At 44.6% G+C, this 576716-nt stretch overlaps 2 protein-coding genes across 2 annotated transcripts in view; one reads left to right on the top strand and one right to left on the bottom strand.

Annotated features, from left to right (window-relative positions):
• Nucleotides 1–10012, bottom strand: part of LOC134611544 (serine protease 57-like) — a 14571-nt gene extending 4559 nt beyond the window's left edge. Inside the window, exons 1-4 of the mRNA XM_063455505.1 lie at nucleotides 9906–10012; nucleotides 4553–4700; nucleotides 1187–1331; nucleotides 811–1071 (exon numbers count right to left, since the gene is read on the bottom strand). Of these exons, the coding sequence (XP_063311575.1) occupies nucleotides 811–1071; nucleotides 1187–1331; nucleotides 4553–4700; nucleotides 9906–9957 (606 nt within the window). The 5' untranslated portion in view covers nucleotides 9958–10012. The remainder of the gene's footprint in view (nucleotides 1–810; nucleotides 1072–1186; nucleotides 1332–4552; nucleotides 4701–9905) is intronic.
• Nucleotides 10013–186763: 176751 nt separating this feature from the next.
• On the top strand, nucleotides 186764–449376 carry LOC134612215 (uncharacterized). The gene is made up of 4 exons (XM_063456565.1): nucleotides 186764–186839; nucleotides 375359–375405; nucleotides 447558–447991; nucleotides 449322–449376. Exons 1-4 carry the CDS (start codon nucleotides 186764–186766, stop codon nucleotides 449374–449376), a joined length of 612 nt encoding a protein of 203 aa, XP_063312635.1.
• The last annotated feature ends 127340 nt before the right edge of the window (nucleotides 449377–576716 follow it).

Raw genomic sequence — 576716 nt, 5'->3', positions numbered from 1 at the left:
GAGACTGTTTTTTCGGTAAACTATTGCTATTAAGGATCTAATAAAGACAGCAGTCAGCTTTTTTGTGCATTTAGTACCGATTTTTAGACAGAAAGGAGCTATTGATCTCCAATCTCCCAGTTTTATCCCTCACAATATATTACTGCAAGGCCTAGTAGGCACAGACCTCCAAGTTGTTTAGCATAACCATCTTGCCAGTTAATTGATATTTCTCAATCTTTACATTTAATCGGGTACATGCCCTTTGGTGGCACTGGCAACACCTACTGACCATTACCTTTTGCCTGTCAACACCCCAAATCCTCTTCCGTATGGCTTACTGCAGAGGACTGGGGATTACCAGGCAAACTATTTATGTTTAAATTTTCTGTTTTGGTCACAGTTTCATCACAGCACACCTACAGAAAGCATAAAACAGGGTGCAAGAGAACACTGAGAACTGCCAACAGCTCAAAAAGCCTGCCATTCGGTGGGTCCCCGGTCAGCTCTCAAGCTGGCTTTAGCTCATCTTGTGCCATTATAAAAAGAAACAGGCTATTTGCCTGCTCTCAGCTTGCCTAGACCATACTATACAGGGGTTTCATTATGACAAAAGGCATGAGTAGCAGAGTGGATGCATGATCAAAACAGAATATAAAGAACTGATAAAGAAGAAGGAAAACTGGATGTGACTGCAGTTTCACTGAATTCACTTACCTCCTGTGTTGACTATGACCTTGAAGAAACGAAATGTGCCTAGTATGGCTCATAGAAAATCCAGAATAATAAAAATAGGTTATATTTGAAAATGTGTCTCTTTTTAATACTTACAGAACAGAAACCTTTAGCTTTCTGCCCAGGGCTGGCAGCACACAGCATACTTTCATAGATGCCTCCTTCCCAGGAAGAATTGCATGCCGAACGGGTAATTACATCCACATCCACCTCCATTAAAGCCTTTGGTTCAACACCAAAATCAGAGATAAAGCCCCACCCAGCCACTGAGCAGGGAGTGCCAGGGGATACATCTGAGTTGGCACAGGGTACTTTCAATGTATTCACATAGGGACACACAGAAACAGAATCATTTAGCTAGGGGAAAATAAGAGACAATGCAATATTATTTCTGACACAAGAACAAAATCAAAATGTATTAATGCATCTTCCTGTACGCTAGGACTACACAATGACAAGACACTTTTCTTACCTTTAGCAGTTGAATGTCATTCTGAAATGTGTTACGATTGTACTCTGGGTGTTGAACGGATTCCTGTACACTAAACACCTGCACAAATTTGTCTGGAGCACGCAAATTGTGAGCGCCGAGTACCACACGCAATAAATTCACAGGCCTGCCCCGCAAGATAATTACATGATAATATTATTCAATCTGCATGAGTGCTGCCTAATACTAAATAATGTAATGCTACGTAATGTGCAATAAACAATGCAGTATGTAGTGTTGTGTAATGTGCAGTGGATAATGTAATTAGGGGTAGTAGGCAATGACTAATGCATCACTATGTAATATGAAGTTAAATGGACACTATAGACACCAAAACAATTTTAGTTTGATTAAGCAGTTCTGGTGTATAGATCATGCCTCTGCAGTGTCACTGCTCAATTTTATGACATTTAAGAGTTAAATCACTTTGCTTATACAGCTCTAATCACGCCTCCCTGCACGAGACTTGCAGTGTCTTCCTGTAATGGAACCTAGGTATTTTAGGTTTATTATACAGTCTGTTTAATCTAAAATGTATTATCTCCTGCTCCTGATAATAGCATACTAGAGCCTCCTATGTGTGATTATACTTCAATTTACAGAGCAGGAGATAAAAACTTCTAAAGCAAGTTAACCCTGATTGAAAATTAAACAATTCATTTATGCAGGCTGTGTCAGTCATTGTGTCAGTCACAGTCAGGGGAGTTGTGGGAGTTAAAAAAATTATGTTTTAACTCCTAAATTTAGCAGTGGGACTGTAGGGTAATCATCTATACACCAAACTTCTTGTTTTAGGCCTTTAGTGTCCCTTTAATGCAGTGCTGTATAATGTACAATGAATAATGCAGTGCTGGGTAATACACAATTACGTGTGATATGCAATGAATAATGCAGTGCTGTCTAAAATTCAATGCATATATCATTGCTGTGTAATATGCAATACATAATGGCAGTGCTATGTAATGTGCAATGAATAATGCAATGCCATGTGATGTGCAGTCAATAGTGCAGTGCTATGTAATATGCAATGAAAAATGCAGTGATGTGTAGTGAGCAATGAATAATGCAGTATAATGTAATATGAAGTTAATAATATAGTGCAATGTGATATACATTAAATAATGCAGTGCTATGCAATATCAGGTGATAATACAGTACTATTTAACGTGCAGTGAATAATTCAGTAATATGTAAAGTGCAATGTATAATGCATTGTTGTATGATGTGCAATGAATAATGTAGTATTGTGTAATATGTAATGAGGAATACAGTGCAATGTGATAAACGTGAATAATGCAGTATTAGTATGCAGCAAATAATGCAGTGATATTTAAGCTATACTGAATAATGCATTGCTATACAATATGCAGTGAATAATACTGTGTTAAGGGCCCTGTTCTCCAATTTCTTTCAAAAAGGTGTTTTGTGCAAATTGAAAGTGCAGCAAAACGTATCAAGTATTGTGCAATCAAGTGCAAGATTAAAATCAAACTGTGGCAACATTTTACAACATGACAGGAGGCTTCGTATTTTGCATAATCTCTCTTTACTAGCTCCACACAGCAGCAAAGAAACACATAGAAAAAGAACCACAAGAGAGTAGGATGTACATAAGGCATAGTGACCTCATCATTTCCTCTTTCAGAAAGCGACATCAAGCAGTGTTGCTCATTTCCCCATAGGAAAGCATTGTAATGCATTTTCAATGCTTTCCTATGGTGAGTGCTACCGCGCATGCGCATTAGGTCTCCCCGGACGGTGGGCGGGATCAGTCTCGCCCACCGGCCGACGCAATCAGAGGGAGGAGCGGCGCGGAGGAAGAAGCATCGACGTGGGACATCGTTGCTGCCTCTGGTAAGTAACTGAAGGGGTTTTCACCCCTTCAGCAACCGGGGATTGGGGGGTGGGAGGGAGAGGAACCTGCAGTGCCAGGAAAACGTATTCTTTTCCTGGCACTGGAGTTTCCCTTTAAGAAAAGTAAAACACATATAAAAGGGGTGTGTTGGAAATTATTTGTTAAAGGACCACTCTAGGCACCCAGACCACTTCAGCTTAATGAGGTGGTCTGGGTGCCAGGTCCTTCTAGGGTTAACCCATTTTTTCATAAACATAGCAGTTTCAGAGAAACTGCTATGTTTATGAATGGGTTAAGCCTTCCCCCTATGTCCTCTAGTGGCTGTCTCATTGACAGCCGCTAGAGGCGCTTGCGTGATTCTCACTGTGAAAATCACAGTGAGAGCACGCAAGCGTCCATAGGAAAGCATTATAAATGCTTTCCTATGCGACCGGCTGAATGCGCGCGCAGCTCTTGCCGCGCGTGCGCATTCAGCCGACGGGGAGGAGAAGAGGAGGATCGGAGGAGGAGAGCAGGAGGAGATCTCTCAGCCCAGCGCTGGAAAAAGGTAAGATTTAACCCCTTTCCCCTTTCCAGAGCCGGGCGGGACGAGTATGCTTTCCTGGCACTAGAGTGGTCCTTTAAACACAGTGTTGCACTATATGTGTTTAGTTTTTTACAGATTACCAGAATACACTGTTGAATGTTTAAGTATGCAATTGAATTTATTTGCAATATATATGGGTGGTTATTATTTCTGCTAGTTTAATCGGCAGATTATATTAAATCATTTTATGGTCAGTATGCAGTGTAATTTAAAGGGATACTATGGTGCCAGGAATGGCCTCTGCCTTCCCCTCCCTTGCTCCCCCCTGCCCTGGTAAATAAAGGGTTAAAACCTTTATTCACTTACCTTTTTCCAGCTCCAATGTCCCTTGGCGCTGCAATGATGCTTCGCCCCCTCCTACAGTCCATGATGAGCAGGCGCTAATGCGCATGCGCTACAAATGGCATGCACGCTTTAGACCTACCCATAGGAAAGCATTGAATCAATGCTTTCCTATGGGAAAAAAACTGATACTGGAAGTCCTCATGCACTAAAGGCCCGTTTCAATTCAGGGAGCCCTCCAGTTTCTCTGGAACTGCAACGTTTAACATTGCAGCACTAAGTGCCAGGGTCATTGCACCCAGACCACTTCAATTAGCTGAAGTGGTCTGGGTGCCTACAGTATTCCTTTAAAATATCCTCCAAAATAGCTCCCAAGAATCAAATAAATACAAAAAAATCAACATAAAGTTTGGTAAATGAAGACTAACTACTTGCTGAGTCAATAGAGGCAAACAGATTGGCTTTAAGTAGAAATAAACTGATGTGCCGTTAAGCTAAACTGTTTGTTATATCTCATCATTTTGATCTGTGCTTATCGTTACATGCAGAGAAACTGCATGATTTAGGATGGTATAGGTTGCTGGAGCATATGGTGCAATGTATTATGTAATTCATAATGTCTTACATGTCCTCCATGCAGTGTGCTGCAGTTAGCACCCATTTTTTATTGATGAGAGTACCACCACAGAAATGTTTGCTCGCAATCTGCAGAGATGCCATGTAAGGTCTGGAATGTGCTCTGGCTTCACGCCCTCCAACAATCCGAAATCCAACTGTTGATGTAACAATTTCAGTAAGGCACAGTGAAAAGTAGTTATAAGTGTACATGCATTCTATTAGCAGCATCAATATTTACATTTATATCGTGGGTACCTGTAGACAGATAATTGTGTGAATTTTTATGTGTAAGTACATAGGTCTGTGTGTATGTATGTGTCTGTTAGGGATGTGCATGGGCAAAATATTCAGTTTGGTTAGGAAATTCTGGTAAGTAAAAAAATGTGGCACTTCCGCAATTCGGCAATTCGGTTTGGTTCGGCACTTCTGAAATTCGGTAATTCGGAACTTTGGGAATTCGGAACTTTGGTATTCGGTAGGCCTCCCTAACCCTACCCCTAACCGTACCCCTAACCACCACAACAACTTACACATCTGTAGGGCTCCAAGGGCCAGGATTGCCACCACAACCACTTACACATCTAAAGGGCTTCCAGTGCCAGGAACTAGCTTATTGGTCAAGAAAACCGAAGCACCTGGGCACTTCCGAAATTTGTCAATTTGGTTCATTTTGCATTTCTGAAATTTGGACTTTCGCACTTCGGCAATTCGAAGCATCCGAATGTCCTAAATTGCCCGAAATTCGTTTGAATTTACGTTGAATGAAACAAATTGCACATGTCTAATGTCTCTGTCATAATGTGTGTTTGTAACTGTGGGTGTAGGTATTAGTCTGTCTGTGTAATAGTGTGTGTAATAGTGTTGATTTGGGTAACAGCATGTGGTGTAACTTTATTTCTGGTCATCATTGAATGCTTTCTCTTTTCAATGTTATCTACTGATTAGGATATGGGATTATCTATAAAAGTATGTCGTTCACTTTCTAGACAGGTTTTCTATATCTTTTAGCGTTGCTGTTTAATGGGATCTGCCTCACCAATTGTGAAAGATGACAATTTGTGTTTTCCAATATGTAAAAAAATTTGCAATTGCTTTTGTTAATTCTTCACAATTACAAAGTAAGTGAATAAAGGCTAAATGTTACTAAGTGTTAATGATTGCCTGTAAGTATCATTAAAGAATATCTACTTCCCATCTCCCAAAGCAGGTTACTGTCGTATTCATAAAGCTTTACAACTTATGATTTTGTGCTTGAGAATGCAGAAGCATTTGTCTGCTTCCAACACATGTTACGATCTTATGTTACCTTATTTATGGTGAGCATGGATACTATGATATTGCTAGACCAAAATGGACAATATTGCCTTCCAAATTCATTATTTCACAGCTTTCCTAACTTTTTCAGCAATAAAGTGATATATATTTTGTATATGCGTATGTATTTTTAAAATATGATATTTTCTCATTTAATGTGGAACTGTCACTTCTCAGGAATTTACACAATTAAATAAAACATTGAAAATAACTTGTGTTAAACTATTTTTTATGTGATGCTCCATTTTCTTTTAAACATAACAATAAAAATCCTTGGCAGTGTCAATTCCCTTTTAAAGACACTGTTGGTGTCGATAATCTCAATCCTATAGCAGCTGAATAACTCAACCTTTAACGTTGATAAATTAACTGTCCACCAATTAAAAAAAGCATATTGTAAAAGACCACTAAAGGAGTAGAATTCAATGTTCCCTATAAGAAGTATTTAACTGGACGAATATCTCACTCAGGGATGGACTGACAGCCTTCTGGACCCCCGGACAAAATTAGATCCAGGGCCCTTCGAAGACAAAATATTAAAGGAGCACTATAGTGCCAGGAAAACAAACTAGTTTTTCTGGCACTATAGGGTCATTATGCCCCCCCCCCCCCACCCTCAGGGCCCCCCTGCCGCTGGGCTGAAGGGGTTAAAACCCCTTCAGCCACTTACCTTTCTCCTGCGCCGGGCTCTCTCGGCTCTGGGGAATTCTCCTTCCTCTGCCGACGTCAGATTCGAATGCGCATTCGCGGCAAGAGCCGCGCAGCATTCAAACCGCCCATAGGAAAGCATTACTAAATGCTTTCCTATGTGTGTCCAGCTTGTCTTCTCGCTGTGAGAATCGCGGAAGCTCCTCTAGCGGCTGTCAGTGAGACCGCCACTAGAAGCTGGATTAACCCTTAGTGAAACATAGCAGTTTCTCTGAAACTGCTATGTTTTCAGCTGCAGGGTTAAAACTAGAGGGCAAATAGACAAAAGTGGAAACCACCCAGAATACGTATAATAGATAGAATACAAAAGGACAACCTGATATAGGTCAAATTTCCTTAATTGGAATCTGTGTGAAAATTGAAAAAACTTTCATAGCGTAAAAAAGCAAATATAAGTAGTGTTTAAAGTGAGATTAGAAGTGCACTCACAAACAAACGATCATTCAGGCCTTTCACCCTCTCAGGGGTAGTGTGATGAGTAAAGATATCCTCCGACACGATATATGTGAATGTAAAAAAATGCAATATAGTGAAGTATGTCTAGAAATATATAAATTCACATTTATTCATTGCACTTACAAAATAGCAGCATAAAAAGGCATCTCTCCATAAACATATGGAACTCCTGGTGATGACAGTCGAGTATCCACAATCCAGAGTCAGGAAGAAGATACAGCATTCAAATAAATAAAAGTAAATAAAAACAATATAAGTACATATGTACTTATATTGTTTTTATTTACTTTTATTTATTTGAATGCTGTATCTTCTTCCTGACTCTGGGTTGTGGATACTCGACTGTCATCACCAGGAGTTCCATATGTTTATGGAGAGATGCCTTTTTATGCTGCTATTTTGTAAGTGCAATGAATAAATGTGAATTTATATATTTCTAGACATACTTCACTATATTGCATTTTTTTACATTCACATATATCGTGTCGGAGGATATCTTTACTCATCACACTACCCCTGAGAGGGTGAAAGGCCTGAATGATCGTTTGTTTGTGAGTGCACTTCTAATCTCACTTTAAACACTACTTATATTTACTTTTTTACGCTATGAAAGTTTTTTCAATTTTCACACAGATTCCAATTAAGGAAATTTGACCTATATCAGGTTGTCCTTTTGTATTCTATCTATTATACATATTCTGGGTGGTTTCCACTTTTGTCTATTTGCTATATATTTTCACAGGTGGTTGTCAAGTTCACCTGGAGCTATCACAGTATACGTGTATTTTTTAGTGTATATACTTTGTTTCTTTGCTTCATTAAAACTAGAGGGACCTGGCACCCAGACCACTTCATTGAGCTGAAGTGGTCTGGGTGCCTATAGTGGTCCTTTAAGGACTAAGTAAATGTTAAAAAGAATTTTAAAGTAAGTAGTCAAACCGTTTGAGAACAGTTTGACAACTTACCTGGGGTCTGCTGGGACATGAGGCTGTAGTAGGGCATAGGAGCAGTGGTGTGTGTGTGTGTGTGTGAAAGGTTCAGTGTGTGTGTGGGGGGGGGGGGGGGGTGTAGTGAGTGAATGTGTAGGGTGTGTGGGGCAATGTGTGTGTGTGTGTGTTGGCAGTGTATGTGTGTGTGTGGGGCAATGTGTGTATGGGGGCAGTGTGTATGTGTGTGTGGGGCAATGTGTGTATGGGGAGGGCAGTGTATGGGGGCAATGTATGTATGTGTATGGTGTGTGTGTGTATGGGGGGGCAGTGTGTGTGTAAATATGGGTGGGCAGTGTATGCAGTGTGTGTATATATGGGTGGGCAGTGTGTGTGTATCTATGGGTGGGCAGTGTCTGCGTGTGTGTATATTTATGGGTTGAGCAGTGTATGCTGTGTGTGTACATGGGTGGGCAGTGTGTGTGTGTTAGTGTGTATATATATATATGGGTGGGCAGTGTATGCAGTGTGTGTGTGTATATATATATATATATATATATATATATATATATGGTTAGGCAGTATATATATATATATATATATATATATGGTTAGGCAGTGTATGCATTGTGTGTATATATGGTTGGGCAGTGTGTGTGTGTATATATGGGTGGGCAGTGTATGTGTATATATGGGTGGGCAGTGTATGTGTATATATGGGTGGGCAGTGTATGTGTATATATGGGTGGGCAGTGTATGTGTATGTGTGTGTATATATATATATATATATATATATATATATATATATATAGGTGGCCAGTGTATGTATATGGTTGGGCAGTGTGTGTATATGGGTGGGCAGTGTGTGTGTATATGAGTGGGCAGTGTGTGTATATGGGGGGGCAGTGTGTGTATGGGGGGGCAGTGTGTGTATGGGGGGCAGTGTGTGTATGGGGGGCAGTGTATGTATTGAGGAGGGGTTGGGGGGGCAGCGTGTGTATGGGCCTGCTTACCTGTACAATGTGATGGTTTTCTCCCTCCATCTCCTGAAGCAGCACTTGTCAGGCCAGGCTCCTCTTCTCACCCTCCATCCATGCTGTGAGTGCTCCTTGTGAGAGGGAAGCAGGGGGTGATGTCACTTCCTGCCCCCCTCCCATCCTCACACGGAGCTCTGAGTGCTGCAGGGAGAGAGGAGACCTGGCAGTGAGAGGTATGCTGCCAGGTCTCTCACTGAATGATGGGGGGGGGGGAGGTATTTGCAGATTGATGGGTTGCAGGGGCCCTTTGACTCATTATGGGCCCCTGCAACCTTCTTACAGCACTTTCTTTAACTTTCTTCTGCTGTGGAGATCTTTGATCTCCACAGCAGAAGCATGGCTGTGCTGCCGGGCCCCTGACAGACTCGGCCCCTCGGTCAGTAACCAATCTGCCCTACCTGTCAGTCCGCCCCTGATCTCACTTGCTCACATGCCCTTCCTGTCCTCAATGCTGCTCTTTAGGAGCGTTGGGTGTTAAGACCAAGATGCAACTCCTGCCAGATCACATTATGGTAAGTGAAGTCGGTGTCTGCATTGAATAAGTCTCAGTGCTCAATAAAAAGTAAGTTAAAACCTTTTTTTAAACTTAATTTGGGGTCTGAATCGAAACAGTGATGTGACATTATAGCATTAGGAATTCATGTTTGTATTTCTAATGCTATCATGTTCCTTTAACCCCTTAAGGACACATGACATGTGTGACATGTCATGATTCCCTTTTATTCCAGAAGTTTGGTCCTTAAGGGGTTAAAGAGGAACTGTCACTTTCCCAAATATTGTGTGCTTACATGTGCACCAGACATCATTTTTTCTCTTGGAAGTGACAGTTGTTCTCTACATTTACAAGTGCTTCACCAAGAATGCCAGTATTTCACCTGCAAAAGATAATTCTATTATTTCCTATAAAAAATAATGTTACCTGTCATGGGTAGTGCGCAAAGAGCTGCTATCAGCATCACCAGGCATTCCATGGCGAATGGTTTCTTTTCCAATTGTAAAGAAAAGAAGAAGCACAGACACTGCTCATTTTATAGTTATAAGGAGATTTCTGTTAGGGAATTTCATCAGTGTCTGATGTTGTAAGGATAGTTTGCAGAGAGGAAGTGGGATTTAAAAGTTTCTTAACAATTTGTGTAAAGCATGAAAATTACAATATTCTTACTTTGCTAGTAAAGAATATCGTTAGTATGAGACAAAATGGCCAGATTGTAGTAGCCCTTTTGGCATCTAAATTTTTTTAATTATATTAAAAACAGTAGGCGAATATTATGCATAACTACTATATTATTATATGTTATTAATAATATGCTTTACTGCTCAAACAGCAGCAAAAGGTTAATAGACAATATAGGTTTAGGAGAAACATGATGCAACCAAGCATGCTAACAATAGAACATTAGTAGCCAAACAGCGTGGACCATACATAATAAATTGCATGACCCCACAGATACCCTCTCTTTTGAGCTTTAAGTACCTGGAACTGAGAAGAACAACTAGAACACTGTAGAATATGAGTAACAATTACATCTTCCATGATGCTTTGTCATTCTAAAGGCATTCCAAATGCATGAAAAGTATCATGGGGATCTACCCTTTTGGTCACCCCTGTTTATGTTTGAACACAACACTATAAGGAAAGAACTGTCTTGTGTAAGATCAAGTGCTCTAACGCCAGAAACTCTTTTGAAAGACATAAACAGTAAGCTTAAATGCTAAAAAAAAAATGTAGTTCTTTATTTATATGACAGGAAATATCGTATTACAAAATGGCAAAATGCAAAAGTCATGTACAGAAATTCCTGCCATTTTAGATAAGAAAACATTAAAATTAGAAAAAATTAGAAAAAAATCTGAGAAATGAAAACAAAACAAACAAAAAAACATCCAAAAGATCAGTAAATTACATCTTGTAGACAGGCTTTGGCACTATTACAATATGCGTATAAGTAGCTGATAACCTTGACAAAGTATATGCAACAATTATGATTGCTGAACATCGGTAGAGGTGGAGCCAGTCTCATGAGATTTTAAACAAAATATCTATATTGGGAGGTGGATGAGAGAACAGGGGCACTGCTTCTGCCCAACTGTAACCTTTCTCTTGCAACTTGTCCTATAAAAAGGTTCACCAACTCCTCCCACCTAGCCCAGACATTCCGGAGAGTAACTTCAACACCCCTTACCACAGTTGTTAGCTAATCGATTAATTTATTGTGTTCTATCATGGACTTGACTTCTCTAAGCAGTGGCACATCCTACTTAAGCCAGTGCCCGCCTTGCAGCCAAAAATATTTTATCACAAAGCTTTTGCTCATGCCTGGTCAGACCCTCCCATGATCTAAAAAGGAGAGAGGACTAAGGATCAATTTCCAACAGTCTCTGGAACACTTTATCTAATAATTCTTTAATTTGTCACACAGACCTACTACTTTAGGACACTCACGCCAGATATGAACATAGGATCCCCTGTGTTCACATCCCATCCAACACAGATCAATGGGGGTTTTGTCCATTTAAATAGTACACCATCTGTGTAAGATTTCCTGCAAAGATTCCTGTAGAGACACAGCAATAGACAAAGAGACTGTGGATCCTAAGTGGTTTTCCAATCATTCCCCCCTCCAGTGGAAAAGGATGAATGCTAGACAACAAATTATTTTCAATCTTGTTAATAAGTATGTTAATTTCCCACGTAGATTAATACTTAGGAATAGGTGGTCACTTACATCATATGCCTTTCGTTGGAGCAATATGATTTAGGAGAGTGGTGACTGCAGTGTCAAAAATCCCCCAAATATTTCTACCTAGTGCTGCATATATGCAGGGGTCAAGTCCTGGGGAATAAAGTGTGGGAACTCACAATGTTCTCACCCCCCACCCGCCACAAAAAAATAATAATATACACTTGTGTATATATATATATATATATTAACACACACACACACACACACACATATATACACTCACAGACACACAAACATACACTCAGACACACACGCATACACTCACAAACACACACATACACTCACAGACACACACACACATACATACACACATACACTCACAATTTTACATAAGGAAGAAAACTAAGGAAGGAAGAAACATAAGGAAGAAAACTAAGGAAGGATAATTTATATTGATTAATATTACTTAATGGTATACATTAAGAATGCCTTGGATATAAGAGTTCAGAGATCCAAGAGGAATTGAATTTAAGTTTAGTTAAGAGTATAGTACACGATTATATTTGACCTAAGTCTATAAAGGTATGGACTAGGGAGAATAGGTTTCTGGATATGGTGATATCCAATGAATGAATAAGTTATTTGATGATTATCCTGAGTTTGTAAGACACAGACTAGGAATAAGAGTTTATGGGCAGTATGACCCCAAGTTTATTTTATTTTATTTTAATTTAGTCAGTTGAAGTGTACTAAGGAATACGGATTGGTCAGAACAAATGTTTGGGTAACATTAGGAAAATCCTACTTTTATTTTAAGATGTATTACATTAATAAGTCATCACAATGCTAATGAAGAGAGTGATGCTAATGCATTTAAATTATTCTTTCCAAGTTCTTTTAAAGTAAAATATGTTTCTATTGAATGAAAAGTTTGTTACTACAAGGTGGAATTTTAGTGACAATTATAATTATGTAAACAAAAACAAATCTATGATAGAAAGATTTCTGGGTGGAGAATTTCTAGAACAATAAGTATTGTCAACACCATGAATATTATTTGAAGAATTAGTAGAAAACTTCATGGTTGATAACAACACAACCTTTGAAGGTTTGCAAACTATTATGAGTTTTATAAGTAGTGTTGATATATTTCAGGTAGTTAGAGCCTACTGAATATACAAATTAAATACTATGATTGTAAAGTACTGATACAATTATCACTAGGTGGTATTAATGATATAGGATGTAATTCATGAATACAAATGACCTAAAGAGTTTAAGGTTGCTAAAAACCATATGATTCATGGAAATATAATTGGACGGGATATACAAGCAATACATGTATTAGTACTTAAGTAATATCAGGTATTGAGAATGAAAATACTTTGTTATATGTGTCTGTAGGAATATGATAGTGATACACAGTGATTATCTAGAAAGTTATCATCTTCATTTTGTTGTCTACAAAGACATGACTGTAGCTGAGCAGGTTGATCTTTCTGATTGCTTTACATTGTTTATCGGATCAACATTTGTAAATATTTTATTTTATTCATTTATTATTGTTATATATATATGTATATATTATGTTCAAGTAGTTATGATGTAACATGGATACAGATATCAATACATAGCTGAAACAGAGAGAGTTTGAAGTGAAGTAAGCAGTATGAGGGATAGAAACTCGACCTTCTAAGAACTCTCATATAATAGAAAGTTGTGACTACATCTTGTTCTATGGTCAAAGACTGTGATACGAGTGATGTATGAATGGACAGGTTAGTGACATTGTGTTATGGTTTTAAGACAAACCATAAACAGAGGGAATGTAGAATATTGCATATTCTATGTTTCTATTGATTATATATATGGATGTGTGGATTGACATAAGTAACAGATGGTATCAATAAGTCACAAGGTTTCTTTGTCTGAGAGCTCTGGAATGTGGATTTGAGGGTCTTGTCCTTATATGGCAAGAGTTATGCTCTGATGTCAGTATGGGCACTTCTATATAGTAACAAAGAGACACGAGGTCTCTCTCTCTTCTCTCTTGGCTCTGGTTTCTCTCTTGGCTCTTGTCTCTCTCTCTCTGGTTCTCTCACAAAGTCAGATAAACAAGCCAGAGAGTACGTAACCAGAAACACAAGTTCAGTAGCAATACTAGTAAGCAAAGACCACAACAGGGCAGAGAGGAACAGAAAAGGTAAGAATTTAAATCCATAGGTTAATTCTGATTGGATAATTTCCAATCAGAATTAACAATCACACGTGGGAGATATCTATACCTCCCACTGTAATTGAGGCACTGTGCCTTTAACGCCGGGTCAGGTGGCTTAAAATGGGCGGTCTCCCAGCGTGCAGCGTCATGCATGCTGCCTTTGGGGGACGCAGGGGAAGATGCGGGCGGCTTCCGTGGCTGGGAGGATGCCGCCCGCCGAGCGCACGCCAGGAAGTGGACCGCGGACGGCTGGAGAGTGCCGCGAGCGGACTGCAGCCTCCCCTCGCAGCCGCCCGCGGGATCCTGACACTTGCTTCCTGAGAATTTATTATACAACCTACATTTTTTTTATTTTTAACCCAACTTCCTGAGTTGGGTAAAAAATTGATTGTTCTCATTGATGAGGTTAATAAGGACATTGTCCAATGCATATGAGTCTGTATGTATAGATTGAGATCAGTAAAATATCATCTAGATAGACGATTAGTCTCACTCATCTGTTTCTTTATAGATGGAGTTTAGTAAATCACCAAGGGGTGGAGGATAGTCCAAATGGTAGGCAAGTAAATTGTCATTTTTGATTCTTCCAAAAGAATTAAAGGTAAGGTTGACAATGTTCTTGAGTAGGGACCATAAGGTATGCATCTTTGAGATAGTTTGTGATCATTCAGTCGTTTAAATTTAGGAGTTCCTGAAGGAAATGAATTCCTACCATTGTGAAATTTTATTAACTTGTTGAGTTCTCATAAATGTCTTACAGGCCAGTGGTCATCGTCTAAAAATATATTGCTTATAAAATCTGGAAGTGGATCGGAGACTGGAATCGTAGCCTGTTCATGATTAGTTCTGAAATGTTTAAATGGATTAGGTATTGGTCTTTTTTGGAAAAAATATAGGACTGGGAGCTGACATTTGTTATGGAGGTGATGAAAAGATACCAATATATATTCCAATCTCTTTGATGAATGGATCCCCAAAAAGAAAACATTCAGCAGCAGATCCAGGCTTTTTATTTTCAAATTAATACGTTTGGATATAAGCACTGCTCTGCATTGTTTACTTGCTAAAGCTAAATTAGCAGTGCCGAATCAACAAAAGGCTATTTGTACCCACCCCCTCATTAAGTTTGTATCAACTGGAATACCAGTATCATGGGCTTCTTCTAGCATTTTTTAAAAAAAATTCTAGAGGCCCCTAAATGTCAAGAAATTTATACAGGCTTTGAGTGACCTATCGAGGCCTTTTCTAGGGTTCTTCCATGACATAGTTATAGTCACCAAGACAACTTTAGCTTAAAGGAACACTATAGGGTCAGGAACACAAACATGTATTCCTGGCCCTATAGTGTTAAAACCCCTATCTATCCCCCAGCCCCCCTCCCCTTGCCTTCCTTAGTATAGTACAATCTTACTTGTATTCAAGTCTGAAGCTGCTGCCTCTGCCTGTGAACTGCCTCTGACATCATCAGCAGTGGTGGTCTGAGCCAATTATTGTGCTTTCCCATAGGATTAGCTGAGCTTGTCAAGAAGGCATATCAGGGGCAGAGCCAGCACACGTCAAAGACAGCCCTGGCCAATCAGCATCTCCTCATAGAGATTAAGTAAATCAATGCATCTCTATGAGGAAAATGAGGTGTCTGCATGCAGAGGATGGAGACACTGAATGTTGTGATACATCTAGTAGCCATCTGAGGAGTTTCCAGTGAAGTTATCATTAGGATGTAATGTAAACACTGCATTTTCTTTGAAAATACACTGTTTGCTGCAAAAAGTCTGAAGGGAATGATTTTACTCACCAGAACAAATGCAATACGTTGTAGATGTTCTGGTGACTATAGTGTCCCTTCAATGAAGCAGTTTTTGTGCATAGATCATGCCTCTGAAGATTCATTGATCAGTTCACTGCCGTTTAGGAGTTAAATCACTTTTGTTTCTGTTTATGCAGCTCTTGCCACACCTGTTACTGACACAGCCTGCATGAATACAAAATGGTTTCAATTTCAATCAGATGTACAGTTGCAATACAAATGGTTTAACCTACTTTGAAATTCAGGTTTATTGTCAAAGGAACACTGCCAGAAGCTGGCGTCTGGCAATGCATCTCGTTTGCAGCAGGTCATAACAGCAAAAGAGTGCTCTACTAAGTACTAAAGATGCTTGTCATGAACGGTTGAATAAGTTTGAGACTGGAGAAGTAATTGTACGTTGCATTTTCAGTTGAATTTGTGGAAAACACTTGAAGCATTGCGTTGAGCTATTTCAATTGAAGTTGTTTGATTTGTTCATTGCAAACAACTGAAAGTCTGCAAAGTTCAATAAGACTTGAACACTTTTGATTGCAACTGCAACTTATTTTTTTTTTTACATAATTTGAATTTGTATTTGTTTTTTCAGGATCATAAATGAAATTGGGGTACAGAAGGAAGGAAGAGGGGACAATGGGGAACACATGGCGTGAAGGAAACATTCTCATATCATCATGTTACAATATTTTTCAGTGTGTAGCGGTGTTGCAACAGTTCAAAGAGGTTTCGTTATGGTGAGCTAGACCTTCCCTTAGCTGGGTACCATGTGATGAGGTATCTATACATTATTCCTCAATTTTTTTCATGTGTTTTTTGTTGTTGGGGTCTGTCAGCACTCTTAAGTTGTCTGTCACATAAGATTTTAGCTGGCAGTAGAAAAATATGGCTCAATGGGGGACGTCATACTCGCTTTGAATGGTAGTGAAAGGTTTCAGTTGAACCCTATCAATGACCTGGTAGATGTGATGCACTCCCCTCCCTGTCCATGTCTCCCAGGGAAAAGTTGGGATCATCTGCCCTATTGTTTGCATTGGGGTGGCTAAAAGCAGTTGTGGTTTCACCACCACCTTATCCCTCATTTTATCCCACATTCGTAGTAGGGTCTGGGTGTTGGGTAGGAGGCTATCAAGGACATGGCTTGACATCCATATGAGTGATCGGAGATCCCTTCGGGGAGACCAATGTGATTCTATTTCCACCCATTGGGGGGGCCATGGTGGGTTGGCTAATTTGGGCTATGTTGTGTCTGTAGTAGACCGTTCGGTTAGCCCAATCCCCATTTACCCACTGCCTGGTGGAGGGTTCCTTTTGCTATCCTTACCCTTTTCCCCTCCCAGATGAAGGAAGTAAGGGTGTGTTTCATGTTTTTCAGGTATTGTTTTGGTATGGATATTTGCAGTGCTCGGAAGAGATATTGGATTTTAGGTATAAGTGACATTTGCAATGCCGCTATGCTGCCCAGCCAGAAGAGGAAATGTCCCTTCCATGACTGTAGGGTGTCTGTGAATTCTTTGAGTAAGCGTACATAGTTGTCCCTGAATAGGTGGGCCAGGTTTTTGGTGAGTTTAAGGCCCAGAAAGGTTAGGTGGTCGTGTCGCCAGTCCAGTAGGAAAGCCGCCCGCAGCCTGCTTGTTACACCCTCATCTAGGTGCAACCCCAGAGCCTGGGTTTTGGTGACATTTAGTTTATAATAGGAGATGGTTCCGTATGTTTGGATTTGTGCCATCAGGTTCGGTAGGGATAGGTGGGGTTGTATGACCAGTATGTCATCAGCGAAGAGGTTAAGCTTGTATTCCCTGTCGCCTAATGAGATGCCATGTATGGACGGGTCCGCTCCAGCGCCAGTATGTAGAGCAGAGGTGACAGAGGACAACCCTACCTAGACCCGTTAGTAATGGTTATTTGCTTAAATATGAACCCTGAGTTGAGGACCCTAGCCGTGAAGTGTGAGTAGAGTGCTCGGACTGCATTTATGAAGGCTGGTGGGAATTTGTATTTACAGAGCACTGCATCGAGGAAAGACCAGTTAAGGCGGTCAAAAGCCTTTTCAGCATCCAGGGAGAGCAGCATGCCCCCATGTTGATTCCTGATCAAACTATGCATTAAGATAACGACTTTCCTCATGTTGTCTAACCCCTGTTTACCCATGGTGAAGCCCACCTGATCATCATGTGTGACCGAATGCCTTTCGTCACTGAGTTTAATGGTGACCAGCTGCCCTTTACCCCTGGCTGTTGGAGGAGCCTGATTGCCAGCCTCTTACCTGTTGACTATGGTCCCTAGGTTATTTGGCCCTTCAAGTACAATATTTGTGCATGTTGTATTTTATATTGCTGCTGCTGGCCCTTTAAGAATCATCCGTGGACATATTGGGACTTTTGGGAATAATGTCCCTTTAAGACTTTGTAGCATATTGCAGTAATACTGTCTTAAATATTATGTATGTATTTATGTGTTCGGTTAAACTGGGTTATATGTATGCAGCATTCACCCTGATTGTTCGGTAGAATCACTTCATTCATTATATTGAGTGAAACTACTGAACAACCAGACCACCCAGGAATAAGTGTGCCTCCAATTACCGTTTGCAACAATGTTGCAAACGGGTAATTGGCAATTTGTGTAATGTGTGGTTTTGTCCTCTGGGTGGCCGCCATTTGGGAAATGAACACGTGGCGGCGGCCATCTTAAACTCCTGAACATCGGTGTTTTGCCGTTGAGTGTCTGGAACTAAAATCGGACACTCGACTAGGCAAACACTGCTGAGACCTCCAGACTTCCATGAATTTGTGTAGAAACTACCGAATGGCCCAACATTCAGTAGAAAGAACCCCACAAACAAGGGAATTCATTCAAACCAGGATCTATGACCCAGGCAATTCATGTGTTTTCATTCCCTTTTCTGTGACCGAATGCAGGGCCAAAATACATGGAACTATTTTCGGATACTTTTGCCATGCGGTCGGTCAAAACTTTAACCCTCCATAATTCCCGAACCCCTGGTCCGATCTGGGTGATTTTTGGATATGTGTCTCACCCAGATCAGGGCTACCAGGGGATATAAAGGGGTAACCCTATGTTTAGGGGTACATCCAGAAACCCAGGGAATTTGTGTCTGGAATAATGGGATTATGTGTCACACTAAGAGGAGGAGATGTGTGGGAGGTAACTGGTACATTATTGGCTGTGATACTAATTGTTGTGGATCCCTCCCTTGCATGGGAGAATGTCTTAAAAGGAGGCTGTGTGAATAAATCTAGAGTTCCTGTTTTTACCCTCAAAGTGAAGTGTCGTCTCATTATTGGGGGAGGATTTATTGTATGCTGTTCCAGTTTGACTGCTAGGAGTGTAAACCTATTCACATGGTTTTTCCTATTCGGCTGTATACAGCATTCATATGCTAGAGAGGATTCCTATGCTTCTCAGATTCGGTGGTTGTGGTGTCTGCTGCAGTGCTTGGAGTCCTCAGGAAGCGCTAGGAGCATCCGTCAGCGGAAGGTACCCGGTCGGGGTGCCAGCGGTTCCGTTACAGTGGTGGCAGCGGTGGGATGGCATCCTAGTGCGAGATAAAGCAGCTCAGAGACACAGTTCGTTTGGAGTTATAACTGAGGGCAACGTTTGTATTCGTACAGTGGCCCTGTTTACAACAGAATGGAGAGAGTTAGCACCCGGGCAGCGCTCACCTACGAGGAGGCGTTCCTTCGGGAAATGCGATGGCGACTGGCGTGTTTTAGCACGGATGTCCCGGACAGCGTTGTCCGGATACTTGAGGTTCACGTGGCCGAGGATCTGCAATACCAAGCAGAACGAGCCGGGTGGGGGACACCCAAGCCACAGCGGCAGTATGAGTCCCAGAGAGCAGAAGGTGTCGTCCTTCCTCTCCAGCAGCAGTGTGAGTCCCAGGAAGCAGAAGGTGCCGTCCTTCCTCCCCAGCGGCAGTGTGTACCCCAGGGAGCAGAAGGTGTCGTCCTTCCTCCCCAGCGGCAGTGTGTGTCCCAGGGAGCTGAAGGTGCCCTCCTTTCTCCCCAGCGGCAGTGTGTACCCCAGGGAGCAGAAGGAGCCGTCCTTCCTCCCCAGCGGCAGTGTGTAACCCAGGGAGCAGAAGGTGCCGTCCTTTCTCCCCAGCGGCAGTGTGTATCCCAGGGAGCAGAAGGTGTCGTCCTTCCTCCCCAGCGGCAGTGTGTCCCCCAGGGAGCTGAAGGTGCCCTCCTTCCTCACCATCGGCAGTGTGTACCCCAGGGAGCAGAAGGTGCCATCCTTCCTCCCCAGCGGCAGTGTGTACCCCAGGGAGCAGAAGGTGCCGTCCTTCCTCCCAAGCGGCAGTGTGTAACCCAGGGAGCAGAAGGTGCCGTCCTTCCTCCCCAGCGGCAGTGTGTAACCCAGGGAGCAGAAGGTGCCGTCCTTCCTCCCCAGCGGCAGTGTGTATCTCAGGGAGCAGAAGGCGCCGTCCTTCCTCCCCAGCAGCAGTGTGTATCCCAGGGAGCTGAAGGTACCATCCTTCCTCCCCAGCGGCAGTGTGTGTCCCAGAGAGCAGAAGGTGCCGTCCTTCCTCCCCAGCGGCAGTGTGTACCCCAGGGAGCAGAAGGTGCCGTCCTTCCTCCCCAGCAGCAGTGTGTAAACCAGGGAGCAGAAGGTGCCGTCCTTCCTCCCCAGCGGCAGTGTGTAACCCAGGGAGCAGAAGGTGCCGTCCTTCCTCCCCAGCGGCAGTGTGTATCCCAGGGAGCAGAAGGCGCCGTCCTTCCTCCCCAGCAGCAGTGTGTATCCCAGGGAGCTGAAGGTACCGTCCTTCCTCCCAGCGGCAGTGTGTGTCCCAGAGAGCAGAGGGTGCCGTCCCTCCTCCCCAGCGGCAGTGTGAGTTCCAGGGGGAGGAGGCAACCGGTCGTCCTTCCCAGTGGCAACTTACCCCACAAAGGGGAGACCCTAATCCCCCAGAAGGTGCAGATGAGACCGTAGTCTATGCACCCGACATACAGGGATGCTGGACAGTCTATCCAGATCCCCAACTACCCTCAGAAGAACACCGGGCGGAAGAGGTAAGCGATGTCTCTCCTCCCCAACCAAGTTGTGTCCAGGCTACCCCAGCAGAAGCGCTGGCATCGGGGCAGAGCGCAGTTGGCCTCTGCCCCCCAAGTTCCCACAGCGTGTTGCCCAGCAGCACCAGAGGAACCACCAGGTGCAGTAAATGTGTGTTGTGGGTGGGCTACTCATGTACTCGTTCACTGTGGGTGGGTTTATCGACTAACTCAGGCACTGACCGAGAGGTCAGGTACCTGGTTAGTCTCCCCCCCAAAGGGGAGATGTGTGACGAAATGCCTTTCGTCACTGAGTTTATTGGTGACCAGCTGCCCTTTACCCCTGTCTGTTGGAGGAGCCTGATTGCCAGCCTCTTACCTGTTGACTATGGTCCCTAGGTTATTTGGCCCTTCAAGTACAATATTTGTGCATGTTGTATTTTATATTGCTGCTGCTGGCCCTTTAAGAATCATCCGTGGACATATTGGGACTTTTGGGAATAATGTCCTTTTAAGACTTTGTAGCATATTGCAGTAATACTGTCTTAAGTATTATGTATGTATTTATGTGTTCGGTTAAACTGGGTTATATGTATGCAGCATTCACCTGATTGTTCGGTAGAATCACTCCATTCATTATATTGAGTGAAACTACTGAACAACCAGACCACCCAGGAATAAGTGTGCCTCCAATTACCGTTTGCAACAATGTTGCAAACGGGTAATTGGCAATGTGTGTAATGTGTGGTTTTGTCCTCTGGGTGGCCGCCATTTGGGAAACGAACACGTGGCGGCGGCCATCTTAAACTCCCGAACAGCGGTGTTTTGCCGTCGAGTGTCTGGAACTAAAATCAGACACTCGACTAGGCAAACACTGCTGAGACCTCCAGACTTCCATGAATTTGTGTAGAAACTACCGAATGGCCCAACATTCAGTAGAAAGAACCCCACAAACAAGGGAATTCATTCAAACCAGGATCTATGACCCAGGCAATTCATGTGTTTTCATTCCCTTTTCTGTGACCGAATGCAGGGCCAAAATACATGGAACTATTTTCGGATACTTTTGCCATGCGGTCGGTCAAAACTTTAACCCTCCATAATTCCCGAACCCCTGGTCCGATCTGGGTGATTTTTGGATATGTGTCTCACCCAGATCAGGGCTATCAGGGGATATAAAGGGGTAACCCTATGTTTAGGGGTACATCCAGAAACGCAGGGAATTTGTGTCTGGAATAATGGGATTATGTGTCACACTAAGAGGAGGAGATGTGTGGGAGGTAACTGGTACATTATTGGCTGTGATACTAATTGTTGTGGATCCCTCCCTTGCATGGGAGAATGTCTTAAAAGGAGGCTGTGTGAATAAATCTAGAGTTCCTGTTTTTACCCTCAAAGTGAAGTGTCGTCTCATTATTGGGGGAGGATTTATTGTATGCTGTTCCAGTTTGACTGCTAGGAGTGTAAACCTATTCGCATGGTTTTTCCTATTCGGCTGTATACAGCATTCATATGCTAGAGAGGGTTCCTATGCTTCTCAGATTCGGTAGTTGTGGTGTCTGCTGCAGTGCTTGGAGTCCTCTGGAAGCGCTAGGAGCATCCGTCAGCGGAAGGTACCTGGTCGGGGTGCCAGCGGTTCCGTTACATCATGTATCAGTGATGGGGCGTTTTTGTTCATTCTGGTGGCTTGTACTTTCGTGTATAGTTTGGTATCGGTATTTAGAAGTGATATTGGCCGAAGGTTTTGGCTGCATGTGGGTGGTTTCCCTAGTTTGGGTAGTGTAATGATGTGGGCTTCTAGCATTTCTGTGGGTGCTTCTGCCATAAGGATGGCAGCGTTGAATAATGTAGTTAGCTAGGCAGCTTATGTTTCCACAAGGTGTTCCAGGGGATTTCCCATTTGGAAGGTATGAGACGGCCTGGAGCACCTCCTCGTCTGAGATTGGTGCTTGTAGGACTTCTAGTTGTTCCCCAGAGAGGGATGGCAAGGGTGTCCCTTCCAGATATCTCTCTATGTGTGCAGGGGTCGGCTGGGTAGTGATAGTGTAATTCTCTAGGTTGTACAAGGCGTAGTAATCCGCAAAGACATCACTGATGTCCCTGGGGGTCACCCTCTTCTCACCTTCTTGGTTCAGAATGTACAGGATCTTGGTGTTAGTGCACCTGTGCGATAGTCTCCTGGCGAGTAATTAGCTTGCCCTATTCCCTTGGGTGTAATCGGTTGTTCTAAGTTTCCATAAGCTAAACCCCATTTTGGTCAGGTAGTGTTCCTTGATCTTGCTGAGCAGTACCCTAATTTGCGTTTTTAAGGCCGGATTCGGGGTTTTGTTTAATTAAGAGGTATAAGGCCTTCAGCCAACCTTTAATTTTGGCTTATGATTTTTTGTTTCAATGCACTGGCCTTCCCTTTGAAGAGCCCTCTCAGTACTGGTTTATGTGCAGCCAAAGGGTTTTTGGTGTGACTCCTGGGGTCTGATTTGTGGCAAAGTAGTTTTTAATGTCAGTGGCTAGGTCCTGGCAAAATTGTGTGTCATTTAGGAGGGTTTCATTCAGCCTCCTTGGGCTGTGGTGCCTATAGTCATAGGCATCTTGCAGTTGTAAGGTTATTGGGGCATGGTCAGACCACGCTTTGGTGCTTATGGAGCAGGATGACAATTGGTTGAGATATGTGCCCTGAAGAACCCATCAATGCGTGAGTAGGTGTTATGTACCTGGGAGAAGAAGGTGAAGTGCCTCTCCTTAGGGTGGACAACTCTCCACACATCGTATAAATCGTGCTCGCTTAGCAGGCGTATTAGTGGTTTATATTCTCGTGTAAGGGTGGCAAATCTTGACATGTTGGGGCGTGCTGTGGAGTCACCATTTTGGATCCAGTATATGATTGAGGTCTCTGCAGATGACCACGACGCCCCTCTGGACTGGCAAGAGTTGGGTTATAATTTTGTGTAGGAAGTTTCTCTGGTTAGCGGTATTGTGTTCCAGATTGTTGATTTTGCAGACTAAAATAATGTATCGCCCTTGTTTGTCTATGGACTCTTAAAGTAGCTTAACCCCTTAAGGACCAAACGTCTGGAATAAAAGGGAATCATGACATGTCACACATGTCATGTGTCCTTAAGGGGTTGAAGGATACATTCTTGCTTATCAGGATGGAGACTACTTTAGTTTTGGAGTGAGAAGTGCTGTGGTATTGTACGGGATATTGTGTTTATTCTATTGTGGAAACCTTTTTGAAATGTGTTTCTTTCAAACACACGACATCGGGTTGGGTCTTGCAAAGGTCTCTAACTAGGCAGTATGGTTTAACCCCTTAAGACCGCAGGGCGTTCTATGCTGTCCTTATTTAAATGGCTCTAAACGCCACAGGGCGGCATAGAACACCCTGCGATCTATTGTACTTACCCGGTCGATATCGATATTGTCAGTGACAGTGACATTTTTTGCATTTTTCACACACAAATGGCACTTACACTGACGATATAATTATTGTGATACGTTTTACTGATTTAAAACACTAATATTTGTGTTCAGCGAAGTCTCCCGAGTATAACAGTACCCCTAATGTACAGGTTTTATGGTGTTTTCAAAAGTTACAGAGTCAAATATAAGGCTTGCGTTTCAGTTTTTTCACATTAAAATTCGCCAGGTTGCCTTTGAGACCATATGGTAGCCCAGGAATGAAAATTACCCCCATGATAGCATACCATTTGCAATAGTAGACAACCCAGGGTATTGCAAATGGGGTATGTTCAGTCTTTTTTAGTAGCCACTTAGTCACAAACACTGGCCAAAATTGGCGTTCAAATTAGTTTTTTGCATTTTCAAATATTAACACTAACTTTGGCCAGTATCTGTGACCAAGTGGCTACTAAAAAAGACTCCATTTGCAATACCTTGGGTTGTCTACTTTTGCAAATGGTATGCCATCATGGGGGTAATTCTCATTCCTGGGCTACCATATGGTCTCAAAGGCAACGTAACCAATCTGGCGAATTTCAATGTGAAAAAACTGAAATATGTAACACGCTATATTTGACCCTGTAACTTCCCAAAACACCATAAAACCTGTGCATAGGGGGTACTGTTTTACACGTGAGGCATCACTGAATACAAATATGTGTATGTTACTGCAGGAAAAGCAAACAGTATTTTGACATTTACAGTTAAAATGTCACGTAGAACTAAAAAAAATTAAAGCATTCCTATTTTCTCCCATTTTGTAAATATTTTTTTCATATTAAATTATGTTCCATACCTAAATATTTGATGTTACACGAAAGCCCTGTTTCCCCTGAATAACATGATATATAATAAGTGTGGGTGCATTTAATATGAAAGAGGTGAATTACGGTTGGACAGACATACAGCGCAAATGCCAGGTTTTGTTTCTGTTTTGTTTGGATCACAACTTGTACATTTGGCTGCGGTCTTAAGGGGTTAAGGACTGAGCCAAATGTACACGTTGTGATCAAAACAAAATGTAAACAAAACCTTGAATTTGACTATATGTCTGTTCAGGCATAACTCACCTCATATTATGTGCACCCACACTTATTATATATATCATTTTATTCAGGGGAAAAGGGCTTTCATTTAACATCAAATATTTAAGTATGAAACATAATTTAATATGAATAAAATATTTGAAAAATGGGAGAAAAAATGAATTCTACATTTTTTTTTAGTTCTACGTGACATTTTAACCCCTTAAGACCGGCGGACGTATATTTACGTCCTTTTAAAAGCGGCTCTAAATGCCGCAGGACGCAAATATACGCCCGCCGTTTTTTTTTAACTTACCCGGTCGCCGGTGGTCCCACGCCGGCGATCGCGGTTGGGGGGACTCCCAGTGAGCCCCCCGTGGCAGATCTTCCTCCTCCGGTCCCTCCCGGTCATGTGAGAGTGAGGTGCCGGTATAGCTGGCTCAGGCATTGCCAGCAGGGGGACCAACTGTAATGACAGTTGGTCCCCCTGCTGGCTGAAAATCAAATTAAAATTAATTAAATAAGTGTAAAAAAAATATATATATATATACTTAGATCATATATATATATATTATATATATATGATCTAAGTATATATATACACATATACACACACACACATACACCGTCTAGGTGTATTTTAATATTAATATATATATAATTATATATATATATTAATATCAAATTACACGTAGACTGATACTGATTAAATATATATATAATTATTGTTATATATATATTTATAAATAATATAAAAAAAAATATGTAAATACGTAAAAAAAATTAAATAAAAAAAATAATTAAAAATAAAATATTAAAAAATATATAGATGTGTTTTATTTCGTTCTAACTGTATTGTGATATTAATATATATATATTTATATCAAAATACACGTAGAACGAAATAATATATATATATCTATATACATAAATATATACGTATATATCACTATATATATACCTATATATAAATAAAAATATTAAAAACATATATATATATATATATATATATATACGTATATATACACATATGTATATATACATATATTAATTCTACACATATATTTATGTAATAATTTTACATAATTAGGTATCCTAATTAATTACACTTAGCGGGACCTGCCTGACAACCCATGGCGAAAGTATAAGGAATTTAATTTGCTAGCACTATATTTAACCCTATAACTTTCCAAGACACCATAAAACCTGTACATGGGGGGTACTGTTTTACTCGGGAGACTTCGCTGAACACAAATATTAGTGTTTCAAAACAGTAAAATGTATTACAACGATGATATCGCCAGTAAAAGTGATGTTTTTTGCATTTTTCAAGCACAAACAGCACTTACACGGACGATATTACTGCTGCAATACTTTTTACTGTTTTGAAACACAAATATTTGTGTTCAGCGAAGTCTCCCGAGTACAACAGTACCCCTCATGTACAGGTTTTATGGTGTTTTAAAAAATTACAGAGTCAAATATAAGGCTTGTGTTTCATTTTTTTCACATTAAAATTCGCCAGATTGCTTACGTTGCCTTTATGACCCTATGGTAGCCCAAGAATGAAAATTACCCCTATGATGGCATACTATTTGCAATAGTAGACAACCCAAGGTATTGCAAATGGGGTATGTCCAGTCTTTTTTAGTAGCCACTTAGTCACAAACACTGGCCAAAATTGGCGTTTTTTGCATTTTTCACACACAAACAAATACTAACGCTAACTTTGGCCAGTGTTTGTGACCAAATGGCTACTAAAAAAGACTGGACATACCCCATTTGCAATACCTTGGGTCGTTTACTATTGCAAATGGTAGGCCATTATGTGGGTGCTTAAATTGGGTGCTGCTGGGGGCCATATTATACAATAAACAATACACAAGATCCAGCGCACTCTCCTATCTACTAAACAGCAACGTCAATGTTGACAGATTTTATTAGTTTGTAAAAGGTTTTTTTTAAAAACACCTAATCTAGGCAAAAACATAATGGGGATTTAGTTACATTATATGATCATACATTGCATAAGCCTGCCACAACGTCAATGTACCCCATCTTTGGCAGGTCCTACTCTCACAGTCTAATGTCTGCTCTTATGAGATTAACCACTTACTTGGGAAAAAATTCCATCTGAGGCTCTCTGCAGTACAAGGCTAAATAGGGACCTGAGATGAGGCACCTGTAACAGGGCGGGGTGCAAAACCAAGGAGTTGGCTAGACTCCCAAATATATATAGGAAACATGGGGGGATGGTTGCACTCACCTAAACATGCTTAAATTGGGTGCTGCTGGGGGCCATATTATACAATAAACAATACACAAGATCCAGCGCACTCTCCTATCTACTAAACAGCAACGTCAATGTTGACAGATTTTATTCGTTTGTAAAAGGTTTTTTTAAAAACACCTAATCTTGGCAAAAAAATAATGGGGATTTAGTTACATTATATGATCATACATTGCATAAGCCTGCCACAACGTCAATGTACCCCATCTTTGGCAGGTCCTACTCTCACAGTCTAATGTCTGCTCTTATGAGATTAACCACTTACTTGGGAAAAAATTCCATCTGAGGCTCTCTGCAGTACAAGGCTAAATAGGGACCTGAGATTGACGTTGTGGCAGGCTTATGCAATGTATGATCATATAATGTAACTAAATCCCCATTATTTTTTTGCCTAGATTAGGTGTTTTTAAAAAAACCTTTTACAAACTAATAAAATCTGTCAACATTGACGTTGCTGTTTAGTAGATAGGAGAGTGCGCTGGATCTTGTGTATTGTTTATTGTATAATATGGCCCCCAGCAGCACCCAATTTAAGCATGTTTAGGTGAGTGCAACCATCCCCCCATGTTTCCTATATATATTTGGGAGTCTAGCCAACTCCTTGGTTTTGCACCCCGCCCTGTTACAGGTGCCTCATCTCAGGTCCCTATTTAGCCTTGTACAGCAGAGATCCTCAGATGGAATTTTTTCCCAAGTAAGTGGTTAATCTCATAAGAGCAGACATTAGACTGTGAGAGTAGGACCTGCCAAAGATGGGGTACATTGACGTTGTGGCAGGCTTATGCAATGTATGATCATATAATGTAACTAAATCCCCATTATTTTTTTGCCTAGATTAGGTGTTTTTAAAAAAACCTTTTACAAACTAATAAAATCTGTCAACATTGACGTTGCTGTTTAGTAGATAGGAGAGTGCGCTGGATCTTGTGTATTGTTTATTATATATATATATATATATATATATTTAAATTCTTTAGTTTTGTTGTGCATTGATACATTTTGGATATTGCACATGTACAAGATGTGTAATTGATGTAGATTAATTTAGAAATAAACAAATGTTTAAATATCTATCTGTTCCTGTCCAAATCTGAGATGATTAAATTGCGTATACGCAGAAGTAAATTCACACTGACACACGGAGTTCAGGTTAAAATAACTTCGGGAAAATTTATTAGCATCTGAAGAAAAGCGGGCTCGCAGACCCTTATAAGAGCGAAATTACATCATCATTGATTATTGAGATATCAGTAAATAAACATCATTAATTGGATTAAATGTTAAGTGGCTATGTCAATGTCCACCCATCAATATTATTAATTGGCTCTAGAACTAAGTGGTTAACTAGGTGTCCTCCCACCGGGAGGTGGTATTGTTCTGGACACGGGTGTGGACAGATGGCTCAAGCGCCATCTTACCCAGCACGAGGCTTACTCGGTGGGAAGGGGGGCTTGAGCGTCATTTTGGGTAGTTAGTGATGTCAGACTCGTGGTCAGGTGCAGGGTTCTTTTATGAATAGAACATTTCATTAGGCCAGCTTCTCATGGCCTTGGCTATGGCCTTGGTTATACTTTGTTGCATGTTACAGGAGATTCAATAATTCCGGAGTTAGTCATGTCTTTATAGAAAATACAGTCTCTATTCATTACACTAAATGCTGTTAGGAAATTCTGTCATGTAATGTAGTTTAAAATGGAGGATCTGTCAGGTAATGTGGGTTAAAATGGAGGATCTGTCAGGTAATGTGGGTTAAAATGGAGTTAGTGCAAAAATTCAACACAGGTTCAATACAGGTTTTTAATAATTCTACATCAGTATGAGAGAGATAATAATATCCAAGAAAATAATCTATAAACTGCACACATTTTTAAATAAAAAAAAAACAGGAGTAACCTAATGCAATCTGATTATAACCGCAGGTCATTTTTCTGTTAAAGGAAAGAATACTAACAGGTTAACCACTATGTAAGATGAGTAGCAAGGTATGAGTATGTCACTGTAATTTTATTACATGACAGGAGGCTTCCTATTTTGCATAACTTTCTTTACTTATGCCTCCAGCAGCACAAGTCAATCAATCAAAAACGTTTAACCAATCCTAGGCCAACGTAGCCTGTATATAAGTCTTTGGTGGGTGTGTCTATTCCTCTTTCCCCTACTGCACATCTTAAAGGCACAGTTCATGCAGGCTCATCCCCTGCTGTACAGCTTAAAGGCACAGTACAGACAGGCTCATCCCCTACTGTACTTCTCAGTCACAGTACAAGCAGGCTCATCCCCTGCTTTACATCTAGAGTCACTAGTGCAAGCAGGCTCATCCCCTGCTATACACAGACGAGTCACAATACTAGCAGACTCATCCTCTGCTATAATATAAGTGCCAGTGCCAGCAGGCTCATCCCCTGCTATAAATCAAAGTGACACAGTGCCAGCAGGCTCATCCCCTGCTATATATATATGTGACTAAGTGCAAGCAGGCTCACTCCCTGCTATATGTATGCAAGTGACACAGTGCAAGCAGGCTTATCCCCTGCTATAAATTAAAGTGACACAGTGCAAACAGGCTTACCCCTGCTATTAAATCTAAGTGACTTAGTACTAGCAGGCTCATCCCCTGCTATATCATTAAGAGTGGCAGTTCAGCAGGCTCATCCCCTGCTATACCATCATATGTATATGTGACTCTGTACATGATACCCACAATAGTAGGTGGAAGCCGTATCATACGGCAATTTACGTATTTCAGTAGAAAAGTATGTGCGCTCAAAAGTAGATACTTTAGAAAATATATGATATATTTATTGAAATAAAACTCATATACAATAAATATAAATAAGATAAATCAAAACAAACACTAAATAAATAAAAATAAAAACATGAACCCGCTGTTGTCAATGACGCACAAATGAACTCTATATTATAGATACATAGTGTAAAATAGAATATCAAAACAGCTGCCTAAAAAGTAACACAATATATGTGAAAAAGAAACAACATAAAATATATACAAATAAAAGAGAAATAATAGTACCTGCCTTGGTGTGGGCCCCCCACCGAGGTATATATGAATGGAAGTCGGTACTTGAAGAAAAAAATCAAGTAGGAAATAAAAAAAGGAGAGTGGGAGTTCTGAGCAGCAAGCTTCCGACCCACTCCAAAGGGAATCCGTCAGATGCCGATGATATGTACCACGGTCGGGATCTTCAAAAAAGACCGCGGTGTAGTTGTAGCAGACCACCCACAGATACAGCTGATGGATAACAAACGAGCTGGAAACATATACCGTGGTCGGTATCTTCACAAAAGACCGCGGTATAGTTGGATGAAGCAGCCGTTGGTATAACAGAAAGTCCTCAGTGCCAGGGGTCAGGAGTGTGTAGACACTAAGAACCTCACTCAAAAAAAGGAAATCAATAACATAAATAAAAATAAAATCATAATCGGCAGCCGAAAAAAACAGTGGGTCCAGCAATGAAGTGCAGCCATGTCTACGCGTTTCGTCCCGCCCACGGGACTTTATCAAGACTTGATAGCTGCACCAAAGACCTGATTTAAATACCTCCAAGGTAATGAAGTAATTAAACATATAAAGGGGAAACACCCTAAACTGTGGAAGCTAATCAAATATACTTAACAGAATAGCAAGAAATTATATACATGTGTAAATGAAAAGTAAAAAATACACTTTCAAAAAAACAAAATACCTCAAGGAGGTAGAATGGCTAGAACACTACTGTTGGCTAACGATTGATGTGGCAGCGCTCTATTCCAATATTGACCACACTTTGGGTCTAAAAGCCATTTCATCGTACTTAAGATCAGACCCTTTACTCCCAGTCAAACAGTCTGAATACATCATCAGATTTACCGAGTTTATGTTAACACATAATTATTTCGAGTTTAACGACAAGTTCTTTGTGCAAACAAGAGGTACCGCGATGGGGGCGAGTTTTGCTCCATCCTATGCCAACTTGTTCATGGGTCACTGGGAACAGTTGATGATACTCAATGAACCATATTTGATGGAGCGACTCACCCTTTATCGTAGGTTTATGATGATATCCTCATTGTTTGGAAGGGTGATTGGAATGAGGTGGAAGATTTTATGTCCTATATCAATAGTAACCGTTGGGGTCTTTCTTTTACATATAAGAAACATAAGTCTACTATTGACTTTTTGGATTTATCCCTTACAAGTTCTGAAGGGCGCATTACCACCAAAACATACCTAAAGAGTGTAGATGTGAATGGTTACCTACATGCCAACAGTGGCCATCACCCTACATGGATTCAGAATATTCCCTTAGGGCAGTTTACCAGAATCAAACAAAATTGTACGTTTATGTCAGATTATGAGAGAGAGTCCCTTATGCTTTGTCAGCGTTTTATAGAAAAATCTTATCCACCCAAAAAGATCTTAAAGGCCTATATGAAAGGGCACAGTTCAAATCATACACTTTGGCCTAAGACTCAAGTCCTGAGCCCTTCTAATTTGACCCTGACAACGTCATTGACTCCTGAACATGTATCCCATACAAATGAGCATTATACAATCCTTGAATTATTGGGAAAACCTCATGTTTCCACTTTGAAAAGAGCCAAGTACAATATTAGCACCAAAGAGGTGGGAAAAGGTTCTACACCTATATTTTCTACCACGTTCAATAAGGGTTTTGACGATATCATCAATATCTTCTATATATACTGGCCTATTTTAACCAAGGACCCATTGCTATCGTTTTGTATCTCAGAAGTTCCGAATGTCACATTTAGAAAGGCCCCAAGTTTAAAGAATATCTTAGCCCCCTCCAAGTTACATCATTCCAGTGAGAAAAACAAAGTGGTTCATAAAGATGGGCAACCCAATAAATGTTGTGGTCATACTAAATGTCTTACATGCAACTTTATTTGTCATCAGAGTTCTACGTTTAGCCCCTATAATAATTCTGACATAATTTTTTCAATTCAATCTGAAATCACTTGTAACACGTCTTTTGTGGTATATCTGCTAACTTGCCCATGTGGGCGTCTATATGTAGGCCAAACTACAAGACCTCTAAAATGTAGATTTCGTGAGCATAGAACAGCCATCCTTCGTAATGACATCAGGTCGTCAGTAGCCCGTCATTTTGCCATTTTCCATGAGAAAAATCCATCTGGTATTCTACTTATGGGGATAGCCTATATTCCCCCCCCTCCCCCTCCCCCACCAAGATGGGGCTATAAGGAAAAGAGAATTTATTAAGTCTGAGTCAGTTTGGATTTTCAGGCTCAATACCATGACACCCAATGGTTTGAATGAGGAGTTGGAGCTGTTCTGAGTACTCACGTTCACTCTACTTCTTTGTTTCATGGGTAATACGTACCTAAGTCCACTCTGGGTTCCCTCCACACTTATGTCTAGTGGGGATATTTGTTCCTGTATTTATATTATTTTATTAGATGCATATGTATTTATTGTCATTGGTATCTATCAAGGGTTTCTAATTATATTTTGTAAAAATGAAGTCTGTCCCTTTAATTTGTGATTTGATTGATTTGTTATGCATATGCATATAATTTTTTAATTTTTGATCATTATTTTGTTCAGTTATTTAGATTGTGTTGCCTAACTATTATATAACATATATTTTGTTTTTTTGAAAGTGTATTTTTTACTTTTCATTTACACTTGTATATCATTTCTTGCTATTCTGTCAAGTATATTTGATTAGCTTCCACAGTTTAGGGTGTTTCCCCTTTATATGTTTAATTACTTCATTACCTTGGAGGTATTTAAATCAGGTCTCTGGTGCAAGTCTTGATAAAGTCCCGTGGGCGGGACGAAACGCGTAGACGTGGCTGCACTTCATTGCTGGACCCACTGTTTTTTTCGGCTGCCGATTATGATTTTATTTTTATTTTTATTTATGTTATTGATTTCCTTTTTTTGAGTGAGGTTCTTAGTGTCTACACACTCCTGACCCCTGGCACTGAGGACTTTCTGTTATACCAACGGCTGCTTCATCCAACTATACCGCTGTCTTTTGTGAAGATACCGACCGCGGTATATGTTTCCAGCTCGTTTGTTATCCATCAGCTGTATCTGTGGGTGGTCTGCTACAACTACACCGCGGTCTTTTTTGAAGATCCCGACCGCGGTACATATCATCGGCATCTGACGGATTCCCTTTGGAGTGGGTCGGAAGCTTACTGCTCAGAACTATTATTATTATTTCTCTTTTATTTGTATATATTTTATGTTGTTTCTTTTTCACATATATTGTGTTACTTTTTTAGGCAGCTGTTTTGATATTCTATTTTACACTATGTATCTATAATATAGAGTTCATTTGTGCATCATTGACAACAGTGGGTTCATGTTTTTATTTTTATTTATTTAGTGTTTGTTTTGATTTATATTATTTATATTTATTGTATATGAGTTTTATTTCAATAAATATATTATATATTTTCTAAAGTATCTACTTTTGAGCGCACATACTTTTCTACGTTTGAGCTATCACTCATTTCCAGACGCTTGTGAACGTATGTAGCTGCCAGTTCTAGTATTCGCTATTTATTACACCTTGTATTTATCTTTTTATTACGTATTTCAGTACCTAACACTCTCCTGTCTTCCACAGACAGACCCAACACACAACACAAGATGAGTGACTCACCACAGTTACCACCGTGAGATTGGCAGACACTTATTAACTCGGCGGTAGCCGCCTCCGTGGAGAAAGCTATCGGCAGACTGCTTATGCAGAACCCAAAGCCGGATACGGTTACAGAACAGTCAACGGAACTAACGGATGATGCCCTCCCCGGAGACTTCCACGCCATAAAACGGCAACGGAATGGCACCGGGTCGGACACCCAGAGACTAAGAGGCAAAGCACCGTTGAAGAGGAGCCGCCAGGCAGTGAGAAGAAAAGCTTCCCCTCCATACTCTCCGTCCTCGGAGGACGATGATCGCGACCCCCCACCCTTGCTTGACATCATAGACGAGTGGAAGGCAGGGGGCTTCACACTCGGAAGATGAGGAATGGCTAGACATCCAGGGGGACGACAGGGAGTACGATCAAGACACATACCTTGAACAGGAGTTCCCTCACCACTCACGGGATAAACATGAAGAGGGCACCTTCATAGACCCCCAAGGGACGGCCATGTTCGACCCCCGCACGATCCGACATCCAAGATCGACAGAATGGGGATTACTGGAACACCTGGCTCAGTTCATCCACTTCTGGCTGAGAAAGACAATGGACAAAGAAGTGAGGGCGAGGCTACGGGCAGAATGCCCAAGACCCATGCTACCAGATAAAATCGCACTGACCCCGGAATTTGATACTACCGTTTCCCTGTTCATGTCCCGAGCGGGCCGGGACCCGCGAAAAGGGATAGAGAAGGGCCTAAGGGAATCCCAAGACAAGCTCCTAGACATCCTGGGCCCTCTAGCAAAAATGCTATACCTGGCCGACCTAGCCTTCTCCCAGGGCACCGCACTGGATGCCCACACTATACGTGAATGGGCACAACAGGCCATCTGTATGCTGGGCAACACCAACGCGGCAATGTGTGCAAAACGCCGCAGAACTGCATTACTGAAGATGGACCCAAAATTGATGGAGCTGGGTAAGAAAGAAATGGGACGAACGGTCAACTATTCGGTGACTCATTCATAACTGAACTCAAAAAACATGTGAGCATCTTTACCACTCTGAATAAGGCTCAGACCTCCATCAAGCAAGTATTTCGTAACACCACACCACGCCGGGGAGTTTTTGGCAGGGCTGGTCACCAAAGGGACCGAGTCACCAGCCGATTCTGGCCTACAGGTCCCAGACACCAGTCATCTCAAGCCTTCTTCCCAACCTCCAGAACCAACTTCCAGTGAGGATCTTGCCGTTCCAGAGGCACCCGCGGACGGTTCAATGCAGGTGAGCATCCCCAACACGCCCTATCTATATTCGCACATGACTGCAGGCAGACTGTCTTTTTTTTCACAGGAATGGGAAAATATATCTTCGGACAACTGGATCCTCAATACGGTAGCCGGCTACGAGATCGAGTTCTCAGACACCCCGGTGCAGGACCGACGCCCACCACCAATAAGAGCGTCGGCAATACACACCGGAATCATAGACAAGGAGATCCAAACCCTGTTCGACAAGGGGGCGGTGGAGGCCGCCCCGGATGATACGGGTTTCTTCAGCAACATCTTCGTAGTCCAAAAGAAAACAGGAGACTACAGACCGGTCATCAACCTACGACAACTGAACGGGTTCGTCACCTACAGGCATTTAAAAATGGAAGGGATCCACCTCCTAAGAGACCTACAGTTGCAACACGACTGGTTCACTCGACTAGACTTAAAGGACGCCTACCTATCAGTACCGATAGCCCGCGTCAGCCGTCCTTTCCTCCGCTTCACATGGAAACATCTCACCTGCCAATTCACCTGTCTCCCATTCGGCCTCAGCTCAGCACCATGGTGCTTTACGAAACTCATGAAGCCGGTAATGGCTTACCTAAGGGAGAGGCATCCGCTGCCTAATATACCTGGACGATATTCTGATATTGTCAGGATCGGGACAGGGATCCAACACGCAGAGTACAAACAGGTGGTAGGTACGTATACCGGACCTTAGAATGGCCGGACTTAACGTAAGGAGTAAGTAGAGAATGGTCTAAGAACAAGCCGAGGTCGAGGGAACGAGAGGACAGGTAAGCGAGAGACAAGCCGAGTCAAAGGGTAACAGAGGTAAGCAGGGTAGTACAAACAAGCCGGGTCAGAACCAAAGAGACAACTAGAATACAAGAGCACTGAGTGACTAGACAGGCTAGAACCACGACAGGGCAATGAGCAGATGCCGAAAGCCTTACTTTATACCTTGATTCTAAAGGGTAATCACGCCCCCGACGAGTCCTGATTAGTGCTCGGGACTTGACTGACAGGTCGACCCGGGTTGGCGTCATGACGTCGACTACTGGGCGTCGCGTCATATAAGGAAGTGGATCCCTCGCGGTTGGCTTGTAAATGGCCGAGAGAACCGCGAGGAACGGAAGAAACAACCCCTCTGGGAGGATAAACGTCTAAGTCTCTCACCTCCTCTGAGGTAGAGACTACAGGTACCCTGACAGATATTCTGCGAGTCATTGCCCAGACTTCGATCTCAAACGAGATTCATAGTGCGCTTGCTAGAATCATTGGGCTTTATTATAAACAGAGAAAAATCTTCACTCCAACCGGCCAGGGTGGTTCAATTTCTGGGATTCGAAATAGATTCGAGATCGTGTACCCTCCGGTTACCCACTGCAAAGATTGCAACAATACGGAAAGAAATATGCCGGGTACTTTGAAAAGACTCAATACGGCTCCGCCTCCTGGCCAGAATGGTAGGCCTTTTATAATCCTCCATACAAGCGATCTTCCCGGGGCCGCTACACTACCGGGCCATGCAACGGGCGAAGGCCCACTTCGTCCTGGAGTCAGACGCCAGCCTATGGGGCTGGGGAGCCCACTGCGCACAGGCGTCCACCGGAGGACCATGGTCGGAGGAAGAGAAACTCCTACAAATCAACTGCCTGGAGTTGATAGCGGGCTCCATCGCGATCCGGAGTTTGGCCAAGCACAACATTTTGGCAGTCCAGTACATAAACCACCTGGGCAGAGCCAGATCACGGGCCTTAACAGAAGCAACGAGGGGCATCTATCGATTCTGCCTACCCCGCAACATCACGATCAAGGCAGAATACCTACCGGGAGTCAACAACCTCACAGTGGACTCGTTCTCTCGACATTGGAGAGACAGCAGCGATTGGCGCCTGGACACCACCATCTTTCACAGGATAAGGCAGGTAAGAGGTCCACTACACATAGACCTTTTCTCATCACGGACGAACACTCAGCTACCGAGATATTACAGTTGGCTCTCGGATCCTCAAAGCAAAGCAGTGGATGCGTTCCTGCAACAATGGCCACAAACAGGAGCTTACGCGTTCCCACCATTCTCGATGCTGGCGAGAGTCCTCCACCACCTACGCAGAGCGGGGGCATCTCTGATTCTGATCACACCATTGTGGAAGAGCCAAGCATGGTTCCCGGACCTACTAGCTCTGTCACAAGACCATCCGCTAATCCTACCAGTGTTCCCATTCAACCTAGTGAACCCGGACGGGGAACCTCACCCGTTGATTACACAAGATCGGCTGGAACTGGTGGCCTGGAGTCTCAGGCCTATCGCAGACGACTAGAGACCTACTATGGGACTCCTGAGCACCTGGCACTAGGCGCTGCTACCTATCAGCATGGAATAGCTGGTGCATGGAAAGGGACCTCGATCCCTTTACGGCACCTATTCCCTGCATTCTAAATTTCCTGTCAAACCTGTTTTCGGAAGGAAGAGCATACCGCTCAATTAATATCACCAGATCCGCCATCTCGGCGGCCCACACCCCGATAGACTGTACACCAGTGGGTCAGAACACCCTAATATGCCGTCTACTTCGGGGCATCAAACTAGCCAGACCTCCGGCCCCGAAGTATAACACTCTTTGGGATGTAGATTTGGTTATCCGATTCCTGAGGAACTGGCCAGACAACGAGACCTTGTCTCTGAGACAACTATCAGCCAAACTGAATCTCCTTCTATGTTTAGTTTCGTTTCGTAGGGTCGCGGACATTAGGGCTTTTGACATAAACGGTTTCACTGTAACACCAGAAGGGGTTACCTTCACGGTGTCTCGCAGGACTAAGACGGACTCTACATCCGTATATTACTCCGGCTATGCGTCGTGAACACCTTGCTTCGATACGTAGAGGTAACCGAACCACTCCGTTTTTACCGATCAGGTCAACTGCTGGAATCTTACACTAAACCATACAAACCCGTAACTACCACTACGATGGCCAGATGGGTACGATGGCTTTTATCCCTGGCAGGGGTAGAACCAAATTTTGGGGCCCACTCGGTACGCGGGGCGGCGGCTTCGCGTGCATATTCGGCGGAAGCATCAATAACGGGCATCATGCGCTCGGCAGACTGGACTAGAGAAAACACCTTCAGAGTTTTCTACTTTCGACAGACATCTCACGCATCTTTTTCGTTGTTACCGCAGCGTTAACAATGCAAAATAGGAAGCCTCCTGTCATGTAATAAAATTTTACATTATGTTAACGTAGTGTACGTATAATTTTAATAATGACAGGAGGCGAGTATTTCCGCCCCCCCCCCCCATAGATCTTGGGATTGTTCCCCCACTAGATGCTCGCCGATTCAAGCATTTCATTGACAGTTATGACAACCTTACAGTTACCTTTGTACTGTATAAATCTCACGTAAACAGTATAGATATAGCTATAGCTAACAACTTAATAGAACTGTCAATGTGATAACCTATACTTTAGATATATTAAGTAACTGAACCAGGGCTATAGGTTGCATGCGGACAATAGTTAATTTCCACATCTTTCACCTATTTCCGTTTTTTTCCAGCATAAGATGATTCGGGAGCCGGGCAACAAAGACCCCTCAAGCTTCAACCCAAGCTACGTTCGTTCAAAATTACAGAGTTCCATTTAAAAGATTCACCACAATCTGACGTTACAGGATTTCACACATCAAAGAAAGAGGAATAGACACGCCCACCAAAGACTTATATACAGGCTACGTTGGCCTAGGATTGGTTAAAAGTTTTTGATTGATTGATTTGTGCTGCTGGAGGCATAAGTAAAGAAAGTTATGCAAAATACTCGCCTCCTGTCATTATTAAAATTAAGATTATACGTACACTACGTTAACATAATCTACAATTGTACTGCCAAGCTTGGAATATAATATTGGAGAAAAACAAGCTTAAATTAGGCATTATAACTTTAGGTGATTAATATAAAATGAGGCATAGTTGTTAAAAGACTAGTTATGGCGTATATTTAAATGTTTGGTAGATGGAAAATATCATTTGAATAATAAATATGTTTCTGGGTGGCTTTCCCAGATTTTTTAAAAGTTATTTTTTCCAATTGTTTGGTTAAATCTTTGACTGACAAAAGAAAGTTCCGAGAGGATGGAAGGACCTTGATTTAAATTTCTTGAGCAGAGTGAGAAATAGTGACGGCAACAGACTTTTACAAAGTCTTTTGCATTAAGGACATGGCCGACATGATGGCTTTGGATGCCGTTTATTAGCAGATTCAACCAAAATATTTTGAAATGTTTTTCTTAACCTAAAATAAAATAATGAATTCACAGACATACATAAATGTATAAGACACATTAAATACAACAATCACATGCATAAATATTTACTCACATAACTGATAAAGACATGTATAGATTAATTTACCACATAACTTTGTTGGTCAGAATAAACCATCTGTTTCCTTTGTACAACTATTGCATTCTCTTTTGTAGTTCCTATTTACTTAAATTTCATTACCTTGGTCACCACAAGTATTTCATCAGAAATGTGACTTTCTTTCCAGTTTTACTTAAATAAATCAACAGGTTCACATGCACTTTTCCAATGGATTAACTCTACTTGTTGAAAAACAAGGGAAATACAAGGGAAGCAAGATCACAAGAAGGGAAAATGGATATGGGCAGAGGGGTACAAGTGGGAGAAAAAGGTTATGGACAAAGGGATGCAAGTGATGAAATGGTGTCACAGGCAGAGAGACACCAGTGGGAAAAGCAGGAGTATAGGCAGAGACTCTAACAGTAAGGTTCGCATCTGGTTCCCCAGTAGTAACTTACGGGTTAACTTATTTACGTGATTGCTTGCTATCTATACTTTGGTTGCTTATCTTGCTGCTACAACCATATCTAACTCTTCCTTGGTATTTCTCTTAATATAGCTAATATTCCTTCAGATGTGTCTTACCTTTACTTAATAGGGCTTCTAATTTTATCTCTGATATCATACTTATGCCATTAATATAGCGCAGTTCTTAGGAGAACAGCCCACAGATGTGTTAGCTACCTATAGTTTACTCCATACACGCTATCACTTAGCAAGTTATAGTGGACAGAATACTCTCGGATTTATACGTGTTGTGTACATTGTACATTTATATGTGTTGTGTACATTGATGACTAGTTATAATTAGACTTTTTCCTCTATTCTGTCAATCCACTATATACTTGCAATTACTGCGCCTTTTGGTTGTGTACATGAGCACTTGGAGCACCTCTTATGCACCAGCATTTTTTTTTTTTTTATTATTTTGGTACTGAGTCTAGGAATGGTACAAATGGCATTTGTGACTCATTATAGATATTGTACATAGTTTCCCAGTTCCCCCTGAGGTACACTGCTCTTTGTTTCATATAGGCAGAGACACATTGGAAATATTTGGGGTATGAAGAGATAGATACAAGTAGAAGAGTTAAAAAAAATTTGCGTGGAATGGAGAAATATACAAATGGGTAGATGTAGAGATGTGTACTTGTAAGGTGAGGGTAATACACAGCGGTTCCAAAACTGTGTGCCCACCTAGGGGCACCAGCGAGATATTTTCCCGGTGCTATGATCATAGCAACGAGAACTGTGCCTCCCTCTCCTCTGCCGTCTCTGCAGGACCGGAGGGGCGATCAGAGATCTAGCAGTGTAATGCTGCAGCTGGCAGGAGAGGGAGGGAGAGAGGACCCGGGGAGCTCTAACCTGCAGCTCCACCAGGTTCTCCTCTCCAAATCTTGCGAGAGTGAACTCTACCAGCTCTACCAGCTCCTGAGGCTGTTAGAGTTCACCCTCACGACCTGACCACTAGGGCTTCTCCACCGGACCACAACAGATTAGTAATGTCCCCCCTCCCAGGCAAAGGTAAGAAGGGAGGGGGGATAATAAAAAATAAAATTTTATAAAAAATAATATATATTTATTAATCTACCCTCCAACGCCACAGACCCACAAAAATTATCCCCTATACACACACACTGCACCCCATACACACACACACTGCCCCTATACACACACACTAACTCACATACACACACACACACTGACCCCAATGCACACACACTGCCCCCCATACACACACTGCCTCCCACACACACACACTGACCCCTCATACACACACTGCCCCCTCATACACACACACTGTACCCATACACACATACTGTACCTCTCACACACACTGCCCCCTCACACACTGCCCCCTCAAACACTCTCTGCATCCCCACACACACTGTATCCCTCAATACACACACACTGCCCAATCACACACACACTATACCCCACACTGTATCACGCACACGCTGAATCCTTCAAACACACAGACACAATGCACCTATCACACACACACACTACATCCTGCACAATGCACCCCTGTACACACACTGCACCCCTCACACACATACAGACATTGCGCCATACACACATACACACACACCAATGCCTATCCCCCTACCCTGGCAGACCACTGGTATGTGAATAGATTTCCACGCAATGGTTTGTATTGGCCCCGAATATATTTGTATAATGTTATCATATCCCCTCTCAGGCGACGTTTTTCTAAACTAAATAGGTTTAAATTTGTTAACCTTTCTTCATAGCTGATATGTTCCATTCCTTTTATTAATTTTGTAGCCCGCCTCTGCACTTTTTCTAGTGCCATAATATCCTTCTTTAGAACAGGTGCCCAAAATTGCACAGCATATTCAATATGTGGTCTTGATACCGGAGAAACTGACGGAAGCCAAGCACAGAGAGATGGACACAGGTTTCTTCAGGAAGGAAGAGATTCTTTATTGGATCACCGATCGGGACTCAGAGGGACTAGCGTCACCAAAATACAACAAAGTCTGAGTACTGAATACATAGAGTACATTCCTTATATAGCACTGTAGCTCCTCCCACAATTAACTACACCCACACATACCCTTAACCTATTTAATGAATAGAGTCTAAACTCATCCATCCGGTCTAACCACGTGGCTCATCTGATACAAAGGAGAGGGACGCGTAATTCCAGTTCTTACATTCCTGCACCTGGTCAGTACAGTGATGACAGTATCTTAGCTACGTGTAATTAACTAACTGATACTACAAACACATATACATACATATGCCTTGTGGCAATCTTAGCCTGCTAAACTTGTATTTTACTGGAATTACATCACATTCCCCCCTTTGATGCCTCTGATATTTCACAATTACTTGAGGCATCACTTAACCTTGGTTTGCATATACCTCAGGTTACCATGAACCAGACCAGACTTATCTTATGATGTGAATCTTCAACATTCATCTTCTTGCATTGGTTCTCCCTGATCTAGAGCCTTATACTTATATATCGCCATTATCTGTGCAGCAGCCTTCCTCTCTGCTATACTTCCTATCAGGCTTTGCACAGACCTAACTACTAAGGGTATAAGACACGGTAGGAGTAGACACAACAGTAAAATCAGTAGGACTCCACCTACCACTGCCTTAAGCCCTCCAAACCACTCATACCAGCTACCAAACCAACTACTTGGATTGTACCCTTTCCATACCTGAGTAGGCACATGCGCTAGTTTAACCATATGGCTAGTAAGCTCAGCTATTGCTTGCCCTTCGTCATCTATTTGAAGACAGCAATTACTTAGGTTAAACTTCCCACATACACCTCCCTCTACTGCCAAAAGGTAATCCAAGGCTAATCTATTTTGGTAGACTGCTGTCCTCATCCTGGTGTTATGCTTCGCTAGAAGATTGAGCGCTTGTGATGTCTCATTTGTGATAATCTCAACCACCGCCTGTAATCTTATAATACGGTTGAGCATATAAATAGGGGTTCTATAACCAAAGGTACCATCCTCAGCCCACGTGGCTGGCCCATAGTAATCTATAATACGCTGGGGAGGCCATTCATCATCTTCCCAGGCGCCTATCTCTATGGGTCCCCTTTTCTTCCTATGATTCACATCATACACTTTAACACCTAAAGTCTCACCTGTTTCAATCGGTAACAAGAAGAAGGATGGTTTGAGCATACCCAACACACATGCCCCTTCCCAGTCCTGTGGCAGCTCCGAATAGGCTTTCTTACCACAGATCCAGTACAAATTTGCTGGGGCTCTCCAAGTAGATGTGATGGATAGATCAAACCACACATCCTTTAAATTGGCATATCTAGCAAACGGGTTAGATGGTTCTGAGACATTTGAAGCCGACCACCAAGTTGTATTCTTTGTATCATCATCATAAGCTTTTTGCCCTAGACAAGTTAATTCTCCTACAGAAGTATTATACATTATTCCTTTCCTTGCTATGCAAACATAACCTATGATGGAGGTCTTTAATCTCCACTCAGATTTACCTCTAACACTCATATGATAATCGGCTTGTGTAGATATTAATTGGTCAACTGCCTCAGAACCGGACATTACCTCCTTTGCTTCCCAAGGCCATTGGTCTCCCATGTTAGTACCTCCACACACATAGCAGTTGGTAACATTAAGACTACCAGCAATACTCTCAGCTAAATCTATGAACAGGTTTTTAGCGTTATGGGGGATCTTATTATCTATACTCATCTCTTCGTAAAAGGAATGGTATACTTGATGAGTCTGGGAGGATACCGTATCAGTCTCTATTCCTATAAACAATAATGTCCCAGGATCTAAACCCGTCCCGTATATTTGAAACCCAAATAAATTTCCATACTTATCTAAGAACTTGTCGGGGTTATTAATGAGTATATGGACTGGGTTGCATTCCATAGACTTACAATAAGGGCTAGTCGGCAACTTAGTCACTATCATGTCTTTATCTACTGTCTGTCCCCAAGTCGCCCACCCCACACAAGACCAATATGGGCAAAAGTTATAGTCTTTATTTGGGCATCTAGGACTTACATATTTATTTTTACTACTGGGACAAATATATTTATCATTAGACCCATACGTCCTCTCCCATCTAAGATCCCCACATACATTCCACGGCTTTCTACCACTCGATATCGCTTTACACGCATCAAATAGCAGAACACCCGAAGAATGTACGGATTCTAACACCGTTTTATTAATTAGGGTCCCCTGAGGATCTCCATTCCTGAGAGTCAACCAAATTGTACGAGGCTGATACTCCGGACTGAAGCACTTAGGTTCTCCTACTCCTAAATGGCACACACTATAATCTATATTTAAGTATCTACATCTCGATACATCTCCTTTACATTCGTATTGTGAATGCCAAATTAGGGTTTGGGAAATATGGTTACCTGTTCTCGTAGTCTTAATGCATACCTCACAGCTAGGAGTGTCGGTACCTCTACCTTCCTGAATATAAAAACACATATAAATAAACACTATCAAAAGCACATCTTTCGCCGTCATCCTCAGTCTTCGTCCGTGCGATGGCGCCTCAGCTTCCAGGATGTGAGGGGCTGCAGGGAATGGAGTTCTGCTCATCTTCACAGGTGTCCCTTCGAGACTTTCCTGGCTTATACACTATGTGATGGTAAGCGGACAGGCTTTATTATGGCCTTCTCACTCACACCTGTAACAATAAAATTTGTAATCCACAATAATTCCTCGTTACTCCGACTGAGTAGTGCGTTTTAACCGGATCTTGCAGGGATTCTCTGGATCTGCTGTAACTTGCCAAGAATCGACTGCTGCTGGTTTAACCCTGGAGTGATGTATCCACGGAGTCACTTCGGCTACTTTTATCGCTGTAGGGGTAGACAAAAGAACAACATAAGGACCTCTCCACTTGGGCCCTAACGGTACATTATTCCACTCTTTAATCCACACTTGATCTCCTGGATGATAACTATGAACAGGGGGATAAATATTCACAGGTAATCTATCTTGTACCCATTTCTGTACCTCCTCCATAGTCTTACCCAACTCTACAACCTGCTGCCGGGTAATTCCTTCTCCCAACTGACTCAAGTCCCCCCTTAAGTTACCAAGTACGGGAGGTGGTCGCCCATACATGATTTCAAAAGGAGAGAGGCCCATCCTTCTGGTAGGGGTACTGCGGATTCGCAATAAAGCTATGGGTAAGAGAACGTTCCACTTAAGTTGGGTTTCCTGACACATTTTAGCCAACTGGTTCTTTATAGTTCTATTCATTCTCTCTACCTTACCAGAACTCTGGGGTCTATATGCAGTATGAAGCCTCCACTTTATACCAAGCATATGAGTCAGTTGTTGTAGGCACTGGTGAACAAAAGCTGGACCATTGTCCGATCCTATAGAACAGGGTAGTCCATATCGGGGTATTATTTCTCGTAGCAGGAATCTCACAACTTCTCCTGCTTTCTCTGTACGAGTAGGACATGCTTCTACCCAGCCTGAATAGGTGCACACAATTACCAGCAGGTAACGATGTCCACCCGATTTAGGCATCACTGTAAAGTCTATTTGTAGATCGGACATGGGGAGTCCCCCCATAAACTGAACTCCTGGTGGCTTTACTGGTCCTTGTCTTGCATTATTCTTAGCACACGTTACACATCTGCGTACAATGGCCTGAGTCAAGTTGGACAATCTTGGTATGTAGAAATGTTTTCTAAGAGATTCTTCAGTACTGTCTCTCCCAGAATGTGTCCCGTTATGATAGTTTTGGACAATTTCTACTGCTAGTGATGCTGGTATAACTATTCTTCCATCTTCTAGCTGATACCACTTGTTCTCCAAATACTTTCCCGGTTCAGTCTTTAACCACTCCTCTTCTTGAGCTGTATAAACTGGAGTCCATTGGGACAGTGGAGTTGGTATAAGAGCAGCTATATGCCCTACATACTCCTGTCTTCCTGATTCAGCAGCACGCTTAGCTGCACTATCTGCCATCCGATTTCCCTTGGTTACATCACCATCTCCTCTCAGATGCGCTCGACAATGTATGATACCGACTTCTTTCGGCTCCCACACTGCTTCCAATAGTTGTAGGATTTCAGCTGCATACTTGATTTCTTTGCCTTCTGAATTCAGTAGTCCTCTTTCTTTATACAAAGCTCCGTGGGCATGAGTGGTTAAAAACGCATACTTAGAGTCCGTATAGATATTCACTCTTAAACCTTCAGCCAATTGTAACGCTCGTGTTAGTGCTATTAATTCTGCCTTTTGTGCTGATGTTCCTTTCGCCAGTGGCCGAGCTTCTATCACCTTGTCTATTGTTGTTACTGCATATCCTGCATAGCGGATCCCTTCTTTCACATAACTACTGCCGTCGGTGTAGTATTGAACATCGGGGTTCTGGATGGGAAAATCACGAAGATCTGGTCTACTTGAGAATACTTCATCCATTACTTCCAAACAATCATGTTGACTTTCAGTAGGTTGTGGCAAAAGGGTAGCTGGATTTAAGGTGTTTACAGTCTCTAAATGCACTCTTGGGTTTTCACACAACATTGCTTGATACTTGGTCATACGGCTATTACTAAACCAATGATTTCCTTTGTAATCCAACAACGTCTGTACTGCATGTGGGACTCGTACATAAAGTTCTTGACCCAGAGTGAGTTTATCGGCTTCAGCTACTAGCAGGGCGGCTGCAGCTACGGCTCTTAGACAAGGTGGAAGTCCGCTGGCCACTGCATCCAGTTGCTTAGACATGTAGGCAACAGGTCTTTGCCATGATCCCAAGTACTGTGTCAATACTCCCACAGCCATTCTTCTTTGCTCGTGTACATATAAGTAGAATGGTCGTGTGTGATCAGGTAGACCTAATGCTGGGGCACTCATCAAAGCCTTCTTCACATCTTCAAATGCCGTTTGCTGTTCTTGGGTCCATAAGAAGGGGTCGTGCTCTGTACCTTTGATAGCTGCGTACAGAGGTTTTGCTAGTATCGCATAACTGGGAATCCATATCCTACAGAAGCCTGCTGCCCCCAAGAATTCTCGCACTTGTCTTCTATTCTTGGGTATTGGTATTTGGCAGACAGCTTCTTTTCTCTCTGGCCCCATAATTCTTTGACCTTCAGAGATATGGAATCCTAGATACTTGACAGTTGGCAAACACAACTGAGCCTTCTTTCTAGACACCTTGTATCCTGCCTTCCAGAGAATGTGTAGTAGATCGTGCGTTGCTTGCTGACAGATTTCTTTTGTAACTGCTGCTATCAACAAGTCATCTACATATTGTAACAATACACACTCTCCTGGGATGGACTCGAAATCCAATAGATCTTGACTTAGGGCTGAACCAAATAGGGTAGGTGAATTTTTAAACCCTTGGGGCAGTCTTGTCCAAGTCATTTGGCGTTTTGAGCCCGTTACAGCGTTCTCCCACTGGAAAGCGAAAATACATTGACTTTCTGCGGCAATTCGGAGGCAAAAGAAGGCATCTTTGAGGTCTAAAACTGTGAAGTAAGTAGCCCCGCCCGGAATTAAAGCAAGCAGGTTATATGGATTGGGCACAACTGGATGTATACTAACAACCGCATCATTGACTGCTCTTAAGTCCTGCACAGGTCGATACTCATCTGTGCCGGGCTTTTGAACAGGCAGCAATGGGGTGTTCCAGGGGGAAGTACAGAATTTTAGGATACCATACCGTATGAACTTATCCAGATAGGATTGGATGTTCTTCTTAGCCTTCTGCGGGATGTGGTATTGTCTCAGGCTCACTGGATAAACCCCATGTTTAAGTTCAATTTTTATTGGTGGAATATTGCGGGCCAGTCCTGGTGGGTTGTTCTCTGCCCAAACTCCTGGTATGTTAAACAATGTCTCATCACTCCTAGGGTTTTGGCTAGTCAACACTGTATAAAGTCGCCACTCTTCTTCCTTTGGTACGGATAAAGTCATAATACCTGAAGGTCCATTAAACTTTAAAGATGTTGTTCCATCTGGTAGGAACGTAATCTGCGCTTGTAATTTGGATAGCATATCACGTCCCAGCAATTGGACTGGACATTCAGGCATATAAAGGAATTGGTGTTTTACTACGTGGCCTCCCAATGTACAGAGTCGACTTTTAAGAACCGGTCTTTCAGCACTTCTTCCAGTTGCTCCTATCACAGTAATAGTCCTTCCAGATGGAGGAGCAACTAGATTAGTCACCACTGAATGTTCAGCACCAGTGTCGATCATGAACGCACTCCTTTTCCCCCCTATTGATACATCGACCATAGGCTCCGCTCGACCAAGGGGGATGGAGCCCGGTCGGTATCAATAGTCCTCCATGACCGTGTCAGCCAATCCTACGAAGTCCCTACCTTCTCTATCGCGGGACCTTTGCGCTGCTGGAATATACCTATCTTCCCTAACACTTCCTCTGTTCCCATTACTCCCTCTATAACCATTACTCCCTCCGGGGCCTCCTCTACCTCTCGCTCTGCCTCTAAAGTTTCCGTAGCCTGCCCTGGGTTGGTCTCTCTCGTACTGCTCTCTTTGCGGACATTCGTTCCTCCAATGCCCTTCTTCCTTGCAATACGCGCACTGATCCCTACTCAAAGGCTCCCTACTCCATCTATTATTGCCTCTATCTGGGCCCCGTCTATCTACGCCTGCGATAGCTACCGCTAGCATATCAGCCTTTTTACGCATCTTGCGCTCTTCCTCTTTCTTACTTTCTGTATCCCTGTTCATATAAACCTTATTAGCTACCTCCATTAGTTGGGTGATGGACATACCTGCAAACCCTTCTAACTTTTGTAGCTTGCGCTTAATATCTCCGTATGCTTGGCTGACAAAGGCGGAGTTAACCATTCGGGAATTGTCTGCGTCTTCCGGATTAAAGGGGGTGTACAAGCGGTACGCCTCCAATAATCGGTCATAAAAGACACTGGGCGCTTCATCGCTTTTCTGAATCACCTCAACTGTCTTCGACATGTTAATAGCTTTCTTTCCTCCTGCTTTCATGCCAGCAATTATAGCGTCTCTATAGGCTCTGAGTTGAACCATATCAGCACCATTTACGTTCCAATCGGGATCAGTGTTGGGATAGTGTGTTGCGGCCCATGCTGCTGGATTAGCTTGGTTCAAAGCACGGGCTCTATCTTCTAATGCTTTAATGGCTGCTTGATTTATTCTTGTCCTTTCCTCATTGTTAAATAAAGTCATTAGTAACTGCTGGCAATCAGCCCATGTCGGATTATGCGTCTGTACTATTGAGGTGAACAGATCAGTCATGGCTTGTGGTTTCTCAGTATACGAGGAATTATGGGTCTTCCAGTTTAAAAGGTCGGTAGTGGTAAATGGGACATATACGAAGACTGGGTCAGCGTGTGCCATTTGACCTGCGGCATCGATATAAGCTGACCCGGGATTTAAGCGAAGAGGCATCTGATAGTGCTTTAAGTGTTGGGCACCAGTCAACTGTCGGGTTTGGATGGGGCTACGTAGGGAAGCGTCAGTCATGGGTTCCGGTCGGGGAGATATAGGGTATGGGGATGTGGGAGGTTGGTTTTGGGAAAAGGTAGTGAATAGAACACTTCGGGCCGAGCTAGATGAAGCTTGACCGGAAGTCTGAAGTGGCGCCAAATCAGGATATTCGTTTCTAATGGGGGTGGGTTCTGGTTCCGGAAGGGGAGATTTAGTACGAGGGGGGGTGGATCCTGTACTGGAGGAGGAAGCGGAAGTGGATGAGGGTAATGAGGGGAGGGGTGCAGGACTTCCTGCGTTTGCGTCACTTCTTCTTAACGGAAAGTAAGGGGGCGGCAAAGGGATCTCGGACTCAGGGGGCGTGTCCAAAATGGGCCTAACACCAGCCCTAGTGGACGAACAAGTCCTAGCTACCATGAGGCGACACTGTTCCTCGTGGCATGTCCGGAGCCATTTTGGCGAGTCATTTACGGCCTGTCTCCAACAATCAATATAAGGAAACTGGCCGTAAAGTTCAGGCCTACCTGATACAGCCACGTGTAAGCGCTGTACCAGAGTTGGATCCAAACTGCCACGTGGCGGCCATGCCGCAACCAAAGTAGGCCACTCCCTAGTACACAAAGTGACCAAACGTACAGGAGACATCTTTACCCCAAAATCACAAACTTTGAATCCCTTTTTAAAATTCTTAACCATACATCCTAAGGGATCCGGAATCGTTGACTGCGACGCACCCATATTTAACAATGGAACGTCGTCGACAACGAATACTATGCACGCGTACTATTCAATAGTCACACCCGTTTCCTCTGGCAACAGCACCACGTGGTACGGTTACCAAGTGAAACGTACACAATAACAATAAACACTCAGGGAATTCCCGTACACACACAGCTGCTACACCAGTCACTATATAATCAATATTATGCCCTTTGGCGTAACTATACAGTCACCCACGCTATAATTCTCTATATACGAATTACCCGTCTATAACACACCCCAGTAACATCGTCTTTTACAAATAGCGGTTACAGTACGGTTAGCATAAGTCAAAGCACAAGTTAAGGTCACAATACAATTATTAGTGGTTATGGTGTTAAACATGCAATGGACGACAATGATTAGTACTTATTACACAATGTCAGTAAATATACAGGGTTATGGTACCGTGCACTATAATACAGCAACACACTATTAACACTCTCGCTAGACGGCTGAGCTCGCGCTATCTAACAAGATATACACTTTACTAAAACAATCGTTAACACATTTACAATTCCCAACTAAACTATTGGCCAGTACCTTGAATGGACTACCTAAAACTATATACACCCGTTTTGGTTAGCCACACTGCCCAATCACCACATATATAGCGAGCTAGAGAACCGAATTTACACAGGCGCCTCTTAGTCGCACTATCAAAAGTCTAGTGGGTTCCAGATTTACACGCCTTCCCACTTAGCCCAGATAGGATGAGAACTAGCGAACCGAATTTACACAGGCGCCGCTTAGTCTCCCGGTCCCTCCGACCTAGCGAACGTAATATACACCCTAGAACGCTAGTCTAGACAAGACACCGGTGTCCGGCTAGGGCTATCTTACACCAGGACCCCGCCTGACTAACCAAATCAAACGGTCTGACTAAAGAGCGTTCGATCGAGCGGTGCGCCTTCGCTCCTTCCCTCCGACAGAGGGGGCAGATACAGATTCAAAAACCCCTTTGGGCCTACCGCACAATCGGTATACCCCTAGCGGGTCCTGCCGTCTAAAACAGCAGTTATCTTACCTCCTCGTTCCTGAACCTGAGTTCACACTCATCGACGGGGACACCCCAGCACTTCTTACGTAGAGGCCGATGATCTCCTGGACAACAGACCAGTGGCGCCGAGACGAAGGGAGGTCCACGCAGAAGTTCAGGGGTGCAGCCGTAGAGAACGTGGGCAAAGATAGACCGTCTCACGCCTCTGCCTCTCAGCTACCGTTGAACGATGAGCTTCCCGGCCAATGCACCAAATGATACCGGAGAAACTGACGGAAGCCAAGCACAGAGAGATGGACACAGGTTTCTTCAGGAAGGAAGAGATTCTTTATTGGATCACCGATCGGGACTCAGAGGGACTAGCGTCACCAAAATACAACAAAGTCTGAGTACTGAATACATAGAGTACATTCCTTATATAGCACTGTAGCTCCTCCCACAATTAACTACACCCACACATACCCTTAACCTATTTAATGAATAGAGTCTAAACTCATCCATCCGGTCTAACCACGTGGCTCATCTGATACAAAGGAGAGGGACGCGTAATTCCAGTTCTTACATTCCTGCACCTGGTCAGTACAGTGATGACAGTATCTTAGCTACGTGTAATTAACTAACTGATACTACAAACACATATACATACATATGCCTTGTGGCAATCTTAGCCTGCTAAACTTGTATTTTACTGGAATTACATCACAGTCTTACCAGTGATTTATAAAGAGGCACAATTATATTCTCGTCTCGAGAATGAATGCCCTTTTTTATGCATGACAATACCTTACTGGCCTTGGCCACTGCTGATTGACATTGCACATTATTGCATAGTTTGTTGTCTATAACAACCCCCAAGTCTTTTTTGTGTGTTGTTATCCCTAATTCGCTTCCATTGTGTATTCTGTATATAGGCACTCCTAAGATGATATATAGACATATAAAGAGAGTAAATATGTAGGGCTAATGAAATAAATAATATTTTTTTAATACGTATGCTACTGGATACACCATATATCTACACCCTGTTCCAAATGATTATGCAAATTCTATTTAAGTGAAAACAATCTCGGACACCTGTGATAATTAGATTGCCAGGTGAGCCCAATTTAAGGAAAAACTACTAAAGGAGGGTGTTCCACATTATTAAGCAGAGCACCATTTTCATGTAATATGGGGAAGAAAAAGGATCTCTCTGAGTGAAATAGTTCAATGCCTTGGACGAGGTATGAAAATATTAGGTATTTCACAAAAACTTAAAGGGAAACTCCAGTGTCAGGAAAACTATCCATTTTCCTGGCACTGGAGGGTCCCTCTCCCTCCCACCCCCCAATCCCCAGTTACTGAAGGGGTGAAAACCCCTTCAGTCACTTACCTGAGGCAGCGGCGATGTCCCTCGCCGCTGTCTCCTCCTCCGTGCCGCTCCTCCTCTGTATTGCGTCGGCCGGTGGGCGAGACTGATACCGCCCACCGGCCGAGGAGACCTAATGAGCATGCGCGGCAATGCCGCGCATGCGCATTACGTCTCCCCATAGGAAAGCATTGAAAAATAATTTCAATGCTTTCCTATGGGGAAATGAGCGACGCTGGAGGTCCTCACACAGGTTTCCTGTGCTATGAAGGAGGAAGTTCCCTCTAGTGGCTGTGGAGTTAACCCTGCAAGGTAATTTTTGCAGTTTATAGAAAACTGCAATAATTACACTTGCAGGGTTAGGAGTAGTGGGAGTTGGCACCCAGACCACTCCAATGGGCAGAAGTGGTCTGGGTGCCTGGAGTGTCCCTTTAAGCGTGATCATCGCACTATTAAGAGATTTGTGGCTGATTCAGAGCACAGACGGGTTCGTGCAGATAAAGGCACATTGAGAAAGATTTCTGCCAGATCCATGCATCGGATCAAGAGAGCAGCTGCTAAAATACCATTACATAGCAGCAAACAGATATTTGTAGCTGATGGGGCCTCTGGAGTCCCACGGACATCAAGGTGTAGAGTCCTCCAGAGTCTTGCAAGTGTGCATAAACCTTTTATTCGGCCACCACTAACCAATGCCCAATGCAGAAACGGCTGCATTGGGCAGAAAAATACATGAAGACTAATCTTCAAACAGTCCTGTTCACTGATGAGTGCCGTGCAACCCTGGATGGTCCAGATGGATGGAGTAGTGGATGGTTGGTGGACGGCCACCCTGTTCCAACAAGGCTGCGACATCAGCAAGGCGGTAGTGGAGTCATGTTTTTGGCCAGAATCATGGGAAGAGAGCTGGCCGGCCCCTTTAGGGTCCCCTAAGGTGCAAAGTATGTGGAGTTTCTGACTGACCACTTTCTTCCCTGGTACAGAAGGAAGAACTATGTTTTTCATAATATCCTCAAGCAAAAGATCTATGATGGTGGGAGGCAGTTTACATCCAAACAGCAGCCCTGGGAGGCTATTCTGATATCTTGCAAACAAATTCAAGCAGAAACTGTCCAAAAACTCAAAAGGTCAATGGATGCAAGACTTGTGAAGCTGCTATCAAATAAGGGATCCTATGTTAAAATGTAACGTGACCTGTTACAACCTATAAAGTGTTTTGAAACTTACTGTGGATAATAATTTGGAACAGTGCATTGCAAGTTTAAAAAAAATACTGTTATCATTAGGAGGTTTGTTCAATAAAATTGTAATTGTACTCTTAATAGTTGATAACATGAGAATTATGCTGACTGTTATTTATTTACATCAATTATTTAAGTAAATGAGAAAAATATAATTTGCATAATAATTTGGAACAGGGTGTATAGTGCCACCAGTGATCATACACTTACCACCAACACCCACTAATAAAGCAAAACACACCAAAGAAAAAGTGATGTGAGTGATGCGAGAAAATAAATCAATTTATTAAAAAACACCCAGTGCTATTAATTGATCGCACATATATAACGCCTGAGCTTAGTTCTGTACCCTAATACAGAGTGCATGCCATGGTGCATTCCACTATGAGTATCTGGTGATGCCATTCGGGTTGTGCAACGTTCCAGCAGTTTTCCAAGATTTTATTAATGACGTACTCAGGGATTACATTTACTCGTTTGTCTTAGTCTATCTGGATGACATCCTTATTTATTTCCCTGACCTCCAAACTCACCACGGTCATGTTAGGCAAGTTTTGCAAATCTTATTGAAAAATCACCTTTATTGTAAATTGGAGAAATGCATCTTTGATCAGTCAGAAGTACTGTTTTGGGGATATAATATTTCTGCCTTGGGGTTTCAGATGGATTCTAAAAAACTGGAATCGGTTCTACAGTGGCCTTTACCCACTGGGTTAAAAGCCATTCAAAGGCTCATTGGTTTTGCCAATTATTACAGAAGGTTTATAAAGGGTTTTTCTTCCGTAATAGCCCCCATATGACGCCTCTAAGGAGGCTATAGAAGCTTTTGAAATTCTCAAACAAAGGTTTGCCTCTGCAGACATATTAATACATCCAGACACCAGTAAACCTTTCATACTGGAGGTTGATGCATAAGAGACGGGGGTAGGGGCTGTTCTCTCCCAAAGGGAGAGCCAGGATACTCCTTTGCATCCTTGTGGTTACTTCTCTAGAAAGTTTTCCCCTGCTGAGAGCAATTATGATATTAGAAATAGAAAATTGTTGGCCATTATTCTAGCTCTCAAGCAGTGGCAACATCTGTTGGAGGGTTCCAATGACCCCCTTTTGATCATTACTGACCACAAAAACCTGGCTTACATCAGTGATGCTAAGCGGTTGTTTTCTAGACAGGCTAGGTGGCCACTATTCCTTTCTCACTTTAATTTTCTTATAACTTATAGACCTGGTTCTAAAAATGTCAAGGCCGACTCCTTCTCCAGACAGTTTAATACTGAGTCTATACAAGAACAAGAAACATCCCATATCATCCACCCGGAATGTATCATTGCTTCCACTATCCTTTCATTGTCCTCTCTGCTGCTTGGCTCCATCATGGAGGCTCAGTCTCAGGCGCCCTGCGGTAAACCTGAAGACAAATTGTTCGTTCCATTGGGTGAAAGGGTTAATATCATGAAGGTGTTTCATGACAACGTGACTGCTGGTCACCCAGGTATTAATAAATCAACTTTTGCGATCATGAGATCATTTTGGTGGGATTCCCTCAGGAGGGATGTTAAGGAGTGTGTGCAGGCTTGTTCTGTTTGTGCGGTTTCTAAAGTTCCCCATAAACTCCCTTGTGGCTTGTTGCAACCTCTTCCCGTTCCTGAGGTCTGATGGTCTCACTTGTCCATGGTTTCATTGACGAACTTCCTAGTTCTAATGGTTATACCACTATACTGATGGTTGTGGACCGTTTTTCTAAAATGGATCATTTTATCCCACTCAAGAAATTGTTATCATCACAAGACCTGGTGCTGATCTTTATATGTGAGATTGTCCGTCTTCGTGGCATTCCTCACAATATTGTATCTGATAGAGGTTATCAGTTTGTATCCCGGTTCTGGAGGGCTTTTAATAAGCAATTGTAGATTATGCTAGCTTTAGTGTACCGATAATCTTAATTTTATTAATGACAGGAGGCGAGTATTTGCTTAAGTCTCTCTTTACTAGAACTCCACAGCAGCACAGAAAACAACCAATCAGAAAAAAGTTAGGTACTAACTTTTCTCATCATTTCCTCTTTCAAGCTGCAACAAAACAGATCACAAGCAGAAAACATAACGGGGAAGAAATGAAGTCCTAGAAAAAAGTTAGGTACTAACTTTTCTCATCATTTCCTCTTTCAAGCTGTGACAAAACAGATCACAAGCAGAAAACATAATGGGGAAGAAATGAAGTCCTAGAAAAAGTTAGGTACTAACTTTTCTCATCATTTCCTCTTTCAAGCTGCGACAAAACAGATCACAAGCAGAAAACATAATGGGGAAGAAATGAAGTCCTAGATACGATGAATACAACAATGTCCACCATCCGAAAAGAGCTGCCGAACCAGATAGTGTTGATGGACTGTAAACTGAAACGAGAGAAAAACAGAATCGAACAGGTTGATTATCCAATGAAATGTACTCTGAATAAACATGTAGATACCCAATGTAGCAACCAAAAATACCAAAGCCTGCATAGATCCCAACCCTACTTATGAAAAAATAGACAAGTGACAGGTAGCAGAAACAACAAGCAGAGTTGCATACGTACCTGATGAACCCAAACTATAAAATTAAATAAGGGAGGGATAAGAAAGGGTGGGAAATACTCGCCTCCTGTCATTAATAAAATTAAGATTATAGGTACACTAAAGCTAGCATAATCTACAATTTTATAACATGACAGGAGGCTTCGTATTTGCTGTTTTAACGCTCAGCCAACGAATCCAACGCTGATTGTTTCGCTGGTACCTAATCCGGAGGTTACTAGAGCCATCGTAAACGGACCTTCCAACTGTGAGGAGTGACAGAAGACGGATTGATGAAGATGCCAGCTGTCGAGGCACCTCAAATGCGAGAAAACACTATCCGCTGTTAGACCCATTGTGTCAGGGTACCTGTTGTCTCTACCTCAGAGGAGGTGAGACACTTAGAATTCCGCCCTCTCAGAAGGCCTGACTCACTCGTTCCTCGCAGTCCTCTCGGCCGTTTACACGCCGGACGCCTCTGATCCGCCTCCTTTTATGACGCGGCTCTAGTAGCCGACGTCATGACGACTATCCGTTCCGACCTGTCAATCAGTCCTGAGCACGAATCAGGACTCGTCGGGGGCGTGATCATCTATTTAGAACCAGGGTATAAAATAAGGTTTTGTGTATTGGTTCATTGCCCTGTCGTGGTTCTAGCTAGTCTAGTCACTCAGCGCTCTTATTTCTATTTGTCTCTTTGATTCTGACCCGGCTTGTATTATTTCTACCCTGCTTACCTCTATTACCTTTTTGACCCGGCTTGTCTCTCGTTTACCTGCTCTCTCGTTCCCTCGACCTCGGCTTGTCTCTAGACCATTCTTTGCTTACTCCTTACGTTAGTCCGGCCATTCTAAGGTCCGGTATACGTAACTTCTCCTGTTTGTACTCTGCATGTTGGATCCCTGTCCCGATCCTGACATTAATACAGGGCCAATGGATCCTGCAGGTACAAACACTCAGGTCGGTTCTCCTGACTCTAGATTTGAGGCCATGGATCATAGAATGGACCAGATGGCTCTAGCGTTGCAAGCCTTACTATCTCGTTCTAGTAACCAATCAGAAGAGATGCGTACTGCATCCATCTCTCCTGTAAGTTCAGGCCTAGAGGTAGCCACAGTAGGTGCTTCATCCCGTATAACTCCCCCTGTACGTTATGGTGGCTCTCCGGATACGTGTCGAGGTTTTTTAAACCAGATAGGTATTCATTTCGAATTACAACCCCGCTCCTACCCTACAGATAGGGCGAAGGTTGGATTCATAATCACACTACTCATTGATAAAGCTTTGAGATGGGCTAATCCTTTGTGGGAGAATTATAATCCATTAGTCTATAATTATAATGCCTTTGTCACTGCTTTTAGAAGGACTTTTGATCCTCCAGGTAGAAAGGTTAATGCTGCTAGACTACTGTTACGTCTTAGACAACATAACCGAACCCTTGTTGATTATGCCTTAGAGTTCAGATCCTTGGCAGCAGAAGTCAAGTGGAATGAACAGGCTTATATGGACGTATTTCTAAACGGACTATCAGACGAAATTCTAGATGAGGTTGCCACAAGAGAGCTTCCTGAAAGTTTGGAGGATTTAATTTCTTTTATTTCTCGAATTGATGAACGTTTAAGACAGAACACTCGAGATAGAACCCGTAGACCTTCCTTTAGACTAGCTCCCTCATTCCAAAGTCCTGAATCTACAACTTTAGCGCTTCCAGAACCTATGCAGATAGGCAATACTCGTCTCTCAGAAGAGGAGAGACAGTACAGGAGAAGGGAGGGGTTGTGCATGTATTGTGGAGCAAGAGGTCACCTACGCCTAAACTGTCCTAACCGCCCGGGAAACGCTCGCACCTAAGTTCCTCTAGAGGACAGGTCTTGGGTGTTTCTATCTTGTCCTCTATACATGACTATAAAGATCATAGGCTTCTACTACCTTTTTCTTTAGCTTGGGAGAAGGGAGTATTAAATACTATGGCGTTGATAGATTCCGGAGCTGCTGAAAGCTTTATTGACCAAGTCTTCATCACTAAACACTCTATCCCATCCCAGCTAAGGGATACACCCTTGGCCGTTGAGGCCATAGATGGTAGACCATTATCTGACAAATAAAGAAGTAGGGATGCAAAACCAGAGATACACTTCTAAGGTGCAGATATAAAAATATATATACATACAACCTTTCAATAACGAAGTAGGCGATATCTATAAAAACAAATCGCACATAGTGTATTACAGAATAAACATAGAGGACACGCAGGATGATAATGTGGAACTCACAAGATTGCAGTGATAATCAAGCCCATCATCCTCAGTCAGAAAGTATCTTCAGAATATATGAGACAAAATCTTCTATTTTTCCTTGTAGGGTAAAAGAGACCAAATAATAGTGCAGGTGTAAATAAAATTTGACAGAATTTATTATACAATGCACTTACAACAGGGTCCAAATAAAAACGCATAAAATCCACTCCGCAAGGTGGTAGTGACAGCATACAAAGTGAGTCCCCCAAACAGTATAATCCGACGCGTTTCGTCTAGATGACTTCCTCAGGGATTCTGTTTCTCTGTTCTTAGATCGCCGTTTAAATATGCCGCCAGAATACCGGAATGTGTTTCATCTGTGTAGATTCTCCGTCGCGTGCGTTTCAGTTTGGAACGCACTACATCCGTCCGGCGTCACTTCCGGTTCCGGTTTGGCGATGTAACACTTCCGTGCGTTCCATGTTGGAACGCACAGGCGAAAAAACGGAACATAAAAGAAAAACCTATTTACATAGTTACAATAAGAATGTCCCATCATGAAAAGATATCCGGCTATTATTAGTATGGAAAATATCTAACTAAAAAATGGATAGCTCAAAAAATGAATGGATAAAAATGAATGAATAACATAAAATAAAATAAAATAAAAATGTAATGTATCTAATAATCATGGGACACCTTTTGACATCCATATCGAATAAATGTGTATCACAATACTGTTTTTCCAAAAAAACATATGTATCTATTATAAATATAAACCCAATATGTATATATATATGGGCACTCCAATACAAATATTTATTAGTTGCTATTGATGCTCCAGTAAAGAGAATGAAAAAATAAATATAAATATAAAATTGTTGCTCCAAAAGACATCTCTGAAACTTAAAAGACAAGAATTAGAACCAAAACCAAAAATACATAATTATAAATAGAATAGTATCTTGTATCTAAAAAGAGAAAAAGACAGAAAGAAAGTAGGAAAAAATTTAAATTCTGTAAGATCTATATCCATATTTAGGCCTTGTTTAAGGGTGCCCAAATTATAGATCCACTGTGCTTCCTTTTTATTTAGTAGTATCGATCTGTTACCTCCTCTCCAATTTTTTTCCGCTCTATCAATCCCAAAGGCCAAAAAATTCTCCCATGCAAAAGACGGACAAGTGTTGCAGTGTTTGGGAACACTATGTTCCGTTTTATTGGTACGGATATTATAAAAATGTTCCGCCAGTCTAGTATGTAGTTTGCGTGTTGTTCGTCCTATATATTGTGCACCACAACCGCATTGTAAAAGGTAAATAACAAACGTGGTGGAACATTGAATAAATTTTTTTATATCATACTTTTTGTTAGTATACGTACCAGTAAAATCATGTGTGGATCTTTTTTGAAATTTACAAGTGGAGCATTTCCCACAACTAAAAAAACCTTTTAAATCAAATAAACGGGTGTTGACTTTTTTTGTGCGCAATAAACTAGGTGCCAAATGGTTTTTTAGATTTTCTGCCTTTTTGTATATCACCATTGGTTTTTCTGGAATCACTTTTCCTAATATGTCGTCCTTCTTTAGTATGTGCCAATGTCTTTTTAGAATTGTTTCCATTTTTTTGGCCTGAGGATTAAATCTGGTGATGAAAGCCTATTCAAATCTGTTGTTAGTTTTCTTTTCTTGAAAACCATCTCGGTTTCTCAATAAAGATTGTCTTTCCAAACTTTTTATTTGTTCCTCATCCTGATTCATTTTATTTAGGTCATAACCCTTTTCATAGTATCTTTTTTTAATTATCTGATTTTGTTCCTCAAATGTTGATATATCTGTACAATTGCGTCTTAGACGCATCATTTGGCCCCTAGGGACATTCGTAAGCCACGGACCGTAATGTGAGCTGGACTTGTTAATTGCTGTATTGCAGTCTGTGCTTTTGAAGAAGGTTTTGCTCTTTAATTGTTCTTCTTCAACATAAAGGGTGACGTCTAAAAAATCAATGGAAGTAGGGTGTATTGCTGATGTAAAGTGTAAATTGTAATCGTTATTATTGATATTATTAATGAAAGATATCAGTTCCTCTGTCTGACCTTCCCATATGATTAGAACATCATCTATGTAGCGTCGCCATAGGACAAGACCGCCCCCGGCCGCTTCATCCATCGTGATAGCCCTGGACTCCCAATGGGACACGTAAAGATTAGCAAAGCTCGGGGCGAATCTTGTCCCCATGGCGACGCCACATAGCTGCAGAAAGAAAGTGGAATCGAACCAGAAATAGTTCTTGGTTAGTACAAAATTAATACAGTCAATCAGAAAATCAATTTGGTGTATATTTAGTAACTGTTTGGAAACCAAGATCTCTTTTATGGCTCTTAACCCCTTACAATGAGGGATGCTTGTGTATAAGGAGGATACATCTACTGTAGCCATAATATAAGTGGATTTCCACTTATCCAAAAAAAAAAATTGGAGAGGAGGTAACAGATCGATACTACTAAATAAAAAGGAAGCACAGTGGATCTATAATTTGGGCACCCTTAAACAAGGCCTAAATATGGATATAGATCTTACAGGATTAATTTACATTTTTTCCTACTTTCTTTCTGTCTTTTTCTCTTTTTTCTCTTTTTAGATACAAGATACTATTCTATTTATAATTATGTATTTTTGGTTTTGGTTCTAATTCTTGTCTTTTAAGTTTCAGAGATGTCTTTTGGAGCAACAATTTTATATTTATATTTATTTTTTCATTCTCTTTACTGGAGCATCAATAGCAACTAATAAATATTTGTATTGGAGTGCCCATATATATATACATATTGGGTTTATATTTATAATAGATACATATGTTTTTTTGGAAAAACAGTATTGTGATACACATTTATTCGATATGGATGTCAAAAGGTGTCCCATGATTATTAGATACATTACATTTTTATTTTATTTTATTTTATGTTATTCATTCATTTTTATCCATTCATTTTTTGAGCTATCCATTTTTTAGTTAGATATTTTCCATACTAATAATAGCCGGATATCTTTTCATGATGGGACATTCTTATTGTAACTATGTAAATAGGTTTTTCTTTTATGTTCCGTTTTTTCGCCTGTGCGTTCCAACATGGAACGCACGGAAGTGTTACATCGCCAAACCGGAACCGGAAGTGACGCCGGACGGATGTAGTGCGTTCCAAACTGAAACGCACGCGACGAAGAATCTATACAGATGAAACACATTCCGGTATTCTGGCGGCATATTTAAACGGCGATCTAAGAACAGAGAAACAGAATCCCTGAGGAAGTCATCTAGACGAAACGCGTCGGATTATACTGTTTGGGGGACCCACTTTGTATGCTGTCACTACCACCTTGCGGAGTGGATTTTATGCGTTTTTATTTGGACCCTGTTGTAAGTGCATTGTATAATAAATTCTGTCAAATTTTATTTACACCTGCACTATTATTTGGTCTCTTTTACCCTACAAGGAAAAATAGAAGATTTTGTCTCATATATTCTGAAGATACTTTCTGACTGAGGATGATGGGCTTGATTATCACTGCAATCTTGTGAGTTCCACATTATCATCCTGCGTGTCCTCTATGTTTATTCTGTAATACACTATGTGCGATTTGTTTTTATAGATATCGCCTACTTCGTTATTGAAAGGTTGTATGTATATATATTTTTATATCTGCACCTTAGAAGTGTATCTCTGGTTTTGCATCCCTACTTCTTTATTTGTTACATTATTGTTTTTTGGTGTTGTAAGAGGGCACACTTTTTGGTAGGTTTGCTGTCTTTGTTTTTTAGTGGTTGGGGTATCTCTATTGCCTAGACCATTATCTGAACCTGTTATTTTTCATGAGACCATACCTGTTAACTTAACTGTTGGTATCTTACACGAGGAAGGTATATCTTTTATGCTTATTTCATCTCCTTCTGTTCCAATAGTCTTGGGGTATCCTTGGCTTAAGAAACATAACCCCATTATCGATTGGGAATTGGGTGAAATAGTCTCTTGGGGCCAAGGTTGCCATAGCAGGTGCTTACAGAAAGTCTCACCGGTTTGCGTAGCTGACACACTGGTTAATTCTACCCAATCTACAGACTTACAAATACCACCCCTATACCTGGATTTAAAGGCAGTCTTTGACAAGAAGAATGCTGACACTTTACCTTCACACAGGCCCTTTGACTGCAAGATCAGACTCTTGCCCGGTACCATGCCTCCGAGGGGCACGGTATATCCTTTATCTACTAAGGAGAACCTAGTCTTAGAGGAGTATATTCGTGAGAACCTGGACAAGGGATTCATTAGGAGATCCTCCTCCCCTGCCGGGCCGGGTTCTTTTTTGTGAATAAGAAAGATGGTACATTAAGGCCTTGTATTGATTATCGGGGATTGAATAAAATAACTATTAGAAATGCCTACCCGATTCCTTTGATTACTGAACTCTTTGATCGTTTAAAAGGCTCCAAAATTTTCACCAAGTTAGATCTCAGAGGGGCGTATAACTTGGTGAGAATTCAACAGGGAGACGAATGGAAAACAGCTTTCAATACCCGTTACGGGCACTATGAGTACACGGTAATGCCTTTTGGTCTCTGTAATGCACCAGCAGTATTTCAGGACCTGATTAATGAAGTTCTTAGGGAATTTCAACATGATTGCATTATTGTATATCTGGATGATATACGTATACACTCTAGTGAGATTGAGACTCACCACAGACAAGTCAGAAGGTTATTGCGCAAACTTCTACAACATGGATTGTACTGCAAATTGGAGAAATGTAGTTTTGACCAGTCTCAGATAAACTTTCTTGGGTACGTTATTTCTGGGGACGGGTTTAAGATGGATCCGGTTAAACTCCAATCTATTTTAGATTGGCCATTGCCCAGGGGACTCAAGGCCATTCAGAGGTTTATTGGATTCTCCAATTATTATAGGCGCTTCATTAAAGGATACTCGTCTATTATTGCGCCTATTACCAATATGACTAGACAGGGGGTTGACACTAAGACTTGGTCTACTGAAGCTCTCGTTGCTTTCAAAACACTCAAGGATCTTTTTGCTTCAGCACCGATTTTAGTTCATCCTGATACGTCTTTGCCTTTTCTACTCGAGGTAGACGCCTCGGAGACAGGTATAGGTGCTATCTTGTCTCAAAGATTAGGTGTGGATAAACCGTTACATCCATGTGGTTTTTTTTCCAAGAAATTGTCTGGGCCTGAAAGCAGATATGACATTGGTGACAGGGAACTATTAGCGGTTATTATGGCTTTAAAGGAGTGGAGACATTTATTGGAAGGGACCTTGCACCCTGTTACTATTTTGACAGATCACAAGAACTTGTCCTATATTGGGGAAGCCAAGCGCTTGTCCGCCAGGCAAGCTCGTTGGTCCTTATTCCTCACTCATTTCAATTATGTGCTCACTTATAGACCTGGTTCTAAGAACTCTAAGGCCGATGCTTTGTCTCGCCAACATGAACCCTCTACTATATCTGATGCGGTTTTGTCCTCTGTAGTTCCCAAGTGCAATATTATCGCCAACACGAATCTCAGGATACACTCCCCGTTGCTTGCCGAGATCATGAAGGTACAGCATCTGGCTCCCAGACAGGCTCCCGGGGCACGGCACTTCGTTCCTCCTGAACTCCAACTGGAACTGTTGCAGTGCTTTCACAACAGCAAGGTGGCTGGGCATCCTGGCATACGCAAGACGTGTTCCTTGATTTCTAAAGATTTCTGGTGGCCTTCATTACGTAAGGATATTAAGGATTTCGTCGGGGCATGTGAGGTCTGTATGAAGACTAAGCAACCTCATACGCTTCCTTGTGGGCTCTTGCACCCCTTGGAAATTCCCGAGAGACCATGGTCCTGTTTGGCTATGGATTTCATTATCGATTTGCCTATTTCTAAAAGACAGACTGTTATTCTCACGGTGGTTGACAGGTTTACTAAGATGGCTCATTTCGTGCCCTTACATAAACTTCCGTCTTCTCCCGAATTGGCTGAGATATTCGCGAGAGAGATTTTTCGTTTACATGGTATACCCTCCAAAATTGTCTCTGATAGAGGTTCCCAATTTGTTTCCCGTTTTTGGAAATCCTTTTGTTCTCAATTGGGCATCAAATTGAATTTCTCTTCTGCATATCATCCCCAGTCTAACGGAGCTGCTGAACGCACCAACCAAAAGATTGAACAATATTTGCGTTGTTTTGTTTCCGAACACCAGGACGATTGGGTCGGTCTGATTCCTTGGGCGGAGTTTGCACACAACAATCTCGTTTGCGATTCGACTCGTTCTAGCCCCTTTTTCATGAATTATGGCTTTCATCCTCCTATTCTTCCCTCGGTTTCCCCTTCCCAAGGTGTACCGTCGGTTGATGTCCATGTTGCCAATTTGAGGAAGTTGTGGGATCAGACTCGACAAATTCTCCTTCATAATTCCACGTTGTTCAAACAACACGCAGACAAGCGTAGAAGGGCGGCTCCAGTTTTTGTTCCAGGGGATAGGGTATGGTTGAGTACCAGAAACATTCGCTTGAAGGTTCCCTCTATGAAATTTGCGCCTCGTTACATTGGTCCTTACAAGGTTCTGACTCGAATTAATCCTGTTGCGTATCGACTTGCCCTTCCACCTGGCTTGCGCATTCCTAACTCCTTTCATGTTTCCTTGTTGAAGCCTCTAGTTTGTAACAGGTTTTCCTCCGCTGCACTCCCCCCTCGCTCTGTTCAGGTTGAGGGCCAGGAGGAGTATGAGATCAACTCCATCCTCGATTCTCGAATTTCTCGGGGGAGGCTACAATATCTTGTGGACTGGAAAGGATATGGTCCTGAGGAGAGGTCTTGGGTGGTCCAGGAGGAGGTGCATGCTCCTCGCCTCCGCAGGGCTTTTCATTCCCGGTTTCCGACTCGTCCCGGTTCCTTCCGCCCGGTGGGCGTTTCTGAGAGGGGGGGTACTGTCAGGGTACCTGTTGTCTCTACCTCAGAGGAGGTGAGACACTTAGAATTCCGCCCTCTCAGAAGGGCTGACTCACTCGTTCCTCGCAGTCCTCTCGGCCGTTTACACGCCGGACGCCTCTGATCCGCCTCCTTTTATGACGCGGCTCTAGTAGCCGACGTCATGACGACTATCCGTTCCGAACTGTCAATCAGTCCTGAGCACGAATCAGGACTCGTCGGGGGCGTGATCATCTATTTAGAACCAGGGTATAAAATAAGGTTTTGTGTATTGGTTCATTGCCCTGTCGTGGTTCTAGCTAGTCTAGTCACTCAGCGCTCTTATTTCTATTTGTCTCTTTGGTTCTGACCCGGCTTGTATTATTTCTACCCTGCTTACCTCTATTACCTTTTTGACCCGGCTTGTCTCTCGTTTACCTGCTCTCTCGTTCCCTCGACCTCGGCTTGTCTCTAGACCATTCTTTGCTTACTCCTTACGTTAGTCCGGCCATTCTAAGGTCCGGTATACGTAACTTCTCCTGTTTGTACCCTGCGTGTTGGATCCCTGTCCCGATCCTGACACATTGTACGTGGGGTTGCGACCTGTTTCCTAGCAGCCGGTCTGCTATTTTCCTGTAGGTGTAAACTGTCGAAGGTCATTTGCAGACTTAGGGCCGTGAGAAGAAACTGCCACCCGGTCTCGACTTTTGATGTGGACGGTGGCTCCTCAGATCGTGCCAGGGTTACCAGGCAATGTGGCTTTGCAGGTAAACTCCAACTTCAAGTAATGCGTCTAAGCCTACCACCAATAAGCCTACCCGGTGGGTATTCTCATCCGAGAATACATTTATAAAGCAGGCAAGAGAGCGTCAAACTAGCCATATCCTAAGTGAATCCAGTATTCCAAATGGACTGTGCAACCCGCAACTGCAGTAGAGAAGGAACTCCACAAGGGACGTCCAATCAGGGTCCCAACTGAACTTGCTTGGTGGAACGGTGGTCGACTTTTCTGGGGATAGTGAATCCCGGAAATATTCAGAGGATGGGAAACGTAAACCTGAGTTGAGATTTCCATCCAGATATGTCGTCGTCTAAGAGTGATATGATGTACGGAACCCAATGTTGATTGGGATCTGCATAACAGCGAAGAGTCGTCACGTGCTGTAGTGAGAGATTGAAATAATCCGCTTACCCATAGTACGATCCTGTTCCATGCCCGACCTGTCACAATTCATGTAGGGGTTCCTGGTCTACATGCCACCTACAAGATAGGGTATAACATAGTGATACCCCTAGGTCCCTGCACTCCTGACTGTCCGGGCGCGTATCTCCCAGAGTAGGCCCCATGTCAAGGGACCCAGGAATGTGAGTTCGATAACCAAAGTCAAGGTCTCCCTATAGAGAGATACCTCCCTTCTGAGCTTAGAGTCCCGCAAACACATAGTGTCCTCCAATACGCAGGCAAGGCGTAAAGTTCCTTAGCTCACAACAGTTGACTCCAGAGAGCAGATATAACGAAAAAAACAAGGGTCTAGCTTCAACCGTCCGAATCATGTGATGTCTCGATTGAGAATGTCGGCAGCCCTATTTGAGTCTGCTACACATCCTGAGTATGTGCTGGGCACCATGTTCGGCCTGCAGGATTTTGTAGAAGGTCGATAACTGTTTAGTTTTGACGTTACGGGTCAGGCAATGTGTCTCAAAATCGGATAGGGTGCGGGGGCCTTTGAGTAAGGTTGCATTGGCCATTAGAAAATGGGTCAGCTGGGCATAACAAAACACTTGTAGTGTGTGCGGAGCCTCAGGGCCCACCAGACTAGCCAGTGTCCATATGGAGTCACTCTCGACCACCGAGCCTAGCGTCAGGTAGGGAGCGTCAAGTGTTTTATTGTATCGTTGGTACGTCCCTGGATGCATTCCTGGAGGGAAGAGTGGGTTGTACGTGATGGGGAAAAGGGGGGATGGGTGGGGAGAAATATTCCTAGTCTCTCGCATGTTTGTCCATGTCTTGAGTGTAGGGAAGATGGTGGGGTGGGCGGAGCAGCATGAGAGCAATTTTGAGGGGATGCTTCTCTGCCATGGGAGTGTATAGAGAGGTACTAGGCTTACCGCGCTTTTGAGGGCTACCCATTGACGCTTGGGTGGGTGTACGGACTAGTCGTAGATTCTGGAAAGAATGACTGCCTTGTAGTATCGTTCCATGTGTGGGAGGCACAATCCTCCGCAGGATCTGTCTCTGGTGAGAAGGGCCGCCACCAGAAATTTTGGGGCCCCTAACTCAGCTCAGGGTCTGGGCCCCCTGGGGCCCGCCTCCAAATACCGCCCACTGGGTCCGCCTCCAAATACCACCCACAGGAATACACACACAGACACAAACACACACACTGATACAAAAGACACAGATACATACTAACAGACAACATACTGAAACAGACAAACACGCATACAGGCATACATACTGACACACACATACTGAGACATACACACCGGCATACATAGTGACAGACAGACACATGCTAACATACATACAGACATACATGCATGAGGACATAAAGACACATACATACATACAGACACAGACATACATACATACACACATACATTCATACATACAGACATACTGGCAGACATACAGACACTGACATCCATACACACATTCATTCATAATGGCATACAGACATACACAGACATACATTCATAATGGCATACAGACATACATACATACATACAGACTGACATCCATGCATATATACAGACATACTGACAGACATACATGCATACAGACATCCATACACACAGACATACGTTCATAATGATATGCAGACATACATTCATACTGATATACATATATACATATATAATGACATACAGACATAGATATATACATACATAGACATACATACAGACAGACATACATGCATACAGACATACATACAGACATACATACATACATACAGACATACAGACAGCCATACATACATAGACATACATGCATGCAGTTAGACAGACAGACAGACATAGACATACACACAGACATGCATGCATCCAGACATACATACATACAGAGACATACAGATAGACATTCATACATAGACATACATGCATGCAGTCAGACAGACAGACATACACAGACATACATAGACATACACACAGGCATGCATGCATCCAGACAGACATACATAGACATACATGCATACAGACATACATGCATACAGACATACATATACATACATAGACATACATGCATGCATGCATACAGACAGACACACATAGACAGACAGACAGACTGTTACAAACTGCTATTTGTAACTGGCCCTTTAAACGATAAATTGCCCTGCTTCCCTGGATTGGGGAGAAGCCTATTTGCCAGCCTCCTTCTGCATGACTATGGCCCTGGGAGATTGGGCCCTTTAAAAACAGTATGGACTTTTACTGGGTGTGTATGGCCCTTTAAGAACCGTCTGGGGACATATTGTGACTTTGTTGAACAATGCCCCTTTAAGACGGTGTCCCCAAACCTTTAATACATTGTGTTCCTGGCTTTCTCCCACTTGGTTCAGTAAATGGGGCTTACTGAACCAAGTACCACACAGGCGGACCACCCAGAAATGGAAGTGTGCAGGCAATTCACCTCCCAAGCTGTGAGGTTACTGCAGGTTAATTGCTGAGCGCTGGGTGGCTGCACGTGGTGGGGGCCATCTTTGTTCATTCGAACGAGGTCAGCGGTGTGTGTAGCCAAATTCATGGAACTAAAATCCACTACACATTTTTCGCGAACACCGCTGACCCTTACCTTCTCCCATACTGAACTTTCAGCTGCAGAGACTAAGTCCCGTTCGAAGATTCGAATGGGACTTAGTTGTTTTTCTGCATGAAATTGACCGACCGCACAGCCCAAATCTATGGAACTGTTTTGGGCAGGAAAATGTGCTTGCGGTCGGTCATAAAGGACTTCCACCTAACTTTTTATCCACTGGAGGGATTTGTATGATTTTTGAGAGTGTTTATGTTTAAAGTATGCCGAGTTCAAATTTGTATTTTTTGTGGAGATTGGATGTATGGTTTTAACCCCTTCAGGACGGGTGACGGACGAGGTCCGTCATCCTGGGGATACCCTTAACGACGGGTGACGGACCTTGTCCGTCACGCGGTAAAATTAACCCCAGATCGCCGCAATCGCGGCGATCTGGGCGATCTGTATTAGAGGCAGACCGGGAGCACCCGATAGTGCTGCCCCAGCACATGTGCCCGCTCTGACAGCATGTCAGAGCGAGCACATGTGCTCTGTATACTTACCTTCCGCCTCCCTGCACTTCCGGGTTCACTGTGAAGTGCAGGGAGACGGATCAGTGCTGATCCTGCCCCCTAGTGTAAAAAAAATAAATTAAAATTAAAATCCCACCCCCCTTTACCCATTTTAATAAAAAAATTAACCCCTTCTCTGCCAATTGATCACTGACTACAGTGATCAATTGGCAGGGATTACATTTTAATATGATCTGATTTTTTTTTTAACCCCTGAGGGTTAATTCTTTTTTTTTTTTAACCCTCAGGGGTTACATTTATTTTATTAATTAATTTAAATATTTTAAAATTATAAATTTAGCTAGCTGGGGAGGGTGGAAGTTAGTGGGGAATTGGGGGATTTAGTGTTAGGCTAACTAGGGGTTAACGTTAAAAAAAGTTTTAAAATAAGCTTTAAAAAGTTACAAAATTAAGTTAAAAAAGTTTTAATAACGTTTAAGTAAAAAATAAAAAAATAAAAAAACCTTTACCCAGTCCAAATAAAAATGAACCCCTTCCCTGCCAGTCGATCACTGCCTACAGTAATCAAAATACAGATCACAGTATTATACTGTGATCTAATTTTTTTTAACCCCTGACGATGAACTTTTATTTATTTTTTAACCCTCAGGGGTTAAATTTATTTAATTAACTAATTTAAATATTGTATAATTAAATATTTTGCTAGCTGGGGTGGGTGGGAGTTATGAGAAAATGGGGAATTTACTGTTAGTGCTGCTTACTGCTAGTTAGGGGTTAACGGTAAAAAAAAAGCTTAGAAAAATGTTAAATCTGTAAAAAAAAGTTTTACGAAAGTTTAGGAAACTTTAAAAAAATTAATAAGCAAAACAAAAGTTTAAAAAATAGTTTTAAAAAGTAAAAAAAGTTTTAAAAAGTTAAAAAATACATTTAATAACGCTCATTACCACTACACCTGGTACAAGCTAGCGGAAAAATGATCCTACGCTAAGGTTCAAAATATGCCTTTTGAAATACCCTGGGATGTCTTCTTTAAGAAATGGTATGGCTTTATGGGGTATTTGGATTATATAGCCTGGTAAAATACTCTAAAATGGGACATGGGCACAGCATAAAAATTAAAAGTTTGAAAAAAAATGGAATGACTATGTCCCAAATGTGCCCCTCCGATGTCCACATATACCTGGCAAAGGTACATACGTGGGTATTTTTGTACTCAGCTGACATAGCTGAGCAACATATGAAGTATTATACAGTCGTAGCACACATAAGGTTTGCAAAATATACTGTGCAAACTCACTTTGTGAGTCAAAAAGGCAGAAAAAACGCTTATTACCACTACACCTGGTACAAGCTAGCGGAAACATTATCCCACGCTAAGGTTCAAAATATGTCTTTTGAAATACCCTGGGGTGTCTACTTTAAGAAATGGTAGGCCTTTGTGGGGTAGTTTGAATTTAAAACCTGCGAAGATGCTTGGAAATTGCACATAGGCCCAGCGTCAAAATTCAAAGTTCTGTAAAAACTGATATGGCTTGGTCTCCAATATGGCACTGTAGCTTCAGAAAATAGCACCAAAGACATTCATTTGGGATGTCTTTTTACTCAGAAGACTTAGCTGAGCATAATTTGGAGGTTTTGAACTTAGTGGCACATATGAAATATACAAAATGCCCAGCAAAAATGCAATCCGTAAATGCCCCAAATTATTCTTTACCACATACTTTGGCATATATTGGTGAAAAAATGGGGGCATGCTAAGGCACAATATGCACCTTATGATATACCCTGGAGTGTCTACTTTTACAAATGGTAGGCCTTTGTGGGGTTTTTTGAACAGTCAAACTGTTATAATACCCCAAATGGAAGCATAGGCTCATTAAATCCGTCTCTCAAAATTCTACTGTGAATACTGAAAAGGACAGGTCTCCTGTATGGCACTGTAGCTTCACGAAATAGTGCCATAGACATACAATGGGGGTGTCCTTTTACTCAGAAGACTTAGCTGAGCATAATTTGGGGGGTTTGAACTTAGTGGCACATATGAAATATACAAAATGCCCAGCAAAAATGCAATCCGTATGTAAAAAATGCACACAATTATTTTTTACCACATACTTTGGCATGTAATGGTAAAAAAAATGGGGGCATGTTAAGGCACAATATGCACCTTATGAGATACCCTGGAGTGTCTACTTTTACAAATGGTAGGCCTTTGTGGGTTTTTTTTGAACAGTCAAACTGTTATAATACCCCAAATGGAAGCATAGGCTCATTAAATCCGTCTCTCAAAATTATACTGTGAATACTGAAAAGGACAGGTCTCCTGTATGGCACTGTAGCTTCACGAAATAGTGCCATAGACATACAATGGGTGTGTCCTTTTACTCAGAAGATTTAGCTGAGCCTAATTTGGGGGGTTTGAACTTAGTGGCACATATGAAATATACAAAATGCCCAGCAAAAATGCAATCCGTATGTAAAAAATGCACACAATTATTTTTTACCACATACTTTGGCATGTAATGGTAAAAAAATGGGGGCATGTTAAGGCACAATATGCACCTTATGAGATACCCTGGAGTGTCTACTTTTACAAATGGTAGGCCTTTGTTGTTTTTTTTTTGAACAGTCAAACTGTTATAATACCCCAAATGGAAGCATAGGCTCATTAAATCCGTCTCTCAAAATTCTACTGTGAATACTGAAAAGGACAGGTCTCCTATATGGCACTGTAGCTTCACAAAATAGTGCCTAAGACATACAATGGGGGTACCGTTGTACTCAGCAGAAGTAACTGAACACATAATAAAACTTTGTACAGGAATAGCACACACCAACTTTACAAAATACACATGAGAAGTTCTTTGTTATAAGTTTGCGTGCGAAAACCAAAAAACTAAATTTTACTCCAATATTTAGCAGAGGTTGGCGGTAAAATGGCTACGTAGAAAGTGTCAAAACAACCTTAGGTAAATAGCCTGTGGTGTCTACTTTATATACATATATACTTTTGTGAGGAAATTTTGTTTTCTTTTATGGCTATTAAGCTTAAAAGACAAACATACCAAATTCTAAAATCGCTCCACATTAAAAGTTTATTTTACTCCTTGTGCTTTGTGACCTGTAACTACCAAAAAAAAACTTAAAATCCCAGACACAGTATATATTCTGTAAATCAGAACAACTAAATGAATTTATTTTTAATTACTTTCCTTAACCTGCACTAATTGTGCACACATTATTATTGCAAAAACTGTAAAAAAAAAATTCATTTTTTTTGCATTTTTCTGTATTTTTTAATAATAAATAAGCATTTATGTAAATATATTTTACATCAAATTAAAGCCCTTTCTGTCCTTTAAAAAAACGGTATATAATATGCGTCGGTGCAATAAATTAGTAAAATGCAAATTGCAGTTGAACGCAAACAGCAAAAAATGCAAAAAATGCTTCTGTCCTTAAGTGAAAGACAAGCTTCTGAAGCTGTGTCCTTAAGGGGTTAAAGTTACAGGGTATGTGTAAAAACTGTATTTTTACTGTCTGTGATAATTATGTTAATCCCTTGTGTAACATAATTATATCACAGGAGGATTTTGTGTGTAATTGCTGGGAGTGTTTTCGGTAATGTATGTGCATGATTGGTTGTTTTGTAACACCCTGTGGGTGGTCCTATCTAAGGGGATCCTGCATAAAAGAAGGTTATTTTGGTGCCAATAAACAGAATGACTTGTCCCTCTAACTTGCAGCCTCGACTCATGTTTGTAGGGAACAGCTATAATCACTTCAGGGAGTGCTATGCTCTTTATGCTCCCTTTGCTACTGAGCTCTTGTTCCTGATCCTGCTTCGCTCTGCAGAAGGAAGAGAGATCACCCACTGGACCCTGGAGCCTGGTCATAGGTCCAGGGTGGATAGCAGACAGCGAGATACCAGCCCAGCAGTGGTGGTTCGTGGATTCTGCAGTACTTATGGTGGCTACGCAGTAGTTATGGTGTCTACGGTGCTGATGGTCCTTTGGTGAGCGCTAGGAGCATCCTTTTCTATGGTCCAACTTCCAGCCAGCCTGGAGGCAATCATAACACAGACATACGTACATACACAGACAGACATACATACAGACATACATACACATACATGCATACATACAGACAGACACACAGACATACATACATACACAGACATACATACACATACATGCATATAGACAGACATACATACATACATACAGACATACATACAGACATGCATGCATCCAGACAGACATAGACATACATACATACATACAGGCATACATCCATACAGACATACATACAGACAGACATACATACATACACATACATACAGACAGACATACAGACAGACATACATAGACAGACATGCATACATACATACATACATACAAACAGACATACATACACAGACAGACATACATACACATACATGCATACAGACACACACACACAGCTCATTTTCCAGCCACCCTCCTGTCTCTTACCTTTTCTTTGCAGGAGGGTGGCTGGGGATGATGGGAGTTGGCGCTTCACTGGCGCGCGCGCTCCTCCCGCGCGGAGTGAGCTGGGAGGAAGTGACCACAGCCATAGCGCTGACCAGGCCCCTGAAGGAGGGGGCCCATTGGGTGGCCCTAAGTGTGTGGGCCACCCGATGGGCCCCACACGTAGGGCCCGGGAGGCCGGGTCCCCCAGGGCTGCCAGGCCGTGAAAACCGTTATGGTTGTCACCCCCTGTTGGCGGCCCTGCTGGTGAGAACCTCATATGGAATTCTAGGTTGTTTCTGTGCCCAGATAAAGGTGGTGAAAAGTTGCCTGAGCTTAGTGAAGAAGGACTTGGGTATAGCTATGGGCAAGGTTTGGAAGAGGTAGAGTATCTTAGTAAGAGGGTTCATTTTAAGTATGTTGATTCTACAGAGCCAAGAGAACTGCGGTTTATGCCAGGCTTGTAGGTCTGTTTCCATTGGAATGATTTTTGTGGGATTGTGGGTACGTGCATAGCTAGAGATAGGGGTGCCTGGTCCGACCATGTGATCGAGCCATAGTTGGTGGATTGTACTAAGTGGAGGAATCTATGTGTAAGGAAGAGCATGTCCAGTCTAGAGTATGTGTGTGTGGTGGATGAGTAGAACGAGAAGTCATTGGTCTTTGGGTGTGTGGTGCGCCAACAGTTGTAGAGTTGTGCACTCTCTAGGAGTTTTGCCATCCGTGTGCGCGCAGAGTTTTGGTATTCTGTGGTGTGGGACGTTGTGTCCATTTTTGAGACCAGTGAAAGGTTAAGGTCTCCACCAAGGATTAGAATACCCTCGGTGAATCTATGGCTTTGTGCTGGGTTTTGAACACTTTGCATTGGCGTCTATTTGGGAGATATGTGTTTACCAGTGTGACTGTAGTCTGGCCGATTTGGCCTTTGACCATGAGCAGTCTCCGGGCATCATCTGATTTATTGGAGGAGTACGTAAAGAGCACATGTGCCGAGAGCAGGATCGCTAGCCTTCTCGCCTTAGTGTCAGTGAGGTTGCTAAAGTAGCCGGTTGGGAACCTTCTGTTTCTGAGGGTGGGAGCTGCCCCCTTTTGAAGTGTGTTTCTTGCAGGAAGGCTATGTCCGCCTTAAGTGTGTGTAGTTCATTTAGAGCCATGGGGCGCTTTTCGGGGGCGTTTAGGCCTCTGACGTTGAGTGTAACAATGCGTATGTTGGCCATTGGGGTGTGCGACTGTGGCATTTTTCCCGCTTCGGTCTGTCTGTCAAGGGTTGATGTAGCAGTTGGAATTTATGGGGAATAAAGAAAAGATGATGTAATGGACTGATCCCGGAGGGGAGAAAGGTGGGGGTGGTATTTATAAACCTAAACTATGTACAAAGAGGAGTGCTGTCCTCCGTTGCCGTGCACGTGTAGTAGAATGCGGCAAGATGTGTAGACAGCAGGGGGTATCCTATGGTGGCGTACCTAAAGTGGTTAATTCTGACCACTGGGGTACCTGGTGCTCACCGTGGATAGGTCACTCAGACCTATGTTAGGAGCCGATTGGTCTGCTTACCCGTCGTGCTGTTGACGAGCAGGGGTAGGAACCGTCAAGTTCCCCGTATAGGTGTGGAACGTGTGCGAGTCTGTATGCGTTCTTCACCTGGAGCTAATCCAATAAAACTAAATTCGGATGTAATGGTGTGGGGCGTCGCCTTTGAGTGGGATTTTGTGGGTAGGGTCTATGTCCCGCCACGGACAGATGTGGGGCGCTAGGGTACATGATCATGTCGGTTTTTGGGAGGTGTGCCCCCAGGTGGGGTGTGCAGTAGGTCGTTGGGTGACTCCCCAGTTAGGGTTGCAGGAGGAGTGGATGTCGAGCTCGTGTAGCTGTGCGTATGTCTGAGATTTCCGAGATGGGGATGTTCAGTTTAGTGGTGCTACATCAGTCATTGCCTCCATTCTGTACCCGGTAGCAAGGTGCGGTATCTAGTAAGATCCCCAGTGTGTAGTGGCACAGTGGCGGTGATATCTTTTAGATCGTTTGCTCAGTGTTGTGTGTCAGGTGTGGGTGGGGGGGGGGGGGGGATTGCAGGTGTTTGGCTGTAGGAGATGGATAAGGTGAGTGGGGGAGTATGTCAGTCAGTGGTGCATCCGCTTTTCATCAGTGGATGAGCATGAGTGGGTGTAAACAGTAAAGTGGAATGTATGTCCATCCGGTGCTGATATGGGCTCCAGCCTCATATACTTTGCCATAGGCGGCGTAGTACAGTTACCATCTAAAGGCGCTGCTGTGACTTGGGGTTATCTGGGCCATTTAATGAAGGTCAGGCAGGTCAGTGTGGTTGCCCCATCAGCCACAACCTAGGGGTTTCTGAGTGGGCTATTATGGGCTACTTGGGGCTAGGCGAGGAAACGGGAAAGAGTGGTATGGGCTTTGGTGCAGTCTATTGTAGAGTACTGAAAGTGGATGTCTCATTGAAAACAGATTTGGTCCAGTGCGCACTATAGGGTGAGACATCTGGGAGTATCGTTTTTTTTTTGGGGGGGGGGGGGAGATTTGCTCCGCGTTGCAGGGTCTAGCGTGCACAATTATATAGAGATATTTATACCTATGCTGTTTTTTTTTGTTTGTTTGTTTGTTTGTTAAGGAATGCCTTGTGTCCCAGGCAGAACATTTGGGGTGGGGTGGGGAGGGGGGGGGGGGAGGAGGGTGAGTGACGGAAAGGAGTGGGAAGGACACCCTACAAGAGGCCCATGCAGCACTGCTAACCTTCTGTTACAAACTGCCATTTGTAACTGGCCCTTTAAATGATAAATTACCCTGCTTCCCTGGGTTGTGGAGAAGCCTATTTGCCAGCCTCCTTCCTCATGACTATGGCCCCTGGGAGATTGTGCCCCTGAAAACTTATGGACTTTTATTGGGTGTGTATGGCCCTTTAAGAACCATCTGGGGACATATTGTGACTTTGGTGAACAATGCTCCTTTAAGACTATGTCCCCAGACCTGTAAAATAACTTGTTCCTGGTGTTGTCCCACTTGGTTCAGTAAATGGGGCTTACTGAACCAAGTACCACACAGGCGGACCACCCAGAAGTGGAAGTGTGCAGGCAATTGCCAAGCGATGGGTGGCCGCTGTTCGTGCAAATGAAACACGTGGCGGCGGCCATCTTTGTTCATTCGATTGAGGTCAGCGGTATGTGTAGCCAAATCCATGGAACTAAAATCAGCTACACATTTCCGCGAACACCGCTGACCCTTACATTCTCCTACACTGAAGTTTCAGCTGCAGAGACTAAGTCCCGTTCGTAGATCCGAAAGCATGGTCGAATGGGACTTAGTCGTTTTTCTGCATGAAATTGACCGACCGCACAGCCCAAATCTATGGAACCGTTTTGGGCAGGAAAATGTGCTTGCGGTCGGTCATAAAGGACTTCCATCTAACTTTTGATTTACTGGAAGGATTTATATGATATTTGGTTATGTTTATATTTAAAGGTTGCTGATTCTAAATATGTCGTTTTTAGGGATATTGAATGTATGGTTTTAAAGTTACAGTGTATGTGTAAAAACTGTATTTTTCCTGCCTGTGATAATTGTGTTAACCCATTGTGTACCATAATTATATCACAGGCAGAGGGGGAGGATTTTGTGTGTAATTGCTGGGAGTGTTTTGGGTAATGTACGTGTATGATTGGTTGTTTTGTAAAACCCTGTGGGTCGTCCTATCTAAGGGAAACCTGCATAAAAGAAGGTTCTTTTGGTGCCAGTAAACAGAATGACTTGACCCTCTAACTTGCAGCCTTGACTCATGTTTGTAGGGGACAGCTATAATCACTACAGGGATTGCTATGCTCTTCATACTCCCTTAGCTACAGAGCTCTTGTAAGAGCTCTTGTTCCTGCTCCTGCTTCGCTCTACAGTAGGAAGAGGTTCACCTACTGGAACCTGGAGCCCGGTCGTAGGTCCAGGGTGGATAGCAGACGGCGAGATCCTAGCTCAGCAGCGGCGGTTCGTGGAGTCTGCAGTACTTATGGTGTCTATGCAGTAGTTATGGTGTCTACGGTGCTGATGGTCCTTTGGTGAGCGCTAGGAGCATCCTTTTCTACGGTCCAACTTTCAGCCAGCCTGGAGGCAACCGTAACACCTTCCGTATGGAGGTATTAGGGACCCCTCGTTTAGGGTTAGATTTACAGCGCTGCTTGGGGTCTAGAGTATAGTATTTTTTCATAGTCATTACCCGTGTCACTGATCATGGGAAAAAAAAAAACAAAGAAGGAGGGCGGAGGGGGGTGGAAGAACCGGGAGTATGTCTCTGAAAATGTTGAAACATCATACTTCACAGTGCAGTTTGACATAACTGGTTGACATAAGCATATTTTATCTCAGGGAACAGTGCCTGCAGGATCGGTACCTGTATCACATACTGGTCAGTATCTTGTCGGGTCAAGGTATATCATCCCATAACCAATATGTAGTCAGTCGCAGAGTCGTACATGTGTAAATACACTTGGTTGCGAGTTCACACGTCTATTAAGTGGTACTAGGCCCAGGGAGGTGATCGTCTTTATTCGCGTGTTATTCGGTCCTGGTGCGGCAGTGAATTTGACGTGTGTCGGGCCCAAGGACTCAAGTGATTGTAGCAGTGACGTTGTTTGGGCCAGGTACCTGAGCACCCGCACACCACCGTGATGTGCGGGCCTGCCAGGTATGTGGGAGGGAAGGGGACGGGGGGGGGCAGGATTGGGAATATGGCCCCACATAAAGCACATATAACATAACCTACATTGCATTTTGATAACATTGGGAGCAGCGCCCCCGGGACAAAATTGCATTCCATTCCGGGGGGCGACGCCCACATGGCAGGCACATATATCAGATGCTGAGTAGGCTCATATCGAGCTATGGTAAGCCAGGCAAGGAGAGAGGTAGGAAAGGCGGGGAAGAAGGGGGTAAGGTAAGTATAGGGGGGGGACAAATAGACAGTCATAGAGGCATACATTGGTATAAACACTGTGGCAACAGCAGCCACTTTTAAACTGTGTTTATTTGAATATGTATGTACCACTTTAAGAACCAAGTGTATGCATGCATAATGTGTGGTTCAGGTCTATGGCGTTCGTATGCTTGCGGCATAAAAACCCGTCAGCATTCATGCAATCGTTTCACGAACAGTGAATTTCATCTCTGTTCGTGAAACGGACAAACTACCGAAGGGAGACCACACACAGGAGGTCGTGTGGCTCCCATTAAGGATTGCAACATTGTTGCAATCGGTAAATTAAGAGGATTCAGGGTGGCCGTCGTTCGACTACCGACCACGTGGCGGTCGGCCATCTTGTATCCTTTGCTAGCCCAGCGGTATTTGGTCGTCGAGTGCCTGGAACTAAAATCGGCTACTCGGCGGCACGAATACCGCTGGACTTCCAAGCCGTTCGGGAGCCCCGGTCCTTCGGTAAAGTGGTCCCCTACAGTTGATCGGTGGTTTGAATGTAACTTGAATGTAATGTTGGTTTCATGCGGCGTTCGGTTATTTATGCTGGGATCTGAGCGGTACTTTCACGAAATGTACACTCAGACTCCAGCTATCTACCGAACGTCCATTCGTTTGAATCAGACGAATATTATAAGAGTTATGCATTTTAATGTAAATTGTATGTTCTGCTGCACCGAGGGATAATCCACTTAACTGTGTATTCTAGTGGGAGTATCCCTCGCGTGCAGCAGGGGCTGCTGGGAGAGATATCCACATTGTTCAGTTTCCCATGTAGTCCTCCACTGTATAACCCCTGAAATGTCTGTAGGGAAACCCCTTGCATGGGAAATCCCATAAATACTGGAAGTGTGTGATTAAAGCCTCAGTTGACCTCCAAGCTATGTGTCGACTAGTTCTTGGAGGGAAGGGATTGTAACTACGCTACCTGTCTTATACCTGTCTTGGATTACCTTTCCTGTCTACCGGCGGAGATACCTTGGATAATGCCTCTACTCCGCTACAAACACATTGAGTTTGGAGCACCATGTCCATTGAGTGGGACTTAGTGGGTAGTGGGCTTAGGAGCCAATGTGGCCGTAGCCACTACGCCCCTCGGATCGGGTCTTGGATCACCTGCACATTTCCGTGCTAAGAGGGTAGTTTAGCTAGGGTGGGGGGGGGGGGGGGGTCATGTGCAGGGGTAGGCCCTGGGGCAAGTTCAATGTCCCTAGTAATAGCACTACTTGCGTGACCAGCTGGTGTGGGGTCTCCTCGCCAAGGGCTGTCGCGCTGCCTTAGTGGTCTCTTCTGGAGCTTCTATCCGAGCTGAGGCAGCATATTCGGTAGACTTTTGTACTCAGCACAGGTAAGTATTTTACACTGAAGGCGTCATCTGCAAGCAAGTTAGGGTTAGGGGGGTGGTGGGAGTGGGTGGCAGTCCAGAAGTTTCTTTATGTCTTAGTTGTAATTTACGAGCAATTAGTAATGGGTTGAGGTAGGTGCTGGTCCATCTGATGGTGCCGCTGACCTGTCTGTTCTCTGTTTCTTGGGCGTTTGTTGCCAGTGGTTCCTTTGCGGTAGCCGTGTTGTGTTAGGCGACTAAACAATGCCGTACCAATCTGAGAGCTGGAGGTCAGGTAAGTCCATCTCCCTTAGGAACACCGGGACGTCGTGGATCGATGAGATGGTATGTGAGGCCCCGTTATAGGTGGCTGTGAGCAAGAGTGGGAAGCCCCAGCGATACCACAGATTCCTAGCCCGGAGCTGGTCTGTTATGGGCTTCAGTACTCTGCGGGCCTGTAAGGTCATTCGTGACAGATTGGGATACAGGGCTGTCATCAGAAATTTTGGGGCCCCTGACAAAGCACAAGGTCTGGGCCACTCCCCCCCTCCCTCCCGGGCCCGCCCACGCCCTACCTAATCCGCTGACAATGATGCAGGACTGAATGTGGTGTGTATAGTGGAAGTGAATTAGAATGTGTGTAATGGATGTAGTGTTTGTGTGTATTAGATACGGTTTGTGCAGTGAATGCAGAGTGTGTGTTTGTGTAGCAGATGCAGTGTTTGTATGCACTAGATGCAATGTGTTTAGTGGTGTTGTGGTCGTGACTTAAATATGAGTATTCATCTCTTAATGCATAATAATTGTAGATTATGTTAACGTAGTGTACGTATAATCTTAATTTTAATAATGACAAGTCAAGGCTAAATAGGGTCCTGGATTGAAGCACCTGTGACAGGGAGGGGTGCAAAACCAAAACCAAATACCCATTCGCGTATAGTGTGGGCGTCCAGTGTGGTGCCCTGGGAAAGGGCTAGGTCGGCCAGGTATAGCATTTTTGCTAGAGGACCCAGGATGTCTAGGAGCTTGTCTTGGGATTCCCTAAGGCCTTTCTCTATCCCTTTCCGCGGGTCTCGGCCCGCACGGGACATGAACAGGGATACGGTATTATCAAATTCTGGGGTCACTGCAATTTTGTCTGGTAGAGTGGGTCTTGGGCATTCTGCCCTAAGCCTTTCCCTGACTTCTTTGTCCATTGGCTTTCTCAGCCAGAAATGGATAAACTGAGCCAGGTGATCCGGTAACCCCCATTCTGTCGATCTTGGGTGTCGGATCGTGCGGGGGTCGAACATGGCCGTCCCCTGGGGGTCTATAAAGGTGCCCTCTTCATGTTTATCCCGTGAGTGGTGAGGGGGTTCTTGATCAAGGTATGTGTCTTGATCGTATTCCTTGTCGTCTCCTTGGACAGTTAGTTTTCTGCAAGGGTCTGTGTGTCAGGCCCACAGCATGTACTCTGCCAACCTTTGCCAGTTCAAAGTGCCACTCATATCTGGTGTCACAATAGCTTGCATTTAAAAAAAATAAAAAAATGTTTTCACTGTAATAGATTGAATAGCAGTTAGTTTTTTGCAAGCGTCTGTGTGTCAGGCCTACAGCGTGTACTCTGCCAACCTTTGCCAGTTCAAAGTGCCACTCTTATCTGGTGTCACAATAGCGTGCATTTAAAAACCCAAAAACTTTTTTATACTGTTATAGATTGAATAGCAGTTAGTTGTCTGCAAGCGTCTGTGTGTCAGGCCTGCTCATCTGCCCACAGTCAGGTGTCTGTCAAGGACATGTTTGAGAGTAAGAAGCCAATGTCAGAAAGTCACCCCCTTGCCCGGCGTCTGACAGCTGGCTTGTGTGTACTATTAGCCCGCCAGCTTTTACCATACAAGCTGCTGAAGTCTGAGGCGTTCAAAAAATTTGTAGCTATTGGGACACCGCAGTGGAAGGTACCCGGACAAAATTTATTTTCACAAAAGGCAATCCCCAACCTGTACTCGATTGTGCAAAAGGAAGTAATGGCATGTCTGGCACACAGTGTTGGGGCAAGGGTCCATCTGACCACTGATACCTGGTCTGCAAAGCATGGTCAGTGCAGGTATATCACCTACACTGCGCATTGGGTAAACCTGCTGACGGCTGCCAAGCATGGAATGCATGGCTCTGCAGAGGAGTTGGTGACACCGCCACGACTTGCAGGCAGGCCTGCTGCCACCTCCTCTACTCCTTCTACTCCATCCTCTTCCATAACCTCCTCGGCTGAGTCCTCTTTTGCTGCGTCTTGCTCCACATCAACGGCACCCCATCAGCTCCCCAGGTACTATTCCACATCCCAGATATGGCAGTGTCACGCCGTCTTGGGTTTGACTTGCTTGAAAGCAGAGAGTCACTCCGGACAAGCACTCCTGTCCGCCCTGAACGCACAGGTGGAAAAGTGGCTCACTCCGCAGCAACTGGAGATCGGCAAAGTGGTTTGTGACAACGGAACAAATTTGTTGGTGGCATTGAAGTTGGGCAAGTTGACACATGTGCCGTGCATGGTACATGTGTGTAATCTGATCGTACAACGCTTTGTGCAAAAGTACACAGGCTTACAGGACGTCCTACTTGTCTCTGTACTTAACTGCCAACAGCTCCTCTTGGCGCAGATCTGAGGTCTCCCCCCTTCGTAGCCAGGTGCATGCATGTTGTCCTGGGAAACCTGTGCTGTTCTTTTTAATTGTGCCACAAGCTTCTGTATCAAAACAGTACAGTAGCTTGAACAAAGGGACACTTGTATAAAAATTGTCAGTATACAAGTGGTACCCTTTGTTCATCAGGGGGAATATCAGGTCCCAGACAATCTTGCCACTGGTTCCAATATGTTCTGGGCAACCTGAAGGGTCAAGGTGGCTATCCTTTCCCTCGTACACCCGGAAGGCCTGAGTATACCCAGTCTCGCTATCACAGAGCTTATACATCTTTACACCATACCTAGAGCGCTTGGAAGGGACATACTGCTTGAATCCCAGCCTTCCCTTATACTTCATCAGGGATCCATCCACGCATATATTCCTTCCAGGTGTATAAGCCTCTGCAAACCTGGCAGCAAAGTGGGTAATCAGGGGGCGGATTTTATACAGCCTGTCAAACTGGGGATGCTCCCTAGGGGAACACAGGCTGTTGTCGCTGAAGTGCATGAAATGCAGAATCATTTCATACCTCTTCCTTGACATACATTGGGAGTAAATGGGGGTAGAGCAGATGGGGCTACTGCTCCAGTAGGAGCGGATGGAGGGCTTCTTTATGATGCCCATCAGCATAGTCAATGCCCAGAATCTTTTAAATTCTGGCACATCGATGGGGGCCCATTGCTGCTTTGCCAAAAAAGAGGATTTGTAGCTCGGAATTTTATAGCATGACAGGAGGCTTCATATTTGCTTAAGTCTCTCTTTACTAGAACTCCACAGCAGCACATTAACATAGAGAGATAAACACCAAAGACAAAAACATAAGGTTATAAGGCTCCTCCTAAGCCACCATTTCCTCTGCTCTGCATCAGTACAAGTCAGAGTACCACTGCCTCCTGCTTCTAGTGGGTGGCTTTGGGATTTAGTGTGATTTATTTATGATTGTTATGAACTATGCTTGGTTGTGAGATTTATGTGCCTTTCTGTCTCTTTTATTTTCTTTGGGGAATGTTTCCTTTACAATACTGATTACTGATAGTTTGCCATGTGTTTATTTATACAGATTACTGGTAGTTTACCATGTGTTTATTTATACAGATTACTGATAGTTTGCCAGGTGTTTATTTATACAGATTACTGATAGATTACCATGTGTTTATTTATACAGATTACTGGTAGTTTACCATGTGTTTATTTATACAGATTACTGATAGTTTACCATGTGTTTATTTATACAGATTACTGGTAGTTTACCATGTGTTTATTTCTTTTGTGCCTGTTTTTTCCTTGGGAGTTTTGTTTTACCCTGTTGGCTTTATTGTTTATTCTGTTTCCTCTGGCTTATTGGCCGTGGTGGTCCCCGAGAAGCGGTCTTCCGACCGCTCCCCGTGCCGACCGCCGGGACCGCAGAGAAAGACTCCTGCCGTCCCTCGTTTGTTGCCTTTGATTCCCGCCCGCCGGCTTCGTCCGCCGAGCGGGAATCCCCGTTTTGTTCTTTACCCTGCCCGCGTCCCCGCTCACTCGCTAACACTGTTATCAGAGTGGGGACGGAGCAGGGATCTACTCATTTGCCGCGGGAGCCTCCGCTCCCGGTCACCCTCCCTGCGACCGCGTGGTCGGGCAGCGGGTGCGCGGCTCTCCACTGTTTGCCGAGCGCGTCACTGCCTTATTAAAGGTACAGTGACTAGTTGGTCCAGTGTGTTTCCCCATCTCCTGGGCGGTTTGGGGGTGCGTCTTTTTTGGTGACAGCTTTCTTTTCTGTCCATGTGAGGCAGCTCTGTGAGCCCTTGCATCATAAATTATGCCCCATATATGAGGGTCGCAGATTCAATCCCCCTCACCTCCCCAAGTAACTAAGCAATAGACTTTAGTTTTCGATTCTTTGCATGTGTGCTTGCCCTGCATGTTTTTCTATGGACATGGTTTTACGGTTTACTGGTTTTCCTGACTTCCACATGGCACTGCGTGCCTCCTGCAGGTGTCCCTGCCTGGTGTCCTTACCCACTTATTGAACTAGGACTGCTCTAATCAAGCCTCAGTTGCCTGATGGAGGTCGCACTGGCATCCAAAGCCAGGGATTGTGGGTTCAGGCCCCATCTGGGTGCTTGAGCATGGCACTCGTATTTTGTGGCCTAATGGATTAGGCACAACCATATAAAAACTAAAGTGTTTCGCTATCTTGAAGAACCTTGTCTATAAGGACCCAGCTTCGTCTCTACCCTGCACCCTAATAGTCAAGATTCTACTACATGTCTAAAAGGATCTAGGTTTCCGCCTGCATTTTATGAATTTTATAACATGACAGGAGGCTTCGTATTTGCTTAAGTCTCTCTTTACTAGAACTCTACAGCAGCACAGAAAACAACCAATCAGAAAAAAGTTAGGTACTATAAAACTCCCCTCCCCATGCATCATTTCCTCTTTCTTTGCTGCTCCGCACCAGTACAGGTCAGAGTACCTCTGCCTCCTGCTATATTAGCGGTGGCTGTATGATTTTTATTATATTTTCAGTGTTTCACTTGTTTATGTGTTTTCACTGTATTCTCCTCTGCATATTGCTCTGGGGCTTGTGGGGAGTTTGTTTATTTTGGCTTCATTTTCATCTCCCTGGGGATTCTTTCCCTCTCTGTCCCCTTTAATTTTCCCTTCTCTGTTCCCCTGGACCTCACTCCTCCGGTCAGCGGGGTTCTGTGTTATTGCTCACACCCGCCGGCCGGAGGCTTTCACGTGGCCGCCTGCTGCCTGCGTTGTCTGCGGACCGCATGGCCGCAGGGGGAAGAGGGGACATTGTCCTGCCCCACCTGTAGTTTTCTTCTTCTCCGGTCGCGGTGTTGTGGTACCGCCGACCGGAGGCTTTGCATGTGGCCGCCTGCTTGCAGGTCCGCAGGGGGAAGAGGGGGCATTCGCTGCCCCACCTGTGGTTTTTTTCTCCTCCTCCGGTCGCGGTGTTATGTACCGCCGACCGGAGGCTTTACACGTGGCCGCCGGTTTGCAGGTCCGGTCGCGGTGTTATGATACCGCCGACCGGAGTCTCGGCATGTGGTTGCCTGCCCTGGCCGGCTCAATACGCGGCCGCATGTGTCCGCCGGGGGAGGAGAGAGCAATTACAACCCGCTCGCCCCCCCCCGACCCCTCTCCTCACGATCATACCAGTTTCTCGTCTAACCTGATTGTTAGCTCTCCTTTCTATGTATATCTCACAGATTACTGTGTTTATGTTTCATGGGCCTTAGTGGCATTTTCTATCTGAGATTGATGTGTGTTTTGTTTGGCACACATACTCAGACGCTGTGAATTTTGCTGCCAGGTGTATGGCACAGATTACTGTGGGTTTTTTGCCCACAGTGTAATTCACAGATCGCTGTATGTTTTACTGACAGTGTATTTCAAGATTTAGTTTTTCTACCGTGTGTATGCAGTTTGCTGTGTGTCTGATTGACGCTGTATATCTCAGATTTCGTTTTACTGACAGTGTATACGACAGATGCTTTGAGTTTTTGCTGACAGTGCATTTCTCAGACCGCTGTGTTTACTGACAGTGTATTTCAGGATTTGTTTTTTTTCTGACTGTGTATGTCGCCGTTGCTGCGCGTTTGACTGACAGTGTATTTCTAGATTTCGTTTCTGACAGTGTATGTCTCAGTTGCTGTGTGTTTGCTGTCAGTGTGAATCGCAGATCGCTGTGAGTTTGCTGGCAGTGTATTTCTCAGATCGCTGAGAATTTTGGAAAATGCATGTCGCCTATTCTGCGCGTATCACAGATTTCTGCGAGTTACAGGTGTGTATGTACTCAGCTTGTACAGGCTCTGTACATGCGTAGACAGTGCCAGTTAGCTCTCGGATTCATTTGCTTCTCAGTATATATTTTTTCTGGTCCAGCTGTGAGGTCTCAGATGGGACTGCTCGGGTATGTATTATCTGTCCGTGGCATGTATAGTATGGCTATCAGTCCTGGCTCTGTCTCATACTGGTATGGGAGACCAGTCTACGCTGATGCGATACAATTTTATCAGGCTCTCGAGGGAATTCATTAATCCGGCTATGGTTTAGCCCTTCTCCTCGCAGTGTCTGTGATTTCACAACCCCTGCAGGTGGTATGATGATGGTAATCTATAATACGCTAGAATTCCTACAGATCTGTGAGAGCATATGCTTACCTATTCACAGTTCAAGGACAGTTTCGCTCAGTGTACCTTCCATTCACGGGCATGATGGTCGCTGGACTACCTCCGTTTTACCCAATACAGCTGGAATACCACTTTTCCCTGCTGGGCACTTGGGGGACCGCCAGTCCCGGTTCAAGTTATTCACAAGGCATTACGCTGTCTAAAAGGGTTGGTGTCTAGGGGTCCTACGTCACAGGATGCTTTGAGGATCTACTAATTTTAGGGGCCTCTATCCAAACTCAGAGGTTCCCACTCTCACTCAGTACCCCTCGTAGGCGCTACGGAATTGGAGGGCGCTATATAAATAACGTGTTATAATGATATAACTATAATACACGACCCAGGATTGGCCTGCTATGTCCGTGCCCCATTGATTGGCCTGCTATGTCTGTGCCCCATTGATTGGCCTGCTCTGTCTGTGCCCCATAAGAATGGCCTGCTCTGTCTGTGCCCCATAAGAATGGCCTGCCATGTCTGTGCCCATAAGAATGGCCTGCTATGTCTGTGCCCATAAGAATGGCCTGCTATGTCTGTGCCCATAAGAATGGCCTGCTATGTCTGTGCCCGTAAGAATGGCCTGCTATGTCTGTGCCCGTAAGAATGGCCTGCTATGTCTGTGCCCATAAGAATGGCCTGCTATGTCTGTGCCCATAAGAATGGCCTGCTATGTCTGTGCCCATGAGAATGGCCTGCTATGTCTGTGCCCATAAGAACGGCCTGCTATGTCTGTGCCCATAAGAACGACATGCTATGTCTGTGCCCATAAGAACGGCCTGCTATGTCTGTGCCCATAAGAACGACCTGCTATGTCGGTGCCCCTTTTATTGGCCTCCTATGTCGGTGCCTATTTGAATGGCCTACTATGTCGGTGCCTATTTGCTTGGCCAACTATTCTGTGTCCATTAGTTTGGCCTGCTGGGCCTGCTCTATTGGTGCCGAACCCCTTTTGGCCGCAGGCCTGGGGGAATATTACTGAGGAGAAGCCAGTGCCCACCAGTGACATGGAAATAGGCAGGTGTCCGGACAAGCACCATTGCCATACTATCCAAGAGGACACCAATATACGGTCATCTGGATATGGTAGGTAGGGTGAAGGCCCTAAACCTCAGACCTGAAGGGCAAGTTTTCCTATGAAGACCCCGGAAACACATCCGCGGTTTGCGCCAGACCGGCGGCGGCACATCTCCAAGGAGAACTTTGCACAGGCAAGGACCGGTACTCAGACACCTACAGGAGAACGCAGTGTTCTCCTTGTCTTTATCAACTAACTCTGTATCTGCCTCCCGGTATCCATATAGCTATCGGTAGTTATTCCTGCGTAAGGTTAGCTCCTGGCCCTGTTCAGTGGGGCTTACTTGTCTTGCCTTCCGGCCTGCTTTTTGCCTTCTAGCTGAGATAGAATTTGCGTTTTTACTCGTATCTACGTTATTGTTGTCTTTTTCGTTTTCGTGACTTCCTTTTCCTTTCGCTCGGGTCGTCGAGAGGCCTGACTTGACCTCCTCTGACCTCCCGGGTGCTCGTGGATTGCGGAGAACGTCTCCAGCTTTCCTCAGACTACCAACGGTCCGCCTGGACCCCGCGCGCGCGCACGGGATCCGGACGGTCAGTTGATAGTTTTCCATCGTTTTCCCGTAGATTACCCTCAGCCTTATGCTGATACTCGTATTTGGTGTACCCTATAGTTGGTCACCCTGAGTCTCTAGGGACTCTAGCTTGGATCACAGGAGGGTGCGGCCCTCCATCACTTCGATCCGAGAATATTTTATCTTCTGGAACAGAGAGCGAACCCCTCTCAGATACGGAACCGGACACTGATTTGTTATTAGAGGGCGCAGCCCTCCCTCAACCTCACCCAGAGACTGAGCTGGATACAGGGGTCAGGTTTGGAGGAAGCATTCTCATAGGGAGGAACGGTCACGGATGCAGACTCTACTGTTTTGTTTATTTACGGGTGCGGCCCGCTCAGGCTATCAGCCGGACGTTAGCACGATATTTGATCACATTAGTAGAGAGCGCGGCTCTCTCATACACTCGACGCTCTTCGGTGCCATCCATTTGTTCATCACTGTCAGGGTACCTGTGGTCTCTACCTCCGAAAGAGGTAGAGACTTAGCTGTTCCTCCATCCAGACGGCCTGATGGCTCCCTTCCCCACGGTCTATCCGGTCATGCAAGGCCGGCCGCGAGGGAGTGACTGCCTTTTACAGCATCTAGGCAGGAAGTTGTCATCAGGACACTCCTCCGGAACGACCTGTCACTCAATTGCTGCAGGACCAATCAGGACGCCTCGGAGGCGTGGTTACTGCTCTGAACAGGGTATTTAACAGAGCTTCTTTCATTAGCTCATTGCCCTGTCGTGGTTCTAGCTTGTTCTAGTCACTCAGTGCTTGTGTATTCTATTATCCCTTTTGGTTTTGACCCGGCTTGTTTACCTTACTCTGCTTATCTCTGTTACCCTTGATTCGGCTTGTCTCTCGCTTACCTGTCTTCTGTTACCCTCGACCTCGGCTTGTCTTTGACCATTCTATACTGTACTACTTACGTTAGTCCGGCCATTCTAAGGTCCGGTATACGTATCTGGCTACTGTTTGTACTCTACGTGTTGGATCCCTGTCCCGATCCTGACATTACGACAGGGCCAATGGATCCTGCAAGTACAAACAGTCAGCTGGCTTCTCCTGATCCTAGGTTTGAAGCCATGGATCACAGAATGGATCAGATGGCGCTTGCGCTACAGGCTCTATTATCTCGTGCCAATAACCCACCAGAGGAGATACGTAATACCCCTGTTTCTCCTGTCGGTTCAGGTCTAGAGGTAGCCACAGTGGGTGCTTCTTCTCGCATTACCCCCCCAGTACGCTATGGTGGGGCTCCTGAGAGGTGTCGTGGTTTCTTAAACCAAATTAGTATCCACTTTGAATTGCAACCTCGCTCTTATCCTACAGATAGGGCAAAGGTAGGATTTATTATCACCCTACTTATTGAGAAAGCTCTGAGATGGGCCAACCCATTATGGGAGAACGATAACCCATTAGTTTATAACTATAACGCCTTTGTAGCTGCTTTTAGAAGAACATTTGACCCTCCAGGTAGAAAGGTTAATGCAGCCAGATTACTGTTGCGTCTGAAACAGGAGAACCGAACACTGGTGGATTATGCACTAGAGTTCAGGTCTCTGGCGTCAGAAGTCAAGTGGAATGAGCAGGCGTATATGGATGTATTTTTGAATGGCTTATCTGAAGTAATCCTTGATGAGGTTGCTATCAGAGAACTCCCTGAGAATTTAGAGGATTTAATTTCGTTCATCTCTCGTATAGATGAACGTTTAAGAGAGAGACAGAACACTCGAGAGAGGAACCGGAGACCTTCTTTTAGGTTAGCCCCCGCTTTTCCAAGTCCTGACTCCACGGTATCTTTGCTTCCTGAACCTATGCAGATAGGGTATACCCGCCTCTCTGAGGAGGAAAGACAGTACAGGAGAAGAGAGGGTTTGTGTATGTATTGTGGAGCTAAGGGTCATTTACTCTCGAACTGTTCTAACCGCCCGGGAAACGCTCGCACCTAAGTCTCTCTAGAGGACAGGCCTTGGGTGTTTCTATTTTGTCCTCTACTCCTAATTATAAAGATCACAGGCTTCTGCTACCAGTTTCCTTAACTTGCGGGAGGGAAGTAGTAAGGGCTATGGCTTTGATAGATTCCGGTGCTGCTGAGAATTTTATCGACCAAGCCTTTGCTAGTAAAAACAATTTCCCATCCCAGCTAAGGGAGACACCCTTAGCCGTTGAGGCCATAGATGGTAGACCACTACTAGACCCTGTTATCTTTCGTGAGACCATACCCATTGATTTAAATGTTGGTATCCTACACGTGGAGAATTTATCTCTTCTGCTCATTTCGTCTCCTTCCGTTCCCATAGTTCTGGGGTACCCATGGTTGAAAGAACATAACCCTATTATCGATTGGGAGTTAGGGGAGATACTCTCGTGGGGCCAGGGCTGCCAGGATCGGTGTTTGTGCAAGGTTTCTCCATTAGCTAATATTAACATACAGGAGAATCCTACTCAGTCCACAGAAAGACAAATACCAGACCTTTACCTAGACTTAAGGGCAGTGTTTGACAAGAGGAATGCATATTCTTTGCCGCCACACAGGTCATTTGACTGTAAAATTAAGCTTCTACCCGGGACTATGCCTCCGAGGGGCCATGTATATCCTTTGTCTGTTCAGGAAAACTCGGTTCTAGAGGAGTATATTCAGGAGAATTTAGAAAAGGGATTCATCAGGAGGTCTTCTTCTCCGGCCGGGGCGGGGTTCTTTTTCATTAAGAAGAAGGATGGCACGCTGAGACCGTGTATCGATTACCGAGGCTTGAATAAAATAACTGTCAGAAATGCCTATCCTATCCCACTGATTACCGAGTTATTTGATCGTCTTAAGGGCTCCAAAATCTTCACCAAGTTAGATCTCAGAGGGGCTTACAATTTGGTGAGAATCCAGCAAGGTCAAGATTTGATTAATGAGGTACTTAGGGAGTTTCAGCATGATTGTGTTATTGTTTACCTGGACGACATACTAATACACTCTAAGGAGATTGAGACTCACCATAGACAGGTCAGAAAGGTGTTACACAAACTTCTGCAACATGGTCTATACTGCAAATTGGAGAAGTGCAGTTTTGATCAGTCTCAGGTAGACTTTCTTGGGTACGTGATTTCTGGGGAAGGTTTTAAAATGGATCCTGGTAAACTCCAATCTATTTTAGACTGGCCTTTGCCCAAAGGACTCAAGGCTATCCAAAGGTTTATTGGTTTTTCCAACTACTATAGGCGCTTCATTAAGGGTTACTCCTCTATCATTGCGCCTATTACCAATATGACCAAACAAGGGGCTGATACTAAGTTCTGGTCTGAGGAAGCTCTTGGTGCTTTTAAGACTCTCAAGGAACTTTTTGCCTCAGCTCCCATTCTAGTTCATCCTGATACGACTCTGCCTTTCTTGCTCGAGGTCGATGCTTCTGAGATAGGAGTTGGGGCTGTTCTGTGTCAAAGGTTAGGGGTGGATAAACCCTTGTGGTTTCTTCTCTAAAAAAATTTCTGGGCCTGAGAGCAGATATGACATCGGGGAGAGGGAACTGTTAGCGGTCATTAAGGCTTTAAAGGAGTGGAGACATTTACTGGAAGGGACACTACACCCTGTTACTATTCTAACGGATCATAAGAACTTGTCTTATATTGGGGAGGCTAAGCGCTTGTCCGCCTGGCAGGCTCGCTGGGCCTTGTTCCTCACTCACTTTAATTATGTACTTACGTATAGACCTGGTTCTAAGAACTCTAAAGCCGATGCTTTGTCTCGTCAATATGAACCATCCACTATAACTGAACCACTTCTGTCCTCCATAGTTCCTAAGGGGAATATCATCGCGAACACGAATCTCAGGATTCACTCTCCATTGCTTTCTGAGATCATGAAGTTTCAGCATTTGGCACCCAAACAGACTCCTGGGGATCGACACTTCGTTCCTGCCGCTCTCCAACTGGAGGTGCTACGCTGTCTCCATAACAGCAAGGTGGCTGGGCATCCTGGCATCCGCAAGACTTATGCGCTGGTCTCTAAAGATTTTTGGTGGCCTGACTTACGCAAGGATATTAAAGAATTCATCGGGGCATGTGAAGTTTGTACCAAGACCAAGCTACCCCATTCGCTTCCATGCGGATTTCTGCACCCTTTAGAGGTTCCTGAAAAGCCTTGGTCCTGCCTGGCAATGGACTTCATTGTTGATTTGCCTATCTCTAAAAAGCAGACTGTCATCCTCACTGTGGTAGACAGATTTACTAAAATGGCTCACTTCATTCCCTTACCTAAACTCCCATCTTCGCCCGAATTAGCGGAGATATTCGCCAGGGAGATTTTCCGTTTGCATGGGATACCTTCCCAAATTGTCTATGACAGAGGCTCCCCATTTGTTTCCCGTTTTTGGAGATCATTCTGCTCCCAACTAGGCATCAAATTGAATTTCTCCTCTGCCTATCATCCTCAGTCCAATGGAGCTGCTGAACGCACTAACCAAAAAGTTGAACAATATTTACGTTGTTTCGTTTCAGAACACCTGGACGATTGGGTCGGTTTGATTCCTTGGGCGGAGTTTGCACATAACAATCTCATTTGTGATTCTACGCATTCTAGCCCTTTTTTCTTGAATTATGGCTTTCATCCTTCCATCCTTCCTTCGGAGTCTTCTTCTCAAGGGATACCGTCGGTGGATGTTCATGTTGCCAATTTAAGAAAGTTGTGGGATCAAACTCGACAAATCCTTCTGCACAATTCTACGCTGGTTAAAAAACACGCTGACAAACGTAGAAGGGCAGCACCGGTGTTTGTTCCAGGCGATAGAGTATGGTTAAGTACTAGAAACATTCGGTTAAAAGTGCCGTCCATGAAGTTTGCTCCTCGATATATTGGACCTTACAGGGTACTGTCTCAAATTAACCCAGTTGCGTATCGTTTAGCGTTGCCTAATGCCTTACGCATTCCTAATTCATTTCATGTTTCCTTGCTAAAACCATTAATATGTAACAGGTTCTCCTCCACGATCGCCCCTCCCCGCTCAGTTCAGGTGGAGGGTCAGGAGGAGTATGAGGTCAATTCCATAGTTGATTCTCGAATCTCCCGGGGGAAACTGCAATATCTGGTCGATTGGAAGGGTTATGGTCCTGAGGAGAGAAGTTGGGTACCTCAGGAGGAGGTGCATGCTCCCCGTCTCCGCAGGGCGTTTCACTCTCGATTCCCTTCTCGCCCTGGTGTATTCCGCCCGGTGGGCGTATCTGAGAGGGGGGGTACTGTCAGGGTACCTGTGGTCTCTACCTCCAAAAGAGGTAGAGACTTAGCTGTTCCTCCATCCAGACGGCCTGATGGCTCCCTTCCCCACGGTCTATCCGGTCATGCAAGGCCGGCCGCGAGGGAGTGACTGCCTTTTACAGCATCTAGGCAGGAAGTTGTCATCAGGACACTCCTCCGGAACGACCTGTCACTCAATTGCTGCAGGACCAATCAGGACGCCTCGGAGGCGTGGTTACTGCTCTGAACAGGGTATTTAACAGAGCTTCTTTCATTAGCTCATTGCCCTGTCGTGGTTCTAGCTTGTTCTAGTCACTCAGTGCTTGTGTATTCTATTATCCCTTTTGGTTTTGACCCGGCTTGTTTACCTTACTCTGCTTATCTCTGTTACCCTTGATTCGGCTTGTCTCTCGCTTACCTGTCTTCTGTTACCCTCGACCTCGGCTTGTCTTTGACCATTCTATACTGTACTACTTACGTTAGTCCGGCCATTCTAAGGTCCGGTATACGTATCTGGCTACTGTTTGTACTCTGCGTGTTGGATCCCTGTCCCGATCCTGACAATCAGACAGACTTGTACCTGTGCAAGACATCGATGACTACATGGAGGGGCGTCCCTCCTGCATTCAAGTAGATCTGACGTCCGTGCTACTGATTTCGATATAGAGGACTGCCTGGTCATGCAAGATATCCATATTTAGACTGGATCCCTCTAGTCTATCTCCTGTAATGGAGGGATATTCTCACAGAGGTATAACGAGGGGTGACTCCCACTTATTTATACACATTCCTGGAGATGGTACGGCTATCGGATGGAACTCAGGTATTATGTGAGTGCAGGTTTGGGTATATTCTGCACCATAAAAAGCAGAGGATTGCTTTCTGTTTTTGGATATCCAGACCATTGTGAACAACTGCTCAGACAGTTTCTCCCATATTTAGGTGGCAGGAGATACGGGGACCTTCATGGAGCAAACGGGCTCTGCCTTGCTCGGGTAACAGGATTAAGGAGGGCCTATTACCCGCTCTGAAGGTAAAAACCGTACGTATGGTTCACATGGTAAGACCGGAAACCCCGGTTTGTCTTGACCTCCCCGGTCATCAGATCTTGGGATAAGATGGCAGGACTGCCCCGTCTCCTCGAAACGCATACCTGGTGATCAGGGTTCGGAGATGGAGGACCCTCCATCTATACTCTAGTTATTCCTCACGGGAGCCGTTTCGTTGGATTCGCGCTACCCTACTTTTCAACTATCGTCGAGGAGACCTACGAGGCCTTATGGTGGTACCTGGTATACCCCGACTCCTACACAGACATCTTTCACTCTTGGACGAGGGCATTTCTGGATGGAAATCTGCGTTCCTGTTTGCACTTCCCATTCCTTTGAAGATTTCTGGGATTCCCTATTCCCAGAATAGTCGACCACCGTTCCTCCACTCAAGTTCAGTTCGGAACCCTGAATGGAGGTCTTTTGGAGCCCTTTCTCTACGGCGTCCGAAGTTTACACAGTCCGTTTGGAATATTGGAATCACTTAGTATACGGCTGGTTTGGACACACTCTCATTGTGTGCATTATGAATTTGTGCTCGGATGAGACATCCCACCGGGTAGGACAGGAAGGTACGAAAGATCCTCCTCGGTTTCTATTGCGATTTTGGTGGTGGTCTTCGGTGCATTCCTTGAGATTGGAGATCCCCCTGCAAGGCCGCATCGCCGAATGGCCCTGGCACGATCGGAGGAGCCGCCTTACGGGTCATGAGTTGAGACTTGGTGTCAGTTTTCTTCTCGCGACCCTAAGTCCTAGATCGGATTTCGAAGTTATACAACTACAGGAATGTGGCTAATAGGTCAGCTTGCCAGCTCATGGACCAACTTCTAGGAAACAGGTTGTTACACCACGTACAATGGATTTACCGACGGAGGGTGCTTTTTTCCGTATTTGAGATACTTCGTCGGTTGGCATCTTCTTTGACCCGTCGGCTGTCATTTATCGTATTTGGAATGTCCAATTAGGATTACTCTTATATTTCCTGGAATAAATACCAGCAACACAAACAGCGTTGGATTGGTGAACTGAGCGTTGAAACAGCAAATACGAAACCTCCTGTCATGTTATAAAATTGTAGATTATGCTAGCTTTAGTGTACCTATAATCTTAATTTTATTAATGACAGGAGGCGAGTATTTCCCACCCATTCTTGTCCCTCCCTTGTTTAATGTTATAGTTTAGATTATCAGGTAAGTATGCAACTCTGTTTGTTGTCTCTGCTACCTGTCGCTTGTTCCTTATGTCTGTGTTTTTTTCCATAAATAGGGTTGGGATATTTACATATTAGGTTAATTTGGTTGCTACATTGGGTACCTACATGTTTATTCAGAGTACATTTCATTGGATAATCAACCTGTTCGATTCTGTTTTTCTCTCGTTTCAGTTTACAGTCCATCTACACTATCTAGTTTGACGGTTACACTTGGATGGTGGACATCGTTATATTCATCGTATCTAGGACTTTATTTCTTCCCCATGATGTTCTCTGCCTTTTATTCTGTTTTGTCGCAGCTTGAAAGAGGAAATGATGCATGGGGAGGGGAGTTTTATAGTACCTAACTTTTTTCTGATTGGTTGTTTTCTGTGCTGCTGTGGAGTTCTAGTAAATAGAGACTTAAGCAAATACTCGCCTCCTGTCATTAATAAAATTAAGATTATAGGTACACTAAAGCTAGCATAATCTACAATTTGTGACAATGGTTTATCCATAGTCGATTATATGGATTTGAAACCACCATCTCTAAAATAGTGGGTGCATTCTTCTGCCAAATTATACCAGGTCTCTAAACAACATTCCCAATTCGACTAGTATCACTGCTTTCTTACTAATTGAGAATGGCTTTATGGTCATAAAATGTTGGGGCTATATTTAATCCTGTTCTTTTTGAGGACCTCATTTAAGCAATTGTTATGCTCTATGAATGGACACAATGGTGTTCAATCGTAATCTAGACAGCCTGACTTGATAATCAGGTCAGACTGTCTTGGTTAAGTTACAGTAAGCCATGATCTAATCATAGTCATGTAAGCTTTTTGTTTCACCACACGAGTTGAAAACAGTGTTAGCCATTCCCCCAGAAGGGTTGAAACAGTGTTAGTCACTCCCCCTGAATCGAGGTGATCCTTCCTTGCTACCCACGTGGGCTCTGGCCGGCCGCTTTTGATTTAACCACGCCCCTCGACCAATCGGAAGAAGGGGGCGCTCGGACCAATCCGACAACGCGGCAGAACCACGTGGTGCATCTGCACCGGCTAACGATTAACAGGGTGATTGCTACACAGTATATAAACGGATACTGGGTCGCCTGGTAAGTTCATTACTCCTGACGACGGCGTGATAGAACGCTGAAACGCGCGTCGAGTTAGAATCCTTTTCTTTATTTTCTTCTATTATTTTTTGTCACTTTAGGTAGCACTATGGATTGATTTTTTAATATAAGTTAATAGTTTTTGCTACTTAGGCAGGAAGGGTATAAGGTTATAGGTAGGCACTTACTTTACAGTGCTGAGGTATACAGGGAAGTCTTGGCGCTTTCTTTAGGTGGGGAGTTCGTGGCAATTGGGGGAAGCTACTGGGCATCTTGATTACTTTATTTAGGAGCTTTTGCTTTGTTTTATTTAGCTGTCCCCCTTCCCTTACCCCTCCCCCCCCCTTCCTCCCATTACCTATTTACCTTTTTACATATTGAATCAAGGTTATAATGCTTTAGCTTGATTCTATCCCTGTTTAACCCTCTCCTGCTTTTTTAACTTTTCTCCTTAGGATTATTAAAGGTAGGGACTCCCCCCCCTTTTCCTGTATAACTCTCCCACCAGGGACTCTGGTCCCCTTTTCTTTGCTATTTTATGTTAATGTTTCTGTTATTTATGCTATGTTACACTGTTATATGGATGTATTATGTAAATATGTTTGAGGTCATTGTCTGGGTATTTAGTTATGTTAATTGGGGGATGTCTTTTCAAGCATTGTGGACAATGACCTTTTAAATTTATATTTTATTTTATATATAATTAATAAAGCCGTGGAATATTTTGCCAACTAATTCATGTGTCTGTGATTATTGAAGGTTATAATTGGTTTATAACAGGAATAGGCAAAAAGACGACAATGCGCATGTCATGCTCTGCCACCTCCACTATCAGCTGGTAGCATGGACTGACGTCAGAATGGCATCTTTGATTTACTTCAAGTGGTCATCTGACACTGTCATAAAATCAGTGGCCTCAAAACGGCTTGAGCAATGGACGTATTTTTCTCAAGCTGTTTTTACAAATGGGGAATCACTGACTGTCTGAGAATGGTAACTGACCATTCAAAGTCACTCAGCAGCATTGTCTTTGCCGAGGCTGTCCTAGGCTTTAGTTTTGAAGCTTTTCAGCTAGATATTGGATGTGGCAGAGTGATCCGGGACTGGACAGGAGATTTTGGGATTAAGCCATTTGTTGTGGTGCCTGTACTGTCAGTTGTAGGGTTAATCTTAGGGTAAGGGTTAATTCTATGTGGTAGGGTTTAGGTCAGGGGTAAGGTTAGAATAGATTTGAGGTTAGAGTTAGTATAAGCATTGGAGTAGGATTAGAATAGGGTGCGGGGAGGGTTGGTATTGGATTAGTGTCAACTACCAAAAATGTATTCAGATCCTAGACCTATGAGGCATTTAACAATCAGGACTTTTTCTTAGTTGCACTTGATGTGTAAACAATATAATAATAAAAAATATGAATACATTTTTTTCTCCATTTTTAAAATTTTGCTTATTCTTAATAGTGTGTTAGGAATGCCATAACATATTAAAAGAAAGTCCTTTTTGTCCTCTAAAAAAACAATATATTTTATTATTATTATTACTATTGTTGTTGTTAAAGAAAAATTCTTAAATTATGGAGGAAGAAATACATAGCATAAATTTTGGATTAGAACTTGGACAGTTGCCTCTGTCCGTTAGAGAATAATGACCCAGTGCCTAACTGAAGTGATCTAGATGAGCACTCTCTTTAACCCCTTAAGACCGCAGGACGTTCTATGCCGTCCTTATTTTGGTGGCTCTAAACGCCGCAGGAACGCATAGAACACCCTGCGATCTTTTCTACTTACCCGGTCGCCGGCGATCCCACGCCGGCGATCGCGGTATGGGGGACTTACCTGGGAGCCCAGGGAGTCCCACTCCGTCCTCTTCCGCCCCCAAGGGCCATGTGATCGCGAGGTCCTTGCGAGGACCCCGCGATCACATGGACGGCATAGCCGTCCAAGGCATTGCCAGCAGGGGGAGTGCCTGTAATGACAGGTACTCCCCCTGCTGTCTGAAATTTTTTTTTTTTTTAAACAGTGTAAAAATAAGATTATATATACTTAGATCATATATATATTTATTATATATATGATCTAAGTACATAGATACACATATACACATACACATCAATATACATATACTGTCTACGTGTATTTGAATATTAATATATACATAATTATATATATATATTATCAAAATACACGTACAATGATATTGATTAAATATATATATAATTTTCATTATATATATATTTATATATAATAAAAAATAAATAAATATATAAATACGTTAAAAAATAAAATAAAAAAATAATAAAAAAATCAATAGATAAAAAATATATAAACATGCGTAATTTCGTTCTTACTGTATTTTAAAATTAATATATATATTGATATCAAAATACATGTAGAACGAAATAATATATCTATCTATATACATAAGTATATACATATATATCACTATATATATACCTATATATAAATAAAAATAATAAAAAAAAAATATACATATATATATATAATAATTCTACGTATATATTTATGTAATAATTTTACATAATTAGGTCATTTTATGAATTACAATTTGCAGGACCTGCCTGACAACCCAGGCCGAAAGTTCAGGGAATTAAATTTTCTAGCACTATATGTAACCCTGTAACTTTCCAAGACACGATAAAACCTGTACATGGGGGGTACTGTTTTACTCGGAAGACTTCGCTGAACACAAATATTAGTGTTTCAAAACAGTAAAATGTATTACAACGATGATATCGCCAGTAAAAGTGACATTTTTTGAATTTTTCACACACAAATGGCACTTACACTGACGATATAATTGTTGTGATACGTTTTACTGTTTTGAAACACTAATATTTGTGTTAAGCGAAGTCTCCTGAGTATAACAGTACCCCTCATGTACAGGTTTTATGGTGTTTTCAAATGTTACAGAGTCAAATATAAGGTTTGCGTTTCATTTTTTTCACATTAAAATTCGCCAAGTTGCCTTTGAGACCGTATGGTAGCCCAGGAATGAAAAGTATCCCCATGATGGCATACCATTTGCAATAGTAGACAACCCAGGGTATTGCAAATAGGGTATGTTCAGTTTTTTTAGTAGCCACTTAGTCACAAACACTGGCCAAAATTTGCGTTCAAATTAGTTTTTTGCATTTTCAAATATTAACACTAACTTTGGCCAGTGTTTGTGACCAAGTGACTACTAAAAAAGACTGGACATACTCCATTTGCAATATCTTGGGTGTCTACCTTTGCAAATGGTATGCCATCATGGGGGTAATTCTTATTTCTGGGCTACCATATGGTCTCAAAGGCAACGTAACCAATCTGGCGAATTTCAATGTGAAAAAACTGAAATATGTAACATGCTATATTTGACCCTGTAACTTCCCAAAACACCATAAAACCTGTACATAGGGGCTACTGTTTTACACGTGAGACATTGCTGAATACAAATATGTGTATTTTATTGCAGTAAGAGCAAACAGTATTTTGACATTCACAGTTAAAATGTCACGTAGAACTAATTTTTTTTTTTAAATTATTTTCTCCCATTTTTTAATATATTTTTCATATTAAATTATGTTCCATACCTAAATATTTGATGTTAAACGAAAGCCCTGTTTCCCCTGAATAAAATGATATATAATAAGTGTAGGTGCATTTAATATGAAAGAGGTGAATTACGGTTGGACAGACATATAGCGCGAATGCCAGGTTTTGTTATACTGGCCTGCCTTGTCTGTGCCCCTTGATTGGCCTGCTTTGTCTGTGCCCCTTGATTGGCCTGCTTTGTCTGTGCCCCTTGATTGGCCTGCTTTGTCTGTGCCCCATGATTGGCCTGCTTTGTCTGTGCCCCTTGATTGGCCTGCTTTGTCTGTGCCCCATGATTGGCCTGCTTTGTCTGTGCCATACTATGCATGCTATTGGACTGGTGGCTCCATACCCTGGATAACGGTTTGTTGAGCCTGCATGCATTATTACTTGCCTCTGCCAACACTAGGGGTGCTGCCCCTTTTGCCTGCTAATGATACCTGTTTTCTAGCTTCATAGGTATCAAGTATCATAGACTCAGACTTTATGGATGCCTCTGCACAGGAGCAGAATTTGCAGGCTTTACTTAATGCGGCTGTGACCGCATCTGTTGAAAAAGCCCTGGCTAGGGCCCTCCCTCAACCACATACGGACAGGGGTGTGTGTGGAACCCCTCATTTGGCAGAAGACTCGGATGAGTCAGACTCTCAGGTGCGAGAGCAGGCAAGTGCGCGAACGCGCTATTGAAAGGGTGAAGACCCTGAACCACGCTCCCGGACGTGGTTTGAGGTTGACAACCTCGCCGGCCAGGCGCCACCGCCTATCGGGCGCAGGGGAGGAGGCCTCCTTACCCCCCCCACCTTGGCCGCGCTGGATGTGTGGCGGGCAGACCAGCCTCCCTCAGATGGAGAAGATGTTTGGGTTGAGGACCTTGGTGAGGGTCCCGGTGGACGCTGGGAAGAGGAAGACGCGCCACCGACTAGGGCCCCCACGACAATGTTGGGGGACGATACCCTTTTGGGCACTACTGGAGAACCTCTGTTAGAGCCTCAATCTATCCGACGCCCCAGGTCTTCAGACTAGTCACTGCCCGACCACTTGGCACAATTCGTGCGCTACTGGGTCCGTAGACCCCTTGGAAGTGAGGCCTGCAAGAAGCTGCGGGCGGAATGCCCCAGACCGGTACTGCCGGACAGGGTGGCGGTTACCCCTGATGTTGGCCCTAACAGACGAGGACTTCACAGAAGGTAGGGCTCTGGACCCAGCCACTATGAGGGACTGGGCACTTCGTTCCATTTGCCTGCTGGGCAATGCCACTGTGGCCCTTTGCACGGAACCCAGGAAGACGGCACTCTTCCATATGGATAACAAGCTGTCGGATTTGGGAGCCGAAGATGTGGGTCCCCTGGCTAAAGGTCTGCTGTTCAGGGAGCCTTTCATTGAGGAACTGCAGAAACAAGTTATTCTGTTTACCTCCCGGGATAAAGCGAAGTCTTCGATCGGGAAGGTCTTCCGCCCACGGTTACCTTCAGACGTATGGGTCCTTGGGACAGTGCGGAGTTATGTCACAGACTTCCACTCTTCCCCTACACAGGTTGGACGCCCGAGGATCCCCGTCATCACAAGAGGCCAACAGCCCTTGTTGGAGGTGGAAGTTCGAGCTCCGCTAGCCAAAGGCGCGGTCCTACAGGCCCCGGACTTGGGGGGTTTCGTCAGCTCGATTTTCTCCTGGTAAGGGAGAAGTCTGTAGAATTCCGTCCAGTGATCAATTTAGGAGAAATGAACGCCTTCGTGGTATACAACCACTTCGAGATGGAGGGCATTCACCTTCTTCGATGCCTTCTCTGGCCAGTAGACTGGGTCACGAGACTGGACCTAGAAGACGCTTACCTCTCCGTCCCGGTGGACGGGGCCTGTCGCAGTCCCCTCTGATTCGTATGGAGAGACTCTCCGTACCAATTCCCATGCCTCCCCTTCGGCCTCAGCTCGGCCCCTTGGTGCTTCACCAAGCTCCTGAAACCGGTGGTCACCCAATTCAGATCAGAGGCCGTACGGTGCATCATCTATCTGGATGACTTGCTTATCTTTGCAAGGACCCCGCTGGGCTCAGATTTCGGACGCGCTCTGCGTTTTCCTCGTTGGAATGCCTGGGGTTCGTGGTCATTCTGAAGAAATCGGCCTTGGAGCCTGCGCAGACGGTGGAATTCTTGGGTTTCGTAGTCGTTGCGCAAGACGGTATTCTCCGCCTGCCTGTGGCGAAGATAACGGCCATTCGGAAGGAGATCAGACGTGTTTTTTGACAAGACTGGACTCCCCTCCGGAGGTTGGCTCGCGTGGTGGGTCTCCTCTTGGCCTCGATACAGGCGTTCTACCCGGGCCCACTACATTACAGGGCCATGCAGCGGCTGAAGGCGCACTCTCTACGCAAGAGACCCTCTTAGGACCAGATGATCTCCCTGGCCTCGGACGTGCAGGCCGGATTGAGCTGGTGCCTCCTGCATATATCCGCCTGGAACAGCAAGGCGATATTCGGGATGACCCTGGACTCTTTCAGGGGTGCCTGGAATGTCGAGGCGTTATCGCAGTCGGCTAGTGGCCTTCTCTGGGATTCCTGGGCCTCTGGGATGAGGAGGTGTTATCTCTCAACATGGAGCTCCTGGTGTCGCTGGTGCTTGGAACGGGATACCGATCCCTTTACGGGTCCTGTATCTAGCGTGCTGAATTTCTTGTCTCATCTCTTTGACCTGGGTCGGTCATATCGCTCGGTTATCGTGGTTAGATCAGCTATCTCGACGGCACATGTCCCGCTTCGAGTTTTTCCCCATCGGCCAGGATCCGCTAGTCTGCAGGCTCCTGCGTGGAATGAGACAGGTGCACCCTCCGGCGCCCAAGTATTCTTCCCTCTGGGACGTGCGGTTGGTTTTGGCGTTCTTTCGGAATTGGCCTGATAACCAGGACCTTTTTCTTCGCCAGCTTTCAGCGAAATTTGCCCTCTTGTTGTGTCTGGTCTCGTTCAGACGTGTTTCGGATGTCCGGGCCTTCAATGTCGGCGCTTTCTCGTTTTTCTCCAGAGGGGATCTCCGTCAAGGTGCTTAGACGTACCAAGTCGGAATCGACGGTTGTATCATGCCCTTACTTCTAGGACTCGCCTAAGCTTCGTGTAGCGAAGGCACTGGCGCGATGGATAAAATGTCTTTTGGCTCTGGCGGGCGTGGATGCGACCTTCGGAGCGCTTTTGGTTAGGGGCGGCGCAGCTTCCGGAGCTTTTTTGGCGAGCGCTTCCCTTCAGGACATTTTGCGTTCGGCGGACGGGTCCCGTGTAGAGTTTTTTCGCCTATTTTACTTTAGACCGTCAGAACATGATTCTTTTGCTTTGCTGTCGGAGCGTTAAAACAGCAAATATGAAGCCCCCTGTCATGCTATAAAATTGTAGATTATACTAGCTTTAGTGTAACTATAATCTTAATTTTATTAATGACAGGAGGCGAATATTTCCCACCCAATTTGATTTCTTCCCCCCTTGTTTTGGATGGATTGCATTGATTGTATTTCTGTTGATTTGTCTGATTATCTGGGCTAGGTTGGTTAGTCTGGGGTGATGTTGTGGGAAGTGCATGTTATACTGTATTGACGGTCATTAGTATGGATTTCGTGTCTTTATTCTATCAGTACTGGATCGTGGGATTTATGTTTTATCAGTACATTTCGTTCACTAATCAGTGTTTTCGATTCTGTTTATTTCGTTTCAGTTTAATGGTTCGACTTCAGTTCATAGGATCGGCCGTTTGGCGGGTTAAAGATCAAGTTCATCCACTATCCGAAGTTTTTCCAGATGACATTCATCGTTATGTTGTGAATTTTTCTTTATTTAGTTATTGTCATTGTTGTGTACGTTACGTTGTCGCAGCGTGAAAGAGGAAATGGTGGCTTAGGAGGAGCCTTATATAGATACCTTATGTTTTTGTCTTTGGTGTTTATATCTCTATGTTAATGTGCTGCTGTGGAGTTCTAGTAAAGAGAGACTTAAGCAAATATTCGCCTCCTGTCATTAATAAAATTAAGATTATAGTTACACTAAAGCTAGTATAATCTACAATTGATGGGCATATAAATTAGTTTAGGCGACAATGTTCCCCAATACATCATCGCCCAGAAACACCTCCATAAACTGCTCAGGGCTAAATCCTGTGACATCCAAATTAATGCCAGGATTTGCAGTCAAGGATGGGATGTCTGGCCTCTGGCGATGAGGCACTACCCACTTCTCAGCAGTTCTGCCAGCTGGAGCAGCACGTCTCCTTCTGGCAGGGGGACTAGCAGGCACAGATACAACATCACCAGATACATCACTAGCAGTAGACACTGTATCTAGTGATGATGTATCTGAGCACCTGGCAGGGTCAAAATCAGGGTCAGAGTCTGACATAGACGCGTCAGACTCTAGCGCAAGGGTGGCATATGACTGCTCAGTGCTGGTTGACTTCCGTGACCCATGTGACATGATCACAATCACTTTACTTAGTGACCTGTCAAAAAAAAAAAAAATCAACCCCTGAAAAAATGAAGCAAAATAAGCAAAATAAGTGCTGCTGTGCAAGAGCCTGTGATCTGTATAGTGATCACTGGCAGGACAGGGGTTAATCATTCTTAAAACAGCTTTTGGGTCTCAAAAAAGAAAAAAAGATCACAAAAAATTAACCCCTAAAAAAAGGCACAAACAGCAGAAGTGTGCTGCTGTGCAAGAGCCAGTGATTATAGTGATCACTGGCAAGACAGGGGTTAATGGCTCTGAAAAGAGCCTTTAGGTCTCAAGATTTTACAAATCCCTACCTATAAATACCTAAATCTCTCTAGCTAAACCACAGATCTCTCTCCCTCTCTCACTAAAACACAAGTGAAGAGAGGGAGGCAGATCCACACTAATCGGAGAAATGGGGAACACACTTGGGATGAAATTGCTAATGGGGCAAGCTGTGATTGGATGACCCCAGCCTGCCCCTTATGATGCGGCATGCTACGGACGCCCACAGAAGCCCCATGATTCAGTGCCTTTAGAAAAAGGGGGGGGGGGAGTTAATATTGATAATTTTATTTATTTTATATTTATTTTTTTATATATATTATTATATATGCACTGAGTGCCAGGACCCCTCAAGGCACTCAGCACATGCAGAGTATCACTGCTATACTATCAGAGCTTCCAGAGCTCAAAATAGGTGCAGACGTACCAGGTACGTCCAAGGTCATTATGGACCATTTTCAGCCAGACGTACCTGATACGTCCGCGGTCGGGAAGGGGTTAAGGAGATTAGGGCTAGTTTAGAGGATTCTTCTTAGACCTCTCTGAGTCTTTATAGCCCTTCTACCTATCCAGCATTTCTGGAAACTAGCTAAGAGAAAGGGGGGCTGTGTGTCTGTGATACATTTAACTTTATATCACCTTATTGACACTTTTTATGACAGCATCACTCCGGTCTCCATACTCTCTGCCTATACCCATCTATTTAGAGGGACTTTCCTTGCCCCTGGCAATATTATATAATAGGTAATAGTATTACCATTATTACACAATTAGCCACTATAGGGGAATGAGTATAGTATCCCTTTGTTATTTATAAATGATACAATAAAGACTTTTGTCCATTACTCAATTTACTTTAACAAAGGGTACTAACCACGGTATTAGGAAGCATTACTCTGCTTTCCCTTTCTCCCTCTATTATACACCTATGCTCACTAGGATTTGTAGGTATCACTTTATTATAGTTGTCTAACCTTTTCCTATGCCAGTTTTAGATCTCCTTCTTGGGAGATTTTTTCTTTTTTCAGTTTATTAGCATACCTGGGTACAAGCCCTCGGTGGGACTGGCACCACCACCTGACCACATTTCCTTGTTTCTTCCACTCATACCGCTTTTCCCATCTTTCAAGGGGTTTGGCAAAACAAGGAGTTGGAGTTGTACGTGGCTGGGTGAAGGAAGAGACCTTCAATGACATCAGTGAGGACAAGGAACGGGACATGGCTAGCTTGGTATCCAACCTTGTGCAAATGGGGAGTTTGCGGTTGTGCAAATGGACTGTTTGCGGTTGTTTGCGGTGCGTTAAACGGGGAGTTTGGTCTGTCACTGTGAAGCGGGCGTAACCCTTACATTACCTGATCGATACAACATCATACAGTAGGTCCCCCCCTCATTATTTTTATGGCACCCACCGCTCATGGGTGGGGGCGGGCGGGAGGACAGTAGGTCCCCCCATTGTGATTTATGGCCCCCACCCACCGCGCAGGGGTGGGGGCCGGGGGGGGAGGACAGTAGGTCCCCACCCCCTTATCCTTATTTACTGAATATTCTCCTGTATAACAATGTTTGGCATTTAGTGAATATTCCCTATTCTGCTCTGTGTCAGTGTGTATCAGGGTCTCTGAGGAAAGGTGTCAATACATATCTGCCAAGTGACCCTATGTAGGGGGAACAGTCAATATTCTGCTCTGTGTCAGTGTACATCAGAGTCTCTGAGGACAGGTGTCAATCCATATTTGCCAAGTACCCTATGTAGGGGGAACAGTCCCTATTCTGCTCTGTGTCAATGTGTATCCGGGATCCTTAGGATAGGTGTCAATCCATATCTGCCAAGTGACCCTATGTAGGGGGAACAGTTCCTATTCTGCTCTGTGTCAGTGTGTATCAGGGTCTCTGAGGACGGGTGTCAATCCATATCTGCCAAGTGACCCTATGTAGGGGGAACAGTCCCTATTCTGCTCTGTGTCAATGTGTATCAGGGATCCTTAGGATAGGTGTCAATCCATATCAGCCAAGTGACCCTATGTAGGGGGAACAGTCCCTATTCTGCTCTGTGTCAGTGTGTATACGGGATCCTTAGGATAGGTGTCAATCCATATCTTCCAAGTGACCTTATTTAGGGGGAACAGTCCCTATTCTGATCTGTGTCAGTGTGTATCAGGGTCTCTGAGGACAGGTGTCAATCCATATGTCAAGGTGTCAATATGTCATATGTCAGGTGTCAATCCATATCTGCCAAGTGACCCTATGTAGGGAGAACAGTCCCTATTCTGCTCTGTGTCAATATGTATCAGGGATCCTTAGGATAGGTGTCAATCCATATCTGCCAAGTGACCCTATGTAGGGGGAACAGTCCCTTTTCTGCTCTGTCAGTGTGTATCAGGGTCTCTGAGGACATGTGTCAATCCATATCTGCCAAGTGACCATATGTAGGGGGAACAGTCCCTATTCTGCTCTGTGTCAGTGTGTACCAGGGTCTCTGAGGACAGTTGTCAATCCATATCTGCCAAGTGACCCTATGTAGGGGGAACAGTCCCTATTCGGCTCTGTGTCAGTGTGTATCAGGGTCTCTGAGGACAGGTGTCAATATGTCATATGTCAGGTGTCAATCCATATCCATTGTGATTTAGGAATGTGATTTATGCCCTTTATGGATTAAAACCAGACTCTGCATCAACTGTGTAATTTTCCATGGGAGTTTTGCCTCTGGTATGCCACAGTCCAGTTGTTAGTCCCCTTGAAAAAACTTTTCCATCACTATTGTGGCCAGAAAGAGTCCCTGTGTGTTTTAAAATTCGCCTGCCCATTGAAGTCTATGGCGCTTCGCCCGGTAGCCGGTTCGCGAACATTTGCGGAAGTTCGTGTTCGCCGTTCGCGAACCGAAAATTTTGTGTTCACGACATCACTACAGAAGACCATGGGGCGAACATTGAAACACACAAATGCGAATTAGAAACAGTAAATGTACCGAAATTACAAAAGAATGAATGTAAACAAATTAGCCAGCAAGTGGAAATTGGTGAAGTAATGTAAAGTGCCAAATGGGCACAAACGAATGCATACTGTCTGAGATATTGTGGAAATAAAATTAAAAATGTATAGTGTAAATATGTGACTCCATCTTGTAACATAAGGTAAAAGATGCACAGACATATTTTTTTTTTTCTTACTCCATTCACTGCATGACCAAACTGATTGGAATGTGGCTAATACAAACAGTGATTATAGATAAGGCATATCTGACACTTAGAACTAAGTTTTGGAAACCAAAGTATTTGGAACAAGGGGGGTTGAGAGCCCAGCCAAGAGATACATATCTATATATACTAACCATATAATTATGTTTAATTATATACAAATAGTAGCTGCAATAATAATTTTAATACATTCGTAGAGAGAACCTAATGAATACATTTAATTATTAGTAAAACTAATATTAGCTGAATGTGTGCAAAAGACATGTATATATTATGCGTTGTCACATATTAATAGTACAGACATACTTAGCTCATACAATAAGACAGTGTGAGAAAACCAGACCAATTAGACCAATTAGACCAATTAGAGTCAAGAAGAGATACTCCCTACCAGTAATTCATTTTACATTTCAAATTCAATGGGACTTCTATAAGACCCCATTGCAAGAGTGAGTTGAACCAAAGTCAAGATGCTTTAAAAATAAACTTTATGGCACAAAAAAGAGACTGGTGGTCTACCAAAAAGGACCACTATTCCCTTGAAGTATGACATTCATTAATGATGGATTGCCCATAAAGATAAGACATTTTTGACATAATTTGCATCATGAAATACAATTAACCCTTTAGATAAAGTGGTAGTTGGAATATGTAATGACAATGTGTTGTGATGCAACAACGCCATCTACTGATGAATGTCTATAGGACTATCATTAGAAGAAGGTACACCCACCTATTCCCATTGGTCACTTTAAATTGCTGACGTTAAGAAATTCAAGATAAGGAATTCTTTAAAGAAATTGGGGTTTCAGGAGATCATCAAAGCATCATTAGATCAGACCAGCCCAAGGGATACCACTCTAACACTCTGTCTTTTCAACTAATTTCTGGGACTTAGTTAAACTTTTTGCGAACCAGAACTATTCTATATTTCTACTCAATTTCTCTACTCAAAACACTTTTACTTGCATGCACCATTCATGGGATTATATTTTCAAAATATATCCAAATACATCCATTGATAAGGGCACCTTTTTACACATATGGTGGTACTGCCAAACAATACTTATTGGAAAGATATAATTACATTAATTGATTATATGACAGGAAATAAATTAACAATGGTGTAACGGTATCTTCCGCTGACGGATGCTCCTAGTGCTTTCGAGGACTCCAAGCACTCTGCCTGACACCATAACCACTGCAGACCCCACGAACCGCCGCAGCTTGGTTGGGGTCTCGCCGTCTCCACCCACTCTGGACCCAAGACCAGGGTCCAGCTTCCAGTAGGTGGACCTCTCCGAATTCCAGAGAGCAGGAACATGAACAAGCTCTTAGCAGAGCTTAGTGATTATACCATGGGGAGTATAGTGATTATAGCAATCCCCAGAGTGTAGTGCTTCAATCCCCCAAACATGAGCCGAAACTTCATGAAGGTACAAGATGATCTGCACTTTTAATGACCACACACTGGCTTTTATGCAAGTCCCCATGCAAGGGGACATCCCACAGGGTGGGACACAGTACAACCAATCCTTTACAGGCAAACCGTAAAACACACCCAGCACCAACATACAATCCCTCCCCTTTGCCTATTATATAATTACTGAACACAATGGGTTAATGTAATTTATCACAGGCAGGAAAAATACACTTTTTATACATACACTGTAACTTTAGAAATATGCATCATATTCACATAAAACATACATATTCAGAATCAGCATACTTTAAATTTAAACATAACCAAAAATCATACAAATCCCCCCAGTACATAAAAAGTTAGACGGAAGTCCTTTATGACCGACCGCAAGCACATCTTCCTGCCCAAAACAGTTCCATAGATTTTGGCTGTGCGGTCGGTCAATTTTATGCAGAAAAACTACTAAGTCCCATTCGAACGTGCGTTCGAATCTTCGAACGGGACTTAGTCTCTGCAGCTGAAAGTTCAGTGTAGGAGAAGGTAAGGCTCAGCGGTGTTCGCGGAAATGTGTAACCGATTTTAGTTCCATGGATTTGGCTACACATACCGCAGACCTCGTTCAAATGAACAAAGATGGCCGCCGCCACGTGTTCGTTTGCACGAACTGTGGCAACCCAGCGGTCGGCAATTAACCTGCAGTAACCTCACAGCCTGGGAGGTAAATTGCCTGCACACTTCCACTTCTGGGTGGTCCACCTGTGTGGTACTTGGTTCAGTAAGACCCATTTTCTCAACCGAGTGGGAGAAAGCTAGAAACAAAATATTTTAACTAAGTCTGGGGGCACTGGGGACACCGTCTTAAAGGGGCATTGTCACACAAAGTCTCAATATGTCCCCAGATGATTCGTAAAGGGCCAGCATGGTCCAATACAAGTCCATAAGCCACAATGCAGTTCTTAAAGGACCAGCAGCAGCACAATATAAATCCATTAGCCCAAATAATGTTTTTAAAGGGCCAAATCTCCCAGGGGCCAGTCATGCAGAAGGAGGCTGGCAATCAGACTCCTCCAACAGCCAGGGGGAAAGGGCATCTTGTTACCTAAAAATCCAGTGACAAAAGGTGTTTCGTCACAAATGGATCCTGGACTAATTTTATTAAATTTAATTGAGTCAAAAATGAAGATAAAGGATTCAATGTTAATTTTACACATCATTACAGCAGCCAAATGAGTGATAGCACAGAATTGGAAAAATATACAAATCCCATCCACCCGAGAAGTGATAGCACAAGTAATATGGCAAGCAAAAATGGAAAGAGGCATCTTAGTGAGCTTAGAAAATCAGGTAAGGTATCTATCTGAAAGACAGTTAAAAAAAAAGTGATGCCGGAATCCGGTCTGACGTCATATTCCAGCTCCTGGCATCACTAAGCGGCAGTAAGAGCTCAGGCTACAGCACTCCCTCAACCCGCAATAGAAGCTGCCGCCCGCCTCATGGGGGGCCCAAAGATGGCCAGCCGGTGCCCACAGAGAGGGCTCGGCGTGCCATAGGTTCTAGCCAATAAAAGTACTTGCTGCTGTTTAACTCAATCAAACAAACCTGGACATCCTCACCCTTAACGCTATATGCCTAACACTGTTAGAGGCAGAGGAACACTATAGCATTCCTAATACTATTATGTACCTTTAACTATTGCTAGGATAATTGGAGTAGACAGGGTTAGGTAGATAGTTCTTTGTTCTTAAAATTAATGCTTCAATATAATCTACATATTGTTTTTTTTTTGTTTTGTTTTTTATACAATCTAACTGTATTAACTTTAGTACATAACTCTGTTACCTTAAAGGGACTCTTCACTACCCAAATTCAAAAAGAATGAAACATAATTAAATAAAATCCCCATTTAGTAGATATACTACCAATGAAAACATCCATGGATTTATGCATTTTTTTTTTCATTTGGGGTATATATATAAAATATCATACAAATGCTGCAGATCTCTGTGACCAGACCAGACTTTCTGTGGCTGTCCAAACACAACCTTCCCAATGCAGCTCAATGAGAAGGCAGGTACAATAAGCAAGGCAGGTACTTTGGGCAGTTTTCTAGATGTTTGGAGTCAGGGCCGGTGCAAGGATTTTTGGGTACATAGGCGAAGATGTATTTTTCCGCACACCCCCCCCCCCGCCAAAATAACATCTTCACCTATGTGCCTCTTAACCAGCCCCTCTCCTCGTCCATTATTGGTCCCCTCCCTTCCCTGTCCCTTAGTGTTCTTCAAACCTCTCCCCTCTTTTCCCTGTCCCTTGGTGTTTCTCTCCCCTCCCCTCCCTGTCCCTTGGTGCACCCCACACCCCCTTCGTGGTCTCACTCCCCTTCCTGGTGTGCCTCCTACCTCTCTTGTAGCATTGCCGAGTGGAGGATATCCCCTACAGAAGCTTCAATTTTCTTTACCTGGCCGGACTGACAGGGACTGCTCTCTCAGTGAGCACCTCCGGTCAGAGTGGACGGGTACAGGAAACAGAAGCTCCTGTACTGCGCTCCTCCACGCTACACTCAGGGGTGTATACACACTGACAGTCCCACACCCTAATTGAGAAACACACAGACTCACTGATCTGACACACTCATTCATTGACACACACACACTGACACTCATTGACAGACACACTGATAGTCACACACAGACTCAATGACAAAGATACTCTCACTGATTTGACAGACACTCACAAACACACACTCATACACCCACATGCAACACTCATACAATCACTCACAGACATACACACATACACTCACTCACAGACAGTCACTCAAAGACACACATACACTCACTCACGCACACACACACACTCACTCACAGACACACAGACAGTCACTCAGACACACTGACAGTCCCACACCCTAATTGAGAAACACACAGACTCACTGATCTGACACACTCATTCATTGACACACACACACTGACACTCATTGACAGACACACTGATAGTCACACACAGACTCAATGACAAAGATACTCTCACTGATTTGACAGACACTCACAAACACACACTCATACACCCACATGCAACACTCATACAATCACTCACAGACATACACACATACACTCACTCACAGACAGTCACTCAAAGACACACATACACTCACTCACGCACACACACACACTCACTCACAGACACACAGACAGTCACTCAGACACACAGACAGTCACTCACAGACTCACAGACTCACAGACACACAGACACACAGTCACTCACAGACACACAGACACACATACACTCACACACAGTCACTCACAGACACACAGACAGTAACTCACACACTGACACACAGACACACAGACACTCACACACACACTGACACACATACACTCACACATAGTCACTCACAGACACACAGACAGTCACTCACAGACACAGACACACTCACACACACAGACACATACACTCACACAGTCACTCACAGACACACAGACAGTCACTCACACACACACACAGACACTCACACACATATGATGTCATATTCCAGCTTCCGCGGTATCAGCAGAAAGCGCGCGAGGGAGCAGAGCGGTGAGATTAGAGCTCCCTCACCACGTCTGATCTCAGCACTGCCGCACGCCGCGCCGGGGGTCCAGAAGGTGGCCTGGCAGGAGGGAGAGCTTCCCTCCTGCCGGTCACTGAAATCTTGCTCCCCCAGAGCCGGTGCACCCTAAGGCGGCCGGCCCTGTTTGGGGTGTTATTTAAATTATTGTTTTGGTTTACCTATACATTGTGTAACACCAATGTTACATTTCTGCATGGATTTTTTTTTACATCCACTCATTTTTTACTTACCTGATTCCAGCTCCGATGTCCCTTGGCCCTGAGTTGAGGCTCTGCTTTCTCCAACATCACTTGGCAGGTGTATAGTCGCCATTTGGGCAGTCGGAATCCAGGACAACCAAACCCATATCCTAACCCAATAACACGCAGACACTAAGGAATATGGGAAAATTTGTCCACAGCTTTATTAACCAATAATAATAATAATAATAATAATAATAATAATAATAATGATAATAACGATAATAATAAATTAACAGGTAAACATGGGTCATTGCCCCCCATACTCTGCCCTCGCATCCTGTTCCTTCTGATAACATATAAAAGGCAATGACCCCCATATAAATAACATATATATATATATATATATATATAACATACACCAACATTATTCCAATACACCAATTTTAAAAGTGCCAACCATCCATTAACCACGGCAGGGGTATATCCGGATACCCCTTCCCCACCAGGTTCTGAGCCACCGACAGGACTCGAAACCTATCAACCACCGATGACCACAACTTGTTTGTTTCCCATCACGTTCATCCTGGGGAGCCTATTTCCTCTCCTTCAGCTCCCCGTCCCGCCACAAGCTCAGACCTTGACCCCTTAAGCTGTCTGAGCTCCGCCACCTCGAAGAAATAGCGCCATCTGAATACCATCCTGCCAACCCAAGTTGAGCAGATCCAGACCCACATCCGAGAGATGAACACCATCCGAGCGGTAGTACCCCGGCAACCCCTCCTCCAACTCGCGGTGCCTCACTACCACTCCCCCCACCTTCCTGACAAAGCTTGCCATCAAGCTGTTCACCTTTTTCCTGCACTTATCGACAGCCACCGGATCCCGTGCATGCCGCCACCGGCGCCGCGGGACGATTTCCGACCAAACTAACATAACTCCAGGAAGCAGATCCCTCAACTTGTTGATGTCCTGCTTCATCCACTTCACCAGCCCGCGTTGCGGCATAAGACCCAAGTCATTACCCCCCGCATGGATGACCAGCAGGTCTGGCGTTTGCCCACCTGCAACCATCCTAAACAGCGCCCCGCAAACATCCCCCCAGCAAAACCCCCGATACCCAAACCATCGGACCGCCAACTGGTCCCTCGGAAAGCCCAGCTGCTGGCCCTGTGCTCGAGCTGCGGCTCTCCTCACGGCCCAGAAGACGAAGGAATGGCCCACAATCCATGCAACTCGCCCTGGGAGGAGAAAAACAAATGGTGAGGGAAGTACGAGAGAGACCCCCCACCCCGGCCTCAAAACATTACTGTGGGGGCGTGGCCTGACACCGCATGGAAGCAGTCGCATAGACCGCGAGCTCCGTGCTACCGTGCGGAACGCAGGGGAAGAGATGGCCACAAAATCAGGCAAGAAACTAAAACAAAAAACATTACATCCCCATCTGAAAATGGTGCACAGTAGCGACCAAGATGGCGACGGAGGCCCACACTCCCCCTTATCAGACCTCAATGCCAGAGACACCCCTGATAACCCAGACACCCCCAACTCACAACCAGCCACGGACGCTTCGGTGAGCCACATGCTGCGCACACTACAAACCAGCCTGCGAAGTGACTTCTCCAAAATGGCGTCCGACATCAGGGCAGATATACAAGCCCTAGGAGACAGAACCGCTCACCTAGAAGAGAAGACTGACGGGCTATTGGGGGCACACAACGAACTGGCTGACACACATACAGCGCTCAAACAAAAGGTAATTTACCTAGAGGGGAATATTGCTGACAACGAGGACAGAGAAAGGAGGAATAACATAAGGCTAAGGGGAGTGCCAGAAGACATAGGCCCCCAAGACCTAACTAAATTTGTGCAAGAAGTATTCAAAGCCCTGATCCCGAGCCTTGAAACCTCAGAACTCCGCCTAGATCGTACACACCGCCTGCCGAAACCTAAGCATTTACCGCCTTCTACCCCAAGAGATCTGATCACGAGGGTTCATTATTTTACCGTTAAAGACCAGCTGATGCAGGCCTCCCGAACCGCCACAACACTGCCTGCCCCATTTACGGATATAAAGCTGTTCATCGACCTGTCCGCCAACACGATGTCCAGGAGAAGGGCCTTTGCGCCCATTACCGCAGCGCTCTGTGCCGCCGCCATCCCATACAAGTGGGGATTTCCTGCAAAGATCTTGTTGAGGAGAAATGGCACAGACCGCATCATCTTAACGCCACAAGACGGCTTTCGCTTGCTTAAAGACTGGGACATACAGTTACAGAAGACATCTGACCCAAGATCGCCCACGACATCGCCACCCAGGAAACTCACAAAGAACTTACACATGATCCCTTGGCATGACTCTCATGCAAAAGCGCAAGACGTGCCGATTGCCTACTCGCCTAATCGCACCCTGGCAGACCGCCACTGAGGACTCACAAATATCCATTCATATGTAATGTATAAATCTTGTTTGCCTAATACCCCCCTGCGCAACCCGAGCGGCTGCATTAATCTAATCATTGTTTCTAAACCACTTGTCCACGTTAGCCGGACATTGCTTAGATAGTGTTTAATTTACTGTGTTACTACCCTGAACAGGGCATTGTTATAACGATCCATTAGATAAGAGTGACTAAGCTGCTGGTCGCGCTTAAATACTGGATAATCTCAGCTAACGGACAGATACTGATCCGAACACTACTTAGTAGTAATTAACGACCTATTCGCCAAGACCCCCCATACGGCTTACTCTCCAAGCCATACCATACCCGTTTGCAGACCCCTGCGCAGTGCCACTAGGCTGACGGGTTTTGTATATAGTTCTTGTTACCCTGCCCCATTGCCCCCTACCTCCCAACACCCCGGAGCGACCCCACGCAATCTGACCAATAGACAAAATGCAGATCAAAATCATCTCGTTAAACACGAAAGGATTAAATTCACCTAATAAGAGGCGTCTGGCGCTTCTAGAGGCCAAAAACCAGAAAGCGCAAGTGGCCTTCTTCCAGGAGACGCATTTCAAATGGGGCTCCAGACCCAAGTTCTACTCACCCGGGTTCCCAATAGACTACCACTCATGCGTCTCTAAAAAAAAAAGAGGAGTTTCTATCCTAGTGAATAAATCAGTTTCATTCGAACTAGTTAGGAAAATCAGTGATAGCAAGGGCAGATATCTCATTCTCCAATGTTATCTCAATAACAGCCCCTATACGTTAATGAATGTTTATGGACCCAATGACAACCAAGAATCATTTATGTCTCGAATGCTAGCATTGTTGAAATTGTATAGCTTTGGGGAGGCAATATTTGGAGGTGACACTAATTTTCTCCTAGACAGTTCCAAAGACTCCTCTGCTTCAAACACGGTCATACCTGCCACGTCCAAGAGACGACTCAAACAGTCCCAACACATCTGCACTACCCTGATGGCCCACGACTACGTTGACCCTTGGAGAATACTACACCCTACTGACACCGACTACACATGTCATACCCCCGCACACAACAGCTACTCAAGAATTGATAGGTTCTTGATCAAGACGACGTCCTTGCCAAAAGTACTCCACACAGACATTGGCGTGATATCGTGGTCAGACCGCGCTCCCATATCACTGACCCTAGAAGATAAGTTCCCTGCCAGTGACAAACCCACCTGGAGACTTAACAAAGCCTTACTTAACAACCCGCACGTAGTCGAACAGATCACGTTGGATCTCGAGAACTACTTTAAGGACAATGCTGGACAGGACATAGACCCTGAAACCACCTGGCTGGCACACAAAGCAGTCATAAGAGGCAGCTTTATCAAACATGCTTGTCAAATCCACTGGTCACGCAAAACACAATATATAACCCTCATTGACGAAATAAAACTTCTGACGCACACGAACAAGCACTCCCCTACTGACACAACACACCGCAAACTGCTACACCTTCAGACTAAACAAAGAGATATGGAACTGGCAAAAATTACTTATTACCTACAAAAATCAAAACATAAATTTTTCATGGCAGGAAACAAAGCTGGAGCCACATTGGCAGCACAGCTTAAACAAAAAATGCACGCCTCCAGAATTGCCTACCTCAAAGGGAGCGAAGGTCAGAAAATCATTGACCCTCGGAAAATTGTTAACATGTTTGCAAAATATTACCACCTATCGTACAACCTTAAAGAGGACCAAACTACCTACGTTCCTGACACTGGTGACATAGATGGATTCCTCTCCGACATTCATCTGCCCTCCTTGTCGCAGACCGCAATACACTCCCTAGAACAACCCATTACGCTGGACGAAATCACACAAGCGATAACAAATCTTCCCCCCAATAAAGCCCCAGGACCGGACGTTTTTTCCAACAGGTATTACAAGACGTTCACGCAAATCCTTTCTCCCCACTTACTCGCCCTATACCGCCAATGTGCAACTAAGGGGGCCCTACCAAACGAAGTACTTCTAGCACACATCTCCACACTACCCAAACCCGGGAAACCGCCCACAGTATGTAAAAATTTCAGGCCAATATCGTTACTAAATGGAGATGCCAAGCTATACGCTAAGATACTGAGCAATAGGCTGGCTCCGCTTCTTAGCCAACTAGTACATAATGATCAGTCAGGATTTGTCCGGGGACGCCAGGGCTCGGATAACATCCGCAAGATCCTCACAATTCTGTCTGCCATGGAGGGACAGGCGACCGAGGGTCTTTTCCTAGCACTGGATGCGGAGAAGGCCTTCGACCGCCTCAACTGGTCGTACATGTCACAGGTGTTGGCGAAATACGGCTTCCCGGCTGAAACAATCAAGGGAATAAGTGCCCTTTACAGTAGCCCAGCGGCCAAAGTATCGAATGGAGGGTTCACCTCAGAAAAATTCATGATCAAAAACGGGACCCGCCAGGGGTGCCCCTTATCCCCCCTGCTGTATATTCTATCACTGGAACCGTTAGCATTGAAAATACGCACAAATCCGCAGATTAAGGCCATCACAATCCATGACAAGGAATACAAGTTGTCACTATTTGCGGACGACGTTCTTGTTTCATTAAGTAGTCCAGAACACTCCCTCCCACATCTTATGCAAACTTTTGATGACTTTGGCCGGGTTTCTCACTATAGACTCAACAAAGACAAAACCCAAGCCCTGCCAATACGCACACCATGGGAGGCGCTACAACGCATGAAAACCCAGTACCAATTCGACTGGAGATCCAACTCCCTCACGTATCTGGGGGTGAAAATCGGGGCGTCTATTGACGCTATAATAAAATACAATTACCTAACATTACCGCAACAATGTAAATCAGAACTATCAAAATGGTCACATACCCACCTGTCCTGGCTAGGGAAAATTAATGCGTATAAAATGTCAATCCTGCCCAAATTACTGTACATCTTCCGAATGTTACCACTTAAAATCTCAATCTCCATACTAAAAACGCTTCAAAAACATGCAATGCGTTCATCTGGGGCAACAAGAAACCCAGGGTCCCCAGCTCGACACTATACGCACACATCACTAAAGGTGGTACAGGCCTCCCGAATCTTACCCAATATTACAAAGCTACAGCATTAGCGACGGGCATACACTTGCACTCCCCGACGGGGGAATTACAATGGGTAGACATGGAAAGGACACAAATATCGGAGCATAACTTAATTGATATAATGTGGACGCCCAAACACCTTAGACCCTCTAATCTTCGTCTGCTCCCAACCACGACATATACGATAACTGCGTGGGATAAATTCATGGACACCCTAAATTGCAAAACCTTTTTCCATGCCCACGCCCTCCTGGCGGCCCTGAAGGCCACGACCTCAGATCTACCACTGGGAAATTGGATCTCGGCAGGGGTCACACATGTCCACCAACTCATAGACGATAAAAAAGTCATACCATACTCAGACTTGCAAACCAAGTGGCAATTACCACACAGGGAAATCTACACCTACCTCAGACTGAAAGGAATAACAATGTCACACGTACAATTACAACATACTGGGCCCTCAGACACACTTATCCCAGGGTCCGCCATTATACACAGATGTTTAACTACACCGAGTAAACCGAAATCTATCTCCCTATGCTACAGTATGTGGGCCAATACACAAAAACACCAAACCCAACTATGCAAAACGAGATGGGAAGAAGACTGCTCCGTCAGACTTTCGGATGATGACTGGCTACAGGCCCTTAATGTCCAAACTAACAAAATGTTACACACATATAGAGGCACATAGAAAACTAGCCTATAGATGGTACATGCTATAAAAACTATAAAAACTAGCCTATAGATGGTGCTCAAAAGAAATGGGGACATTGGTACACATCTGGTGGTCCTGCCCAAAGATCCAACCTTTATGGACAGAGGTCCGAAACACACTCCGTAAATTAACCGTAGCGAGCTTACCAAATAACCCACAAACATATCTATTACTCTTGCTCCCTACAAAACTCACCAGAGCGCACAAACAAGTGAGCGCCCTGGTCATTATGGCCGCCAGGAACTTGTTGGCACTAACTGGAAATCACAAAATTTCCCCTCCAAAACCCAACTCTGGGACAAAATACAACAATACTATATTTATGAAAGCATGACTATGACAGATAGCGCAGACGCACAACGTTTCCGAGAAACATGGAAACCATGGGTAGACCTACAAAGTAAACAGAGATTGTTTGAAACAACCACGTCATTGTAGCGTTACTCACCTTTCCCAGGGGCCGGCCGCGGTCCTCTCTTCAAGCCGCGCGCGGTCCTGCGGCTGCACGAGCCGCGCGCGGCTCATCCGACGCTTCTGGCAGGAAGGCGGGCAGTGACCGCGAGATGCGGTCACGTGTCCCGCCTGAATCTAAGAGTGCGCCGCGAGTCTCGGGCGCGCTCTTAAAGAGACAGTGGGAGCCTAAATTGGCAAAAGGCTCCCATTGGCCCCTGTCATGCCACACACCCCATACACTTACCTTTTGGGGGTGTGGAAGTGACAGGAGCCAATCACATTAGTTTTGAAGCTACTTATACTTACCCTTTTCCCTTAGTTCCTTGCCCTATCGTGGTTTCTGTTTCAGTTCCCTTTAGCGCTTGTTGTGTTCAGTTGTGTTCCTCCGTATTTGACCTTGGCTTTGTATTCTGACTTCGTTTTCGCTTTATCCTTGTCTGTTCTGTTTGCCGGCTTGCTGTTTCCTGTGTACCAGACCCCGGCTAGTCCTCGTTTACGCTGTCTCTTTGTGCCCTTGACCTCGGATCGTTCCTGACTCTGTACTTCTCCTATATACGTCGAGTCCGGCCATTCTAAGGTCCGGTAGACGTATCTCTCCTCTGTGCTGTCTTCTGTTTAGCTGGATCCTGCGTGTAGGGGTATATTCACGTTACATTACGATAGGGACATGGACCCCGCAGATTTAGCTCAACAGATGGCGTCCCATGAGGCTAGATTTATAGAGCAGGATCACCGTATGGATCAGATAGCTCAGGCTCTCCAGACGCTCTTAGCTAGAACCATTCCAACAACCACACCTAACCCTCCTACACGCCTTGTTCCTGGAGTATCTACTTTGCCTAATACTTCGGCCCATTTGACAGCTCCTCCTAGGTATGGAGGGGATTCTAAGACATGCAGAGGGTTCATTAACCAAATAGAATTTCACTTTGAGCTGTATCTACGTTCATTTCCCACAGAGAGGTTTAAAGTTGGGTTCTTTATGCACCAACTTACCGATAAAGCACTTGAGTAGGCAAATCCTATTTGGGAAGCTAATGGACCTATGGTGCATGATTTTCACAGTTTTCTTACAGCTTTTCGCAGAACTTTTGACACTATGAAAAGGTCTAAGAATGCCGCAAGAGCATTAATGAGAGTTAAACAGGGTTCTAGGTCTGTGACTGATTTCGCTATTCAGTTTCGTACCCTTGCCTCACAGGTAGATTGGACCAACAATGGGTTAACTACTGCCTTCATGGAAGGTTTATCAGACTCTATATTGGATGAGGTAGCAGCTAAGGAGCTTCCTATTGCCTTAGAGGACCTTATTGACTACCTCATTGATATAGATAATAGAATTCGTTACAGGCTCTATACCAAGAACAGTAATAGACGTTTTGTTACACCTATTCACCCCAGAGTTAATATACCGGAGAGTGTTAAAGTATCTGAAGAGGAACCTATGCAATTAGGGGTTGCCAAACTCTCCGATAATGAAAAATTACATAGGAGAAGGGAGGGACTCTGCCTATATTGTGGTAGGAGAGACCATATGGTAAAGGAATGTCCTTTGCTCCTGGAAAACTCTCGCACCTAAGACCTTATAGGGGACTGGCCTTGGGTGTGATTTCTAAGTCTCCTACATTGACTCCTAACCGACTGCTTCTCCCTGTTTCTTTACATATGGGAGAGAGTTGTAAAGTTGAAAATATTTACGCTCTGGTTGACTCTGGGGCAGCTGAGAATTTTATAGACTCTGGTTTTGTAAAGAAAAACAACATTCCCATCAGAGAGAAGGAGATACCCTTGGCCGTTGAGGCCATAGATGGTAGACCATTGATATCTCCAGTTGTTACTCATGAGACTGCACCGTTACACATGTACACAGGGGTTTACACTATGAAACCATTCGGTTCCAGGTCATCACCTCTCCCTCTTCACAATTAGTGTTAGGGTATCCATGGTTACGTGCCCACAATCCCATTTTTGACTGGGAGACAGGGCAGATAAAATCATGGAGTGAAGCCTGCCACGAGTCATGTACTATTGAAGTAACGCCTGTGAATTCTATTAATGTTCCTACCATTCCTCCTTTGTCTACGGCTATACCCTCTCAGTACTTATCTCTTAAGACTGTCTTTGATAAAAGGGAAGCTGACAAATTACCGCCTCACAGACCCTACGATTGTGCTATTGACTTGTTGCCTGGCACTATACCTCCAAAGGGCAGGGTGTACCCTTTATCGGTTCAAGAAAACCGTGTCATGGAGGAATACATTAAGGAATCATTAGACAAGGGATTTATTAGGAGATCCTCTTCTCCGACAGGAGAGGGGTTCTTCTTTGTATCGAAGAAAGAAGGTGATTTAAGACCTTGTATTGATTATAGAGGTCTAAATAAAATCACCATCAAAAATGCTTACCCTATACCATTAATAACAGAATTATTTGACAGGCTCAAACATGCTACGGTATTCACCAAACTAGATCTTAGAGGAGCATACAATTTGATACGTATAAAAAAGGACCACGAATGGAAGACAGCATTCAACACTAGGTCAGGTCATTATGAGTATACCGTCATGCCATTTGGGCTTTGCAATGCCCCAGCAGTATTCCAAGAATTTATTAATGATGTCTTAAGAGACTTTATTCACTCATTTGTTATTGTGTACTTGGACGACATTTTAATATATTCTACAGATCTACACACTCATCACAGACATGTTACGACAGTTCTGAAGACCCTTCTTGCTAATGGTCTTTATTGTAAACTAGAAAAATGTCTATTCGACCAATCCGAAGTCCAGTTTTTGGGGTATTTGATTTCCGCTAAGGGTTTTTGTATGGATCCCCGGAAGCTCGCTGCTGTCATAGAATGGCCTCTGCCGCAAGGTCTGAAAGCCATCCAGCGTTTTCTGGGTTTCTCTAATTATTATAGATGTTTTATCAAAGGTTTTTCATCTATTGTAGCACCTATTACCCGTATGACAAAAAAGGATGGCAATACTCGTGTCTGGTCCGCTGAGGCACTTCAGGCTTTTGACTTTCTTAAGACTACGTTCGCCTCTGCACCTATTTTACAGCATCCTGTCCCCTCATTGCCCTATATACTTGAAGTTGATGCTTCCGATATCGGGGTAGGTGCTGTCTTATCTCAAAGAGAGTCTCCTGAAAAGCCATTGCATCCTTGTGGCTTCTTTTCTAAACAAATGTCCAAAGCAGAAAAGAATTATGATGTGGGTAATCGTGAACTCCTTGCTATCATTTTAGCACTCAAAGAATGGAGACATTTGTAAGAAGGAACTAAGGATCCCGTCCTCATATTTACGGATCATAAGAACCTATCCTACCTTAACGAAGCTAAAAGATTGTCTTCCAGGCAGGCTAGGTGGTCACTGTTCTTGTCTCATTTCAATTATATAATCACCTATAGGCCAGGTGATCGGAACACTAAAGCGGACGCTCTGTCCAGACAGTTTGAAACTATTGACAAACAGGAGATTGATGTTACTCCTGTCATCCCCCCAGACAGGATAATAGCAACTACTATATTGTCTATTTCCTCGTCCCTCTTGCAGGCCATACAAGCGAAACAAAGCATGGCACCTAGCGAGAGGCCTAATGATAAATTGTTCATTGACGTTCCCGAGAGACGTGATATTCTGTCACTATATCATGATACGAAGACTGCTGGACATCCTGGTATTTCCAAAACGGTGTCAGCTGTTTCTCTGTATTTTTGGTGGGATTCCTTACGAAAGGATGTCACTGACTATATAAGTGCTTGTACTACTTATGCCTGTATGAAATCCTCTCGTAGAGTTCCTTGTGGGCTGTTGCATCCGTTACCCGTTCTCGAGAGGCCTTGGTCCAACCTATCAATGGATTTTATTGTTGAATTACCCCCTTTCGAATGGCAACACAGTCATCCTGATGATAGTTGATCGGTTTTCCAAAATGGCTCACTTTGTGTCTCTTCGCAAGTTGCCCACATCCAAGGAACTGGCTCTTATCTTCGCTAAAGAAGTATTTCGGTTACATGGCATTCCCTTATCTATTGTGTCCGATAGGGGTAGCCAATTTATTTCCAGGTTCTGGAAAGCCTTTTGTTCAGAAATGGGTATTTCTCTCTCGTTTTCTTCCGCTTACCATCCCCAGTCTAATGGAGCTGCTGAACGTGCCAACCAGTCTCTGGAGCAGTACCTCCGTTGTTTTGTGTCTCACCATCAGGACAATTGGTCTGACCTGCTTCCTTGGGCTGAATTTGCTCGGAATAACGCCACTCATGATTCTTCCGGCAAAAGCCCTTTTTACGTCGTCTATGGCCAGCATCCCGTTGTTCTTCCGGCTGCATTCTCCTCACAGGGCATGCCAGTTCTGGATGAGCATTTGGCTGGATTGCGTAATACTTGGGAGCAGGTTCAGCGTTCTTTGGTTGACTCTGCTGCTCGCCAGAAGGCTCAGGCTGACAAGCATCGCAGAGCGGCTCCTTCCTATGCTGTGGAGGGTCATGAGGAATTCGAAGTGTCTGCTGTTCTTGACTCTCGTTTCCTTAGGGGTCGATTTCAGTACTTGGTACATTGGAAGGGTTATGGGCCTGAGGAGCGCAGTTGGATTTCTGCTGATGCTGTTCATGCTCCCCGCCTTGTGCGTTCTTTCCATTTGCGTTTTCCTGCCAGGCCTGGTCCTGCCCGCCCGGAGGGCGTGTCCTCAGGGGGGGTACTGTAGCATTACTCACCTTTCCCAGGGGCCGGCCGCGGTCCTCTCTTCAAGCCGCGCGTGGTCCTGCGGCTGCACGAGCCGCGCGCGGCTCATCCGACGCTTCTGGCAGGAAGGCGGGCAGTGACCGCGAGATGCGTTCACGTGTCCCGCCTGAATCTAAGAGCGCGCCACGAGTCTCGGGCGCGCTCTTAAAGAGACAGTGGGAGCCTAAATTGGCAAAAAGCTCCCATTGGCCCCTGTCATGCCACACACCCCATACACTTACCTTTTGGGGGTGTGGAAGGGACAGGAGCCAATCACATTAGTTTTGAAGCTACTTATACCTACCCTTTTCCCTTAGTTCCTTGCCCTATCGTGGTTTCTGTTTCAGTTCCCTTTAGTGCTTGTTGTGTTCAGTTGTGTTCTTCCGTATTTGACCTTGGCTTTGTATTCTGACTTCGTTTTCACTTTATCCTTGTCTGTTCTGTTTGCCTGCTTGCTGTTTCCTGTGTACCAGACCCCGGCTAGTCCTCGTTTACGCTGTCTCTTTGTGCCCTTGACCTCGGATCGTTCCTGACTCTGTACTTCTCCTATATACATCGAGTCCGGCCATTCTAAGGATTGGATGGGTCCTAATACTTAAATCACAACACCTACGATGTGGCTGCCATGCTTATTGTATCACTCAATGCCGGGGGCTTAAATACCCATGAAAAATGCTCTATTTCACAGACTAAAGGGAGAGCTAATCTTTATTCAGGAAACACAAAATTTAACAAGGATAATGCACCAGCTTTAAAAAATATATAAAATACCCATTCGTCTACCTTAGTAACTACTCAGAGTCTAAATCTCGTGGTATAGTTATCCTTTTTGAAGCCACCCTCCCTTTCACTTACATAGCCCACTTTACATATGACTATAGTTGAGCGGACACCTGGATGTTCAGGTTCGCCGAGTTGGGCCGAACTTCGTCAAAAAGTTTGAGTTCGGGCTCGAACTTGACCCGAACTTGACCCCGAACCTGAACCCCAACCCCATTGAAGTCAATAACCCGAACTTTTGGGCACTAAAATGCCTCTAAAAAAGTTCTGGAAAGGGCTAGAGGGCTGCAAAAGGAAGTAACATGGGGACACGAGTAGGAGAAGTGCCCTGCAAACAAATGTGGATAGTGAAATCACTTAAAATAACATAAACTAAGCAGCCTTAGTAGATAACTCCCTAATTCCCACGGTATTAGGGAGCTATCTACCAAAAGGCTAAAATACCTAAATTGGTCTTTCAGCCACATTTACTAATACTAAGTGTAAAGAATTTCCATATACTTACCTGTGTGCCTTCGGTTATATCCTCTCCCTGCTGTTTAAATGCTTTTAATCAGTTCGTTTTTACTATGTGTTTGAGAAATGTATTCGTTCTACCGAACGGAGACCACCCTGGGTAGCAATCAGAATTTGGAACGTTGAGAAAACCGCAACTTTATTGAGTGTTCCTAGTTGGCCGCCATTCGGCATACGAACATGTGGCGAGAACAAAGGATGGCGGCCATCTTAAATCTCCCGAATACGGTCAGCGGGACTTACGCATTAATTGCCTGGAACTGTTTTCGGCATGGCAACCACGTGAACGTCCGGTCATTATGGAAGTCCCGGCTGACTACTTTACATTCAACAAATCAAACCGGCATTCAGGAGTTTGAATCTACCGAACAAGAGGAGCGTTTTCATATAACAAGCTGCATCATTCGTATGGTAGTTTTCGTGTAATTAGGCGCGAATGGAGACCGACTCTTGCTACTGATTTGATGGAACTCTAATTCGGATACCACCACATGGCGAGCCGGTCAAACTTCCACACAATGCGACACGGAAACTACCGAACGGATTTTTGTGAGATTTGAATATGTGACTCCCAGTATCCTCAGCTACCCAGGGATGTAATTATTATATTTGTATGTTATGCAGAAAGTACTTTTCTAAAAATGTTAAAACTTGTAATATTTCTGGCCAGCAGATAATTGAGTTTAGTATGTTGCTGAAACTCAATTATCTAGCCTGGCCCAGAGGAGGAGTCTGCTATTGTATAAATTGAATGCCTGTTACTTCCAGTAAATCGGTCTTGTTCCAGCATTAAGCTTTGGCTCATGTGTGGATTATTTGGTGATACCAGCGATATTTATTCCTGTGGATTATTGGGAATGTTCTACTATTGGGAAAAAGGGAATATTGGACGGTGAAACAGATTACTACCATCACAACTGGTTGGCAGCGGCGGGATTTTCCTTTTTTTTTTCCTGTACCAAGATTCCAAGCAGACACTGAGGACAGTGGATGGAAGACTGGTACACCCTATTTAAACGAAACACGTTAAAAGAACTGTTGGAAGTTCGTGGAAGGATTGTTAGCAACAAAACCAAGCGGGTCATTATTGCTGAGTTAATGGAGCTAGACCAAGAGAACTTGGTTGCAGCAACACCAACCATTCAAGAGATGGAGACACCGGCGATTCGGGAGAATGAATCGCCAGCCAACAGGGAGATTCGGGAGAGATTAGCATGGTTCGGTCCGAACCCAATGGCTGGCATTGTTCTACAGGTAATAAACATTGTAGCGGAAGAGGTGAAACAAAAGAGGTAAATAGACCTGCAAATGAAGCTGGCTGAAACCCAGCGGGCAGCAGCAAACTCCCCAAGCAGCGAGCACAGCACAGCAGACACAAGGAAAATTCATTTCAGTGCCTTTAAAGCCTTTAATGAGAAGGACTGCGAGATTCATAGTTATCTAGCGATTTAGAGCGACAGTGTAACCTGCACAGAGTAGCTACGGACGAATGGGTTTTGATATTGGCTGGTAAGTTGTCAGGCAAAGCCGCCGATGCTTTCCGGGACGTACCAGAACAGGAGATCCACAGCTACGTAAGGGTTAAAGAGGCGATCCTGGCTCGTTATGCGGTGAGCCTGGAGTCATACCATCAAAATTTCAGAGACTCACACAAAACGGACAAGGATTCCTATGCAGAATGGGCCTGCCAGTTACACCTGTCTGCATCTAATTGGGCCAAGCTACCACCACGGATGACATCATACAATTAATACTCCTGGAACAGTTCTACAACCACATCCAGGCAGATATTAAAGACTGGGTGAGAGAACGCAGACCCCTTTCCTTACCGGAGGCTGCCAAGTTAGCGGATGTGTATGCGAATACTCGCAAGACCACACGGGTCACACCACGGGTCCAACCTCTTCGACCAGCGGTACCGTCAAACCCACCAGTGACCAGGTACCAACCACGCAGCCGACTGGTAGCTTACAACCCTCGCTACCCACAACAGACTGACAACGAACTAAACGAACTACGTCGTTTTCGATGTAAACAAGTGGGTCACATCCGGAACAATTGTCCAATGGACGCCCCCAGCCTGGCTTTCATCAACCCCCGGCAGCAGCCCATTGTGTGGATTATCTGGTACCATCTGCCTGGGATGCCAAGGAGTTGAGTCGGGAAGAACCCTTGGGCACCCTATATGAAGCACTCCTAGTCCAATCCACCATAACTGACAACCGAAAACACCATTGTCAGCTGGTAATGGTCAACAGAAAGACAGCACGGGGCCTAAGAGACAGTGGCGCTACCATCACCCTAGTGCAACGACATCTCATCGATAATTCCTACCGCGCAATTGCATCTGGACTGGGGTGCTGGAGCTGGCAATATTCCAGTGGGTGCGATGAAAGAGTTACCCTCCGAAGTCCTGTTGGGCAATGATATTGGTCCTCTAACTTCTGCTTTTGCATCAACACCCCCTCACGAGGCTCAAGCACCAGAGCACCTGGGTCTACAGAGACCCAGGTAAGCCAACCTGACCTACTCCTTCCCTGGGATACCCTAGAGGCGGAGAACCCTCGAGCAGAAATTACAGCGAAAAAGCTAGGAGGGGAAGGGGGGGATGGGGGGCATGGGGGGCAGTTCATCTGGAAAAAGGGCCGTTTATACAGGCTCCCCGAGACACGGGTCAACGCACCCAGGCCCCGGCAAAAACGCCAGCTAGTAGTTCCACAGAAATACCGTCAGGAGTTATTGAGGATTGGGCAAAATGTCCCTTTAGCAGGACACATGGGAATACGCAGGACATTATATCGGGCAACCCAGAACTTCTTCTGGCCTGGGGTATAGTGATGTCGCGAACACGAAATTTTCGGTTCGCGAACGGCGAACGGGAACTTCCGCAAACGTTTGCGAACCGGCGAACCGCCATTGACTTCAATGGGCAGGCGGATTTTAAAATCCACAGGGACTCTTTCTGGCCACAAAAGTGATGGAAAAGTTGTTTCAAGGGGACGAACACCTGGACTGTGGCATGCCGGAGGGGGATCTATGGCAAAACTCCCATGGAAAATTACATAGTTGATGCAGAGTCTGGTTTTAATCCATAAAAGGCAGAAATCACCTAACATTCCTAAATTGTTTGGAATAACGTGCTTTAAAACATCAGGTATGATGTTGTATTGATCAGGTAGTGTAAGGGTTACGCCCGCTTCACAGTGACAGACCAAACTCCCCGTTTAACGCACCGCAAGCAACCGCAAACAGTCCATTTGCACAACCGCAAACTCCCCATTTGCACATGTTTTAGTGCAAACTAGTCTAACTACTAATATAGTTGAAACATGCTACTTTTATTCATGCGAGACAACCATGCAGGCCAGACTAACAAACATGCCAGGACCAATCATAGTTAACCATGGCTCCCCTCTATATACAGAGTGACATGGCTCCCTCTATATACAGAGTAACATGGCTTCCCTCTATATACCGTGTAAACATGGCTCCCTCTATATACAGAATAACATGGCTCCCTCTATATACAGAGTAACATGGCTTCCCTCTATATACCATGTAAACATGGCTCCCTCTATATACAGTGTAAACATGGCTCCCTCTATATACAGAATAACATGGCTCCCTCTATATACAGAGTAACATGGCTTCCCTCTATATACCGTGTAAACATAGCTCCCTCTATATACAGAGTAACATGGCTTCCCTCTATATACCGTGTAAACATGGCTCCCTCTATATACAGAATAAAATGGCTCCCTCTATATACAGAGTAACATGGCTTCCCTCTATATACCGTGTAAACATGGCTCCCTCTATCTACAGAGTAACATGGCTCCCTCTATATACAGAATAACATGGCTCCCTCTATATACAGAGTAACATGGCTTCCCTCTATATACCATGTAAACATGGATCCCTCTATATACAGTGTAAACATGGCTCCTCTCTATTTACAGAGTAACATGGCTCCCTCTATATACCGTGTAAACATGGCTGCCTCTATATACAGAATAACATGGCTCCCTCTATATACAGAGTAACATGGCTCCCTCTATATACAGAGTAACATGGCTCCCTCTATATACAGAGTAACATGGCTTCCCTCTATATACCATGTAAACATGGCTCCCTCTATATACAGTGTAAACATGGCTCCTCTCTATATACAGAGTAACATGGCTTCCCTCTATATACCGTGTAAACATGGCTCCCTCTATATACAGAATAACATGGCTCCCTCTATATACAGAGTAACATTGCTCCTCTCTATATACAGAGTAACATGGCTCCTCTCTATATACAGAGTAACATGGCTCCTCTCTATATACAGAGTAACATGGCTCCCCTCTATACAGGGGCGTACCTGGAGCATTTGGCACCCGGGGCGGATTATTTATTTGGCACCCCCCTCCCCAACTTTGAAATGTAAAAACAACTGCAATTTTTTGTAAATGTATGTGTATGCAGTATGTGTATAGTGTGTACAGTGTGTGTGTATAGTGTGTACAGTGTGTGTATAGTGTGTATGCAGTATGTGTATAGTGTGTGCAGTGTGCATAGTGTGTATATAGTGTGTGTATAGGGTGTATGCAGTGTGTGTATAGTGTGTGCAGTGTGTGTATAGTTAGTGTAGAGTGTGTATAGTGTGTGCAGTGTGTGTAGAGTGTGTATAGTTAGTGCAGTGTGTGTAGAGTGTGTATAGTGTGTGCATAGTGTATGCAGTGTGTGTATAGTGTGTATTGCATGTAGTGTGTGCAGTGTGTATGCAGTGTGTGTATAGGGTGTATGCAGTGTGTGTATAGTTAGTGCAGTGTGTATAGTGAGTGCAGTGTGTATAGTGTATGCAGTGTGTATAGTGTGTGTAGTGTGTGCAGTGTGTGTATAGAGTGTGCAGTGTGTGTGTGTGTGTGTGGTGTGTATATTGTGTGCAGTGTGTGTAGTGTGTGTGTATAGTGTGTGCATATTGTATGCAGTGTGCATATTGTATGCAGTGTGTGCATAGTGTGTACAGTGTGTATAGCGTGTATGCAGTGTGTGTATAGTGCATGCAGTGTGTATAGTGTGTATGCAGTGTGTGTATAGGGAGTATGCAGTGTGTGCAGTGTGTGTGTGTGTGTGTATAGTGTGTATGCAGTGTATGTAGTGTGTGTATAATGTATGCAGTGTGTGTAGTGCATGTAGTGTGTATGCAGTGTGTGTAGTGTGTGTACATTGTGTGCATAGTGTGTATGCAGTGTGTATAGTGTGTATGCAGTATGTGTATAGTGTGTATGCAGTGTGTGTATAGGGAGTATGCAGTGTGTGTATAGGGAGTATGCAGTGTGTGTATAGTGTGTGCAGTGTGTGTATAGTGTATATAGTGTGCATGTAGTGTGTGTAGTGCATGTAGTGTGTGCAGTGTGTGCATAGTGTATGCAGTGTGTATGTAGTGTGTGTAGGGCGTGTGCAGTGTGTATAGTGTGTGTATGTAGTGTGTGTATAGTGTGTGCAGTGTGTAGTGTGTGTATATTGTGTGCAGTGTGTACAGTGTGTGTAGAGTGTGTGCAGTGTGTGTGCAGTGTTTGCAGTGTGTGTAGAGTGTATACAGTGTCTGTAGAGTGTGTATAGTGTGTGTTGAGTGTGTATAGTGTGTGTAGAGCGGCGGGTGGGGGCCCTAAATGAAAATCCCCCCTCCCCCATCAAAGGTGACTAGGGGTCCCCAAGCCCCTAGTCACACACCCAAATAAAAAAGCCCCTACCTACCCCCCTCACCCTAAAAAATAGTGAGGGGGGAATAAAATTACTACCCTGTAAAGTAAAATTCAACTTACTATTCAACGTCTTCTTTTTTCTAAAATCTAAAAAATTTTCAGCCCCCAAAAAGGGCAAATAAAAAACCATCATACCCGTCGAACTTAAAAATAAAATAAAAAACCCGAGCGCAAAAAAAAATTAATCCATCTTCACCCATGGAGGGCTCCGCGCAGACTAGGGTATTAACATATACCCTATTGTTACAATTGTTACTTGAAAAGCATGAGGAATGCCGTTGGGGTACCACATGCTCATTTGTTATACCTCCATGCACTACAAAAATAAAGAATTTTAAAAAATAATAAAAATAAATAAATAAATAAAAAAAAAATATTAATAAAAAAAAATGTATGCAGCTTCCAAATGAATCTAAAATGGATGCTGTCCAGGAGGTGGGAGGGTCTGCTAGGGAGGGTATGCTGCTGATTGTCTGGAATGTGTCTGCTGACCGTGAGGCACAGGGTCAAAGTTTACTCAATGATGACGAATAGGGGGCGGATCGAACCGCGCATGTGTTCGCCCACCGTGGCGAACGCGAACATGCTATGTTCGCCAGAAACTCTTCGCCAGCGAACCGTTCGGTACATAACTACTGGGGTATTGCCAGACGTGCGAGCTATGTCAAATGATAGGTAAAAAGGGAGACCACCCGAAAGCCAAACTGGTTTCTATGCCAATAATAGAAGAACCTTTCACGAGAGAAGCCGTAGCTCAGATCACATTATTACTGAATGGCACTCAGATCACACGCATACAGTTCAATTGCCATGGAGCCAAAGTCTTTCCTATAGTCTTTCATTATAAGAATGGTCTCCATGGCATAGCTATCTGGGGTATTACCGCTCAAACTGGGCAAGCACCGAATGACCCGGCTTTCGTGTCTGTGCAGGGGAAAATCAAGCGTTTCAACATAGGGCCATAGTCTAAAGGCAGCAGGCGGGCAACCAGGCTCCTCCAATGCACAGTGGCGAGATTGGTCTCATCACATCACATTTGTGTGGGAGTGTCTGAGTGTATTGTACTTGTTTATTGGTTGTTTTCCAAAACCCTGTGGGTGGTACTAATGTGTATATAAGAACAATAAACCCACAGCTCTGGCTGTTCACTGCTTGACCATCAAAATGGAGCCTTGTCTCATTCTTGGGGGGATTTATTGTATGCTGTTCCAGTTCGACTGCTAGGAGTGTAAACCTATTCGTATGTTTTTTCCTATTCGGCTGTTTACAGCATTCTTATGGTTCCGGTTCGGCTTTTTACAGCATTCATATGATTGTCCGGTTCGGTGGCTTGGTGTCTACAGTAGCTGTGACTGTGTCTCTGGAAGGGAAGATCTATTAAACGGCCTTTAACCCATTTTTATGCCTGGGGGTGCCGTTACAATTGGTGGCAGCGGTGGGATGGCCCTAGTGCGAGGAGAAGCAGCTCGGAGACACTGGTATCATATGAGAGGTTATTGAGGGCAACGCTAGCCACTGCGCAGCGTCCCTACCTACAGCAGCATGGAGCGAGCATGGATAGAACCCTGCAAAGAGCACCTCAACATGATACGTCGCTACGAGGACGACACTTACATTGAGGAGGTAAAGAGGCTGTTGGTCTGCTATGGCCCAGACCCTTCAAACGAGGTGGTCTCCCAAGTAATGCGCCAGTTGAGTGCTGAGAACAGTGCAGCAATGGTCTTTGAACAAAAACTGTGGGGCTTGAGGATATGGACACCCAATCTCCAGTGGCAGTTGGCGCCCCAGGGAGCGGAAGGTGGCGTGTTTCCTCCCCAGCGGCAGTGAGAATTACAGGGAGCCGAAGGTGCCGTCCTTCCTCCCCAGCGGCAGTGTGTAGTACAGGGAGCCAAAGGTGTTGTCTTTCACCCCCAGCAGCAGTGTGTCCTACAGGGAGCAGAGACAGTTGGTCTCTCTCTCCAGCAGCAGGACAACGTTATGGGAGTGGAGACAGGTGGTCTCCCTCTCCAGCGGCAGCCTGTGTTTCAGGGAGAGGAGCACAGCACCCTCTCTCCCCAGCGGCAGCTTACCCTAACAAGGGGAGACACCAATCTCCCAGACGGCGCAGATGGGACCGTGGTCTCTGTGCCTGACCTACAGGGATGCTGGACAGCCTGTCCAGATCCCCAACTACCCTCACAGGGACAACAGGAGGAGGGGGTAAGTACGAATTCCCCTCCCCAGCTAACTCCTAACTTGGTCCCAGGGTTAACAGAGGAGATGTTAACCCTCACTGACTCCCATGTCCCCCTGGCTACTGAGCCGGACTATGTTCCCAGGCCTCTGCCCTACCTTTGTCCCTTGTCCAGAGCCTGACGTCCTGCAGGCTATCCCAGCAGAAGAGCTGGCATCAGGGCACAGCGCCACTGGCCTCTGCCCTACCGACCCCCTTGTTACAGGACTGGCCTGCACTGCCTTCACCCCAGCAGAAGCGCTGGCATCAGGGCACAGTGCCGCTGGCCTCTGCCCCTCAAGTCCCCACAGCGTGTTGCCCCGTCACCACAGCGAAATACCCAGGAGCAGTAACTGTTTGTTGTGGGTGGGCTGCTCTTGCACTTTGTTGTTGTGGGGGGGCTGCTCTGGCACTGGTTTATTGTGGGTTGGTGGACTAACATAGGCACTGACCGACAGAATGTCAGGTGCCTGGTTAGTCTTCCCCCCAAAGGGGAGATATGTGACAAACTGCCATTTGCCACTGGGCATTGGAGAGGACTGATCGCTAACTCTTTAACCCCTGGATGGAATTGGCTGAATTTTGGACATGTTTGTAAGTAAAGTATGCTGATTATTAATATGTGGTTTTCAAAGATTGAATGCATAGTTTTAAAGTTATAAAAATTTATAAAAAGTATGATTTTTCAGTTTGGAGATAATTGAGTAGATACAGTAAGAAACTCATTTATCTCCCAAGCAGAGGGGAGGGAATCTGTGGGATGTAACAGTTATCTGATTGGTTAATGTATAATTGCCTGTGGGCATCTCCCTTGCATGGGAGCACTGCATAAAAGCAGAGTACCTACCATTAAACATCAGTTCTTCTTCACCCTCAATCTAGAGTCCTGTCTCTTATTGGGGGAATTGCTATATCACTTCAAGGGATTGCTCCCTTGGATAATCACTTCTAAGCTCTTGTAAGGGCTTGTTCCTGCTTCACTCTCTTGGAGGAGAGGATCACCCACTGGAACCTGGAACCTTGTCGTAGGTCCAGGGTGGGTAGGAGACGGCGAGACCCCAACCAAGCTGCAGCGGTTCGTGGGGTCTACGGTGGTTGTGGTGTCTGGCGGAGCGCTTGGAGCCCTCTGTAAGTGCTAGGAGCATCCTTCAATGGAGGTACCCAGTCGGGGTGCCAGGTGATCCGTTACAGGTGGATTATGCTACTCGTTACCTCCAAGCTGTAGCCCTTTCTAATATCCAGGCTGAGACGGTGGCTGATGCCCTGGTCAAGATATTCTCTCGAGTGGGATTTCCCAAAGAGGTCTTATCCGACCAGGGTATGCAGTTCACAGCCAAGGTGACTCAGCAGATATGGAAAGTCTGCGGAGTTAAATCCCTGACTAGTTCCCCATACCACCCCCAGACCAATGGCCTGTGTGAACGCTTTATTGGGACACTGAAGCAAATGCTGAAGTCGTTCACGGGAGCCTATAAAGATTGGGAGCGATTCCTGCCACACCTCCTCTTTGCATACCGGGAGGTGCCTCAGGAATCAACCGGGTTCTCACCCTTCGAACTGCTGTATGGGAGGCGGGTGAGAGGGCCACTAGATCTCATAAAAAAACACTGGGAAGGGCAGACCGAGATAGAGGGGACCCCAATTGTGCCATATGTGCTGGAGCTGTGGGACCGCATGGAAGAATTGGCACAGACTGTGCAGGAAAATCTCCAGGCGGCCCAGCAGCACCAGAAAGTGTGGTACGACCGACGGGCTAGGTACCGGAGCTTTCAGATCAGACAAAAAGTCATGGTGCTAAGACCAGTCCGAACTGACAAGCTCCAGGCTGCCTGGCAGGGCCCCTATAAGGTTATAGGACAGGTGTGCGATACCACCTACACCATAGCCAGCTGCGAGGATGAAGATGTGAAACAAACATTTCACATCAACATGCTTAAAGCATATAACGAGAGGGCTGAGGAGGTGACCGTCAGGTGACCGTCATCTGTGCTCCACCCGCTCTGCCCTTACCCGACTTATTGGGAAATAACGAAGAGACAAGGCAGATAGAAAAAGTTCAGTTAGGAGAACAGCTTGAGCCCCAAGAGAGGGCACAGGCTATACGCTTGCTAGAAGCCAAACAGGCCACGTTCTCTCAGGAGCCCGGGTATAACCCACTAGCCATCCACAAAGTAGAGGCCCCAGGGAAGGCGCCCCTAAGGCAACCCCCCTACCATATTCCCGAAGCTGTCCGAGACGGGATGCGGAAAGAAATTGACGAAATGCTTCAGCTAGGGGTAATAGAACATTCAGACAGCCCTTGGGCCTCACCGGTAGTCTTAGTGCCAAAAAAGGACGGGATGACCCGCTTTTGTGTAAATTACCGGCGGCTCAATGACAAGACAGTCACAGACGCCTATCCGATGCCACGGATGGACGAACTGCTTGACCGCATCTCTGCAGGGAAGTATCTGACCACAATAGACCTATGTAAGGGATATCGGCAGATCCCCCTAGCAGAAGATGCAGTACCCAAGTCAGCTTTCATCACCCCGTTCGGCCTATACCAATTTCGGGTTATGCCGTTCGGGATGAAGAACGCCCCGGCCACCTTCCAATGGATGGTAGACCACTTGTTTGAAGGTCTCCAGGATTACATGTGTGCCTACCTAGACGGTATCGCTGTGGCGAAAGTGACCTCGCCACTGGTTTTTGGAGGGGCCTGTTTGCCAGCCTCCTGCCCTGCGACTATGGCCCTGGGATGTATTGCCCTTCTAGGAACTAATTTGGGCATATTGTATTTTATTATGCTGCTGCTGGCCCTTTAAGAACCATCTGGGGACATACTGTGGAGTTACTGGGTGGCCACCATGTCATGTATCAGAGGCACATGGTGAGAACAATGGATGAAGCACATGGTGAGAACAATGGATGGCGGCCATTTTAACTCACAGACACTGTTTGGACTTTTCTACACGGTGCCTTCTCGACGGTATTTGGTGCACAAAGACATCGTGCAGTAGTTTTAAACAATACAACCCATTATACAGTAATTATTTTTAATATATCTGCGGAATCTGCATTAAACTGTATCTTCCAAACTACTTGACTTTCATCCTTCTGCAATTTTCTGGGGAGGATGGACGACACCATCAGCTCCCTGGGGTACACACTGCCGCTGGGGGGGAAGGACTGCACCTTCTGCTCCCTGGGACACACACTGCCGTTGGGGAGGACGGACGACACCATCAGCTCCCTGGGTTACACACTGCCGCTGGGGAGGAAGGACGGTACCTTCTGCTCCCTGGGACACACACTGCCGCTGGGGAGGACGGATGACACCATCAGCTCCCTGGGGTACACACTGCCGCTGGGGAGGAAGGACTGCACCTTCTGCTCCCTGGGACACACCTTTGAGTCCCCGAAACGCACTCTGCCGCCGGATAGGGCGACCGATACCCTTGGCTGGATCTGCCATGAATCGCAGGTACTCGTCTGCCTGGCTCCTTACGAACTGTACGTATTTCTCCTCTGGGTTGGGTCCAAAGTACGCCAGCCGCATGGCAACCTCTCTGTCAAACTCCTCCTGAGTGTAGCTGGGTGCCATGCTTGCTCTGCTGCAGTTGATTCCTTGTAGATAGGGGCGCTGTACAGGTACTGGCGTTGCCCTCACTTTGTAATCCAGGAATGGTGTTGTCTGTAGCTGTCCCTCTGGTTGTAGGAACGATCCCGCCGCTTGCCACCAATTGTAACGGACCGTTTCGCTCAGAAGGGGATAAAACCCAGTTTAGGCGATAATCCCCTTTAGATAGACCAGCAGCTACTATAAGCACCAATTCCCCGAACTCCAAACTGCACGTATTCACCAACTCTCGAACAGCAGACACACGAACCCTGGAAGCAGCCGAACAGGAAAAGCAATACGAACCGCTTACACTCCTGGCAGTCGGCATACAGTCAAATTCCCCCCAAGAATGAGACAACACTTCAGCTTCAGGGTTAAGCAGGAACTCATTTACTCAGGGCTACCTGCCCAGTATTTATGCAGGTCTCCCACCTGGTGGACACTCCCCTAGGGGACCAAATGGAAGACTGTAACAAAGGACAGACACAAACCAATTACAGACACACAGCAGTAAACATTCCCACAATGCATCCTGGTTTCCTCCCTTCTGCCCTGGAGATAATTGGAGAAGTAATCCAATTATCTCCCAAGCCAGAGACCAAACTCCATTACACATGTGGGAACCTAAATACAGTATTATGTTTTAAAATATATAAAGTCACTTGTATTACACCCAACACAGACATGTTACATATCCCCAGATAGCTCAGGTCTGGGTGCACATTATTAGGTGAATGGCACCCAGACTACATGAATACAGTTTAATCGCCATGGAGCCAAAGTCCTTAATCACACAAATAGGCTCCATGGCATAGCTATCTGGGTTTCTACAATTCACATGAAACATAAAATACAGAGTGAACGGCTGTTCGGCTACATCCCCACGAATAGGAACCAGGAGACGGACGGCTCAGCGGTGTTCGTGCAAATAAGTGTCCATTTATAGTTCCATAGAATCCTCGCCGAACACCGCTGGTCTTTCGCACGATTAAAATGGCCGCTGCCTCGTGGTCGGCAAACGAACAAAGGCCACCCAGCGTTCATCAATTAAGCTGCGGTTAACCACAGCTTCTGGGCGGTTAATTGACGGCACACTCCATCTCCTAGGTGGTCCCTCGTACGGTAGTTTGTTCGGTAGATGAAATCTACCGAACACCCCGGCAGAAAAGGCACGAATAAGCCTTTCTGCAGGGAAAATAAGCTTTTTAAATTCTGGTCCATAGTCCAAAGGAAGCAGGCGAGCAACCAGGCTTCTCCAGTTCACAGTGGCGAAGTTGGTTTCGCCACAATCATATTCCAGATAGACCCAATGTTATATTTAAAGGGGCCCCCAACTTTAGAACAATCCTGACTAAAAATTACACTAAAAACAGTGTACAACAAATAAAAAATTTCTTATCTAGGCCTAAAGGCTTCTTTAAGTGCAATAAATGTATTGTGTGTAGAACCACAAAAGGCACCACAAATTCCAAAACTACTCATTTCTTCTCTAACATTACCAAAATTCTTACCCCATTAAATACTTCATTGGGTGTAACACTAAATGTGTTATATACCTATTGGAATGCCCATGTGGACTTCAGTACGTGGGCATGACTAAAAGATGTCTTAAAGTAAGATTGGCAGAACACTGCCGCAACATCAAAAGAGGCTATGATAATCACTCAGTCTCTAAACACTTTTTAACACACAATAAAGACCCGACACTCTTGAAAGCCACTGGGATAGAACAGGTTACCCTTCCATGGAGAGGTGGAGACATTACAAATATCTTAGGCAAAAGGGAGATGTATTGGGTCTTTCAACTTAAAACTCTCTCCCCAGAAGGACTCAATGCTGAATTTGATCTTTTTAATTTTTTATAATAATAATTTTTTATAATAATAGTTTTTATAACTATTTTTGTTAAGTTTTTTTAATTCTCATATTTTTAATTCCCTTTTTTTATACTTTATTTATTTTTTATTTATATTTCTTCTTATTACTTTTACCATTATTATCATTATTATTTATCCTTACTTTGTTTTTTATTTTTTGTATTTATTTATATTTTTTTGTATTTAATTTTTTTTATTTCATATTATTACCCTCATTCATTTTTTCCCTTTCTTCTTCTCCTTAATTTACTTATTTTATTTTGTTCTATATCTTTATCTATTTCCATTCTCCCCCTTTTTTTATCTACATACTCATTTTGAAAAACTTACATATTCATATATAATTTTTTTATCATGTCATTCATATACTATATTTCACTCATATCTGTTTTAATTATCACACTCTTTCATCCATTTTTTCACTTTGAGAGGAGACTCTCTCTACATAGTTCCTGAGTTACTTTTACATTATTCTAACCAGAGACATGCCACTGTCAGGGTACCTGCTGTCTCTACCTCTGTGGAGGTGAGATACTTGGACGTTCTTCCTCGCAAAAGGGTTGAATCACTCGTTCCTCGCGGTTCCCTCGGTCGTTTACACGCCGGCCGCGAGGGATCCACTTCCTTTTATGACGCGGCGTTCAGTAGCCGACGTCATGATGACAACCCAACCCGATCTGTCAATCAAGCCCCAAGCACGAATGAGGATTCGTCGGGGGCGTGATTACCTGTTTAGAATCAGGGTATAAAATAGGGCTTTCTACGTTTGTTCATTGCCCTGTCGTGGTTCTAGCTTGTCTAGTCCCTCAGTGCTCTTGTATTCTGTTAGTTTGGACCCGGCTTGTCTGTTCTACCTCGTTTACCTCTATTACCCTTTGACTCGGCTTGTCTCTCGCTTACCTGCTCTCTCGTTCCCTCGACCTCGGCTTGTCTCTAGACCATTCTTTACTTACTACTTACGTTAGCCCGGCCATTCTAAGGTCCGGTATACGTACCCTGTACCTGTTTGTACTCTGCGTGTTGGATCCCTGTCCCGATCCTGACATTACGACAGGGCCATGGATCCTGCAGGTACAAACACTCAGGTTGGTCCTTCCGATTCTAGATTTGATGCCATGGATCACAGAATGGACCAGATGGCTCTAGCGCTGCAAGCTTTATTATCTCGATCTAGTAATCCACCGGAAGAGATGCGAGCTACGTCCATCTCCCCTGTAAGTTCAGGTCTAGAAGTAGCCACTGTAGGTGCTTCTTCCCGTATTACACCTCCTGTACGTTATGGTGGTTCTCCGGGGGAAGTGCCGTGGGTTCTTAAACCAAATTGGTATTCATTTTGAATTACAACCTCGCTCTTACCCTACAGATAGGGCAAAGGTTGGATTCATTATCACACTCCTCATTGATAAGGCTCTGAGATGGGCCAATCCTCTGTGGGAGAATGAGAACCCGTTAGTCTATAATTATAATGCCTTTGTCGCTGCTTTTAGAAGAACTTTTGACCCTCCAGGTAGAAAGGTCAATGCAGCTAGATTACTATTGCGCCTTAGACAAGATAACCAAACCCTTGTGGATTATGCACTAGAGTTCAGGTCTTTGGCGGCAGAAGTTAAGTGGAATGAACAGGCCTATATAGACGTATTTGTAAACGGATTATCTGATGTAATCCTAGACGAGGTGGCTACTAGAGAGCTCCCTGAAAATTTGGAGGATTTAATTTCTTTTATTTCTCGTATTGACGAACGTTTAACCCCTTAAGGACCAAACTTCTGGAATAAAAGGGAATCATGACATGTCACACATGTCATGTGTCCTTAAGGGGTTAAGAGAGAGACAGAACACTCGTGATAATATTCGTAGACCTTCCTTTAGACTAGCTCCTTTATGTCAAAGTCCTCAAACCACTATCCCAGTTTTTTCTGAACCTATGCAAATAGGCAATACTCGCCTCTCAGAAGAGGAGAGACAGTACAGAAGAAAGGAGGGATTGTGTATGTATTGTGGAGTAAGAGGGCACCTTCGCCTAAATTGTCCTAATCGTCCGGGAAACGCTCGCACCTAAGTTTCTCTAGAGGACAGGCCTTGGGTGTTTCTATTTTGTCCTCTACACACAATTATAAAGATCACAGGCTTCTACTACCGGTTTCTTTAGCATGGGAGAAGGGAGTAATAAAGACTATGGCATTGATAGACTCCGGAGCTGCTGAGAGCTTTATCGACCAAGTTTTTGTTTCTAAACACTCTATCCCATCTCAGCTAAGAGATACCCCCTTGGCCGTTGAGGCCATAGATGGCAGACCATTATCTGAACCTGTGATTTCTCATGAGACTATACCTGTTATTTTGACTGTTGGTATCTTACACGAGGAGGGTATATCCCTTATGCTTATCTCTTCCCCTTCTGTTCCTATAGTTCTGGGGTATCCATGGTTAAAGAAACATAACCCTATTATTGATTGGGAGCTAGGGGAGATAACTTCATGGGGTCAGGGTTGCCAGGACAGGTGTTTACAGAAAGTCTCACCACTTTGCGTAGGTAATACACCGGTTAACTCCACCCAGTCTACAGACTTACAAATACCGTCTCGGTACATAGATTTAAAGGCAGTCTTTGACAAGAAGAATGCTGATACTTTACCTCCACACAGGTCCTTTGATTGCAAGATTAATCTCCTACCTGGTACTATGCCTCCGAGGGGCAATGTATATCCTTTATCCACTAAGGAGAACTTAGTCTTAGAGGAGTATATCCGTGAGAATCTAGACAAGGGATTCATTAGGAGATCATCCTCGCCTGCCGGGGCCGTTTTTTTTTTTGTGAATAAAAAGGATGGCACGTTAAGGCCTTGCATTGATTACCGAGGTTTGAATAAAATAACTATCAGAAATGCATACCCAATCCCCTTGATTACTGAGCTCTTTGATCGTTTAAAGGGTTCCAAGATTTTCACCAAGTTAGATCTCAGAGGGGCGTATAACTTGGTGAGAATTCAGCAGGGAGACGAGTGGAAAACAGCATTCAATACTCGATATGGGCACTATGAGTACACGGTAATGCCTTTTGGGCTCTGTAATGCACCGGCAGTATTTCAGGATCTGATCAATGAAGTTCTTAGGGAATTTCAACAGGATTGTGTTATTGTATATTTGGATGATATACTAATACACTCTAGAGAAATTGAGACCCACCACAGACAAGTCAGAAGGGTATTGCGCAAACTCCTACAACATGGGTTGTACTGCAAATTGGAGAAATGTAATTTTGATCAATCTCAGATAAACTTTCTTGGTTACGTGATTTCTGGGGAAGGCTTTAAAATGGATCCGGATGAACTCCGGTCTATTTTAGATTGGCCATTACCCAGGGGTCTCAAGGCCATTCAGAGGTTTATTGGATTCTCCAATTATTATAGGCGCTTCATTAAAGGATACTCTTCCATTATTGCTCCTATTACCAATTGTGGCGAAACCAACCTCGCCACTGGGCCCTGGAGAAGCCTGTTTGCTAGCCTCCTACCTGCTGACTATGGCCCCTGGGTTATTTGGGGCATATTGTACTGTATATTGCTGCTACTGGCCCTTTTAACAGCATCTATGGACATATTGGGACTTTTGGGACTACTGTCCCTTTAAGACTGTGATACATACTCTAGTGTACTGCCTGTAATATTATATGTGTATTAAGTTTAACCTGGGATATGTATGCAGCATTCATCTGATTGTTCGGTAGAATCACTCCATTTATTATATTGAGTGAAACTACCGAACAACCAGACCACCCAGGAATAAGTGTGCCTCCAATTACAGTTTGCAACAATGTTGCAAACGGGTAATTGGCAATCAGTGTAATGTATTCTTTGTCCTCTGGGTGGCCGCCATTCGGGAAACAAACACGTGGCGGCGGCCATCTTAAACTACCGAACAGCGGTGTTTTGCCGTCGAGTGTCTGGAACTAAAATCGGACACTTGACTAGGCAAACACCGCTGAGACCTCCATACTTCCAGAAATTCGTATAGAAACTACCGAATGACCCGCCGTTCGGTAGAAAGAACCCCATAAACAAGGGAATTCATTCAAACCCTCTCCAGGCTCTATAACACAGGCAATTCGCCTGTTTTCATTCCCTTGTTTGTGACCGACCGCAGGGCCAAAATGCATGGAACTGTTTTCGGATACTTTACCCATGCGGTCGGTCAAATCTTTAGAACCCCATATCTCACGAACCATTCATCCGAATTACTTGAATTTTGGATATGTTGTCCCCCTGAATAAGGGCTATCCAGCGATGCTGGATTTAAAGGTGTACCCCCGGGTTTTGGGGTACATCCAGAACTTGGCTGAAAAAGTGTACTGGATAATTGAGTTTAATGTTATCTGAGGGGAGGGGATGTGTGGGCTGAACCATGTATGTGATTGGTTATTTTATGCCTCCCCCTGGGTGTGGCCTGTATGTGGATTAGTGTAATAAAAGCCAGGCTGGATGAGCCAGTCCAGAGTTCCTGTTTTAACCTCAAAGTGATGTGTCGTCTCATTATTGGGGGAAGGATTTATTGTATGCTGTTCCAGTTGACTGCTAGGGGTACAAGCCTATTCGTATGGTTCCTATTCAATGGTCTACAGCATTCATACGCTTGGGAGAATTTAAAGGTTTCTCGGATTCGGTGGTTATGGTGTCTGCCAGAGTGCTTGGAGTCCTCAGGAAGCACTAGGAGCATCCATTGACGGAGGTACCAAGTCGGGGTGCCAGGTGATCCGTTACACCAATATGACCAGACAGGGGGCTGACACTAAGACTTGGTCTACTGAAGCTCTCGTTGCCTTCAAGACACTTAAGGAACTTTTTGCTTCTGCACCAATTTTAGTTCACCCCGATACAACTTTACCTTTCCTACTCGAGGTAGACGCCTCAGAGACAGGTATAGGTGCCATCTTGTCTCAAAGGTTAGGCGTGGATAAACCATTACATCCATGTGTTTTTTTTTCCAAGAAACTATCTGGGACTGAAAGCAGATATGATATTGGTGACAGGGAACTACTAGCTGTTATCATGGCCTTAAAGGAGTGGAGACATTTATTGGAGGGGACCTTGCATCCTGTTACTATTCTGACGGATCACAAGAACTTGTCTTATATTGGGGAGGCCAAGCGCTTATCCGCCAGACAAGCTCGTTGGTCCTTGTTCCTCACCCATTTCAATTACGTGCTCACTTATAGACCTGGTTCTAAGAACTCTAAGGCCGATGCTTTGTCTCGCCAACATGAACCTTCTACTATATCTGAGACGGTTTTCTCTTCTATAGTTCCCAAGTGCAATATTATCGCCAACACTAGCCTCAGGATTCATTCTCCGTTGCTTGCCGAGATTATGAAGCTACAACATCTGGCTCCTAGACAGAGTCCTGAGTCACGGCATTTTGTTCCTGCTGAACTCCAACTAGAACTGCTACAATGCTTTCACAATAGTAAGGTGGCTGGGCATCCTGGCATTCGTAAGACATGTTCCTTAATAGCCAAAGATTTCTGGTGGCCCACCTTACGTAAAGATATTAGGGATTTCGTCGAAGCATGTGAGGTCTGTATGAAGACTAAACGACCTCAGACGCTTCCATGTGGGCTTTTGCATCCCTTGGAAATTCCCGAGAAACTATGGACCTGTTTGGCTATGGACTTCATTGTCGATTTACCTGTTTCTAAAAAACAGACTGTGATTCTCACGGTGGTTGACAGGTTTACTAAGATGGCTCATTTCGTGCCCTTACCTAAACTTCCATCTTCTCCTGAATTGGCTGAGATATTCGCTAAAGAGATATTTCGTTTACATGGGATACCTTCCGAAATTGTTTCTGATAGAGGTTCCCAATTTGTTTCCCGTTTTTGGAAGTCATTCTGCTCTCAAATGGGTATCAAATTGAATTTCTCTTCTGCCTATCATCCCTAGTCTAACGGAGCTGCTGAACGCACTAATCAAAAGATCGAACAATATTTGCGTTGTTTCGTTTCCGAACACCAGGACGATTGGGTTGGTCTGATTCCTTGGGCAGAGTTCGCACACAACAATCTCGTTTGTGATTCTACTCGTTCTAGCCCCTTTTTCATGAATTATGGCTTTCATCCCTCCATTCTTCCCTCGGTTTCTCCTTCCCAAGGAGTACCGTCGGTTGATGTTCATGTTGCCAATCTGAGGAAGTTGTGGGATCAGACTCGACAAATTCTTCTGCATAATTCCATGTTGTTCAAGAAACACGCTGATAAACATAGAAGGGCGCTCCAGTCTTTGTTCCAGGGGACAGGGTATGGTTGAGTACCAAAAACATTCGCTTGAAGGTTCCTTCTATGAAATTCGCTCCTCGTTACATTGGACCTTACAGGGTCCTGACTCGAATTAACCCAGTTGCGTATCGTCTGGCTCTTCCATCTGCCTTACGCATTCCTAACTCCTTTCATGTTTCCTTGTTAAAACCCCTAATATGTAACAAGTTTTCCTCCACTGCATCCTCTCCTCGCTCTGTTCAGGTTGAGGGACAAGAGGAGTATGAAATCAATTCCATCATCGATTCTCGTATCTCCCGGGGGAGGTTACAATATTTGGTTGATTGGAAGGGATATGGTCCTGAGGAGAGGTCTTGGATACCTCAGGAGGATGTGCATGCGCCTCGCCTCCGCAGGGCTTTTCACTCCCGTTTTCCATCTCGTCCCGGTTCCTTCCGCCCGGTGGGCGTTTCTGAGGGGGGGGTACTGTCAGGGTACCTGCTGTCTCTACCTCTGTGGAGGTGAGATACTTGGACGTTCTTCCTCGCAAAAGGGTTGAATCACTCGTTCCTTGCGGTTCCCTCGGTCGTTTACACGCCGGCCGCGAGGGATCCACTTCCTTTTATGACGCGGCGTTCAGTAGCCGACGTCATGACGACAACCCAACCCGATCTGTCAATCAAGCCCCAAGCACGAATGAGGATTCGTCGGGGGCGTGATTACCTGTTTAGAATCAGGGTATAAAATAGGGCTTTCTACGTTTGTTCATTGCCCTGTCGTGGTTCTAGCTTGTCTAGTCCCTCAGTGCTCTTGTATTCTGTTAGTTTCTTTGGTTTGGACCCGGCTTGTCTGTTCTACCTCGTTTACCTCTATTACCCTTTGACTCGGCTTGTCTCTCACCTGCTCTCTCGTTCCCTCGACCTCGGCTTGTTTCTAGACCATTCTTTACTTACTACTTACGTTAGCCCGGCCATTCTAAGGTCCGGTATACGTACCCTGTACCTGTTTGTACTCTGCGTGTTGGATCCCTGTCCCGATCCTGACAGCCACTTATATTCTATCTAGATATGGCACTATGCCTTATTAGAAATTAATTTGTGTGGCGTAGAGACCGTATCTACTACGTCCATCTGCTCACATCAGACGGAGGCGTGCCTTCTGAGGCCGGCCTCCGCCCAGGCACTACATTGCCCAACGAGCATTGCGCCGTTGCGTCACTTGATCGCGGACAATCGCGATCACTTGCTCACCATTCCCCTCTTTCTTTCTGGTCTCCCCATAGTAGTCACGTCACACTACATTTCCCAATAGATATTGGTACACACCATGTGATCGCGGCAGCTCCCGATCACATGACTATCTATCCCTTTTCCATTTTTAATATTGGCATTCGTTTTTAAGTTACAAATAAAGGTTTTAATTATATTTTCAGTTACTAGTATTATGCCCTTCTTATATTTAAGATTTGTTATATCTCTGTATTTCACACACTGTATTGATGACATCATTTTGGCGCCAAAATTTGAATAATCATGTATTTTCTAAGTTTATATAAGTATCTATGTACCAGGCTGATTTTTACAATTGCCAGTTGACAAAGCCCTGTGTGGCGAAACTCGTTTTGGCTATTTTCATATTTTAATTATATTAATAAAGGAATGTTGTCTCTTTTACTATATTTTTGCCATATACCTTTATTTTATATTTTTATTTTCTTTCTACCTTGGTCATACATCACTTTGAAGTCGACATCCGTCCAAGAATCCCAGGTGGGGATAATACCACCCACGCGATTATACTGAGCAGTACACCCTGCTCATTCAAATGTGAGTACTTTTATTCCTACTTTTTAAACTTATTTTTATCATACAAACAGTGAGCACTATATTTGGCTCTTATTTCTCTTTCATACCGAGGAATTATCAACACCTATATCCCACCAGTGGGGGGAAAACGCCACTGAACACTTATCATACTTGAGCGAGTTCATGCTCTCAAATAGGTGAGTGAATTACCTCCCTAGTATTTATCCAATTTTCACCTATTTACACACGGTTTGCACTATTGGAGTCTCTCTGTTTTCTCATTTGTATGTTCATCACTGAGTCAAGATCCCACCAAATAATAGAGGATCCAGCTTCTCATTGAAATCACTATATACCCAAGTTCTACAAGCCTACTGGAACCCATAAGAAGCCTACAAAGTATTGGGACTATTATACGTATATATTTTTATTCTATTTTAACGTTTTTACCATATGTGAGCACATTATATTTATTTACTTTCTTCTGTATAGCGCGACCTATTATTGTTTCTGCCAAGTCTCTACATTTACCTGTCACAGCACTCTGATTGGTTGGCTTGAAATCCACCAATCAGAGTGCTCTGTGTCATTTTACCACTCCTCATTATTTTTAGGGTGAGGGGGATAGGTAGGGGTTAGTTTTTTTGGGAGGGGGTGACTAGGGATTTGGGGACCCCTAGTCATCTGGGGGGGTAAAATTTTTATTTAGGGCCCCCACCCACCGCTCAGGGGTGGGGGCCAGGGGGGAGGACATTAGGTGTCCCCCACTTATTCTAATTTAGGGCCCCAACCCACCGTTCAGGGGGGAGGACATTAGGTCCCCCTTATTCTAATTTAGGGCCCCCACGCACCGCTCAGGGGTGGGGACCATGTGGGAGGACATTAGGTCCTCCCCCTTTATTAGTATTTAGGGCCCCCACCCACCGCTCAGGGGTGGGGGCCAGAGGGGAGGACATTAGGTCCCCCCCTTATTCTAATTTAGGGCCCCCACCCACCGCTCAGGGGTGGGGGCCAGGGGGAGGACATTAGGTCCCCCTAATTCTAATTTAGGCTCCCTCCTTATTTTACTGTAGTGCCCCCACCCACCGTTCAGGGGTAGGGGCCAGGGGGGACAATTGGTCCCCCCTTCAGGTCAGAAGCTCCCACTCACGCGGCACAGGCTGCTCACTGTTTAATAGACATGCCCCTACTCGCGGTATAGCGAGTAGGGGCATAATTTACTAATACTAAGTAATCTTTACTCAGTATTAGTAAATTTGTCTGAAAGACCAATTTAGGTCTTTCAGTCTTTTAGTAGATAGCTCCCTGATACCATGGGAATTAGGGAGTTATCTACTTATTCGTTCCTGTCATTACATTGACTGGCTAAGTAACTTACATTTGATATGAATGTATATTACTTGATTGTTGTAAGTGTTGCAAATGCTTACAGCTGAATCCTGGCTATGTTTGTATACTTTTTATTTAAAATCATATACAGTGTAACATTCTTCATTCTTTCACTGGGTAAGTATATGAGTTCTTAGGCAATACTGTGCTTCGGAACTTCGGCAGTTCGACACTTTGGAACTTCGGAACTTCGGTAATTTTGGAACTTCGGAACTTCGGTAATTTTGGAACTTCGGGACTTCGCCAATTCGCCAATTCATATATTCGGACATTCGAAAGTACCCGAATGTCCGAAATTCGTCAGAATTCACATTCGGACCGAAACAAATTGCACATGTCTAGCGTTTAGCAGTTGTAATGGCCATGAGAAATACCATTTTATAGGTAAGATGTTGTGTAAAAATCTGCGAGAGATGTGCATATGGTGGTTCAATCATAAATTGTAGAACTAAAGGAAGATCTCAAGGTGGAGAGGAATTTCTTGAAGGAGGAATAATTCTCATTGCCGCTTTGAAAAATCTTGCAATAAGTGGTGTGTGGTCCAGGATGTATTGTGAAGTGCAGATAAGGCTGACTTGAAAAAATCCAGAATTTGAATATGGGATGAATTAAGAAGTCTTTATAACATGCCAATTCTTTGAATGTTTCCAATACTCTGTAATAGTAGGATGATGTAGATTGTTTCCTTGATTTAAGAAGAGTTTCAACCACTTTATTCAAAAGGCTTTTCAAAAACTTAAAAAAATTTCAAAAGCCAAGCTCCCAGATTCCATTGAGATGGGTTCGGATGAAGAACCGGGTCTTGGCCTAGTAGGTCTGTCCTGATAGGTAGTTTCCAAGGTGGCTTATGGCCATCTTGAGTAAGAGAGGATACCAAGGGGGTCTTGGCCATATTGGGATTATGGCAATGATCTGTTTTCCTTCTTTGCCAATTTTCTTCAGTAGGCGAGATTTGATAGGTAAGCGAGGGAACACATTCCCTAGATTGAAATTCCATGGTTGGGGCAGAGCATCTTGACCTGCTGAAAGAGGGTCTGGTATTAGAGAGTAAAATTCCCTCACTTGAGTATTTTTCTTGTTTGCCATGAAGTTGATTTGGTGTATGCCCAACCTTCTTGTAATCATCTTGAATATCTCTGGGTGTAGACTCCATTCCCCTGGATGAATGGTTTTCCTGCTCAAAAAGTCAGCTATGGTGTTGTCTACCCCTGGAAGGTACAGAGCTTTTAGACCCATCAGGTGTTTCTGAGCTAGATTCATGTTGCATTTGCAACACTTACAACAATCAAGTAACATACATTTATATCAAATGTAAGTTACTTAGCCAGTCAATGTAATGACAGGAATGAATAAGTAGATAACTCCCTAATAGTGATGTCCCGAACAGTTCGCCGGGAACCGTTCGCCGGCGAACATAGCGTGTTTGTGGTCGTGAACACGCGCAATGTTCGGTCCGCCCTCTATTCGTCATCATTGAGTAAACTTTGACCCTGTACCTCACAGTCAGCAGACACATTCCAGTCAATCAGCAGCAGACCCTCCCTCCCAGACCCTCCCACCTCCATGACGAATATGGGGCGGACCGAACATTGCGCGTGTTCGCGACCGCGAACACGCTATGTTCGCCGGCGAACGGTTCCCGGCGAACTGTTCGGGGCATCACTCCTCCCTAATTCCCATGGTATCAGGGAGCTATCTAGGCATGGCAAAAAGCTCTTCCACATAGCATGAATCTTATATAAGTGCTCCACTATGTAAAGGAAAGCTAAATAAATAGATCCTACCAGTCATCCAAAGCCCTCCTCTCTATTGAAATAAATGCAATGAGAACTCCTTCAAGCCCTTCCATCTGCTAGTACACAGGGAATAGAAAAGCTCCATATACAATGCTTTCCCAATAATGCCAAGGAAAATTTGTGTTATCAACCTCAATTCAGAAGCCTCAATGCATAGTGTGGAGACGCTCACCCAGGAAACACCTCTAATGACTGTCTGAGTGACTGAGATGTCCCTAGGCAGTAATGTAAACACTGCCTTTTCTCTGACATTGTCTGCAGGGACATACTATACTTACCAGAGTGTAACGGCACCCCCAGGTATACAAAGGGTTAAAGCCATTTAGGATGTTCCCTTTTCGAATGCCAAGGCAGCTAACGAACACTCCAATCAGCCGAACAGGAATCACACAAATAATCCACACTCCAAACAGCCGAACAGGAAAACCATACAAATAAATCCCCTCCAAGTACGAGACAAAGTTCTGTATTGAGGGTCAAGTAGTGAACTGATTTAATGGGGCTACCTGCCCGGTATTTATGCAGGTCTTCCACCAGGTAGACACTCCCCTAGGGAACCTGGTGGAAAACTGTGACAAAAACAGTACAGTAGCGAATCCCAGTGTTACAGACATAATCACTCCTCTCTATCCTGGAGATAATTGGGAAGTAACTCAATTATCTCAGAGGATAGAGGCAAAACTCAATTTTATACATGGCAATAAAAACACATAAAATATATAATATGAAAACTACCGAATGCACTAGGTACAATAAACGTATCCCCAGATAGCTTAGATCTGAGCGCACATTATTACTGAGTGGCGCTCAGATCACATACATACAGTTCAATCGCCATGGAGCCAAAGTCTTTCACATAGTCTTTCATTATACGAATGGGCTCCATGGGATGGCTATCTGGGGTAAGTACATTCGTGAAGAAAAGTACCGAATAGGCCGGCGTTCGTATGATGGAGAAATAGAAGAAGAGAGGTCATCGGCTTCAGCGGTGTTCGTGCAAAATAGTGTCCATTTTAATTTTCATGAAATCGTCAACGAACACCACTGGGTATTCGTATGTCCAAGATGGCCGCCGTCTCGTGTTCGTTATACGAACTACACCACAAGGCCTACATTCGACAATTAAGAGGTGTCTGTGGTTAACCTCAAAGTTCTAATGATGCCAAGAGGTTAACCAGCAGCACACTTCCCTGGTGGGTGGCCGGCCGTTCGGCAGTTCATTCGGTAAAACGAGGAATAAACGTAAGGGCTGTACAGACAAGGAAAAAGCCAAACAAACAGACGAACCAAGGAGAAATAAAGTAGTATAAAGACAGAGAGGTCTGTCACGGAGTGTCCCTCCTTGTGGGACACTCCGGCAGACCTGGCTTGATCCTTTTCGGGTCAACTTGGGGATGTCCGGAACTAGAAAGCCAGAGTGACGTCTATTTGTCGGGACAAACCATCAGCATTGCCATTGTGCTTACAGGGTCTGTAGCTGATGGTGAAGTTGTAAGGTTTCAGGGCTAAGCTCCACCACAGCAACCTGCCATTGTCTCCGGATACCCGGTTAAGCCAGACCAATGGGTTGTGGTCGGTGACTAATGAAAACTCCTGTCCGTACAGAGGTTCAGTTTTTTCAGTGCCCAAACCAGGGCCAAACATTCTTTTTCCACTGCCGCATAGCTCACTTCTCGGGGTAACAGTTTCCAGCTTAGATATGTGACAGGGTGCTCTCCTCTATCCTCCCCGACTTGGCTTAGCACAGCCCTCAGTCCAAATATGGAAGCATCTGTGTGGACAAGGAAACGTTTGTTAGGTACCGGGGCAGCCAAGACAGGGGCATTTACAAGTGCTTGTTTAATATCTATAAACGCGGCTTCACAAGCTGGAGACCACAGGACCTGCCTAGGTAAGTTCTTTTTCGTCAGGTCAGTCAGGGGCTTGGTGATAGCGCTATAGTCAGGGACAAAATGTCTATAGTACCATGCAGTCCCCAAGAAGGCTAATACCTGGGTCTTAGTGCAGGGTGTGGGCCAGTTAGTTACTGCCTCTACCTTGGCTGGCTCTGGTCTCTGGCTCCCACACCCTACTGAGATACTGCACCTCAGCCATACCTAGATGGCACTTGTCTGGTTTCAAGGTCAGGCCTGCGGCCCGAATCTTGTCCAGAACTACCCCTATGTGAACCAAGTGCTCTTCCCATGACTCACTGTAGATCGCAATGTCATCCAGGTATGCGCATGCAAAATCCTGGAAGCCATCAAGGAGCCTATCCACCATACGCTGGAAGGTAGCCAAAGCATTTTTCATCCCGAATGGCATGACCTTAAACTGGTACAGGCCAAACGGGGTAACAAATGCCGACTTGGGTATGGCATCCTCGGCCAGAGGAATCTGCCAATAGCCCTTACACAGGTCTATTGTAATTAGATAGCGTCCCCTGGCTATACGATCTAGCAGTTCGTCTACCCGGGGCATCGGGTAGGCATCAGTGATAGTCTTCTCATTGAGCCACCTGTAGTCCACGCAGAACCGGGTGGTTCCATCTTTCTTAGGCACCAGGACTACAGGTGAGGCCCAAGGGCTTTCTGAGTGCTCAATGACCCCCAGCTGGGTCATCTCCTGTATCTCCTTCCGCATTCCTTCTCGGACTGCTTCAGGGATACGGTAGTGTGGCTGTCGGAGGGGTGCTTGACCAGGGCTTTCTACTTTATGTACAGCCAGGGTTGTATAGACCGGTTCTTGGGAGAAAGTCACCTGTTTCTCCCACAGAAGTTGTTTGGTCTGTTCCTTCTCAGTGGGGCTTAACTAGTCCCCTAGCTGTACAAGACTAGTAAGGTCAGTCAGGGAGGGGTAAACTCTCAGAGTCATCTGCAGCAGGAGCGCACACTGCAGCGACATCTTCCTGCCTCTCCTGATACTCCTTCAGCATGCTCACATGAAAGGATCGCTGGATCCTTTCATCTGCACAGCTGCAATAACATAGGTAGTATCACATACCTGAGCTACTACTTTGTATGGGCCCTGCCAAGATGCTTGCATCTTGTCTGTCTTTACAGGCTTGAGGACTAGGACCTTTTGCCCCACCTGGAAGACGCGGTGTTGGGCACCCTGATCGTACCATCTCTTTTGTCTCCCATGGGCCACCTGGAGATTCTCTGTTACCATCAGAGACAGTTGCTCCATGCGGACCCTCAGTTCCAGAACATATGGCATTTTGGGGGTCCCCTCTTGCTCTGTCTCTCCCTCCCAGTGTCCTCTAATGAGATCTAGGGGTCCGCGGACCATTCTCCCATAGAGTAACTCAAAGGGAGAGAATCCAGTAGATTCCTGGGGTACCTCCCTGTAAGCAAACAACAGGTGAGGCAGGAATCTCTCCCAGTCTCTGCAGGCATCAGTAAAGGTCCTCAGCATTTGTTTGAGGGTCCTGTTAAAGTGCTCACAGAGACCGTTAGTCTGGGGGTGGTAAGGTGAGCTTAACAGGGGCTTAATATTGCACACCTTCCACAACTGCTGGGTGAGCACAGTGGTAAACTGGGTCCCCTGGTCAGAGAGATTCTCCTTAGGGAACTCCACTCTAGTGAAGATCTTAACCAGGGCATCAGCTACTGTCTCCGCTTCAATATTGGACAGAGCTACTGCCTCTGGGTAAATGGTGGCATAGTCCACCACGGTGAGAATATACTTCTTCCCGGATACACTAGGCCTGGCCAATGGTCCCACAATGTCAACAGCTATGCGGGAAAAGGGCTCCCCAATAATAGGCATGGACATAAGTCTGGCCTTAGGGTGGTCCCCCCGCTTACCTACCCGTTGACATGTGTCACATGTATGCAGTGTTATCGCACATCCTGATTAAGATTGGGCCAGAAGAAATTCTGTGTGATCCTATGGGCTGTGCGATGGAACCCTAGATGTCCGGCTAATGGTACATCATGCCCAATTCGTAGAATCTCCTGCAGGTATTTTGTGGGCACTACCAGCTGTTGTTTCTGCAAAGGGGCATTACTTCTCTGGGATGGCTTAGGAATCCTATTGTCAGGATCGGGACAGGGATCCAACACGCAGAGTACAAACAGTAGCCAGATACGTATACCGGACCTTAGAATGGCCGGACTAACGTAAGTAGTACAGTATAGAATGGTCAAAGACAAGCCGAGGTCGAGGGTAACAGAAGACAGGTAAGCGAGAGACAAGCCGAATCAAGGGTAACAGAGATAAGCAGAGTAAGGTAAACAAGCCGGGTCAAAACCAAAAGGGATAATAGAATACACAAGCACTGAGTGACTAGAACAAGCTAGAACCACGACAGGGCAATGAGCTAATGAAAGAAGCTCTGTTAAATACCCTGTTCAGAGCAGTAACCACGCCTCCGAGGCGTCCTGATTGGTCCTGCAGCAATTGAGTGACAGGTCGTTCCGGAGGAGTGTCCTGATGACAACTTCCTGCCTAGATGCTGTAAAAGGCAGTCACTCCCTCGCGGCCGGCCTTGCATGACCGGATAGACCGTGGGGAAGGGAGCCATCAGGCCGTCTGGATGGAGGAACAGCTAAGTCTCTACCTCTTTCGGAGGTAGAGACCACAGGTACCCTGACAGTACCCCCCCTCTCAGATACGCCCACCGGGCGGAATACACCAGGGCGAGAAGGGAATCGAGAGTGAAACGCCCTGCGGAGACGGGGAGCATGCACCTCCTCCTGAGGTACCCAACTTCTCTCCTCAGGACCATAACCCTTCCAATCGACCAGATATTGCAGTTTCCCCCGGGAGATTCGAGAATCAACGATGGAATTGACCTCATACTCCTCCTGACCCTCCACCTGAACTGAGCGGGGAGGGGCGATTGTGGAGGAGAACCTGTTACATATTAATGGTTTTAGCAAGGAAACATGAAATGAATTAGGAATGTGTAAGGCATTAGGCAACGCTAAACGATACGCAACTGGGTTAATTTGAGACAGTACCCTGTAAGGTCCAATATATCGAGGAGCAAACTTCATGGACGGCACTTTTAACCGAATGTTTCTAGTACTTAACCATACTCTATCGCCTGGAACAAACACCGGTGCTGCCCTTCTACGTTTGTCAGCGTGTTTTTTAACCAGCGTAGAATTGTGCAGAAGGATTTGTCGAGTTTGATCCCACAACTTTCTTAAATTGGCAACATGAACATCCACCGACGGTATCCCTTGAGAAGAAGACTCCGAAGGAAGGATGGAAGGATGAAAGCCATAATTCAAGAAAAAAGGGCTAGAATGCGTAGAATCACAAATGAGATTGTTATGTGCAAACTCCGCCCAAGGAATCAAACCGACCCAATCGTCCTGGTGTTCTGAAACGAAACAACGTAAATATTGTTCAACTTTTTGGTTAGTGCGTTCAGCAGCTCCATTGGACTGAGGATGATAGGCAGAGGAGAAATTCAATTTGATGCCTAGTTGGGAGCAGAATGATCTCCAAAAACGGGAAACAAATTGGGAGCCTCTGTCAGAGACAATCTGGGAAGGTATCCCATGCAAACGGAAAATCTCCCTGGCGAATATCTCCGCTAATTCGGGCGAAGATGGGAGTTTAGGTAAGGGAATGAAGTGAGCCATTTTAGTAAATCTGTCTACCACAGTGAGGATGACAGTCTGCTTTTTAGAGATAGGCAAATCAACAATGAAGTCCATTGCCAGGCAGGACCAAGGCTTTTCAGGAACCTCTAAAGGGTGCAGAAATCCGCATGGAAGCGAATGGGGTAGCTTGGTCTTGGTACAAACTTCACATGCCCCAATGAATTCTTTAATATCCTTGCGTAAGTCAGGCCACCAAAAATCTTTAGAGACCAGCGCATAAGTCTTGCGGATGCCAGGATGCCCAGCCACCTTGCTGTTATGGAGACAGCGTAGCACCTCCAGTTGGAGAGCGGCAGGAACGAAGTGTCGATCCCCAGGGGTCTGTTTGGGTGCCAAATGCTGAAACTTCATGATCTCAGAAAGCAATGGAGAGTGAATCCTGAGATTCGTGTTCGCGATGATACTCCCCTTAGGAACTATGGAGGACAGAAGTGGTTCAGTTATAGTGGATGGTTCATATTGACGAGACAATGCATCGGCTTTAGAGTTCTTAGAACCAGGTCTATACGTAAGTACATAATTAAAGTGAGTGAGGAACAAGGCCCAGCGAGCCTGCCTGGCGGACAAGCGCTTCGCCTCCCCAATATAAGACAAGTTCTTATGATCCGTTAGAATAGTAACAGGGTGTAGTGTCCCTTCCAGTAAATGTCTCCACTCCTTTAAAGCCTTAATGACCGCTAACAGTTCCCTCTCCCCGATGTCATATCTGCTCTCAGGCCCAGAAATTTTTTTAGAGAAGAAACCACAAGGGTGTAACGGTTTATCCACCCCTAACCTTTGAGACAGAACAGCCCCAACTCCTGTCTCAGAAGCATCGACCTCGAGCAAGAAAGGCAGAGTCGTATCAGGATGAACTAGAATGGGAGCTGAGGCAAAAAGTTCCTTGAGAGTCTTAAAAGCACCAAGAGCTTCCTCAGACCAGAACTTAGTATCAGCCCCTTGTTTGGTCATATTGGTAATAGGCGCAATGATAGAGGAGTAACCCTTAATGAAGCGCCTATAGTAGTTGGAAAAACCAATAAACCTTTGGATAGCCTTGAGTCCTTTGGGCAAAGGCCAGTCTAAAATAGATTGGAGTTTACCAGGATCCATTTTAAAACCTTCCCCAGAAATCACGTACCCAAGAAAGTCTACCTGAGACTGATCGAAACTGCACTTCTCCAATTTGCAGTATAGGCCATGTTGCAGAAGTTTGTGTAACACCTTTCTGACCTGTCTATGGTGAGCCTCAATCTCCTTAGAGTGTATTAGTATGTCGTCCAGGTAAACAATGACACAATCATGCTGAAACTCCCTAAGTACCTCATTAATCAAATCTTGAAATACTGCAGGAGCATTGCATAGTCCAAATGGCATAACAGTGTATTCGTAATGGCCATACCGGGTATTGAATGCCGTCATCCACTCGTGACCTTGCTGGATTCTCACCAAATTGTAAGCCCCTCTGAGATCTAACTTGGTGAAGATTTTGGAGCCCTTAAGACGATCAAATAACTCGGTAATCAGTGGGATAGGATAGGCATTTCTGACAGTTATTTTATTCAAGCCTCGGTAATCGATACAAGGTCTCAGCGTGCCATCCTTCTTCTTAATGAAAAAGAACCCCGCCCCGGCCGGAGAAGAAGACCTCCTGATAAATCCCTTTTCTAAATTCTCCTGAATATACTCCTCTAGAACCGAGTTTTCCTGAACAGACAAAGGATATACATGGCTTAATTTTACAGTCAAATGACCTGTGTGGCGGCAATGAATCGGCATTCTTCTTGTCAAACACTGCCCTTAAGTCTAGGTAAAGGTCTGGTATTTGTCTCTCTGTGGACTGAGTAGGATTCTCCTGTATGTTAATATTAGCTAATGGAGAAACCTTGCACAAACACCGATCCTGGCAGCCCTGGCCCCACGAGAGTATCTCCCTTAACTCCCAATCGATAATAGGGTTATGTTCTTTCAACCATGGGTACCCCAGAACTATGGGAACGGAAGGAGACGAAATGAGCAGAAGAGATAAATTCTCCACGTGTAGGATACCAACATTTAACTCAATGGGTATGGTCTCACGAAAGATAACAGGGTCTAGTAGTGGTCTACCATCTATGGCCTCAACGGCCAAGGGTGTCTCCCTTAGCTGAGATGGGAAATTGTTTTTACTAGCAAAGGCTTGGTCGATAAAATTCTCAGCAGCACCGGAATCTATCAAAGCCATAGCCCTTACTACTTCCCTCCCGCAAGTTAAGGAAACTGGTAGCAGAAGCCTGTGATCTTTATAATTAGGAGTAGAGGACAAAATAGAAACACCCAAGGCCTGTCCTCTAGAGAGACTTAGGTGCGAGCGTTTCCCGGGCGGTTAGAACAGTTCGAGAGTAAATGACCCTTAGCTCCACAATACATACACAAACCCTCTCTTCTCCTGTACTGTCTTTCCTCCTCAGAGAGGCGGGTATACCCTATCTGCATAGGTTCAGGAAGCAAAGATACTGTGGAGTCAGGACTTGGAAAAGCGGGGGCTAACCTAAAAGAAGGTCTCCGGTTCCTCTCTCGAGTGTTCTGTCTCTCTCTTAAACGTTCATCTATACGAGAGATGAACGAATTAAATCCTCTAAATTCTCAGGGAGTTCTCTGGTAGCAACCTCATCAAGGATTACTTCAGATAAGCCATTCAAAAATACATCCATATACGCCTGCTCATTCCACTTGACTTCTGACGCCAGAGACCTGAACTCTAGTGCATAATCCACCAGTGTTTGGTTCTCCTGTTTCAGACGCAACAGTAATCTGGCTGCATTAACCTCTCTACCTGGAGGGTCAAATGTTCTTCTAAAAGCAGTTACAAAGGCGTTATAGTTATAAACTAATGGGTTATCGTTCTCCCATAATGGGTTGGCCCATCTCAGAGCTTTCTCAATAAGTAGGGTGATAATAAATCCTACCTTTGCCCTATCTGTAGGATAAGAGCGAGGTTGCAATTCAAAGTGGATACTAATTTGGTTTAAGAAACCACGACACTTCTCAGGAGCCCCACCATAGCGTACTGGGGGGGTAATGCGAGAAGAAGCACCCACTGTGGCTACCTCTAGACCTGAACCGACAGGAGAAACAGGGGTATTACGTATCTCCTCTGGTGGGTTATTGGCACGAGACAATAGAGCCTGTAGCGCAAGCGCCATCTGATCCATTCTGTGATCCATGGCTTCAAACCTAGGATCAGGAGAAGCCAGCTGACTGTTTGTACTTGCAGGATCCATTGGCCCTGTCGTAATGTCAGGATCGGGACAGGGATCCAACACGCAGAGTACAAACAGTAGCCAGATACGTATACCGGACCTTAGAATGGCCGGACTAACGTAAGTAGTACAGTATAGAATGGTCAAAGACAAGCCGAGGTCGAGGGTAACAGAAGACAGGTAAGCGAGAGACAAGCCGAATCAAGGGTAACAGAGATAAGCAGAGTAAGGTAAACAAGCCGGGTCAAAACCAAAAGGGATAATAGAATACACAAGCACTGAGTGACTAGAACCACGACAGGGCAATGAGCTAATGAAAGAAGCTCTGTTAAATACCCTGTTCAGAGCAGTAACCACGCCTCCAAGGCGTCCTGATTGGTCCTGCAGCAATTGAGTGACAGGTCGTTCCGGAGGAGTGTCCTGATGACAACTTCCTGCTTAGATGCGTTAAAAGGCAGTCACTCCCTCGCGGCCGGCCTTGCATGACCGGATAGACCGTGGGGAAGGGAGCCATCAGGCCGTCTGGATGGAGGAACAGCTAAGTCTCTACCTCTTTCGGAGGTAGAGACCACAGGTACCCTGACACCTATATAGTCTATCCCCCACCCACTTATAGCGCCAATTTTGCCAATTTTCTACTCCTTCTTCCTGGGTATCTGCCCTAGCCCTATACTTGCGTAAGGTCGGTGTGACAAAATGGCTTTTGTCACTGGGTTTGCATGTGACAAACTGCCCTGCCCCCCTGTCTCTTGGAGGAGCCGGATTGCTAGCCTCTTACCCTGGGATGCTGGCCCATTAAGTCATGGGGTCTTAAGGCACTTGGGACAGAGCCCTCTGTCTCTGGATCACATTGTTCGCCTTACTTGCTTGGATTGTACATTTCCCCTGTTACACTCGTATGTGGGTTCGTGCAGTTTAACTTCCATTACAGCTGGACTAAGGCTGTTCGTACCGACGAACAAACTGCTGAAGGGCCGACCACCCGGTCTGCGGAGTGTGCTGCTTGTTAGCCACCCAGAAGCTGCGGTTAACCGCAGCTTAATTGTCAAATGCCTGGGTGGCCGGCATTCGTTTGCCGAACACGTGGCGGCGGCCATTTTAAATCGCCGAATACTCAGCGGTAGTTTATCGTCGACACTCTGGAACTATTTTCGGGTACATTTGCACGGACAGCTGGTGAACTTAAACTTTACTCAACGTTATTGAGAACTGTGTTTGTGGGATCTGAATGCTATTCGCCTATGATATGCGCTCAGATCCAAGCTATCTGGGGGTGTGTGGAACATGGGGACTTCGTTCAGCGAAACATGAGTTATTGATTTTAATACAGTTTTGATAAAAGGTAAAAAGCACATGTTTCTCTCTGCCCGGAGATAATTAGGTTCTCTGCAACCACTTAAGTTAATTATCTCCAGGATAGAGAGGAGGGGTTACACTCTTCCTGTGGGTGTGTGTAATATTTGTAAAGTACAGTGATTGGTTCTGTATATACTGTTTCAGTCTTCCACAAGGTCCCATGTGGGAGTGTCCTTGCTGGAAGACCATCATAAAAGGGCTGAGTTTGGCCATCAATAAACACATTGGTTTTACCCCTTCATGAAGTCTCGACTCATGTTTGGGGGATTAGGAGCTAGAATCACTACTTCACTCTTTTCAGCTTGGATTTTGGGAGACGCTACAAGGATCAGCGCTGCACGGATAGCAGGATCCTTTACACTGGTGGTAGCAGTGGGATTTTCTCCCGAATGGATATACAGAACCGAATCAAGTAGTGAATAGCATCCTAGCGACACCGGTACCATGGATTTATAATTAGGGCAACGCTAGTATCCGTACAGTGCCCCTGGCTACAGCAGCATGGAATCAGCTAGTTCCTGGACAGCGTTCCATGAGGAGGAGCACCTGGATTACAGGGATGCAGCCCGGAAAGGGGCCATGGAGGACGTGCAGCGACAACGGAGCGAGAGTCTCCCCAGCGAGGAGCAGAGGTTGCGAATGCGATTGTTGCTGCGAAAGCCTCTGCTGGGGGAGCAGCCCCTGAAGGAGTGGGTGTCGGAGCTCGAGACCCTGGTATGGCAGGAGACTTGGTTAGAGGACGCATACCAGGCACTATGGTGGGACACAGTGCGGCAGGCTCCCTGGACGAAGGAGTACCACAGACCCGAGGGTGAGGATTACAATGGCCCTGGTCTATTATGGGAGTCATTTGACGAAATTGATTTTGGGAGCACGGGAGAGTCCAAATTCTGGGACCTTATGGACTACAGGAGAGACCTACACGATTGGCCTCACGAAAAGGGGGGTGAGAGCAGATCTGCCATTCCTGGTCAGAAGGGAATGGGAGCTGGAGCAGGACTACCAACATCTGTTCAGCTTGGTCCACTCACAGCCTAACCTGCAGCACTACCACTGGCAAGACCCGGCTGAGGTATACCCTGCTCCTCTACCAGCTGCAGAGGTAGGGGACTTCATAGACTGGTCCGGGGAGGACCCACAGTCGGCAGGTGGAGATGGGACCGAGGTCTCTCTACCGGCCCTACAGGGATGCTGTGCAACCGGCCCAGATCCCCAGTGGCAGTGTGTGGTTCAGGGAGAGGAGACGGTAGGTCTCCCTCCCCAGCGGCAGCCCATGTCACAGAGAGAGGAGACTGTCGGCCCCTCATCTCAGCAACAACAAGCATCACTGGGAGTGGAGAGGGTCGCTACCACTACCCAACACCAAGCAGCGTTACAGGGAGAGGGGACAGCCAGTCTCCCCCTCCAACAGCCGGGCAGCTTACAGAGAGAGGAGACAGTTGTCCCTCTCCCCACAGGCCGGTTGTGTCACTAAGAGAGGAGACTGTCGGTCCCTCATCGCAACAACAACCATCATCACTGGGAGTCAGGACAGTTGGTCGGACTCACCAGCGGCAGTGTATTGTAAAGGGAGAAGAAGCAACCGGTATCTCTCCCCAGCGGCAGCTTACCCTACAAAGGGGAGACAATAATCTCCTGGACAATTCAGGAGGGCCCATGGTCTCTACACCCAACCTACAGGGATGCTGGACGTCCTATCCAGATCCCCAACTACCCCCCAAGAATACCAGGAGGAGGAAGTAAGCGATATCTCTCCTCCCCAGCCAAGTTACGTCCAGGCTACTCCAGCCGAAGCACTGACATCGGGGCAGAGCGCAGCTGGCCTCTGCCCCCCAAGTCCCCACAGCGTCTTGCCAAGTAGCAATGGAGGGATCACCTGGCGCAGTAAAGGTGTGTTGTGGGTGGGCTACTCCTTTACTGATTTAATGTGGGTGGGCGTATCGACCAATTAAGGCACTGTCCGACAGGTCAGATACCTGGTTAGTCTCCCCCCCAAAGGGGAGATGTGTGACAAAATAGCTTTTGTCACTGGGTTTGCATGTGACAAACTGCCCTGCCCCCCTGTCTGTTGGAGGAGCCGGATTGCTAGCCTCTTACCCTGGGATGCTGGCCCGTTAAGTCATGGGGTCTTAAGGCACTTGGGACAGAGCCCTCTGTCTCTGGATCACATTGTTCGCCTTACTTGCTTGGATTGTACATTTCCCCTGTTACACTCGTATGTGGGTTCGTGCAGTTTAGAACTTCCATTACAGCTGGACTAAGGCTGTTCGTACCGACGAACAAACTGCCGAAGGGCCGACCACCCGGTCTGTGGAGTGTGCTGCTTGTTAGCCACCCAGAAGCTGCGGTTAACCGCAGCTTAATTGTCAAATGCCTGGGTGGCCGGCGTTCGTTTGCCGAACAAGTGGCGGCGGCCATTTTAAATCGCCGAATACTCAGCGGTAGTTTGTCGTCGACACTCTGGAACTCTTTTCGGGTACATTTGCACGGACAGCTGGTGAACTTAAACTTTACTCGACGTTATTGAGAACTGTGTTCGTGGGATCTGAGTGCTATTCGCCTATAATATGTGCTCATATCCAAGCTATCTGGGGGTGTGTGGAACATGGGGACTTCGTTCAGCGAAACATGAGTTATTGATTTTAATACAGTTTTGATAAAAGGTAAAAAGCACATGTTTCTCTCTGCCCGGAGTGCAACCACTTAAGTGCAACCACTTAAGTTAATTATCTCCAGGATAATTGCAACCACTTAAGTTAATTATCTCCAGGATAGAGAGGAGGGGTTACACTCTTCCTGTGGGTGTGTAATATTTGTAAAGTACAGTGATTGGTTCTGTATATTCTGTTTCAGTCTTCCACAAGGTCCCATGTGGGAGTGTCCTTGCTGGAAGACCATCATAAAAGGGCTGAGTTTGGCCATCAATAAACACATTAGTTTTACCCCTTCATGAAGTCTCGACTCATGTCTGGGGGATTGGGAGCTATAATCACTACTTCACTCTTTTCAGCTTGGATTTCGGGAGACGCTACAAGGATCAGCGCTGCACGGATAGCAGGATCCTTTACAGTCGGGTCCTCCCAGATTTCCCTCCCAAATGCCTCAGGGTATCCCCGTCTAAGGGGGCCTGATCTAAGGTACATGTTGGGGAAGATAGTCTTACCTGGGTCTCAACAGCAGGTGGGCCGGTTCCAGCAGCATGGGCCTGGGCACTGGGTATGCTTCAGCGGGTCCCATCGGGATGTAAGCAGAAACGAGAGGGGTCAAATCATTCCCCAGTAGGACATCTGCTGGCAAATCCTTCATCACCCCCACATTCACATGTCCCGAACCAACCCCCCAATCAAGGTGCACATGGGCAACAGGTAGCCGGAAAACAGTGCCTCCCGCCACCCTTACGGCTACGGTATCTCCGGTATGTTGGCTTTCAGAGACAAGATTCTTTTGCAGCAGGGTCATGGTGGTGCCAGTATCACGCAGGTCATTGGCTACCTTCCCATTGACCCGGACAGTTTGCCTGTTCTGCTGCCTGTTGTCTTGATTAGCTGCTTGCACTGGATCCGCCTCGTGTAGGATGCCCCAACATTCTTCCTCTTCAATGCAGTGGGCAGCAGGAAGGGGTGTGTGAAGATTCCCTCCGGCTGGCTTTTTCCAAGACTGAGACTGCCGGGCTGGGTTTAACGGGCAATCTGGTTTCTTGTGCCCTAGCTGTTTAAACCTATAACACCTGATGGATTGTGAGAGTTAAATCGGGGCTGTTGGGAATAAGCGTCCGCTGGAGGTGGTGCTGTAGAGCAGTATGACTGCGGTGGCTAGGCAGCAGCTGGAGGAGGTGCCACTGTTCAATAATCCACCCGAGCGGTTGTCTTGGCCACAGGGTTATCTAGTTTGCAGGCATCTGTATACTCATCTGCCAGGTGAGCAGCTTCAGATAAAGTAAAGGGTTTCCGGTCCCAGACCCACTCTCTGACTCCTGAGGACAGCTTGTCAAAGAAGTGCTCCAGTAGGAACAGCTGCAGCACCTCTTCCCTGGATACGGCTTGGCATCCAGCGACCCAGTGGGATGCCGTGCGGTGTAGGCAGCATGCCCACTCTGTATACGAATCTCCCGACTGTTTGTTAGTGTCCCTGAACCGCCTCCACTATGCCTCTGGTGTGACGGCATACCTGGTCAAAAGGGCTTGCTTCAACAGCCCATAGTTAGTAACATCCTCGTCAGGGATGGCCCTGAATGCTTCGCTGACCCGGCCGGACAATTTCCCTGATAAAATGGTGACCCATTCCTCGGTGTAGGGCACATTGCCGTTCAAAATCGGCAAGGTATCCATCAATTTCTCCTTCTGCTTCCACAAAATTCTTGAAAGCAGCAAAGTGTACTTTCCTCCTTCCCGCTGGGGCTGCTGTGACTTTGGCTGCTGCAGCACCTCTTTGCTGTAGTCGACTTGCCTCCACAGCTGCTATAACCCAGTCAATAATTTCCACTGCCGGGTTAGGACCATAATACGCCAGTCTTAGGTTAACAGCCCGATCAAAACTTGCCACCTTGGGTGTTCTATCCGTTATGCTGGGCCTTTCGGTTATGTAAGCTCGTTCGACTCCATTGGGTGTTTCGGCTCTATCCATTTCGACTAATTCTGCGATAATGTCCCTCTTCTTACGGCTGGCCGGTCGACCCCAGTTCGCCAGTAGATCCTTGAGGGTGGAGCGCTTTAGCTGTTCATACTGTGCTTCCATAAGCTTGTGTTCTTTTGTAGCTGTCTTTCTGGGCTGTGAGGACCATCCCGCCGCTTGGCACCAGTTGTAACGGCACCCCCAGGTATACGAAGGGTTAAAACCATTTAGGATGTTCCCTTTTCGAATGCCAAGGCAGCTAACGAACACTCCAATCAGCCGAACAGGAATCACACGAATAATCCACACTCCAAACAGCCGAACAGGAAAACCATACAAATAAATCCCCTCCAAGTACGAGACAAAGCTCCGTATTGAGGGTCAAGCAGTGAACTGATTTAATGGGGCTACCTGCCCGGTATTTATGTAGGCCTTTAACCAGGTGGACACTCGCCTAGGGGACCTGGTGGAAAACTGTGACAAAAACAGTATAGTAGTCAATCACATAATCACTCCCCTTTAGCTATAAAGGACCCTTCTCTCTATCCTGGAGATAATTGGGAAGTAACTTAATTATCTCCAAAGATAGAGGCAAAACTCAATTTTATACATGGCAATAAAAACACATAAAAATATATAATATGAAAACTACCAAATGCACTAGGTAACATATCCCCAGGTAGCTTAGAACAGAGCGCACATTATTACCGCATGGCGCTCAGATCACATACATACAGTTCAATCGCCATGGAGCCAAAGTCTTTCACATAGTCTTTCGTTATACGAATGGACTCCATGGGATGACTATCTGGGGTAAGTCCATTCGTGAAGAAAAGTACCGAACAGGCCGGCATTCGTATGATGGAGAAATAGAAGAAGGTAGGTTGTCGGCTTCAGCGGTGTTCGTGCAAAATAGTGTCAGTTTTAAGTTCCATGAAAGAGTCGCCGAACACCGCTGGGCATTTGTATGTCCAAGATGGCCACCGCCTCGTGTTCCTTATACGAACGATGACCACCCAGCCTACATTCGACAATTAAGAGGTGTCTTCGGTTAACCTCAACGTTCTAATGAGGCCAAGAGGTTAACCAGCAGCACACTTCTCTGCTGGGTGGCCGGCCGTTTGGCAGTTCATTCGGTAAAACGAGGAATAAACATAAGGGCTGTACGGACAAGGAAATAGCCGAACAAACAGATGAACCAAGAAGAAATAAAGTAGTTTAAAGACAGAGAGGTCTGTCACACAGAGCAACTCCATTAAATTGTAGTTGTTCTTATGACTATAGTGTCCTTTTAAAGGCATTGTTTATTTTTAATGCATTAAAAGGGTCACTTACTGCATGGAAGAATACTTAATGTTTTGTAAAGTGCATTTTCAAATGGCATTTTACTTTTTTGTTATCAATACAGTTAGTATATTTAAAAAATATAAACAGAAGGATGAAAAATAATCACGACCCATGAAAAAGTACTCAATATTCATTCTGACTTGCAAGTTATCCCCTGCTGCTGCCGACAGGTTAAATGTGAGGCAATTTTGCACGAACACCACTGAACCTTTTGTTTGGCTGACAAAGCTATGTCTTGTACAGTCCATAAAGCAGGTACAGAAGGGACCAGTGTAGAGGGCACAAGTCCCCAGAACTCCCCCCTGCTGGCCCTGCTCATGAGTCTCATCTTCCCTGCAAAAGTGCTGCCTGGGGCAGGGCCATCTTTAGGACCTGGGTAAGCATTTGCATTTGCCTGGTTCCCGCCCTCCCACCACGATGTCCCACCACGATGGACTCGAGGCAGCTACCTTGTGGCGAAACCAACCTCGTCACTGTGAACTGGAGAAGCCTGGTTGCTCGCCTGCTCCCTTTGGACTATGGCCCTGCAGGTTAAACTGTTTATTTTCCCTGCAGAAAGGCTTATTCGTGTGATCTGAGTGCCATTCATCTAATAATGTGCGCTCAGATTAAAGCTATCTGGGGATATGTAGAAATGTGTGTTTTATGTACTAAATGTATCAGTATGTAATTTTATGTCTTTTACTGTCTTTTTGTCTGCCCTGTGGGTAATGGAGTTTTGCCTCTGTCCTGGGAGATAATTAGATTCCTTCCCTAATTATCTCCAGGCCATAGGGGAGGGATTGTGAGGCATTGTGGGAGGTAACTCATGTGTGATTGGTGTATTGTGTAATTGTTGTAAATCCCTCCCTTGCATGGGAGAAGCCTTTATGGCCTGTTGTGTGAATAAATCAGTGTTGTTGCTGTTTAACCCTGAAGCTGAAGTGTTGTCTCTTTCTTGGGGGGAATTTGACTGTATGCCGATTGCCAGGAGTGTAAGCTGTTCGTATTGCTTTTCCTGTTCGGCTGCTTCCAGGGTTCGTGTGTCTGCTGTTCGAGAGTTGGTGAATACGTGCAGTTTGGAGTTAGGTAGGTTGGTGATTGCAGTAGCTGCTGGTCTATGGGAAAGGGGATTATCGCCTAAATGGTTTTTATCCTCTTGTGAGAGAAACGGTCCGCAACAATTGGTGGCAAGCGGCGGGATCGTTCCTACAACCAGAAGGACAGCTACAGGTAACACCATCCCCTGGATTTACAAACTGAGGGCAACGTTAGTACCCGTACAGCGATCCTATCTACAAAGGAACCAACGTTGTCAGAGCAAGCATGGCGCCCGGCTACACTCAGGAGGAGTTTGACAGAGAGGCTGCCATGCGGCTGGCTTACTTTGGACCCAACCCAGAGGAGAAATACGTACAGTTCGTAAGGAGCCAGGTAGACGAGTACCTGCAGTTCATGGCAGATCCAGCCAAAGGTATCGGTCGCTGTTACGACACTCACCGCCAGGGGAATGAAGCCGCCGTTTAGTCGATAATCCCCTTTCTCCAGAAATGCAATTTTAGTCCAACCGATTGTAAAACTCCCGAACGGAGCGTACGAATGCGGCAACTCCCGATCAGCAATCCATCCGAAATCCTTCCACAGCTAGAAATAAACGAAAACGCTGTCCCAATAGTAAATCCCTCCACAAACGAGACAAAGCTCCGTCTTGAAGGTCAAACAGGAATGTGTTTAATGGGGGCTACCTGCCCGGTATTTATGCAGGTCTCCACAAGGTAGACACTCCCCTAGGGGACCTTGTGGAAGACTGTAAAATATATTATACAGTAGGCAATCGCAGTGGCTTTAATACAAGCCCTTCCCATTTTACCCATAAGTGATTCTTTCCTATCCCGGAAATAATTAGGGAGAAACCCAATTAACTCCGAGGATAGGGACCATCGCCATTTTAAAACATAATACGAAAAATACAATAAAATACATCAAATCAGAAATACCGAATGTACAGTGTTCGTGCAACGTATCCCCAGATAGCCTGGATCTGAGGGCATATTCCTACCGAATAGCGCTCAGGTCCGATGTACACAGTCCAATCGCCATGGAGTCAAAGTCTCTCATAAGTCCTTCGGTATACGAATGACTCCATGGGACGGCTACCTGGGTAAGTCCATACGAATTAGAGAAACTCCCGAACTGACCGGTGTTCGTACGCCTCAAAGAAATAGAAGGGGGCGGCCGTCTCCAGCGGTATTCGGTAGATAAAGAGTCAGTTTTTAGATCCATAGGTTTTGCACCGAACACCGCTGATTCGCCTCGTGTCCAAAATGGCCGCCGCCTCGTGTTCGGCATACGAACGACGACCACCCGTACGAATGGAATGGAGAGGTGTTTGCGGTTAACCACAACGTTCTAATTGTGGTCAAGGTGTTAACAAGCCGCACACTCCTCTCCTGGGTGGCCGTTGGTTCGGTAGTTTCAATCGGTACTTAGGGAAAACATACGAACAAGGGCATACGGACAGGAAATCCACAAACTCAAGGCAAACAGACGAACCAGCAATACAGGTCTATGCAGAAGGGTTCGTCACAGTCGCCCTATCCGGGGGCAGAGTGCGTTACGGGGACTCAAAAGGGTACCCCAGGGAGCAGAAGGTGCCGTCCTTCCTCCCCAGCGGCAGTGTGTATCCCAGGGAGCAGAAGGTGCAGTCCTTCCTCCCCAGCGGCAGTGTGTATCCCAGGGAGCTGAAGGTGCAGTCCTTCCTCCTCAGCGGCAGTGTGTATCCCAGGGAGCTGTAGGTGCCATCCTTCCTCCCCAGCGGCAGTGTGCACCCCAGGGAGCTGAAGGTGTCGTCCTTCCTCCCAGCGGCAGTGTATATCCCAGGGAGCAGAAGGTGCAGTCCTTCATCCCCAGCGGCAGTGTGTACCTCAGGGAGCTGAAGGTGTTGTCCTTCCTCCCCAGCGGCTGTGTGTACCCCAGGGAGCTGAAGGTGCCGTCCTTCCTCCCCAGCGGCAGAATGTCCTGCAGGGAGCAGGGACCGTCAGTCTCGCCCCCCAGCTGCAGGACAAGATAATGAAAGGGGAGACAGCTGGTCCCCCTCTCCACCAGCAGAGAGAGTGTCAGGGAGAGGAGCCTGATACCCCCTCTCCCCAGCGGCAGTTTACAGTCCAGAGAGAGGAGCTTGTTACACCCTCTCTCCAGCGGCAGCCTAACCCACCAAGGGGAGATGTTACACCCCCCAACGGTGCAGATGGGACCGTAGTCTCTGTACTTGCAGCACAAGGGGTAAGGACGGTCGGTCCTGTCCCCCAGCCACAGAGCGGTATATCCAGAGGGGAGACGGCCGGTCTCTCCCTCCCACAACCAGGCTCCAACCAGGCTACTTCCGCGGTAGTACTGGCACCAGGTACCGCTGGTCTCTGCCCACTCAGCAACCCACCAAGGCAGCCTAACAGTTCCCCACACAGTCATGGTGAGGCACCTGGACATGGACAAAGCTCTCCTCTACCCAGGTGTAGTAACCAGTTATTGTGGGTGGGCTGTACTGCTGTTTCTGTTTTGTGGGTGGGTTGCTGGACTAACCAGGGCACTGACCGGCAGGAGGTCAGATACCCTGTTAGTCTAGTTGGTAAAGGGGAGAAGTGTGGCAAAACCAACCTCGCCACTGTGAACTGGAGAAGCCTGGTTGCTCGCCTGCTCCCTTTGGACTATGGCCCTGCAGGATAAACTGTTTATTTTCCCTGCAGAAAGGCTTATTCGTGTGATCTGAGTGCCATTCATCTAATAATGTGCGCTCAGATCAAAGCTATCTGGGGGTATGTAGAAATGTGTGTTTTATGTACTAAATGTATCAGTATGTAATTTTATGTCTTTTACTGTCTTTTTGTCTGCCATGTGGGTAATGGAGTTTTGCCTCTGTCCTGGGAGATAATTCGATTCCTTCCCCAATTATCTCCAGGCCAGAGGGGAGGGATTGTGAGGCATTGTGGGAGGTAACTCATGTGTGATTGGTGTATTGTGTAATTGATGTAAATCCCTCCCTTGCATGGGAGAAGCCTTTATGGCCTGTTGTGTGAATAAATCAGTGTTGTTGCTGTTTGTAGCGGCACCCCGGAGCAGTAGGGGTTTACGCCGCCAAGAAGGTGTCCTTTCCCCCAAGACAAAGTCAGCTGCAACAAAACACGTTCCCAGAGAATACAAATCAGCGTAATAAATATCCCCTCCAAGCACGAGACGAGACTCTGTGTTGAGGGTCAAAATAGGAATAATCTTTATTCTGCAGCTCGGGCTTTTATGCCGTACAACAACTCCTCCCCGTATCCAGAGGAGATAATACATTTACAGTGGGAATCCCTCCCACTGTACCGGGCAGAATATTTCACAATTATTATAAGTTTAATAACACACACAATATGCAACGAAAATACAATGTGCTACGTGTATTAGAGAACGGAGATCTAGGGGAACAATATACAGGGAGTGCAGAATTATTAGGCAAGTTGTATTTTTGAGGATTAATTTTATTATTGAACAACAACCATGTTCTCAATGAACCCAAAAAACTCATTAATATCAAAGCTGAATATTTTTGGAAGTAGTTTTTAGTTTGTTTTTAGTTACAGCTATTTTAGGGGGATATCTGTGTGTGCAGGTGACTATTACTGTGCATAATTATTAGGCAACTTAACAAAAAACAAATATATACCAATTTCAATTATTTATTTTTACCAGTGAAACCAATATAACATCTCAACATTCACAAATATATATTTCTGACAATCAAAAACAAAACAAAAACAAATCAGTGACCAATATAGCCACCTCTCTTTGCAAGGACACTCAAAAGCCTGCCATCCATGGATTCTGTCAGTGTTTTGATCTGTTCGCCATCAACATTGCGTGCAGAAGCAACCACAGCCTCCCAGACACTGTTCAGAGAGGTGTACTGTTTCCCCTCCTTGTAAATCTCACATTTGATGATGGACCACAGGTTCTCAATGGGGTTCAGATCAGGTGAACAAGGAGGTCATGTCATTATATTTTCTTCTTTTATACCCTTTCTTGCCAGCCACGCTGTGGAGTACTTGGACGCATGTGATGGAGCATTGTCCTGCATGAAAATCATGTTTTTCTTGAAGGATGCAGACTTCTTCCTGTACCACTGCTTGAAGAAGGTGTCTTCCAGAAACTGGCAGTAGGACTGGGAGTTGAGCTTGACTCCATCCTCAACCCGAAAAGGCCCCACAAGCTCATCTTTGATGATACCAGCCCAAACCAGTACTCCACCTCCACCTTGCTGGCGTCTGAGTCGGACTGGAGCTCTCTGCCCTTTACCAATCCAGCCACGGGCCCATCCATCTGGCCCATCAAGACTCACTCTCATTTCATCAGTCCATAAAACCTTAGAAAAATCAGTCTTGAGATATTTCTTGGCCCAGTCTTGACGTTTCAGCTTGTGTGTCTTGTTCAGTGGTGGTCGTCTTTCAGCCTTTCTTACCTTGGCCATGTCTCTGAGTATTGCACACCTTGAGCTTTTGGGCACTCCAGTGATGTTGCAGCTCTGAAATATGGCCAAACTGGTGGCAAGTGGCATCTTGGCAGCTGCACGCTTGACTTTTCTCAGTTCATGGGCAGTTATTTTGCGCCTTGGTTTTTCCACACGCTTCTTGCGACCCTGTTGACTATTTTGAATGAAACGTTTGATTGTTCGATGATCACGCTTCAGAAGCTTTGCAATTTTAAGAGTGCTGTATCCCTCTGCAAGATATATCACTATTTTTGACTTTTCTGAGCCTGTCAAGTCCTTCTTTTGACCCATTTTGCCAAAGGAAAGGAAGTTGCCTAATAATTATGCACACCTGATATAGGGTGTTGATGTCATTAGACCACACCCCTTCTTATTACAGAGATGCACATCACCTAATATGCTTACCGTATATACTCGAGTATAAGCCGACCCGAATATAAGCCGAGGCCCCTAATTTTACCCCAAAAAACTGGGAAAACTTATTGACTCGAGTATAAGACTAGGGTGAGAAATGCAGCAGCTACTGGTAAATTTCCAAATAAAATTAGATCCTAAAAAAAATATATTAATTGAATATTTATTTACAGTGTGTGTATAATGAATGCAGTGTGTGTGTATGAATGCAGTGTGAGTGTATGAATGCAGTGTGAGTGTATGAATGCAGTGTGAGTGTATGAATGCAGTGTGAGTGTATGAATGCAGCGTGTGTATGAGTGCAGCGTGTGTATGAGTGCAGCGTGTGTATGACTGCAGCGTGTGTATATGAATGCAGCGTGTGTATATGAATGCAGCGTGTGTATATGAATGCAGCGTGTGTATATGAATGCAGCGTGTGTATATGAATGCAGCGTGTGTATATGATGCAGCGTGTGTATATGAATGCAGCGTGAGTGTATGAGTGCAGTGTGAGTGTATGAGTGCAGTGTGAGTGTATGAGTGCAGTGTGAGTGTATGAGTGCAGTGTGAGTGTATGAGTGCAGTGTGTGAGCGTATGAGTGCAGTGTGTGTGTGTGTGTGTGTGTGTTGCAGAGCCTTGGTGGGGGATGGGCAATTTTTTTTTATTATTATTATTTTAATATTTTTTTATTATTATTTAATATTTTTATTTATTTAATTTAATTTTTTATTATTTTTGTATTATTATTTAATTTCTTTTTTTTTATTACTGCTAATTATTTTTTTTTTCGTCCCCCCTCCCTGCTTGATACATGGCAGGGAGGGGGGCTCTCCTTCCCTGGTGGTCCAGCATTGGCAGTTCAGTGGGGGGCTGTGGGGGCTGTGAGAGATGTTACTTACCTCTCCTGCAGCTCCTGTCAGCTCTCTCCTCCTCTGCACAGTCCGTGCAGCTCCCTCTGTCAGCTCCCAGTGTAAGTCTTGCGAGAGCCGCGGCTCTCGCGAGACTTACACTGGGAGCTGACAGAGGTGCTGAACGGACGGCGCGGAGGAGGAGAGAGCTGACAGGAGCTGCAGGAGAGGTAAGTAAACTCTCTTACAGCCCCCACAGCCCCAGTCTGTATTATGGCAATGCAAATTGCCATAATACAGACTATTGACTCGAGTATAAGCCGAGTTGGGGTTTTTTAGCACAAAAAATGTGCTAAAAAACTCGGCTTATACTCGAGTATATACGGTAATTGGTAGTAGGCTTTCGAGCCTATACAGCTTGGAGTACGACAACATGCATAAAGAGGATGATGTGGTCAAAATACTCATTTGCCTAATAATTCTGCACTCCCTGTACGTGAAAATCCCCTAGATCGGTTGGGCCGTTCGCTAGATACACGTTTGCACCATTTACTCTGGAACCACATAATATAAACGAAAACTCTCTCGCGGATCTGGTGTCTCTAGTTCGGTACTCTGGACCTGTCGAACAGCATGGGCGTAAGTTACCGGTAAGGTGGAAATTCGTCGTGTGGAAAGTTCTTGAGTGTTCGGTCATTAGTTCGTGCGGTCAAAATGGGCGCGACCCATTGTTCTCCTCACGTGGCTGCGTATACCGTACAGATCCAGAAGTACCCGAAGTCCACAATAATCCAGGTAAAAAGGCAATTCTCCGAGATGGTATCTGTTAATCCAAAAGGGGTCTGTCACACGGCTCCCTCATAGTGGTACACTCCGGCAGACCTGGCTTGATCCTTTCGGATTAACTTAGGGGTGAGGGGAATTCACTTGTCCGGAGAATTGTCAAGCTGCCGAGATAGCCCATCGGCGTTGCCATTTAGTTTACCGGGTCAGTAACTGATGGTGAAATTGTACGTTTGCAGGGCCAAGCTCCATCTTAACAACCGCCCATTGTCTCCTGCGACCCGGTTAAGCCATACCAATGGATTGTGATCGGTTACCAGAGAGAATTCTTGTCCATAGAGATAAGGGGTTAGTTTTTTCAATGCCCATACCAGGGCCAGGCACTCCTTCTCTACGGCCGCATAACTCACTTCCCGTGGTAACAACTTTCTGCTGAGGTATGCGACCGGATGCTCTCTTCCATCTTCCCCGACTTGGCTCAGCACAGCCCCCAGTCCATACTTGGAAGCGTCTGTATGGACAAGGAAACGTTTGTTAGGTACTGGGGCAGCCAAGACAGGGGAATTAACAAGTGCATGTTTGAGGGATTGAAATGCGGCTTCGCAAGCGGGAGACCACAGGACCTGCCTAGGTAAATTCTTCTTGGTCAGGTCAGTCAGTGGCTTGGCTATCGTACTATAATCAGGGACAAAACGTCTATAATATCCTGCCGTCCCTAGGAAGGCCAATACCTGGGTCTTAGTATTGGGTGTGGGCCAGTTAGCCACTGCTTCGACCTTGGCGGGCTCCAGCCTCTGGATCCCACACCCTACTCGGTGACCCAAGTATTGTACCTCGGCCATTCCTAAATGGCACTTTTCCGGTTTTAGTGTCAGGCCGGCGGCCCGAATCTTATCTAGGACTACCCCTACGTGCACTAGATGTTCTTCCAAAGACTCACTGTAGATCGCAATGTCATCCAGGTATGCACACGCAAATTCCTGGAATCCATCGAGGAGCCTATCCACCATACGCTGGAATGTAGCCGGGGCATTTTTCATCCCGAATGGCATGACCTTGAATTGGTATAAGCCAAACGGGGTGACAAAGGCCGACTTGGGGATGGCATCCTCGACCTGGGGGATCTGCCAATAACCTTTGCAGAGGTCTATGGTAGAGAGATAGTTTCCCCTGGCTATGCGATCTAATAGTTCGTCTACCCGGGGCATCGGGTAAGCGTCAGTGGTAGTCTTTTCATTAAGTCGCCTGTAGTCCACACAGAATCTGGTGGTTCCATCCTTTTTGGGTACCAGGACTACAGGAGAGGCCCAGGGACTGTCCGATGGCTCAATGACCCCCAGATGGGTCATTTCTCGTATTTCCTTCAGCATCCCTTCCCGGACTGCTTCAGGAATACGGTAAGGGGGCTGTCGGAGGGGGGCCTGCCCTGGGGTTTCTACTTTATGCACGGCCAGGGTAGTGTATCCTGGTTCCTGGGAGAAGGTATTCTGTTTCTCCCATAGGAGCTGCCTAGCTTGTTCTAGTTCAGTGGGGTTCAATCGGTCCCCCAACTTCACTAGACTAATAGGGTCGGTGTGGGTTTCTCTCTCAGTAGCTGGGGCACAAACAGCGTGAATATCTTCCTGCCTTTCCTGGTATCCCTTTAGCATGTTCACATGAAAGGATCGTCGGATCCTTTCATCCGCACAGCTGGCAATAAGGTAGGTGGTGTCGCAGAGTTGGGCTAGAACCTTGTAAGGACCCTGCCACGCAGCCTGCAGTTTGTTGTCCTTTACAGGTTTTATCACCAATACTTTCTGCCCTATTTGGAAAAGTCGTTGCCGGGCACCCCTATCGTACCATCTCTTTCCTGGAGTTCCAGGACGTATGGCACAATAGGTGTCCCCTCCTGTTCGGTTTCCCCCTCCCAGTGGTCCCGAATGAGATCAAGGGGGCCTCGCACCCTTCTCCCATACAACAACTCAAAGGGGGGAAAACCCGTAGATTCTTGGGGCACCTCCCGATAAGCAAATAATAGGTGGGGTAAGAATCTCTCCCAGTCTCTGCAACCGTCCATAAAGGTCCTCAACATTTGTTTGAGGGTCCCATTAAAGCGCTCACAGAGACTGTTAGTCTGGGGGTGGTACGGGGAGCTGAGCAGGGGTTTAATGTGGCATACTTTCCATAACTGTTGCGTAAGTAAGGCAGTAAACTGGGTTCCCTGATCGGATAGGATCTCCTTAGGGAACCCCACTCTGGTGAATATTTTAACTAACGCATCGGCTACCGACTCAGCTTCAATATTCGACAGAGCTACTGCCTCCGGATACCTGGTCCCATAGTCCACCACAGTAAGAATGTATTTCATACCGGACGGACTAGGTCGAGCTAGGGGGCCTACAATGTCGACGGCGACCCTATAGAAAGGTTCCCCAATGATCGGCATCGACATTAATTTAGCCTTAGGGTGATCCCCCCTCTTACCCACCCGTTGGCAGGTGTCGCAGGTTCTGCAGTACTGTCGCACGTCCCGGTTAAACCCTGGCCAGAAGAAGTTCTGGGTAATCCGATGGGCCGTGCGACGTACTCCTAAGTGGCCAGCTAGGGGTACATCATGGGCAATCCTCATGATTTCTTGCCTATACTTTTTGGGTAGCACTAGTTGCTTCTGAGGGACGGGGTTTTTACTCGCTGCGGGTTCCTGAGGGATCCTGTACAGTCTATCCCCCACCCACTCGTAGCTTTCCCCATCTACCCCCGGTTCCTTTTTATCAGCCTTATCCCTGTACTTTCGTAGGGTGACATCTTCCCGGGTTTCCCTCCCAAAGGTCTCAGGGGTATCCCAGTCTAAGGAGGTCTGTCCTAACGTCACAGTCACAGGGTTAGTTCTTACCTGGGTCTCCGCGACCGGCTGACCGATTCCAATGGCACGGGTGGTGACGGGACAAGCTCCAGCAGGGCCTTGAGGGGCAAAAGCAGATAACAGAGGGGCCAAATCATTTCCCAAGAGGACTTCAGCTGGTAACCCCTTCATCAGGCCCACATTTACTTGGCCGGCCCCCACCCCCCAATCCAAATGCACTCGGGCCGTGGGGAGACGATGTACAGCACCCCCGGCCACTCTAACGGCCACAGTTTGTCCAGTGTGTTCTTTTTCTGGGACCAGGTCGTGTTGGATCAATGTTAGTGTGGCACCAGTGTCTCTTAACCCACTGACAACTTGTCCATTTACTCGGACTGTTTGTCGATGATGTTGGCGGTTGTCTACGGCCGCTGCATATAGGGGGTTGGCTTCGTGCAAGATTTCCCATTGCTCTTCCCCCATGGGCCGGGCTTCAATGCAATGGGCCCCTGAGGTAAAGGGCCGGGTGTTCCCCTCGGCGGGCTTCCTCCAGGAAGTTTGTCGAGCTGGATCTAGTGGGCATTTGTCTCTCAAATGGCCCACCTGCTGGCATCTATGGCACCGCCGGCGGTCCGGGGTACTTGACTGGGTGAAGCGGGAGGAACTGTTGTAGGTAGGTTGGTTAGCGGGGGTGGTTGGAGTAGTGCTGACGGGGCGGCTTTCTACTCGGGGAGCTGTCTTTTGGACCGAGGGATCGGGTTTGCGGGCGTCCGCATACTCGTCGGCCAAACGGGCGGCTTCGGGTAGGGTAAGCGGTCTCCTATCCCGAATCCACTCTCAGATCTCTTTGTCCACCCTTTCAAAAAAAGCTCCAACAAAAACAGTTGTAATACCTCCTCTGCGGTGGTAGCTTGGCACCCATCCATCCAGTGGGCAGCCGTGCGTTGTAATCGGCAGGCCCACTCAGTGTAGGAGTCACCGGTTTGCTTTCGAGATTCCCGGAAGCGTCTCCGATATGCTTCGGGAGTTACAGCATACCGGGACAATAGTGCTTCTTTGACCAAGCGATAATTTCCCACTTCATGGTCAGGAATCGCCCGGAAAGCATCACTGGCTCGCCCGGATAATTTTCCAGACAAAATTTTAACCCATTCCTCGGGAGGTACTTTATGTAGGGCACATTGACGCTCAAAATCAGCTAAGTACTGGTCAATCTCCCCCTCAGTTTCCACAAAACTTTTAAAAGCGGCAAAGTGTACTTTTCTCCTTTCCTCTGGAGTTTGGAAAGTCCCAGCAATTGGACTGGCGCTGGCTGGAGTCTGGCGCCGGTTGGCATCGACCGCTGCGATCACTTGTGTAACGATCCTAGGTGAGGGATTTGGTCGGTAGTGAGCCAGTCTTACCCTCACCTCATGGTCGAATCGTTCGTCTTCCGGGGTTCGGACCAATGCGATCTCCGGTTCTGGGTTTAGTTCGACACCAAGTTCGCCATTTTGTTCGGCTAAATCCAATGCGACCAACTCTGCCAAAATGTCTCTTTTCTTTTTGTTGCTAGCCGAACGACCACGGCTCTCCAACAAGTCTTTCAGTGTAGATCGTTTCAGCCTTCCGTAGTAGGCTTCCATCCTGATCGCTCTCGGTAGCTGTCCTTCTGGGGTGAAAGAACGATCCCACCGCTGCCACCAATTGTAGCGGCACCCCGGAGCAGTAGGGGTTTACGCCGCCAAGAAGGTGTCCTTTCCCCCAAGACGAAGTCAGCTGCAACAAAACACGTTCCCAGAGAATACAAATCAGCTTAATAAATATCCCCTCCAAGCACGAGACGAGACTCTGTGTTGAGGGTCAAAATAGGAATAATCTTTATTCTGCAGCTCGGGCTTTTATGCCGTACAACAACTCCTCCCCGTATCCGGAGGAGATAATACATTTACAGTGGGAATCCCTCCCACTGTAGCGGGCAGAATATTTCACAATTATTCTAAGTTTAATAACACACACAATATGCAACGAAAATACAATGTGCTACGTGTATTAGAGAACGGAGATCTAGGGCAACAATATACCGTATATACTCGAGTATAAGCCGACCCGAATATAAGCCGAGGCCCCTAATTTTTCCCCAAAAAACTGGGAAAACTTATTGACTCGAGTATAAGACTAGGGTGGGAAATGCAGCAGCTACTGGTAAATTTCTAAATAAAATTAGATCCTAAAAAAAATATATTAATTGAATATTTATTTACAGTGTGTGTATAAAGAATGCAGTGTGTGCGTATGAGTGCAGCGTGTGTGCGTATGAGTGCAGCGTGTGTGCGTATGAGTGCAGCATGTGTGTATGAGTGCAGTGTGTGTGTGTATGAATGCAGTGTGTGTGTGTGTGCAGTGTGTGTGTATGAGTGCAGTGTGTGTGTGTATGAATGCAGTGTGTGTGTGTATGAATGCAGTGTGTGTGTGTATGAATGCAGTGTGTGTGTGTATGAATGCAGTGTATGAATGCAGTGTGTGCAGGGCCGGTGCAAGGATATTTGCCCCCCCCCCCCATATGTCCTGACCTCCCCTCCTCCTCCCTCAGTGGTCCTTACCTCCCCACCCCCGTGTTCCTTCACCCCCCTCCCCCAGTGGTCCTGACTCACCCCTCCCCTAGTGGTCCTTACCCTCCCCTCCCCTAGTGGTCCTTACTTCCCCCTCCCCTCCCATAGTGGTCCTTATCCCCCCCCTCCCTCCCATAGTGGTCCTTATCCCCCCCTCCCTCCCATAGTGGTCCTTATCCCCCTCCCTCCCATAGTGGTCCTTATCCCCTCCCTCCCATAGTGGTCCTTATCCCCCCCTCCCTCCCATAGTGTTCCTTTTCTCCCCCCCCTCCCTCCCATAGTGGTCCTTATCCCCCCCTCCCTCCCATAGTGGTCCTTATCCCCCCCCTCCCTCCCATAGTGGTCCTTATCCCCCCCCCTCCCATAGTGGTCCTTATCCCCCCCTCCCTCCCATAGTGGTCCTTATCCCCCCCCCTCCCTCCCATAGTGGTCCTTATCCCCCCCCCTCCCTCCCATAGTGGTCCTTATCCCCCCCCCTCCCTCCCATAGTGGTCCTTATACCCCCCCTCCCTCCCATAGTGGTCCTTATACCCCCCCTCCCTCCCATAGCGGTCCTTATACCCCCCCTCCCTCCCATAGCGGTCCTTATACCCCCCCTCCCTCCCATAGTGGTCCTTATCCCCCCCTCCCTCCCATAGTGGTCCTTATCCCCACCCCCTCCCTCCCATAGTGGTCCTTATCCCCCCCCTCCCTCCCATAGCGGTCCTTATCCCCCCCTCCCTCCCATAGTGGTCCTTATCCCCCCCCTCCCTCCCATAGTGGTCCTTATCCCCCCCCCTCCCTCCCATAGTGGTCCTTATCCCCCCCCCTCCCTCCCATAGTGGTCCTTATCCCCCCCTCCCTCCCATAGTGGTCCTTATCCCCCCCCCCTCCCTCCCATAGTGGTCCTTATCCCCCCCCCTCCCTCCCATAGTGGTCCTTATCCCCCCCCCTCCCTCCCATAGCGGTCCTTATACCCCCCCTCCCTCCCATAGCGGTCCTTATCCCCCCCCTCCCTCCCATAGTGGTCATTATCCCCCCCCTCCCTCCCATAGCGGTCCTTATACCCCCCCTCCCTCCCATAGCGGTCCTTATACCCCCCCTCCCTCCCATAGTGGTCCTTATACCCCCCCTCCCTCCCATAGTGGTCCTTATCCCACCCCCTCCCTCCCATAGTGGTCCTTATACCCCCCCCCCCCCCAGTGGTCCTTATACCCCCTTTTTTTATTATTATTTTTTTTAATTATTATTTATTTTATTTATATTTTTATTTATTTTTCGTCCCCCCTCCCTGCTTGATACATGGCAGGGAGGGGGGCTCTCCTTCCCTGGTGGTCCAGTGGCAGTTCAGTGGGGGGGAGAGGGGGGCTGGCAGAGCTGTAACTTACCTGTTCTGCAGCTCCTGTCAGCTCTCTCCTCCTCTGCGCCGTCCGTGCAGCTCCTTCTATCAGCTCACACTGTAAGTCTCGCGAGAGCCGCGGCTCTCGCGAGATTTACACTGGGAGCTGACCGAGGTGCTGAACGGACGGCGCGGAGGAGGAGAGAGCTGACAGGAGCTGCAGGATAGGTAAGTTACAGCTCTGCCAGCCCCCCTCTCCCCCCAGTCTGTATTATGGCAATGTAAATTGCCATAATACAGACCTTGACTCGAGTATAAGCCGAGTTGGGGTTTTTCAGCCCAAAAAATGGGCTGAAAAACTCGGCTTATACTCGAGTATATACGGTACGTGAAAATCCCCTAGATCGGTTGGGCCGTTCGCTAGATACACATTTGCACCATTTACTCTGGAACCACATAATATAAACGAAAACTCTCTCGCGGATCTGGTGTCTCTAGTTCGGTACTCTGGACCTGTCGAACAGCATGGGCGTAAGTTACCGGTAAGGTGGAAATTTGTCGTGTGGAAAGTTCTTGAGTGTTCGGTCATTAGTTCGTGCGGTCAAAATGGCCGCGACCCATTGTTCTCCCCACGTGGCTGCGTATACCGTACAGATCCAGAAGTACCCGAAGTCCACAATAATCCAGGTAAAAAGGCAATTCTCCGAGATGGTATCTGTTACTCCAAAAGGGGTCTGTCACACTGTTTAACCCTGAAGCTGAAGTTATGTCTCTTTCTTGGGGGGAATTTGACTGTATGCCGATTGCCAGGAGTGTAAGCTGTTCGTATTGCTTTTCCTGTGTCTGCTGTTCGAGAGTTGGTGAATACGTGCAGTTTGGAGTTCGGTAGGTTGGTGATTGCAGTAGCTGCTGGTCTATGGGAAAGGAGATTATCGCCTAAATGGTTTTAATCCTCTTGTGAGAGAAACGGTCCGCAACATACCTCTTTTGACCCGTGTCAAAAACGGCCCTGGCCCTATCAGACAGTACCTATGCTGACAACTGATTGTTGTGCCCTCCTCAGCAGCAGCCAGTTTTGCCATTCCCTAGGCAAAACACCATGGGAGGGGGTGGGGGGATGGAGGAGAGAACCTGAGAGAGGCTGAGGAAGGAGGGAAAGAGAAGCACAAAGGGGCTGGTAGGACTCAGCCCCTATCCTACCCCACAAACTCTCTCTTTCACACTACAGACACAATGCTTCTCTATACATACACAGAAACACACAATGCATCCCTACACACACAGAAACACAATGCTTCCCGTACACACAGATAAACATACAATACATCCATTACACACAAACACACACAAACGCACAATGTAACCCTTACACACAAAGACAATGCATCCCTTACACACATATACAGAAACACACAATGCATCATTTACACACACAGAGAAACACAATGCATCTCTTACACCCACACTCAATGCACCCCTTACAGACACACACACTGCTTTCATTACATACACAGAAACACACCTTGCATCCCTTACACATAAAACACAGATTCACACAATGCATCCCTTAAGCACAACCAGATAATACATCACTTACACACAAACACACTCTGCTTTCTATCCCTCACACAAAAACACACTGCATCCACGACACACACACACACACACACACACACTGCATTACTTACACAAACTGGTATTCCTATACACACACTTTTGATCCTCTACACCAACACGTAACACATCCCCTGCACACTCCACTCCGTGTGAGCAAACTCATGGGTGGAACATGTAGGTGGACCATTGGGTGGGCCTTATGGGCATACTCACCGTCAGGCCCTGGAGGCCCAAACCTTGAGCTGTGCAACCAAAAAATGGAGCTGCTTCATGTTCCCCCAGAACATTGACTTTTGTGACCACAGTTACAAACAGCTGTCATACAGCCTGTTCTACACCAGACCAGTGGAGCCAGACCCCACGGTACGCCTCTGCCTCCAACCATGTCACACTCACCCTGTCACATTAACCTTCCTAATCCTGTCACAATCACCCCAACCCTGTCTCATTCACCCCTATTGTGCTGCCACACTTACCCTGCAACAGTTATCCTTTTACTTACCCTGTTACAGTCACCCCCTAAAGAGATTCATCATACACACAGTCATGTAATATAACTTCACCATAAATAATGCACAAAGGCCACAGGCAGACCCTCCAACACACAACGCACTGCAAGCAGCTCCCCGACACACATATGGTCCCAGATACAAACATACACATGCTCACTAAGACATACATTAATACACAAAGATATACACTGTCAGACATACACTTCCAGGCACACAGATAGACAATGTCAGGCACATTCAGAAATACACACAGCCAGGTACACACTTGACATTGTGTCTGTATTTGTCAATGAGTGTATCAGTGTCTATGTGTGTGTATGCATGTGCATGTATCAGAGTGTGTATATGATTTTCTCTATTAGTGTGTAAATTTGTGTATGCAACAGTGTTTATATGTGGGCATGTATAGTGTGTGTGTTAGTGTGGAATGGTATGGGTAAAGCAATGGTAAAGTGGCAACATATATAATATACATACCTTTATAATACATGGGGCAACACATATAAAGAACATAGAGGATTATCATAATAATAATGATAATAATAATAATAATAATAATAATATGATGATGATACCATTATAGAATATGTAAGTAAAATGTCTGACACTATTTTTAATTTTGTATTATTTAGTAAATTATTTTTTTTAAAAGCTTTTTTGCCAGACCAAAAGTTTTATTTTTGTTTCCAACACTTTTACAGCAGCACTTATGTATACACAACTGTCCAGCTATAAAACCAAACCCTGCAATCGTGTAGGAAAATGCAAATTAAATTTGCTTATAGCAAATTAATTTGTTTGCAAAATGATGCCATTTGCACAACTACAGAGAAGCTCAGGGAGCTGCGAAACTGTAATCCTTTGAACGATGATTATAGAGACTAGCTATAACTCCTTATACACACACACACTATTTTTTTTCACTATGGGTTAGTTAGTGGTGGCCTTATGTTTGTGTTTTGCCTAAGGCCTCGGAAAAGTCTTGAGCTGCCACTGTCTATACCTGCACCCTCTCTCTCTTCAAATACATACCTCCCTCACCTCCACCTTCTTGCATACCGCCTCTTTCAAAGTTTTAATTTACTAATGCCATCGAAATTGCCTCCTCCATCTACTAATTTCATGGCTGTTGATTTTTCATCCTACTACACGGATAAGTTTAACTTCCAAAAAGAAATTGAGGTTACTTGGTTTACATTTGGGGTTAATCCAACCTCTAGTGGCTGTCTTCCGGACAGCCACTAGAGGCGCATCTGCGATGCTGGATGCGAATTTCGCATCCATCGTGCAGAGCGTCCATAGGAAAGCATTGAGAAATGCTTTCCTATGGACACTTTGAATGCACGCGCAGCACTTGCCGCGCATGCGCATTCTGCTCCACTGACGTTGAACGGTTGGAGCTGACGTCGGACGGGGAGGAGAGGTCACCAGCGCCGAGGGAGCCTGGCGCTGCATTAAGGTAAGCTGCTGAAGGGGTTTTAAGCCCTTTAGCGCCACGGGAGGGGCCCCTGAGGGTGGGTGCATCCTCAGGGCACTATAGTGTCAGGGAAACCGCTTTGTTTTCCTGACACTATAGTGATCCTTTAACATCTGTAAAAGGCCAGGAAGAGTCTTTAGTGGCTGTATGGGAAATAGGCCACTAGAAGCAGTCTTAAACATACAATGAAAACATTACAGTTTCTCTGAAGCTCCAATGTTTTACATTGCAGGAATATGAGAACAGGGAACTGCTCCCAGACCACTTCAATGAGATGAAGTGGTCTTGGTGCTATAGTGTCCCCTTAAGCTGTGATTATATCTTACTTGTAGATTTTTACAAATCAGCTATTTTAGTCTAAATTCAGAATTCAGTTATTAATGAATACACCAAGAGATAAGTGCATTCATTATTTTAATTTTAGTAACTTTGTATATCTCTTTTTAGAGCTTATAGCATCATTTCATTTTTTTTTATCGTTCTAGAAATAGAATATACAGTATTTCAGGGGTTAAATATCTTTTTGGCTGAGAATTACACAGCAGCTAGAACAAGATCTTTGAGGTTGTACCTCCCCCCTTGCAGTCAGACCCTAATTTGGAGCTCTGGTGGGAATCCTGGTCTGTTGTGGTCCTGATGGCTCAGACATAGCCTGACGTCTGCAGGCATACAGCTTGTTTAAATGTCCTTGTGAGAGTTCTGCAAGTTTCAAGATGTCTGATTCTGTATTAAATAATTCCTGGCCGTCTTTCTCCAAACTGTGGATGAAGAGGTGGTCGTTCAAAAGAGGTAAATGTTTTTGTTTTTATTTTTAGGAGAAAAAGTTAAATTACATAAATGTTCTGAAACAATAGTACATTTTAAACTGCAGAGTGTCTAGGGCAGGTGCCAGTAAGAAGATGAAATTCTGGCAAGGAATAAAAAAAATCAACACTGCTTGGACAGTGACTAATGAGTCAAAGAACAAGACAGGCAAATCAGAGAACCATCCAAATGACAACAGGCATTGACCTCATTAATATGAAAGGAGAGTTAAATACAAATTTATATAATTACTGTTTTAATGTTTTCTAGAATATATTTAATCACTAATTATCACAAGGGTTGATTTGTAAATGAAGAATTGAGACAAATGATTATTAATTTTGTATGATTTATTAATAATTTTTTACTCTTTTTTTTTACACTTTTTAGTATTTCTTTCATAATACAAATATGCATTTCTGTTTTTACAATATTTGAGGACTGGTTTAAAAACATATGTTTACAGAAAATGTTGCAGATCTTTTGTTGACAATAGATGCAGAGCAGTGTGAAAGACTCCTGCTCTTAAACTGTTTTAGTTTTATATTAAAGTGTAACTATGAATAAAGTGCAGGTCTATAAACCTTGAACGAGAATGCATGATGGCACTGCAAAATAGTGATCATGATGAAAAAAAAGGGTAATTTGACATATAGGGTAGGCAACCTGAGACTTTGTAAGCATTATACATGTTATTGCATTATGGGAGAGATAGTCCACAACAGCTGGAGTGAATGCTGCCTATCACTGTTATAAGGTAAAGTCCTCCTAATGTGAAAACATAACTATATATGACCTGTATATTCCTTTAAGATGCAATGATATCAATTCCATAGAAAAATAATTGTCTTAGCAAAGCCATCAACATTAGGTTCTGTTATTTCAGTCACACATATCAGCTGTAGTTTGATTGTTAGGGGCCCATATTTGCTTAAAATAGCCCCAGTGACCTTGAAGTCACAGCTGCTTCCAGAAATGAGTCTTAAAGGACCACTAAAGTCACCCATGCCACTGCATTTCAATGTAGTGACCTGGATGCAGTGTTCCTTTAGTTTTAACCCTGCAATATAATACATTAGTTTTATTTTAAGCTTTTTTATTTTTTGTATAGGGGAGGGGAAATGCCTAACAGAGACATTAAACAATTAGGAATACAAGTTTGTATTCCTAGCACTTAAGTGTTCCTTTAAGTGTATAGTCTGTATTCCGTTATTCTACAAACTGGTTTTGAAAGTGAAAGTTGCAATGTATAGTAGTAATAGTTATTATATTCCACCAGAACAACTACAGCTTAATGTCATCATTCTGGTGTCTATTGCATGTCCCTGCAGTGTTAGCACGTTTCAGACTGCCTTTTCAAGGAAAAGACAATGTTTACATCAATGCCTTGGAATACCTTGGCAGTCGCTTGGCAGTGCTTTCTAGTTTACAGTACTGGCGTTCAGCATCTATACGGGAAACGCTAAACATTTCCCATATAGATGCATTCATTCAGTGCATCTCTATGAGGAGATGCTGATTGGTGCAGCATTTTGCCGCACATACGCAATAGCCTGGGAGGTTCTTGCGTATGTGCAGCAAAATGCTGCGCCAATCAGCATCTCCTCATAGAGATGCACTGAATGAATGCATCTTTATGGGAGTGTATTGGACTGGCCGTGATCATCAAGACTAATGATTTCTGACACAGAGGCAGAGCCAGCCTCTGTGAGACCAGCATGGCGAGGGAAAAATGCTGAGTAAAATCACTGTGACAAACGCTCCTTCCAACAAATGTTTGCCACGGACTCCTGGAGGAGTGTTATGGAACTGTTTTTGGCATGAGGTGACGTGCGGTTCCCGGACAATTTGGTCTTTGGTTTTAAACCACTTTTTGGAGGGAAGGTGCTTGAGACTAAGCAGAACAAACGTTGCCTGAAAGCCAGGCAGAGCACCCCAGATTGTGGCCAAAGGAGCTCCCGAAAGTTGACCGTCAATAGCACCAAACGCCCGGAACTATTTTGGGCATAGGACCACGTGTGCAGCCGGTCATAACTTTAACACAATGGCATTTCCCCTACACTGCATGGTTCTGAGCGCTATTTGTAGGACCTAGATCAATGCTATTTGGGGATGCATTTTATGTTTTGGGGCATTTTTATGTTTTATGTTTCTGTGTTTGCCTCTCTGTTCCTGGGAGATAATTAGCTTACCAGCCTTTAACGCAAATATCTTACAGGCCCAGAGATTTCTGAGAGGGGCTTGTGTTGAATACAATGGGGTCTGGGGTCTGTGCATAAAAGGCTGAGTATGGCTCAATAAAATTACTCCCAGAACTATGTGCCGTGTAGTTACTGGGAGGGGAATGGGCTAATCACTGCTCAGCACCTTGTTCTCGCTTGTGGAGGATTCAGCCGGGAAAGTCCTTGTAAGGACTAGAGCTCCCAGGACTGTGTGTTGAGGTGGGTAGGTCAACTAACCAGCCACTTCAGGACTAATGTGTCATAAATAAATGTTTTTGTATTCTTGAATCTCGTGAATTTGTGTATACTTCCAAATTGTAACTCCCACTACTCTAGGGCAGGCCAGGACACGTATGTCCTGCTGATAGCTTGAGAATAGGGACCCCATACTGAAGAGTGTCCTTTTTCATTTGTTACATGTGAGTAAAGACATGCTACAGTTTACTTTAGATTTCACCATTATAATGCACTGGCCATATAGAATTATCATGGTGACACGGTGACAAGAAATAGATGTAATCAATACATCACAGCAGTTAAATTCCTTGCAAATATTTGCATTGCATTTGAATGTTACTTGAGGTTTCCAGCTTGCATGCACATGCTGTTGGGATATAAGTAAAAAAAACAAAAAAACAACAAAGTGAGTGCACACCCTGAACATGCATTTCTCAGCAAAATACAGATTAATGAACCGTGCACATATAAATATAAAGTTTTAAAACTTACAAGGCTACTTAAAATAATCTGTTTTAGCAAACGAATATAGGGATTCAGTTCCACCATATGGCTATATCATGTTAAACCCACCACTACGCCACAGTACCCAAAAACCGTGCGTCCTAAACAAATTTTATTGTGTGAGACACATTTTATAGTGCTAGTGCTAAATAAACTAACGTGTACTTAATTAGGCTGTTGTAAGATCATTGTGCATATTTATAATGCAAAATAAATGTAATAAAACACACAATAAAAAATACAGTGTCAGAACTAACCACAAAGTATACATTTGAGGAGGTTTTGGATAGAAATGTTACTCAATGATTTTTGTTAAATAAACACAAGAAACACACTATGACTTTAATTGATTTGTTTTCCACTATGGGGGTGCCATGACCAGGGTGGCCTTAGGATGTGTGAGCTGTACGCAGGGACAGGTTGCCATGGCAGCCGCACAGCTCACACACGCAGTCTGCCTGTAAGTGTGTATGTGTGTGTGTGTGACTGTCTGCCTGTGACTGTATGTGTGTGTGACTGCCTGCATGTAACTGTGTGTGTGACTGGCTGCAAGTGACTGTGTGTGTGAGTGCCTGCCTGTGAGGGGCAATAAACTAACCCTGTAAAATGAGATTTAATGCATACCATTTGATGTCTGCTTTTTAAAAAAAAAAAATATTTTTTCAGCCCCAAAAAAGGCCAAATAAAAAGCCACAATACCAGTCGAATTGTGAAAATAAAAGAAAAAACTTGAGCGCCCCCCCAAAAAAAAATCTGAAGAAAAAAAAAATCCAGACGGTAAAAAAAGAATCCATCTTCACCCATGGAGGGCACGGTGCAGAATGAGCTCCGCATGGCGGGAAAAGGCTTATATAGCCTTCCAAGGCCCTGCAATTAGGCTCAGAGCGCTCTGATTGGTTGGTTTAAGGAAACCAATCAGAGTGCTCTGATAGGTAAATGAAGAGACTGACAGGTAAGTCTCTACATTTACCTGTCACAACACTCTGATTGGTTTGCTTGAGTGCTCTGTGTCATTTTACACAGCGTGAGAAAGTTCTTTAGAATTTTACCATGCTGTGTAATTTGACTCCTAACACTGTGATTGGTTGCTTTTCAAATTTACCCAGGTCCCCCCTGTGTAGTAGGGGTATGTCACCAGTCATTTAAAACTGGATATAAAAATCAGTATCTTATATAGGAAGTGATAGAAAGCTACGGTAAGAGTTCATGTAACCAAATGTTATAGAAAAAACTTATAACAATGTTGCAATATAAAAAGTAGCTATTTAGATCTAAATAGCTACTGTTTACACATACTGTTACCGTACTCTTTACACTTCTATATAAGATACATTTATATCCACTTTTAAATGACTGGTTTTGCCCAGTCACTAGTAGTTTTAAATTTGTTTAGGCAACATAGGGCCATGTGAGTAGGGGCATGTGGGAGGATTTAACCTCCCTTTCATTAATATGTAACAAGTACATGAGTGTGGTCAAAGTTCTGTTCCCCAGCATCCTCTCTTGACAGTCAACTGCTATAATAGTGGTTTTCCTTTTAATAATTTTTATTAATACGCAGCAACACCTATGCCTCTAATGCTCCCATAGTATTGTACTTATATATCAACAGTGGTGACAGTGCACAGGTGGTGGCACAAGAGATACCACAGCCAACACTGAGGGGGCATTAATCATTTCCACCATTAAATCATTGTAGCAGACACAGGGAGGATAGGGGCTTTAGTGGGTTCAGAGGAGAGTTGTGGGCATTGGGGCTGTAGTGGTTCAGTGGGGATCAGGGCTTTGGTGGGTGCAGAACAAAGTTGTGGGCTGCAGCGGTGAGGGGACATAGTGGTGCAGTACAGATAGTGGCTGTAGTGGGTACAGGGCTTTAGTGGATAGGTAGATAATAAGGGGGAGGGTCATGGAGCTCCTGTACATCCTCCTGGTCAGCTTAGTGTCTGTGACTAGCTTAATGTCGCAGAAGCTTGACCAGTGTCTCTGAGGACCTTATTTAACTGTGAATACACCCACATATACATAAATATATATAGTTAATTACTTCTCGACAAGTCTGATGCTGCAGAGTTGGTAAAGGTTTAAGTGAATATGTTTGTATTGAACTGATGTGGAAAACTGCACTATTTTAAATGTTAACATTTAAGCTATATTTTATGCGACGTGAAAGAAAAGTGTGAAAAAAATACAAATATAAACTAAAGTGCAAACTCTTTCACTATATCACTTTACAATGTGACAATTTCCACCAATATTGCTATACAGTGTCCAGGTGAATATCAAGTGTTTAGTAGACCAAAATGGTATATATGAAGGCTTCCCTTTTACTTGTGGATTTAAACCCGAAGATCTCCTCAAATCTTCCACAAATACACAGACATAAACAATAGGGTCAATCCAACTCTAAGGAAATAAAAAATATCATAGAGCAACTCTGTGTGATACTCATATAATAATAATGTGGGCCAATTGGTCACTCACACTTTAACTGTGTGCACTTTCATTCTGGATGCACTTTATTTTCCATGTCACTGAGATCTGAAAGGCCAGACATTGGAAGCAAAGAATTGCCTGAGATCTACGTACATTGATTTCTGATACGCCCTGTTTTAACAGTTAAAGTGTGAGTGACCCATTGGCACACATCATTATTATATCAGTATCACACGGAGTTGCACTATGATATTTTTTATTTCCCTAGAGTTGGATTGACCCTATTGTTTATGTCTGTATATTTTATGCATCAGCTATTTAAAGAACTATGTAAGCAACATAGCTACTACAGTTCAGTGAACTGGATATATTGCTAAATGGCTCTGTACTTGTCCTCCAATTCTTTGTCCAACTGTTTGGAAGCAATTTGACAAATACCAGGGATTTACTTGGTACCCAGAGACTACCACTTCTTGGTCACAGTGATAATGCAGCCTTTACACTCACTGATTGTCAATTACAACTAACCTGGGTGAAGTAATTGATTAAATAGACATTGTTTTCTCCTAGCAGGACAATCAACTCTTAATAGTACAATTGGTTATTGAAGGAATTCTGTTTTAATTGTGCCGCTGCCATATTGCGGTCATTAATATACAACAATTATTCTATTGCACCTTCTATACAAAGGACAGGGTGACAGCAAAATGTTTAAGATATCTCTGAATGAACTGTTTGCTCCTCTTGGTATAAACATTCACAAATCTGGGCTGAGATACAGCTCCATGAATCAAGAAAAACTCTTGGCAGTCCATGAAAGCTATTTCTAAGAGGAAAGCTAGTTCTACTTATGTGCTGTGTATATATAACTCTATAAACAGAAAGAGAAAGGCAGAGATGCAGGTGGATGAAACGACGGAGGGATGCCTTCAGCAAGAGAAGCAGGGTTAAAGAGGAACTTATCTGGCAATTACATTGTTGAATAAAACATTGAACATCTCATACAACTTGTGTTAACCTTTTTTTCCACATGGCATTCTATTTTGACATGCATATTAAAGATTTAGCAATTGACATAACAATCATGTTGAGTCTGTAGCATTTTCTGTGTGCAAATTTAAGGTCAAGAGCAGGGAAGGGAAGGCAGCAAGGCTCATCTTCCTGTCTGCTCACACCTCACATGCCTCACCCCTCTGTCAGTGGCGGATCCAGGGGGGGGGCAACGGGGCAATTGCCCCCCCCCCGAGATTCTCCCCCGCCGGCTAGTACAGGGCTGGCATTGAGAGGAGAGAGAGAGGACCCGGAAGCTCAGCCAGCAGCTCCTCCGGGTCCTCCTCTCGCGAGATTTGGAGCGTTGCCGCGGTAACCACGGCAACGCTCCAAATCTCCCGAGAGTGAACTCTAGCCCTGGAGCGCGGGCTAGAGTTCACTCCACACTGGAACCACCAGGGAATCCCCACTGGGACCACCAGGGTAAGAAAGATGTCCCCCCCTCCTCACAGTAAAGGTAAGAAGGGAGGGGGGACATAAATATATTTATTTTAATTAAATTAAAAAAAAAACACATATTATAAGCCCCCCCATCCTTATCATACACACACATTGCCCCTCCCCCCCATACACACACATTGCCCCTCCCCCAATACACACACACATTGCCCCTGCCCCCACATACACACACACACACACATTGCCCCTGCCCCCCATACACACACACACACATTGCCCCTGCCCCCCCATACACACACACACACACACATTGCCCCTGCCCCCTATACACACACACATTGCCCCTGCCCCCCCATACACACACACATTGCCCCTGCCCCCCCGTACACACACACATTGGCCCTGCCCCCCATACACACACACACATTGCCCCTGCCCCCATACACACACACACATTGCCCCTGCCCCCATACACACACTGCCCCAGATACATACTGCCCACAGATACATACTGCCCCCACACACATACACTGCCCCCACATACACAAACATTGCCCCCACATACATACATTGCCCCCACACATACACTGCCCCCCATACACACATACAATGCAATACACACACACACTGTAACTGTCACACACACATACTGACCCCCACACACACTGCACCCCTGACATATACTGCCGCCCTCACTTACACACTGCAACCTTCACACACACACTGCTAACACACTGTCCCCCTCATACACACACACACTGCACCCCTCACACATTGCACCACTCACACATACCACTGCTCCTCTGCCCTACTACAGCCCCATTTCCCAGAGGACCTCAGGTAAGTTGTCAAACTGTTCTTAAACAGTTTGACTACTTACTCTGGGAGGGGGTCTCGGCACTATTGGCACAATAACCACTACACTGAGCTGTAGTGGTTATTGTGTCTGGATTATTATTAAAACACATATTATAAGCCCCCCCATCCTTATCATACACACACATTGCCCCTCCCCCCATACACACACACATTGCCCCTGCCCCCCCATACACACACACACTGCCCCTGCCCCCCCATAAACATGCACACATTGCCCCTGCCCCCATACACACACACACATTGCCCCTGCCCCCCATACACACACACACATTGCCCCTGCCCCCCCATACACACACACACATTGCCCCTGCCCCCTATACACACACACATTGCCCCTGCCCCCCATAAACACACACACATTGCCCCTGCCCCCCATACACACACACACACACTGCCCCTGCCCACCCATACACACACACACATTGCCCCTGCCCCCATACACACACACACACACACATTGCCCCTGCCCCCCATACACACACACACATTGTTCCTGCCCCCATACACACACACACATTGCCCCTGCCCCCCGTACACACACACATTGCCCCTGCTCCCCATAAACACACACACATTGCACCTGCCCCCATACACACACACACATTGCCCCTGCCCCCCATACACACACACACTGCCCCTGCCCCCATACACACACACACACACACACATTGCCCCTGCCCCCCCATACACACACACACACACACACACACACACATTGCCCCTGCCCCCCATACACACACACACACACACACACATTGCCCCTGCCCCCATACACACACACATTGTCCCTGCCCCCCATACACACACGCACATTGCCCCTGCCCCCCCATACACACACACACATTGCCCCTGCCCCCCCATTCACACACACACACACATTGCCCCTGCCCCCCATACACACACATTGCCCCTGCCACCCATACACACACACACACATTGGCCCTATCCCCCATACACACACACACACATTGCCCCTGCCCCCCCATACACACACACACACACATTGCCCCTGCCCCCCATACACACACACACACACACACACACACATTGCCCCTGCCCCCCATACACACACATTGCCCCTGCCCCCCATAAACACACATTGCCCCTGCCCCCATACACACACACATTGCCCCTGCCCCCCATACACACACACACACACATTGCCCCTGCCCCCCATACACACACACATTGCCCCTGCCCCCCATACACACACACACATTGCCCCTGCCCCCCATACACACACACACATTGCCCCAGCCCCCATACACACACATTGCCCCTGCCCCCCATACACACACGCACATTGCCCCTGCCCCCCATACACACACACATTGCCCCTGCCCCCCCATACACACACACACATTGCCCCTGCCCCCCCATACACACACATTGCCCCTGCCACCCATACACACACACACACACATTGGCCCTGCCCCCCATACACACACATTGCCCCTGTCCCCCCATACACACACACACACACACACATTGCCCCTGCCCACCCATACACACACACACACACACACATTGCCCCTGCCCCCCCATACACACACATTGCCCCTGCCCCCATACACACACACATTGCCCCTGCCCCCCATACACACACACACATTGCCCCTGCCCCCCCATACACACACACATTGCCCCTGCCCCCCATACACACACACACATTGCCCCTGCCCCCCATACACACACATTGCCCCTGCCCCCATACACACACACACATTGCCCCTGCCCCCCATACACACACACACACATTGCCCCTGCCCCCCTATAGACACACACATTGCCCCTGCCCCATACACACACACATTGCCCCTGCCCCCCATACACACACACATTGCCCCTGCCCCCCATACACACACACATTGCCCCTGCCCCACATACACACACTGCCCCCAGATACATACTGCCCCCACACACACACACGTTGCCCCTGCCCCCCATACACACACACATTGCCCCTGCCCCCCATACACACACACACATTGCCCCTGCCCCCCATACACACACACACACATTGCCCCAGCCCCCATACACACACATTGCCCCTGCCCCCCATACACACACGCACATTGCCCCTGCCCCCCATACACACACACACATTGCCCCTGCCCCCCCATACACACACACACATTGCCCCTGCCCCCCCCATACACACACATTGCCCCTGCCACCCATACACACACACACACACACATTGGCCCTGCCCCCCATACACACACATTGCCCCTGTCCCCCCATACACACACACACACACACATTGCCCCTGCCCACCCATACACACACACACACACACACACATTGCCCCTGCCCCCCCATACACACATTGCCCCTGCCCCCATACACACACACATTGCCCCTGCCCCCCCATACACACACACACACACATTGCCCCTGCCCCCCCATACACACACATTGCCCCTGCACCCCATACACACACACACATTGCCCCTGCCCCCCATACACACACATTGCCCCTGCCCCCATACACACACACACATTGCCCCTGCCCCCCATACACACACACACATTGCCCCTGCCCCCCTATAGACACACACATTGCCCCTGCCCCATACACACACACATTGCCCCTGCCCCCCATACACACACACATTGCCCCTGCCCCCCATACACACACACATTGCCCCTGCCCCACATACACACACTGCCCCCAGATACATACTGCCCCCACACACATACACTGCCCCCACACACATACACTGCCCCCACATACACAAACATTGCCCCCACATACACAGCCCCCACATACACAAACATTGCCCCCACATACACACATTGCCCCCACACACATACATTGCCCCAGCCCCCATACACACACATTGCCCCTGCCCCCCATACACACACGCACATTGCCCCTGCCCCCCATACACACACACATTGCCCCTGCCCCCCCATACACACACACACATTGCCCCTGCCCCCCCATACACACACATTGCCCCTGCCACCCATACACACACACACACACATTGGCCCTGCCCCCCATACACACACATTGCCCCTGTCCCCCCATACACACACACACACACACATTGCCCCTGCCCACCCATACACACACACACACACACACATTGCCCCTGCCCCCCCATACACACACATTGCCCCTGCCCCCCATACACAAACACACATTGCCCCTGCCCCCCCCATACACACACACACACATTGCCCCTGCCCCCCATACACACACACACATTGCCCCTGCCCCCCATACACACACATTGCCCCTGCCCCCATACACACACACACATTGCCCCTGCCCCCCATACACACACACACATTGCCCCTGCCCCCCTATAGACACACACATTGCCCCTGCCCCATACACACACACATTGCCCCTGCCCCCCATACACACACACATTGCCCCTGCCCCCCATACACACACACATTGCCCCTGCCCCACATACACACACTGCCCCCAGATACATACTGCCCCCACACACACACACGTTGCCCCTGCCCCCCATACACACACACATTGCCCCTGCCCCCCATACACACACACACATTGCCCCTGCCCCCCATACACACACACACACATTGCCCCAGCCCCCATACACACACATTGCCCCTGCCCCCCATACACACACGCACATTGCCCCTGCCCCCCATACACACACACACATTGCCCCTGCCCCCCCATACACACACACACATTGCCCCTGCCCCCCCCATACACACACATTGCCCCTGCCACCCATACACACACACACACACACACACATTGGCCCTGCCCCCCATACACACACATTGCCCCTGTCCCCCCATACACACACACACACACACATTGCCCCTGCCCACCCATACACACACACACACACACACACACATTGCCCCTGCCCCCCCATACACACACATTGCCCCTGCCCCCATACACACACACATTGCCCCTGCCCCCCCATACACACACACACATTGCCCCTGCCCCCCCATACACACACACACATTGCCCCTGCACCCCATACACACACACACATTGCCCCTGCCCCCCATACACACACATTGCCCCTGCCCCCATACACACACACACATTGCCCCTGCCCCCCCATACACACACACACATTGCCCCTGCCCCCCTATAGACACACACATTGCCCCTGCCCCATACACACACACATTGCCCCTGCCCCCCATACACACACACATTGCCCCTGCCCCCCATACACACACACATTGCCCCTGCCCCACATACACACACTGCCCCCAGATACATACTGCCCCCACACACATATACTGCCCCCACACACATACACTGCCCCCACATACACAAACATTGCCCCCACATACACAGCCCCCACATACACAAACATTGCCCCCACATACACACATTGCCCCCACACACATACATTGCCCCCACACATACACTGCCCCCCATACACACATACACTGCAATACACACACACACTGTAACTGTCACACACACATACTGACCCCCACACACACTGCACCCCTGACCTATACTGCCGCCCTCACTTACACACTGCAACCTTCACACACACACTGCTAACACACTGTCCCCCTCACACACACACACACTGCACCCTCACACATTGCACCACTCACACATACCACTGCTCCTCTGCCCTACTACAGCCCCATTTCCCAGAGGACCTCAGGTAAGTTGTCAAACTGTTCTTAAACAGTTTGACTACTTACTCTGGGAGGGGGTCTCGGCACTATTGGCACAATAACCACTACACTGAGCTGTAGTGGTTATTGTGTCTGGATTATTTATTTAAATAATCTACAAGTGCCCCTCCCGAGATCAGGCTCTGGATCCGCCACTGCCCTCCTTAAGTCCCTACACTGTCTTCCCAGAAAATATAGTGCTCAATTTAAAATTATGGTTATGCTTTCGAATCTCTATATAAGTCTGCTTACACCTATCTATCCTCCCTAATACATAAGTATGTCCCATCTAGACCCCTACGTTCTACCGAAGACTTACATCTATCTTCTGTTTGTACTCCCACCTCTGATGCTCGCCTTCATGATATCTCTAGGGCTGCACCGTTCCTGTGGAACTCCCTTCCCTTCTCCGTTAGATGCTCACCCAGTGTCCACTCCTTCAAAAAATCATTAAAAATTCACTTCTTCACAAAGCGTATCAATGAAACTGTTAATATCTCCCAACTGATACTTCTCTAATACTATCCTTACCTTTTCACTCCCTCTAGCATGTAAGGTCATTAAACAGTGCCCTCAACCCCTCTGTTTCTGTGCATTCTACTTGTCTGGGTACAATTACATGTTTGTTACTCCACCCACTGTAAAGTGCTGCAATATTTCTTGGCACTATATAAATAATAATTATAATAATAATAATAATAATAAATAACTAGACTGTAGGTACTCAGAGCAGTTCTTTATTCAGCTCCAATGCAGTCAAGAAACAAACAACTGAACAATAGTGATGTCCCGAACGTTTCGCTGGTGAATAGTTTCCCGGCGAACATAGCATGTTCGCGTTCACCACCGCGGGCGAACACATGCGATGTTCGGTCCGCCCCCTATTCTTTATCATTGAGTAAACTTTGACCCTGTACCTCACAGTCAGCAGACACATTCCAGCCAATCAGCAGCACACCCTTCCTAGCAGACCCTCCCACCCACTGGACAGCATCCATTTTAGATTCATTCGGAAGCTGCAACCATTTTATAATTTTTTTTCAATTTATTAATATTATTATTATTTTTTTGTGTGCATATAAATGTTACAAGCAGATACTCCCCCCCAGACACTCTGTATTACTGCAGATACTCTCCCCAGACACTCTGTGTTACTGCAGATACTCCCTCCAGACACTCTGTTACTGCAGATACTCCCTCCAGACACTCAGTGTTACTGCAGCTACTCCCCCCAGATACCCTGTGTTACTGCAGATACTCCCTCCAGACACTCTGTGTTACTGCAGATACTCCCTCCAGACACCCTGTGTTCCTGCAGATACTCCCTCCAGACACTCTGTATTACTGCAGATACTCCCTCCAGACACTCTGTGTTACTGCAGATACTCCCTCCAGACACCCTGTGTTACTGCAGATACTCCCCCAGACACCCTGTGTTACTGCAGATACTCCCTCCAGACACTCTGTGTTACTGCAAATACTACCTCCAGACACCCTGTGTTACTGCAGATACTCCCTCCAGACACCCTGTGTTACTGCAGATACTCCCTCCAGACACTCTGTATTACTGCAGATACTCCCCCCAGACACTGACACAGAGCAGAATAGGGACTGTTCCCCCTACATAGGGTCACTTGACAGGTATGGATTGACACCTATCCTAAGGATCCCGGATACACACTGACACAGAGCAGAATAGGGACTGTTCCTCCTACATAGGGTCACTTGGCAGATATGGATTGACACCTATCCTAAGGATCCCTGATACACACTGACGCAGAGCAGAATAGGGACTGTGTGTATGTGTGTGTGTGTATGGGGGGCAGGGGCAATGTTCCCCCTACATAGGGTGACCCTATGTAGGGGGAACAGTCCCTATTCTGCTCTGTGTCAGTGTGTATCAGGGATCCTTAGGATATGTGTCCATCCATATTTGCCAAGTGACCCTATGTAGGAGGAACAGTCCCTATTCTGCTCTGTGTCAGTGTGTATCAGGGATCCTTAGGATAGGTGTCAATCCATATCTGCCAAGTGACCCTATTTAGGGGGAACAGTCCCTATTCTGCTCTGTGTCAGTGTCTGGGGGGAGTATATGCAGTAATACAGAGTGTCTGGAGGGAGTATCTGCAGTAACACAGGGTTTCTGGAGGGAGTATCTGCAGTAACACAGGGTGTCTGTAGGGAGTATCTGCAGTAACACAGGGTGTCTGGAGGGAGTATCTGCAGTAACACAGAGGGTCTGGAGGGAGTATCTGCAGTAACACAGGGTGTCTGGAGGGAGTATATGCAGTAACACAGAGGGTCTGGGGGGAGTATCTGCAGTAACACAGGGTGTCTGGAGGGAGTATCTGCAGTAACACATAGTGTCTGGAGGGAGTATCTGCAGTAACACAGGGTGTCTGGGGGGAGTATCTGCAGTAACACATAGTGTCTGGAGGGAGTATCTGCAGTAACACAGAGTGTCTGGAGGGAGTATCTGCAGTAATACAGAGTGTCTGGAGGGAGTAACTGCAGTAACACAGGGTGTCTGGAGGGAGTATCTGCAGTAACACAAAGTGTCTGGAGGGAGTATCTGCAGTAACACAGGGTGTCTGGAGGGAGTATCTGCAGTAACACCGAGTGTCTGGAGGGAGTATCTGCAGTAACACAGGGTGTCTGGGGGAAGTATCTGCAGTAACACAGAGTGTCTGGAGGGAGTATATTTAGTAACACAGAGTGTCTGGAGGGAGTATCTGCAGTAACACAGAGTGTCTGGGGGGAGTATCTGCAGTAATACAGGGTACCTGGGGGGAGTATCTGCTTGTAACATTTATATGCACTAAAAAAAAGAAAATAATAAATTGAAAGAAAAAAAAAATGGTTGCAGCTTCCGAATGAATCTAAAATGGATGCTGTCCAGTAGGTGGGAGGGTCTGCTAGGGAGGGTGTGCTGCTGATTGGCTGGAATGTGTCTGCTTACTGTGAGGTACAGGGTCAAAGTTTACTCAATGATAAAGAATAGGGGGCGGACCGAACATCGCATGTGTTCGTCCGCGTCGGCGAACCTGAACATGCTATGTTCGCCATGAACTATTCACCAGCGAACCGTTCGGGACATCACTATTAGTAATGTTACCTTTGAGACGGTGTGGTAGCCCAGGAATGAGAATTACCCCCATAATGGCATACCATTTGAAAAAGTAGACAACCAAAGGTATTGAAAGTGGGGTATGTTTAGTCCTTTTTAGTAGCCACTTAGTCACAAACACTGGCCTAAGTTAGCGTTCATATTTGTTTTTGTGTGAAAAAAGCAAAAAACGAATATTTGGCCAGTGTTTGTGACTAAGTGGCTACTAAGAAAGACTGGACATACCCCACTTGCATTACCTTGGGTTGTCTACTTTTGCAAATGGTATGCCATCATGGGGGTAATTCTCATTCCTGGTCTACCATACGCTCTCAAAGGCAACATAACCAATCTGGCAAATTTCAATGTCAAAAAAATGAAATGCAAGCCTTATATGTGACTCTCTAACTTTCCAAAACACCATGAAACCTGTACATGGGGGGTACTATTATTCTCGGGAGACTTCACTTAACACAGAGTTACAGGGTCAAATATAGTGCTTGCGAATTAAATTCTCTGCACTTTCTCTGTGTTGTCAGGCAAAATTTGAATTAATCAAATCACCTAATTATGTTAAAAGATTACTTAAATATACACATAGAATTTTAATAAATATGCATTTATAGGTATTTAAATTCTACGTGTATACTAATGCGATCTTTTATGTAATTATATGTATTTATCTATATATATATATATATATATATAGATATTTGCGGTTATTAGCATTTTATATATAGATAGATATATATAGAATGTCATTCTAAGTGTATTTTGTTACCAATATATATATATATTAATAAAAAAATACAGTTAGAATGAAATTACATATGAATGTATTTATATTACATTTTGTTTCAATATTTTATTTATTAATTTTATTATTTTATTTATTTATTATTGTAATTATGCGTATTTATATACATATATATATATATATATAATATATGTGTATATATCTATTATATACAGTCCCCCTGCTGGCAGATCCACATCCAGCTATAGGGGGCCATGTGATCGCTCTTTGAGAGCGATCACATGGCCCCCGGGGGCCTGATTTGCCATGGGAGGGCTGCCTGGGCTGTGAGGCAGTCCTCCCGAAGTGGAGCGCCGGGAAGGTAAGTAACCAGGGCGCTCCAGGGCTCGAAGCCGTCACGGCGTTCTATGCCGCCGCAACGGCTTTAAAGCCCACTTAAAGCGGGACGGCATAGAACGCCGTAACGGCGTTAAGGGGTTAAACAACACAATGTAACTCCAAGTCAATCACACTTCTGTGAAATCAAACTGTCCACTTAGGAAGCAACACTGAGTGACAATCAATTTCACATGCTGTTGTGCAAATGGGATAGACAACAGGTGGAAATTATAGGCAATTAGCAAGACACTGCCAATAATGGAGTGGTTCTGCAGGTGGTGACCACAGACCACTTCTCAGTTCCTTTGCTTCCTGGCTGATGTTTTCGTCACTTTTGAATGCTGGCGCTGCTTTCATTCTAGTGGTAGCATGAGATGGAGTCTACAACCCACACAAGTGGCTCAGGTAGTGCAGCTCATCCAGGATGGCACATCAATGCGAGCTGTGGCAAGAAGGTTTGCTGTGTCTGTCAGTGTAGTGTCCAGAGCATGGAGACGCTACCAGGAGACAAACCATTACATCAGGAGACGTTGAGGAGGCCGTAAGAGGGCAACAACCCAGCAGCAGGACCGCTACCTCTGCCTTTGTGCAAGGAGGAACAGGAGGAGCACTGCCAGAGCCCTGCAAAATGACCTCCAGCAGGTCACAAATGTGCATGTGTCTGCTCAAACGGTCAGAAACAGACTTTCCTATATATGTTTCACCAGTCCTGAGCTAATTGATGTCTACTTTCTAAGCATTAGCTCACTCTGCTGTAAAGTACTGTCTAGATGCCTTATTTTCTGCATACTTAAGAGCAATTAATATATACCATTGCTATGTGATCAGAAGGATTTGTAAGCTACCTAGATTTTGGACTTGAGCCAGCCATTATAAATCATTTAGCTCCATTTGTAAAAGATTTTTTTGCTATCAACTCTGTTCAGTAGCTTTTGAATATTTTCTCATCAGCATTGGCCGTTGTGGCGGAATCAACCTCGCCACCGTGCACTGGAGAAGACTGCTTGCCAGCCTCTTGCCCTGTGACTATGGTCCCTGGGAGGCTTGGCCCTTGAAATAGCAGGTTTGGGCATAATACATTTTTGTTGTACTGCTGCTGCCCCTTTAACTCCCAAAGAAAGGGTTTGTACTTTTAAATTGGCACTTCGAATGCCGTTGAAGTGCCGAAGTAGTCAAAGTGGCCGCCATTTGAAAAACAAACACGTGGCGGCGGCCATCTTGGTTCATTCCATGTGGTCAGCGGTATGTGTAGCCAAATTCATGGAACTGAAATCAGCTACACAGTTCCGCGAACACCGCTGAGCCTTACCTTCTCCCACGGTGATTTTGCAGCCGCAGAGACTAAGTCCCGTTCGAAGATTCGAATGCTCGTTCGAATGGGACTTAGTCATTTTTTCAGCCTGAAATAGACCGACCGCACAGCCCAAATCTATGGAACTGTTTTGGGCATGAAAATGTGCTTGCGGTCAGTCCTAAAGGACTTCCATATAACTTTTTAAACCCTGAACTGATTGCGCTGATTTTTGAGTATGTGTTTATTTCCTGCATGCTGATTATGAAAATGTATGTTTTATGTTTGTGGCAAGTATATTTTAGAAGTTATAAATATTGTGTAAAAACTGTATTCCTCTGCCGGTGATAATGAGATTACCCATTGTGTTCAGTAATCATATCACAGGCAGAGGGGATGATTTTGTGTGGGAGTGTCTGTGTGTATTGTATTGATTGATTGGTTGTTCTGTAATACCCTGTGGGCTGTACTGTGGTTGTGGATTGGGAATAAAAGAGACTTGCCAGGACAGTGAGATCCTGCTTAACCCTCAAAACGAAGTGTCGTCTCGTTATTGGGGGAATTGGATTGTGTGCTGACTGCCAGGAGTGTAACCCTTTTGTATGGTTTTCCTGTTCAGCTGTTTCCAGGATTCATAGAGTTTGCAGTTCGGGGGATTTGTGCTTACAGTAGCTGCCTGCCTGTGCATCTGGAAAGGGGCATATCGCCTAAACGGTTTTTAACCTCTTACAGCCGTTATTTAACTTGATCTTATTGTTAACATACTTGCCAATATACCTGGGAATTTCTTATCAGTCCTGCTCAAACGGACACTAAGTTTGAGCAGCTTTAGCACTGATAAGATCCCTGTGTTCTAATCCAGATATATGTAATATTAGGCAGGCTAGACAGCTTTCTAATGTAAGTAGAGGCCTGGCACAATTACAGACAACACCCTTCTTACATCTGATAAAAGAATGCTTACAATCTGCATTTGCAGATTAGTGATCGGAGCAATTGTTTGTCATCAGTTTGAGCACCACAGAGTGCCTCTTAATAGGGTATTTATTGTCAGTACCCACTATATGTTCACTGTTTATACACTAGCGCACTCACTATATATAGTTGCTTAGGCCAGTAAGGTTTTGTCATGTATAAATAGGGGCATAAATTCTCGGGATGAAAATATAATTTTGCCTCTTTATAAATCGCTGGTATGACCACACCTTGAATATGCTGTGCAACTTTGGCCACCTGTTCTAAAAAAAGATATCATGGCACTAGAAAAAGACGAGCTAAAAAATTGATAAAAGAAATGGAGCATTTTAGTTACGAAGAAAGGTTAAAAAATGTAAATCTGTTTAGTTTGGAAAAACGGCGCCTGAGAGGGGATATGATAACATTATACAAATATATTCGAGGCCAGTGCAAACCTTTATCTGGAAATCTATTCATAAATAGCGCTATACATAGGACACAAATTCACACATTTAGGCTGGAAGAAAGGAGATTTCATCTAAGGCAAAGAAAAGGTTTTTTTTACAGTAAGAGCAATAAGGATATGGAATTCTCTGCCTGAAGAGGTGGTTTTGTCAGAGTCTATACAGATGTTTAAACTGCAATTGGATAAATACTTGCAAAAACATAACATACAGGGATATAATTTCTAATTAGTGGGGTAATAGCTGCTTGATCCAAGGAGACATCTGACTGCTATTTTGGGGTCAAGAAGGAATTTTTACCTAGTTTGTTGCAAAATTGGAAGCGCTTCAGACTACGTTTTTTGCCTTCTTTTGCATCAACAGCAATAACATATGTGAGGAAGGCTGAACTTGATGGATGCAAGCCTCTTTTCAGCTATGTAACTATGTAATATATATATATATATATATATATATATATTTTTTTTTTTATTTTTTTTTCAATCTAGCATTTTGTCTGGCAACTACCAGTCTGATACTGCTGACATTCAGTCATATAGTCAGCTATGAATTTTCTAATTCTTTTTTAGGCTGTCGAGGTACACCATCTTTTTGCCTTTCTATTTCTATTTGGGGTTACCCCCCCCCCCCTTCTTTAATGTACCTAGGAGTTGGCTCTACCTCTGTTCTCTTTCCTGTGACCTTATAATGGCACACAGAATTCCAGAGTGTCTTTTCTTGAAGTAACAGTATACCACATCTATTTCCAAACCCGCTCCCCTTGAGCATACAATGTTACCTAATGTGGCAAAATGAACCTTGCCACTTGTACCTGGAGAAGACTGCTTGCCAGCCTCTTGCCCTGTGACTATGGTCCCTGGGAGGTTTGGCCCTTTAAATACAAGATTTGGGCACAATGGATTTTCGTTGTGTTGCTGTTGGCCCTTTAACTTCCAGAGAAAGGATTTGTACTTTTAAATTGGCACTTAGGATGCAGTCGAAGTGCTGAAGTCGTCGAAGTGGCCACCATTCGAAAACCGAACACGTGGTGGCGGCCATTTTAATTTAGTCGAACGCGGTCATCTCCCGAACGGCTGAACGGATTCAAATTATTTTTGGGTATGTTTGTATTTGGAATGTGCTGATTAAGAATATGTGACTTTTATTAATATTGGATGTATAGTTTGAGAGTTGTGAAAGTTGGGTAAAAATTATGTTCTAAACTGTACGGATAATTGGGTTAACTCTCAGGCTAAGGGGAGGAGATGTGTGGGATGTAACCAGTGTGTGATTGGCTAATGTATAATTGTCTTTGGACGTCTCCCTTTCATGAGAGAATTGCATAAAAGCAGAGTGTGTGTCATTAAAAATCAGTCTTGTTCCAGCATTAAGCTTTGGCTCATGTGTCGATTATTTGGCGATACCAGCAATATTTATTCCTGTGGATTGTTGTTATTCTTCTGCTATTGGGAAAAAGGGAATACTGGACGGTAATACAGTTTACTACCGCCACACCTAACAACGCAAAATCTATAAAATTGTGTGATAATGGCTTAATATACTTTATTCTATGACTTAATCTTCCAGTCTCTCAGGAGAGCATACCCTTCTAATTTGTGATGTTTTATGCCCAGCTTCCGCAGAATTTATAAGGACAAGATCTCATTGGCCTTTATCTGAACATGGCACTTTAGTCTCTGAGTCTAAGTTGTATGTGATTGTTGACTCTGCTTCGCTTTCAATTACAAGTAACTGTGGCTCTGAATAGTCATGTTCATTTGTACTTTCCATCCCGAGATGATGCCTCTTTCTTTTGTACTTTCTACCATCCAATGTTTCAATTACATATTATCTTGGCTCAGGACCAACAGATCATATTTTTGCAGGCTGCTAATCTACTGATGACTCCATATGCACTGCATCGCCTTTTTGGAAGCCTGGTAATGACTTAACACCATGATCATAATACACTTTCTGTCTCTGCTGTCCATTCTCTGTGGTCTTGGGCTTTAATGCAGCAACCACAACAGCTTACTTGGTTCTTAGTGCCGAAAAAAAGAAGAAAGTGGATTAGCTCTGGTAACTGAATGAAGATTAAAAAAAAAAAATAGCAGCTCACCTGGAAATAGCCCCCCCTCCCCACCCAAAGCCTTAAAAAACATACCAATGTACAATGCAAGAACAGAAAACAGGTAATGCTGAAGATAGTGATTATGGTAAAAACATACTATTGGAATCCCTTTTTTTCTCTGCTTCATTTTTATATATTTAGATTTCAACAAAAAAATTCAGCAAGAAGCGTTGCCTGATTTCCCTGTAAAGAAAGTACTAATTTTTGGTACTTAGTGTCATCACTGGTACTTGTTATTGCTCTGATTTTTTGTTCATTTTACACTGTTATTTCTTTATAAATATTTTGCTTTTCATTATACTGTGTTTTAACCATAACTTGATTTTAGGTGTGTGATCCATTAGAAGTTGCCCTGGGGAAAAGGTAATTCCAGTGATCAGAGTGTTGCGCCGTTTCAGAAGCCCCAATTCACATATCTTTTGGAGCATGAGTTAAATTGTTTTTACGGTTCTTCCTGACAGTCCATTTGATTGGGGATAGCCAGGACTAGAATTAGTAAACCCCTTAAGGACACATGACATGTGTGGCATGTCATGATTCCCTTTTATTTCAGAAGTTTGGTCCTTAAGGGGTTAAACCCCATTAGAAACATAGAAACATTTTGCAGCAAATGTCTTCACCTCAGCACTGGCAAATATTACATGGTCACTGATGGCTTCTGTTGAGATGCCATGTATACCAAAGGTTGTTTTTAGTTTTCCAATCACTGTCATTGATGATGATTTATCAGATAGCTTTACTACTTCAGGATACTTAGAAAAGTATTGTTACGGTTGCCTCCAGGCTGGCTGGAAGTTGGACCGTAGAAAAGGATGCTCCTAGCGCTCACCAAAGGACCATCAGCACCGTAGCCACCATAAGCACTGCAGACTCCACGAACCACCGCTGCTGGGCTGGTATCTCGCCGTCTGCTCTGCGCCCTGGACCTACGACCAGGCTCCAGGTTCCAGTAGATGAACCTCTTCCTTCTGTAGAGCGAAGCAGGATCAGGAACAAGAGCTCTTACAAGAGCTCAGTAGCTAAGGGAGTATGAAGAGCATAGCAATCCCTGTAGTGATTATAGCTGTCCCCTACAAACATGAGTCAAGGCTGCAAGTTAGAGGGTCAGAAGAGGTCTGAGGTGCTGGAACACCCAGCCTGGCTTTTATTGAGGTTACATGCAAACAGGACACTCCCAGGGGGAGGCATAAAATCACCAATCACACATCTGGTGCAACCCACACATCCCCTCCCCTCAGATAAACAGTTAAACCAATTATTACATACAATAAAAATACAGTTTTCACACACACACTGTAACTTTAAAACCATACATTCAATCTCCATAAATCTCCAGTTACATATTCAGACTCAGCATACATCAAACATAAACACTTCCAAAACTCAGGCAAATCCCTAGATTGGATCAAAAGTTAGCTGGAGGTCCCTTTATGACCGACCGCAAGCACAATTTCCTGCCCAAAACAGTTCCATAGATTTGGGCTGTGCGGTCGGTCAATTTCATGCCGAAAAACGACTAAGTCCCATTTCGAACGGAGCTGAAAAACGAAGTGTAGGAGAAGGTAAGGGTCAGCGGTGTTCGGTAAAATGTGTAGCCGATTTCAGTTCCACAGAATCTTTAGCATACACCGCTGACCGCATTCGAATGAACCAAGATGGCCGCCGCCACGTGCAATTAACCTGCAGTAACCTCACAGCCTGGGAGGTAAATTGCCTGCATACTTTAACTTCTGGTTGGTCCGCCTGTGTGGTACTTGGTTCAGTAAGCCCTATTTACTGAACCAAGTGGGAGAGAGCCAGGGGCAAGTTATTTTACAGGTCTAGGGACATAGTCTTAAAGGGGCATTGTTCAGCAAAGTCACAATATGTCCCCCAGACGGTTCTTAAAGGGCCCTACACACCCAATAAAAGTTAATACGTTTTCAGGGGCACAATCTTCCAGGGGCCATAGACATGAGGAAGGAGGCTGGCAAATAGGCTTCTCCACAATCCAGGGAAGCAGGGCAATTTTCCATTTAAAGGGCCAGTTACAAATAGCAGTTTGTAACAAGTATTATCACAAGGAATGAGCACCAGTGTCTTTCCTCTCAATATCTACTGCCAGTTTTTGCCAAGGAAGGTGAGGAATTGTGGGAGAGTAACAGTTTGATTTGCTGGTAGATGACTAGCACACATCTTGCAGGTCTCTACCTTCTGTTGTATTGATACCGGAGAAACTGACGGAAGCCAAGCACAGAGAGATGGACACAGGTTTCTTCAGGAAGGAAGAGATTCTTTATTCGGTTCACCGATCGGGACTCAGAGGGACTAATGTCACCAAAATACAACAAGTTCTGAGCACCGGACAATAGTGTAGGCTCCTTATATAAGCATGTAACTCCTCCCATAAGTAGCTCCACCCACATATTCTCTTACCCAATCAATCAAATAAGAACTAACTTCCTGTTTGACCGCATGGCTTGCTCAGCACAATGGAGGAGGGGAATACTACATCCGGTATTCTCGCACATGCTCCGTACACTACTGATTGTATCTTTGCCACGTGCAACCAACCGACCGATACACCAGTATATGCACGTACACATGCCACGTGGTAATCTCGGCCTACTAAATTTATTTTTACCGAGATTCCACCACATTCCCCCCTTTGATGCCTCTGATATTTTCACAATTACGGAGGCATCACTTAACCTTAGTTTGCATATACCTCAGGTTGCCATGAACCAGACCAGACTTTGCGACCAATGACGTGAATCCCTCAACATTCTTCTTCCTGCACTAGTTCTCCCTGATTTAGAGCCTCATATCTATATATGTGCAGCAGCCTTTCTCTCTGCTATATTTTCTATAATGCCCTGCACAGACCTAACTACCAAAGGAACAAGACATGGTAGGAGAAGACACAGCATTAAGATTAGCATGACTCCACCTACCAATGCCTTAAGTCCTCCAAACTGCTCATACCAATTACCAAACCAACTACTTGGATTATACCCATTCCATACCTGAGTAGGCACATGCGCTAGTTTAACCATATGGCTAGTAAGCTCAGCTATTGCTTGCCCTTCATCATCTATTTGAAGACAGCAATTGCTTAGGTTAAACTTCCCACATACACCTCCCTCTACTGCCAATAGATAATCCAAAGCTAATCTATTTTGGTAAACGGCTGTCCTCATCCTAGTATTATGCTTCGCTAGGAGATTGAGCGCTTGTGATGTCTCATTGGTAATTATCTCAACCACTGCCTGTAACCTTATAATGCGGTTGAGCATATATATTGGGGTTCTATATCCGAAAGTACCATCTTCTGCCCAAGTGGCTGGCCCATAATAATCTATGATACGCTGGGGAGGCCATTCATTATCTTCCCAGGTACCTATCTCTAGGGGTCCCCTTTTCTTTCTATGATTCACATCATATACTTTAACTCCCAAAGTCTCTCCTGTTTTAATAGGCAACAAGAAGAAGGATGGTTTGAGCATACCTAACACACATGCCCATTCCCAGTCCTGTGGTAACTCTGAATAGGCCTTCTTACCACAGATCCAGTACAAATTTGCTGGGGCTTTCCAACTAGATATGATAGATAGATCAAACCACACGTCCTTTAAATTGGCATAACTTGCAAACGGGTTAGGTGGTTCTGAGACATTTGAAGCCGACCACCAGGTTGTATTCTTTGTAGTATCATCATAAGCTTTTTGCCCTAAACAAGTTAGTTCTCCTACAGATGTGTTAAACATTATTCCTTTTCTTGCTATGCAAACATAACCTATGATGGAGGTCTTTACTCGCCACTCAGATTTACCTCTAACACTCATTTGATAATCGGCTTGAGAAGATATTATTTGTTCAACTGTCTCAGAACCGGACATTACCTCCTTTGCTTCCCAGGGCCATTGGTCTCCCATGTTAGTACCTCCACATACATAGCAGTTGGTCACATTAAGACTACCAGCAATACTTTCAGCTAAATCTATAAACAGGTTTTTAGCATTATGGGGGATCTTATTTTCTACACGCATCTCTTCATAAAAAGAATGGAAAACCTGATGAGTTTGGGATGCTACGGTATCGGTCTCTATCCCTATAAATAATATTGTCCCAGGATCTAAACCCGTCCCATATATCTGGAACCCAAATAAGTTACCAAACCTATCTAAAAATTGTTCAGGATTATTAATAAGTATATGAACTGGGTTACACTCCATAGACTTACAATACGGTTTGGTAGGCAACTTAGTAACAATCATATCCTTATCTACTGTCTGTCCCCAAGTTGCCCACCCCACACAAGACCAATATGGGCAATAATTATAATTCCTATCTGGGCATTTTGGACTTACGTACTTATTTTTACTACTGGGACAAATATACTTATCGTTAGACCCATACGTTCTCTCCCATTTAAGATCCCCACATACATTCCACGGCTTTCTACCACTTGATATCTGTCATGACATGAAGGGGTGCTGCCCTGCAACAGCACTGTCCCTTTAAGTGTGGGAACCAACTTAGCAGAGAAATAATTCTAGGACACGATAAATGGAGTAATAAAGAAAATGTATTAAGGCAAACCAAAAGGATATAGATATATATAATATATACAAAACAAAATATGACAATGCCACAAATATATAAATATATACAATAACCCAATATATACAATAGAGCAGGCAGAGTCCACAATAGTCCTAGGCAAAGGTAAAGGCTTAGTCAGGTTAGTGCAGCCACCAAGTACAAAATGAACATCAAGGGGCAAAGTCCTAAGCAGGTCACACAGAAATAATGCAGCAAGGTCAGAATCACTGGAGAAGGAGTCTAGACAGGAACACTGCAGGCGAACACTGGAACAGGAGGCACAGGACACAGGACCATAAGGACATCGGAACACCGGATCAGGAAACACAAGATACTCAGGATACTCAGGAAACAAGACACAGGAGACAGGAGACAGGAGCCAGAATCACGGGAGCCAGGAAACAGCAGGTACAGGGTCAAGGATAGAGGATAATGATCTGACCGGGAGTGAGGGGAGAAACCAGAATATATAGGTGCTAAACAAGGGCCAGGTGTAGTGCCTAACGAAAGGAAATGAGAACAGTGCCAAACAAAGAGTGGTGAGTGCGAGTACTGCACGAGGGCATGTCGACTAAGGAGTGTCGTGACAGTACCCCCCCCTTAAGGAGCGACTCCCGGCGCTCCAAAACCCAAAGATCCCCCACGGGTGACAGAAGGAAATCAGGGCCACCCAACCAGTAGAGGAAAACAAGGAGGAGGCTTAGGAGGAATGAGAGGTGGACAATCCCATGGGAGAAACCAACGAGGCAGAATAGAAACATACAAAAGCAAGGACTGTAGAGTAACATTTAGCAATTGAAGGGCAGACACAGAAACAGAAGGTAAAGGCACATAAGATAAGAAACACTCCATACCAGTGACAGACAAATGTGTTAACCCACTAGATCTGGGACTATTGCTAGTAACAGGTTCATCACTCAGAAGTCCTGGGTCTGACTTGGTTTCTGGCTTGTGGGATCCTCGGAACAAAGACTGCGATGCAACTTCAGTCGAAGGGAGAACAGTCTCTGCGTAATCTTGGGTAGGCACTACTGGAACCAAACAAGGAGAATCCCCTAAATTAATAGGTACAGGATCAAGAACATTCTGCGAGCCTTCCTCCACAGACCGCAGATATGCATCAAGGAACGGTTCCCCAAATTTCTCCGAGCACGGGGCTAACCGAAGCAGAGACGACTCTCTCAAATTGACATTTTTCTGTAGCGGCTAGAGATACCTGATTAATGGAATCATTCTCTTCTTCCCTTGTGAACTCAGCTTGAGGTAGTTCTTTATTTGTCGTAGATAGACTTTCAACTGAAGGCAAGTCTTCATTTAATACTTGCTGGAGTTTAGGTGGAGTGATAGACATCATGGTAACTGAAATGTCATAGAAGGAGCTTCCTTCATCATGGGAACAGGTACCTCCTTGTTCGGTTACACTCCTTTCCTTTGGCGTTTGGTTAAGCGGCTGATTAGAATAATCTTCGGCGCTTGGTTCAGGTACAAGCTTGGTAGTTGGGGTTTCCTCTTGCAGCAGAGAAATTGTTCTACCAGAGCATGTAACTTGAAGAACTGTAGAGTCTTCTTCAGGCTGTGGGTTTAGAACAAGCCTGGTCTCATTTAGATTCTTCTCTTGGGCTTGATCCATCACGGGTTTGTCACGTTGCACCCAGTCTGAGTCTTTGTCTTCTATTTGAAGATAACTGTCTTTTTTACTTGGCGACAACTCATTTTCCACAGTTGCGGTTGTGAGAGGGGTGCCAATCTTCAAACCCCCAGAGGTAGAAGGGTTAAAATTGGAATCATCAAGCCTCCCCACATCAAAGTCATGAGCTGCCTTTGGCACAATAGCCTCTTCTTCCACTGGTTGTTCTGAAGTTTTCACCTTTTTTGGTTCTTCAGCCTTCTCAGCCAGTGTCTTGAAAGAAGTAGGTAGTTTACCACGTCTCCTACGTGGTGACTTTTTGACAGGAGATTCACCTTCAACGAGAATGACCCCAATTTCAATGGTCCAACCTTGTCGTCACTTGCATCACCCGGAGCACATTTTATAGGTGACTCTTCTAGTTCGGATGCATTGTCCTTTGTGGGACAGGCCTTCAGATCAGATCCCGTTACCTGGTTAAGGTCACTGGTGGTCTCCTCAATTGGCACGGTGAGGTAGGAATTTGTATCTCTAGTTGCAGACTCAGGGGAGTTTGTTTCTGCTTCGTGGTTGGGCAGAGTTTGCTTGAGACTTTCTCTGACCAGACATGTACCCTCTTGAACGGTGTTGAGATCGTTCATCTTGGTAGCCGGTAGCTTCACCTTGGGAATAGGCGAGTGGATTTTGCAGAAAAGAGACGGTAATATATGGGTACTATGGGTCTCTGGTACTGAGACAACATTAGGAAACTGCGTACTGGTACTACCTTCCCATTCAGACTGCTCGTCCTCTAAAGCTGCTATGCAACGAGCACCCAGTTCATCAAAGACTTGGTCCATGAGGGGATCGCCAGTGCTGTATAACCCCTCAACATCTTCGTCTTTTGTTTGGGCAGGAAGGCATTCAGCTTTAATTTCCAGAGGGACTTCGGTTTTGCAGTCGGGAGGACCAACAAGCCATTTTCCCAAGTCAGAGTCAGGAGGATTTGTTATGCTATGTACATCAGAAAAAGGAATACCATCATTATTATCAGGCATAAAGACAGTCATTCTTTCTTGTACAAGATCAATAATAAATTGCACTTCAGGTAACAAGGCAACAAGATTATTGTGCATTACTCTCACTTGTCTCTGCAAATATGATAAAGATTTTTTATGTGATATCTCTTTAAGAGAAATACGGATAAGTGTATACACCCTACTTATCACAGGAGGCTCTCTCAACTATATATCGCAATTAGGTAACTGAAAAAGCAATGAATCACATATGTTTTTGTGAAAAGTTTGAAGTTCATAGATAAATCCACATAATACAGATTTCAGGATTTGACAGGAGACATCTATAATAGATAAGCATAAATTAGAGGCCTTTCCAATCTGCCGCTGAATTTTTCCTAACTGATTACAACAAGTCTCAATGAGAGCACACTCTTGCTGTGAATCAGCGTGAATACCAACAAGGTTCTTCATTGTGATCCTAGACATTATACTCTGCCGGTTCCAAATGGTCAGATCATTCTGTCATGACATGAAGGGGTGCTGCCCTGCAACAGCACTGTCCCTTTAAGTGTGGGAACCAACTTAGCAGAGAAATAATTCTAGGACACGATAAATGGAGTAATAAAGAAAATGTATTAAGGCAAACCAAAAGGATATAGATATATATAATATATACAAAACAAAATATGACAATGCCACAAATATATAAATATATACAATAACCCAATATATACAATAGAGCAGGCAGAGTCCACAATAGTCCTAGGCAAAGGTAAAGGCTTAGTCAGGTTAGTGCAGCCACCAAGTACAAAATGAACATCAAGGGGCAAAGTCCTAAGCAGGTCACACAGAAATAATGCAGCAAGGTCAAAATCACTGGAGAAGGAGTCTAGACAGGAACACTGCAGGCGAACACTGGAACAGGAGGCACAGGACACAGGACCATAAGGACATCGGAACACCGGATCAGGAAACAAGATACTCAGGATACTCAGGAAACAAGACACAGGAGACAGGAGCCAGAATCACGGTAGCCAGGAAACAGCAGGTACAGGGTCAAGGATAGAGGATAATGATCTGACCGGGAGTGAGGGGAGAAACCAGAATATATAGGTGCTAAACAAGGGCCAGGTGTAGTGCCTAACGAAAGGAAATGAGAACAGTGCCAAACAGAAAGAGTGGTGAGTGCGAGTACTGCACGAGGGCATGTCGACTAAGGAGTGTCGTGACAATATCGCCTTACATGCATCAAATAGCAGAACACCCGAAGAATGTACGGTTTCTAATACTGTTTTATTTATTAGGGTCCCCTGTGGATCTCCATTCTGGAGGGTCAACCAAATTGTACGGGGTTGATACTCTGGATTGAAGCACTTAGGGTCTCCTACTCCTAAATGGCATACACTATATTCTATACCTAAGTATCTACACCTAGACACATATCCTTTACACTCATATTGTGAATGCCAAATTAGGGTCTGGGAAATATGATTACCTGTTATAGTAGTCTTAATGCAAACCTCACAGCTAGGTGTGTCGGTACCTCTACCTTCCTGAATATTTAAAAACACAAAAATACACATTATCAAAAACACTTCTTTTGACCTCTTCATCCTCAGTCTTCGTCCGTGCGATGGCACCTCAGCTACCAGGATGTAAGGGCTGCAAGGAATGGAGTTCTGCTCTACCCTTCACAGAGGTCCCTTCGAGACACCCTGGCTATGACACATGGGTAAGTGGTCAGGCTTTATTATGGCAGTCAAAACACTCACTTATCTCTTTAAATACAATTGTAATCCCAATATCTCCTCGTCACTCCGACTGAGTCGTGCGCTTTAACCGGATCTTGCAGGGATTCTCTGGATCTGGTGTAGCTTGCCAAGAATCTACTGCTGCTGGTTTAACCCTGGAGTGCTGAATCCACGGAGTCACTTCAGCCACCTTTATTGCTGTAGGGGTAGACAAAAGAACAACATAAGGACCCCTCCACTTAGGCCCTAGCGGTATACTGTTCCACTCTTTAATCCACACTTGATCTCCTGGATGATAGCTATGAACAGGGGGATAAATATTCACAGGTAATCTATCTTGTACCCATTTCTGTACCTCCTCCATAGTTGTACCCAACTCTACAACCTGCTGCCGGGTAATTCCTTCTCCCAACTGACTCAAATCCCCCCTTAAGTTACCAAGTACGGGAGGTGGACGCCCATACATGATTTCAAAAGGTGAGAGACCCATCCTTCTGGTAGGTGTACTATGAATACGTAACAGAGCTATAGGCAAAAGAACATTCCACTTAAGCTGAGTCTTTTGACACATCTTTGCCAACTGGTTCTTAATAATTCTTTCTACTTTACCAGAGCTCTGAGGTCTATATGCCGTATGAAGCTTCCACTTAATACCAAGCATATGAGTCAGTTGTTGTAGGCACTGATGAACAAAGGCTGGACCATTATCCGATCCTATAGAGCATGGTAGTCCATATCGGGGTATTATTTCTCGTAACAGGAATCGTACAACTTTCTCTGTACGAGTAGGACATGCTTCTACCCAGCCTGAATAGGTACACACAACTACTAGTAGGTAGCGATGTCCACCGGATTTAGGCATTACTGTATAGTCTATTTGAAGATCGGACATAGGGAGTCCCCCCATATACTGGACTCCCGGTGGTTTCACTGGTCCTTGCCTTGCGTTGTTCTTAGCACATATTACACATCTTCGTACAATGGCTTGAGTCAAGTTGGACAATGTTGGTATGTAGAAATGTTTTCTGAGAGATTTTTCCATACTATCTCTTACAGAATGTGTCCCGTTGTGATAGTTCTGGACAATTTCTGCAGCTAGTGATGCTGGATTGACTATTCTTCCATCTTCTAACTGATACCATTTGTTCTCCAGGTTCTTCCCAGCTTCAGTGTTTAACCACTCTTCTTCTTGAGCTGTATAAACGGGAGTCCTATGAGACAGTGGAGTCGGTATAAGTGCAGCTATATGTTCCACATATTCCTGTCTTCCTGATTCAGCGGCACGCTTAGCTGCATTATCTGCCATCCGATTTCCTTTGGTTACATCACCATCTCCTTTCAGATGCGCCCGACAATGTATAATACCAACTTCTTTTGGTTCCCACACGGCTTCCAGTAGTTGTAATATTTCAGCTGCGTACTTAATTTCTTTACCCTCTGAATTCAATAGTCCTCTTTCTTTATACAAAGCTCCGTGGGCATGAGTGGTTAAAAACGCATACTTGGAGTCCGTGTAGATGTTCACTCTTAAACCTTCAGCCAATCGTAACGCTCGTGTTAGTGCAATTAGTTCTGCCTTCTGTGCCGATGTTCCTTTTGACAATGGCCGTGCTTCTATCACCTTGTCTATGGTTGTTACTGCATATCCTGCATAGCGAATCCCTTCTTTCACATAACTACTGCCGTCCGTATAGTACTGGACATCAGGGTTCTGGATGGGAAAGTCACGAAGATCTGGTCTACTTGAAAATACTTCATCCATCACCTCCAGGCAATCATGTTGACTTTCAGTAGGTTGTGGCAAAAGGGTAGCTGGATTTAAAGTGTTAACAGTCTCTAAATGCACTCTTGGGTTTTCACACAACATAGCTTGATACTTAGTCATGCGGCTGTTACTAAACCAATGATTGCCTTTATAGTCTAGCAACGTCTGTACTGCGTGCGGGACTCGCACATAGAGTTCTTGACCCAGAGTGAGGTTATCGGCTTCAGCTACCAGCAGGGCGGCGGCAGCTACGGCTCTTAGACAAGGTGGAAGACCACTGGCCATTGCATCCAGTTGTTTTGACATATATGCAACAGGTCTTTGCCATGATCCCAAGTACTGTGTCAATACTCCCACAGCCATTCTTCTTTGCTCGTGTACATATAAGTAGAATGGACATGTATGATCAGGTAGACCTAATGCTGGGGCACTCATCAAAGCCTTCTTCACATCTTCAAATGCCTTTTGCTGTTCAGGTGTACACAGGAAGGGATCGTGTTCTGTACCTTTTATAGCTGCATAGAGAGGTTTCACCAATATTGCATAACTGGGAATCCATATCCTACAGAAGCCTGCTGCCCCCAAGAATTCCCACACTTGTCTTCTATTCTTGGGTATTGGTATTTGGCATACAGCTTCTTTTCTCTCTGGCCCCATTATTCTTTGACCTTCAGAGATATGAAATCCCAGATACTTGACAGTTGGCTGACACAACTGAGCTTTCTTCCTGGACACCTTGTATCCTGCCTTCCAGAGAATGTGTAGTAGATCATGTGTTGCTTGCTGACATATTTCTCTAGTAACTGCCGCTATCAACAAATCATCTACATATTGCAATAGTACACACTCTCCTGGGATGGACTTGAAATCCAGTAAGTCTTGACTTAAAGCTGATCCAAATAGGGTGGTGTCAGGGTACCTGTAGTCTCTACCTCAGAGGAGGTGAGAGACTTAGACGTTTATCCTCCCAGAGGGCTTGTTTCTTCCGTTCCTCTCGGTCCTCTCGGCCATTTACAAGCCGACCGCGAGGGATCCACTTCCTTATATGACGCGACGCTCAGTAGTCGACGTCATGACGCCAACCCGGGTCGACCTGTCAGTCAAGTCCCGAGCACTAATCAGGACTCGTCGGGGGCGTGATTACCCTCTAGAATCAAGGTATAAAGTAAGGCTTTCGGCATCTGCTCATTGCCCTGTCGTGGTTCTAGCCTGTCTAGTCACTCAGTGCTCTTGTATTCTAGTTGTCTCTTTGGTTCTGACCCGGCTTGTTTGTACTACCCTGTTTATCTCTGTTACCCTTTGACTCGGCTTGTCTCTCGCTTACCTGTCCTCTCGTTCCCTCGACCTCGGCGTGTCCCTAGACCATTCTCTACTTACTCATCTTGTTAAGTCCGGCCATTCTTTTTTTTTTTTAAATTCTTTATTTTTGTTGACAGGAAATAACGTACACACATCGAGAACATCACATAATGCATATCCATCGTCATACATACAGCATATGTGGTTCAGTAATTCAATACATGTTGACAGGAAATAATGCACTCACATCGGGAATATCGCATTATGCACAGCCATTGACATATATACAGCATTTTGGGTGCAGTACAGTAAAAACGTATGCCTGTCAGTATTCCTCGGTACGTTCAACTACTAACTGCCAACTTTAGTTGTAAAAGGTTATGAACGAGAAAAAGTGTGTAGTGATTGCCTAGGAACCACCACTTACGACTTTTACTAATGCCGCATGTCCGTCTGAAGTCCTCGGTATGTCCTCGGCTACTGGCCGTCAACTTTTAGATTTTATGTGGGTATGAACGAGAAACCCTAAGGAATGAATTAACACCTGTACCTGTACCTGTGCCAATGGACAGTGACAACCATGCCGCAGGATTGTATCTGTTCCCAGGGGGCGTGCTGCTATCACGTTAAGAAGGTGCGTATTAGCAACGGTGAGGTACCTACGGCAGGATGCTATATGTTTACCACACCCTGTCCACCGGAGGGGCCATAGGGTCCCCTGCCGCAGACAGCAGTGTGTGTTCTCATCTAATACCGGTGACCGGTGGGATCCCCAAGGGTTGTGGCGTATATGCCTCTAAGCCCCCCTACGTCAGGAGTGCTGTCCTATTTGTATCTCTACTTGCTCACAGTACGAGAGTAGAGGTGTTACAGAGAGAAATAGAGATAGGGAAGGGAGAGAGAGGTGAGAGAGTAGACAGGGGAGGGGGCTGGGGGGGGGGAAGGCGAGGAGCGATGTCTCACTGCTTCCCTATCACACAGACTCTATGTCCGCTAAGCAAGTCAGCCCAGGGGGCAGGCCTCCCAAGGAGCCCATACTTTCTGGAAGCGTGTTTGCGTTCCTCGAACTCTTGCTGTCAGATCATCCATCAAGTAAACTTCCCTAATTCTGTTAATTACTCCGTTAATTGGCGGTGTGGATTGTTTCAGCCAGTCCGCCGCAACTGCCCTCCTGGCTGCCAACGTTATCTTATGAATAAGGGCTTGTTCATGCCTAGTCCACCCATCTATTGATCTGCTAAGTAGGTATACCCAAGGGTCTAGGGGGGAGCTCTGTTAAATACCTGGGCTAGGTGGTTTTTGATTTGTTGCCAGAAACTTGCGATCAAGGGGCATTCCCACCACATGTGTATGTATGTCCATTTTACCCCGCACCCTCTCCAACATGCATCTGTAGGGGTCCTGTTCATGCGGTATAGTTGGACAGGAGTTGTGTACCAGCGGAGCATCGTCTTAATTGCTTGCTCCTGCAGGGTTACACAAACAGAGGATTTATGGTTTGCCTCCCATATTTCCTGCCATTCTATCCCTTCCAGCTGCTCCCCTAGGTCCCTTTCCCATTGTTCCGTGTAGGCTAGCACGCTCCCCTCCCTAGTTGTCGAGCAGATGTGAGCGTAGAGCCGGGTAATCAGGCCCGTAGGCATTTGGTCTTGGGTGCATATTTGTTCGTAGAATGTCATGGGTTTTCGAGCCGCCTCCCTGACCCAGGGCTTTTGTACAAAATCTTTTATTTGGATGTATCTAAAAAAATCGGCGGGAGTGAGATGGCCTCTTTGTTGTAAGGCGTCAAACAACACTATCTCCGAGCCCTGCACCAGCTGTTGTATGCGTTGCAAGCCTATACTTTCAAGATTCCTGAAACTACGCGCTGCCATGCCCGGTGGGAATGCTCTATTTCGTAGGTACGGCATTAGTGGGGATGGGGAAGATGCCAATCCGTATCTCTGTTGAGCTCTGTCCCACAGATGAATAGAGTTCAATATCACTGGACATGTTGATCTAATGATGGGTCTATGTGTTCTGGGAACCCATATGAGTAGCTGTGCGATGTCCGCCCCCACCATCAAGGATTCCAGCTCCACCCACTTCCTCTCGCCAGGTGGCGAGTGCCATAGAGCTATTTGCGACAATTGTGTCGCCAAGTAGTACCCATATAGGTCGGGCAGTCCAAGACCCCCCCTGTCCTTTGGCCTATGTAATGTGTGTCTCGCTACCCTATGGCGTCTGTGTTGCCAAACGAAGTTCCCTATCGCCTGCTGCAGCGGCGCGAGTTGTGTCTTAGATACATGGATGGGCAGTGACTGGAAATAAAATAGAATCCTGGGCAGGACATTCATTTTGACTGCGTGGATCCTCCCTATCTGGGTCTATCGTGCCAAGTTTCTAAATCCCTAATGAGTTGTTTCACCAGGGGGTATAGTTTTGTGAATAGAGTTGATCGGGAGCGGCAGTCAGTTTGATGCCTAGATATTTGATCGATTGGTGATCTATTCTTATGTGGTGGGCCTTCCGCAGAGCTGCCAATTCGTCGGTGGGGATCTCGATGGGGAGGGCGCTGGATTTAGTCATGTTAACTTTGTAGCCAGAAACGGCACCATAGGAGTCTAGTACCACCTGCAAGGCCCGCATTGAGGTGGCGGGGCTAGTGAGCGTCAAGAGCACATCATCCGCGTACGCCGACACCAAGAACTCCCTGCCTCCCACCCGGGTCCCCTGCACGTCTGGGTGACTTCTAAGGGCTTGAAGAAGTGGTTCCAAGGAAAGAACAAACAGGAGAGGGGACAGCGGGCACCCCTGTCTGGTGCCGTTGAACAGCCTGAAGGGCCGCATAGGGGCACCCGAGATCTTCACCTGTGCCCGTACATTTGTATACATTGCTTTAATCAGAGTTATAGCCTGGTCGGGGAACCCCAGGTGGGACAAGAGTGTGAACAGGTACGTCCACGTGACTCTGTCGAACGCTTTTTCAGCGTCTAGGGAGACTAACAAGGTTTTTGTGTGCGTAACTGTCTGTTTCCAAATAATATCAATATTCCTGCGGGTATTCTCAAACAGCTGTCGACCCTGCACAAAACCCACTTGGTCCGGGTCAACCAATGTGGCCAGAAAGGGGTTCAGCCTCGTTGCCTGGATTTTTGCCAGGATTTTCATATCATGATTAATCAGCGAGATTGGTCGATAGCTACTCGGGAGTGTCAGGTCTCTGTCGGGTTTGGGCAATAAAACAATGGTCGCTAACGACATGTCTGAGTCTGGAGCGCTCCCCTCTCGAAAGTCGTTAAAAAGGGCGGCCAAATGAGGGGCTAGCACGTCTCGGAATTCCTTGTAGTAACTCCCGTCGAACCCATCCGGTCCCGGGGCTTTATTCCCATGCAGGGCCGCGATGGCCTGAGCCACTTCTTCCGTCGTGATTTCCGCCGCTAACGCGTCCACCCCGTCCTGTGCCAGTCTGGGCAACCTCAAGTTTGCTAGAAATCATCTTGTCATGGCCTCTTCCTCCCCCGTCCTCCCCTCAGTACCTGGAGAGTGGTTATAAAGGGACGCATAGTAATCAGTAAAGACCTCAGCGATGTCTCGAGGGCTAGTTTTAATTGAGCCGTCAGTGTGTCTAATGGATGTGATATGTCCCCCTCTTTGTCTGGGTTTCAGGACTCTAGCTAGGAGAGTGTCCATCTTATTTGCGTGTTCATAGAAGGTCCTTTTGGACCACGTAATGGATTTGGCCGTGTCGTCTAAGAGCAGCTGGCGGATTTCCAGCCTCAGCTCTGTCAGCCGACTCGCAGTCCGGTCGTCCGGACTACTCTGATGTAGTGTTTCTAATCTTTTCAGGTCAGACAGGAGTCCCTCTAGCTTTTGGAATTTCAGTTTCTTTTTGGTAGTAGCTAGTTTAATGAGCGTGCCCCTAATGACTGTCTTATGGGCCGCCCATACCGTCGCCAGGGAGACGTCCGGGGTTACATTAGTTTTAAAATAATTGTCGAGTTCCGTCCCAATCTGGGATGCTATAGTCTGGTCCTTCAGTAAGGAGGCGTTAAGCCTCCATGTCTACGGGGTTGCCTCGCACAGCCTCCCTAGCGTCATTGAAATGTCGGCATGATCCGACCACGTGATGGGACCTATGTTGGTGCTAGTAATTCGTGGTAGGCACCTGCTATTTACTAAGAACATGTCTATCCTAGAGTAGGATCCGTGAGGGGCCGAAAAGAACGTATAGTCCCGCGTACCCGGATGATGTGCCCTCCAAGCGTCCACCAAGCCCGACTCCGCCATAAATTTGTGTAGTAGTTTGTCCTGCCTCCCGCCCCCTTGGGATGCCTGTACTCCACTGCCCGCCCTCCTGTCAACCGCTGGGCTTGTCGTAGCGTTCATGTCACCCCCCACAATGACCAGTCCGTGGCACAAGGTGTTATGGTACTTTTTAAAAGTAAACCAAAATGTTTAAATGTCTATCTGTTCCTGTCCAAATTAATAAAATTGAATTGCGTATATACGCTGAAGTAATTAAGTCTGACACGCAAGGTTCAGGTTAAAATAACTTCGAGAAAGTTTATTGGCAAGTGAAGCAAAAGCGGGCGCGCAGGCCCTTTTAAGAGGCATTTTGCGTCATCATTGATTATTAGAATATCAGCAAATAAACATCATCAATTGGATTAATTGTTAAGTGTCGGAGTTAGTGTCTTACTTATTGGTTAAAAAAATTAAGAGGTTAGTCCCGTGCCCACCCACCAGAGGTGGGATTATTCTGGACACGGGTGGGGATAAGGGGGTCTTGAGCGTCATTTTACACGGTCAGTGATATCAGGCCTCATGTCCAGGTGCAAGGTCTCTTATGAATAGAACATTTCATTACTACTGTGTTCTCGTGGCCTTCAAACTATACTATCTTACAAGTTTAGGGAGTAGTCAGCAACTCCTGTGTCTTTGCAGGAATTACAGTCTTTGTCTACTATATTAATTGGGTTGAGAAGTTCAGTCACGTAAGGTAGTTTTAAAATGAACAAGTTAAGTCATGAGGACAAAATGGAGGATTGAAGAAGTCAGGTTAGGGGGACAAAATGGAGGATTGTCACAATATAAGGTTAAAATGGAGTTAGTACAATAATTCAATACAAGTACAATAAAGATTTTTAATAATCCCACATCAGTCCCCCCTATGAAATGTTAGATTCTAAGAGATAAAACTTTATTTGTTAGTATCAGAAGACGTGTTAACCCAAAGGCACAGAAACCCCGTGGCCGCTAGCTAGGTGTTAATGCAAAGTGCAAGTCTGTCCCTAGAGCTGACCCTAATAGGCTAACTCATCCGTCAGTATGGCTCTCCAGTGGCGTACTAAGGGGGGGGCGGGGGGGGCGGTCCGCCCCGGGTGCCATCAGGCAGGGGGGTGCCACCAGGGCTGGCCAGGCTTCCTATTCTGTGAGCTGTGTGGCTGCACCGGGTGCCGTAGCAGCAGGGCGCCGGGCAGCCGACACAGCTCACAAGCAGGGGCTGGAAGCAGGAAACCTGCACGGAGATTTGGGGGCGGAGCTAAAACGGCCGTGGGGGCGGAGCCAAGCCGGATGCGGGGGCGGAGCTAAATGCAGCCTCATACTGCTGCACACAGAGAGAGGGGAAGCAGGAAGGAGTCCCTGCTTCCCCAACTACAGCACAGGAGGGACTGAATCCACTCCTACTCCAGCCCAAGCTTACTGTAAGTGAGAGAGTGTGTGCTGTGTGTAACTGTGATTGTGACTGTCTGTGTGTGAGTGTGTAACTGTGATTGTGACTGTCTTTGACTGTGTGTGAGTGTGTAACTGTGATTGTGACTGTCTGACTGTGTGTGAGTGTGTAACTGTGATTGTGACTGTCTTTGACTGTGTGTGCTGTGTGTAACTGTGATTGTGACTGTCTTTGACTGTGTGTGCTGTGTGTAACTGTGATTGTGACTGTCTTTGACTGTGTGTGAGTGTGTAATTGTGATTGTGACTGTCTTTGACTGTGTGTGCTGTGTGTAACTGTGATTGTGACTGTCTTTGACTGTGTGTGCTGTGTGTAACTGTGATTGTGACTGTCTTTTACTGTGTGTGAGTGTGTAATTGTGATTGTGACTGTCTTTGACTGTGTGTGCTGTGTGTAACTGTGATTGTGACTGTCTTTGACTGTGTGTGAGTGTGTAATTGTGATTGTGACTGTCTTTGACTGTGTGTGAGTGTGTAACTGTGATTGTGACTAGGGATCGACCGATTATCGGTTTTACCGATATAATCGGCCGATATTCGTTATTTTCGGAAATATCGGTATCGGCCAATATAGCTACCGATATTGCCGATAATACCTCCTAGGACCGCCAGGCTCATTACAAGCCCGGCGATCCTGGGGGGGCCGGCAGCAAGCGCTGACTTACCCTCCCAGCAGCTCCTGCAGCTCCATGTCTAAATCTCGCGAGACCCGCGGCTGCAGAGCGTTGCCACGGGTTACCATGGCAACGCTCCGCGCGGCACTAAGGGACGCGAGATTTACACTGGGGAGCTGGAGGAGCTGCTGGGAGGGTAAGTTAGCGCTTGCTGCCAGCCGCCCCACAGTACTTAACAAGCCACCGGACCACCAGGGAATACTATATCCCCCCTCCCTGGTAAGAAGCAGGTGGGGGGGGGGGGACTAAAAGAAACAAAAACAATACAATTTAAATATAAAAAAAATTATAATAAACATAAAAAATCCCCCCTCCATTTTACACAAATTACATCACTACACAAACACACACACACACACACACTCACTGCATGACATACATACACACTACACAAACACACACACACACTGCATTACATACATACACACTACACAAACACACACACACTGCATAACATACATACACACTACACAAACACACACACACTGCATTACATACATACACACTACACAAACACACACACTGCATTACATACATACACACTACACAAACACACACAAACTGCATTGCATACATACACACTACACAAACACACACAAACTGCATTACATACATACACACTACACAAACACACACACTGCATTACATACACAAACTACACACACACACTGCATTACATACACAAACTACACACACACAAACTGCATTACATACATACACACACACTGCATTACATACATACACACTACACAAACACACACTCTGCATTCACTATACACACACTACACAAACACACACTCTGCATTCACTATACACACACTACACAAACACACACTCTGCATTCACTATACACACACTACACAAACACACACTCTGCATTCACTATACACACACTACACAAACACACACTCTGCATTCACTATACACACTCTGCATTCACTATATATATATATATATATATATATATATATATATACACACACACTACACAAACACTCACTGCATTCACTATACACTCTGCATACACTATATATACACACTACACAAATACACACTGCATCCACTACACACACAGCTCCCCTGTCTAAATACACTTCATCCACTACATGTGGCATGTATATTTTGTGCATTTACCGTTAGAAAGAGTTTATTTTTTCAAAATGGTAAATGTACAGAATATCGGCAAATTATCGGCTATCGGCATGAAAGTTCACAGCTTATCGGTATCGGTATCGGCTCTAAAAAATCAATATCGGTCGATCCCTAATTGTGACCGTCTTTGATTGTGTGTGTGTGACTGTCTGTGATTATGTTGTGTGTATGTGTGACTGTCTGCCTCTGATTGTGTGTGCCACTGTGTGTGTGACTGTCTGACTGTGATTGTCTGTGTGACTGTCTGCCTGTGATTGTGTGTGTGTGTGCGTGCGTGTGTGTGTGAGTGACTGTCTGTGACTGTGTGTGTGTGTGCGTGTGTGTGTGAGTGACTGTCTGTGACTGTGTGTGTGTGTGTGTGAGTGACTGCCTGTGACTGTGTTGTGTGTATGTGTGACTGTCTGCCTGTGATTGTGGGTGTGACTGTCTGTGAATCTGTGTGTGTATGTGTGACTGTCTGCCTGTGTGATTGCCTGCGTGTTTGACTGTGCCTGTAACTGTATGTGAGTGACTGTGTCTGACGGTCTTCGCCCTGCAGTGAGCCGGCAGCCAGGATATGATGTCATCGCGGCCTCGGCATCATTACAGGGCGTGCGATGGACCTGTGCAGAAAGAGCACAGAGATCCCAGCAGCAACCACTGACCACCAGGGACTGAGGATCCACTCCAGCCCTTCTAGAGCAAGGTAGGGAGGCAGGGTGGACCTCTTAATGATTAAATGTGTGTATGTATGTAATATTTGTGTGTGTGTATGTGATTGTGGGTCAGTGATTGTGTTTGTGTAAATCTGTGATTATGTGTGATTGTGTGTATCTCTGCGTATGTGTTTAGTAGATAGCTCCCTTATTTCCTGTCCTTAAATATTGCAATCCCACATAAGGATAACAAATAAGGGATTTATCTGCTAAACAACTGAAAATAAGAAATGGGCATTTTTTTATCCTTTATCTGTTTAGTAGATCATTCCCTGAATTGGTGCCCGTATGTGAGATTTCCATATTTAAAGATACCAAATGAGGGTGCTGTTTAGCAGATAGCACCTTATTTGGTGTCCTTAAATATGGCAATCCCACAAAGGATAGCAAATAGAGGAGTTATCTGCTAAACAAAGATTGCAATTAAGAGGTGTCAGCCAGCCCACAACAAGAAATCTGGGTGGCTAATGTGAATAATATGCAAATGTGTAGTCAGATGCCAGCATGCAGAACACAGCATGCTGGCATCAGACAGCCAATGGCAGCATATTACCCCATCCCCTAGTGAGAAGTTTTACTGCTCCCCCTCCCCCTCCTGTTTTGACTGTGGTATCTTATGTGCCCCCCCCCCATATATATTGTTCCTAGAGTCGCCACGATGTCTGCATGTGTGTCAATGTGTATCTGTGTGTGACTGTGTTTTGTGTATATGTATCTGCATGTGTGTATGTGTATATGTGCAGACATCTAACAATCTCGCCAACACTACACACAAATACACTCATGAATTTCAACGTCAACACTACATACACACCCCACCATTATATATAACCATACCACTGCATTCAAATACCACACAACACACAAATGCATGCTTGCATTCAAACGCCAACACTACATACAAACACACCGCTACATTCACTCACATATACTCCATACAAAAACATGCATACATTCAAACACACAAACACTGCTTAGTGCTAAATACATACAAAAAAATTGGTTGTTTTTATATTTAAATTTGGGGGGGGGGGGGGCAGGGGGGTGCCAAAAATAGGACCCGCCCCGGGTGCCAAATGCTCTAGGTACGCCCCTGTGGCTCTCGAACACTTCACACCCATGGGTGTCCCATGGCAGCTAACCCACCACTTCTCCACACGGGGCCTTTACCATTCACTGACAGATGCTGTCCCTAAGTTAGTCCCTTCCTAGAATTCCTGCACTTTATCAACAAAAGGGATAGTTTGCAGCGGCAGACAGGGTGAATTGATGTCTTGGAATTCTTGGTCATCAACTTCGAGATGGGTGAAAGTGGGTGCCGCTTGGTCAACAGTCTTCATGAGGGTTTTTCTCAGACATGGGAGGATACAACAAAAGAGAAGAGCAAAGATAAAAAGGAAAATTAGTATAGCCATACCAATATGCATTAAAGCTTTTTGCCATCCTGTCATCCAACCAAACCATCTTTCCCAGGGATCTTTTATCCCAGAATTCCTTTTTAACTCTTCAGACAGGTCATTTAATTTCTCTATGGCTAATGTAACTTTACCATTAGGGCCTGTGTTTTCTGGGATATAGGTACAACATGTCATGGTGTCGGGCAAAATTTTACAAACCCCTCCTTTTTCGGCTAAGATCATATCTAGGGCCATTCTATTCTGGAAAGCCATTTGGGATGTGGCCTGCAGCTGTTCGGCCAACCCCTGGAGGGCGTCTCTGGTATAATTAACGAAACGTTGTTGATTATAATAAATGTAATTTATCCAATTTAAATTCTTGTTTGCGGTAACTATGGTAAAAATTGATTCAAATCCTGCAGCAACTTCGTCCCTTGCTTTAAACTCATTGGGCACCCCCCTAGGCACTCCAATGGCATCAATATACACATGAGGATCAAAACTTCCTTTCACTGGGGCGTCACGCTTAACCTTAGTGTGCTTGGACCCATGGGTGACGAGGTGTGTGTCAGAGATGATATGTATAGGCATAATGGCTTTAGCCAGAGTACACTCCCCCCACCACTGCTTGTCCATTCTGGATCTTAGCTGTAAATCCCCACACAACCAGTAAATATCCCCTAATGACCTGGTGTGAAACTGCAACAAGTCCATAGAGACATTTCTGTAGGTAGCACAATACCCCTTAGAGAAGTTACCCAAGAATTTACCTATTCCATCGTAATTAGCATAACAAGTGTAATTACCTTTATACACGGTAATACCATCTGGGGGTTTGACATCCTGGGTTAGGAGAGGATACTCAATTGGATTAATTGTTAAGTGTCGGAGTTAGTGTCTTACTTATTGGTTAAAAAAATTAAGAGGTTAGTCCCGTGCCCACCCACCAGAGGTGGGATTATTCTGGACACGGGTGGGGATAAGGGGGTCTTGAGCGTCATTTTACACGGTCAGTGATATCAGGCCTCATGTCCAGGTGCAAGGTCTCTTATGAATAGAACATTTCATTACTACTGTGTTCTCGTGGCCTTCAAACTATACTATCTTACAAGTTTAGGGAGTAGTCAGCAACTCCTGTGTCTTTGCAGGAAATACAGTCTTTGTCTACTATATTAATTGGGTTGAGAAGTTCAGTCACGTAAGGTAGTTTTAAAATGAACAAGTTAAGTCATGAGGACAAAATGGAGGATTGAAGAAGTCAGGTTAGGGGGACAAAATGGAGGATTGTCACAATATAAGGTTAAAATGGAGTTAGTACAATAATTCAATACAAGTACAATAAAGATTTTTAATAATCCCACATCAGTCCCCCCTATGAAATGTTAGATTCTAAGAGATAAAACTTTATTTGTTAGTATCAGAAGACGTGTTAACCCAAAGGCACAGAAACCCCGTGGCCGCTAGCTAGGTGTTAATGCAAAGTGCAAGTCTGTCCCTAGAGCTGACCCTAATAGGCTAACTCATCCGTCAGTATGGCTCTCGAACACTTCACACCCATGGGTGTCCCATGGGAGCTAACCCACCACTTCTCCACACGGCCAACCCCTGGAGGGCGTCTCTGGTATAATTAACAAAACGTTGTTGATTATAATAAATGTAATTTATCCAATTTAAATTCTTGTTTGCGGTAACTATGGTAAAAATTGATTCAAATCCTGCAGCAACTTCGTCCCTTGCTTTAAACTCATTGGGCACCCCCCTAGGCACTCCAATGGCATCAATATACACATGAGGATCAAAACTTCCTTTCACTGGGGCGTCACGCTTAACCTTAGTGTGCTTGGACCCATGGGTGACGAGGTGTGTGTCAGAGATGATATGTATAGGCATAATGGCTTTAGCCAGAGTACACTCCCCCCACCACTGCTTGTCCATTCTGGATCTTAGCTGTAAATCCCCACACAACCAGTAAATATCCCCTAATGACCTGGTGTGAAACTGCAACAAGTCCATAGAGACATTTCTGTAGGTAGCACAATACCCCTTAGAGAAGTTACCCAAGAATTTACCTATTCCATCGTAATTAGCATAACAAGTGTAATTACCTTTATACACAGTAATACCATCTGGGGGTTTGACATCCTGGGTTAGGAGAGGATACTCTTTTGTCCATGCAATACATATGGACCTGTTAAAATTATAGTGATAGGCAAAAAGGCTTAAAACACATTCTTCTATATCTACTGGTAGGATTAAAGGCACAGTACCCAGGTGAGGCCGGGCACCGCCACACACATAGCATGCAGTCCTATTATGCTTATTAGCATTATATTTCATCCATTCTAACTATAGATTTACATCATTAAAACCTGTTTCAGCGGCCATGGTATCTTCAAAGGTGGGGTTAGCAATGGCCATCATGTCTTGAAAGGTCTGGATATGAGGTTTTAATGGGTTAGGGACCATATGGGTGGCCCCTTGCCACTCAGAAGAGTTGCACATATCTTTGAGGTAGAAATGCCCTAATTTACGGTAGGAACCCTTTTTCCAATACATTCCCATCACATACTGGTCTGCATCTGTTGGGCTTGGATGTTCAATGTTAAGGATTAGTTTCATTGGTGTACTCCCCCCAGGCTTTCTCAAAGTCATTCTCTGGAGAAGGGATCTACCATGATCATCTACTTTGGATACGGCACTTTTTGGTTTGTAACCCCAGGCAGGCCCGGCATTCCATCCCGCCGCCCCCCAATGGTCACAATTGTGCCCCCATTGCTTGTCAACTACACAAACATATGGGTCTTTCGAATGAGGGATATCTCTATAGATGCTCTGGATTTGTGGTGTAGGAAATGGGCATTCTACAATATCACAGTAATCAAAGGTATAAGCAGCCACCTGGGTGCATGATGAATTATACCAGAAGGTGTACCCACCAATATCTTTGGTAATGGCTACTTGCTGGGCCTTTATAAGGCTAATTAGGGAGAAGGTGTACCAGAGATACATGTCTGTGCGGTATTCGCTTCCTCTGGGGCAGGAGATTTCTTGCAGTGGGAAGCGTGGATCCAATTTGGCCTACCGGCCAGTTTGACGGAGGTTGCAGTAATCAGGAGAACTTGGAATGGACCGTCAAATCTTGGTTCCAGGGTATTTTTCCGCACAAACTTCTTGACCAGGACCCAATCTCCGGGAAGCAGGTTATGGGTACCTGTATCCAATTCGGGATCTGGAATTGAAGAGAAAACTTGGGCATGTATTTTGTTTAAAACACTTGCAAGTTCAGTTACATAGTCTATTAAAACATCTGATTGGAGCTGCAACTGCTGCGGATAATAACAACCTAGTCTGGGTGCTGTCCCAAATAGAACCTCATATGGGGACAGTGAATGCTTCCCTATAGGTGTGTGCCTAACACTAAATAACGCTATTGGCAGGCTTTCTGGCCAGGGCATCTTTGTTTCTTGTGACATTTTTAACATTCTGGTTTTTAGAGTGCCATTCATGCGCTCCACTTTACCACTACTTTGTGGGTGGTAAGGGGTGTGGAAGGCTAGAGTCACCCCTAGAGCAGTCCAAATTTCTTTAGTCACTGTTGCTGTAAAGGCTGGGCCTTGGTCACTTTCAATGACTTCTGGAAGTCCGAACCTACATACTATCTCGGTAAGTAGGCGTCTTGCGGTTGTTTTTGCAGTGATATTGGCCACTGGGTAGGCCTCTGGCCATCCTGAGAACATGTCCACTATGACTAGTGCATATTCATGGGGCCCACTCTTGGGCATTTGGATGTGGTCAATTTGAATTCGCTGGAAGGGGTACATGGGCTTTGCCAGGTGTTTTGCAGGCACCTTGACTGGTCTTCCTGGATTGCATTTTGCACAAATGACACAGGCCTTACAGAAGCTGCTGATCAATGTTGTGATTCCGGGTGCTTCATAATACTTCTGTATGAGGGCGGCCATCAATTCCTTTGACAGGTGTGCAGGCCCATGTGCCCATTGGACAACTGCTGGATATAAATTTTTGGGAAGACAAAATTTGAAGTTGTTGTAATATACTCCGTCCTTTTGGACAGCTCCTTTCTTTTTCCATTTCTGGATTTCTTCAGGAGTGACTGCAGCTTGCTGTTCTCGCAAAATTCGCAAATCAGTAGGAAGAGTTTGCAGAGTAAAAATAGGGACTTCTTCTTCTTCTTGTCTGGACACTTCTTCATCCACTTCCTGCAGATCCCTGGCTGCTAGCTTAGCAGCCTGATCAGCCAAATGGTTGCCCTTTGCTTCATCTGTATCCAATTTCCCATGGGCCTTTACCTTCAAAACGGCCACTTCTTTAGGGAGTAGGAGGGCATCCATTAGCTCCTTGATTGCAGTACTATGCTTGACTGGTGTACCGGCGGTGGTAAGAAATCCTCTTGTCTTCCAAATTAGGCCGAAGTCATGTGCCACGCCCAGAGCATATCTTGAATCTGTATAGATGTTGGCACGTTTTCCTTCGGAAATTTTGCATGCTGAAGTCAGAGCCTGTAATTCAGCTTCTTGCGCAGACATTGCTGGCGGTAAGGATGATGATTTGATAACTTCATCTGTTGTGGTTACGGCATATCCTGTATGATATCTTCCTTCTTCATCAGCATATCTTGAGCCGTCCACAAACAGGGTAAAATCTGGATCTGGTAACGGATTCTCATGCACAGTTGGTAGGTGCACTGTCTCCATTTTCATCTGTTCAAAACAGTCATGAGGTGTTTCAGGGTCATAATCATTCACTATGACCAGATCTTGAAATTCTTTTTCTAGGAAGTGGCGTGGCCATGCTTCCAGAAGGTCAGTTGTTGGGTATTTGACGATACCATTTTCCTGTAACTGTTCTTCATCCATGGTGGCCCATAGCTTCGCCATGGGCCCAAGATCATTCCATGACCTTGTCTTCAATTTGGTAACAGGAATATGTGGGATAGCGGTATCCCAATGGCGGTAAAGGTAGTTAAGTTGTTGAGGTAGCTGGACCAAGACCATGCTATTGCCTTCAGAATCACAATAGAAGTCTTGAGCAGTGAGCTTCACATCAGTCCAGTGGTAAAGCTCATCTTCATAGCAAGGTTCGGGAGAAATGTTTGGTTTGTACCACATGGTACAGAAGGCGTAATCTGGGCCTTCACAGAGAGGATTCCCATTTTCTTGAAATGTCAAATGTGGGTGCATGATCTTCTTGATACACCCGCAGAGCAGGTAAATGTAGGTCTCATCCGTGATGAATCCATAGTAGATACCCCCCTCAGGGAGTGGAAGAAGAGTGGATGGATTAAGCACTTGACATCTCTGGATGGAAATGTTGTCAGGCAAAAGAAGATGACACTGTAGGCGCAGGTGTCTTGCTGGAGACACGTGCTTGAGCTGGACTTGGTTGATGATGGCAGAAATGTCATGAGGGGCCAAAACAACCAGAGGGTGGCCAAGGACCAGGTCTGAGGTTCTTTCTATGAGCTCTCTTGTGGCAAAAACGGCCCTGAGGCAGGAAGGGGTCCCTCTGGCCACGATGTCCAGTTGACATGAGAAATATCCAATAGGCCTCTGGCGGCCTCTTAAGTCATTAGTTTGGGTGAGAACTCCTGTTGCGTGGCCTTGTCTTTCAGAGACAAATAATTTGAAGGGTTTGGTGTAGTCAGGTAGGCCCAAGGCAGGAGCAGAAGCAATGGCACGTTTGAGAGCATTGAAATTGTCCAGAGCTTCATTGGTCAGACAGAATGGGTCAGACTTAAGTGCATCATAGAGAGGTTGCATAAGCAGGGAGGCTTCTGGGATCCATGCTCTGCAGTAGGAAATGAGGCCTAGGAAGGCATGAAGAGACTTTGAAGTCCTTGGAGGTGGAATGTCTTGTACAGCTCTTACCCGGTCCCGAGTAAGGTGTCTGGTGCCTTGGGATAGGCAATGTCCAAGGAAAATCACTGAAGATTGGCAGAATTGCAGCTTGATGAGTGAAGCTTTGCATCCCTGTTCTGCCAAATAGGAAAGAAGACTAATTGAACACCTTTCAGTAGTGGGTATATCATCTCCACAGAGCAGTAGATCATCCACATACTGAAGCAAGACAACTTCTGGGTGCTCAGCTTGCCATGGGTCAAGGATGGTACCCATGGCCTTTGCAAATTGACTTGGAGAATTTTGTGCCCCTTGGGGCATGACAGTCCAGGTATACTGTTGCATCTCATGGGTGAAAGCAAACAGGTATTGACAGGATGGGTCCAGTGGGACACTGAAAAAGGCATTGGCCAGGTCAATGACTGTGAAGAATTTTGCAGATGGTGGGACTCCAGAGAGTATGGGGATTTGGTACAAGAGGGGTATCCAGGACGGTAGCTTCATTGACAGCACGGAGATCCTGGACCATCCTGTACTTCTCTGGCTCACCTTTTGGAGTTTTCTTTTTCACAGGAAATAATGGGGTGTTGCATTCAGATTTACATTTTACCAGGGCACCCTTCTCTAAGAGTGCCTTGATGTGGATAGAAATGGCAGCAGACTGTGCTGGTTTTAATGGATATTGTGGTTTTCTTGGTAACTTAGCTCCTGGAATAAGCTTTACCACCACAGGGGGAACATTTAGGTGACCTATGTCCTCTGGGCCTGAGGACCATAACTTGGCGGGCACCTGTGTTTTTAAGTCCTCTGGGAAATTAGACCTTAACTCTGCTGCTTCCTCACGGGGCTTTTCTAAATGCAGCATCAGAGGCAAGGAGCACAGGGCTGAGGTGTCCGATACAGATAGAGGTGTAAACATTTCTACCTGCCCGTCTGGGGTGAAGGTGATGGATGCTTGCAGGCGTGAGAGAACATCAGCACCTAGCAGGTTAATTGGGCATGTGGAGGATACCACAAAGCGAGCAAGCAGGCTAGAGCCAACTCGTAGTGGAGTTGTTAAAGGGCTATGTCTTGGCTGGCCATCCACTCCAACACAAGAGACATCAATATTGGACAGGAAGGATGGGTCTGGCAGGTCTTGTTCTCGCAGAACACTACGGGCTGCACCTGTGTCAACTAGAAATGTGGTAGGGTGGGCTTCAATGGGTAAAGTCACTGTGGCAAGTGGCCCCCCCTTATCCCCTGTAGACACTGCCATGACAGGGGTTACGGACACAGGCTTGCCAATCTCCTAGTCATCGGGTTCCTCAACTATTGGAACCTGTTTGGCGGCTTTGGGAGCCGGGGCAGGCTTGGGTGGCTTTCTGGGTTCCCTTTGCTCCTTTCTTGGTTCTGGACAGTCACTTCTAAAGTGCCCCTTTGCTCCACAATTAAAGCAATGTCCCCCCTCCTCCGGTCTGGTACCTCTTGGGACTGTAGTGGAGCGGGATACCATGAGAGGAGCTGAAGTGGGTCTTCTCGGGGTCTGAACAGATTCCAAACCTCTAGCAACTAAAAGCAGGGTATCCAGGGGAACAACCTTATATTCAGGGCGTGCAGCAATGATTCCCTTGCGTATAGAGTCTTTAACACCTTGGACAAACGCACCTGACAGCATTTGTGAGTGAATTTTGTCAGTAAGATCAAATCCCAAATCTGTAAACATTTGATACAGTCTTGCATGAAACCTTTCCACTGATTCTCCTTTATCTTGAATAACATCAGTAAGGCCAGCAGCCTGATCTGCAAGTTTGTCCTTAGCCCATTCTCTTAATTGGGTGCAAAAGGTTACCCCGGAGGGGTAATCAACATCACTGGAAAGCAGATCTGTACTGAGGTGACGGGCCATGCTCGGCCAATATGCATCCCCTGCTTTAATAGCACAAATGCTCAGTAAATCACGCCATGCGGCGGAATAAGTCTTTTGAATTTGAACTATCCCTCGGTAAAAAGGCATAGGCTGTTTTTCTGGGTCAGGGAGCGATTTCATTAATGCACTAGCTTGAGTGGGGTTAAAAGCAACATATTTAGGAGGGGTCCGTTCTCCCCGACCCTTGTGTCCAAAGGGATCATCGATAGAACGATGAGCTGAGGCTCCTGCAGCGGCTCCTGCAGCCTCCAATGAGTCCTGGGATAGCTTATCCTCCTCTTCCTCATCTAATTCTATGATCTGGGCTCTCTTGCGTGCAGGGCCCGGGTGAGGTGACAGGACCGGAGGATGAGCGGGGGTCCCAGATGCAGGGGTGGCTAGCGAGTCATAACCTGGGGATAGGTAGTCACCGGGAATTACCGGCATCAGGGCTGTACTGGGGGCCGCCATATTGGTGGCCGGAAAAGGTACTGCATTAGGATTAAGGGAAGAAGTGGCGGCCATGTTGGATGTGGGCACATCCGGGGCAGACTGTGCCGGACTGGGCATGACCGGAGCCTGGGGAGTGGCTTGGGGAAGGGGTAGTGGATACCCGGGATAGGGCAGGGCCATGGGATATGGGCCAGGCTGGGGAGGGGAAGGAGGTGGGGTATTGGACTGGGGTGGAGATGGGAGGGGACGGAGAGGGATTGGTAGAGGTGGGTGTAGAGGGAGGAGCCGGAGCAAGGGTGGGGAAGGTGGTTAGCTGGGCGGATGAAGAGGGGAGGGGATCAGTAACGGAGAGAGAATGTAGGGAAGGAATGGCAGATGAGATGTTAGGAGGAGGTACAGCAGGTAGCGTAGGGATGGATGAGGATGATGGGAATGTTAGAGACGGGGAAGGGGAAAAGAAAGATCCATCAGAATTCAGGACCGGGCAGACAGGGGAGGTAATGGGATGGGTGTTAGGAGGATTGGGAGTGGGGAACATAGTCAGCTGGCTATCACCTATTGCTGACTGAACCTTGGGGATAGACATTCCCTGGGCGCCATTTTTGGGCGCTGGCTGAGGGTAAACCCCAGTAACACAATTACTATGATACACAAACAATTTCACACCTTTGTGATTTATTTCTTCCTCAACCCAACCTTCTAGCTGAATAGCCTTCGCTACTCTGTACCATGCTTCAGCAGTCTTTAATAAATCATTATCTGTAAGCTTGCCTTTCTTTTCTGTCAGTAACCTACGCCAACTTTCTGGTTGCAATCTTCCACCTGTTGGTACAGCGATTTTACATACTTTTGCAATCTTTTCAACACCTTTAACCATCTCCTCGCCCTCTCTGTCCTCAACTAAATCACATGCTAACCAGCCCTTACTGGGCTTGCTCAAATCCTGCCCCATAATCCCTTTCCCCCTATACCAGCGTCCTAGATATAGGGAGAGAGAAGGAAAACTGAACAAGAACGTCTACAATGCTCGACTGCCACCTGAGAACCGTGGGACTTTCTCTGGTGCGTCTTCCCAAAACGTAGACTAGTCACTGAATCCGCCTACCCGGGGTGGTAGACACGGATTGGAGCGAGGTGAGAAGTGTGTGATCAATCACTTCTCTTTTAAGAGAAATAGGAGTGGATAGTATAATAATATAGGAAGTGTAGAAAAGATGAAAGGCAAGGAAAATCCTTAGAGACAGACACAGGAGTGCATGAGACTCCTAATTAAACAAACAAGACAACAATACAATTGAAATACAGTGCATGCATCACAGTTCAAATGAAATCAACAGTAATCCCTTTCCTTTACTCGTGTGCTTACTCCAAAGTCACCTCCCTCAACCCCGTAGTGTCTCCGCTCGGAGAACGACTTTCATAAGTCTCACTACCAGCGGCCACGGAAAACAACTGACACCGGTCCGAGTTCCGTCAGCCTCCCTCTGCACAGTAGCCCACAAGAATGTGGCCACCTCTATCCTCACTCCCGTAGTGCCCCTATAAAACCCACTTATAAGTCTCACTACCACGTGATGCGGAAAACAAGCAATGCCTACTTGAATCCCCCCAGGAAACAGAGTCCCCTGCCACAAGACTAAGTCCCCTACAACAAATAAACAGAAAACTGGAATTCCACCAGCCCCAGCGCTCAGGGTTGTGGTTACCAAAAGAAAACTGGAATCCCCCCAGCCGAAGCTGAGGTTTACCAAAACTGGAATCCCCCCAGCCGAAGCTGAGGTTTACCAAAACTGGAATCCCCCCAGCCTCAGCACTCGGGGCAGTGGTTACCAAACTTGGAATTCCACTAGCCCCAGTACTCGAAACTGTGGGTTACCACGTGCACAATGAGGCTAGCTGGGCTCTCAAAGTGTCACAAGAAGGATCACAGGAAATTATGAGTCTACACAAAATCCACAGTTCCAACAATCCTCTTTTTCCTTACAGCCACAGCCACGAGGCTCCTAAAAGAGGTAAACAGGCAAAGAAGACCCCCAGGAACGCATCCACAGGTCAACCCCCCTTTTTCCCTACAACCACAGCACCGTGGTTCCTAAAAGGAGTAGAACAGGTAACAGAAGACCCCCAGGAACGCATCCACAGGTCCACCCCCCTTTATCCCAAAAGGGGTAAAATACAAACAGATAAACAGACAAACTGAAGACCCAGGCAAGTCCCCTCAGGTCCACCCCCCTTTATCCCAAAAAGGGGAAAACAAGCAAGACAGAACCCCAGGCAAATCCCCTGCAGGTCCACCCCCCCTTTATCTCAAAATGGGGAAACAGGCAAACAATTCAAACACACCCAGGCAACAGATAGACTAAAATGCAGGTAAACAAGTGAGTAACGAGACACCGGGCAAGATATTACCTGTCTTTGATGTCCTCCCGGGAAGCAGTCACAGACACGTGGACGGGTCAATCAAAGGGGCCGGAACATACCGGTGGCTCTGCAGAAGTCTCTACCGTGTACCTGGAGGTGATCAATCTCCTTTCCTTCCCCCTGGATTCCTCCGTCCACCCTTGTCTTCCTTAGGACGGCTCACCGGCCGGACATAGCCCGGTGCCCCACGTTGGGCGCCAAGTTGTTATGGTACTTTTTAAAAGTAAACCAAAATGTTTAAATGTCTATCTGTTCCTGTCCAAATTAATAAAATTGAATTGCGTATATACGCTGAAGTAATTAAGTCTGACACGCAAGGTTCAGGTTAAAATAACTTCGAGAAAGTTTATTGGCAAGTGAAGCAAAAGCGGGCGCGCAGGCCCTTTTAAGAGGCATTTTGCGTCATCATTGATTATTAGAATATCAGCAAATAAACATCATCAATTGGATTAATTGTTAAGTGTCGGAGTTAGTGTCTTACTTATTGGTTAAAAAAATTAAGAGGTTAGTCCCGTGCCCACCCACCAGAGGTGGGATTATTCTGGACACGGGTGGGGATAAGGGGGTCTTGAGCGTCATTTTACACGGTCAGTGATATCAGGCCTCATGTCCAGGTGCAAGGTCTCTTATGAATAGAACATTTCATTACTACTGTGTTCTCGTGGCCTTCAAACTATACTATCTGACAAGTTTAGGGAGTAGTCAGCAACTCCTGTGTCTTTGCAGGAAATACAGTCTTTGTCTACTATATTAATTGGGTTGAGAAGTTCAGTCACAGACAGGTAGTTTTAAAATGAACAAGTTAAGTCATGAGGACAAAATGGAGGATTGAAGAAGTCAGGTTAGGGGGACAAAATGGAGGATTGTCACAATATAAGGTTAAAATGGAGTTAGTACAATAATTCAATACAAGTACAATAAAGATTTTTAATAATCCCACATCAAAGGTACGGAGCTTGGTCTGCAGTGTCTCCCAGAAAGCTGCTTCTGGTTGGTTAGGTGCATATACGTTGATTAAATGGATATGGTGGGACAGCAATGTGCCTGAAACTATGACGTAACGCCCTTCTGGGTCAGACTCAGTGGACAAAATTCTGATGGGGCAGCTGTTCCGTATGAGGATCGCCGTTCCATTGCGTTTGCGCAGCGCCCTGGCCTCATACGTTGTGCTGTATGTGTGATCTTTTAGTTTGAATTTAGTCTGCCTCGGTAAATGCGTCTCTTGTATGAATGCTATATCAGTTCTTAACCTTTTGAGCTCCCTGAACAATAGACGCCGTTTGTTAGGGGAGTTCAACCCCTTTACATTCAATGAAGTAAGTTTAACAGCCATGGGTTACCACTACTGTGTGTGCTACAGTTTGCGCCCGTCTCTGCTCGGGCTGCGCCCCTCCTCGCCGCCCCCTCAGGATAACATAGGTTCGGGGAAGAAAAGGAAAGGGAAATGAAGGTAGGGAAGGAGAAAGAAAGAAGAGAGAAACAGAAAGAGAGTGTGGAGCACTTCCAGTGCGCCACCAACAGGTGTCTGGTCTTACCTGTCGCCAGACTATCTCGGGGGTCAGGATCCAGAATCCCATCTGCGTCCAGCGATCGGAAGAGATTCAGGTTCGCGAGCCCTCCCCTTGACGCGCTGTTGCGCGAAAGGTAATGGTATCTGGACTGTGTAGGCTTCGGATACTGCACTAAAACAGAAAAAGGAACAGTTTTTACGGGTACATTAGGTACCCCGCCCGTGCTCTCTGGGGGCGATCATCAGGGAAAAAACAGTGGTGAAACATGTAACAACAAAGTATGCAAACATTGCGGTAGAACAATGGTAAGGGTCGTGGCATGCAAGTACGAGGGCAAAGTAGGGGTGCTAGCTCGACGCTCCCTGCGTCTGTCCCATCTAAAATGTGCCCCTCAATCCCACTCCCGGCCTCAGGGGGGGCTCTGAATCTCGGGTTGCTTCGGGGAACATGGTGGTGCCCCCCAGATTCTGTACACAGGGCTTAGCGGTGGTACATCCCAGTGCGAAGGCAGTTAACCGGCAAACCGGTCCCAGGTCTGAGTTGTTTTAGGGGCCCGCTTCCCAATAAAGGTGTATGTGAGAGTACTGGTGTCCTTCGGGTTATGAGCGCTGTCGGATTAACACGGGTGGCTGTGCGTGTGTGCCTATCTGGTTGCAGTGCAGAGCGCTAATATCCTGCAGTAATATTGCCCCCGTTGGCGATCCAGTGCCTATGTGGCCTGTGTGAGGTGGGCGAGCGGGAAACTTTCGGGGTAGTAGTGGTAATTTCAGTGTTATATTTATCTGCCCCCGTCCCCCTTTATGGATCATCTATTTTCCGGTTACTAAAGCTGTTTCATGTTTTGGGTTTTTATCTTTTCCTTTTTTATTTTTTTTTTTTATAAGGGAAATGTTGTCCCCCTTTTACTCCCTACCTCCCCCTCCCCTCCCCACTGTTCGCCCTCCCCTTGCCCATGGTGACCTTGCGTGTATGGTTAAGCGTTCCACAGGTCCTGTGGGTGTCCCTTCCCCGTGCTTACGGTGTGTGTGCCAGTGTGGGATGATGGGGCCGTGTCAGGTTGGGGTCCCCCAGATCCCTTCAGCAATAAAGGCAATAAAGCAAGCCGTTGCCGGCGCCCAGTCCCCCACATATGCAACATATATGACATAGATATCCAAACATGCATCCCGCCTCCCATAGAATACAGTAGGATGGAGGACGGGTGCGCTGCACGGGCAATGTCCGGTGCTTGCCATATTAGGAAAGTACTTAGTAGATCAGGGCCCGATGGCCATAGTACCTTGCATCTTCCCGCCCATGGCAATGTGGCTATGCGGCAAGATGGCCTCTCTCTCCAATATGGCCACAGTCCAGACCCCGGCTGCACCCCACTGTGTACCCCTGTCTAGGCCCCCACAACCCCCCCCCAACAAGCAAATATGTAAGGCCCCCCCCGCTCTTCTCCGGGCCCAGCTGCTGACACGGAGCATGCCCTGCCTCCCAAGAGTGTCCCGGTGCCCCACCAGAAAAAGACATATAGTACCCCGGACAGGACCCCCATGACCCCCTCCCAAGCCAGCAATCGATGCCCCCTAACCCTCCGCCAGGGCAGTGGCCGGGACGTTGCATGCCATGCCCTCCAACACTGTCCCGGAACCCCTCCAGGAAAGACCACAAAGTCACTTATGGTACGATGCCCGGAGATCAGCGCCGTCGAGCTCCCACCTCCTGCCACTCGGTCGGAAGAGGCTCCAGCACGTGTGTGGTAGGCCGCATCTACGGCAAACCGCTACTGGTGGGAATGCCTAAGACCTCCAGGAACCGTTTCGGTTCGCCGCTAGGGGTCAGGGTGTGGGTCTTCCCCCCTCGGAACGCCATCAGCCGAAAAGGGAAGCCCCAGGCGTATGGTATGTTCTCCTTCCGCAGAGCCTCCGTGATCGGCCTCCACTCCCGACGTCTCTGAAGGGTGCTGGGGGCCAGGTCCTGATAAACCTGGAGTTCCGTTCCCCCATGCACCAGCCTGGCTTCCCTGCTCCTCTTCATCAAGGCTTCTTTAGTTTGGAAGAATAAGAAACGGACAATAACGTCCCTGGGCGAGGCTGCGTCCGTTCTCCTGGCGCGCAGGGCCCTGTGTGCTCTCTCCATATGCCATCTTTCTTCCGGAAGGTCTGGCAGTAAGGGCTTGAAGACAGCCTTAAGTAAGGCGGGTAGTGTGCCTTCACTCTCTCCTTCCGGCAGGCCGCGTATGCGGAGATTATTTCTCCGAGACCGGTTGGCTAAATCTTCGATGGCAAGTTCTGCCTCAGACATGCGGGCTGTCAACCCGTTGATATGGGCGGCTGCAGAATTGTGGGCTTCAGTCGTGGCCTCCAATCTCTCCTCAAGGCGGGCTGTTCGAGTGCCCAGTGCGGCAATTTCGTTACGGAGGACCGAGGTAGAGTTTTCAATTTCGCCTGCTAAATAGGTTTGAACCTCGGCCAGTCGCTCCAGTATGCGTGCCGTCTCGCCCTTGTGGCGGTCTCCCCTCTGGGCCTCTTGAGGCGAGGACGGGCGCGAGGAAGGGCAACGTCCGGCGCCATCTTGGGAATCCGCAGGCCCGGTCTTATGGGCCGTCAGCAGATCCAGGACTGACGAACCCCCCTCTGTTCCTTTCTTGGGTTGTTTTTTCGACACCCTTTTCTCCATTTGCAATGGTGAGACGAAATCAATATCGATCGATGTCCAGAATTTCGCTTAAGTAGGCTAAATACAGCGCGTTGGGGCAAGAGCTCTACTCCGGCACGTCCAGCTCGTTCCCTGGTCAGGCCACGCCCTCCAAGTCCGGCCATTCTAAGGTCCGGTATACGTACCTACCACCTGTTTGTACTCTGCGTGTTGGATCCCTGTCCCGATCCTGACAGGTGGGTGCATTTTTAAATCCTTGGGGCAGTCTTGTCCAAGTCATCTGGCGTTTCGAGCCAGTTACAGCATTTTCCCATTGGAATGCGAAGATACACTGGCTTTCCGCAGCAATTCGAAGGCAAAAGAAGGCATCTTTGAGATCTAAGACAGTGAAATAGGTAGCCCCGCCCAGAATTAAAGCAAGCAGGTTATATGGATTGGGCACAACTGGGTGTAAACTTACGACCGCATCATTGACTGCTCTCAAGTCCTGCACAGGGCGATACTCATCTGTACCGGGCTTTTGAACAGGCAGCAATGGGGTGTTCCAGGGGGAAGTACAGAATTTTAGGATACCATACCTTATGAACTTATCCAAATATGATTGTATATTCTTCTTGGCCTTTTGTGGGATATGATATTGCCTTAAGCTCACTGGATAGACCCCAAGTTTCAGTTCGATCCGAATTGGTGGGATATTGCGAGCAAGTCCTGGTGGGTTGTTCTCTGCCCACACTCCTGGTATATTAAACAAGGATTCATCACTCTTAGGGTTTTGGCTAGTCAACGCTGTATAAAGTCGCCACTTTTCTTCCTTTGGTACAGATATTGTCATTATACCTGAAGGTCCATTGAACTTTAAAGATGTTGTTCCATTTGGTAGAAACGTTATCTGTGCTTGTAGTTTTGACAACAAATCACGTCCTAGCAGTTGGACTGGACATTCAGGCATATAAAGGAATTGATGTTTTACTACGTGGCCTCCCAATGTAGAGAGTCGAATTTTAAGAACCGGTTTAGCAGCACTCCTTCCAGTTGCTCCTATTACGGTGATGGTTCTTCCAGATGGAGGAGCAACTAGGTCAGTCACCACCGAATGTTCAGCACCAGTATCGATCATGAACGCACTCCTTTTTCCCCCTATTGATACATCGACCATAGGCTCCGCTCGGCCAAGGGGGATAGAGCCCGGTCGGTATCAATAGTCCTCCATGACCGTGTCAGCCAATCCTACAAAGTCCCTATCTTCTCTATCGCGGGATCTCTGCGCTGCTGGATAATACCTGTCTTCTCTAACACTTCCTCTATTGCTACCATTATTCCCTCCAGGACCTCCTCTACCTCTCGCTCTGCCTCTATAATTACCATATCCTGCCCTAGGTCTGTCTCTCTCATACTGTTCCCTTTGTGGACACTCACTTCTCCAATGCCCTTCTTCCCTACAGTACGTGCACTGATTCCTACTCAGGGGTTCCCTATTCCACTTACTATCGCCTTTATCCGCTCCCCTATACACCTCTTTTTCCCTTCTATCTACGCCTGCGATCGCTACCGCTAGCATATCTGCCTTTCTACGCATCTTGCGCTCTTCCTCTTTCTTCGTTTCTGTTTCCCTGTTCATATACACTTTATTCGCTACCTCCATTAGTTGGGTTATGGACATCCCTACGAACCCTTCTAACTTTTGTAGCTTGCGCTTTATATCCCCGTAGGCTTGGCTGACAAAGGCAGAGATAACCATCCGGGAATTCTCAGGGGCCTCCGGATTAAAGGAGGTATACAAGCCATAAGCCTCCAATAATCGGTCATAAAAGACACTGGGCGATTCGTCACATTTCTGCAATACCTCAGCCGTCTTAGACATGTTAATCGCCTTCTTTCCTCCAGTTTTCATGCCAGCAATAATAGCGTCCCTATAAGCTTTTAAATGAACCAAGTCTGCGCCATTGACATTCCAATTTGGATCGGCATTTGGATAATGTGCTGTGGCCCATGCTGCTGGGTTGGCCTGATTTTGTGTACGGGCCTCTTCTTCCAGCGCTTTAATTGCCACTTGATTTATCCTAGTCCTTTCCTCGTTATTAAACAATGTCATTAATAATTGCTGGCAATCAGCCCAAGTGGGATTATGTGTCTTGACTATTGAAGTAAACAGATCCGTCATGGCTTGAGGCTTTTCGGTGTAAGAGGAGTTATGGGTCTTCCAATTAAAGAGATCGGTGGTCGTGAAAGGGACATAGACGTAGACTGGATCAGCATATTGTATCTGGCCATTATCGTTAATGTGTGTCGGGCCAGGAGTCAATCGAAGTGGCATTTGATAATGTCGGGGTTGGAGAGTACCGGTCAGTTGTCGGGTTAATATGGGGCTTCGTAGAGATGCGTCAGTTAGGGGTTCCGGTCGAGGGGTAGTAAGGCAAGGGGATGGGGAAGCTTTACTATGGGGAAGGTTGGTGAGTAAAATATTCCGGGCCGTGTTAGGGGGAGCCTGACCGGAAGCTAGATATGGCGCCAAATCTGGGTATGTGGAGTTAACGGATGCAGGTATCGGAAGGGGAGGGTTTGAAACAAAGGGGCTGGGCTCTGAGCTAGAGGAGGAAGTAGGTGGGGACAACGGGGCAAGGGGAGGAGCGTTTCCAGCAGCACCTCCTCTTCCTCTTCCTGTGGAGGAGGAGTAAGGGGCGGCATAGGGATCTCAGACTCAGGGGGCGTGTCCAAAATGGGCGTAATTACGGCCTTAGTGGACAAGCGAGTCCTGGCCACCATGAGGCGACATTGTTCCTCGTGGCATACTCGGATCCATTTTGGCGAGTCATTTACGGCCTGCCTCCATCAATCAATATAGGGAAACTGGCCGTAAAGTTCAGGCCTATCTGATACAGCCACGTGTACACGCTGTACCAGATTAGGATCCAAACTGCCACGTGGTGGCCATGCGGCAACCAAAGTAGGCCATTCCCTACTACACAATGTAATCAGGCGTGCTGGAGACATCTTTACCCCAAAATCACATGCTTTATATCCCTTTTTAAAATTCTTTATCATACATCCTAAGGGATCCAAAATCGTCGAATCCGACGCGCCCATACTTAACAATGGAGCGTCGTTTCCAACAGAAACTATACAAACACTCTACCAACGGTCACACCCGTTCCCTCGGCAACAGCACCACGTGGTACAGTTACTAAGTGAAACGCACACAACAAAACACTCAGGGAATTCCCGTACACACACAGCTGTTGCACCAGTCACTAAGTAACTAATACTGTGCCCTTTGGCGAAACTATACGGTCACCCACGCTATAATTCCCTATATTTGAATTACCCGTCTATAACATACCCCAGTAACATCGTGTTTACAAACAGTAGTTACAGTACGGTTAACATAGGTTAAAGTACAATTTAAAGTCACAGTACAATTAGTAGTGGTTATGGTGTTAAACATGCAACATAGACGACAATTATTAGTACTTATTTACAGTGTCAGTAATTATACATGGTTATGGTACCGTGCGCTATAATACAATTACACACTATTCACACTCTCGCTAGACGGCAGAGCTCACGCTGTCTAGCAAGATATACACGCTACTACAACAATCTTCAACACATATACAATTCCCAACTAATCTATTGGCCAGTACCTTGATGGACTACCTAAAACTATCTACATACGTTTTGGTTAGCCACACTGCCCAAGCACCACATATAGCGAACTAGAGGGCGGAATTTACAACAGTACCCTCTTAGTCTATCTACTCTATCAATAGTCTAGTGGGTTCCAAATTTACACGCCTTCCCACTTAGCCAAGATAGGTTGAGATCTAGCGGACCGAATTTACACAGGCACCGCTTAGTCTCCCGGTCCCTCCGACCTAGCGAACAAAATATACACCCTAGAACGCTAGTCTAGACAAGACACAGGTGTCCGGCTAGGGCTATTTACACCAGAACCCCACCTGACTCCAAACCAAAATTAAACGGGCTTACTAAAGGGCGCTTAATTGAGCGGTGCGCCTTCGCTCCTTCCCTCCACTGGAGGGGGCAGATTCCAAATAACCCCTTATGGGCCTACCGCACAATCAGTACCCAATACCCCTAGTGGGTCCGCTGTCTAAAACAGCGGTCGTCTTACCTCCTCGTTCCTGAACCGGAGTTCACACTCATCGATGGGGACACCCCAGCACTTACTACGTAGAGGCCGATGATCTCCTGGACAACAAGCCAGTGGCGCCGAGACGAAGGGAGGTCCACGCAGAAGTTCAGGGGTGCAGCCGTAGCGAACGTGGGCAAAGATAGACCGTCTCACGCCTCTGCTTCTCAGCTACCGTTGAACGATGAGCTTCCCGGCCAATGCACCAAATGATACCGGAGAAACTGACGGAAGCCAAGCACAGAGAGATGGACACAGGTTTCTTCAGGAAGGAAGAGATTCTTTATTCGGTTCACCGATCGGGACTCAGAGGGACTAATGTCACCAAAATACAACAAGTTCTGAGCCCCGAACAATAGTGTAGGCTCCTTATATAAGCATGTAACTCCTCCCATAAGTAGCTCCACCCACATATTCTCTTACCCAATCAATCAAATAAGAACTAACTTCCTGTTTGACCGCATGGCTTGCCCAGCACAATGGAGGAGGGGAATACTACATCCGGTATTCTCGCACATGCTCCGTACACTACTGATCGTATCTTTGCCACGTGCATGGAATAGCCTTCCAGCTGAAGTGGTAGAGGTTAACACAGTAAAGGAGTTTAAGCATGCGTGGGATAGACATAAGGCTATCCTAACTATAAGATAAGGCCAGGGACTAATAAAAGTATTTAGAAAATTGGGCAGACTAGATGTGCCAAATGGTTCTTAGCTGTCGTCACATTCTATGTTTCTATGTATCTGTGTTTGTAAAACAGAAAAACAAACTGACAGGTCTCAACTGCATAGGTAGTGAAACTAACTTGAAATGATGAGGACCTGAGTTCAAATCCAGTCAGATCTCCCAAAGGGATGGCCATGCATGGCAGCTTGCAGAAATGGGGGCAAACACAAAGTTATATTGTTGCCTCATAAGGGAGAATTATATATATAGAAAACAAATTCCACCCTGTGTACAACCAGTCTTGGTATCACCCAACCATCAGGCCCCAAATCCAGGCCATTGAACTCATAGATGTAAACAGAGTGAGTATAGTTGCTTGAGTGTTTAAGCAAATAAAGAAAATGGAGTTGCAATGTTGGCAGTGTTATACAGAAAAGAAGAGATAAAGAGAGGAAGCTGAGGAGCAGGGAATCAGAGAGGCTTGGAGCGGAAGGAAAACAGGGAAAAAAATAGATGAAGAGAAGTGAGAATGGAATGAAGATGAGTGTAATAAAAAGAGAAGTAAGAGTGATTAAAATAATAATAAAAAAAGAATAATAAAAAAAATTTGGGTGGTGTGAGAAAGTAAAGAATGATGCGATTAGGAAACTGTCAGAATAAACTAATGCTCAACACTCAAATAGAAAAATAAAGAATGGCCGGACTTAACGTATAAAAGGAAAAAACACAAGACAGGCTGTGGACAAGAACACATAAATCACAGAAACTATTAACAAGCCAAAGGTTGAAGAATATAGAAGTCAGAATAGTCAAAGTTCAAGTAACACAGAGATCGGATAGTCAGTAGGAAAGCCAAGGTCAAAATACACAAGAATCAATACCAGAAAAGCGCTCTCGAATAACCTGAATGAAAACCACGACAGGGCACAGAGAAATGGACAAAAAAGGTTTAAATAGCCTAAGGTGCTCCATGATTGGCTGCAGGGAAACATGTGATAGTGAAAGTGTGTGTGTGACATCACCCACATGTTCCAAATTGTATGGCACTATAAGGGTTAATAACAAAACCCTTAAAAGGTTCTAACTTGCAGTGGCCGGCGTCTCTAATGATTACAGACCCAGCCGCTGTGTGAGGGGGAGGAGTTCCTGTCAGAGGCCGGAGGCATCTCAGGAGGAGGTAAGTGATAGGCGGCATTCCCGCCATGTCCCAGTCTGCTCCCGTGCATGAGCGGACCCGGCAGGTGCCTGCAGACCGGGTAAGTATTCAAAGGAATTCCCCTTAATGTGTGGGAATGCCGCCGCAATGATGTGCGCCCGCTGGGACCCACACCGCTCTCTGGCAGGAGCAGACACAGTAGGCGACGTGACAGAAACACAGCAGTTAAATCATGCCAGAACCTTGTCCTCCACATCACAAGGATCCAGCCTCTGAAAAGGAGAGAAACACCAACCAGTAAAGCCATTTGTGTGCATGACATTCCCTAGCTCTCTCTATGATAGTAGTTAGATCCTTGCACTGCCTGATGTGATCAACCTCCCGACCCAAGTGTGTCAAGGATGGATGGCACGATGTACGTCAATAGAGTAAATAAACAGTCTTTGTTACATTAACTAACTGGAGTAACTAATTGGAGTTCCAATTTCTAGGAACTGAGTGATAAGGGTGTGCAATGCAAGAGCATTGCCAAAGGCTCAAATGCTGGCCAGATCATCCACCACTCTTTCAAGCATGTGAAAAGTTGCTTTCCAAACTCCCACATCTCTGGAACAACCCCACCATATGTGTAACAGGTTCCCAACCTCCTCCCCACAGCACATGGGGAAACAGCTTGGATTCCAAGCATGGAGAGCCCTGTAAACAAGCTGGAGAATCCTCAAGGCGTAAGCCGCTACAAAATGTTTTCAAAATTAGGCAAGGCTAAGTCTCTGCATGTCTTTGGGAGTACCAGTTAAGAGTAAAGAACTTGGGGAGGTTTATGATACTAAATTAGCCTGTGATTTTCCAGGGACACCAGGGTACAAGTTAATGTCACTTCGGTTCACATTGGATGTCAATGATGTCATGGCCACCCCCCTCCATGCCAAGGCCTCCACTAGGCTCGCCCTCCCTGAAATCCTTCCACTATGCAGCAAAGAGTGAAGGAGAATCAGGCTGGCAGGAAAACCGATATGCAGCAAAGGATTACAGGTAAGTTATAGTTTTTTTGTCATTCTTTTTATAGTTAACGGCAGAGGACCAGGATAGATAAGGTTACTCTCACGAAAAACAGTAGTTTATTAAAACACTGTGTTTTGTTTTGAGTAAATCTTTCATCACAACACTGCTTGTGCTGCAATACAACATTATTCTAGATTTTACAACCTTAGTATTATATCAATTCATGGCACAGATTGAGTCTAAAACCAGATGTAGACTCTGCAATTGCGTTTTTTTCAGTCCAAGTTCTTGCGTGTTTGGAATTTGCATGCCCCTCTGCGTAAAGTGCAAATAAAAGGGACACACCTGCCCTTGGTTACAGCTGACCTCATTCAAAAGTAACAGTTTAGAGATTCACTGTGGTCAAAGTTCAAGCATACTGGCTCCATGAATGAACACTGTACCTACAGACAATGGCGAAATGCATGCACAAAACAAAGAAAAATGGCCCAATATTTGAGTGAAAATTTGTACAACTTATCAAACCCAAGAAACTTTTGGAAAATCATAAATAGCATACTAACCCCGCAATCCGCTCCCAACCCTCCACTGTCAAAATGGACAACCAAACACTGCAACACCCCCTAGATGTTGCAAATGCCTTTAATAATTATTTTGTTGGATGTGCTAGAACCCTGGTTACTAAGGTAACAAACAACACTCATTTTCAGACCACAAAGAAAGATCAGGCCCTGACAAATCTTCAAAATCCTCATATAGAGAAATTACATTTTAGATCTGGGCCTGTTAGTGTCACAGCTCCCGGCTTGCGGCTGCACGAGGTCGCACCTAATCGTCTCAACAGCAAGTTGCGAGCCGTCCTGCTGAGGCATCCATCCCCTTGGCGGCAAAACAAAATGGTGCCAACCACGTGGTCGTGGCCATTTATGGCCCTGCCCACCAGGGTCACGTGAACATGCGTGTGACGTCATGACGTTGACGTACACGCATGACGTACACTAGTTCCCTAGTTTGCCCTTTCGTGGTTTCTGTTCCTGGTTTCCGAGAGCGCATTTTCTTCTCCTGTTTTTGATATTCCCGGTATTCTGACCTTGGCTATTCCTGACTAGTCTGATTTCTGGTTTCCCTGACTTGGCTTGTTAAACAATATTGTGTATTTCTGGCTTCCTTGACCTCGGCTTTCCCTTCACCATTCTCTGTATTTAACGTATTAGGTCAGCCATTCTAAGGACCTGTTTATGCTCTATCCTTTCCTGTTCTGTCTATGTAGACGTTACATAGTCCTGCGTGTTGGACCACACTAGCTGCCGTGACAGTTAGTGTGGTTAATAAACATCTTAATAATTTAAAAATAAAAAAAAACAGTGTGGACCAGATCAAATACTAGCAATGTTGCTGAAGCTCAGTGTGCCGGCAATTGCTAAACCTGTCACTACCCTTATCAATGAATCTCTGATGTCAGGATACATACCCAAACTTTGGAAGACTGCAAAAGTTGTACCTATCCATAAAAGTGGTGATAATACTTTGGTAAAATGCGTCCACACGCGACTATGTGAATATTACCAACAATCAAATTATCTGACCCCTGATCAATCAGGCTTTCGTCCAAATCACTCAACTTCGACTTCCCTCTTAAAAGTTTGCAATGACATCCAAATTGGCATGGAACAAGGAGACTTAACTGGAGCTATTTTCCTTGATTTTTCCAAGGCCTTTGACACAGTGGACCTTGACACCATTTCTGGACTACAATTCCCATGATGCTCAGCTACCTTTAGAGTCCTAAAGATGAGCATCATGGGAAATGTAGTCCAGAAACAATTTATGGTGTCACGGTTAGCCATCACTGCAGTAGACGATGGCATTCTTTTGCAAAAACTTAAAAACTCAGGCATTGGTGATCGTCTGCTAACCTTGTTACTATAGTATGTTTCAGACCGATTGCAATATGTGGCCCTTTCTGATAGCGCTTCCCTCCCTCTTCCAGTCACGTGTGGTGTTCCCCAAGGCTCCATACTCTGCCCCCTGCTATTCACATTATTTAGAAATGATCCTCAACTGTACACATGTATGCAGATGACACTGTAATCTACGCTAGTAAACCCAATCTACCACAGCTTGAGGCTGTGCTCCAAAACCAATTCACAGAGGTAGAAAAGTGGATAGCGGATTACAAACTCTTCCAAAACACTGACAAAACTGTTCCAATGATCTTTGGAACTGTACCTAAATTACATAAACTACAACATCAACAACTGTGTATCAGAACAAATTGGAATCCCAACACACTCTTCATCTTTGTGCATAAGAGCATTTCTGGGAAGCTCCCACCCTACCTGAGTAGAATACTCTCCCCAGCTGTTCCCACCTCCTATAATCTCTGATCCAGTACTAGCATGATATTTAGCATACTGCAATACAAAAATAAAGTGGCTCGATCCTCATTTTCCTACAGAGCACCACAATTATGGAATAACTTCAGGGACACAGTCAAATCTTCATTCAATCTAAAATCTTTTAAGATATTTATGGCAATATATTTATTACCTGTTATGTAATAAATTTATATATGTGTGTATGTATGTGTATATATATATATATATATATATATATATATATTGTTTGTATATTGAATTTTTGTATCTCAATGTATCCATCCTGGTAAAATATTTTATAAATAAATAAATATTTAGAATGCAGTAGTAATATTTACATATAATAGAAGTACCTGGCAGCTGATGAGTTAAGGAGAGATGTTTTTCTGCTTTATTGGTATAGGGGATTCCACTGTACCGAGGAACACATTCCCCCCCTCACTGTATCCTTTTATGGATGTCAGTGAACAACCCATGCAGCAGAGGCTGTGTGTGTGTGTGTGTACAGCAGTTTCACACGGTGCCTTTTGACCTCTGTAGTTGTATCCTTTCTGTGACGCATATCTTCAGCCATGTTCTCACATGTCATCTCAAATATTTACATCCTACAACAAGCAATACTTTAAATGTATTTTTATGTATTATACATTTTGCCCAAATTTTAGCAAAACTGACAAACTAAATGCAGAAATGGAACTTCCATATTAGCAAGACAGCGAGTGAGGTGCCATAAGTGCCTGGGGAACCCTTAGTTTTTGTCAAAACACTCAAAAATTTTAACACAGAGCCAAGGTACATGCCAGAGCCTTGCTAGAATCATAACAACTACAATGGCCAGTAGGGATTATGTTTCTCAGAGTTCCCTCCTAGAGGCAGAGACAACTAAGGTCAGGAGGGAACAAAAAGTGGAGGACAAACAGAAACCTTGCCTTTAATCAGTCTCGTACTAAGGGGGTGGTCTGCCCTGTGTGACAGGCAGGAGGGCAGTGCACAAGGCACCACCATACTGCCTTAGCAGGACCTTGCCCACTGGCACCTTATTCCTGGCATATGATATGGCAGGTGCCTGCTCTGCAGCTGTTTGAGATAACTGCAGTGTGTGGCTCCAATGGAGCACTTAGCCCCAGCTTCCTCGTAGGCCCTGTATACACTGATCACCCTGCAAGATTAAAACATCTGAAAAGTAAAGTGAATAACATTGACTATAGCGTTACAATGATACCTGTCAAAGGCTTGGAAATATTAGGCAGCAAGTGAACAGTCAGTTCTTGAATTTCATGCGTTGGAAGAAAATTGAGCAGCAAGACTTCAGAGACATGATCTATACACAAATACTGCTTCAATAAACTAAAGTTGTTTTGGTGACTATAGTGTCCCTTTAACCCCAAAGTGACCGCGGACATACAGGGTACGTCAGACAAAAAAAAGTCGTTAACGACCGCTGACGTACCCTATACTTCCGTGGCCAATATGAGCACTGCTCTAAGGGTATTGCAGCAATGCCTCAATGTTGAGGCATCCTGCAATTCCCCCCCGGACTGCTGGGTCCAAGAGTGATCGCTGCCCTAGAGCGATCACTTCCGAGTTTCCCCGCGTGGAGCCCGGCAGTGTAGTACAGAGCATCGGAAGCCATCAGGCAGGCTTCCGATGCTATGTCTGTATGCTGAGTGCCTCGGTACTCAGTGAAGAATAAAAAGAAAAAATAAATACATTTTTTTTAAAGTATTAACCCCCCACCCCCCAATACTAACCCCCTCCTCAATATTAACCCCCTCCCTTTCACTTACCCGATCGCCGGGGCTGCTCCGCTGGCAATCGGTCTTCTCCGTCTGGGGGGGGGGGGGGGGTCATGTGATTGCTCTGATAGAGCGGTCACATGGCCGCAATAGGTGTCCATAGTGCTGCCAGGCAGTCCCCCTACTGGTGAATATAGTAAAAAAAAAAAAAGTAATGTTAAAAAATAATGTTAATAAATAAAAAAAAAAATATATATATATATATATATATACAAAAATTTACAGATTCTGGCACTCTTCCCACAAATAAGCTCTCAGCAAAATTCAGACCAAGGTGCTTTTCTCAGTGCAAAATATACAAAATCCAAATAAATGAGAGCACTCACTGGTTTTGAAAAACTGTGTATTCAGATGCTAGGCAAACAAATCAACGTTTCGACCGTCAAGCGGTCTTTATCAAGATGCCAAATCATTGCAAAAACAGACAATATATAGCATGTGTAAAGATAAACTTACCCTATCACCGTGTGAAACCCATTACTCCGACCTGCCCCTGTGACCGGCGCCAAAAATCGCGTCCTGACGTGCGTGACGACGTCATGTCATGTGATCGCAACTCTGACAGTTGCTTAGTTACGGACACACCATGTGACCTAAAGTCATGTGATCGCAACCAGTGTCAGTTGCTTGGAAACGGCTGAATATCGTGAACTATAGTGCAATGTGAATCGGAGAGAAATATAACAACATGCATGGAGGATACAAGTATTGTTTAAATGGCTGAATTAGATGCTCTAATGTATATTGAAACCTATAATGGAGGCATATGAATGGCAATGTTGGAGAAGCAAGGAAATAACTCAAAGATTTACTACAATGTGAAAAAATATAAATGCAGAAGGATGGCATACTGTGTACAGTATGAAGTGTAAAGAATAAAAAATAATACAATGGAATAACCTAACAATAGAAAAAATAAATAAAAATAAAAATAAAAATAAAAATGAAAATGCATAAACAAATAAATGACATAAAAATAAAAATGCAAATAAATATAAAAATAAAAATAAAAATAAACATAAAAATAAAGAATAACAATAAGAAATAAGGATTAAAAATATATAAAACAAATAAAAAATGGAAAATGGAAAGATAACAAAGTAAAATAAAATAAAAATAAAATAAAATAAAATAAAATAACATAAATGAAATCCAGGGATGAAAATAAAGCAACATAATAATAATAATGGTGTCTAAATATGTTTTTATTTATTATTATTTTGTTATTATTATGTTATTTTTATTTTTATTTTTATATTTATTTGCATTTTTATTTTTATAAGTCATTTATTTGTTTATGCATTTTCATTTTTATTTTTATTTTTATTTTTATTTATTTTTTCTATTGTTAGGTTATTCCATTGTATTATTTTTTATTCTTTACACTTCATACTGAACACAGTATGCCATCCTTCTGCATTTATATTTTTTTCACATTGTAGTAAATCTTTGAGTTATTTCCTTGCTTCTCCAACATTGCCATTCATATGCCTCCATTATAGGTTTCAATATACATTAGAGCATCTAATTCAGCCATTTGAACAATACTTGTATCCTCCATGCATGTTTTTATATTTCTCTCCGATTCACATTGCACTATAGTTCACGATATTCAGCCGTTTCCAAGCAACTGACACTGGTTGCGATCACATGACTTTAGGTCACATGGTGTGTCCGTAACTAAGCAACTGTCAGAGTTGCGATCACATGACATGACGTCATCACGCACATCAGGACGCGATTTTTGGCGCTGGTCACAGGGGCAGGTCGGAGTAATGGGTTTCACACGGTGATAGGGTAAGTTTATCTTTACACATGCTATATATTGTCTGTTTTTGCAATGATTTGGCATCTTGATAAAGACCGCTTGACGGTCGAAACGTTGATTTGTTTGCCTAGCATCTGAATACACAGTTTTTCAAAACCAGTGAGTGCTCTCATTTCTTTGGATTTTGTATATATATATATATATATATATATATATATATATATAATGTGTGACGGATCACCTGGCACCCCGACTGGGAACCTCCGCCAACAGATGCTTCCTAGCTGACGCTGAGGACTATAAGCACTGCACCGGACACCACAAGCACCACGCACTCCACAACCACCGTAGCTTAACTGGAATCTCGCCGTCTTCCTTCCACCCTGGACCAGCCTCTGACATCCAGGACCGTGTGGAAGACCTCTCCTCCAGGAGAGTGTAGCAGGAACAGCTCTTATCAGAGCTAGTGATTAGAAACCAGGGGAGTATAAAGAGTATATCAATCCCCAGTGTGAATATAGCAGTTCCCCTCCAATCACGAGACAAGTCTACGTAGGAACTCAATTTTAATGGAGGCACATTGGCCTTTTATCCAAGTTTCCCAACAAGGGTGATGTCCAGGTGGACCTTGCTGGGCACAGGGACACAAAGTGTACAAGCCAATAAAAACAATGTGACAATGAATGACACTCCCACATACAGTACACAATCCCTCCCCTCTGCCTGTGATATAATTAAGGCAGATAATGCATTAACATAATTATCTCCAGGCAGAAAAAACACTCATTTTTACAAAGTTCAATAAGTAACCCAAAACACAACATATCCCCTGATAGCCCTGATCTGGATGAACAACATATCAAAAAATCACCCAGGTCAGATCAGGGGTTCAGAAGTTTTATGGAAGTCATAGTTTTGCCCAGGCGCAGGCATGGTCCCATGCCCAAAACAGTTCCATAGAATCTAAGTGCCGCTGAAGGACCGACTGGGAACCATGAGATTTTCATGTCGAAAATAGTTCCAGGGCATTCACGGCTAAGGCCCCCTGAAGTCTATTCGCGGTTTTGGTCCATGCGAACAAGATAGCCGCCACCATGTGTTCGAATGTCAAATGGCGTCCACTTCGACTCTTCGGGAGTTCGAAGAACCATTGTTTAAAGTACCAATAGCCACAAATAGGGTCTCTCAACCACAATAAATTATAGGGGCCATAGTCACAGGGTAAAAGACTGGCAAGTAGTCCCCTCTAAACCCCAGTGGCGAAGTGGCCTAATGTCATACTAAGTGTATGTTTTTATTAATATATGCATATAGTAATATAAAAAACACAGAGTAATATAACACACGTATATTTATAATATATATATACAATTATATATATATTGCATATATGTATATATATATTATTGAAAAAAAATTAATTAAAAATAAATACTAAAAAAGTAATAAAAACAATATATATATTTTGTAACTGTATTTTGATATAAATATACATATATTTATATCAAAACACACTTAGAATGATATTATATATATATATATATATATATATATATATATATATATATACATATATATATATATAAATAATTACAAATAATACAAAATATACATATGTCGATATACACAATTACATAAATAATTTCATAAATATTCACATAGACTTCAAATATATAAATATATCCTCTTCTACATACAAAAGAAGGAAGGTATGTAGAAGATCTAGCTGATTGCCTCAATTAATATATTTTTTCAGTATTTACAGATGAAAATGAAGGAAAGGGGCCTCAGTTAGGAAAAAGGACAAATTAGTCATTTGTTACATGTGAGTTTACAGAGAAAGCGGTTCTATTTCAACTGTCAAAAGTAAAGACAAATAAGTTGATGGGGCCTGATGCGATACACCCAAAGTTATTAAAAGAACTTAGTGGTGTACTAGCAAAACCATTAACGGATTGATTTAACCAATCATTGTTAACAGGTGTAGTCCCAGAAGATTGGAAATTAGCAAAAGTTGTACCCATTCACAAGAAAGGTAGTAGGGAGGAGTCGGGCAACTATAGACCAGTAAGCCTTACTTCAGTAGTGGGGAAAGTGATGGAAACCATGTTAAAGGATGTAATTGCTCAACATCTAAAATCACATGGATTTCAAGATCAGAGACAACATGGGTTTACTTCAGGGAGATCATGCCAAACTAATCTTATTGATTTTTTTGATTGGGTATCTAAAATAATAGATCAGGGTGGTGCAGTAGACATTGCTTACCTAGATTTCATTAATACTTTTGACACTGTTCCACACAGGGCTGTTGCAAGGATTTCTGCCGCCCTAGATCCATTTTGCCACCCCCTCATGTCACTCACTCACTGACAGACACACACTGACAGACACACACGCTCACTGACAGGCACACAGACACACTCACTGACTCACGCACACTCACTCACTGACAGACACACACTCACTGACAGACTCACACAATCACTGACAGACAGACACTCACTCACTGACAGACAGACACTCACTCACTGACAGACACACAGACAGACAGACGCTCACTGACATACATACACTCACTGACAGACACACACACAGACATACACAGACAGACACTCACTGACACACATACACTCACTGACAGACACAAACACACAGACACTCACTGACAGACATACACTCACTCACTGACAGACATGCACTCACTCACTGACAGACACACAGACACTCACTGACATACATACACTCTCTGACAGACACACACACAGACACTCACTGACATACATACACTCACTCCCTGACAAACACACACACAGACAGGCACTCACTGACACACACACACACAGAGATACTCACTGACATTCAAACACTCACTGACAGACAGACTCAGACATCCAGCCTCCCTACCTCCCTGGGGTCCAGTGTGGGGTAGCTCCTCACTCCTCCAGCTGTTTAGTATGCCAGGGCCGGAATGATGTTATATTCTGGCTCCCAGCATCACAGAGGGCGTGCAAGACAGGAGTGAACAGGCTCCCTCGCTGCCCACAATAGAGCAGCCTGCCTCCTGTTCCCCCCTCCTCCGCTCATTTCTCCAGTACTTCTTGGCAGAGCAGGCACCTGCCATCAAGGTAAGCAGGTGCCTGCTCTGCCTTACCTAGCAGAGCTTCGGGGGCGACCTGAGGTTGCCAGATGGCCACCTCCTGGTCCCCCTGTGACAGTTATCTTCTGGGCGCCCCCACTTTCGGGCACCTGGAGAATCGGCCCGGCACTGGGGAGGGGGCAGCTCAAGAGCACCAGCACTGCGGACCCAGACAGGGGGAGCCCACCAGGAAATATCGTGTTGGGCGCCCCCAGGAAGCCGGAACTTTAGGGAATGCCTAGGTCCCCTAACGGTGGCGCCAGCCCTGGTTCCACATAGAAGGCTCATCAATAAACAGCAATCTTTAAGTTTAGACTCCAATATTGTTGAATGGGTTAGGCAGTGGCTAAATGACAGGTAACAGAGGGTTGTTGTTAACGAAGTATATTCAAAGCAAGGTCTAGTTACCAGTGGGGAACCTCAGGGATCTGTACTTGGACCCATTTTCTTTAATATTTTTATTAGTGATATTGCAGAAGGTCTTGGTGGTAAGGTATGTCTTTTTGCTGATAATACCAAGATATGTATCAGGTTTGATGTACCAGGAGGGATAAGCTAAATGGCAAAAGATTTAGGTAAACTAGAAACATGGTCAGAGCTGTGGCAACGGACATTTAATGTGGATAAGTGCAAGATAATGCACCTAGGGCGTACAAAAACCAAGGGCAGAGTATCGGATATTTGATACCCTACTAAGGGATTTAGGAGTAATTATTTCAGATGACTTGAAGGTAGTAAGACAATGTAATAGAGCAGCAGGAAATGCTAGCAGAATGCTTGGTTGTATAGGTAGAGGTATTAGCAGTAAAAAGAGAGAAGTGCTCATGCCATTGTACAGAACACTGGTGAGACCTCACTTGGAGTATTGTACGCAGTACTGGAGGCCGTATTTTCAGAAGGATATTGATACTCTAGAGAAGGGCTACTAAACTGGTTCATGGATTGCAGGATAAAACTCACCAGGAAAGGTTAAAGGACCTTAACATGTATAGCTTGGAGGAAAGACGAGACAGGGGGATATGATAGAAACATTTAAATACATAAAGGGAATCAACACAGTAAAGGAGGAGACTATATTTTAAAGAAGAAAAACTACCACAACAAGAGGACATAGTCTTAAATTAGAGGGGCAAAGGTTTAAAAATAATATCTGGAAGTATTACTTTACTGAGAGGGTAGTGTATGCATGGAATAGGCTTCCAGCTGAAGTGGTAGAGGTTAACACAGTAAAGGAGTTTAAGCATGTGTGGGATATGCATAAGGCTATCCTAACTATAAGATAAGACTAGGGACTAATGAAAGTATTTTAAAAATTGGGCAGACTAGATGGGCCAAATGGTTCTTATCTGCCGTCACATGCTATGTTTCTTAATATGTATTAATATTTAAATTCTACGTGCACATTTATGTAATATTTTTACATAATTAAGTAATTTTATTGATTGCAATGTGGGGGACCTGCCTGACAACCCAGGCCAAAAGTTCAGAGAAATTAATTTGCTAGCACTATACTTAACCTTGTAACTTTCCAGGACACCTTGTACATGGGGGGTACTGTTTTACTCTGTAGACTTCGGTCAACACAAATATTAGTGTTTCAAAACAGTAAAACATATCACAGCGTTGATATTGTCAGTGAAAGTAAAGGTTTTTTTTTGCATTTTTCACACACAAACAGCACTTTCACTGATGATATCATTGTTGTGATAGGTTTTACAGTTTTGAAATACTAATATTTCTGTTCAGCGAAGTCTCCTGAGTATAACAGTATTCCCTATGTAGAGGTGGACACTATGTAGTGTTTTTAGAAGTTACAGGGTTAAATATTAAAATTTGTCAGATTGCTTATGTTGCCTTTGAGAGGGTATGGTAGCCCAGGAATGACAATTAACCCCCATGATGGCATAACATTTGCAAAAGAAGACAACCCAAGGTATTGCAAATGGGGTATGTTCAGTCTTTTGTTAGTAGCCACTTAGTCACAAACACTGGTCACAATTAGCGTTCATAATTGTTTTTTTGCATTTTTAAAACATAAACTATATATAAATGCTAACTTTGGCCAGTGTTTGTGACTAAGTGGCTTCTAAATAGGACTAGTCGTAACCCATATTGAATACCCTGGGTTGTCTACTTTTTAAAAAATATATGGTTTGATTGGGGTAAAGTACAATGGCCGGCTTTAAAAATGTCCCAAATAGGACATGGGTGCATGATGACCAGCTGTGAAAATTCCAAGTTTGAAAACTAGAATGCGCACCCTCTAAATAAGGTATTTTAACTCCCAGAGAACCAGACACACCTATACATGGGTTGTATCACTGTACTCAGGAGATGTTGCTGAACACATATTGGTAGTAACTCTTAAAGTTCTCAGTACATATATTCTTAAATTGCTATGTGTGTCAAAAACATCACCAATTATTTTTATTTTGTTTAAATTTGGCATAGATTGATGGTAAAATGGTATAATAGGATGTGTTTTCCCTACAAATGAGAATTACAAAAAAAACTATTTGCACACTTTCCAATGTATAGTTATATAGTTACATAGCTGAAAAGAGACTTGCATCCATCAAGTTCAGCCTTCCTCACATATGTGTTTGCTGTTGATGCAAAAGAAGGCAAAATATCCAGTCTGAAGTGCTTCCAATTTTGCAACAAACCAGGAAAAAATTCCTTCTTGACCCCAAAATAGCAGTCAGATATCTCCTTGGATTAAGCAGGTATTTCCCCACTAATTAGAAATTATATCCCTGTATGCTATGTTTTTGCAAGTATTCATCCAATTGCTTTTTAACCCCTTAAGGACCAAACTTCTGGAATAAAAGGGAAACATGACATGTCACACATGTCATGTGTCCTTAAGGGGTTAAACACATATATTGACTCTGATAAAACCACCTCTTCAGGCAGAGAATTCCATATCCTTATTGCTCTTACTGTAAAAAAACTTTTCTTTGCCTTAGATTATTATGTTATTATTATGTTATTATTTATATAGCGCCAGCAAATTCCGAAGCGCTTTACAGTGGGTGGACTGTGGGGATATTTATGGGATAATAATAGTAAACAGATGAGAATTGCCCACGATTTTCAATTCTCAGATCCTTAATCGTTATCGTGTTAAATGAAATGTATAACCATATACCAGTAATTAAAAATCACAAATTGTTATAAAAATAGATATTTATTTCTTAACAATTTAAATAATAATGATGAGTAACATGCATGATAATAATCAATGGAATTCGAGTATAACATGAATATGCAATACAATATGGTAATTTAAAACAAACATTTCCTAATGACTAAGACGTAGTTTAAGTCTAAAGCATTAGGTGTCAAGATTGATTTACGACCCTTTCTTTACAGAGAATGTGAAAGTTTCACAGGGAGACAGAGCATTCCTTAGAGTTGCAGTGTGAAGTTATAAAAAAAAAAACTTTAGCTGGCAGGGTAACCCTTTCAATGCTGGCAGTTTAGAAATAACCCTTGCAATGCTGGCTAGACCTCCTAAGTAGTTAAGATCTACTCCTATGTAATATTAAATAAATAACATTTAACCAGTCATCAACCATTTCAACATTTCCTTGCATCCAATGAGAAAATCTACTATGTTCTATAAGCTGATATTTTAATTAATTTGTCTAAACAGATATTTTATCTTATTTATAGCAAATCAACACAGCTGGATAATATCACGATATTCTAATATGTGATTAATCACATAAATACATTATTATTGTTTTTATCTGCAGAATAAAAAGCTTAATTATGTATTTCTTATTTAGCTAAGATTTCTAAATCGAAATCTGATCGTGAATTATTCAGTCATATATCATGCTATTAATTTTAATTAATTTTAATTAATTAATTAAATGTCTGTATATTTACCAGTTAAGTAGATATTTTCTCATCAGATATCCTCAGGTAGCTAAATGTCATAGATCTCTTTCTCTGCATGGAGTGTGAGAGTTTCTTGGTTACTCTGGTCGCCCGATTCTGCCTGGATCTCTCTGAATCCCCAGAGTGTCGTAATGTCTCTCTCTTCAATCTTTTAATCTCCTTCCAATCTCTCTCTTCCCTTGTCTTAACTTTTTAAAGGGAAAAATTCCTTAGGTGATAGCCAATCACAAACGTGGGGTGTGGTTGCCTTCTAGGTAACCAATTTAATATTCAGACTCTAGATGGCAGTATTGTTCCACTACACATACCTATCCAGGAAAGAGTTAACTTTTCCTGGTGGCTATTTTTGACGTCATTTACGTTATCTTTATGGTGGCTATAACTTAAATCTTCTGTCAGATCAAAAGAATTTCTTCAGACTATGCGTCTGCAAATTCTGCTATAATTCCTAAAATTGATAGTTTGTGAACTAAGTTTCACCTTAAACTATAATGGGACGTTGTACAATATCGAAAGTCAAATTTAATTGTTTAATCTCCTCTGTCACCTAAGTCTGGGAATAGAATTTATTATATTCCATTAGTAATTAGACAGTCTGTCCACCCCCATTCTCAATGTCTTATCTATTTGGTTTGGTTATATACACATTCCATTCAGCTTGGGCAAAGCAGTCAGTTTCAGAGAAAGGATAGAAATTTTGTGTCTCAAGTTAACTTGAAGATACAAAATGGAGTCTGGTCTATTTAGCAATGACTTCAGAATATGCACTTTGTATTTCTATCATAGCACAAAATGTCTGCCGATATAAATACCCTGACATAACCCCCCTTTAGTGCCTGTCATAGCCAAATAATTTAGCTTATGAGTAGGCACTATGGAAGTCACAAGACATATTGTGCAATCACATCATTTCTAACATAGGCTCATGCGTGGAATGAACATCTTTGTATATTTTTGTACCTGTAAGTGTTTTGAACTTTATGCTTAGTACAATCAACCATAGTAACATCATTATCATAACACACCCAATAACAATCTTAACATGGATGAACCAGTCAACACGATCAATAAGGTCAGTATCTAACTCAGAGTATTTAAATGTGTCCACAGAAATGTTGTCTTTCTTGATTGACATTTGGATAGTGTGGTTGGGCTTATGGTCCAGCAAGAACTTTAGATTAGGATCTAGAGGGATATATAGATTCTGGAAGGGATCCACCATCTCAATAGCACTTTCGAGGACGTCAGTGTATACTGGGTATAGCGTAACGTCACCGATGGTGATACGAGAGTCGTGGGGTACCTTGATCAATGATACAGGTGCTGGTAAGGCAATTACTTTATTCGTCACCTGGTCCCTGCGAAAAACACTCATGTTTTTAAGACACGTGCTTACCAACCATTTATCTTTTACTAAGATAGCATGTACTAACGCATTACTGTCGGTTTTTGACATAGTCACTTGACATGTTTCAGAGCCATGTTTAAGGTACTCGATCCCACACAAAGCATTGGTAGAATCGTACACAAAAGGTTTTCCATCACATTGGAAATTATTGTCTTTGAATTTCTCACAGTCATTCAAAATGGGTATTGAATACCAATCTGGTATCCACGGTTGAAAAGCCAAAACATCTGGGGTTTGGACTTTTACATCCTTCCATGTACCAACGTTGTAAATTGTTTTCATTTGAAAAATGTTTTTGGGAGTTACATATGGTATGGCCAATAAAAAGCAAATCTCCATACGTTCCGGGTCAATTAAGAGAGGTATAGCGCTCCCCATCTCAAAGGCCAGATTTAATTGCATAGGCTCAATTGTTTCTCCATCCACATTGGCAAGCATCGCATGAACAATATCCTTGGATACAAAATACAGAGGTATGTGTCCCCCTGCCAATTCGATCATTCCAGTTTGCACTTCGTCGAGAAAAGCAAGTGTGTGGAACAATATTGTGTCATGCAGAAATAGAAGTTCACGCTTAAATAAGTCATGACTTTGGTGCAACTCAGTGGATTTGGCAATTAACTCCGAATGCAAATTTGTTGTAACAATTGTGTCTTCCACAATAGTTAACACGTCTTCGAGAAGTGTTCTTTGCTCTTTTATCACCTGATGAATATCGTTAATGTGTTGCTTTAGCGCATAGATTTCCATATCCAGCTTTTGGACAGTAATAGAGTTGGCTGCAGACATTCCAGTTGCGACAACTGCACCAACAGTGGCACAAACTAATGCAACAATTATAGCGGTGAGGAACCTTTTGGGTCGGTTACTCATCGAAATAGAACTGGATACAAATGGTTTCCGGGCTTGCTCCAAGATGTTTCGCACGCGGTCTTGTGCTCTTTGGAGGTGCATCTGGTACCAAGTCTGTAACTCAGGAAGCTGCATCGATGAAATGTTGTACGCCTTCTCGATGGAAATCTTGGGGTCCAAGCTGATGAACACACGTCGGGTAAGGATCCTCTTTTCTGTTAAGATGAACCCTGGTGTCTCTTGAATCAGGATGCCGGAGGATGGTCCCATCTCTGCGATCGGGTCGGTCCGTAGCTCTTGGCACAGGAGCAGTACGATCCAGAAACACGCCACATCCTTCTTGGACATCTTTCAACAGTCACGGATCAGGAACTCGTTTCAGACTTATCTACTAATGATTCAAGGTTTGTTAAGTGTACAAACTTATAACAGTGTGACATCACTTGGCCTAGGACAACACATTATTACGATTCATCAACATATGTATTCTCTCTAATTCTATTTTTATAACTTCATCCCTCACTACATTTATTACTGACTCCTCAGCAATATGCCTATAGCAGTAAAACTAGCTAGTAACCTGCTTAGAAAATGTAGTTATTGGATGGCAAGGAAATGGTTAATGACATGAACGTACATGAGATCATGACACATCACAACATTTCACATCATACGATACCACGTGAATCAAGCATTCATCCAGGTTAGTCGTTCACCCTTCTGTATCCGAATCCACACCTATAATCCTTAATTGAGATTTAGGATGACAAGCACGCAACTGGTTAATGTGAACCCACTTTTCAATAAAATCACCATCCTTAGGAATTTTTATTTTGTACGCTACTAGGGAAATTTTGTCAATGATGACATATGGCCCTTTCCAAGAAGGTTAAAAATTTCTTTTCCTTGACTTGATTTCGCGCAAAATTATACAGATAGACTTGATCTGTTATCTCATATTCCTTTTTCGTGGTTTTTAAATCATAATAGGTCTTAACCCCTGTTGCTGCTTTCTCTAGATTCTTTTGGGCAAAAGCAAACGCATGTTGTAAATGCTTGCGCAAATCTTCAATATACTGATGCGTAGTGGCAGCATTGATCAAATTATGATCTGAAGTACGATATAGCAAATGCTGTGGTAAAACCATATTTCTTCCTGTCATCAATTCAAAAGGTGACAATTTGGTTGCAGTGCTAGGTGTAGCTCTAATCGCCATTAAAACTAGGGGCAATTTTATGTCCCAGTCTTTACCAGACTCCTTAACATACTTCTTCAGAATATTAACGATAGACTGGTTATATCGCTCTACCCCCCCCGCTAGACGCAGCACGGTATGCAATATGTAGCTTTCGTTTAACACCTAGAATGTTCCACATCTTAGCCATTACTTCGCTGGTAAAATGACTACCTCTGTCTGACTCAATTCTTTGAGGCAGACCGAACCTGGAAAAGACATGGTTAATCAACAAAGTGGCGCACACGGTACTCGTGTTCTCTTTACAAGGCAAACATTCTATCCACTTTGTGTACATACATGTAACTGTTAACATGTATTTGTTACCTCTTGAAGATCTTGTTACAGGACCTATAAAGTCAATTTGGATATCAGACCAGGGTAATGACACCCCCCTCTTCTGAAGTGGTGCACGATGGGTTGGACCATGGGGTCGATATTGCGGACAAATCAAGCATCCCTGACAGTATGTCTTAACATCTCTTAACATGTGTGGCCAATATGCATAATCACGCAATATCTCATATGTGATCTTATCACCACAATGCCCAGATGCAGGTGCATCATGTGCTTGTTGGAGCATTAACCCTCGGTATACAGTTGGGACTACCCATTGTTGAATACCATGTTTAGAAATTCTGACCAGCAACCCATCCATGATACTAAATTGGACTGTATATCTCGTCAGGATTCGTAAATCTTCATTATTTTTGCAATCCTCATCTGTGATGGGATTGGCAGTAGGGTCTTCTATATGTTTATAGAATATACTTATGACAGGATCGTTCTTCTGACTGGTAATCAGGTCCTCACTAGGAGCTTCTTGACTCCATTGCACGACATTTAAGTCGGCATTATCTCTGGCCTGTCGTCTAGTTATGGCTTCAACGTGAATTGAACCCATAAGATCATCAATGTTTAGGGTTTCACCATTGATGGCTGCTTGTTTTGCCAGTGAATCGGCTAAGTCATTACCATCCTTGTCAATACCTTCTATCTTAGAATGGCCTTTGGTTTTCTTCCAATATATGGTTAAACCATGTTCCTTAACCAACTCATCGATTTTACAAAACAATTTCCCATGTTTAACAGGTTTGTTATTGCTTTTAAGCATTTGGTTACGTTTCCAGCTAGGCAGATATTCAACGAAACTGTTGCGAACATAGTTGGAATCAGTTATGATAACAAATTCTTTGATACTATATTCTATTGCCATTTGAATGGTCTTATATACTGCAAAGAGTTCGGCTATCTGACTGCTTTTGGGACCAATATTGTATCCTATAGATACATTGGGATAATCACCTATCCAGGCAATTCCGATACCTGCAACTAACTTCCGTTCAGTACCAGCGACGTGGTGATATGAACAACCATCAATGTATACCCACGGTAGTGGTCGACAGTATTCCTCGTCATAAACTTTATAAGGGGAAAGCAATTGCTCTTCTAGGAAGTCATCTCCGGTGTCATTATCATCCAGAGATGGAGCAGTACAGTCATGTAATTCTGCTAAACCTTGGGCAACTGGGCTTCTCTTATTATGTTTATAACGGACTTCTAACGGCCATCCCTGTAAGGATAGAGTCCATGCAGTAATCCGACTGTTAGAGAGATTACCGTCTCTAATTCTTTCACTCTGCAGATACTGTAGAGGTTGGTGAGCTGTTTCTACAATTATTCTCTCACCTTGGATATAGCTACGAAAATTTTGAAGTGCCCAGACAGTCGACAATAACGCCTTCTCACACGTGTTGAATTTAACTTCAACAGGTGACAAAGTCTTGCTAGCATATGCAATAACTTTGTTTAAACTGTCCTGCTTCTGATACAGAACAGCACTTATGCTTAAATCGGTATAACCTGTCTCCAGATAGAAGGGTTTACCCCCCTCTGGGTATGCTAAACAGGGTGCCTGAGTGAGCTTCCTCCTCAGTTCACTTACTGCTAGGTCCTGAGGCTCCCCCCAGTTCCAGGTAGTTTCCTTTTTAAGCAGGTTAGCAAGTAGTTATCTATAAACTTACGAGAGTAGTTAGTCATACCAAGGAACGATCTTAATTCCCTGATGTTTGAAGGTGTTTTAGCCTTTAGTACGGCTTCAACCTTCTTCCTCTGGGGATTTAATCCTTCAGAGGTTACCTCATGTCCGAGGAAATTGACATGGGTGCGACACCATTGCGCCTTATGTAAAGACAGTTTAATCCCTGCCTCTCTTAACTGAGTGAGAACATGTCTAATCTCTATGATATGCTTATCAAACGAAGTGCTTTTCAGCAAGACATCATCGACATATGATAACGTTCCTCTCTCGAGTGCATCAGGCATAGCTTTATGCATGAACACAGCGAATTCATGACCAGAGTTTATGTAAACGAAAGGCATGCGGGTCCAGGTATACTGCTGCTTTCCAAATGTGAAGGCCAATTTGTATTGGTCTTCATTATGGACTGGTACAGTCCAATATCCCTGCGCACAGTCAATGGCAGTGAATATTTTGGATCCCTGCATTTGTACCAAACATTGGTCTATGTATGGCACTGGCCAACCAGACATATAGACGCATTTATTTAGCTGTCGTAAGTCAGCGCATAAACGCCATTGTCCATTAGGTTTCAGAATCCCCAAGATCGGATTATTATACGAACTGTGCACTGGACGTATAATACCCCTTTCCTTTAAGTTCTGAATGATGTCTTGTAGACCATCGTATGACGCTAATGGGAGTCTATATTGTTTGATAAATACAGGTGGTAAATTTGGGTCAGTTTGTATTCTGGCTACGTGGAGGTTAGTTAACCCACAGTCGTAGGAATCTTTGGCAAAAATATCTTGGAATTCCAAAAGGATTTCCTTTAGCTGTTGCCGCTCAACATCGTTGGAGCAACCGTCAGCTAAAGATATTTGCTCTTCTAGCCTTTCCTGAAATCCTGGAAAGATTTCAGGCTGGCCTATCTCATAAGCTTCTTCAAGCCTAGAAGTTAGGTCAGTTCGGTGTTGACTTACCTTTTCTCTTTGGTCGTGATACTCTTGTGATTCCTGCTCATTGAGCGGATGATCGAAGGTGATTGATGCTTCTTCGATTTTACATAAGCCGTCTTCGACGTTGAAGGGATATACAGATAGGATAGTAAATAATCCTTCTGGGGAGGAATGGAATATTTGATCGACAATTTCGTCCTCAGTTAAGTATTCTTCAGGGATGAGGCCTATAATTTGGTTTTGGAAACCAAATGTATAGTACTCAGCATCCAATGCTAGACCTAATAATGTTCCTTTTGGTAAAGTAACACTATTGGGTGTAACATTGTTAACCATTATACAGGTGGGATTCTTACCAATACTTACCATTGGTGTATGTGTTACCACCATCCCTAATTGTTGTATCCTGTTGGATAAACAGATTAGGGCATCAGAGTTTTCTAATCTCTGACCCTCCTTGACCTGTAGGGGTAAAAGAAAGTTACTTGTCCCTTGTGGAATGGTTATGTCATCAGGTACTTGGATACTTACCGCATATGGGAGTATTTGTCCTGATTTCAGGGCGTTTTCCTCGTGAAGGTATCCACAAGGATTGCCTTTTAACCTTGTCCACAAGTTGGAATTAATCAGGTCAAGGTGTATGGCAAAACGATGTATGACATCATTGCCAATGTAAACCTGATAGCGAGGTTCGTCTATCACTAGGAATAAATGTTTAACTGTCTTATTTCCGATGGAAATAGATAGCAAACATTTTGCTATCACATTATGATTCTCTGATTCGCCATCCAGGTTCTGGATCCACCTGTCATGTGGGGAAGCGTACCTGATCATTTTAGGATTAGCGATCTGCTTTAACAGACTTCTGCTAATATAGCTGTTCTCACTCTGTAAGACCAGCTTTGCATTCCTATTTCTTCCTAAGTCATTTATCTGAATAGGAAAGAATAAGTTGTTATTAACCCTTTCAATTCTGGCAAGGAATTGAGCATGACCTGCCAGATCTACAGATTCAACATAGTCCCTGTGGAGAGAAATGGTTAAAACATCACCTTCCAGAGAGACATTCTGGATCCTCTCTGGAGCAATTCTTGCGGAATGCTCATCTACAGGTGCGATTGCATCATTCACCTGTAGGATAGTCACGTCAGGTGACTGACTATTCCTAAAATGTACCTCTATCGAGTCAGGTCTTTCCTCTATCACATGGCAGTTACGATCAGATTGTACATGTGATTTCTCATAGGTTATAGGAAACTTAGCTTGTGACCATACAATTCCATTTACACAGTCAATAATTGTGTTAAGTCTTCTGAGTATGTCTATACCCAGAATCAGTCGGTTATAGGGGAGATCTACCACTATCACCGGGTGTCTAAAGGTTTTGTTACCTATTTTAAACTTTAACCAGGTATTGCCAATAACATGAAGTGCATTTCCTCCAACACTCAATAGAGCATTGGGGAAATCTCTTAGCTTCGGTTTATCCGCTGCTAAGTCCATTACCTGCTGGAAGTAGGTATTGGATAAGATCGTGGTTTGTGAACCAGTATCTATTAACCCTTTGAAAGGCTGGGGTAGCGAATCCTGTATTTCTACAGACATGTAGTACCTTCCTTCATGTTCTTCAAATTCACATAGGAATTTAGAATGTGTCAACATATTACTTGTTTTCCATACATTACCGGTCACAGCAGTAGTTTCTACCTGTACTGAGGAATGCTCAGTCTTACCCACAGGCCCATCCTTTTTAGGATTATCTTGAACTGTCAAGCGGGAACTAGTGGTCGGCATCTCATCAGTTAACCCTTTCATGTCTGGATCCTGGAAACTAGTGGTTGCTGGGGCTATTTTAGCCTTTGGCTGAAATGAAAAAACAGAGGAACACGTTGCGCCTCCTTCACCCGGAAGTGAAGTGACGGGATTGGCAATAGGTTTCCTAACACAACTATTGTTTATTTGACTGTTAGTACCTGGAAAGGAAACAGGGTTAGGCATTACATCTACTGACAACCTATCCTGTTTAGTCACTGTAGCTATATTTGCTGCGGCACTTGTTGTTGTTGCAATTGCACAGGTGTCTCTGCAATTTGAGCTGTCCCTAAAAAAGGATTGATAGCAAAGACTTGGTTAATCTTTGTTATTTGCTCCATTAATTTGCCCATCTGGTCTGTCAATTGACCAACCTGACGACGCAAATTATTTCCCCCATTGCCGTTTTGTCTTTGCCCATTAGAATTTGGCTGGGATGGCTGAGACTTTTGGGAGTTATTGGAATCAGATTGGTTGTTTCTGTTTCCATATCTCCTATTTCCCTGAGGATTCCTTCTCCAATGGGAATTGCCTTGGTTTTTATTAACCCAGGGGCGTTTATTCCCATTGGTATTGGATCTTTCAGAGTTATTGTCAGTGGAGTTTGCAGAATTGCTTCTGGCGTTTTCCTGTTTCTGAGGCTTTGGTGTTTTCAAAACCTCAGAATAGGTCCTCTTTTTCTGTTGGGTTTCTAAACCTAACTGAATTTTTGTCTCCGACACCATTTTATCACCAGGTTTCTTAACCTTTGGCTGATTTTCGTCATGTGCATGGTGTATAGTATACAATTTCATGCACTGACTGACTAGCCATTCTAATGGTAGCTTACAATCATAATCTCTTGCTAGATTCATTTGTATACTTACCGGCATGGCATGAAAATACAGATCTTTGAAATCTGTGCTTTCATACCTGGGTTTTCTTTGGGCCACGGAGTATGCATTTTTAAGAATTACTAAAAATTCTCTGGGGCTTTGATCTGGGCGGCACTTTAAGTTATAAAGCGCCTTCTTTGCAGAAGCAACGGTTTTATACTTACCATATTCCATGATTATTTCAAATTTCATCTTGGACCAGGACATTAACTGCATAGCTTGAAGACTTTCAAGATGAACACGGCACATTGAATCAAAGGTCCATGTAATGAACCATTTCTTTTGAATGTCATCATACATGCCCAATGAATTCATTGCTCTATCATAATTTTCCAGATGTTCAGATATGTTTCCTGAACCTCTAGAAAATTGTGGGACAGTCTCTCTAAGGAACTTAACAACCTTTGGCGATTCATAAACAGGCGTCGTTGATTTGCGACTTCTGTTTCTTTTTAAACATCTATGCGATCTGTCTGCTGAAGAGGTTGTTTGGCAATGCCAGGAGATGGAGAATTCTGTTTCACAGGTGATATTCCTGAATTACTCACCTCATTCCTTACAGACTGTTTTATGAAAACCTGGTCTGGTGTGGGAAAATCATGACAAGGAGGGGATTTATAGATAGTCTTTTCTTTCATTTTTGTGCAACTTTTTGGCACATAATGATGGCTATCAACCTCACTGCCTGATTTCAGACTCTCCTCTTCATATTCATGCAATTGCATTTTAAGTTGATTTATTTCCTGTGCATATTTATCCATCAAAGCTGTCATTTATTTTTCATGATCAGCCTGACGAGTTTTATGCTCAGCAAGTAAATCTTGGTATTTCCCATCTTGAATGCCAAATTGTTCACTGTACGTGTCCAGTTTGGTATTCAATACCTTGTTTTCATCTAACGCCTTAAGAAGTGCTGTCATAAAGAAAGGCCAGGAGTGTATTATGTACCCCATCTTTTTCTCTATGTTCTTTTGTTCAGCAATTACTTTAAGTTGTTTCAGTATGTGTTCATCAGTTATAAGCGTCCGTTTAGCATCCCATTCTACGCTCTTTAACCAAACGTCATAGCTTAAATCATTTTTCATATGTGTATGAATATTGATTAAAGCATGTTTTCTTAAGTCTTCAATTATTTCAGTATTATCTGTTACAGATGTATCGCTGCCGCTGGCCATATTTTATACAGTGATTTAATCTCAATACAAAACTATTTTCTATATTAAGATTAATTGCATGAATTACACAAATATTATTGTATATGGAATATAATTTCAACTTAAACGATCTCAGCAGTGTGCCTCCAATTTGTGGGGATATTTATGGGATAATAATAGTAAACAGATGAGAATTGCCCACGATTTTCAAATAACATGAATATGCAATACAATATGGTAATTTAAAACAAACATTTCCTAATGACTAAGACGTAGTTTAAGTCTAAAGCATTAGGTGTCAAGATTGATTTACGACCCTTTCTTTACAGAGAATGTGAAAGTTTCACAGGGAGACAGAGCATTCCTTAGAGTTGCAGTGTGAAGTTATAAAAAAAAAAAACTTTAGCTGGCAGGGTAACCCTTTCAATGCTGGCAGTTTAGAAATAACCCTTGCAATGCTGGCTAGACCTCCTAAGTAGTTAAGATCTACTCCTATGTAATATTAAATAAATAACATTTAACCAGTCATCAACCATTTCAACATTTCCTTGCATCCAATGAGAAAATCTACTATGTTCTATAAGCTGATATTTTAATTAATTTGTCTAAACAGATATTTTATCTTATTTATAGCAAATCAACACAGCTGGATAATATCACGATATTCTAATATGTGATTAATCACATAAATACATTATTATTGTTTTTATCTGCAGAATAAAAAGCTTAATTATGTATTTCTTATTTAGCTAAGATTTCTAAATCGAAATCTGATCGTGAATTATTCAGTCATATATCATGCTATTAATTTTAATTAATTTTAATTAATTAATTAAATGTCTGTATATTTACCAGTTAAGTAGATATTTTCTCATCAGATATCCTCAGGTAGCTAAATGTCATAGATCTCTTTCTCTGCATGGAGTGTGAGAGTTTCTTGGTTACTCTGGTCGCCCGATTCTGCCTGGATCTCTCTGAATCCCCAGAGTGTCGTAATGTCTCTCTCTTCAATCTTTTAATCTCCTTCCAATCTCTCTCTTCCCTTGTCTTAACTTTTTAAAGGGAAAAATTCCTTAGGTGATAGCCAATCACAAATGTGGGGTGTGGTTGCCTTCTAGGTAACCAATTTAATATTCAGACTCTAGATGGCAGTATTGTTCCACTACACATACCTATCCAGGAAAGAGTTAACTTTTCCTGGTGGCTATTTTTGACGTCATTTATGTTATCTTTATGGTGGCTATAACTTAAATCTTCTGTCAGATCAAAAGAATTTCTTCAGACTATGCGTCTGCAAATTCTGCTATAATTCCTAAAATTGATAGTTTGTGAACTAAGTTTCACCTTAAACTATAATGGGACGTTGTACAATATCGAAAGTCAAATTTAATTGTTTAATCTCCTCTGTCACCTAAGTCTGGGAATAGAATTTATTATATTCCATTAGTAATTAGACAGTCTGTCCACCCCCATTCTCAATGTCTTATCTATTTGGTTTGGTTATATACACATTCCATTCAGCTTGGGCAAAGCAGTCAGTTTCAGAGAAAGGATAGAAATTTTGTGTCTCAAGTTAACTTGAAGATACAAAATGGATACAAAATGGAGTCTGGTCTATTTAGCAATGACTTCAGAATATACACTTTGTATTTCTATCATAGCACTGACAGGACGAACAGACACGTAGTTGTAACCAGACAAGTTGGACACACAGGAACAGAGGGGTTGAGGGCCCTGCTCAATGAGCTTGCATGCTAGAGGGAGTGGGGTAAAGTGACACAAAGGTAAGGATAGTATTAGACTAATGACAGTTGCAAGAGAGGAATCAGTCGGGAGCTATTAACAGTTTAATTGATACGCTTTTATGAAGAAGTGGGTTTTTAATGATTTTTTAAAGGAGTGGAGACTGGGTGAGCATCTAATGGAGGAGTGAGTTCCACAGGAACAGTGCAGCGCTCGAAAAGTCTTGAAGGCGAGCATCAGAGGTGGGAGTACGGACAGAAGATAGACGTAATCTTCAGCAGAGAGTAAGGGCCTAGACGGGACATACTTGTGTATAAGTGTCACAACTACTAGTGTGGTCCAGCACGCAGAAACTATGTAAACATATACATATACAAGGATAGGGAAATAAAAGGACAGAGCGTAAACCGAACCTTAGAATGGCCGGACTAATACGCTAGAGACAGAGAATGGTCAAAGTGAAAGCCGAGGTCAGGGAAGCCAGAAAATACACAATACCGTAAACACAAGCCAAGTCAGGGAAACCAGAATTCAGAATAACCAGGGAAAAGCCAAGATCAGGATACCAGGAAATCAGATACACGAATATAGAGCACTCTCAGGAAACGGAAACCACGACAGGGCAAGGTACTGGGGTGAGTTAGGGATTTAAATATCCCTCTCTATGCTCTGACCTCTGGCGACCTCTGACCCCAAAACATGCGTGTGCGTTGACGTTGTGACGTCACGCACACGTTAGTATAATTTTCGGGGGCGGAGCTAGAGATGGACGCGACCACACAGTCGGCGCCATCTTGGATTTGGGAGCGATGCCCGGAAGACCTTGGGTAGTGGTTTGCCGGCTCGTCAACGAGCAGGTAAGCTCGTGTTGTCGGCGAGGCTGTGCCGGTCGGCCACGGCCGTGTGACTCGGCGGGCCGGCGACCGCAACAGTACCCCCCACTCGAAGACCGCACACCGGGCAGGAAGGACCCGGCTTAAGAGGAAAGCGGTTGTGAAACGACTGGACAACACTGGGCGCATGAACCCGGTCAGCAGGAACCCAACAACGTTCCTCGGGACCATAACCCTTCCAGTCAACAAGATAGGACAAGATCCCTCTGGACATTTTGGAATCCATTATAGAACGAACTTTGTACTCCTCCTGGTCACCCACTACCAAGGGCGGAGGAGGTGTGGATATCCTAGTGTATCAATTGCGAGTAAGGGGCTTGCGTAAAGATACATGAAATGTATTGGCAATCCTCATATGAGCAGGAAGTGCCAAGGAATAGGTCACTGGATTGATACGTCGGATGACTCGAAAAGGACCTATGTACCGAGGGGCAAATTACATGGAAGGAACCTTAAGTTTGATATGTTGTGTGGATAGCCACACCTTGTCACCTGGATGATAGACAGGATTGGCACCCTGTTTCTTGTCAGCTTGGACTTTCGCACGTATCGAAGCCTTTTGCAGAGCTGAATGAACGGAATCCCAAGTATCATGAATAGATTCTAAACGGGTGTTTAAAGCAGGAATAACCCTGATTTAGAAAGAATGGACTATGATTAGAAGATTCATGAGTTGCGTTGTTCCTGGCGAACTCAGCCATGGGTAAGAGTTCATACCAGTTAGACTGATTGGCATTGATAAAACAACGTAAATAGGATTCTAAAGACTGATTAGCCCTCTCTGCTGCTCCATTTGTTTGAGGATGATATGCTGACGAAAAGGAGAGTTCGATACCCAATTGTTTACAAAAGGAACGCCAAAACCTAGAAATAAATTGGGTACCGAAATATCTCTCTCAAGAATATCTGAACTAGATCTTGAGCAGATGGTAATTTTTTAAGCGGAATAAAATGTGCCATCTTCGAGAATCTATCAACGACCATAAGGACTGAATTTAACCCGTTTGAACTGGGTAGATCCACAATGAAATCCATGGCTAAATGGGTCCATGGAGCATTAGGTATTGGCAGTGGTTGTAACAGTCCAGGAGGAACTTTAGAAATGGCACATGTTAATGACCGTTTCAGCAGAAAAGGGTAAAAATCCGTTTAGGCGATAATCCCCTTTTCACAAAAAGGCACAGCTACTGTAAAAGCACCAAAACTCACGAATTGGATATAGGTGAATGCACCAAACTCCCGAACTGCATACAAGGGAATACGGTAGCACTCCAAACTCCCGAACTGGAACCTCACGAATTGTTGCTAGCAGACGAACAGGAAAAGCAGACATCAGCTTACACCCCTAGCAATCAATCTTCCAGCAGCATACAGTGAATCCCCCCAAGAACGAGACAAGGCTCCGTGTTGAAGGTCAAGCAGTGGTCTGTTTATTCAGGGCTACCTGCCCCTGTATTTATGCAGGTCTCCCACCTGGTGGACACTCCCCTAGGGGACCAGATGGAAGACTGAAACAGCAGACAGACATGTATCACTTTCGTACACACAGCCACAATACTTTCCCACAATGCATCTTGGTTTCCTCCTCCCTGCCCTGGAGATAATTAATGAAGTAATTCAATTATCTCCTAGGACAAAGGCCAGACTCCATTATGCACATGGTGACACAGAAACAGTATATCACTTTAAAATACATACAGACACATTTTATACATAAAACACAGACATGTAACATATCCCCAGATAGCTCAGGTCTGGGTGCACATTATTAGGTGAATGGCACCCAGATCACCCGAATACAGTTTAAGTGCCATGGAGCTAAAGTCTTTAATTTTATAACATGACAGGAGGCTTCGTATTTGCTTAAGTCTCTCTTTACTAGAACTCCACAGCAGCACAGAAAAAACAACCAATCAGAAAAAAGTTAGGTACTATAAAACTCCCATCCCCATGCATCATTTCCTCTTTCTTTGCTGCTCTGCAGACAGTACAGGTCAGAGTACCTCTGCCTCCTGCTTCTAGGGTGGCTTTGGGATTTATTATGATTTATTTAGGATATATATTTTTATATTTGTATATTTAGTCATGATGTTTTAACTTATTTATATATTATCTATTTTTGTATTTAGTTATCTTTATTAGGTTTGGGATTATATATATTTATTAGGTATATATTTTATGTTTATTGTATTTAGTCATAATCCTGATTTTGATATCATATTATATTGATTATTTATATTTTATGCTATGATCTTAGTTATAACCTTTATACTTTTCATATCTTTATTTACATATTATTTATATTCTTTTTCCGTTATATATTTATTATTTTGCTTCAGGATTATTACCCATTTTTGTTTTTTTTGCTCGTTCCCCCTGTGTCTTTGGGGATGTTTTTTCTTGACATGTGGTGGTTTTCGGGGGGGTCCCTTGGGATTCCTTTCTGTTTGCTTCCTCCCCTTCCCCCTATACCACTACCTAGCGCTCTTCTATTAGCCCCCCACGGGCTACAGGCGCACGTTCGGGTGTCAGGAGACTAGCCGTTTGGCTGCCTCCTCGGACAACCCGAGCTCCTGTGTGAGCCTGCCGGCGACCGGGGTTTCTCGCGTTCAGACGCGAGTACCCTGCGGCCGGGTCCTCTCACACACGTGGCCGCATCTCTGCGGCCGACTTCCTCATAGAGCGGCATGCATCGGACCGGCTAGAGGAGGGTAGCGCCTGCTCGCGGCCCCTCCTCCACACGCGGTGATCGGACCGCAGTCTCCTTTCCATGCACAGTGGCTTAATATATTAAGCCAGTTCTCTATAGGTAATTTTGGTTGGTGTATGAGTTAGTTTCAAGTTATTTTTATAATACATTTTATGCCTCTGCACTATCCTGTGTAATCCGTTTTTCATCCATTACACAGCTCATGCAGAGTCAGCTTGACAGGGGGATCAGGGGTCAACATGCTTTGGGTTCCCCTATCCTTGGATTTGTAATAAAACCATACACATGTGATGACCTCTATAGTGCACAATTGATCATGTGGGCTTAGATGCATATCCTGGTGCATCGGTATACACGCCCCTGATACATCTCTGGAGTCAGAGATGAGGCTATTTGGGAGGATACCCACTGTCCATGGCAATTATAAAAAGCTAATGAGACCTGGCTTTGGCTCAAAATGGTATTCAAGACCAGTCCATGCTGACACTATTTCTATCCTATCAGGTTCTGTGGCTAGTAGAGTTGGAAGGTGGTGCCTTCCAAGCTCAATAAGAGGGTACACTGAGTTGGCAATTGTTTTACCTCACTCCTGAATATATACCACAGGTACGATAACCTTCAGGTGGCAGGCTGAAGATACAGGATTTTGATGAAGAAACCTCAGCATATTAATGTGCATGACTTATTCACAGTTCAAATGAATTGCTCTATATATCATTATTTACTGGCCACTATATCTCTGGCTCATTTTCAGCCTATAACCATTTCCGCTGGAATACCACATATGCCTGCTGGACATTTCGGGACTACTAGTCCCAATTATACGTTATTGACACGGTATTACGCTTTCTAATAGGGTTGGCACCTGGGAATCCTGTGTCACAGGACACCCTGAAGATTGACATGTATTTAAGGGACTGTGCCAAATGCAGGGGTCCCTTATTACTCATTTAGGCGCAACCGGGATTGGCCTGCTCTGTATGTACCCTTTGATGGGCCTGCTATGTCTGTGCCCCATTGATTGGCCTGCTATGTCTGTGCCCCATTGATTGGCCTGCTATGTCTGTGCCCCATTGATTGGCCTGCTATGTCTGTGCCCATAAGAACGGCCTGCTATGTCTGTGCCCATAAGAACGGCCTGCTATGTCTGTGCCCATAAGAACGGCCTGCTATGTCTGTGCCCATAAGAACGGCCTGCTATGTCTGTGCCCATAAGAACGGCCTGCTGTGTCTGTGCCCATAAGAACGGCCTGCTGTGTCTGTGCCCATAAGATTGGCCTGCTGTGTCTGTGCCCATAAGATTGGCCTGCTGTGTCTGTGCCCAGAAGACTGGCCTGCTGTGTCTGTGCCCATAAGACTGGCCTGCTGTGTCTGTGCCCATAAGATTGGCCTGCTGTGTCTGTGCCCATAAGATTGGCCGGCTGTGCCTGTGCCCATAAGAATGGCCTGCCATGCCTGTGCCCATAAGAACGGCCTGCTATGCCTGTGCCCATAAGAACGGCCTGCTATGCCTGTGCCCATAAGAACGGCCTGCTATGCCTGTGCCCATAAGAACGGCCTGCTATGCCTGTGCCCATGAGAACGGCCTGCTATGCCTGTGCCCATTAAAACGGCCTGCTATGTCTGTGCCCCATTGAATAGCCTGCCATGTCGGTGCCTATTTAAATGGCCGGCTATGTCTGTGACTATTTGCTTGGCTAACCTTTCTGTGTCCTTCGTTTGACCTGCGGAGCCTATGCCCTAATGACAGGCCTACGCTATTGGTACCGAACCCCTTTTGGCCGGATGCCTGGGGTAATATCACTGAGGAAAACCCAGTGCACACCAGTGTCATGGAGATAGGCAGGTGTCCAGGCAAACACCATTGCCATAGTGTTCAAGAGGGCACCAGTATACGGCCATCTGAATATGGTGGCAAGGGTGAAGGCCCTAAACCTCATGCCTGAAGGGCAAAGTTTCTTATGAAGACCCCGGACACATCCACGGTTTACTCAAAACCGACGACGGCACATCTCCAAGGAGAACTTCGCACCGGCAGGGACCGGTATTCAGACTCCTTCAGGAGAAAGCGGTGTTTTTTCCTTGTCTTTACCATCTACTCTGTATATGCCTCCCGGAGTCCTTATAGGTTCGGTAGTTTTTTCCTGCGTTAGGTTAGCTCCTGGCCCTGTCCAGTGGGATTTACTTTTCTTACCTTCCGGCCTGCTGTTTACATTCTACCCGAGATGGAATGGGTGTATTTTCTCTTGTCTAGGTTTATTGTTGCTTTTTTTGTTTTTTCGTGACTTCCTTTTCCTATTCGCTCGGGTCGTCGTGAGGCCTGACTGGGCCTCCTCCGACCTCCCGGGCACTCGTGGATTGCGGAGAACGTCTCCAGCTTTCCTCGGACTACCAGCAGCCTACCAGGACCCCGCGCGCGCGCACGGGATCCTGATAGTCGGTTGATAGTTTTCCATTCCTTGTTTCCCAGATTGCCCTCAGCCTTATGCTGACATTTATAATTTGGTGCGCCCTACAGTTTTGGTCACCCTGAATCTCTAGGGACTCTAGTTTGCACCACGGGAGGGTGCGGCCCTCCATCACCTCGATCCGAGTATATTTATTTTCAGGAACAGAGGACGAATCCTCTCGTACGGAACCGGATACTGTTTTGTTATTAGAGGGCGCAGCCCCTCACTCGTCCTCATCCAGATACTGGGCTGGATACAGAGGACAAGTCGGGTGGACCCATTCTCATAGAGAGAACCGGTCTCGGATGTAGACTCTGCTGTTGGTTACTAACGGGTGCGGCCCGCTCAGGCTAGCAGCCGGACGCTCGCGCGATATGCGATCAAAGTAGTAGAGAACGCGGCTCTTTCATACACTCGAAGCTCTACAGTACCTCCAATTTGTTCATCACACAGGCTTTTGCCTGTGCAAGACATTGATGACTACATAGAGGGGCGTCCCTCCGGAATTCAATTAGAGCTGACATCCACGCTACTGACTTCGTTCTAGAGGACTGCCTGGTCATGCAAGTATTAGATGTTTAGACTAGATCCCTCTATGTGGATCTCCTGTGATGGATCTACTGGATCCGGGCCGCTGTAAAACACACAAGGAATACTCAGAGGTATGACGGGGGGAGTCTCCCATTTATTTACACACACTCCTGGAGATGGTACGCTAACGGATGGTCCTCCGTTTTTTTGAGAGTGCAGGTTTTTTGGCATATTCTGCACCGTATAATACAGAGTTTGCTTTCTGTTTTGGATATCCAGACCTTTACGAGCAAACTGAGCAGACAGTTTCTCCCATGTCAAGATGTCAGGAGATACGGAGACCTTCATGGAGCAAACAGGCACTGCCTTGCTTGGGTAACAACATTAAGGAAGGCCTATTGCCCAGTCTGAAGGTAAAACCGTACGTATGGGTCACATGGTAAATCAGGAATCCCCGGTTGTCTTGACTTCTCCGTTCTTTACGATCTTGGGATAAGATGGCATGACTGCCCCGTCTCTTCGGAGCGCATACCTGGTGAACATGGTTCGGAGATGGAGGACCCTTCGTCTATACTCTATTCATCCCTCACGGGAGCCGTCTGTTTTTGGATTCGCGCTAACCTCCTTTTTCAACTACCGTCGAGGAGATCTACGAGACTTTACAGAGGTACCTGGTGTGCCCCGACTCCTACAGACATCTTTCACTCTTTGATGAGGGCATTGCTGGATGGAAATCTGCGTTCCGGTTGGCTTTTCCCCTTCCTTTGAAGGTTTCCAGGATTCACTATTCCCAGTATAGTCGACCACCGTCCTTCCGCACAAGTTCAGTTCGGAACCCTGAATGGACGTCCTTTGGAGTCTTTCTCTACTGCGTCCGAGGTTTACACAGCCCATTTGGAATCTTAAAATCACTTAGAATACGGCTAGTTTGGCCACACTCTTGCCTGCATTATGAATTTATCCTCGGATGAGACATCTCACCGGGTAGGACAGGAAGGAACGAAAGATCCTCCTCGGTTTCTAGTGCGATTTTGGTAGTGGACTTGGGCGCATTCCTTGAGATTGGAGATCTACCTGCAAGGCCACATCGCCAAATGTCCCTGACACAATCGGAGGAGCCGCCTTACGGATCATGAGTTGAGACATGGTGACAGTTTCTTCTCGCGTCCCCAAGTCCGAACTTGACCTTCGATATTACAGCTACAGGAATGTGGCTGATAGGTCAGCTTGCCAGCTCATGGACCGGCTGCTAGGAAACAAATCGCAACCACATACAATGGATTTACCAGTGGATGGTACTTTTTTCCGTAATTGAGATCCTTCGTCGGCTGGCATTTTGTTTGATCCGTCTACTGTCAGTTATCGTACTTGGAATGTCCAATTAGGATTACGCTGGTATTTCCTGGAATAGATACCAGCGACACAAACAGTGTTGGATTGGTGAATTGAGCTTTGAAACAGCAAATACGAAGCCTCCTGTCATGTTATAAAATTGTAGATTATGCTAGCTTTAGTGTACCTATAATCTTAATTTTATTAATGACAGGAGGCGAGTATTTCCCACCCATTCTTGTCCCTCCCTTGTTTAATGTTATAGTTTAGATTATCAGGTACGTATGCAACTCTGTTTGTTGTCTCTGATACCTGTCGCTTGTTCCTTATGTCTGTGTTTCTTTTCATAAGTAGGGTTGGGATATCTACATATTAAGGTTAATTTTGGTTGCTACATTGGGTACCTACATGTTTATTCTGAGTACATTTCATTGGATAATCAACCTGTTCGATTCTGTTTTTTTCTCGTTTCAGTTTACAGTCCATCAACACTATCTAGTTTGACAGTTACTCTTGGATGGTGGACATCGTTATATTCATCGTATCTAGGACTTAGTTTCTTCCCCATGATGTTCTCTGCCTTTTATTCTGTTTTGTCGCAGCTTGAAAGAGGAAATGATGCATGGGGATGGGAGTTTTATAGTACCTAACTTTTTTCTGATTGGTTGTTTTTTCTGTGCTGCTGTGGAGTTCTAGTAAAGAGAGACTTAAGCAAATACTCGCCTCCTGTCATTAATAAAATTAAGATTATAGGTACACTAAAGCTAGCATAATCTACAATTATACGAACAGGCTCCATGGCATGGCTATCTGGTTTACTACAGTTCACATAAAACATAAAATACCGAATTTCCCTGCATTCACCAAATTCATACGAATGAGAACCAGGGGCTGGAGGTTCAGCGGTGCCTGCACGGAAAAGTGTCCGATTTTGATGCATGAAAGCCGGGTAGAAAAGTGCTGGCTGCCTGGGGAGCTCCAGAACAGCGCCACCTAGCGGCCGCTAAGTGTAACAGCGGCCACACAGTTAACAGGCAATTAAGCTGCGGTTAACCGCAGCTTCAGGGAGGTAAATTGGCAGCACACTCCAGCTTCTGGGTGGCCAATTAACAACGCCGGCCGGCTTCCCACGGCTCTGGGGAGGTTGGTGAACGGCTGTTTGTTCGGTAGATGAAATCTACCGAACTGCTGTGCAGAAAGGGAGAAATAAATCCTTCTGCACAGTAAAATTAACCCTTTAGCTGCCGGTCCATAGTCCAGAGGCAGCAGGCGGGCAACCAGGCTCCTCCAATACAATGTGGCGAGATTGGTTTCATCACATCTCTCCCCCTTTCCAAAAAGACTAACAGGGTACCTGACCTCCTGCCGGTCAGTGCCCTTGTTAGTCCAGCAACCCACCCACAAAGCAGAAAAAACAATACAGCCCACCCACAATAAATGGTTACTACACCTGGGTAGAGGAGAAGTTTGTCCATGTCCAGGTGCCTCACCACGGCTGTGTAGGGGACTGGTAGTCTGCCTTGGTGGGTTGCTGAGTGGGCAGAGACCAGCGGTACTCTGTCCTGGTGCCAGCACTACCACCGGAGTAGTCTGGTTGGAGCCTGGTTGCTGGAGACGGACTGTCTCCCCCTTAGTTGCATAGCTCTGCTGCGGAATGGGGAGACCGGCTGTCTCCCCCTTGGATACACAGCTCTGTCGTGGGGGGTAGGACCGACCATCCCTACCCCCTGTGTGGTAAGTGCAGAGACCACGGTCCCATCTGCACCGGTGGGGGGCTTACAGTCTCCCCCTGGTACATTAAACTGCCGCTCTGGAGAGGGGGTAACAAGCTCCTCTCCCGATAGAACACTCTGCCCATTGATGATCCGCCGCTGGGGAGAGGTGGTAACAATCTCCTCTCCCATACATACTTCTAGTTTTTGCGGAGGGAGACCGACTGTCTCTCCTCCCAATACAGAGTCCTGCTGCTGGGGAAAGGAGACTGGGCTCTCTATTCCCTGCTGGATACTCTGCCGCTGGGGACTGGAGACTGGGCTCCCGATTCCCAACAAATAACACTGCCGCTGGAGAATGGAGACTGGGCTCCCAATTCCCGAAAAATCACGCTGCCGCTGGGGAGGGAGGACACTGCTCTCCTCTCCCTGCTCTTCACACTGCCTTCCTGGCAAATCACTCTGCTGCTGGGGGGCAGGAACAACTACCTCTGCCCCCTGTAACCCCAGTGGTTGTAACAGTCCAGGAGGAACTTTAGAAATGGCACATGTTAATGACCGTTTCAGCAGAAAAGGGTAAAAATCCGTTTAGGCGATAATCCCCTTTTCACAAAAAGGCACAGCTACTGTAAAAGCACCAAAACTCATGAATTGGATATAGGTGAATGCACCAAACTCCCGAACTGCATACAAGGGAATACGGTAGCACTCCAAACTCCCGAACTGGAACCTCACGAATTGCTGCTAGCAGACGAACAGGAAAAGCAGACATCAGCTTACACCCCTAGCAATCAATCTTCCAGCAGCATACAGTGAATCCCCCCAAGAACGAGACAAGGCTCCGTGTTGAAGGTCAAGCAGTGGTCTGTTTATTCAGGGCTACCTGCCCCTGTATTTATGCAGGTCTCCCACCTGGTGGACACTCCCCTAGGGGACCAGATGGAAGACTGAAACAGCAGACAGACATGTATCACTTTCGTACACACAGCCACAATACTTTCCCACAATGCATCTTGGTTTCCTCCTCCCTGCCCTGGAGATAATTAATGAAGTAATTCAATTATCTCCTAGGACAAAGGCCAGACTCCATTATGCACATGGTGACACAGAAACAGTATATCACTTTAAAATACATACAGACACATTTTATACATAAAACACAGACATGTAACATATCCCCAGATAGCTCAGGTCTGGGTGCACATTATTAGGTGAATGGCACCCAGATCACCCGAATACAGTTTAAGTGCCATGGAGCTAAAGTCTTTAATTATACGAACAGGCTCCATGGCATGGCTATCTGGTTTACTACAGTTCACATAAAACATAAAATACCGAATTTCCCTGCATTCACCAAATTCATACGAATGAGAACCAGGGGCTGGAGGTTCAGCGGTGCCTGCACGGAAAAGTGTCCGATTTTGATGCATGAAAGCCGGGTAGAAAAGTGCTGGCTGCCTGGGGAGCTCCAGAACAGCGCCACCTAGCGGCCGCTAAGTGTAACAGCGGCCACACAGTTAACAGGCAATTAAGCTGCGGTTAACCGCAGCTTCAGGGAGGTAAATTGGCAGCACACTCCAGCTTCTGGGTGGCCAATTAACAACGCCGGCCGGCTTCCCACGGCTCTGGGGAGGTTGGTGAACGGCTGTTTGTTCGGTAGATGAAATCTACCGAACTGCTGTGCAGAAAGGGAGAAATAAATCCTTCTGCACAGTAAAATTAACCCTTTAGCTGCCGGTCCATAGTCCAGAGGCAGCAGGCGGGCAACCAGACTCCTCCAATACAATGTGGCGAGATTGGTTTCATCACATCTCTCCCCCTTTCCAAAAAGACTAACAGGGTACCTGACCTCCTGCCGGTCAGTGCCCTTGTTAGTCCAGCAACCCACCCACAAAGCAGAAAAAACAATACAGCCCACCCACAATAAATGGTTACTACACCTGGGTAGAGGAGAAGTTTGTCCATGTCCAGGTGCCTCACCACGGCTGTGTAGGGGACTGGTAGTCTGCCTTGGTGGGTTGCTGAGTGGGCAGAGACCAGCGGTACTCTGTCCTGGTGCCAGCACTACCACCGGAGTAGTCTGGTTGGAGCCTGGTTGCTGGAGACGGACTGTCTCCCCCTTAGTTGCATAGCTCTGCTGCGGAATGGGGAGACCGGCTGTCTCCCCCTTGGATACACAGCTCTGTCGTGGGGGGTAGGACCGACCATCCCTACCCCCTGTGTGGTAAGTGCAGAGACCACGGTCCCATCTGCACCGGTGGGGGGCTTACAGTCTCCCCCTGGTACATTAAACTGCCGCTCTGGAGAGGGGGTAACAAGCTCCTCTCCCGATAGAACACTCTGCCCATTGATGATCCGCCGCTGGGGAGAGGTGGTAACAATCTCCTCTCCCATACATACTTCTAGTTTTTGCGGAGGGAGACCGACTGTCTCTCCTCCCAATACAGAGTCCTGCTGCTGGGGAAAGGAGACTGGGCTCTCTATTCCCTGCTGGATACTCTGCCGCTGGGGACTGGAGACTGGGCTCCCGATTCCCAACAAATAACACTGCCGCTGGAGAATGGAGACTGGGCTCCCAATTCCCGAAAAATCACGCTGCCGCTGGGGAGGGAGGACACTGCTCTCCTCTCCCTGCTCTTCACACTGCCTTCCTGGCAAATCACTCTGCTGCTGGGGGGCAGGAACAACTACCTCTGCCCCCTGTAACTCAGCCTGCCGCTGGGGAGGGAGGACACTGCTCTCCTCTCCCTGTACTTCACATTGCCCTCCTGGCATATCACTCTGCTGCTGGGGGGCAGGAACAACTACCTCTGCCCCCTGTAACTCAGCCTGCTGCTGGGGAGGGAGGAGGCTGCTCTCCTCTCCCTGCACTTCACATTGCCCTCCTGGCATATCACTCTGCTGCTGGGGGGCAGGAACAACTACCTCTGCCCCCTCTAACTCAGCCTGCCGCTGGGGAGGGAGGACACTGCTCTCCTCTCCCTGAACTTTACACTGCCGCTGGGGAATGGAGACTGGGCTCCCAATTCCCTGCAGGACCGGTGGAGAGACCTCGGTCCCATCTCCACTGGCCACCTGGGGTTCTTCCCATTAAAACTGTACCATCTCGTCCCCTCTGAATGGGTCTGGCTCTGGGTCTGTCCTGCTGCTCTCCTGCTGAGCCTTCTCATAATATTGGAACAGCTGCTGGTAGCCCTGTTCTAGCTCCATCTCCCGGGTCACCAGGTGGACCAGGTCTTGCTCAATTTCATGAGTGTCATCCCAGTCATACCTGCTCTCCCTCCACCCCAAGAGATCACTGAACCAGTCTTGTGTAGGGCTCCCAAATTCAAGCTCTGAAAAGGACCCCCATAACAAGCCAGGACCATCAAACTCCTCTCCCTCTGGCTGGTCATGCTCGGCTGTCCAGGGCAGGTACTGTGCAACATACCACCAAAGCGCCTGGTAGGCATCCTCCAGCCACATCTCCTGCCATACCCGGAGCTCCAATTGTTTTACCCATTCCTCCCTGGGCTGCTCTCCCAGGAAGGGCATCCGCAGGGCTAGTCGCTTCTGCAAACGCTGATCTTCCTTGTAAGTCTCTTACCCTGTTGGTATTCCACAATGCCCAGTGCCTGGTACCAGATGCCTTTACGGACTGCATCTCGGTCCTCCATGGCACCCTCATCGAACTCCACTGCTGGTTCCATGCTGGTGCTGTCAGGGTCGCTGTACTCAGACATGCGTTGCCCTCAAATTGTAAAATCCAGAGCAATGGTGTCTCCTGTAGCTGTCCTTCTGGCTGTAGGAACGTTCCCGCCGCTTGCCACCAATTGTTATGGACCGTTTTAGCATAAAAGGGGAAAAATCCGTTTAGGCGATAATCCCCTTTTCACAAAAAGGCACAGCTACTGTAAAAGCACCAAAACTCACGAATTGGATATAGGTGAATGCACCAAACTCCCGAACTGCATACAAGGGAATAAGGTAGCACTCCAAACTCCCGAACTGGAACCTCACGAATTGCTGCTAGCAGACGAACAGGAAAAGCTCCCAAGCGGCTTACACTCCTGGCAGTCAGTCCCTATCAGCATACAGTGAATCCCCCCAAGAACGAGACAAGGCTCCGTGTTGAAGGTCAAGCAGTGGTCTGTTTATTCAGGGCTACCTGCCCCTGTATTTATGCAGGTCTCCCACCTGGTGGACACTCCCCTAGGGGACCAGACGGAAGACTGAAACAGCAGACAGACATGTATCACTTTCGTACACACAGCCACAATACTTTCCCACAATGCATCTTGGTTTCCTCCTCCCTGCCCTGGAGATAATTAATGAAGTAATTCAATTATCTCCTAGGACAAAGGCCAGACTCCGTTATGCACATGGTGACACAGAAACAGTATATCACTTTAAAATACATACAGACACATTTTATACATAAAACACAGACATGTAACATATCCCCAGATAGCTCAGGTCTGGGTGCACATTATTAGGTGAATGGCACCCAGATCACCCGAATACAGTTTAAGTGCCATGGAGCTAAAGTCTTTAATTATACGAACAGGCTCCATGGCATGGCTATCTGGGTTACTACAGTTCACATAAAACATAAAATACCGAATTTCCCTGCATTCACCAAATTCATACGAATGAGAACCAGGGGCTGGAGGTTCAGCGGTGCCTGCACGGAAAAGTGTCCGATTTTGATGCATGAAAGCCGGGCAGAAAAGTGCTGGCTGCCCGGGGAGCTCCAGAACAGCGCCACCTAGCGGCCGCTAAGTGTGACAGCGGCCACACAGTTAACAGGCAATTAAGCTGCGGTTAACTGCAGCTTCAGGGAGGTAAATTGGCAGCACACTCCAGCTTCTGGGTGGCCAATTAACAACGCCGGCCGGCTTCCCACGGCTCTGGGGAGGTTGGTGAACGGCTGTTTGTTCGGTAGATGAAATCTACCGAACTGCTGTGCAGAAAGGGAGAAATAAATCCTTCTGCACAGTAAAATTAACCCTTAAGCTGCCGGTCCATAGTCCAGAGGCAGCAGGCGGGCAACCAGGCTCCTCCAATACAATGTGGCGAGATTGGTTTCGTCACATACTCCTCTAAACAAAGGTTTTCTTGGGGGGATAAAGCATAAACTCCTCCCTTAGTACCTGGTAATAAATTTATGGCACAATCATAGGGTCTATGTGGAGGCAACCCCTCCGACTGGGCCTTGTTGAACACCTCCTTCAAATCCAAATACTGCGGCGGTATCTGTGTGGTCAGGGGAGGTGCATTGGGAACATTGATGGTACCAATTGGTTGTGGGATCTGCTTTAAGCAAACACCTTTGCATCTGTCACCCCAACTCACAATCTCTCCTTCAACCCAATCTAAACGTGGATTGTGTTTCAGAAGCCAAGGGAAACCGAGTATTATCGGACATGTAGGGGAAGTTATGATTTGAAAAACCATCTCTTCAGACTGAAGAATGCCCATTGAGACAGTGATTAGCAGAGCTTCGTGTGTGATGAAAGGCTGGGTAAGAGGCCTTCCATCAATGGCCTCGACTGCTTCAGGTCTCTCTTTCTGTCTTAAGGGCAGAATATACTTTGCAGAGAATTCTTTGTCTAGGAAATTCTCTGCTGCCCCAGAGTCAATCATAGCCTCACACTGTACAACGGTTTTATTAAAAGACAAGGTAACTCTGACAAGGAAACGGTTCTTAGTCAATTTAGGGGACATATACATCACACCTAAGGTCGGTCCCCATACGTGCCTTAGGTGTGCAAGTTTTCCGGCCGAACCGGACATGAAAATCTTTGATGCCCCTTCTTGCCGCAATACATACATAACCCTTCATTACGTCTGTGTTGTCTCTCTGCCTCAGTGAGTTTAGCAATACCTAATTGCATGGGTTCAGGTTCTGGAGGAGGTGCTTGGCTAATCACCACTGGGTTAGAGAAACTAGGGGCTATGGACAAGTTAGGACGTCTATTACGTTTGTTTTTCTCTCTTTCTCTGAGCCTGTTATCGATATCTATCATGTATGCAATAAACTCATTGAGATTAACCGGAAGGTCTCTAGCTGCGGTCTCATCCTGTATACTCTCAGCTAGACCTTCAGAGAAGGCAGCCACCAAACCACTATGGGTCCAGTCAACCTCGGATGCCAGTGTTCTGAACTCTATGGCGTAATCGGCTACAGAGCGACTGCCTTGTTTTATCCTCATAAGGGCTTTGGCAGCGTTCTTTTCTCTGCCTTTAGGTTCAAAAGTAGCCTTAAATGCTGTGAGGAAGATACTGTAATCACGGGCTACTGCATTTCCACTCTCCCATAAGGGGTTAGCCCAGGTTAAGGCCTTTCCTGTTAATTGGTCCATCAGATAGCCAATTTTTTTCAGATAGCCAATTTTTGATCTATCTGTAGGGAATGAACCTGGGGAAGCTTCGAAGTGGTACTCAATTTGGTTTAAAAAAACTCTAAATTCTTTTGAATCACCTCCATAACGAGAGGGAGGTGAAAGGGTTATGGACGGTGGTTTATGTGGCACGGGAACTGTGGTGGAATCTCGGTAAAAATAAATTTAGTAGGCCGAGATTACCACGTGGCATGTGTACGTGCAGATACTGGTGTATCGGTCGGTTGGTTGCACGTGGCAAAGATACAATCAGTAGTGTACGGAGCATGTGCGAGAATACCGGATGTAGTATTCCCCTCCTCCATTGTGCTGGGCAAGCCATGCAGTCAAACAGGAAGTTAGTTCTTATTCGATTGATTGGGTAAGAGAATGTGTGGGTGGAGCTTATTATGGGAGGAGTTACATGCTTATATAAGGAGCCTACACTATTGTCCGGGGCTCAGAACTTGTTGTATTTTGGTGACATTAGTCCCTCTGAGTCCCGATCGGTGAACCGAATAAAGAATCTCTTCCTTCCTGAAGAAACCTGTGTCCATCTCTCTGTGCTTGGCTTCCGTCAGTTTCTCCGGTATCATTTGGTGCATTGGCCGGGAAGCTCATCGTTCAACGGTAGCTGAGAAGCAGAGGCGTGAGACGGTCTATCTTTGCCCACGTTCTCTACGGCTGCACCCCTGAACTTCTGCGTGGACCTCCCTTCGTCTCGGCGCCACTGGTTTGTTGTCCAGGAGATCATCGGCCTCCACGTAGTAAGCGCTGGGGTGTCCCCGTCGATGAGTGTGAACTCAGGTTCAGGAACGAGGAGGTAAGACGACCGCTGTTTTAGACGGCGGACCCACTAGGGGTATTGGATACCGATTGTGCGGTAGGCCCATAAGGGGTTATTTGGAATCTGCCCCCTCCAGTGGAGGGAAGGAGCGAAGGCGCACCGCTCAATTAAACGCCCTTTAGTAAGCCCGTTTAATTTTGGTTTGGAGTCAGGTGGGGTTCTGGTGTAAATACCCCTAGCCGGACACCGGTGTCTTGTCTAGACTAGCGTTCTAGGGTGTATATTTCGTTCGCTAGGGCGGAGGGACCGGGAGACTAAGCGGCGCCTGTGTAAATTCGGTCCGCTAGATCTCAACCTATCTTGGCTAAGTGGGAAGGCGTGTAAATTTGGAACCCACTAGACTATTGATAGAGTAGATAGACTAAGAGAGTACTGTTGTAAATTCCGCCCTCTAGTTCGCTATATGTGGTGCTTGGGCAGTGTGGCTAACCAAAACGTATGTAGATAGTTTTAGGTAGTCCATCAAGGTACTGGCCAATAGATTAGTTGGGAATTGTATATTTGTTAAAGATTGTTGTAGTAGCGTGTATATCTTGCTAGATAGCGTGAGCTCTGCCGTCTAGCGAGAGTGTGAATAGTGTGTAATTGTATTATAGCGCACGGTACCATAACCATGTATAATTTTACTGACACTGTAAATAAGTACTAATAATTGTCGTCTATGTTGCATGTTTAACACCATAACCACTACTAATTGTACTGTGACTTTAAATTGTACTTTAACCTATGCTAACCGTACTGTAACTACTGTTTGTAAAGACGATGTAACTGGGGTATGTTATAGACGGGTAATTCAAATATAGGAAATTATAGCGTGGGTGACCGTATAGTTTCGCCAAAGGGCACAGTATTAGTTACTTAGCGACTGGTGTAACAGCTGTGTGTGTACGGGAATTCCCTGAGTTTTTTTTTTTTGTGTGCGTTTCACTTAGTAACTGTACCACGTGGTGCTGTTGCCGAGTGTCAGGGTACCTGTTGTCTCTACCTCTGTGGAGGTGAGACACTTGGACGTTCTTCCTCGCAAAAGGGTTGAATCACTCGTTCCTCGCGGTTCCCTCGGTCGTTTACACGCCGGCCGCGAGGGATCCACTTCCTTTTATGACGCGGCGTTCAGTAGCCGACGTCATGACGACAACCCAACCCGATCTGTCAATCAAGCCCGAATGAGGATTCGTCGGGGGCGTGATTACCTGTTTGGAACCAGGGTATAAAATAGGGCTTTCTACATTTGTTCATTGCCCTGTCGTGGTTCTAGCTTGTCTAGTCACTCAGTGCTCTTGTATTCTGTTAGTTTCTTTGGTTTTGACCCGGCTTGTCTGTTCTACCTCGTTTACCTCTATTACCCTTTGACTCGGCTTGTCTCTCGCTTACCTGCTCTCTCGTTCCCTCGACCTCGGCTTGTCTCTAGACCATTCTTTACTTACTACTTACGTTAGTCCGGCCATTCTAAGGTCTGGTATACGTACCCTGTACCTGTTTGTACTCTGCGTGTTGGATCCCTGTCCCGATCCTGACATTACGACAGGGCCAATGGATCCTGCAGGTACAAACACTCAGGTTGGTCCTTCCGATTCTAGATTTGATGCCATGGATCACAGAATGGACCAGATGGCTCTAGCGCTGCAAGCTTTATTATCTCGATCTAGTAATCCACCGGAAGAGATGCGAGCCACGTCCATCTCCCCTGCAAGTTCAGGTCTAGAAGTAGCCACTGTAGGTGCTTCTTCCCGTATTACACCTCCTGTACGTTATGGTGGTTCTCCGGAGAAGTGCCGTGGTTTCTTAAACCAAATTGGTATTCATTTTGAATTACAACCTCGCTCTTACCCTACAGATAGGGCAAAGGTTGGATTCATTATCACACTCCTCATTGATAAGGCTCTGAGATGGGCCAATCCTCTGTGGGAGAATGATAACCCGTTAGTCTATAATTATAATGCCTTTGTCGCTGCTTTTAGAAGAACTTTTGACCCTCCAGGTAGAAAGGTCAATGCAGCTAGATTACTATTGCGCCTTAGACAAGATAACCGAACCCTTGTGGATTATGCACTAGAGTTCAGGTCTTTGGCGGCAGAAGTTAAGTGGAATGAACAGGCCTATATAGACGTATTTTTAAACGGATTATCTGATGTAATTCTAGACGAGGTGGCTACTAGAGAGCTTCCTGAAAATTTGGAGGATTTAATTTAGTTTATTTCTCGTATTGACGAACGTTTAAGAGAGAGACAGAACACTCGAGATAATATTCGTAGACCTTCCTTTAAACTAGCTCCTTTATTTCAAAGTCCTCAAACCACTATCCCAGTTTTTTCTGAACCTATGCAGATAGGCAATACTCGCCTCTCAGAAGAAAAGAGACAGTACAGGAGAAAGGAGGGGTTGTGTATGTATTGTGGAGTAAGAGGGCACCTTCGCCTAAATTGTCCTAATCGTCCGGGAAACGCTTGCACCTAAGTTTCTCTAGAGGACAGGCCTTGGGTGTTTCTATTTTGTCCTCTATACACAATTATAAAGATCACAGGCTTCTGCTACCTGTTTCTTTAGCATGGGAGAAGGGAGTAATAAAGACTATGGCATTGATAGACTCCGGAGCTGCTGAGAGCTTTATTGACCAAGTTTTTGTTTCTAAACACTCTATCCCATCTCAGCTAAGAGACACCCCCTTGGCCGTTGAGGCCATAGATGGTAGACCATTATCTGAACCTGTGATTTCTCATGAGACTATACCTGTTATTTTGACTGTTGGTATCTTACACGAGGAGGGTATATCCCTTATGCTTATCTCTTCCCCTTCTGTTCCTATAGTTCTGGGGTATCCATGGTTAAAGAAACATAACCCTATTATTGATTGGGAGCTAGGGGAGATAACTTCATGGGGTCAGGGTTGCCAGGACAGGTGTTTACAGAAAGTCTCACCCCTTTGCGTAGGTAATACACCGGTTAACTCCACCCAGTCTACAGACTTACAAATACCGTCTCGGTATATAGATTTAAAGGCAGTCTTTGACAAGAAGAATGCTGATACTTTACCTCCACACAGGTCTTTTGATTGCAAGATTAATCTCCTACCTGGTACTATGCCTCCGAGGGGCAATGTATATCCTTTATCCACTAAGGAGAACTTAGTCTTAGAGGAGTATATCCGTGAGAATCTAGACAAGGGATTCATTAGGAGATCATCCTCGCCTGCCGGGGCTGTTTTTTTTTTTGTGAATAAGAAGGATGGCACGTTAAGGCCTTGCATTGATTACCGAGGTTTGAATAAAATAACTATCAGAAATGCATACCCAATCCCTTTGATTACTGAGCTCTTTGATCGTTTAAAGGGTTCCAAGATTTTCACCAAGTTAGATCTCAGAGGGGCGTATAACTTGGTGAGAATTCAGCAGGGAGACGAGTGGAAAACAGCGTTCAATACTCGATATGGGCACTATGAGTACACGGTAATGCCTTTTGGGCTCTGTAATGCACCGGCAGTATTTCAGGATCTGATCAATGAAGTTCTTAGGGAATTTCAACAGGATTGTGTTATTGTATATTTGGATGATATACTAATACACTGTAGAGAAATTGAGACCCACCACAGACAAGTCAGAAGGGTATTGCGCAAACTTCTACAACATGGGTTGTACTGCAAATTGGAGAAATGTAGTTTTGACCAATCTCAGATAAACTTTCTTGGTTACGTGATTTCTGGGGAAGGCTTTAAAATGGATCCGGATAAACTCCAGTCTATTTTAGATTGGCCATTACCCAGGGGTCTCAAGGCCATTCAGAGGTTTATTGGATTCTCCAATTATTATAGGCGCTTCATTAAAGGATACTCTTCCATTATTGCTCCTATTACCAATATGACCAGACAGGGGGCTGACACTAAGACTTGGTCTACTGAAGCTCTCGTTGCCTTCAAGACACTTAAGGAACTTTTTGCTTCTGCACCAATTTTAGTTCACCCCGATACAACTTTACCTTTCCTACTCGAGGTAGACGCCTCAGAGACAGGTATAGGTGCCATCTTGTCTCAAAGGTTAGGCGTGGTTAAACCATTACATCCATGTGTTTTTTTTTTCCAAGAAACTATCTGGGACTGAAAGCAGATATGATATTGGTGACAGGGAACTACTAGCTGTTATCATGGCTTTAAAGGAGTGGAGACATTTATTGGAGGGGACCTTGCATCCTGTTACTATTCTGACGGATCACAAGAACTTGTCTTATATTGGGGAGGCCAAGCGCTTATCCGCCAGACAAGCTCGTTGGTCCATGTTCCTCACCCATTTCAATTACGTACTCACTTATAGACCTGGTTCTAAGAACTCTAAGGCCGATGCTTTGTCTCGCCAACATGAACCTTCTACTATATCTGAGACGGTTTTGTCTTCTATAGTTCCCAAGTGCAATATTATCGCCAACACTAGCCTCAGGATTCATTCTCCGTTGCTTGCCGAGATTATGAAGCTACAACATCTGGCTCCTAGACAGAGTCCTGAGTCACGGTATTTTGTTCCTGCTGAACTCCAACTAGAACTGCTACAATGCTTTCACAATAGTAAGGTGGCTGGGCATCCTGGCATTCGTAAGACATGCTCCTTAATAGCCAAAGATTTCTGGTGGCCCTCCTTACGTAAAGATATTAGGGATTTCGTCGAAGCATGTGAGGTCTGTATGAAGACTAAACGACCTCAGACGCTTCCATGTGGGCTTTTGCATCCCTTGGAAATTCCCGAGAAACCATGGACCTGTTTGGCTATGGACTTCATTGTCGATTTACCTGTTTCTAAAAAACAGACTGTGATTCTCACGGTGGTTGACAGGTTTACTAAGATGGCTCATTTCGTGCCCTTATCTAAACTTCCATCTTCTCCTGAATTGGCTGAGATATTCGCTAAAGAGATATTTCGTTTACATGGATACCTTCCCGAAATTGTTTCTGATAGAGGTTCCCAATTTGTTTCCCGTTTTTGGAAGTCATTCTGCTCTCAAATGGGTATCAAATTGAATTTCTCTTCTGCCTATCATCCCCAGTCTAACAGAGCTGCTGAACGCACTAATCAAAAGATCGAACAATATTTGCGTTGTTTCGTTTCTGAACACCAGGACGATTGGGTTGGTCTGATTCCTTGGGCAGAGTTCGCACACAACAATCTCGTTTGTGATTCTACTCGTTCTAGCCCCCTTTTTCATGAATTATGGCTTTCATCCCTCCATTCTTCCCTCGGTTTCTCCTTCCCAAGGAGTACCGTCGGTTGATGTTCATGTTGCCAATCTGAGGAAGTTGTGGGATCAGACTCGACAAATTCTTCTGCATAATTCCATGTTGTTCAAGAAACACGCTGATAAACATAGAAGGGCGGCTCCAGTCTTTGTTCCAGGGGACAGGGTATGGTTGAGTACCAAAAACATTCACTTGAAGGTTCCTTCTATGAAATTCGCTCCTCGTTACATTGGACCTTACAAGGTCCTGACTCGAATTAACCCAGTTGCGTATCGTCTGGCTCTTCCATCTGCCTTACGCATTCCTAACTCCTTTCATGTTTCCTTGTTAAAACCCCTAATATGTAACAAGTTTTCCTCCACTGCATCCTCTCCTCGCTCTGTTCAGGTTGAGAGACAAGAGGAGTATGAAATCAATTCCATCATCGATTCTCGTATCTCCCGTGGGAAGTTACAATATCTGGTTGATTGGAAGGGATATGGTCCTGAGGAGAGGTCTTGGATACCTCAGGAGGATGTGCATGCGCCTCGCCTCCGCAGGGCTTTTCACTCCCGTTTTCCATCTCGTCCCGGTTCCTTTCGCCCGGTGGGCGTTTCTGAGGGGGGTACTGTCAGGGTACCTGTTGTCTCTACCTCTGTGGAGGTGAGACACTTGGACGTTCTTCCTCGCAAAAGGGTTGAATCACTCGTTCCTCGCGGTTCCCTCGGTCGTTTACACGCCGGCCGCGAGGGATCCACTTCCTTTTATGACGCGGCGTTCAGTAGCCGACGTCATGACGACAACCCAACCCGATCTGTCAATCAAGCCCCAAGCACGAATGAGGATTCGTCGGGGGCGTGATTACCTGTTTGGAACCAGGGTATAAAATAGGGCTTTCTACATTTGTTCATTGCCCTGTCGTGGTTCTAGCTTGTCTAGTCACTCAGTGCTCTTGTATTCTGTTAGTTTCTTTGGTTTTGACCCGGCTTGTCTGTTCTACCTCGTTTACCTCTATTACCCTTTGACTCGGCTTGTCTCTCGCTTACCTGCTCTCTCGTTCCCTCGACCTCGGCTTGTCTCTAGACCATTCTTTACTTACTACTTACGTTAGTCCGGCCATTCTAAGGTCCGGTATACGTACCCTGTACCTGTTTGTACTCTGCGTGTTGGATCACTGTCCCGATCCTGACACCGAGGGAACGGGTGTGACCATTGATAGAGTGTTTGCATAGTATCTGTTGGAAACGACGCTCCATTGTTAAGTATGGGCGCGTCAGATTCGACGATTTTGGATCCCTTAGGATGCATGGTAAAGAATTTTAAAAAAAGATACACTAAATGTGATTTTGGGGTAAAAATGTCTCCAGCACGTTTGATTACATTATGTAGTAGGGAATGGCCTACTTTGGTTGCCGTATGGCCGCCACGTGGCAGTTTGGATCCTAATCTGGTACAGCGTGTACACGTGGCTGTATCAGGTAGGCCTGAACTTTACGGCCAGTTTCCATATATTGATTGTTGGAGGCAGGCCGTAAATGACTCGCCAAAATGGATCCGAGTATGCCACGAGGAACAATGTCGCCTCATGGTGGCCAGGACTCGCTTGTCCACTAGGGCCATGATTACGCCCATTTTGGACAGGCCCCCTGAGTCTGAGATCCCTATGCCGCCCCCTTACTCCTCCTCCACCGGAAGAGGAAGAGGAGGTGCTGCTGGAAATGCTCCACCCCTTGCCCCGTTGTCCCCACCTACTTCCTCCTCCAGCTCAGAATCCAGCCCCCTTGTTTCAAAACCTCCCCTTCCGGAACCTACTTCCGTTAACCCCACATATCTAGCTTCCGGTCAGGCTCCCCCTAGCCCGGCCCGGAATATTCCACTCACCAACCTTCCCCATAGTAAAGATTCCCCATCCCCTTGCCTAACTACCCCTCGACCGGAACCCCTAACTGACGCATCTCTACGAAGCCCCATATTAACCCGACAACTGACCTGTACCCTCCAACCCCGACATTATCAAATGCCACTTCGATTGACTCCTGGCCCGACACACATTAACGATGAAGGCCAGATACAATACGCTGATCCAGTCTACGTTTATGTCCCTTTCACGACTACCGATCTCTTTAATTGGAAAACCCATAACTCCTCTTACACCGAAAAGCCTCAAGCCATGACAGATTTGTTTACCTCGATAGTCCAGACACACAATCCCACTTGGGCTGATTGCCAGCAATTATTAATGACATTGTTTAATAACGAGGAAAGGACTAGGATAAATCAAGCGGCAATTAAAGCGCTGGAAGAAGAGGCCCGTACACAAAATCAGGCCAACCCAGCAGCATGGGCCACAGCACATTATCCAAATGCCGATCCAAATTGGAATGTCAATGGCGCAGACTTGGTTCATCTAAAAGCTTATAGGGACGCTATTATTGCTGGCATGAAAGTCGGAGGAAAGAAGGCGATTAACATGTCTAAGACGGCTGAGGTATTGCAGAAATGTGATGAATCGCCCAGTGTCTTTTATGACCGATTATTGGAGGCATACCGCTTGTATACCCCCTTTAATCCGGAGGCCCCTGAGAATTCCCGGATGGTTATCTCTGCCTTTGTCAGCCAAGCCTACGGAGATATAAAGCGCAAGCTACAAAAGTTAGAAGGGTTCGTAGGGATGTCCATAACCCAACTAATGGAGGTAGCGAATAAGGTGTATATGAATAGGGAAACAGAGACGAAGAAAGAGGAAGAGCGCAAGATGCGTAGAAAGGCAGATATGCTAGCGGTAGCGATCACAGGCGTAGATAGAAGGGAAAAAGAGGTGTATAGGGGAGCGGATAAAGGCGATAGTAAGTGGAATAGGGAACCCCTGAGTAGGAATCAGTGCACGTACTGTAGGGAAGAAGGGCATTGGAGAAGTGAGTGTCCACAAAGGGAACAGTATGAGAGAGACAGACCTAGGGCAGGATATGGTAATTATAGAGGCAGAGCGAGAGGTAGAGGAGGTCCTGGAGGGAATAATGGTAGCAATAGAGGAAGTGTTAGAGAAGACAGGTATTATCCAGCAGCGCAGAGATCCCGCGATAGAGAAGATAGGGACTTTGTAGGATTGGCTGACGCGGTCATGGAGGACTATTGATACCGACCGGGCTCTATCCCCCTTGGCCGAGCGGAGCCTATGGTCGATGTATCAATAGGGGGAAAAAGGAGTGTATTCATGATCGATACTGGTGCTGAACATTCGGTGGTGACTGACCTAGTTGCTCCTCCATCTGGAAGAACCATCACCGTAATAGGAGCAACTGGAAGGAGTGCTGCTAAACCGGTTCTTAAAAGTCGACTCTGTACATTGGGAGGCCACGTAGTAAAACATCAATTCCTTTATATGCCTGAATGTCCAGTCCAATTGCTGGGACGTGATTTGTTGTCAAAACTACAAGCGCAGATAACGTTTCTACCAAATGGAACAACATCTTTAAAGTTTAATGGACCTTCAGGTATAATGACACTATCTATACCAAAGGAAGAAGAGTGGCGACTTTATACAGCGTTGACTAACCAAAACCCTAAGAGTGATGAATCCTTGTTCAATATACCAGGTGTTTGGGCAGAGAACAACCCACCAGGACTTGCTCGCAATATTCCACTAATTCGAATCGAACTGAAACTTGGGGTCTATCCAGTGAGCTTACGGCAATATCATATCCCACAAAAGGCCAAGAAGAATATACAATCGTATCTGGATAAGTTCATACGGTATGGTATCCTAAAATTCTGTACTTCCCCCTGGAACACCCCATTGCTGCCTGTTCAAAAGCCCGGTACAGATGAGTATCGCCCTGTGCAGGACTTGAGAGCAGTCAATGATGCGGTCGTAAGTATACATCCAGTTGTGCCCAATCCATATAACCTGCTTGCTTTAATTCTGGGCGGGGCTACCTATTTCACTGTCTTAGATCTCAAAGATGCCTTCTTTTGCCTTCGAATTGCTGCAGAAAGCCAGTGTATCTTTGCATTCCAATGGGAAAATGCTGTAACGGGCTCGAAACGCCAGATGACTTGGACAAAACTGCCCCAAGGGTTTAAAAATTCACCTACCCTATTTGGATCAGCTTTAAGTCAAGACTTACTGGATTTCAAGTCCATCCCAGGAGAGTGTGTACTATTACAATATGTAGGTGATTTGTTGAAAGCCGCAGTTACAAGAGAAATATGTCAGCAAGCAACACATGATCTACTACACATTCTCTGGAAGGCAGGATACAAGGTGTCCAGGAAGAAAGCTCAGTTGTGTCAGCCAACTGTCAAGTATCTGGGATTCCATATCTCTGAAAGTCAAAGAATAATGGGGCCAGAGAGAAAAGAAGCTGTATGCCAAATACCAATACCCAAGAATAGAAGACAAGTGCGGGAATTCTTGGGGGCAGCAGGCTTCTGTAGGATATGGATTCCCAGTTATGCGATACTGGCGAAACCTCTTTATGCAGCTATAAAAGGTACAGAACACGATCCCTTCCTGTGGACACCTGAACAGCAAAAGGCATTTGAAGATGTGAAGAAGGCTTTGATGAGTGCCCCAGCATTAGGTCTACCTGATCATACACGTCCATTCTACTTATATGTACACGAGCAAAGAAGAATGGCTGTGGGAGTATTGACACAGTACTTGGGATCATGGCAAAGACCAGTTGCATATATGTCAAAACAACTGGATGCAGTGGCCAGTGGTCTTCCACCTTGTCTAAGAGCCGTAGCTGCCGCCGCCCTGCTGGTAGCTGAAGCCGATAAACTCACTCTGGGTCAAGAACTCTATGTGCGAGTCCCGCACGCAGTACAAACGTTGCTAGATTACAAAGGCAATCATTGGTTTAGTAACAGCCGCATGACTAAGTATCAAGCTATGTTATGTGAAAACCCAAGAGTGCATTTAGAGACTGTCAATACCTTAAATCCAGCTACCCTTTTGCCACAGCCTACTGAAAGTCAACACAATTGCCTGGAGGTGATGGATGAAGTATTTTCAAGTAGACCAGATCTTCGTGACTTTCCTATCCAGAACCCTGATGTCCAGTATTATACGGACGGCAGTAGTTATGTGTAAGAAGGGATTCGCTATGCAGGATATGCAGTAACAACCATAGACAAGGTGATAGAAGCACGGCCATTGTCAAAAGGAACATCGGCACAGAAGGCAGAACTAATTGCACTAACTCGAGCGTTACAATTGGCTGAAGGTTTAAGAGTGAACATCTACACGGACTCCAAGTATGCGTTTTTAACCACTCATGCCCACGGAGCTTTGTATAAAGAAAGAGGACTATTGAATTCAGAGGGTAAAGAAATCAAGTACGCAGCTGAAATATTGCAACTACTGGAAGCCGTATGGGAACCGAAAGAAGTTGGTATTATACATTGTCGGGCGCATCTGAAAGGAGATGGTGATGTAACCAAAGGAAATCGGATGGCAGATAATGCAGCTAAGCGTGCCGCTGAATCATAGGAAGAAAAGGGGACCCCTAGAGATAGGTACCTGGGAAGATAATGAATGGCCTCCCCAGCGTATCATAGATTATTATGGGCCAGCCACTTGGGCAGAAGATGGTACTTTCGGATTTAGAACCCCAATATATATGCTCAACCGCATTATAAGGTTACAGGCAGTGGTTGAGATAATTACCAATGAGACATCACAAGCGCTCAATCTCCTAGCGAAGCATAATACTAGGATGAGGACAGCCGTTTACCAAAATAGATTAGCTTTGGATTATCTATTGGCAGTAGAGGGAGGTGTATGTGGGAAGTTTAACCTAAGCAATTACTGTCTTCAAATAGATGATGAAGGGCAAGCAATAGCTGAGCTTACTAGCCATATGGTTAAACTAGCGCATGTGCCTACTCAGGTATGGAATGGGTATAATCCAAGTAGTTGGTTTGGTAATTGGTATGAGCAGTTTGGAGGACTTAAGGCATTGGTAGGTGGAGTCATGCTAATCTTAATGCTGTGACTTCTCCTACCATGTCTTGTTCCTTTGGTAGTTAGGTCTGTGCAGGGCATTATAGAAAATATAGCAGAAAGAAAGGCTGCTGCACAGATAATGGCCATATATAGATATGAGGCTCTAAATCAGGGAGAACTAGTGCAGGAAGAAGAATGTTGAGGGATTCACGCCATTAGGCGCAAAGTCTGGTCTGGTTCATGGTAACCTGAGGGATATGCAAACTAAGGTTAAGTGATGCCTCCGTAATTGTGAAAATATCAGAGGCATCAAAGGGGAGAATGTGGTGGAATCTCGGTAAAAATAAATTTAGTAGGCCGAGATTACCACGTGGCATGTGTAGGTGCATATACTGGTGTATCGGTCGGTTGGTTGCACATGGCAAAGATACAATCAGTAGTGTACGGAGCATGTGCGAGAATACCGGATGTAGTATTCCCCTCCTCCATTGTGCTGGGCAAGCCATGCGGTCAAACAGGAAGTTAGTTCTTATTCGATTGATTGGGTAAGAGAATGTTTGGGTGGAGCTTATTATGGGAGGAGTTACATGCTTATATAAGGAGCCTACACTATTGTCCGGGGCTCAGAACTTGTTGTATTTTGGTGACATTAGTCCCTCTGAGTCCCGATCGGTGAACCGAATAAAGAATCTCTTCCTTCCTGAAGAAACCTGTGTCCATCTCTCTGTGCTTGGCTTCCGTCAGTTTCTCCGGTATCAGAACCACTACAGGTGGTGGAACCACAGGTGGTACAGGAGGGGCCTCTAAATAGGCAGTCCTCTGGAGCAAGGTCTGAAATGCCTGAGCAAATTGGTCTAACCTGTGGTCCATATCCTCCACCCTACTCTCACAAGCAATCATATGTTTGCTTAGTTCTGCAGGATCCATGGCCCTGTCGTAATGTCACGACTACTAGTGTGGTACAGCACGCAGAAACTATGTAAACATATACAAGGAAAGGGAAATAAAAGGACAGAGCGTAAACCGGACCTTAGAATGGCCGAACTAATACGCTAGAGACAGAGAATGGTCAAAGGGAAAGCCGAGGTCAGGGAAGCCAGAAAATACACAATACCGTAAACACAAGCCAGGTCAGGGAAACCAGAATTCAAAATCACCAGGGAAAAGCCAAGATCAGGATACCAGGAAATCAGATACACGAATATAGAGCACTCTCAGGAAACCAGGAAACGGAAACCACGACAGGGTAAGGTACTGGGGTGAGTTAGGGATTTAAATATCCCTCTCTATGCTCTGATTGGTCAGAGGGCGACCTCTGACCCCAAAACGTGCTTGTGCGTTGACGTTGTGACGTCACGCACACGTTAGTATAATTTTCGGGGGCGAAGCTAGAGATGGACGCGACCACGCGGTCGGCGCCATCTTGGATTTGGGCGCGATGCCCGGAAGACCTGGGGGAGCGGTTGCCGGCTCGCCGACGAGCAGGTAAGCTCGTGTTGTCGGCGAGGCTGTGCCGGACGGGCACGGCCGTGTGACTCGGCAGGCCAGCGACCGCAACAATAAGGAAGGATAGATTGGTGGGAGCAGCATTATGTAGAGATTTCAAAGCAAGATCCAGAGTTTTAAATTGAGCCCTATATCTTACAGGTAGCCAATGTAGGGACTGACAGAAGGGTGAGGTGTGGGAGGTGCGGGCGGACAGGAAGATGAGCCTCGCCACAGCATTCATTATGGACTGTAAAGGCGCAAGTTGGGAGCACATAAGACCACTGAGAAGTGGATTACAGTAGTCAAGGTGAAGAAAGGACAGTAGAATGGACCAGTACCTTTGTCACATCTAGCGTTAAGTAGGGTCGGATGCGCGCAATGTTTTTGAGATGGAAACAACAGGATTTGGCGATAGACTGAACATGAGACATGAAGGAGAGGTCGGAGTCAAAGAGAACACCTAGGAGGCAAGCTGATGGTAGCACCGTTGACATGGAGGGAGGCAGACACAGGAGTAGCAACACTTGAGGGAGGAGAGACCAGAATTTCAGTTTTGGTCAAGTTGAGTTTAAGGAAGTGGGCAGCCATCCAGTTAGAAATAACAGAGGGGCAGTTAGAGACACAACTCAAGAGGGATGAGGAGAGATCAGGAGAGGACAGGTAGATTTGAGTGTTATCTGCATAGAAATGATATTGGAAGCCAATGGAGCTAATGAGTTTACCAAGGGAGGCAGTATAGATAGAGAACAGTAGGGGACCAAGGACTGAACCTTGGGGGACACCAACAGACATGAGTTGGGGAGAAGAAGCAGAGCCAGAGAAAGAAACACTGAAAGAGCGCTGGGAGAGGTAGGAGGAGCACCAGGAGAGAGCAATATCTTGTAGACCGATATTGCGGAGGATGAGAAGAAGCTGTTGATGATCAACAGTGTCAAAAGCCGCAGACAGCCAAGAAGAATTAGGATAGAGTAGTGACCACGAGATTTTGCTGCAAGTAGATCATTGAATACTTTGGTCAGTGCCGTTTCCACAGAGTGTTTAGCGCGAAAACCAGACTGAAGCGGGTCTAGCAGAGAGTTGGACTCAAGGAAATCTGTCAATTTCGCATACACAACTCTTTCAAGGATCTGGATTTGGATGAGGAGTTAGGGTCAAGGATTAGGGTCAGGCACATTTGTACTAACTTTTGACCCCCTGGTCCAATTCGTATGATTTTTGAGTATGTTGTTCCCCTGAATGGATTGATTGTGAATATGTATTTTTATGTGAATGTGATGTATATTTTGGGAGTTATGAATGTTGTGTAAAAAGTGTATTTTCCCTACCTATGATAATTGTATTTTCATGTGTGTACAGATAATTAGTTTACAGGTAGAGGGGAGGGCTATGTGTGGGATGTAACTATTGTGTGATTGGTTAATGTACGTTACTGTGTGTGTCCCTCCCCTTCATGGGAGCACCTAATAAAAAGGGCTGCAAGCTAGCAGCCAGAGAGTTCTATTTTTACCCTCAACTTGAGTCCTGTCTCTTATTGGGGGAATCTGCTACAAGGGATTGCTATGCTAGGCATATTCCCTTGCTATAATCACTGAGCTCTTGTAAGAGCTTGTTCCTGCTTCGTTCTGAAGGGAGATAGCTGCAGCCTGTGGTGCTTATGGTGTCTGGTGGAGTGCTTGGAGTCCTCTGGAAGCGCTAGGAGCATCTTTCAACAGAGGTACCCAGTCGGGGTGCCGGGCGATCCGTTACAGAGGTTGCAGAGCTAGGACAGGTGAGGTTTTAGATAAGTAAAATAAGAGTTTGGAGATTAGTGGAGAAATGCTCTAGGTCAAGACATTGAAGGTTTCTGTGAGATTGATGTTCAGATAGTGGTGTCAATTGAGTCTTAGGAATGCCGATGTCAAAAGTCAGCAGATGGTGGTCAGATAGAGGGAAAGGAATATTAGAAAGATTAGAGGCGGCACAAAGATTGGTAAAGGTGAGATCAAGAGTGTTTCAAGCTGTATGGGTTGCTAAATTGGACCATTGCGTAAGGCCAAATGAGGAGGTTACAGAGAGCAGACGAGAGGCATCAGTGCAATTGGGGTTGTTGATTGGGATATTGAAATCCCCAAGTATAAGGGAAGGAGTGCTAGATGAGAGGAAGTGGGGAAGCTAGGGAGAAAATAATAGATAATAGCAATTCTTAAAGGAGTGGGTTTAAATAGGCGGACAGTGTGAACTTCAAAAGAAGAAAAGGATAGGGCAGGGGGAGTTATGATTGGTTGAAAGGTACATTGAGGGATGAAATTTCCTTTCTTCCAGCCTAAATGCGTGACCTTGTGTCCTATGTATAGCCCTGTTTATTAGTGATTAAAAACAGTAAAACATATCACAGCGATTATATTGTCAGTGAAAGTGACTTGTTTTGCATTTTTCACACAAAACAGCACTTTTACTGATGATATAATTGTTGTGATACGTTTCCTGTTTTGAAACACTAATATTTGTGTTCAGCAAAGTCTCCCGAGTATAACAGTACAAACCATGTACAGGTTTTATAGCGTTTTTGAAAGTTACAGGGTCAAATATATGGGTCAAATATTTTTACATTGAAAATGGTGAGGTTGGTTACGTTGCCTTTGAGAGCCTATGGTAGCCCAGGAAGGAGAATTACCCCCATGATGCCATACCATTTGCAAAAGAAGACAACCCAAGGTATTGCAAATGGGGTATGTCCAGTCTTTTTTAGGAGGACTCCAAGCACTCTGGCAGACACCATAATCACCGAATCCGAGAAACCTTTAAATTCTCCCAAGCGTATGAATGCTGTAGACCATTGAATAGGAACCATACGAATAGGCTTGTACCCCTAGCAGTCAACTGGAACAGCATGCCATAAATCCTTCCCCCCAATAATGAGACGACACATCACTTTGAGGTTAAAACAGGAACTCTGGACTGGCTCATCCAGCCTGGCTTTTATTACAATAATCCACATACAGGCCACACCCAGGGGGAGGCATAAAATAACCAATCACATACATGGTTCAGCCCACACATCCCCTCCCCTCAGATAACATTAAACCCAATTATCCGGTACACTTTTCCAGCCAAGTTCTGGATGTACCCCAAAAACAGGGGGTACACCTTTAAATCCAGCATCGCTGGATAGCCCTTATTCAGGGGGACAACATATCCAAAATTCAAGTCATTCGGATGAACAGTTCGGGAGATATGAGGTTCCAAAGATTTGACCGACCGCATGGGTAAAGTATCCGAAAACAGTTCCATGCATTTTGGCCCTGCGGTCGGTCACAAACAAGGGAATGAAAACAGGCGAATTGCCTGTGTTATAGAGCCTGGAGAGGGTTTGAATGAATTCCCTTGTTTGTGGGGTTCTTTCTACCGAACGGTGGGTCATTCGGTAGTTTCTATACGAATTTCTGGAAGTATGGAGGTCTCAGCGGTGTTTGCCTAGTCAAGTGTCCGATTTTAGTTCCAGACACTCGACGGCAAAACACCGCTGTTCGGTAGTTTAAGATGGCCGCCGCCACGTGTTTGTTTCCCGAATGGCGGCCACCCAGAGGACAAAGAATACATTACACTGATTGCCAATTACCCGTTTGCAACATTGTTGCAAACTGTAATTGGAGGCACACTTAGTCCTGGGTGGTCTGGTTGTTCGGTAGTTTCACTCAATATAATGAATGGAGTGATTCTACCGAACAATCAGGTGAATGCTGCATACATATCCCAGGTTAAACTCAACACATAAATACATATGTAATATTAAAGGCAGTATACTGGAATATGCTCCACAGTCTTAAAGGGACAGTAGTCCCAAAAGTCCCAATATATCTATTGCTGATTTTAAAGGGCCAGTAGCAGCAATATAAAGTACAATATGCCCCAAATAACCCAGGGGCCATAGTCAGCAGGTAGGAGGCTAGCAAACAGGCTTCTCCAGGGCCCAGTGGCGAGGTTGGTTTCGCCACAATCACAAAAACAGTCGAGTTCTTAAGAGGTTAAATAACCCCAAAGTTGTTTGCCTGGCACTATAGCTCTCTATAGTGCCCCCCCCCCCCACCCTACTCCTACCCCCAGGGTGCAGAAGGGGTTAAAAACTATTTCTGTCACTTACCTCAGTCAAGTGCCACTGTCTCCATTATTCCCACGCCGACATCAGCCAGTGGGAGTGACTTAAAGGACCACTATAGGCACCCAGACCACTTCAGCTTAATGAAGTGGTCTGGGTGCCTGGTCCAGCTAGGGGTAACCCTTTTTTTTTATAAACATAGCAGTTTCAGAGAAACTGCTATGTTTATACTGAGGGTTAATCCAGCCTCCAGAGCCTCTAGTGGCTGTCTCATTGACAGCCGCTAGAGGCGCTTGCGTGCTTCTTAATGTGAAAATCACAGTGAGAAGACGCCAGCGTCCATAGGAAAGCATTGTAAATGCTTTCCTATGAGACCGACTGAATGCGCGCACGGCTCCTGCCGCGCATGCGCATTCAGCCGATGACGTCGCTAGGAAGGAGGAGAGGAGGAGGAAAGCTCCCCGCCCGGCGCTGGAGAAAGGTAAGATTTTAACCCCTTCCTCTCTCCAGAGCCTGGCGGGAGGGGGTCCCTGAGGGTGGGGGCACCCCCAGGGCACTATAGTGCCAGGAAAACAAGTAACAAGTATGTTTTCCTGGCACTATAGTGGTCCTTTAATGCGCATGCTTGACAATGGCCATGCTCGCATTAGAATTTCCCCATAGAATAGAATTTTACAATGCTTTCCTATGGGGATTCCGGTGAAGCTGGATGTCCCCATGCATCAGTTAGCATCCAAAAGTGCCTAGCCGACCGGAAATTCCTCTAGTGGCTGTCTACCAGGTGGAGTTACCCCACAAAGCTAATTATTGCAGTTTATAAAAACTGCAATAATTAGCTTTACATGGTTAACGGACCTGGGAATATGCACTTAGACCACTTCAATGAGCTGAAGTGGTCTGGGTGCCTATAATGTCCCTTTAAGTTTAAAATTCACTGTGAGTTCACTTCAAATTCCTGACAATTCTCACTTTAGTAAATAACTGTGAGAATTATTCACTAAAAATGAAAATTGCAAGGAATTCAAAGTGAACTTAAAAAAAACAGCAAACAACAAAATTCTGCAAGTCAATTCTGTTTTTAGTGTTTCTGTTATGGGCTTACACTATGACCATGTCAGTGATTATAAGTGATCATGGTGCCTGGAGTCTGTATATGCAGTATTTCATTATAAAACATAGCATACACAGAGTTTAACCACTATGCTGCTGGAGGTATAACTCCAAAATTACTGAGGCATCATTAGCCATATCAGTTCTGTGCATATTGCATGTCTGTCAGCAGCATGTACAGCATGCTGGGGACAGGAATCCAATAATGGCTCGACTCCCCCTCCTTGCTGCCCATGTTCTTCATCCAGGGGAAGTGGCATCAGCAGAGGAGGATTGGGTTTGGAGGAGAGAACTTGGCCTTGGAGCTTGGATATATGTACATTTTTTTATATTTTTTAAGTTAAAGTGGACCAGTATAGGAAGGGTCACTCTAACCAAAACCAGTGTTTTCTATTTATAAACAGGACTATACATAGGATGTGCATTTAGAATAGAAGAAAGGAGATTTTGTCAAAAGCAAAGGAAAGGATTTTACAGTAAAAACAATAAGGAAGTGAAATTATCTGCCTGTAAAGGTTGTTTATTAGAGTCTGTACAAATGTTGTAACAGCTACAGAATAAATACTTGCAAAAACATAATATTAAGGGACATAATTTTCAATATGTGGGGTAATAGCTTCTTGATCCAAGGAGGTCTGACTGCCATTCTTGGGTCAAGAAGGATTTTTTTCCTCTAATTTGTTGCAAAATTGGAAAGCGCTTCAAAACTGTCTTCTTTTGGATCAACAGCAAAAACAGATGTGAAAGGTTGAACTTGATGGATGCATATCCAATTAGTACACATTACTTGTCATTGAGTGTTCAATATTATGAGTGCTGTGGGCTAAAGTGTATATATAGTACTTCAGAAGTTGTCTGGCTTGAGTAAATAAGGCTTGTGTAAGTTAGGCTTGTGTAAGTGATTTGGCCAATTGTATAACTTCAGCATGTGCACTTTGGCAGACAAGTGAATGAATATTTTTAAAGTATTTTTAAAGTTAAAAAAAAAGATCCTTTTATAAAAGCATTAAAACTTTGTGCCAACCGTCTACATTAAAGTGGCTTATATGATAGAAGTTGGTTTCTAAGTGCATATAGGCTTTCAGTAAGGCTGAAGAAGAGCCATGAGCTCTGGTGAACAAGGAGTTTGTTGAAAAGTGTATGGTAACATTAGCGTCTTAAGCCATTTATTATAGAGGGGTCGCATCTTTAGCATTCTAACTGACTGGAATTTAATTCCCTGCACTACATGCTACATGGAAATTGTAATTTATCTAGGTAAAGGTATCCCCTTCAACTAAAAGGATGACTTAGGATTCTGAATATTATTATCATAACTAAATATATAAATATAGTGCCAACATATTCCACAGCACCTTACAATTATAAAAGCAAAAAAGATTGATCGTTTCATTGCTGGCTGTAGATGCTAGCCAGGAAAACCTACAGATGACTCACAAAATCTTCTTTCTAATTTTGGAAAGGGTTTAGAAGACCATCTGCCATTTGGCCAATCAAAGGCAAAGATATGTTATTTGAAAGGTAACCCAATGTGGAACCTGGAAGACAACATTCAGTAGGGAGAATACACATGGGCGTCCGCAGGAATTTTTCCAGGGGGGGGCATAATTGTAATGACATCTATGCTTGGCCCCTTTTTGACAGTGTCATGAAGGGGAGGAGCATAGTCGTTATCACATAAAGCCAGGGTGAATAGCGTTTTCACAACTATGGTGTCAGGAATACATGTTTGTATTCCTGACACTATAGTGTTCCTTTAAGCAAATTAAAGGAACATTCTGGTCACCATAACAACTTCATCTAAATGAAAATGCTATGATGCCAGGAAGCCCCTGGGTGCTCTTTCCTTTAAGGGGCTAAACCGCTCTCAAATGGTTTAACCCCAAAGGCTTCCTCCAGCACCATGTCCCTCAGTGGTATTCGGCATCTGAAACGGAGTGTCAGGAAGTGCAGATTGACGTCAGGCATGGGTGCCGCTGATTGGCTAGAGTTGACAGTTGACGCTCTAAGCCAATCGCTAGTTCCCGGTTCATAATTTTTTTTAACTTTTTTAACCGCAGCTTAATTGATTGTTACTGGGTGGCCGCTGTTACACTTAGCGGCCGCTAGGTGGCGGTGTTCTGGAGCTCCCCGGGCAGCCAGCGCTTTTCTGCCCGGCTTTCATGCACCAAACCCGGACACTTTTACGTGCAGGCACCGCTGAACCTCCAGCCCCTGGTTCTAATTCGTATGGATTAAATGAATGCATGTAAATTCGGTAGTTTGTTTTATGTGAATGCTTTAACCCAGATAGCTATGCCATGGAGCCTGTTCGTATAATTAAAGACTTTAGCTCCATGGCAATTAAACTGTATTCAGGTGGTCTGAGTGCCATTCACCTAATAATGTGCACTCAGACCTGAGCTATCTGGGGATATGTTACAGGTCTGTGTTTTATGTATAAAATGTGTCTTTATGTATTTTAAAGTGATATACTGTTTCTGTGTCACCACGTGCATAATGGAGTCTTGCCTTTGTCCTGGGAGATAATTGAATTACTTCTCTAATTATCTCCAGGACAGAGAGGAGGAAGCCAGGATGCATTGTGGGAAAGTATTGTGGCTGTATGTACTAATCTGATACATGTCTGTCTGCTGTTTCAGTCTCCCATTTGGTCCCTTAGGCGAGTGTCCACCAGGTGGGAGACCTGCATAAATACTGGGCAGGTAGCCCTCAGTAAATCAGTTCCTGCTTAACCCTCAAAGCGATGTGTCATCTCGTTCTTTGGGGGAATTGGATTGTATGCTGAATGCCAGGAGTGTAAGCGGATTGTATGCTTTTCCTGTTCGGCTGATTCCAGGGTTCGTGTGTTTCTAGTTCGGGAGTTGGTGAATTCGTACAGTTTGCAGTTCAGGAGATTGGTGATTGCAGTAGCTGCTGGTCTATGGGAAAGGGGATTATCGCCTAAACGGTTTTTATCCCCTTCTGAGCGAAACGGTCCGTTACAGGAGGGTTCACTTCATTTGTCCTTCCTGCTCCAATCTCCTTTTCTTCTCCTTCATTTGACAGTCTTCTTTTGCTTCTGACACTGTCTTCTATATTTGTCTCTTTCTGCTCCTTTCTGCTTATTTTGCGCCCTTCTGCTCCTTTCTCATTCTGATTCCTTTCTGCTCCTTGCAGACCCTTTCTGCTCCTTCTCTTACTTTAGCTTTGTGTTTCTTGCTGTCCCTTTCTGCTCCTTCTCCTACTTTAGCTTTGTGCTTCTTGCTGTCCCTTTCTGCTCCTTCTTCAACTTTACCTTTGTGCTCCTTCTGATTCTTTCTGCTCCTTTACCCTTGTGCTCCTTCTGTCCCTTTCTACTCCTTGCAGACCCTTCCTGCTCCTTGCTGCCCCTGCTCCTTGCAGACCCTTCCTGCCCCTTGCTGCCCCTGCTTCTTGCAGACCCTTCCTGCTCCTTGCTGCCCCTGCTCCTTGCAGACCCTTCCTGCTCCTTGCTGACTCTTCATTTAGCCCCCCCTCCAACACCTCACTTGCCTAATCTATAGGCGGCCCCCCATGCCTCATTTGCCTAATCTATAGGCTGCCCCCCCATGCCTCACTGGCCTAATCTATAGGCTGCACCCCCCATGCCTCACTCCCCTAATCTATAGGCTGCTGCCCCATGCTTCACTCCCCTAATCTATAGGCTGCCCCCATGCCTCACTCCCTTAATATATAGGCTTCCCCCCATGACTCACTCCCCTAATCTATAGGCTGCCCCCCCATGCCTCACTCCCCTAATCTATAGGCTGCCCCCCTCACCTCACTCCCCTAATCTGTAGGCTGCCCCCCCCTTGCCTCACTCCCCTAATCTATAGGCTGCTGACCCCCTCAGCCTTACTCCCCTAATCTATAGGCTGCTGCCCCCCTCAGCCTCACTCCCCTAATCTATAGGCTGCTGCCCCCCTCAGCCTCACTCCTCTAATCTATAGGCTGCCCCCATGCCTCACTCCCCTAATCTATAGGCTGCCCCCCATGCCTCACTTCCCTAATTTATAGGCTGCTGCCCCCCATGCCTCACTCCCCTAATCCATAGGCTGCTGCCCCCCTCAGCCTCACTCCCCTAATCTATAGGCTGCTGCCCCCCTAAGCCTCACTCCCCTAATCTATAGGCTGCCCCCCATGCCTCACTCCACTAATCTATAGGCTGCCCCCCCATGCCTCACTCCCCTAATCTATAGGCTGCCCCCCATGCCTCACTCCCCTAATCTATAGGCTGCTGCCCCCCCATGCCTCACTCCCCTAATCCATAGGCTGCTGCCCCCCCATGCCTCACTCCCCTAATCTATAGGCTGTCCCCCCCATGCCTCACTCCCCTAATCTATAGGCTGCTGCCCCATGCCTCACTCCCCTAATCTATAGGCTGCCCCCCATGCCCCACTCCCCTAATCTATAGGCTGCCCCCCCTCGCCTCACTCCCCTAATCTATAGGCTGCTGACACCCTCAGCCTTACTCTCCTAATCTATAGGCTGCTGCCCCCCTCAGCCTCACTCCCCTAATCTATAGGCTGCTGCCCCCTCAGCCTCACTCCCCTAATCTATAGGCTGCCCCCCATGCCTCACTCCCCTAATCTATAGGCTGCCCCCCCATGCCTCACTCCCCTAATCTATAGGCTGCCCACTCATGCCTCACTCCCCTAATCTATAGGCTGCTGCCCCCCATGCCTCCCTCCCCTAATCCATAGGCTGCTGCCCCCCATGCCTCACTCCCCTAATCTATAGGGTGCCCCCCATGCCTCACCCCCCTAATCTATAGGCAGCCCCCTATGCCTTACTCCCCTAATCTATAGGCTGCCCCCCATGCCTTACTCCCCTAATCTATAGGCTGCTGCCCCCCATGCCTCACTCTCCTAATCTATAGGCTGCTGCCCCCCCATGCCATACTCCCTTAATATATAGGCTGCAACCCATGCCATACTCCCCTAATATATAGGCTGCCCCACATGCCATACCCCCCTAAAATATAGGCTGTCCCCCCATGCCATACTCCCCTAATATATAGCCTGCCCCCCATGCCTCACTCCCCTAATCTATAGGCTGCCCCCCATGCCTCACTCCCCTAATCTATAGGCTGCTGCCCCCCCATGCCTCACTCCCCTAATCCATAGGCTGCTGCCCCCCATGCCTCACTCGCCTAATCTATATGCTGTCCCCCCATGCCTCACTTCCCTAATCTATAGGGTGCCCCCATGCCTCACTCCCATAATCTATAGGCAGCCCCCTATGCCTTACTCCCCTAATCTATAGGCTGCCCCCCCATGCCTTACTCCCCTAATCTGTAGGCTGCTGCCCCCCCATGCCTCACTCCCCTAATCTACAGGCTGCTGCCCCCCATGCCTCACTCCCCTAATCTATAGGCTGCTGCCCCCCCATGCCATACTCCCCTAATATATAGGCTGCCCCCGCATGCCATACTCCCCTAATATATAGGCTGCCCCCCATGCCATAACTCCCCTTATATATAGGCTGCCCCCCCATCCCTTACTCCCCTAATATATAGGCTATTTTAACCCCCACCCCTCACTTCCCTAATGTATAGGCTATTTTAACCCCCACCCCATACCTCACTTACCTGATCTGTAGGCGGTATCTGGCTGCATCTGTTGCTCCCCTGCGGTTTCAATCAGCAGAGAGAAGCAGGGATAGATGCAGCATCCTATCCGTCTCTCTCCATGCACAGCACCACCTACTGTCCGGCGCCGGTATTGCAGTTCATTTTAAATCACTTCAAAAATAGCAGAACAGGCTGAAAAATCCAGGGGGGGGGGGGGGGCAAGTGCCCCCCCTTGCCCCCCACTGTGGACGCCCATGAGAATACATTATTCTGGAAACTTTTAGGATGCTGCATCTCTATATGCAGTGTTTAGAGCCTTCCATTACATCCATTTTATATTAATAGGTTAGGTACGCCACTCTCTGAATATTTCTGAAGATTGCTCCTTCTCAAGATTTCACAGCAGAGGAATGTAGCATTTATCTTCACAAAAGGAAGGGAGCAACATGAAGTTTATCTACGTGGATAAACCCCCCTTTATTTCTGCTCTTTACAATGTCAGACTCTCTTTGCTCCGAAAACTATAGAGAGAGATAGCATGCAATGGAAAGATCTCACATCAACACTAAATCCTTTCTACCTTGTCCCGAAAGGAAAGTATGTGGATCTCAGACACATCCAGACAAGATTATTGCCTTCCTAGTATGAACAGTTAACCCCTTTAAGTATGAAATGTTGTTTCTTATGTTTGTAATAAACTCGTGTACAGGATTTTGGAATTTATTGGTTATTTGTAATGCAATCAAAATTCACCATCCAGTTGAGGATATCCAGCATAATTAATAATAAAGATCTATTACTGTCATCAGGAACATGCATTATTTTTAGATTAAGGCTTCCCCAATTGTAAATCAGTTCAGAAAATTATGTAAAAAAGGGCTATGTCATATTTTTTTCTAGATAATTATTGGGATGCATAGAATTATATTCACCAAAGCAAAACAGCTATTTATAGTCTTTTTTCATAAAACAAGAATGAGGGGTACAAAAAGAGAGGGAGGGGTTGGGAGGGGGAAGTGAGTAAGTCAAGTTTTACAGTACATTCTCAGATATACACCTTAATTGTACATCATTTTCATTTCTACAACTCTAGTTTGTCGACAAACAATTTACATGACATTTGTAACAGCGATTCTGTCCACCTGAAACCTTTATGGGGACAGGACCGAAGAACTAGGTTTGATAGGTCATCCTGACTAAGTTGAACCAACCTGCAAAAAAAAGGATCATCCTGTACTTTATCGTCTTTGCAATATGGCTAGTGGGTTAGAAGGTTGATAGGTGATAGCAATATACAATAGCTATATCAATACATTCTAAGTACTACGGACGTGGGGGTGGGATGAGGGAATAGAAAAGAAAATTGGAGATGGGAGGAAAATAAACCCTAAACATTTTACCATGTGTCGCTCATATTGTTCTCTTATAATGTGGAAATACCCGCAAGGCTCTGTAGTCAGTATTTGACACACCTGTCCCATACCTGATATGTAAGGAAGCACCTGTGTTTGGGCCAACTGTCTGAGGTCCAGCATTGGTGTCATGTGGGGGAGTCAGGGGGGGTCTCAGGGAGTGTAGACACGGTTTTCCTGCGGTTGTGGAGCTGGCATTGATTTTAAATAATAGGCAGTCCACAGTTCCCATGTTGGTTGAAGCGTTTGTATCTGGATGTGGGATAGCAGAGACATGTGTTTGTATGTGAAGTATTGATGGATTTTGTCAATCAATTGTCATGTGTTAGGGCAGGATGTCTGCTTCTAGTTGGCCGCTATCAAATTTCTAGCAGCAAGCATGGTTAGTGCTGCAGTGAAGGTATGAGGTAAATGGAGGAATAGGCAGGCGGTTAGTTAAGCTCTATATCTGTGACATCATTCCATAAGGGTTTAATGATGGGGCAGTCCCACCATGTGTATCATCATTCCCTCTGCTCTCCTACATTGGGGTAGATTTTGTGGAGTCTGCTAGGGGTTAGGTACAACTGGTAGACCAGTTTTCTGTGTGCTTCTTAGAGGGAGTAGTGTAAGGGTCTTACCTGGAGGTGGGAGTCCGAAGTGATGAGTTAAGGCACACCCTTGCAGTTTAACACGAACCGAGGAGACTCTAGGAAGAAATCTCCAAGGTTATGAAACAATGCACTGGGACTTTGCAGGAAAAGTACTCCTGGATACACAGTACTCCTGGATCCAATAGAGTAGTTAGGTACGGTTCCAATAGTCGAGGCAGGCGGCAATCAGGCAAATACGGTAAACTGTTCTGAAGGTCAAAGCAGGAGCCAGATGAACTAAACAGTTTCCAAGACAGGTAACAAAATGATCTGACAAAGAGGAAGTGGCAAGGCAGGGCTTATAAAGGTAGCTAATAAGCTACTTAGTGAAGGTGTGATAGTAGTCAAGGCTTAGTGATGCAGATACCATAGCATGAGATATAGACAAGAATGAACATAGTGGCGATGAGGTAAGATCACTGACACAGGTTTAATCCCAGCCAGGCCCTGAGAAGTGATGTCCACATCTGGCAGTTTGCTTTGCATGGTGCGAACCATGACAAGTAGCACTTGGTGATACCCGTAAGTGCATTGGTGAAAGCAGTTAGTCAGGCCAGTGGTGTATCCTGGTTTTGTGCTACCCTAGGCAGGACAAAACTCAGGCGCCCCTCACCCCCCCTGCACCACCCCCACCCAACCCTTACCCCCTGCTCCACCTTCTAAATACACACACACACATTCACTGACAGATACGCATACACTAGCTAACAGACCGACACACACACTAACAGACACACACTCACTCACTAACTGACACACACTCACTCACTAACAGACACACACACACTAACAGACAAACCCACACTCACTAACAGACACTAACAGACACACACACACTAACACACACACACTAACACACACACACACACACACACACACTCACTAACAGACACACACACACAGACAAACACACACTCACTAACAGACACTAACAGACACACACACACACTCACTCACATTAACACACTCACTTTTTTTTTTATGTAACCCTCCCCAGCCTCCTTAACTTTGGGAATGCTGGGGGAGGGGGGGTTCTCCCTCTCCCTGGGGTCTAGTGGGGCTGCTGAGCAGTCGGTCGGGCGGCGCTGGCAAGGGAGCACTTTCCCCATAGTGTCATATTCCGGCTCCTGGCATCACTCTGCGGCACGAGGGAGTGCATTCAGAGAAATGCACAATTTTTTAAAGTTTATAAAACAAGCAAAATACAAGCTGATTATTTATGTCTGTTATAGTGGTTTGCGTTGTGGTTGTCAGGCTTATAACATTTAAACATGCTGTGCTTCTTAGGGGTCTAAGAGTGAGTAGGGGCATTCTCATAGTTTTTAATTAACCGGGGTTCTCTGCTTATGTTGCTTAACCCCTTAAGGACACATGACATGTGTGACATGTCATGATTCCCTTTTATTCCAGAGGTTTGGTCCTTAAGGGGTTAAACTGGGCTGAAGCTAAAGTGGAAGCCCTGATAACGATATTCATGTCTTAATGCTGAACAAGGCTGGTGTAAGTAAGTAGTTAAAGAAATTATAGACATGGTGAGTGTCAAAAATCAGGCTATTATACCATGTAGTGACGACTGAAACGATGTACATTAGTAAGCTAGCACTCTAACCTTAAATCAAAATGGTCAAAGCATAACAAAACAAGAAAGGATCTACTAGATTTGCATGGACGTAGTGGGAAAACAGCAGTCCATCATTCTATGAGTCAGCGAAAGTCACCCGACTCCTACATTCGGTAAGGGCCGGAGAGTCACTGAGGGAAGGCGCCTCTCTAACCCCGGGTCTTTCTGGGGCTGTTATCACCAAGACATGAACTCGGAAGCACTCTGAGTCCTGGCCCCACTTCAGTGGAGAACTGTAGGAGGTGTTGGCGGTCCATCGCTTCTTTCGGTATGCAGGCTTCTGTTTGTGTGGCAGGGCTGAGTCTTGAGTGGCCCTCGGCCCATGGGGGCTTCTGATGGTACTGACAGGTGCTGGTTTAGGTGCTCTGCCTGGAGGGATCCCTCTATTTTTACTTCTCTGGCCTCTCTTCCGGGGCAGGGGTGGTACTGCTGCTGCACGTTCTTCTAGTGGTGCCCAGAAGCGATCAAAAATCTCTTCAAGGTGTAGCAGGGTTTTGTCTATGTGATCTTGTATGTCGCAATGGATTTGATTCAGGCTTCGCTTCTCAGGAGCGAGTCCGTGCACTATCTTGGTAACCGCAGTCATCTCCATGTCACAGATAGTAGCCTTTAGTTTTGATGTGGAAATACCGTTCCAGCGGGGACCAGGATAACCCCCACCGGTCCAAACCGGGGGGGGGGGGACTCGCAGCCTTCGCCTCCAACATGCCAGACATCAGTAAGCGGTAAAAAGGTAAGGAGGCGGCTGTCCACCTCACCCCTCGTTCAGCTAGGCCGCAGACCTCCGATTGTCTCAGAGTTTGATCGGAGCTTCAAAGCTTCTGTAGTTGGGTCATTCAGTGTTATCCCCAGTCTTTTCTACTTTATGGCACAGCTTTTGGCGTCAAGAATGTGTAGAAGCCGGTTTTAATAGATTTATAAAGCCATATGTTTCAGAAGCCCATCAGACATGCGGCTTATCGGCATGGCGGTCCGGCACCGCCCCTATTTTTGTGTATTTTTGATGTTGTTGTGAATCGAGATGTTTTCTGTATGCTGGAGATAATTGGCTTACCACACCCAAGCCATGCTTGCAGTTGGTCAAATAGGACGTCCATCTATCTTTTGAACCACTGGACCATTTTTTATGATTTTGACATATGTTTGTATTTGGAGTATGCTGAATATGTAAGTTTTATGTGAATGTGATGCATATTTTTTAAGTATTGAATATTGTGTAAAACTGTGTATTTTCCTGCCTGTGATAATTATGTTAGCCCGTTGTGTTCAGTAATTATATCACAGGCATAGGGGAGGATTTTACTGTGTGTGAGTGTTATTTTGTTAATTAGTGTTCCCATTGGTTTGTGTCCCTTTTGTCACAGTTTACCACCAGGTCCAGGGGGCGTGCCTCTGGCCTGAAAACCTGTTTAAAAGAAAGTCCTTTTGTGTGCATTAAAGCAGATCATCTTGTACCTTCATGAAGTTTTAGCTCATGTTTGGTGGATTGGAGAATTGCCTACACTCTGGGGATTGCTATCACAATACTCCCCAGAGCAAGCTCTTGTATGAGCTTGGTCCTGGTTCCTGCTCTCTGGAGTTAAGAGAGGTCTACCCACTGAAAGCTGAACCCTGGTCTTGGGTCCAGAGTGGGTGGAAGACAGCGAGACCCCAACTAACCTGCGGCGGTTCGTGGGAGTCTACAGTGATTATGGTGTCTGGCAGAGAGCTTGGAGTCCTCGGGAAGCACTATGAGCATCCATCAATGGAGGTACCCAGTCGGGGTGCCAGGCAATCTGTTCCTGACATGTACCAGGGAACCTCTCAGGGGCCGTTCATTCTCCATGTCTACCCATTGGAAGATTCCCTTTTTTTAATTACGTTTTATTACAGCCTCTAGTAAAGAGGCTTTCTGGTAAAATATTAAGTCAGGGAAATCAACTCCTCCCTGGCAGGTACGCTTTTGGAGGAGAGCAAGCGATAGATGGGTTTGCGTGTTTCCCACAGGAAAGATGTGAGTATAAATTGGAGGTGTTTGTAGAATGTAGGTGTAATGCGTATGGGTAACATACTAATTTTGTAGAGCATTTTTGTGAGAATTATAACTTTTATGGCGTTAAGTCTACCACCCAAGAGAGTTTGTCTGCTCTCCATTGTTGAACTTGCGATTAGCACCTTTGTATCAGCAGTTTAAAATTGAGATCAAAAATAGTCCCAGGGGATGATACCAATTTTATTACTAGGTATATAATGTCTGTAATTCTCCAATATAAGTCATTTCTTTGTGTTGTTTAAGGTGTGTGGGGAGGTTTATAGGTATGGCCTTGGTTTTACTGTGGTTAAGCTTGTAGTATGAGATAGTTCCGTACTGTTGCAGTACTTGTAGCAATGCTGGTCCCTCACTGAGAGCAGAATATATTCTGCAAGCATGGAGTTCCCCCAGATTTATGCATGTATGGTTGTGTGTTACCTTATCTTATATGCCAGGGGTTCCAGCGATAAGATTAAGAGTATTGGGGATAAGGGCACCTTTGCCTGGTGCCGTTTGTGATATGGAATGGTGTGGAGAGGAAACCAGAGCTGGAAACCCTTGCTTACAGATCATTATAGAGGGCCATCATTCCTGATATGAAAGCTTGGAAAACCAAATTTGATGAGTACTTGTGTCATATAATGCCAGTTGAGTCTGCCAAAGGCTTTCTCCACATTGGGGGCGAGGAGGAGGCCCTATGTATGTGTGGTGTGCATGTGTGAATGGATGGTGAGAATTTTCCTGATGTTGCCTGCGCTTTTTCTCCCTTTAATAAACCCTGATTGATTGTTATGGATCAGTTTTGGTAAGATGGTGGAGAGCCGGTTGGCCATGAGCTTAACATACATTTTAACGTTGCTGTTCAAGAGGGAGATTGGCCTGAAATGTTGACATTGGGTTGGAGGTTTGCCTAGTTTGGGAAGTGTAGAGATGTGTGCCATAAGCATGCCGCTTGGTAGTTTTTCCTTAGAGTAGCAAGTGTTGAAGAGGTTTGTGAGCGAAGGTGCCAGGGTGCTTGCAAATGTTTGGTAATAGAGATTGGTAAATCCGTCTGGACCCAGTGCTTTGTGTGTGGGTACACCCATGCACCCATGTGACCTTTTCTATTTCTGCTTGGGTAATGGTATGGTAAGGGTCTCCAAATCTGTGGGGGATATAGAGGGCAGGTCCACCGTGCTTAGGAATTCTTGTATAAGTCATGAAGAGGGGGAAACTGAACTTGGGTTGTCTTTAAGATTATAAAGAGTTCTGTGGCGAAAGTGACCTCGCCACTGGTTTTTGGAGGGGACTACTTGCCAGCCTTTCACCCTGTGACTATGGCCCCTTCAATAGAACTGGTTACTACACTTCAAAACGTCTCTGTTCGTGCAAATGGGACTATATGGTTTGTTTACCGAACAACCGCACGAACAGAGACCACCCTGGAGCTTATTAACACCTATGAACAAGTTGGAACGTTTCTCACCGCAGTGTTCTAATTGTTAGTCTGGGTGGCTGCAATTCCTATGAACAACCACAAGATGGCGGCCATCTTGTTCGCATGAACGCAGGCATCGGTGTTTGGGCATGAAACTCATGGAACTGAAATCAGATACAGAAACTCCTGAACACGGCTGGACTTCTATCATCGCCTGCGTTCGTTTCTATTCAACTTAGAAGTGCGCTGTTCGGTGAGATCATTCGTCTAGATGAAGGGAACCAGCTCCAGGATAAGACTATTGACTCTGTTCGGTAGTTTGTTAGTTTGCAAACTACCAAACTAGACCTGCCGCAAGCCCTGATTCTCTGGAACTGTTTTGGGCATGAAATCCTGTGTTTGACTGGGCAAAAATATTACTTCCATAAAACTTCTATGGTGTGTTTTGGGGTACTTATTGGACTTTATAAAAATGTGTGTTTTTTCTGTCTGGGGATAATTAAGTTATTGTTAGTGTTGTCGCGAACCCGAAATTTTCGGTTCGCGAATGGCGAACGCGAACTTCCGCAAATGTTCGCAAACCGGCGAACCGCGCGAACCGCCATTGACTTCAATGGGCAGGCGAATTTTAAAACCAACAGGGACTCTTTCTGGCCACAAAAGTGATGGAAAAGTTGTTTCAAGGGGACTAACACCTGGACTGTGGCATGCCGAGTCTGCTTTTAATCCATAAAGGGCAGAAATCACCTAACATTGACACCTGTCCTCAAAGCCCTGCCCTGATACACACTGACACAGAGCAGAATAGAGACTGTTCCCCATCCTCAGAGACCATGATACACACTGACACAGAGCAGAATAGAGACTGTTACCCCTACATAGGGTCACTTGGCAGATATGGCGGGGTCGTGGGAGGATGACTTTCACCTCTTCCCCTGTTACATTCCCGTTGTGCTGTGACATCACCCTTATACGCTGTGTAAAGCATACTATTTAATTTGATCAGCATGGCCACTTGAGTTTTTATAGTTTTCACGCTGCTTGTAGTTTATATATGGTTCACAAAAATCAAACAAACGATAAAGTAAACATGTAAGGATTCAGAATATTCTTTCAAACCCTTACACATTGTGTGTACGTATTTTTTGTCTTAAGTTTGTGGCTTTAAAGAGATTTACGTTGTTTCTATGATGTGCATAACATGTTCTTGTAAATGTTTGTTAAATTTTTCCTGGAATTGTAATTTTTGAATCTGAATAAAGATAGTCAAATCCCTGATACACACTGACACAGAGCAGAATAGAGACTGTTCCCCCTACATAGGGTCACTTGGCAGATATGGATTGACACCTGTCCTCAAAATCCCTGATACACACTGACACAGAGCAGAATAGGGACTGTTCCTCCTACATAGGGTCACTTGGCAGATATGGATTGACACCTGTCCTCAAAACCCCTGATACACACTGACACAGAGCAGAATAGAGACTGTTCCCTGTCCACAGAGACCATGATACACACTGACACAGAGCAGAATAGAGACTGTCCCCCCTACATAGGGTCACTTGGCAGGTATGGATTGACACCTGTCCTCAAAGCCCCTGATACACACTGACACAGAGCAGAATAGAGACTGTTCCCTGTCCACAGAGACCATGATACACACTGACACAGAGCAGAATAGAGACTGTCCCCCCTACATAGGGTCACTTGGCAGGTATGGATTGACACCTGTCCTCAAAGCCCCTGATACACACTGACACAGAGCAGAATAGAGACTGTTCCCTGTCCACAGAGACCATGATACACACTGACACAGAGCAGAATAGAGACTGTTCACTGTCCACAGAGACCATGATACACACTGACACAGAGCAGAATAGAGACTGTTCCCCGTCCACAGAGACCATGATACACACTGACACAGAGCAGAATAGGGACTGTTCCCCCTGCATAGGGTCACTTGGCAGGTATGGATTGACACCTGTCCTCAAAGCCCCTGATACACACTGACACAGAGCAGAATAGAGACTGTTCCCTGTCCACAGAGTCCATGATACACACTGACACAGAGCAGAATAGAGACTGTTCCCCGTCCACAGAGACCATGATACACACTGACACAGAGCAGAATAGAGACTGTTCCCCGTCCACAGAGACCATGATACACACTGACACAGAGCAGAATAGGGACTGTTCCCCCTACATAGGGTCACTTGGCAGGTATGGATTGACACCTGTCCTCAAAGCCCCTGATACACACTGACACAGAGCAGAATAGAGACTGTTCCCTGTCCACAGAGTCCATGATACACACTGACACAGATCAGAATAAAGACTGTTCCCCGTCCACAGAGACCATGATACACACTGACACAGAGCAGAATAGAGACTGTTCCCTGTCCACAGAGTCCATGATACACACTGACACAGAGCAGAATAGAGACTGTTCCCCGTCCACAGAGACCATGATACACACTGACACAGAGCAGAATAGAGACTGTTCCCCGTCCACAGAGACCATGATACACACTGACACAGAGCAGAATAGAGACTGTTCCCTGTCCACAGAGTCCATGATACACACTGACACAGAGCAGAATAGAGACTGTTCCCCGTCCACAGAGACCATGATACACACTGACACAGAGCAGAATAGAGACTGTTCCCCGTCCACAGAGACCATGATACACACTGACACAGAGCAGAATAGGGACTGTTACCCCTACATAGGGTCACTTGGCAGGTATGGATTGACACCTGTCCTCAAAGCCCATGATACACACTGGGGGGAGCTACTGTCCTCCCCAACCCCTGCGCGGTGGGTGGGGGCCATAAATCACAATGGGGGGACCTACTGTCCTCCCCCCCTCGGCCCCCAACCCTGCGCGGTGGGTGGGGGCCATAAATCACAATGGGGGGGCCTACTTTCCTCCCCCCCGGCCCCCATCCCTGCGCGGTGGGTGGGGGGCATAAATCACAATGGGACGGACCTACTGATAGGAGTGGAGTATTGTTCATATCAGTTTAATACCTTCCGCGTCTCCTATCAGTGGACGTGTATATGGCAGCCATTTTAGGAACCGCACACCTGGGACCTGAGCAAGGTCACCTCTTTCAACAGGCGACATGATTTGGCCCTGTAAAACTATCCTGGATATTCTCGACAATTTCTATGGATATGGCATTGATTTATGTAAAAGGGAGATGGAAGAAGATGCTTGGTCGGTCCTCTTACTTGAAATTTGGTGCACTGCGCGAGCAAGCTAATGTGCCACCAGATAGGAGTGGTGAGTTTAGTATTGTTCATATCAGTTTAATACCTTCCGCGTCTCCTATCAGAGGACATGTATATGGCAGCCATTTTAGGAACCGCACACCTGGGACCCGAGCAAGGTCACCTCTTTCAACAGGCGACATGATTTGGCCCTGTAAAACTATCCTGGATATTCTCTACAATTTCTATGGATATGGCATTGATTTATGTAACTGGGAGATGGAAGAAGATGCTTGGTCGGTCCTCTTACTTGAAATTTGGGGCACTGCGCGGGCAAGCTAATGTGCCACCAGATAGGAGTGGTGAGTTTAGTATTGTTCATATCAGTTTAATACCTTCCGCGTCTCCTATCAGTGGACGTGTAAATGGCAGAGATTTTTAATTGTTGAATCACCTCCCCTTTTTAGGCCAAGGTGGGAATAGACCACTGGTATATTGGTGCCATCTTGGAGGATTTTTTTTGGTTTGGTTTTTGAAGCCACAGTGCTGCACCAGTGGGCCTAAAAATTAGGCATGTACACATGCCTGAAAAACTTGGTATTGTTGCAGCTGCTGCTGTAGCAGCGGCCAGAAAAATTGATGTTTGTTTCACAGGCAGAAAGTGCCCTAAAACATGGCGGCTTGAACCCTAGTTGGTGGCGGATAAGTCACGCAAGTCAAACGTCATTCAGAGCTAAAATACAGCAGCGTGTGGACCATTTTTAGCCCAAGGCAGCTCATCTCATCAGGCCTTTTTTAATCGAATGTATCGCCCAGTGTCAGTCCCTTCGGGATCCATCCCTCATTCATCTTAATAAAGGTGAGGTAATCTAGACTTTTTTGACCTAAGCGACTTCTCTTCTCAGTGACAATACCTCCTGCTGCACTGAAGGTCCTTTCTGACAGGACACTTGAAGCGGGGCAGGCCAGAAGTTCTATCGCAAATTGGGATAGCTCAGGCCACAGGTCAAGCCTGCACACCCAGTAGTCAAGGGGTTCATCGCTCCTCAGAGTGTCGATATCTGCAGTTAAGGCGAGGTTGTCTGCTACCTGTCGGTCGAGTCGCTCTCTGAGGGTGGATCCCGAAGGGCTGTGGCGATGCATAGGACTTAAAAAGGTCCGCATGTCCTCCATCAACAACACGTCTTTAAAGCGTCCTGTCCTTGCCGGCGTGGTCGTGGGAGGAGGAGGAGGAGGATGACTTCCACCTCTCCCCCTGTTAGATTCCCGTTGTGCTGTGACATCACCCTTATACGCTGTGTAAAGCATACTTTTTAATTTATTTTGCAAATGCTGCATCCTTTCCGACTTGTTTTAATTCGGTAACATTTCCGCCACTTTCTGCTTATACCGGGGGTCTTGTAGCGTGGACACCCAGTACAGGTCGTTCTCCTTCAGCCTTTTTATACGAGGGTCCCTCAACAGGCAGGACAGCATGAAAGACCCCATTTGCACAAGGTTGGATGCCGAGCTACTCATTTCCCGTTCCTCCTCCTCACTGATGTCATTGAAGGTATGTTCTTCCCCCCAGCCACGTACAACACGACGGGTACCAGATAGGTGACAACGAGCACCCTGGGATGCCTGTTGTGTTTGGTCTTGCTCCTCCTCCTCAAAGCTACAATCCTCCTCTGACTCCTCTTCCTCACAATCCTCTTCCAGCGTTGCCGCAGGTCCAGCAAGCGATGCTGATAAGGCTGTTTCTGGTGGTGATGGTGACCACAACTCTTCCTCTTCCTCTTAACGCTCATCTACAGCCTGATCCAGCACTCTTCGCAGGGCACGCTCCATGAAGAAAACAAATGGTATGATGGCGCTGATGGTGCCTTCGTTGCGACTGACTAGGTTTGTCACCTCCTCAAAAGGACGCATGAGCCTACAGGCATTGAGCATGAGCGTCCAGTAACGTGGCAAAAAAAATCCCAGCTCCCCAAAGGCTGTCCTAGCACCCCGGTCATACAAATATTCATTAACAGCTTTTTCTTGTTGGAGCAGGCGGTCGAACATTAGGAGTGTTGAATTCCAACGTGTAGGGCTGTCGCAAATCAAGCACCTCACTGGCATGTTGTTTCGCCGCTGGATATCGGCAAAGTGAGCCATGGCCGTGTAGGAACGCCTGAAATGGCCACACACCTTCCTGGCCTGCTTCAGGACGTCCTGTAAGCCTGTGTACTTATGCACAAAGCGTTGTACGATCAGATTACACTTGCCCAACTTCAATGCCGCTATCAAATTTTTTCCGTTGTCACACACCACTTTGCCGATATCCAGTTGCTGCGGAGTCAGCCACTTTTCCACCTGTGCATTCAGGGCGGACAGTAGTGCTTGTCCGGTGTGACTCTCTGCTTTCAAGCAAGTCAAACCCAAGACGGCGCGACACTGCCGTATCCGGGATGTGGAATAGTACCTGGGGAGCTGGGGGGGTGCCGTTGATGTGGAGCAAGACACAGCAGCACAAGAGGACTCAGCCGAGGAGGTTATGGAAGAGGATGGAGTAGGAGGAGTAGAGGAGGTGGCAGCAGGACTGCCTGCAATTCGTGGCGGTGTCACCAACTCCTCTGCAATGCCACGCATTCCTTGCTTGTCAGCCGTCAGCAGGTTTACCCAATGCGCAGTGTAGGTGATATACCTGCCCTGACCATGCTTTGCAGACCAGGTATCAGTGGTCAGATGGACCCTTGCCCCAACACTGTGTGCCAGACATGCCATGACTTCCTTTTGCACAATCGAGTACAAGTTGGGGATTGCCTTTTGTGAAAAGAAATTCCGGCCGGGTACCTTCCACTGCGGTGTCCCAATAGCTACACATTTTTTGAACGCCTCAGACTCAACCAGATTGTATGGTAAAAGCTGGTGGGCTAATTGTTCGGACAAGCCAGCTGTCAGACGCTGGGCAAGGGGGTGACTTGGTGACATTGGCTTCTTACGCTGACTGGCTGCTATTAGCTTACACTAGAAACCTTTTTTCTTTGTAAAAGCACGCTATAGAGACACCAGATATGATTGGCAATGTGCACTGGAACAGTTCTGGAGAGCACACGCTGAAGGAAGGACTGACAGAGCCACTTGAAGGACACTGACTGGCTGCTATTAGCTTACACTAGAAACCTTTTTTCTTTGTAAAAGCACGCTATAGAGACACCAGATATGATTGGCAACTGTCAAAGCACGCTGGCACAGGTTTGCAGAGCACACGCTGAAGGAAGGACTGACAGAGCCGCTTGAAGGACACTGACTGGCTGCTATTAGCTTACACTAGAAACCTTTTTTCTTTGTAAAAGCACGCTATAGAGACACCAGATATGATTGGCAACTGTCAAAGCACGCTGGCACAGGTTTGCAGAGCACACGCTGAAGGAAGGACTGACAGAGCCGCTTGAAGGACACTGACTGGCTGCTATTAGCTTACACTAGAAACCTTTTTTCTTTGTAAAAGCACGCTATAGAGACACCAGATATGAGTGGCAACTGTCAAAGTACGCTGGCAGGGTTGTGCAGGGCACACGCTGAAGGAAGGCCTGACAGAGCCGCTTGAAGGACACTGACTGGCTGCTATTAGCTTACACTGGAAACCTTTTTTCTTTGTAAAAGCACGCTAAAGAGACACCAGATATGATTGGCAACTGTCAAAGCACGCTGGCACAGGTCTGCAGAGCACACGCTGAAGTAGGCCTGACACCCAGACGCTTGCAGACAACTAACTGCTCTTCTATTACAGTGAAAAAAAAATATTTCTTTTAAATCTAAAGCTTAACCTATTGTAAAAACAGATATGAGTAGTGGCACTGACTGTGCAAATGGGCAAGGCATCCAACCTGACACAGAAGCTGGCAGGCAGGAAACTGCTCTTCTATTACAGTGAAAAAAAAATATTTATTTTAAATGTAAAGCTTAACCTATTGTTAAAACAGATATGAGTGGTGGCACTGACTGTGCAAATGGGCAAGGCATCCAACCTGACACAGAAGCTGGCAGGCAGGCAACTGCTCTTCTATTACAGTGAAAAAAAAATATTTCTTTTAAATGTAAAGCTTAACCTATTGTAAAAACAGATATGAGTGGTGGCACTGGGCAAGTAGGCACAGTATCCAATGTGAACCTCACACAGAAGCTGGCAGGCAGGCACCTGCAATTACATTACACAGGAAAAAAAAAAAAAGCAGCCTGATGTTATAGCCCTAAAAAGGGCTTTTTGGGGTGCTGTCCTTACAGCAGAGATCAGATGAGTCCTTCAGGATTGTAGTGGACACTGAATACCCTAGCCTAGCTATCAATTTCCCTATCTAATCAGCAGCAGCTAAACTTTCCCTCCTCTCACTAAGCATGCAGCTTCAGAATGAATCGAAAATGGATGCTGGGAGGGAGGTTGGAGGGTGTGGAAGGGAGGGAGTGCTGCTGATTGGCTGGAATGTGTCTGCTGACCGAGAGGCACAGGGTCAAAGTTTGCCCAATGATGACGAATAGGGGGCGGATCGAACTGCGCATGTGTCCACCCGCCGCGGCGAACACGCTAAGTTCGCCGGGAACTGTTCGCCGGCGGACAGTTCGGTACATCACTAGTTATTGTATTATCTACTATTGTATCACAAGCAGTGGGGAGGGATTGTGTACTGTATGAGGGAGTGTCGTTCATTGTTACACTGTTTTTATTGGCTTGCATGTTTTGTGTCCTGTTCCCAACAAGGTCCACCTGGGCGTCAACCTTGTTGGGAAACTTGTATAAAAGACCAGTCTGCTCTATTAAACTTTCAGATTTACTTCACCCTCAATCTAGAGTCTTGTCTCTTATTGGGGGGAATTGCTATATCACTATAAGGGATTGCTAAGATCATCATACTCCCTTGGATAATCACTAGCTCGTAAGAGTTGTTCCTGCTACACTTCCTGAAGGAAGAGAGGTTCACCCACTAGAACCTGGAGTCTTGTCATAGGTCCAGGGTGGGTAGGAGACGGTTAGACAAGCTGCAGCGGTTCGTGGGGTCTGCAGTACTTATGGTGTCTGGAGAAGTGCTTGGAGCCCTCGGTAAGCACTAGGTGCATCCATCTGTGGAAGTACCCAACCGGGATACAGGAAGCTCTGTTACAAGTTCTGTAGTAGGATGCAAATTTGTTTACGTCTTGTGGGTTAAGTAGTTTGTCTTTGTCTGTAGACTGTATGTGTGCTATTTTTGATTTATTGGATATGGCTTTTAATTGCAGTGCTAGTAAGGATCCTGCTTTGTTAACCAGAGAGAAAAATTTGTGTTTATATCTGTGTAGTAGGTGGGTAGTCTTTTCAAGTTCTAAGGTCTTAGGTTTGTTTGGTATTTGCAAGAGTTCGGTTTGCATCTCTTTGGATGGATTGTGCTTATTTTTATGTTGAAGGCAGCGATTCTAGTTAACATGTTCATTGCTGAAGAGGTGGACATTATTATACTTATGCTTTTTGGGCTTGCCATACTGTTTTGATGTTTGTGTCGGAGGGGCCATTTTTTGCAAAATAGGAGATCAGGTCTTCTTGTATGTTAGATATTATTGTGGGTGGCTTTAAATAAGGAGTCGTTCAGCCTCCACATACCTGTTCCTGAGGATGGGTACTGTTCCCAAATGGTCAGTGTAATGGGGGGGGGGAGGGGGGGCGGGGTGGTCAGACCACGTAATGAGTCCTATGGTGGTGTCCTGTACTTTATGGAGCAAGCGGGATGGTGTGAAGAATCTATCTATTCTAGCATAGGCATTGTGCACTGCTGATCTGTAATCTATTTCTGTGGAATTTAGTATTCTCCATGGGTCAACAAAGTCATTGTGTAGAATTGTAGTGGATAATTTGGCTGTTAAGCGGGTTTGTTTTTAGCAGTTGGAGCATAAACCTTGTAGTTGGAGGATGAATCTATGGAGGCATCCAGTAGGAAGTTATGATTATTAAATTATTACTTCTCCGAATTTGTGTAAGGCAATGAGGCCAACTTATGTCGATTATCGTTTGAACTGTATATATTGATCAAAGTGTATAGTGCATTGTAAATGTAACACTGAATCAATAAGAATCTGCCCCGTTTATCACCCACTTTTTTTAATCGTGAGAAGGAGACATCCCTGTGGTTCAGCGAGAAGACACCTCCTTTTTTTAGACCTGAAACAGGAATGAAAATCATTGGGAAATAGAGTGGCGCTTGGGTCTATGTCCCCATTTGAAGTGGGTTTCTTGAAAGAAGGCCACTTGTGCTTTATCCGTTTTGGCTTCTAGAAGAGCGAGCTTTCTTTTATTTGGTGAATTCAGGCCTTTGGCATTTAGCGACGTGACAGCCATTAGAGATGTATTGGGTGTATTGCTATGACTTTCACATTCGGGTAAATAACCTGCATCAGTGTATTTATAGTACAGGTATGATTTTTGTTTTTTACAGGAAAAGGACCACTTTAGCAACTTGTCCATGGGTAGAGGGTTGTCCCCTTTCCGCCCAGCTTCTCCTGATCCAACCACAGTCTCCTTAATCAGGAGCTAGTTATTTTTGGCAAAAGTTTGTGGTGTTGTTACAGGGACTGTGGCCAGATGTAATCTCTACATTTGTGATACATATATGTCTGGATCTTGTATGTACTTAATGAACGACATTAGCAATATTTAGTCATAGTACATTGGTGTGCAAGTGAAATTATAGAAAAAAAAGGTGTTTAACATAAAATAAAAATAGCAGAACTATATACAAATACCCGTCAGAGGTTGTAGGAGACATACAGATGGTATAATAATGGCTAATATAATGGTATGCCAGTTCTTTAAAAGTTTTGCTTGGCATCCATGTGCAGGTCTTGATGTTGTGCTGCTTGCCTGCACCTTCGTAGAGATGTTCCATTCACAAAGTAGCTTGTGGTTATCTTCCGCTGTGGTGATATGGTGTTCTGTGCCTGTGGCGAAAGCCACTTTGCCACTAGGGTTTGGAGGGGACTACTTGCCAGCCTTTTACCCTGTGACTATAGCCCATTTAATTTACAGCGGTTAAGAGACTCCATTTGTGCCCATTTTGGACAATGGTAATTCGACTTTTCGAAGTGGTTTGAAGTGCCAGTTCGAACCACCAAACAGCTGGACCACACACAAGTGGAGTGTGCAGCCTATTTACCGCCCAGGCTGGTAGTTAACCACAGCCAAATTGACGATCGACTGGGTGGTCACCGTTTGTATAGTCGAACACGTGGCGGCAGCCATCTTGTTTAGTCGAACGTGTTCAGCAGTGTTTTGTCGTTGAGTTCATGGAACTCAAATCAGACACGCACAGCACGAACATCGAACAATCCCTGGTGGTCGCAGTGTTGAGAGTGAACTCTAGCCCGCAGCTCAAGGGCTAGAGTTCACTCTTGCGAGAGCCGGAGCGTTGCCGTGGTAACTGCGGCAACGCTCTGTGCTTGCATGAGAAGGACCCAGAGGAGCTGCAGGCTAAGCTCCCGGGTCCTCTCTTCTTCCCTCCCCTGCCGGCTGCCCGCATGGTGCCTGCAGACCGGGGAGAGAGATCGGCTGGGGGGATCCACCAATGATATATACAGCCCTACTGTGTGCCTTTTTGTCTCCCCCAGTCCCTCTGTATGTTTCTTTCTCCCCCTCACTGCTCCTCTGTGTCCATGTCTCCCCTCTCCTTCACAGTCTCTCTTCCCCCTCTGCCTCTTTCTCCCCCTCCCCTTGTGTGTCTCTCCCCTTTCTCCCTGTGTCTCTCATCCCCCTGTCTCTTTCTCCCCCTTTTCCCTGTGTCTCTCTCTACCCCACATCTCTCATCCCCTCTCTCTCTTTCTCCCCCCTTTCCCTGTGTCTCTCTCTACCCCACATCTCTAGTCCCCTCTGTCTCTTTCTCCCCCCTTTTCCTGTGTCTCTCTCTACCCCACATCTCTACCCCTCTGTCTCTTTCTCCCCCTTTCCCTGTGTCTCTCTCTACCCCACATCTCTCGTCCCCTCTGTCTATTTCTCCCCCCTTTCCCTGTGTCTCTCTCTACCCGACATCTCTCGTCCCCTCTGTCTCTTTCTCCCCCTTTTCCCTGTGTCTCTCTCTACCCCACATCTCTCGTCCCCTCTGCCTCTTTCCCCCCCTTTCCCCGTGTCTCTCTCTACCCCACATCTCTCGTCCCCTCTGTCTCTTTCTCCCCCCTTTACCTGTGTCTCTCTCTACCCCACATCTCTCGTCCCCTCTGTCTCTTTCTCCCCCCTTTACCTGTGTCTCTCTCTAGCCCACATCTCTCGTCCCCTCTGTCTCTTTCTCCCCCCTTTCCCTGTGTCTCTCTCTACCCCACATCTCTCGTCCCCTCTGTCTCTTTCTCCCCCTTTACCTGTGTCTCTCTCTACCTCACATCTCTCGTCCCCTCTGTCTCTTTCTCCCCCCTTTACCTGTGTCTCTCTCTACCCCACATCTCTCGTCCCCTCTGTCTCTTTCTCCCCCCTTTTCCCTGTGTCTCTCTCTACCCCACATCTCTCGTCCCCTCTGTCTCTCTCTCCTCCCTTTCCCTGTGTCTCTCTCTACCCCACATCTCTCGTCCCCTCTGTCTCTTTCTCCCCCCTTTCCCTGTGTCTCTCTCTACCCCACATCTCTCGTCCCCTCTGTCTCTTTCTCCCCCCTTTCCCTGTGTCTCTCTCTACCCCACATCTCTCATCCCATCTGTCTCTTTCTCCCCCCTTTCCCTGTGTCTCTCTCTACCCCACATCTCTCGTCCTCTCTGTCTCTTTCTCCCCCCTTTCCCTGTGTCTCTCTCTACCCCACATCTCTCTTCCCCTCTGTCTCTTTCTCCCCCCTCCACTATCTCTCTATTCCCCTTCTTTCTCCCCCTGTGTCTCACTCTTCCCCCTGTCTCTTTCTCCCTCCTTTCCCTGTGTCACTCTCTCCCCCCTCTGTCTCTTTCCTTCCCCTCCCCTGTCTCTCTATTTTCCCACTGTCTGTTTCTTCCCTCGCCTCTATCTATTCCCCCTCTCTGTTTTATTTTCCCCCCTCCCATTTACCAAGAGAAGACTGAAGGGGCCGGCCGCGGTACATCCTGGAGCCGCCGGGCCGGGTGGCAGCCTCGCTGGTCCGGCGGCACTCCTGTCAGGCTGTCACTAACGCTGAGGACGGAAGGAGGGGAGGAGCATGTATCTCTCTCATGCTCCTTTGTGGTTCCCACATCCTGTGCTGGGAATTGTGGGAACTGCAAAGGAGCATGAGAGAGAGACATGCTCCTCCCCTCCTTCCGTCCTCAGCGTTACTGACAGCCTGACAGGAGTGCCGCTGGACCGGCGAGGCTGCCACCCGGCCCGGCAGCTCCAGCATGTACCGCGGCCGGCCCCTTCAGTGTGCCACCGGACCGGCCACCCGGTGGCACCTACGTGCACAGATGCCGCGGCCGTGGTGGGGCAATCCGGCCCTGCCGCCGTGCCCCCTGATGGCGGCCCTGGCGGCGGGCCCCCCTCCCGGCCGGGCCCTCGGACCATGTCTGCCCCTGGTCAGTCCGCCCCTGGTCAGCCTTGATGTTCTTAGCCACTTTTGAGAATTCCAATTGCAGGGATGTTCTTTCAGCATCCTGTGTATTGATGAGTCTGTTGCTGGGGTGAACGTGGGCACAGATATGGATTTGTCCAAGCATGAAGCAGGCAACCTCGGGCAGTCCGCGCCATCTTGAGCCTGTGCTGATATATGGATAGCCACCGGCTTTTGTTTTGTTTTTTTTGATGGGGCAGTGTGCTATGATGTTTTGGCACCAGGGCTGGTGCGTCCATAAGGCAGAACAGGTGGACACCTTAGGGCACCTGAGAAGGGCGGGGTGCAAAATTAAGAATCCCCTGCCTCTAGCTGGGGACTCAGATTTTTAAACTCACCTTGCTCTCCCTGCAGCCAGCACACAGGAGCAGGGCAGTGAAGTCAGCCGGCCTCTTCTGATGATTTCAGAAGGGGGCAGTACTTGACGGCGCTCTATAAATATCATAATAATAATAACTGCTCCCAGACTCCCCAGCGGTCCTGACTCTCTCAGCATCTCCAGCCTCCAGTGCAGGCAGTCCCACCCGACCACCAGGGGTAAGGTTCTCCCCTCCCTGGCCCAAGGTAAGCCTCTGGGAGGGGGAAAGACCTTTTAGTACATTTTTTTTATCAAAAATAGTTTTTACTTTGTTTTTAACAGCCCCTCTCTACTACACCTGCCCTCCACCATACTGCCCCTTCTACAGCCCCTCTATTTCCCTCTACAGCCCCTGCCCCCTCTACTGCCCGTGTGCCCCCTCTACAGCCCCTCTATTTCTCACTACAGCCCCTGCCCCCACACTGCCACTGCCCCCTCTACTGCCCCTCTGCCCCCTCTACAGCCCCTCTATTTCCCTTTACAGCCCCTGCCCCCACCATGCTGCCTCTGTCCCCCTTTCACAGCCCCTGTGCCCCCCCTCTACTGCCCCTGCCTACTGCCCCTGTCCACTGTCTCCACTGGCCCTGTGCCCCCTCTTCTGCCCTTCTGGCCCCTCTACTGTCCATGTCTCCCCCCTCTACTGCCCCTGTGCCCCCTCATATTGCCACTGCCCCCCTACAGCCCTTGTCCCCCTCTGTTGAACATTTACCCCTACCATACTGTCCCTGTGACCCCTATATTGCCTCAGCGTCCATCTGTGTCACACTCTACAGCCTGTGTCCCCCTTTACAGCCCCTGTGCCCCCACCATACTGTCCCTATGCCCCCCCCGTGTCACCCTCTACTGCCCCTGTTTCCCACCATACTGCTCCTGTGCCTCCACCACAGCCCCTATACCCTCTCTACAACCCCTAACTCACCTACTTCACATCCCTTCCACTACAGTCTCTATTCACCCACGTGCAGCCCCTAACACCCTTTACACCCCATAACTCCACTACAGTCCCTATTCCTTTACTACAATCCTTACCCCCACTACAGCCCCTCCCCCAATTGCTGCCCATATCCCCCACACTACAATCCCTGTCCCCGCTTGCAGCCATCAACCTACTTCAGTCCATAACCCCCTACTACAGCCCCTACCCCCACTACATTTCCTAAGCCCCCAATTACAGCCCCTTACTCTCAACTGCAGCCCCGTCCCCCTGCTACAGCCCCTAACTCCTCACTTACAGCCCCTATCAACACACTAAAACTCACTACCAGCCCCCCTCCCAAGATTAGGTTCTGGATCTGCCCCTGCTCTGTATACCTGTGTCTGTATGTCTCTGTATAACTGTGTATGTATGCCTGTGTCTGTATGTCTCTGTATAACTGTGTATGTATGCCTGTGTCTGTATGTCTCTGTATGACCGTATCCATATGTTTCTGTATGTCTTGTTCTCTATGTCCCTGTATGCCTGTGTCTGTATGTTTCTGTATGACCGTATCTATATGTCTCTGTATGCCTTTTTCTGTATATCTTTGTGTGACTATGTCTGTGTATATATGTCTTTGCATGCCTGTATGTATATGTATGCCTTGTTCTGTATGTCTCTGTATGCCTGTGTCTTTATGTCTCTGTTTGACTGTATGTCTGTGTTTGTATATCTCTGTATAACTGTGACTTTATTTCTCTATATGACCGTGTCTGCAGGTCTCTGTGTGTGTCTGTATGACTGTATGTCTGTGTTTGTATGACAGTGTACCTGTATGTGTTGATTGTATGACTGTGTGCCTGTATGACTGTATTTGTTTGTGTGGAAAAACCGACCTCGCCACGTGTCCTTGGAGGGGGCTGCTTGCCCGCCTCTTGCCTTTGGACTATGGCCCTGGGAGATTGGGCCCTTTTACAAAACATATTCGGCCCTAACAGAGTGCATGTCACTCATTCTGGCCCTTTAAACACAGTGGGGCCATTCGGTACTTGCCCTGTGTGAGCAGTGATACCCCCAGATAGCTATGCCATGGAGCCTATTCATATAATGAAAGACTATGGGAAAGACTTTGGCTCCATGGCATTTAAACTGTATTTGTGTGGTCTGCGTGCCATTCACCTAATAATGTGCACGCAGACCTGAGCTATCTGCGGATATGTTACATGTCTGTGTTTAATGTATAAAAAGTGACTTTATATATTTTAAAACATAATCCTGTATTTAGGTCCCCACATGTGTAATGGAGTTTGTCTTTGACCTGGGAGATAATTGGATTACTTCTCCAATTATCTCCAGGGCAGAAGGGAGGAAGCCGGGATGTATTGTGGGGGATGTTTTACTTCTGTTTGAGCCAGATTTTGCCATGCTGCAAGCCAGGGCCCAAAAGATACTTTTACTAACTTTTGAACCCCTGGTCTGATTCATGCAATTTTTTAATATGTTGTTCCCCTGAATGGATTGATTGTGGATATGTATTTTTATGTGAATGTGCTGTATGGTTTTAGAGTTATGAAAGTTGTGTAAAAAGTATATTTTAACTGTATGTATAATGGGATTATGTGTCACACTAAGGGGAGGGGATGTGTGGGTTGCACCTATGATACTATTGGTTATTTTATGCCTCACCCTGGGTGTGGCCTGTATGTGTACACTTGTAATAAAAACCAGGCTGGGTGTGCCAGACCTGAGATTCTGCTTGACCCTCAAACCGATGTGTCCAACAACCCAAAGGTATTGCAAATGGGGAAGCCATTTGGTCACAAACACTGGCCAAAGTTAGCGTTAGTATTTGTTTGTGTGAGAAAAATGCAAAAAACGCCAATTTTGGCCAGTGTTTGTGACTAAGTGGCTACTAAAAAATACTGGAGATACCCCATTTGCAATACCTTGGGTTGTCTACTATTGCAAATGGTATGCCATTATGGGTGTAAATTTTATTCCTGGGCTACTATACAGTCTCAAAGGCAACGTAACCAATCTGGCAAATTTCAATTTCAAATGTAACGTGCTATATTTGACCCTGTAACTTCCCAAAACACCATAAAACCTGTACTTGGGGGCAGTGGCGTCTCTAGGATTCATTTTTAGGGGGGGCACATGGTGGGCCAGGGACAAAAGTAGGGGGGCACATTTAACCCCGCCCTCACCACAGTTTGACCCCGCCCCTGCCGCATGTTAAGCACCGCCCCCACACAATGTGTTTTTTTTTTTTTTTTATAATCCCTGGTGGAGAATTCATTATTTTCCACCAAGGATTATTAAAAAAACATTTCCCTTGAATGTTCATACACACACACATACACACAGCCTGCTGAGTCCATACACACACAGACAAATAGACTGCTGAGTCCACACACACACACACACACAGACTGCTGAGTCCATACACACACACAGACTGCTAAGTACATACACATACATACAGACTGCTGAATCCATACACACACACACAGAGACTGCTGAGTCCTTACACACACACAGACACAAACACAGACTGCTGAGTTCATACACACACACACACAGACTGCTGAGTCCATACACACACACAGACTGCTGAGTACATACACATACATACAGACTGCTGAATCAATACACACACACAGAGAGACTGCTGAGTCCTTACACAAACACAGACTGCTGAGTCCATACAAACACAGTCACATAGACTGTTGAGTCCCTACACACACACACAAACACAGATTGCTGAGTCCATACACACACACACACACACACACACAGAGACTGCTGAGTCCAAACACACACACACTGCTGAGTCCATACACACACTGCTGAGTCCATGCACACACACACACACACACACACTGCTGAGTCCATACACACACACACACACACTGCTGAGTCCATACACACATATAGACTGCTGAGTCCATACACATATACAGACTGCTGAGTCCATACACACACTGCTGAGTCCATACACACACTGCTGAGTCCATACACACACACTGCTGAGTCCATACACACACGCTGCTGAGTCCATACACACACGCTGCTGAGTCCATACACACACAGTGCTTAGTCCATACACACACAGTGCTGAGTCCATACACACACAGACTGCTGAGTCCATACACACATAGAGACTGCTAAATCCATACACACACACTGCTGTGTCCATACACACAGAAAGACTGCTGAGTCCATACACATATACAGACTGCTGAGTCCATACACACACACACACTGCTGAGTCCATACCCACACAGACTGCTGAGTCCATACACACAGACACATAGACTGCTGAGTCCACAAACACACACACACAGACTGCTGAGTCCGTACACACACACACACACACAGACTGCTGAGTCCATACACACACACTGCTGAGTCCATACACACACACAGACACAAACACAGACTGCTGAGTTCATACACACACAAACTGCTGAGTCCATACACACACACACACACACACACAGACTGCTGAGTCCGTACACACACTGCCGAGTTCACACACACAGACAGCTGCGTCCATACACACACAGACACAAACACAGACGGCTGAGTTCATACACACACACAGACTGCTGAGTCCATACACACACACACACACACAGACTGCTGAGTACATACACATACATACAGACTGCTGAGACCATACACACACACACAGAGACTGCTGAGTCCATACAAACACAGACACAAGCACAGACTGCTGAGTTCATACACACACACAGACTGCTAAGTCCATACACACACAGACACAAACAAAGACTGCTGAGTTCACACACACACACACACACAGACTGCTGAGTCCATACACACAAACTTCTGAGTACATACACATACAGACTGCTGAGTCCACACACACACACACACACACACACAGACTGCTGAGTCTATACACACACATACAGGGACTGCTGAGTCCATGCACACACACACACACACACACACAGATTGATGAGTCCATACACACACACACACACATACACACACACAGATTGATGAGTCCAAACACACACACACACACACACAGACTGCTGAGTCCAAACACACACAGACTGCTAAGTCCATACACACACACTGCTGCATCCATACACACATACACACTGCTGAGTCCATACACACACAGACACACACACAGACTGCTGAGTCCATACACACATACAGACTGCTGAGTCCATACAAACACAGACACATAGACTGCTGAGTCCCTACACACACACACACACACACAAACAGATTGCTGAGTCCATACACACACACACTGAGACTGCTGAGTCCAAACACACACACACACAGACTGCTAAGTCCATACACACACACACTGCTGAGTCCATACACACACACTGCTGAGTCCATACACATACAGACTGCTGTGTCCATACACACTGCTGAGTCCATACACACACACACTGCTGAGACCAAACACACACACTGCTGAGTCCATACACACACACACACACACACTGCTGAGTCCATACACACACACACTGCTGAGTCCATACACACACACTGCTAAGTCCATACACACATACAGACTGCTAAATCCATACACACACACTGCTGAGTCCATACACATACACACACACTGAGTCCATACACACACACTGAGTCCATACACACACACTGCTGAGTCCATTCACACACACACACTGCTGAGTCCATACACACACACACACTGCTGAGTTCATACACACACATACACTGCTGAGTCCATACACACATACACACACACACTGCTGAGTCCACACACACACACACACACACACACTGCTGAGTTCATACACACATACAGACTGCTAAGTCCATACACACACGCTGCTGAGTCCATACACACACAGTGCTGAGTCCATACACACACACAGTGCTGAGTCCATACACACACAGTGCTGAGTCCATACACACACACACACACTGCTGAGTCCATACACACATACAGACTGCTAAATCCATACACACAGACAGACTGCTGAGTCCATACACACAGACAGACTGCTGAGTCCATACACATATACAGACTGCTGAGTCCATACACACACTGCTGAGTCCATACACACACACACTGCTGAGTCCATACACACACAGACTGCTGAGTCCATACACACAGACACATAGACTGCTGAGTCCACACACACATACTGCTGAGTCTGTACACACACACACACACACACAGACTGCTGAGTCCGTACACACACACTGCTGAGTTCATACACACACACACACACAGATTGCTGAGTCCTTACACACACGCCACCCTGGGAGCCGGTGCCCGCAATACCCTGACTCTCTTTCTCCCATTGGAGAGATTGCATGCTTGCGGTGTCTTCTTGCGTTGGGGTGCCTCTCTGACATGTGTATGGCTTTGTAAGCATAGCTCCATGTGGACTTCCATCACAGATGAGGAACAGTAAACTGGAACAGCTGCAGGAGCTGGCTGTTTGGCAGGCAAGGGAGCAGCTTTTGGTCGGCTGTTCACGCACTGCTAAAACTCCTGGCATACCCTGTCATACTTGGCCTCAAAGGCTTCCCGCCATCTCTGTACCTCCAGACTCGTTTGGTTCAGGGATCGTGTCGGCCATGTTGGATTCGCTTCGTGGCAGCGGGTCAACCAAACTCACAGGATCCGCTGCAGCAGCAAAGTGAGTGTCCCAGCGGTGGACCGTGATATCCCCCACCGTTCCAGAGGGTGGGTAGGAAATGGGCCTGTACAGAGATGGGTGTGGCGAAAATGATCTCGCCACTGGTTTCTGGAGGGGCCTGTTTGCCAGCCTCCTACCCTGTGACAACGGCCCCTGCAAAAGAACTGGTTAATATACTTCAAACAGGCTCTGTTCGTGCAATTGGGACTATATGGTTCGTTTATTAAACAACCGCACGAACAGAGACCACCCTGGAGCTTGTTAACACCTATTAACAACTTGGAAAATTTCTCACTGCAGTGTTCTAATTGTTCGTCTGGGTGGCCGCGATTCCTATGAATAACCACGAGGTGACGGCCATCTTGTTCGCATGAATGCCGGCAGTGGTGTTTGGGCATGAATCTCATGGAACTGAAATCGAATACAGAAACTCCTGAACACCACTGAACCTCCATCATCGCCTGCGTTTCTATTCAACTTAGAAGGGCACTGTTCGTGAGATCACTCGTCTAGATGAAGGAAACGAGGTCATGCGTTTAGACTAGAAGACAGAAGATTTCGTCTAAGGCAAAGGAAAGGTTTTTTTACTGTAAGAACAATCAGGATGTGGAATTCTCTGCCTGAAGAAGTGGTTTTATCAGAGTCCATACAGATGTTCAAACAGCTACTAGATGCATACTTGCAAAGACAGAATATTCAAGGATATAATCTTTCAATGTAGGGTAATAACTGCTTGATTCAAGGATAAATCTGACTGCCATTCTGGGGTCAAGAAGGAATTTTTTGTCCTAGCTTGTTGCAAAATTGTGCTTCAAACTGGGTTTTTTTTTTTGTTTTTTTTTTCCTTTTGGATCAACAGCAAAAAACAGGTGTGAGGAAGGCTGAACTTGATGGACGCAAGTCTCTTTTCAGCTATCTAACTATGTAACTATGTAACTATGTAACTATGAAACAAGCTCCAGGGTAAGACTATTGACTCAGTTTGGTAGTTTGTTCATTTGCAAATGCAAACTACCGAACTAGACCAGCCGCAAGCCCTGATTCTCTGGAACTGTTTTGGGCATGAAACCATGCCTGCGGTCGGTCAAAAAGAGACTTTGTTCTTCACCCAGATCAGGGCTATAAGGGGATGTGACCTTTCTGGGGATATGTTGTGTTTTGAGTTGTTTTCTAGACTTTGTATAAATGTGTGTTTTTTCTGTCTGAGGATAATTAAGTTATTGTATTATCTACCTTAATTGTATCACAGGCAGAGGGGAGGGATTGTGTAATGTATGTGGGAGTGTCGTTCATTGTTACACTGTTTCTATTGGCTTGCATGTTTTGTGTCCTCTGCCCAACAAGGTCCACCTGGGCGTCAACCTTGTTGGGAAACTTGTATAAAAGACCAGCATGCTCTATTAAACTTTCTGTTCTACTTCACCCTCAATCTAGAGTCTTGTCTCTTATTGGGGGGAATTGCTATATCACTACTAGGGATTGCTATGATCATCATACTCCCTTGTATAATAACTAACTCTTGTAAGAGCTGTTCCTGCTATGCTTTCTGAAGGAAGAGAGGTTTACCCACTGGAACCTGGAGCCTTGTCGTAGGTCCAGGGTGGGTAGGAAATGGCAAGACCCCAACCAAGCTGCGGCGGTTGTGAAGTCTGCAGTGCTTATGGTGCCTGGCGCGGTGCTGATGGTCCTTGGTGAGCACTAGGAGCATCCGTCGGTGGAGGGTCCGTCACAATCGGTATTAGACGCGCAGCCACAGTTGAGGGATTGCCCGCCTCCCCTAGCCGACCAGCCAGTCTTCGGCTCTGTAGATCTCATGCCTAGATGGTACAGGAGCTCGCCAGTGCGGTGCTCTTCAAAACTGTAAATGGGTTCTTCTGGTGGAAGAGTCGACTGCTATACGTGCTGGACCAATCGTGGGTATGTTTTAGACCTCAGTACTGTTTTTTAAGGGTTGATGAGTTGATATTTTTTTACTGTACAGCTCTTAAGTTAGTTACAAATAAATTAAGAAAACAAGGAAAATAACTTTTGTTTTAATATATGTTTACTTTAGTTTACATACAAAAATGTGACAATCCTGAACTGTTCTAATTGTGTTTTTTTGTTGTGCTCATTCTCTGGATTTCCCTGGATAGTGGTATACCATTAAACTTGTGACAAAATGGCTTTTGTCACTGGGTCTGAATGTGACAAACTGCCCTACCCCCCTATCGCTTGGAGGAGCCGGATTGTTAGCCTCTTACCCTGGGATGCTGGCCCTTTAAGTTATGGAGTCTTAAGGCACTTGGGACAGAGCCCTTTGTCCCTGGATCACACCATTTGCCTTAGTTGCTTGGATTTTACATTTCCCCCTTTGTTGGTTTGTGCAGTTTAACTTCCAGTACAGCCAGATAATGCTGTCGGCTGCTGTCGGCTACAAACACGCGAACAGCCGGTGAAAGCCAAACTTCAGTCGACGTTTTTGAGAACTGTGTTCGTGGGATCTGAGTGCTATTCGCCTATAATATGCGCTCAGATCCAAGCTATCTGGGGGTGTGTGGAACATGGGGACTTCGTTCAGCGAAACATGAGTTATTGATTTTAATACAGTTTTGTTAAAAGGTAAAAAGCACATGTTTCTCTCTGCCCGGAGATAATTAGGTTCTCTGCAACCACTTAAGTTAATTATCTCCAGGATAGAGAGGAGGGGTAAGTTAATTATCTCCAGGATAGAGAGGAGGGCTTACACTCTTCCTGTGGGTGTGTATAAGAATTGTACTGTATACTGATTGGATCTGCATATTTTGTTACAGTCTTCCACAAGGTCCCATGTGGGAGTTCCCTTGCTGGGAGACCATCATAAAAGGGCTGAGTTTGGCCATCAATAAACACATTCGTTTTACCCCTTCATGAAGTCTCGACTCATGTTTGGGGAATTGGGAGCTATAATCACTTCTTCACTCTTTTCAGCTTGGATTTCGGGAGACGCTACAAGGATCAGCGCTGCACGGATAGCAGGATCCTTTACAAAACTAAACTGACTGGTGGAACAAGCACAAAATTCATGGAAGGTCACACCAAACCCAGAGAGCTGCATGTGTATAGCATGCATGTGATGCTTGTATAAAGAAAGTATATGCTGCGTGTATAGGAAATGTATATGCTGCATGTATATGCTACAGTTATATATGTTGCATATACAGAATATACATTTGCAAGAAAAAGTATGTCAAACCTTTGGAATGATATGGATTTCTGCACAAATTGGTCATAAAATGTGATCTGATCATCATCTAAGTCACAACAAGAGACAATCACAGTCTGCTTAAACTAATAACACACAAAGAATGAAATGTTGCCATGTTTTTATTGAGCACACCATGTAAACATTCACAGGGCAGGTGGAAAAAGTATGTGAACTAGTGATGTCGCGAACATGAAATTTCCGCAAATGCCATAGACATAGAACCGCCATAGACTTTAATAGGCAGGCGAATTTTAAAACTCTTTCTGGCCACAATAGTGATGGAAAAGTTGTTTCAAGGGGACTAACACCTGGACTGTGGCATGCCAGAGGGGGATCCATGGCTAAACTCCCATGAAAAATTACATAGTTGATGCAGAGTCTGGTTTTAATCCATAAAGGGCAATTACATAGTTGATGCAGAGTCTGGTTTTAATCCATAAAGGGCAAAAATCACCTAACATTCCTAAATTGTTTGGAATAACGTGCTTTAAAACATCAGGTATGATGTTGTATCAATCAGGTAGTGTAAGGCTATGGGGGGGATAATGTATAATAAACACAGGTTACTGGCTATGGGAGGGATAATGTATAATAAACACAGGTTACTGGCTATGGGAGGATAATGTATAATAAACACAGGTTACTGGCTATGGAGGGATAATGTATAATAAACACAGGTTACTGGCTATGGGGGATAATGTATAATAAACACAGGTTACTGGCTATGGGGGGATAATGTATAATAAACACAAGTTACTGGCTATGGAGGGATAATGTATAATAAACACAGGTTACTGGCTATGGGGGGATAATGTATAATAAACACGTTACTGGCTATGGAGGATAATGTATAATAAACACAGGTTACTGGCTATGGAGGATAATGTATAATAAAAACACAAAAAAAATAATTAAAATAAAATAAAAAATGTATGCAGCTTCAGAATTAATCTAAATTGTATGCTGTCTAGAAGGTGGGAGGGTCTGGGAGGGAGGGTCTGCTGCTGATTGGCTGGAATGTGTCTGCTGACTGTGAGGTACAGGGTCAAAGTTTACTCAATGATGACGAATAGGGGGCGGACCGAACATCGCATATGTTCGCCATCCGTGGCGAATGCGAACACACTATGTTCGCCAGGAACTATTCGCCAGCGAACCGTTCGGGACATCACAAATGTGAACCCTTGGATTTAATAACTGGTTGAACCTCCTTTGGCAGCAATAACTTCAACCAAACATTTCCTCTAGTTGCAGATCAGACGTGCACAACGTTCAGGAGTAAGCTTAAAAGAGCTTAGTAGTGATTAGCTAAGGGAGTATGCAGAGCATAGCAATCCATTGTAGTGATATAGCAATCCCCCCAATAAGAGCCAGGACTCTAGATTGAGGGTGAAGAACAACTGTCTGTACTGGCACATACAGCCTCTTTTATTCACATTCTACAAACATAGTACTGCCCACAGGGTTTTGAAGAACAACCAATCAACACATTACAACACAGCTAACACTCCCATTCATTACATCAGAAATCCTCCCCTCTGCCTGTGATACAATTATCTCAACACAATAGACTAACTTAATTATCACAGGCAGGAAAATACAGTATTATAAAACATATCACAGGGACCCCAAAACATGCAATAACCCCATAAAAAAATAAAAAAAAACACATATCCAATATTCACCCACATCCATTCAGTAGTTTGGAAGATATGGTTTAATGCAGGTTCCGCAGAACATATACAGGCTATATGAAAAATAATTACTGTTAAATGTGTCCCCTGTTCTGTAGTTTAAAACTACTGAACGATGTCTTTGTGCACCAAATACCGATGAGATGGCACCGTGTAGAAAAGTCAAGACAGTGTCTGTGAGTTAAAATGACCGCCATCCATTGTTCTCACCATGTGCTTCATCCATTGTTATCACCATGTGCCTCTGATACATGAAATGGTGGCCACCCAGTAACTCCACAGTTTGTCTGGTAGTCTATCCAGCCGAACCAACAGATGAAACACATGGGGAACAGTGCAACAAACGAAGGGAATCATAAAAAATATGGACAATAGCCATATTTGTGCACAATCTCCAGTTTTGTCACAGGGCACAAATAGTGCTTTCAAATGCCATAGTCATAAGGTAGGAGGCGGGCAAGCAGCCTCCTCCAAGAACACGTGGTGAGGTTTGTTCTGCTACAGGTAGCACTCAGAGGAGAGTGACCCTCGCACACCCGCCAGCCCGCCAGCCTGCCAGTGTGCCCGGTGACCGGCCGCCCAGCAACACCACTGGACCCCAGGGAATCCCCTCAGCTCTCCCAAAGGTAGGGAGGCTGGGGGATTACATTTTTTTTAAAACGTGTGTGTTTGTGTTAGAGTGTGTGTGTGTGTGTGTTACAGTGTGTGTGTTAGTGTTAGAGTGTGTGTGTGTGTGTGTTAGTGTTAGTGTTAGAGTGTTAGTGTGTGTTAGTTTTTGTGTGTCAGTGAGTGTGTTACTGAGTGTGTTAGTTTGTGTGTGTCACTTAGTGTGTCAGTTTGTGTGCGTCTGTTAGTGAGTCTGTTTGGTGTCTGTTAGTGAGTGTGTATGTATGTCTGTCACTGAGTGTGTGTCTGTCAGTAAATGTAAATGTGTGTGTCTGTTAGCTAGTGTGAATGCGTCGGTTCGTGATAGTGTGTGTGTCTTCAGCACTTACCTTTCTATGAAACTGCTATGTTTTCAGCTGCAAGGTTAAAACTAGAGGGACCTGTCACCCAGACCACTTAATTGAGCTTATGTGATCTGGGTGTCTGTAGTGTATCTGCATGCACTGGCGTACATACCACAGTCACAGGGGTCGCAGCCCTGCGACCAGGTGCCCGCCGCTAGGTGTTGCGGCCTCGGCCCGCGCAGAGCAAGCTCGGGGGGGAGGGATAGGGGCACGGATCAGTTTTCGCACCGGGGCCCCATGGGTTGTGTGTACGCCACTGCACACTACATTCATTATGATCACTCTGCATGCACTACAAACACACTACATTTATTATATTATTATTATACACACTCTGCATTCACTACAAACACGCTACATTCATTATACACACCTTGCACTGCACTTTATGCATAGGAGTGTAAAATTATTATTTTTTTAGGGGGGAGGTGGACATCTTGGGTGAGTTCCCACACTTTTTTCCCCAGGACTTGACCCCTGATACAGAGTATATATAAATAATATATGTGATATACACAGGATAGCAAATTAGAGAGATATTCTAAACAACTGAAAGATCAAAATTAAGAAAAGCCCTTTTCTTAAGTCTTTAATCTGTTTAGTAGATAGTTCTCTAATTTGGTACCCTTATATGGGATTGCTATTTTAAGGATACCAAATTAGTGAACTATGTACTAAATGCAATGGCTCCCTAATTTGGTACCTGTCACAGCACCCGGCGGGCACCCATAGTCCGAGATCTGTGGAAATGTTGCCAGGTATCTGCTTTAGGTCAACAGCATTATAGCTGCTGGCTCCATAGGTCTTGCCCGATTTGATGCTCAAAAATGTGCATGCATCATCTTGTTGATGTCATGCACACATGTTCCACCATTACATGACTACTTTGGGCCAATGAGAGAACTTTCTAGGCTATTTAAACTCAAAATGGCTATTTTTCAGTGCCCTTCTCAAATCAACAGCACACGGAGAGACAAAACAATATAAGAACAGCCAGGTGCAAACCATATAAGCACTCCCTCAAGTGCTTTAAATATTCAAATGTATATAGGATATAGAATGCACACCATAACAATCTCAAAAAAATATTTACATTTTATTATGTACAAAAAAGTACCAGAATGTAAACATATAAGAAAAAATAAATGTAAACAAAGTAACAGAAGTAAAGGCAGATACAATAAAATAATAGTAATAAATTACCACAAAAATCCTTACAAGCCTCAGACAGAAACACGAGTCACCAAAACTATTTAAATGTACTGGAAACATATAAGGAGTAAAGAGAGACATGGGACCTAAACAGTAATAGCAGGTGTCAATATTCAAATAACCCACCTCTAAAGGCAATAAGTGTACTCACACTTTATCAAGCGACCAAAACCGCCATCTTGCTTGTTGGCAAAAGTGGATATACTCCACAGTCATCCTAATTGCCGCCACACGCGACGATGATCTGTGCATGCGCTGTTTAATAAGCACGGCGCATGCATGCAGTAACCTCCCGTCCGCGCATGCGCATAACGGCAAACTGTCGCGCATGTGCATAGTAACTTCCTATTTGCGCATGCGCAATACTAAGCAGACAAGCTACAGTACCTCATCACTCTACAAGACTGCCCACACTTGTATATACTCGACAGTGACCATAGTTGCCGCCATGCGCGACGATAATCTGCGCATGCGCCCTTTAATGAGCACTGTGCATGCGTGCAGTAACCTCCCGTTCGCGCATGTGCAGCCCTTTAATAAGCACTGTGCATGCGTGCAGTAACCTCCCATTCGCGCATGCGCATAACGGCAAACTGCCGTGCATGCGCAAAGTAACATCTATTTGCGCATGCGCAATACCAAGCCAACAAACTGCAATACCTCATCACTCTAGAGGACCGCCCACTCTCGTGGACGACAACTAACATGCAGATTGAAGCAATGAATGTAAATAATCCACATAACTCATACTCCATACATATCTGTACTCCACATACCACTACTTAAACCATATATTGCATATACACATACACAAAAAGAGAGGAGTCTAGTAAAAGAGAAAAAAAATATATAAATAATCTAAAATCCACCTTATAAATAAAAAAAGGTCTGTGAGCCTATATTAAAAATAACTCCCACCTGTCTTATAAGACAAAACACCAAAGAAAAAACACCAGAAAGTGATGTGCAAAAAAAGTCTTTTTAATTTATAATTCCACAAACACCCAATGTGTGATAATTAGATCACTGCAGATGCCAGATAGGCAATAATAATACTTAGCAGATCCCCATGCAATTTTAATAACAATACAATTATTATCCATTGAATATATTACTATAATCATTTACACAGTCATATAGGGATGAAAAAATCTTCCATATTGTATATAAAGCAATATAATCCATTTTGAACCACATATCGAAGAGGCTATTTATCATCAATTTGAAGATATAACCACATATTCAGAAATTACATCATAAATATATCTCTCTATGAGTATGTTGACCATCATTAGAGAATCCTTTATCAATCTATACTACATTAAGATAATCATTGTTGCATCAACTTCATCAATATGTACATCATATATGCCCATGTCAACCACATAGGATTCACATGGGTAGATAACACATACCCCACAGAAAAACACTAGTCATGGCAAAAAAGCTCTCATAGTGGTGGGTATCATTATTCCATATTATCCATATAAGTACACACCTGATCCTAAATAATGATCAATACATACATAATCATTAAATACAAAATTGTATATATATATGATGAATCATCATAATCATAGCTCAAGAACATCCGACGTAGACGACGATGCATTCCAATTGATTAAATGTTCTTCGATACTCTAATATCACAAACATCATGGTCCAACTGGTTACTGCAGTATCAATCTATAAAAAATTTAAATCAAAATATAAAGATACAGACAATACACAGGCAGAGAAAAACCTCATCAAGATGATAGAAATGGTGATAGATCCTTATCCTCATTCAGACCATTAGGATATAAGGTCTGCAGCTCATAAATCCAATATACCTCTCGTTGTTTAAGACTGACCACTTGCGAAATACCTCCTGTACTGGGTTTAATTACCTCCAAAATCATATACCGCAGTTGAGAAACTGTATGCCCTTTCTCAGCAAAGTGTCTGGCCACCGGATATTGCATCTTATTCGTCCGTATTCCACTCTTGTGTTCCCTAATCCTTGTGGTGAACGTGCGCGTGGTTTCACCCACATATGCCAATCCACACGGGCACTTGAGCATATATACCACAAATTGTGACTGGCAATTACAGAATTCCTGAATCGGGTATCTCCTACCCATCCTTGGATGTGAAAAATGGTCTCCCGTAATCACCCCTTTGCAGTTAATACAGTGTCCACAGCGGTACATACCCGGTATCGCAGAGAGCCAGGTGTCAGCTTTATCCATCTTCCCTTGTAGATTAACGTTCTTCATCAAATGGTCCCTTAGGCTCTTGTGCCGCTTAAATGAAAACAAAGGTCTCTCATTAAAACAGGGAAGAAGTTTAGGATCAGATTGCAAAATCTTCCAATGCTTATTAATGATATGTTTCACCTTGCCAAAATGAGTCGAGTATGTCATCACACATGGAATACCTTTATTGGCAACCCTAGTTCTTTTCTGCAAGAGGGTATTCCTAGAGAGTAGTTTCGCCCTCTCTCTGCATTCCGTTACCACATCCGTCTCGTATCCTCTAGCAGAGAATGCTTTTACCAATTGTTCAGCCCTGATGTCATATTTAACTTCATCAGACACTATCCTACGTGCCCTGACAAACTGGCCATATGGTAGATTCTTCATAAATGGAATCGGGTGGAATGAATCCGCATGTAGGTACGAAACCCGATCCGTGGGCTTCTGATACAGATCAAATGATAAACGACCATCTCTTACCTGTAAGTTCACATCCAAAAAGTGCATCACATGGAGATCATATTCCAACGTAAAGGAGATGGTATCCAAACAACCATCAAGTCTCTCTTTGAAATCCATTAAATCATCCACGCTACCTGTCCAAAAAAAGAAAATATCATCTATATACCTGAGCCACAATCTCACGTAACGCGTAAAGTCCTGGTCTCGGTATACAAAAGCATCCTCAAAAGCTGCCATAAATAAATTGGCATATGTTGGTGCTACATTGGACCCCATCGCTGTCCCCTGTATCTGGAGGTAATATTTACCTTTGAAAACAAAGTAGTTCTTATACCGCACTAATGACAACAGGTCAACAAGTAAGCCCCTGTATGCCTCGCTCATATCCATACCCTGCATTGCACCAAATACCGCCTCGATACCTTCCTCATGTGGTATGGAGGTATATAAGCTGTTAACATCCATGGTGCACATCAAGGCACCACCGGGTATATCCCCCATCATTTCAAGCTTGCGAATAAAATCAGTAGTGTCCTGCACAAAAGAGCGCATCCCATTCACTAACGGTTGCAAATGTATATCCACAAATTTAGATAAGGGCTGCAAAATCGACCCACACCCAGAGACAATGGGGCGCCCAGGTGGATTCCACAAGTCCTTGTGGATCTTGGGCAACAAGTAAATGAAAGGGGTCTTAGGGTTATCCACATTAAGAAAATTGAAATCTCTCTTCTCAATCAACCCATCCTCCAAGGCCTTCTTAGTGATTCCATCTATTATGGCACATAGCTCACCTGCTGGATTACCATCAAGAATCCTATAATGGTGCATGTTCAACAGTTGCCGGTCCATTTCTGCTGTATACTTCTGGGTATCCATAACCACCAGGGCACCTCCCTTGTCAGCTGGCCTAATCGATAGTGAGTTATCCTCTTTCAGTTCACGAAGCGTCAACATCTCACTCCTATTCAAGTTGGATTTATGCTTCCCTTTCCATTGGATTTTGTCTATATCCATCTGGCAAGATCTGACAAAAGTCTCAATGCTGGCATTAGTCAGGGGAGGGAGAAATATACTCTTGGGCCTGCACTTCGCTCGGTCATATTTAGCAGACTCTGCTTTCACCCCCTGCCGATCTTGGTCCATCTGGTACTCCTGTAAATGAAAATATCCCTTTAGACGAACCGTCCGAAAAAAACGCTCCATCTCAATATCGGTATATAATTTATTACCAAAGTAAGTAGGTACAAACCCAAACCCTTTTTCTAAGACACTTACTTGTGATGACGTCAATATTTTGCTTGAGATATTGATTACCAGCGTCTTGTCTGCTGTCTCGTCCTCCCTGGATATCTCTTCCTGGGCTCGGTTGTTACAATTGTATTTTTCAGTGCCCTGTCATGGTTTCCTGTTTTGTTATCCACGAGCTGCAATATTTCTATTGATTATTGTCTATTCTGACCTTTGCTTGGTCTTTGTTCTTTTCTTTCTGACTTCTGTATCCCTTGATCTTTGGCTTGCCTACAGTTTACGCAATTTCTGTTTCAATGACCTTGGCTTGTCCTGTACTTTTCTATATTAACTTTAAATCCGGCCATTATCAGGTTTGGTAATAAGTTTATGTTTATTAAAATAAAATACATTTTGATTTATTTTATATTTGCTCTGCGTGTTGGGTATTAGATTATCCTGACATTACGACAGGGCCTAAGCCCATGCAGGCTTAAGTCAACAAATGGTGAATTGTGAGGCAAAAATAAAGAAACTTGATCACTGCATGGATCAATTCAATCTTCTTTCCCATACATCTAAAATTGGGTACCTAAAGAACCAACTACCTGGTAAGGCTCTTTATAAGATTGTAGGAGGACTGTATCTTACAATTATGATGAATTCATTACTGAGTTCAATAGGTTCTATTGTCTGCATTTCCATAGTAAGCATAGTATTCTCATTTGAGCATACTACTCAAATGAGATTTAGGCTAAACATGCTGTATCACATTCTAAAGAAATATAAAACCTTGATGGAACTCATTTTACATTTTTAAAGGTGCTGTTCCACATAGCATGACTCCTATATAAGTTCTCCACCATGTAAAGGGAAACGAAAGAAACATATCTAGCATTATATTTTGTTTCCTAATCCTACCTGTCCCATAAAAAAATGAATAAAAAGGAATTGAAAATCCCTGAGGTTTCTTAGGAACAGAATCCTGCCAGTCACCCAAAGCCCTTTGTGAAATCACTGTCAGGAGAACTCGTGCACATTAAATAGCAAAGCTCCATATACACTGCTTTCCCAATAATGCCAATGATCATCTGTGTTAACAACCTCAAATCATAAATATATATTTACACACACATATTTAGACTTGTACGATTATGGTGATGTGCCAGAGGAATGCTTGTCACCATATTGCAAGCATAGTAGAGACACATCACCCCTTATGACACCGGGAGCACAGGCTGAGCAGGGCGCAAAAATCACTGCTTATACTGACAATTGATTTTTGCGTACCCTCTCGTCCTGTGCCCCCAGTGCGCACCGGTTTTGCCAACACCTCAGTACGCCCGTGCTAGCCCCCCCTAAACTCAGGAATAACCTGAATTCTATTGACTTTCAGCAGCTCACAGCTGACATCCATTCTCAACTTTCATCCATCCCTACTTTCTCCTGTCCACCACTGGCTATCTCTTCACACTACCCTCACCACTGCCCTAAACACTGTAGCCCCACTCCAAACATTAATTTCAAGGAGGACACACCTCCAACTGTGGCATAGAAGTCAACACACTTCCCGCAGAGATGCTCCCATTCAGCTGCTGGAAGAAGTAATGAACCTTCTCCATTATACATTTATCTTGATTTCCTAAAGCATAGCCATCACCCTTGCTAAACAGGCAACCTCAGGCATATCTTTGATACCTTCCACTCTCTTTTTCATCCTGCTGTGGCCACCTCAAGCATATCTTTGATACCTTCAATTCTCTTTTTCATTCTGCTGTGGCCACCCCCTAAACTAACCTTACAGTCAATAGCTTTGCCTGCTACTTTACTGACTAGATTGAACATTGAAGGAAAATACTCTCACCCTCTCTTTCTCAAATGCACTTGGACCGTGCTTTTCCACATACAGACTGCTGAGTCCACACACACACACACACACACACACAGACTGCTGAGTCTATACACACACATACAGGGACTGCTGAGTCCATGCACACACACACACACACACACACACACACACAGATTGATGAGTCCATACACACACACACACACACACACACACACAGATTGATGAGTCCAAACACACACACACACACACAGACTGCTGAGTCCAAACACACACAGACTGCTAAGTCCATACACACACACTGCTGCATCCATACACACATACACACTGCTGAGTCCATACACACACAGACACACACACAGACTGCTGAGTCCATACACACATACAGACTGCTGAGTCCATACAAACACAGACACATAGACTGCTGAGTCCCTACACACACACACACACACACAAACAGATTGCTGAGTCCATACACACACACACTGAGACTGCTGAGTCCAAACACACACACACAGACTGCTAAGTCCATACACACACACACTGCTGAGTCCATACACACACACTGCTGAGTCCATACACATACAGACTGCTGTGTCCATACACACTGCTGAGTCCATACACACACACACTGCTGAGACCATACACACACACTGCTGAGTCCATACACACACACACACACTGCTGAGTCCATACACACACACACTGCTGAGTCCATACACACACACTGCTAAGTCCATACACACATACAGACTGCTAAATCCATACACACACACTGCTGAGTCCATACACATACACACACACTGAGTCCATACACACACACTGAGTCCATACACACACACTGCTGAGTCCATTCACACACACACACTGCTGAGTCCATACACACACACACACTGCTGAGTCCATACACACACATACACTGCTGAGTCCATACACACATACACACACACACTGCTGAGTCCACACACACACACACACACACACACACACACTGCTGAGTTCATACACACATACAGACTGCTAAGTCCATACACACACGCTGCTGAGTCCATACACACACACAGTGCTGAGTCCATACACACACACAGTGCTGAGTCCATACACACACAGTGCTGAGTCCATACACACACACACACACTGCTGAGTCCATACACACATACAGACTGCTAAATCCATACACACAGACAGACTGCTGAGTCCATACACACAGACAGACTGCTGAGTCCATACACATATACAGACTGCTGAGTCCATACACACACTGCTGAGTCCATACACACACACACTGCTGAGTCCATACACACACAGACTGCTGAGTCCATACACACAGACACATAGACTGCTGAGTCCACACACACATACTGCTGAGTCTGTACACACACACACACACACACAGACTGCTGAGTCCGTACACACACACTGCTGAGTTCATACACACACACACACACAGATTGCTGAGTCCTTACACACACGCCACCCTGGGAGCCGGTGCCCGCAATACCCTGACTCTCTTTCTCCCATTGGAGAGATTGCATGCTTGCGGTGTCTTCTTGCGTTGGGGTGCCTCTCTGACATGTGTATGGCTTTGTAAGCATAGCTCCATGTGGACTTCCATCACAGATGAGGAACAGTAAACTGGAACAGCTGCAGGAGCTGGCTGTTTGGCAGGCAAGGGAGCAGCTTTTGGTCGGCTGTTCACGCACTGCTAAAACTCCTGGCATACCCTGTCATACTTGGCCTCAAAGGCTTCCCGCCATCTCTGTACCTCCAGACTCGTTTGGTTCAGGGATCGTGTCGGCCATGTTGGATTCGCTTCGTGGCAGCGGGTCAACCAAACTCACAGGATCCGCTGCAGCAGCAAAGTGAGTGTCCCAGCGGTGGACCGTGATATCCCCCACCGTTCCAGAGGGTGGGTAGGAAATGGGCCTGTACAGAGATGGGTGTGGCGAAAATGATCTCGCCACTGGTTTCTGGAGGGGCCTGTTTGCCAGCCTCCTACCCTGTGACAACGGCCCCTGCAAAAGAACTGGTTAATATACTTCAAACAGGCTCTGTTCGTGCAATTGGGACTATATGGTTCGTTTATTAAACAACCGCACGAACAGAGACCACCCTGGAGCTTGTTAACACCTATTAACAACTTGGAAAATTTCTCACTGCAGTGTTCTAATTGTTCGTCTGGGTGGCCGCGATTCCTATGAATAACCACGAGGTGACGGCCATCTTGTTCGCATGAATGCCGGCAGTGGTGTTTGGGCATGAATCTCATGGAACTGAAATCGAATACAGAAACTCCTGAACACCACTGAACCTCCATCATCGCCTGCGTTTCTATTCAACTTAGAAGGGCACTGTTCGTGAGATCACTCGTCTAGATGAAGGAAACGAGGTCATGCGTTTAGACTAGAAGACAGAAGATTTCGTCTAAGGCAAAGGAAAGGTTTTTTTACTGTAAGAACAATCAGGATGTGGAATTCTCTGCCTGAAGAAGTGGTTTTATCAGAGTCCATACAGATGTTCAAACAGCTACTAGATGCATACTTGCAAAGACAGAATATTCAAGGATATAATCTTTCAATGTAGGGTAATAACTGCTTGATTCAAGGATAAATCTGACTGCCATTCTGGGGTCAAGAAGGAATTTTTTGTCCTAGCTTGTTGCAAAATTGTGCTTCAAACTGGGTTTTTTTTTTTTGTTTTTTTTTTCCTTTTGGATCAACAGCAAAAAACAGGTGTGAGGAAGGCTGAACTTGATGGACGCAAGTCTCTTTTCAGCTATCTAACTATGTAACTATGTAACTATGTAACTATGAAACAAGCTCCAGGGTAAGACTATTGACTCAGTTTGGTAGTTTGTTCATTTGCAAATGCAAACTACCGAACTAGACCAGCCGCAAGCCCTGATTCTCTGGAACTGTTTTGGGCATGAAACCATGCCTGCGGTCGGTCAAAAAGAGACTTTGTTCTTCACCCAGATCAGGGCTATAAGGGGATGTGACCTTTCTGGGGATATGTTGTGTTTTGAGTTGTTTTCTAGACTTTGTATAAATGTGTGTTTTTTCTGTCTGAGGATAATTAAGTTATTGTATTATCTACCTTAATTGTATCACAGGCAGAGGGGAGGGATTGTGTAATGTATGTGGGAGTGTCGTTCATTGTTACACTGTTTCTATTGGCTTGCATGTTTTGTGTCCTCTGCCCAACAAGGTCCACCTGGGCGTCAACCTTGTTGGGAAACTTGTATAAAAGACCAGCATGCTCTATTAAACTTTCTGTTCTACTTCACCCTCAATCTAGAGTCTTGTCTCTTATTGGGGGGAATTGCTATATCACTACTAGGGATTGCTATGATCATCATACTCCCTTGTATAATAACTAACTCTTGTAAGAGCTGTTCCTGCTATGCTTTCTGAAGGAAGAGAGGTTTACCCACTGGAACCTGGAGCCTTGTCGTAGGTCCAGGGTGGGTAGGAAATGGCAAGACCCCAACCAAGCTGCGGCGGTTGTGAAGTCTGCAGTGCTTATGGTGCCTGGCGCGGTGCTGATGGTCCTTGGTGAGCACTAGGAGCATCCGTCGGTGGAGGGTCCGTCACAATCGGTATTAGACGCGCAGCCACAGTTGAGGGATTGCCCGCCTCCCCTAGCCGACCAGCCAGTCTTCGGCTCTGTAGATCTCATGCCTAGATGGTACAGGAGCTCGCCAGTGCGGTGCTCTTCAAAACTGTAAATGGGTTCTTCTGGTGGAAGAGTCGACTGCTATACGTGCTGGACCAATCGTGGGTATGTTTTAGACCTCAGTACTGTTTTTTAAGGGTTGATGAGTTGATATTTTTTTACTGTACAGCTCTTAAGTTAGTTACAAATAAATTAAGAAAACAAGGAAAATAACTTTTGTTTTAATATATGTTTACTTTAGTTTACATACAAAAATGTGACAATCCTGAACTGTTCTAATTGTGTTTTTTTGTTGTGCTCATTCTCTGGATTTCCCTGGATAGTGGTATACCATTAAACTTGTGACAAAATGGCTTTTGTCACTGGGTCTGAATGTGACAAACTGCCCTACCCCCCTATCGCTTGGAGGAGCCGGATTGTTAGCCTCTTACCCTGGGATGCTGGCCCTTTAAGTTATGGAGTCTTAAGGCACTTGGGACAGAGCCCTTTGTCCCTGGATCACACCATTTGCCTTAGTTGCTTGGATTTTACATTTCCCCCTTTGTTGGTTTGTGCAGTTTAACTTCCAGTACAGCCAGATAATGCTGTCGGCTGCTGTCGGCTACAAACACGCGAAAGCCAAACTTCAGTCGACGTTTTTGAGAACTGTGTTCGTGGGATCTGAGTGCTATTCGCCTATAATATGCGCTCAGATCCAAGCTATCTGGGGGTGTGTGGAACATGGGGACTTCGTTCAGCGAAACATGAGTTATTGATTTTAATACAGTTTTGTTAAAAGGTAAAAAGCACATGTTTCTCTCTGCCCGGAGATAATTAGGTTCTCTGCAACCACTTAAGTTAATTATCTCCAGGATAGAGAGGAGGGGTAAGTTAATTATCTCCAGGATAGAGAGGAGGGCTTACACTCTTCCTGTGGGTGTGTATAAGAATTGTACTGTATACTGATTGGATCTGCATATTTTGTTACAGTCTTCCACAAGGTCCCATGTGGGAGTTCCCTTGCTGGGAGACCATCATAAAAGGGCTGAGTTTGGCCATCAATAAACACATTCGTTTTACCCCTTCATGAAGTCTCGACTCATGTTTGGGGAATTGGGAGCTATAATCACTTCTTCACTCTTTTCAGCTTGGATTTCGGGAGACGCTACAAGGATCAGCGCTGCACGGATAGCAGGATCCTTTACAAAACTAAACTGACTGGTGGAACAAGCACAAAATTCATGGAAGGTCACACCAAACCCAGAGAGCTGCATGTGTATAGCATGCATGTGATGCTTGTATAAAGAAAGTATATGCTGCGTGTATAGGAAATGTATATGCTGCATGTATATGCTACAGTTATATATGTTGCATATACAGAATATACATTTGCAAGAAAAAGTATGTCAAACCTTTGGAATGATATGGATTTCTGCACAAATTGGTCATAAAATGTGATCTGATCATCATCTAAGTCACAACAAGAGACAATCACAGTCTGCTTAAACTAATAACACACAAAGAATGAAATGTTGCCATGTTTTTATTGAGCACACCATGTAAACATTCACAGGGCAGGTGGAAAAAGTATGTGAACTAGTGATGTCGCGAACATGAAATTTCCGCAAATGCCATAGACATAGAACCGCCATAGACTTTAATAGGCAGGCGAATTTTAAAACCCACAGGGACTCTTTCTGGCCACAATAGTGATGGAAAAGTTGTTTCAAGGGGACTAACACCTGGACTGTGGCATGCCAGAGGGGGATCCATGGCTAAACTCCCATGAAAAATTACATAGTTGATGCAGAGTCTGGTTTTAATCCATAAAGGGCAATTACATAGTTGATGCAGAGTCTGGTTTTAATCCATAAAGGGCAAAAATCACCTAACATTCCTAAATTGTTTGGAATAACGTGCTTTAAAACATCAGGTATGATGTTGTATCAATCAGGTAGTGTAAGGCTATGGGGGGGATAATGTATAATAAACACAGGTTACTGGCTATGGGAGGGATAATGTATAATAAACACAGGTTACTGGCTATGGGAGGATAATGTATAATAAACACAGGTTACTGGCTATGGAGGGATAATGTATAATAAACACAGGTTACTGGCTATGGGGGATAATGTATAATAAACACAGGTTACTGGCTATGGGGGGGATAATGTATAATAAACACAAGTTACTGGCTATGGAGGGATAATGTATAATAAACACAGGTTACTGGCTATGGGGGGATAATGTATAATAAACACGTTACTGGCTATGGAGGATAATGTATAATAAACACAGGTTACTGGCTATGGAGGATAATGTATAATAAAAACACAAAAAAAATAATTAAAATAAAATAAAAAATGTATGCAGCTTCAGAATTAATCTAAATTGTATGCTGTCTAGGAGGTGGGAGGGTCTGGGAGGGAGGGTCTGCTGCTGATTGGCTGGAATGTGTCTGCTGACTGTGAGGTACAGGGTCAAAGTTTACTCAATGATGACGAATAGGGGGCGGACCGAACATCGCATATGTTCGCCATCCGTGGCGAATGCGAACACACTATGTTCGCCAGGAACTATTCGCCAGCGAACCGTTCGGGACATCACAAATGTGAACCCTTGGATTTAATAACTGGTTGAACCTCCTTTGGCAGCAATAACTTCAACCAAACATTTCCTCTAGTTGCAGATCAGACGTGCACAACGTTCAGGAGTAAGCTTAAAAGAGCTTAGTAGTGATTAGCTAAGGGAGTATGCAGAGCATAGCAATCCATTGTAGTGATATAGCAATCCCCCCAATAAGAGCCAGGACTCTAGATTGAGGGTGAAGAACAACTGTCTGTACTGGCACATACAGCCTCTTTTATTCACATTCTACAAACATAGTACTGCCCACAGGGTTTTGAAGAACAACCAATCAACACATTACAACACAGCTAACACTCCCATTCATTACATCAGAAATCCTCCCCTCTGCCTGTGATACAATTATCTCAACACAATAGACTAACTTAATTATCACAGGCAGGAAAATACAGTATTATAAAACATATCACAGGGACCCCAAAACATGCAATAACCCCATAAAAAAATTAAAAAAAAACACATATCCAATATTCACCCACATCCATTCAGTAGTTTGGAAGATATGGTTTAATGCAGGTTCCGCAGAACATATACAGGCTATATGAAAAATAATTACTGTTAAATGTGTCCCCTGTTCTGTAGTTTAAAACTACTGAACGATGTCTTTGTGCACCAAATACCGATGAGATGGCACCGTGTAGAAAAGTCAAGACAGTGTCTGTGAGTTAAAATGACCGCCATGCATTGTTCTCACCATGTGCTTCATCCATTGTTATCACCATGTGCCTCTGATACATGAAATGGTGGCCACCCAGTAACTCCACAGTTTGTCTGGTAGTCTATCCAGCCGAACCAACAGATGAAACACATGGGGAACAGTGCAACAAACGAAGGGAATCATAAAAAATATGGACAATAGCCATATTTGTGCACAATCTCCAGTTTTGTCACAGGGCACAAATAGTGCTTTCAAATGCCATAGTCATAAGGTAGGAGGCGGGCAAGCAGCCTCCTCCAAGAACACGTGGTGAGGTTTGTTCTGCTACAGGTAGCACTCAGAGGAGAGTGACCCTCGCACACCCGCCAGCCCGCCAGCCTGCCAGTGTGCCCGGTGACCGGCCGCCCAGCAACACCACTGGACCCCAGGGAATCCCCTCAGCAATCCCAAAGGTAGGGAGGCTGGGGGATTACATTTTTTTTAAAACGTGTGTGTTTGTGTTAGAGTGTGTGTGTGTGTGTGTTACAGTGTGTGTGTTAGTGTTAGAGTGTGTGTGTGTTAGTGTTAGTGTTAGAGTGTTAGTGTGTGTTAGTTTTTGTGTGTCAGTGAGTGTGTTACTGAGTGTGTTAGTTTGTGTGTGTCACTTAGTGTGTCAGTTTGTGTGCGTCTGTTAGTGAGTCTGTTTGGTGTCTGTTAGTGAGTGTGTATGTATGTCTGTCACTGAGTGTGTGTCTGTCAGTAAATGTAAATGTGTGTGTCTGTTAGCTAGTGTGAATGCGTCGGTTCGTGATAGTGTGTGTGTCTTCAGCACTTACCTTTCTATGAAACTGCTATGTTTTCAGCTGCAAGGTTAAAACTAGAGGGACCTGTCACCCAGACCACTTAATTGAGCTTATGTGATCTGGGTGTCTGTAGTGTATCTGCATGCACTGGCGTACATACCACAGTCACAGGGGTCGCAGCCCTGCGACCAGGTGCCCGCCGCTAGGTGTTGCGGCCTCCGCCCGCGCAGAGCAAGCTCGGGGGGGAGGGATAGGGGCAAGGATCAGTTTTCGCACCGGGGCCCCATGGGTTGTGTGTACGCCACTGCACACTACATTCATTATGATCACTCTGCATGCACTACAAACACACTACATTTATTATATTATTATTATACACACTCTGCATTCACTACAAACACACTACATTCATTATACACACCTTGCACTGCACTTTATGCATAGGAGTGTAAAATTATTATTTTTTTAGGGGGGAGGTGGACATCTTGGGTGAGTTCCCACACTTTTTTCCCCAGGACTTGACCCCTGATACAGAGTATATATAAATAATATATGTGATATACACAGGATAGCAAATTAGAGAGATATTCTAAACAACTGAAAGATCAAAATTAAGAAAAGCCCTTTTCTTAAGTCTTTAATCTGTTTAGTAGATAGTTCTCTAATTTGGTACCCTTATATGGGATTGCTATTTTAAGGATACCAAATTAGTGAACTATGTACTAAATGCAATGGCTCCCTAATTTGGTACCTGTCACAGCACCCGGCGGGCACCCATAGTCCGAGATCTGTGGAAATGTTGCCAGGTATCTGCTTTAGGTCAACAGCATTATAGCTGCTGGCTCCATAGGTCTTGCCCGATTTGATGCTCAAAAATGTGCATGCATCATCTTGTTGATGTCATGCACACATGTTCCACCATTACATGACTACTTTGGGCCAATGAGAGAACTTTCTAGGCTATTTAAACTCAAAATGGCTATTTTTCAGTGCCCTTCTCAAATCAACAGCACACGGAGAGACAAAACAATATAAGAACAGCCAGGTGCAAACCATATAAGCACTCCCTCAAGTGCTTTAAATATTCAAATGTATATAGGATATAGAATGCACACCATAACAATCTCAAAAAAATATTTACATTTCATTATGTACAAAAAAGTACCAGAATGTAAACATATAAGAAAAAATAAATGTAAACAAAGTAACAGAAGTAAAGGCAGATACAATAAAATAATAGTAATAAATTACCACAAAAATCCTTACAAGCCTCAGACAGAAACACGAGTCACCAAAACTATTTAAATGTACTGGAAACATATAAGGAGTAAAGAGAGACATGGGACCTAAACAGTAATAGCAGGTGTCAATATTCAAATAACCCACCTCTAAAGGCAATAAGTGTACTCACACTTTATCAAGCGACCAAAACCGCCATCTTGCTTGTTGGCAAAAGTGGATATACTCCACAGTCATCCTAATTGCCGCCACACGCGACGATGATCTGTGCATGCGCTGTTTAATAAGCACGGCGCATGCATGCAGTAACCTCCCGTCCGCGCATGCGCATAACGGCAAACTGTCGCGCATGTGCATAGTAACTTCCTATTTGCGCATGCGCAATACTAAGCAGACAAGCTACAGTACCTCATCACTCTACAAGACTGCCCACACTTGTATATACTCGACAGTGACCATAGTTGCCGCCATGCGCGACGATAATCTGCGCATGCGCCCTTTAATGAGCACTGTGCATGCGTGCAGTAACCTCCCGTTCGCGCATGTGCAGCCCTTTAATAAGCACTGTGCATGCGTGCAGTAACCTCCCATTCGCGCATGCGCATAACGGCAAACTGCCGTGCATGCGCAAAGTAACATCTATTTGCGCATGCGCAATACCAAGCCAACAAACTGCAATACCTCATCACTCTAGAGGACCGCCCACTCTCGTGGACGACAACTAACATGCAGATTGAAGCAATGAATGTAAATAATCCACATAACTCATACTCCATACATATCTGTACTCCACATACCACTACTTAAACCATATATTGCATATACACATACACAAAAAGAGAGGAGTCTAGTAAAAGAGAAAAAAAATATATAAATAATCTAAAATCCACCTTATAAATAAAAAAGGTCTGTGAGCCTATATTAAAAATAACTCCCACCTGTCTTATAAGACAAAACACCAAAGAAAAAACACCAGAAAGTGATGTGCAAAAAAAGTCTTTTTAATTTATAATTCCACAAACACCCAATGTGTGATAATTAGATCACTGCAGATGCCAGATAGGCAATAATAATACTTAGCAGATCCCCATGCAATTTTAATAACAATACAATTATTATCCATTGAATATATTACTATAATCATTTACACAGTCATATAGGGATGAAAAAATCTTCCATATTGTATATAAAGCAATATAATCCATTTTGAACCACATATCGAAGAGGCTATTCATCATCAATTTGAAGATATAACCACATATTCAGAAATTACATCATAAATATATCTCTCTATGAGTATGTTGACCATCATTAGAGAATCCTTTATCAATCTATACTACATTAAGATAATCATTGTTGCATCAACTTCATCAATATGTACATCATATATGCCCATGTCAACCACATAGGATTCACATGGGTAGATAACACATACCCCACAGAAAAACACTAGTCATGGCAAAAAAGCTCTCATAGTGGTGGGTATCATTATTCCATATTATCCATATAAGTACACACCTGATCCTAAATAATGATCAATACATACATAATCATTAAATACAAAATTGTATATATATATGATGAATCATCATAATCATAGCTCAAGAACATCCGACGTAGACGACGATGCATTCCAATTGATTAAATGTTCTTCGATACTCTAATATCACAAACATCATGGTCCAACTGGTTACTGCAGTATCAATCTATAAAAAATTTAAATCAAAATATAAAGATACAGACAATACACAGGCAGAGAAAAACCTCATCAAGGTTATAGAAATGGTGATAGATCCTTATCCTCATTCAGACCATTAGGATATAAGGTCTGCAGCTCATAAATCCAATATACCTCTCGTTGTTTAAGACTGACCACTTGCGAAATACCTCCTGTACTGGGTTTAATTACCTCCAAAATCATATACCGCAGTTGAGAAACTGTATGCCCTTTCTCAGCAAAGTGTCTGGCCACCGGATATTGCATCTTATTCGTCCGTATTCCACTCTTGTGTTCCCTAATCCTTGTGGTGAACGTGCGCGTGGTTTCACCCACATATGCCAATCCACACGGGCACTTGAGCATATATACCACAAATTGTGACTGGCAATTACAGAATTCCTGAATCGGGTATCTCCTACCCATCCTTGGATGTGAAAAATGGTCTCCCGTAATCACCCCTTTGCAGTTAATACAGTGTCCACAGCGGTACATACCCGGTATCGCAGAGAGCCAGGTGTCAGCTTTATCCATCTTCCCTTGTAGATTAACGTTCTTCATCAAATGGTCCCTTAGGCTCTTGTGCCGCTTAAATGAAAACAAAGGTCTCTCATTAAAACAGGGAAGAAGTTTAGGATCAGATTGCAAAATCTTCCAATGCTTATTAATGATATGTTTCACCTTGCCAAAATGAGTCGAGTATGTCATCACACATGGAATACCTTTATTGGCAACCCTAGTTCTTTTCTGCAAGAGGGTATTCCTAGAGAGTAGTTTCGCCCTCTCTCTGCATTCCGTTACCACATCCGTCTCGTATCCTCTAGCAGAGAATGCTTTTACCAATTGTTCAGCCCTGATGTCATATTTAACTTCATCAGACACTATCCTACGTGCCCTGACAAACTGGCCATATGGTAGATTCTTCATAAATGGAATCGGGTGGAATGAATCCGCATGTAGGTACGAAACCCGATCCGTGGGCTTCTGATACAGATCAAATGATAAACGACCATCTCTTACCTGTAAGTTCACATCCAAAAAGTGCATCACATGGAGATCATATTCCAACGTAAAGGAGATGGTATCCAAACAACCATCAAGTCTCTCTTTGAAATCCATTAAATCATCCACGCTACCTGTCCAAAAAAAGAAAATATCATCTATATACCTGAGCAACAATCTCACGTAACGCGTAAAGTCCTGGTCTCGGTATACAAAAGCATCCTCAAAAGCTGCCATAAATAAATTGGCATATGTTGGTGCTACATTGGACCCCATCGCTGTCCCCTGTATCTGGAGGTAATATTTACCTTTGAAAACAAAGTAGTTCTTATACCGCACTAATGACAACAGGTCAACAAGTAAGCCCCTGTATGCCTCGCTCATATCCATACCCTGCATTGCACCAAATACCGCCTCGATACCTTCCTCATGTGGTATGGAGGTATATAAGCTGTTAACATCCATGGTGCACATCAAGGCACCACCGGGTATATCCCCCATCATTTCAAGCTTGCGAATAAAATCAGTAGTGTCCTGCACAAAAGAGCGCATCCCATTCACTAACGGTTGCAAATGTATATCCACAAATTTAGATAAGGGCTGCAAAATCGACCCACACCCAGAGACAATGGGGCGCCCAGGTGGATTCCACAAGTCCTTGTGGATCTTGGGCAACAAGTAAATGAAAGGGGTCTTAGGGTTATCCACATTAAGAAAATTGAAATCTCTCTTCTCAATCAACCCATCCTCCAAGGCCTTCTTAGTGATTCCATCTATTATGGCACATAGCTCACCTGCTGGATCACCATCAAGAATCCTATAATGGTGCATGTTCAACAGTTGCCGGTCCATTTCTGCTGTATACTTCTGGGTATCCATAACCACCAGGGCACCTCCCTTGTCAGCTGGCCTAATCGATAGAGAGTTATCCTCTTTCAGTTCACGAAGCGTCAACATCTCACTCCTATTCAAGTTGGATTTATGCTTCCCTTTCCATTGGATTTTGTCTATATCCATCTGGCAAGATCTGACAAAAGTCTCAATGCTGGCATTAGTCAGGGGAGGGAGAAATATACTCTTGGGCCTGCACTTCGCTCGGTCATATTTAGCAGACTCTGCTTTCACCCCCTGCCGATCTTGGTCCATCTGGTACTCCTGTAAATGAAAATATCCCTTTAGACGAACCGTCCGAAAAAAACGCTCCATCTCAATATCGGTATATAATTTATTACCAAAGTAAGTAGGTACAAACCCAAACCCTTTTTCTAAGACACTTACTTGTGATGACGTCAATATTTTGCTTGAGATATTGATTACCAGCGTCTTGTCTGCTGTCTCGTCCTCCCTGGATATCTCTTCCTGGGCTCGGTTGTTACAATTGTATTTTTCAGTGCCCTGTCATGGTTTCCTGTTTTGTTATCCACGAGCTGCAATATTTCTATTGATTATTGTCTATTCTGACCTTTGCTTGGTCTTTGTTCTTTTCTTTCTGACTTCTGTATCCCTTGATCTTTGGCTTGCCTACAGTTTACGCAATTTCTGTTTCAATTACCTTGGCTTGTCCTGTACTTTTCTATATTAACTTTAAATCCGGCCATTATCAGGTTTGGTAATAAGTTTATGTTTATTAAAATAAAATACATTTTTTTGCTCTGCGTGTTGGGTATTAGATTATCCTGACATTACGACAGGGCCTAAGCCCATGCAGGCTTAAGTCAACAAATGGTGAATTGTGAGGCAAAAATAAAGAAACTTGATCACTGCATGGATCAATTCAATCTTCTTTCCCATACATCTAAAATTGGGTACCTAAAGAACCAACTACCTGGTAAGGCTCTTTATAAGATTGTAGGAGGACTGTATCTTACAATTATGATGAATTCATTACTGAGTTCAATAGGTTCTATTGTCTGCATTTCCATAGTAAGCATAGTATTCTCATTTGAGCATACTACTCAAATGAGATTTAGGCTAAACATGCTGTATCACATTCTAAAGAAATATAAAACCTTGATGGAACTCATTTTACATTTTTAAAGGTGCTGTTCCACATAGCATGACTCCTATATAAGTTCTCCACCATGTAAAGGGAAACGAAAGAAACATATCTAGCATTATATTTTGTTTCCTAATCCTACCTGTCCCATAAAAAAATGAATAAAAAGGAATTGAAAATCCCTGAGGTTTCTTAGGAACAGAATCCTGCCAGTCACCCAAAGCCCTTTGTGAAATCACTGTCAGGAGAACTCGTGCACATTAAATAGCAAAGCTCCATATACACTGCTTTCCCAATAATGCCAATGATCATCTGTGTTAACAACCTCAAATCATAAATATATATTTACACACACATATTTAGACTTGTACGATTATGGTGATGTGCCAGAGGAATGCTTGTCACCATATTGCAAGCATAGTAGAGACACATCACCCCTTATGACACCGGGAGCACAGGCTGAGCAGGGCGCAAAAATCACTGCTTATACTGACAATTGATTTTTGCGTACCCTCTCGTCCTGTGCCCCCAGTGCGCACCGGTTTTGCCAACACCTCAGTACGCCCGTGCTAGCCCCCCCTAAACTCAGGAATAACCTGAATTCTATTGACTTTCAGCAGCTCACAGCTGACATCCATTCTCAACTTTCATCCATCCCTACTTTCTCCTGTCCACCACTGGCGATCTCTTCACACTACCCTCACCACTGCCCTAAACACTGTAGCCCCACTCCAAACATTAATTTCAAGGAGGACACACCTCCAACTGTGGCATAGAAGTCAACACACTTCCCGCAGAGATGCTCCCATTCAGCTGCTGGAAGAAGTAATGAACCTTCTCCATTATAAATTTATCTTGATTTCCTAAAGCATAGCCATCACCCTTGCTAAACAGGCAACCTCAGGCATATCTTTGATACCTTCCACTCTCTTTTTCATCCTGCTGTGGCCACCTCAAGCATATCTTTGATACCTTCAATTCTCTTTTTCATTCTGCTGTGGCCACCCCCTAAACTAACCTTACAGTCAATAGCTTTGCCTGCTACTTTACTGACTAGATTGAACATTTAAGGAAAATACTCTCACCCTCTCTTTCTCAAATGCACTTGGACCGTGCTTTTCCTACCCTTCAGGCCTTTCTGCCCAGCTGTTAAACAAGAGGTGACTGTGCTTCTCCTTTTCTCTCACCTCACCACTTGCCGCTTGATCCCTTCCAATCTCACCTTATCAGACCTCTCTTCCCTTGTCTTGTGCCATCCTTAACAAATATCTTTAACTGCTTTCTTTCTTCTGGCATTGTTCCTGCCCCCCTAAACAAGCTGCTGTTGTTCCAGTCCTAAAAATGCAACTTCTATTTTCTCTTTATACTGCCTCCCTTGGCAAATGTATTAATTCATATTGTTCTGCTATCACCTGTATGCTCATGACACCCAGATATATTTCTCCCCCCGATCTCTCACCCGCTGTCCTACAACATGTCACTGCTTCCCTTTCTACCCCCTCTGATTGGATGTCTTTTCGCTTTCTGAAACTCAATTTCTCTAAAACTGTGCTTCTTCTATTTCCTCCTCAAAATACTGATCCTCCTCTTTTGCTCTCCCTGCAGGTTGATGGTACCTGCAGTAATGTATTTAGTATCTGTGCTGCCCTAGACATGAGAGAACTCGGGCACCCCCTAATTTACATTTGCTCAACCCCTTCCTGTCAATGCCACACCTCTTCCTGTTAAACAACTAACACACACTTTGACTGACAGACAAACTCTTAGATACACTGGCTTGACACAAACAATCACTGACTCACTGACATACACACAATCACTGACATACACACACAATGATGCAGACACACACACTGACAGGCATACACAATCACACACATTCCCTCAGACACACAGGCGCCCTCACTGATGCAATCACTCAGAAACAAACACATATTCACTGACAGGCACACACACACACATTTTCACTCACTGACAGACAGCCACACAGTGAAAGACACACTGACAGACATACACACACAATCACTCAGATACACACTGACAGACATACACACACAGTCATTCACATACACACTGACAGACATGCACACACTGACAGCCAGACATACACACTGACAGACATACACACACTGACAGCCATACACCCACTGACAGCCAGACACACACAATCACTCACATACACACGGAAAGACATACACACACAATCACTCACATACACACTGACAGACATACACAAACACACTGACAGCCAGACATACACACTGACATACACACACTGACAGCCAGACATACACAATCACTCAAATACACACCGACAGCCAGACATACACACACACTGACATACACACACTGACAGCCCACCCCTCCCCAAACATTAACATTATTTTTTCTCTTTTAGTTTAAATCCACCCACCCTCCCTACCTTTGGGAGTGCTGGGTGGATTTGTTTTTACCTGGGGTCCCTTCTGGCAGGAAAGGAGGCAGACGGGCGGCTAACTAAGAACCCATGCAGGCGGGCGGCACTGGCGAGGGAACACTGATTAATGAGCTCTCTCTGCTCAGCTCCCTCACGTGCCGCAGTGTGATGTCAGGAGCGGGAATATGACATCATATTCCGGCTCCCGGCATCACTCTGCAGTGCGCGAGGGAGCTGAGCAGAGAGCTCACAAATCAGTGCTCCCTCGCCAGCGCCGCCCCCATGGATTTTTAGTTAGCCGCCCGCCTGCCTGGACTGTTAGTTAGCCGCCAGGCTAACAAGGCATTAGCCTGGGCATTTGGGGTTGGCGTTTATTGCCGCCCCCTGGAAAGTGCCACCCAAGGCAAATGCCTTGTTTGCCTCGCGGCAAATACGTCCCTGGGTACCTGCATCAGCCCATCTTTGCGACTCCACTGACTTGGCGTTATCTTTGATTGTGGCCTTACATTTAGTCTGTTGGCAAAACCTGTTGACTCCACCTTAAAAACATTGCCCATGTCCACACCTTTCTCTCACAAGTTGCTTATAAGGACTTGTTCATGCTATAGTAATTTCTCCTAAAGATCTCCTAATTGGTCTCCAAAGAAGCCGTACTGTTCACATATCACCCCTCTATTAATTGGCCTTCCTGTATTTTATAGTTGGTTAATTCAAAATATTAACCCTTAGCTATAAAGCTCTAAACAACTCTAGCCCTTGTTATATTTCTCCTCTAATTTGTAGGAAGGCCCCTTCACGGTCTTTCCGCACTGCCGGTGATCTTCTCCTGACTGCTCGCACCCTTACTGCTAACTTGCACTTGCAAGACTTCTTGCAGGCGACCCTTTCATGTGGAATAACTTGCATACCACCATCAAGCTCTCCCCAGTTTTCAATCATTTAAGAAGTCCCTCAAAACAAATCTCTTCAGAAAGGTTTATGGCCTCCCTGGGAAACCTTTAGTAATTACTGTCTCTTGACCTCTCCTATAGGGCCACACTCTATGCTTACCAACAGTTCTGCTACATTTGCTCACTGTTGTTTGGTTGCTATCCCCATGGATGCCCTTCCTGTTATTATAACCCACCTCATCTAGAATGTAAGCTTGTTTAAGCAGGGTTCTCATCAACCTATTGTTTCTATAACATTTTGTAATTGACTAATTCCTTGTTAAATTTCCCCCTTTTATAATATTGTAAAACACAGCGGAATAAGTTGGTGCTCTGTAAACGCCAAAAATAATAATAACTTCTAAGTACATATTGTATAAGTTCTGTTATGTGTGATTGCTATATTTAAGAGTATTAAATTAGGGAGGGCACTGTCTAGTAGATTGCTTCCTAATTTGGTATCCTTAATTATGACAATCCCACATAGGGATATCCAATTAGAGAGTTTTCTGCTAAACAGCTCTAAAAGCCTTTTGTTTTTAATTAATTTTCATATTTCAGCTGTGTTAAGTGGATATCTAATTTGGTTGAGAACAAAAGAGAGCGAGGAACACTGCCTATAAAGTATATATATATATACAGAGAAATTAAATTAAAGTAAAAATAAAAAATATATAAAAAAAAAAAAATATTTATCTAATTTGATATCCTTATGTGGGCTTACTCTTTTTAAGGATACCAAATTCGTGAGTTATTTTCTAAACAGTGCCCTAATTTGGTATCCTTAGGCATAACGGCATTCCAAATTTTGTTCCGCTTTCAAATTTTTCACCTGTGCACATCTCCACCAAGCACAGTCTCACACAGTTATTCACTAAAGAGTATTCAAAGAAAATCCAAAGTGAATTTCAAATTGAGAAGGAAATATAGTCACCAAAACAACTTTAACTTAATTAAGCAATTTTGGTGTACAGCCCCTGCAGTCTCACTGTTTAATTTAACTCCTTAATGGTAGATAATTTCTTTGTTTATACAACCTTAGGCACTTGCACAGCATTCCTAAATACTCATGTAAAGAGCCATGTAATGATTACACTTACTATATTGCAAATGCTATTAATTTAACATGTATTATATCCTGTTAATAGCTTGCTAGACATTGCAGAAACCTCCTTTATGTAATTAATGTTCGATGTATAGAGCAGGAGATAAGAACTTTTAAAGTAAGCAAACCAGATTGAAAATGAAACCATTTTGCTTTCACGCAGGCTGTGTCAGTCACAGTCATGGGAGGTTTGGTTAGGGCTATTTAAACAGAAACAAAGGTGATTTGACTCATGACAGTAGAACATTAAGCAGTGATCTATACACCCAAACTACTTAATTATGCTAAAGTTGTGTTGGTGACTATAGTGTCCCGTTAAGTATATGACACAAATGTGATCTTTAGTCTCTTGGTTTATTGTTTCCAGACAACTTTGTTGTTAATAATTTTCTATACTGCATGCATGTTATTGTTATATATCCCCTCTCTCTGTCTGTCTGTCTGTCTATCTTTATAATCTGTCAAGGGACAGGAAATAGTTCCAGTTTACAAAATAAGATTGCCACTATCTTCTTTTATTTTTTTCTAACATTGTTCTGCGTTTTTCTTCTAGCATCAGAATGCAAACCATGCTCAGGATTTATTATGGCAGAGGAAAAGGTAAGGGGAACTATTTTCTACCAACCTAGTCTCAGCACCTTTTATCATGAGTAAGGGGGATGAAAAAAATATTGTCCCATCTAATGTCCCAAAGAAATCACATTTTCCGAATTAAAAAAATATTTTTTTAATCTGATGTGTACTTACCTATATAACAAGATTATGTACTAAAAGGCAATTGTTGGGAAATGATCTGGAAAATACAAAATTGAAAGGGACAATCCAGGCAGCTAAACAAGTTAAGCTTAAATTAAAGCTTAACAACTCAAATACCTGTAGATAGTTTCTATGTTTTCTGTAGTGTACTGCACCACAGAGACACGGCTAGAGCTAAGCATAGTGATGTCGCGAACATAAAATTTTCGGTTCGCGAACGGCAAACGCGAAATTCCTCAAACATTCGCGAACCGGCGTACCGGGCGAACTGCCATAGACTTCAATTTTAAAACCCACAGGGACTCTTTCTGGCCACAGTAGTGATGGAAAAGTTGTTTCAAGGGGACTAACACCTGGACTGTGGCATGCCAGAGGGGGATCCATGGCAAAACTCCAATGGGAAATTACACAGTTGATGCAGAGTCTGGTTTTAATCCATAAAGGGCATATATCACCTAACATTCCTAAATCACAATGGATATGGATTGACACCTGACATATGACATATTCACACCTTGACATATGGATTGACACCTATCCTCAGAGACCCTGATACACACTGACACAGAGCAGAATAGGGACTGTTCCCCCTACATAGGGTCACTTGGCAGATATGGATTGACACCTGTCCTCAGGGACCCTGATACACACTGACACAGAGCACAATAGGGACTGTTCCCCCTACATGGGGTCACTTGGCAGATATGGATTGACACCTATCCTAAGGATCCCTGATACACACTGACACAGAGCAGAATAGGGACTGTTCCCCCTACATAGGGTCACTTGGCAGATATGGATTGACACCTGTCCTCAGGGACCCTGATACACACTGACACAGAGAAGAATATGGACTGTTCCCCCTACATAGGGTCACTTGGCAGATATGGATTGACACCTGTCCTCAGGGACCCTGATACACACAGACACAGAGCAGAATAAGGACTGGTCCTCCTACATAGGGTCACTATTTTTAGCCCAAGGCAGCTCATCTCATCATGCCTTTTTTAGTCGAATGTATCGCCCACTGTCAGTCCCTTCGGGATCCATCCCTCATTCATCTTAATAAAGGTGAGGTAATCTAGACTTTTTTGACCTAGGCGACTTCTCTTCTCAGTGACAATACCTCCTGCAGCACTGAAGGTCCTTTCTGACAGGACACTTGAAGCGGGGCAGGCCAGAAGTTCGATCGCAAATTGGGATAGCTCAGGCCACAGGTCAAGCCTGCACACCCACTCAAGGGGATTTATCGCTCCTCAGAGTGTCGATATCTGCAGTTAAGGCGAGGTAGTCTGCTACCTGTCGGTCGAGTCGTTCTCTGAGGGTGGATCCCGAAGGGCTGTGGCGATGCGTAGGACTTAAAAAGCTCCCCATGTCCTCCATCAACAACACGTCTTTAAAGTGTCCTGTCCTTGCCGGCGTGGTCGTGGGAAAAGGAAGATTACTTTCACCTCTTCCCCTGTTAGATTCCCGTTGTGCTGTGACATCACCCTTATACGCTGTGTAAAGCATACTTTTTAATAAATTTTGCAAATGCTGCATCCTTTCCGACTTGTTGTAATTTGGTAACATTTCAGCCACTTTCTGCTTATACTGGGGGTCTAGTAGCGTGGACACCCAGTACAGGTCGTTCTCCTTCAGCCTTTTTATACGAGGGTCCCTCAACAGGCACGACAGCATGAAAGACCCCATTTGCACATGGTTGGATGCCGAGCTACTCATTTCCCGTTCCTCCTCCTCAGTGATCTCAATGAAGGTATGTTCTTCCCCCCAGCCACGTACAACACCACGGGTACCAGATAGGTGACAACAAGCACCCTGGGATGCCTGTTGTGGTTGGTCTTCCTCCTCCTCCTCAAAGCCACATTCCTCCTCTGACTCCTCTTCCTCACAATCCTCATCCAGCGTTGCCGCAGGTCCAGCAAGCGATGCTGATAAGGCTGTTTCTGGTGGTGATGGTGACCACAACTCTTCCTCTTCCTCTTCACGCTCATCTACGGCATGATCCAGCACTCTTCGCAGGGCACGCTCCAGGAAGAAAACAAATGGTATGATGTCGCTGATGGTGCCTTCGGTGCGACTGACTAGGTTTGTCACCTCCTCTAAAGGATGCATGAGCCTAAAGGCATTGCGCATAAGCGTCCAGTAACGTGGCAAAAAATTCCCAGCTCCCCAGAGGCTGTCCTAGCACCTCGGTCATGCAAATATTCATTAACGGCTTTTTCGTGTTGGAGCAGGCAGTCGAACATTAGGAGTGTTGAATTCCAACGTGTCGGGCTGTCGCAAATCAAGCGCCTCACTGGCATGTTGTTTCGCCGCTGGATATCTGCAAAGTGCGCCATGGCCGTGTAGGAACGCCTGAAATGGCCACACACCTTCCAGGCCTGCTTCAGGACGTCCTGTAAGCCTGTGTACTTATGCACAAAGCGTTGTACGATCAGATTACACACATGTGCCATGCACGGCACATGTGTCAACTTGCCCAACTTCAATGCCGCCAACAAATTTGTTCTGTCACAAACAACGTTGCCGATATCCAGTTGCTGCGGAGTCAGCCATTTTTCCACCTGTGCGTTCAGGGTGGACAGGAGTGCTTGTCCGGTGTGACTCTCTGCTTTCAAGCAAGTCAAACCCAAGACGGCGTGACACTGCCGTATCCGGGATGTGGAATAGTACCTGGGGAGCTGGGGGAGGGTGCCATTGATGTGGAGCAAGACGCAGCAGCAGAAGAGGACTCAGCCAAGGAGGTTATGGAAGAGGATGGAGTAGGAGGAGTAGAGGAGGTGGCAGCAGGCCTGCCTGCAAGTCATGGCGGTGTCACCAACTCCTCTGCAGAGCCACGCATTCCATGCTTGGCAGCCGTCAGCAGGTTTACCCAATGCGCAGTGTAGGTGATATACCTGCCCTGACCATGCTTTGCAGACCAGGTATCAGTGGTCAGATGGACCCTTGCCCCAACACTGTGTGCCAGACATGCCATTACTTCCTTTTGCACAATCGAATACAGGTTGGGGATTGCCTTTTGTGCAAAGAAATTTCGTCCGGCTACCTTCCACTGCGGTATCCCAATAGCCACAAATTTTTTGAACGCCTCAGACTCCACCAGCTTGTATGGTAAAAGCTGGCGGGCTAATAGTTCAGACAAGCCAGAGCTGGGCAAGAGGGTGACTTTCTGACATTGGCTTCTTACGCTCAAACATGTCCTTGACAGACACCTGACTGTGGGCAGATGAGCGGGAACTGCTCAAGGCGAGAGACGGAGTGGCGGATGGGTGAGAGGGGCCAAGGAGGACAGCGGTCTTTGACGTGGCTGAAGATGCTGGACCAGGAGGATGATGGCGGCTTTGAGTTTGTGTGCTGCTTGTACTCATGTGTTGATCCCATAGACGTTTGTGATGTGCGATCATGTGCCTATGCAAAGCAGTTGTACCTAGGTGGGTGTTGGACTTCCCACATTTATTTTGGCACAGGTTGCAAATGGCATCGCTGTTGTCAGAGGCAGACACACAAAAAAAATGCCACACTGCTGAGCTCTGCAATGACGGCATTCTGGTGGTGGACACAGCATGCGTTGATTGGCGTGCTGTCGGGCTGACCCCGGGTGCCGATGCATGCTGTCTGACTGTGCCACTAGCTCCTTGCGACGATCTCCCCCTGCTTCCAACTCGTCTCCTCCTCCTCCTCTCTGTCTCCCCATCTGTCTCCCCTGTTCTTCTTCTTGCCGAGCGGGCACCCATGTGACATCCATGGACGCATCGTCATCATTAACCGCTTCACTTGTATCTGACAACTCAGCAAAGGAAGCAGCAGCGGGTACAACATCATCATCATCACACCGTACGTCCATGAGTGTAATGGTGCTGCCTGAGACATATCCCTGTTATCTACATTCTCTGGCAATAATGGTTGCGCATCACTCATTTCTTCAAACGGATGTGTAAATAACATACCAAGTGAAGCGGCTGTTTTGCTAGTGTTGGTGGTGGCGGCAGGTGAGTGGTATCTTGAGAGGTGCCCGAAGCTAAGCTGGAGGAGGATGGTGCGTCAAGGTTCCGAGCGGAAGCTGTAGAAGATTGGGTGTGCTGTGTTAGCCAGTCAACTGTGTCCTCAGAACTTTTCAAGTTCAGGGTACGTGGCCTCTGAAAACTGGGCATTATTCTAGGGCAAAAGGGAATCACAGCACCACGACCACGATGGCCCCTGCGGATTAGTGGTACTATGCGTGCAAGCTACTGTGGGACCAGATATGAGTGGCACTGTGCAGTGGCAGAGGTTGGCAGAGTACACGCTGTAGGCCTGACACACCCGCTTGAAGACAAGTAACTGCTATTCAATCTATAACAGTGAAAAAAGGTTTTTGGTTTTAAATGCACGCTATTGTGACACCAGATATTAGTGGCAATGTGCACTGGCAGAGGTTGGCAGAGTACACGCTGTAGGCCTGACACACCCGCTTGAAGACAAGCAACTGCTATTCAATCTATAACAGTGAAAAAAGTTTTTTGTTTTTAAATGCACGCTATTGTGACACGAGATATGAGTGGCAATGGGCAATGGCAGAGGTTGGCAGAGTACACGCTGTTGGCCTTACACACCCGCTTGAAGACAAGTAACTGCTATTTAATCTATAACAGTGAAAAAAGTTTTTAGTTTTTAAATGCACGATATTGTGACACCAGATATGAGTGGCAATGTGCACTGGCAGTGGTTGTCAGAGTACACGCTGTTGGCATGACACACAGACGCTTGCAGACAACTAACTGCTATTCAATCTATAACAGTGAAAAAAGTTTTTTGTTTTTAAATGCACGCTATTGTGACACCAGATATGAGTTGCAATGTGCACTGGCAGAGGTTGTCAGAGTACTCGCTGTTGGCATGACACACAGATGCTTGCAGACAACTAACTGCTATTCAATCTATAACAGTGAAAAAAGTTTTTTGTTTTTAAATGCACGCTATTGTGCCACCAGATATGAGTGGCACTGTGCACTGGCAGAGTACACGCTGTTGGCCTGACACACAGACGCTTGCAGACAACTAACCGCTATTTAAGCTATAACAGTGAAAAAAGTTTTTTGTTTTTAAATGCACGCTATTGTGCCACCAGATATGAGTGGCACTGTGCACACTGGCAGAGTTCACGCTGTTGACCTGACACACAGATGCTTGCAGACAACTAACTGCTAATTAATCTATTACAGTGAAAACATTTTTTTTGTTTTTAAATGCAAGCTATTGTGACACCAGATTTGAGTGGTGGCACTGGGCAAGTGGGCACAGTATCCACTGTGAGCCTGACACGCAGACACTTGCAGACAACTAACTGCTAATTAATCTATTACAGTGAAAAAAAATTGTTGTTTTTAAATGCAAGCTATTGTGACACCAGATATGAGTGGTGGCACTGGGTAAGTGGGCACAGTATACACTGTGAGCCTGACACAGAATCTGGCAGGCAGGCAGGCAGGCAACTGCAATTAGATTACACAAAAAAAAAGCAGACTGATGTTCTAGCCCTAAAAAGGGCTTTTTGGGGTGCTGTCCCTACAGCAGAGATCAGATGAGTCCTTCAGGACTGTAGTGGACACTGAATACACTAGCCTAGCTATACATTTCCCTATCAAATGAGCAGCAGCTACACTTTCCCTCCTTTATCTAGGAATGCAGCTTCAGAATGAATCTAAAATGGATGCTGTACAGGAGGTGGGAGTGTCTGGAAGGGAGGGTCTGCTGCTAATTGGCTGGAATGTGTCTGCTGACTGTGAGGCGGATCGAACCGCGCATATGTTCGCCCGCCGTGGTGAATGCGAACATGCTATGTTCACCGGGAACTATTCGCCGGCGAACAGTTCGGTGCATCACTAGCTAAGCACAGTATGTGTAATATAGTATTTGTTTCCCCATTGTCTTTACTTCTCTTTTCAATGGTTTCTTTTTATTTCATAGCTTTGTATTTCATAGCCTTATTCTGTTTTCCTTCCCTTCCTACTTTCTTTGATATTTCCCTCCTGTACCCAGCCACCCCATATGTGATAAATCCACCTCCAGCCCGTAAACCAACCTAATTACCCACTGTTAACCCCTTTCCCTCCAGACCCTCACAGTCAACCTAACTACCCAATATTAACCCTTTCCCTTTGAGCCCCTGTTAATCAAGCTCACTACCCACTATTAACCCCTTCCCCTCGAGACCCTGCCAGTCAACCTCACTACCAACTGTTAACCCTTTCCCTGGAAGTCCCTGCTACCTGCCAATCCCTCTGGTAACCCTTTTTCTGCCAGTCCCGTTTATCCTCTGGTAACTTCTTACCTGCCACTGCCAGTCCCTGCTATCCGCCCATCACTCTGGAAAACCCCTTCCCTAACAGTCCCTGTTATCCGCCCATCTCTCTGGAAAAAAAACCTCCCTGCCATTCTCTGTTATACACCCATCCCTCTGGTAACCCCTTCCCTCCTAGTCCATTTTATCCACACATACCTCTGGTAACCCCTTACCTGCCATTCTTTGCTGTCTTCCCATCCCTCTGGCAACCCCTTCCCTGCCAGTCCCTGTTATTCATCTATCCCACTGGTATCATCCCTGAAAGAAGAAATGTTATAGAGGAGAGTGAGCAACTATGGAAAATCCTTCTAGATGGGGGGTAACCCCTGTTGGAACAACAAATGAAAAGATTCCTAAATATGTGTGATAATTTGTGTGAATATGGTATAGTCGGAATAAGATACAGAGATTGTCCCTTTGACTAGCAATTCGGTCCTTCAGTACCCCATGGTAGTGCGAGAAAAATTATTTAAGTATATAAGGAGGCAGCTAGGGAGGATGGCGGGGCCATTTGTGGTATCTTCAGTTGGGGACCTGGGGGTTGCCACTGGGGGTTGTTCCTAAGAAAGAAAAGGGTAAGTTTAGTCTGATACACCACTTGTCGTACCCTAAAGTGTCCTCAATCAACTATGACATCGGCGCAGAGCTCTGTTTTGTTTCCCATGCGTCATTCGACCATGCGGTTGAGTTGGTGAGGAAAGCAGGCTCTGGCACTCTCATGGCAAAGCTGATGTGGAGTTGGCTTTTAGGCTGTTCCCGGTCCATCCGGGCTGTCATCATCTCCTGGGCTGTTTTTTCAATGGTTTTTCCCTCATATCTCATCCGCACTCTGCTCTTCCTCTCACTAAAATTTTCAATCTTTCCCTTTCCTCTGGCACATTTCCTTCACCCTTCAAGCATGCAACCATAATGCTAATTCTGAAAAAGCCCAACCTCGACTCCAACTCCCCATCCAACTACCGCGCTATATCAATACTGCCGTTTGCCTCCAAGATCCTTGAGAGAGTTGTGTATGCGAGATTGACAGACTTCCTCGAATCCAACTCTCTGCTTGACGCGCTTCAGTCTGGATTCCGCGCTTGTCACTCCGTCGAAACAGCTGTGACCAAAGTATCCAACGATTTAATCGCTGCTAAATCTTGCGGTCATTACTCTATCGTAATTCTACTTGATCATTTTGCTGCCTTTGACACTGTTGATCATCAACAGCTTCTTCTCATTCTCCATAATCTCAGTCTACAAGATACTGCTTTCTCCTGGTGTTCCTACCTCTCCCAGCGCTTTTTCAGTGTTTCTTTCTCTGGCTTTGAATCTTCTCCCCAACCCCTCTCTGTTGGTGTCACCCAAGATTCAGTCCTTAGTCCCCTACTGTTCTCCATCTATACTGCCTCCCTTGGTAAACTCATCAGCTCTTTTGGCTTCCATTATCATTTATATGCAGATGACACGCAAATCTACCTGTCCTCTCCGGATCTCTCTCCGCCCATCTTGACTCGTGTCTTTGATTGCCTCTCCGCGATTTCCAATTGCATGACTGCTCACTTCCTTAAACTCAACCTGTCCAAAATAGAACTTCTGGTCTTTCTTCCATCACGTGTTGCTACTCCCGTGTCTGTCTCCCTCCAAGTCAATGGCGCCAGACACGGCGTTGGCATGTTATGTGTTATGTTATGAAGTTCTGTCATATTATGGATCATTTGTATATGTGTGGGTCATTGCCTGGGTTAATTACACGTGGTGGGCGAAGGACATTTAAGTAGCGTGTGTTTGGAGGTGGCAATGACCTTATGTTTTTTATATATGCTAATAAAGCTGTGGACAAATATTTTCCAATGTTAAATTGTAGTCTGCGTTTTAATGGGAGTGGGTATTAAAGTTAAGCTGGGTATGCCGATAAGGCCACTATGCGCATGTCAAGCGATTGGCAAATGGACAGTGGATCTTCAATGTACTATTACACTAGAAAAATGGCGGCAAGCATTTAATACCACCTTTAGATATATTATTTGCATTAATATTCAGGAAATCTAATTTAAAGTAATGCAGAAGTAGTACTGGGTTCCAAATAAAATAAAAGTAATGCCCACAGAGTTTAGATCTATGCTGGAGAAGTAATAAAAATAAAGGGAGCAACTTACATGTATGGTGGAAATGTACTATTGTTATGGAACTCTAGAACATAGCATATAAGTATTTGGAATTACTGGGGTGAATAAAGCACTGGAAGTATCCATTTGACATTTTTTTTTAATAATAAACTTCCTAAGGAGGTTGTGCAGTTACTTGTACATGTTTTGACTGGCACAAAAGTAGTAATAGCTAGACTTTGGGTGGGAGGGTGGTTTTAAGTGGTATAATTCAGCAGCAGAAAAAAAAAGGCTCTGTTTGACAAAAATACCTGAATATATTGATTGATTCATGTTAATATCCACCATAGGATTATTCTCCCTGAACTGACGCGTGAAATCCATGTGCAACATACATTTGTCAATGTACAGTTTAATGTTTAATGTTGTATATGTTTATTGTACTGGTCAATTTCTTTTTGTATGTATGGAGAAAAAAATTAAAAATAAAAAAGAGTGTGTAACAGAGGTTCACAGGAATGCATGTGGATTAGAAGTTGAGATTAGAAATCTCAATATTAGAGTAAGTGGTATGGCAGTCTAAACCACTCAACTGGAAATAATAGGGACTCCACTAAAAATCCCCCTGATTTGCAAAAAAAGGGTTGGTATTAGATAAAATCTAATGGTTATCCAGGAGTTGGTTTTGGAGTGTATATCTTTAACCTCCCTGGCGGTATGATTATGTCAGGAATTTTGTACCAAAAGCGGTACCATTTTTTTGCATGGAAATTTGGTGTTATGTATTGTAGGCCAGTAATTACTTTCTTAAACCTGACCAAAAGTACTCTCAGATGTGATAAAGTTCGAAACATAAAATCATGAATTATAATCTAATAAATAATATACTGGTTCCCATTTTCTGTTCCTGGAAAACTTGCTATGCAGAGTAGCTGATTGCTGCTCGTTGTAGCGATTTGTCTCCGTGGCAATCTTTTCAATGACGTCATCTGTGAAAAATAATTTTAGGTATGCCAAAGGATCATTGTGCTCAACGTCTACTTTCATCCCAGGTGATCCAGTAAACGGAAATCTTGGTGGCGGTACCTCATCCATACCGCAATCAATAAGGCACCAAGTGCGCACATCACTGAGCTCGGGTGCAGAATCGTCGCTGTCGCCACTTCTCTGTTCACTGTCAGAGTCGAATGACGAATATTGCCACGAATCGCTATCGCAGTCGCTCAATTCTGCGAGGGGCTCTGTGTCGCTGCCGCTGTCACTCATCTGATCCAAACCCGCTTTGGAGATGCTAAAGTGACGCTTTGATGCCATGGTAAAAAATTTATTTTATGGGCAGAAATTACAGCAAAAAGGGCAGGCAGGGCAGTGTAGGATGATCAAATTTCAAATCTGAGGTGATACTGTGTCAAATCTGAGGTGATACAATGTAATCTGACAGGATTTCACTGTATCACCTAACTTTATGTGTGTGTGTCACTTTTATGCTTGAAACATTTGAATTACCCGCCCAGTTCCGCCCCCATGAGCCTCTGCGGCTCACAGAGAGGGAACCAGGAAGTCAGATGGAGGCATCCGCCGGGGCTCTCACCGGCAATCACAGTGCGGGGACATCGCTGGATCGCAAGGAGAAGGTAAGGAGACTCCGCTGCCAGCTCTGTTATCTACCCCGAGCGTGACTCGGGGTTACCGCTTCTGGCAGCGAAAATTAACCCCGAGTCACGCTCGGGAATACCGCTAGTCTGGTTAAGTAAACAACCGTAATGGATATTTAACGGAAAAAAATAATGGAAGATGGTTAAACTAAATATATAAAAACATATAAAAGCAATTGGTATATTTCAATTGGAATTGAGAGGTGTATGTTTTTAAATTATAATTATGAGTCTCATAAAAAAAATATTAAGAAAAGTGCAAAACCTATCTATGTTCACTGTGACTATGTTTCTCTGTAGTCCAATTAATACAGTCTCTTTGAACTACAATGAGGGATAACAACACACGAAAAGGACTTGGGAATTGTTATAGACAACAAACTATGCAACAATGTGCAATGTCAATCAGCAGTGGCCAAGGCCAGTAAGGTATTGTCATGCATGAAAAAGGGCATTCATTCTCGGGACGAGAACATCATTTTGCCTCTTTATAAATCACTGGTAAGACCACATATTGAATATGCTGTGCAATTTTGGGCACCTGTTCTAAAGAGGGATATTATGGCACTAGAAAAAATGCAGAGGCGTGCTACAAAATTAATAAAAGGAATGGAAAATATCAACTATGAAGAAAGGTTAACAAATGTAAACCTATTTAGTTTAGAAAAACGTCGCCTGAGAGGGGATATGATAACATTATACAAATATATTCGGGGCCAATACAAACCATTGTGTGGAAATCTATTCACAAACCGGACTTTACATAGGACACGAGGCCATGCGTTTAGACTGGAAGAAAAAAGAAATGCAAAGGAAAGGTTTTTTTACTGTAAGAACAATTAGGATGTGGAATTAACGGCCTGAAGAAGTGGTTTTATCAGAGTCCATACAGATGTTCAAACAGCTACTATATGCATACTTGCAAAAACAGAATATTCAAGGATATAATCTTTCAATGTAGGGTAATAACTGCTTGATCCAAGGATAAATCTGACTGCCATTTTGCTTTCATTTTTTTGCTTTCTTTTGGATCAACAGCAAAAAACAAATGTGAGGAAGGCTGAACTTGATGGACGCAAGTCTCTTTTCAGCTATGTAACTATGTAACACTATAAGATCATGAAGAGTGATATTAAGTTAAAGATAGAATTCTCCATTCCTAAAGAGACAGAGTAAAATTCCATAGTGCATACTGTTTAGAAAATGTTATTAAATAATATGATAAAAGTGCACTTACAATTTGTAAAATATATTGAGCGTTACTGGAAGCAAGTGGTATGGTGGGGGGCGGTAGATGTGAAGACTGGAGGTTGCCGCGTGCGTGTCACTGTTCCCCCTTCTGCATTCCAAGTTCGAAGTTCGGCTCGGTAAAGGGTTACGGTAAGTGCCACAAAGTGATGCTGTTCTGTCTTGATATTGCTGTTCTGTCCTAACGCTTTTCGTGAGTGTTAGCTCACTTCATCAGAGGATGTCGGGCAAGTAACATCCTCGGGTTTATATAGCTGAACCAATTCGGCTTATATTAACACCTTCAGGTTTAGTCCATATTTGCACGGTGAAAAGCAATAAGTTGTGGTGAATAATTGTTCATTATAAGTATGCTTATGGATTATAATTATAAAATCTTAGATATACTAGTATTTTACAGACTTATAAATAGAAATAGAAGGGTACAATTAAAAATGAATAAACATAGAAATAAATGAAACATAGAAATCACACATATAAATGAACGTACTGCTATCTAGACATTATATAGATTGTAGATACAGGATCTGAGTAAAAGCTGGTTTGTACATATATGCTTCTTGATTTGTAATAACAAACGTAGAGAACACAATGTTGCAAACGGGTAATTGACCATCAGTGCAGTGTGGTCTTTGTCCTCTGGGTGGCCGCCATTCGAGAAACGAACACGTGGCGGCGGCCATCTTAAACTCCCAAACAGCTGTGTTTTGCCGTCGAGTGTCTGGAACTAAAATCGGACACTCGACTAGGCAAACACCACTGAGACCTCCAGGTTTCCAGTATTTCGTGTAGAAACTACCGAACGGCCCGCCGTTCGGTAGAAAGAACCCCACAAACTAGGGGATTCATTCGAATCCTCCCCAGGCTCCATAACCCAGGCAATTTGTATGTTTTATTCCCTTTTCTGTGACCGACCGCAGGGCCAAAATGCATGGAACTATTTTCGGATGCTTTTGCCATGCGGTCGGTCAAAACTTTAACCCTCCATAATTCCCGAACCCTTGGTCCGATCTGGGTGATTTTTGGATATGTGCCTCACCCAGATAAGGGCTACCAGGGGATGTAACATTTAAAGGGGTAACCCTATGTTTAGGGGTACATCCAGAAACCCAGGGAATCTGTGTCTGTAATAAGGGGATTATGATGTAAGCTGAGGGGAGGAGATGTGTGGGAGGTTACTAATCCCAGATTGGATACTGTAGTAATTGTTGAAAACCCCTCCCTTGCATGGGAGCATGCTTTATAAGGCACTGTGGAATAAAGATTGTCAGTTCTGCTCCTAAAACTGTGTGTCGTCCAGTTATTGGGATTGTGGTGGGGATATTGCTGTATTACTTTGCCTGCTGGAAACCTTGCCTGTGGATTTACAATTGCCTTTTTCCTGAGCCTCACTTGGATTCTAAGCGGAGATAACTAGGAGAATATTGTACCTCCGCTACAGACTTTTTGTATTGCTATAAAGCCTAGGCCCTCAGGATTGCATGTTTTAGGTCAAAATGTCTTGAGAGGTTGTGTGTGTGGAGTCCTTTTTTAATATTTCTAATATGTTCCCCCACTCTGGTTTTTAGGGCTCTTTTTGTACGTCCTATGTAAAATTTATTACAGGGACATTTTAATAGATAAATTAGGCTTGTAGTGTTACAGTTTAAATGTGTTTTAATTTTAAATATTTCTTGTGTTTGGGGATGAGTAAATTCTTTGACATGTGATGGTTGATCTGGGTTATTGGTGCAGGCTTTACATTTCTTGCATTTCCAGAATCCTTTAGTGCTCTTTAAAAATGTAGTGTTGGTTTCTTCTGTGTTTTTTTCTTCTTTGGTTGTAGGAGCTAGTAATATACTTAGGTTAGGAGCTTTTGAGTGGATTATTCGGGGTTGATGACCTAATAACTGGTCTGACTGAGGGTCTCCTTTAAGGATATTCCAGTTCTTATGTAATATATTTTTGATTTTGTGAGTTTGGCTATTGTATCTTGTTATGAAGGCTGGGACCTCTTGATCTGTGGTACTAGTTTTTTCTTTAGTTGTTAGAATTTGTTCCCTGGTTAAAATTGAGGTTTTCTTTAAGGCTTCATTTAGAACGTTTTCTGAATAGCCTTTTGTTTGAATTTGCAATTTCATTTCTTCTGTTTGTTCCGCACAAACTTCTTGTTCTGAGCAATTTCTTTTGATTCTCCTGAATTAGCTAAACGGTATGTTGTTTAGCCAGGTCTTTTTATGGAAGCTATAATGCGGGATAAAACTGTTGCATGGTACTGATTTTCTGAAAATTTTGGTTTCTAATCAGTTTTTCTTGATGTAAATTTCCAAATCTAGAAATTCCAGTTTGTCTGTTGATTGGTTAAAAGTGAATTTAAGATTATAGGGGTTAAAATTGAGATAACTTTTAATATTTTCCAGTGTTAAAATATTGCCTTTCCAGATAAAAATACAGTCTTCTATGTATCGATGCCATGAGACCAGATTTGTGCCAAATGGGTTATTGGACCAGATGTGCTCATCCTCCCATTTACCCATAAATAAGTTAGCATAACTTGGCGCAAATCTGGTCCCCATGGTCGTGCCTTCCACTTGGAGGTAGTGATGGTTGTTACCCTAGAAAAAATTATGGCTGAGAATAAAAGCTACACATTTTACCACATACTCAATCTGATCATTTTTAGTTCAAAATAGCTAGTGCATATTGTATCGCTTCACAGCCTTGTAAGTGTTCAATGACTGTATATAGCGATGTGACATCTGCTGTTACTAAAATAAATTCACTGTTCCATTCTATATTGGTTAAAATTTTAATAATATGTGTAGTGTCCCTTAAATGAGACCGTAATTTGGGGACTATGTTCTGTAAAAACTTATCTACGTACTCTGACAAATTGGAGGTCAAGGAGCCAATTCCCAAAATTATTGGGCGTCCTGGAGGGTTTATTAAGGTTTAATGTATTTTAGGTACATGATAAACAGCCATTCTTGGGAATTTACAATAACAATAATCATATTCTTTTTTGTTTAAGATGCCTCTTTCTTTGCCTTCTTCCAGTAGTAAGCGAAGCTCTGTTTGGAATTCTTTGGAAGGGTTGCTTTTTAAAATCTGATATGTTTTGGTATCTTGAAGTAATTTCTTATTTTCTGCTTTGTAATCAATTGAATTTCATATTAGTAGGCCTCCACCTTTATCTGCTCCTCTTATTATAATTTCCTCATCTTCCATAAGTTTTTTTAAAACTATGCTTTCTTTTTTTGTGAGATTATCTTTGGTTTTGCTTTTTAGGTTTAATACTCCATATTTTCGAAGACTCTGATATGGTCATTTTTTGTCTGGTATGGATAGAAGGTTGATTGTGGATGTAAGGAGGTATGTTGATAATGTTTGTCTTGCGATACTGGGTTAAATTATTTTTCCAGAAAAAAATCTTTAATGGTTAATTTTCTAATAAATTTGTGGAGATCAATAAATAGGTCAAATTTTGTATTGGAAGAACTCGGGGCAAATTTGAGGCCTTTTTAAAAGTAAAGACACTTCATCTTTTGTTAAAACTCTTTGGGATAGGTTAAACACATTTATTAGATTTTTGCCTGGTTGTGCAGTTGATGTCTTTGTGTTTCGCCGTCTTGTTCTCTTCTTTGTTTTCTTTTGGGGGACGGTGATTGGACATACTCCCTCTGTCTGTTTTCTTGCTTTCTTGATGTTCTTATGGTATGTTGGAGTGGTGACTTTTCTATTCCTTCTTTTTCTCTTGAAGGGGTTCTTGTCCGTTTCCTCCCTAAAAAAGTCCCCAAAAAAGATGATGAGGAAGGTACTTCTGTATGTTGAGGTTGAGGATGATGTGATTGTTGTTGTGGTGAATTAGATCTAGGTTTCCTGAAAGCTGATTTGTAGTGAGGAGATGTGTGGGGCTTTTGTTGTGGAAATGATACCTGTTTGGATGGGTGTGTGGTATGTGGTTTGTAACTGGGTGTCTTATTATGGTATTGTGAGATTGGTCATTGCGGGTGGTAAGATTGAAAATTGTGATATTGATTTCTGTAATTGCTGGATCTATAAGGTGGATGATGGTGATGTTGTGATAGTGTATTGGGGGTGTGTCTGTATTCTCTTCTGTTGTTGGATGTGTGTTTTCTCCAATTTCTTTGTCTTCCTAGATCATAGTCTTCTTTATCTCTCATTAGATGTTTGGTCATTTTGACTTGAATTTCTAGATCTTTAACTCTAATTTCTATTCTGTCCAGTAAATCTACATATTTTCCATCTTCTACTTCTGGGATTAATCTTTGTTTCATCTCTTGAATGTCCTTGTCCATTTGTTCTAATTCTTTTTTTCTTCTCATTAATGAGAGATATCATAAGATGTAGAGAACCTTTGTCTAGAAGTTGATTCCATTTTGTAAGTAGATTAACGTCTTCTGTTTTATAAGCTAGAGTTTTAAAGCGACGTAGGCCTCTTGGTACTAGATTATTGGAGACGTAGAATTCTAAGCTTAAGTGTACTTCCTTTTCCATTACTTTACCTCATTTGCAAATTAGTGATCTCATATCTAAAGTTTTATTGGTTTCTTTAGTGTCTTGAACTTTAGTGCCCTTATCTTCAGTTCCTTCATTAATCATGATATCAAATGCATTTCTTCTGTTGTTTCTGATATAGTCAAAATCTCTATGGAGTGCCATATTGTTTGCTCTAATTAGTGGAATGTAAACTGTGGATTAGAAGTTGAGATTAGAAATCTCAATATTAGAGTGTGGCGAAACTGACCTCGCCACGTGTCCTTGGAGGGGGCTGCTTGCCCGCCTCTTGCCTTTGGACTATGGACCAGACTTTATGTGAATGTGTTAACCCAGATAGCTATGCCATGGAGCCCATTCGTGTAGTTAAAGACTTCGGCTCCATGGCAATTGAACTGTGTGAATAGGATCTGTGCGCTATTCGGTAGTTTTGTGCGCTCAGATCCCAGCTATCTGGGGATATGTGAAATGTCTGTGTGTTATGTGTAAAAGGTGACTTTATGTATTTTAAAGTGTTTTACTGTCTTTGTGTCCCCATGTGCTCAATGGAGTCTGTCTCTGTCCTGGGAGGTAATTAGATTACTTCTACCTTGTCTCCAGGAGAGAGGGCTCTGTAAAACCGGTCTGAGCCGGAAAGGCATGCTGGCAGGGGTTTTAAAAGATACTTTACTAACTTTTGAACCCCTGGTCTGATTCATGACATTTTTTAATATGTTGTTCCCCTGAATGGATTGATTGTGGATATGTATTTTTATGTGAATGTGATGTATGGTTTTGAAGTTATAAATATTGTGTAAAAAGTTTATTTTAAACTGTATGAATAATGGGATTATGTGTCACACTAAGGGGAGGGGATGTGTGGGTTGCACCCGTGATGCTATCGGATATTTTACACCTCCCCTGTGGAGGTCTTATATGTGTGAGATGGAAATAAAAGCCAGGCTGGATGTGCCAGTCCAGAGATTCTGCTTGACCCTCCAACGATGTGTCGTCTCGTTTTTGGGGGAATTGGATTGTATGCTGACTGCCAGGAGTGTAAGCGGATTGTATGCTTTTCCTGTTCGGCTGATTCCAGGGTTCGTGTGTTTCCAGTTCGGGAGTTTCCAGAATTCGTACAGTTTGCAGTTCGGGAGATTGGTGCTTGCAGTAGCTGCTGGTCTAGGAAAAAGGGGATTATCGCCTAAACAATTTTTATCCCCTTTTGAGCAAAACGGTCCGTTACAATTGGTGGCAAGCGGCGGGATCGTTCCTACAACCAGAGGGACAGCTACAGACAACACCATTCCGGGATTACAAATTGAGGACAACGCTAGTACCCGTACAGCGACCCTATCTACGAAGGAACTCGAGATTTTCAAGATAGATTGAACGATTACGTCCTGGGGTCTGGAGCAGTCTAAGAGGAGGACATGTTGATGTACAGAGAGGCTGTCAGAGCCAGGTTGTGGGACGAAGCCCTAGAGGAAGTACAGTATTCGCAAGGGGATCGGCGCCGCAGCAGAAGGCAGCGAATCCTGGCTCGAATGGCAGAGCGGATGCCCCTCCTGAGAAAACAGACCGAGGAAGCGTGGGTGACTAGACTCGAGATTCTAGTATATGCAGAACTGGCGCTAGACGACGCATACCAGGCGATACAATGGTACGCAGCTCAGTGTGTCCCCGAGATGGCAGAGTATGAGTTCCCAGAAGGCGGAGATTACACTGACCTTGGCCGATTTTGGGATAATATTGACGATGAGGACTTTGGGAAAGTGACCGACTCTCGTTTTTGGGACCTGTGTTACGACCGAGAAGACATGCTGGGGCTCCCTAGCGCTATTGACCTCGAGGCAGACCTACAGTATTTGGTCGCCAAAGAATGGAACCTGGAGGGGGATTACCTGCGACTCATCAATGAGGCCCGGGAAGAGACAACAGCAACCAGCGGTACCCGAGGTAGCAGATCTCCTAGACTGGTCCTGTGAGGATCCCCAGCGGCAGTGTGTGTCCCAGGGAGCTGAAGGTACAGTCCTTCCTCCCCAGCAGCAGAGTAAGTCCCAGGGAGCTGAAGGTGCAGTCCTTCCTCCCCAGCGGCAGACTGTATCCCAGGGAGCCGAAGGTGCAATCCTTCCTCCCCAGCGGCAGTGTGTCACCCAGGGAGCTGAAGGTGCCGTTCTTCCTCCCCAGCGGCAGATTGGATCCCAGGGAGCTGAAGGTGCCGGCCTTCCTCCCCAGCGGCAGTGTGAGTCCCAGGGAGCCAAAGGTACCGTCCTTCCTCCCCAGTGGCAGTGTGTACCCCAGGGAGCAGAAGGTGCAGTCCTTCCTCCCCAGCGGCAGAGTAAGTCCCAGGGAGCTGAAGGTGCCGTCCTTCCTCCCCAGCGGCAGATTGTATCCCAGGGAGCTGAAGGCGTCGTCCTTCCTCCCCAGCGGCAGTGTGTATCCCAGGGAGCTGAAGGTGTCGTCCTTCCTCCCCAGTGGCAGTGTGTGTCCCAGGGAGCTGAAGGTGCAGTCCTTCCTCCCCAGCAGCCGAGTAAGTCCCAGGGAGCTGAAGGTGCAGTCCTTCCTCCCCAGCGGCAGATTGTATCCCAGGGAGCTGAAGGTGTCGTCCTTCCTCCCCAGTGGCAGTGTGTATCCCAGGGAGCTGAAGGTGTCGTCCTTCCTCCCCAGCGGCAGTGTGTACCCCAGGGAGCTGAGGGTGCAATCCTTCCTCCCCAGCGGCAGTGTGTGTCCCAGGGAGCTGAGGGTGCAATCCTTCCTCCCCAGCGGCAGTGTGTACCCCAGGGAGCTGAGGGTGCAATCCTTCCCCCCCAGCAGCAGTGTGTACCCCAGGGAGCTGAGACCCCTTGCTGGTAAGTTTTATCCGTGAATTGCGGCCGTCTGGGAAACAGCCAAAAAGCACGGCAAGAATAAACCGTGGGAAAATTGGGGTTCAGCAAAATGGCAAATAGAAGACCTCATGATTCTAAATCATCTTTAAAAAAAAGATAAAAAAAGAACAGACACAAGATAAGAGCATAATTCATTATTTTTCCCCCCAGCAACAAAAAGAGCAACAAAGAGTTAATTGAAGACAGACCATTGATATCTCTACTGGTTCTGACAATCTTGAACTAGAAGATAAAAATTGAACAATTGAATGCAAGCTTACTGTGATGAAGTACCCTTCACCACTGGTGCCTGGAGGGGACTACTGGCTAGCTTCCTGCCTTACGACTATGGCCCCTGTGCTGATAGCTGTATTTTACCCTGCAAAAAGGTTTATTTGTGTATTTCTGCCGGGGCGTTCGGGACTTTCAGTATGTGAGTAGTGCTACCCCAGATAGCTATGCCATGGAGCCTATTCGTGTAACGAAAGACTATGGAAAAGACTTTGGCTCCATGGCGATTGAACTGTATGTATGTGATCTGAGTGCAATTCGGTAATAATGTGCGCTCAGATCTAAGCTATCTGGGGATATGTTGCATGTATATGTTTTATGTAGTAATTGTAACATTGTGTAATTTTATGTCTTTTTGTAACCATGTGGTTAATGGAGTCTTGCCTCTGTCCTGTGAGATAATTGTATTACTTCCCAATTATCTCCAGGATAGAGAGGAGGGATTGTGATGTCACTGTGGGAGTGTTTTGGTTGTATTGTCTGTGATTGGCTAATATCCAATATGTGTCCCATTGTTCCATCAGGTCCCCTAGGGGAGTGTCCACCTGGTGGACACTTGCATAAATACTGGGCAGGTAGCCCTCAATAAACCAGACCTACTTGCACCTTTCTTGAAGCCTTGGCTCATGCTTGGGGGAATGGATACCTACACTCTGGGGATTCCTATAATTTGATTTGTTCCAGCTACGCTCTCTGGATTTAGGAGAGGTTCACCCACTGGGAGCTGGATCCTGCTCGTGGATCCAGGGTGGCTGAGAGACGGCGAGACCCCGGCACAGCTGCATTGCAGCGCTGATGGTGTCAGTTGGAGTGCTCGGAGTCCTCAGCAAGCGCTAGGAGCATAGATTGGCGGAGGTACTCGGTCGGAGTGCCAACGGTCCGTCACACTTACAGAATAACTTATGTGAAATTAAAAAAGAAATAGCAACGAATACATTTGAAATCAAGCAAGAAATTAAACATGAAATTAACCAATTAACTTTAAAAGTTCAGAATTTCAAAGATAAACTAGCTGAAATAGACTTCCAGGTCAACAAATGAAAAGAAGAAAATGAGAAGATTAAAGATCAAGTTGTCTCTTTGGATTTAAAAATTAACGATTTGGAGGATCGCTTGGAGATCTGGAGAGGCAAATTGCAACACTGAGGGAGATTGATAATCTTGAGAGGAGTCTGCTGCTCACTGAGCAGAGTTTAGTGGAATAAAATGAAAAGAAGAAAATGAGAAGATTAAAGATCAAGTTGTCTCTTTCGATTTAAAAATTAACGATTTGGAGGATCGCTTGGAGATCTGGAGAGGCAAATTGCAACACTGAGGGAGATTGATAATCTTGAGAGGAGTCTGCTGCTCACTGAGCAGAGTTTAGTGGGTGCAGGTAGTGGAGTGGGAGGAGATGAGACAGTTGGAGAACACATAGCTGGGTAACAGTGGGGCGAGGAAGCAGAGGGGGAGGGAAGAGGAAAGGTTTAGCTAGTCCTAATCTAGTGCAGCCTAACAGATTTGCCCGTTTGAGTGAAGATGTTGGGAGCATCAGCTCAGGAGTAGCTGTACTACAGCAAGCTGTTCCTTCTAACAGCCGTGGGAACAGCTCCTCTAGTACGGGTGGGGTTGAGAGGGTAAGGAAGTCTAGAGTGGTTGTGGTGGTAGGGGACTCTATTATTAAGAGAGTAGATAGGGTAATCTGCCACTCTGATCGACTCAACCGGACAGCTTGCTGTCTCCCGGGTGCTCGGGTCCGGCATGTTGCCAACAGAGTGGAGGGATTATTGGGAGGGGCTGGGGACGCAGCTGTCATGGTCCATATCGGTACCAATGACAAAGTCAGAAGAAAATGGAAGGTCCTAAAGAGTGAGTTCAGGGATCTAGGAAGTAAGCTAAAGAAAAGGACCTCCAAGGTAATTTTTTCAGAAATATAACCTGTGCCGCGCGCTACAGCAGAAAGGCAGCGGGAGATTAGAGAGGTCAAGGCGTGGCTGAAGTCTTGGTGGAAGAAAGAGGGTTTGGGGTTTTTAGAGCACTGGGCCAATTTTGCGCTTGGGTACAACCTGTATAGTCGTGATGGATTGCACCTAAACGGAAGAGGGTGTCAGGGTCTTACCTGGGTTGGGAGTCTGGCAGGCAGAGAAGTATGCTCACCCTTGCAAGAAAACACAGGCCAAGGTGGTCAGGCAAGAATACACCTGACCTGTGAGTCGGTGCACGGGGGCTGTGCAAGGTAAATCCAAATCGCGGTACAGGAACAATAAACCAGGAGAATAGTCGTGGGAAGCCAAGGGTCAGAGGAAGCCAGAAGTCAGGATAATCGGAGTAACAAGCCAGAGGTCAATAATAAACTGGAGAACACGAAACAGCAGAATGATCACCAGAGTCAAGGAACTGACACTGCCTTCTGGGAGAGGCAGTGTTATATACCTGGCTAACGAGACATCAGGCTCAGGTGTAACATGAGTGGCAGGAGATTCCAACGAATGTCCAGCTTCTAGTACAGATACTAGACAGGGCTAGATACAGGAAACAGTGAAGCGGAGAGATGGCTCAGAGGTAAGACAAAGCACCAGAGCTGCCCAGGTTCGAATCCTGACATTACCCCCTCCTCAAAGACGCCTCCAGGCGAGAAAAAACAAGAAAAGGAAAAAACAAGTACGGCCCAGGAGGTCACTTCTTTGACTTCTTGTTTCTGGTTTTGCCAGCAGGATCGGAGGACATAGCTATAAGGGCCCTTTCAAATGCTTGCAAGTCCTCCTTCCGGACTAGAGTCCCATTAGAGGCATAGGTACAGCCAGAAGGAGGATCATTCTTCACCGAACAAATAGCATTTTCAGGTACTACTGGAGAGAGGTTAGGGTTGGCAATGGATACATTGCAAGTGGCAGGTAACTTGATCCCAGGAGTCTTATTCTCTGAACCTTTTTCCTTATGTACGTTACCATTGGAGGCATAGGTACAGACGGTAACTCCTCTTTAGGTTGACAGGAAGGGATTATTGTACCAGCTTTAACATAAGTTTCTACCGGCGGAGGTTCAGATTTCTCAGGAGCACTGGGTAAGTTATACACCATAGTTTGTGTACCCTTCTGTGTCACATAATGGGGACATGACTGGCAATAACCTTGGCAGCATCTAGACGAAGTTTCTGAGACGACTGGATAGGTACGTAGGGCACTCAATAGAAGGGGTCTTTGCTTGGGTGGACGAATTGGGCAGAAAGAGATGAAATGCCCTCTTTCTCCACAATATAGGCACAAGCCATGGGCTCTCCTACAGTCTCTTTCCTTTAGGGGCAACCTAGTCCTGATATATCCGATCTCCATAGGTTCATCTGAGTCGAGAGGAAGGTAGGATTGCTCTGGGGCCTTCCTAGGATCAGGAGCATAATGAGGCAACACGGGGTTGTGGTATAGGTACAGGTTCCCTTTGTTTCTGGGAATCTGGGATCCTCTGGGACGTGGTGTTGGTTTAGGCACAGCGGTCTTGCTAGGAGTCTTGCACTGTGCTTCCATGGCAGTCATGAAAGCATCCCATCCAGCAAGGACAGGACTCTGAGACAGCAACATTTCGTGTGCCCATTGTTTCATTTTTCCAGACAGCAGGTTTATAGCTGCTCGGACCTTTATGAAATCATTAGCATAAGTCCGAGGCTTCAGGGAAAACACCAATTCACAATCCACTTTAAAGCATAGGAAGGAAGCTTGGTTACCATCAAATCTCTCCGGCATAACTGTAAACGGTTCAGGAAAAACAGGTTCCAGGGCTGGGCCTACCGTGCCTTTAAGAAAACGAACTTCTCGCTGCAGCTCCAAGACAGTCTGGGCCAGGCTAGACACTTGCTGGGGCAGGGGTGAGCACATCTCTGCGGACTCCATATTGGTCAGTTCCTTATGTCAGGGTCTTACCTGGGTTGGGAGTCTGGCAGGCAGAGAAGTATGCTCACCCTTGCAAGAAAACACAGGCCAAGGTGGTCAGGCAAGAATACACCTGACCTGTGAGTCGGTGCACGGGGGCTGTGCAAGGTAAATCCAAATCGCGGTACAGGAACAATAAACCAGGAGAATAGTCGTGGGAAGCCAAGGGTCAGAGGAAGCCAGAAGTCAGGATAATCGGAGTAACAAGCCAGAGGTCAATAATAAACTGGAGAACACGAAACAGCAGAATGATCACCAGAGTCAAGGAACTGACACTGCCTTCTGGGAGAGGCAGTGTTATATACCTGGCTAACGAGACATCAGGCTCAGGTGTAACATGAGTGGCAGGAGATTCCAACGAATGTCCAGCTTCTAGTACAGATACTAGACAGGGCTAGATACAGGAAACAGTGAAGCGGAGAGATGGCTCAGAGGTAAGACAAAGCACCAGAGCTGCCAAGTTCCCAGGTTCGAATCCTGACAGAGGGTCTGCTGTGCTGGGGGATAGGATGGCTAGAAGGTTGGAAGAGATTTTTTTTTTTGGTCAATCTTTATTTTATTGTAAGTTTTCAAGAACAAACGAGACACAAAGAATGGTTCAAGGGGTGCGTTATACATAAACATTGAAAACATAATCAAGGATACACTCTGGTCTCACGTTATGGTCCTTTTTCAGTGTACGATACATATGTGTGGGGTTGCCCCCATTGCCGCTTAATCGTCTTTGCAGTTAATGGAGTTAGGCCTTAGTTCACAGGGTAAATATGTATCACGGGCATGTCAGTATAATCGTGTGATCAGACCGTATTGTCAAGTGTTAGTATCAACTTATGACCGTGGAGTATAGCATTAGTTGTTCCTTGTATTACCCAATCATTTGGTTACCCAGCAGTCATCCCTAATCTTCCCTCTTTGGACCTCCGTCAATGTTAATTTCCTGTGTCAGAGAGGGAAAGATGCCAGATCAAAGCTGATGTGACATTATCAAAATATGTGCTGAATGGGCAGGTGAGTATGTGTGGCTAGCATCAGTCGGCTGTGCGAGGAGGGGAGGAAGCGGGGTCAGCTGATCTGGTGGTTCGGTGTTTTGATGCCAAAGCATTGTTAGCTAGCATAGTATCTGCCCTGTCCTGTAATAAAGTTAATTTCTCTGCGGCTCGTCTATAGAGTGGTCGGCATTAGCTTGTGTTCGCACTCTGGGCGGGCTATCATCTCTCTCCGTCAGTGACTCCGGTGATCTAGGGATTACCGGGCCCTCAGTTAGTCCTTTGTGTAACATTAGTGTGTGTATTCCATTCGGTTTCCCCTGTCCTCCCTCCCCCCCACGTCGCCTTTGGTATGGACTGCGGGGTTTAAGCTTGCTAACTGTCTGTGGGATGCATCTGGCTGGGCAATTTGGGTAGTTGGTGGTGGTCAGTAGTCGGTCTGTCACAAGTGGAGGTCTAGGGTCCCATATGCCTCTCTGCAAGCGCCAGTGGCTCATACGTCCTGTTGGCAATTAGCCTCATATCCCTGTTGCCCTCTGCCGTGTGGCCTTCCCTAGTCATGGTATTTGTCCATTGTGCGGGACTTATCTGCAGAGCCTGGGTGTGGCCTTTCCCTAAGTCATGTGTGGTGACCTGTGGGAGGCAAGAGCCTCGACTCCGTATGTCTTAACCTATACGTGGCTCCTTGGAGCAGTGTGTTCAGAGAGTGTAAGGAAGGGTGGGGATGGAGTGTGCAGGTAGGGTGGATGGGTGGTGGTGAGGCATGGTGGGAGAGGGAGAGGGAGGGGAAGGCACGTTCGCCATCGAGGCCGCAGCCCCCTGCGCCCCCCCCCCCGCCGTCCAGACGGGCACATCCCCTGGGTCCGAAGAGGCCCTCAAGGTTCGATCCTCTGGAGCGTTCCCTGATCTGAGCTCGCGTCCGGGGACTGTCCTGGGAGTTAGTTTGGCCTATTTGAGATGTACGTGAGCCATGGCATCCAAACATGCATGTATTTTTCTGTGGTGCCGTTGAGGGCGGCGGTTAGCTGTTCCATCCCGTGTATTTCTTCGACCCTGTCCATCCAGTGTTGTAGGGTGGGTACCTGTGTGGAACGCCATCGTATCGGAATTAGCGTTTTGGCCGCGTTCAGGAGGTGTTTAGTTAGTGTCTTTTTGTATTTTGAGATAGGTAGCGGTGTATGATGTAGTAGCATCTGTAGTGGCTGTAGGGGAATGTCAGTGTCTGTGATGTGTTCGATCTGTGCGTGTACCTGTCGCCAGTATGGGGCTATCTTTTGGCACGTCCACCAGATATGAAGAGCTGTGCCTACGTCATTGTTACATCGCCAGCATGTCGTTGGTGCGTCCGGGACCATCTGGTGTATTCTCACTGGGGTTCTGTACCAATTGGTTAATATTTTATAGTTGAGTTCCTGTAGTTTGGAGCTAATGGAGCTTTGGTGAGTCAAGATGTGAATGTTCGTCCATTGGGGGGCTGTCAATGTTACCCCGGTGGCTTCCTCCCAGCGCATGGTGTGTTTCAAGGGCTCATGCTGTGTGGAGGATATCAGCATCGCATAAAGGTGTGAGATTCCTCTGCATAAGTGTTGTCGCTTCGTGCATATTCTCTCAAACTCTGTTAGGGGTCTATGGATTATGCGTTTCCCTGGTAGAGCTTGGTAGAATGACTTGATTTGGAAATACCTGTATCTTTCGAGCCCCGTTGGGACTCTATCGGTGATCAGGTCTGGGAGCTGTTTTAGGGAGTCGTTCGTGCACCACTGTTGCATGTACGTCCAGTCCGTGTCTCCAAATGCCTCTACGTCGCGTAGTGAGAGTCCCCCAGCGAGGTCTGGGTTGTGTGTGATCGGAGTCAGCGGCCCCGGGGTCGTCGTCCACGCCAGTTTAGTCCTAATCGCGTACCAGACTCGTAAGGTTGCACCGATGAGTGGGTGCTTGCGGGTTCTCATGGAGGTTAACGGGCCTCCCAGCCATAGTGCTGCTGGCAGCGAGCCTCCCATCTGTAGCCGTTCCATGTGTATCCATTGTTTCCGTGTGCCGGTGGCATGCCAGTCCACAATTCTATGGATATGCGTGGCTCTATAGTAGTCCAGGAGAGAAGGGAGACCCATGCCTCCTTGCGCCTTTGGTAGTCGTAGTTGCGACCTTTTCAGCCTAGGAGCCTTGGAGAGCCAGATGAACTTGGTGATGGCCGTATCCATGGTTCTGAAGAAGGTCCCTGGTATAGAGATTGGTACGGTCTGAAATAAGTACAGCAGTCGGGGTAAGAGATTCATTTTTATCGCGTTCATTCTCCCGAACCACGATACGCATAGTCCAGCCCACCTGGCTAAGTCCGAGCCCAGCTTCTGTTGTATAGGTGCGAAATTGTGAGTGTATAGCCGGGAGAGGTCGGCAGGTAGCCAGATGCCAAGGTATAGTAGCTTGTCCTGGCACCATGTAAAGGGATACTGTGTTTTTAGATGGGTAGTCATCGCGTCCCCTGTTGTTATGGGGAGAGCCTCCGATTTGTCCGTGTTTAATTTTAGGTTCGATATCCGTCCGTACTCCTCAAAGGCCCTCAGGAGATTCGGCAGGGAAACCATCGGTTCACTGATAAAGAACAGCATATCATCGGCATACGCCGCCACTTTATGTTCTTGCTCGTGCATAGCAAACCCCCGTATGCCCCCGTCCCGTCTGACCGCCCCCAGGAAGGGTTCCAGGGAGAGGGCAAACAGGAGGGGGGACAACGGGCATCCCTGTCTTGTTCCGTTGCGTATGTGCACTGGGTCCGACAGCGCGCCATTCACCCTGATCCTAGCAGATGGTATCGTGTATACGGAGGAGACCCACGTAAGGATGTGGGGGCCGAAGCCCATTGTCTGGAGTGTCGCGAGCATGTAATGCCAGTCTACCCGGTCAAAGGCCTTCTCCGCGTCGGTTGAGAGGAGGAGGACCTTCTGCGGCGACTGCTTTGAGGCGTGTAGGACATTTAGGGCTCGGATGGTGTTGTCCCTGGCCTCTCGACCCGGGACAAACCCAACTTGATCAGGATGTATCAAGTCTGGCAGGACCCAGCCAATGCGCGTTGCTATGACCTTCGTGAAGAGCTTCAGGTCAGTGTTCAGTAGTGATATTGGTCGATAGCTGGCGCAGTTGGTCGGGTGCTTGCCCTCCTTCGGGATCGCCGTGATCGTAGCTGTTAGGGTATCTCTAGGGAGCGTACCCCCCTCCAAGAGTAAGTTGAGGCCCGTCAGGAGCTTGGGCATGAGTATATCTCCCATTTCCTTGAAATACCGAACCGGCAGGCCATCGGGTCCCGGCGCCTTATTTGTCTTGGAGCCTTTCAGTGCTGCTTGGAGTTCCTCTAGTGTGATGGGGGTTTCCAGTGCGGCTGCCTCTTCCCGTGTGAGGGTCCTCTCCACATGTTGTTGTAGGTACTCCATTATGCGGGTATCTTGGAGGCGTCGGGCACCGGGGGCGTCATCTACCGGTAGGTTATACAGATTGTGGTAGAACCCTTGGAAGGCGCTCAGAATATTATCAGGGATTTGGGTGGTCGTCTGGTCTCTGTTTTTAATTTTTGTGATCTGGCACATCCTTCGCCTCTTCTGTAGAGCTCTGGCGAGTAAACGGCCACATTTGTTTGAATATTCGTAGAAGAAACGCTGGGATTTGCGGATCGTGTACTGGAGTTTGCGTTGGAGAATGTCTCTCAATGCTCGTCTCGCGTCTAGGAGAGATCTGTAGTCCTCGTCGGTCTGGGAGGCCTTATGGGTGGCTTCCAGGGTCGCTATCTGCGCTGTTAGCTCGGCCACGCGTTGGCGCTGTTGTTTTTGTCTGTGGGTGCATAATTTAATCAGGTGTCCCCGGATGACGCATTTGTGCGTTTCCCAGACCACCATCGCCGGAGTCTCGGGGGATTCATTTTCTTCAAAGAATGTTGTTAGTGCCGTCCTGAGTTCCGCGATTACTGGTGCGTCATTGAGGATCGATTCATTCATCCTCCATTGACGGTCCCGTGGTCGAAATAGTGGGGACTCGAGTGTAGCTGAGACAGGCGAGTGGTCAGACCAAGTCATTGGTCTTATCTCTGCCGATATTAACTTTGGCAGAAACTCCTGGGACACGAAAATGTAGTCCAGCCTGCTATAGGAGTTGTGCACCGTGGAGTAGTAGGTAAAGTCCTTGTCTGTCGGGTGGATCACTCTCCAACAGTCCACGAGTCCGGAGCTCCCGAGGGCTCTTCGGATGGTCTGTAGGCATTGGCGCGGGAGGGAGCTAGCACCTCTGGATGTGTCGTTCTTCGGATCCAGGGCCACATTCACATCCCCAGCAACCACCAGGAATCCCTCTCTGAATCTTTCTAACTTAGTCAGCGTCTGTCGGACAAACCTGCCTTGGCGGGTGTTTGGGGCATATATGCTTGCAATGGTGTACGAGCAACCAGCTATTGTGCCTTTGATGAACAGATAGCGTCCCATGTTGTCGGCTAGAGTGTCGGCACAGTCAAATGGTATCGTGCTTGCGAATAAAATTGCTACTCCTGCCTTCTTGGCTGTCTGGTGGTTCGCGAAGAACCCCACTGGGTATCTTGAGTCTCTTAGCGTAGGGTTTTCCGTGCCTTTGAAGTGGGTCTCTTGGAGGAAGGCGACTGAGACTTTTTCGGCCCATAGAGTTCGCAGCAGGTGAGATCTCCGCTCGGGGGCATTCAGACCCCTGGCGTTACCCGTCCAGACATGCAGAGGGGCGGGCGTGAACCCCGACCCCATGGCCTCGAGCCTATCAAGGGAGGGGGGTGGGTTAGGGATGGGTGTAGGGAGGGGGAGGTTTGTTAGATCCAATACAGACCTGTATGAGTCGGCACCTGTGGCGGGGATGTCGCGTGCGGCGCCCGATAAGAGCGTCCCACGCCCCCCCCGTCAACCTTTGAGTGGTGCCTGTCAAGGGGAACTGGTCCCTTGGACAGCCGTCAGTGTGAGGGGTGGCTCATATCCTCTACGTTGCGTATTTGTGGGGGTCCTAGGGGGCCTGTCTGAGCGGGGCGTTGTCGCTCGTCTAGTGTCTATGCGTCGCCGTTTCTCACTACTCCGTCTCCCGGGCCTAATCATATATGCGTGTCTAATGTGGGCCTTCCGGTCCCTATCCTGGTTTGTCACCTCCCCAGGTAGCAATCAATCATCTCTTGTGGGTGTCCCTCGGTCTAGTACCACAGAACAAGTCAACAGATATTATGCATTAAAGCTCCTGAGCTCAGGATACGTTTCCCCCTCTCCCTCAGATACATCATAATATCATACAACATGTCCAACAATGCATATATTTTGTGCTTGAACCCATGCGGGACAACTGTCTCCAAAAGCTAGACTGAAGTAATCCCCCTTCCCTGGGTTGTGCCATCTCTAGACCTTATGAGAGGGCTGGCGGCAATTTAATTACATTGTCAAAATGGGGGCCTCAGTTCGGGCCTATGCCAAAAAAAAAAAAAAAAACGTGTTGGGTTACTGCATCGCTGCCGGGATTGTAGTGGTTCCGCATGTATGCGTCCCTCAGGCAACATCATCCCTTCGTCCCCCCACCCAAATCCCCCAACTGGAGGCTGTATGTGTAGGCCACCCCGCCTGTGTCCCCTGCGATCAGTGATGGCAGCTCAGGGTAGTAGCGCGCCAGTCTCCGGGTTCCCTGTGTCCCCTCCAAGCCCAGGGAGATGGGGAAGCAGTTGATGGCATTAAGTCCCCCTGTCCCTCTCCCTCCCCAAGTGTCCAGACCCCCCCCGTTGCCTTGTGGTCTCTCTTGCCCATTAGTATGTCCCCATGTGTGTTCAGGACTCACCAAATCCCCTTCTGAACGGTCGCTAGTGGGAGATTACTCTTCCGGGCCTTCCGGGCCCCCTCGTCGACGTGGTAGGGCGTTGTTGCCGGGTGTAGGTGCCGGAGGGTGCAGCGGAGCTAGAGGATCTCGTCGTGTTGCAACAGCTTCCTCCAGGATCCAGTTCCTAATTCTAACAGACGGCAGGCCCAGTGTTCGCAGCATGCGTGGAATATCTTCCGGCCAGCGGGCCGTGAGCCAAGCGTTACCGTGTTTCACTTGGAGGCTGAATGGGAAGCCCCACCGGTATGGTATACGTTTATCACGGAGGGTACTCGTCACCGGTCTCAGGGCCCTTCTGGCGTCTAGGGTGAAGCCGGACAAGTCCTGAAAGAGTGAAATGTCGGCTTCGTGGAATCTGATAGAGGTCTGTTCCCTTGCTGCGGCCATTATTTGATCTTTCACGCCCTGAGAGGTGAGGCAGCATATCACATCTCTGGGCCTGCCATCCTGTCCCTGAGGGCCTAGTGCTCTGTGTGCCCTCTCCATGCGGAATGTGTCCGGGGCCTGGTCCCGCAGTAGCTGGTGAAATAGGGCAGTCAGCGTTGTCTGGAGCTGATCTGCGTCCGCTTCTGGTAGGCCCCTAATCCGGATATTGTTGCGCCTACTCCTATTCTCCAAGTCTTCCACTTGTCTGCGCAGCGTTAGGAGCATGTTACCTTGTCTGGTAACCGCTACCTCTGTAGCTCTGTGGTGCTCGTCGCATCCATGGGCTGCTGTCTCCATTTCGTCCACTCTTTGTTCGAGCGCAGTCAGGTCTGAGCGCATTTCAGCGAGCTCACCACACATTGCGGCCCGAATTTCCTGCACTAGGGTGCCAGTGTCTGCTTTGGTAAGCATGCTGGCAGAGATGTGTGCCAGTTCAGTTCTGATTTGGGCTAGTTCACTAACCGGGGCATCTTCTGTGTGAGGCTCTCCCGCGCCCTCCTTGCTTGGAGAGGCGGGCGCCATTTTGTGCTCACTGTGCTGTCTCCGCGTGTCGGTCGGTGTAGCGATGAAATCATCCATCGGGCCCGTGTGTCTCCTCGGTGAGTCTGTTCCCACTGTCTCAGCTGTCTGCTGCTTCTTATTGCGGACCATTTTCTCCCGTTTTCGTAGCTAGTTTTCGCTGTTTAGGCGGCCAGGGGTGCGGAGCTCTTTCAATGTGTGTCCTGCACCATGCTCGTCCAGGCCACGCCCCCGTTGGAAGAGATTTTAAACTAGTAGTGGGGGGGAGGGTCAAAGCAATCTAGAAAATGGAGATAGGATAGAAATGAGATGGGCTTTAGCTCAGAACAAAGGGGGTTGAGATGGGGGGAGGGGAAAGCTCAGAACAGAGGAGGTATGTAATATTGATAATTCACAAATAGTACAAATGACTCAAGGTAATATTGAATGTATGCTTACTAATGCAATTAGACTATATTACAAAATGGGGGGAATACAGGCAATAGCATACACTAAACAATATGATATAATAGGCATAACAGAAACATGGTGGGATGAGACACATGACTGGGCAGTTAACTTAAATGTGTACATGTTATTTAGGAAGGATAGGAAAAACAAGAAGGGTGGTGGCGTATGTTTGTATGTCAGCCACGAATTAAAGTCAAATCTTAGGCATGTGGAGTGTGACGAGGAAAATGTGGAAGCTTTATGGGTAGATTTCTGCTTGGGGCAAACAAAGGGAAATAAATTATTGGTTGGGATATGTTATAAACCACCAAATGTAAATATTAATGAGGAAGAACTGCTGTTAGAGCAAATTGGGAAAGCTGAAAATTGGGGTAACACGTTAATTATTGGAGATTTTAATTACCCGGACATAAATTGGGATAGAGGCGAATCCGGTTTTTGAATGTGTTAAATGACACCTTTATGTCACAACTGGTACAAGCACCAACTAGAAAGGATGCTTGTCTGGATCTCGTTATAACAAACAATGTTGATCTTTTAACCAACATTCAAGTAGGGGGGGCGGGGCTTGACCAGCATGGCGGACGGTCGCAACATGCAGGAGCTCCCTACTAATCTATACTTTCAAGCGACTTGCCGGGACTCCAGCTGCTCACAACCTGACCCAAACTGGTACCCACGTGCCGCAGACAACGGCTGGAGTGTCCCGGTGTGGAAAGCCGAGACGCTGACCGAAAAAAGACATGTGGAATGGTTGCGGACTAGCGGGTGCTACGGGCGGGGAAATCGTCCGATCTCCCGTCCCTCACCTCTCCTACTAACAAGACCTCACAAAGTCCCGTTCCCCCCCCACAGGGCCAGGGGGGATATCCCGGTCCACCACGCATGGGGTTGACCCCGACCCATATATAGGTGACAATACTAGCCGCATGGAGGACGGGGAGCACCAGCCACAGGGAAACCCGATGAAGCATTGGGCGAGCTGGGATATGAATCAAGGCTGGAGAGAATATTCCAAGACTTTTGGCGCAAACTGGAGGTAAAAATGTCCCGTCCAGCCCAAACCCTCCTGAAGGCTGAGCCCTCACACCACCGACGGCCTGATTCACGGCAAATCAGCAAGCAACCTGTCACTAAAAGACCTCCAGCATGGCGGTGGTATAACAAACGCCAGACTAAAGCAGACAGCGAGAAGGGCCAGCCGCGACCCCACCTGTCAAAGGCATCTCAAACGCAAGCCAAAAGGCCTAACTCAGTCAGCAGTATCCCAGCCAGGCTCAAAGACTTACCTCAAGGCCCAAAGCTTCACCCACAGCGACAGGGACGCGGTACTAATACACTACGAAAGACCACCCAACGCCTCACACACTTACCAGAGGCTTCTACCATGGGCCGCCTACAATGCCTTCCCAGGCCGAAGACCACATGGAGTCAGACTCCAAGACACCGACCACACCGCCGGAGGCTTGCCCGCCGCTGTCGGCGGCAGAACACCCGAGCCCCACATGGCGCCCGACGAAGGGACGACCTGGTCTCTCCGAGCAACCGAGTCGGTGGATCACAGGTGAAGGCCTTCATGAGGACCTGGGGCTGGCCGATGGCTGACACCGACTCGCACCATCCCGCACCCCTGTGGATTCTACAGAACGACGGTGCCAACTTCTCCACCCTACCCAGCAGAGGTATAGGCTGAACTGGCCCCACTAACTGACAGTCCCACCATCACCACTCTCAGCCGATGGCTGATGGGACCTAGCCTGAATTGCCCACATGGACTCTCCTTGCTGGACTCCCACTTGTAGCTACGCTTACCACGTTGCCTACTGGTATAACTTGCCTGGCATGCTTAGATTTGTCTTGCTTTTCTCATGGACGTTAAAATTATGCTTAGCATCCTAGGACCTGGTATTTTACAATACCAACATATAATGACCCCTAAGACGCAACCTGCCTTTGATAAGCGCACTAAGCTCACAGATCCACATAGGATCGCCCACAGGTTTACTCCAACTTGTCAGTCAATCTATAAATGTTAGGCCAAAAAGCCACTGGAAACAAGGGACTAGGATTAGTATGCCTAGTGATGCATTAACTCGAGTTTGACACCCTCCAACAAGATAGTAAGCAACTAGTCATACTGCATATATTGTAAATGTTTCAATGATTTTTCTATACACTTATCTACACAAAGTTTTGTTCAACTACATGTCACATACTACTAAAAAGCACTACTAGATTATCTCTTGATTTAAAAACGTGTAAACCAGCAGTAGCTCAAACTGTAGAAGCATGTTCAACACTCGACTTATTATATAATTTGACTCTTAAAAACAAAAAATGTGCTATGTTATTGATGCCATACCAATGTTATAATATGTTTACGAACTTGTCTGCACCAGCTGTCGTGGCAGTGCAAACGTGCGTGTTCTTCTTATGCACAAATAAAATAAAGATTGACAAAAAAAAAAAACATTCAAGTAGGGGAGCATTTGTGAAATAGTGATCACAATATGGTAACTTTTGAAATAAACTCAAAAAACCTAAAGCACATGGGGTATATTAAAACGTATAATTTTAATAAGATTAGGGCAGCTCTACAACATATCGACTGGCATAAACTCCTTAGTGATAAAAACACTGAAGAAAAATGGAAACTATTCAAACAAATATATTCACAGTATGTACCATTAGGTAATAAATTGGGTAATAAATATTATTTTAATAAATATAAAATATAAAAGAAACAAATTAAAACCAATGTGGCTTAGTAGAGAAGTAAAACAAGAGATTAAAAATAAGAGAAGGGCATTTAAAGCATTTAAATCGGACAAATCAGAGGCATCCTGTATAAGATATAAGAAAGCCAATAATACTTCTAAAAAGGCAATTAAAGTGGCTAAACTAGAAAATGAGAAATTGATAACCAAAGAATGCAAAACCATCCCCATTTTTTCAAGTACATAAATTCTAAAAAAACAAAAAATTAAAGTGTAGGTACACTGAAAACAGAGATGGGTCTGTTAGTCAATGAAGACCAGGAAAAGGCAGAAATTTTAAATAACAATTTTTCTTCAGTATATCTTAATGAGGGTCCTATGGCAAGAGATAAGCAAATGATTGCTGCAACAAACTTGCAGATAACTTGTGATTGGATAACTCGAGACAAGGTGCTACAGCTATTAAAGAAAATTAATGTAAATAAAGCTTCGGGGCCTGACGGTATCCACCCACGAGTACTTAAGGAGCTAAGTGGGGAAATAAGTGAACCTCTGTATTTAATTTCTCAAGATTCTTTTGTTTCATGTATTGTACCGGAGGATTGGAGGAAGGCAGATGTTGTTCCTATATTTAAAAAGGGTTCAAAATCCTTGCCTGGAAATTATAGACCTTTGAGCTTAACTTCTGTGACTGGGAAATTATTTGAACGGCTATTAAGGGATAATATTCAGGAATTCATTGGGAAGAACTGTGCTATTAGCAATAATCAGCATGGTTTTACGAAACATAGGTCATGTCAAACTAACCTAATTGCATTCTACGAAGAAGTAAGTAGAAGTATAGATCAGGGTGTTGCAGTGGATGTGATCTACTTGGATTTTGCCAAGGCATTTGATACGGTTCCTCACAATAGGTTAGTCTTCAAACTAAAAGAAATTGGTCTAGATGAATATTCTTGTTCTTGGGTAGAACATTGGCTTAAGGATAGAGTACAACGAGTTGTCATTAATGGTAAATTTTCAAGCTGCACAAAAGTGGTAAGTGGTGTCCCTCAGGGTTCTGTTTTGGGACCGCTTCTATTTAACATATTTATAAATGATCTTGAAATGGGCATTGAAAGCCATGTATCAGTGTTCGCAGATGACACAAAACTTTGTAAAGTAATAAAATGTGAGCAGGATATTGCCTTGCTGTAGAGGGATTTGGATAGATTGGGGGACTGGGCACTAAAATGGCAGATGAAATTTAACATAGAGAAATGCGAAGTTATGCACTTCGGAGTTAAGAATGCAGAAGCAATTTACACCCTAAATGGTAGTGAACTAGGGATAACCCCACACGAGAAGGATTTGGGAATTGTTATAGACAACAAATTAGGCAGCAATATGCAATGTCAATCTGCCGTTGCTAAGGCCAGTAAGGTTTTGTCATGTATAAATAGGGGCATAAATTCTCGAGATGAAAATATAATTTTGCCTCTTTATAAATCGCTGGTAGGACCACACCTTGAATATGCTGTGCAATTTTGGGCACCTGTTATAAAGAAGGATATCATGGCACTAGAAAAAGTGCAGAGACAAGCTACAAAATTGATAAAAGGAATGGAGCATTTTAGTTATGAAGAAAGGTTAACAAATTTAAACCTATTAAGTTTGGAAAAACGGCGCCTGAGAGGGGATATGATAACATTATACAAATATATTGGAGGCCAGTGCAAACCATTATATGGAAATCTATTGATAAACTGGGCTATACATAGGACACAAGGTCACACATTTAGGCTTGAAGAAAGGAGATTTCATCTAAGGCAAAGAAACGTTTTTTTTTACAGTAAGAGCAATAAGGATATGGAATTCTTTGCCTGAAGAGGTGGTTTTGTCAGAGTCTATACAGATGTTTAAACTGCAATTGGATAAATACTTGCAAAAACATAACATACAGGGATATAATTTCTAATTTTTGGGGTAAGAGCTGCTTGATCCATGGAGACATCTGACTGCTATTTTGAGGTCAAGAAGGATTTTTTTCCTAGTTTGTTGCAAAAACATATGTGAGGAAGGCTGAACTTGATGGACGCGAGTCTCTTTTCAGCTATGTAACTATGTAACACTCAAAAAATTAGTTTAGCTAAGCCAAAAAGTATATTTTGAATGTTTTTTTTTTTTTTTTTTAATTAAGCGTTCACACATGCTAGTATAATATATTTTAAAGGGTCTATTCACACTGGTGAGTTTAAAGGGAGTCTCCCTCCCTCTTAAGACACTATGAAATGTAAAGAGGTACTAGATAAGGTTTAACCCCTTAAGGACCAAACTTCTGGAATAAAAGGGAATCATGACATGTCACACATGTCATGTGTCCTTAAGGGGTTAAATCCTAGTATGTGTGGAATTAAAATTAGGCACTGCAAGGAACTTTAAATACAGAAGTGATTGAAGCACTTCAAACTAAAGGGTTAAGAAAGGTATAAGTGGGTTTAAGTGTCAAAGTGAATGTAACGGAACCGCTGGCACCCCGACCGGGTACCTTCCGCTGACGGATGCTCCTAGTGCTTTCCGAGGACTCCAAGCACTCTGCCTGACACCATAACCACTGCAGACCCCACGAACCGCCGCAGCTTGGTTGGGGTCTCGCCGTCTCCTCCCACTCTGGACCCAAAACCAGGGTCCAGCTTCCAGTAGGTGGACCTCTACGAATTCCAGAGAGCAGGAACACGAACAAGCTAATAATACAGACTGGGGCTGTGGGGGCTGCAGAGAGCGTTACTTACCTGTCCTGCAGCTCCTGTCAGCTCTCTCCTCCTCCGCGCCGTTCGTTCAGCACCTCGGTCAGCTCCCAGTGTAAATCTCGCAAGAGTCGCGGCTCTCGCGAGACTTACAGTGGGAGCTGACAGAAGAGCTGACCGGACGGCGCGGAGGAGGAGAGAGCTGACAGGAGCTGCAGGACAGGTAAGTTACAGCTCTGACAGTCCCCCTCTCCCCCCACTGAACTACCAATGCCACTGGACCACCAGGGAGTAAGAGCCCCCCTCCCTGGCCAGCTAGCAAGCAGGGAGGGGGGACGAAAATAATTATAATAATAATAAAAAAACAAATAATAATATTAAAAAATAAAATAATAATTAATAAAATAATTAATAATATAACAATCAAAATGCCCACCCCCACCAACACATACACAAACACACACTGCATCACACACACTGCATCACACACACTCACACTTCATTCATATACACACACTGCACTCACACACTGCATTCATACACACACTGCACTCATACACACACTGCACTCATACACACACACTGCACTCATACACACACTGCACACATACACACACACTGCACTCACACACACACTGCATTCATACACACTGCACTCATACACACACTGCATTCATACACACAGTGCATTCATACACACACTGCACTCATACACACACTGCACTCATACACACACACTGCACTCACACTGCACTCACACTGCACTCATACACACACACTGCACTCATACACACACACTGCACTCACACACACACTGCATTCATACACACTGCACTCATACACACACTGCATTCATACACACAGTGCATTCATACACACACTGCACTCATACACACACTGCACTCATACACACACACTGCACTCACACTGCACTCACACTGCACTCATACACACACTGCACTCACACTGCACACACACACTGCACTCATACACACACACTGCACTCATACACACACACTGCCCTCATACACACACACACACTGCATTCAAACACACACAGACTGCACTCATACACACACACACTGCACTCATACACGCACTGCACTCATACACACTGCACTCATACGCACACACTGCATTTATACGCACACACTGCATTCATTATATACACACACTGTAAATAAATATTCAATTAATATATACACACACACAATGCACTCATACACACACAATGCAATCATACACACACACTGCACTCATACACACACACTGCACTCACACTGCACTCATACACACACACTGCACTCATACACACACACTGCACTCACACTGCACTCATACACACACACACTGCACTCATACACACACACTGCATTCATACGCACACACTGCATTCATACGCACACACTGCATTCATTATATACACACACTGTAAATAAATATTCAATTAATATAATTTTTTTAGGATCTAATTTTATTTAGAAATTTACCAGTAGCTGCTGCATTTCCCACCCTAGTCTTATACTCGAGTCAATAAGTTTTCCCAGTTTTTTGGGGTAAAATTAGGGGCCTCGGCTTATATTCGGGTCGGCTTATACTCGAGTATATACGTATTCAGAATCAGCATACTTTAACGGGACACTATAGTCACCTGAACAACTACAGCTTAATGTAGTTGTTCAGGTATGATCTATAGCTCCCTGCAGGCAATCTAATGTAAACACTGTATTTTCAGAGAAAATACAGTGTTTACATTGATTGATAGGAATACCTCCAGTGGCCGTCACTCAGACGGCCACCAGAGGAACTTCCTATCATGCAGGGCCCTAAAAAGGCCCTGTACACATCAGACGTATTAAAATACGTCTGGGGGGGCGTGGCTAGCCGAGCACCTAAGCAGACGTGCTTGCAGGGAGCTCCTGCAAAAAACATTGAAAAACATTGAAAAACAGCCCCAAAAGCCACGAAAAACATTAATTACACCTTACAGCTAGCATACTGAGAACCCTGAACCCCCCAAGAGAGAGATGGGGCGCAAGCACCGCAAACAACTGACATTGGAGGCTTCCACACAGCCCGACATCAGACGGTCCTTCGATAGGCCGCAACGGCCAGCACAGCCTAAAATGGCGCCGAACAGGCCTCAGAGCTCCAGCGAGTCAGAGGTGACCCCTGACGAAGAGGAACCAGGGACGACTAAAACCCCCAGCAGAGTGTACCAAAGGGAGGACTCCGACTCAGACACGTCTCCCTCTACCAAAGGGGACATTAAAAAGCTCCTGCTGGAGCTCCGGGAGGTCTGGAAGAAAGACTTGGATGGAGTGCGGGAAGAAATGGGCGGCATCATGACACGCCTGGGAGCAGTGGAGACCCGGGAGACGAAGAGGGAAACTAGCCTCACGGAGACCCGAGCTACTGTGGAGGATCTCTCACAACAGCTCCAGCGACTCACCCGCACCGTCACTGCCATTGAGGCCAGGCACCGCAAGAAGAATCTACGCATTAGGGGGGTACCGGAGACAGTGGGACCTGAGGCGGTGCTGGAGTTCGTTAATAAAGTGGCCATGGTGCTGGAGGTGAGGGGAGAAGGCGTACTACCGCCTATAACATCAGCATTTCGGATTCGGAAGGCCGCTACAGCCCCAGTGGACGCTCCCAGGGACATTATTGCAGTCACCAGGAGCGTGGCGGTGAAAGCGGCAGTGCTTACCGCCTCACGGAACACCCCCGTCCTCGCTGTAGACAATCACCGTGTGCAAATCTTCGACGACCTGCCATTCGCAGTATTGTTAGAAAGACGCAGATTCCTGCCGGTCACCAGGGCCCTCAGGGACCACGGGGTTAGGTACAGATGGGGCGCCTTGGGTACCCTGGTGGTAACCCATGGGGACACAGTGATGTCGTTGTCCGCGGGGGAAGACCCAGCGGATTTCTTGGAAAAACTCCAAATACCGCGGCAGCCACCCGCGGAGCACCAGACACCACATACGAGCAACCGTCCCATCGGAGGAAGAGTCAATCCTGGCACAGCAATGGCGGAACGAAGACCGACACAGCAGTACCCTCCATAAGCCAGGTAACCCAGAGGAGGGACTACAATCAAGTAGATGAAAGGAGTAAACGGAGGCCCAGGCGGGACTTAAGCTTAATTGCCACTCATGAGACTGATTTTATAGTTATCTTTATTTCTTACATTTCTTTTTTGTTCTCTCTGAGTGTTTTAGACTTTATTTACCTCACTGCTCCCCAAGAGGCCACACTGATTACTCTGACCCTAAAGCTGGGCAAACATGGCCTCAGAGGAGCTAAACAGTTCATCCCCACAGTGTTTGCTCCCATACTTCATCAGGGTGACCATTTTTAATCCCCTTGAACCGCCACTGAGTATTCATTAAAGGCGACTCCTACTCCCATATGAGGCGTTATTATGTGCCGTCACCCCGATCCTGACGACCTCGAATGAATAGTTAATGTATTTTTTAAAGATGTTTAACTCAGCATCATTGACGTTACAATACAGTAATTTTGAGAGGCACATTTTCACCCCGCAATTTGCTTGCGGTATTCATTAATGAACAAATAGCTTACTAATAAGGGCATAAATAATGTGTTCTTTTCAGAGTACTTACTTTCACCCCGTGAATGTCATCACCATGTTCCCCCCAAGATACTTGTGTTAATTATACCAGAGTTGTTAAAGGGTATGATAGAGAGTATCATTTTTACTTTATATGAGTTGCTCATCTGTACGGTCAATCTGTTTAATTTAGCTGACCATGAGTATCCACCAGCTCTCATCACAGCAGTTACTCTTAACCCTGTAGAGCGATGAATAGGAGATACCAAAGCGGCCACTTTAACCTTTAAGTGAGTAGACCATGAGGTCTGCCACTGAGTATTATTTAACCTTTTAAGGGCTACTACTTAAAGTTCTTTATATACTCACCTCGACCTCATAAGTGCTGTTAATAAGTTTTATTAAGGTCTTATGCTTTTCATATTCCGGGACCGGATAATGGGATGTAATGAGTGATCATTGTGAGACTTACATAAGTGACCTGTTCGTTTTGGCCCCATGAGAATGGAGTATTAGATCAGGTGGTCCCTCAAAGGGCCTGTAGAGGCCCGTAAGCCCCCACAAGTTATTGGTGCATTATACTATCAAGCCCACATGAGCTGCCGGCACGGTAAATTAAGCGTGTTAATTCCAAACCTTAACGACCGCTGGCAGGATGCACCACATGATATACTTTCAAACTGTTATAACAGATAACACGATGTATTAATATGCTCGCAGTGAGTCCTCGCAGAAAGCTATAACATATTTCTTTAATTCATTGTCAGTTACATTGGAGATGTTAACGTGACCAGAGAAGAATGTCTAATGCATAGTGTTCACTTCAGTTTTATATAACTTTTATTCTGTATTGAATGATTATATGTTTACCATTCAAACCAGTGGAGTGATCCTCCACAACAAAAATAAAGAATTAAAAAAAAAAAAAAAAAAAAATACGTCTGACGTGTGCAGGAGAGAGAAGGCACTGTGTGCGCGCCTTCTCTCTCCAGCCTGTCAGCAGAGGAGGGGGGCGGGCAAAGACCGCAAGCTGAGCTGTCAGTCAGCTCAGCTCGCGGCCGCGCAAACCGCGCGCATGCGCGGTAGTGCGCTCAGGACTTCAGAGGGCGGCATGAATGCCGCCCTCTGAAGTATGTGCGCATGTGTGGCGAAGCCGCGCATGCGCACAAGGGAGCAATGACGCTTCCAAATGGAAGCGTCTGATTGCTCCCTGCTCACGCCCGCCTATTTCGTCATTTTGACGAAATAGGGGGCGCGGCTTCACAAGGCTCCCAGCGCTCGAACCCAGCGCTCGAACCTTATGCAGAAAAATGACTTGCCGAACGGGACTTAGTCTCTGCAGCTGAAAATTCAATGTAGGAGAAGGTAAGGGTCAGCGGGGTTCGTTGAAATGTGTAGCCGATTTCAGTTCCATGGATTTGGCTAGACATACCGCTGACCTCGTTCGAATGAACAAAGATGGCTGCATCCGAAGTGCCAATTTAAAGCTGCAGAACTCCCGTTCTTTATATTAAAGCTATCTGTGAGTGCCCCATTCACTCGGACTTTAGCATTTGGTTGGTGGTTGGTGGAGTGTTGCGATCCAGTGCAGCATCTGATCTCCAATGCCCGTCCTCCGTAGCGTTTCCGTCATAAATCGCCAATCCACTCTGTCAAATGCTTTTTCTGCATCCGTAGATAGCAGAAGTAGCTTCTGAAGATGTTTCGCTGCATGCTGGATCACAAAGAGCCTGAGGGTGCTGTCCCTGGCCTCCCTGCTCGGGATAAACCCCGTTTGGTCCAGGTGGATTAGACGCGGCATGTACGACCGTAAACAAGAAGATAGTACCTTTGAGAAGAGCTTGATGTCCGTGTTGATGAGCGATATCGGGCGGTAGTTCCCTACTTGTTCCGTATTTTTGCCCGGTTTCGGGATCACCGTGATCGTCGCCGCTAGGGATTCTTTGTGAAAGGACGCTCCTTCTCGCAGGCTGTTTAGTGCGTTAACCAGCTTTGGCACCAGTTCCTCGCTGAACTTCTTGTAGTATTCCACCGGGAAGCCGTCCGGGCCTGGTGCTTTACCGTTTTTAGCCACTTTTAGGGCTAGTTTGACCTCCTCTTCAGTCACTGGCGCGTCGAGCGTTTCTGCTTCCTCCGGAGTGAGGGTATCAGGGTTGAAGTCCCGCAGGTAGTCTACTGTATCCATTCGTTTTCGTGCAGCATTGGGGACCCCGGTTGAGTCGTCTATGTTATAGAGGTTAGTGTAGAAGATCTTGAATTCCTCTGCGATTTCCTTGGGGAATTGTGACAATTTGCCTTGTCTGGTGCGCAGGGCATGTACCTGGGCTCTGTTCTGCGGTCCCCGCAACATTTGGTCTAGTAGTTTCCCGCCTTTGTTGGCATGTCTATAGAAGAAAACTTTCGAGCGTTGTAGTTGTCTCGTATATCTGTGTTCTATGATGTCCGTCAGTTGTCTTCTTTTTGCGACAAGGTCCTTATACGTCTGGTCCCGTTGAGATCTTCTATGCCTCTGTTCTAAGGCCGCTATCTGTTGAGTGAGGTCCCGTAGCTGTTGTCCTGCGTCCCTTTTCTTCTGCGCTGCTATCTGTATTAGATGACCCCTCAGGACGCTTTTGTGCACTTCCCACACCGTCATGCCTGACAGTTCCTCCGTTGTATTCTACTCGAAGTATTGACGGATGTGCTCAGCTATTTGCGTTCTCGTCGGTTCGTCCAAAAGCAAGGCATCATTGAGTCTCCATGTCCTTTTGGTCGGGCGGTATAGGGGTGATTCCAGCTCCACTTTCACCGCACTATGGTCCGACCAGGGCGTAGTTTGGATGTCAGCTTTCCTGAGGTAGGTAAGCTGTACGCAGATGTAGTCAATCCTGGAATACCGGTGGTGCAATGTGGAGTAATACGTAAAGTCCCGTTCCACCGGGTGTAGTGCCCGCCACGCGTCTATGAGCCGAAGGTCTCTAAGGGCCTTCAAGATGGTCCTAATAGTCGAGCTTGGCACACTGCTCCGCCCCATGGACGTGTCTGTCAGGGGGTCCAATGGGACATTAAAATCCCCACCCAATATCAGGACTCCTTCCAAGAATCTGGCCAGTTTCAGCAGTGTTCTGCGAATGAAGCTGGCTTGCCCCGAGTTCGGGGCGTAGATGTTCGCAAGTGTGTATGTTTTTCCGGCCATTTCTCCATTCACGAATAGGAATCTACCGTCGACATCAGCCAACTGGTCGGAAGCCACAAATTGGAGATCGGCTGCGATCAGAATGGCAGGACCTGCTTTTTTCAGAGAGGGGTGATTGCTGTAGAAGTTTTGTGGATAATATCTGTTTTTAAGCAGGGAGTTCGCTGCTGTCTTTAGGTGGGTTTCCTGTAAGAGCGCAACTGAGATGTGCTGTCTCTTGAGATCTCTCAGGAGATGGGATCTCTTTTCCGGGGCATTGAGTCCCCTGCAATTCTGTGTGAGTATGGTTAAGGGTGCCAGGGTGTAGGCCATCATATGAAGAGGGTGTTGTTACGCCAATCTGCCTATATGCGGATCAGGGGCCCAGACTCGCCGGACTATCAGCTGTGCAGGCAGGCAAAGACTGGGGGGGAGGGGGGGAGGCGGCGGTGCAGGCGCGGTGTGCACGGAAGGATGTAGCGGCCGCTTGGGAACTCAGGAGGGGGGTGTGGTAGAGAGGTGTGTGTCGTCCCTCCCGCAGGGGCTGATATGAGCCCTATGTGTTGGTGTCCAGGTGTGTGTCAATGTATGAGGGTGGAAGCCCCTACGATTCACGTATGGGGTTGTCTCTGCCTAGTTCGGGCAGAGTCCCGTGTAACTGGGTGGGTGACCAGCGCTGTACCACTACACGGCGATTACCAGAGCGGCAGCAAGCGCGGTTCCCTCAGTAGTCCTGGTATACTCGAGTCTAGGTCGGGTCGTGGCTCTCGCCCAGTGGCGTCAGTCAAGTGTGTGTATCCCTTGGGGTTTGGATCGAGTTCCTGTTCCGCTAAACGTGCGTCAGTAACTGTGCACAAGGCAGTCGGGTCAGGCGTATATGTGTACTCTCTATCCGGGGCCTGGTTCGTCTGTCAAATATACGGCGCGCCAGTGTGGTCTCCCTGTTCTCAGCAGTCCGGAGCGTTTGTCATGTTAGCCTGTAGCGTCATCTATGTATGTGTATACAATGCAGTGATCGAGTGGTTGGGGCAGGCCACGGTCTCACATGACCCCGGATCGTCAAGCCAGTCAGGACCAAGCGGCAGGCAAGTGTGGGGGGGGGGGGGCAGCAAAATGTAACCATTTACATTGTTACAAAGCAAGCAACAAGAACACATGAACTCTATCACAAAAACACATGAACTTTGCTAACGGCCTTCCATGTCATGTAGTACGGCAACATCCCCCCCCCCCCCCCCACACCCCCCCCCCCCCCAGAGCCAACCACCCAGCCCGGGTAAACAAATCTGGCAGTTTGACAGGAAATAAAAAAGTCTGTAAGAACACAGGGCATGCAATAATATCCAGCGTGTCGAGTCAGATAGCCGGGCATGACCGGGTCATACGCTTACATATCAGTCTCTACTTCGGTGTGCCCCTTCCGACCCCGGCAGGTGCTCCCACCCAATGCTGTCATATCCATCTCCCACCCCGACCATAGGTCTGACAGTATGTGCGGCACACTAGTATGCTTCCTCCGGTGGCAATGCTTGTGTGGGTAGGGTTCATGGGAGATACCCCTTCCCGTGGCACTTTGCGTGGTCACTAAGCAGTATGCATGTGTAGCCGTTTCTGACTCCCCCATCTCCCCCCCCAAAGAGTCACACGGCAGGGCACGACTCAGCAGTGTCACGCATAGTGGTAGCTATTTGTCCAGTTCGTGATCTGTTCCATGTCGGGCACACATAAGCCATGGTCGCAGTCAGTGGTGGGCTGTGTGCCTCCGTCAAAAGTCGTGCCCCACGGTGGGTTAAGTCCCGGGAGGGATGGGTGTAGGCCAAAAACTGTCAGTCAGTGTATGTCAAAAGGTGGGGGGGTAGAAAGTACTTATCTGAACAGGATGTGATGGCTTCGTCTCTTGTTCTTATCTGTCAACGTCTCCAGACCGCCAGGCAGGGATAGCATCACACTGGTCCATCGGGTCAGCTAGTCTCTCACTCAGCATGTTGGGCCGGGTTGTGCGGCCTGTGTGCTGGGGGTCTGCGCGGTGAGTCCTCTCTGCATCATCTAGCGGCTCTCTGTGCGATGGGGCCCGGCCGTTGTTCAAGAGGTCCCAAGATCCAATCAGCTACTTCAGTGGGCGGCAGGCCCAGCTTTCTCAGAAACACTGGTACCTCGTCTGGCCACCTCACGGGTACCCATTCATTTTCGTGGCAGGCTAGCAAGCTAAAGGGGAACCCCCATTTGTATGGTATGTTTCTGCTTCTGAGCAATTGTGTTATGGGTCTTAGAGCTCTGCGGGCTTTTAGCGTGAGGAGTGAGAGGTCCTGGTATAGGGCAACCTCAGCTCCCTGAAACAGCCAGTTTTGTCTGGATCTGGCCTTTGACATGATAAGGTCTTTCACTTTAAATTCGTGCAGGCAGCATATAATATCTCTGGGCGAGTTGTCAGCGTTGCGTGGCCCTGTCCGGCCCTGTGCGCCCTGTCGAATCTGATGGTAGGCGGTGCGTCTGGGCCCAGTATCTCTGTGAATAAAGCCGTGAGTGTGTCCTCTACATTTTCTTCACCATGTGTCTCAGGGAGGTTACGGATTCTAATGTTAGATCTACGGCCCCTGTTATCTAGGTCCTCTGCCTGCCTTCTGAGGTGTAAGAGAATGGTACCTTGCCGGCTTATAGCCAGGTTGTTAGCTTCAATGCGGCCTGACATTACTTGTTCTGCAGCCTCCAATGCCTGTATACGAGTGTCTTGCGCTGCTATGTCATTCCCCAACGTAGCGACCTCTGCGCGGATTGACTCATGCAGTGTATCAGATGTGGCCTTCAGGTCAGCTTTAGTGACCATGTTGGTGGTCAGGGCTCTTATGTCTGCCCTGATGTCTGCCAGTGACAGTGTTTGTGGCTCACCCTCCGGCGGCGTGGTCGGCCAGTCGGCCATCTTGGGGCCTTGTTCGGCGTGTGACGGTCTCCTTGGTGTGCGGAGGTACCCGTCCAGAGATCCGCTCTGCGGGGTGGACAGCTGCCTCCTGGGTGTCTGGTGTGCGTCCGGGCGTTTAGTGCGCCCCATTTAGAGAGCCTGTGCAGCGGTATGTGCCCCTATAATTGCTGCGCGGGTCGGAGCTCCGGGATTAAGCAGCCGGCGCCATCGACGTTCAAGCCACGCCCCCGTTTTACTGTTTTGAAACACTAATATTTGTGTTCAGTGAAGTCTCCCGAGTATAAGAGTACCCCTCATGTACAGGTTTTATGGTGTTTTCAAAAGTTACAGAGTCAAATATAAGGCATGCGTTTCAGTTTTTCCACATTGAAATTCGCCAGGTTGGTTATGTTGCCTTTGAGACCATATGGTAGCCCAGGAATGAAAATTACCCCCATGATGGCATACCATTTGCAAAAGTAGACAACCCAAGGTATTGCAAATGGGGTATGTCCAGTCTTTTTTAGTAGCCACTTGGTCACAAACACTGACCAAAATTGGCGTTCAAATTCGTTTTTTGCATTTTTCACACACAAACAAATATTAACACTAACTTTGGCCAGTGTTTGTGACCAGGTGGCTACTAAAAAGACTGGACATACCCCATTTGCAATACCTTCGGTTAACTACTTTTGCAAATGGTATGCCATCATGGGGGTAATTCTCATTCCTGGGCTACCATACAGTCTCAAAGGCAACATAGCCAATCTGAAAAATGTAACATGCTATATTTGACCCTGTAACTTCCCAAAACACCATAAAACCTGTACGTAGGGGGTACTGTTTTACAAGTGAGACATGGCTTAATACAAATATGTGTAGTTTATTGCAGTAAAAGCAAACATTATTATGACACTCACAGTTAGAATGTCACGTAGAACTAAAAAAAAATTTAAATTCTTATTTTTTCCCATTTTTTTTATATTTTATTCATATTAAATTATGTTTCATACCTAAATATTTGATGTTAAATGAAAGCCATGTTTCCCCTGAATAAAATGATGTATAAGTGTGGGTGCACATAATATGAAAGAGGCGAATTACGCCTGAAAAGACATATAGCGCAAATTCAAGTTTTTGTTTACGTTTTGTTTTGATCACAACGTCCTTAAGGGGTTAAAGGGATTTCACCCATAACCTTAGATTACCAACCAGAGCATGGATTAGTGCTCTCTGTCAGGACTTTGGCCTGCAGCCCTGCACTCAAGGAGTAAGGGCCCTACTGTATTTTTACTGCACTGTGCTACTGAATGGAGATATGCTGTTACAGCCTCTGTTAACTGCTGGACAGGATTTCCAGGACATACTGCTTAAGGACTATCTACCATTCTCCCATAACTTTGAATTGACTGTTTGAGCATAGATTAGTGCTCTCTGTCAGAGCTGTGACCTGCACTGAAGGATTTATGCCCTGTGCCCTGTGCACCTTGTACTATATATTTCAATACACTGTGCTACTGTGTGGAGACAGGCTGCTGCAGCCCCTGTTAACTGCTGGACATGATTTTTAGGGCATACTGCTTAAGCAATATCTCACATAACCTTGAATGTTATCACATGACAGGCGGCTTCATATTTTGCATAACTTTCTTTACTTTATACCTCCAGCAGCACAAGTCAATCAGAAAAAATCTTTAAAGTAAAAGTATCAGTAACAGGCATCACATCCATATATAAAGCCCTGACAGACACATGCCTTCCTCTTTCTCTGCTGCTTACCAGCCAAGGCACAGGTCAGAGTATTTTGCTCCAAACTGTTTTACTGATATTGCAAATTGTCATTAGTTAAACATGTATTGCTTAACATTAAGTTGCTCCAAACTGTTATTTTATTAATATTGCTATGGTCCCTCTAGTTAGACACCTTATGCTAGACATTCGGTTTTAATCCAAACTGGTTTTCTGGATATTGCAATGGTCACTATAATTAAGCTTTAATACTTGACTTTCAGTTTGCTCCAACAGTTTTTATTAATATTGCTATGGTCACTTTAGTTAGATTTTTAATGCTAGACATTCAGTTTTTGCTCCAAACTGTTTCTGGATATGCATGGCCTTTTTAATGAAACTTTATTAGCTTGTCCTGCATTTGTGACCTAAACGTTTTTCATTATTTTGCACTTGCCTTCCATTTTGACTTTTATAGTGTGATATTCTCCCCCTGCTACCCTTCCCCCGAATTAACCCTGTATTTTCTGCTTTGTTAGCCTGTTTGGTTTTCTGTTGCTGGCACCTTTTCTTTCCTATGCTTTACTCTGGTCTCGCATGGATCACGGCGTTTTACCACGATCGCGCCGTTTTACAGCAAACACGCTTTTTTATTCACTGGTGCTGAGACTTCAGGGCAGGTCTCTGGGGGTTGGGGGTGTCGGGGGGACTCTTTTGCGCACGAACGGCGGACATCTTGAATCTCGCGGCACTCGCGAGATTCACGTCGACCATGTTGTTTAGTCAGTTCGTGATTCCCACGAACTGGCAGCTAGATCTGTACTGTTTCAAATCTTTTTCTTGCAAAATAAAAGTTTTACCAGTACTTTTGAGCTCAATAATGTTACATATCATGGGCATGTGGAATAAAGGTTTTATATGTACCTTTTCTGGAAGATTGTGAATGGACTGTTCACTGCTGAGCTCTATACTGTCATATTTCATTGGCATGTGAAATAAAAGTTTTATATGTAACTCTGCATGAATATGTAGGACTGATCCCTGCTGTGTGCATATAGTGGATGCAGTACTCATGTCTGCTGGCAGTTTGCTCTATTCTGTTCTATACAATTGACATGTTGAATAACAGTTTTATTGTACGTCTGGAGGATTATGAATGGACTGTTCCCTGCTGTGGGCATATAGTGGATGCATTACTCTATCTGCTGGCAGGAAAATTAAATAGAGCTGATAACTCACTCAGCTCCCTACTCCCACTGGACCTCACAACCATTGGATACACTCCTTCCCCACAGGGATACACCTCCCAGGACACAGTAGTGGAGGCACATAACGGAGTGATTAACAGGGATGACATCCCTTACGCTGGGTGACCCCCACGCGTGGCAGACACCTCTCCAAAGTGACATTGTGGTACAGGGGTGACCCCCCCTTATGCTGGGTGACCCCCAAGCGAATCTGGTTCCTGTCCTAGTGACATACATATACTGGGGTGAAACCCCTACGCTGGGTGAACCCCAAGTGAATCTTATTCTGGTACTAGTGACATACATATACTTGGTGGAATCCCCAAGCCCCAGGACGGGCTCATATACACAGAGTACGATCTGTTACTGTATGCACAGACCGGGACACACTGGATACATGTATATCAACAGAGCCAGGAAGGAGAGCTCACGGTGCTGCCAATTCTCCAAAGTACTAAATCCCATAAGGGTGACCCCATGGATAATTTGCAGGCTACCATACCTCCCCATACATGGGCTACGTCCCGACATTACTGAGGTGACCCCCTCCTCAGACCACTCCCAGGAAATCTCTAAGTTGTGCTGATTGAAACAATTCTGGGTGACCCTCAGTCGTACGTGGAGGCCCATTAAGTGGCAATAAGTGTACTACCGTACCTGACACCTATTCGGTACCACAAAGACCGAAGGAGTGTCCCAACATGCCATAAGAGACATACAGACAGGGGGGACCCCCCTACGCTGGGTGACCCCCAAGCGAGTCTTACTCCGGTGCTAGTGGCATAGGTACAAAGGGGTGACCCCCCTGCCGGACAGGGTGACCCCCCGTGCCCTTTCTAGGGCTTTTACCGTCAGAGTACGCTCTGTCATTGTATGCACAGACCAGGGTGCACTAGATGCATGTATTCCGGCACCTCTATGCTTCAACTGGGGGATCCGTATGCCCTTCCCTTAACCGAGAAGGAGAACTCACAGTGCTGCCAAAACTCCACAATTCTAGGCCATATAAGGATGACAACGTTAGGTCGGACACCTTATCATCTAAACACCATTGGAAGGGCCTGATTTAGCGGAGCCATCTCTCAGAACGTCCTGTCCATTAATCATCTCAGGCTTCATCATCGGGGGAGAGGACTTCATCCCTCCCCCTTCTCCGGAGATCATGAAAGAATGGAGAGCAGAAGAGTCTCCATCTGAAGAGGTAAAGTGACATGACCCGCCTAGCAAGAAAGGCTTTTCTTTAGCACACTGGACACTCTTGTTTTGACACACGCACCGTCCGACACCCAGGGTCATCTGAATGGGGTTTACCGGAGCACCGGGCACACTTCACCCACTTCTGGCTCAGAAGGCCTATGGGAAAAGAAGTCTGAGACAAGCTCAGGGGAATGCCCATGCCCTCTATTACCGAACAAGATAGTCCTCACCATGGAGTTCGGTATCACTGTGGTGATATTTATGTCCCGATCAGGCCGGGGTCCATGTAAAGGTGTAGGAGAAAGACTCAAAACAAGTTAGGATGAAATACTGGACATGATCAGCCCCAGGAAAAAATTCTATACTTTGCAGACCTGTCCCACCCAAGACTCACCTCTAGAAGCTCACGATGTGAGGGAATGGGTGCAAAGGGCAATATGTAGGTTGGGGAACGCAAGGCAGACAGGTGCACAGAACGGCGCAAAGCAGCCCGATTAAAGATGGATTTCAAACTATTGAAGTTGGGGACGAAAGAGCGAGGACCTCAGGCAGACGGACTATTGTTTGGAGAACCATTTATCTCAGCAACGGTTTGGTAGTAAGGAAGAAGACAGGAGACTATCGCCCAGTCATCAACCTACGCCAACCCAATGGTTTTGGGGCGTACCGACACCTCAAGAAGAAAGGTATCCATCTCTTAGGGGATCTACCCCTTCGAAAGGGGTTTGCAAGGTTGGATTTGAAGGGCACTTACCTACTGGTTCACATGGTGCCTCATGAAGTTTCTGAAGCCGGTCACTGAAGAGAAAAGGGTATCCGCTGTCGCATACCTAGACGACTTACTGACCTTTTGCAAATCCAATTCCTGACTACGTTTACAGACGAGAGTTATGTTTACAGTTTCGGGAATTGTTGGGATTCATAGTGAACAGAGAGGAGTCGGTTCGATCCCAGTTCCGAGTGATTCAGTTCCTCTACTTCGGAATAGATTCCACCTTGGGCAGATTCCACCTTCCCACATCATTGATAGCGATGATTCGTAAGGAAATTCGACAGGTACGGCGGAAAGGCACCATAACCCTTTGACTATTTCCCAGGACCGCTTCACTACCGGGCCAGACAGCAGCTGAAAGCTCACTGCCTGAGATCCGGACACACCTATGAAATTGGGATCAGAATAGCGAAGACTTCTATAGTACTCATTACTGCGGTAAAGGAGTCAAGCGTGGCACCCAGAATGGCTGTCCTTAATTGGGATCATCCTCTGCTCCTTCAGTTTTAACTTGCCTTCGGGCAGATCCAAAAGGAGAACATCATCCATTGATAATGCAGGAGTGTCTGGAGTTGGTGGATTGGTGTCTTTCAGGGGAGACTGGTACGTCAAGGGACTATCGCAACCAACTAGAGACCTATTATGGGACTCATGAACACCAGGTATTCCCCGAAATGACTTATCCGCATGGAACACCTGGAGTTGCTGGTGTATGGGAAGGGACTGTGATCCCTTTATTATGCTGAATCTTTTTTCTACCTTTTCGCTACGGGCCGATACGTTCCGCGATTTCGACGATGCATAGTACGATTCACGACACTCCGGTTGATCAGGAGCATTTGATATGCCGATCAAACTGTCCAGAACCATGCGTCAAAGTATCACTGTTGTAGGACTTTGATTTGGTTCTTTTGGAACTAGTCAGATAACACGGACCTATCCCTCCGTCAGCCGTCAGCCATAGTCACGTTACTTTTAGGTCTTTTTTCATCGGGTATCAGATGTACTGGAGTTCGACATAAACGGTCTTTTCGGTATCACCGGAAGGAATGATCTTGTAGAACTAAATCTTATCCGTGTCCGTATCTTACCCTGTTCCTGGCGGTTTCCCAGTCTTTGTGCAGTTAAAGCGGTACTTTGTTACATGGAGATCACGACAACACTTAGATTGTCACATTCAGGACATCTGCTGGTCTTATACCAACCATACAAGCCAGTTACCATGAACACTCTGTCTAGATGGGTTCATTGGTTGTTATCGCTAGCGGGGGTGGAGACGTGTTTTGGGTACTCATTCGGTACGAGGCGCGGCTGCTTCTCAGGCCTTCACGGGGGGGCCTCTATATTTTACAGCGACGAATTGGACACGGATAGACTACTTCCGTATATTTATTTTCGTCAATCACACACGCATCCTTCTCGCTCATACCACAGCTTTAAAAAATGCAAAATATGAAGCCTCCTGTCATGTGATAAAATTGTAGATTATGCTAACGTAGTTTACCTATAATCTTAATTTTAATAATGACAGGAGGCGAATATTTTCCCTCCCTGTTTCCCTCCCTATTCTCTGGAAAATTGTAATATTCTGGTTTGTCATTTTCTCAGTGTAATTATAAGGTTTTGGTATTTCAGTATATTTATGGGATGCTTATCTGGTTGACATGTGTTAGATCCATGTTGATTATTAAGTATACTATGGTTGTTTAATGTTTCAGTATATTAACTTAATATAAATATAGATACGTATAGTACTGGATTTAATGTGGACAACAGTTGGTTTCCATCACCTTTCACGTATTTCTGTTCTTTTCAGCGTAATCATCATAGATGGATTCGACAAGATAAAGCTGGAATGTTTCAAGTTTCGTTTCAAGTTATGTGCTACACGTTACTCAGGACTGTTATTTGAATTCCCTGACGTTATAGTAGACTGTTTTTCGCATCAAAGAAAGAGGAAGTCGTGTGTCTGTCATGGCTTTATATATGGATGTGATGCCTGTTACTGATTGGTTTAAAGTTTTTTTCTGATTGACTTGTGCTGCAGGAGGCATACAGTAAAGAAAGTTATGCAACATTTTCGCCTCCTGTCATTATTAAAATTAAGATTATAGGTACACTACAATAGCATAATCTACAATTAACTGTTTGAGCACAGATTAATGCTCTCTGTCAGAGCTGTGGCCAGCACTTAAGAGTTTATACCCTGTCTCCATCGACAGTGAGTCATTGTGGAGAACTGATCTATGCTCTATATCAGGCCAACACTTAAGGGCTCATATCCTGTGCACCCGGGGTGAGGCCCCTTCTATGCGTGCGCTTCACTGGAATGCTGAATGGAGTCATGCTGTTGCAGCGTCGACTAACTGCTGAACAGGATTTCAGCACTGCCTGCTTAAAGGCATATCTGCCTTGACAGTGAGAGAACTGATTGACACTCTCTATCAGGGCTGTGGTCAGCACTTAAGGGTTCATACCCTGTGCTCCTAGGGTGAGGCCCCACTATATGTGTGCTGCTGAGCGGAGGCATGCTGTTGCAACCTCTATTTACTGGGTGAGACCCAGTCTATTTTATATGGTCATGATTCAGAGTACAACTTGCAGGGGTTTCTGTGAGCACTGCCTACTACTATGGTAGGCTGATCTGTTTGCCCTGCATCCTGTGCCTGCCTACTGGTTTGTGCCTTACACATGGGTATCCCATACTACGATAAACCTACCTGCCTATTTCTTTCTGGGGGATCCCCAGGTAACTGAAGGTGACTGTAATGATATTGATGTTACAAAGTTTTGGAGTCCAGTAGCCAGATCAGCAGTGTTCCTATGGACGCCGGCCACTGTAAAAGCAGCACAAGATATAGCCCTGCCTACAGCAGGGTTAGAGGTCCCGCAGACGCACATGCACGTTCTGGAGTCAGGTGACCCCTGTCCACAAATTAATGAATGGGAAGGACTACAGTTGCAAGAAAAAGTATGTGAACCCTTTGGAATGATATGGATTTCTGCACAAATTGGTCATAAAATGTGATCTGATCATCATCTAAGTCACAACAATAGACAATCAAAGTCTGCTTAAACTAATAACACACAAAGAATGAAATGTTGTCATGTTTTTTTTTTAACACACCATGTAAACATTCACAGTGCAGGTGGAAAAAGTATGTGAAACCTTGGATTTAATAACTGGTTGAACCTCCTTTGGCAGTAATAACTTCAACCAAACGTTTCCTGTAGTTGCAGATCAGACGTGCACAACGGTCAGGAGTAATTCTTGACCATTCCTCTTTACAGAACTGTTTCAGTTCAGCAATATTCTTGGGATGTCTGGTGTGAATCGCTTTTTTGAGGTCATGCCACAGCATCTCAATCGGGTTGAGGTCAGGACTCTGACTGGGCCACTTCAGAAGGCGTATTTTCTTCTGTTTAAGCCATTCAGTTGTTGATTTACTTCTATGCTTTGGGTCATTGTCCTGTTGCAACGCCCATCTTCTGTTGAGCTTCAGCTGGTAGACAGATGGCCTTAAGTTCTCCTGCAAAATGTCTTGATAAACTTGGGAATTCATTTTTCCTTCGTTGATAGAAATCCGTCCAGGCCCTGACGCAGCAAAGCAGCCCCAAACCATGATGCCCCCACCACCATACTTCACAGTTTCCAGCTTTATGCAAGTCAACAATTCTTAATCGTAGGTCTTCTGAGAGCTCTTTTGTGTGAGGCATCATTCACATCAGGCAATGCTTCTTGTGAAAAGCAAACCCAGAACTGGTGTGTGTTTTTTATAGGGCAGGGCAGCTGTAACCAACACCTCCAATCTCATCTCATTGATTGGACTCCAGTTGGCTGACATCTCACTCCAATTAGCTCTTGGAGATGTCATTAGTCTAGGGGTTCACATACTTTTTCCACCTGCACTGTGAATGTTTACATGGTGTGTTCAATAAAAACATGGCAACATTTCATTATTTGTGTGTTATTAGTTTAAGCAGACTGTGATTGTCTATTGTTGTGACTTCAGATCACATTTTATGACCAATTTGTGCAGAAATCCATATCATTCCAAAGGGTTCACATACTTTTTCTTGCAATTTCTTTATTTCTTGCTTGCCCTGTCATAGTTTCCACTTCTTTGGTTATCCGAGAGCGTGTTTGGTTTATTAATTCCTGGTTTTTGATCTTGGCTTATTCTAACTATCCGTATTTCTGGTATCCCTGACCCTTTGGCTTTGTCTTCTCGTTTTTGCTCCTGTCTGTGCCCCTGACTCTGGCTTGTTTCTGACTATTCTTTCTACGACCAATATAAGAATCAGTAATACGTTTTTCTAGTTGACTTAATTCTGCATGTTGGGTCACAGCCCCCTCCTGACAACATGATGCCTGCATCCTGGAGAATTTTAGTGATAGGTTGCATCAACTTCCACCATAGCAAGGTGATGCAGTGTAGGTCATAAAAAATTGTAAGGTGGTGGAACTCAAAGTCCAAAGTTGCCTTCTCCTAAAGTAAACCATTAAGGTTTGTTTGTCTTGAAGTGTTTAACAGCATAAGACAATGTCCAGGGGAATCAACTGGTGCCTGAAGAGACTTGGCGATGTAATACATAAAAAATGTGTTGATTCAATCAGTTAAATTGGCAGTTCCTTGAAGAAACCATTCACAAATCTGGTTTTCGCCCGTAGTTGCTGGCTATTACATGAGCTTCTTATAGCTCTCCAACAGCAACAGTTTTAAATTCTGGCTTTGTGTTAGATTGGTACACCATCACAAAACGAATGAGACAGCGGTGTCCCTTGTCGGTGTCCCGATGTGCTGGCATTGGAACCATTAGCCAGAGCAATTTGTCAAAACATCAATATTCATGGAATCCAAATAGGAGACATGGACTATAGGTTGAACTTATTCGCAGATGCTATATTGTTATCTTCATCACAAACTCTTAATATATTTGCCAAACTTGCAAAAAGAAATACAAGCTTATAGTACAGTATTGTATTACAAATGTAATATGTCGAAAAACCCAGGCACTGGGAGTGGGGATGTCAATGGACCTGGTAGACAGAATTAAACTATCTTTCAAATTTGACTGGAGAACAGATTTCCTTGTATTTCTGGACATAAAAGTATCTGGCAACCCCCATACATTAAAAGTACAATGTGAGAGAAAAATAACACTAAAAAATGACTACCCAAAAGTTTGACAAAGACTGGTGGTAAAATTAGTGCATGGGGTATTTCCAGTTTTTTGTAGTAGCCACTCAGTATAGTAGCACAAATGTTGGCCAAAGTTAGCGTTTTTATTTGTTTTTTATAATTGTTTTTGCCCCAATTTATATATATATATACATATATATATATATATATATATATATATATATATATATATACATATACATATATATATATATACATGTGTGTGTGTGTGTGTGTGTATATATATATATATATATATATATATACACACACACATACATACATATTCACATAAATATAAATATGCACACACATAAATATATATATGCACACACGCATTTAATACGTGTGTATGTATGTATATATGTATATATATATATTATTTTTTTTTTACTTTTTTTAACTTTTTAGCAGCCTAGTCCAACCTGTGATCACATGGCCCTGGAGGGCCAGGGTTGCCAGAGCTGCTGCAGGGGGACTTCTGGGGTCTCCGACAGTCCCCCCGGCCGTGATCGCCGCGGATCACCGATCTAGGTAAGTCCAGGGCTTCTATCTGCCGCTGTCGTACTAGGTACGTCCACGGTTCTTAGAGACCGTTTTTTTTGTACATAGCACGTCCACCATCGTTAAGGGGATATAAATGAATATATATATATCATTTCATTCTAAGTGTATTTTGCTATATATATGTGACGAGAGCAATATCGCCACAGTGCATTGGAGAAGCCTGGTTGCCCGCCTGCTACCTTTGGACTATGGACCAGAGAGATTGGACCCTTTAAAAACAGTATTCGGCCATACCAGAGTGTATGTCACTCATTCTGGCCCTTTAAATACTGTTGGGGAAGGTTTGGCACTTTTGATATGGCACTTCGGATGCAGTCGAAGTGCCGAAGTTGTCGAACTCGTCAAAGTGGCCGCCATTCGACAAAGGAACACGTGGCGGCGGGCATTTTAATTTAGTCGAACGCGGTCAGCGGTGTATGACAAAGAATCTGTGGAACTAAAATCGGCTACGCAAATACACGAACACCGCTGACCCTTACCGTCGCCTCCACTTCGACACTTCGGTAAAAGTCGAAGTACGTTCGACAATTCGAACATCCTGTTTTAATGTGTTATTTGCATGAACGGACCTGTTCATGCCGTTTTTCTACAGGAAATTGACATAAAGGACTTCCGGCTATCTTTTTATCTACTGGAGGGATTTGTATGATTTTTGAGAGTGTTTATGTTTAAAGTATGCTGAGTTTAAATATGTAATTTTTTATGGAGATTGGATGTATGGTTTTAAAGTTACAGAGTATGTGGAAAACTGTATTTTTACTGTCTGTGATAATTATGTTAAACCATTGTGTAACATAATTGTATCACAGGCAGAGGGGAGGATTTTGTGTGTAAATGCTGGGAGTGTCTTCTGTAATGTACGTCTATGATTGGTTATTTTGTAACACCCTGTGTGTGGTCCTACCTAAGGGAAACTGTCATAAAAGAAGGTTCTTTTGGTGCCATTAAACAGACCACTGCTTGACCCTCAACACGGAGCCTTGTCTCGTTCTTGGGGGGATTTACTGTATGCTGTTAGAGACTGATTGCCAGGAGTGTAAGCTGATTGTCTGCTTTTCCTGTTCGTCTGCTAGCAGCTATTTGTGAGGTTCCATTTCGGGAGTTGGAGTGCTATTTTGTATCCAGTTTGGGAGTTTGGTGTTCTGCAGTAGCTGTGCCTGTATCTCTGGAAGGGGAAGATCTTCTAAATGGCGGTTTTACCCCTTTATGCCTGGGCGTGCCGTTACAATATATATATATATATATATACAAACTCCTTGTGTCCCGCACTCACTGCTCCCGGTCTTGTAATGCCTTGGTGCTAATCTTGGCCATAATATAGAATACCTTGTAGGAAAGCACTCACAGGACTTGATATGGTTCAAAAATAGTGCTACTTCATTGCAGCAAAAATTTCAAGTAGAAAGTGTCAACGTTTCAGTCCCATCTGGACTTTTATCAAGACAATTAAACAGTGATAAAAACAGCCTTTAAATATGCAGTGATCAGATGTTTGACGTGTCTGTTTGCAAATAATGTAATCAGGATAATTGGTATGTTGTTCCACAAGGATAGGCAGAAAATAATAAAAAAAATACAAACACATAATAATCCATAATAACATATATACATCTATATACATAGTATAGACATCATTATCGTTAAATGCTAGTGCCATGGTATTATACCTATAACGATGTCTATACTACCCACCCAGCAGCCCCACTAGACCCCAGGGAGAGGGAGAACCCCCTCCCCCCCCCCCAGCATTCCCAAAGGTAAGGAGGCTGGGGGGGGGGTTAAATAAAAAAAAAGTGAGTGTGTTAATGTGAGTGAGTGTCTGTGTGTGTCTGACTGTGTGTGTGTGTGTCTGACTGTGTGTGTGTGTGTCTGTTAGTGTGTGTGTCTGTGGCCTCCATCCAGCTGTAGCTCTCACTTCAGTTTCCAGAGCTTTAAAATTTTGGATGGAAAATTTGGAGAAAGACATTCGCAAAGGCAGAAGCAGATCCAATCTTCTAGAAGATCTCAGAGACATCAAACTAGCAGTAGACTTTACTTCTGATGCTTCACTAGACATGGTCAAAGCCTTAGCCAGAAATATGGCACTCTCCGTTTGAGCCAGAAGAGCACTATGGCTAAGATCCTGGGCAGCAGATGCATTTTCAAAATCCAGTTTGTGTGCCTTACCCTTTCACGGAGACATGCTATTTGGGAAAAAATCTGGATGAATGCATAGAAAGAGCAGCCAAAGGCAGAAGTGCATTCCTCCCACAGGATCGTAAACCCAGAGGATCCTTTTGTTCCAAAAGATACCCAGATTATTCTTCCTTTCGTGACTCAAGATCTTACAAGCCGGGAAGAGAGTATGGAAGATCCCAGCCATGGAGAGAAGGTCAGTCATCTACAAGAGGAGGAAAGTCTAGAGGCGCTTCATTCCATAAGAATACCAGATCCTTATGACAATTTTTTCCCCCAGTCAGGAGGAGTGAGGGCACGTCTGATGTTATTTCAAGAAGCATGGGAGCAATCCACAACAGACAGATGGGTATTGGATATCATAAAAAGAGGATACCTTTTAGAATTTTCCAGAACTCCTCCAGGTCCCTCGTTTCAAAGAACAAATGGCCAGGAGAGGAAGAGAAAAGAAAAGCTGAAAAGAGTTCATTTATACACTCCAGGCAGAAGGGGTCATCATACAAGTTCCTCAGTTTCAACAAGGTTAAGGTTTCTATTCCGCACAGGTTAAATCAGTTCCTAAATATCCACAGGTTCAAGATGGAATCCATTCAATCCATCATAAAAGCAGTTTTCCCAGGTCAGTGAGTGATTTCTATAGATTTGGCAGATGCCTATTTTTATATCCCCATCGCTATGGATCATCAAATGGTCCTTCGATTTGCAGTAGAAAATGCCATTTCCAATTCCGTGCCCTCCTATTTGGTCTCAGCACAGCTCCAAGAACATTCTCCAAAGTTCTGGTAGCCTTAATCGCAAAACTCCGAAAGAAGGCCATTTACCACTACCTAGACGACATCTTCATTGTGGCAGAAAGCAAAGAAACTCTTCAGATTCATGGGCAAAGCTGTATTCGTTTCCTTCATGGTTGGAAGATCAACCTGAAAAAAAAGTCATCTACAACCATCTCAGCACATGACATATTTGGGAGCCATGTTCAATACACTCAAAGGCACAGTACAGCAGTCTCCAGAAAGAGGAACAAAGCCGATAAGGAAAGTCAGAAAAATGTTGGTGTGCAGTGTAAATTCAGCGGAGAAATGCATGAGTCTTCTAGGTTCAATGTCTTCAACCATAGGTCTCACAAAATGGGAACAATGGAGGATGAGAAAATTCCAGAAAAATCTAATTCAACAATTCAAAACAGGAAACCTACAGCAACCCATCAACATTTCTCCTCAGGTTCATCAGTCCCTGATGTGGTGGCTTCACAAAAAAGTTCCTGCTCAGAGGATTCCCTCTGGGGAACATCCCTTGGACTGTTATAACTACGGATGCGAGTCAATGGGGATGGGGAGCTCTCCTACAAATCCATTTCATACAGGGAAAATTGTATCTCCCGACAACAGTCACTTCCTCCAATCTCTTGGAACTGATGGTGGTACTCAAAGCTCTGAAATATTTCCTTCCTCTTCTCCTCCACAAATGGGTCAAAATAAGAATGCAACAGTTGTTGCCTACATAAACCATCAAGGAGGAACCAGGAGTCAGAGGATGATGGCGATAATGAAACCACTGATGTCATTAACACTGGCACATCTAGCAGGTTTATCGGCAGTTCATCTTCCCGGAGTACAAAATTCAGTAGCCAACTTCCTAAGCAGAGTGGAAATAGACCCAGGAGAATGGAGCCTATCAATCAACATATATAATATGATCACAGAGATATGGGGAAAAACACAAATAGACCTAATGGCAACAAACAAGAACAGAAAGGTGAAAGATTTCTTCTCCTAATATGTCGACCCTCAGGCAATAGGAAGAGATGCTCTGTCAAGCGAATGGCTATTCAACCTAGGATATGCATTCCTTCCTACTACTTTCATCTTTCCCCTTCTGAGATGGCTGAGACAAAAGAAAGTATCCATCATTCTCATAACTCCCTTCTGGCCTCGCAGACCATGGTTTCCTCTACTGTTGAGTCTCTGCAAAGCAAAACCTTGGCAGCTCTCGAAGATTCCTTCTCTTCTACAACAAGGCCCAGTTCTCCACCCAGATCTGGCCTCTCTCAATCTGATGGCATGGAATTTGAAAGGGAAGGGTTAAAATAAAAAGGGTTTTCTCAATCAGTAATCAACACTCTGTTGCAGGCCAGAAAGCGCTCAACTTCCGCAACGTATTATAGAGTCTGGGACGTCTTTTCCACATGGGCAACATCCAAACAGGTAGAGATTCAGTATGCCTCTACTAAAGATATTCTGGAATTTCTTCAACTAGGTCTCGATAAAGGTTTAAGCTATAATACCTTAAAGGTACAGATCTGAGCTCTTTCAGCACTCACTGATCACAATTGGGCCTTTGACTCAGATGTGAACAGTTCTAAAGATAAAGCCTCCTATTAAGCCTTTTTCTCTTCCATGGGACCTACCGCTGGTTTTAAAAGCCCTGAGCTGTTCCCCTTTTGAACCCTTAGAATCTGTTTCTCCTCATTTCCTCACCATAATGAGCCTTAGCTTCGGGTAGAAGAGTATCCGAACTCCATGCCCTATCGGCTAAAGAGCCCTTTACAGTCTTCCACAAGGATAGAGTAATTTTGAGAACCGTTCCAGAATTTCGACCAAAGGTTATCTCAGCCTTCCACATTAATGAAGAAAAAGTGCTGCCAGCACTGCATTCAGAGGAATCAGATGATGGAGAAATACCCATTGCCTCTCCCATAGATTTGGTGAGGTGTCTGTCAATTTATCTTCAAAGATATTCCTCATGGCGTATCTCACAAAGATTGTTTATTATTCCCAATGGGTGCAGGAGAGGCAGGGCCGGACTGGGGATACAAAGCAGCCCTGGAAAAAAAAAATCTATGCCAGCCCCATAAGTCATTGCGCCATATATTGTCGCATGTAATATGTAAGGCTATGTCTTGCCACCCCAGATGATTGAGTAATATATATATATATACATACTGTATAATATATACTGTATAATTAAATGTTTTACTCTGAAAGGATCAATATATTATATTAGAAAAAGCAATATATATATATATATATATATATATATATATATATATATTGCATTTTCTAATATAATATATTGGTCCTTTCAGAGTAAAACATTTAATTATACAGTAAGCATACTCACATGCAGACACAGACAATCTCACTGACACACACAAGCTCATTGATACACAGCCTCATAGACAAATAGACAAACAATTTCACTAATATACATAAGCTCATTGACATAAAAACACAAGCTCACTCACTAGCAGGCACACACACACATGCAAACAAGCAAGCTCACTAGCAGGCGCACACACACACACCTTAATTTAGTGGTTCTGGTGTCTATAGCCTGTCCCTGCAGGCTTTTGAATGTAAACACTAACTTTTCAGAGAAAAGGCAGTGTTTACATTGCTTCCTAGTAATAGACACTCAGATGGTCACTAGAGACGCTTCCTGTGTCAGTGCGGATTGGCTGAGATCATCAAGCTTGATGATCTCAGTCATAGAGGCAGAGACCAGCACGACACTGAAAAAAAAGGTGAGTAAAACACTATTTTTAAAAACACACAGACTCCACGACTGACACACACACACACACCATGACAGACATACAGACACCATGGCACAGACAGACACGCACACACCATGATACAGACACACCGTGACACAGACACACACACATGACACAGACACACACACCATGACACAGACACACACACCATGACACACACACACACAGCATGACACAGACACACACACAGCATGACACAGACAGACACACACACACAGCATGACACAGATACACACACACACAGCATGACAGAGACAGACACACACACACACAGCATGAGACAGACACACACACACACACACACACACACAGCATGACACAGACAGACACACACACAGCATGACACAGACAGACACACACACAGCATGACACAGACAGACACACACACAGCATGATAGAGACAGACACACACACAGCATGAGACAGACACACACACAGCATGACACAGACAGACACACACACACAGCATGACACAGACAGACACACAGCATGACACAGACAGACACACACACACAGCGTGACACCGACAGACACACACACAGCATGACACAGGCAGACACACACACACACAGCATGACACAGACACACACACAGCATGACACAGACACACACACAGCATGACACAGGCAGACACACACACACACGGCATGACACAGACAGACACAGCATGACACAGACAGACACACACACAAAGCATGACACAGGCACACACACAGCATGACACAGACAGACACACACACACACAGCATGACACAGACAGACACAGCATGACACAGACAGACACACACACAAAGCATGACACAGGCACACACACACACAGCATGACACAGACAGACACACACACAGCATGACACAGACAGACACACACACAGCATGACACAGACAGACACACAGCATGACACAGACAGACACACACACAGCGTGAGACAGACACACACACAGCATGACACAGACAGACACACACACAGCATGACACAGGCAGACACACACACACACAGCATGACACAGACACACACACATCATGACACAGGCATACACACACACACAGCATGACACAGACAGACACAGCATGACACAGACAGACACACACACAAAGCATGACACAGGCACACACACACATCATGACACAGACAGACACACACAGCATGACACAGACATACACAAACACACACCATGACACAGACAGACACACACACACACCATGATACAGACACACCATGACACAGACACACACACACGACACAGACACACACCATGACACAGACACACACACACCATGACACAGACACACACACACCATGACACACACACACACACACACACACATCATGACACAGAAAGACACACACACACTCACAGCATGACAAAGACACACACACACATCATGACACAGACAGACACACACACAGCATGACACAGACACACACACACAGCATGACAGAGACAGACACACACATAGCATGAGACAGACACACACACACACACACACACACAGCATGCCAGACAGACACACACACAGCATGACACAGACAGACACACACACACACAGCGTGACACAGACAGACAGACACACAGCATGACAGAGACAGACACACACACACAGCATGAGACAGACACACACACACACACAGCATGACACAGACAGACACACACACAGCATGACACAGGCAGACACACACACACACACACACACCATGACACAGACAGACACACAGCATGACACAGACAGACACACACACAGCATGACACAGACACACACACACAGCATGACACAGACAGACACACACACACACAGCATGACACAGACAGACACACACAGCATGACAGAGGCAGACACACACATAGCATGAGACAGACACACACACACACACAGCATGACAGACAGACACACACACAGCATGACACAGACAGACACACACACAGCGTGACACAGACAGACACACACACAGCATGACAGAGACAGACACACACACACAGCATGAGACAGACACACACACACAGCATGACACAGACAGACACACACACATCATGACACAGGCACACACACACACACACACACCATGACACAGACAGACACACAGCATGACACAGACAGACACACACACAGCATGACACAGACAGGCACACACACAAAGCATGACACAGACACACACACAGACACAGCCTGACAGACACACACAGCATGACACAGACAGACATACACACACACACACAGCATGACACAGACAGACACACAGCATGACACAGACAGACACACACAGCATGACACAGACAGACACACACACACACACACACACCGCATGACACAGACACACAGACACAGCATGACACAGACAGACACACACACACTGACATACATACTTGTTGCTACCTGTGTGGGTGGGTGGGCAGACTGATAGGTGACTTGCGGCCGCAGGGAGAACTTGAAGGGCGGCCGCAGGGGAAGCTCTTCTTGTGGCCACTGGGGGAGCAGGCTGTTCTGTCTCTGCTCCCCCTCCCTCGCGCGCAGCTTAATGAGACCGGGGCCGGAATATGACATCATATTCCGGCCCCGGTCTCTTTCTAGCGCGCAAGGGCGGGGAGCAGAGACAGAACAGCCTGCTCCCCCAGCGGCCACAAGAAGAGCTTCCCCTGCGGCCGCCATTCAAGTTCTCCCTGCGGCCGCAGGTCACCCCGGCCCCAGGTGCCGACGGCCCACCGGGAAATTTCCCGGTATCCCGGTGGGCCAGTCCGGCCCTGAGGAGAGGCCTTCAAGCATCCAAAGTAACAGTAGATGGATCGTATCTGCCATCATACAAGCTTACTAAGCTTCTAAAATGAAGATTCCAGAAGGACTTAAGGCTCACTATACAAGGTCCCTTTCTTCATCATGGGCAGCGGCGGCTAAGGTATCACCAGAACCTATTTGCAAAGCAGCAACTTGGTTTCTACGAACACGTTTATAAGACATTACTAGTGATGCACCGAACTGTTCGCTGGCGAATAGTTCCTGGCGAACATAGCGTGTTCGCGTTCGCCACGGCAGGCGAATACATGCGCGGTTCGATCCGCCCCCTATTCGTCATCATTGAGTAAACTTTGACCCTGTGCCTCACAGTCAGCAGACACATTCCAGCCAATCAGCAGCAGACCCTCCCTTCCAGACCCCCACACCTCCCGTACAGCATCCATTTTAGATTCATTCTGAAGCTGCATTCTTAGATAGAGGAGGGAAAGTGTAGCTGCTGCTCTTTTGATAGGGAAATGTATAGCTAGGCTAGTGTATTCAGTGTCCACTACAGTCCTGAAGGACTCATCTGATCTCTGCTGTAAGGACAGCACCCCAAAAAGCCGTTTTTAGGGCTAGAACATCAGTCTGCTTTTTCTTTCTTTTGTGTAATCTAATTGCAGTTGCCTGCCTGCCTGCCAGCTTCTGTGTCAGGCTCACAGTGGATACTGTGCCCACTTGCCCAGTGCCACCACTCATATCTGGTGTCACAATAGCTTGCATTTAAAAACAAAAAAAATGTTTTCACTGTAATAGATTAATTAGCAGTTAGTTGTCTGCAAGCGTCTGTGTCAGGCTCACAGTGGATACTGTGCCCACTTGCCCAGTGCCACCACTCATATCTGGTGTCACAATAGCTTGCATTTAAAAACAAAAAAAATGTTTTCACTGTAATAGATTAATTAGCAGTTAGTTGTCTGCAAGCGTCTGTGTGTCAGGCCAACAGCGTGTACTCTGCCAGTGTGCACAGTGCCACTCATATCTGGTGGCACAATAGCGTGCATATAAAACCCACACACTTTTTTTTCACTGTAATAGATTAATTAGCAGTTAGTTGTCTGCAAGCGTCTGTGTGTCAGGCCAACAGCGTGTACTCTGCCAGTGTGCACAGTGCCACTCATATCTGGTGGCATAATAGCGTGCATATAAAACTCACACACTTTTTTTTCACAGTTATAGATTGAATAGCAGTTAGTTGTCTGCAAGCGTCTGTGTGTCAGGCCAACAGCCCTTCGGGATCTACCCTCAGAGAACGACTCAACCGACAGGTAGCAGACTACCTCGCCTTAACTGCAGATATTGACACTCTGAGGAGCGATGAACCTCTTGACTACTGGGTGTGCAGGCTTGACCTGTGGCCTGAGCTATCCCAATTTGCGATAGAACTTCTGGCCTGCCCCGCTTCAAGTGTCCTGTCAGAAAGGACCTTCAGTGCAGCAGGAGGTATTGTCACTGAGAAGAGAAGTCGCCTAGGTCAAAAAAGTCTAGATTACCTCACCTTTATTAAGATGAATGAGGGATGGATACCGAAGGGACTGACAGTGGGGGATACATTCGACTAAAAATGGCCTGATGAGATGAGCTGCCTTGGGCTAAAAATGGTGATCTTATGTAGGAGGAACAGTCCCTATTCTGCTCTGTGTCAGTGTGTATCAGGGTCCTTGAGGACAGGTGTCAATCCATATCTGCCAAGTGACCCTATGTAGGGGGAACAGTCCCGATTCTGCTCTGTGTCAGTGTGTATCAGGGTCTCTGAGGACAGGTGTCAATCCATATCTGCCCAGTGACCCTATGTAGGGGGAATAGTCCCTATTCTGCTCTGTGTCAGTGTGTATTAGGGTCCCTGAGGACAGGTGTCAATCCATATCTGCCAAGTGACCCTATGTAGGTGGAACAGTCCCTATTCTGCTCTGTGTCGGTGTGTATCAGGGTCCATGAGGACAGGTGTCAATACATATCTGCCAAGTGACCCTATGTAGGGGGAACAGCCCCTATTCTGCTCTGTGTCAGTGTGTATGTATCAGGGATCATTAGGATAGGTGTCAATCCATATCTGCCAAGTGACCCTATGTAGGGGTAACAGTCTCTATTCTGCTCTGTGTCAGTGTGTATCATGGTCTCTGAGGACAGGTGTCAATCCATATCTGCCAAGTGACCCTATGTAGGGGGAGCAGTCCCTATTCTGCTCTGTGTCAGTGTGTTTCAGGGATCATTAGGATAGGTGTCAATCCATATCTGCCAAGTGACCCTATGTAGGGGGAGCAGTCCCTATTCTGCTCTGTGTCAGTGTGTATCAGGGTCCCTGAGGACAGGTGTCAATCCATATCTGCCAAGTGACCCTATGTAGGGGGAGCAGTCCCTATTCTGCTCTGTGTCAGTGTGTATCAGGGGTTTTGAGGACAGGTGTCAATCCATATCTGCCAAGTGACCCTATGTAGGGGGAACAGTCCCTATTCTGCTCTGTGTCAGTGTGTATCAGGGGTTTTGAGGACAGGTGTCAATCCATATCTGCCAAGTGACCCTATGTAGGGGGAACAGTCCCTATTCTGCTCTGTGTCAGTGTGTATCAGGGTCCCTGAGGACAGGTGTCAATCCATATCTGCCAAGTGACCCTATGTAGGGGGAACAGTCCCTATTCTGCTCTGTGTCAGTGTGTATTAGGGTCCCTGAGGACAGGTGTCAATCCATATCTGCCAAGTGACCCTATGTCGGTGGAACAGTCCCTATTCTGCTCTGTGTCAGTGTGTATCAGGGTCCCTGAGGACAGGTGTCAATCCATATCTGCCAAGTGACCCTATGTAGGGGAAACAGTCCCTATTCTGCTCTGTGTCAGTGTGTATCAGGGATCCTTAGGATATGTGTCAATCCATATCTGCCAAGTGACCCTATGTAGGAGGAACAGTCCCTATTCTGCTCTGTGTCAGTGTGTATCAGGGTCTCTGAGGACAGGTGTCAATCCATATGTCAAGGTGTCAATATGGCATATGTCAGGTGTCAATCCATATCCATTGTGATTTAGGAATGTTAGGTGATTTATGCCCTTTATAGATTAAAACCAGACTCTGCATCAACTGTGTAATTTTCCATGGGAGTTTTGCCATGGATCCCCCTCCGGCATGCCACAGTCCAGGTGTTAGTCCCCTTGAAACAACTTTTCCATCACTATTGTGGCCAGAAAGAGTTCCTGTGGGTTTTAAAATTTGCCTGCCCATTGAAGTCAATGGCGGTTCGCCCGGTTCGCCGGTTCGCGAACGTTTGAGGAAGTTTGCGTTCGCCGTTCGCGAACCGAAAATGTTATGTTCGCGACATCACTAGACATTACCAAATAGATGTGAAAGCTGATCAACTAGATCAATTTGGTAAAACGGTTCTTTCTGCATCCAACTCATAAGTTTGATTATTACTGTGTTTCACGTTTGTAGTTTTCTAATACACTAGCATTCCTGAGTCAGAGTCTTATTCCCTCCCTTGGTTATTGCTTGGGTATTACCCATTGTTGTGCTGCCATGGATATGGCCAGGAAAGAGGAAAATGTATTCATACTTACCGTAATTTTCTTTTCCTGGTCATAGGCCATGGCAGCACAAAGATTCCGCCCTGGGATATTGCTAGTAACATTGTTGTGCTGACATGGCCTATGGCCAGGAAAAGAAAGTTACGGTAAGTATGAATACATTTTCCTCTATAATATATATATATATATATATATATATTTATTTATTTTCATTTATTAATTTTTTTTTATTTTTTTTTTACTTGTATTAAAGGACCACTATAGTGCCAGGAAAACATACTCATTTTCCTGGCACTATAGTGCCCTGAGGATGCCCCCACCCTCAGGGTCTCCTCCTCTCCTCCTTCCTAGCGACGTCATCGGCTGAATGCTTTCCTATGGACGCTGGCGTCTTCTCACTGTGATTTTCACAGTGAGAAGCACGCAAGCGCCTCTAGCTGCTGTCAATGAGACAGCCACTAGAGGCTCTAGAGGCTGGATTAACCCTCATTGTAAACATAGCAGTTTCTCTGAAACTGCTATGTTTATAAAAAAAAAAAAGGGTTAACCCTAGCTGGACCTGGCACCCAGACCACTTCATTAAGCTGAAGTGGTCTGGGTCTATAGTGGTCCTTTAACTTTATTTTTAATTTTTAAAACTTTATTTTAGCTTTTCCGCTGTCAGCACTATGGACACCTACGGGGGCCATGTAACCACTCTTTTAGAGCGGTCACATGGCCCCTGGGGGTCCTTTTTTGCAGAGGGGGACTCAGTCCAGAGAGTCCCACCAAAGAAGAAGACCAATCGCCAGCGGGGGAACGCGGCGATCGGTAAGTACATGGGAGAGGGATAGGGAGGAAGGGTTACATTTATTATTTTATTTTATTTTATTTTTTTACAATTACTGAGTGCCTTGATCCCTCAAGGCACTCAGTAGAGACAGAGCATCGGAAGCCTGCCTGAAGGCTTCCAATGCTCTGTCTAACTGCCGGGCGCCACGTGGAGCAACCCAGAAGTGATCGCTCCGGGGTGAGGGATCACCCGGTAATCTCCGGTTGCCCCCGGCAGTGAGGAGGGTATTACAACGTTGCCTCAACATTGAGGCATCGCTGTAATACCATTAGAGCTGCTGCAAGCGATCATGATCCGCGGTCCTTAAGGACCATTTTTTGTCGGACGTACCTGATACGTCACCGGTCACTAAGTGGTTAAAGGGACACTATAGTCACCAAAACAACTTTAGCTTAATGAAGCAGTTTTGGTGTATAGCTCATGTCCCTGCAGTCTCGCTGCTCAATTCTCTGCCATTTAGGAGTTAAATCTCCTTGTTTATGAACCCTAGTCACACCTCCCTGTATGTGACTTGCACAGCCTTTCTATACACTTCCTGTAAAGTGTCATCTAAAGTTTATCCTTCCTTTATTGCAAGTTCTGTTTAATTTAGATTTTATTATCCCCTGCTATATTAATAGCTTGCTAGACCTTTCAAGAGCCTTGTGTATATGATTGTGATTAAGTTCAATTTACAGAGAAAGATATACAATTTTTAAGGTAAATTACATCTGATTGAAAGTGAAACCAGTTTTTTTTAATGCAGGCTGTGTCAATCAGAGTCAGGGGAGGTGTGACAAGGGCTGCATAAACAGAAATGTGATTTAGCTCCTAAATGGCAGTGAATTGATCAGTGAAACCTGAGAAGCATGATCTATACACTAAAACTGCTTCATTAAACTAAAGTTGTTTAGGTTCTTATAGTGTTCCTTTAATATAGCAGATTTTATACCCTGAACCCACAGACAGATTCTGTCAACCACACTCCTTACTTGCAGATTACTGTTCTCTATATGGGACCCAGCCAGACATAAATTATGCAGATACATGCCATGGTCATTGGCAGCACCGTCTCATTCTATCCATAGCTATAACAGAACCTTTAACCACAAATTTTGAGTGAATTGTGTAATTATTAACACCAAATATACTCAGAACACACTATGCTAACATACCCTGCATTGTAGACTGCTTTTCAGTTGAGTCCTTTTCCTATAGACAACCCAAAACTATGTTATCAGGAAGCTTCTATACACAGGTGGGCAAGAGAGAGGGGAAATAATTAACAGTCTTTGAGAAAATGTGTCTCTGTTAACTTCCACACTGGAAGGACGGTTGAACTTCTTAATCCACATTCGTGCTTCATGGCGCCCCCCCAAGTTGCCTGTATACAGTAACACACACAGGTACAGGCAGACAGTCACAAGCAGACAGTCAGACATGCACAGTTACAGGCAGACAGTCACACATGCTCAGTTACAAGCAGACAGTCACAGAGACAAACACACACGAAATGACGAACAGTTACAGGCAGACAGTCACACACACAGTCACAAGCAGACAGTCACACATACTCTGTTACAAGCAGACAGTCACACACACTCGGATACACGCAGGCAGACACTCACTCACGCTGATAGACACACACACACTCACTCCATTAAAGGCAGATAGTCACATACACACACAGTTGCACACATACAGGCACATGCACACACAAAGGCACAGCTACAGCGACACACAAAGTTACAGTCACACATACAGTTACAGTCACACACAGGAAGACAGTCACACACACACACACAGACAGAAAGTCTCACACACTGGCAGGGATTCACACATACACACACACACACACACACACAAACCTTTTTCCATTATGGCTGGAAGGGGAAGTGGAGGCAGTTGGTTGTTGGGGGAAGCAACAGGCGGGTTAAGTGTAAAATGTCTCACCTTGCAGGACCTTTGATAGATCAAAAAGGGCAATCCGTTTCACACCTTGCATAAGCCCCTTTTGATCAAAAGAGCAATTTCTCTCTGCCATTTGTCCTCTAGCCAGGGTCACACTACACAAGTTATATTAAAGGACAATATTCCATAGTGCAATAATAAATTATGCCCCGTTTCCGTGACAGAGCTCATTGGCTGAGACTGAGTACTCAGCTGACACTCTCACCCAAAAACTGGCCCTGAAAAGATTCAGGACAAGTACATTGAATTTCTATTTCTATAACTCCAAAGTTGCAGTGGAAATATACATTGACATTATGAACAAGTGGCAAATAAAGGACATGTGTTTTTATCAACTTTTTTTTCTTCTCTAGGATGATGCCTCTGTTGACCTTGATGAGTGTTCCCACAATGCTGCAAGTAGCAGTGAGGACCTGCATTCCCTAGACTCTTCACTTCAAGGGACAGAATACTACAAAGACCTTGTAATAATGGAGCCTTCACCCAAGATGACTCCCAAACGTTCTTCAGCTTCATTTTGCGTTGCTGGAGAAACTAACATTAGCTTTGATAAGGGGGAGGTTATCATCACTTATACCAAGCCTCTACTCTGCCCTGTGGCCTGTGGATCTAGATCACCACAAGGATTAAATGTAGGTGGAGCTCCTGGAGAAAGAAATTATATACCCCAAGAAGAGGAAGACATAGTTGAAGTGCAGGAACCCATTCCTATTTTAGTGAGATCATTATCAACTTCAAGGAGACACAGTTGGGATGATGCAGTCACACCAACTGACAGTGTCCGCAGGTAAGATGTAATATGCAAATTAGATATGTTGACTCTTTCCATTAATTGCTTATTTGGCTTTGCCTACTTGGGTATTTGTAAAAATATTACTAAAATAGATTTTCAGATTTTAAAACAAATGCTATAATTAATTAAATGGTGAATTTACAAGAAAATGTGTTGCAATTCAGATCTTAGTAAAATATATAGTACATCTAGTTGTCTTTTGACATTAGCTTGGCATATATTCCTTTATGGAACCTGTGAACGAGGTTCCTCATATTTCATTTTAATTCTATTCTTTGGAATGTTATATTTTTTGCCCTTGTTACAGTTAGGTATCTACCTATTTCACACAGATGTATATTTTTTAACTTTGGTCATCATGGAATAAATATACTCTGATGCATAGAATTGGTAATTACTAAATTTCTAAAAATACATATTAGTTTAACCTTAAGGACAGAGGCATTTACAAGTTTGGCCAAAACAAAACCTAGAGTTTGTGTTATATGTCTGTTTAATCATTATGTATCTATTTCATATTAAGTGCACCCACAGCTTTCATTTCACATCAAATATGCATATATGGAACACTATTTAATATTAATAAAATCTAGAGATATTAAGAAATGTTGTTATTTTCCAAGTTCTGCATCCCATTTTAACTGTGAATGTCATAATAATGTTAGCGTTTATTGCAATAAAACACACATCTTTGTATGCAGTGATGTATGCAGTGATGTCCCACAAGTACAACAATCATGTAGAAGTCATGATGTTTTGCAAAGTTACAGGGTCAAATATGGGCTTGCATATTTCAGTTTTTACATATTGAAATTTGCCTGGTTGGTGTAGTAGGGCTATATTGCCTTTGAGACCATATGGCAGCGCAGTAATCAGAATTACCCCCATCATGGTATACCATTTGCAAAATCCAGGGTATTCACAATGGGGTATGTCCAGGGCTCGGGTCCTGCAGGAACGCATGGGAACTTGCTGGCATTTTGGATCACGTGGGACCAGTCTGATATGCTTCAGATATGTTCTCTCTGTAAAGGCACAAGATGAGCTAAAACCAGCTTGAGATCTGAGCGGGGACCCACCGAAGGGCAGGCTAATTGAGCTGTTGTCTGTTCTCACCTCTCTTGCTACTTGTTTTTCTCTCCTTAATATTTTATATGTACTGATGTACTCCATGTTTATTTAACTTTTTAGATTCTATGTTAGAGGGATTTCCATGTGATTGTTACAAAATTATTTCTTCGTATTTTTATTAGATGCATATTTCTGTGCCGCTTTGCTTTCCCTTTATTGATTATACTATTTCTATCAGCGTCCTCCTTTTAAGGTGTGCTCATGCACTTGCTGAATACAAACTTGTCATTATCAGGCTTGTGAAATAGAGTTTACTCTGAGTCACAGGGGCCTGATGTAGGAGAAATATTCCAGGCCTGCAAACAGGGGGTTGTTTGGTGGAGGAGAAAAATTAACCTGCTTAGAAGGAAAATCCTAAACTGAACTTACGATATCATATAACATTTATCGAAAGCCCATTTGGTGACAATTTATTATTCAGAAAGGGTTTTACCAGTAAGTATACGTTGAGAACTCTCTTTTTTCCAAATATGCTATGTTATGAAAAGCATTAAAGGGACACTGTATGCTTCATCTCATTGAAGTGGTTAAAGGAAAACGTTAGTGTTAGGAATACAAAGATGTGGCTCTCTGCCCCGGTGTCCCCACCATGTCCATGTGATGGGTTAAAAAAAATCTTCAGCATCAATGTCTCTCTGCGCTGGGTCGCGCTCCTCCTATGATGCCAACAAATGGGTGGTCAAACTCCATGAAACTGCAGGAAGCACCTCTAGTAGCTGTCTGGTAGTGGCAGTCTTAGCAGTGCTATGTAAATATTGCAGTGATTCTAAAACTGCAATGTTTTACATTGCAGAACTAAGGAGACAGGAACATTGCACCCAGGCCACTTCAATAAGATGAAGTGGTCTGGGTGCCTATAGTGACCTTTTAAAGTGTCTGCAGTCACATGGCACAAATTTTCCCTTAAATTCCTATCTGTGGATACTGATCAGTCGCAACAAACCTGAGCTCAGCCGCCGGGCAAACTTTCAATTATAAGTGATTTTAGGGGCACAAATGCCCTATCTAACAACCTCCTGATACTAGCAACAACAGTCTACACTGTAGACTTACTCAATGCCAGCCCAGAGCTCTGCAATGCCAGCCCAGAGCTCTGCAGTATGGCGTGGCCCTGTGGTGGGAGAAGCGGCCGTTCTCCCCGCCCAGGTCCGACTGGACACTCATGAGGTACACAGAGCCCCGGAATACCACCACCACCACAAAGGCTCTACCTTGCCAGAACTCCTGGACGCACACAGTACACGTGGTTCCTCCAAAATGGCCGCAGGCAAATCTGCTGCTAAGCGGGAAACACAGGCATTAGCCCGAAACTCAGAGAATGAATTCCAGAGGGCATTTGATGATATTTGTCAGTGATTTTGGAGAAAATTGGAGGAGACAACCTACTCAGCCCAATATCTTGCCTGCTCCTGTGACACAGTTTCCAGGCAAAGGCTCAGCCAGGAGGATGCCTACTAGACGAAGAAACAAGAAAGTACATGAAACCAAACTCAGCCTGAGCACCATGATAAAGCACCAACGCCTAGGATCCCAGCACCTTTGCCTGAAGGCAGGATGGATGGCCAGCAAACACTGGGCTCAGATTTCTGAGGGCACCCAAGGCTGGAGAGAACCTCTAAAAGCTGCTTCCTGGGAGACATGAACACCCTAAAACCTCTAATTGGACTCTGCCCATAGGCATGTGCATCCTATTGCATTAGGGTGTGCACCCTAAAGCACAAACATTTGCCACGCGTATATGTTTGTGTATATATATATATATATATATATATATATATATATATATATATATACATATATACACACACACACATACATTGCTGTGTGTGTGTGTGCTGTTAGTGTGCGGTGTGAGGGTGCTGTGTGTGTAAGGGTGCTGTGCATGTGTGTAAGGGTACTGTGTGTGAGGGTGCTGTTAGTGTGATGTGTGTGAGGTTGCTGGTAGTGTGCTATGTGGGTGAGGATGTTTGTGTGTTTGTGAGGGTGCTGTTTGTGTGTGAGGGCGCTGTTTGTGTGCTGTGTGTGTGTGAGGGTGTTTGTGTCTGTGTGTTTGTTAGGGTCCTGTTAGTGTGCTGTGTGTGGGTGCTGTGTGTGTGAGGGTGCTGTTAGTGTGCTGTGTGTAAAGGGTGTTGTGTGTGTGTGGGTGCTGTATGTGTGTAGGTGCTGTGTGTGTGGATGCTGTTTGTGTGCTGTGTGTGTTTGTGTGCTGTTTGTGTGAACATGCTGTGTGTGTGTGTTGTATGTGTGTGGGTGCTGTTTGTGTGCTGTGTGTGTGTGCTGGATGTTTGGGTGATTGTGGGGGTGGAGGTGGGGGCAGATTAGTTAATATCCCCCCTCCCTTCTTACCTTATGTATGTGGGGGGACCGTGCTGCTGCCATCCCTGGTGGTTCAGTGGTGAGTAAACTCATATCTCGCGAGAGGAACCCGGCGGAGCTACTGGCTAGAGCTCCCCGAGTCCTCTCCTGCCTTCCTCCATGCCTGTGGGCCGGTGAGGTAGATCTTTGATCTCCCCACCGGCCCATGGAGGCTTAAAGCAGAGCTGGCGCCCCCGTGCACACGCCTATGACTCTGCCTAACAGCTAAGGGCATAGGTTGAGTGAGTTTAGATAGTCAGAGCACCTAGCACCAGTCATTAAGTTAGAGCTAATAAGGATCCTGCAATCTCACTGATGCTTGCTGTCCTCCTTCTGTCTTATTATTACCATGTTTTACTACTTCCTGGTGGTTTAATTTTAATTTTATTATGTTACCTACAACATAGCCTGTTGTGACTTATGGTATGCTATTTTATGCATGACCCACTGTCAGTTTCTTATGATGACAACGGAAGATTTTTCCGTTTATTACCATCCCTTTAAATACCGTTCCTGGTTTTCACCTCTAGTGGCCTCCCTAGCCACTAGTCACCTCATACTCACCTGTATCATATGAAACAAAGTTCTGCTATAAATGGCCACACCCAACAAAGCAAGAGGCCTTTACATTGAAGTTGGTGTTCAGACTTCAGATCCTGGCTCCTGTGAAACAACCTGTAACTTACCTGTCTTGCTTCTTATCTGAATTGCTACCACCCCTGCTCCTTACCATCTTGGATTATCTACAACAAGGGTTGTCCTGAACCCAGCCCCAGCACTCAGGGCCACCCGATGGGCCCTGTATTTTCAGGGGCCCGGTCAGCGCTGTGGCCGTGCAATAGCGCGACCGAGCCCCTTTAAAAATTTGCAGCCGCAAAGTACTGCTGGGAGTAAGTGTCTGTCACTTCCTACCAGCTCCCTCCGCGTGGGAGGGAAGAAAGACAGGCCGTGAGGAGGGAAGAGCCACAACGACTCCCATCAGCCACAGCCATCCTCCTGGAAAAAAAAGTAAGAAAATGTAGCTGTGTGTGTGTGTGTGTATGTATGCCTGTATGTATGTGTTTGTATGTCAGTATGTGTTTGTATGCATGTATGTGTATGTATGTATTTATTTCACTGTTTGTGTGTGTGTATGTATGCCTGTATGTATGTGTTTGTATGCATGTATGTGTATGTATGTATTTATTTATTTCAGTGTTTGTCTGTGTGTGTGTGTGTATGCATGTCAGTATGTGTTTGTATGTCTGTCTGTGTTTATGTATGTCAGTGTGTGTGTGTATGTATTTTAGTATGTGTGTGTGGGTGTGTGTGTCAGTCTGTTTGTATGTATGTATGTATTTTAGTGTGTGTGTGTGCGTGTGTATGTGTGTCAGTATGTATCTGTGTGTATGAGTGTATGTATGTCAGTATGTGTCTATCTGTATGCATGCATGCATGTCTGTATGTATGTGTATGTATGTCAGTATGTGTTTGTATGCATGTATGTGTATGTCAGTATGTATCTGTCTGTGTCTGTGTGTATGAGTGTATGTATGTCAGTATGTGTTTGTGTGTGTGTGTGTCAGTATGTGTCTGTATGTATGCATGTCAGTATGTGTGTGTGTATGTGTTTGTATGTATGTCTGTGTTTATGTATGTTAGTATGTGTCTCTCTGTATGTCTGTATGTCTGTGTGTATGTATGTATGTATTTTAGTATGTGTGTGTGTGTGTGTAAGGGGGTTTGTAAGTATATATATTTCAGTATGTGTCTATCTATCTATCTGTATGTATGTCAGTGTGCGTATGTATGGCTGTGTGTATGTATGGCAGTATGTATTTCTGTATGTATGTGTATGTATATGTCTGTCTATGTCAGTATGTGTGTATGTCAGTTTGTATATGTCTGTCTATGTCAGTATGTATGTCTGTCAGTATGTATGTATGTGTGTGTGTGTGTATGTATGTCCTTATGCGTGTTTGTGTCTGTAAGTATGTTAGTATGTGTATGTGTGTCTGTTTCATGTGTGTATGTCTATGTGTCTGTTTCACTTTATATAGGATTTTTTTTTTTTTAAATGTAAAACTATAGTCCGGCCCCCAGCAGTGTCTGAGGGACCGTGAACTGGCCCCCTGTTTAAAAACGTTTGAGGACCCCTGATCTACAACTACACTTCTCTGCAATTTCCTACCTACCTATTTCATACCAACCTGGATAACATACATCTCTGCTTTAACCTGCCTACCTGATTTATACAACCCTGCTTCATACCAACCTGGATAACATACATCTCTGCTTTAACCTGCCTACCTGATTTATACAACCCTGCAAAATCATTATCTGGACATTGCTGAACACAACTATTAGCAAGGTGTTATTTTCTTTCTCTGACTCCTTATAGTTCCTAATACCTGTCCTATTATTCTTCCTATGCTTTTATCCAGCTTTATTTGCACACTTGTTTGTTTTCTATTTAGGGCATATTGCCTTAATGTTTATTTCTCCCTTTCCTTCTCCTTATTTATTCTACACGTTTACTGCTGTAATGTGAAAACTTAGAAATAAAGCCTTTTCAGTTAACTCTGGCAAACGTCTCCTACCTGACCTGATCAAGAGCATGACACCCACACACGATATGCCCACCACACTGTACTCACCTGAAACTAAGTGACTAGCTTAGTCTAATTCTTCAACTAGCGTTCCAGACATATACTCTGCCTGCTTTTCCTAGTATCTACTACTTTTGTAGGAATGTGTACATCATGTGACACACCGTAGTTTAAAATGTGCAGCTTAGCATATCACAATATACATACATATAAGGTGGAGTTCCTTGCTTATAATTGGTTATTATAAGCACACATGATCCTAGTAAAAAAGTACAAAATAGGAAAATGATACTTACAAGGTTGGAGCCAATAAGTTTAGGCTCAGACTTCCAGCTTGGTGGGGTATAAAGGTCCCCACTCCCTTCTTTAGGTTGATGAAGATAGTTTCCAAAAGAATCGAGGTCTTCTTAGTAATTTTAAAGTGCTTTATTGTAAAGTGCACAGTAAATTACAAAAAGGTAAAATAAACTATAAAAATATGGTAAAAGTAAGAATCTTACAGTACAAAGGTAAGTAATTTTTTTCCCAGTCTTCTGTAAGTCCTTTAAAGTGCAATACGCGTTTCACCTCGCTAGGAGGCTTCCTCAGTTACTGATGTTGTCCTGCTTGTGGGTCTCCTTTTAAATCTACCTCAATTCGCGTTTTTTTGCGGTCATTTCTGGTTTCGTGTTATGCGTTCCACGAGTGGAACGCATGTAGTTTACTTCCGTCTTTCATTTCATGTGTTTATTTCCGGTTCCGCATGCATATTGAGTTCGTTTTTTTCAAGTATTCAAACATATTGTTATTATGTAGTGATGTACCGAACGGTTCGCTGGCGAATAGTTCCAGGCGAACATAGCGTGTTCGTGTTCGCCACAGCGGGCCCCTATTCGTCATCATTAAGTAAACTTTGACCCTGTGCCTCACAGTCAGCAGACACATTCCAGCCAATCAGCAGCAGACCCTCCTTTCCAGACCCTCCCACCTCCTGTACAGCATCCATTTTAGATTCATTCTGAAGCTGCATTCTTAGATAGAGGAGGGAAAGGGTAGCTGCTGCTCATTTGATAGGGAAATGGATAGCTAGGCTAGTGTATTCAGTGTCCACTACAGTCCTGAAGGACTCATCTGATCTCTGCTGTAAGGACAGCACCCCAAAAAGCCCTTTTTAGGGCTAGAACATCAGTCTGCTTTTTTTCCTGTGTAATCTAATTGCAGTTGCCTGCCTGCCAGCTTCTGTGTCAGGCTCACAGTGGATACTGTGGCCACTTGCCCAGTGCCACCACTCATATCTGGTGTCACAAAAGCTTGCATTTAAAAACAAAACATTTTTTTTTCACTGTAATATATTGAATAGCAGTTAATTGTCTGCAAGCGTCTGTGTGTCAGGCCTACAGCGTGTACTCTGCCAACCTCTGCCAGTGCACAGTGCCACTCATATCTGGTGTCACAATAGCGTGCATTTAAAAACAAAATTTTTTTTTTCAATGTTATAGATTGAATAGCAGTTAGTTGTCTGCAAGCGTCTGTGTGTCAGGCCAACAGCGTGTACTCTGCCAACCTCTGCCAGTGCACAGTGCCACTCATCTGGTCTGGTGTCACAATAGCCTGCATTTAAAACCAAAACACCTTTTTCACTGTAATAGATTGAATAGCAGTTAGTTGTCATCAAGCGTGTGTGTTAGGCCTACAGCGTGTACTCTGCCAACCTCTGCCAGTGCACAGTGCCACTCATATCTGGTGTCACAATAGCGTGCATTTAAAAACAAAAAAATTATTTTCTCTGTTATAGATTGAATAGCAGTTAGTTGTCTTCAAGCGGGTGTTTCAAGCCTACAGTGTGTACTCTGCCAACCTCTGCCAGTGCACAGTGCCACTCTTATCTGGTGTCGCAATAGATTGCATTTAAAAACCCCAAAACTTTTTTCACAGTTATAGATTGAATAGCAGTTAGTTGTCTGCAAGCGGGTGTCAGGCCTACAGCGTGTACTCTGCCAACCTCTGCCAGTGCACATTGCAACTCATATCTGGTGTCACAATAGCGTGCATTTAAAACCCAAAAACTTTTTTCACTGTTATAGATTGAATAGCAATTAGTTGTCTTCAAGCGTGTGTGTCAGGCCTACAGCGTGTACTCTGCCAACCTCTGCCAGTGCACAGTGCCACTCATATCTGGTGTCACAATAGCGTGCATTTAAAAACCCCAAAACTTTTTTCACAGTTATAGATTGAATAGCAGTTAGTTGTCTGCAAGCGGGTGTCAGGCCTACAGCGTGTACTCTGCCAACCTCTGCCAGTGCACATTGCCACTCATATCTGGTGTCACAATAGCGTGCATTTAAAACCCAAAAACTTTTTTCACTGTTATAGATTGAATAGCAGTTAGTTGTCTTCAAGCGGGTGTCAGGCCTACAGCATGTACTCTGCCAACCTCTGCCAGTGCACATTGCCACTCATATCTGGTGTCACAATAGCGTGCATTTAAAACCAAAAAATGTTTTTCACTGTTATAGATTGAATAGCAGTTAGTTGTCTTCAAGCGGGTGTCAGGCCTACAGTGTGTACTCTGCCAACCACTGCCAGTGCACATTGCCACTCATATCTGGTGTCACAATAGCGTGCATTTAAAACCCCAAAACCTTTTTCACTGTTATAGATTGAATAGCAGTTAGTTGTCTTCAAGCGGGTGTCAGGCCTACAGCGTGTACTCTGCCAACCTCTGCCAGTGCACATTGGCACTCATATCTGGTGTCACAATAGCGTGCATTTAAAACCAAAAAATTTTTTTTTTCACTGTAATAGATTGAATAGCAGTTAGTTGTCTGCAAGCCTGTGTGTCAGGCCAACATTGTGTACTCTGCCAACCTCTGCCAGTGCACAGTGCCACTCATATCTGGTGTCACAATAGCATGCATTTAAAACCAAAAAACTTTTTTCACTGTTATAGATTGAATAGCAGTTAGTTGTCTTCAAGCGGGTGTCAGGCCTACAGTGTGTACTCTGCCAACCTCTTCCAGTGCACATTGCCACTCATATCTGGTGTCACAATAGCATGCATTTCAAACCAAAAACTTTTTTCACTGTTATAGATTGAATAGCAGTTAGTTATCTTCAAGCGGGTGTCAGGCATACCGCGTGTACTCTGCCAACCTCTGCCAGTGCACAGTGCCACTCTTATCTGGTGTCGCAATAGATTGCATTTAAAAACCCCAAAACTTTTTTCACAGTTATAGATTGAATAGCAGTTAGTTGTCTGCAAGCGGGTGTCAGGCCTACAGCGTGTACTCTGCCAACCTCTGCCAGTGCACATTGCCACTCATATCTGGTGTCACAATAGCGTGCATTTAAAACCAAAAAACTGTTTTTCACTGTTATAGATTGAATAGCAGTTAGTTGTCTTCAAGCGTGTGTGTCAGGCCTACAGCGTGTACTCTGCCAACCTCTGCCAGTGCACATTGCCACTCATATCTGGTGTCACAATAGCGTGCATTTAAAACCCAAAAACCTTTTTCACTGTTATAGATTGAATAGCAGTTAGTTGTCTTCAAGCGGGTGTCAGGCCTACAGCGTGTACTCTGCCAACCTCTGCCAGTGCACATTGCCACTCATATCTGGTGTCACAATAGCATGCATTTAAAACCAAAAAATATTTTTTCACTGTAATAGATTGAATAGCAGTTAGTTGTCTGCAAGCGTCTGTGTGTCAGGCCAGCAGCGTGTACTCTGCCAACCTCTGCCAGTGCACAGTGCCACTCATATCTGGTGTCACAATAGCATGCATTTAAAACCAAAAAACTTTTTTCACTGTTATAGATTGAATAGCAGTTAGTTGTCTTCAAGCGGGTGTCAGGCCTACCGCGTGTACTCTGCCAACCTCTGCCAGTGCACATTGCCACTCATATCTGGTGTCACAATAGCGTGCATTTAAAACCAAAAAACTTTTTTTACTGTTATAGATTGAATAGCAGTTAGTTGTCTGCAAGCGTCTGTGTGTCAGGCCTACAGTGTGTATTCTGCCAACCTGAGCCAGTGCACATTGCCACTCATATCTGGTGTCACAAAAGCGTGCATTTAAAACCAAAAAACTTTTTTCACTGTTATAGATTGAATAGCAGTTAGTTGTCTTCAAGCGGGTGTCAGGCCTACCGCGTGTACTCTGCCAACCTCTGCCAGTGCACATTGCCACTCATATCTGGTGTCACAATAGCGTGCATTTAAAACCAAAAAACTTTTTTTACTGTTATAGATTGAATATCAGTTAGTTGTCTGCAAGCGTCTGTGTGTCAGGCCAACAGTGTGTACTCTGCCAACCTCTGCCAGTGCACAGTGCCACTCATATCTGGTGTTACAATAGCGTGCATTTAAAACCAAAAAATATTTTTACACTGTTATAGATTGAATAGCAGTTAGTTGTCTTCAAGCCTGTGTGTCAGGACTACAGCGTGTACTCTGCCAACCTCTGCCAGTGCACAGTGCCACTCATATCTGGTGTCACAATAGCGTGCATTTAAAAATATTTTTTTTCACTATAATAGATTGAATAGCAGTTAGTTGTCTGCAAGCGTCTGTGTGTCAGGCCAACAGCGTGTACTCTGCCAAACTCTGCCAGTGCACAGTGCCACTCATATCTGGTGTCACAATAGCGTGCATTTAAAGCAAAAAACGTTTTTTTACTGTAATAGATTGAATAGCAGTTAGTTGTCTGCAAGCGTCTGTGTGTCAGGCCAACAGTGTGTACTCTGCCAACCTCTGCCAGTGCACAGTGCCACTCATATCTGGTGTCACAATAGCGTGCATTTAAAAACAAAAAATATTTTCACTGTTATAGATTGAATAGCAGTTAGTTGTCTGCAAGCGTCTGTGTGTCAGGCCAACAGCGTGTACTCTGCCAACCTCTGCCAGTGCACAGTGCCACTCATATCTGGTGTCACAATAGCGTGCATTTAAAACCAAAAAACTTTTTTTACTGTAATAGATTGAATAGCAGTTAGTTGTCTGCAAGCGTCTGTGTGTCAGGCCAACAGTGTGTACTCTGCCAACCTCTGCCAGTGCACAGTGCCACTCATATCTGGTGTCACAATAGCGTGCATTTAAAAACAAAAAAAATATTTTCACTGTTATAGATTGAATAGCAGTTAGTTGTCTTCAATCGGGTGTTTCAAACATACAGTGTGTACTCTGCCAACCTCTGCCAGTGCACAGTGCCACTCTTATCTGGTGTTGCAATAGCGTGCATTTAAAACCAAATTTTTTTTACACTGTTATAGATTAAATGGCAGTTAGTTGTCTTCAAGCCTGTGTTTCAGGCCTACAGCGTGTACTCTGCCAACCTCTGCCAGTGCACAGTGCCACTCATATCTGGTGTCACAATAGCGTGCATTTAAAACCAAAAAACTTTTTTTACTGTTATAGATTGAATAGCAGTTAATTGTCTGCAAGCGTCTGTGTGTCAGGCCAACAGCGTGTACTCTGCCAACCTCTGCCAGTGCACAGTGCCACTGATATCTGGTGTCACAATAGCGTGCATTTAAAACCAAAAAACTTTTTTCACTGTTATAGATTGAATAGCAGTTAGTTGTCTTCAAGCGGGTGTCAGGCCTACAGTGTGTACTCTGCCAACCACTGCCAGTGCACATTGCCACTCATATCTGGTGTCACAATAGCGTGCATTTAAAACCCAAAAACCTTTTTCACTGTTATAAATTGAATAGCAGTTAGTTGTCTTCAAGCCTGTGTGTCAGGACTACAGCGTGTACTCTGCCAACCTCTGCCAGTGCACAGTGCCACTCATATCTGGTGTCACAATAGCGTGCATTTAAAAATATTTTTTTTTCACTGTAATAGATTGAATAGCAGTTAGTTGTCTGCAAGCGTCTGTGTGTCAGGCCAACAGCGTGTACTCTGCCAAACTCTGCCAGTGCACAGTGCCACTCATATCTGGTGTCACAATAGCGTGCATTTAAAACCAAAACACTTTTTTCACTGTAATAGATTGAATAGCAGTTAGTTGTCTTCAAGCGGGTGTCAGGCCTACAGTGTGTACTCTGCCAACCACTGCCAGTGCACATTGCCACTCATATCTGGTGTCACAATAGCGTGCATTTAAAACCCAAAAACCTTTTTCACTGTTATAAATTGAATAGCAGTTAGTTGTCTTCAAGCCTGTGTGTCAGGACTACAGCGTGTACTCTGCCAACCTCTGCCAGTGCACAGTGCCACTCATATCTGGTGTCACAATAGCGTGCATTTAAAAATATTTTTTTTTCACTGTAATAGATTGAATAGCAATTAGTTGTCTTCAAGCGTGTGTGTCAGGCCTACAGCGTGTACTCTGCCAACCTCTGCCAGTGCACAGTGCCACTCATATCTGGTGTCACAATAGCGTGCATTTAAAAACCCCAAAACTTTTTTCACAGTTATAGATTGAATAGCAGTTAGTTGTCTGCAAGCGGGTGTCAGGCCTACAGCGTGTACTCTGCCAACCTCTGCCAGTGCACATTGCCACTCATATCTGGTGTCACAATAGCGTGCATTTAATACCCAAAAACTTTTTTCACTGTTATAGATTGAATAGCAGTTAGTTGTCTTCAAGCGGGTGTCAGGCCTACAGCATGTACTCTGCCAACCTCTGCCAGTGCACATTGCCACTCATATCTGGTGTCACAATAGCGTGCATTTAAAACCAAAAAATGTTTTTCACTGTTATAGATTGAATAGCAGTTAGTTGTCTTCAAGCGGGTGTCAGGCCTACAGTGTGTACTCTGCCAACCACTGCCAGTGCACATTGCCACTCATATCTGGTGTCACAATAGCGTGCATTTAAAACCCCAAAACCTTTTTCACTGTTATAGATTGAATAGCAGTTAGTTGTCTTCAAGCGGGTGTCAGGCCTACAGCGTGTACTCTGCCAACCTCTGCCAGTGCACATTGGCACTCATATCTGGTGTCACAATAGCGTGCATTTAAAACCAAAAAATGTTTTTTTTCACTGTAATAGATTGAATAGCAGTTAGTTGTCTGCAAGCCTGTGTGTCAGGCCAACATTGTGTACTCTGCCAACCTCTGCCAGTGCACAGTGCCACTCATATCTGGTGTCACAATAGCATGCATTTAAAACCAAAAAACTTTGTTCACTGTTATAGATTGAATAGCAGTTAGTTGTCTTCAAGCGGGTGTCAGGCCTACAGTGTGTACTCTGCCAACCTCTTCCAGTGCACATTGCCACTCATATCTGGTGTCACAATAGCATGCATTTCAAACCAAAAACTTTTTTCACTGTTATAGATTGAATAGCAGTTAGTTGTCTTCAAGCGGGTGTCAGGCATACCGCGTGTACTCTGCCAACCTCTGCCAGTGCACAGTGCCACTCTTATCTGGTGTCGCAATAGATTGCATTTAAAAACCCCAAAACTTTTTTCACAGTTATAGATTGAATAGCAGTTAGTTGTCTGCAAGCGGGTGTCAGGCCTACAGCGTGTACTCTGCCAACCTCTGCCAGTGCACATTGCCACTCATATCTGGTGTCACAATAGCGTGCATTTAAAACCAAAAAACTGTTTTTCACTGTTATAGATTGAATAGCAGTTAGTTGTCTTCAAGCGTGTGTGTCAGGCCTACAGCGTGTACTCTGCCAACCTCTGCCAGTGCACAGTGCCACTCATATCTGGTGTCACAATAGCGTGCATTTAAAAACAATTTTTTTTTCACTGTAATAGATTGAATAGCAGTTAGTTGTCTTCAAGCGTGTGTGCCAGGCTTACAGCATGTACTCTGCCAACCTCTGCCAGTGCACATTGCCACTCATATCTGGTGTCACAATAGCGTGCATTTAAAACCCAAAAACCTTTTTCACTGTTATAGATTGAATAGCAGTTAGTTGTCTTCAAGCGGGTGTCAGGCCTACAGCGTGTACTCTGCCAACCTCTGCCAGTGCACATTGCCACTCATATCTGGTGTCACAATAGCGTGCATTTAAAACCAAAAAATATTTTTTCACTGTAATAGATTGAATAGCAGTTAGTTGTCTGCAAGCGTCTGTGTGTCAGGCCAGCAGCGTGTACTCTGCCAACCTCTGCCAGTGCACAGTGCCACTCATATCTGGTGTCACAATAGCATGCATTTAAAACCAAAAAACTTTTTTCACTGTTATAGATTGAATAGCAGTTAGTTGTCTTCAAGCGGGTGTCAGGCCTACCGCGTGTACTCTGCCAACCTCTGCCAGTGCACATTGCCACTCATATCTGGTGTCACAATAGCGTGCATTTAAAACCAAAAAACTGTTTTTACTGTTATAGATTGAATAGCAGTTAGTTGTCTGCAAGCGTCTGTGTGTCAGGCCTACAGTGTGTATTCTGCCAACCTGAGCCAGTGCACATTGCCACTCATATCTGGTGTCACAAAAGCGTGCATTTAAAACCAAAAAACGTTTTTCACTGTTATAGATTGAATAGCAGTTAGTTGTCTTCAAGCGGGTGTCAGGCCTACCGCGTGTACTCTGCCAACCTCTGCCAGTGCACATTGCCACTCATATCTGGTGTCACAATAGCGTGCATTTAAAACCAAAAAACTTTTTTTACTGTTATAGATTGAATATCAGTTAGTTGTCTGCAAGCGTCTGTGTGTCAGGCCAACAGTGTGTACTCTGCCAACCTCTGCCAGTGCACAGTGCCACTCATATCTGGTGTTACAATAGCGTGCATTTAAAACCAAAAAATATTTTTACACTGTTATAGATTGAATAGCAGTTAGTTGTCTTCAAGCCTGTGTGTCAGGACTACAGCGTGTACTCTGCCAACCTCTGCCAGTGCACAGTGCCACTCATATCTGGTGTCACAATAGCGTGCATTTAAAAATATTTTTTTTCACTGTAATAGATTGAATAGCAGTTAGTTGTCTGCAAGCGTCTGTGTGTCAGGCCAACAGCGTGTACTCTGCCAAACTCTGCCAGTGCACAGTGCCACTCATATCTGGTGTCACAATAGCGTGCATTTAAAGCAAAAAACGTTTTTTTACTGTAATAGATTGAATAGCAGTTAGTTGTCTGCAAGCGTCTGTGTGTCAGGCCAACAGTGTGTACTCTGCCAACCTCTGCCAGTGCACAGTGCCACTCATATCTGGTGTCACAATAGCGTGCATTTAAAAACAAAAAATATTTTCACTGTTATAGATTGAATAGCAGTTAGTTGTCTGCAAGCGTCTGTGTGTCAGGCCAACAGCGTGTACTCTGCCAACCTCTGCCAGTGCACAGTGCCACTCATATCTGGTGTCACAATAGCGTGCATTTAAAACCAAAAAACTTTTTTTACTGTAATAGATTGAATAGCAGTTAGTTGTCTGCAAGCGTCTGTGTGTCAGGCCAACAGTGTGTACTCTGCCAACCTCTGCCAGTGCACAGTGCCACTCATATCTGGTGTCACAATAGCGTGCATTTAAAAACAAAAAAAATATTTTCACTGTTATAGATTGAATAGCAGTTAGTTGTCTTCAATCGGGTGTTTCAAGCATACAGTGTGTACTCTGCCAACCTCTGCCAGTGCACAGTGCCACTCTTATCTGGTGTTGCAATAGCGTGCATTTAAAACCAAATTTTTTTTACACTGTTATAGATTAAATGGCAGTTAGTTGTCTTCAAGCCTGTGTTTCAGGCCTACAGCGTGTACTCTGCCAACCTCTGCCAGTGCACAGTGCCACTCATATCTGGTGTCACAATAGCGTGCATTTAAAACCAAAAAACTTTTTTTACTGTTATAGATTGAATAGCAGTTAATTGTCTGCAAGCGTCTGTGTGTCAGGCCAACAGCGTGTACTCTGCCAACCTCTGCCAGTGCACAGTGCCACTGATATCTGGTGTCACAATAGCGTGCATTTAAAACCAAAAAACTTTTTTCACTGTTATAGATTGAATAGCAGTTAGTTGTCTTCAAGCGGGTGTCAGGCCTACAGTGTGTACTCTGCCAACCACTGCCAGTGCACATTGCCACTCATATCTGGTGTCACAATAGCGTGCATTTAAAACCCAAAAACCTTTTTCACTGTTATAAATTGAATAGCAGTTAGTTGTCTTCAAGCCTGTGTGTCAGGACTACAGCGTGTACTCTGCCAACCTCTGCCAGTGCACAGTGCCACTCATATCTGGTGTCACAATAGCGTGCATTTAAAAATATTTTTTTTTCACTGTAATAGATTGAATAGCAGTTAGTTGTCTGCAAGCGTCTGTGTGTCAGGCCAACAGCGTGTACTCTGCCAAACTCTGCCAGTGCACAGTGCCACTCATATCTGGTGTCACAATAGCGTGCATTTAAAGCAAAAAACGTTTTTTTACTGTAATAGATTGAATAGCAGTTAGTTGTCTGCAAGCGTCTGTGTGTCAGGCCAACAGTGTGTACTCTGCCAACCTCTGCCAGTGCACAGTGCCACTCATATCTGGTGTCACAATAGCGTGCATTTAAAAACAAAAAATATTTTCACTGTTATAGATTGAATAGCAGTTAGTTGTCTTCAAGCCTGTGTGTCAGGACTACAGCGTGTACTCTGCCAACCTCTGCCAGTGCACAGTGCCACTCATATCTGGTGTCACAATAGCGTGCATTTAAAAAGAATTTTTTTTTTTCACTGTAATAGATTGAATAGCAGTTAGTTGTCTGCAAGCGTCTGTGTGTCAGGCCAACAGTGTGTACTCTGCCAACCTCTGCCAGTGCACAGTGCCACTCATATCTGGTGTCACAATAGCGTGCATTTAAAAACAAAAAATATTTTCACTGTTATAGATTGAATAGCAGTTAGTTGTCTTCAAGCCTGTGTTTCAGGCCTACAGCGTGTACTCTGCCAACCTCTGCCAGTGCACAGTGCCACTCATATCTGGTGTCACAATAGCGTGCATTTAAAACCAAAAAACTTTTTTTACTGTTATAGATTGAATAGCAGTTAATTGTCTGCAAGCGTCTGTGTGTCAGGCCAACAGCGTGTACTCTGCCAACCTCTGCCAGTGCACAGTGCCACTGATATCTGGTGTCACAATAGCGTGCATTTAAAACCAAAAAACTTTTTTCACTGTTATAGATTGAATAGCAGTTAGTTGTCTTCAAGCGGGTGTCAGGCCTACAGTGTGTACTCTGCCAACCACTGCCAGTGCACATTGCCACTCATATCTGGTGTCACAATAGCGTGCATTTAAAACCCAAAAACCTTTTTCACTGTTATAAATTGAATAGCAGTTAGTTGTCTTCAAGCCTGTGTGTCAGGACTACAGCGTGTACTCTGCCAACCTCTGCCAGTGCACAGTGCCACTCATATCTGGTGTCACAATAGCGTGCATTTAAAAATATTTTTTTTTCACTGTAATAGATTGAATAGCAGTTAGTTGTCTGCAAGCGTCTGTGTGTCAGGCCAACAGCGTGTACTCTGCCAAACTCTGCCAGTGCACAGTGCCACTCATATCTGGTGTCACAATAGCGTGCATTTAAAGCAAAAAACGTTTTTTTACTGTAATAGATTGAATAGCAGTTAGTTGTCTGCAAGCGTCTGTGTGTCAGGCCAACAGTGTGTACTCTGCCAACCTCTGCCAGTGCACAGTGCCACTCATATCTGGTGTCACAATAGCGTGCATTTAAAAACAAAAAATATTTTCACTGTTATAGATTGAATAGCAGTTAGTTGTCTTCAAGCCTGTGTGTCAGGACTACAGCGTGTACTCTGCCAACCTCTGCCAGTGCACAGTGCCACTCATATCTGGTGTCACAATAGCGTGCATTTAAAAAGATTTTTTTTTTCACTGTAATAGATTGAATAGCAGTTAGTTGTCTGCAAGCGTCTGTGTGTCAGGCCAACAGCGTGTACTCTGCCAACCTCTGCCAGTGCACAGTGCCACTCATATCTGGTGTCACAATAGCGTGCATTTAAAACCAAAAAACTTTTTTTACTGTAATAGATTGAATAGCAGTTAGTTGTCTGCAAGCGTCTGTGTGTCAGGCCAGCAGCGTGTACTCTGCCAACCTCTGCCAGTGCACAGTGCCACTCATATCTGGTGTCACAATAGCATGCATTTAAAACCAAAAAACTTTTTTCACTGTTATAGATTGAATAGCAGTTAGTTGTCTTCAAGCGGGTGTCAGGCCTACCGCGTGTACTCTGCCAACCTCTGCCAGTGCACATTGCCACTCATATCTGGTGTCACAATAGCGTGCATTTAAAACCAAAAAACTTTTTTTACTGTTATAGATTGAATAGCAGTTAGTTGTCTGCAAGCGTCTGTGTGTCAGGCCTACAGTGTGTATTCTGCCAACCTGAGCCAGTGCACATTGCCACTCATATCTGGTGTCACAAAAGCGTGCATTTAAAACCAAAAAACTTTTTTCACTGTTATAGATTGAATAGCAGTTAGTTGTCTTCAAGCGGGTGTCAGGCCTACCGCGTGTACTCTGCCAACCTCTGCCAGTGCACATTGCCACTCATATCTGGTGTCACAATAGCGTGCATTTAAAACCAAAAAACTTTTTTTACTGTTATAGATTGAATATCAGTTAGTTGTCTGCAAGCGTCTGTGTGTCAGGCCAACAGTGTGTACTCTGCCAACCTCTGCCAGTGCACAGTGCCACTCATATCTGGTGTTACAATAGCGTGCATTTAAAACCAAAAAATATTTTTTTACTGTTATAGATTGAATAGCAGTTAGTTGTCTGCAAGCGTCTGTGTGTCAGGCCTACAGTGTGTATTCTGCCAACCTGAGCCAGTGCACATTGCCACTCATATCTGGTGTCACAAAAGCGTGCATTTAAAACCAAAAAACTTTTTTCACTGTTATAGATTGAATAGCAGTTAGTTGTCTTCAAGCGGGTGTCAGGCCTACCGCGTGTACTCTGCCAACCTCTGCCAGTGCACATTGCCACTCTTATCTGGTGTCGCAATAGATTGCATTTAAAAACCCCAAAACTTTTTTCACAGTTATAGATTGAATAGCAGTTAGTTGTCTGCAAGCGGGTGTCAGGCCTACAGTGTGTACTCTGCCAACCTCTGCCAGTGCACAGTGCCACTCTTATCTGGTGTCGCAATAGATTGCATTTAAAAACCCCAAAACTTTTTTCACAGTTATAGATTGAATAGCAGTTAGTTGTCTGCAAGCGGGTGTCAGGCCTACAGCGTGTACTCTGCCAACCTCTGCCAGTGCACATTGCAACTCATATCTGGTGTCACAATAGCGTGCATTTAAAACCCAAAAACTTTTTTCACTGTTATAGATTGAATAGCAATTAGTTGTCTTCAAGCGTGTGTGTCAGGCCTACAGCGTGTACTCTGCCAACCTCTGCCAGTGCACAGTGCCACTCATATCTGGTGTCACAATAGCGTGCATTTAAAAACCCCAAAACTTTTTTCACAGTTATAGATTGAATAGCAGTTAGTTGTCTGCAAGCGGGTGTCAGGCCTACAGCGTGTACTCTGCCAACCTCTGCCAGTGCACATTGCCACTCATATCTGGTGTCACAATAGCGTGCATTTAAAACCCAAAAACTTTTTTCACTGTTATAGATTGAATAGCAGTTAGTTGTCTTCAAGCGGGTGTCAGGCCTACAGCATGTACTCTGCCAACCTCTGCCAGTGCACATTGCCACTCATATCTGGTGTCACAATAGCGTGCATTTAAAACCAAAAAATGTTTTTCACTGTTATAGATTGAATAGCAGTTAGTTGTCTTCAAGCGGGTGTCAGGCCTACAGTGTGTACTCTGCCAACCACTGCCAGTGCACATTGCCACTCATATCTGGTGTCACAATAGCGTGCATTTAAAACCCCAAAACCTTTTTCACTGTTATAGATTGAATAGCAGTTAGTTGTCTTCAAGCGGGTGTCAGGCCTACAGCGTGTACTCTGCCAACCTCTGCCAGTGCACATTGGCACTCATATCTGGTGTCACAATAGCGTGCATTTAAAACCAAAAAATGTTTTTTTTCACTGTAATAGATTGAATAGCAGTTAGTTGTCTGCAAGCCTGTGTGTCAGGCCAACATTGTGTACTCTGCCAACCTCTGCCAGTGCACAGTGCCACTCATATCTGGTGTCACAATAGCATGCATTTAAAACCAAAAAACTTTTTTCACTGTTATAGATTGAATAGCAGTTAGTTGTCTTCAAGCGGGTGTCAGGCCTACAGTGTGTACTCTGCCAACCTCTTCCAGTGCACATTGCCACTCATATCTGGTGTCACAATAGCATGCATTTCAAACCAAAAACTTTTTTCACTGTTATAGATTGAATAGCAGTTAGTTGTCTTCAAGCGGGTGTCAGGCATACCGCGTGTACTCTGCCAACCTCTGCCAGTGCACAGTGCCACTCTTATCTGGTGTCGCAATAGATTGCATTTAAAAACCCCAAAACTTTTTTCACAGTTATAGATTGAATAGCAGTTAGTTGTCTGCAAGCGGGTGTCAGGCCTACAGCGTGTACTCTGCCAACCTCTGCCAGTGCACATTGCCACTCATATCTGGTGTCACAATAGCGTGCATTTAAAACCAAAAAACTGTTTTTCACTGTTATAGATTGAATAGCAGTTAGTTGTCTTCAAGGGTGTGTGTCAGGCCTACAGCGTGTACTCTGCCAACCTCTGCCAGTGCACAGTGCCACTCATATCTGGTGTCACAATAGCGTGCATTTAAAAACAATTTTTTTTTCACTGTAATAGATTGAATAGCAGTTAGTTGTCTTCAAGCGTGTGTGCCAGGCTTACAGCATGTACTCTGCCAACCTCTGCCAGTGCACATTGCCACTCATATCTGGTGTCACAATAGCGTGCATTTAAAACCCAAAAACCTTTTTCACTGTTATAGATTGAATAGCAGTTAGTTGTCTTCAAGCGGGTGTCAGGCCTACAGCGTGTACTCTGCCAACCTCTGCCAGTGCACATTGCCACTCATATCTGGTGTCACAATAGCGTGCATTTAAAACCAAAAAATATTTTTTCACTGTAATAGATTGAATAGCAGTTAGTTGTCTGCAAGCGTCTGTGTGTCAGGCCAGCAGCGTGTACTCTGCCAACCTCTGCCAGTGCACAGTGCCACTCATATCTGGTGTCACAATAGCATGCATTTAAAACCAAAAAACTTTTTTCACTGTTATAGATTGAATAGCAGTTAGTTGTCTTCAAGCGGGTGTCAGGCCTACCGCGTGTACTCTGCCAACCTCTGCCAGTGCACATTGCCACTCATATCTGGTGTCACAATAGCGTGCATTTAAAACCAAAAAACTTTTTTTACTGTTATAGATTGAATAGCAGTTAGTTGTCTGCAAGCGTCTGTGTGTCAGGCCTACAGTGTGTATTCTGCCAACCTGAGCCAGTGCACATTGCCACTCATATCTGGTGTCACAAAAGCGTGCATTTAAAACCAAAAAACTTTTTTCACTGTTATAGATTGAATAGCAGTTAGTTGTCTTCAAGCGGGTGTCAGGCCTACCGCGTGTACTCTGCCAACCTCTGCCAGTGCACATTGCCACTCATATCTGGTGTCACAATACTGTGCATTTAAAACCAAAAAACTTTTTTTACTGTTATAGATTGAATATCAGTTAGTTGTCTGCAAGCGTCTGTGTGTCAGGCCAACAGTGTGTACTCTGCCAACCTCTGCCAGTGCACAGTGCCACTCATATCTGGTGTTACAATAGCGTGCATTTAAAACCAAAAAATATTTTTACACTGTTATAGATTGAATAGCAGTTAGTTGTCTTCAAGCCTGTGTGTCAGGACTACAGCGTGTACTCTGCCAACCTCTGCCAGTGCACAGTGCCACTCATATCTGGTGTCACAATAGCGTGCATTTAAAAATATTTTTTTTTCACTGTAATAGATTGAATAGCAGTTAGTTGTCTGCAAGCGTCTGTGTGTCAGGCCAACAGTGTGTACTCTGCCAACCTCTGCCAGTGCACAGTGCCACTCATATCTGGTGTCACAATAGCGTGCATTTAAAAACAAAAAATATTTTCACTGTTATAGATTGAATAGCAGTTAGTTGTCTTCAAGCCTGTGTGTCAGGACTACAGCGTGTACTCTGCCAACCTCTGCCAGTGCACAGTGCCACTCATATCTGGTGTCACAATAGCGTGCATTTAAAAAGAATTTTTTTTTTCACTGCAATAGATTGAATAGCAGTTAGTTGTCTGCAAGCGTCTGTGTGTCAGGCCAACAGCGTGTACTCTGCCAACCTCTGCCAGTGCACAGTGCCACTCATATCTGGTGTCACAATAGCGTGCATTTAAAACCAAAAAACTTTTTTTACTGTAATAGATTGAATAGCAGTTAGTTGTCTGCAAGCGTCTGTGTGTCAGGCCAACAGTGTGTACTCTGCCAACCTCTGCCAGTGCACAGTGCCACTCATATCTGGTGTCACAATAGCGTGCATTTAAAAACAAAAAAAATATTTTCACTGTTATAGATTGAATAGCAGTTAGTTGTCTTCAATCGGGTGTTTCAAGCATACAGTGTGTACTCTGCCAACCTCTGCCAGTGCACAGTGCCACTCTTATCTGGTGTTGCAATAGCGTGCATTTAAAACCAAATTTTTTTTACACTGTTATAGATTAAATGGCAGTTAGTTGTCTTCAAGCCTGTGTTTCAGGCCTACAGCGTGTACTCTGCCAACCTCTGCCAGTGCACAGTGCCACTCATATCTGGTGTCACAATAGCGTGCATTTAAAACCCAAAAACTTTTTTTACTGTTATAGATTGAATAGCAGTTAATTGTCTGCAAGCGTCTGTGTGTCAGGCCAACAGCGTGTACTCTGCCAACCTCTGCCAGTGCACAGTGCCACTGATATCTGGTGTCACAATAGCGTGCATTTAAAACCAAAAAACTTTTTTCACTGTTATAGATTGAATAGCAGTTAGTTGTCTTCAAGCGGGTGTCAGGCCTACAGTGTGTACTCTGCCAACCACTGCCAGTGCACATTGCCACTCATATCTGGTGTCACAATAGCGTGCATTTAAAACCCAAAAACCTTTTTCACTGTTATAAATTGAATAGCAGTTAGTTGTCTTCAAGCCTGTGTGTCAGGACTACAGCGTGTACTCTGCCAAACTCTGCCAGTGCACAGTGCCACTAATCTGGTCTGGTGTCACAATAGCCTGCATTTAAAACCAAAACACCTTTTTCACTGTAATAGATTGAATAGCAGTTAGTTGTCATCAAGCGTGTGTGTCAGGCCTACAGCGTGTACTCTGCCAACCTCTGCCAGTGCACAGTGCCACTAATATCTGGTGTCACAATAGCGTGCATTTAAAAACAAAAAATTGTTTTTTCACTGTAATAGATTGAATAGCAGTTAGTTGTCTGCAAGCGTCTGTGTGTCAGGCCAACAGCGTGTACTCTGCCAACCTCTGCCAGTGCACATTGCCACTCATATCTGGTGTCACAATAGCGTGCATTTAAAACCAAAAAACTTTTTTTACTGTTATAGATTGAATCGCAGTTAGTTGTCTTCAAGCGGTTGTCAGGCCTACAGTGTGTACTCTGCCAACCTCTGCCAGTGCACAGTGCCACTCATATCTGGTGTCACAATAGCGTGCATTTAAAACCAAAAGATATTTTTACACTGTTATAGATTGAATAGCAGTTAGTTGTCTTCAAGCGGGTGTCAGGCCTACAGTGTGTACTCTGCCAACCACTGCCAGTGCACATTGCCACTCATATCTGGTGTCACAATAGCGTGCATTTAAAACCAAAACACTTTTTTCACTGTAATAGATTGAATAGCAGTTACTTGTCTTCAAGCGGGTGTCAGGCCTACAGCGTGTACTCTGCCAACCTCTGCCAGTGCACATTGCCACTCATATCTGGTGTCACAATAGCGTGCATTTAAAAAGCACAAAACTTTTTTACACTGTTATAGATTGAATGGCAGTTAGTTGTCTTCAAGCATGTGTGTCAGGCCTACAGCGTGTACTCTGCCAACCTCTGCCAGTGAACAGTGCCACTCATATCTGGTGTCACAATAGCGTGCATTTAAAACCAAAACACTTTTTTCACTGTAATAGATTGAATAGCAGTTAGTTGTCATCAAGCGTGTGTGTCAGGCCTACAGTGTGTACTCTGCCAACCTCTCCCAGTGCACAGTGCCACTCATATCTGGTGCCACAATAGCGTGCATTTAAAAACAAAAAATGTATTTTCACTGTTATAGATTGAATAGCAGTTAGTTGTCTTCAAGCGGGTGTTTCAAGCCTACAGTGTGTACTCTGCCAACCTCTGCCAGTGCACAGTGCCACTCTTATCTGGTGTCGCAATAGATTGCATTTAAAAACCCCAAAACTTTTTTCTCAGTTATAGATTGAATAGCAGTTAGTTGTCTGCCAGCGGGTGTCAGGCCTACAGCGTGTACTCTGCCAACCTCTGCCAGTGCACATTGCCACTCTTATCTGGTGTCACAATAGCGTGCATTTAAAACCAAAAAACTTTTTTCACTGTTATAGATTGAATAGCAGTTAGTTGTCTTCAAGCGTGTGTGTCAGGCCAACAGCGTGTACTCTGCCAACCTCTGCCAGTGCACAGTGCCACTCATATCTGGTGTCACAATAGCGTGCATTTAAAAACAAAAAATGTTTTTCACGGTAATAGATTGTATAGCAGTTAGTTGTCTTCAAGCGTGTGTGCCAGGCCTACAGCATGTACTCTGCCAACCTCTGCCAGTGCACATTGCCACTCATATCTGTTGTCACAATAGCGTGCATTTAAAACCAAAAAACATTTTTCACTGTTATAGATTGAATAGCAGTTAGTTGTCTTCAAGCGCGTGTCAGGCCTACAGTGTGTACTCTGCCAACCACTGCCAGTGCACATTGCCACTCATATCTGGTGTCACAATAGCGTGCATTTAAAACCAAAATTGTTTTTACACTGTTATAGATTGAATGGCAGTTAGTTGTCTTCAAGCCTGTGTGTCAGGACTACAGCGTGTACTCTGCCAACCTCTGCCAGTGCACAGTGCCACTCATATCTGGTGTCACAATAGCGTGCATTTAAAAACAAAAATGTTTTTTCACTGTAATAGATTGAATAGCAGTTAGTTGTCTTCAAGCGGGTGTCAGGCCTACAGTGTGTACTCTGCCAACCTCTGCCAGTGCACATTGCCACTCATATCTGGTGTCACAATAGCGTGCATTTAAAACCGAAAACCTTTTTTCACTGTGATAGATTGAATAGCAGTTAGTTGTCTTCAAGCGGGTGTCAGGCCTACAGTGTGTACTCTGCCAACCTCTGCTAGTGCACATTGCCACTCATATCTGGTGTCACAATAGCGTGCATTTAAAACCGAAAAACTTTTTTCACTGTTATAGATTGAATAGCAGTTAGTTGTCTGCAAGCGGGTGTCAGGCCTACAGTGTGTACTCTGCAAACCTCGGCCAGTGCACATTGCCACTCATATCTGGTGTCACAATAGCGTGCATTTAAAAACAAAAATGTTTTTCACTGTAATAGATTGAATAGCAGTTAGTTGTCTGCAAGCGTCTGTGTGTCAGGCCAACAGCGTGTACTCTGCCAACCTCTGCCAGTGCCACTCATATCTGGTCTGGTGTCACAATAGCGTGCATTTAAAAACCCCAAAACTTTTTTTCACTGTAATAGATGGAATAGCAGTTAGTTGTCTGCAAGCGTCTGTATGTCAGGCCAACAGCGTGTACTCTGCCAACCTCTGCCAGTGCACAGTGCCACTCATATCTGGTGTCACAATAGCGTGCATTTAAAACCAAAACACTTTTTTCACTGTAATAGATTGAATAGCAGTTGGTTGTCATCAAGCGTGTGTGTCAGGCCTACAGCGTGTACTCTGCCAACCTCTGCCAGTGCACAGTGCCACTCATATCTGGTGTTACAATAGCGTGCATTTAAAAACAAAAAAATTATTTTCAGTGTTATAGATTGAATAGCAGTTAGTTGTCTTCAAGCGGGTGTTTCAAGCCTACAGTGTGTACTCTGCCAACCTATGCCAGTGCACAGTGCCACTCTTATCTGGTGTCGCACTAGATTGCATTTAAAAACCCCAAATTTTTTTTCACAGTTATAGATTGAATAGCAGTTAGTTGTCTGCAAGCGGGTGTCAGGCCTACAGCGTGTACTCTGCCAACCTCTGCCAGTGCACATTGCCACTCATATCTGGTGTCACAATAGCGTGCATTTAAAACCCCCCCAAAAATTTTCACTGTAGTAGATTGAATAGCAGTTAGTTGTCTTCAAGCGTGTGTGCCAGGCCTACCGCGTGTACTCTGCCAACCTCAGCCAGTGCACAGTGCCACTCATATCTGGTGTCACAATAGGGTGCATTTAAAAACAAAAAAATTATTTTCACTGTTATAGATTGAATAGCAGTTAGTTGTCTTCAAGCGGGTGTTTCAAGCCTACAGTGTGTACTCTGCCAACCTCTGCCAGTGCACAGTGCCACTCTTATCTGGAGTCGCAATAGATTGCATTTAAAAACCCCAAAACTTTTTGCACAGTTATAGATTGAATAGCAGTTAGTTGTCTGCAAGCGGGTGTCAGGCCTACAGCGTGTACTCTGCCAACCTCTGCCAGTGCACATTGCCACTCATATCTGGTGTCACAATAGCGTGCATTTAAAACCCAAAAATTTTTTTCACTGTTATAGATTGAATAGCAGTTAGTTGTCTGCAAGCGTCTGTGTGTCAGGCCAACAGCGTGTACTCTGCCAACCTCTGCCAGTGCACAGTGCCACTCATATCTGGTGTCACAATAGCGTGCATTTAAAACCAAAACACTTTTTTCACTGTAATAGATTGAATAGCAGTTAGTTGTCTGCAAGCGTCTGTGTGTCAGGCCAACAGCGTGTACTCTGCCATCCTCTGCCAGTGCACAGTGCCACTCATATCTGGTGTCACAATAGCATGCATTTAAAACCAAAAAACTTTTTTCACTGTTATAGATTGAATAGCAGTTAGTTGTCTTCAAGCGGGTGTCAGGCCTACAGTGTGTACTCTGCCAACCTCTGCCAGTGCACAGTGCCACTCATATCTGGTGTCACAATAGCGTGCATTTAAAAACAAAAAAATGTTTTCACTGTAATAGATTGAATAGCAGTTAGTTGTCTGCAAGCGTCTGTGTGTCAGGCCAACAGCGTGTACTCTGCCAACCTCTGCCAGTGCACAGTGCCACTCATATCTGGTGTCACAATAGCGTGCATTTAAAACCGAAAACCTTTTTTCACTGTGATAGATTGAATAGCAGTTAGTTGTCTTCAAGCGGGTGTCAGGCCTACAGCGTGTACTCTGCCAACCTCTACCAGTGCACATTGCCACTCATATCTGGTGTCACAATAGCGTGCATTTAAAACCAAAAAACGTTTTTCACTGTTATAGATTGAATAGCAGTTAGTTGTCTTCAAGCGGGTGTCAGGCCTACAGTGTGTACTCTGCCAACCTCTGCTACTGCACATTGCCACTCATATCTGGTGTCACAATAGCGTGCATTTAAAACCGAAAAACTTTTTTCACTGTAATAGATTGAATAGCAGTTAGTTGTCTTCAAGCGGGTGTCAGGCCTACAGTGTGTACTCTGCCAACCTCTGCCAGTGCACATTGCCACTCATATCTGGTGTCACAATAGCGTGCATTTAAAAACAAAAATTTTTTTCACTGTAATAGATTGAATAGCAGTTAGTTGTCTGCAAGCGTCTGTGTGTCAGGCCAACAGCGTGTACTCTGCCAACCTCTGCCAGTGCCACTCATATCTGGTCTGGTGTCACAATAGCGTGTATTTAAAAACCCCAAAACTTTTTTCACTGTAATAGATTGAATAGCAGTTAGTTGTCTTCAAGCCTGTGTGTCAGGCCTACAGCGTGTACTCTGCCAACCTCTGCCAGTGCACATTGCCACTCATATCTAGTGTCACAATAGCGTGCATTTAAAACCAAAAAAACTTTTTTTACTGTTATAGATTGAATAGCAGTTAGTTGTCTGCAAGCGTCTGTGTGTCAGGCCAACAGCGTGTACTCTGCCAACCTCTGTCAGTGCACAGTGCCACTCATATCTGGTGTCACAATAGCATGCATTTAAAACCAAAAAACTTTTTTCACTGTTATAGATTGAATAGCAGTTAGTTGTCTTCAAGCGGGTGTCAGGCCTACAGTGTGTACTCTGCCAACCTCTGCCAGTGCACATTGCCACTCATATCTGGTGTCACAATAGCGTGCATTTAAAACAAAAAAAACTTTTTCACTGTTATAGATTGAATAGCAGTTAGTTGTCTTCAAGCGGGTGTCAGGCCTACAGCGTGTACTCTGCCAACCTCTGCCAGTGCACATTGCCACTCATTTCTGGTGTCACAATAGCGTGCATTTAAATCCAAAAAATATTTTTACACTGTTATAGATTGAATAGCAGTTAGTTGTCTTCAAGCCTGTGTGTCAGGACTACAGCGTGTACTCTGCCAACCTCTGCCAGTGCACAGTGCCACTCATATCTGGTGTCACAATAGCGTGCATTTAAAAACAAAAAAAATATTTTCACTGTTATATTTTGAATAGCAGTTAGTTGTCTTCAAGCGGGTGTTTCAAGCCTACAGTGTGTACTCTGCCAACCTCTGCCAGTGCACAGTGCCACTCTTATCTGGTGTCGCAATAGCGTGCATTTAAAACCAAATTTTTTTTTACACTGTTATAGATTGAATGGCAGTTAGTTGTCTTCAAGCCTGTGTGTCAGGCCTACAGCGTGTACTCTGTCAACCTCTGCCAGTGCACATTGCCACTCATATCTGGTGTCACAATAGCGTGCATTTAAAACCAAAAAACTTTTTTTACTCTTATAGATTGAATAGCAGTTAGAAACATAGAAACATAGAATGTGACGGCAGATAAGAACCATTCGGCCCATCTAGTCTGCCCAGTTTTCTAAATACTTTCATTAGTCCCTGGCCTTATCTTATAGTTAGGATAGCCTTATTCCTATCCCACGCATGCTTAAACTCCTTTACTGTGTTAACCTCTACCACTTCAGCTGGAAGGCTATTCCATGCATCCACTACCCTCTCAGTAAAGTAATACTTCCTGATATTATTTTTAAACCTTTGTCCCCATAATTTAAGACTATGTCCTCTTGTTGTGGTAGTTTTTCTTCTTTTAAATATAGTCTCCTCCTTTACTGTGTTGATTCCCTTTATGTATTTAAATGTTTCTATCATATCCCCCCTGTCTCGTCTTTCCTCCAAGCTATACATGTTAAGATCCTTTAACCTTTCCTGGTAAGTTTTATCCTGCAATCCATGAACCAGTTTAGTAGCCCTTCTTTGAACTCTCTCTAAGGTATCAATATCCTTCTGAAGATAGGGTCTCCAGTACTGTGTACAGTACTCCAAGTGAGGTCTCACCAGTGTTCTGTACAATGGCATGAGCACTTCCCTCTTTCTACTGCTAATACCTCTCCCTATACAACCAAGCATTCTGCTAGCATTCCCTGCTGCTCTATTACATTGTCTGCCTACCTTTAAGTCATCAGAAATAATCACCCCTAAATCCCTTTCCTCAGATGTTGAGGTTAGGACTCTATCAAATATTTTGTACTCTACCCTTGGGTTTTTACGTCCAAGATGCATTATCTTGCACTTATCCACATTAAATGTCAGTTGCCACAACTCTGACCATTTTTCTAGTTTACCTAAATCATTTTCCATTTGGCTTATCCCTCCTGGAACATCAACCCTGTTACATATCTTAGTATCATCCGCAAAAAGACACACCTTACCATCAAGACCTTCTGCAATATCACTAATAAAAATATTAAAGAGAATGAGTCCAAGTACAGATCCCTGAGGTACCCCACTGGTGACAAGCCCAAGCTTCGAATATACTCCATTGACTACAACCCTCTGTTGCCTGTCACTCAGCCACTGCCTTACCCATTCAACAATATTGGAATCCAAACTCAAAGATTGTAGTTTATTGATAAGCCTTCTATGTGCAACAGTGTCAAAAGCCTTACTGAAATCTAGGTAAGCAATGTCTACTGCACCACCCTGATCTATAATTTTAGTTACCCAATCAAAAAAATCAATAAGATTAGTTTGGCATGATCTCCCTGAAGTAAACCCATGTTGTCTCTGGTCTTGAAATCCATGTGTTTTTAGATGTTCAACAATCCTATCCTTTAACATGGTTTCCATCACTTTCCCCACTACTGAAGTAAGGCTTACTGGCCTATAGTTGTCCGACTCCTCCCTATTACCTTTCTTGTGAATGGGCACAACATTCGCTAACTTCCAATCTTCTGGGACTACTCCTGTTATCAATGATTGGTTAAATAAATTTGTTAATGGTTTTGCTAGTACACCACTAAGCTCTTTTAATAGCTTTGGGTGTATTCCATCAGGTCCCATTGACTTATTTGTCTTTACTTTTGACAGTTGAAATAGAACCTCTTCCTCTGTAAACTCACGTGTAATAAATGACTCATTTATCCTTTTTCTTAACTGAGCTCCCTTTCCTTCATTTTCATCTGTAAATACCGAACAAAAATATTCATTGAGGCAGTCCGCTAGACCTTTATCCTCATCTACATACCTTCCTTCTTTTGTTTTTAATCTAACTAATCCTTGTTTTACTTTTCTTTTCTCATTTATGTATCTAAAAAAAGTTTTGTCCCCCTTTTTTACTGACTGTGCTATTTTCTCTTCTGTGTGGGATTTGGAAGCTCTTATAACTTGCTTAGCCTCTTTCTGCCTAATCTTATAGGCCATTCTGTCTTCCTCACTCTGGGTTTTTTTATAATTACTAAATGCTAACTTTTTGTTTTTTACTATTTTGGCCACATCTGCGGAGTACCACAGTGGTTTCTTGAATTTTTTGCTTTTACTGACAAGCCTAATGCAATTTTCTGTTGCCTTCAGTAGTGCAACTTTTAAATAATCCCATTTCTTTTGGACTCCATATAAATTGCTCCAGTCTGATAATGACTCCTTTACACATATTCTAATTTTAGAAAAGTCTGTTTTTCTAAAGTCTAAAACTTTTGTTTTTGTGTGGTGTGACTCAGTCACTGTTCTTATATTAAACCACACTGACTGATGATCACTGGATCCTAAACTTTCACCTACAGTAATATCTGATACCAAATCTCCATTTGTTAACACTAAATCTAGTATGGCCTCTTTACGAGTTGGCTCCTCAACGACTTGTTTTAGAGACAATCCCAGTAGGGAGTTTAGAATATGTGTGCTCCTGGCACAAGTAGCTATTTTTGCTTTCCAATTCACATCAGGAAGATTAAAGTCACCCATGATGATAACTTCCCCCTTCATTGTCATTTTAGCTATTTCTTCAACTAGTAGATTATCTAAAAAAGACTAAAGTGAAATTGGGTGTTCCATTATAGTTGGAAAAAATGGACCCCTGTTTCACTAAAAGATATCTCTATAAAAATTGAATAAATGTACGGTATAACCTTTATTTGACCGCTTACGGATAACACACAAAAAAACACACAGTGAAGTGATAGTGATACACTCGTGAAAATACAAGTGAATTAAAAGCTGAGTAAATGCAAAATGGATATTGTCCACAGGTATTGGGAATGGCAGTGATATCTGGATTGTAATTAGAGTATAAGGTACAATATATAGTACGATATAAATTTAAATCAGATGTCACATACACTACATTCCTCTAGAGCTAAATATCCACAGTCTGTAAGACTTAATAGGTATTTCGGCTAGGAGAGGTAGGATTGCACCGTTAGGCTGAGGTGAATTATGTATAAATACTATTGTTTGTTCCAATCAAAAATAGTACATAGGGAACTGTTTGGTCACTGAAGACCGTAATAGCAGCACCTATGTATATATTCATATACACAACCACACAGGCTAGGTCAGTGAATACCATCTAATATCCAAAGTTCTCCTTGTAATAGTATACAATAGACGGGAGATACATATAATAGTGGATAGATGGCTTTACACTGGATTAACACAGTGGTGAGAGGGAGTGTCTCAGGACAGCAAAAAGTGGTATATAGTGCATAGGTCTAGGTTTAAGGGTAAAGGGATGGTACAGCCAAGCGTATCTAGAAGTAAGTTAGTAACTGGTTAGGCATAAAATTCCATACACAGGCTGATGCTTGCCAACCACCCCACTATTCCCCAGATATACAGGCCACTTAGTCACATAAACCACCTAGATAAGTTGTAGTTAATTCAAAAGTAGATTCCTCACACACTGCTGCTTCAAGGCAGCCTAACGCTTATAAAAATAGCTGTCTAACTAGCTAGGGAGAGTAGCTGTTTCAAAGGCATCCAGTATCAAAAGGGCTTGCACTAATACTGCTGTTTAAAGAGAGTATCTCGTTCTGTCTCCTGTCAGTATTTAGTATTACTGCTACAACCAGCACTGAAAGGGTGTAGATCTGATGCTGAGCTGGCTCTACATTATCAGTTGCCATTATTGCCACATATTGCCATTATTGCCACAAGTTCATGGATCTTATTCCCTAAACTGCGAGCATTTGTAGACATGACTCTAAGCTTATCATTTTTTAACACATTTGCTACAGGCACCTTCTGTCCTTGTTTTGGGGGACAATTGGATTGATGTTTTATCACCCTTTTGCCCCCCCCTCCTAGTTTAAAAACATCCTAGCAAAACCTCTGAACTGCTTACTGAGAACATTTGTTCCCTTTTGAGAAAGATGCAAACCATCTTTTTTGTACAGTTTATTTCCATTCCAAACAGAGCTACCATGAGCAATAAAGCCAAATCCTTGCTCCCGACACCATTCACCAAGCCACAAGTTAGTTGTCTGCAAGCGTCTGTGTGTCAGGCCAACAGCGTGTACTCTGCCAACCTCTGCCAGTGCACAGTGACACTCATATTTGGTGTCACAATAGCGTGCATTTAAAACCAAAAAACTTTTTTCACTGTTATAGATTGAATAGCAGTTAGTTGTCTTCAAGCGGGTGTCAGGCCTACAGCGTGTACTCTGCCAACCTCTGCCAGTGCACAATGCCACTCATATCTGGTGTCACAATAGCGTGCATTTAAAACTAAAAAATTTTTTTTACACTCTTATAGATTGAATAGCAGTTAGTTGTCTTCAAGCCTGTGTGTCAGGACTACAGCGTGTACTCTGCCAACCTCTGCCAGTGCACAGTGCCACTCATATCTGGTGTCACAATAGCGTCCATTTAAAAAAATAAAAAATTTTCACTGTAATAGATTGAATAGCAGTTAGTTGTCTGCAAGCGTCTGTGTGTCAGGCCAACAGCGTGTACTCTGCCAACCTCTGCCAGTGCACAGTGCCACTCATATCTGGTGTCACAATAGCATGCATTTAAAACCAAAAAACTTTTTTCACTGTTATAGATTGAATAGCAGTTAGTTGTCTTCAAGCGGGTGTCAGGCTTACAGTGTGTACTCTGCCAACCTCTGCCAGTGCACATTGCCACTCATATCTGGTGTCACAATAGCGTGCATTTAAAACCGAAAAACTTTTTTCACTGTGATAGATTGAATAGCAGATAGTTGTCTTCAAGCGGGTGTCAGGCCTACAGCGTGTACTCTGCCAACCTCTGCCAGTGCACATTGCCACTCATATCTGGTGTCACAATAGCGTGCATTTAAAACCCAAAAACTTTTTTCACTGTTATAGATTGAATAGCAGTTAGTTGTCTTCAAGCGGGTGTCAGGCCTACAGTGTGTACTCTGCCAACCTCTGCTAGTGCACATTGCCACTCATATCTGGTGTCACAATAGCGTGCATTTAAAACCGAAAAACTTTTTTCACTGTAGTAGATTGAATAGCAGTTAGTTGTCTTCAAGCGTGTGTGCCAGGCCTACAGCATGTACTCTGCCAACCTCTGCCAGTGCACATTGCCACTCATATCTGGTGTCAAAATAGCGTGCATTTAAAACCCAAAAACTTTTTTCACTGTTATAGATTGAATAGCAGTTAGTTGTCTTCAAGCGGGTGTCAGGCCTACAGCGTGTACTCTGCCAACCTCTGCCAGTGCACAGTGCCACTCATATCTGGTGTCACAATAGCATGCATTTAAAAAACCAAAAACTTTTTTCACTGTTATAGATTGAATAGCAGTTAGTTGTCTTCAAGCGGGTTTCAGGCCTACAGCGTGTACTCTGCCAACCTCTGCCAATGCACATTGCCACTCATATCTGGTGTCACAATAGCGTGCATTTAAAACCCAAAAATATTTTTTACACTGTTATAGATTGAATAGCAGTTAGTTGTCTTCAAGCCTGTGTGTCAGGACTATAGCGTGTACTCTGCCAACCTCTGCCAGTGCACAGTGCCACTTAAATCTGGTGTCACAATAGCGTGCATTTAAAACCAAAAAACTTTTTTCACTGTTATAGATTGAATAGCAGTTAGTTGTCTTCAAGCGGGTGTCAGGCCTACAGCGTGTACTCTGCCAACCTCTGCCAGTGCACAATGCCACTCATATCTAGTGTCACAATAGCGTGCATTTAAAACTAAAAAAATTTTTTTACACTCTTATAGATTGAATAGCAGTTAGTTGTCTTCAAGCCTGTGTGTCAGGACTACAGCGTGTACTCTGCCAACCTCTGCCAGTGCACAGTGCCACTCATATCTGGTGTCACAATAGCGTCCATTTAAAAAAATAAAAAATTTTCACTGTTATAGATTGAATAGCAGTTAGTTGTCTTCAAGCGGGTGTCAGGCCTACAGCGTGTACTCTGCCAACCTCTGCCAGTGCACAATGCCACTCATATCTGGTGTCACAATAGCGTGCATTTAAAACTAAAAAAATTTTTTTACACTCTTATAGATTGAATAGCAGTTAGTTGTCTTCAAGCCTGTGTGTCAGGACTACAGCGTGTACTCTGCCAACCTCTGCCAGTGCACAGTGCCACTCATATCTGGTGTCACAATAGCGTCCATTTAAAAAAATAAAAATTTTTCACTGTAATAGATTGAATAGCAGTTAGTTGTCTGCAAGCGTCTGTGTGTCAGGCCAACAGCGTGTACTCTGCCAACCTCTGCCAGTGCACAGTGCCACTCATATCTGGTGTCACAATAGCATGCATTTAAAACCAAAAAACTTTTTTCACTGTTATAGATTGAATAGCAGTTAGTTGTCTTCAAGCGGGTGTCAGGCTTACAGTGTGTACTCTGCCAACCTCTGCCAGTGCACATTGCCACTCATATCTGGTGTCACAATAGCGTGCATTTAAAACCGAAAAACTTTTTTCACTGTGATAGATTGAATAGCAGATAGTTGTCTTCAAGCGGGTGTCAGGCCTACAGCGTGTACTCTGCCAACCTCTGCCAGTGCACATTGCCACTCATATCTGGTGTCACAATAGCGTGCATTTAAAACCCAAAAACTTTTTTCACTGTTATAGATTGAATAGCAGTTAGTTGTCTTCAAGCGGGTGTCAGGCCTACAGTGTGTACTCTGCCAACCTCTGCTAGTGCACATTGCCACTCATTTCTGGTGTCACAATAGCGTGCATTTAAAACCGAAAAACTTTTTTCACTGTAGTAGATTGAATAGCAGTTAGTTGTCTTCAAGCGTGTGTGCCAGGCCTACAGCATGTACTCTGCCAACCTCTGCCAGTGCACATTGCCACTCATATCTGGTGTCAAAATAGCGTGCATTTAAAACCCAAAAACTTTTTTCACTGTTATAGATTGAATAGCAGTTAGTTGTCTTCAAGCGGGTGTCAGGCCTACAGCGTGTACTCTGCCAACCTCTGCCAGTGCACAGTGCCACTCATATCTGGTGTCACAATAGCATGCATTTAAAAAACCAAAAACTTTTTTCACTGTTATAGATTGAATAGCAGTTAGTTGTCTTCAAGCGGGTTTCAGGCCTACAGCGTGTACTCTGCCAACCTCTGCCAATGCACATTGCCACTCATATCTGGTGTCACAATAGCGTGCATTTAAAACCCAAAAATATTTTTTACACTGTTATAGATTGAATAGCAGTTAGTTGTCTTCAAGCCTGTGTGTCAGGACTATAGTGTGTACTCTGCCAACCTCTGCCAGTGCACAGTGCCACTTAAATCTGGTGTCACAATAGCGTGCATTTAAAAACAAAAACATTTTTTCACTGTAATAGATTGAATAGCAGTTAGTTGTCTTCAAGCGGGTTTCAGGCCTACAGCGTGTACTCTGCCAACCTCTGCCAATGCACATTGCCACTCATATCTGGTGTCACAATAGCGTGCATTTAAAACCCAAAAATATTTTTTACACTGTTATAGATTGAATAGCAGTTAGTTGTCTTCAAGCCTGTGTGTCAGGACTACAGCGTGTACTCTGCCAACCTCTGCCAGTGCACAGTGCCACTCATATCTGGAGTCACAATAGCATGCATTTAAAACCAAAAAACTTTTTTCACTGTTATAGATTGAATAGCAGTTAGTTGTCTTCAAGCGGGTGTCAGGCCTACAGTGTCTACTCTGCCAACCTCTGCCAGTGCACATTGCCACTCATATCTGGTGTCACAATAGCGTGCATTTAAAACCGAAAAAGGTTTTTCACTGTGATAGATTGAATAGCAGTTAGTTGTCTTCAAGCGGGTGTCAGGCCTACAGCGTGTACTCTGCCAACCTCTGCCAGTGCACATTGCCACTCATATCTGGTGTCACAATAGCGTGCATTAAAAACCAAAAAACTTTTTTCACTGTTATAGATTGAATAGCAGTTAGTTGTCTTCAAGCGGGTGTCAGGCCTACAGTGTGTACTCTGCCAACCTCTGCTAGTGCACATTGCCACTCATATCTGGTGTCACAATAGCGTGCATTTAAAACCGAAAAACTTTTTTCACTGTTATAGATTGAATAGCAGTTAGTTGTCTTCAAGCGGGTGTCAAGCCTACAGTGTGTACTCTGCCAACCTCTGCCAGTGCACATTGCCACTCATATCTGGTGTCACAATAGCGTGCATTTAAAACCAAAAAACTTTTTTCACTGTTATAGATTGAATAGTAGTTAGTTGTCTTCAAGCGGGTGTCAGGCCTACAGTGTGTACTCTGCCAACCTCTGCCAGTGCACAGTGCCACTCATATCTGGTGTCACAATAGCGTGCATTTAAAAACAAAAAAATGTTTTCACTGTAATAGATTGAATAGCAGTTAGTTGTCTGCAAGCGTCTGTGTGTCAGGCCAACAGCGTGTACTCTGCCAACCTCTGCCAGTGCACAGTGCCACTCATATCTGGTGTCACAATAGCGTGCATTTAAAACCAAAACACTTTTTTCACTGTAATAGATTGAATAGCAGTTAGTTGTCATCAAGCGGGTTTCAGGCCTACAGCGTGTACTCTGCCAACCTCTGCCAGTGCACAGTGCCACTCTTATCTGGTGTCGCAATAGATTGCATTTAAAAACCCCAAAACTTTTTTCACAGTTATAGATTGAATAGCAGTTAGTTGTCTGCAAACGGGTGTCAGGCCTACAGCGTGTACTCTGCCAACCTCTGCCAGTGCACATTGCCACTCATATCTGGTGTCACAATAGCGTGCATTTAAAACCCAAAAACTTTTTTCACTGTTATAGATTGAATAGCAGTTAGTTGTCTTCAAGCGGGTGTCAGGCCTACAGCGTGTACTCTGCCAACCTCTGCCAGTGCACAGTGCCACTCATATCTGGTGTCACAATAGCATGCATTTAAAAAACCAAAAACTTTTTTCACTGTTATAGATTGAATAGCAGTTAGTTGTCTTCAAGCGGGTTTCAGGCCTACAGCGTGTACTCTGCCAACCTCTGCCAATGCACATTGCCACTCATATCTGGTGTCACAATAGCGTGCATTTAAAACCCCAAAATATTTTTTACACTGTTATAGATTGAATAGCAGTTAGTTTTCTTCAAGCCTGTGTGTCAGGACTATAGCGTGTACTCTGCCAACCTCTGCCAGTGCACAGTGCCACTTAAATCTGGTGTCACAATAGCGTGCATTTAAAAACAAAAACATTTTTTCACTGTAATAGATTGAATAGCAGTTAGTTGTCTTCAAGCGGGTTTCAGGCCTACAGCGTGTACTCTGCCAACCTCTGCCAATGCACATTGCCACTCATATCTGGTGTCACAATAGCGTGCATTTAAAACCCAAAAATATTTTTTACACTGTTATAGATTGAATAGCAGTTAGTTGTCTTCAAGCCTGTGTGTCAGGACTACAGCGTGTACTCTGCCAACCTCTGCCAGTGCACAGTGCCACTCATATCTGGAGTCACAATAGCATGCATTTAAAACCAAAAAACTTTTTTCACTGTTATAGATTGAATAGCAGTTAGTTGTCTTCAAGCGGGTGTCAGGCCTACAGTGTCTACTCTGCCAACCTCTGCCAGTGCACATTGCCACTCATATCTGGTGTCACAATAGCGTGCATTAAAAACCAAAAAACTTTTTTCACTGTTATAGATTGAATAGCAGTTAGTTGTCTTCAAGCGGGTGTCAGGCCTACAGTGTGTACTCTGCCAACCTCTGCTAGTGCACATTGCCACTCATATCTGGTGTCACAATAGCGTGCATTTAAAACCGAAAAACTTTTTTCACTGTTATAGATTGAATAGCAGTTAGTTGTCTTCAAGCGGGTGTCAAGCCTACAGTGTGTACTCTGCCAACCTCTGCCAGTGCACATTGCCACTCATATCTGGTGTCACAATAGCGTGCATTTAAAACCAAAAAACTTTTTTCACTGTTATAGATTGAATAGTAGTTAGTTGTCTTCAAGCGGGTGTCAGGCCTACAGTGTGTACTCTGCCAACCTCTGCCAGTGCACAGTGCCACTCATATCTGGTGTCACAATAGCGTGCATTTAAAAACAAAAAAATGTTTTCACTGTAATAGATTGAATAGCAGTTAGTTGTCTGCAAGCGTCTGTGTGTCAGGCCAACAGCGTGTACTCTGCCAACCTCTGCCAGTGCACAGTGCCACTCATATATGGTGTCACAATAGCGTGCATTTAAAACCAAAACACTTTTTTCACTGTAATAGATTGAATAGCAGTTAGTTGTCATCAAGTGTGTATGCCAGGCCTACAGCATGTACTCTGCCAACCTCTGCCAGTGCACATTGCCACTCATATCTGGTGTCACAATAGCGTGCATTTAAAACCAAAAAAACTTTTTTTACTGTTATAGATTGAATAGCAGTTAGTTGTCTGCAAGCGTCTGTGTGTCAGGCCACCAGCGTGTACTCTGCCAACCTCTGCCAGTGCACAGTGCCACTCATATCTGGTGTCACAATAGCATGCATTTAAAACCAAAAAACGTTTTTCACTGTTATAGATTGAATAGCAGTTAGTTGTCTTCAAGCAGGTGTCAGGCCTACAGTGTGTACTCTGCCAACCTCTGCCAGTGCACAGTGCCACTCATATCTGGTGTCACAATAGCGTGCATTTAAAAACAAAAACCTTTTTTCACTGTTATAGATTGAATAGCAGTTAGTTGTCTTCAAGCGGGTGTCAGGCCTACAGCGTGTACTCTGCCAACCTCTGCCAGTGCACAGTGCCCCTCATATCTGGTTTCACAATAGCATGCATTTAAAAACAAAAAAAGTTTTTTCACTGTAATAGATTGAATAGCAGTTATTTGTCTTCAAGCGTGTGTGAGGCCAGGCCTACAGCATGTACTCTGCCAATCTCTGCCAGTGCACATTGCCACTCATATCTGGTGTCACAATAGCGTGCATTTAAAACCAAAAAACTTTTTTTACTGTTATAGATTGAATAGCAGTTAGTTGTCTGCAAGCGTCTGTGTGTCAGGCCAACAGCGTGTACTCTGCCAACCTCTGCCAGTGCACAGTGCCACTCATATCTGGTGTCACAATAGCGTGCATTTAAAACCAAAAAACTTTTTTCACTGTTATAGATTGAATAGCAGTTTTTGTCTTCAAGCGGGTGTCATGCCTACAGCGTGTACTCTGCCAACCTCTGCCAGTGCACATTGCCACTCATATCTGGTGTCACAATAGCGTGCATTTAAAACCAAATTTTTTTTACACTGTTATAGATTGAATAGCAGTTAGTTGTCTTCAAGCCTGTGTGTCAGCACTACAGCGTGTACTCTGCCAACCTCTGCCAGTGCACAGTGCCACTCATATCTGGTGTCACAATAGCGTGCATTTAAAACCAAAAAACTTGTTTTACTGTTATAGATTGAATAGCAGTTAGTTGTCTGCAAGTGTCTGTGTGTCAGGCTAACAGCGTGTACTCTGCCAACCTCTGCCAGTGCACAGTGCCACTCATATCTGGTGTCACAATAGCGTGCATTTAAAACCAAAAAATATTTTTTACACTGTTATAGATTGAATAGCAGTTAGTTGTCTTCAAGCGGGTGTCAGGCCTACAGTGTGTACTCTGCCAACCTCTGCCAGTGCACATTGCCACTCATATCTGGTGTGACAATAGCATGCATTTAAAACCAAAAAACTTTTTTCACTGTTATAGATTGAATAGCAGTTAGTTGTCTTCAAGCGGGTGTCAGGCCTTCAGCGTGTACTCTGCCAACCTCTGCCAGTGCACAGTGCCACTCATATCTGGTGTCACAATAGCATGCATTTAAAACCGAAAAACTTTTTTCACTGTTATAGATTGAATAGCAGTTAGTTGTCTTCAAGCGGGTGTCAAGCCTACAGTGTGTACTCTGCCAACCTCTGCCAGTGCACATTGCCACTCATATCTGGTGTCACAATAGCGTGCATTTAAAACCAAAAAACTTTTTTCACTGTTATAGATTGAATAGTAGTTAGTTGTCTTCAAGCGGGTGTCAGGCCTACAGTGTGTACTCTGCCAACCTCTGCCAGTGCACAGTGCCACTCATATCTGGTGTCACAATAGCGTGCATTTAAAAACAAAAAAATGTTTTCACTGTAATAGATTGAATAGCAGTTAGTTGTCTGCAAGCGTCTGTGTGTCAGGCCAACAGCGTGTACTCTGCCAACCTCTGCCAGTGCACAGTGCCACTCATATCTGGTGTCACAATAGCGTGCATTTAAAACCAAAACACTTTTTTCACTGTAATAGATTGAATAGCAGTTAGTTGTCATCAAGTGTGTATGCCAGGCCTACAGCATGTACTCTGCCAACCTCTGCCAGTGCACATTGCCACTCATATCTGGTGTCACAATAGCGTGCATTTAAAACCAAAAAAACTTTTTTTACTGTTATAGATTGAATAGCAGTTAGTTGTCTGCAAGCGTCTGTGTGTCAGGCCACCAGCGTGTACTCTGCCAACCTCTGCCAGTGCACAGTGCCACTCATATCTGGTGTCACAATAGCATGCATTTAAAACCAAAAAACGTTTTTCACTGTTATAGATTGAATAGCAGTTAGTTGTCTTCAAGCAGGTGTCAGGCCTACAGTGTGTACTCTGCCAACCTCTGCCAGTGCACAGTGCCACTCATATCTGGTGTCACAATAGCGTGCATTTAAAAACAAAAACCTTTTTTCACTGTTATAGATTGAATAGCAGTTAGTTGTCTTCAAGCGGGTGTCAGGCCTACAGCGTGTACTCTGCCAACCTCTGCCAGTGCACAGTGCCCCTCATATCTGGTTTCACAATAGCATGCATTTAAAAACAAAAACCTTTTTTTACTGTTATAGATTGAATAGCAGTTAGTTGTCTGCAAGCGTCTGTGTGTCAGGCCACCAGCGTGTACTCTGCCAACCTCTGCCAGTGCACAGTGCCACTCATATCTGGTGTCACAATAGCATGCATTTAAAACCAAAAAACGTTTTTCACTGTTATAGATTGAATAGCAGTTAGTTGTCTTCAAGCAGGTGTCAGGCCTACAGTGTGTACTCTGCCAACCTCTGCCAGTGCACAGTGCCACTCATATCTGGTGTCACAATAGCGTGCATTTAAAACCAAAAAACTTTTTTCACTGTTATAGATTGAATAGCAGTTTTTGTCTTCAAGCGGGTGTCATGCCTACAGCGTGTACTCTGCCAACCTCTGCCAGTGCACATTGCCACTCATATCTGGTGTCACAATAGCGTGCATTTAAAACCAAATTTTTTTTACACTGTTATAGATTGAATAGCAGTTAGTTGTCTTCAAGCCTGTGTGTCAGCACTACAGCGTGTACTCTGCCAACCTCTGCCAGTGCACAGTGCCACTCATATCTGGTGTCACAATAGCGTGCATTTAAAACCAAAAAACTTGTTTTACTGTTATAGATTGAATAGCAGTTAGTTGTCTGCAAGTGTCTGTGTGTCAGGCTAACAGCGTGTACTCTGCCAACCTCTGCCAGTGCACAGTGCCACTCATATCTGGTGTCACAATAGCGTGCATTTAAAACCAAAAAATATTTTTTACACTGTTATAGATTGAATAGCAGTTAGTTGTCTTCAAGCGGGTGTCAGGCCTACAGTGTGTACTCTGCCAACCTCTGCCAGTGCACATTGCCACTCATATCTGGTGTGACAATAGCATGCATTTAAAACCAAAAAACTTTTTTCACTGTTATAGATTGAATAGCAGTTAGTTGTCTTCAAGCGGGTGTCAGGCCTTCAGCGTGTACTCTGCCAACCTCTGCCAGTGCACAGTGCCACTCATATCTGGTGTCACAATAGCGTGCATTTAAAACCAAAAAACTTTTTTCACTGTTATAGATTGAATAGCAGTTAGTTGTCTTCAAGCGGGTGTCAGGCCTACAGCGTGTACTCTGCCAACCTCTGCCAGTGTACAGTGCCACTCATATCTGGTGTCACAATAGCGTGCATTTAAAAACAAAAACCTTTTTTTACTGTTATAGATTGAATAGCAGTTAGTTGTCTGCAAGCGTGTGTGAGGCCAGGCCTACAGCATGTACTCTGCCAACCTCTGCCAGTGCACATTGCCACTCATATCTGGTGTCACAATAGCGTGCATTTAAAACCAAAAACCTTTTTTTACTGTTATAGATTGAATAGCAGTTAGTTGTCTGCAAGCGTCTGTGTGTCAGGCCAACAGAGTGTACTCTGCCAACCTCTGCTAGTGCACATTGCCACTCATATATGGTGTCACAATAGCGTGCATTTAAAACCAAAAAAACTTTTTTCACTGTTATAGATTGAATAGCAGTTAGTTGTCTTCAAGCAGGTGTCAGGCCTACAGTGTGTACTCTGCCAACCACTGCCAGTGCACATTGCCACTCATATCTGGTGTCACAATAGCGTGCATTTAAAACCAAAAAACTTTTTTCACTGTTATAGATTGAATAGCAGTTAGTTGTCTTCAAGCGGGTGTCAGGCCTACAGCGTGTACTCTGCCAACCTCTGCCAGTGCACATTGCCACTCATATCTGGTGTCACAATAGCGTGCATTTAAAACCCAAACATTTTTTTACACTGTTATAGATTGAATAGCAGTTAGTTGTCTTCAAGCGGGTGTCAGGCCTACAGTGTGTACTCTGCCAACCTCTGCCAGGCACAGTGCCACTCATATCTGGTGTCACAATAGCGTGCATTTAAAACCAAAAAACTTTTTTCACTGTTATAGATTGAATAGCAGTTAGTTGTCTTCAAGCGGGTGTCAGGCCTACAGCATGTACTCTGCCAACCTCTGCCAGTGCACATTGCCACTCATATCTGGTGTCACAATAGCGTGCATTTAAAACCCAAAAACTTTTTTCACTGTTATAGATTGAATAGCAGTTAGTTGTCTTCAAGTGTGTATGCCAGGCCTACAGCATGTACTCTGCCAACCTCTGCCAGTGCACATTGCCACTCATATCTGGTGTCACAATAGCGTGCATTTAAAACCAAAAAAACTTTTTTTACTGTTATAGATGGAATAGCAGTTAGTTGTCTGCAAGCGTCTGTGTGTCAGGCCACCAGCGTGTACTCTGCCAACCTCTGCCAGTGCACAGTGCCACTCATATCTGGTGTCACAATAGCATGCATTTAAAACCAAAAAACGTTTTTCACTGTTATAGATTGAATAGCAGTTAGTTGTCTTCAAGCAGGTGTCAGGCCTACAGTGTGTACTCTGCCAACCTCTGCCAGTGCACAGTGCCACTCATATCTGGTGTCACAATAGCGTGCATTTAAAAACAAAAAACTTTTTTTACTGTTATAGATTGAATAGCAGTTAGTTGTCTGCAAGCGTCTGTGTGTCAGGCCAACAGCGTGTACTCTGCCAACCTCTGCCAGTGCACAGTGCCACTCATATCTGGTGTCACAATAGCGTGCATTTGAAACCAAAAAACTTTTTTCACTGTTATAGATTGAATAGCAGTTTTTGTCTTCAAGCGGGTGTCAGGCCTACAGCGTGTACTCTGCCAACCTCTGCCAGTGCACATTGCCACTCATATCTGGTGTCACAATAGCGTGCATTTAAAACCAAATTTTTTTTTACACTGTTATAGATTGAAAAGCAGTTAGTTGTCTGCAAGTGTCTGTGTGTCAGGCTAACAGCGTGTACTCTGCCAACCTCTGCCAGTGCACAGTGCCACTCATATCTGGTGTCACAATAGCGTGCATTTAAAACCAAAAAATATTTTTTACACTGTTATAGATTGAATAGCAGTTAGTTGTCTTCAAGCCTGTGAGTCAGGACTACAGCGTGTACTCTGCCAACCTCTGCCAGTGCACAGTGCCACTCATATCTGGTGTCACAATAGCGTGCATTTAAAAACAATTTTTTTTTCACTGTAATAGATTGAATAGCAGTTAGTTGTCTGCAAGCGTCTGTGTGTCAGGCCAACAGCGTGTACTCTGCCAACCTCTGCCAGTGCACAGTGCCAATCATATCTGGTGTCACAATAGCATATATTTAAAACCAAAAAACTTTTTTCACTGTTATAGATTGAATAGCAGTTAGTTGTCTTCAAGCGGGTGTCAGGCCTACAATGTGTACTCTGCCAACCTCTGCCAGTGCACAGTGCCACTCATATCTGGTGTCACAATAGCGTGCATTTAAAACCAAAAAACTTTTTTTACTGTTATAGATTGAATAGCAGTTAGTTGTCTGCAAGCGTCTGTGTGTCAGGCCAACAGCGTGTACTCTGCCAACCTCTGCTAGTGCACATTGCCACTCATATATGGTGTCACAATAGCGTGCATTTAAAACCAAAAAACTGTTTTCACTGTTATAGATTGAATAGCAGTTAGTTGTCTTCAAGCGGGTGTCAGGCCTACAGTGTGTACTCTGCCAACCACTGCCAGTGCACATTGCCACTCATATCTGGTGTCACAATAGCGTGCATTTAAAACCAAAAAACTTTTTTCACTGTTATAGGTTGAATAGCAGTTAGTTGTCTTCAAGCGGGTGTCAGGCCTACAGCGTGTACTCTGCCAACCTCTGCCAGTGCACATTGCCACTCATATCTGGTGTCACAATAGCGTGCATTTAAAAACAAAAATGTTTTTCACTGTAATAGATTGAATAGCAGTTAGTTGTCTGCAAGCGTCTGTGCCAGGCCTACAGCATGTACTCTGCCAACCTCTGCCAGTGCACATTGCCACTCATATCTGGTGTCACAATAGCGTGCATTTAAAACCCAAAAACTTTTTTTACTGTTATAGATTGAATAGCAGTTAGTTGGCTGCAAGCGTCTGTGTGTCAGGCCAACAGCGTGTACTCTGCCAACCTCTGCTAGTGCACATTGCCACTCATATATGGTGTCACAATAGCGTGCATTTAAAACCAAAAAACTTTTTTCACTGTTATAGATTGAATAGCAGTTAGTTGTCTTCAAGCGGGTGTCAGGCCTACAGTGTGTACTCTGCCAACCACTGCCAGTGCACATTGCCACTCATATCTGGTGTCACAATAGCGTGCATTTAAAACCAAAAAACTTTTTTCACTGTTATAGATTGAATAGCAGTTAGTTGTCTTCAAGCGGGTGTCAGGCCTACAGCGTGTACTCTGCCAACCTCTGCCAGTGCACAGTGCCACTCATATCTGGTGTCACAATAGCATGCATTTAAAACCAAAAAACTTTTTTCGCTGTTATAGATTGAATAGCAGTTAGTTGTCCTTAAGCGGGTGTCAGGCCTACAGTGTGTACTCTGCCAACCTCTGCCAGTGCACATTCCCACTCATATCTGGTGTCACAATAGCGGGCATTTAAAACCAAAAAACTTTTTTCACTGTTATAGATTGAATAGCAGTTAGTTGTCTTCAAGCGGGTGTCAGGCCTACAGTGTGTACTCTGCCAACCTCTGCCAGTGCACAGTGCCACTCATATCTGGTGTCACAATAGCGTGCATTTAAAAACAAATTTTTTTTTCACTGTAATAGATTGAATAGCAGTTAGTTGTCTGCAAGCGTCTGTGTGTCAGGCCAACAGCGTGTACTCTGCCAACCTCTGGCAGTGCACAGTGCCACTCATATCTGGTGTCACAATAGCATGCATTTAAAACCAAAAAACTTTTTTCACTGTTATAGATTGAATAGCAGTTAGTTGTCTTCAAGCGGGTGTCAGGCCTACAGTGTGTACTCTGCCAACCTCTGCCAGTGCACAGTGCCACTCATATCTGGTGTCACAATAGCATGCATTTAAAACCAAAAAACTTTTTTCACTGTTATAGATTGAATAGCAGTTAGTTGTCTTCAAGCGGGTGTCAGGCCTACAGTGTGTACTCTGCCAACCTCTGGCAGTGCACATTGCCACTCATATCTGGTGTCACAATAGCGTGCATTTAAAACCCAAAAACTTTTTTTACTGTTATAGATTGAATAGCAGTTAGTTGTCTGCAAGCGTCTGTGTGTCAGGCCAGCAGCGTGTACTCTGCCAACCTCTGCCAGTGCACAGTGCCACTCATATCTGGTGTCACAATAGCGTGCATTTAAAAACAAAAAATGTTTTTTCACTGTAATAGATTGAATAGAAGTTAGTTGTCTTCAAGTGTGTATGCCAGGCCTACAGCATGTACTCTGCCAACCTCTGCCAGTGCACATTGCCACTCATATCTGGTGTCACAATAGTGTGCATTTAAAACCAAAACACTTTTTTTACTGTTATAGATTGAATAGCAGTTAGTTGTCTGCAAGCGTCTGTGTGTCAGGCCAACAGAGTGTACTCTGCCAACCTCTGCTAGTGCACATTGGCACTCATATATGGTGTCACAATAGCGTGCATTTAAAACCAAAAAACTTTTTTCACTCTTATAGATTGAATAGCAGTTAGTTGTCTTCAAGCGGGTGTCAGGCCTACAGTGTGTACTCTGCCAACCACTGCCAGTGCACATTGCCACTCATATCTGGTGTCACAATAGCGTGCATTTAAAAAAAAAAGTTTTTTCACTGTAATAGATTGAATAGCAGTTAGTTGTCTTCAAGCGTGTGTGCCAGGCCTACAGCATGTACTCTGCCAACCTCTGCCAGTGCACATTGCCACTCATATCTGGTGTCACAATAGCGTGCATTTAAAACCCAAAAACTTTTTTTACTGTTATAGATTGAATAGCAGTTAGTTGGCTGCAAGCATCTGTGTGTCAGGCCAACAGCGTGTACTCTGCCAACCTCTGCTAGTGCACATTGCCACTCATATATGGTGTCACAATAGCGTGCATTTAAAACCAAAAAACTTTTTTCACTGTTATAGATTGAATAGCAGTTAGTTGTCTTCAAGCGGGTGTCAGGCCTACAGTGTGTACTCTGCCAACCACTGCCAGTGCACATTGCCACTCATATCTGGTGTCACAATAGCGTGCATTTAAAACCAAAAAACTTTTTTCACTGTTATAGATTGAATAGCAGTTAGTTGTCTTCAAGCGGGTGTCAGGCCTACAGTGTGTACTCTGCCAACCTCTGCCAGTGCACAGTGCCACTCATATCTGGTGTCACAATAGCGTGCATTTAAAAACAATTTTTTTTTTCACTGTAATAGATTGAATAGCAGTTAGTTGTCTGCAAGCGTCTGTGTGTCAGGCCAACAGCGTGTACTCTGCCAACCTCTGGCAGTGCACAGTGCCACTCATATCTGGTGTCACAATAGCATGCATTTAAAACCAAAAAACTTTTTTCACTGTTATAGATTGAATAGCAGTTAGTTGTCTTCAAGCGGGTGTCAGGCCTACAGTGTGTACTCTGCCAACCTCTGCCAGTGCACAGTGCCACTCATATCTGGTGTCACAATAGCATGCATTTAAAACCCAAAAACTTTTTTCACTGTTATAGATTGAATAGCAGTTAGTTGTCTTCAAGCGGGTGTCAGGCCTACAGTGTGTACTCTGCCAACCTCTGGCAGTGCACATTGCCACTCATATCTGGTGTCACAATAGCGTGCATTTAAAACCCAAAAACTTTTTTTACTGTTATAGATTGAATAGCAGTTAGTTGTCTGCAAGCGTCTGTGTGTCAGGCCAGCAGCGTGTACTCTGCCAACCTCTGCCAGTGCACAGTGCCACTCATATCTGGTGTCACAATAGCGTGCATTTAAAAAAAAAAAATGTTTTTTCACTGTAATAGATTGAATAGCAGTTAGTTGTCTTCAAGTGTGTATGCCAGGCCTACAGCATGTACTCTGCCAACCTCTGCCAGTGCACATTGCCACTCATATCTGGTGTCACAATAGTGTGCATTTAAAACCAAAAAACTTTTTTCACTCTTCTAGATTGAATAGCAGTTAGTTGTCTTCAAGCGGGTGTCAGTCCTACAGTGTGTACTCTGCCAACCACTGCCAGTGCACATTACCACTCATATCTGGTGTCACAATAGCGTGCATTTAAAACCAAAAAACTTTTTTCACTGTTATAGATTGAATAGCAGTTAGTTGTCTTCAAGCGGGTGTCAGGCCTACAGCGTGTACTCTGCCAACCTCTGCCAGTGCACATTGCCACTCATATCTGGTGTCACAATAGCGTGCATTTAAAACCCAAACATTTTTTTACACTGTTATAGATTGAATAGCAGTTAGTTGTCTTCAAGCGGGCGTCAGGCCTACAGTGTGTACTCTGCCAACCTCTGCCAGGCACAGTGCCACTCATATCTGGTGTCACAATAGCGTGCATTTAAAACCAAAAAACTTTTTTCACTGTTATAGATTGAATAGCAGTTAGTTGTCTTCAAGCGGGTGTCAGGCCTACAGCATGTACTCTGCCAACCTCTGCCAGTGCACATTGCCACTCATATCTGGTGTCACAATAGCGTGCATTTAAAACCAAAAAACTTTTTTCACTGTTATAGATTGAATAGCAGTTAGTTGTCTTCAAGTGTGTATGCCAGGCCTACAGCATGTACTCTGCCAACCTCTGCCAGTGCACATTGCCACTCATATCTGGTGTCACAATAGCGTGCATTTAAAACCAAAAAAACTTTTTTTACTGTTATAGATTGAATAGCAGTTAGTTGTCTGCAAGCGTCTGTGTGTCAGGCCACCAGCGTGTACTCTGCCAACCTCTGCCAGTGCACAGTGCCACTCATATCTGGTGTCACAATAGCATGCATTTAAAACCAAAAAACGTTTTTCACTGTTATAGATTGAATAGCAGTTAGTTGTCTTCAAGCGGGTGTCAGGCCTACAGTGTGTACTCTGCCAACCTCTGCCAGTGCACAGTGCCACTCATATCTGGTGTCACAATAGCGTGCATTTAAAAACAATAAACTTTTTTCACTGTTATAGATTGAATAGCAGTTAGTTGTCTTCAAGCGGGTGTCAGGCCTACAGCGTGTACTCTGCCAACCTCTGCCAGTGCACAGTGCCACTCATATCTGGTTTCACAATAGCATGCATTTAAAAACAAAAAAGTTTTTTCACTGTAATAGATTGAATAGCAGTTATTTGTCTTCAAGCGTGTGTGAGGCCAGGCCTACAGCATGTACTCTGCCAATCTCTGCCAGTGCACATTGCCACTCATATCTGGTGTCACAATAGCGTGCATTTAAAACCCAAAAACGTTTTTTCACTGTAATAGATTGAATAGCAGTTAGTTGTCTTCAAGCGTGTGTGCAAGGCCTACAGCATGGGGTGTCAGGCCTACAGCGTGTACTCTGCCAACCTCTGCAAGTGCACAGTGCCACTCATATCTGGTGTCACAATAGCGTGCATTTAAAATCAAAAAATGTTTTTTCACTGTAATAGATTGAATAGCAGTTAGTTGTCTTCAAGCGTGTGTGCCAGGCCTACAGCATGGGGTGTCAGGCCTACAGTGTGTACTCTGCCAACATTTGCCAGTGCACATTGCCACTCATATCTGGTGTCACAATAGCGTGCATTTAAAACCAAAACACTTTTTTCACTGTTATAGATTGAATAGCAGTTAGTTGTCTTCAAGCGGGTGTCAGGCCTACAGTGTGTACTCTGCCAACCTCTGCCAGTGCACATTGCCACTCATATCTGGTGTCACAATAGCGTGCATTTAAAACCAAAACACTTTTTTCACTGTTATAGATTGAATAGCAGTTAGTTGTCTTCAAGCGGGTGTCAGGCCTACAGTGTGTACTCTGCCAACCTCTGCTAGTGCACAGTGCCACTCATATCTGGTGTCACAATAGCGTGCATTTAAAACCAAAAAACCTTTTTCACTGTTATAGATTGAATAGCAGTTTTTTGTCTTCAAGCGGGTGTCAGGCCTACAGCGTGTACTCTGCCAACCTCTGCCAGTGCACATTGCCACTCATATCTGGTGTCACAATAGCGTGCATTTAAAACCCAAAATTTGTTTACACTGTTATAGATTGAATAGCAGTTAGTTGTCTTCAAGCCTGTTTGTCAGGACTACAGCGTGTACTCTGCCAACCTCTGCCAGTGCACAGTGCCACTCATATCTGGTGTCACAATAGCGTGCATTTGAAAACAAAAACTGTTTTTTCACTGTAATAGATTGAAAAGCAGTTAGTTGTCTGCAAGTGTCTGTGTGTCAGGCCAACAGCGTGTACTCTGCCAACCTCTGCCAGTGCACAGTGCCACTCATATCTGGTGTCACAATAGCGTGCATTTAAAAACAAAAAATGTTTTTTCACTGTAATAGATTGAATAGCAGTTAGTTGTCTTCAAGTGTGTGTGCCAGGCCTACAGCATGGGGTGTCAGGCCTACAGCGTGTACTCTGCCAACATTTGCCAGTGCACATTGCCACTCATATCTGGTGTCACAATAGCGTGCATTTAAAACCCAAAAACTTTTTTCACTATTATAGATTGAATAGCAGTTAGTTGTCTTCAAGTGGGTGTCAGGCCTACAGCGTGTACTCTGCCAACCTCTGCCAGTGCACAGTGCCACTCATATCTGGTGTCACAATAGCGTGCATTTAAAAACAAAAAATGTTTTTTCACTGTAATAGATTGAATAGCAGTTAGTTGTCTTCAAGCGTGTGTGCCAGGCCTACAGCCTGTACTCTGCCAACCTCTGCCAGTGCACATTGCCACTCATATCTGGTGTCACAATAGCGTGCATTTAAAACCCAAAAAATGTTTTACTGTTATAGATTGAATAGCAGTTAGTTGTCTTCAAGCGGGTGTCAGACCTACAGCGTGTAATCTGCCAACCTCTGCCAGTACACAGTGTCACTCATATCTGGTGTCACAATAGCGTGCATTTAAAAACAAAAAATGTTTTTTCACTGTAATAGATTGAATAGCAGTTAGTTGTCTTCAAGCGTGTGTGCCAGGCCTACAGCATGTACTCTGCCAACCACTGCCAGTTCACATTGCCACTCATATCTGGTGTCACAATAGCGTGCATTTAAAACCAAAAAACTTTTTTTACTGTTATAGATTGAATAGCAGTTAGTTGTCTGCAAGCGTCTGTGTGTCAGGCCTACAGCGTGTACTCTGCCAACCTCTGCCAGTGCACAGTGCCACTCATATCTGGTGTCACAATAGCGTGCATTTAAAACCCAAAAACTTTTTTCACTGTTATAGATTGAATAGCAGTTTTTTGTCTTCAAGCGGGTGTCAGGCCTACAGCGTGTACTCTGCCAACCTCTGCCAGTGCACAGTGCCACTCATATCTGGTGTAACAATAGCGTGCATTTAAAACCAAAAAACTTTTTTCACTGTTATAGATTGAATAGCAGTTAGTTGTCTTCAAGCGGGTGTCAGGCCTACAGTGTGTACTCTGCCAACCTCTGCTAGTGCACAGTGCCACTCATATCTGGTGTCACAATAGCGTGCATTTAAAAACAAAAATGTTTTCACTGTAATAGATTGAATAGCAGTTAGTTGTCTTCAAGCGTGTGTGAGGCCAGGCCTACAGCATGTACTCTGCCAACCTCTGCCAGTGCACTTTGCCACTCATATCTGGTGTCACAATAGCGTGCATTTAAAACCAAAAAACTTTTTTTACTGTTATAGATTGAATAGCAGTTAGTTGTCTTCAAGCGGGTGTCAGGCCTACAGTGTGTACTCTGCCAACCTCTGCCAGTGCACATTGCCACTCATATCTGGTGTCACAATAGCGTGCATTTAAAACCAAAACACTTTTTTCACTGTTATAGATTGAATAGCAGTTAGTTGTCTTCAAGCGGGTGTCAGGCCTACAGTGTGTACTCTGCCAACCTCTGCTAGTGCACAGTGCCACTCATATCTGGTGTCACAATAGCGTGCATTTAAAACCAAAAAACCTTTTTCACTGTTATAGATTGAATAGCAGTTTTTTGTCTTCAAGCGGGTGTCAGGCCTACAGCGTGTACTCTGCCAACCTCTGCCAGTGCACATTGCCACTCATATCTGGTGTCACAATAGCGTGCATTTAAAACCCAAATTTTTTTTACACTGTTATAGATTGAATAGCAGTTAGTTGTCTTCAAGCCTGTTTGTCAGGACTACAGCGTGTACTCTGCCAACCTCTGCCAGTGCACAGTGCCACTCATATCTGGTGTCACAATAGCGTGCATTTGAAAACAAAAACTGTTTTTTCACTGTAATAGATTGAAAAGAAGTTAGTTGTCTGCAAGTGTCTGTGTGTCAGGCCAACAGCGTGTACTCTGCCAACCTCTGCCAGTGCACAGTGCCACTCATATCTGGTGTCACAATAGCGTGCATTTAAAAACAAAAAATGTTTTTTCACTGTAATAGATTGAATAGCAGTTAATTGTCTTCAAGTGTGTGTGCCAGGCCTACAGCATGGGGTGTCAGGCCTACAGCGTGTACTCTGCCAACATTTGCCAGTGCACATTGCCACTCATATCTGGTGTCACAATAGCGTGCATTTAAAACCAAAAAACTTTTTTCACTATTATAGATTGAATAGCAGTTAGTTGTCTTCAAGTGGGTGTCAGGCCTACAGCGTGTACTCTGCCAACCTCTGCCAGTGCACAGTGCCACTCATATCTGGTGTCACAATAGCGTGCATTTAAAAACAAAAAATGTTTTTTCACTGTAATAGATTGAATAGCAGTTAGTTGTCTTCAAGCGTGTGTGCCAGGCCTACAGCCTGTACTCTGCCAACCTCTGCCAGTGCACATTGCCACTCATATCTGGTGTCACAATAGCGTGCATTTAAAACCCAAAAACGTTTTTTACTGTTATAGATTGAATAGCAGTTAGTTGTCTTCAAGCGGGTGTCAGACCTACAGCGTGTAATCTGCCAACCTCTGCCAGTACACAGTGTCACTCATATCTGGTGTCACAATAGCGTGCATTTAAAAACAAAAAATGTTTTTTCACTGTAATAGATTGAATAGCAGTTAGTTGTCTTCAAGTGTGTGTGCCAGGCCTACAGCATGTACTCTGCCAACCTCTGCCAGTTCACATTGCCACTCATATCTGGTGTCACAATAGCGTGCATTTAAAACCAAAAAACTTTTTTTACTGTTATAGATTGAATAGCAGTTAGTTGTCTGCAAGCGTCTGTGTGTCAGGCCTACAGCGTGTACTCTGCCAACCTCTGCCAGTGCACAGTGCCACTCATATCTGGTGTCACAATAGCGTGCATTTAAAAACATTTTTTTTCCACTGTAATAGATTGAATAGCCGTTAGTTGTCTGCAAGCGTCTGTGTGTCAGGCCAACAGCGTGTACTCTGCCAACCTCTGCCAGTGCACAGTGCCACTCATATCTGGTGTCACAATAGCATGCATTTAAAACCAAAAAACTTTTTTCACTGTTATAGATTGAATAGCAGTTAGTTGTCTTCAAGCGGGTGTCAGGCCTACAGTGTGTACTCTGCCAACCTCTGCCAGTGCACAGTGCCATTCATATCTGGTGTCACAATAGCATGCATTTAAAACCAAAAAACTTTTTTCACTGTTAGAGATTGAATAGCAGTTAGTTGTCTTCAAGCGGGTGTCAGGCCTACAGCGTGTACTCTGCCATCCTCTGCCAGTGCACAGTGCCACTCATATCTGGTGTCACAATAGCGTGCATTTAAAAACAAAAAATGTTTTTTCACTGTAATAGATTGAATAGCAGTTAGTTGTCTTCAAGCGTGTGTGCCAGGCCTACAGCATGTACTCTACAAACCTCTGCCAGTGCACATTGCCACTCATATCTGGTGTCACAATAGCGTGCATTTAAAACCCAAACATTTTTTTACACTGTTATAGATTGAAAAGCAGTTAGTTGTCTTCAAGCCTGTGTGTCAGGCCTACAGCGTGTACTCTGCCAACCTCTGCCAGTGCACAGTGCCACTCATATCTGGTGTCACAATTGCGTGCATTTTAAAACAAAAAATGTTTTTTCACTGTAATAGATTGAATAGCAGTTAGTTGTCTGCAAGCGTCTGTGTGTCAGGCCAACAGCGTGTACTCTGCAACCTCTGCCAGTGCACAGTGCCACTCATATCTGGTGTCACAATAGCATGCATTTAAAACCAAAAAACTTTTTTCACTGTTATAGATTGAATAGCAGTTAGTTGTCTTCAAGCGGGTGTCAGGCCTACAGTGTGTACTCTGCCAACCTCTGCCAGTGCACATTGCCACTCATATCTGGTGTCACAATAGCGTGCATTTAAAACCCAAAATTTTTTTTACACTGTTATAGATTGAATAGCAGTCAGTTGTCTTCAAGCCTGTGTGTCAGGACTACAGCGTGTACTCTGCCAACCTCTGCCAGTGCACAGTGCCACTCATATCTGGTGTCACAATAGCGTGCATTTAAAAACAAAAAAATTTTTTTTCACTGTAATAGATTGAAAAGCAGTTAGTTGTCTGCAAGCGTCTGTGTGTCAAGCCAACAGCGTGTACTCTGCCAACCTCTGCCAGTGCACAGTGCCACTCATATTTGGTGTCACAATAGCGTGCATTTAAAACCAAAAAACTTTTTTACACTGTTATAGATTGAATAGCAGTTAGTTGTCTTCAAGCCTGTGTGTCAGGACTACAGCGTGTACTCTGCCAACCTCTGCCAGTGCACAGTGCCACTTATATCTGGTGTCACAATAGCGTGCATTTAAAAACAAAAATGTTTTCACTGTAATAGATTGAATAGAAGTTAGTTGTCTGCAAGCGTCTGTGTGTCAGGCCAACAGCGTGTACTCTGCCAACCTCTGCCAGTGCACAGTGCCACTCATATCTGGTGTCACAATAGCATGCATTTAAAACCCAAAAACTTTTTTCACTGTTATAGATTGAATAGCAGTTAGTTTTCTTCAAGCGGGTGTCAGGCCTACAGTGTGTACTCTGCCAACCTCTGCCAGTGCACAGTGCCACTCATATCTGGTATCACAATAGCATGCATTTAAAACCCAAAAACTTTTTTCACTGTTATAGATTGAATAGCAGTTAGTTGTCTTCAAGCGGGTGTCAGGCCTACATTGTGTACTCTGCCAACCTCTGACAGTGCACATTGCCACTCATATCTGGTGTCACAATAGCGTGCATTTAAAACCAAAAAACTTTTTTTCACTGTTATAGATTGAATAGCAGTTAGTTGTCTTCAAGTGGGTGTCAGGCCTACAGCGTGTACTCTGCCAACCTCTGCCAGTGCACAGTGCCACTCATATCTGGTGTCACAATAGCGTGCATTTAAAAACAAAAAATGTTTTTTCACTGTAATAGATTGAATAGCAGTTAGTTGTCTTCAAGCGGGTGTCAGGCCTACAGCGTGTACTCTGCCAACCTCTGCCAGTGCACAGTGCCACTCATATCTGGTGTCACAATAGCGTGCATTTAAAACCAAAAAACTTTTTTCACTGTTATAGATTGAATAGCAGTTAGTTGTCTTCAAGCGGGTGTCAGGCCTACAGTGTGTACTCTGCCAACCTCTGCTAGTGCACAGTGCCACTCATATCTGGTGTCACAATAGCGTGCATTTAAAAACAAAAAGTTTTTTTCACTGTAATAGATTGAATAGCAGTTAGTTGTCTTCAAGCGTGTGTGAGGCCAGGCCTACAGCATGTACTCTGCCAACCTCTGCCAGTGCACTTTGCCACTCATATCTGGTGTCACAATAGCGTGCATTTAAAACCAAAAAACTTTTTTTACTGTTATAGATTGAATAGCAGTTAGTTGTCTTCAAGCGGGTGTCAGGCCTACAGTGTGTACTCTGCCAACCTCTGCCAGTGCACATTGCCACTCATATCTGGTGTCACAATAGCGTGCATTTAAAACCAAAACACTTTTTTCACTGTTATAGATTGAATAGCAGTTAGTTGTCTTCAAGCGGGTGTCAGGCCTACAGTGTGTACTCTGCCAACCTCTGCTAGTGCACAGTGCCACTCATATCTGGTGTCACAATAGCGTGCATTTAAAACCAAAAAACCTTTTTCACTGTTATAGATTGAATAGCAGTTTTTTGTCTTCAAGCGGGTGTCAGGCCTACAGCGTGTACTCTGCCAACCTCTGCCAGTGCACATTGCCACTCATATCTGGTGTCACAATAGCGTGCATTTAAAACCCAAAATTTTTTTACACTGTTATAGATTGAATAGCAGTTAGTTGTCTTCAAGCCTGTTTGTCAGGACTACAGCGTGTACTCTGCCAACCTCTGCCAGTGCACAGTGCCACTCATATCTGGTGTCACAATAGCGTGCATTTGAAAACAAAAACTGTTTTTTCACTGTAATAGATTGAAAAGAAGTTAGTTGTCTGCAAGTGTCTGTGTGTCAGGCCAACAGCGTGTACTCTGCCAACCTCTGCCAGTGCACAGTGCCACTCATATCTGGTGTCACAATAGCGTGCATTTAAAAACAAAAAATGTTTTTTCACTGTAATAGATTGAATAGCAGTTAATTGTCTTCAAGTGTGTGTGCCAGGCCTACAGCATGGGGTGTCAGGCCTACAGCGTGTACTCTGCCAACATTTGCCAGTGCACATTGCCACTCATATCTGGTGTCACAATAGCGTGCATTTAAAACCAAAAAACTTTTTTCACTATTATAGATTGAATAGCAGTTAGTTGTCTTCAAGTGGGTGTCAGGCCTACAGCGTGTACTCTGCCAACCTCTGCCAGTGCACAGTGCCACTCATATCTGGTGTCACAATAGCGTGCATTTAAAAACAAAAAATGTTTTTTCACTGTAATAGATTGAATAGCAGTTAGTTGTCTTCAAGCGTGTGTGCCAGGCCTACAGCCTGTACTCTGCCAACCTCTGCCAGTGCACATTGCCACTCATATCTGTTGTCACAATAGCGTGCATTTAAAACCCAAAAAAGTTTTTTACTGTTATAGATTGAATAGCAGTTAGTTGTCTTCAAGCGGGTGTCAGACCTACAGCGTGTAATCTGCCAACCTCTGCCAGTACACAGTGTCACTCATATCTGGTGTCACAATAGCGTGCATTTAAAAACAAAAAATGTTTTTTCACTGTAATAGATTGAATAGCAGTTAGTTGTCTTCAAGTGTGTGTGCCAGGCCTACAGCATGTACTCTGCCAACCTCTGCCAGTTCACATTGCCACTCATATCTGGTGTCACAATAGCGGGCATTTAAAACCAAAAAACTTTTTTTACTGTTATAGATTGAATAGCAGTTAGTTGTCTGCAAGCGTCTGTGTGTCAGGCCTACAGCGTGTACTCTGCCAACCTCTGCCAGTGCACAGTGCCACTCATATCTGGTGTCACAATAGCGTGCATTTAAAAACATTTTTTTTCCACTGTAATAGATTGAATAGCCGTTAGTTGTCTGCAAGCGTCTGTGTGTCAGGCCAACAGCGTGTACTCTGCCAACCTCTGCCAGTGCACAGTGCCACTCATATCTGGTGTCACAATAGCATGCATTTAAAACCAAAAAACTTTTTTCACTGTTATAGATTGAATAGCAGTTAGTTGTCTTCAAGCGGGTGTCAGGCCTACAGTGTGTACTCTGCCAACCTCTGCTAGTGCACAGTGCCACTCATATCTGGTGTCACAATAGCGTGCATTTAAAACCAAAAAACCCTTTTCACTGTTATAGATTGAATAGCAGTTTTTTGTCTTCAAGCGGGTGTCAGGCCTACAGCGTGTACTCTGCCAACCTCTGCCAGTGCACATTGCCACTCATATCTGGTGTCACAATAGCGTGCATTTAAAACCCAAAATTTTTTTACACTGTTATAGATTGAATAGCAGTTAGTTGTCTTCAAGCCTGTTTGTCAGGACTACAGCGTGTACTCTGCCAACCTCTGCCAGTGCACAGTGCCACTCATATCTGGTGTCACAATAGCGTGCATTTGAAAACAAAAACTGTTTTTTCACTGTAATAGATTGAAAAGAAGTTAGTTGTCTGCAAGTGTCTGTGTGTCAGGCCAACAGCGTGTACTCTGCCAACCTCTGCCAGTGCACAGTGCCACTCATATCTGGTGTCACAATAGCGTGCATTTAAAAACAAAAAATGTTTTTTCACTGTAATAGATTGAATAGCAGTTAATTGTCTTCAAGTGTGTGTGCCAGGCCTACAGCATGGGGTGTCAGGCCTACAGCGTGTACTCTGCCAACATTTGCCAGTGCACATTGCCACTCATATCTGGTGTCACAATAGCGTGCATTTAAAACCAAAAAACTTTTTTCACTATTATAGATTGAATAGCAGTTAGTTGTCTTCAAGTGGGTGTCAGGCCTACAGCGTGTACTCTGCCAACCTCTGCCAGTGCACAGTGCCACTCATATCTGGTGTCACAATAGCGTGCATTTAAAAACAAAAAATGTTTTTTCACTGTAATAGATTGAATAGCAGTTAGTTGTCTTCAAGCGTGTGTGCCAGGCCTACAGCCTGTACTCTGCCAACCTCTGCCAGTGCACATTGCCACTCATATCTGTTGTCACAATAGCGTGCATTTAAAACCCAAAAACGTTTTTTACTGTTATAGATTGAATAGCAGTTAGTTGTCTTCAAGCGGGTGTCAGACCTACAGCGTGTAATCTGCCAACCTCTGCCAGTACACAGTGTCACTCATATCTGGTGTCACAATAGCGTGCATTTAAAAACAAAAAATGTTTTTTCACTGTAATAGATTGAATAGCAGTTAGTTGTCTTCAAGTGTGTGTGCCAGGCCTACAGCATGTACTCTGCCAACCTCTGCCAGTTCACATTGCCACTCATATCTGGTGTCACAATAGCGGGCATTTAAAACCAAAAAACTTTTTTTACTGTTATAGATTGAATAGCAGTTAGTTGTCTGCAAGCGTCTGTGTGTCAGGCCTACAGCGTGTACTCGGCCAACCTCTGCCAGTGCACAGTGCCACTCATATCTGGTGTCACAATAGCGTGCATTTAAAAACATTTTTTTTCCACTGTAATAGATTGAATAGCCGTTAGTTGTCTGCAAGCGTCTGTGTGTCAGGCCAACAGCGTGTACTCTGCCAACCTCTGCCAGTGCACAGTGCCACTCATATCTGGTGTCACAATAGCATGCATTTAAAACCAAAAAACTTTTTTCACTGTTATAGATTGAATAGCAGTTAGTTGTCTTCAAGCGGGTGTCAGGCCTACAGTGTGTACTCTGCCAACCTCTGCTAGTGCACAGTGCCACTCATATCTGGTGTCACAATAGCGTGCATTTAAAACCAAAAAACCTTTTTCACTGTTATAGATTGAATAGCAGTTTTTTGTCTTCAAGCGGGTGTCAGGCCTACAGCGTGTACTCTGCCAACCTCTGCCAGTGCACATTGCCACTCATATCTGGTGTCACAATAGCGTGCATTTAAAACCCAAATTTTTTTTACACTGTTATAGATTGAATAGCAGTTAGTTGTCTTCAAGCCTGTTTGTCAGGACTACAGCGTGTACTCTGCCAACCTCTGCCAGTGCACAGTGCCACTCATATCTGGTGTCACAATAGCGTGCATTTGAAAACAAAAACTGTTTTTTCACTGTAATAGATTGAAAAGAAGTTAGTTGTCTGCAAGTGTCTGTGTGTCAGGCCAACAGCGTGTACTCTGCCAACCTCTGCCAGTGCACAGTGCCACTCATATCTGGTGTCACAATAGCGTGCATTTAAAAACAAAAAATGTTTTTTCACTGTAATAGATTGAATAGCAGTTAATTGTCTTCAAGTGTGTGTGCCAGGCCTACAGCATGGGGTGTCAGGCCTACAGCGTGTACTCTGCCAACATTTGCCAGTGCACATTGCCACTCATATCTGGTGTCACAATAGCGTGCATTTAAAACCAAAAAACTTTTTTCACTATTATAGATTGAATAGCAGTTAGTTGTCTTCAAGTGGGTGTCAGGCCTACAGCGTGTACTCTGCCAACCTCTGCCAGTGCACAGTGCCACTCATATCTGGTGTCACAATAGCGTGCATTTAAAAACAAAAAATGTTTTTTCACTGTAATAGATTGAATAGCAGTTAGTTGTCTTCAAGCGTGTGTGCCAGGCCTACAGCCTGTACTCTGCCAACCTCTGCCAGTGCACATTGCCACTCATATCTGTTGTCACAATAGCGTGCATTTAAAACCCAAAAAAGTTTTTTACTGTTATAGATTGAATAGCAGTTAGTTGTCTTCAAGCGGGTGTCAGACCTACAGCGTGTAATCTGCCAACCTCTGCCAGTACACAGTGTCACTCATATCTGGTGTCACAATAGCGTGCATTTAAAAACAAAAAATGTTTTTTCACTGTAATAGATTGAATAGCAGTTAGTTGTCTTCAAGTGTGTGTGCCAGGCCTACAGCATGTACTCTGCCAACCTCTGCCAGTTCACATTGCCACTCATATCTGGTGTCACAATAGCGTGCATTTAAAACCAAAAAACTTTTTTTACTGTTATAGATTGAATAGCAGTTAGTTGTCTGCAAGCGTCTGTGTGTCAGGCCTACAGCGTGTACTCTGCCAACCTCTGCCAGTGCACAGTGCCACTCATATCTGGTGTCACAATAGCGTGCATTTAAAAACATTTTTTTTCCACTGTAATAGATTGAATAGCCGTTAGTTGTCTGCAAGCGTCTGTGTGTCAGGCCAACAGCGTGTACTCTGCCAACCTCTGCCAGTGCACAGTGCCACTCATATCTGGTGTCACAATAGCATGCATTTAAAACCAAAAAACTTTTTTCACTGTTATAGATTGAATAGCAGTTAGTTGTCTTCAAGCGGGTGTCAGGCCTACAGTGTGTACTCTGCCAACCTCTGCCAGTGCACAGTGCCATTCATATCTGGTGTCACAATAGCATGCATTTAAAACCAAAAAACTTTTTTCACTGTTAGAGATTGAATAGCAGTTAGTTGTCTTCAAGCGGGTGTCAGGCCTACAGCGTGTACTCTGCCATCCTCTGCCAGTGCACAGTGCCACTCATATCTGGTGTCACAATAGCGTGCATTTAAAAACAAAAAATGTTTTTTCACTGTAATAGATTGAATAGCAGTTAGTTGTCTTCAAGCGTGTGTGCCAGGCCTACAGCATGTACTCTACCAACCTCTGCCAGTGCACATTGCCACTCATATCTGGTGTCACAATAGCGTGCATTTAAAACCCAAACATTTTTTTACACTGTTATAGATTGAAAAGCAGTTAGTTGTCTTCAAGCCTGTGTGTCAGGCCTACAGCGTGTACTCTGCCAACCTCTGCCAGTGCACAGTGCCACTCATATCTGGTGTCACAATTGCGTGCATTTAAAAACAAAAAATGTTTTTTCACTGTAATAGATTGAATAGCAGTTAGTTGTCTTCAAGTGTGTGTGCCAGGCCTACAGCATGTACTCTGCCAACCTCTGCCAGTTCACATTGCCACTCATATCTGGTGTCACAATAGCGTGCATTTAAAACCAAAAAACTTTTTTTACTGTTATAGATTGAATAGCAGTTAGTTGTCTGCAAGCGTCTGTGTGTCAGGCCTACAGCGTGTACTCTGCCAACCTCTGCCAGTGCACAGTGCCACTCATATCTGGTGTCACAATAGCGTGCATTTAAAAACATTTTTTTTCCACTGTAATAGATTGAATAGCCGTTAGTTGTCTGCAAGCGTCTGTGTGTCAGGCCAACAGCGTGTACTCTGCCAACCTCTGCCAGTGCACAGTGCCACTCATATCTGGTGTCACAATAGCATGCATTTAAAACCAAAAAACTTTTTTCACTGTTATAGATTGAATAGCAGTTAGTTGTCTTCAAGCGGGTGTCAGGCCTACAGTGTGTACTCTGCCAACCTCTGCCAGTGCACAGTGCCATTCATATCTGGTGTCACAATAGCATGCATTTAAAACCAAAAAACTTTTTTCACTGTTAGAGATTGAATAGCAGTTAGTTGTCTTCAAGCGGGTGTCAGGCCTACAGCGTGTACTCTGCCATCCTCTGCCAGTGCACAGTGCCACTCATATCTGGTGTCACAATAGCGTGCATTTAAAAACAAAAAATGTTTTTTCACTGTAATAGATTGAATAGCAGTTAGTTGTCTTCAAGCGTGTGTGCCAGGCCTACAGCATGTACTCTACCAACCTCTGCCAGTGCACATTGCCACTCATATCTGGTGTCACAATAGCGTGCATTTAAAACCCAAACATTTTTTTACACTGTTATAGATTGAAAAGCAGTTAGTTGTCTTCAAGCCTGTGTGTCAGGCCTACAGCGTGTACTCTGCCAACCTCTGCCAGTGCACAGTGCCACTCATATCTGGTGTCACAATTGCGTGCATTTAAAAACAAAAAATGTTTTTTCACTGTAATAGATTGAATAGCAGTTAGTTGTCTGCAAGCGTCTGTGTGTCAGGCCAACAGCGTGTACTCTGCAACCTCTGCCAGTGCACAGTGCCACTCATATCTGGTGTCACAATAGCATGCATTTAAAACCAAAAAACTTTTTTCACTGTTATAGATTGAATAGCAGTTAGTTGTCTTCAAGCGGGTGTCAGGCCTACAGTGTGTACTCTGCCAACCTCTGCCAGTGCACATTGCCACTCATATCTGGTGTCACAATAGTGTGCATTTAAAACCCAAATTTTTTTTTACACTGTTATAGATTGAATAGCAGTCAGTTGTCTTCAAGCCTGTGTGTCAGGACTACAGCGTGTACTCTGCCAACCTCTGCCAGTGCACAGTGCCACTCATATCTGGTGTCACAATAGCGTGCATTTAAAAACAAAAAAAATTTTTTTCACTGTAATAGATTGAAAAGCAGTTAGTTGTCTGCAAGCGTCTGTGTGTCAAGCCAACAGCGTGTACTCTGCCAACCTCTGCCAGTGCACAGTGCCACTCATATTTGGTGTCACAATAGCGTGCATTTAAAACCAAAAAACTTTTTTACACTGTTATAGATTGAATAGCAGTTAGTTGTCTTCAAGCCTGTGTGTCAGGACTACAGCGTGTACTCTGCCAACCTCTGCCAGTGCACAGTGCCACTTATATCTGGTGTCACAATAGCGTGCATTTAAAAACAAAAATGTTTTCACTGTAATAGATTGAATAGCAGTTAGTTGTCTGCAAGCGTCTGTGTGTCAGGCCAACAGCGTGTACTCTGCCAACCTCTGCCAGTGCACAGTGCCACTCATATCTGGTGTCACAATAGCATGCATTTAAAACCCAAAAACTTTTTTCACTGTTATAGATTGAATAGCAGTTAGTTTTCTTCAAGCGGGTGTCAGGCCTACAGTGTGTACTCTGCCAACCTCTGCCAGTGCACAGTGCCACTCATATCTGGTATCACAATAGCATGCATTTAAAACCCAAAAACTTTTTTCACTGTTATAGATTGAATAGCAGTTAGTTGTCTTCAAGCGGGTGTCAGGCCTACATTGTGTACTCTGCCAACCTCTGACAGTGCACATTGCCACTCATATCTGGTGTCACAATAGCGTGCATTTAAAACCCAAAAACTTTTTTTCACTGTTATAGATTGAATAGCAGTTAGTTGTCTTCAAGTGGGTGTCAGGCCTACAGCGTGTACTCTGCCAACCTCTGCCAGTGCACAGTGCCACTCATATCTGGTGTCACAATAGCGTGCATTTAAAAACAAAAAATGTTTTTTCACTGTAATAGATTGAATAGCAGTTAGTTGTCTTCAAGCGGGTGTCAGGCCTACAGCGTGTACTCTGCCAACCTCTGCCAGTGCACAGTGCCACTCATATCTGGTGTCACAATAGCGTGCATTTAAAAACAAAAAATGTTTTTTCACTGTAATAGATTGAATAGCAGTTAGTTGTCTTCAAGCGTGTGTGCCAGGCCTACAGCATGTACTCTGCCTACCTCTGCCAGTGCACATTGCCACTCATATCTGGTGTCACAATAGCGTGCATTTAAAACCAAAAAACTTTTTTTACTGTTATAGATTGAATAGCAGTTTTTTGTCTTCAAGCGGGTGTCAGGCCTACAGCGTGTACTCTGCCAACCTCTGCCAGTGCACAGTGCCACTCATATCTGGTGTAACAATAGCGTGCATTTAAAACCAAAAAACTTTTTTCACTGTTATAGATTGAATAGCAGTTAGTTGTCTTCAAGCGGGTGTCAGGCCTACAGTGTGTACTCTGTCAACCTCTGCTAGTGCACAGTGCCACTCATATCTGGTGTCACAATAGCGTGCATTTAAAAACAAAAAGTTTTTTTCACTGTAATAGATTGAATAGCAGTTAGTTGTCTTCAAGCGTGTGTGAGGCCAGGCCTACAGCATGTACTCTGCCAACCTCTGCCAGTGCACTTTGCCACTCATATCTGGTGTCACAATAGCGTGCATTTAAAACCAAAAAACTTTTTTTACTGTTATAGATTGAATAGCAGTTAGTTGTCTTCAAGCGGGTGTCAGGCCTACAGTGTGTACTCTGCCAACCTCTGCCAGTGCACATTGCCACTCATATCTGGTGTCACAATAGCGTGCATTTAAAACCAAAACACTTTTTTCACTGTTATAGATTGAATAGCAGTTAGTTGTCTTCAAGCGGGTGTCAGGCCTACAGTGTGTACTCTGCCAACCTCTGCTAGTGCACAGTGCCACTCATATCTGGTGTCACAATAGCGTGCATTTAAAACCAAAAAACCTTTTTCACTGTTATAGATTGAATAGCAGTTTTTTGTCTTCAAGAGGGTGTCAGGCCTACAGCGTGTACTCTGCCAACCTCTGCCAGTGCACAGTGCCACTCATATCTGGTGTCACAATAGCGTGCATTTGAAAACAAAAACTGTTTTTTCACTGTAATAGATTGAAAAGAAGTTAGTTGTCTGCAAGTGTCTGTGTGTCAGGCCAACAGCGTGTACTCTGCCAACCTCTGCCAGTGCACAGTGCCACTCATATCTGGTGTCACAATAGCGTGCATTTAAAAACAAAAAATGTTTTTTCACTGTAATAGATTGAATAGCAGTTAATTGTCTTCAAGTGTGTGTGCCAGGCCTACAGCATGGGGTGTCAGGCCTACAGCGTGTACTCTGCCAACATTTGCCAGTGCACATTGCCACTCATATCTGGTGTCACAATAGCGTGCATTTAAAACCAAAAAACTTTTTTCACTATTATAGATTGAATAGCAGTTAGTTGTCTTCAAGTGGGTGTCAGGCCTACAGCGTGTACTCTGCCAACCTCTGCCAGTGCACAGTGCCACTCATATCTGGTGTCACAATAGCGTGCATTTAAAAACAAAAAATGTTTTTTCACTGTAATAGATTGAATAGCAGTTAGTTGTCTTCAAGCGTGTGTGCCAGGCCTACAGCCTGTACTCTGCCAACCTCTGCCAGTGCACATTGCCACTCATATCTGGTGTCACAATAGCGTGCATTTAAAACCCAAAAACGTTTTTTACTGTTATAGATTGAATAGCAGTTAGTTGTCTTCAAGCGGGTGTCAGACCTACAGCGTGTAATCTGCCAACCTCTGCCAGTACACAGTGTCACTCATATCTGGTGTCACAATAGCGTGCATTTAAAAACAAAAAATGTTTTTCACTGTAATAGATTGAATAGCAGTTAGTTGTCTTCAAGTGTGTGTGCCAGGCCTACAGCATGTACTCTGCCAACCTCTGCCAGTTCACATTGCCACTCATATCTGGTGTCACAATAGCGTGCATTTAAAACCAAAAAACTTTTTTTACTGTTATAGATTGAATAGCAGTTAGTTGTCTGCAAGCGTCTGTGTGTCAGGCCTACAGCGTGTACTCTGCCAACCTCTGCCAGTGCACAGTGCCACTCATATCTGGTGTCACAATAGCGTGCATTTAAAAACATTTTTTTTCCACTGTAATAGATTGAATAGCCGTTAGTTGTCTGCAAGCGTCTGTGTGTCAGGCCAACAGCGTGTACTCTGCCAACCTCTGCCAGTGCACAGTGCCACTCATATCTGGTGTCACAATAGCATGCATTTAAAACCAAAAAACTTTTTTCACTGTTATAGATTGAATAGCAGTTAGTTGTCTTCAAGCGGGTGTCAGGCCTACAGTGTGTACTCTGCCAACCTCTGCCAGTGCACAGTGCCATTCATATCTGGTGTCACAATAGCATGCATTTAAAACCAAAAAACTTTTTTCACTGTTAGAGATTGAATAGCAGTTAGTTGTCTTCAAGCGGGTGTCAGGCCTACAGCGTGTACTCTGCCATCCTCTGCCAGTGCACAGTGCCACTCATATCTGGTGTCACAATAGCGTGCATTTAAAAACAAAACATGTTTTTTCACTGTAATAGATTGAATAGCAGTTAGTTGTCTTCAAGCGTGTGTGCCAGGCCTACAGCATGTACTCTACCAACCTCTGCCAGTGCACATTGCCACTCATATCTGGTGTCACAATAGCGTGCATTTAAAACCCAAACATTTTTTTACACTGTTATAGATTGAAAAGCAGTTAGTTGTCTTCAAGCCTGTGTGTCAGGCCTACAGCGTGTACTCTGCCAACCTCTGCCAGTGCACAGTGCCACTCATATCTGGTGTCACAATTGCGTGCATTTAAAAACAAAAAATGTTTTTTCACTGTAATAGATTGAATAGCAGTTAGTTGTCTGCAAGCGTCTGTGTGTCAGGCCAACAGCGTGTACTCTGCAACCTCTGCCAGTGCACAGTGCCACTCATATCTGGTGTCACAATAGCATGCATTTAAAACCAAAAAACTTTTTTCACTGTTATAGATTGAATAGCAGTTAGTTGTCTTCAAGCGGGTGTCAGGCCTACAGTGTGTACTCTGCCAACCTCTGCCAGTGCACAGTGCCACTCATATCTGGTGTCACAATAGCGTGCATTTAAAAACAAAAAAATTTTTTTTCACTGTAATAGATTGAAAAGCAGTTAGTTGTCTGCAAGCGTCTGTGTGTCAAGCCAACAGCGTGTACTCTGCCAACCTCTGCCAGTGCACAGTGCCACTCATATTTGGTGTCACAATAGCGTGCATTTAAAACCAAAAAACTTTTTTACACTGTTATAGATTGAATAGCAGTTAGTTGTCTTCAAGCCTGTGTGTCAGGACTACAGCGTGTACTCTGCCAACCTCTGCCAGTGCACAGTGCCACTTATATCTGGTGTCACAATAGCGTGCATTTAAAAACAAAAATGTTTTCACTGTTATAGATTGAATAGCAGTTAGTTGTCTGCAAGCGTCTGTGTGTCAGGCCAACAGCGTGTACTCTGCCAACCTCTGCCAGTGCACAGTGCCACTCATATCTGGTGTCACAATAGCATGCATTTAAAACCCAAAAACTTTTTTCACTGTTATAGATTGAATAGCAGTTTTTTGTCTTCAAGCGGGTGTCAGGCCTACAGTGTGTACTCTGCCAACCTCTGCCAGTGCACAGTGCCACTCATATCTGGTATCACAATAGCATGCATTTAAAACCCAAAAACTTTTTTCACTGTTATAGATTGAATAGCAGTTAGTTGTCTTCAAGCGGGTGTCAGGCCTACATTGTGTACTCTGCCAACCTCTGACAGTGCACATTGCCACTCATATCTGGTGTCACAATAGCGTGCATTTAAAACCAAAAAACTTTTTTTCACTGTTATAGATTGAATAGCAGTTAGTTGTCTTCAAGTGGGTGTCAGGCCTACAGCGTGTACTCTGCCAACCTCTGCCAGTGCACAGTGCCACTCATATCTGGTGTCACAATAGCGTGCATTTAAAAACAAAAAATGTTTTTTCACTGTAATAGATTGAATAGCAGTTAGTTGTCTTCAAGCGGGTGTCAGGCCTACAGCGTGTACTCTGCCAACCTCTGCCAGTGCACAGTGCCACTCATATCTGGTGTCACAATAGCGTGCATTTAAAAACAAAAAATGTTTTTTCACTGTAATAGATTGAATAGCAGTTAGTTGTCTTCAAGCGTGTGTGCCAGGCCTACAGCATGTACTCTGCCTACCTCTGCCAGTGCACATTGCCACTCATATCTGGTGTCACAATAGCGTGCATTTAAAACCAAAAAACTTTTTTTACTGTTATAGATTGAATAGCAGTTAGTTGTCTGCAAGCGTCTGTGTGTCAGGCCAACAGCGTGTACTCTGCCAACCTCTGCCAGTGCACAGTGCCACTCATATCTGGTGTCACAATAGCGTGCATTTAAAACCAAAAAACTTTTTTCACTGTTATAGATTGAATAGCAGTTAGTTGTCTTCAAGCGGGTGTCAGGCCTACAGTGTGTACTCTGCCAACCTCTGCCAGTGCACATTGCCACTCATATCTGATGTCACAATAGCGTGCATTTAAAACCAAAACACTTTTTTCACTGTTATAGATTGAATAGCAGTTAGTTGTCTTCAAGCGGGTGTCAGGCCTACAGTGTGTACTCTGCCAACGTCTGCTAGTGCACAGTGCCACTCATATCTGGTGTCACAATAGCGTGCATTTAAAAACAAAAAATGTTTTTTCACTGTAATAGATTGAATAGCAGTTAGTTGTCTTCAAGCGTGTGTGAGGCCAGGCCTACAGCATGTACTCTGCCTACCTCTGCCAGTGCACATTGCCACTCATATCTGGTGTCACAATAGCGTGCATTTAAAACCAAAAAACTTTTTTTACTGTTATAGATTGAATAGCAGTTAGTTGTCTGCAAGCGTCTGTGTGTCAGGCCAACAGCGTGTACTCTGCGAACCTCCACCAGTGCACAGTGCCACTCATATCTGGTGTCACAATAGCGTGCATTTAAAACCAAAAAACTTTTTTCACTGTTATAGATTGAATAGCAGTTTTTTGTCTTCAAGCCTGTGTGTCAGGACTACAGCGTGTACTCTGCCAACCTCTGCCAGTGCACAGTGCCACTCATATCTGGTGTCACAATAGCGTGCATTTAAAAACAAAAACTGTTTTTTCACTGTAATAGATTGAAAAGCAGTTAGTTGTCTGCAAGTGTCTGTGTGTCCAGGGCCAGTGCAAGGATTTTTGCCGCCCTAGGCAAAAGTAAAGTTTGCCGCCCCCCCTCCCCCCCCCATATGACATCACAATGCCCCATGTTAACTAACGCAAGTGCTGCAGTGCCGCCGTGTTTACATTAAAAGGCCTGCAGGGACAGGCTATAGACACCAGAACCACTACATTAAGCTGCAGTGGTTCTGGGGACTAAAGTGTCCCTTTAATGTGAGGTAAATTAGAGATTAGTGCCACGAATAATATACTAGATTGCCTACTTACAATCAGATGAGGATGGTGATGGGCTCTAGCTGCAGTCTGGCTCCACTCGTCTGGTGTAGAACAGGCTCTCTGGAGGCTGTTTGTGTTCTGGGAGAACGGAAAGCAGCTCCATTTTTTTAAAGGCCCTTTACAGAGCTCATGGTCTGGGCCCCAGGGTCCACCTTCATGTTCCACCAAATAGTTTGTTCACAGGAGTAGGGGATGTCCTGATGTGTGTAAGGAATGCATTGTGTGAATCTGTGTTTGTATGTGTAAGGGCTGCAATGTGTGTTTCTGTGTATGTACGGGATGCAGTGTGTGCGTCTGTAAGGGGTGCTTTGAGTGTGTGTAAGGAATGCATTGTGTGTTTCTGTGTGTGTAAGGGATGCATTGAATGTAAGGGTTGAATTGCTTGTGTGTGTGTGTGTCTGTGCGTGTAATGCATTGTGTGTTTTTCTGTGTGCAAGGGATGCATTGTGTGTGTGTGATGGATGTCAATCTCTCCCCCCCTCCCTTGTCACTCTCTTCTACCCCTCTCCCTCCCTCGTCACTCTTCTCTCCCCCCCCTCGTCACTCTCTTCTCTCCCCCCCTTGTCCCTCTCTTCTCTCCCCCCTTTGTCCCTCTCTTCTCTCCCCCCCTTGTCCCTCTCTTCTCCCCCTTGTCCCTCTCTTCTCCCCCCCTTGTCCCTCACTTCTCCCCCCCTTGTCCCTCTCTTCCCCCCCCTCTTGTCCCTCTCTTCTCCCCCCTCCCTTGTCACTCTCTTCTCCCCTGCGTGTCCCTCTCTTCTCCCCTCTCCCTTGTCACTCTCTTCTCCCCTCCCCACTCTCATTCCCCCTCCTAACCCTGTCAATTCCACTCCCTGTCAATTACTTCCCCCCCATCTTGTCAATTTATTTCCCCCCCCTTTCAATTTATTCCCCCCACCCTGCCTGTCCATTTATTCCCCCACCCTCCCTGTCCATTTATCCCCCCTCCCTGTCCACTTATCCCCCCCCTGTCCCTTTATTTCCCCCTGTCCATTTATTCCCCCCCTCCCTGTCCATTTATTCTCCCTGTCCATTTATTCCCTCCCTTCCTGTCCATTTATTTCTCCCCCCTCCCTGTCCATTTATTTCTCCCCCCATCTCCATTTATTTCTCCCCCCCCTCCCTCTCCATTTATTTCTCCTCCCCCCTCTCTCCATTTATTTCTCCTCCCTCCTTCCTCTCCATTTATTCCCCCCCTCCCTCTCCATTTATTTCTCCCCCCCTCTCCATTTATTTCCCCCCTCCCTCTCCATTTATTTCTCCCCCCCCTCCCTCCCTCTCCATTTATTTCTCCCCTCCCTTTATTCCCCCCACCCTCCCCTACCTATGTTGTAGCGTGGCCGAGCTCTGTACTGTCCGCGGGTACAGGGAGCTTTTGTTTCCTGTACCCGGCCGGACTAAAAGGAAGTGAACACTCAGTGTTCACTTCCTGTTAGTCCGTCCGGGTACAGGAGACAAATGCTCCCTGTACCGGCGGATCATACAGGGCTCGGCCATGCTACAGTGAGGGAGTGACAGGAGGAAGCGCTGAGCGCTTCCCTCCTGTTAGTCCCTCTCCTCATGCTGCGCCCGGGCGGTGCGCCCTCATGGACGCACCAGCCTGGGCGAAGCTGCACCCGCCTGAGGCGCTCTACAGAGCGCTCGGACGGCTGCAGCATTAGGGGGGCCGGCGCTCCTGGCGGCGCCCCTTCCCAAGGGGCGCCCTAGGCGGCTGCCTAGTCCGCCTTAATGGTAGCGCCGGCCCTGTGTGTGTCAGGCCAACAGCGTGTACTCTGCCAACCTCTGCAAGTGCACAGTGCCACTCATATCTGGTGTCACAATAGCGTGCATTTAAAATCAAAAAATGTTTTTTCACTGTAATAGATTGAATAGCAGTTAGTTGTCTTCAAGCGTGTGTGCCAGGCCTACAGCATGGGGTGTCAGGCCTACAGCGTGTACTCTGCCAACATTTGCCAGTGCACATTGCCACTCATATCTGGTGTCACAATAGCGTGCATTTAAAACCAAAACACTTTTTTCACTGTTATAGATTGAATAGCAGTTAGTTGTCTTCAAGCGGGTGTCAGGCCTACAGTGTGTACTCTGCCAACCTCTGCCAGTGCACATTGCCACTCATATCTGGTGTCACAATAGCGTGCATTTAAAACCAAAACACTTTTTTCACTGTTATAGATTGAATAGCAGTTAGTTGTCTTCAAGCGGGTGTCAGGCCTACAGTGTGTACTCTGCCAACCTCTGCTAGTGCACAGTGCCACTCATATCTGGTGTCACAATAGCATGCATTTAAAACCAAAAAACCTTTTTCACTGTTATAGATTGAATAGCAGTTTTTTGTCTTCAAGCGGGTGTCAGGCCTACAGCGTGTACTCTGCCAACCTCTGCCAGTGCACATTGCCACTCATATCTGGTGTCACAATAGCGTGCATTTAAAACCCAAATTTTTTTTACACTGTTATAGATTGAATAGCAGTTAGTTGTCTTCAAGCCTGTTTGTCAGGACTACAGCGTGTACTCTGCCAACCTCTGCCAGTGCACAGTGCCACTCATATCTGGTGTCACAATAGCGTGCATTTGAAAACAAAAACTGTTTTTTCACTGTAATAGATTGAAAAGCAGTTAGTTGTCTGCAAGTGTCTGTGTGTCAGGCCAACAGCGTGTACTCTGCCAACCTCTGCCAGTGCACAGTGCCACTCATATCTGGTGTCACAATAGCGTGCATTTAAAAACAAAAAATGTTTTTTCACTGTAATAGATTGAATAGCAGTTAGTTGTCTTCAAGTGTGTGTGCCAGGCCTACAGCATGGGGTGTCAGGCCTACAGCGTGTACTCTGCCAACATTTGCCAGTGCACATTGCCACTCATATCTGGTGTCACAATAGCGTGCATTTAAAACCCAAAAACTTTTTTCACTATTATAGATTGAATAGCAGTTAGTTGTCTTCAAGTGGGTGTCAGGCCTACAGCGTGTACTCTACCAACCTCTGCCAGTGCACAGTGCCACTCATATCTGGTGTCACAATAGCGTGCATTTAAAAACAAAAAATGTTTTTTCACTGTAATAGATTGAATAGCAGTTAGTTGTCTTCAAGCGTGTGTGCCAGGCCTACAGCCTGTACTCTGCCAACCTCTGCCAGTGCACATTGCCACTCATATCTGGTGTCACAATAGCGTGCATTTAAAACCCAAAAACGTTTTTTACTGTTATAGATTGAATAGCAGTTAGTTGTCTTCAAGCGGGTGTCAGACCTACAGCGTGTAATCTGCCAACCTCTGCCAGTACACAGTGTCACTCATATCTGGTGTCACAATAGCGTGCATTTAAAAACAAAAAATGTTTTTTCACTGTAATAGATTGAATAGCAGTTAGTTGTCTTCAAGCGTGTGTGCCAGGCCTACAGCATGTACTCTGCCAACCTCTGCCAGTTCACATTGCCACTCATATCTGGTGTCACAATAGCGTGCATTTAAAACCAAAAAACTTTTTTTACTGTTATAGATTGAATAGCAGTTAGTTGTCTGCAAGCGTCTGTGTGTCAGGCCTACAGCGTGTACTCTGCCAACCTCTGCCAGTGCACAGTGCCACTCATATCTGGTGTCACAATAGCGTGCATTTAAAACCCAAAAACTTTTTTCACTGTTATAGATTGAATAGCAGTTTTTTGTCTTCAAGCGGGTGTCAGGCCTACAGCGTGTACTCTGCCAACCTCTGCCAGTGCACAGTGCCACTCATATCTGGTGTAACAGTAGCGTGCATTTAAAACCAAAAAACCTTTTTCACTGTTATAGATTGAATAGCAGTTTTTTGTCTTCAAGCGGGTGTCAGGCCTACAGCATGTACTCTGCCAACCTCTGCCAGTGCACATTGCCACTCATATCTGGTGTCACAATAGCGTGCATTTAAAACCCAAATTTTTTTTACACTGTTATAGATTGAATAGCAGTTAGTTGTCTTCAAGCCTGTTTGTCAGGACTACAGCGTGTACTCTGCCAACCTCTGCCAGTGCACAGTGCCACTCATATCTGGTGTCACAATAGCGTGCATTTGAAAACAAAAACTGTTTTTTCACTGTAATAGATTGAAAAGCAGTTAGTTGTCTGCAAGTGTCTGTGTGTCAGGCCAACAGCGTGTACTCTGCCAACCTCTACCAGTGCACAGTGCCACTCATATCTGGTGTCACAATAGCGTGCATTTAAAAACAAAAAATGTTTTTTCACTGTAATAGATTGAATAGCAGTTAGTTGTCTTCAAGTGTGTGTGCCAGGCCTACAGCATGGGGTGTCAGGCCTACAGCGTGTACTCTGCCAACATTTGCCAGTGCACATTGCCACTCATATCTGGTGTCACAATAGCATGCATTTAAAACCCAAAAACTTTTTTCACTATTATAGATTGAATAGCAGTTAGTTGTCTTCAAGTGGGTGTCAGGCCTACAGCGTGTACTCTGCCAACCTCTGCCAGTGCACAGTGCCACTCATATCTGGTGTCACAATAGCGTGCATTTAAAAACAAAAAATGTTTTTTCACTGTAATAGATTGAATAGCAGTTAGTTGTCTTCAAGCGTGTGTGCCAGGCCTACAGCCTGTACTCTGCCAACCTCTGCCAGTGCACATTGCCACTCATATCTGGTGTCACAATAGCGTGCATTTAAAACCCAAAAACGTTTTTTACTGTTATAGATTGAATAGCAGTTAGTTGTCTTCAAGCGGGTGTCAGACCTACAGCGTGTAATCTGCCAACCTCTGCCAGTACACAGTGTCACTCATATCTGGTGTCACAATAGCGTGCATTTAAAAACAAAAAATGTTTTTTCACTGTAATAGATTGAATAGCAGTTAGTTGTCTTCAAGCGTGTGTGCCAGGCCTACAGCATGTACTCTGCCAACCTCTGCCAGTTCACATTGCCACTCATATCTGGTGTCACAATAGCGTGCATTTAAAACCAAAAAACTTTTTTTACTGTTATAGATTGAATAGCAGTTAGTTGTCTGCAAGCGTCTGTGTGTCAGGCCAACAGCGTGTACTCTGCCAACCTCTGCCAGTGTCACTCATATCTGGTGTCACAATAGCGTGCATTTAAAACCCAAAAACGTTTTTTACTGTTATAGATTGAATAGCAGTTAGTTGTCTTCAAGCGGGTGTCAGGCCTACAGTGTGTACTCTGCCAACCTCTGCTAGTGCACAGTGCCACTCATATCTGGTGTCACAATAGCGTGCATTTAAAAACAAAAAGGTTTTTTCACTGTAATAGATTGAATAGCAGTTAGTTGTCTTCAAGCGTGTGTGAGGCCAGGCCTACAGCATGTACTCTGCCAACCTCTGCCAGTGCACTTTGCCACTCATATCTGGTGTCACAATAGCGTGCATTTAAAACCAAAAAACTTTTTTTACTGTTATAGATTGAATAGCAGTTAGTTGTCTGCAAGCGTCTGTGTGTCAGGCCAACAGCGTGTACTCTGCCAACCTCTGCCAGTGTCACTCATATCTGGTGTCACAATAGCGTGCATTTAAAAACAAAAAATGTTTTTTCACTGTAATAGATTGAATAGCAGTTAGTTGTCTTCAAGCGTGTGTGCCAGGCCTACAGCATGTACTCTGCTTACCTCTGCCAGTGCACATTGCCACTCATATCTGGTGTCACAATAGCGTGCATTTAAAACCCAAAAACTTTATTTACTGTTTTAGATTGAATAGCAGTTAGTTGTCTGCAAGTGTCTGTGTGTCAGGCCAACAGCGTGTACTCTGCCAACCTCTGCCAGTGAACAGTGCCACTCATATCTGGTGTCACAATAGCGTGCATTTAAAACCAAAAAACTTTTTTCACTGTTATAGATTGAATAGCAGTTAGTTGTCTTCAAGCGGGTGTCAGGCCTACAGTGTGTACTCTGCCAACCTCTGCTAGTGCACAGTGCCACTCATATCTGGTGTCACAATAGCGTGCATTTAAAACCAAAAAACCTTTTTTACTGTTATAGATTGAATAGCAGTTTTTTGTCTTCAAGCGGGTGTCAGGCCTACAGTGTGTACTCTGCCAACCTCTGCCAGTGCACATTGCCACTCATATCTGGTGTCACAATAGCGTGCATTTAAAACCAAAAAATGTTTTACACTGTTATAGATTGAATAGCAGTTAGTTGTCTTCAAGCCTGTTTGTCAGGACTACAGCGTGTACTCTGCCAACCTCTGCCAGTGCACAGTGCCACTCATATCTGGTGTCACAATAGCGTGCATTTGAAAACAAAAACTGTTTTTTCACTGTTATAGATTGAAAAGCAGTTAGTTGTCTGCAAGTGTCTGTGTGTCAGGCCAATAGCGTGTACTCTGCCAACCTCTGCCAGTGCACAGTGCCACTCATATCTGGTGTCACAATAGCGTGCATTTAAAAACAAAAAATGTTTTTTCACTGTAATAGATTGAATAGCAGTTAGTTGTCTTCAAGCGTGTGTGCCAGGCCTACAGCATGGGGTGTCAGGCCTACAGCGTGTACTCTGCCAACATTTGCCAGTGCACATTGCCACTCATATCTGGTGTCACAATAGCGTGCATTTAAAACCAAAAAACTTTTTTCACTATTATAGATTGAATAGCAGTTAGTTGTCTTCAAGTGGGTGTCAGGCCTACAGCGTGTACTCTGCCAACCTCTGCTAGTGCACATTGCCACTCCTATATGGTGTCACAATAGCGTGCATTTAAAACCCAAACATTTTTTTACTGTTATAGATTGAATAGCAGTTAGTTGTCTGCAAGCGTCTGTGTGTCAGGCCAACAGCGTGTACTCTGCCAACCTCTGCCAGTGCACAGTGCCACTCATATCTGGTGTCACAATAGCGTGCATTTAAACCAAAAAACTTTTTTCACTGCTATAGATTGAATAGCCGTTAGTTGTCTGCAAGCGTCTGTGTGTCAGGCCAACAGCGTGTACTCTGCCAACCTCTGCCAGTGCACAGTGCCACTCATATCTGGTGTCACAATAGCGTGCATTTAAAACCCAAACATTTTTTTACTGTTATAGATTGAATAGCAGTTAGTTGTCTGCAAGCGTCTGTGTGTCAGGCCAACAGCGTGTACTCTGCCAACCTCTGCCAGTGCACAGTGCCACTCATATCTGGTGTCACAATAGCGTGCACTTAAACCAAAAAACTTTTTTCACTGCTATAGATTGAATAGCAGTTTTTTGTCTTCAAGCGGGTGTCAGGCCTACAGCGTGTATTCTGCCAACCTCTGCCAGTGCACAGTGCCACTCATATCTGGTGTAACAACAGCGTGCATTTAAAACCAAAAAACTTTTTTCACTGTTATAGATTGAATAGCAGTTAGTTGTCTTCAAGCGGGTGTCAGGCCTACAGTGTGTACTCTGCCAACCTCTGCCAGTGCACATTGCCACTCATATCTGGTGTCACAATAGCGTGCATTTAAAACCAAAACACTTTTTTCACTGTTATAGATTGAATAGCAGTTAGTTGTCTTCAAGCGGGTGTCAGGCCTAGAGTGTGTACTCTGCCAACCTCTGCTAGTGCACAGTGCCACTCATATCTGGTGTCACAATAGCGTGCATTTAAAAACAAAAAATGTTTTTTCACTGTAATAGATTGAATAGCAGTTAGTTGTCTTCAAGCGTGTGTGCCAGGCCTACAGCATGGGGTGTCAGGCCTACAGCGTGTACTCTGCCAACATTTGCCAGTGCACATTGCCACTCATATCTGGTGTCACAATAGCGTGCATTTAAAACCAAAAAACTTTTTTCACTATTATAGATTGAATAGCAGTTAGTTGTCTTCAAGTGGGTGTCAGGCCTACAGCGTGTACTCTGCCAACCTCTGCCAGTGCACAGTGCCACTCATATCTGGTGTCACAATAGCGTGCATTTAAAAACAAAAAATGTTTTTTCACTGTAATAGATTGAATAGCAGTTAGTTGTCTTCAAGCGTGTGTGCCAGGCCTACAGCATGTACTCTGCCAACCTCTGCCAGTGCACATTGCCACTCATATCTGGTGTCACAATAGCGTGCATTTAAAACCAAAAAACCTTTTTTACTGTTATAGATTGAATAGCAGTTAGTTGTCTTCAAGCGGGTGTCAGACCTACAGCGTGTAATCTGCCAACCTCTTCCAGTACACAGTGTCACTCATATCTGGTGTCACAATAGCGTGCATTTAAAAACAAAAAATGTTTTTTCACTGTAATAGATTGAATAGCAGTTAGTTGTCTTCAAGCGTGTGTGCCAGGCCTACAGCATGTACTCTGCCAACCTCTGCCAGTTCACATTGCCACTCATATCTGGTGTCACAATAGCGTGCATTTAAAACCAAAAAACTTTTTTTACTGTTATAGATTGAATAGCAGTTAGTTGTCTTCAAGCGGGTGTCAGGCCTACAGCGTGTACTCTGCCAACCTCTGCTAGTGCACAGTGCCACTCATATCTGGTGTCACAATAGCGTGCATTTAAAAACAAAAAAGGTTTTTTCACTGTAATAGATTGAATAGCAGTTAGTTGTCTTCAAGCGTTTGTGCCAGGCCTACAGCATGTACTCTGCCTACCTCTGCCAGTGCACATTGCCACTCATATCTGGTGTCACAATAGCGTGCATTCAAAACCAAAAAACTTTTTTTACTGTTATAGATTGAATAGCAGTTAGTTGTCTGCAAGCGTCTGTGTGTCAGGCCAACAGCATGTACTCTGCCAACCTCTGCCAGTGCACAGTGCCACTCATATCTGGTGTCACAATAGCGTGCATTTAAACCAAAAAACTTTTTTCACTGCTATAGATTGAATAGCAGTTTTTTGTCTTCAAGCGGGTGTCAGGCCTACAGCATGTACTCTGCCAACCTCTGCCAGTGCACAGTGCCACTCATATCTGGTGTAACAATAGCGTGCATTTAAAACCAAAAAACTTTTTTCACTGTTATAGATTGAATAGCAGTTAGTTGTCTTCAAGCGGGTGTCAGGCCTACAGTGTGTACTCTGCCAACCTCTGCCAGTGCACATTGCCACTCATATCTGGTGTCACAATAGCGTGTATTTAAAACCAAAACACTTTTTTCACTGTTATAGATTGAATAGCAGTTAGTTGTCTTCAAGCGGGTGTCAGGCCTAGAGTGTGTACTCTGCCAACCTCTGCTAGTGCACAGTGCCACTCATATCTGGTGTCACAATAGCGTGCATTTAAAACCAAAAAACCTTTTTCACTGTTATAGATTGAATAGCAGTTTTTTGTCTTCAAGCGGATGTCAGGCCTACAGCGTGTACTCTGCCAACCTATGCCAGTGCACATTGCCACTCATATCTGGTGTCACAATAGCGTGCATTTAAAACCCAAAATTTTTTTTACACTGTTATAGATTGAATAGCAGTTAGTTGTCTTCAAGCCTGTGTGTCAGGACTACAGCGTGTACTCTGCCAACCTCTGCCAGTGCACAGTGCCACTCATATCTGGTGTCACAATAGCGTGCATTTAAAAACAAAAAATGTTTTTTTCACTGTAATAGATTGAATAGCAGTTAGTTGTCTTCAAGCGTGTGTGCCAGGCCTACAGCATGTACTCTGCCAACCTCTGCCAGTGCACATTGCCACTCATATCTGGTGTCACAATAGCGTGCATTTAAAACCCAAAAACATTTTTTACTGTTATAGATTGAATAGCAGTTAGTTGTCTTCAAGCGGGTGTCAGACCTACAGCGTGTAATCTGCCAACCTCTGCCAGTGCACAGTGTCACTCATATCTGGTGTCACAATAGCGTGCATTTAAAAACAAAAAATGTTTTTTCACTGTAATAGATTGAATAGCAGTTAGTTGTCTTCAAGCATGTGTGCCAGGCCTACAGCATGTACTCTGCCAACCTCTGCCAGTTCACATTGCCACTCATATCTGGTGTCACAATAGCGTGCATTTAAAACCCAAAAACTTTTTTTACTGTTATAGATTGAATAGCAGTTAGTTGTCTGCAAGCGTCTGTGTGTCAGGCCAACAGCGTGTACTCTGCAACCTCTGCCAGTGCACAGTGCCACTCATATCTGGTGTCACAATAGCATGCATTTAAAACCAAAAAACTTTTTTCACTGTTATAGATTAAATAGCAGTTAGTTGTCTTCAAGCGGGTGTCAGGCCTACAGCGTGTACTCTGCCAACCTCTGCCAGTGCACAGTGCCACTCATATCTGGTGTCACAATAGCGTGCATTTAAAAACAAAAAATGTTTTTTCACTGTAATAGATTGAATAGCAGTTAGTTGTCTTCAAGCGTGTGTGCCAGGCCTACAGCATGTACTCTGCCAACCTCTGCCAGTGCACATTGCCACTCATATCTGGTGTCACAATAGCGTGCATTTAAAACCCAAAAACTTTTTTTACTGTTATAGATTGAATAGCAGTTAGTTGTCTTCAAGCGGGTGTCAGACCTACAGCGTGTACTCTGCCAACCTCTGCCAGTGCACATTGCCACTCATATCTGGTGTCACAATAGCGTGCATTTAAAACCAAAAAACTTTTTTCACTGTTATAGATTGAATAGCAGTTAGTTGTCTTCAAGTGGGTGTCAGGCCTACAGCGTGTACTCTGCCAACCTCTGCCAGTGCACAGTGCCACTCATATCTGGTGTCACAATAGCGTGCATTTAAAACCAAAAAACTTTTTTTACTGTTATAGATTGAATAGCAGTTAGTTGTCTGCAAGCGTCTGTGTGTCAGGCCAACAGAGTGTACTCTGCCAACCTCTGCTAGTGCACATTGCCACTCATATATGGTGTCACAATAGCGTGCATTTAAAACCAAAAAACTTTTTTCACTGTTATAGATTGAATAGCAGTTAGTTGTCTTCAAGCGGGTGTCAGGCCTACAGTGTGTACTCTGCCAACCACTGACAGTGCACAGTGCCACTCATATCTGGTGTCACAATAGCGGGCATTTAAAACCAAAAAACCTTTTTCACTGTTATAGATTGAATAGCAGTTTTTTGTCTTCAAGCGGATGTCAGGCCTACAGCGTGTACTCTGCCAACCTATGCCAGTGCACATTGCCACTCATATCTGGTGTCACAATAGCGTGCATTTAAAACCAAAAATTTTTTTTACACTGTTATAGATTGAATAGCAGTTAGTTGTCTTCAAGCCTGTGTGTCAGGACTACAGCGTGTACTCTGCCAACCTCTGCCAGTGCACAGTGCCACTCATATCTGGTGTCACAATAGCGTGCATTTAAAAACAAAAACAGTTTTTTCACTGTAATAGATTGAAAAGCAGTTAGTTGTCTGCAAGTGTCTGTGTGTCAGGCCAACAGCGTGTACTCTGCCAACCTCTGCCAGTGCACAGTGCCACTCATATCTGGTGTCACAATAGCGTGCATTTAAAAATAAAAAATGTTTTTTCACTGTAATAGATTGAATAGCAGTTTGTTGTCTTCAAGCGTGTGTGCCAGGCCTACAGCATGTACTCTGCCAACCTCTGCCAGTGCACATTGCCACTCATATCTGGTGTCACAATAGCGTGCATTTAAAACCCAAAAACGTTTTTTACTGCTATAGATTGAATAGCAGTTAGTTGTCTTCAAGCGGGTGTCAGACCTACAGCGTGTAATCTGCCAACCTCTGCCAGTGCACAGTGTCACTCATATCTGGTGTCACAATAGCGTGCATTTAAAAACAAAAAATGTTTTTTCACTGTAATAGATTGAATAGCAGTTAGTTGTCTTCAAGCGTGTGTGCCAGGCCTAGAGCATGTACTCTGCCAACCTCTGCCAGTTCACATTGCCACTCATATCTGGTGTCACAATAGCGTGCATTTAAAACCAAAAAACTTTTTTTACTGTTATAGATTGAATAGCAGTTAGTTGTCTGCAAGCGTCTGTGTGTCAGGCCAACAGCGTGTACTCTGCAACCTCTGCCAGTGCACAGTGCCACTCATATCTGGTGTCACAATAGCATGCATTTAAAACCAAAAAACTTTTTTCACTGTTATAGATTGAATAGCAGTTAGTTGTCTTCAAGCGGGTGTCAGGCCTACAGCGTGTACTCTGCCAACCTCTGCCAGTGCACAGTGCCACTCATATCTGGTGTCATAATAGCGTGCATTTAAAAACAAAAAATGTTTTTTCACTGTAATAGATTGAATAGCAGTTAGTTGTCTTCAAGCGTGTGTGCCAGGCCTACAGCATGTACTCTGCCAACCTCTGCCAGTGCACATTGCCACTCATATCTGGTGTCACAATAGCGTGCATTTAAAACCCAAAAACTTTTTTTACTGTTATAGATTGAATAGCAGTTAGTTGTCTTCAAGCGGGTGTCAGACCTACAGCGTGTACTCTGCCAACCTCTGCCAGTGCACAGTGTCACTCATATCTGGTGTCACAATAGAGTGCATTTAAAAACAAAAAAAGTTTTTTCACTGTAATAGATTGAATAGCAGTTAGTTGTCTTCAAGCATGTGTGCCAGGCCTACAGCATGGGGTGTCAGGCCTACAGCGTGTACTCTGCCAACATTTGCCAGTGCACATTGCCACTCATGTCTGGTGTCACAATAGCGTGCATTTAAAACCAAAAAACTTTTTTCACTGTTATAGATTGAATAGCAGTTAGTTGTCTTCAAGTGGGTGTCAGGCCTACAGCGTGTACTCTGCCAACCTCTGCCAGTGCACAGTGCCACTCATATCTGGTTTCACAATAGCATGCATTTAAAACCAAAAAACTTTTTTTACTGTTATAGATTGAATAGCAGTTAGTTGTCTGCAAGCGTCTGTGTGTCAGGCCAACAGCGTGTACTCTGCCAACCTCTGCTAGTGCACATTGCCACTCATATATGGTGTCACAATAGCGTGCATTTAAAACCAAAAAACTTTTTTCACTGTTATAGATTGAATAGCAGTTAGTTGTCTTCAAGCGGGTGTCAGGCCTACAGTGTGTACTCTGCCAACCACTGACAGTGCACATTGCCACTCATATCTGGTGTCACAATAGCGTGCATTTAAAACCAAAAAACTTTTTTCACTGTTATAGATTGAATAGCAGTTAGTTGTCTTCAAGCGGGTGTCAGGCCTACAGCGTGTACTCTGCCAATCTCTGCCAGTGCACATTGCCACTCATATCTGGTGTCACAATAGCGTGCATTTAAAACCAAAAAACTTTTTTCACTGTTATAGATTGAATAGCAGTTAGTTGTCTTCAAGCGGGTGTCAGGCCTACAGCGTGTACTCTGCCAATCTCTGCCAGTGCACATTGCCACTCATATCTGGTGTCACAATAGCGTGCATTTAAAACCCAAACATTTTTTTACACTGTTATAGATTGAATAGCAGTTAGTTGTCTGCAAGCATCTGTGGGTCAGGCCAACAGCGTGTACTCTGCAACCTCTGCCAGTGCACAGTGCCACTCATATCTGGTGTCACAATAGCATGCATTTAAAACCAAAAAACTTTTTTCACTGTTATAGATTGAATAGCAGTTAGTTGTCTTCAAGCGGGTGTCAGGCCTACAGCGTGTACTCTGCCAATCTCTGCCAGTGCACATTGCCACTCATATCTGGTGTCTAATAGCGTGCATTTAATACCCAACCATTTTTTACACTGTTATAGATTGAATAGCAGTTAGTTGTCTTCAAGCGGGTGTCAGGCCTACAGCGTGTACTCTGCCAACCTCTGCCAGTGCACATTGCCACTCATATCTGGTGTCTAATAGCGTGCATTTAATACCCAACCATTTTTTACACTGTTATAGATTGAATAGCAGTTAGTTGTCTTCAAGCGGGTGTCAGGCCTACAGTGTGTACTCCGCCAACCTCTGCCAGTGCACATTGCCACTCATATCTGGTGTCACAATAGCGTGCATTTAAAAACAAAAAATGTTTTTTCACTGTAATAGATTGAATAGCAGTTAGTTGTCTTCAAGCGTGTGTGAGGCCAGGCCTACAGCATGTACTCTGCCAACCTCTGCCAGTGCACATTGCCACTCATATCTGGTGTCACAATAGCGTGCATTTAAAACCAAAAAACTTTTTTTACTGTTATAGATTGAATAGCAGTTAGTTGTCTGCAAGCGTCTGTGTGTCAGGCCAACAGCGTGTACTCTGCAACCTCTGCCAGTGCACAGTGCCACTCATATCTGGTGTCACAATAGCATGCATTTAAAACCAAAAAACTTTTTTTACTGTTATAGATTGAATAGCAGTTAGTTGTCTTCAAGCGGGTGTCAGGCCTACAGCGTGTACTCTGCCAATCTCTGCCAGTGCACATTGCCACTCATATCTGGTGTCACAATAGCGTGCATTTAAAACCCAAACATTTTTTTACACTGTTATAGATTGAATAGCAGTTAGTTGTCTGCAAGCGGGTGTCAGGCCTACAGCGTGTACTCTGCCAACCTCTGCCAGTGCACATTGCCACTCATATCTGGTGTCTAATAGCGTGCATTTAATACCCAACCATTTTTTACACTGTTATAGATTGAATAGCAGTTAGTTGTCTTCAAGCGGGTGTCAGGCCTACAGTGTGTACTCCGCCAACCTCTGCCAGTGCACATTGCCACTCATATCTGGTGTCACAATAGCGTGCATTTAAAAACAAAAAATGTTTTTTCACTGTAATAGATTGAATAGCAGTTAGTTGTCTTCAAGCGTGTGTGAGGCCAGGCCTACAGCATGTACTCTGCCAACCTCTGCCAGTGCACATTGCCACTCATATCTGGTGTCACAATAGCGTGCATTTAAAACCAAAAAACTTTTTTTACTGTTATAGATTGAATAGCAGTTAGTTGTCTGCAAGCGTCTGTGTGTCAGGCCAACAGCGTGTACTCTGCAACCTCTGCCAGTGCACAGTGCCACTCATATCTGGTGTCACAATAGCATGCATTTAAAACCCAAAAACTTTTTTTACTGTTATAGATTGAATAGCAGTTAGTTGTCTGCAAGCGTCTGTGTGTCAGGCCAACAGCGTGTACTCTGCAACCTCTGCCAGTGCACAGTGCCACTCATATCTGGTGTCACAATAGCATGCATTTAAAACCAAAAAACTTTTTTCACTGTTATAGATTAAATAGCAGTTAGTTGTCTTCAAGCGGGTGTCAGTCCTACAGCGTGTACTCTGCCAACCTCTGCCAGTGCACAGTGCCACTCATATCTGGTGTCACAATAGCGTGCATTTAAAAACAAAAAATGTTTTTTCACTGTAATAGATTGAATAGCAGTTAGTTGTCTTCAAGCGTGTGTGCCAGGCCTACAGCATGTACTCTGCCAACCTCTGCCAGTGCACATTGCCACTCATATCTGGTGTCACAATAGCGTGCATTTAAAACCCAAAAACTTTTTTTACTGTTATAGATTGAATAGCAGTTAGTTGTCTTCAAGCGGGTGTCAGACCTACAGCGTGTACTCTGCCAACCTCTGCCAGTGCACAGTGTCACTCATATCTGGTGTCACAATAGCGTGCATTTAAAAACAAAAAATGTTTTTTCACTGTAATAGATTGAATAGCAGTTATCTTCAAGCGTGTGTGCCAGGCCTACAGCATGGGGTGTCAGGCCTACAGCGTGTACTCTGCCAACATTTGCCAGTGCACATTGCCACTCATATCTGGTGTCACAATAGCGTGCATTTAAAACCAAAAAACTTTTTTCACTGTTATAGATTGAATAGCAGTTAGTTGTCTTCAAGTGGGTGTCAGGCCTACAGCGTGTACTCTGCCAACCTCTGCCAGTGCACAGTGCCACTCATATCTGGTGTCACAATAGCGTGCATTTAAAACCAAAAAACTTTTTTTACTGTTATAGATTGAATAGCAGTTAGTTGTCTGCAAGCGTCTGTGTGTCAGGCCAACAGAGTGTACTCTGCCAACCTCTGCTAGTGCACATTGCCACTCATATATGGTGTCACAATAGCGTGCATTTAAAACCAAAAAACTTTTTTCACTGTTATAGATTGAATAGCAGTTAGTTGTCTTCAAGCGGGTGTCAGGCCTACAGTGTGTACTCTGCCAACCACTGACAGTGCACAGTGCCACTCATATCTGGTGTCACAATAGCGGGCATTTAAAACCAAAAAACCTTTTTCACTGTTATAGATTGAATAGCAGTTTTTTGTCTTCAAGCGGATGTCAGGCCTACAGCGTGTACTCTGCCAACCTATGCCAGTGCACATTGCCACTCATATCTGGTGTCACAATAGCGTGCATTTAAAACCAAAAAATTTTTTTACACTGTTATAGATTGAATAGCAGTTAGTTGTCTTCAAGCCTGTGTGTCAGGACTACAGCGTGTACTCTGCCAACCTCTGCCAGTGCACAGTGCCACTCATATCTGGTGTCACAATAGCGTGCATTTAAAAACAAAAACAGTTTTTTCACTGTAATAGATTGAATAGCAGTTAGTTGTCTTCAAGCAGGTGTCAGGCCTACAGCGTGTACTCTGCCAACCTCTGCCAGTGCACAGTGCCACTCATATCTGGTGTCACAATAGCGTGCATTTAAAACCAAAAAACTTTTTTTACTGTTATAGATTGAATAGCAGTTAGTTGTCTGCAAGCGTCTGTGTGTCAGGCCAACAGAGTGTACTCTGCCAACCTCTGCTAGTGCACATTGCCACTCATATATGGTGTCACAATAGCGTGCATTTAAAACCAAAAAACTTTTTTCACTGTTATAGATTGAATAGCAGTTAGTTGTCTTCAAGCGGGTGTCAGGCCTACAGTGTGTACTCTGCCAACCACTGACAGTGCACAGTGCCACTCATATCTGGTGTCACAATAGCGGGCATTTAAAACCAAAAAACCTTTTTCACTGTTATAGATTGAATAGCAGTTTTTTGTCTTCAAGCGGATGTCAGGCCTACAGCGTGTACTCTGCCAACCTATGCCAGTGCACATTGCCACTCATATCTGGTGTCACAATAGCGTGCATTTAAAACCAAAAATTTTTTTTACACTGTTATAGATTGAATAGCAGTTAGTTGTCTTCAAGCCTGTGTGTCAGGACTACAGCGTGTACTCTGCCAACCTCTGCCAGTGCACAGTGCCACTCATATCTGGTGTCACAATAGCGTGCATTTAAAAACAAAAACAGTTTTTTCACTGTAATAGATTGAAAAGCAGTTAGTTGTCTGCAAGTGTCTGTGTGTCAGGCCAACAGCGTGTACTCTGCCAACCTCTGCCAGTGCACAGTGCCACTCATATCTGGTGTCACAATAGCGTGCATTTAAAAATAAAAAAATGTTTTTTCACTGTAATAGATTGAATAGCAGTTTGTTGTCTTCAAGCGTGTGTGCCAGGCCTACAGCATGTACTCTGCCAACCTCTGCCAGTGCACATTGCCACTCATATCTGGTGTCACAATAGCGTGCATTTAAAACCCAAAAACGTTTTTTACTGCTATAGATTGAATAGCAGTTAGTTGTCTTCAAGCGGGTGTCAGACCTACAGCGTGTAATCTGCCAACCTCTGCCAGTGCACAGTGTCACTCATATCTGGTGTCACAATAGCGTGCATTTAAAACCAAAAAATGTTTTTTCACTGTAATAGATTGAATAGCAGTTAGTTGTCTTCAAGCGTGTGTGCCAGGCCTAGAGCATGTACTCTGCCAACCTCTGCCAGTTCACATTGCCACTCATATCTGGTGTCACAATAGCGTGCATTTAAAACCAAAAAACTTTTTTTACTGTTATAGATTGAATAGCAGTTAGTTGTCTGCAAGCGTCTGTGTGTCAGGCCAACAGCGTGTACTCTGCAACCTCTGCCAGTGCACAGTGCCACTCATATCTGGTGTCACAATAGCATGCATTTAAAACCAAAAAACTTTTTTCACTGTTATAGATTGAATAGCAGTTAGTTGTCTTCAAGCGGGTGTCAGGCCTACAGCGTGTACTCTGCCAACCTCTGCCAGTGCACAGTGCCACTCATATCTGGTGTCATAATAGCGTGCATTTAAAAACAAAAAATGTTTTTTCACTGTAATAGATTGAATAGCAGTTAGTTGTCTTCAAGCGTGTGTGCCAGGCCTACAGCATGTACTCTGCCAACCTCTGCCAGTGCACATTGCCACTCATATCTGGTGTCACAATAGCGTGCATTTAAAACCCCAAAACTTTTTTTACTGTTATAGATTGAATAGCAGTTAGTTGTCTTCAAGCGGGTGTCAGACCTACAGCGTGTACTCTGCAAACCTCTGCCAGTGCACAGTGTCACTCATATCTGGTGTCACAATAGAGTGCATTTAAAAACAAAAAAAGTTTTTTCACTGTAATAGATTGAATAGCAGTTAGTTGTCTTCAAGCATGTGTGCCAGGCCTACAGCATGGGGTGTCAGGCCTACAGCGTGTACTCTGCCAACATTTGCCAGTGCACATTGCCACTCATATCTGGTGTCACAATAGCGTGCATTTAAAACCAAAAAACTTTTTTCACTGTTATAGATTGAATAGCAGTTAGTTGTCTTCAAGTGGGTGTCAGGCCTACAGCGTGTACTCTGCCAACCTCTGCCAGTGCACAGTGCCACTCATATCTGGTTTCACAATAGCATGCATTTAAAACCAAAAAACTTTTTTTACTGTTATAGATTGAATAGCAGTTAGTTGTCTGCAAGCGTCTGTGTGTCAGGCCAACAGCGTGTACTCTGCCAACCTCTGCTAGTGCACATTGCCACTCATATATGGTGTCACAATAGCGTGCATTTAAAACCAAAAAACTTTTTTCACTGTTATAGATTGAATAGCAGTTAGTTGTCTTCAAGCGGGTGTCAGGCCTACAGTGTGTACTCTGCCAACCACTGACAGTGCACATTGCCACTCATATCTGGTGTCACAATAGCGTGCATTTAAAACCAAAAAACTTTTTTCACTGTTATAGATTGAATAGCAGTTAGTTGTCTTCAAGCGGGTGTCAGGCCTACAGCGTGTACTCTGCCAATCTCTGCCAGTGCACATTGCCACTCATATCTGGTGTCACAATAGCGTGCATTTAAAACCAAAAAACTTTTTTCACTGTTATAGATTGAATAGCAGTTAGTTGTCTTCAAGCGGGTGTCAGGCCTACAGCGTGTACTCTGCCAATCTCTGCCAGTGCACATTGCCACTCATATCTGGTGTCACAATAGCGTGCATTTAAAACCCAAACATTTTTTTACACTGTTATAGATTGAATAGCAGTTAGTTGTCTGCAAGCATCTGTGGGTCAGGCCAACAGCGTGTACTCTGCAACCTCTGCCAGTGCACAGTGCCACTCATATCTGGTGTCACAATAGCATGCATTTAAAACCAAAAAACTTTTTTCACTGTTATAGATTGAATAGCAGTTAGTTGTCTTCAAGCGGGTGTCAGGCCTACAGCGTGTACTCTGCCAATCTCTGCCAGTGCACATTGCCACTCATATCTGGTGTCTAATAGCGTGCATTTAATACCCAACCATTTTTTACACTGTTATAGATTGAATAGCAGTTAGTTGTCTTCAAGCGGGTGTCAGGCCTACAGCGTGTACTCTGCCAACCTCTGCCAGTGCACATTGCCACTCATATCTGGTGTCTAATAGCGTGCATTTAATACCCAACCATTTTTTACACTGTTATAGATTGAATAGCAGTTAGTTGTCTTCAAGCGGGTGTCAGGCCTACAGTGTGTACTCCGCCAACCTCTGCCAGTGCACATTGCCACTCATATCTGGTGTCACAATAGCGTGCATTTAAAAACAAAAAATGTTTTTTCACTGTAATAGATTGAATAGCAGTTAGTTGTCTTCAAGCGTGTGTGAGGCCAGGCCTACAGCATGTACTCTGCCAACCTCTGCCAGTGCACATTGCCACTCATATCTGGTGTCACAATAGCGTGCATTTAAAACCAAAAAACTTTTTTTACTGTTATAGATTGAATAGCAGTTAGTTGTCTGCAAGCGTCTGTGTGTCAGGCCAACAGCGTGTACTCTGCAACCTCTGCCAGTGCACAGTGCCACTCATATCTGGTGTCACAATAGCATGCATTTAAAACCAAAAAACTTTTTTTACTGTTATAGATTGAATAGCAGTTAGTTGTCTTCAAGCGGGTGTCAGGCCTACAGCGTGTACTCTGCCAATCTCTGCCAGTGCACATTGCCACTCATATCTGGTGTCACAATAGCGTGCATTTAAAACCCAAACATTTTTTTACACTGTTATAGATTGAATAGCAGTTAGTTGTCTGCAAGCGGGTGTCAGGCCTACAGCGTGTACTCTGCCAACCTCTGCCAGTGCACATTGCCACTCATATCTGGTGTCTAATAGCGTGCATTTAATACCCAACCATTTTTTACACTGTTATAGATTGAATAGCAGTTAGTTGTCTTCAAGCGGGTGTCAGGCCTACAGTGTGTACTCCGCCAACCTCTGCCAGTGCACATTGCCACTCATATCTGGTGTCACAATAGCGTGCATTTAAAAACAAAAAATGTTTTTTCACTGTAATAGATTGAATAGCAGTTAGTTGTCTTCAAGCGTGTGTGAGGCCAGGCCTACAGCATGTACTCTGCCAACCTCTGCCAGTGCACATTGCCACTCATATCTGGTGTCACAATAGCGTGCATTTAAAACCAAAAAACTTTTTTTACTGTTATAGATTGAATAGCAGTTAGTTGTCTGCAAGCGTCTGTGTGTCAGGCCAACAGCGTGTACTCTGCAACCTCTGCCAGTGCACAGTGCCACTCATATCTGGTGTCACAATAGCATGCATTTAAAACCCAAAAACTTTTTTTACTGTTATAGATTGAATAGCAGTTAGTTGTCTGCAAGCGTCTGTGTGTCAGGCCAACAGCGTGTACTCTGCAACCTCTGCCAGTGCACAGTGCCACTCATATCTGGTGTCACAATAGCATGCATTTAAAACCAAAAAACTTTTTTCACTGTTATAGATTAAATAGCAGTTAGTTGTCTTCAAGCGGGTGTCAGTCCTACAGCGTGTACTCTGCCAACCTCTGCCAGTGCACAGTGCCACTCATATCTGGTGTCACAATAGCGTGCATTTAAAAACAAAAAATGTTTTTTCACTGTAATAGATTGAATAGCAGTTAGTTGTCTTCAAGCGTGTGTGCCAGGCCTACAGCATGTACTCTGCCAACCTCTGCCAGTGCACATTGCCACTCATATCTGGTGTCACAATAGCGTGCATTTAAAACCCAAAAACTTTTTTTACTGTTATAGATTGAATAGCAGTTAGTTGTCTTCAAGCGGGTGTCAGACCTACAGCGTGTACTCTGCCAACCTCTGCCAGTGCACAGTGTCACTCATATCTGGTGTCACAATAGCGTGCATTTAAAAACAAAAAATGTTTTTTCACTGTAATAGATTGAATAGCAGTTATCTTCAAGCGTGTGTGCCAGGCCTACAGCATGGGGTGTCAGGCCTACAGCGTGTACTCTGCCAACATTTGCCAGTGCACATTGCCACTCATATCTGGTGTCACAATAGCGTGCATTTAAAACCAAAAAACTTTTTTCACTGTTATAGATTGAATAGCAGTTAGTTGTCTTCAAGTGGGTGTCAGGCCTACAGCGTGTACTCTGCCAACCTCTGCCAGTGCACAGTGCCACTCATATCTGGTGTCACAATAGCGTGCATTTAAAACCAAAAAACTTTTTTTACTGTTATAGATTGAATAGCAGTTAGTTGTCTGCAAGCGTCTGTGTGTCAGGCCAACAGAGTGTACTCTGCCAACCTCTGCTAGTGCACATTGCCACTCATATATGGTGTCACAATAGCGTGCATTTAAAACCAAAAAACTTTTTTCACTGTTATAGATTGAATAGCAGTTAGTTGTCTTCAAGCGGGTGTCAGGCCTACAGTGTGTACTCTGCCAACCACTGACAGTGCACAGTGCCACTCATATCTGGTGTCACAATAGCGGGCATTTAAAACCAAAAAACCTTTTTCACTGTTATAGATTGAATAGCAGTTTTTTGTCTTCAAGCGGATGTCAGGCCTACAGCGTGTACTCTGCCAACCTATGCCAGTGCACATTGCCACTCATATCTGGTGTCACAATAGCGTGCATTTAAAACCAAAAAATTTTTTTACACTGTTATAGATTGAATAGCAGTTAGTTGTCTTCAAGCCTGTGTGTCAGGACTACAGCGTGTACTCTGCCAACCTCTGCCAGTGCACAGTGCCACTCATATCTGGTGTCACAATAGCGTGCATTTAAAAACAAAAACAGTTTTTTCACTGTAATAGATTGAAAAGCAGTTAGTTGTCTGCAAGTGTCTGTGTGTCAGGCCAACAGCGTGTACTCTGCCAACCTCTGCCAGTGCACAGTGCCACTCATATCTGGTGTCACAATAGCGTGCATTTAAAAATAAAAAATGTTTTTTCACTGTAATAGATTGAATAGCAGTTTGTTGTCTTCAAGCGTGTGTGCCAGGCCTACAGCATGTACTCTGCCAACCTCTGCCAGTGCACATTGCCACTCATATCTGGTGTCACAATAGCGTGCATTTAAAACCCAAAAAGTTTTTTACTGCTATAGATTGAATAGCAGTTAGTTGTCTTCAAGCGGGTGTCAGACCTACAGCGTGTAATCTGCCAACCTCTGCCAGTGCACAGTGTCACTCATATCTGGTGTCACAATAGCGTGCATTTAAAAACAAAAAATGTTTTTTCACTGTAATAGATTGAATAGCAGTTAGTTGTCTTCAAGCGTGTGTGCCAGGCCTAGAGCATGTACTCTGCCAACCTCTGCCAGTTCACATTGCCACTCATATCTGGTGTCACAATAGCGTGCATTTAAAACCAAAAAACTTTTTTTACTGTTATAGATTGAATAGCAGTTAGTTGTCTGCAAGCGTCTGTGTGTCAGGCCAACAGCGTGTACTCTGCAACCTCTGCCAGTGCACAGTGCCACTCATATCTGGTGTCACAATAGCATGCATTTAAAACCAAAAAACTTTTTTCACTGTTATAGATTGAATAGCAGTTAGTTGTCTTCAAGCGGGTGTCAGGCCTACAGCGTGTACTCTGCCAACCTCTGCCAGTGCACATTGCCACTCATATCTGGTGTCACAATAGCGTGCATTTAAAAACAAAAAATGTTTTTTCACTGTAATAGATTGAATAGCAGTTAGTTGTCTTCAAGCGTGTGTGCCAGGCCTACAGCATGTACTCTGCCAACCTCTGCCAGTGCACATTGCCACTCATATCTGGTGTCACAATAGCGTGCATTTAAAACCCAAAAACTTTTTTTACTGTTATAGATTGAATAGCAGTTAGTTGTCTTCAAGCGGGTGTCAGACCTACAGCGTGTACTCTGCCAACCTCTGCCAGTGCACAGTGTCACTCATATCTGGTGTCACAATAGAGTGCATTTAAAACCAAAAAATGTTTTTTCACTGTAATAGATTGAATAGCAGTTAGTTGTCTTCAAGCATGTGTGCCAGGCCTACAGCATGGGGTGTCAGGCCTACAGCGTGTACTCTGCCAACATTTGCCAGTGCACATTGCCACTCATATCTGGTGTCACAATAGCGTGCATTTAAAACCAAAAAACTTTTTTCACTGTTATAGATTGAATAGCAGTTAGTTGTCTTCAAGTGGGTGTCAGGCCTACAGCGTGTACTCTGCCAACCTCTGCCAGTGCACAGTGCCACTCATATCTGGTTTCACAATAGCATGCATTTAAAACCAAAAAACTTTTTTTACTGTTATAGATTGAATAGCAGTTAGTTGTCTGCAAGCGTCTGTGTGTCAGGCCAACAGCGTGTACTCTGCCAACCTCTGCTAGTGCACATTGCCACTCATATATGGTGTCACAATAGCGTGCATTTAAAACCAAAAAACTTTTTTCACTGTTATAGATTGAATAGCAGTTAGTTGTCTTCAAGCGGGTGTCAGGCCTACAGTGTGTACTCTGCCAACCACTGACAGTGCACATTGCCACTCATATCTGGTGTCACAATAGCGTGCATTTAAAACCAAAAAACTTTTTTCACTGTTATAGATTGAATAGCAGTTAGTTGTCTTCAAGCGGGTGTCAGGCCTACAGCGTGTACTCTGCCAATCTCTGCCAGTGCACATTGCCACTCATATCTGGTGTCACAATAGCGTGCATTTAAAACCCAAACATTTTTTTACACTGTTATAGATTGAATAGCAGTTAGTTGTCTGCAAGCATCTGTGGGTCAGGCCAACAGCGTGTACTCTGCAACCTCTGCCAGTGCACAGTGCCACTCATATCTGGTGTCACAATAGCATGCATTTAAAACCAAAAAACTTTTTTCACTGTTATAGATTGAATAGCAGTTAGTTGTCTTCAAGCGGGTGTCAGGCCTACAGCGTGTACTCTGCCAATCTCTGCCAGTGCACATTGCCACTCATATCTGGTGTCACAATAGCGTGCATTTAAAACCCAAACATTTTTTTACACTGTTATAGATTGAATAGCAGTTAGTTGTCTGCAAGCGGGTGTCAGGCCTACAGCGTGTACTCTGCCAACCTCTGCCAGTGCACATTGCCACTCATATCTGGTGTCTAATAGCGTGCATTTAATACCCAACCATTTTTTACACTGTTATAGATTGAATAGCAGTTAGTTGTCTTCAAGCGGGTGTCAGGCCTACAGTGTGTACTCCGCCAACCTCTGCCAGTGCACATTGCCACTCATATCTGGTGTCACAATAGCGTGCATTTAAAAACAAAAAATGTTTTTTCACTGTAATAGATTGAATAGCAGTTAGTTGTCTTCAAGCGTGTGTGAGGCCAGGCCTACAGCATGTACTCTGCCAACCTCTGCCAGTGCACATTGCCACTCATATCTGGTGTCACAATAGCGTGCATTTAAAACCAAAAAACTTTTTTTACTGTTATAGATTGAATAGCAGTTAGTTGTCTGCAAGCGTCTGTGTGTCAGGCCAACAGCGTGTACTCTGCCAACCTCTGCCAGTGCACAGTGCCACTCATATCTGGTGTCACAATAGCGTGCATTTAAAACCAAAAAACTTTTTTCACTGTTATAGATTGAATAGCAGTTTTTTGTCTTCAAGCGGGTGTCAGGCCTACAGCGTGTACTCTGCCAACCTCTGCCAGTGCACATTGCCACTCATATCTGGTGTCACAATAGCGTGCATTTAAAAACAAAAAATTTTTTTTCACTGTAATAGATTGAATAGCAGTTAGTTGTCTTCAAGCATGTGTGAGGCCAGGCCAACAGCGTGTACTCTGCCAACCTCTGCTAGTGCACATTGCCACTCCTATATGGTGTCACAATAGCGTGCATTTAAAACCAAAAAACTTTTTTCACTGTTATAGATTGAATAGCAGTTAGTTGTCTTCAAGTGGGTGTCAGGCCTACAGTGTGTACTCTGCCAACCTCTGCCAATGCACAGTGCCACTCATATCTGGTGTCACAATAGCGTGCATTTAAAACCCAAACATTTTTTTACACTGTTATAGATTGAATAGCAGTTAGTTGTCTGCAAGCATCTGTGTGTCAGGCCAACAGCGTGTACTCTGCAACCTCTGCCAGTGCACAGTGCCACTCATATCTGGTGTCACAATAGCATGCATTTAAAACCAAAAAACTTTTTTCACTGTTATAGATTGAATAGCAGTTAGTTGTCTTCAAGCGGGTGTCAGGCCTACAGCGTGTACTCTGCCAATCTCTGCCAGTGCACATTGCCACTCATATCTGGTGTCACAATAGCGTGCATTTAAAACCCAAACATTTATTTACACTGTTATAGATTGAATAGCAGTTAGTTGTCTGCAAGCGTCTGTGTGTCAGGCCAACAGCGTGTACTCTGTAACCTCTGCCAGTGCACAGTGCCACTCATATCTGGTGTCACAATAGCATGCATTTAAAACCCAAAAACTTTTTTCACTGTTATAGATTGAATAGCAGTTAGTTGTCTTCAAGCGGGTGTCAGGCCTACAGTGTGTACTCTGCCAACCTCTGCCAGTGCACATTGCCACTCATATCTGGTGTCACAATAGCGTGCATTTAAAACCAAAACACTTTTTTCACTGTTATAGATTGAATAGCAGTTAGTTGTCTTCAAGCGGGTGTCAGGCCTACAGCGTGTACTCTGCCAACCTCTGCCAGTGCACATTGCCACTCATATCTGGTGTCTAATAGCGTGCATTTAATACCCAACCATTTTTTTACACTGTTATAGATTGAATAGCAGTTAGTTGTCTTCAAGCGGGTGTCAGGCCTACAGTGTGTACTCCGCCAACCTCTGCCAGTGCACATTGCCACTCCTATATGGTGTCACAATAGCGTGCATTTAAAACCAAAAAACTTTTTTCACTGTTATAGATTGAATAGCAGTTAGTTGTCTTCAAGCGGGTGTCAGGCCTACAGTGTGTACTCTGCCAACCACTGACAGTGCACATTGCCACTCATATCTGGTGTCACAATAGCGTGCATTTAAAACCAAAAAACTTTTTTCACTGTTATAGATTGAATAGCAGTTCGTTGTCTTCAAGCGGGTGTCAGGCCTACAGCGTGTACTCTGCCAACCTCTGCCAGTTCACATTGCCACTCATATCTGGTGTCACAATAGCGTGCATTTAAAACCCAAACATTTTTTTACACTTTTATAGATTGAATAGCAGTTAGTTGTCTGCAAGCATCTGTGTGTCAGGCCAACAGCGTGTACTCTGCAACCTCTGCCAGTGCACAGTGCCACTCATATCTGGTGTCACAATAGCATGCATTTAAAACCAAAAAACTTTTTTCACTGTTATAGATTGAATAGCAGTTAGTTGTCTTCAAGCGGGTGTCAGGCCTACAGCGTGTACTCTGCCAATCTCTGCCAGTGCACATTGCCACTCATATCTGGTGTCACAATAGCGTGCATTTAAAACCCAAACATTTTTTTACACTGTTATAGATTGAATAGCAGTTAGTTGTCTGCAAGCGTCTGTGTGTCAGGCCAACAGCGTGTACTCTGTAACCTCTGCCAGTGCACAGTGCCACTCATATCTGGTGTCACAATAGCATGCATTTAAAACCCAAAAACTTTTTTCACTGTTATAGATTGAATAGCAGTTAGTTGTCTTCAAGCGGGTGTCAGGCCTACAGTGTGTACTCTGCCAACCTCTGCCAGTGCGCATTGCCACTCATATCTGGTGTCACAATAGCGTGCATTTAAAACCAAAACACTTTTTTCACTGTTATAGATTGAATAGCAGTTAGTTGTCTTCAAGCGGGTGTCAGGCCTACAGCATGTACTCTGCCAACCTCTGCCAGTGCACAGTGCCACTCATATCTGGTGTCACAATAGCGTGCATTTAAAAACAAAAAAAACTTTTTCACTGTAATAGATTGAATAGCAGTTAGTTGTCTTCAAGCGTGTGTGCCAGGCCTACAGCATGTACTCTGCCAACCACTGCCAGTGCACATTGCCACTCATATCTGGTGTCACAATAGCGTGCATTTAAAACCAAAAAACTTTTTTCACTGTTATAGATTGAATAGCAGTTAGTTGTCTTCAAGCGGGTGTCAGGCCTACAGCGTGTACTCTGCCAACCTCTGCCAGTGCACATTGCCACTCATATCTGGTGTCTAATAGCGTGCATTTAATACCCAACCATTTTTTTTACACTGTTATAGATTGAATAGCAGTTAGTTGTCTTCAAGCGGGTGTCAGGCCTACAGTGTGTACTCCGCCAACCTCTGCCAGTGCACATTGCCACTCATATCTGGTGTCACAATAGCGTGCATTTAAAAACAAAAAATGTTTTTCACTGTAATAGATTGAATAGCAGTTAGTTGTCTTCAAGCATGTGTGAGGCCAGACCTACAGCATGTACTCTGCCAACCTCTGCCAGTGCACATTGCCACTCATATCTGGTGTCACAATAGCGTGCATTTAAAACCAAAAAAACTTTTTTTACTGTTATAGATTGAATAGCAGTTAGTTGTCTGCAAGCGTCTGTGTGTCAGGCCAACAGCGTGTACTCTGCCAACCTCTGCCAGTGCACAGTGCCACTCATATCTGGTGTCACAATAGCGTGCATTTAAAACCAAAAAACTTTTTTCACTGTTATAGATTGAATAGCAGTTTTTTGTCTTCAAGCGGGTGTCAGGCCTACAGCGTGTACTCTGCCAACCTCTGCCAGTGCACATTGCCACTCATATCTGGTGTCACAATAGCGTGCATTTAAAAACAAAAAATGTTTTTTCACTGTAATAGATTGAATAGCAGTTAGTTGTCTTCAAGCGTGTGTGAGGCCAGGCCTACAGCATTTACTCTGCCAACCTCTGCCAGTGCACATTGCCACTCATATCTGGTGTCACAATAGCGTGCATTTAAAACCAAAAAACTCTTTTTTACTGTTATAGATTGAATAGCAGTTAGTTGTCTGCAAGCGTCTGTGTGTCAGGCCAACAGCGTGTACTCTGCCAACCTCTGCTAGTGCACATTGCCACTCATATATGGTGTCACAATAGCGTGCATTTAAAACCAAAAAACTTTTTTCACTGTTATAGATTGAATAGCAGTTAGTTGTCTTCAAGCGGGTGTCAGGCCTACAGTGTGTACTCTGCCAACCACTGACAGTGCACATTGCCACTCATATCTGGTGTCACAATAGCGTGCATTTAAAACCAAAAAACTTTTTTCACTGTTATAGATTGAATAGCAGTTAGTTGTCTTCAAGCGGGTGTCAGGCCTACAGCGTGTACTCTGCCAACCTCTGCCAGTTCACATTGCCACTCATATCTGGTGTCACAATAGCGTGCATTTAAAACCCAAACATTTTTTTACACTGTTATAGATTGAATAGCAGTTAGTTGTCTGCAAGCATCTGTGTGTCAGGCCAACAGCGTGTACTCTGCCAACCTCTGCCAGTGCACAGTGCCACTCATATCTGGTGTCACAATAGCATGCATTTAAAACCAAAAAACTTTTTTCACTGTTATAGATTGAATAGCAGTTAGTTGTCTTCAAGCGGGTGTCAGGCCTACAGCGTGTACTCTGCCAATCTCTGCCAGTGCACATTGCCACTCATATCTGGTGTCACAATAGCGTGCATTTAAAACCCAAACATTTTTTTACACTGTTATAGATTGAATAGCAGTTAGTTGTCTGCAAGCGTCTGTGTGTCAGGCCAACAGCGTGTACTCTGCAACCTCTGCCAGTGCACAGTGCCACTCATATCTGGTGTCACAATAGCATGCATTTAAAACCAAAAAACTTTTTTCACTGTTATAGATTGAATAGCAGTTAGTTGTCTTCAAGCGGGTGTCAGGCCTACAGCGTGTACTCTGCCAACCTCTGCCAGTGCACAGTGCCACTCATATCTGGTGTCACAATAGCGTGCATTTAAAAACAATTTTTTTTTTTCACTGTAATAGATTGAATAGCAGTTAGTTGTCTTCAAGCGTGTGTGCCAGGCCTACAGCATGTACTCTGCCAACCTCTGCCAGTGCACATTGCCACTCATATCTGGTGTCACAATAGCGTGCATTTAAAACCAAAAAACTTTTTTTACTGTTATAGATTGAATAGCAGTTAGTTGTCTTCAAGCGGGTGTCAGACCTACAGCGTGTACTCTGCCAACCTCTGCCAGTGCACAGTGTCACTCATATCTGGTGTCACAATAGAGTGCATTTAAAAACAAAAAATGTTTTTTCACTGTAATAGATTGAATAGCAGTTAGTTGTCTTCAAGCATGTGTGCCAGGCCTACAGCATGGGGTGTCAGGCCTACAGCGTGTACTCTGCCAACATTTGCCAGTGCACATTGCCACTCATATCTGGTGTCACAATAGCGTGCATTTAAAACCAAAAAACTTTTTTCACTGTTATAGATTGAATAGCAGTTAGTTGTCTTCAAGTGGGTGTCAGGCCTACAGCGTGTACTCTGCCAACCTCTGCCAGTGCACAGTGCCACTCATATCTGGTTTCACAATAGCATGCATTTAAAACCAAAAAACTTTTTTTACTGTTATAGATTGAATAGCAGTTAGTTGTCTGCAAGCGTCTGTGTGTCAGGCCAACAGCGTGTACTCTGCCAACCTCTGCTAGTGCACATTGCCACTCATATATGGTGTCACAATAGCGTGCATTTAAAACCAAAAAACTTTTTTCACTGTTATAGATTGAATAGCAGTTAGTTGTCTTCAAGCGGGTGTCAGGCCTGCAGTGTGTACTCTGCCAACCACTGACAGTGCACATTGCCACTCATATCTGGTGTCACAATAGCGTGCATTTAAAACCAAAAAACTTTTTTCACTGTTATAGATTGAATAGCAGTTAGTTGTCTTCAAGCGGGTGTCAGGCCTACAGCGTGTACTCTGCCAATCTCTGCCAGTGCACATTGCCACTCATATCTGGTGTCACAATAGCGTGCATTTAAAACCAAAAAACTTTTTTCACTGTTATAGATTGAATAGCAGTTAGTTGTCTTCAAGCGGGTGTCAGGCCTACAGCGTGTTCTCTGCCAATCTCTGCCAGTGCACATTGCCACTCATATCTGGTGTCACAATAGCGTGCATTTAAAACCCAAACATTTTTTTACACTGTTATAGATTGAATAGCAGTTAGTTGTCTGCAAGCATCTGTGGGTCAGGCCAACAGCGTGTACTCTGCAACCTCTGCCAGTGCACAGTGCCACTCATATCTGGTGTCACAATAGCATGCATTTAAAACCAAAAAACTTTTTTCACTGTTATAGATTGAATAGCAGTTAGTTGTCTTCAAGCGGGTGTCAGGCCTACAGCGTGTACTCTGCCAATCTCTGCCAGTGCACATTGCCACTCATATCTGGTGTCACAATAGCGTGCATTTAAAACCCAAACATTTTTTTACACTGTTATAGATTGAATAGCAGTTAGTTGTCTGCAAGCGGGTGTCAGGCCTACAGCGTGTACTCTGCCAACCTCTGCCAGTGCACATTGCCACTCATATCTGGTGTCTAATAGCGTGCATTTAATACCCAACCATTTTTTACACTGTTATAGATTGAATAGCAGTTAGTTGTCTTCAAGCGGGTGTCAGGCCTACAGTGTGTACTCCGCCAACCTCTGCCAGTGCACATTGCCACTCATATCTGGTGTCACAATAGCGTGCATTTAAAAACAAAAAATGTTTTTTCACTGTAATAGATTGAATAGCAGTTAGTTGTCTTCAAGCGTGTGTGAGGCCAGGCCTACAGCATGTACTCTGCCAACCTCTGCCAGTGCACATTGCCACTCATATCTGGTGTCACAATAGCGTGCATTTAAAACCAAAAAACTTTTTTTACTGTTATAGATTGAATAGCAGTTAGTTGTCTGCAAGCGTCTGTGTGTCAGGCCAACAGCGTGTACTCTGCCAACCTCTGCCAGTGCACAGTGCCACTCATATCTGGTGTCACAATAGCGTGCATTTAAAACCAAAAAACTTTTTTCACTGTTATAGATTGAATAGCAGTTTTTTGTCTTCAAGTGGGTGTCAGGCCTACAGCGTGTACTCTGCCAACCTCTGCCAGTGCACATTGCCACTCATATCTGGTGTCACAATAGCGTGCATTTAAAAACAAAAAATGTTTTTTCACTGTAATAGATTGAATAGCAGTTAGTTGTCTTCAAGCGTGTGTGAGGCCAGGCCAACAGCGTGTACTCTGCCAACCTCTGCTAGTGCACATTGCCACTCCTATATGGTGTCACAATAGCGTGCATTTAAAACCAAAAAACTTTTTTCACTGTTATAGATTGAATAGCAGTTAGTTGTCTTCAAGCGGGTGTCAGGCCTACAGTGTGTACTCTGCCAACCACTGACAGTGCACATTGCCACTCATATCTGGTGTCACAATAGCGTGCATTTAAAACCAAAAAACTTTTTTCACTGTTATAGATTGAATAGCAGTTCGTTGTCTTCAAGCGGGTGTCAGGCCTACAGCGTGTACTCTGCCAACCTCTGCCAGTGCACAGTGCCACTCATATCTGGTGTCACAATAGCGTGCATTTAAAACCAAAAAACTTTTTTTACTGTTATAGATTGAATAGCAGTTAGTTGTCTGCAAGCGTCTGTGTGTCAGGCCAACAGAGTGTACTCTGCCAACCTCTGCTAGTGCACATTGCCACTCATATATGGTGTCACAATAGCGTGCATTTAAAACCAAAAAACTTTTTTCACTGTTATAGATTGAATAGCAGTTAGTTGTCTTCAAGCGGGTGTCAGGCCTACAGTGTGTACTCTGCCAACCACTGACAGTGCACAGTGCCACTCATATCTGGTGTCACAATAGCGGGCATTTAAAACCAAAAAACCTTTTTCACTGTTATAGATTGAATAGCAGTTTTTTGTCTTCAAGCGGATGTCAGGCCTACAGCGTGTACTCTGCCAACCTATGCCAGTGCACATTGCCACTCATATCTGGTGTCACAATAGCGTGCATTTAAAACCAAAAATTTTTTTTACACTGTTATAGATTGAATAGCAGTTAGTTGTCTTCAAGCCTGTGTGTCAGGACTACAGCGTGTACTCTGCCAACCTCTGCCAGTGCACAGTGCCACTCATATCTGGTGTCACAATAGCGTGCATTTAAAAACAAAAACAGTTTTTTCACTGTAATAGATTGAAAAGCAGTTAGTTGTCTGCAAGTGTCTGTGTGTCAGGCCAACAGCGTGTACTCTGCCAACCTCTGCCAGTGCACAGTGCCACTCATATCTGGTGTCACAATAGCGTGCATTTAAAAATAAAAAATGTTTTTTCACTGTAATAGATTGAATAGCAGTTTGTTGTCTTCAAGCGTGTGTGCCAGGCCTACAGCATGTACTCTGCCAACCTCTGCCAGTGCACATTGCCACTCATATCTGGTGTCACAATAGCGTGCATTTAAAACCCAAAAACGTTTTTTACTGCTATAGATTGAATAGCAGTTAGTTGTCTTCAAGCGGGTGTCAGACCTACAGCGTGTAATCTGCCAACCTCTGCCAGTGCACAGTGTCACTCATATCTGGTGTCACAATAGCGTGCATTTAAAACCAAAAAATGTTTTTTCACTGTAATAGATTGAATAGCAGTTAGTTGTCTTCAAGCGTGTGTGCCAGGCCTAGAGCATGTACTCTGCCAACCTCTGCCAGTTCACATTGCCACTCATATCTGGTGTCACAATAGCGTGCATTTAAAACCAAAAAACTTTTTTTACTGTTATAGATTGAATAGCAGTTAGTTGTCTGCAAGCGTCTGTGTGTCAGGCCAACAGCGTGTACTCTGCAACCTCTGCCAGTGCACAGTGCCACTCATATCTGGTGTCACAATAGCATGCATTTAAAACCAAAAAACTTTTTTCACTGTTATAGATTGAATAGCAGTTAGTTGTCTTCAAGCGGGTGTCAGGCCTACAGCGTGTACTCTGCCAACCTCTGCCAGTGCACAGTGCCACTCATATCTGGTGTCATAATAGCGTGCATTTAAAAACAAAAAATGTTTTTTCACTGTAATAGATTGAATAGCAGTTAGTTGTCTTCAAGCGTGTGTGCCAGGCCTACAGCATGTACTCTGCCAACCTCTGCCAGTGCACATTGCCACTCATATCTGGTGTCACAATAGCGTGCATTTAAAACCCCAAAACTTTTTTTACTGTTATAGATTGAATAGCAGTTAGTTGTCTTCAAGCGGGTGTCAGACCTACAGCGTGTACTCTGCCAACCTCTGCCAGTGCACAGTGTCACTCATATCTGGTGTCACAATAGAGTGCATTTAAAAACAAAAAAAGTTTTTTCACTGTAATAGATTGAATAGCAGTTAGTTGTCTTCAAGCATGTGTGCCAGGCCTACAGCATGGGGTGTCAGGCCTACAGCGTGTACTCTGCCAACATTTGCCAGTGCACATTGCCACTCATATCTGGTGTCACAATAGCGTGCATTTAAAACCAAAAAACTTTTTTCACTGTTATAGATTGAATAGCAGTTAGTTGTCTTCAAGTGGGTGTCAGGCCTACAGCGTGTACTCTGCCAACCTCTGCCAGTGCACAGTGCCACTCATATCTGGTTTCACAATAGCATGCATTTAAAACCAAAAAACTTTTTTTACTGTTATAGATTGAATAGCAGTTAGTTGTCTGCAAGCGTCTGTGTGTCAGGCCAACAGCGTGTACTCTGCCAACCTCTGCTAGTGCACATTGCCACTCATATATGGTGTCACAATAGCGTGCATTTAAAACCAAAAAACTTTTTTCACTGTTATAGATTGAATAGCAGTTAGTTGTCTTCAAGCGGGTGTCAGGCCTACAGTGTGTACTCTGCCAACCACTGACAGTGCACATTGCCACTCATATCTGGTGTCACAATAGCGTGCATTTAAAACCAAAAAACTTTTTTCACTGTTATAGATTGAATAGCAGTTAGTTGTCTTCAAGCGGGTGTCAGGCCTACAGCGTGTACTCTGCCAATCTCTGCCAGTGCACATTGCCACTCATATCTGGTGTCACAATAGCGTGCATTTAAAACCAAAAAACTTTTTTCACTGTTATAGATTGAATAGCAGTTAGTTGTCTTCAAGCGGGTGTCAGGCCTACAGCGTGTACTCTGCCAATCTCTGCCAGTGCACATTGCCACTCATATCTGGTGTCACAATAGCGTGCATTTAAAACCCAAACATTTTTTTACACTGTTATAGATTGAATAGCAGTTAGTTGTCTGCAAGCATCTGTGGGTCAGGCCAACAGCGTGTACTCTGCAACCTCTGCCAGTGCACAGTGCCACTCATATCTGGTGTCACAATAGCATGCATTTAAAACCAAAAAACTTTTTTCACTGTTATAGATTGAATAGCAGTTAGTTGTCTTCAAGCGGGTGTCAGGCCTACAGCGTGTACTCTGCCAATCTCTGCCAGTGCACATTGCCACTCATATCTGGTGTCTAATAGCGTGCATTTAATACCCAACCATTTTTTACACTGTTATAGATTGAATAGCAGTTAGTTGTCTTCAAGCGGGTGTCAGGCCTACAGCGTGTACTCTGCCAACCTCTGCCAGTGCACATTGCCACTCATATCTGGTGTCTAATAGCGTGCATTTAATACCCAACCATTTTTTACACTGTTATAGATTGAATAGCAGTTAGTTGTCTTCAAGCGGGTGTCAGGCCTACAGTGTGTACTCCGCCAACCTCTGCCAGTGCACATTGCCACTCATATCTGGTGTCACAATAGCGTGCATTTAAAAACAAAAAATGTTTTTTCACTGTAATAGATTGAATAGCAGTTAGTTGTCTTCAAGCGTGTGTGAGGCCAGGCCTACAGCATGTACTCTGCCAACCTCTGCCAGTGCACATTGCCACTCATATCTGGTGTCACAATAGCGTGCATTTAAAACCAAAAAACTTTTTTTACTGTTATAGATTGAATAGCAGTTAGTTGTCTGCAAGCGTCTGTGTGTCAGGCCAACAGCGTGTACTCTGCAACCTCTGCCAGTGCACAGTGCCACTCATATCTGGTGTCACAATAGCATGCATTTAAAACCAAAAAACTTTTTTTACTGTTATAGATTGAATAGCAGTTAGTTGTCTTCAAGCGGGTGTCAGGCCTACAGCGTGTACTCTGCCAATCTCTGCCAGTGCACATTGCCACTCATATCTGGTGTCACAATAGCGTGCATTTAAAACCCAAACATTTTTTTACACTGTTATAGATTGAATAGCAGTTAGTTGTCTGCAAGCGGGTGTCAGGCCTACAGCGTGTACTCTGCCAACCTCTGCCAGTGCACATTGCCACTCATATCTGGTGTCTAATAGCGTGCATTTAATACCCAACCATTTTTTACACTGTTATAGATTGAATAGCAGTTAGTTGTCTTCAAGCGGGTGTCAGGCCTACAGTGTGTACTCCGCCAACCTCTGCCAGTGCACATTGCCACTCATATCTGGTGTCACAATAGCGTGCATTTAAAAACAAAAAATGTTTTTTCACTGTAATAGATTGAATAGCAGTTAGTTGTCTTCAAGCGTGTGTGAGGCCAGGCCTACAGCATGTACTCTGCCAACCTCTGCCAGTGCACATTGCCACTCATATCTGGTGTCACAATAGCGTGCATTTAAAACCAAAAAACTTTTTTTACTGTTATAGATTGAATAGCAGTTAGTTGTCTGCAAGCGTCTGTGTGTCAGGCCAACAGCGTGTACTCTGCAACCTCTGCCAGTGCACAGTGCCACTCATATCTGGTGTCACAATAGCATGCATTTAAAACCCAAAAACTTTTTTTACTGTTATAGATTGAATAGCAGTTAGTTGTCTGCAAGCGTCTGTGTGTCAGGCCAACAGCGTGTACTCTGCAACCTCTGCCAGTGCACAGTGCCACTCATATCTGGTGTCACAATAGCATGCATTTAAAACCAAAAAACTTTTTTCACTGTTATAGATTAAATAGCAGTTAGTTGTCTTCAAGCGGGTGTCAGTCCTACAGCGTGTACTCTGCCAACCTCTGCCAGTGCACAGTGCCACTCATATCTGGTGTCACAATAGCGTGCATTTAAAAACAAAAAATGTTTTTTCACTGTAATAGATTGAATAGCAGTTAGTTGTCTTCAAGCGTGTGTGCCAGGCCTACAGCATGTACTCTGCCAACCTCTGCCAGTGCACATTGCCACTCATATCTGGTGTCACAATAGCGTGCATTTAAAACCCAAAAACTTTTTTTACTGTTATAGATTGAATAGCAGTTAGTTGTCTTCAAGCGGGTGTCAGACCTACAGCGTGTACTCTGCCAACCTCTGCCAGTGCACAGTGTCACTCATATCTGGTGTCACAATAGCGTGCATTTAAAAACAAAAAATGTTTTTTCACTGTAATAGATTGAATAGCAGTTATCTTCAAGCGTGTGTGCCAGGCCTACAGCATGGGGTGTCAGGCCTACAGCGTGTACTCTGCCAACATTTGCCAGTGCACATTGCCACTCATATCTGGTGTCACAATAGCGTGCATTTAAAACCAAAAAACTTTTTTCACTGTTATAGATTGAATAGCAGTTAGTTGTCTTCAAGTGGGTGTCAGGCCTACAGCGTGTACTCTGCCAACCTCTGCCAGTGCACAGTGCCACTCATATCTGGTGTCACAATAGCGTGCATTTAAAACCAAAAAACTTTTTTTACTGTTATAGATTGAATAGCAGTTAGTTGTCTGCAAGCGTCTGTGTGTCAGGCCAACAGAGTGTACTCTGCCAACCTCTGCTAGTGCACATTGCCACTCATATATGGTGTCACAATAGCGTGCATTTAAAACCAAAAAACTTTTTTCACTGTTATAGATTGAATAGCAGTTAGTTGTCTTCAAGCGGGTGTCAGGCCTACAGTGTGTACTCTGCCAACCACTGACAGTGCACAGTGCCACTCATATCTGGTGTCACAATAGCGGGCATTTAAAACCAAAAAACCTTTTTCACTGTTATAGATTGAATAGCAGTTTTTTGTCTTCAAGCGGATGTCAGGCCTACAGCGTGTACTCTGCCAACCTATGCCAGTGCACATTGCCACTCATATCTGGTGTCACAATAGCGTGCATTTAAAACCAAAAAATTTTTTTACACTGTTATAGATTGAATAGCAGTTAGTTGTCTTCAAGCCTGTGTGTCAGGACTACAGCGTGTACTCTGCCAACCTCTGCCAGTGCACAGTGCCACTCATATCTGGTGTCACAATAGCGTGCATTTAAAAACAAAAACAGTTTTTTCACTGTAATAGATTGAAAAGCAGTTAGTTGTCTGCAAGTGTCTGTGTGTCAGGCCAACAGCGTGTACTCTGCCAACCTCTGCCAGTGCACAGTGCCACTCATATCTGGTGTCACAATAGCGTGCATTTAAAAATAAAAAATGTTTTTTCACTGTAATAGATTGAATAGCAGTTTGTTGTCTTCAAGCGTGTGTGCCAGGCCTACAGCATGTACTCTGCCAACCTCTGCCAGTGCACATTGCCACTCATATCTGGTGTCACAATAGCGTGCATTTAAAACCCAAAAAGTTTTTTACTGCTATAGATTGAATAGCAGTTAGTTGTCTTCAAGCGGGTGTCAGACCTACAGCGTGTAATCTGCCAACCTCTGCCAGTGCACAGTGTCACTCATATCTGGTGTCACAATAGCGTGCATTTAAAAACAAAAAATGTTTTTTCACTGTAATAGATTGAATAGCAGTTAGTTGTCTTCAAGCGTGTGTGCCAGGCCTAGAGCATGTACTCTGCCAACCTCTGCCAGTTCACATTGCCACTCATATCTGGTGTCACAATAGCGTGCATTTAAAACCAAAAAACTTTTTTTACTGTTATAGATTGAATAGCAGTTAGTTGTCTGCAAGCGTCTGTGTGTCAGGCCAACAGCGTGTACTCTGCAACCTCTGCCAGTGCACAGTGCCACTCATATCTGGTGTCACAATAGCATGCATTTAAAACCAAAAAACTTTTTTCACTGTTATAGATTGAATAGCAGTTAGTTGTCTTCAAGCGGGTGTCAGGCCTACAGCGTGTACTCTGCCAACCTCTGCCAGTGCACATTGCCACTCATATCTGGTGTCACAATAGCGTGCATTTAAAAACAAAAAATGTTTTTTCACTGTAATAGATTGAATAGCAGTTAGTTGTCTTCAAGCGTGTGTGCCAGGCCTACAGCATGTACTCTGCCAACCTCTGCCAGTGCACATTGCCACTCATATCTGGTGTCACAATAGCGTGCATTTAAAACCCAAAAACTTTTTTTACTGTTATAGATTGAATAGCAGTTAGTTGTCTTCAAGCGGGTGTCAGACCTACAGCGTGTACTCTGCCAACCTCTGCCAGTGCACAGTGTCACTCATATCTGGTGTCACAATAGAGTGCATTTAAAACCAAAAAATGTTTTTTCACTGTAATAGATTGAATAGCAGTTAGTTGTCTTCAAGCATGTGTGCCAGGCCTACAGCATGGGGTGTCAGGCCTACAGCGTGTACTCTGCCAACATTTGCCAGTGCACATTGCCACTCATATCTGGTGTCACAATAGCGTGCATTTAAAACCAAAAAACTTTTTTCACTGTTATAGATTGAATAGCAGTTAGTTGTCTTCAAGTGGGTGTCAGGCCTACAGCGTGTACTCTGCCAACCTCTGCCAGTGCACAGTGCCACTCATATCTGGTTTCACAATAGCATGCATTTAAAACCAAAAAACTTTTTTTACTGTTATAGATTGAATAGCAGTTAGTTGTCTGCAAGCGTCTGTGTGTCAGGCCAACAGCGTGTACTCTGCCAACCTCTGCTAGTGCACATTGCCACTCATATATGGTGTCACAATAGCGTGCATTTAAAACCAAAAAACTTTTTTCACTGTTATAGATTGAATAGCAGTTAGTTGTCTTCAAGCGGGTGTCAGGCCTACAGTGTGTACTCTGCCAACCACTGACAGTGCACATTGCCACTCATATCTGGTGTCACAATAGCGTGCATTTAAAACCAAAAAACTTTTTTCACTGTTATAGATTGAATAGCAGTTAGTTGTCTTCAAGCGGGTGTCAGGCCTACAGCGTGTACTCTGCCAATCTCTGCCAGTGCACATTGCCACTCATATCTGGTGTCACAATAGCGTGCATTTAAAACCCAAACATTTTTTTACACTGTTATAGATTGAATAGCAGTTAGTTGTCTGCAAGCATCTGTGGGTCAGGCCAACAGCGTGTACTCTGCAACCTCTGCCAGTGCACAGTGCCACTCATATCTGGTGTCACAATAGCATGCATTTAAAACCAAAAAACTTTTTTCACTGTTATAGATTGAATAGCAGTTAGTTGTCTTCAAGCGGGTGTCAGGCCTACAGCGTGTACTCTGCCAATCTCTGCCAGTGCACATTGCCACTCATATCTGGTGTCACAATAGCGTGCATTTAAAACCCAAACATTTTTTTACACTGTTATAGATTGAATAGCAGTTAGTTGTCTGCAAGCGGGTGTCAGGCCTACAGCGTGTACTCTGCCAACCTCTGCCAGTGCACATTGCCACTCATATCTGGTGTCTAATAGCGTGCATTTAATACCCAACCATTTTTTACACTGTTATAGATTGAATAGCAGTTAGTTGTCTTCAAGCGGGTGTCAGGCCTACAGTGTGTACTCCGCCAACCTCTGCCAGTGCACATTGCCACTCATATCTGGTGTCACAATAGCGTGCATTTAAAAACAAAAAATGTTTTTTCACTGTAATAGATTGAATAGCAGTTAGTTGTCTTCAAGCGTGTGTGAGGCCAGGCCTACAGCATGTACTCTGCCAACCTCTGCCAGTGCACATTGCCACTCATATCTGGTGTCACAATAGCGTGCATTTAAAACCAAAAAACTTTTTTTACTGTTATAGATTGAATAGCAGTTAGTTGTCTGCAAGCGTCTGTGTGTCAGGCCAACAGCGTGTACTCTGCCAACCTCTGCCAGTGCACAGTGCCACTCATATCTGGTGTCACAATAGCGTGCATTTAAAACCAAAAAACTTTTTTCACTGTTATAGATTGAATAGCAGTTTTTTGTCTTCAAGCGGGTGTCAGGCCTACAGCGTGTACTCTGCCAACCTCTGCCAGTGCACATTGCCACTCATATCTGGTGTCACAATAGCGTGCATTTAAAAACAAAAAATGTTTTTTCACTGTAATAGATTGAATAGCAGTTAGTTGTCTTCAAGCATGTGTGAGGCCAGGCCAACAGCGTGTACTCTGCCAACCTCTGCTAGTGCACATTGCCACTCCTATATGGTGTCACAATAGCGTGCATTTAAAACCAAAAAACTTTTTTCACTGTTATAGATTGAATAGCAGTTAGTTGTCTTCAAGTGGGTGTCAGGCCTACAGTGTGTACTCTGCCAACCTCTGCCAATGCACAGTGCCACTCATATCTGGTGTCACAATAGCGTGCATTTAAAACCCAAACATTTTTTTACACTGTTATAGATTGAATAGCAGTTAGTTGTCTGCAAGCATCTGTGTGTCAGGCCAACAGCGTGTACTCTGCAACCTCTGCCAGTGCACAGTGCCACTCATATCTGGTGTCACAATAGCATGCATTTAAAACCAAAAAACTTTTTTCACTGTTATAGATTGAATAGCAGTTAGTTGTCTTCAAGCGGGTGTCAGGCCTACAGCGTGTACTCTGCCAATCTCTGCCAGTGCACATTGCCACTCATATCTGGTGTCACAATAGCGTGCATTTAAAACCCAAACATTTATTTACACTGTTATAGATTGAATAGCAGTTAGTTGTCTGCAAGCGTCTGTGTGTCAGGCCAACAGCGTGTACTCTGTAACCTCTGCCAGTGCACAGTGCCACTCATATCTGGTGTCACAATAGCATGCATTTAAAACCCAAAAACTTTTTTCACTGTTATAGATTGAATAGCAGTTAGTTGTCTTCAAGCGGGTGTCAGGCCTACAGTGTGTACTCTGCCAACCTCTGCCAGTGCACATTGCCACTCATATCTGGTGTCACAATAGCGTGCATTTAAAACCAAAACACTTTTTTCACTGTTATAGATTGAATAGCAGTTAGTTGTCTTCAAGCGGGTGTCAGGCCTACAGCGTGTACTCTGCCAACCTCTGCCAGTGCACATTGCCACTCATATCTGGTGTCTAATAGCGTGCATTTAATACCCAACCATTTTTTTACACTGTTATAGATTGAATAGCAGTTAGTTGTCTTCAAGCGGGTGTCAGGCCTACAGTGTGTACTCCGCCAACCTCTGCCAGTGCACATTGCCACTCCTATATGGTGTCACAATAGCGTGCATTTAAAACCAAAAAACTTTTTTCACTGTTATAGATTGAATAGCAGTTAGTTGTCTTCAAGCGGGTGTCAGGCCTACAGTGTGTACTCTGCCAACCACTGACAGTGCACATTGCCACTCATATCTGGTGTCACAATAGCGTGCATTTAAAACCAAAAAACTTTTTTCACTGTTATAGATTGAATAGCAGTTCGTTGTCTTCAAGCGGGTGTCAGGCCTACAGCGTGTACTCTGCCAACCTCTGCCAGTTCACATTGCCACTCATATCTGGTGTCACAATAGCGTGCATTTAAAACCCAAACATTTTTTTACACTTTTATAGATTGAATAGCAGTTAGTTGTCTGCAAGCATCTGTGTGTCAGGCCAACAGCGTGTACTCTGCAACCTCTGCCAGTGCACAGTGCCACTCATATCTGGTGTCACAATAGCATGCATTTAAAACCAAAAAACTTTTTTCACTGTTATAGATTGAATAGCAGTTAGTTGTCTTCAAGCGGGTGTCAGGCCTACAGCGTGTACTCTGCCAATCTCTGCCAGTGCACATTGCCACTCATATCTGGTGTCACAATAGCGTGCATTTAAAACCCAAACATTTTTTTACACTGTTATAGATTGAATAGCAGTTAGTTGTCTGCAAGCGTCTGTGTGTCAGGCCAACAGCGTGTACTCTGTAACCTCTGCCAGTGCACAGTGCCACTCATATCTGGTGTCACAATAGCATGCATTTAAAACCCAAAAACTTTTTTCACTGTTATAGATTGAATAGCAGTTAGTTGTCTTCAAGCGGGTGTCAGGCCTACAGTGTGTACTCTGCCAACCTCTGCCAGTGCGCATTGCCACTCATATCTGGTGTCACAATAGCGTGCATTTAAAACCAAAACACTTTTTTCACTGTTATAGATTGAATAGCAGTTAGTTGTCTTCAAGCGGGTGTCAGGCCTACAGCATGTACTCTGCCAACCTCTGCCAGTGCACAGTGCCACTCATATCTGGTGTCACAATAGCGTGCATTTAAAAACAAAAAAAACTTTTTCACTGTAATAGATTGAATAGCAGTTAGTTGTCTTCAAGCGTGTGTGCCAGGCCTACAGCATGTACTCTGCCAACCACTGCCAGTGCACATTGCCACTCATATCTGGTGTCACAATAGCGTGCATTTAAAACCAAAAAACTTTTTTCACTGTTATAGATTGAATAGCAGTTAGTTGTCTTCAAGCGGGTGTCAGGCCTACAGCGTGTACTCTGCCAACCTCTGCCAGTGCACATTGCCACTCATATCTGGTGTCTAATAGCGTGCATTTAATACCCAACCATTTTTTTTACACTGTTATAGATTGAATAGCAGTTAGTTGTCTTCAAGCGGGTGTCAGGCCTACAGTGTGTACTCCGCCAACCTCTGCCAGTGCACATTGCCACTCATATCTGGTGTCACAATAGCGTGCATTTAAAAACAAAAAATGTTTTTCACTGTAATAGATTGAATAGCAGTTAGTTGTCTTCAAGCATGTGTGAGGCCAGACCTACAGCATGTACTCTGCCAACCTCTGCCAGTGCACATTGCCACTCATATCTGGTGTCACAATAGCGTGCATTTAAAACCAAAAAAACTTTTTTTACTGTTATAGATTGAATAGCAGTTAGTTGTCTGCAAGCGTCTGTGTGTCAGGCCAACAGCGTGTACTCTGCCAACCTCTGCCAGTGCACAGTGCCACTCATATCTGGTGTCACAATAGCGTGCATTTAAAACCAAAAAACTTTTTTCACTGTTATAGATTGAATAGCAGTTTTTTGTCTTCAAGCGGGTGTCAGGCCTACAGCGTGTACTCTGCCAACCTCTGCCAGTGCACATTGCCACTCATATCTGGTGTCACAATAGCGTGCATTTAAAAACAAAAAATGTTTTTTCACTGTAATAGATTGAATAGCAGTTAGTTGTCTTCAAGCGTGTGTGAGGCCAGGCCTACAGCATTTACTCTGCCAACCTCTGCCAGTGCACATTGCCACTCATATCTGGTGTCACAATAGCGTGCATTTAAAACCAAAAAACTCTTTTTTACTGTTATAGATTGAATAGCAGTTAGTTGTCTGCAAGCGTCTGTGTGTCAGGCCAACAGCGTGTACTCTGCCAACCTCTGCTAGTGCACATTGCCACTCATATATGGTGTCACAATAGCGTGCATTTAAAACCAAAAAACTTTTTTCACTGTTATAGATTGAATAGCAGTTAGTTGTCTTCAAGCGGGTGTCAGGCCTACAGTGTGTACTCTGCCAACCACTGACAGTGCACATTGCCACTCATATCTGGTGTCACAATAGCGTGCATTTAAAACCAAAAAACTTTTTTCACTGTTATAGATTGAATAGCAGTTAGTTGTCTTCAAGCGGGTGTCAGGCCTACAGCGTGTACTCTGCCAACCTCTGCCAGTTCACATTGCCACTCATATCTGGTGTCACAATAGCGTGCATTTAAAACCCAAACATTTTTTTACACTGTTATAGATTGAATAGCAGTTAGTTGTCTGCAAGCATCTGTGTGTCAGGCCAACAGCGTGTACTCTGCCAACCTCTGCCAGTGCACAGTGCCACTCATATCTGGTGTCACAATAGCATGCATTTAAAACCAAAAAACTTTTTTCACTGTTATAGATTGAATAGCAGTTAGTTGTCTTCAAGCGGGTGTCAGGCCTACAGCGTGTACTCTGCCAATCTCTGCCAGTGCACATTGCCACTCATATCTGGTGTCACAATAGCGTGCATTTAAAACCCAAACATTTTTTTACACTGTTATAGATTGAATAGCAGTTAGTTGTCTGCAAGCGTCTGTGTGTCAGGCCAACAGCGTGTACTCTGCAACCTCTGCCAGTGCACAGTGCCACTCATATCTGGTGTCACAATAGCATGCATTTAAAACCAAAAAACTTTTTTCACTGTTATAGATTGAATAGCAGTTAGTTGTCTTCAAGCGGGTGTCAGGCCTACAGCGTGTACTCTGCCAACCTCTGCCAGTGCACAGTGCCACTCATATCTGGTGTCACAATAGCGTGCATTTAAAAACAATTTTTTTTTTTCACTGTAATAGATTGAATAGCAGTTAGTTGTCTTCAAGCGTGTGTGCCAGGCCTACAGCATGTACTCTGCCAACCTCTGCCAGTGCACATTGCCACTCATATCTGGTGTCACAATAGCGTGCATTTAAAACCAAAAAACTTTTTTTACTGTTATAGATTGAATAGCAGTTAGTTGTCTTCAAGCGGGTGTCAGACCTACAGCGTGTACTCTGCCAACCTCTGCCAGTGCACAGTGTCACTCATATCTGGTGTCACAATAGAGTGCATTTAAAAACAAAAAATGTTTTTTCACTGTAATAGATTGAATAGCAGTTAGTTGTCTTCAAGCATGTGTGCCAGGCCTACAGCATGGGGTGTCAGGCCTACAGCGTGTACTCTGCCAACATTTGCCAGTGCACATTGCCACTCATATCTGGTGTCACAATAGCGTGCATTTAAAACCAAAAAACTTTTTTCACTGTTATAGATTGAATAGCAGTTAGTTGTCTTCAAGTGGGTGTCAGGCCTACAGCGTGTACTCTGCCAACCTCTGCCAGTGCACAGTGCCACTCATATCTGGTTTCACAATAGCATGCATTTAAAACCAAAAAACTTTTTTTACTGTTATAGATTGAATAGCAGTTAGTTGTCTGCAAGCGTCTGTGTGTCAGGCCAACAGCGTGTACTCTGCCAACCTCTGCTAGTGCACATTGCCACTCATATATGGTGTCACAATAGCGTGCATTTAAAACCAAAAAACTTTTTTCACTGTTATAGATTGAATAGCAGTTAGTTGTCTTCAAGCGGGTGTCAGGCCTGCAGTGTGTACTCTGCCAACCACTGACAGTGCACATTGCCACTCATATCTGGTGTCACAATAGCGTGCATTTAAAACCAAAAAACTTTTTTCACTGTTATAGATTGAATAGCAGTTAGTTGTCTTCAAGCGGGTGTCAGGCCTACAGCGTGTACTCTGCCAATCTCTGCCAGTGCACATTGCCACTCATATCTGGTGTCACAATAGCGTGCATTTAAAACCAAAAAACTTTTTTCACTGTTATAGATTGAATAGCAGTTAGTTGTCTTCAAGCGGGTGTCAGGCCTACAGCGTGTTCTCTGCCAATCTCTGCCAGTGCACATTGCCACTCATATCTGGTGTCACAATAGCGTGCATTTAAAACCCAAACATTTTTTTACACTGTTATAGATTGAATAGCAGTTAGTTGTCTGCAAGCATCTGTGGGTCAGGCCAACAGCGTGTACTCTGCAACCTCTGCCAGTGCACAGTGCCACTCATATCTGGTGTCACAATAGCATGCATTTAAAACCAAAAAACTTTTTTCACTGTTATAGATTGAATAGCAGTTAGTTGTCTTCAAGCGGGTGTCAGGCCTACAGCGTGTACTCTGCCAATCTCTGCCAGTGCACATTGCCACTCATATCTGGTGTCACAATAGCGTGCATTTAAAACCCAAACATTTTTTTACACTGTTATAGATTGAATAGCAGTTAGTTGTCTGCAAGCGGGTGTCAGGCCTACAGCGTGTACTCTGCCAACCTCTGCCAGTGCACATTGCCACTCATATCTGGTGTCTAATAGCGTGCATTTAATACCCAACCATTTTTTACACTGTTATAGATTGAATAGCAGTTAGTTGTCTTCAAGCGGGTGTCAGGCCTACAGTGTGTACTCCGCCAACCTCTGCCAGTGCACATTGCCACTCATATCTGGTGTCACAATAGCGTGCATTTAAAAACAAAAAATGTTTTTTCACTGTAATAGATTGAATAGCAGTTAGTTGTCTTCAAGCGTGTGTGAGGCCAGGCCTACAGCATGTACTCTGCCAACCTCTGCCAGTGCACATTGCCACTCATATCTGGTGTCACAATAGCGTGCATTTAAAACCAAAAAACTTTTTTTACTGTTATAGATTGAATAGCAGTTAGTTGTCTGCAAGCGTCTGTGTGTCAGGCCAACAGCGTGTACTCTGCCAACCTCTGCCAGTGCACAGTGCCACTCATATCTGGTGTCACAATAGCGTGCATTTAAAACCAAAAAACTTTTTTCACTGTTATAGATTGAATAGCAGTTTTTTGTCTTCAAGCGGGTGTCAGGCCTACAGCGTGTACTCTGCCAACCTCTGCCAGTGCACATTGCCACTCATATCTGGTGTCACAATAGCGTGCATTTAAAAACAAAAAATGTTTTTTCACTGTAATAGATTGAATAGCAGTTAGTTGTCTTCAAGCGTGTGTGAGGCCAGGCCAACAGCGTGTACTCTGCCAACCTCTGCTAGTGCACATTGCCACTCCTATATGGTGTCACAATAGCGTGCATTTAAAACCAAAAAACTTTTTTCACTGTTATAGATTGAATAGCAGTTAGTTGTCTTCAAGCGGGTGTCAGGCCTACAGTGTGTACTCTGCCAACCACTGACAGTGCACATTGCCACTCATATCTGGTGTCACAATAGCGTGCATTTAAAACCAAAAAACTTTTTTCACTGTTATAGATTGAATAGCAGTTCGTTGTCTTCAAGCGGGTGTCAGGCCTACAGCGTGTACTCTGCCAACCTCTGCCAGTTCACATTGCCACTCATATCTGGTGTCACAATAGCGTGCAATTAAAACCCAAACATTTTTTTACACTGTTATAGATTGAATAGCAGTTAGTTGTCTGCAAGCATCTGTGTGTCAGGCCAACAGCGTGTACTCTGCAACCTCTGCCAGTGCACAGTGCCACTCATATCTGGTGTCACAATAGCATGCATTTAAAACCAAAAAACTTTTTTCCCTGTTATAGATTGAATAGCAGTTAGTTGTCTTCAAGCGGGTGTCAGGCCTACAGCGTGTACTCTGCCAATCTCTGCCAGTGCACATTGCCACTCATATCTGGTGTCACAATAGCGTGCATTTAAAACCCAAACATTTTTTTACACTGTTATAGATTGAATAGCAGTTAGTTGTCTGCAAGCGTCTGTGTGTCAGGCCAACAGCGTGTACTCTGTAACCTCTGCCAGTGCACAGTGCCACTCATATCTGGTGTCACAATAGCATGCATTTAAAACCAAAAAACTTTTTTCACTGTTATAGATTGAATAGCAGTTAGTTGTCTTCAAGCGGGTGTCAGGCCTACAGCGTGTACTCTGCCAACCTCTGCCAGTCCACATTGCCACTCATATCTGGTGTCACAATAGCGTGCATTTAAAACCAAAACACTTTTTTCACTGTAATAGATTGAATAGCAGTTAGTTGTCTTCAAGCGGGTGTCAGGCCTACAGCGTGTACTCTGCCAACCTCTGCCAGTGCACAGTGCCACTCATATCTGGTGTCACAATAGCGTGCATTTAAAAACAAAAAATTTTTTTTCACTGTAATAGATTGAATAGCAGTTAGTTGTCTTCAAGCGTGTGTGCCAGGCCTACAGCGTGTACTCTGCCAACCTCTGCCAGTGCACATTGCCACTCATATCTGGTGTCTAATAGCGTGCATTTAATACCCAACCATTTTTTTACACTGTTATAGATTGAATAGCAGTTAGTTGTCTTCAAGCGGGTGTCAGGCCTACAGTGTGTACTCCGCCAACCTCTGCCAGTGCACATTGCCACTCATATCTGGTGTCACAATAGCGTGCATTTAAAAACAAAAAATGTTTTTCACTGTAATAGATTGAATAGCAGTTAGTTGTCTTCAAGCATGTGTGAGGCCAGACCTACAGCATGTACTCTGCCAACCTCTGCCAGTGCACATTGCCACTCATATCTGGTGTCACAATAGCGTGCATTTAAAACCAAAAAACTTTTTTTACTGTTATAGATTGAATAGCAGTTTTTTGTCTTCAAGCGGGTGTCAGGCCTACAGCGTGTACTCTGCCAACCTCTGCCAGTGCACATTGCCACTCATATCTGGTGTCACAATAGCGTGCATTTAAAAACAAAAAATTTTTTTTCACTGTAATAGATTGAATAGCAGTTAGTTGTCTTCAAGCGTGTGTGAGGCCAGGCCTACAGCATTTACTCTGCCAACCTCTGCCAGTGCACATTGCCACTCATATCTGGTGTCACAATAGCGTGCATTTAAAACCAAAAAACTCTTTTTTACTGTTATAGATTGAATAGCAGTTAGTTGTCTGCAAGCGTCTGTGTGTCAGGCCAACAGCGTGTACTCTGCCAACCTCTGCTAGTGCACATTGCCACTCATATATGGTGTCACAATAGCGTGCATTTAAAACCAAAAAACTTTTTTCACTGTTATAGATTGAATAGCAGTTAGTTGTCTTCAAGCGGGTGTCAGGCCTACAGTGTGTACTCTGCCAACCACTGACAGTGCACATTGCCACTCATATCTGGTGTCACAATAGCGTGCATTTAAAACCAAAAAACTTTTTTCACTGTTATAGATTGAATAGCAGTTAGTTGTCTTCAAGCGGGTGTCAGGCCTACAGCGTGTACTCTGCCAACCTCTGCCAGTTCACATTGCCACTCATATCTGGTGTCACAATAGCGTGCATTTAAAACCCAAACATTTTTTTACACTGTTATAGATTGAATAGCAGTTAGTTGTCTGCAAGCATCTGTGTGTCAGGCCAACAGCGTGTACTCTGCCAACCTCTGCCAGTGCACAGTGCCACTCATATCTGGTGTCACAATAGCATGCATTTAAAACCAAAAAACTTTTTTCACTGTTATAGATTGAATAGCAGTTAGTTGTCTTCAAGCGGGTGTCAGGCCTACAGCGTGTACTCTGCCAATCTCTGCCAGTGCACATTGCCACTCATATCTGGTGTCACAATAGCGTGCATTTAAAACCCAAACATTTTTTTACACTGTTATAGATTGAATAGCAGTTAGTTGTCTGCAAGCGTCTGTGTGTCAGGCCAACAGCGTGTACTCTGCAACCTCTGCCAGTGCACAGTGCCACTCATATCTGGTGTCACAATAGCATGCATTTAAAACCAAAAAACTTTTTTCACTGTTATAGATTGAATAGCAGTTAGTTGTCTTCAAGCGGGTGTCAGGCCTACAGCGTGTACTCTGCCAACCTCTGCCAGTGCACAGTGCCACTCATATCTGGTGTCACAATAGCGTGCATTTAAAAACAATTTTTTTTTTTTCACTGTAATAGATTGAATAGCAGTTAGTTGTCTTCAAGCGTGTGTGCCAGGCCTACAGCATGTACTCTGCCAACCTCTGCCAGTGCACATTGCCACTCATATCTGGTGTCACAATAGCGTGCATTTAAAACCAAAAAACTTTTTTTACTGTTATAGATTGAATAGCAGTTAGTTGTCTGCAAGCGTCTGTGTGTCAGGCCAACAGTGTGTACTCTGCCAACCTCTGCTAGTGCACATTGCCACTCATATATCGTGTCACAATAGCGTGCATTTAAAACCAAAAAACTTTTTTCACTGTTATAGATTGAATAGCAGTTAGTTGTCTTCAAGCGGGTGTCAGGCCTACAGTGTGTACTCTGCCAACCACTGCCAGTGCACATTGCCACTCATATCTGGTGTCACAATAGCGTGCATTTAAAACCAAAAAACGTTTTTCACTGTTATAGATTGAATAGCAGTTAGTTGTCTTCAAGCGGGTGTCAGGCCTACAGCGTGTACTCTGCCAACCTCTGCCAGTGCACATTGCCACTCATATCTGGTGTCTAATAGCGTGCATTTAATACCCAACCATTTTTTACACTGTTATAGATTGAATAGCAGTTAGTTGTCTTCAAGCGGGTGTCAGGCCTACAGTGTGTACTCCGCCAACCTCTGCCAGTGCACATTGCCACTCATATCTGGTGTCACAATAGCGTGCATTTAAAAACAAAAAATGTTTTTTCACTGTAATAGATTGAATAGCAGTTAGTTGTCTTCAAGCGTGTGTGAGGCCAGGCCTACAGCATGTACTCTGCCAACCTCTGCCAGTTCACATTGCCACTCATATCTGGTGTCACAATAGCGTGCATTTAAAACCCAAAACCTTTTTTTACTGTTATAGATTGAATAGCAGTTAGTTGTCTGCAAGCGGGTGTCAGGCCTACAGCGTGTACTCTGCCAACCTCTGCCAGTGCACATTGCCACTCATATCTGGTGTCACAATAGCGTGCATTTAAAACCAAAAAACTTTTTTCACTGTTATAGATTGAATAGCAGTTTTTTGTCTTCAAGCGGGTGTCAGGCCTACAGCGTGTACTCTGCCAACCTCTGCCAGTGCACATTGCCACTCATATCTGGTGTCACAATAGCGTGCATTTAAAAACAAAAAATGTTTTTTCACTGTAATAGATTGAATAGCAGTTAGTTGTCTTCAAGCGTGTGTGAGGCCAGGCCAACATCGTGTACTCTGCCAACCTCTGCTAGTGCACATTGCCACTCCTATATGGTGTCACAATAGCGTGCATTTAAAAACAAAAAACTTTTTTCACTGTTATAGATTGAATAGCAGTTAGTTGTCTTCAAGCGGGTGTCAGGCCTACAGTGTGTACTCTGCCAACCACTGCCAGTGCACATTGCCACTCATATCTGGTGTCACAATAGCGTGCATTTAAAACCAAAAAACTTTTTTCACTGTTATAGATTGAATAGCAGTTAGTTGTCTTCAAGCGGGTGTCAGGCCTACAGCGTGTACTCTGCCAACCTCTGCCAGTTCACATTGCCACTCATATCTGGTGTCACAATAGCGTGCATTTAAAACCCAAACATTTTTTTTACACTGTTATAGATTGAATAGCAGTTAGTTGTCTGCAAGCATCTGTGTGTCAGGCCAACAGCGTGTACTCTGCAACCTCTGCCAGTGCACAGTGCCACTCATATCTGGTGTCACAATAGCATGCATTTAAAACCAAAAAACTTTTTTCACTGTTATAGATTGAATAGCAGTTAGTTGTCTTCAAGCGTGTGTCAGGCCTACAGCGTGTACTCTGCCAATCTCTGCCAGTGCACATTGCCACTCATATCTGGTGTCACAATAGCGTGCATTTAAAACCCAAACATTTTTTTACACTGTTATAGATTGAATAGCAGTTAGTTGTCTGCAAGCGTCTGTGTGTCAGGCCAACAGCGTGTACTCTGCAACCTCTGCCAGTGCACAGTGCCACTCATATCTGGTGTCACAATAGCATGCATTTAAAACCAAAAAACTTTTTTCACTGTTATAGATTGAATAGCAGTTAGTTGTCTTCAAGCGGGTGTCAGGCCTACAGTGTGTACTCTGCCAACCTCTGCCAGTGCACATTGCCACTCATATCTGGTGTCACAATAGCGTGCATTTAAAACCAAAACACTTTTTTCACTGTTATAGATTGAATAGCAGTTAGTTGTCTTCAAGCGGGTGTCAGGCCTACAGCGTGTACTCTGCCAACCTCTGCCAGTGCACAGTGCCACTCATATCTGGTGTCACAATAGCGTGCATTTAAAACAAAAAAAATTTTTTCACTGTAATAGATTGAATAGCAGTTAGTTGTCTTCAAGCGTGTGTGCCAGGCCTACAGCATGTACTCTGCCAACCTCTGCCAGTGCACATTGCCACTCATATCTGGTGTCACAATAGCGTGCATTGAAAACCCAAAAACTTTTTTTACTGTTATAGATTGAATAGCAGTTAGTTGTCTTCAAGCGGGTGTCAGGCCTACAGTGTGTACTCTGCCAAACTCTGCCAGTGCACATTGCCACTCATATCTGGTGTCACAATAGCTTGCATTTAAAACCAAAACACTTTTTTCACTGTTATAGATTGAATAGCAGTTAGTTGTCTTCAAGCGGGTGTCAGGCCTACAGCGTGTACTCTGCCAACCTCTGCCAGTGCACAGTGCCACTCATATCTGGTGTCACAATAGCGTGCATTTAAAAACAAAAAAAAAAATTTCACTGTAATAGATTGAATAGCAGTTAGTTGTCTTCAAGCGTGTGTGCCAGGCCTACAGCATGTACTCTGCCAACCTCTGCCAGTGCACATTGCCACTCATATCTGGTGTCACAATAGCGTGAATTTAAAACCAAAAAACTTTTTTTACTGTTATAGATTGAATAGCAGTTAGTTGTCTGCAAGCGTCTGTGTGTCAGGCCAACAGTGTGTACTCTGCCAACCTCTGCTAGTGCACATTGCCACTCATATATGGTGTCACAATAGCGTGCATTTAAAACCAAAAAACTTTTTTCACTGTTATAGATTGAATAGCAGTTAGTTGTCTTCAAGCGGGTGTCAGGCCTACAGTGTGTACTCTGCCAACCACTGCCATTGCACATTGCCACTCATATCTGGTGTCACAATAGCGTGTATTTAAAACCAAAAAACTTTTTTCACTGTTATAGATTGAATAGCAGTTAGTTGTCTTCAAGCGGGTGTCAGGCCTACAGCGTGTACTCTGCCAACCTCTGCCAGTGCACATTGCCACTCATATCTGGTGTCTAATAGCGTGCATTTAATACCCAACCATTTTTTACACTGTTATAGATTGAATAGCAGTTAGTTGTCTTCAAGCGGGTGTCAGGCCTACACTGTGTACTCCGCCAACCTCTGCCAGTGCACATTGCCACTCATATCTGGTGTCACAATAGCGTGCATTTAAAAACAAAAAATGTTTTTTCACTGTAATAGATTGAATAGCAGTTAGTTGTCTTCAAGCGTGTGTGAGGCCAGGCCTACAGCATGTACTCTGCCAACCTCTGCCAGTGCACATTGCCACTCATATCTGGTGTCACAATAGCGTGCATTTAAAACCAAAAAACTTTTTTTGCTGTTATAGATTGAATAGCAGTTAGTTGTCTGCAAGCGTCTGTGTGTCAGGCCAACAGCGTGTACTCTGCCAACCTCTGCCAGTGCACATTGCCACTCATATCTGGTGTCACAATAGCGTGCATTTAAAACCAAAAAACTTTTTTCACTGTTATAGATTGAATAGCAGTTTTTTGTCTTCAAGCGGGTGTCAGGCCTACAGCGTGTACTCTGCCAACCTCTGCCAGTGCACATTGCCACTCATATCTGGTGTCACAATAGCGTGCATTTAAAAAAAAAATGTTTTTTCACTGTAATAGATTGAATAGCAGTTAGTTGTCTTCAAGCGTGTGTGAGGCCAGGCCAACAGCGTGTACTCTGCCAACCTCTGCTAGTGCACATTGCCACTCCTATATGGTGTCACAATAGCGTGCATTTAAAACCAAAAAACTTTTTTCACTGTTATAGATTGAATAGCAGTTAGTTGTCTTCAAGCGGGTGTCAGGCCTACAGTGTGTACTCTGCCAACCACTGACAGTGCACATTGCCACTCATATCTGGTGTCACAATAGCATGCATTTAAAACCAAAAAACTTTTTTCACTGTTATAGATTGAATAGCAGTTAGTTGTCTTCAAGCGGGTGTCAGGCCTACAGCGTGTACTCTGCCAACCTCTGCCAGTTCACATTGCCACTCATATCTGGTGTCACAATAGCGTGCATTTAAAACCCAAACATTTTTTTACACTGTTATAGATTGGATAGCAGTTAGTTGTCTGCAAGCATCTGTGTGTCAGGCCAACAGCGTGTACTCTGCAACCTCTGCCAGTGCACAGTGCCACTCATATCTGGTGTCACAATAGCATGCATTTAAAACCCAAAAACTTTTTTCACTGTTATAGATTGAATAGCAGTTAGTTGTCTTCAAGCGGGTGTCAGGCCTACAGCGTGTACTCTGCCAATCTCTGCCAGTGCACATTGCCACTCATATCTGGTGTCACAATAGCGTGCATTTAAAACCCAAACATTTTTTTACACTGTTATAGATTGAATAGCAGTTAGTTGTCTGCAAGCGTCTGTGTGTCAGGCCAACAGCGTGTACTCTGCAACCTCTGCCAGTGCACAGTGCCACTCATATCTGGTGTCACAATAGCATGCATTTAAAACCAAAAAACTTTTTTCACTGTTATAGATTGAATTGCAGTTAGTTGTCTTCAAGCGGGTGTCAGGCCTACAGCGTGTACTCTGCCAATCTCTGCCAGTGCACATTGCCACTCATATCTGGTGTCACAATAGCGTGCATTTAAAACCCAAACATTTTTTTTCACTGTTATAGATTGAATAGCAGTTAGTTGTCTTCAAGCGGGTGTCAGGCCTACAGTGTGTACTCTGCCAACCTCTGCCAGTGAACATTGCCACTCATATCTGGTGTCACAATAGCGTGCATTTAAAACCAAAACACTTTTTTCACTGTTATAGATTGAATAGCAGTTAGTTGTCTTCAAGCGGGTGTCAGGCCTACAGTGTGTACTCTGCCAACCACTGCCATTGCACATTGCCACTCATATCTGGTGTCACAATAGCGTGTATTTAAAACCAAAAAACTTTTTTCACTGTTATAGATTGAATAGCAGTTAGTTGTCTTCAAGCGGGTGTCAGGCCTACAGCGTGTACTCTGCCAACCTCTGCCAGTGCACATTGCCACTCATATCTGGTGTCTAATAGCGTGCATTTAATACCCAACCATTTTTTACACTGTTATAGATTGAATAGCAGTTAGTTGTCTTCAAGCGGGTGTCAGGCCTACACTGTGTACTCCGCCAACCTCTGCCAGTGCACATTGCCACTCATATCTGGTGTCACAATAGCGTGCATTTAAAAACAAAAAATGTTTTTTCACTGTAATAGATTGAATAGCAGTTAGTTGTCTTCAAGCGTGTGTGAGGCCAGGCCTACAGCATGTACTCTGCCAACCTCTGCCAGTGCACATTGCCACTCATATCTGGTGTCACAATAGCGTGCATTTAAAACCAAAAAACTTTTTTTACTGTTATAGATTGAATAGTAGTTAGTTGTCTGCAAGCGTCTGTGTGTCAGGCCAACAGCGTGTACTCTGCCAACCTCTGCCAGTGCACATTGCCACTCATATCTGGTGTCACAATAGCGTGCATTTAAAACCAAAAAACTTTTTTCACTGTTATAGATTGAATAGCAGTTTTTTGTCTTCAAGCGGGTGTCAGGCCTACACCGTGTACTCTGCCAACCTCTGCCAGTGCACATTGCCACTCATATCTGGTGTCACAATAGCGTGCATTTAAAAACAAAAAATGTTTTTTCACTGTAATAGATTGAATAGCAGTTAGTTGTCTTCAAGCGTGTGTGAGGCCAGGCCAACAGCGTGTACTCTGCCAACCTCTGCTAGTGCACATTGCCACTCCTATATGGTGTCACAATAGCGTGCATTGAAAACCAAAAAACTTTTTTCACTGTTATAGATTGAATAGCAGTTAGTTGTCTTCAAGTGGGTGTCAGGCCTACAGTGTGTACTCTGCCAACCACTGACAGTGCACATTGCCACTCATATCTGGTGTCACAATAGCGTGCATTTAAAACCAAAAAACTTTTTTCACTGTTATAGATTGAATAGCAGTTAGTTGTCTTCAAGCGGGTGTCAGGCCTACAGCGTGTACTCTGCCAACCTCTGCCAGTTCACATTGCCACTCATATCTGGTGTCACTATAGCGTGCATTTAAAACCCAAACATTTTTTTACACTGTTATAGATTGAATAGCAGTTAGTTGTCTGCAAGCGTCTGTGTGTCAGGCCAACAGCGTGTACTCTGCAACCTCTGCCAGTGCACAGTGCCACTCATATCTGGTGTCACAATAGCATGCATTTAAAACCAAAAAACTTTTTTCACTGTTATAGATTGAATAGCAGTTAGTTGTCTTCAAGCGGGTGTCAGGCCTACAGCGTGTACTCTGCCAATCTCTGCCAGTGCACATTGCCACTCATATCTGGTGTCACAATAGCGTGCATTTAAAACCCAAACATTTTTTTTCACTGTTATAGATTGAATAGCAGTTAGTTGTCTTCAAGCGGGTGTCAGGCCTACAGTGTGTACTCTGCCAACCTCTGCCAGTGCACATTGCCACTCATATCTGGTGTCACAATAGCGTGCATTTAAAACCAAAACACTTTTTTCACTGTTATAGATTGAATAGCAGTTAGTTGTCTTCAAGCGGGTGTCAGGCCTACAGCGTGTACTCTGCCAACCTCTGCCAGTTCACATTGCCACTCATATCTGGTGTCACAATAGCGTGCATTTAAAACCCAAACATTTTTTTACACTGTTATAGATTGAATAGCAGTTAGTTGTCTGCAAGCATCTGTGTGTCAGGCCAACAGCGTGTACTCTGCAACCTCTGCCAGTGCACAGTGCCACTCATATCTGGTGTCACAATAGCATGCATTTAAAACCAAAAAACTTTTTTCACTGTTATAGATTGAATAGCAGTTAGTTGTCTTCAAGCGTGTGTCAGGCCTACAGCGTGTACTCTGCCAATCTCTGCCAGTGCACATTGCCACTCATATCTGGTGTCACAATAGCGTGCATTTAAAACCCAAACATTTTTTTACACTTTTATAGATTGAATAGCAGTTAGTTGTCTGCAAGCGTCTGTGTGTCAGGCCAACAGCGTGTACTATGCAACCTCTGCCAGTGCACAGTGCCACTCATATCTGGTGTCACAATAGCATGCATTTAAAACCAAAAAACTTTTTTCACTGTTATAGATTGAATAGCAGTTAGTTGTCTTCAAGCGGGTGTCAGGCCTACAGTGTGTACTCTGCCAACCTCTGCCAGTGCACATTGCCACTCATATCTGGTGTCACAATAGCGTGCATTTAAAACCAAAACACTTTTTTCACTGTTATAGATTGAATAGCAGTTAGTTGTCTTCAAGCGGGTGTCAGGCCTACAGCGTGTACTCTGCCAACCTCTGCCAGTGCACAGTGCCACTCATATCTGGTGTCACAATAGCGTGCATTTAAAAACAAAAAAATTTTTTTCACTGTAATAGATTGAATAGCAGTTAGTTGTCTTCAAGCGTGTGTGCCAGGCCTACAGCATGTACTCTGCCAACCTCTGCCAGTGCACATTGCCACTCATATCTGGTGTCACAATAGCGTGCATTTAAAACCAAAAAACTTTTTTTACTGTTATAGATTGAATAGCAGTTAGTTGTCTGCAAGCGTCTGTGTGTCAGGCCAACAGTGTGTACTCTGCCAACCTCTGCTAGTGCACATTGCCACTCATATATGGTGTCACAATAGCGTGCATTTAAAACCAAAAAACTTTTTTCACTGTTATAGATTGAATAGCAGTTAGTTGTCTTCAAGCGGGTGTCAGGCCTACAGTGTTTACTCTGCCAACCACTGCCATTGCACATTGCCACTCATATCTGGTGTCACAATAGCGTGCATTTAAAACCAAAAAACTTTTTTCACTGTTATAGATTGAATAGCAGTTAGTTGTCTTCAAGCGGGTGTCAGGCCTACAGCGTGTACTCTGCCAACCTCTGCCAGTGCACATTGCCACTCATATCTGGTGTCTAATAGCGTGCATTTAATACCCAACCATTTTTTACACTGTTATAGATTGAATAGCAGTTAGTTGTCTTCAAGCGGGTGTCAGGCCTACACTGTGTACTCCGCCAACCTCTGCCAGTGCACATTGCCACTCATATCTGGTGTCACAATAGCGTGCATTTAAAAACAAAAAATGTTTTTTCACTGTAATAGATTGAATAGCAGTTAGTTGTCTTCAAGCGTGTGTGAGGCCAGGCCTACAGCATGTACTCTGCCAACCTCTGCCAGTGCACATTGCCACTCATATCTGGTGTCACAATAGCGTGCATTTAAAACCAAAAAACTTTTTTTACTGTTATAGATTGAATAGCAGTTAGTTGTCTGCAAGCGTCTGTGTGTCAGGCCAACAGCGTGTACTCTGCCAACCTCTGCCAGTGCACATTGCCACTCATATCTGGTGTCACAATAGCGTGCATTTAAAACCAAAAAACTTTTTTCACTGTTATAGATTGAATAGCAGTTTTTTGTCTTCAAGCGGGTGTCAGGCCTACAGCGTGTACTCTGCCAACCTCTGCCAGTGCACATTGCCACTCATATCTGGTGTCACAATAGCGTGCATTTAAAAACAAAAAATGTTTTTTCACTGTAATAGATTGAATAGCAGTTAGTTGTCTTCAAGCGTGTGTGAGGCCAGGCCAACAGCGTGTACTCTGCCAACCTCTGCTAGTGCACATTGCCACTCCTATATGGTGTCACAATAGCGTGCATTTAAAACCAAAAAAATTTTTTCACTGTTATAGATTGAATAGCAGTTAGTTGTCTTCAAGCGGGTGTCAGGCCTACAGTGTGTACTCTGCCAACCACTGACAGTGCACATTGCCACTCATATCTGGTGTCACAATAGCATGCATTTAAAACCAAAAAACTTTTTTCACTGTTATAGATTGAATAGCAGTTAGTTGTCTTCAAGCGGGTGTCAGGCCTACAGCGTGTACTC

Source organism: Pelobates fuscus, chromosome 5 (genome assembly GCF_036172605.1).
Source record: "Pelobates fuscus isolate aPelFus1 chromosome 5, aPelFus1.pri, whole genome shotgun sequence".
NCBI classification, from domain to species: Eukaryota; Metazoa; Chordata; class Amphibia; order Anura; family Pelobatidae; genus Pelobates; species Pelobates fuscus.
The sequence above is the reverse complement of the archived record's forward strand: the minus strand, read 5'-3'. Positions and strand labels throughout refer to the sequence as shown.

Coding starts and splice junctions, on each gene's coding strand:
- LOC134612215 (XM_063456565.1), top strand. CDS start 186,764: ATGTCTGATTCTGTATTAAATAATTCCTGGCCGTCTTTCTCCAAACTG. Junction 375,406..447,557: donor TTATTATGGCAGAGGAAAAG/GTAAGGGGAACT, acceptor TTTCTTCTCTAG/GATGATGCCTCTGTTGACCT. Junction 447,992..449,321: donor CCAACTGACAGTGTCCGCAG/GTAAGATGTAAT, acceptor CCTCCTTTTAAG/GTGTGCTCATGCACTTGCTG.